The sequence below is a fragment of the Filicampus tigris genome, chromosome 2 (assembly GCF_054856515.1).
Source record: "Filicampus tigris isolate MCC_2025a chromosome 2, RoL_Ftig_1.0, whole genome shotgun sequence".
NCBI classification, from domain to species: domain Eukaryota; kingdom Metazoa; phylum Chordata; class Actinopteri; order Syngnathiformes; family Syngnathidae; genus Filicampus; species Filicampus tigris.
In genome coordinates, this window is record NC_141218.1 from 6,554,230 (window position 1) to 7,110,768 (window position 556,539).

Below are 556,539 nucleotides of genomic sequence, written 5' to 3' on the forward strand. Positions count from 1 at the left end.
AAATACCAAATACAAAATACGCATGTGAGGTGTTACTTTTGGCCACTTCGGGTCGCCATCCTAACATTCTACACTGTAGTATCTGTGAGTTTGAATGTGCGTGACTTTAAAGGGCGGGGGCCCGGTCCGGTGAGTGACATTTGAGTCTGTGAGTGGGGGTGTCGAGTTGGCCGGCTTGTTAGCCGGCTGACCTCGTTAGCCAGATTGTGTGTTGAGTGACACGGCGCCAGTTGTGGTCATGCAGCAAGTGTACGAATGTGCTTGTGCCGTGGATGAATATATACGATTGGAAGCGACCATCTGCTCTTTTACTGCCAGACGTAATCCTTCAGGATAGCGCGGTCAATCATTTAAGATGGATTCACCCATCCAGACAAATAAACTATTCAATCTATTAGCAAGACCGCTGCGGTTTATTTCGCCATGATTCGCTATCTCCTCGAAGCCCCTTTTCCACTTTTCATACCCATTTCCCAAGTTGCAATTCTGCACGAATGACATGATTGCCATTATGAATTCCATTTTCCGATGTTGCCGTATCAATACTGTACCATGACAGATAACGATATTTGTTCCTGACCTCATCTGTGACGCACTTACAGATAGTTGCATAATACATTTCAGTGCTACAACTGAACTTGTATTGGCTCTGAGAGGATATTTTGTCTCAAAAGTCTTAACATTGAGACTATTTGATATCTCTTGCGCGTGTGCTTGCGCATCTTAATGTTCCAACGTCGTTACTGAAAATAGAAATTGAAGCCAGATGAAGTTAGGCTCGATCGAATTTGGCTCATCCTGCTCGGATTAAAAGCGACTTCTTCATAATACCTGGCGACGCGCAATTGGTCGGCGGCTTGTGTAAGCCCGTGTCGCCTTTAAAAGCGCCGTCCCTTCAAGACACGCTTTTAATTCCACAGCGGGAATAGCAGCAATATTTAACGGGAAATGTCACAGAATGTCAAGTCGGAAAATGTCACCGGGGAAGGACTGAAGGGTGACCTGAAAGCTCCCTTTAAGATGAAATAAATATGCCTTGTGGTATTGTAAAGGCAGGGTTTTTTTTTTTTTTCTTCCCGCCATTCATTTTTTGGCAAATGAGAGATAAATGAACACATTCGTTACTGCAATAACCACCAAGACTTTTAATTCGTTGCCATATCAATATGAGTGATCAACATCCGATATCTCGGAATATTGCTAACTTTTCCGCCAATCCCATGCAACCGTCTAATGTTCATATCGATAACGTAAAATGAGCGATCATAATGAATATCGATATTTTGTCCGATTGCTTTTTTGAATTTCTTCTGTTGGTGTATCAATACTGTACTGTGAGAGATGATAACGTAAATTCAATACATGTTTACCCACTGTTATTGCTGAAGTAAATCCCAGGTGATGCGTATCGACAAGCGCTAATGGTGTCCGATATGTTTGACTTTAGTGGTATTTAGAATAGATACCACACAATGAGAGATAACGATTCATCGTGAAATCATTCGTTGCTTAACTACATTTCTGATGCTGGACCATGAGAGGTGATGGTACATCGATATCGACGATATGTATATCGTAAAGACAATTTTCTTATGGAACTGTATACTTTTATCCGAATTTGACCAGTCAGATGTTGACTTCAATGTACATTACCGCCCAATAGTTAGACATTATCTAGGAGCATTACAATTAATTAACTAAGAACACATTGAGTTTGCTTATTTTTGCCACATGAAAGAAAATATGTTCTTTTGTTCGATAATAAAAATGACATTTCTGTAGGCACATGTTAAATATCGCAATAATATCGATACGGCGATAGTCAACATCAATATCGCATTTTTTTATCGTGCAGCCCTAGTACAGTGGACCCGATAGTGGTTGGGCACGACCATGAATAGCAAAGGTCTGCTAATTGATGAATGTTCAAGGTATCGTGTCAAAACTTTCCTGAAGTTGGCGTATGACTATAACGATGCGAGCGATAACAAGACAGTCCGTCACTATTGCTATTTTGACCCCCTTTTGTGGCTTTTGTCATTTTCTCACACCACGCCCTAAATGCTCGACTTTTGGCTTTGTTGTCGTTGCCTCTGCCACTACCACCGTCCCCCAAGCCTGCAGGCCCGCCACTTTCCGAAGAAACGTAAGCAAATGATGAAATTGTCAAAGCACCGCAATCTGGATCTGACTAATAGCGACGTCAACAAGAGCAACTCTCCGCTGGTGTGCTTCAATACACAAAACATGAGCCGTTTCAATGATTATCCATTCTTTTTGGCTTCAAACAATATTTAAATACCCAACAGTGTCATTCTCTAAAAGGCCATTAAAAGTCTTCGCAAACCTGCCAACAAACATTTTGACAAACATTTTTCGGCTAAATATTAGGATAATGTTAATACTACTGCTACTACTACTAACTGCTAGTACTGCTGCTACTACTTGTACTACTAATACTACTACTACTAATACTATTACTAATAATATATTTTTTTTAAATACATAGATATGAGACAAAAATATTGACTCACAAGTACACAAATAGATAAAAAACAGAAATAACAAACTTGAAAATAACAATATATGATATCTTATTTTATCTTTTTTTTGGTTATAATTGATAAATATGCAACTCAAATTACCACAAAAAAAAATACAAGATTAGACAGCAAGGGTGCGATATAAATAGAAAATATATATTTTTAAAATATATATTATATATTTTTGTTTAAAATATTAAAAAAGTAATAGTAAAAGTAAAAAAACTATTAGGTGTAAAAATACAACACACAAAGAAAAATTAATTGATGATAATAAAAAAATATTTGGAGAATACATAGATATGTCACAAAAATATTTAAGAAAAGTACACAAATTCAATGCGCAAATATAAAAATGCCCAAATATAAGAAAAGAAACAAGTAGCAGTTACACTGCGCCTGAGGGATGTCTTCTTGGCTGTGTTATCGTCTCGGTCTGCCACTCACGTAACATAAGCTGCCACATGATGTCTTAAAACCAAAACAAGGCTGCCAAAGCGAAGCGTGCCGTCAACAAGAGGCGCGTGGAATGTGCGGCTGAACGCACTCCAGTACGATTGTACTGATCACGGGCTAGGGGGTGAAAGCAATTTCCTCCTTTGTTCCCAGCACTGCAGGCCCTATATTGGACACAGCATCCTGACACAGAGGAGATTGGTGGCCAGGATGCTGAATTTTTCATGAGGCAGGAAAGGTTAGATAAGATCCTCCCACACGCTGGAGATTGTGCACTAGCAGATGTGTCTTGGGAGCCCGGCGAGCCGTTCGAGGAAAAAAGTGTGAATGTGACTCCCGCCAATGAAAGAATATTTGCAGGTGACATGTCGAGTGCCTCCTTGTAGCGTGTTGGAGCTGGGAATCCTTCGTTTTCGAACCGGTGTCGATAATTATTACAGTTCCATTTAGTGCTATTTGCGTCGAAGCCACGCGGCCTCCTTCGATCCCGTGGCGGCGATTTGGCAGCATTTCCCACTGATGACTCTCGTCAGAGCACTTTGATTACACAAATCAATTCTGCAATCTAGCTGGGAGTGCCATAAAATATTGATGCAATGCAGACTGCACTTAAAAGAACTTTTTTTTTTTTTTTTAATATTTGCTCTGTGTTGACACAGCATCTTTGTATGTGCTTTTTTTTTTTTTTTTTTTTTTTTTTAATCCTGCGGTGTCTTAACATACGAGCAACTCGAGTTAAATCGCCACCTGCCTCGAGCCACTCCCAGTTCAAAACTAATTCACTCTCAGCCCTCCCACTTAAAATGATTAGTTGGCATCTGTAGTTGTATTTGGTATTGAATTAAAGGTTACTGTCAAACTCAACAAAACTTTGCCATTAATCTGCTCTCTTAATGCTAACATTATGTAAGACGCAATAGACAGGCTAACAAAACTAGCATCTGCATGACAAGTATCATCACACTCTAGGTGAGGTGTAACGATTAAGGCCTTTGATGTTTGGGGGGGGGGTCGTCGCACTTTTGTCCTGTCCTGTAAAAACAAGCACTTTGATTGAGCTTCCCCGTCAACATATTGAGGGAAGTGCGGGCGCTCACGTGGACTCTCGGAGGTCAGAGTTGACGAATTGAGAGTGACAAAGAAAAATGTCACTTCCAGGGATGTTTTGAAAATGCTGCCGTTGTCAGTTTGCCGTTTGCCCCGAATGACACAAAAGGTTCAAGTCGCTGTCATTGTGCATACTGTAACATTTCATGTGGGACAAGTGCAACAAAGACTGGGAGCAATTTGCTGCCGCGTGCAGATTTTTACCAAGGGTTGTATCCCAAATGCACAACAAAAAAGCAGCAAAAAAAAAGGTGCGGGGCGGTGGGGCATTTCGCTGTAGTAAGTATTCACTCGACGTGTGTGTGTGTGTGTGAAAGCCGAAAGGAGGAATATCGGAGGGTTGTGAGCGTCCCGTCTGTGAAAGCGCCATTAAATTGTCAGTTATGATGGATGTTCCGCCTTTCCTGCATTAACTGGTACATTAGGAGTCATTAATTCTTCAGGATGTGTACTGGGAATCGGGTGGGTGAGGGGGGGGGGGGGGGGGGCGATGAAGAAGCGAGATGGGAAGATAAAAAGGGTGGGGTGCTCTGACTACAAATCAGCTTTCTTGTCAATCAACACTGTGAGCAGTCTTATTGACAGTCATTCGCAGCCACACACACACACACACACACACTGCTATGGTATTTGCAGACCCCTTTAATAAAGCCCCAAAAATTATTCATCTGTTTGATTAATGGGAGGGCAATGACTCTCGAAGTGTGGTACTAGTGCCTCTTGGGTTCACGTGATCCCTCTAGTGGTGCGCGAAAAAAAAAAATCACTCCATAAGTAAAGTTCAGCTAAATGTAACTTTGCAGTACAGTAGATTTGCATTTAAGATCTACTCTTTCATTCAGATAAGTTTTACATCCCGGCATTTTGACGCGGGGCAGCTCTCGTGCTTGATGTTTAACGCGCAGGTTATGAAAAACAAGTCAATCAAATCCTGTTTTTCTTCCTTTCAAACCAAAATCCTTGTAACTCAGTATGAAGCAGGACTTCAGGTCTACGTGATCGGCCAGCATGCCGGTCGTTAGCTAGCAACGTTATTAGGGTTAACTAAAACGAGGGAAGTAACTAAATCTAAAATTGAAAAAGCATTGTCGCTAACGGACTAAAATGAAAATGTTATGAAAATAAATCGTTTGCAAAACTAACTATAGTAATAGCGGAAACGTCCATAGTTTTTTGACTTGGTCAATTAACATTACCCTTCGGAAGAAGGATGGTCAAACAATCTTTTGAGTATTGAGGTTTAATTTACTTTTATTACACAATACTTAGCGATCATTTGTTTAATCTTGCACACAGCAAGTACTCCATATATTTAAAAAAAACTCAAACTAACACCAAGTCTAATAAAAACTCAAGTAAAGCAAAGCCTTTTTGACAAAATAAAAACCAATAGAAACTAACAAACCTGCTCTAAAAACGAATGAAAACTAACTGAGTTAAAAAAAATAAAATAAAAGTCAAAATGAAATAAAAAAACAACTATCATGTAAAATCCCAAACTATTCGAGCCATTTTAGCAAGCTAGCGTTCCACATCTGAAACAGGAGTGGTCATTTTCACGGCTGACATTGTTTTCTTGGAGCAGGCGTTGTAATCTTGTCAATCGGCCAAACTTGTGTGAATGACACGCTAGCAAAGGCGCTATGTTTATGTCGGTTGTTGGTCTGAATCGGGTCGTGGGGGCGGTCAGCGAGCTGAACCTCGCCTCCATCACTCGGCTTGAACTCGACCCACACGTATGAAGCAGAGTCAGTACAATGTAGAGCCCCCCCATCCACCCACCCAGCCACCGGCACTCTAGACGCCCTTGCGCTCAGCTGCCTTGACCTATGGCAGCATTGTCCCGTCCGAACGCACTCCGGGCCTGACTAATGACGCTAAGTGGAATGTGGGCTCTTTCTAATTGGCAAGTGTCAAGGATGCCGTGAAGGGTCTCTCATCTGGAGAGCACGCATGTCTGCCATTTATGCCCCAGCAAGCTGTGGGATTGATTTCATCCTGTATTTTATTTTTTAAACCCACACGTTTTTTTTTAGTTTAAATGAGTTTGAATTCTGCACGGGATGTTTCATCTCCTCTGTGAGGGTCTGTTTGCCGGGGGGGGGGGGGGGGGGGGGTGAGAGCCAGTTGTTTTAGTGGCTGCGACAAGAGAGGGTATTGACTTTCTCGTCGCCATCTGTGTGCCTGTTCCTGCGCAGTGCAGCAGCCCGAGCCGCTGAAATGTTCCTTGTGTACTTCATGCAATCCTGTTCCTGGCAACATTCATTTGAATACGTTTTTTTTTTTTTTACATGATTTTGTGGGCATTGCGTTAATGTAGTAACACAGACTTCTGCAAACTACAAATTCCAAACCAAGTCGGGCCGGGACGCATCTTTTGATGCCTCATTTGTGTGGATATGTTAAATAATTTGCGCTGAATTCTGTTTGGAAAAAAATGCAGAATATAATAATAATCATAATAATCATCAAACAGTACAGTGTCTTTATGATGTCAGCTGATGCATCAAGTCAAGAGTGACTAACAATGTTTTGTCTAGACACAGCTTTTAGAGATCCTTTTACTTTCTCCAACCCCACCCTTTTTTTGGGGGGGAGGTAAGATTAGCTACTCAAACGGTGAATAATTTAACAGTGTTTTTACCGTGTTCCTGCTTGGTTTTGTTTTCCCCCGGCTGGCAAATAAGTCAGTGGCGACATGGTGCAAAGGTTGTGTTGTGTGAAAACACCTTTTTAAAACAGCTGTGACTCATGCACTAAAATTAGCTCGCCAAAGCTTTGCCTTTCGCATGGAACTCACCAGATAGTAGGCTCATGTGCCCCCCCTAGTGGCTGTGTCCATTCACGAGGCAATCTTCGTCGTTTTTTGATTATTCTCTCGTCGCAGGATTGATCCGTCCGCCTAAGCGTATCCGCATGAAAGCCACTTTGAGTACGTCTGATATGCCGCGAGAAACAGGCGATCTATCAAAGGCAACCGCCGATCCAATTACGCTTCCGACAATCCCAGATCGTGCGACGCTTGAAAGGGAAAGTGAAGTCGTTGACGAGGCCACCGCGTGTGATCTGCGAAACGGGGGATTAGTCATGTCGCTCTCAGGAGAATCGGCATCTTTTGCCAAAAGAAGAGCAGGTATATTTTCCCTGACATGATGATCCCACTTGAAAGTGCCATTTGGAGGCGCTTTGGGTAGGTTAGCTGTTAGTGTCACCGTTTAGTGAAGGTTAAGTCAAGGGATAAATAGGAGATATTATAGTAGTTCTCCGCATTAGCTCTCTCACGGACATAGGCCTGTGAGATTTCTTTGGAAGCCATGTGATGGAGCGGTAAGAGCCAAATAAATCTTCGGAATTTCCAAGGCACACATGCTTCGTAGAATTTGTGTCAAACAGGTGAAAGAACAATCGAGTGGGGGGGGAATCAGTCAAGCTTGTCGCCTTGACCTACTTGACTGTATGTCGCAGAACACTGGAAAGCAGCCGTGGGCTCCAGTTCTCATTTTCTGCAGGAAAAACGTGGCATTTCTGATCAAATTTAAATCAATGGCTACAGTCTGAAATATCTCAGCACAAATCTTTGTAAAGGTCATAAAGGATAGGAAGAAGCGGAAATCTTTGCGCAATATTTGTTCAAGACCATGTGAAGTGAAAAATAAATGTACTGGAAATGAAGCTTCAAAATAGTGAAAAAACATTGCCATTCTTCCACCTCTCGAACGCTGGGGCAGGTCCGCCGAATACGCAGAAACCACGCCCAGCTCAACCTTCAATCAAATACCACTTCCACAACCTGGAAAAATCATTGCTACTATAATATGGGCATTTTTTTTTTTTCTTTGATTTGAACTTAACACAATGCAACAACGAGGTGTTCTAAAGCGGCAGCGTGAAGCCCCTATCTACGCGCCGTCTCTCAAGTCAGACATTTAACAAATAAATACATAAATGCATACATTCCACACTCCTAGCTCTTCCGCTGTTCTCTGTGCGTGCACTCGGGGCCGACAACGAGGCGCTCTAAAGCGGCCACGCTAGCGGACTATCCGAAGGTAAAATGCATTTTCAGGGTGTCGGAATAGCTAGCTGGCTATCAAACTGGATGTCACGATTGCTCCGGATTAACCGCTGATGCTAATGAAGGCGCTCAAATTATGTTGTGGACCAGGGGCGAATCATGCCATCTTGCAATCGTGCGTACCCGAGCTTCGTTTTAGCCACATTGCAAAAAAAAAATAATCAAGAAAACTGAAATGGAGAAAAACGCTATCGCGGCACAATTGTTCATAGTTCTCAATCTTTGCACGTGTTTTCAGCAATTATCTTCAAATATGTTTCCTGTAGTTAGAAAAAAATGTCTTGCGATCTGGGAATCTCTTGATGCAGCTCCAAGACTCTCGTTTTATAATCAGAAGTGAACTCACGAGGTTGTCATGTACAAAAACTCTTCTCAAGCTTCAGGCGAATCTCGACCAGGCCAAAACTCATTGAACTCAATCAATGGAGCTAAGACGGCCCATCGGTTACAGGTCACGAAAGCGATGTCGGCCAATGTTTGTCTCCGTGATTAAAGTGTTCCCCCCGGGTGTACGTTAATTGAGTCCTCCCTGTAATCGCACGCCGGCTCACCGTATGATTGGCCGCTGGGGGGAAAAAGGCTGGTGGGGATTATCCTTGAGGCCTCTTGTTCGATTCCCAGGCGGAAAATTGAAATGGTATTTTGTCTTGTCTTCTCACACGTTGTGGTGGGCAACTGACTGTCAAGCTGTGTGCGCGTTGAAATCAACCCCAGAAAACTTTGGCATGAATTGGACCATTTTTTTTTTTATGTACGAGCAAGCTTTGGATAAGTCGCCCCTCGAATGAAGTGAGTGCAGTTGTTGTTTTTTGGCCATTTCCATTATGAGGAGTCTCAAAATATTCAACAGGGCGTGTTTTACTTTTCAGCAACTTTTTGTGGTTGTAGTAGCATGGTGCACTTCATTGATATCAGATAGCACTAAATATGCTGCTATTATTGTTTTGGGGCCATTTTGTTTTTAAAGGGTTCAACTTTCAGAATGGTATCATTTGCAATTGTAGTAGCATGTTACGGTTTGTTTGTGTTTAAGTGCTGCTCCATGTGTTTTTGTTATTCCAAACGTAACAAATTTTGGGTTGTGATGGCAGTTGTACGATGTTTGAATAGCATTCGTTCTACTGAAAGAGGAAATCAACCACATTTTTTTCAAGAATATGTTCCCAGCAAGCCCGCTAGTTGAAACACTGCATTCTGATGAATATTGCATTTGTGGAATATTAGTCAAGCAGCAAAATCCACTTTATTTATTTATTTTTGTTGTTGTCTCTCTTTCTCTCTATGCTAGAATGTCGTAACTATTTTTCTTCTCGTATGTTGTTTTGTTTGCCCCCTAGCGTTATGTTTGTTTTTTTGTGTGTTTGTGTTCAAATGTAAATTGTGTTCAATTTGTTGTTATATTTGACATTTACTAAATAAAGGTATTATTTTAAAAAAAATTAAAAAAGCAGCAAAATCCACCCCTTTTTAGCCATCTCGGGGGGTGGCATTTTTGTCACTTCTGTCGAATGAAAATGACATCACAACTGCTCACGACGACCAATCATGGCCGACCTGTTTTCTGAATCTGAGCCGTGATTGGTCGTCGTGAGCAGTTTTGATGTCATTTTCAGTCGACAGAAGTGACAAAAATGCCGCCCCCAGTGATGGCTAAAAACGGGTGGATTAACTCTTATTCCACAAACGCAATATTTATCAGAATGCCTTGTTTTAACTAGTGGGCTTGCATAGAACATATTCTTGAAAAAAAATGTGTTTGGGTTAACTTCCACTTTAAAAATATTAAATACTGTACCACTTTTTTCAGACCGATACCAAGACGAGTATTCACTCTGTGACTACTCACCGATACTGAGGACCGATATCTCTAGTACTTTTGAATTTATAAAATTTCATTTAACACAATGACCAAAAAAATTGTGGCCTGTGACTTTATTTCTGACGCAGTTGGTGATTCACCGATGTGTCAATGTGCCACAGTATACCACCAACTACAGCCGAGAAGGACTTACTCGATATCAGATTTTTTTATTTTTTTTTTGCCTTAAGTATCTATAGCTGGTATCGGCAGCTTCCAAGAGTATCCAATATCTTAAAATAAGGCTGGTATCGGCTTGATACTTATACCTGCTATTGCTAATCGCCAATCCCTAAATCTATTAGTGTAAAAAATTGATAAAACTTAATCAAAATTGAAAAAAGTGATTCCATTGTTGGCCAACGTCGAGATCTCGAATACGCTACTTTTACAAACTTGCAAAATTTGAAGATCATTCAAATAAAAGTTTGACCTGTGTTCACCGTACACGAAAAACATTTGACAGATGAATCCAAATGCTGGCAGTTAATTAGATTGTGAATGTCATTTTCTAGGCAAACTGCCGCCACTGAATAGTTAATGATGCTATTACTTGTTTGTTTGACCTGAACATAAAAAAATAAAATAAAATAAACATTTACCTATTGCTCGGTTATAAGTCTTTGCATTGATGTGAGGGAAAACATCTGCTCGGCATGTCCCGCCAACCCCTGATTGGGCTAATGCATAATAAATCACCATATTATGTGACTCTGACATTCAAGGTCAGCAACACCTTGAGATGTGTCAAGAGCCGATAATGCGGCTGCATGTTTTCTTGTCTAAATCGCAAGCACTCACCTTATTTGTAAATGTTAACTTAGTTTGCGTGAATTACCTGAAATGCCCACTTAATACTCTCTAAATTATTTTCTCCCCCAAAAAATGTCATGTCTATTAGTTTGCCTCCCTGTCTGAGAATGGGAAATAGAGGCATAAAATATTATGATATGAGCATTTGATACAGCAAATTTCCTGTTAGTTTAGATTTTGTACATTTTTGATGTACTGATTTTAACTTTTCAATGTATAATACTCATATTAGCAATGTTTTCTCTTGTTTTGTTTGTTTGTTTGTTTGTTTGTTTTAGTAGAGCTGTGCCTTTAAGACCTAGCCCTTTGGGCCCCGCCCACTCCAGGAAGCATTTTCCACACTGGACAGGTGAATGCAAGCGGGGAACACAAAGACCACAATGATGTTGCTTTATGTTATCCAATGTGGGAAGCAGCTGTGCAAGGCTAGGCGAAGTATGCTACAAACAGGAAGAGAAAGTGAGTGAAACATTATATTGGGCTGTATTTTGAACACTTTGCTCCAGTGTTATATAAAATCTCAGTACACAGAGAGGGACAGCGGCGTCCATTTTGACATGTTTTTGCTTTTTTGTTTCTTTAGCGCAGTGAAGGTGGCGCTCGTGAGGAACACGATGGACCAAGGTAAGATTAGTATTACGTATGAGCACTTGGGATGGGTGATTTGACTTTGAATATTTTTTTCACATTGTCCAATTTCCTACTTTTATCTATTTTTTTACAACAATGACATTATTCAAAACAAATTGGATTTTTATATTTCTTCCTCGCTGAATTTTACTGTAATTTTCTGGATATCAAACAAGCTCGAACCCAAGCCCCCCACCTCAACCACCCGCCACATCCATCAACTTCTACAGCCATAAGCTGTTTAGCTTGGCTGGTTATGTGTTGGTTTTCCTCACTGACCTAAAAATATTTGTTACTGCAGCACATACTTAGGGTCAAACATTTCAAGCAAGTGGATAAATTGCTTTTTTGAAAATTAGTCACTTCACTTGACGTGAAGTGGCCTGTTGTTGTTGTTTTTTTTTTTTACTCAAATTAATCAAGTCCTACGTTGTAGAAGTATCAAAGGAACTATTTCCCGACTGAACTTCGTCTGTCAGCTCTATTGTAGAACTTCTTTTTTCTTTTTTTTCCAAATCTGTCTGATCTTTGAAAAATCATCTTTGAAGACACACTTTGCCAAGTCGCCATAGAAAATGTGCAGAAAATGTTCTCCTGTAGATTATTTTAAAGAATTTGGTGTATGCTAACTAAATGCTAATGATCTAATTGATATTTCTGAGCATGACTAACTCCCAGGGTAGTCTGACTTTAACTCTGGCTGTCATTAAGATGGAAACCCTGCAAGTAACCTTTTTGGACCCCCACCACCACCCAGCACCCCCTGTCCCTTTTCCCGCCTCTATTTTTTTAACCTTAAACCATTTAAAGTCAGTCATTTAAAATCATTTGTGTGGCTTTTACAGACCATGTGAATTTTTAATCAATGTATTGCCTTTCTCAAAAATAAATTAGGCTTAATATCATTGAATTTTGGTTGTATTTGTAATATTTGTTTTGATATACTGTTAAGTTTGTCAAACTTCATTTGATTAAAAAAAAAAAAAAGAATCCATAGAAAAAGCAAAGCACATTAACAAGAACTTTGTTGCTCACGGAACCATCTCATAAAATATGCTGATGTCCTTCATAGCCAGCCATTGATCTTTTGGAATCTGTGTCTCACAAATCCAAATAAACATATCGAAGGATAGCCAGTTTCACAACAGTTAAAAAAAATGTCAACTACAAAAAAATAGATTTAAAAAACAAAGCTTAAAAATCTGAAAATCAAACTAGTACAATTAAAATAAAAATCAAGCAAGTTCAACTTTAAAAAATGAAAAAGCTTAAATGAAACACACGTTTACATTAAGTCAATTCAAATTAATTTATAATGAAGCAAGATCATTAAATAATCAAATTAAGAAAATTCCAATAAAAATAAATATCAAACCACATAAATTCAAACTAAACATTAAACAGTGCCACAAGGTGGTATAAAATAAAGATTAAGCAAGTTTACATATATAAATATAAAAATGGAGCAACTTCCAATTCCTTTTGTGGCTCACTGAACTGATGTCTCATCAAACAAGCATGAACATGGTTGTGTGCACTCACAAAAAAAAAGTATTTTATTATGCCTAGATTAACTTCCGGGGACACTTTTTTATGGCTTAAAACATGCCTTCCAACACCCCTGAATGCCAAATTTGTGACGAGTGGTTGATGAGTGACAGCAGCGCCGACCAATGGCGCTCTGTGGCGGCGCGGAGCCAATGGTCAAAAGCGCGTGCGTGCGTGCGTGCGTGCGTGCGTGCGTGCGTGCGTGCGTGCGTGCGTGCGTGCGTGCGTGCGTGCGTGCGTGCGTGCGTGCGTGCGTGCGTGCGTGCGTGCGTCAGGATGGAGGGTATACTTCCGCGTCCAGTGCATGTGTATGTTGAATGGGGGGCATGGTGGGGGGCCAGGAAGGGCGGGAGGGAGAGAGCAAGCGAGAGAGAGCGAGCGGGAGCTGTGATAGGGCTGTATATATTCGCCGGCAGGACTATGTTCCTTTTAAAGACGAGCTCCTCCGTGCATCACTCGGCACTCCGTGATGTCGCCTGTTTGTGTGGCCCACCTATAAAAGCGCGAGACAGGCACGAGCCAGGGGTTACTCCTTTTTTTTTTTTTTTTTTTTTTTTTTACTTATTTGATTCCTTTTCATTTCTTCTGTGCCCCCCGCACCCCATCTCCCTCTTTCCCGTTTCCCTTCCCGACCCCTTCTCTTTTGTTCCAGCAAGGAAGTCATTTGTGTGTTTTGATTTAATAAATATTTTATTTCACATCCTCATTTTATGTCGTTTGTCTTTTATGTTTGAACTTTTACAAATATATATATATCGAACACCGTTGGCTACTTATTTGGACGTCCATAACTTTCATTTATAGAAACGGTAAGATGATGTTGTTCTTTGCACGTTGTCTTGTGGCTGTCTTTGAGCGGCGGACCATCTCTGGTTGCATGTGAACGCCGCGTGATGCGTTCAGGGTCCCTCGATCCGACGGGATGGAACAGAGAGCAAGGATGGGTGCGTGTATTGCTTAAGAGTGCATGAATCGTCTGAAACGTTGCTTTACAGCAGCGAATACGTGGAGTTGTTGGATTTTATCCCCCAAATACGGAACCCAGTCTGTGCAACTCGGTGTTTTATCAGAAATGCTTGGATGCATTTTTATTCACGTGTCAATGCCAAATGCAGTCCGGCTGCATGATTTAAAAGGATTTACAGTAGTCATTCAACTCTCTCATAACAGTGAGTTGTTGATTACCTAATTTGTCGTGGTTATTAAATTGACTCGTTTGATAAATCATTTTCCATTGTTTCGTCGCCATGTTGTCCTTTGGATTTATCGAGTACACCTGCGGCCAATCAAGTCATTATGCCATTTCCGGGGTCGACGCTGCGCCCTCTCTGATTGGCCAATGGCCTGATTAGTTTACTTAGGCCGGCCGCGACCACACCACCGCCCCCCCTATTCGCCCTCAGGAAGACGCAAAGTTCCACGAGAGCAGACTTTTAACACGCCACGTTGCTTCAACACTTAACGGTAAGACGTCATTGCGTGCAAGTGTCGAATTGGTGCCCCCCAAAAAAGTTGAAAAATAATCGGCCTAGCTTCATGCAACCTCAAGTTTGAGCGGCGCCATGTTGCTAGCCTCCTCGTTGTTAGCCTAGAAAGAAGGGAGGACGCTATGCAGGTGTCACCGCATTTGTGACGAAAAGCTTATTATTGTGCTACGTGCACATATTTGGATATGAAATTATAGATAAAAAAAAAAAAATTCGCTTAAGTAGTCCGAACCGCACTCTTCAGTAGAAGTTTCTAGAGAAAACTAATTGCAGTAGGCTGCTGGCTCTGAGTGTGCATGTAAAAAAAAAAAAAAAAAAAACTGGCTGTAAAATGGTCGTTTTAACATAACGTGTATTTGTTTTGCAATTTGCAATTGCAAGCTATTTAAACACAAATGCAAATAAATGCCAGGTGAGTGTAAAAGTTGCCTTTTACTTGTTTGCTTTTTCTTGGCGCATGCTTGTTTGCAGCGCCAAGGTGTTGCGCAGTCGTCAATTAAGCTCGTTGCTTCGAGTCCAGAATTTTAGCAAGAATGTTTCAAACAAACCTGTTTTTTGTAGATAAAGCTGGTGTGTGTTTTAATTGTTGTTGGCGTTTCTCCTGAATTTAAGACATGGGAGGTGTCATTTTTGGGTGTGTCTCTGTAAAATGTGTTTTTTGGTGTCTTTTGGTACTGTAAATGATGCCATGTTACTGGAAGGCAACCACGTGACGTCCTTGAATGCTTGTCAGTGGAGCTGATGTGCAGTAGCGTGTGTGTGTGTGTGTGTGTGTGTGTGTGTGTGTGTGTGGTGGGGGGGTTACAGAGCGTTAGGTTTTGTCTGATGGTGCAGTTCTGATGGAAATGGGACAGTGTGTTAATTCATCAAGGGCAGCAGGATCTGTCATTTGAGTAAAATTGCCTTTTCATTGGTTTGTGTAACAAGCTTTAGAGATTCCAACTATCCCATGGCGTCAATTTGTCAACGCAGCACTATTCACACATTTATGCTGGTATTGATAAAGAACCAACCAAGTCCAAACAAGAAAAGCATTGAGAAAAGGATGAAAGGCAATGTAATTTATCTGGAAATAAAACTGATGGTGAAGACCAGAGCTGGGCATTTTACTAAAAATTGAGCATCCGTTATTCGTCATCCGTCTGCAGTGTGGGTACACTTCTGTCTCTAATTTTAAACTGCCGTCTGTTGGCGAGCATGACTAAACTTTCATGTATGAATGTAATCTGTTCAATTACCGCGTTCGGACAAGCCCTTTATCAGACACCCAACAACGTGCCCGTATTTGGAAGCGCTGACCTAGCGGGTGACCAGGAAGTAAAAAGTGAGTCTTTTCCTACTGATTGACAAAATATATTTTTCATTGTTACAAAACAAACCCCAGTCTTTGCTCGTTTTAAAAAAGGAAAATCAAGAGGAAACAAGATGTATCATTCAATGTTAATACATTAAACGCACTTTATTTATCCCATCTTCCTCCATTGTCCCCATGCCATGACTTGCAAATAAGTCCGCTAAAATAGCATTAAATCGCTTGGCAGCCCCTCTCCTATTAGAGACGCTTTCTCCAAGGCACTGCAAGTTCAGAACGAAAAGAGATTGAAAGTGCCGCATGAAACCGGGCAAAGAAAATATGTTCAATGCGAGACGTGGGTTGGCCTGGCGTGATATAGCGCCTCCATAGTGGTGAACTCTGCAACTGTACCTGAAATACGTTCGTTGCCGCGGTGGGACATCAATCGCGTTGTTTTGTGCAATATCAATCGTTCTTGTTGGAGACGGGCACACAATTAGCGGCCGCCTCTCAATTTTGAATGTAGGAAAAACCCTGCTTTTATCGAAATGTGCATACAGTATAGTATATTACATGGTTCAGGAAGTATTTATAGGAATATTAAATGGTATGAAGATCATGTTTGTGAATGACAAGAATGCAAGCAAGATAGCTGTGGCTGTATCAGGAAAAAAAAGATGGCGTCATAGCCTAACCGTCAAGAAATTCCCGTCTGCATATTTAGCCGATCCGCGTGGTCCCAGTTCGTCCCTCGTCAGCAACAGCCAATCGGCGTCGAGAACTTAATGTACACGTCACACGCAGTTGCCGCACAAGCAGATTAAATAAAGCTAAATAAAGGAAAATATCAAATAAAAACAATATGGGACACATGACTGGGACCGAAAGGTATACAACACTGTTTTATTTTTTATTAGGCTGCGTGTCAGGAGTGTGGCACCTGCGTGTGACGTGGTACCGTTTAAGTTCGTTCTTGACACTGTTTGGCTGACTCGGACCGACTGGGACCATGTGGGTCGGCTAAAGATGCAGCTGGGATTTTAGTGACGCGTAGGCGATGCTAAGCTCTGGATAACGTAATACGACGAACCATTTAAAGAGGAAGTCAACCCAAACATATTTTTCAACAGTAACGACCAATCACCTGTTTTCTGAAGCTGAGCTATGATTGGTCGTTATCTGAGCCCTGAGGGTGTGTGATGTCATTTTCAGGAGACAGAAGTGACAAAATGGCCGCCCCCAGAGATGGCTAAAAACGGGTGGACTTTGTTGCTTAATATTCAACAAACACAAAATCAAGCAGCAAAATGCACTCGTTTTTAGCCATCTCTGGGGGCGTCTATTTTGTCTTCTGCCGACTGAAAATGACATCTCAACTGCTCACAACGACAGTCACGGCTGACTTGTTTTCTGAATCTGAGCCATGATTGGTCCTAATGCATCAGTGTGCATGTACATGCATAAAAGGCTCTGTAACAACCCAGACTTAATTTGTCTCCGACCCTTCATATGAAACTCGTCTGTCGAGATGTAGCAACTTCCTTTATTTACTTTCCTACTTGGACAGAGCTTTGGTACCATCTTGTGGCATCCTAGAGTGTTTCAGCACAAAAACAGACTAGTTACTGTATGTGCACTTCATTTTCAAGAATAAAATCGCAATGTTACGAGTAGAGTTGCAACGGCCTGGAAGATTGCTGGAAAGTTCTTGAATCAATATCCATCTGAAGTTAAGAGGGAGCATTATGGAAACGATAAACACAAAGAAACAGAGAGTAAAGTTGTAATATTAGACGACTAAAGTCATATTGTTGCTGCGGGTGTCGCATGTTCCTCCAGTGTGGGGATATTTTGAGCCATCACTTGTGGGTCTCCCCCCCACCCCCCTCCCTTTTTCAAGGACGGACATGCCGTGCGGCAGCTCGTCACGCACACTCGGTCAATTGCGTCCACGGCGGCGGAGGATTCGTGCCTCGCTTGCTTCAAGTGCTGGGTCGCATCAGCACACGCTGAGCTCACAGTTTGCCTTGAGGTCGCGCTTTAACGAGTTTGCCGCTTAGTCACAAATGCTCCGTTATGGAGCTCAAATGTTTACAAACATGAGCAGGACTATTAGCGGTGGAGTTATGTGGGGGAAAAAATATATAATTTATACACGGGAAATCTTTTTCCTAGCGTAAAATGACACCTTTCCCGTATATTACCCGTTTATTCGTAGCATTTCATCGAGCTAATTGTTTGCACTTGACAGTGTAACGCTCCGTCGTCAAACGTCTGTCTGTCTGGCCACACACTCTCAGTGCCTGGCGGTGTTGCGTCTCGCCAAGATTTCCCACCCAAGTGTTTATCTCATGAAATATTTGTGTCTGCAAGCGGGACCGTGGCCAATGGTTGTGCTTTTGCGCTGAGCGTGAGAGGTGGAATATACAAGAGACGCAGAGTGAAGCGAATCATCTCGGGACAATATGTCCTCTTGTTACCTGCCCTTTGTTAGCAAGTTAGCATCAATGCTAACTTTTGTCCTTTATTTTAAAAAGCTCACCTATAGTGATATAATTTTGTACTCCACAGTATGACAACGGTAATGAGAATAAATCGTAGTACCCGACCGATTCATTAGCCGATATTAGCTCTTTTCAAAATAATCATAATAAACCGGAGTTTTGCAGATTAAACGTCGATATATTCGTACTTTTTGGTGGGAAAGTGTTACTCAGATTGTTGTCCTTGTGACATTTGTCCACTAGATGGTGGTGTGACTCCGTTGAAGCCAGTAACTAAGCATCTTTCCTGACACAATGACCACGTGACCGCACCCAAACACCAACCCCGTTTACAACAACGGTGGATTACAATTTTGCCATTGTGGAACTCCTGAGCATGAAATTGCTTTTACAACAAAATCTGCTTTTGATAAATTCGTCACGTATCGCTTTTCTGCATGTTTTTGTGCTTGAAAATTCCTCTTCTGTCGTGTTAGACAAATATTAAAGATTCTGCCTGTATTTCGTATATATTCGTTGTTGTAGGCCCGAAGGGACCAAAAGTTATTTCATTAGTTTTTATATTAATCATCTTATTATTGTTGGATTTTTTTTTCTGACAAATATTGAGATCAGCCTCAAAAAATCCATATCGATCGGGCACTAATAAATTTGTAAAATATTTTTGACAAATTTAATGGCGTACAACTGAATCCTTTTGGTAGTGCCTGACTTTGTTTCCTCAAAAGCGTAACAGTGCCTCTTAATTAGCAATTAAGCGAGTAATATTATGAGTATAGGTTCCGTTTTTTTTGTTCTAATTGCGCAACCTTTTATTCAAAAAATTCTGTGACTATTTTTTGTGTATCCTTTCGCTCTATTTTTGCAAGTTTTCCCATCAAATGACAGCTTTAGTTTTTCCTTGAAGCGTTCTTCATTCTTAGATTTTTCTAACTACAATTTTATTCTCGCAAAATATCTTCATTCCCACAACAACCGTTCTTATAACTTAACTTGTTGCTGCTAACATTGTTGTCTTTGTTGTCAGGAAAAATACAGCAGTAACATTGCAACCTTTGTGTGAATCTGTTACACGAAACAAAAGATCAAAAATTGTGTACTAACATGAAGCGAAATGCTACGGACGGGCTAATGGAAATTAGCGTGGTAGTTCGAAACCTAACACATGCTAGTTGAGCAAACACAGCAACACATACAAACACAGCGTACAACAAAACTCACAGGCATATTCTTTGTCCTCTGTGGGAGTGACGACTGTTACTGCAGCTCTCGAGGTGACCCTCCCTGCCTCCTCTTCTTGCTGTTGATTGAACTGCTCGATGTTACCCGGCAAGTTGGTACTACACTGAAGGCGTGTTTGAACAAACCCGTAGGGTTATGACACAGCGTCACGTGGTCTGGACGTTGAAGTGCTCATTTAGTGTGCTGTCGGCGTGTAAGCAGACAGCTGTGGTCAAACAGATGGTTTGAGTGGGCAGTTGTGCTGAAGTGTACGGCCCCGTTCGTTATCCTAGCGGGACAAATAGTGGGAGAAGACTGTGGTGGCCGTTACTTGTTTGGCTAACTAATGAAGCAAGTTGTTTGGGCCCCTCTCCGACCATCCACCCACACACACACAAACAAAAAGTTAGCAATTCCCAAGCTAGATTTGATTGTAGCCTCACTTCACTCCTCCTCCAGCTTGAAACGTGGACCAATCACTAACGTGAACTCGCATGAGACGTGCATTGTACGAATGTCAGTCATTTTAAGAGTAATCTACTGTCAGGTCATACAGATATTAACATATGTGACTCTTTTTTTAAAAAAAAAAAGTGCAATCTCACACTTGAATTGAAAACTGAAGTTCCATACTAGTATGGTCACGTTTTGAACACGTAGCTTGTCCTTAAAAACGTTTTGAAGCTCCATTTTTATATCCAGAGTCGTGCATGTCAGTGTTGTATTGTGTTCAATTTTTGTTGGACGTGGTGCTGCGTGTCGAGCACTTGGCCGCCAATGCGCATATGCCGTGGATTGTTTCGGGATTTTTCTTGTCTTCGGGATGGTGGCGGAGCAATGCCGCTGCCCGGTCAAGTCGCTTCGCGCGGTGGCCGCGGAATGTCGCCTGTGCTGTTCTTTGATCTAACATGATTCTGTGTCCACATTTCAGACGGCATCTCCGCACTAACATGGCAGTCAGACTGTGCGATGTGGCCTCTCTGCTTAGAAGTGGCTCGTGGGCATCCGAGCCTTGGACCGGGGTGTGTGCCACTTCCTTGTTCTTTTGGCCTTACCCCATCACGTTAGCGCTTCTCTCATTCCTTCCCACTCATCGGTGACTGTTGCGTCGGTGTGGTCGGAAAGTCACGGGCAGTACGGGGCGGGGGAATTCATGGTTTAGATTCACCTCGTCCACGTCTCCGGTGTGTGAAGAACGACGGTGGAAGTTGCCGTTTTGCCCTGACGCTTTTCCTTGGTCCCATTTAGCAGGTAATTGCCGCCATGGAAACGCAGTTGTCCAACGGGCCCACGTGCAACAACACCAGCAACGGGCCGTCCAGCATCTCCAACAACTGCTCCTCACCGGTGGAGTCGGGCAGCCTGGAGGACAGCAAGACCAACCTGATCGTCAACTACCTGCCTCAGAACATGGCCCAGGACGAGCTCAAGAGCCTGTTCGGCAGCATCGGAGAGATCGAGTCATGCAAGCTCGTCCGAGACAAAATAACAGGTAGCCTTATTTAGTTAGCCGCTATGATCTGGGCGTTTTCTAAATGAGACCTGAGCGCCTCAGTGCTCTTGAACCTTTACATGTCAACTTGATCTTGTGTAAACTTGGAGGTTGAATGGCAAAAGTCACAAGGCATACAATTTAAAAAAAAAAATTAAAAAATTAAAAAAAACGCTTCAAAATTAAAAAAAAAGTTTAGAATAGGTCACCAGTGAAGGCTCTTGTGCATTTTAGGTTCATCCTGAATTTTCACCCCAAAGCTCAAGATCCCGACCTTTCAGTTAGTTTGTGGTTTTACAAACCTGCATTCGACAGACCTACTTGTTTGGAGAATTTATTGGTGGATATATGTTACGTCAGTGCCAGTAAAGGGTTGGATTCCAGGTGACAAATTTGAACGTCGGTGACGAAAGGAATAAATAAAAGCAGGCTTTTATTATTGTGTACAGGCTATTGTGTTAAATCTTGAATTAAGGTTAAGAAAAAACGGGGGCTGGGGAGAAATTAGTCATTTATTTTGCCATCTTCACACAATATGACAATTGAATGGTTTCACTGTGCAAATGTGCAGTAAGCAAGTGTGCTTTGGCGCTTGCAGGGCAGAGCCTCGGCTACGGATTTGTGAACTACGTGGAACCCAAGGATGCAGAGAAGGCCATCAACACCTTGAATGGCCTGAGACTTCAGACCAAGACCATTAAGGTAAGGCGTCGCCAAAACCTTGTTGGCGTTCACAAGTGGCGGCATAACGAGGCTGGATGAAAAAGCCTGGGTCGCTGGGAAAGGGAGCTTATTGTTAATCCAGGCACACGAGTGGAGCAGAACTGTTTCTATGGTTTCATGTGCTGTACAAGCACCAGTATGCATTTACAGGGAGGCGGCGGCCATTAGCATTCATCAGGCGGCAGTGGCGGCGTAGTCGTCGCGCTTTCCATGTGCTGCCTGGGGAGAAAGGAGGGAGAGTGGGTTTGAGCAAAAGCAGCTATGCCAAAGCTGCAGTGCATGAATGTGAAGGTGGGGGCTCTTACTGAAGACCACCTTGACCACCTACATTTCTTCTTGCAAGCCACACCGAAGGAGTTTGAAAGCATTTGATTGGTAGAATGTCAAAGCAAGTAAATGTACATTTTTTTCAAATAGTTATATGCACTTATATCTGATGCATTACAATATATGTGTGTAATTGGCAAGTAATGGCATGTACAAAAAAGCCTTGCACGCCGTTCTGATTAATATTGTTTATAGACTATGAACGCAGCAGAAAAATCAACCAGTTTTTAATCCATCTCAGGGGTGGCCATTTTGCACTGTATTGTCACCTGCTTGTAGTAAAGCCGTGACGTCTGCAGTTTGAAAATGGCAAACATTCCGATTTGTGATATGTCCTCATTTTAACTTCTCATGTTCCACCCTTTTTTCAAGCCTAGTTCAAATATGTGACATGGATTAATGCATGTCTCAAAAGCATTTGAGTGAAACTGGGATTTTTTTATTTTTTATTTTTTTTTTATTTTCCACAGCTGTGCTTATTGGCCTTTGTTGTTTTGGGATGAGCCTTTAGGAGTATAAAAAGAGAAATGCGCCAGCGCTCATGTGAAAGTCCGTCTGCCCGTAGGTGTCCTATGCGCGTCCGAGCTCCGCCTCCATCCGGGATGCAAATTTGTACGTCAGTGGCTTGCCAAAGACCATGACTCAGACGGAACTGGAGCAGCTCTTCTCACAGTATGGCCGCATCATCACCTCGCGCATTCTGGTGGACCAGGTGACCGGTGAGTCGGATGCGCTTCCTTTATTCTACACTATGGTGGCTCCACTTTTTGTTAATTATTTTCCGAAGCCGCTATCCTCGCTGATTTTGGACCAGCCAAAGTTAGCTGAAAGCGAAAGACTTGGCTCATCCCGATCGCTGCTAGTTTTCATAGATTCATATCAGCGGTGACAAGGAAGGGCAGCCGCACAGTGAAACCTGACTGGCAAATTATGTTCTTTGACATAACATGACATCTTTATCCATCATAGAATAACAACCGCCATCACACTGCATTGTGGCGTAATACTGTCAGTTTAATGTGCATTGTCATGATGTAACTGCAAAGTAAATATTTTTACGTATTTTTTTAATTGATTTAATCTTTGAAGCTATAGTATATACATATGTAATAATATATAATTTGTTAAATAGAGAGCCATGATTTTAGTGAGGTTAGTACCAGAGCTGAGCATTTTACAAAAAATTGAGCGTCCGTTATCGTCATCCGCCTGCAGTGTGGGTACCCTCCCGTCATCCGTCATACGCCTTTTCTTCTTGGGGTGGGGGGAAATTTGTAGCAGTCTATAGGCCGGTCCGCCTCTAATTTTATACATCCATCCGTCGGCGAGGCCGATTAAACTTTCACTCGCCGTGGTTGACAGGGGAGCTGGAGGAACTCACTCAATCGCAAACAGAATAACGCATTCATGAAATCGGGGGAAATCGGAACACTCGGTAGCAAACGTTATGTTCTTCCGAACCTTTAAAGGGGAAATCAACCCAAACATATTTTTTTTCAAGAATATGTTCTATGCAGCCCACTAGTTGAAACAAGGCATTCTGATAAATATTGCATTTGTGGAATAAGAGTTAATCCACCCGTTTTTAGCCATCTCTGGGGGCGGCCATTTTGTCACTTCTGTCAACTGAAAAGGGCATCACAACTGCTCAGAATTCAGGTAACGACTAATCACGCCTCAGCTTCAGAAAGCAGGTCAGCCGTGATTGGTGATTTTTTTTTTTTACCCCTCGCTTCAGGTGTATACCACATTTTGATTGTGTAGATCAATTTGCTACTTTTTAAATTATACATTCCAGTGAAGGTAAACATACATTTTGGATAAAGGGTAAATTAAAAACCAATACGAGTATTTATTTTAGTTTTCTTTAGCACAGTGCATTTTCCCAACTTCACTCATCTGATATCACAACCTCCTACAAACCCAAACAGGAGATTTTGTGCAATTGCGAGCCAATGCGAGTTTTGGTCATTGCTTGTGGGTGGAGCATGGCAGCAAAAACTTCTCTTTGGAAACTTGCCTGCCTGTTGGACCGCTACTGGAATTCTTCAATCCTTCTGCTGCTTACTGTCAAGCTGAGCTGACTTTAGAAGGACGGGCATTTGGCCGGCACAAGACAACGCAGATAGGCGGCATTAGTTTTAGTTCTGTTCTTTAGAATAATTAACAATTTGCAAATAAGTTCACTGCATACTCGCATCAAATTTAATTAGGTTTTCTCAAAACCTTTTCCTTTTTCTATCATTTTGTGCCCCAGAGAGTCAGAACAAAATGACAGCAGGGGTCTTGCAAAATGCATCACGGGTGTATCGGTGTGAGATACCAAAATGCAATTTTCCACCCGAGATGTTCATAAATATGCATGGAGTGGGTAGAATATGAAATGGGTATAAAGTAGCGGGACTCGGGTGCGTCTGTGCCGCTGGAGCGAGTCCTGTTCCGCGGAGAGAAATGAAATGCGTTTGAACCGTCTATTTCGCCGCTGTCGTGTGAAGACGCGACACTCTAATAAACTGAATCACTCGAATAATCTGAATCGAAACGTTCGCCAAACCCAGGAGTGCTTTAGCTGCACATTATATTGCAGATGCTTGTTCCTGACAGATTCACTTCAAATTGTACCAACAAGAATAACTGAGCCCATCCAAATGAACATGCATCATTTTCCTAAAAAATGTGTTTGAAAGTTCTAAGAGCCATGAGGGAGTTGCGCGCAAATTTACCTTGATGGCGAACGGGTTTCTTTCTGCACCAGTGCTTTACAGCTGTCAATTTTGGCTTTTTCATCGGAGGAGAAAGCGCAAACCAGTCGTTTGCAAAGTTTGCAGAGTTTCGGTTCGGACGTCAGCGCCGACAGCCAAAGCAAACAGAGATCAGAGCATTGGTAGCCGGAGGCAGCCGCTAGCTCCAAGCTAACGCAACCCACGGTAACGCAGACATTTAACAAGAGCACTCCATATGGAAAAAAACAAGGCAGCAGTGTAAAGAACTGAGGCAGTGGCTTATTACCTTGCTGAAGACATGATTCCCATTAAAACAGTGGAAAACGAGGGCTTTAAAAGACTCGTCAAAGTACTAGACCTGCGTTACGAGCTGTGTTTTTATGTTTACATTTTTACCTTTTATGTTTACATTCACTGCACATCTTGATAGAAATTGTCACTATTCAAATTTAAACTTGTTCAGAAAGCTTAGCTGACTTAAAATGTTTTTTTTTTCTTTTAGTTTCATACACATTTTAAATGTTTTATTTTAACATGAGGAAAATGGTCAGAAATGTGCAAATTAGTATAAAAAAAAAAGAATCGTGATAAAATCGTGATCGTGATTTTATTTTTTTTTTAAAAATCGTGAGCTGGTATTTTTGCCAGATCGCCCACCCCTACTTTGAGGGTCCAAGTGAGTTCACAGTACCAACGTAACAAGGAGCCCTCAACTTGGTGGAGTTTTCATTTAAAAAAAAAAAAAAAAGTAGTCAGCACTTCAAACGCCTCCAAGATCCCACATAACAGGTACATTCGAAGGAGTACATGACCTCTTACGGCCTACACTGTTCTTACCATGAATGCTTTAATTTGTGCTATTTAATTGTATTATTTATGGCGACGCAGTGTGAAACATCAGTCATTTTAAGGAGCCCACTTGCAGCACACCGAGGATTTTTGGCGCATACTGTATGAGCTCATTTGTGGATATTTTTGGCTGAAACCTGTCATCCAATTGAAGAATGGGTTCTCCGAGTAGCAGAGAAAAAGCACCGGATGTAGTGCTAGCTGCAGCTCTCTTATAGGGCTGCCATGATTAGTCGACTAATCACGTCGACGATCAAAATCGTCGACAATTAATTTTAATCGGCGACGTGTCGTTTATTTATATATTTATTTATTTGGCACATTATTTTTCTTTCGAGACTGCCGCCTCTCGCTCTGGCAACGCACGTGCGCAGTGGTGGTAATCCGGGTGATGTAAACAGAAGCACTGTGGGTAAAGTAGTGGAAGCCTTACACACAACAGAGTCCGAAGGTTACGGCACATTTCACCAAAGATACTCAATACAATGCAAACCTGCCTTTCATGGCAGCAGGATGGAGATGCCCAATTATTTAAAAAAAATGAAGCAAGTTATGGCTGATGCCTGATTTCATATCTGACATAGGCACAGTTGTGTCTAGAAGCTAGCTGCAGTTAGCATACACGTTACGGTGTGTTTGATGTAACGCTCCTATTTGGTACGCTAGCACGTCGTAGCATCTTCTATGGATTAAGCAGCCATTATTCAGTAAACTCGCGTTGATTAACAACCAAAAACTCTGTGTGTTTATGGACATCAAAGCGGGAAGCGCACGCTTGCTCTCTCACTCGCGAACGGAGTGATGCATTCATGAACTGGGAAATATCAGCACTCAACACAAAAACGACATATGTGCCACTCATCGGCGTCACATAGCAATAAAATCCATAGTTAAGTTTGTTGTAATATACCATGTTATAGTGCAACAAAAACGGTCTATCCTTTTTTTGTTACAGGTGCATACCACATTTTGATTGTGTAGATCAATTTACTACTTTTAAATGATGCATACTAATGAAAAGAATAACAAAACCTTTTTGATAGTTTAAATTAACACAAAATTAAAAACCAATACAAGTTTCTTTTAGTTTTCTTTAGCACAGAGCATTTGCCCAATTTACTCCTGATTTCACTACCTTCCGTTAAAAAAAAAAAAAGTCTTGGTGCCCAAGAAGAGTGAAATATGTATACAAGTACTTCTTTTTGTATTCATAGATAATTTCACTGCATTAGCGCAACTCTGTATAGTTTTGTACAGCAATTTTAAAACGCGCTGAAGAATTACAGCTAAAGATTTTAAGGCCAGAGTATCGCCATCAATTGAAGTCGCTCCTTTATTTATAAACATGTCAGGAATGATGGCTTAAGTTGCAAAGTTTAATACAAGTTGAATGTACTATCATCTTGTCTTCATGATTAGTGTGTACATAAAGAATTCAAGCTGTAAGCGAATGATGCTTATTAGCTTGCTGCTGCCATTTGCCGCGATTTATATATCATCCGATTAGTCGACTAATCGGATATTAGCAAAATAATCGTTTGTGGCAGCCCTTCTCCCTTATTTGCCCAATTTCATTGACCCGTTTGTACTTGAGGACCAATTTATTGTTGCGCAGGCCTTTCCAGAGGTGTGGGCTTCATCCGCTTTGACCGGCGGGTGGAGGCCGAGGAGGCCATCAAGGGCCTCCACTGTCAGAAGCCGCCCGGCGCCGCAGAGCCCATCACGGTCAAGTTTGCCAACAACCCCAGTCAGAAGACCAACCAGGCGCTGCTGTCCCAGCTATACCACTCGCCCAATCGAAGGTACCCGGGACCGCTCTCACAGCAGGCACAACGCTTCAGGTAAAAGGGGCACAGCCAAGCACATTGAAATGAGAACAATTATTCATATTCATTGTGTCATTTGCTTCTATCAGTCACCGGGTGTCATCTCAAATAGACCCTTTCATTCATGTGCACAAACCCATCCCATTGTGAGTTTTGTTGCTGACCTAAATAGTGTGGAGTCACTTTTTTTTTTTTTAAACTGCTGCTGAATATTTGCATTGTCGGTGGATTTTGTAGTTGGTGTTAACGTGACATTCCCAGTGCCAATATGCAGATAAATGCAACTTAACGTTCGCTGTTTTCCGTTTTACCGTCAGTGCTCAAACGACGAAGCCCATCGAAAATGTGAAGAGGAAACACTAAAAACCATCAAAATGCTTTTAAGCATAGCAATATGAATGTGAAATAATATTTGTCCGTTTCAGCACTAACTGCATAAAACCCAAAGTTAGTCTTAAGTAGCATTTATCTGCACTGTGTAAAACCAATAAAAAAAATTAAAAAATGTCAATCTGTTGCTGTCCCAGACAGCAGCACGTCACATGCTTGAAATTGGTGTGTGGAGTCTTTACTAAAAGTTTGAAATGCTGGTGATGGTTTATGGTTATTTTTGTTTTAAAAGGTACATAAATGCTACTTAATATTCCATTAATTAACACCATTAATTGTGTTTCAAAGTGCAAGGATGTTACTTGATTTTTTCTCTAACAAAAATGTGTTGTACAAATGAAACCTCCCTCTCATCTGCAGTTGAGTAAATAAAGGCATCTGGCCACCATTTGCAGAAATATATGCAAGTGGATACTGCTTATGACTTAGTAAGGAGTTGAGTAATGAAGTCGAAAATCGATGTGACGTTGACGCGCTCATCTCCGCCTTGTGTTTTTAGGCTGGACAACCTGCTGAACATGGCCTACGGTGTGAAAAGGTTTGTGGATTTTTTATTTTATTTTATTCAGAAATTTAGCTTTGGCATCTTTAGTTATCCGACTTTAGTAGCAGTTCCAAAATGTAACCACAGGAACTGATTTTATTTGGCCCTCCAAAATCCATTCGTGTTCTGAACATCTGAGCAACGATGCACAGCATTAACGCTTGTAGGAAAGTCACAAAAAATGAAGTATAGGGAACTAAAAAAAAAAAAAGTCAACAAAAATGTGGTTAAAGTATTTCATAAAAGTGCAGTTAAAAAATGTCAATTTGACCTGCGGCGTTACAGGTTGTATAAAAGTGAAATGTAAAGACCAACCTTAGAAATAACACAAAATGGTCGCATTTGCTTCAAAATAGCAAGTTTTGTAAAGGCTTTACATTTAAAAATAATCTAGATTTTTATCCAATAAAAGGAGTCCATTTGACCCGCAACACAAAAGTTTAAAATGGTTAAAAACACATTTACAAACCAGGACTATCTAACTGCCAACGCAAGAGTTAAGCTGTTTTTTTTTTTGTTTGTTTTTTTTTTGTTTTTTGTTATGTCAAAGTGCAATTTGAGCCCACCACGGAACGTAGTGTCAAGCGGTGTTCGCCGTGTGTGTCGAGCAGTGATAGCGATGAAATGGATTCATGAATATTCCTCCGGGCGCTGTGAGGAGATGAGCAAAATGTCTTGTGGCTTTTGTACACGGCGCGTCACGTCAGGACGGCGCAGCTTTGCACTTTTCTGGCCCGCGATTGCAGAGCGTTGCGCAGGCACCGGCGACGTGTACACTGTACGCGCGCTCGACTAGCTCACCTTGATCTTTTATGGACGGCCACGTCCACTTTTCAAGTCGCTTGCGTCAGACGTCTTTCAGGATGCGCCGGCAGCCGAGTGCACTGACAATAGATGGGTCCCCCCCCCCCCCCCCCCCCCCCTACCCCCACATCTTTGTTCGGACGAGCTCTCGCCTTGATGGTGGGGCGCGCACCTGTCATAGTGGATGTTCCGCACGAGGCTAACTGGAGCAACTCATCTCGGGCGACACCGCCTGCAAATTCCGCCACCTTTCCTGAGCGCTTTTGAGTTTTGTCCTCTTCAAATTGTAAAATCTGCAGCTGAGATTTATTTTGTTTTAATTTCTTTGAATGTAGTTTGTAATTGGGCTGAGAGCCATGCAAAGTAGGTAAAGTGCATGTTAGCCTTACACACCCAAATGTCATTTGAACAAATGAAATTGATAAAAAAAAAAACATTGGTGGTATTGAGTTTTGTGGTAAAACTTCAGGTTAAAGCTAAAATGTCTTATAATCTTTACAGGTCAACTTCATTTGGCCTCTTTGTTGAGTATTTTAGTACATTTTGCACTTCTTCCTAACAAGGAATGAAAATTCCCCCCCCCCAAATAAAAGTACATCCGGCATGGCTCGTTTACCAACCAAGAGGTTGTGGGTTTGATACCGGCCCTTGTGAGCCTGTCGAAGTGTCCTTGAGCAAGATACTGAACCCCCAGTTACTCCTGATGCCATCAGAAGGTGAATGTGAACTCGGTGTAAAGCGCTATAAAAGTGAACGACCGTTTACCATCTACTTGCCTTTCTGTGACGCTTCGAGTCATGTCTGTTGCAACCTGCTGATGACACGCCAACTCTGTGGCCCGTTCCTCTTTGAAGCATCGCACTGTTGCGCAATTGTCTCATGGCGATGAAACAGGTGTTGGCGCCCCCAAAAAACAACATGAAAAAATACAAAATAAATTGAATAGGCGCTGAACCGCGAGTATGCCGGGGGTACACTGTAGTACTTTTTCCTAGTGTGAGTGACTCATTTTTGTTGAGGATAAAGTTGTGCAAAAGCACTGAAATACTTCCAACAGTTGGACACCAAAATGTTAAGGTCAAACTAAGTTTGGAATTATTTACTTATTTCCAACTGTTCACTGTGCTGGATTTTTTTTTTTTTTTTTTTTTTTTTTTTTTAAAGTTTTATAGTTAGTAGTTTGTACGCTCAAGATCCCTTCGTCGTCATTTGTAACCATTATATTGAGGTTCTCATTTGGGAAGACTGAACAATTCCGGGAAATCTAAGCGTTCCCCAGTTGAAGAAATTGCGCTTTTTTTTTTTTTCTCAAAATTTACCGCCGTGTCAAATGAAGTTGGCGTGTCAAGGTAAAGAAAGCGTTTGTGGTTTGTCACAGCAGGTTCTCGGCCATGGCCATCGACGGGGTGACCAGCCTGGCCGGCATCAACATCCCGGGCCACAGCAGCGGCTGGTGCATCTTCGTGTACAACTTGGCCCCCGACGCCGACGAGAGCATCCTGTGGCAAATGTTCGGGCCTTTCGGCGCCGTCACCAACGTCAAGGTCATTCGTGACTTCAACACAAACAAGTGCAAAGGCTTCGGCTTCGTCACCATGACCAACTACGACGAGGCGGCCGTGGCCATCGGCAGCCTGAACGGCTACCGCCTGGGCGACCGCGTGCTGCAGGTGTCGTTCAAGACCAACAAAACCCACAAAGCGTAACCGCCGCATGCACACGCGCGGTCACGTCACCTTACTTTCTGTTTGCGCTTTCGTTTTGTGCTCTCATGTCGTTGCGTCTTGTTGTGATTCAGTTCTCGTTTCGTTTGGTTCACTACGGCTACGTTTTCCAAACTTTTTTTCTTTATTTTTTTTCTTTTGCACTCGTCAAACTTTTCATTGTTCTCTGTTTTGTCTGCGCTTACTGTCTAACGGATGAAAAGACAAAAAAACGAATTCTTAAAGCAAGTACCTTGCCAAAGAGCGCCGAACCTCTTTGATGTGGGTTTAAAAGCGTCTATTTTTATAAAAAGAGAAATTTGGAGAAACTTTTTACAGGACCTGGAAGATAAATGATTAAAATATTTTGTCTTTGAGAAATATCTTCATGTGTCACCTTGTGATGCTTTTGAACTTTACGAGAAAGTTTGCAACGGCAGACATTTGTGGCATAAACGCTCGCCTTTTGCCATCTTTCTAGATCAGCCTTTCCCCATCGATTTGCGACGGCGTCTGATTGCCAAGCGCACTCGGAGCAGGTCTTCCCGGCCGGTGTAGTGGCGGACCTGCCAGGTCCATCCTCACTCCCGATCCAAAAAGGCTTTTTTTTTTTTTTTTTTTTTTTTTTTTTTTTTTTTAAACACATATTAACAAACAAAACGAAAGCATCATCAAAGTGTGTATAAGATTTTTTTTTTTTTTTTTTAACTATTTGGCCAAATTGTGCTTTAAGTTTGATGCATAAAATTTTTGGGGTGACCGAAGTGGGAATCCTTCCTTAGTTTGCCAGATGAGGCGTTTACGGTGCATTTAATTTGTCATCGGTTTGTTCTGTAAAATAGTCTTGTCAAAAAAGTGCGGGAAAAAAAAGGTGTTGCAGATCTTGTAGACATTGCATTTGTTTTCTATATAACCATTCTAGATATGTGGTAAAATTGTCTTAAAAACCACACTTTTGAACTCTGATTAGCTTTTTGTTGATTCATATTCACATATCTATAAATCTATTATCTATTACGTGATGCATATATGAACCTGTCTTCAGTGGCCAAATATGTATATTGGCTTTTTCCACTTGAGTGGTGAGAATGACATAGTTGTCAATAATTGGGTATTAGGAGTTGATGACAAACTATTAGAGAACAGCGTGCTATATATGCATTATGAATATCTTTGCAACTCTTGTTTAGCTTTTCCTCCCATTTGTGTTTGTGCCTGTCGATTTGTTTTGACTGTGAGGATGATTCATTGAAGTTGTGAAGTCTGCCTTGAGTTGAGTTGTTTTGTTTTGGTTGGAACCCAATAACTTTGTCTTTAAAGAGGATGTACTTGTTTTGTTTTGTTTTAATACTTTGGAATTGAGTCCCCCCTAATTGAGTACATCAATAAAATAAGTTTGAAGGGCAAATATTATTTCTGTCATTTTATTTTAAAAATATATCCCTTCAAAAATTCCAAAGGTTTCCTGTTTTAAATTCAAATCGAAATTTCAAAATGCGACATAAGAATTCACTTCACCAAATAATACTAAAATGCGTAAATGATAGTCATATTTTTTTACATGGTGCTAAAATGAGCAAATGCGCCCTCAGAGCTAAATGCACATGACATTGAACAGTAATTTTCTTCCATTTTTACGTGTCTGGCGGGTCTTGCGCTTTATTGAGGAATAAAACGAGCGACCAATATTTACCGACAGCTTGTCATCGCCATTTTCAGAGTCTGAAGGCGACGACGCTGGGTCAGTGACGTCACACACGCGCTGGGTCAAACGGCCAGTGGGACATGCAAATATCGAGTTTTCTGCATCTTTTTCATTAACGTTTTTACCAAAGGAATCATTGGAATCTCTTTATTTGTACTTGTACTACTTAAAGTTTTTAGGGTAATTTTTTTCATGTACCTTACACTTTAAGAACGTGACCCACAACGACAGAACCTGCAACACTTGACCAACATGAACATGAGAAGCAGTTCATTATGAACCATAAAAATAGCAGAGGAGCTCATTCCAGAGAAGTGCAATGCAAGACTTTTTGTTCATGTGATTCATTTTCATTTTTGAGGCATGTAATCGAAGTAACAATTTCTGCGGTAAACCAAAGCAGTCATCATGACGGGTCACCGGGTGGCGCTAGTGTGCGAAGTAGCGTTCAACGAGCAGAAGAAGAAGGTTGGCTTTGCTTGGTGGACGTCAGGCCTGCAGTTCATTTGGAGACGTGTGAAAGTTGAACGGGGGGATTCAACAAGTGCAGTATATAGGTGCGACCGCGTGGCCTTTCCTCAGCCTCGTCGGGGCACAGGAGCAAATATTTGTCGTTTGTTCGCGTTTCTCACAATGGCATTTTTCTTGTTGCAGGATTTTCACACTTGACGGACACAACAGCGTTTGAGGTTTGAGCACATCACGTCATAATTCATTTCCGCTTCCAAACAACAAATGGACCATTTATTGCTTGTGTCCATGTAGTTTACAAGTAATTTGGGCAGTTGCTTTTGGATGCAAACGCAGCTCTGGGTTCAATGGGAAACAGTTAAAAGACACTAAAACACGATATAAAAAGTAAAACCGAGGTTGGCAGCCAAGGATGACATTTCACATTTTGTATTTCTTTCTTTTTTTTTTTTTTTGGGCCAGTCCCCTACACTGCCACCGATTAACTTTTATCTACTGTCTGCAATAACGTCTTTGTCATTTGCTCGATCCATAAGGAACACTCAGATGTTTTATTTTAAAAGCCATATCGGCCAACCCTAGCTCAACATGTCTAAATTGATGATGAATGGCGGTGGAAATGTGAAATTAAAGCACATGAAGAGTACCATGGTGGACATTTTTAAATCACCTTTAAACCTGACTAGCTAGCTAACTAGATAACACGTTAATGTTCCCTAAGTCTACAATCCCGGCACAACCGCAATATAATTTGTTAATAAATTGACCGTCCAAATGACTTGAAATTTGAAGAGGTAATGACATCGACCTTTCATTAAACAATGACTCATTTTCGATGTCGATGTAACGATTTGACACGATCCGCGCAACAGGTTGGCCATATTTGGTAGCTGCCGTGTGTCCTCAATGCACCCACGAGTGGGAAAAAAAATGTCCTGTGACCAAAGTGTAGACAGATATACCGGCTATGGTTGAAAGAAGACACGCTGATGGATTTGCCCTCGTTCTGACTGGCGAATGAAACATTTCAACAATGTGAAGACCCTCATTGTCCACTCAGACGGAACGTAAGAACAAAGACAAATCGGCAAAAGTATTACCTGCACCTCATGCATATTTTCTATTGGTATTATCACCAGGCTGTAAAATATATGAAAATAATCAAATAAATATACAGTACGGTCACTGATTTTTGTCCATTATCGGGGACGACTATACTACGAGCGCTCTCAACTTCAGAGTTTCCAACTCATTAAACTCGCATCGCTGTTTTGCGATAAACTCCTCCCGATTCGAAAAAACACGCATACAAATCAAGTATGAGCCACATACTCAAGGCCTATGTCAAATCCAAATCAGTATTCTGATAACGGCTCACTCGTGTCTCGCTAATGACTGGGCTGCACGTTGCCATAGCAACCCAGTAGAAAGGCCACCGTGGGGGGTTCGCCGCATCGGCTCTCCCTTCCACTTGAACCCGCTCTTCAGATGTATGAGCGCCACTACCCCCTTCGCCGTGATTAGCGGTAAAAGCTCGGCACTGTCCCGACACAAACTGCGTTATGTGTTGGCAATTATGGAAATGGTTGGACGCGGGGTGGGAAGGTCAACAGGACGACGGTGCTCTCGCCTGCGCAAGTGGCCCTCCAGCAAATGACATTGACAAGGATGAATTACGAACACACGTTAAGTGTAATTATACACGTGAAACGGTTTGTTTCTGTTGAGTTTTATATGACTGTCAGTCACTGTACAATCGGTGGGCAGTCAACATCTCAGTGATTGGCTGGGAAATATTTTACTCTATTTTTTTTACACTTTTTGGGGGGAGAAAAGCGACATATTTCTATATCATTAAAAAAGACAATTGTTCGAAACGTCGTATAGCAGAGGTGCAACAATTAATCGACAACTAAATAATTGTCAAATATATTGAAAATTTATCATTTAGAGACTTCTTAACTAAAAATGTCCAAATCCAAAGAATTTCAGCCCCTCAACAGTAAATCTTCTCCAATTGTTGTGGTCCTTGATGATAGCAGACTGATTATCTTCTGATTATCTTACTGAACGTGTTTTTTTAGTCCTAATATGCGTTTCGTTCTTCCAAAAAAAATACATACAATTTTGTCATTTAAATTAAAAAAAAAAAAAAAAAACTAAATATGTCATTTTGAATTAAAAAAATTCTTACTTTACATTTGGTGTCATTTTTTTTCGTCTTAGTGTACATGTGGTTATTTTCTGTTTTTTAAATACTTTACTATACATAATTTCTTTTTTCAAATGCCTGCCTTTATCTGAATTGCGTTATTATGCACGCTGTTGAAGGCCCGACTATCATGTATTTCTTTAAAAAAAAAACTTGCTGTACATATATTTTCCGTTCAAAAAAGCCTTCACTAGACATGCCTTTTTGAAAAATAATAATAGTTAAACATCTGTTGGGGCCGTGACAGACCCATTTTTTTCCATGTATGAAAATTCTTTAAAATATCACATTTTTCGCCAAAGTGTGTGCAAAGTGAATTTTTGTTCATGTTTAGGCCCTAAGTGTGAATAATTTTGGAGAAAAATAATTTCAACAGAAACAATAGGGACCTCACCACCCCAAAAAATGCCTTACTATAATACCTTACAATACATGTCTTTAAAAAAAAAATAAAAAAAAAGTCTGACGATTCTTAATGGTCGGCAGCTTTCTAGATGCGAGTCAGTATGCTTTGACTCACTTTGAGCTGCAAATAAATCGGATCAGCCGTGTCCAAATACCTGAAAACATTTCAAATTGCATTTTCAGCCCATTGCCTGACATTCCATTTTGTGGAGAAGCGCTGGAGTGTGTTATTAACTCATTCAACGTGAGGTCATATCCAGCCTGCTTGCGCGCATTCGTAATCAGGCCGCTCAATCGTGATTGCGGCCTGATTTAAAATGGCCACCTTTTGAGATAATTAGCCACACTGCTTTTGTCCTGTTAATCCTCGCGCCGGCACTGCGGAAGCTGCAATTAATCTTAGCGAGATTTAATGCATTTGCATCCAGTTTAGATTTAATTTATGGCCAAAAGAGAGCAAGAATGTCCTTCAGAATCACCTTTGTGATGAATTAGCCATACTCCAAAAATGACGACAAATAAATTGGAAGTCTTTAAACATTAGAAGCAGTGCCACGTCAAATATTGTAACAAACCGGGCTCCGTGTTTTATGTGCTGCCGTTGAGGGCTTGCGGTAAATATGTCAAGTTCTGTTACTTTGAGTGCTGCTATTTCTGAGTTAATAACGGCAACACTCCGTTTGTGTTTGCGCGTGTGGGAACCGAGAGAGACCGTGAGCAAGCGTGTGTGCTGCTCCTGATTCCTTGTCGGCTCCGTGCATACGGTAGCTGTCTTTCGGTTGTTGATAAACGTGATGTTCACTGACTATTAAACGCACAAACACAGAAAATCCTGCTGTGTGTCGTCACTATTCTGAAACACAACGCCACCTAACGCGACCGGTTACACATTGTCAATCACAATCAAATAAATAGACGCGTCGACTAGTAGATTACTTGTCGATAATTTTGATCGTCGACATTGTCCTGACTAGTCGACTAATCTTGTCAGCCCTTTACTATTACTAACCACTTTCCAGGGGGTACTTCAAAAGCCAACTTGAACCAGAGATTTTGTCCAGTTGTTACTAAATTCGAACAAGATGTGCCAACAGAGTATGTGCCGCTAAATTGGGAATTTTCGAGTGTTCTCTCGTGTGGGTGGAACACACTCAATTTTCAATTTCAAGACATAGCAGGCCATCCAGTCTCAATTCTTAATCTAAAAGTCAGACCCTACAAACTCTAAATATTTATAAAAGTTTGATCCTTGTCCGTCACCTACGTATCCTAAAAATTCTGATTTGATTCAATAACGATTTATGATGTGTGTATCGGCACTGAACTGTAGAAGATAAAACTCGACATAATGGATCAAATCAATCAACTGCGCACATTTTTCGATCTTTCTGATTGTCGGGGAACACAAATGATCAATTTCCACACGCTCTCTCGCGTGCTTCCATGCTGCTAATTTCAACATGCTGGCTCACTGGCAGTTGGCTTTGGCAGTCATCTGTTTCAATGTTGCTAGGCTACCCCACCTTTCCACCGTTTACTGTTCAATAAATGCATTCAAGAGAGACCCTGTGGCTTTGAATTTGGAGCGACGCATGCCTGCAAAAACACATTTTTCTTGTTCCTTGACTACGCCTCTGCGTACTCGACTACATTCAACCGCTGCCTGTCAGTTTGCCAAAATACTGATATCGGAGCATCCATCCTGCCGTAGCATCATTTGACACGTAGCGCGCATTGATTTGTCCTTTCACTTTCCGTATTTGGTAAAGAGAGCGTATGCCGTCATTGCACCCGGCGTGACGGCCCGGGTGCGGGGACATCATGAAGACGGAAGACGCTGTCTCGCAGAATTTTCCTCCACTCATTTATCATTAGAGCGGCTGATGTCATTGTTACCCGGTCTGGAAGCGCTTCAGAATGGTGAGTATGACTTGTATAATATCACTGGTCAACACATTTTTACTCCATTTTGTAATCAGGGACATCATGACATTACAACGCCATTTTTGCATGAAAATCACAAATACCTGCCGATCCGATCCAGCCGATCAGATCTGCGTAAAGTCTAATTTACATTTCGGGATAAGTGGGAGTTGACTACCTGGTGATGACTTCAAGGCGACATATTTCTAACCACAGATTACGGACACTGGACTAAGCTTGCAATAATGTGATAAATGTGATATCAACATTTTGTCCCTCCACTTGGAGCAATGATTCATCGCGATATCGATGTATGATGGTGGTATGTCGAAGCTGTACCATGAAAAATACAATTTATTGCAAGAGAGGTTTGGATATGGTATCATCTAAAATAATAATCCGATTAAGATTACGATACCCTTGTGATATTTTTTTGATGCTGATACCCTAAAAGATAACCCAAATTATTCACTGCTAAAGCAAAGTTTGATGCTGGTGTATCAGTATGGAATGATTAAAAATAATAAGCTTTCACTGTGCTAAAGATTTTTGATGCTGCTAATTGTAATATCAATGTTTGATGAAATGTTTTTTTGTCTCTGTGTGCCCTGCGATTGGCTGGCAACCAATTCGGGGCCGCCCACTGCCCGAAGTCAGCTGGGATAGGCTCGAGCACGCCCGCGACCCTTGTGAGTAGAAGCCGCTTGGATAATGGATGGATGGATGTTTGATGATACTATATTGATACTGTACCATGAAAAGTAACAAAATTATCAGCGTGCAAAAATCTCAAAAACAAACGGATGTACAGTTATGGCCATTCTGGAGTTGGGCTCATTTTGGTTTGCGAAGGGTACCAAAATGTCTATTTTTGCAGCCTCTCTGTCTCGGTACCAAATAAGGCACCTAGAGTGTGGCGCTCGTCACGGGGTGGATCCATCTCCCGGACCGACACTTTGCAGTCAACCGCGATATGAACGTGACGCACTGGAAAGGTCAAACAGGCAGCTTTGGGGCGGAAAGACTGACAGCCGAGGAGATTCTAAGTAACAACCGGGGAACAAAAACGACGACCACGGAGAGGGAACGGCGGCATATAATTGATAGTGGGAGGGAAGGGTTGGCCATGGCGCTGTGAATCACCGCAAATATGACAGACGCGTGACGTGCAGCCAAAGGGACAATAGTGGGGTGGTGGGTGGGGGACCGAGACAGTCGCGACGCCGTGATGTGCGGCGGATCAAAAGCGACAGCCCGCCAAGCCAACAAAATGAAAAAAACCCATTTTTTTTAAATTAAATAAAAACGATTATATTTTTAAAATCACAATATCTCTTCAAACCGATGACCGGTCCATGCCTAGCCGCAACATGACGGGCAGCAGAGTAAAACTCTAAATAAGACACATCAGAAAAGTAAAGAAATATCACATGACAAAATAATCCTAAATCATGTCTCATTTGTTGTTTTTTTTTTCCATGAACAAAATGGCTTTTTCTTGACATTTTGTGGCTTTTCTTTTTGCGCCGCACACGAGGCACCGCCACTTCCACTCGATAAATAATGCAGACGGTTAAGATAGGAAGCTCTGCCAACTTGGGCTTCGGGGGCTTTTCTTCAATATTGGCTGATGCTCCACAACAAGAACGATCAAGCAGCGTGTGATTCCTGCTCCTCTATTATTGGCAAAGACCCATTAGTTGGGAGGACTGGAGGGCAGGGGGAGGGAGCACCAGATAGACGAGCCGCCGGTTTTTGTGTCTGTCAATGTCATATCTTTTCAAGATCATGCTTCAAGGGTGATGAAAGCAAGCGGGGAGGCGGCGGGGTTGGACGAGGGCGGGTACATTGCTGAGAGGGTGCTGGTAGGTCCAATGACCTTCAGATGACTTGATGCTACCAGATAGTCATCTTCTTCTTCGGGGCTGTGAAGCATGAGGAATAACATGGCGGACAGACAAAATCCACATAACTTCCCATAGAAAAGTAACCTTGCTGCTATAAAAACGTGAAGCAGTCCAAAATGATTTGCAATAAATGTTGTTGTGTTAGAAATCAATCGCATTATTATTTACTTAGGAGTGTAGATTTCAACAATGCACATTGAACAAACAACACGCACGCGACAGCGCTACTGGCCATTTTCATGTGAAGACGTTTTCAAGGACCGAAATAAAAATAAACAATTAAGATTGTCACTTACCATTAGCTATACACTTCAATGAGCAGTGGCTTTTTGTACTGCAACAGAAAATGTAAAGTATGACGGTAACGACAGAGTCCAGTGTCACAGCGTTTGTTGTGTGACAAAGTTGTCGTTCACTTTGTGCCGCTGCCCTTGTTCCTCGTCGCTGATAATGAATATATTAAGACTAGCGGCGATGGTGGTTAGCCTCAAGTAGCTTTTGGCTAGCGGCTCTGCTAGCTTCCGCTGGCCACAAGTGAGCAGTGATTCATTACGTTACCGGCAGAAGAACCCGCAATGTGTTGTCAAGCATGGTAGATCACAATAATATTTTTGCTCATTTTCAACCTGTTTAAGTGATGTGATCCTTGATATTTTTATTTTTCATCTGTAACAGTGTTACGGACATAACGAGGTAGCCTTAAGTGATTTCTGTAACACAACATGGATAATCCGTAACAGTTGGCAGCGCTGCAATGTTGTTTCTATCCGATGTTTTTTTCCCCCCCCCCCACTTTCTCCTTGAATAGTCAGTCTCCTTTTTAATAGTGTCACCAAAAAAAAGACACAAAAAGCCAAGAAAATGCCATTTCATAGCGTGAAAAGCAAACATCTGAAAGTGCCCCAATGTCTTGAGTTTTTCAGTTAACGGCCTGTTGCTTCATCGACGTTTTGCATTGTGTTGTGAGCCAAAATGTGTCTGTCCTTTCATGAAATCCACCCTGTAAATGCAAACAAAACAAGGCCGATTGTCACGAGCTGCCTTTTCAGTGATTGCCGGCACAACATTGGACGATACAGATGTCACTCACAAAAGCAGCCGGATGTCACTCACCTGACAATATATTTGCGCTCCCTTTGGTGTATTTTGCTTCTACCTCAAAACACTTCTTGGCTGGCAGCGTTTTTTGGAGTCGAGGTGTTCGCAGACAGCCAGAGGGGCTCCCACCCACTAAATGGCCCGGCGCAGGAACCCAGTAACCCCGCCGGCTGCCTGGCAACCACCTTGGCTTTGTACCTAATTGGCAGCGTGCATGAAAATGATTCCCCCCTTTGAAGTAAAAATATCACAATTTATAATTCATCCCGTAATGGGTTGATTAAGGGGAACAGAAGCGAGTGTCTGCGTGGAGTGAGTTCACTCCATAACAACTGGGCGATGTTGATGAATATGCATGATGATGATGTAACAAACGCCTCAGAGCTGACCTACTTCTGCGTCTCCCCGACTCACGACTTCTTCCGGGGCGACTGTCAACAAGGCGTGCGGCGCTCCGGACTCTTGGTCTAGTGGCAGCTAGGCTAGCCTAGTTCAGGATACATTTTGTTATGACTGGTTGTTCCTTGATGTATCAGTTGCTATGCTGTTGCTATGGTCCTTTTATGCTTTGTCCTTTATGTCATATAGGCCTGATGTCTTAACAGTTGATAAGCTTGAGTTACTCTGTGACACGATGTCAGTATGTCAAACCTTCGAGCGAGGATGCAAACTCTCTTCCGGTTTCAGCTCACTGTCGTTACTTTCTATTTTCGTTTTATTCTACAATTTCGAGGTCATGTCTGCGTATGGGTCCAAATCCCGATCCTCACGTGACACATTTTTCCTCACTGAAATGTAAAAAAAAAAAAAAAGTAGAAATGCAGACGAGACTACTATTTCTAATTCAGTAAACAGCGTAAAAAGAGAATGATAGATTAGTATAAAAAAAATCATGACATGGGGGTAATGTTAAGACGATAATTGCCTACTATTTCAATTAAGCTGCAGGATGGAGTCAAAGAAAATTGAGATGCCAAATGTACAAAAAATGGACCTTTATTGTTGTGATTGTAATTACTGTCGTACATTTGAATAAGTCACGGCTAAATATTTTTTGGAAACAAAATCGAAAACGGCACCTTGAAGCGCCGATGTTAAGACGATGGGGCCGTGCCAGGCCCGGAAAGACTACGCTAATTCGGACATTCTGGAAAAGTCCCGCTGGTCTTAGTTTCTGTCAGTCCGCAGGTCACAACATATAGTATGTCCAGGGCACTTGAATGAAACCATCACCTCGCCATACAAATGTCTCAGCAACATTTCAGGCAGGCTATTATATTATATATAGCACTGACTGTCTACCTTTGTTACCGGGGGTGTCACCAAGTCACAATAATTTATTCCCAAAAGTAGCAATAATTTAATATATGACAAGAAACAACACCACTGAACTATATTACACCCTGTCTGTACAAAATAACACACTAAAGAGGCATAACAGTCACAACGGCAACAAGGCAATACAATACAATTTTATTTATATAGCGCATTTCATAACAGCTAGAGCTGTAACAAAGCACTTTACAAACAATACAATAAATAGAAAAGCAAAAGGCTGTGGTACACGTATTAATAAATATAGATGATAAAAATAGAAATAAATAAAGCCAATAAATTAACATAAAACACCATATACAATTGATGCCGGAAAAGATCAGAAAATGTCAGGTCTGATCAAAAGCCAGAGAAAAGAAATGTGTCTTCAACCGGGTTTTAAAAATGGACAGAGATGGGGCTTGCCTAACAACCAATGGGAGGCCATTCCGGAGCAGCAACAGAAAAGGCTCGATCCCCTCTGAGGCTCGCATTCAATTTTATTTTTGATCAAACAAGATGAATATTACTGGAAGGAATGTTAAGATGTTTTAGATTGATACTCTAATAAGGGTACAATTATATATTTTCATTAAATAAAAATCAAGAGTGAGAACGTACAATTAACCTTATTCTTATTGGACATTTGTGCAAGCGTTGTACCGAATGAGGCAAGTTGAGGCGCTGACAATAAAAATGTAAAACGTAAAAAAATTAAAGCAAAATGTACAATAAAAATGAACCCTTTTGTCATAGTTGTTATTATTGTTGGACACTGGCGTAAATAATGGGCAATAATGAACGACGGGATAGAGTCGGAGCAAAAATGAAAAATCCATTACAAAAAAATAAAAGAGGAGGCAAAACATCCAATTAAGTTCACCTTATTGTTCATAAGCGCTGCTGAAGTGCTCAAAGCTTCACCTTTCTGCTGTGCCGCAAATGTGAACAGAAGTGGGGCCGCACTCTGGAGAATACTCGTCTGCGCATTCTCATAGAATATCGTTATCCACCATCTTGGTCAGCTGCCAACCACAGGTTCGCTCCAGGAAAAAAAAAAAAAAGAAAGAAAAAAAATCTATTTCCGCCAACACAAGAGCGAAAGAAAAGTGGCAAACGCCCCCACATTGGACTTTTCATTTGACATGTGAAAATAGGCTAATTTGTTGTATACCACCAGTGGTTCCGATTCAGTAGATTCCTCCCGTGGCTACTGGATCATGCGAGCAAGGGTCAGAGAGGGATTGCGCCTTTAACTTAAGTGTGTATGTGTGTTGTACAAGTTTACACATTGTTGTCACATGAATCATTATTACCACGATTGCAAATATTCCATTGTGTGTTTTGTGTAGTGCTGCTGTTAAAACAGAAGAATTGCTCTTCTCAAAAGACGTCGCTCCCATCGGAATAAACAAACAGCCAGGCCGCTGTTTTAAGGAATTACGGTAAATGTACCATTCACTACAATGAAATCACTTACTACCACCCCCTTAATAGGCACCTGCCCCATTTGTGCCAATAATCGGTTTGTGTAGGTTCTTAAGCACAGTGGGACTGCTCAAATTAAAGGCCCCAAATAAAGGCCTCCCTGATTAGACGCCTCAGAGTAAATAAACAGCCCAGCCACTATTTGAGGAATTATGAAAAGTGTCGCTTTTAATACAGGGCAATTGCAAAAATGAAATGCTGCAAATAAAGGCCTCACCGCTAGTAGACACCTTCCCCCATCTGTGTGAATAAACACTCCTGGTCACTATTTGCAGAAAATTGAGCACCCTGACTAATGGGCCTCCCTGATGGATATCTACTTTGGTGTTTTTCACATTTTTTTGAGTCAAGGCACATTTATTTCATTGAAAAAATCCCGCTGCACACCAGCAGCTGAAATTGTGACAAAAAAAAGGTTATTTTAACAAGATAAGTGTTATGTTGTTTATATAAGCGTTTTTTTAACATTGAAGAATGACGTTATATTATAACGTCTTGAATAGGAATTAAATAAACACAAAGAGAAAAGTATTTTATAATGTTTCATATTGATACTTACTCAGTGTGAAACATGGACCTGTTTGGATAAACATGCGTCACTAATTCGCTTGTCTCTAAACAAAGACAATTGGCTACCTGCTGCTGCTGCTGCCACCTGCTGGTATGGAAGAGTACTATAATGTAGTAAAGACATGATTACGCTGCCAGGCGCTAGACCGCACAGGCACACAAATTAGATCATTTCCCACGGCACACCTGACAATATCTCTATTTGAATAACACTGATCTACTTCACAAGGTGTAAATAACAGCCCAGTCCCTATTTGAGGAATATAATCATCTTTACAGTGGAAAGTTGCCCCAAATAAAGTCCCATCTGCAGTTGGGTAAATATTTTCAGAAACTGAATGTCAAGTAGGTTTTATACGGGGGAAAAAAAAACAACAACTAATAATTGGGAAGAGAACTGCTCTCCCTCGCTTGCGCCTGAAAAACTACAGACTGCAGTTGGGGGATTTGGGGGGAATTCCCAAAGCCTTCGCCAGCCCCCCAACAATTGCGCGTGGGGAGAACGGGCGCAGGTAGCCCAATTTCTCGGCAGACGCCGCAACCCAGAGAAAAGTTTGGCTCCGTCATCCCGACCATCTGGCGGCCACGGCGATGTGCAACTTTTAATTGGAAGCACGGCGGTGGGAGGGAGACAAACATGGCCGCCAGATGGACAACCGGGCTGTGCCCCGCATTCTCCACTTGCACACTGTGGAGTTCAGAACATTCCCAGAGATTCACCCATCCCACCGATGATACAGCGAGTGTAGTGCATAACAGTACAGTGGAACCGCTAAAATTGAACACCTGAAACGCACAGCTAATCGTCAGCCATTTTGTTTTGTTTTTGTGATCTAAGGCAGTGTTTACAAAGTGTGTGCCGGTGTGCCGCGAGATACTGTCAGGTGTGCCGTGGGAAATTATCTAATTTGCAGAGCTTGGCAGTTGACCCTTTTTTGCCGCGACCCTCCACCCTTGACCTGGGTACCCTCCCGGCCGCGACCCGGCCATATTCATAAACATTGTCGGCCCCCGCCCCGTTCCGCCAAACGAACCCAAAAAAAAGTGTCTGTGATTGATGCCGCCGCGGGATGCTAACGGCAGAAGCTTTAAACAATATAACACTTATCTTGTTAAAATAAGCTTTTTTTTTTTTTTTCACAATTTCAGCTGATGGTGTGCCGCGGGATTTTTTTCAATGAAATAAATGTGCTTAGACACCAAAAAGTTTCAAAAACACTGATCTATGGGCGGAGTAATTCACCATGGGGGGGGGGGGGGGGGGGGAATTGGATCTTGTCGCATTTTGCTGTCAACTCTCAGTCCCAATACTTTTGTCCGCCTCGCAATTTGCGGCAACGTGCCGGCAGATTAACACGTATTACATCCATAATTAAAGGCGGCTCATTGGTTCCGCCCCGCGTCGTTTGTAAAGCGATTCGCCGCGGCGTTAGATCACTTGTGAAGCCGCTCATTGCTCATTCACACACGCCGTGTTTCCAAATACAACATTGGATTGTGGACTACTGGGCTGCAATCAAACGGCTGTTTTCATCCCACGTCACTCGCTGCGACGCGCAAATCTACGATGAGCTCACTTGTTTAGTTGTATGCGAGGGCGCCGACATTAGGCAAATTGATTCCCTCCGCCGCCTTTGAGCGCATGCCGCCGATGACTCCTGTAATCCCGTTTTAATTAGGGAAGATGTAACGCGTTAAGCTCACTCACGCTCTCTTCCCCGCAGCTACGCCACACTGGCAACGAATCAATCACCAAGGCACCGGTTGCCGGGGTGACGGACCGAGGGGGGGCGGTGTGTTTCTGTGCCTAAAGAGGTAAATGAGTGTAAGTCACTGGAGGATGTGAGAAGTTTTTATCCGGCAGCACCTTTTTCCACCGCTGCACATCGGCACGGTTAATTAAAATAGCGGTAGAAATCGAAAACGGCATCCAAGGGTAAAGCGGCGCAAATTGGGCGGCCGCATCGACGGGTATGAAGGTGACCGCATTCGATGAGCGACAGGGCTGAAGTCGTACATCACTGAGGTCCAACTAATTGGGTAAAAATAACCAATTGTGGGACATTACACCAGTTAGGGTGGACTAAAGACACTCTGTTAAGTGTAATGGCCCAAATAAAGGCACCTTTGCAATTGACACCTCCCTCCCCTGAGTAAATAATGTCCTGGCTACTTCGTTAAGGAAAAATGGCTCGCATACTTTTGAATGGAATAGCAACGCAAACATTTAAAGTGGAAATCAACCCAAACACATTTTTTAAAGAATATGTTCCCAGCAGGCCCACTAGTTGAAACAGGGCACTCTGATTCATATTGCGTTTGTGGAATAAGAGTTAATCCACCCGTTTTTAGCCATCTCTGTGGGCGGCCATTTTGTCGCTTCTGATGACTGAACATGACATCACAGCTGCTCAAGGCTCAGGTAACAACCAAGCACGGCTCGGCTTCAGAAAACAGGTCAGCCGTGATTGGTCGTTACCTGAGCCCTGAGCGGTTGTGATGTCATTTTCACTCGACAGAAGTGACAAAATGGCCGACCCCAGAGATGGCAAAAAAACGGGTGGATTAACTCTTATTCCACAAATGCAATATTTATCAGAATGCCTTGTTTCAACTAGCGGGCTTGCATAGAACATGTTCTTCTATGTTTGGGTTGACTTCCGCTTTAAGACCTCAAACTAAAGCTGCTCGATTAATGTTTGATTAATTTTCTGTCAACAACTAGCTCACTAAGCCTATTAGTCACATACGCACTAAACAATGGGTGCGCATTGCCAGGCTTAGCTTGAGAAGAGTTGTAGGTAGCCACGGTGAGATTCTGACAAATAAATGTGCCTCCAAATGATTTTTGAAGCGTTTGTGACTAAAACCCATCTATCTTTAGCGGGTAAATGAATTTCATCCTGGCTTTGCTCTGTCAAATAGCAACAGAACCCTCTCGTTTGTATTCTGTGTGTCAACTGGAGGGCTGAAATCTTTCAGAAAACGCCGCAAGCTATTTTCACTGTTCTCGCAAGCCACACCCTCTTTATGTTATAATTAGCGCTCAAGTTTGTCTACCCGCTTATTTCCCCGATGTTGTGGATGGAGCAGTAAATTCATCGGAAACTAATTTGCTAATCACCAGTGAGATGGGAAGTACGTCAGAGACCTACAAAAAGTAGTCCTTAGACACCTTACCCTTCTGAGGACATAACTTCCATGGATACGGCAATTGTAGTCGCTGGTCCCAAATAAAGACCGCCTACCCTGATAGACAACTCCCTGATTGGAGTAAATAATCCCCCCCCCCCGGCAACTATTTACAGATGTACGGCAATTTTAGTGAAACTGCTAAAACCGAAAGGCCTCCCCCGTAGTACGAAATGAGCTAAGTAAAACGGCAGTAGTAAAACTTGAGAGGCATCAACAGGGTTAACAAATGACATCTTTTTTTTCTACTGCGATTGCAAGTCAATGAAGCCTTTAATGTTAATGAGAGTTGGCTTTGCCGGAAACTTTTCCTCCGATTACTTTCAAGCCATCTGTCGGCATGAAAGCGCCGCTCGGAACAGACTGTGTTCCTCCACTCTCTGAACATTATTTGGACAATATTTCAGCGCATGCCGCGTCGTAACGGCCAGAACGAGGCCATTAACCGATGAAAACAGACGGAGCCCCCCCGCACAAGTTTGCGCTGCAAATTACCGTCCAAGAGGGTGGCGTTCAACGTTGTTCTTATAAGGACAGGCAGCTTTGGAAGTGCTCATCAACAAAAGATTGGCACACAGGTATTCATTAAAAAAAAAAAAAAAAAACTAACTAAAGTGCCTTTTGGGGGGGGGTAGTTTTTAACCCGGATTTAAAAGTATTTCCACTTGTTGCTAGCTTAACTTCTGCTGGCAGCTGATTCCATTTGCGTGCAGCATCACAACAAAATGCTGCTTCGCCATGTTTACTTTGAAGCTTGGGCTCCATTAATTGACCTGAGTCCGCAGACATCAGAGCCCTGCTGGGTTCAAATTCAATTTGCGTTTCGTTCATATATTAAGGACCCAAACCATTCAGTGATTTATGGACCCGTAGCAGAATTTGGACCGGGACCCAATAAACAAACAAGCGAGGAACCATTTCGGGTTGTTGTAAGAAATGACTCACTGGTACGGCGTCTTGATTCCAAACAGAGCCGTTGGTTAGAAGAGACCGGTCAGCTGGGCTATCTTTATCTTCATCAGAACCGAGACAACCACACGCAGAAGCTCACAGGCACTTGAAATTGTTTCGGGCACCTGTCATCCTTTATTATAATTAGCAAGTGGACGCGGAGATAATTGCCATCAGGTTGAGGCTGCTTTGTCGGGGTTAGCCAATGCCAGACGTCTCTTGCTTTTTCCTTGCTGTTTTATTTAAAGGGCCGGCGCGGCTCCGCAAAGCAACGCCCGTGGCGGCTTTGTAAGCCCTGCGACAGAAAAGAAAAAAAATTGAAAAGAAGTGACAAGACGGCCAGGAGTTGCCTTTCGTTTTGTCCACAAACTATCGTAAATACAAAGATTTTTTTTTTTTATTAGCAATGCGACAGCTCATAAATTTAAAGGAGATGGACATAGATGGCTTGAAAAGGAAATCACCCTGAGAAGTATAGTGGATAAAGATATGAATTTAAATTTAAAGAAATATAATGTATATAGATCAATCCATATACTACTCTTATTAATAATTGTAGACATGTTTTATTTTTGATTTTTGATTTGAAAGAACGGCTTTTCATTGTTGGCTTTGGTCAAAGAAACGACTGAAATGGCTTGTTTCCATACGACTGGACTTTGCAGGTACAGTGCTATGATGCTCGTGTGTGTGTGTGTGCGTGCGTGGGGGTGCGTGTGTGCGTGTGTTGTGGCTTGCTGCAGGGCCAGGGTGAGCTTTCCCAGAGTGTATCGCCTGCCACAGCGTGTCGACTTGACTCACTCTTGCCAGTCTCCTCGCTTGCTCTTTCCATCCGCATTAAGCAGACGCTGCCGGAGATGTGTCAGTCACTTCACCCATTTTATCTGTTAAGTAATCCGAAATCAAATTGATAAAACAACTGTTCAAACATTTTTGCAGTGAGTTCAAAGGCAGTGTGTGGGAGGGGCAGTTTACGTTTAAGCTTGTTTTCACGTCATTATTTTATAAATGAGTTCTTGTATTGCAGCTCATATCAATGTATACCTAGGATCAATAATTTGCTGACTTCCGTCTTTTAAATCTTCTATTTGAGTAAGTCTGCAGCTCTCAAATATTTTTAGCATCGAGTGTTCTTCTGATTATCCCATCGATTAATCAAAAAACGGATTTTGAAGCATGTGAGCAGCAGGTGTATTTTGTCCACTTGGGGTCGCCATCCTCACATTCTATCATGTAGTACCTCTGACTTTGAGTGTACGTGGCTTTAAAAGGCGGTGCCTGGCCTGGTGAGTGACGTGGGAGTCGGGGAGTGATGGTGGAACTGGCTGGTTTTTGCGCAGGTTAGCGTTTGGCTGTTAGCATGCTAACCATTAGCCAGGCCCCGTGTTGAGTGATGTTGTGTTTCGCCAGTTCTGACACATGGCACATTCATTTATTTTTATTTATTTATTTATTTTGAATAATTTGGAATAAGACCAAACTTTTTGGCATTTACTGTCTTTTACAGACTATTTCCGAATAACTTCGAGGAAGAGATTTAGCTTTAAACATTTTTTGCATTTCAATTATTTGAGTGATTCGCTCCCCACTGTCAACGTCTACACGTGAGAGCGCGCCGACTATTATTTTGACGACGGCGGCTATCAAAGTGACGCTGTTCTTTTCCTCTCCTCGTTCTTGCTTAAAAGAAATGCATTCTGGCGGAATTTTGGCGTCGGGAGCCAAAACCGTTGGATGGCGGGGGCATGAATATTCCAAATGACTAATGTTGCACATGCTTACTCCTGACATCTCTGGCTTCCGCGGGGAAATAAAACACTTCTAATGCGGGGGGACCATCTGTTATCTGTTGCTGGTGTTCCAGCACAGGCGGGCTCTGTGCGCACAAACACTCACACACGCACACCGACATACACACACACACACACTGCAAAATCCATTGGGGAGAATACAAAACAGACAGGCTGCCTATACAAATTGAGCATTCCTTTTTTGCCGCTGTTGTTGTAAATCTCGCGCTGTTGTGGGGGGTGACAGGGAATGCACACACTTTTTATGCTCGCCATAAATACCTGGACTTGTCTCCTTGCAGCAGCTGGAGCAGGATAATATGCAGCCGCTATAAACAACTCCCCCCTCCCCATAAAAAAAAAAAAAGGGAAAGAAAATACACAAACGTCACATTCACACTAAATGCACTCTCTCGGAGAATTGTTTGGAGCTATGGGCCGAGGAACGGGAGGAGCAGATGCCACAATCGACAAAAAAAGTCATCACTTCATCTACAGTGGAAGTTGCCTTGTTGTTTTTTTTCCCCCCGTTACTGTACTCTTATTTCATTACTTGTATTCGGGGAAACGTGAAGCAATGAAAAATGCACTATAGTAGGCGTTTAGTCCTCTTGGCAATTAAGTAAATACACAATGAATTCAAATGATAGGATTTTTAATACAGAAACACACTTTTGAGTTTCACAAGTGTCTGTCCTTGGGACTTGGCGCGATCGCACATCACCGGGACGCCAACTGGCATGACCTCAACGTGCGACAGCAACAAGCGAGCTGACATATTTCCCGCCGTTGACAGCTTTCCACGATGAATACACGCACGCAAATGAAGTAAATTTTGCTCCCATTCCTGTATGACTGTTGGATGTGTTTTTTTTTTTAGTAATTATTAATATACGGTACATTTCATTATTTTAACTGCACTGTATTTGTACTCCCGCTATTTGCAGAGAGTTATCATCGGGGTTACAGTGTTACAGAAAGGGGAAAAAAAAAAAAAACACTAAAAGGTGAGTTTAGCAAATAGTTGGGGAAAGATTTAACAGACAAAAAGGGAATATGTGTATCTGAATAGCGGACCGTGAAGTGTTGAGGGTTCGCTGTAATAGTGTTTCAATGTTCTTTTTTTTTTTTTTTTTTTAAATGAAAGGATGAGAGACAGTGGTTTCCCGATGAATTCCCATTCTATGATGAAGCAACAGCATGATAAGGCAGACGGATGGCGCTATCTAATCAGAACGCGGTGCTTTTTGTCTATGGAAATGGCTGCTCGCTTATCGCCGCCGCCACGGGTTCATTCGAGCAGGTCCTGAGCGAAGGGACTCAATCGGCTGCGGCGGCCAGCGATAGGCCTTACTTTCGTCTTCGCCCAGTCCCATCTCTTTTAATCGGCCTAGCGGAAATGAAAGGATGCTATCTCACACTCGCCGCCGCCGCGTCCACGTCCCTGAAGACGGGAGGAGAGGCCTCGGACGTTTTTATTTTCAGGCAGTAGGAGGAAAACAAGCTTTCAAAAGATGTGCCGATGAATCAAACCGAGAAAGTATGAATTTCGTTTAAAACCTCCAATACGTGACTGACGTTAGCTAGCTAATGAACAAATGAATGCGTGAGATCAACTAACCCCTCACGCAAGTCGCGCTTCTCGGAGGTAGAAAATGTTGACATGTTTCTAACCGTAACGATTCAATATCAAATCTCAAACTTCGTGTAAAGAGTGCACCTTTAGTGAGAGGAAGCAAGAGTAGTTTTAAATACTGTGCAATGTCCAACAGAACTGGCAGGCTGCTACCAATACCGTATAGCCACCTGGTAAGAAGATGTCTGTTGCCTTTGGAGACTTATCCAATGTATCACCTTGAAAATGTGTGCAAAGCAGACATTTATTACCACAAACCCACACAATAAAAGAAAATAAGTAGACAATACTACCACCCCCACAAACATGCATGAGCACAAACACTGATAAAACTGATCTCGTATAGTCAAGATTTATCATAAAGCCGTGCTTTCACCAAACAGTACAAGCCGGTACATTTTTTTTAGTTTCTTCAGGGTGGCATCAGACACACACTACTTTCCGATGATTAGTCCACGGATATTTGAGCCTCCCGTGCGAGACAATTTTGAAGATTTACTGATTCTCACTTTGGCCCACGTTGGAAACGCGCATTCGATGTTTGAGGATTGGAGTCGAGCTGAGCTTTTGATTGGATTACTAATTGACTCAGAAGAGAGCCTAAAATTCAGGTTCAACATTTAACGCAGGTTTTGTGTCGACGAATTCTCCGATGCCAAATCAGCTCTATAAATTAGCCCAACCGCCAAGTAAATAACCTCAACTACTTATGTTGTATTTTGACCATCACATGTACATTTCCATGATCTAATTACAGAAAAAAAAAAAAAGATTTTAAACCCGACACTGAGAGATTTTCATAGAACATTTGGAACCATCAGCCCAGATAATAACCTTCAAATTCAGCAGAAGGTGCACTTTCCTGAGCCCACTTTTCTTCTTCCCTTCTAGTTAAGTCATCTTGTTGCTGCTTCTTGAGTTAAAAATCTCAATCTTAGCCATTAATGATGTTTAAAAAAAAAAAGTGCTATGTTGCCTCTGTATTTTTGGGGATAATAGCGAGAAGGCAACGCAGATGGATCGATACACACACAGCGCAGCGTTGGGGTATATTTTGCTCCCTTGCCCAGGGAACATTTCACAAAGGCCGAAAGGGGTCGGCTTATCGTGGAGCTAAATGCCAATGTAATTATTAGTGGCTGGGAATAGTGGAAAGGGAAGCACCTCCAGAGGCAGTACACCGTCTTTAATTAATAAAAGTCACTCTGTAAAAGCAGTCGGGGGGAGTCATTGTGTGTGAATAGCAAAGATCCCGGCTAGCACAGCGGAAAGTGGCATAGAAACACAAGCTCGGAACCTTCTCAAGGTAGCACGTCCACATCCCCGCAACTGTTAAGGGGAAGTCAACCCAAACATATTTTAGAACATAACAGTGTCGTGATATCAGCGTCAAATCATGTATCATTTGTCCTTGCATTGTTTTCTATGGGAAATATTTTTGCAAATGTGGATTAAATGGGATACTTAAAGCGGAAGTCAACGCAAACATTTTTTTTGAAAAATATGTTCTATGCAAGGCCACTTGTTGAAACAAGGCATTCTGATAAATATTGCGCTTGTGGAATAAGAATTAATCCACCCGTTTTTAGCCGTCTCTGGGGGCGGCCTTGAGTAGTTGTGCTGTCATTTTCAGTCGACAGAAATGACAAAATGGCCGCCCCCTGAGATAGCTAAAAACGGGTGGATTTTGCTGCTTAGCTCATATTCCACAAATGCAATATTAATCAGAATGCCGGGTTTCAACTAGTGGGCCTGCTGGGAAAATATTCTTGAAAAAAATATGTTTGGGTTAATTTCAGCTTTACGTATTTTATTGCTTTCAAATGCGTCTCAAATTTGGAGAACTTTACCGACCAATAACAAAGCTAAGCTACATTGTTGTTCTGCGTAGTGCATGCCACTGGTAGGCTCTCGCGATGTGAATACAATTGAAACAAAAGCCGAATAGCAGTCTTACTGGGAGCCAACATATTGCTAAGATACGCGGTGCAAAAATAAACATTTGAATCGGTTCGAGTATAGAAAACAACCCTTCGGTGCATGCTGCCTTTCACATGTGATTGGCAGCTCGATTTATTAGCCAGTTGGACTTGAAAGAACAGTGACTTGACGAACCCTGTGTGGGCTTGAGCTGTAACTGAAATATTGCAGGAGCCGGCGAGCTGGTTGCGCTTTCCATCAAAACGAATTCCACAAAAACAAGACATTTGCATGCAATGCACAAATGGCTGGCTGTTGATTTGTTTCACCGCAACCAGGAATCCCCAAACTCCGTCATAGCTGTCCATAGAAAATTGGCAGTCTTTTTGTTTTATTTTTGTTGCGCACGATTTTCTGCAATGACAGCCACCAACAGAAAAAAAGCGGAGTATACAGTATTGGACTTAGGGTGATGGGAGACGGTGATAACCCAAAGATGGAATCGGCTGGTGGAAGAGAAAAATAACATCTCGCGCAATGGTGCCGTCAATTACGCTCTAAAAACATTTGGGTTAAAAATAACACCATTTTGGGTCAAAAATGGATCGATCCACAACTCGTGGCAATTTGACCCAACTTTCTTGGTTGTTTTTGCTGAAAACAACCCCCCAAAAATGGGCTGCTTTGTCCAAAACAATGCAAGAAAGTGGGTCAAATTGACCCAATTTGTGTATCGGTCCATTTTTTTTACCCCAAATTGTGTTAAATGAAATTAAAACTTGGTTAGAAATTGGTCAGCGGTGTAAAAAGATTGCTCTCAAGCGAAACGCCATCCGTGGTCAAGTCATCCGTGGTTGCGATTGGCCATCTTTCGATGCCGCTTGAGTCATGACTACACCTGAGCCCCTCTCGCCTCGATTCAGTCACCGGATGCCCACCGCTAGCCGTATGTTCCCTGCCCACGTGTTAACTCTCAACTGCCTGCAGAAAAGAAATGAAAACGAGGCAGCTTTGAAGAAAAATGCATGAAAAAAACAGATCAAGGTTCTTTAAGGCAGGAAAAAAAAATGGCAGGAGTATAAAAAAAAAAAAAGCCAACGCCAAATGTTTCTTCCGCAACCGTGTCTTTGCTTCTCACACAAGTATTCTTGTTTGGGAACAATAGAGGCGAAAGCAGATGCTTTTCCCTGGCACCAATCAATGTAAAGGCCCTGATAGATCAAAACCGACGTCGGAGGGCGTGAAGCGTGGTGGCGTCTAAATGCGCCGTCTGATTGGTGCAGCGGCCACCGTCGTAGTGTCCTAACCCGTCTCTAAGCGTCTTGGGGGCGTTTACGCATGTTGAATCGATGTCGCCAGTCGTGGCAATTGGCCACTCTGATTTGTTGTTAGCTAGCAAATCAGCGCGCGGAGCACCAACGGGAAGTGACGAATACGGAAAAAACTGTGAGCACGCCTCCGCTGCCTTAATCTTCTTACAAGTACAAATATGAGGGTTGACAATGTAAGTATTTCACAATACCGTGTCAAGAACGTGACGGTTTACTTCGTGTGGGAGTTCATCGTGAGCGAAGAATATCGCCGAATGCATTTTTTACGTTTTTTTATAATCCGTCCCCGGCAAACAGTTTTCCGGTTGGATTTTTCTAACCATGAGAAATGGCGACTACCGCCGCCGATGGTATGGAAGGGTATTACATCTTATGCATGCGCAGAAGGTACTTGAACGGTCAGCGTCGCTGTCTGCCGTTGCGGCGTATTCCTCCAGCGTGACGTACCGACAGCCGGCCGGACGCCACAGGGGGTAAGCGTCTCTCACTGTCAGCGTCTTTTTGGTCTATCTAGCGCTTAACACCTACACCTCCCTTCTGCCTCCTTCACGCTGGCTTCAGCTCGTCACTTTGAAATGGCACCACGGCATTCTTAGTGTTGTTCTTTTTAGCTTACTCACAAGGACAGCCCGAGAAGCCTTTCTATCGCCTGTCGCTCGGCTAAGACCAAAAAAAAAAAAAAAAGTCAGACGCTCATCCCGAGTCAGCCAGTGCCCGACTCCGACCAACTTTCTGCCATTCGGTGGCTTTTCGAGAGATGTCTTCCAGGCGGCATATTGAGAGGTTTCATTATTGTCTTGTCTGCTGTGCAGGAGGGTCACCATGGTAACACTAAACACATCACGCAGCTCCCCACAAAGGAAATGAGCTTCTTCAGCGGGATGCGCTTCCAGGAACCTGTGGTCAGCGTGCGGTCAAAGGATATTAGATGTGAACAAAATTTCAAAGAAAAACACTGCCCAGCTACTTTTATTTATAATACCACTGTAATTATTGTCATTACGGCGAACGTTTCTGGAACATTGGTAAGCCAGTACATTTCAGTTGGTGTTTTGTATCTCGGGGAGAAGGCAAGTTTGTGCGCTTTATTAATTTATTTCAATTAAATCACCTGTAAACTATTTATTTTTAACTTCACATGGATTTGAAACTACATGAACCTGTTTTGGGATCACCGTTTGTGCTGTATTAATGTTTTAACTATGACTACAGGAAATGATAAATACTTGGGTTGGAGGGGCATCGATTATTTGCAGTTTTTCATGGCTGGCTCAGATTACTTTTATACAAAAAAAAAAAAAAAATCTCATCGTTTTCTTTTCATTGTGACATCAATGTTCCTTTGCAGCAATTTGCGTCACAAAGAAGGACCTGCCTATCTTGCCTCCGACCCGGCCCACTTCTTCCACTTACTTGTGACCCCCCCCACCCCCCCGCCCCCCTCAGGGTTTGTTAGGTAACAGAAGACGATAAGATTCATTGGCATTCCGCTCCGTCTCCAAACCTTAAAGTGGAGTGACACGCTACAGCATCTTGTAGCAGGTTCGTGGTTTCGACACACCGCGGATGCATCCGAGTGTTGTCGCGGCCTGCCAAATCGCATTATGTAACTCCCAAGTGCTCCAGTTGGGACACGGGAACATGACACGTGATTGGAGCTGAGGACGGGGCGGGGAGAAGGGTAGGGGGGGGGGGCACGGGTGACAACACCATTTTTTGTCACCCTTGGTGCCATTTGCCATGCTAAATCCTTATTCCATTTTACTGAGACAGTCCTATGATGCTAAAGGGTTAGGGCGGAGAAGGGATTTTGGAACTGCGGGGGACGGGGATCAAGCTTATAAAACGGAATGTAAAATTTGTATGTATAAATCATTATAGTTACAGAGCGACAGCGCTTTTCAAAAGATGGGTGAAGCGTTGCTGTTTCATGGGTTTTAGTACCATATATATGCAACTTAATGTTATATATTTTATTAGTGCTGTCAAGCGATTAACATTTTTTAACTAATTAATCGCAAAATTTTCCATAATTGATCGCGGTTAATCGTATTTTTCAACTACAATTCTTTACAAAGCTTGGAACCGATACTTGAGTGAAATCTTGGAATGAATGAGGGAAAAAATTAAAAGTGTATTTGGATTCAAAGACTGTTCTCATAGCTGTCTCTGATCCTTGAATACGATTCTTTTTCCTGTAAAATACAACAGTTGAACGATACACCAAAGACGTACAACGAATATGGTATTTGAATTTGACAAAAGCGTGCAAATTATTTGGGATTCCTCCAATGAGCCGTCGAGCAACTTTTTAAAGTAAAACTAAGTAAACGTCCGTCTTTACAACTGTGACTCTCCCCTAATATTGGCTGCACAGGGAGCAGAGGTCAGCTGCTACAGGAAGTAAGTCAAACTGAGTTAACTTAGTTAATTTTTTAGTGCGTTATACAATTGTAATTCATCTCCACAGTTAATGCTTTAACTTTGACAGGCCTAATATTTATACATTTTAATATATCATCTATTTAATAGTAATTTTGTGTACATGCGGGTCTCATGCATTTAACCGGTGTCTGTTTTTCAGCTTAATATTTCAAACAAAGAAACCCTTTCTACGCCCACTGATTTTTATTTATTTATTTATTTTGTCTGACATTCTCAACAAAAGAAAAACGGCATGACAATTGCTTAAAAATTCAGAGTTATGCTTTTTTTTTTTGAAGTGTGCTTATGCCCAAGGTCTCAGGAAAAATAAATGAAATGGAAAGGCGGAACCAACACGGGGCTCCGGCTTCGAGATGGCGGCCACTCCGTACGACTCTCCAGTTCTTTCTCCATGTGAAGGCTCTATCTTGTGTTACCAGTGGGCACGCAACATAAAAGGGCATGCCGTTTATATCTATTGTTCATGCGACGGACTTAAGATATGAACGGACTAACAATGCTGCTTGTTCGCCGTCGGGAGGAGCGAAGCCACCGGCGGCCATCGGACGTTGCCAATCGCTAAGCTCGCCTAATTTGAACACATTGATTTCTCCAAAGACATTTTCACGTCATTTTCTGTTTCTGCGGCAAAAATGCTAACCTGTATTGCATACATTTGTACCAAGTGTAGGAGAAGCGCTGACAGGACATTTCATTGATAAGAATGCAATTTTGAATTTTTTCTTCTAAGGCATATGTCTCTGAGTCATTCGTAAATATTCGTCTGCATCATGTCGTCAGAACAATGAAAGCAAAGGCCAGCATTCATCCCATGCTATCTACGCCCATGCTTAAGGACAATCCATGCGAAAACAAGGGAGGGAGGGTTGACTATCTGCCTCTGCAAAAATTCAACATCATAATGATATCAGTCTTTAACTGTACCTCCCTACGGTGTTAAAAAGAAAAAGAAAGAAGAAGAGCAAACAGGAATCTCTTCTGGTGAGAGCAAAGAAGAACAACGCCAGGGGCTGATCCCATGCGGCCAAACAAAGAGATGCAATGACCTGTGAATGTCACACACTACTCCTCCGTTATTGCTGGTCAAATTTAGAGGAGATGCTGCCCCCGTCTGGGGGCTTGGGGAAGCACCGTCCAGCAAAGGGAATCTGCCCCTCTGTAATAAAATATTCATCGTAACTGCAACAATTGTCAGTTTGGAGGCGACCTTCGCTAGTGCTGAAGTACTCGAGTAATAGCACTTTGTCGGTAGGGCAGAGGCTGTCAGTCTTGGAATGGAATGGATTGTATTTTAGCTGAGTTCGGTTTCGGATAGGGCTGGACGATTATGGAAAGCAAAATAAGCACGATTATTTTGATTGCGATTGAAATCGCGATTAATAGACCAATTATTCATTGATATCAAAACTTAGTATTTATCAAACTACTAAAACTCAACTACTCAAAACTATCATCATAACCTTTTGTCCATTCATCCCTACATGTTGAATACTTTATTCTTTGTGTAAAGTACAAATGGATTTTCGTTCTGCTACATCCATACCTTTTGATGCCTTGCATCTTGTTATCCTATTTATTTATTTATTATTTTTCTGTCTTTATTGTTACAAGTCTTGGGACTTAATGGTCCAACCCGGAACATGGGGTATTGTATTTTGTGTAATATCATGTAGAAATGTGTGTTGGTATAAAACAAAGTGCTTGAATCCTTAAACTCAACTTTAAATATGACTTAAAATACAGTGAGAAAATAAGTATGAAAGTGAAATAAGAATATGCTAAAAAAGAAAAAAAATGCAATTAAAAAAACAAAACAAATACCGACTGTTCCTGCTGTGCGCACTTTGGCCTCCTAGGGGCAGTGTGATGCTGTGCATGGATAGAGTACAACAAAATGAGATGAGAAGCAAGACGCAAATGAGCACTATTAATAAAACTCGTTTTTCACAGAATGTGTTCCTTAGAGTATTGTTATGTTACGTATGTTTGTGTCTGAATATTCGTTATTTGAAGGAATATCACTCCCAAGTGGATGCTAATTTCCCTTTAGCATGTCAATGGAATTTTACATTGACTTTAGCATTAGTGCTAGCAAAGTTTAAAAAAAAACACACAAAAAAACAAAGGCGTGTATTTAAATATACAATGCATGTAATTATTTTTGTTGTGTGTTTAGTTTTATAGTAAACTGTAGTGTCATTAAACACCTTGAAGCACGCTCAGGGACAGTTCAATTAAATACGATACATGCTTGCTCCGCAAGCCGCATGGTGCATTCCGGGTACTTTCACAACGTCGGGAGCTTGCAAACGCACCGCGTCATTCTGCACATTCATTGTTTTTCTTCGATTATCACATTTGAAAGATCGAGAGATGCCAAAATCGAAATCACAATAACATTTCAATTAATTGTCCAGACGTACTGTAATTGATGCTTGGTCTTGCTTTGCTCTCAGTTCCTTAAAGTCTTGGTATTGATTTTGTCACTTCAAAGTGTTAAACTTCACTTGGTCTTGAATGTTCAAATCTCAATCTTGATGGTATCCTAATGTGTTGATCTTGACTTGGTCCGAGCTACTTTATATCTATTTGCCCTTGTTCAACGGCACTCAAACCTCGGGGCAAAAACGTTTGTCATGTGAACTGTCCTGTTACCTTGCGTTGGTCTTGACCAGAGGTGGCTAATCCGGGTCCAGAAAGTAAAAGCCCTACCACAGTTCGGCGCTTCTAATCAACTGCGCTCGTTTATCTGCCGGTTGAGTAGAAGCACCTGTGGCTAAAGCCAAACTGTGGCAGGGTTTTTACTTTCTGGACCTGGATTACCCACCTCTGGTCTTGACATGGTCTGGGCTCCTGCCATCTTGACTTGGTCTTGACTCCTCAAAATGTTGGTCTCGACTACATCTGGGCTCCTAATGTATTTGTATTGAATTGGTCTCATCTCCTTAATACCTGTGTCTTGAATAATTCTCGAGTCCTCAAAGTGTTCATCCTGACTCGGTCTCAACCCCCCCAATGCCTTGGTCTTGGCTTCTTGGAGTTTGGTCACAGGTCAAAGGTCATTTTCATAGTCTCAGCCCCGAATTAATCGGTCTCGATTGGAACGGGGGAAAAAAAAAAAAACATTAAATTGGCGTTGTCATTCTCTGGCAAGCGGCAGCCTCGTAACCTCAAGTGAACAACCAAATGAAATAAGTCTGTCAATTCTTTTTTTTTTTCCTCTCTCTGAAACTTCAGTCATAAATAGAAAGGAATGCAGGCAGAAAGAATCCGAACGGAGTGGAAGTGGATAAAAGGCGAAAACCTGTTCAAGGGCCTTTGGGACGCTCCACACGGTTCATTTCCTGAAGCAGTTGGTCGACTATTTATAGGCTGGCATACTGGTACCAGTTAATCCTCCACCGGGCTTCTAACTGCCTGCCAGCTGGCACAGCGCGTACCGTTTGTGCGGGATGCTTTTGAAGGTTCGGGATGCAATAGTGGCGAACCAACCATGACCAATGGCAATAAAGTGAGGTTCTATTCTGGAAGTAAAACTCGCACTCGATTTAAACGGCCTTTAACGAAGCCCCGAGTTCACCCAAACCCACTGAATGACAGGTTGGAACAACAGAATGAAGCCACACTTGCAACTGTTTCAGTTTAGTAACGCGTTTGTGGACAGACAGTCTTGGGGGGGAGGGGGTTGGAGAGGACGGATGGAGACAAGGATGGGGGCTCGGATGGCTCGAATAATGGCACACAAGCAAAGCAAGGAAAGCAAAACTGGGCATGTAGCATTCCCCGGGGAGAAAAATCTAAAAGCTACACAAGCACTTTGTCCTGGTTGCAGCTGCATATTTAAAAGCAGCGTTGGGGAGTCTGTTTCCTGTTCGTGTAAGGGGCTATTGTTATGGCTTAGTGCTTAGGTTTTGGATTCGGGTTAGATAGGTGTAGGGGTCAGGATTTGGGTTTAGGTTAGGGTAGCGTTCGGATGATCTCAAGGTTGCTTTATTGCTAGGGTTAGGTTTCCAGTTGGTGATTCGTCTTGTGGTATAATTAGCGCTAAGGGTTAAGGGCTACGGCTTAGCGATAAGGAGTAGGGTTAATGATTTGGTTAAGATTGACCAATGTTTTTACCTGCCATTTTGGTTCGAAGCAGCCATTTAAAGAGGGAAGTCAGCCCAAACATATTGTTTTTTCAAGAATAATATTGCGTTTGTGGAATAAGAGTTAATCCGGCCGTTTTTAGCCATCTCTTGGGGCGGCCATTTTCTGTCGACTGAAAATGACCTCATAACTGCTCGGGGCTCAGGTAACGACCAATCACGGCTGACCTGTTTTCCGAAGCTGAGCCGTGATTGGTCGGGTGCCTGAGCCCTGAGCAGTTGTGATGTCATTTTCAGTCGACAGAAGTCCCAAGATGGCCGCCCCCTGAGATGCCTAAAAAGGGGTGGATTTTGCTGCTTAACTCATATTCCACAAACGCAATAATAATCAGAATGCCGTGATTCAACTAGTGGGCCTGCTGGGAACATATTATTGAAAAAAAAATATGTTTGGGTTGATTTTCTCCCCCCGTTTAAGGTTCAATTTGGATATTTCCTTCCCCAACCCAGGCCGAGGGCGTCTGTCTGGTTACAACCCAATTTGCGACAAAGTATAACTCTCTTGCCTGTTTCCCCAACCGCACGACTGCCGTGTTCTGCTTCCTCTGTGTGTGAATATGCCCACTTGGCCCGAGCCGTATTGATCTGTGCCCCCCCACCCCCGACATACTGTGTGGCAAGGTTACGGAGCAACATGACAGGCTCATTGGTGACTCTCTGCAAGCCGGAGGCCAGTTCGGATTTCATGCTGCAAAGCAAAAAGACGAGAGCGTCGCTCCCTCCGCTCTGGCTGGCGTAGGTTAAACGGCGCTTACGGCAACAAACTAACCGGCACGGTGGGTTGAGAGGAAGTTCTCGGACGGGCTGAGAAGGATTCAGATGAGTTACTTTTGAAAATCGGGCCAGTAGTGTCAGTGCATAAACAAGCTTTAGCATATTCAATATTGGGGATAGTAAATTTATCCTCATAAAAGTCTTATTGATACGATTAGTTCTTTTATCATGCGAGATGAGAATTATCAGTGGATTAAGAACGAGCTATCATGTTTTTTTTTTTATAAACTATACAGTACTGTTTGTTTTTATGAGTCTGGCCTGAGTCTAGTCTTTTGGCAAGTTGGGTGCTATTGTCACAGAACACGATATATTCTGTGCGTCTTGAAAGATGAGTCAAAACGCTCTAAAACGGGGAAATCTGCAATGAGGACAGCTAGCAGGGACTGCGTTATTATGTAAATATGCGGGACATAATCGATATAACTACGATCCCCAAATAATTGAAGTTGTACGCTTCACTCCATGTCCTATGCAAGCTCTCCTCGTCCTGCAGGAGTGAAACGACTGGACAACTTTTCCCAAGATCCAAGAAGTTTATCCATGTACCAACTCCCTCCGGGAAGATGATGCGGCCCAGGCGTAGCTCGGCAGTCTCCATTTGCCCGGCTTTTCTCATTTTTACGATGATCGCCGGGGCGACGCGGGCGGATGAGTGATGGTGTCCATTAGTAAACACGGCGCCCCTATATATGCGCCAGCGGCCGAAAAGAGCCCGCGACTTTGCCACCTCCCCCTTCCTTCATTCCCTGCCTTCCTCTCCCGCCTCGGCCATCCATCCTCCTTAAGATTGTTTTTTCATGGCTGCAGTGCTGCGGCGGCGGCGCGGATGAGACCGTTTCTCTCCCCCTTATACGTGCGCCGCTCTTTCAAATTTTTCAACGAGGAATCGTACCGGCTAATATGACAGACGCCGTGTATGTTGCAGTGGAATGTGAGCAAATCTTGTCGTGGCGTCAACAGCAATCTGCCACGTCTGCTGCTTTCTCTCAATTGGTGTGGAAGTGATTTATTTACGACAAACAACAAATATCTTTGTTCATCTATCTATGCCAGCGACACATAGTGACAGGCAGAACAACGAAATGCGCTTCCACTACATATCAAACGGTGTTGTCAATCAAATGTGACTCTTAGTATTGAAAATGTGACTAAAATATGAATGAATAATTTGTACATTAACAAGCATAGATTTACAGCCCCACACCTGTAAGTACCTGCGATAGACCGATTATCGGCCGGGCCGATTATCGGCACCGATATTTGGCTTTTTGACGAATATCAGCATCGGCCTTTTTTAAAACTCTGCTAAACTGTGGGGGGGGGGGGGGGGGGGGGAACAAATATATGTGAAAGTTTAACATTTCTGTCATTTTGAAATTTCCGTTTACTGTCGAAAACGACATGGAGCTATTGTTAAGTTTTCCTTTATCCTTTTTAAGGCGTGCTGACAATCCTAGGTGCTCCCTGAACTTTTTGTTAGAATTTTATTACAGAGATGTCAAAAATTTCTTGTAATAATGATTTTTTTTTTTAAATCAACATTATGCAAACCTGAAACATTGTTAAATAAACATGCTTAAAGACGTTTACAACAAAGTTAAGAGTAAATTCTTCTTTAGATTTGGATGCCAATATTTTCCTTTTCACTGAAAATGAATATCGGCTATCGGCCTCCTTGGCTACTAATAATCGGTATCGGCCCTGAAAAAAGCATATTGGTCTATCTCTAGTCGGTACATTACCTGCGCCTGTAGCTTAGCAAAATGTGACTTTTTACTGTACCTCTTTGTCATGGCTTGTTTCCAGAGACCATCTAACCGCCCAAAACCAGAATCCAAATGGTACGCTCCCCAATTTACGGCATTTTGGAGGAATGCTAATTTTTCATTTAGCTTTTCCGTAATTGGCAGCGGTAGCTAATTGCAACGGATGCGCAATTAGCATCATGTAAAGCACTTCAGGTCCAATCAGTATGCCCCTTTACATCCAGCAGACGATGAACACGAGTAACCCCCCCCCCTAAATGAATCGCTCACATGTCCCCCTTTCAACTGCTATATGAATGGTGAAGGGGAAATGGCTGTCAGAGAAGCCATAGCAGCACAAAGCTCCCTGATTGCATTCTGGACTCTGATGTATTTTTTATTTGATTTGATTTTTTTTTTTTTATATAATGTTCTTGGCACAGCATGATTGACTCATTGCCTGATTGCCATCTTTCTCTGCTTTCTTTATGGAGAAAACTGCCTCTTCCTCTCATTTTGTGTCCATATCCATTCCTATTTTGAGCACAAAATAGCTGCTCAACCACTAAACACGTTCGTGAATTAAAAAAATAAAAAAAACGAACTAAAATGCTCACGTTGAAGCAAACTTGCTGTACGATTCACTGCCATTACAATGCAATAAAATACGATTGAGTCCTATTACAGCGCCGTATAATTCCCTTTTATGGTGTTCCAATTTGGTGTTCTACAAAGAATACAACTGGTTATGTAGCACAGTTTCAACAAGACATCGCATTGTTGCCAATTGTGACGATGCATACATGATGTTAGTGGATACAGGTCACTTGTGTGAAAATTTCCTTTGCCCCCTCGGTCTACCTTTGCAAAGTAGCAGAAAAGCAGTTAGCAAGAAATCAGGTCAACGGCGGGATTAGCGACAAACTTGAGCAAATCCTCTCAAACTGCGGGTGAACCCGGAGACGGCGTCGCTTTGCATATTCGAGACCCGCGGAATAAAGCGGCGGGCGTAACGTAAGCGCGATGCCTCCGCATGAGCCAGGATCATAAAAGTAAACATCATTAGGCGGGAGGAGACCTCGACGTGAACCCGCGCCGAGGCGGAACGTGACGGAAAACAAACACGCTCATTTATTTGTGGCGCGCTAAATTCAACAAGGAATTCGGCTAAAGCGGGTCAAAAAAGCGTACCATAATCGTCAACGGTGGCGAAAATGAATGCCGACCAGAATCTCGATCAGAATGTTCCGAACTCCCGCATGGGCACCAGGGTGGGCCGAGCGGAAAATTGGACTTCGATATCGTAATGTATTGACACACCAAATATGTTAGCATATCAATATTGTATGAAGACGGTTGCAGAGAGCCACGTTCTTTCAATATATAGATTATTGCGCAATAATTGTGAATAGTGACCGCGTCGGTATCGCTGATATCCACCGATCCTCATTACGAGCTCAGCTGTTCCGCCTTCTACCATTTGTCATCCTAACCAACCAGCCCCGTACGTGGTGCCAACGCCGTTTACTTTGGTTCAATACGAGTCGGCGTCCTAATGAAATAGAAGTAACCCTCTGGTCGCTATAACCAGAGGTGGGTAGTAACGGGTTACATTTACTCCGTTACATTACTTGAGTAAGTTTGGGAAATGTTATACTTTTAGGAGTAGTTTTAAATCACTATACTTTTGAATTTTACTTGAGTAGATTTGTGAAGAAGAAACTGTACTCTTACTTTGCTACATTAGGCTACATTGAACCATTACTTAAATCCCCTCCGCGTACGTACGCGTCTCTCTCTCTCTCTTTCTCTCTCTCTCTCTCTCTCTCTCTCTCTCTCTCTCTCTCTCTCTCTCTCTCTCTCTCTCTCTCTCTCTCTCTCTCTCTCTCTCTCTCTCTCTCTCAGAGAAAGGTGCATTTATTTGGCAGAGACCTGCGCCGGGGTTCTACCATGTGACTGTGTTTCACCAATCAAATGTAGCCGTATGGCCGTATAGCTCCGCAGTCTCGTCACGTGATCATATTCAACTTCAGCTGCGGGAAAGAGTTGTTTTCGGATGAAACGGATCGAAAATGTCACGCAGCAATGCTGACCATGCAGACACCGAAGAGAAGATTCTTTGGGACAAATGTTTGTTTTTGCATGTTCTGTCACATACAGAGTGAAACACTCAGACGCACGCACACACACACACAGTTTATAAGAGTTCATGGGCTACTTTGTTGTTCTGCCTGCGGAGCCTGTTAAAAAAAAAAAAAAGTACAGGGATGAAATTTTGTGCTACTTGTGCTAACTTTATACTGTTATTATTTTATTATTTATTAAAGTACTTAAATTTACCTTAAGATTATTTTAAGTTCTTCTTTAATTAAATGTAATTCATTTTATTGATTGGATGGACTTTAATTTGCCTGAAGATGATTTTGTATTTTCGTCTGATTGACTGGTTGTTTTAAAAAAATAATAATAATAAATGAGACGATGCTACAGTTACTCAGTACTTGAGTAGTTTTCTCACCAAGTACTTTTTACTTATACTAAAGTAATTATTTGTATGAGTACTTTTTACTTTTACTTGAGTCATATTACTCGGAAGTAACAGTACTTTTACTTGAGTACAATTTTTGGCAACTCTACCCACCTCTGGCTATAACAACGGGCCCCTTGCAAACGGCCACACAATCGCACTGAAACAAAGAAGGGCTTAAAGGTCAGAAGATTTACCGCCCATTTCGGCGGCACAAAATCACCTCAACGATAGCAATGTCACATCCAGGAACAGCATCAAAAACTGATAGCAACTGCAATCATATTTCTATCTTTTACAGTACAGTATTCCTACACCTGCAACCAAAATTACATTGAAATTAAAATTTTCAATGTTCATTCATTTTAAAACCCACTATTCATTTCAACACCATGCAAAAAAAAAAAAAGAAGCTCTTTCACATCAATGTAATTATTTTTATATAATCGTAGGTGAAGAAATCTCTAATTATATAAAATCGGGCGCGCCTCCCCTACCGGAGGCTGCCATTATTTTGCTGCCATCTCTGTGCTATAGATTTAGTGCGGGTATTTTCATGCATTATTATAGTTCAGTACGTAGTACGTAGTTGCTAAGCATCATTACTGCTGCATGTGTAAAAATTAGAACGCACTTACTTCATGACTTGAGGGTGATGACATTTTTTTTTGCACCTCTGCTGACGAAACTGTTGGTAGGCTTGCCACGTGTGGTCTCTCGGGAGGCACCGTAGTGCGCGTGCTTGAAAATGCACACGCTTCCATCTTAGGTTGTTGCATTCTCTTAGTTGATTGTCCTTTTAAGGTCTTTAAAAACATACAAACACACAATATATTGAGGAGAGCAAGAGCAATGGATAACACAAAAAAAATATTGTACAAACAGTATTTTAAAAAAGAACAACTGTAATAACACTAACAAAAATCCGTATAATATTATGTGGCTTTACTGTAGTGATGTATTGGGATGATCTATATTGTTATATGTAATGGTGCTGTATCAATTTTCAAGTATGAATCATGTCATCTGAGACAGTATAGTAGCCGCACCTACTATGAATCACGTGCTTTACCCTTTACAATACTGTATCAGTTTACCAACATCAAATATCAATATTATAATCACCGTACATTTGATGGTGCAGTATCATGATACCAATATCACACAATGTTATCCTAATACAGTACAGTATCGTGTGCCAGTATTAAATGTTGATATCAAAATGAAACTTGTACGGTACAGTAAAGGTATCAACAACAACAAAAAAGGGACCAATATCCATAATCCACCATCACACATTGATATCGTCATGCATCGTATCGTTATCTTTTATATGTCGTACAGTAGCAAGAGAATTGTCTTGAAAAATCCATGAGGCAATGTTAATAATGACGAAATTATCGTTTATGGTCGAAGCAGCACGAGATCAATTGCGCATGCGCTAATGTACCTGCATGTTTCTGGCAATGCTTGAGTTGCAAGGCCTCCCCCAAGGTCCTCATGTGGCCCCTCCACACATGCTCGCTCACTTGCTTGCTCTGCCCCAGATTTCTGCAGCGGGGAAGTAACCAAAAAAGCGGACAGAGGAGACACAGTCATCTTTTTAATCGTGGTGGCAGTCTGCCCCCTGGTGGAGGAGTATGGAAGTATATCTAATCGCTGCTATAGACAACATTTTGAGCACAACATTGGCGTTTGCTGTTTAGATTACAAAGCAGTGGTGACAACGTTTAAAATCCAAACAATCCAAAGTGAAAAGTTTGTTCTAACCAGTGACTCTCACAGCCGCAGACTGTTGCCACTTGCCGCAAAATTGAGGCCACATGACACCACCGTAATTTCCGATTAGTCAAAAGAAGTCACCCCTAAAAAAACGAACTTCCACTCAAAATTAAGAATTGTAAAGAGACGAAAGTTGAGTATTTTTTTCTATTTTGTTCAAGCACTACTACTAAAATGTATACCAAAACAAAAAAAATTGTATAAACTGTCCTCATAAAAATATTTCATGCGTGTTGCTACCCACTGGAACAGCCGTGACTGGCATCAGGCATTTATTTTATTTTTTTAAATAGCCAAACAAACTGCCTAGCATCTGCCTCGTTATGTCTTAATCTTGCATAAAATTACACTGCTCCTTCGCTGCCTTTCTTTCTTTCTTTCTTTGGTTTTATTAAGTATACATTTCATGCCACGAATCAAAGACAGTAACAAAAACAAATTTGCATATGATTTATTTTACAACATTTACATGTAAACATGCGAAGACGATGGAGTCACTTGTCAGTGGCGAGGCGCTTGTACACGCCGGCACTGCACAAAAGTTCTTTTCCGTGCAGGTACGAAAGGTCTCGGATCACGCCGGGGAACGAGTACGCGTCCAAGGGAGGACGCAGCGGGAACACCGGCATCAAGCCCGAGGTGACGTACGGCGTCATCAAGCCGGCCATGCTAGTGGCGTTTGCCGACGAGTAGGCCAAGCATAAGGGGTTGATGCCCAGGCGAGGGTTCAGCCCGTAAACGCCGTCCCCTACGGCGGCCGGCGGCGGAATGTAGAGTGGCGCGAAAGCCGACTTGGTTGGCCCGAAAGAAGGCCTGAGCGGGTGAGGCGAGGTCGGATCGCCGGCGGGTTTCACCCCGTCGCCTTTCCACAATCTGCCGCTTGACTCCGGGGCGTCGCGTTGGGAGTCCTTGGGTTTGTCCGACTCGCTGCCCGACTCGACGTCCGAGGACGACCGCCGCGGGCTCTCGTAGAGGTACTTGCTCAGGCCATCGTCTGGAACAGGAAGGAATGTCTTAAAATCAAGTGGAGCAAAGGCACGGAATTCCCGGCACAATTCAATAAGAGGATTCCAGTCGGCCTTTCGTTTTTACGAGCTGGCGGAGCGATGATTTTTTTCATTGGGGAGATCATGGATATCGCAAGGGGTCCGCGCAACAAAAACATTTTTACAAACCGCATACATTCTTCAGAAAATGCTGATAAATCTTCCTTATATGTTCCCTATGGGGGACGGGGATAAATGTGGAAAAAATTATCTTTTTAAAAAATGGGAAAATACCCAAAAGTCTGTTCTGGCTCTTAGGGCATCCAAGCATATCTCAGGGGGGGGCAGTGCCCCTGTGTCCCCCCCTCCCCTTAGTTCCGCCAGTGCTTTTATGTCAAATTTCTCCAAGGGATGAAACATCATACTTATTAAACACAAACACCCTTCTGGCACTACAACACAGCTGTAAGGAAACAAAATATTGTTGGCCAGCGGTTCTTAATATTTTTCCACCGGGTACCACCTCAAAAAGTGCCAGCATAATGACCAACATGAATATACAGCAGGGGTCTCAAACTCAATTTACGAAGCTTGAGATGAAGTCTGAGCCGTATCAAATGTTCTACGAAACAAAAAAGCCCAACTAATTCAATCTTCTCAATCTTTATTAATAACAATTCAGAACATGAACGGTTCAACAGAATGTGAAAAAATTTTGGTGACCCGGTTTTCTCTCTCATCTCTCTGTTACATTCCATCTGCTGTTATTCTTGAAGTTGTCTGTTCTTGTCGCCAACATTTCTGTTCACGGCAGCTTTTGAAAAACACACGACTGTGACTTTGTGACAGATCGTTTACACTTGGTGTCACTTTAGTGTCACGTTCCCCCCGAAAGCTGTCATGAGCTTGAACTGTGGTAGCTTATAAATGAAAAAACACGCATACAAAAAGACCCAGGGCTGTACTAACATTAAACTTTGATGTCAAGTGGGGGGGGGGGGGGCTGCAAAAAAAACATCCTGTCGGCTGCAAATGGCCCATGGGAGACCCCTGACAGTAAAACATGTACAGTAATAATGAGTTTTCTTCGTAAAAATGTATATTTAGCATCATTGTAAGCCTCTGCAACTTTACGCAGTTTGGACATTAACACTACGCCGTAAAACTAAAAAAAATAAAGTATATGGACTGCACATAACGTACGTAAAATTTCTAAATGGATAAATATGCAAAAGCAGTTCTAAATGATGAAATGCAAACTTTGTGTACTCCAAAGTGAAATACAACTGCACTGTATTCAACTAATACTGCATGAATCCATTTTCTGGACAACTAAAGGTTAACTTCACTCTCACCATCTTTCGAGGTGTCGGTTGGCAAAAGGTCCAAATCCGGCGGGCGACCAGTGGCGGCGCGCGCGTCGGCGGCGAAGGGCGGCCCCCCGCCGGGGTACAGCATCCGGATGTCACGCGCCTCGCTCTCCTCTTGCGCCTGCTGCCTCCTGAGCGCCACCTGGGCGGCCATGACCCGCTGCCGCTCGGCGATGAGGGTGCACTTGGCGCACACGCAGTCCCGCCAGCGGCAAAAGCGCTTGTGGCCCTTCAGCGCCGACACCACGCCGTGGTTGCGGCAGCGAGCGCACTTGGGGGTGCGCGGGTACCCCCGCTCCAGGGAGGCCCGCAGGAAGAGGGGCGGCGGAGGGCGCAGCAGGTCGTGGGCGCTCAGGCCCAGCGGTCTGGCGCTGCCGTCCATCTTGCGAGGAGTGGACGAGTGGCGCAGGCACGCTGCAACGGACCTTTAAGGCTTCTCCACAGGTGGTGGCGGACGTAACCAGACACCTGAAGAGGAAGCCTCGCCCCCCGGGCCCTACGTCCAGTCCTCTTCATTGTTACCCCCCCCCCCCCCCCCAAAAAAAAACAACAGAAAAATAGCACCGTACTGTAATGTATAAAACATTTTTAAAACACGTATCCTAATTACGGTGAAGGGATAGCTGGAGTCCATGCCAGATTTTTTTTTTTTTAATTCATTTGACCTTTTTCTTTATCCAGGTATGGCAAGTTGAGAAGAAATTCTCATCTGCAATGCCAACCTGGTTGCAGACAGCAGAGGACAGTTGACCCCCCCCCCATAAACCCACCCGCAGATTCTCATATTCGCAGATTTTTTTTTTCCAGTGCCAACAAATTTTGACAATTTTTTTTTTTTAATTTGAGATGTAAGTTATTTTTTCAGGATGATTTTTTTTGTCCTGATTCCGAATCTGCCCTCATTTTTTCTGTAGTACATACATCACCTTTTTACAATGCATAATTCAATAATAATAATAATAATAATAATAGATATAGTAATATTTATGAATGAAGGGTTAGCTTCAGCAACCTAACCTTTTCTGAAATCTCATCGCTATGAATTAGGACACATGATAAAATCCGCATTGCGCAAGATTTTATAGGTCAAATCTGATGTGCTTGAAAAAAAGACATTTTTTTAAAATCGGCATCAAAACTACATTTAAGGACACAAAAACCATCTCTGATGTAAATTTGCTGTTGACAAGTGTAATTTTTAACGATATATTTTTTTGTTTGTTTTTTTCACACAGCCCCCCCCCCCTTCCCATTTACCACCTGTGTTTCATGAAAAACATATTTTATTATAGCAAAATAAAAAGCAAAAGCAAATACATAGACAGTGGACCTCACTCATGCTCAGGGTATAGGGACCAAAACAATCTGCAAATAAAAAAAGATCAAATAAAATGTTAACCCAAAGCTACATGTACCGGTAATTGATAACATTCATAATCTACTATTAACCCTTTACCAATCGAAACAATATGTTGGCATATATTTATTACAATTCTTACATACAGCACATACCATTGAAGTACAGTAGGTTGTTATGCTTTTATTGTTCATTATTTATTGTTCTGCAAAGTGCTTTGTTACAGCTCTAGCTGTTACGAAATGCGCTGTATAAATAAAATTGTATTGATTTGTATTAAAAGAGTCAAATAAAATGTAATTCATATTTTCATTTTGAAAAATTCATTGCATTTTTTTTTTTATTCATTTTTGGGGGTTACTAATTACTATAAAGAAAAAAACTATTCTTAAGTAGGCTTGCATGGGGCAAAAGCCTCAGGCAACACTGAGGTGCGCTTGCTCCAAATCCTCCCTTAAGTGGCGCTAGTGAGCAATCAAAGGTCACCAGTAGGATGATTTGAACACAACAATGGTGACAACAAAGCAACCACTCATTAGCTACCTGGTTATTCTGCCCCAACCAATTAGCCTGGGGAGGAGAAGAAGAAGAAGGGGGGAAATAACAACAGCCCCCCGACATCTGTTTACAAGCGAGCCCGTGTGATTAGCGTTGGACTAATCACACCTTGTCACATGTTTCATTCAGTGCGTCGCATTCAAACGGGCTCCCCACTTCCTCCGATTACAAACGACAGATTGCCTTGCGAGCACTGCATTGTGGCTACCTGTTGCTGGGTATATTTCACAGGGCGCCCGCCATCAATTGGGCCAATTTAAAAAATGGGGGCTACGCCAGCCACGCCCACCACGGCTGTTCAAATGGCAGGAATTGGAATGACAAACGACCGTTTTTTTTTCCAAGCAATTGAATCGTTGCACTGCATTAAATTTAAAAGACAGTGTAAAAAGACGCTTACGGTTCGGGAGAAGAGGTTTGGCACACCAAGGTTTATGAGACGATTGAAACGCTGCTCTGTCTTATATATAAAATGGGGGTTAATGACTGGAAACCACAAGAACAGGAAATGCAGATTGGCCGCAGCTTGTACGAGGCCACTGACTGCATGCTAGGAATGGGTGAATACCGATACATGGTGTCGTATCACCGATACCGGCCTTATTTCGAGGTATTGGGTTCTCGTGGAGGCTTCCTCCAGCCACCGATACTTAAGTAAAAAAAAGAATAACAATAAAAATCTGTATATATATATATATATATATATATATAAAAATACGGTGCATCAAAGCACTAAAGGTATTGGTACTCAAAGAGTGAATACTCGTACTGATATCGGTCTGAAAAATATGGTTACCCAGCATCGCTACTGCTTACACAGTAGTTGGGCAATCAAATTTTGCATTAACTATAAAGTGGAACCAAAAGGGTTTCTTTTGTACAAGGGGGTGATAGTGGCAACCGCTCACCTGTTCCTCGCTTGGACGCCCGCTCCATCCCGCCCCGAGTGGCGGATCTTATCAGGAACAGGCCTGCAGCACCTGCACGACAAACAGTACCTGTGCATGCGCTGCTTCCCCCCCCCCCCCCCCCCAAGCAAAATAATCCGCTGGCACAAAAGATGCTTTGAGATGAAGCCACGCGATTGGCCGGCCAGGGAGATCATACGAGACGCATCCCGAGCGGGTGTCACTAACATCATCAGGCAAGCAAATGTGGGGGCCTCGCTGTTATCGCGCCATCCGCCATCCAATGCCGTTGGAGCGTTGAATTTTTTATCTTCTCTTATTTTGCCTGTATATACTCCCTGAAGCAATTACTTTTAGAGCTAGCATAAAATGAAACGTCTTTTTTATTCATTTTAACAATGACATTTTGATATCATTTATTTTATGAAGCTATTCGGATGTTGTCCCCCTCCCCCATGTTCCCGTGTGCACCCCTGACATTTTATTTCTTTTGTTACACGTCATTTTTAATTGAATCAAATGAAATGAAATTCAATTGTATTGTCATATGGCTTTGTATTTACTGTAAGTGGATGTCCTGCGTGGTTGTATGCACTCCCTGTGTTTTCTTTTCTTTTTTTAAATGGTAATTTGAAAAAATATATATTTTACGATTTTTATTTTACTTACTTCAATACAATTCACTTTAGTGGTTTTTTTCGGAGGGGATGGCCTCCGCATTTCTGTATGCACTCCCAAAATTGTATATTTAACATTGTCATTGTTTATTCATACGAGTATATTTATTTATTTTATATTCTTTATTTAGATGGTCTCTGCATGCCTTTAGGCACTCCCTAGATTTTATTTTTTGTCATTTTAATTTTGATTGACAAGTTCCCATTTATCTGATTTATTTGGATGGCTACTGCGTGCCTGTATGCACTCCCTACATTTGAATTCTTTTGTTATACATGTCATTTTTTCATTTAATCTAATTAAATCTAGTTGTATTGTCACACCATTCATTTTGAATTTAAGTGGATGTACTGCACGAATGTATGCACACCCTTTCTGCGCTTAACTTTTAAAGTTGTGATTTTTCATTTAATCCGACAATCATGGTGTCGTTTTTGCTCATTCTGTCATCTTTATTTAAATGTCCTACATTATTAGTTTTCATTTTTTTCGTTGACTGTAACAATGACATTGTCATATTGCTTGATAAGATGAATTTGGATGGCCTCCACGTGGCTGAATGTACTCCCTACAAAGCTAATGACTTAATAGACATTTCCTCCTCACTAAGAGGATTTGCGCTTTATCTCCAAATTGGAGTGATTCCCCCCTCTCCAAACAACATTCTTTGATCCCTTCAAGCAGGCAAGGGGGTACCAGGGTCCCTCAAAAAGGGTGGGCAGACACCCCCCCCCCCCACTGGGAGAATTGGTTTTACTCCAGCTGTGACCATGTAATCCCCGGTAACACGCCATCAATTCAAAGCCCACACTTTTTTTGGTCCCATGAAGGTCCGACGGGTTACCGAAAGACATCGTTAGCAGATAAGCGTTTGGACACTTTTCTAGTTGATACAGAGTTCGGCATGCAAGCTAGATGAGTCAAACGGGTTTGACCTTGCTTTACAGCTGCAGAAGAAACAAACAAAGTATTTGTCCCGGAATCCTTTTTTTTTTTTTTTTTTTTTTTCCCCACCAGCGTATCAGATTTAAACATTTCCAGTTGACAAACACACTTTTGTTCTTCCTGTTGCAACTTGATCGCGACCAATCTCACGTTAATAACGTGTGAAATCTTTCAACCGCAGCAACTTTGACACGATGCTATCGATGCATTTGTTGTTTGTTTTCTTCCACTCAGTTTAATGATAAGTTAAGGCGTGTAAAATGCGCAAACACTAAGCTAACGTAAATAAAGGCATAACAAAATAGGTGACGATTTTTTTGTGATATTGGCAGCATTTTTTTTTTTTTTAACGATTTTCTGTATTGTACAACTACCACACCAGAGATGGGCAACGTAAAGGCCGAAGGGGGCCACCATTTTTTTTTTTAATCAGTGCAACTGGGAGGCCACATAGGACCACTCACGTCATAACCAGATTTATGAAAAAAAAGGCCAATTTAAATAGACAAAATGCGTTGCATGATAGATTTTACAATGCGTGTATAAAAGAGCCACTATCTACAACCCAACAATAAAGCTTTGAAGTCAACAAATAATAAGAAAATAACCACATACTGTATTTTTTTTCCCCAGTGAAAAGGGCTCTTGCCTAAAAAAAAAAAAAAGATCATTCAAGGACGGCACAAAACTGCTGAACAAGAAACCAACATGATGTGCAAGAACTCATTTTGTAGGTTAAAAAAAAAAATAATCAACTCACTCCAAAATTCAATATTGAGGTACTATGACTTGCATATCATTTCAAAAAATTATCAGGCCTATTCACATCGTAGTATAGTGCAGTCAGTAGAAGACCCAGTTTAAGTGCAATTAAGACGAGTCTGCCATCTAGTGGTGATTGGTGATATTACAACTTAAATCTACAGTGGACCCCTGCTTATTTGCAGTTCAGCACACGCGGATTCACATATTTTGGGATTTTTTTTTTTTTTCAATTCTCAGATTTTTTTCCACCTAATTTCTCCCCATGGAAACTATATGTTGAGTGTTCATCAGCGTTTTTTGAAGAATTTGGGGGGTTGTAAAAAAAAAAACAACAAAAAGATTTCAATATATTTCTTTTATTATTATTATTTTATTTTTTTTTTCTATCAAGGGGCCACTCAGAATGTGGTCACGGGCCGCCAGTTGCCAATCCCTATGCTACAATATTAAGAAAAACGAAAAAAAAAAAAAAAAAAACACAATTTACCCAAAACACACAAAGCTTTTTGTAATATGACTTTCTATTTATGTGAAACTTCAAATGGAAGCCTCCTTTCTCACACTCGCAAAATAAAACCTCGCACTGAAAAGTGCAACCTGAATGCGAGCGCCCTGATCAGATAAAGGTCTGTGAACTTGACGTTTCAGTTCAGCCCACAATGACACAACATCAAACCTGATAAAGACGTTCCATTTATCTTGTCCATGGGAAGGAAGTCCTGCTTTGTTGCCACCTGGAGCCCACCGCTTGTATTCTTCTATTGCTCCCCTTTTATCTGGCAGCCAGCATTGTGCACGCCATATATTCGACATTGCAAATAGACTGCAGTGGTGGAGGGCAGTCTTATCTGTTATCTGTTTTTGGGCCTTCACATCTTGGAGGGAGGAGGGGGGGGAGTCATTGCGATTGACATTTTATTCTAATGTACAGTAAATATAACTAAACGTTATGTATGTTTTTTTCCCTCGGATTTGTAAGGCGCTTTGGTGCAAAACAGATTTCTACAGATCTCAAATTCGTAGAAAAACTACTAAAAATAGCACTAAAGTCGAGAATTGTCTCTTTTGTTGACAGTTGCACAAAAAGTATAAAAAGATAAAAAGCCAAGAAATTTTTTTTACAGTCTTATGTTGAGCATCACGGTACCTGTTCAAAGTTAAAATAAAAACAAAAAAAGCAAGATAAGGGTAATTTCATTTTTGTTTATTTTATTTCTGTTTTAAATTGATAGGAACATTAAACAAAAACAACTCGACAGCAGAACTGTTTTGTTTGACAGGATTACGGTGAACAGTGCATGTAAAAAAAATTAAATTATTTCAATTAAACTAAAACAAATTTTAAATTAAAATTACAAAAAAAAAACGGACTTTCTCAATGTTGAAAATTACAAAAGAAAATGAAAACACAAATAATGCTAAATGTTTTAGTTGAAAAAACATCAAGGTGCTGGCAACAATTTTTTGTTTTGCAAAATAGTAAAACATTACAAAAAAAAATGTAATTTAAAGTGCATAAAAAAAGAGACATACATCACATGTTCGAAAAGAAAGTGCGACATTTTCGTCAACCGCATCTACTGCCCCATTTTTGTCTGTTGCAGAAAAATCTTTGGACTGAACAAATGTGCCGCTAAGCGTCTTTTTCTCACTTTTGTTCGGCGCTCAACCTTGGCGAAGGTCCACCACTCGGCTGTGCATTGTTTGCATCGCAAAGCTCTCATTCCAAGCATCAGAAGTGTTTCAAGCAGAACGTTTGGGAGTTTGACGTCGGCATTTAGCGACAAACGCACTTAGCATTAGCACTTCAGCGCATCAAACCGTCACGTATTAGTCGCCCGAGGACATCTTTGGCGTCCCCATTGTTCGCTGGCGCTGAGGCGTCGTGTATTTAAGTGAGGGGCCCCGACGGATACCCGCCAGACTTCGGACCACCGGCCAAGGTGGGAGAGGAAGACAAGGGAAAATGGCGAATAGGGGAGCAGAAGATGACAAACGATTACAACGGGGGAAATGCTATTGTCCCCGAGATTCACGCGTATGGAAAATGTGATGATGACAAATCAGAAGTGAAGTGTCACAAACTCACTCAATTGTATTGTGGATTATAAACCAGCATTAATACAAGGAGTGATTTGCCCACTCTTTAACCTTTAAATTGTATTCATGCTTCTAGGTTGAGGTGAAAACATACTCCGAATAACCACACGCAAATCTGAAAAGAGCGGAAAAAAACAACAAAAAAAAAATCATTAATAGGATTTCATTCATACAAAAAGTCAATTGCATTTTGGTGAAATTGTATTTTTGACAACTTTTGCGTGACCCGTTTCATTCAAAGGCGCAAGTCCTTGAAAGTTTGTGATTTCCCAATGTTATTTTCAAGGAATTTCACCATTGCAACTGCGTACGTTCTCATGCCAGGAGAGAAGGTGGTTTGCATGGCTACATTACAGGCAGCCGGTGTTTTGAAAGCGTTTCAAGCCGAGGGATAAGTGCAGTTGGAGCAGATAAGGCCAGACAGTGTCTTAATTGTACTCTTAACAGATCTCGGCCGCGTCCTGGAACGGGCACGCCTCCTTATCGCGGGCAAGGTGTTGCTAATCTGACCGTCAATCTCGCAAAACTTGACTGCGCAAAGGACTGAGTGCGTAAATTCGGAGAAAAGAGGGGGTAAGAATAAAACATTCACTCTTGTCAAGCGACTCATCGCATGGATAGAATGGAAAAATGCACTTTTAGTTGTTTAGGATGTTATTGACACAGAACGGCGGGCAGCACGTTTGGGGTGTAAGAATCCCCCAAACGTTCCCTAAAATATGCGTAAAGTAAAAATGCAGTTCTGACATTTTGAATGAAATCCTACTAAATTTCACTTTTTTTTTTTTATCTTGGTATTTTAGCTTCTTGCTGGCTATATTTTCCTATAGCTTCACGTGGTATGGATACAATACTTTCATAACAGTCACAACATTCTGCAAAAGATGCGAAATTCCAACCAAATTTTGTTTGCTTTTTTTTGTATGAAACGTATACTAAATTTCAATTTTGCCTGTTGTTGTGCAAGTGAAAGCTCGACACGGAAAAACAAAAAAGCCAATTGGTGTCCCGTTTGTTTGTTTTGTGTACATTTTCACCTCAAGCTACATGTAGCTTTAAAATAGTTTAGCGGCTAATGAGGCGTCAAAGCGCTCGTTATGGGGAGGGAATGCCGAGCTGAGCGGGAACGGGACAAAAAGGAACACAGCGGAGGGGCGTTTTGTTTCAATGGGCCACGGCGGGGTGACATCACAGGTCCTCTAAGCTGCCCTTTGTATGCCCCGCCCCCCTTCTGCTCCTCTCATTAGGCCCTGATCCCAAAATTAGAAGCTCCAATGAATACCACATCGGGCTCGTACGTTGTGGAGGAAAATACCCGTGGAGCTTCTGACCACAGGAATGCAAGCTTTTTGTCCTTAAAGCGGAAGTCAACCCAAACATTTTTGTTTTCAAGAATATGTTCCCAGCAGGCCCACTAGTTGAAACACGGCATTCGGATTAATTTTGCGTTTGTGGAATATAAGTTAAGCAGAAAAAATGCACTCGTTTTTAGCCATCTCTGGGGGCGGCCATTTTGTCTTCTGTCGACTGAAAATGACATCATAACTGCTCACAACGACAAATCACAACTGACCTGTTTTCTGAATCTGAGCCGTGATTGGTCGTTGTGAGCAGTTGTGATGTCATTTTCAGTCGACAGAAGACAAAATGGCCGCCCCCTGAGATGGATAAAAACGGGTGGATTAACGCTTATTCCGCAAATGCAATATTTATCAGAATGCCCTGTTTCAACTAATGGGCTTGCATAGAACCTATTCTTGAAAAAAAAAAATGTTTGCGTTGACTTCCACTTTAAGTATCCCATTAAAGCCACATTTGCAAAAAAAAAATTCCCATAGAAAACAATGCAAGGAGAAATGATACAATATTTGACGCTGGTATCACGGCACTGTTCCGTGAAACATAACGATTGATATTCAGGCCTGGTATCGAGACACTGTACGGGAAAAGCTAACAATTGAATTAATCGCAATATCAAATGTTTGATGCTGGTTTGGCGATACAGTCCAATAAAAGAACAACACTCATTTTGATTTTGATACTTGATTCTGGTATCATGATACGGTACCATAAAAAAAGTGATATATAGTAACATGTATCGCTTGCGGCAGCGAACTGTTAAAAAATGATTTGAGCCAGCGGTGAGAGATGACATTATGCATGACTAACCGCAATATCGACGTTAGATCCCATTCATTCGACACAATATCAAATTTTCATGCTTGTGTTGCTGTACTGTGGCCTGAAAGTGAACGATATGATTCACCGGGACAGCCTAACTCCCAAGTCGAGGTGGTCCTGTACTTTTTCAGGAGTATTTCCACCATTCCCCAGCCCAAATCATCAAGTGGCATTCAATGACATGGTGATACACAAACACGCAACTCAGCTTGTGAACTCAGGCGGGCCCCGCCCCTCGCGATCTAAAAGGTCATGAGAAACATTGCGCTAATCCCCTCTCCGTCCCCGCTCGTCTTCTGAGAGCGGCGGGGTGTGTGGGGGGGGGGGGGCTTTTGTTTGTCCCGAACAAAAGGGGTGTGGGAGTGAGCAAAGAGTCCGCACACCAGCAGCACCACCTGCAATTAACAGCTTACAGGTCGGCCCCTCAGTGGCCACGCGGAGGAGAGGAAACGTCAAGATTACGTGGGAAGGAACGGGAAGGACTTTTGTCACAACGTCTTGCTTCTGGCGGAAGCGGGAGGACAGTCACCTTATACCCTCGGTACTGTAATTGTGGAGGGCGACGGAGGAGGTTTTAATCACGAGGCTCACACAATCGTCAAACGAGGCCTTTTGTTTGCCGGCCCGTATGCTGCATTGGCCTCGGTTAACGCGGACATCTGCCGACGATCAGATGTGCTCCGATTCCAAATTGGCTCTGAGATAATTGGTTGGAAATATAGCTTCCGCTAAAAGAAATAAATAAATAATAAAAAAAAAAATCGAATTACCGTCGTGGTACAGGATACCAATAACGATACGTGTCCGTATTGGTGCAAATAAAGATGGCAAAACTGAAGAATGTTCATCCGCGACCGCTGATGAATGTATCGCGATATTTTGCCCACATTGATGACAGCATCATGATACAGTGATAATGTGGTACAAATTTGTGTGTCCTGTAGATGACAGCGACGCATCATCCAAATAGTGAGGAGGAAGAGAAGCATGGCAGATCATGTATGCATACATGCATTCAATGAGGGCCCACGGGTGGCGGCTCATTTGTCAACCCCACACAGGAGGCATGCGGGTAGCCCCCCCCCCCCAACCAAACGCACCCGCCTCCCTCCCTTCGGTGGGGGAGGCCGGGCGGCAGAGGACGGGAGGATGTAGGCCCCAGCCGAGCGTGACGTCCCATCATTACACAAACGCCCCAAAAAAAATGAAAGCCATTCGAAAAAAAACAATTAGACGCGAGTCACCGCACTTTAAAAGTAAGCAAAATACATTAATAAAAAAATACAAATAAAAAACATTCAAGACAAGGAAGTTGACATCAACCAGAAATGTAGGCAAATAATGTCTCATCCCGTATGAGTACAGTTTGTCGGCCAAAAGAATTCACGCTAGTGTACAATTGCACAACTTGTTTCTGCTGCCCTCAAGTGGCCGACATAAATACCGCACCTTAAATTGTGCTGTAAATCTCATTCCAGTCAATACTGTACGGATGAATTGCTTTTCTAAGTCACTCAAAGTAATCTGTTGCTAGGCAGAACACATGTAACAGTCATGCCCCCCTGCGTGAAAAAAACAAACAGGAATAACAACTCAAATATACAGTCATAGCCATTCATTTTGCAAGTGCTCTGTATTCAATATAAAAACTCTCAACTACTTTGTTTGTAAAGGAGTGTTTGTTAGGTGCATACAAGTGACTTACTGTAGTCAGTAAGTCAAACCAATCAACCCTAACCCGCAATCCAATTGCCAGCTCTACAACTCAACCCTAACCTAAAACCCCCCCACCACCCCTAAACCTCAACCAATTACCCCAAACATCGCCCCTAAACCCGAATCCTAACCGTGAACCCTAAGGCACAACTCAAAATCTAACATCTTACCCTAACCATCGACCGTAAACCTCAAGGGTAAAGCCCAAGACCCTCACCCTAAAACTCAGCCTCCCACCCTCACCCGAACCCTCCTCACACTCCACAATTAGTGTGGGTACTTTTCCTCTGGGCCACTACAAGCTGGAATCACGCCAGTCCGAGACGCCGGCGTGGGATCTGAACTCATTTCCATGCTGGGGCACAAACGCAGTTTGAAAAGGCCTGAGAGGAACAAAAAGAGAGAGCGAAGTGGGGGGCGGGGGGGGGGGCAGTTGAGTGAGTGCCCCACACACACAACGGCCCACCCTTGTCCTCCATCTCTGCTTTGCCGAGAACAGTACCACAGTGTTCCGGGAGTGAGATTTATCGTCGTACCCTCGCGCTTGGGGCCCGGTAAAGATAAAGGAGCGCATCACGCGAGGGCAGGGGGGTGGCGCGGACAACGGGGGGGGTTCAGCGGCGGGTGTATATAAACGGGAGGCCTGCGCACATTCCCGATCCCACGGTGTCGCTTGTGCTACATCGCCCGCCCGCTCGCCCGCCCGGACCGCAGCCATGGCGTTCGACGGAACTTGGAAAGTGGAACGCAGTGAGAACTACGACGCCTTCATGGAACAAATGGGTGAGTGGCAAGAACCAGGCGAGCTACGGAAAAACTTTTGGGGTGCACTGACTTGGCTCGCTCAAGGGTGCTACAGTTACCCGAAGCTCCTCGCGGTTAAGACCTCGTGCCTTTGCCAGTTCGGGCTTCAGGGACAAGAGCCGACTCCTGGCAGATGCCGATTTCGGATACTCTCGGGGATCTCCGTTTGGGCGGATTTAGGGAGTGTCGTTGGAGGTACATCTGGCAGAGTGACAATTTGGTGGCAGGAAGTCAATCTGTGGGTGGGGAGGAGTGCCGCGCTTGCGCCATCTTGACGTTGAAGTCGCCCGTGACCGCACCCACAGGGGCCCAGCCCTCCCTCTCGCAGATCCGCCAGCTATGAGCTCATCTTTATCTCTTCGATTGAGTTCCCCAAAGTGACTTTTTGTGTTTCACGTAGGCATCAACGTGATGAAGCGCAAACTCGCGGAGCACGACAACCTCAAGATCAGCATCCAGCAGAGCGGAAACGATTTCCACATCAAGGAGTCCAGCACCTTCCGCACCAAAGACATCCACTTCACTCTCGGGACGCCTTTCGACTACAGCCTGGCCGACGGCACCGACGTCTCGGTGAGTGGCCCAGTCGACTACGTACATGTAGTAATCTTAACCCTTTCATGCGCCGTGGTTACTACAGTGGATAGCTATTCAAAAGTTGCTTTCGCTTATATTTAGCAATCTAAAAAATATATTTGTATTTTAAATAATCACATCAAATCATAATTAATGCATGAAAGGGTTAAAAAAAAAATTAATTTAGATGAATTAATATAGGCGAAAGCAACTTTTAAATAGCTGCCCACTGTAGTGACCACTGTGCATGAAAGGGTTAATAGTATACCAAAGTTGTCCGACTAGTGAGGATACGAGTACAAGGACCCTCAAAGCGGAAGTCAACGCAAACATATTTTTTTCAAGAATATGTTTTATGCAAGCCCACTAGTAAACAAAGCATTCGGATAAATATTGCGTTTGTGGAATAAGTGTTAATCCACTCGTTTTTAGCCATCTCCGGGGGCGGCCATTTTGTCTTCTGTCAACAGAAAATGACATCACAACTGCTCATAACGGCCAATCACGGCTCAGATTCAGAGAACGGGTCAGCTGTGATTGGTCGTTGTAAGCAGTTGTGATGTCATTTTCAGTCGACAGAAGACAAAATGGCCACCCGCAGAGATGGCTAAAAACAAGTGCGCTTTGCTGCTTAATTTATATTCCACAAATGCAAATTTAATATGAAAGCCGTGTTTCATCTAGTGGGCCTTCTGGGAAAATATTCTTGAACAAAATATGCTTGGGTTGACTTCCGCTTTAATGGGCAATCGACCCAAACATATTTTTTTCAAGAATATGTTCCCGGCAGGCCCAATATTTGAAACATTCTGATTAATATTGCGTTAGCGGGATTTGAGTTCAGCAGCTAAATCCACCCCTTTTTAACCATCTCAGGGGGCGGCCATTTTGTCACTCCTGTCAACTGAAAATGACATCACAACTGCTCAGGTAACAATCGATCACGGCTCAGCTTCAGAAAACGTGAGCCGTGATTGGTTGTTACCTGAGCCCTGAGCATAGGAAAAAAATATGTTTGGGTTGACTTCCGCTTAAAGAAGCCCCAGTACGGCAATTCTGCACTGTAGTCCTTACTAGTATTTTTTTTTTTTTCACCACTAGTGCCTACGAGTACGCAATTAAACCTCACTAGCAAAATAATGTGCTGCTATAGTAACACGACTAGACCCAGTGAGTATGCACTATTAGACTTCTTGTGTCTACTTGAGGCACCACTAGTTGCTCTACTATTGCTCCGAGTCGTCTCAGTAGTGAGGACAAAGAGTGTACTAGCACATGGACATGAAGATTATGGACGAAACGCATACTCGGCTGACTGCAAAGTTTGCTTCCCGTGCGTCCATCAGGGGACGTGGGAGATGGAGGGCGACATGCTGAAAGGCAAATTCACGCGCAAGGACAACAACAAGGTGCTGACCACCACCAGGATCCTGCTGGGAGGAGAACTAGTGCAGGTCAGTAGTGCTCACCCACACTTGAGAAAGCATAAAAGGACAAATACTTCCCTGCTGTACTTACTGGTTGCAGATTTTTCAGGTATCTAAACGTTTCCTTATTCTCCCCCCGCAGAGTTACAACTATGAGGGCGTGGATGCCAAGAGGATCTTCAAGAAGCAGTAGTTTTCCTTTTTTTTTTTTTTTAAACCAGTTTCTTTTTCTATATCTTTTCACATAGGAAGCATAATTACATTATTTGACAAGGCGATATTATAACATTTTCTATCTAAAAAAAAAAATCCATCTCACTTGTTACATTTGTGCAAAGAATTTAAATAAAGTAAATTTAAAAAAAAAAAAAAGGTATTGTAGTTTGTCGAGGATGAGCGGTATGGATAATGGATAGTTTGTCATCGTAAGTTTAGACACCTGTAATTACAGCAACTGTCCACATGAGGGCAGCAAAGGTCTAATATTTTAATTTAAAAAAATGAAACTTTAAATAGGATTAATCAGCGACGCAATAAGTTCTGTCATGTATATCTATCAAGGTTCTTATTATTATTTAAATCTGTCTTAGATCTACTTTATGGATTTTAATGGCCATAAATGTATTCTTTTATTTGTCATATTATTATCATTAGAGGTGTAGTAGTAGGCTACTAGTTTAAACAGTGATCCATCGCATGGAGAATTATTGAAAGTACTGTACTGACCTGCAGTACTTTGATGATCTGTGGGCTCAAGTCGTCGTTCTGACCACAAGATGGCGCTGTGCAGTTCCTGATAGTGTGACACGCACACACATTCACGGAAGCGGGCTCACGCACATGCAAACACTCACACTTGAGCACACAATTTTACAAAAGCAACTCGGAGTCAGATTATATTTTTTGTAATTATGACCACTATTTAGCATCGAAAAATTTTGCACCCATGAACCTCCTCCCAGGATAGAGAACCGATATTAGTCACGCACCCCTATTAAGGCATCCCTAAAAAGGACAAAAACCATAACGTCAAATCGGGATCATGTCGATCTTTAATGGCAAACGGCCTGAAATATTTTCATTGAACATTTTCATAAAAACCTTTTTTTGTTGTTGTTTTGAAACAAACAAGGCTAGCTTAATATGCAGCTAGCAACAGCGTATACACAAACAAGCATGTACTGTACCATATTAGAAAAACACCCCGATGGCATTTGTTTTCTTTTCGTTAGTTTTTTTTTTTTGTCAGGATTTCACAGTGAATTATGTAGTATTTATACAGTATATGACACATACAGTACAGTACGTTCCAACCCGTCAGATACAACACACACGCACACATACAAATGAATATACAATAATACTTACATTGAATTATATAATTGGGAAAACAACACCCATAAAACACGCACGCACACACTTTATAAATACTTGGAAAGAAAAAAACGGTGCGAAAAAAATGCCTTAAAAATAAAAAATAATTCTCGGATCGGATACGATTGTGCATATTAATAATTGTTAAACATCAACTACGGAAGTCTGATATGAAGGTGTATTCGGGCCACACAAAAATGAGAATAAAATCAACAAATTTGCAAAATGAGCTCGAGTTACAATTTAAGAAAAAAGTCATAACGAGAAAAAAAATCATCGTCAATTTACAAGAATAAAGTCATATTTCAAGGGTGGTGGAGCTAAAGTTGTAATACCGGGAGAAAAAATTCTTATCAAGTAAGACTAATCAGTCAGAGAAAAGTCGTAATGGAGAATTCTGACAAAAATAAAGCTGTAACATAACGAGAGGAAAAGAAAATAGTACGACAGAGCCGACTTTTTCTCACAACACAACAACTTTTCACAACATTGCGACTTTTTCACACCAAATTATGACTTCATTCTTGTAACATTCCAGGTTTTTTTTTTTCGGCCATAAGTACGACTTATTTCTCGTCATAGTATTGTTTACTCTCGTCACAGATTTTTTTTTTTTTTGGTAAGTAACAATAACATTTTTTTGGTGGTATCTTAGAAATGTAACTATGGAATAATGCGACTTCTTTCTCGTAATACAACTTTATTCGTTTTTCTTGTAACATTGCAACTTATTTTGGGTACCATTCCGACTTTTTTCTCATGGCTTTTTCGAGTCATTTTCTTTCCAGTGCGGTCCGAATACGCCTTCCTAGATATGATTGTACGTAACAGGGAAGTTTGTTTACGAAAACAACGTGGGAAATTTGGACGTCAAACTGTCGCGAGTACAAGATTTTTTAGAAATGAAGGACGTTACTACAGCAGACTCGGCTCCCTTCTTAAATATGTACATTTCAATAAAGAAAAGTATTTTGGCTGCCTAAAAATAGACAAAAGGAGACTTCAAGTCAGCGGCCTTAACGAAAGAGGAAAAAAAAAAAAAAATCCGACTTGAGGACTTGAAAGGCGTCAAAAACAGAAAAGTTGCACGATCCGAGCTCGCTCAGCTCCAGTGTACAAAATGAAATGCCTTTGGTCTGTTGCTAATTATAGCCGTGTATTGCGGACTCGAAAAAGAAACACTCATGTCAACAAGAGCGCGCCAACAGGACGGCTTTGGTATCACACTCTCTTCTCATTGGCTGGCAAAGAAAAACAAAGCGACGGCATTAACTCCAGAGGTCAAACAAATGAGTTTCATGTTGAACTAGGCGGAGGTCATCTGTTAACATTTGATGTGGACTGCCCTGCAAAATACAGCCCTGAATAAAAACATCTAAAAAAAAAAAATCATAGTAATTTGTTCGATTGTCATATGAAGTCGTAATGTTGGGGGGGGGGGGGGGGGGGAACGTATAGATTTACAAACATGACAAGAAAAGTCAAAATACGAAATACGCTCCGAACGAGATGCTTCACTCAGACCATTCTGAAACTCGGAAAAGATGCTTAAATGAGCCGTTCAGTTCTCATTAGTTGAGTTCCCCAAAAAACGGAGCCCAGTGTCGGCAGTAAAAGGAAAGTGAACAGGTGCATTCAGAAATTAATGTGAGCTGAGCGCGCTCTGCACCGCGGCGGCACATGAGGCCGCCGGAACATCCGCTTTACAAACTATGTTAACGTTTTTCTTTTCATCTTAAAAAAAAACAAAACAGAATCCCGCATCACATTTTAGCCAAAAGTACAATCCTGGTGGATTAATGAACCTTGTAAATTGGTGTTGTGCAAACTAAAACGTAGTTGCCATGACTACCATCGTTCTACTTCCACACTTCCGGCGGGAGTTGCTTCTTCTTTGTCTTTTTTAAAAAGAGAAGATGAAGAGGCAGCAATGGAAATTTACAAGGCGCATTAATCCACCGGGATTGTACCTTTGTCTACAATGCGATGTGGCATTTTAGTTAAAGGTAAGCCGTTTTAAGATAAAAAGAAAAACTTAAAGCTAGTTATTAAGCTGCCGTTTCCTCGCCCTCGCGTGCTGCCAGAGTGCACGGCGTTCTCCGCTCACATGAATTTATCAATGCAGCTTATTAGAAGGGTTTCAATTGTGTGGGGACGGTGGTCGCAATGCCTATTGCGTATTTTTTCACGAAATGTTATAACCATTCTCACTAACTGTTTCTTGCAATAATATCACCGTATTACATCTTTTTCCCCTCACAACAGAACAACTTTTAAATGGTAACAACTATTAATAATTTGTTCGTTCCTTGCTTCATATTTCCGCTCTAGGCCAACATGAACCCTCCTAAATTGATTATAAAAATACCTCTCTTAAAAAACAAGTACAACAATTTTTTTTTTTTTTTTTGATCGATTTTTTTTTTTTAGGGGTCAAATGTCATGCTCTTAATAATCCTACTAACACGAATAAGAATGATATATGGACTACTAGTCGTATAATAACGTCTTCATCTTCACCATCCGGCAGCGCTTTAGCCACACTCCCGTGCATATGAACGCACATCTTCTTGCATACTTGTAAACAAAGCGGGGTGGGGGCCGGAGGGTACCTTTGGTGGAGGTGTAGCCAGAGCGCCGCCAGGATATCTTGAGTCTGTAACGGTATTTAAAAAAAAAAAAAAAAAAAGAAGAAGAAAAAAAAAAAAAAAAAACGTGGGCAAGGGGCGGGTTCTCGATGTGTGATGGAGGCGGGTGTCTGGTGTGTCCTGAGGCCTGCGGGAAACAGCCGGGGGGGGGGGGGCAACAAAAAAGAAGCGGGTGAGGTTGCTATAGCAACTGCACGCTCATAAAAGCACACGTGGGGGGGTGACGCAAACACCCTGAAAAGCGACGAGGTACAACACGACTCGAGTCCACCTCACGACCTACAACCGACTAGAAATAAACCTGTCGCCACCAAAAAACCTTCCACATTGGCTAATATTTATTTCTTTATTTTAAATCAGTGAACATATGTTTTTTAATTTCCAACTTTTTCCTCGTAATATTACGAGTTTTTAGGAAGACTCTTGTTGGGAATTATTACAACTGGAATTCATTACATGATCATTTTTACATTATTTTTTTTCACGTAACGTTTTTTTTTTTAAATTGCTCATTTACACATATTATTACAATTTCTTTGTTATGAATAAATTATGACTCTATCAGGGATGGGTACCCAGCCCCGGTTGAATTATTAAAAACTGGAGTATCGATAAGATCCACCCTTAACGGCTGTGGTAATGGTCATGGAGAAATTAATTTTGGATTTATTTAGGCTATATGAACGTTATTTTGCACCTTCAACCTCTCTGCTCATCATTCATAGAGCAATATTTTTGTTTTGGTGTTTTTCTAAATAAAAAAAATTAAAAAAAAAACACAGACAAGAACAGCATTAAAGTAGTAGTATTGATACAACCTTCACAATAGCTACCCCTAGACTCGATTGTTGTAGTATAATCTTTTTTTTTTTTCTTCTTTCTCGCAGTGGTACAACTTCTTTCTTGGGATGTTACCAATCTTTCTATTCTCTATTTCTACTATAATGACAACTTTTTCTTGTGATGTGACTGAATAAGTAGGGGAGAAAGGGTGCAATTAAAGCAGAAGTCAACACAAGAACATTGCATAGAACATTTTCAAGAATATGTTCTATGCAAGCCCACAAGTTGACGCAGGGCATTCTGATAAATATCGCGTTTTTGGAATAAATGTTAATCCACTCGTTTTTAGCCATCTCTCGGGGCGGCCATTTTGTCTTCTGTCGACTGAAAATGACATCACAACAGCTCACAACGACCAATCAGATTCAGATTGGTCGTTGTGAACGGTTGTGATGTCATTTTCAGTCGACAGAAGTGACAAAATGACCGGCCCCGGAGATGGCTAAAAACGAGTGCATTTTGCTGCTTAATTTATATTCCACAAACGCAAAACGAACCGTGTTTCAACTAGTGGGCCCGCTGGGAACATATTCTTGAAAAAAATATGTTTGGGTTGACTTCGGCTTTAAAGTACTGTATCGCCCTTGGATGTGCTCAAGGAGAGCTACCTATTTTGCAAGGATGCCTATTCATGCCAAAACAAAATGTTAGATTTAGGTTTAAATATGAGACCTTTCAATTAAATTCCAATCAAGTTTCCATTCAGGAATATGTCCAAAATTCCAGAGTTTTTACTTCCCATGTAAAATTAAGCCAACTTTCTAGAAATATTCCACTTCCAAAAAAGATGTCACTTAATGAGGCTGTCAGACATATTTTTGCTTTACTTTTCTACTGGAAGGCTTTTAAATTAGGCAACTTTTGAGACACATTTTTGGACTTTCTGGCACTGCAACCACAGTACAAGTCAAAATGTGCCTCAGCAGACCCCGCTGCCTTAAAGTGAAGGAAGCCCGAGGGCAGAGAAGAAGTGGGGGGGAAAGGTGTGAGCTTTACACCTTTTGTCGTTGTCCGTTAGCATCAGCCGACGTTAGCTATACGCTTACCGACGGTTCGCTGCTACCACAGCCGGAGTCACTCCTCCGGGCGGGGGCGGGGAGGGGGAGGGGGGAGGCTTCAAAGTGGAGCGGAGAGGCAGTCAGCGACGCCCATCACAGCCGGCCGAGGCCACCATCACACATCAGGAACCTGCGGACGCCCGGACAGATGTTTACAGGCGAGCTGGCGGAACAGACACTTGCGTGTTGAGAGCAAAACACAAAGACGGGTTCTGGTGTGCGCCCGTCATTTTCACTGAGTCACACTGCATATGCAAGTCTCAAGTCTCGTCCTTTAGAGAGGGAGTTTGCTGTTTAAAAAAACAACAACAAGCAAAATTTGAATGTATCCTCACTTCACTAATCCATATTTATGTATTTTAATAAAAATGCTTTATGTTGTGGTGAGATTATAAGATAAATATTGATTGCTAACAGCTTCAGATGATGTACGTGGCACAGTTGCATGCTGTTACATTGCATTTTTGTGCACTTTTGATGGCGTCTTTTTATAATTGCGAGTGGATAGAGTGTGGTAAGACCCAGGTATCAAAACTAGGAGGGGGTGGGGGGGGGAAGAGCTTTTTGGCCCATCAGAGGAACCCTGCGAGGCAGGAAAGAAGAAGATTTAAGGGACACGGCTGGCCTAGCTAATGCCCGACGGCACGCGTTCAATCAAGGGTGAGCGAATCGACGAGAATCGACGCGCTCTGCAGACGCTCGGCTTCGCTGATTCGCCGCCCGTACTTTCCCGAGACCGCCCTTATTTGTTCCGGCTGAGGCGGCCAAGGTTAAAGACTGGGTTGATCATTGAACACGTCGGTGCGCATTTGGGAACGCTTTAGCGGTTTTGCCGGCTTAATGTGTTACTGGCAAGAATTCGCAGCCAGGCGCATGACGTGGGATCCGTAAACAGGACGTGTTTGAGAACACGGTAGGCGACTTGCCATCTCGTCAATGAGTGCTACGGGATTTTCCCTCCGCTAAAACGAATGCTGCCCGCGGTTGTTTGTGTGGCTAGCTAGCATCCGTCAGGCGAAGACAGACTTCAAGAAGGTATGCATGAAGGTAAACAATTTGGAACGCACCTAAATATTGAATGAGCACTTCGAATGCCTCTAAAATCCTCCATAAGAAATAAAGTCATGAAAAAGCAATTGCCTGCTGAAGTACATGACCCTTTCTACTGCCTACAGTGCTCTTTTCACTAACAAGCGCCCGTTTGCGCTAGCTAAGCCACGTTTTTACAGCAAATGTCAGCGTTTGAAACAACACATAATTCTGTCACAGAATTTTGGCCTGGATGAGCAACTGGTGGACATGTTTAACTGAAACTTGTCAGCCAATTGGAGAAGAGGGTTCCCCCGAGCACAAGATGAAACGAAAAGGAGGATCAAGGAGACCGTTGAGAACTAACAAAGTCAAACTGTTTTACGCTCATTTTTTGGGCCAGATTTTCTATGGGTGATGCATACAAAAACGTTCCTCCGAGAAGGCCATTTGTTCCAACACAAAACACTCAATTTCTATGGAATCCATCGTCCGATTTTCAAAATTCTTGCCGAGTTGTACTCAGGTTGAAGTGTTCATTCCAACCAGACCGCATTATGCCGGACTGTCATTTTTGGGAAATCTTTCCATGTTGCTAGTCTGAGGTCAGACCGAGGAAGTGAGAAGGATTCTCAAAATAGCGTTGCCACCGTGACATCTACTGGCACGGACAAAAGCGAGGATGTATGGGTAAGGCAAAGGGTGGGGGTGGGAGTACGGGTGATGATTAGGGTAAGGGTTAGGCTCAAATTGAGGGGAAGCTCCGTTTTTTTCTCTCATTCGCAACTAGAAAATGTGTTTTTGTAACGCTTCCAGTCGATTAATGCCAACTGGTGGTCTCCACCTGGACAACACATATCGAAGGGGTGGGGGAGGGGTGCGGTCGCGGTGTTTCCGGCCCACCCGAAGCCCCTGTAATCTGGAGAAAAGCCCTTAGGCCCTGGCCGTGTTTCTCACGTAGCAGCAATAGCTGGCCGGCGATGAATGCGGGCCAGCTGACAAGTATCTGGCTGCCGAAAGCCGACGCAGGGACAGCGCGCTTGGACTTGAGCATTATATGTCAGTGCGGGGGCGCCAGGGATCAAAACCCGACTTCCTTAATACCCCAGCTGGAACCTGTGATGGGAGTTGGTCTAACATCGTGCAGGAACCGCTGCTTCTGCAAAAAAAAAAAAAAAAAAAAAAAAAAAAGCTCCTCGCGGCCAGCGGCCGGACGACATCCAGAATACGAGTATCGCTCGACTCCACACGATCCTCCGCCCCGCCGCCCGCCCCCACCGTCATGTTTTGTCAAACGGAAAATGCGGATTACCTTTCCCTTCAGTTGACTAGGCATTAATGTCCGCTATGAGGTCGTCTTTGAAGGCACCCGCGTGCCGCTGAGGCACGCATGTCAAATACAATTCAGCTTGGCAAACGGCGCGCACCGCGGGGGCCGGTCCTGTTCCTGTCACACGGCTCAAGGGTGGCCACTTCACTCGAGTCATTTTATCGACTTTGATTGGGGAGGATTAACAAGGAATCTATTGATCACTTCTATTTGTTTTTTGAATGTACAATTATGCAAATATTTTTTTTCAAAAAGATTACTCATATACCGAGTCAGTAAAGTTGATAAAAAAAAATTGGCAACAAAAGTAAAAACAACTGTTAAATATGTCTATAGCTTGTGTGTGTGTTATGTTTTTTTGACTTTTTAAATCAAAAGGTGATCATTTCTTATTTTAAGACAAATTTTCAACAAACAAAAAGGTAAAAACGGTTATTGAGGTCTAAGAACATTTTAAACCATCAAATATTTAATCAAAAGGGAAAAACGATCACTAATGTGGAGATGCTAACGTGGTAAATAGTTGGCTTTTTCTCTTATTTGTTTTTTTAACAGCAAGCCACGTCATACATGGCTATTGTTATTTGAAGAGACAATGACATGATTTGCAGAGATGCTAACTTTGCTAACCCGGGTGAATCGACGGCGAATGTTCCAAATTCACGTTTTCAGCTGGGCTCAGCAAACATTAGCCTCTGCGCTAACCGCCACCCACACATTCACTCACTCGCCTGCTCGTTCCCCCTACGGGGTCTTGTGAACATGTTTCTTCCTGTCTTTCAAGGCAGGACGGTTCTGGTGACAGTGCGACTGGCGCCTTGCTCAAAAAAAACAAACACACATGCACACGACTGTCAACTGAGATGGATGCACCACCCAGCAGGGGATTTGTGGTTTTATTATCGCACACGAACAACTTAATTGTACACCGCATGTCTAAGTACTGAGGAAAATCAGCCAAAGGAAATTTCAGGTAATACTAGCACCCCATTGCTAGCTAAAAAAGCAGCACGCAAACACTCGCGAGTATTCGACGGAATCATCGATAGGATAATCGATTCTAAAACGATTTGCTAGTGTCAGCCCGACGCCGCTGCCTTTTGTCCGCGCGTGCACAAGTGCGTGGTACTCACACATACTTCAGCAGAACTGCCTCGACTTCCATCCCTGAGGAGTTCCGTCTGCAGGTGGGAGCCAGCGGATCTAAAAAAAAAAAAAAAAACAAGACAATCGGAAACGTTTGTGCGCCTGAGACGTAAGCACGTTCAAATGCATTTCTACAGCTGTCATCATCTAGTGACGCCGCTGCCACTGCCGAATCACATGTATGGAAATGCGAGGAAGGATAAAAGGGCTCGCAGAATAAATAGCGAGGGCCTTTTGGTGCTAAAAATACGCTTGATGCGGCTTAAGCTGAGAAAGACCAGGCAGAAGGAGCGCCGACCCAACGGCTTCATGGGAAGAAATTGCCCGGGATCAATCATGAACTCTATTGGGAAGCCGCGCTGGAGCGTCGTAGATTAGAGGCGCTTGATAAACGGGATAAAAGGCTGCTGGGGTGGGAGGGGTTTGGCGGTCTAACAAAGTAGCTAAAGTGATGATGAAAACTGTAGATGCCGTGCCCCAATTAGTTGCCAGTAGACTCCTCCATTTCCTTTCCCCCCCATAAGGAAGTAACTAATTATAACTACTCGTGTTCAAACACGGAGCCCATTTCAACTGTGTTGCTAACCAAAACAGCAGCACCGACCAAGACGCCTCCCTCAAACAGATGGCTCCTTTTTCCGGTGTTCTTAAAGTGGAAGTCAACCCAAACATATTTTTTTCAAGAATGTGTTCTATGCAAGCCCACTAGTTGGAACAAAGCATTCTGATAAATATTGCGTTTGTGGAATAAGAGTTAATCCACCCGTCGTTAGCCATCTCAGTGGGCCGGCCATTTTGTCACTTCTGTCGATTGAAAATGACATCACAACTACCCAGGGCTCAGGTAACGACCAATCACGGCTCAGCTTCAGAAAACCGTGATTGGTCGTTACCTGAGCCCTGGGTGGTTGTGATGTCATTTTCAGTCGACAGGAATGACAAAATGGCCGTGCCCTGAGATGGCTAAAAACGGGTGAATTAACTCTTATTCCACAAACGCAATATGAATCAGAATTCCATGTTTCAACTAGTGGGCCTGCTGGGAACATATTCTTGAAAAAAAATATGTTTGGGTTGATTTCTCCTTTAAGTACTGTAGGTCAGGGTGTGATCGATATATTGAGTCTAAGATGAAGAAAAATAAACGCCTCTGTCAAATAGAGGCCTCCATTTTCTGGGCTCAGCAAAAACTATTCATCGTCCATGTGTGTGAATAATAGCATTTAATACAGTTCTTCCTCTGGGGGGGGGGAAACGGAGCCATCATTCTGAGGGAAGTGTTTATTTGTCCCCGTTTATTTGTTTCACATCGGTTATGTCCATTTGTACAAAGTTTTCCCGTCGCTAGTTCCACCTTCCGCTGGTCCCTTTTGGAGAGTTTTTATGCTGAATAACGAGGAGCGATGTGGGAGGATTGAGGGTGAGGGAAGGGGGCAGATGTGGTGGGTGAGGGGGGTGCGCCGCGGGGGAGGGAGTGCGCCCTGGTTACCTGAGCGTGGAGCGAGGAGGGGTAGGTGAAAGCGGGTGGGAGGGCCGGCGACAGCTCCGCCGGGTACAGCGGGTACGACGCCCACACGTCTGGGCTGCCGGGATAGAGAGCGGGCACTGTGAGCTCATCTGTGGAAAGAAGAAGACCAGGCGTGGAGTGAGGCCGCTGACGAGGGGAGGCGTCAAGGGTCCCCAAGGTGATCTGCGGTGAAGCGAGGGGGAGTGGAGCGCCCCAAATGGACTCCTCGGCTGTCATTGAGTCCGACCGTACGACAAGTTTGGACCGTTTTATATTTTTTGACAGTTACGGCAAAAAAAAAAAAAAAAAAAAAAAAAAAATGGCCGTCATCAAAGGCAAAGAAAGTTGCAAGTTCTCGTTTTAAACTTTGTATGATTTTCACGTTAGACAAGTAACAGCGCTTGATAATTAAGAAAAAAAATGTGTGGCGTCATTTGTCATTAAAGCGGAAGTCAACCCAAACATATTTTTTTCAAGAATATGTTCCCAGCAGGCCCACTAGTTGAAACACGGCATTCTGATTAATTTTACGGAATATAAGTTAAGCAGCAAAATGCACTCGTTTTTAGCCATTTTGTCTTCCGTCGACTGAAAATGACATCACAACTGCTCACAACGACCAATCACGGCTGACCTGTTTTCTGAATCTGAGCCGTGATTGGTCGTTGTGAACACTTGTGATGTCATTTTCAGTCGACAGAGGACAAAATGGCCGCCCCCGGAGATGGCTAAAAACGAGTGGATTAATACTTGTTATTATTTATCAGAATGCCCTGTTTCAACTAGCTTGCATAGAACATATACTAAAAATGTTTGCATTGACACACCCTTTATAGTCAAAAGAAATTTGCAACAATTTTATTGTTTTCATGTTTGATTTGATTTTTCACTTTTGACTGTTATGGAAAAAAACTCTGCAATCTGTCTTAAAAGATAAAAAAAAAACACACAAAAAAAACACGCACGATTTCTTGTTTTCATATTTTACTGTGAATGGTTGTTCATGTATTTCCCCCTTTTTTTTTTTTTTTTTTACAAATTCTATTATTTCTAAAAAGTCATCAACTTTTTTTGACAATTTTGATCATTCCAAAAGAAATGTGTGATGCCACAACAACCCTCCCTTTATATTTTTTCTTCCACTTTTCTTACAGATATGTTTATTCTTACAGTTAAACTAAGAATGCCAAAGTTTACGTTTTACGTAACACTAAAAAAAAAATGAAACGGATTTACTTTCTTTGAACCTTGGTCGCATCGCAGCTGTTTTCAAGTTATTGTTGAATATAAAAAAAAAAAAGTTGTTGAATCGTCATGGTGCTAGAATTTTTTTGTAATTATGAAAAGGGTAAAAAGAACTGCCTTTCAGCATTTGCATTCTTAGCAGTCACACATGTATAAAAAATAAGTGTCACAGATATTTTTCCCATAGCTTTCAAATGTGTAAAGGCAAGTTAACCACTTTTACTCGCCAAACGTAAACATCATACAGGTGTAAAAAGACATTTTGCATCCCATTACAGGAATAAGTCACAGAGAGTACCGTAAACTGGCTTAAACGTGACATAAGTAGTCAAAAAAAAAAAAAAAAAAAAAATCAGAATCTAAAATTAGCTCCACTATCACTGCTTGTTTGTTTGATTGACAACCAGCCTCTTGACTTCCAAGTGATTATACTGCGAGGCGGTCCGATTACTGCGAGGAGTCCATAAAAAAGAGCTGGTGAGTGAAAAAGAGAGGTGACGGTGCACAGTGGAAATCAAGGAAAAGAGTACTTTTTTTGCAAAGCCAGCATAATCAAACAAACAACATCTGATCACAAAATGGTCGCCGTTTCTCCGAGAGTGATGACATCATCGTGTCAGTGATGGCTTCCTTATTCCACCCCCCACGCACACACCCTTTCTCTGGCACCACATTTTTCAGATAAGAGCATTTGTTTGCTCATTGGGGAAGAATGCAGCAAAGAGTGATTGCAGCACGGCTGCGGAATCCGGAAGCTTCTGGGGAAATGTTGAACTTTCGGGGCTATCGCACTACAAACACACCTGGCTCACCCGCAACTCAAATACAGCAGAGAATTCTAATGTAAGGGGAAAATATTCGAAATAATAACTGGTGAAACACTTCTTAACTTGTTTGACTGTTATTTATATTTTGCTATGTCAAACAGTTGTTATATGGTGCTACACGATTGGTCTGGAATGTTAAGACAGCATGATTTATTGTTGTTGTTGTTTTTACATTGTGATGGCCTGTTTGCTTCGTGACTCAATAATTACGTCATTTTTTCTTGAATGTCAAGCCCGTAAAATTATCATTTTTTTCTTGGGAGGGTTGTGGGGGGGGTGGGGGTGGGGGGATTAGGGGTTAACATTGTTTTAGTGTAGTGGCCAACAGCAAGTTTTAATCAGTCTTTCCCTAAAAATATTTTTGACACTGATATCAAAAATGTCTTTCGTTTTTTCTAGCACATCAAGTTTTTGTTATTAAGTTTGAGCTATAAAAGTTTAAACAATGCAGATTTTACCATACATCAGGTGTTTAAGGTGTTCTTAAAGCGGAAGTCAACTCAAACATATTTTCTTTCAAGAATATATTCCATGCAGGCCCACTAGTTGAAACAGGGCATTCTGAGAAATATTGCGTTTGTGGAATAAGAGTTAATCCACCTGTTTTTAGCCATCTCTGAGCCATTTTGTAACTTCTTCCGTCGACTGAAATTGACATCACAACTACTCAGGGCTCAGGTAACACCCAATCACGGCTGACCTGTTTTCTGAAGATGAGCCTTGATTGGTCGTTACCCGAGTATTTGTGATGTCATTTTCAGTCGACAGAAATGACAAAATGGCCGCCCAATGAGATGGTTAAAAATGGGTGGATTTTGCTGCTTAACTCGTATTGCACAAACACACTATTAATCAGAATGCCGTGTTTCAACTTGTGGGACCGCTGGGAACATATTCTTGAAAAAAATATGTTTGGGATGACTTCCGCTTTAATTACTGTACATTCGGGCACAACACTTTCCTGGCCTGAGCATCTGGCTCATCCATGTATAGTCAAACATACGTCAAGCCAACAACCTCCTCTTCCTCCAACTCATCAAACACCTGGATCGCCTCAGATAAATTTGAAATATTGCTTTCCGAGACGAGCGACTGGTTTTGTACAATTTTCATGTTGCGTACTGCCGTCTTCTTCCTGACGTGACGTTTCACTTCCTGGTTGTCGTCGCCAGGATCTTACTTCGGAAAAATAATTACTTTGTCCAATATACGAAATAGAAATGATTTTTTTTCATGCTTTATTTTTTGTATGATGTTTAGTTACTTTACTTAGACTTCATTTGGCATTTTCTGAAATTGCTTGACACTTGAGCTTTAAAGGTAAGAAATGTCACACTCAGCTCACACTATGACGATGCCTTTTTTACAGATTTTTTTTTTTAATCACTTTTATATGATACTATTTACAATTATTTTCGCACTCTGTGACTGTAAAAGCCTGAACAGTTAATAAAGTTTTTACGACGGCGACAGTGTGGCCCTGGGACTGACTCATTCCCTTATTTCCTATGGGAAAAATAAAAGGCGAACAAATTGTTGTCAACTTGAGCGGTTCCACTGCAGTACTCACACGGGTCTCTGCTAATGAACTGTGGGCCGGGGCTCTGCTGGGATGAAGGGGGGTTGGGGGTGCCAACCAGCTTGTTCTTGGCCATCTTGGTGTTGGCCTTGGCGAACTCCAGCCGCAGGGTCTGCGGGATCTCGGGATCAAACCGGACCCCCTGAGACAAAATAGGGAGATTTGTTTTTTGGGGTAAATAAATAAATAAATAAATAAATATAAATAAATATAATATAATATAATATAATATATATATATCAAATATATATATATAAATAAAAAGAGAAAAAATATATATATATATATATATATTATATATATATATATATATATATATATATATATATATAAAATCATATTTCCAATAATGGAAATGACAATCAGTTCCAACCTCTCCCCCCCCCCAAAAAAAAAAAAACATTTTGTAATATTTCTTTCTTTCTTTATTTTTTTTTAAGATGAAAGATACCTCTTATATTACGTTTTATAAAAACATAATACTACCATAATTAAATATAATTTAAAACAATGAAATGGTTTGTGAATAATGGTGGCATGTTACACATTCCAAGCATGCAGAGATTAGGCACACTTTGTTCCACCAGCTACTTTTCTTAGGTTATAAATAAATGTGAGCGCCTTCAAGTAGCGATGAAGCGCCAACGAATTTAGACAACTGAGGCAAGAGTTTTCGTGGAGGTCTTTGACATTTCTATTTTTCGCACGCCTTGTTTGTTGATCAGGTGTCCGACAAAAGCTTTCATGTATCTTTTATCATTCTGTGTTACTCACAAGGTAGAATTTTATAGGGGAGAAAGAAATCTTGGGCGGGGTGCGCCAGTTATAAATGGCCCAGTTGTGGATTTGCCTGATATTCCGTTTCGGCGGACGTGATGATGGCTGACAAATGAAAATTGGAACGTGATGTGACCAGCATACCGCATGATGTCATTCAAATGGTCTTCGTTGTTTTTTCAGCTCATTTAGAAAAGTGTGATAGTTCACTGTATTTTTTACTTTTTACAATGCTAAAAAGTAGGCTGGATGGATGTAATGTTACACCTGAGTTCTTTTGCATTTTACAAGTAATAGTTCCTTTTTTTTTTTTTTTCTTTTACACTTGTCACAGTTTAGAATGCCCCCAAAAAATAAAATCAACATGAGATCTTACCATCAAACCTTTGTAATTCAGATTTAATGTTAAAAGAAAGTGTTTAATCTTCTTTTTTCTTTTACCTGAAATAGTTTTTTGCTTTTTTTAACACTGTGTGACAGCTAAAAATCCTCCTCATGCGGGAGCCTGGCAGCTTTCTGATGCCTGATACGCATCAAAAAGCAAGGAAAATATGTAAATCTTTTTTTCTGAGGAAACAATAGTCGAGACTGTTTGTGTGCGTCCCGGGGGTCGGCATCTGCATACTGAAATACGGACGAGTTTTTTTTTGCCGTTATTATTCTGAAGAAGCAAACATGCCAGAAACAACAGGAGGTGCAGTTAAAAGGAAATACAGCGGGACCCTCCCAAAGTCGAACAAATTGGTCTTTTTAAAAAAAAGACATCGCTGTAATCGCGAGAGTTCAACATCAGCGCTCATATCGTACTCAAGCCTGCCATTAAAAGTTTGCTTTGCTTTTTCATTGCCGTTTTTTCATGTCACACGACAACCGTACGGACAAATTACAAAGGCGCAAGGGGAAAGGGCACTTTGCTCATCCCACTTCACTTTATCATTTCAAGTGTTCAATAAGTAACTTTTGCTAGCAGAGCGTCCACATGTTTCGCACAAAAAAAATGTACTCTTATACTCTTTATACTCTTTTCATCATGCACAAAAGGTGGGAGGACATTAATTCCAGCACTGCCCATGCATGTGTGTGGCTCGCGAGTGAACGAGGACCGTGTCTGCTGCACTTCCTGATACACTCGTTCTCCAAAGTGTATTTGTGCCATCAAAAGACCGGCGCAAGCTACACACTAAATGGTTTCTAACGTTATTACAGTTAATGTACATGAAAAATAATGTCATCAAATTAATCATAGAACAATATTATGTAACGTTTTTACTTCAGCAATTGGCGCACATATGTGAACTATTCCTTTAAATTGGAATCGCAAAGTTGAGTTGTAAGATGCATCCTCCTCATCTCATTTGGCATACTTAGCGAGTGTCACCTGCATGTTGACAACATTTCTTTTTTAGCATGAGAAAAGATGGGAACGAAATCACTTTTCATAATGACTGACTGTTTCAAGAAATAGCTTTCCAATATAGTCAGAGCATGATTATCTTATGAAGGCAGATTTGGAAAACAGTCCTGTGAGAAATTTGGGGCGGGGTATCAAATGTGTGTGAGAAGATGACGTTGTTTTTTTTGTTTTTTTTTTAAGATCTCCTGGAAAGCCTTTCATCAAGGCTGTTAGGTCAATTGTGAAATAACGAGCTCCGAAGTAAGCCCGAGATCAATATTTTGTATTTGCGTGCGGAACGAGAGCTTACTTTGGTGGCTGACCTTGCCCCGCTTTTGCTGGCAGTAAACGCGCGTGCGCGATCTGCAGATGCTTTTTGTCTTGGCTGCACTTTGCATGTGATGGGATGCTGGTGGAGAGGGCGTGACACTTACGTTCAAGGCATTCTTAGCAGCCTCCGCCTCTGATCGACTGTCAAAGCTGACAAAGCCCACCGGCTGGGGAGGAAAGAAACACGGTTTAGGGCAAAAAAAAAATAAAAAATAAAAAAAAAAACTGACTCGGCAGTCCTGTCTGAGTGGCAAAGACATGTTCCTTGTAAGGAAAAAAACAACAACAACAAAAAATTCAACCCCCACCTTGTTTGATTGTATTCTCTTCAGTGCTCTAGTCTGTTTACGAAACTGAGGGAAAGAGTGGACAAAAGCCCTTCGGCTCCGGAGGGAAGGCTTTTATTGAAAACCGCCATGAACGTTGTGATTGCAGTTTGGATGTTGTTGTTTTTTTATGTACGTTTTCCCCTCTTATGTACTTAGCTCTGTAAAAACAAAAATCATAATGAACCCCCCCATCCCATTTAGTCATATTCTTCACTTTGGCTCTCAAGCCTGTTTATGAATCTGAGGGAAAGGCAGAGCTCATCCCTCCGCTCCCCTTTTGCCCAAATATGGAAGCGGTGTGAGAGACAGGACCGAGATGAAAATTAGTGGCAGGAAAAAAAATAAAAAAATAAGGGTTGAAATTCGATTTTTGCATCTTGTCTGAGCAGCCAAGAAGAGCACGGGGAGAGAGAGACAACAATTGGGGCTGTTATTATTCGACGGGTATGAAGGGAAATGAAAACATCCCGTGGGGTTGATCTGTTGTAAGCGATCTGAAAAAACAGGGGTTATGGGAATTCTGAACAAGGGGGAGGACTTGAAAAACAGAGAGAGAGAGAGAGAGAGAGAGAGAGAGGGAGAGAGAGAGAGAGAAAAAGCAAAACAGGAACATATAAATAGAAAGGGCCTGAGATGGGCCTCTTGCTTTATAAGGAAATGACTCTCCACTGGCGGCATGGATACGGAGCGCCTTTCATCCGAGTTGTCTTTCCTTCAAGTACGCTGCAAATATTCAAATCTAACCCAGATGAAATATCTCAAATCAAGGCAAAGTATGCTTGCTCTGTCTGCCAAAGCATTTCTTCATAACAGGCACTTTTAGTGGAAGAGCGTTTCACTTGCTTCAGGCACTTTCCCTTATAAACCTTGACAAGGTGTTACAATCTAAGTTGAGCTTAAAATAGGAAATATCAGCGAGCTTTTTTACGACTATCATTTTTTTTCTTAAACTCCAACCTCGGTAGAACAGGTTTAAGAAATGTCTTGATCATCTTCCGCGTATGACAAATAATACATTAAAAATATTCACTGGCCATGGCCCACCGATGTGGAACATTCTGGGTAGGATGGTTTTGTATTGTCTGATTGGCTAGTGGAAATAAAAGTGGTCTTTTCATCCCTTGTAAATGTTCTGCACTCCTGTTTCCACATGTTCAGTAGAATAACGCGTTTTAGGGCTATTTTGTCCAAATGTCCTTCAAAGATGTACTTGTTTTAGAGATTTTCACCAAGGGCTACTGAATTTGAGCCACTAGCCAGAAGGGTGACTCTAAACTGCGAAACGTTTTCGTTTTCATCGTGTGGGGGCGGAGCATGGCAGCGAAGTTGGATGACTCGCCATAAAACACAAATTGGGTCAATTTGACCCACTTTCTTGCATTGTTTTGTACAAAACAGCCCATTTTGGGGGTTGTTTTGTAGAAAACTACCAAGTTGGGCTAAATTCACCCAAGTTGTGGATCAGTCCATTTTTTACTCAAAATTGTGTTATTTTTAACCCAACTGTTTTTAGAGTGTATCATGAGTTAGACCCACAAAAAAAGTCTCAAGAAGCCATGCCTGAAAAGACAGGCAGTCTGCCATTTTGGAATGAATCAGACAATTTAGGATCAACTTGTTCATTTCCAGTCATTTTGTTTATTTAATTATTTATTTATTTACTTACTTATTTATGAAAATTCACTTTGCAACATTAAATTTGGCAGGTATGTCTATCATGCGTAGACCCACAAAAAAGTCTCAAGAAGCCATGCCTGAAAAGATCCAGGAAGTCTGACATTTTGGAATGAAGAAGTCATTTTATGTTCATTTTAGCCATTTTCAGCAGTCCTTCAAAGATCAACCCCCCCAGAGATTGTTTCCGATTGCTCCTAAATTTTAACCATGTCCACTAGACGGATGGATGGCACCACATTGCGTAACATTAGAATTCTCATCATTGCATTATGTTTCCAAGCCTACCTGTTTGGAGGTAAGCTTTATCAAGGAACCTTCATAGCCCTGAAACAAAGAAGACGACAATATCAGGATTGCAATTGTTGCAAATTGTCAGTCGCGATTGAACCTCGGCTCTAGAAAGCCAGACACTTGAACCTTGGGCGACTTTCCGTTGCCGTTTATTTCATCACTATTAATGGCTGCTACGATTGACGGCTGGAAAGAACAGCCGCTAAGAATAGCCCTCACTCATTCACGCACTGGAAACATCCAAACATACCTTAAATGGTCTGAAGAGGAGATAGAGCTCCCGCGGCTTGATATCCAGTGGCAGCCCGCTGACAAAGAGCGTTCGGACCTGCGGAGAACACCAAACACATCACATACACTTCATTAACTTGTAGACTCTCTTTGGGTTTGTTTTCCTCATTTGAACTTTTCAACTTGGGCTGCTGCTGACTGCCAGGGAATTTCAATGTATAGCGTCTGGCTGAACAGAAAGGGAAGCGTTCCCGTGAAGGCAGAGAAAAAGGAAAGGAAATCCAAGTGGTGAATCGAGAAAACGAGAACATCGCGTAGGGCTGTTTTGTCGTAGACGTCTTGGCCGATCGATTAATCGAGTGGACGACTAATAATGCACACTGCCCACACAAGCAGTTGTGGCATCTGTAAAGCTGAAGCATTCCTTTGGGTTTGAAGAGAAAAGAATTTGGTGGCAAACATGTACCATAAAGGTCACCAACCACCACCAGATAGCCCCCGCGGACCGTATGAGTTCTAAAAATAGCTCAGCAGTGATGGGGCATTGTGATTTTCTAGGGACCTTGTCCAAGTGATCATTTGAAAATGTAAACACTGACAGAGATTTATAGAAATAGTGTTGCACATTGATATTTAGCCGATTCCTAAATATTGTGAGGAATCATTAACATTATCAGAGTCTCCACATAAATGAATATCATTAATTATTCATAAAAACATATGACAACATTATTGAAGATAATTTGAGCAAATTTGTTATTTCACAACTGTGTATCCAAATGGTCGCCCTTCGCATTCATCTGTGGCCATGAAGTAGCTCTCAATTTCAAAAACATTGGAGACCCCTGACACAGGCACGCACACGCACACACACATTCTGTACATAGTGTAAATACCATTTCCTTATCCTTTACTTCCTGTACAGTACACGAGTGTGGTAAACTATAAATGAGAACTTGGGATGACTTTTTCCCCCCAAGTGTAAATGTGACATTTTTCCACAAAAGACTTTTTCTTTGAAAGATTGAACTTCTTTCTTTAAAAAAAAAAAAAAAAAAAACTTTCAGGATTACATTCATTTGCATTCTTATTTTTCCAATTCTTAAGAGAACGTTTTATCGGGGGGGACAACCTTGTGACAATAAATTTTTATAATATTTATATTATATCATATATTTGTAATATTTTCTCCCAACAACATATATGACTCTTTTCCGCTGAAAAGATTGTTGCAATTTTACAAGCACAAAGCTATTTTCTAAAGATAATCTTAAGAGAATTAAATCCATTTTTCCAGGAAGAAATGGAGTTTCTTAAAGCGGAAGTAAACCGAAACGTTCTATGCAAGCCCACCAATTGAAACAAGGCATTCTGATAAATATTGCGTTTGTGGAATAAGTGTTAATCTACTAGTTTTTAGCCATCGCTAGGGGCGGCCATTTTGTCTTCTGTCAAATGAAAATGACATCACGACAGCTCACAACGACCAATCACGGCTCAGATTGAGAAAACAGGTCAGCCGTGATTGGTCGTTGTGAGCAGTGATGTCATTTTCAGTCGACAGAAGAAAAAATGGCCGCCCCTAGAGATGGCTAAAAACGAGTGCATTTTGCTGCTTAACTTATATTCTGTAAAATTAATCAGAATGCCGTGTTTCAACTAGTGGGCCTGCTGGGAACATATTCTTGAAAAAAAATACGTTTGGGTTGACTTCCGCTTCAACGTTTTTTTGATCAATTAATAACTAATTATTATATGTGTCCATGTCGGTGGCAAGCTCCATAGTTGCTCAAGTGGGCCATGATTGGATTTTGCGTAAAAGCGGCGAGATTCCAAGCTGAGGGGACAAAGGAAGCGCTGAACTAACACTCCACCTCATTCCCACATGTAACCCGATCCACACTACTGATGCCAAAGTAGAGAGAGCAGCACACAAACAAAGGAGCTTAGCAACCAGGGGTGGGGGGCGAGGGGGCGCATAGTGGTGGGAGGGTTGCGCCGGACCGAGGCACCGTGCCAAACATCACCTTGGTCACCTTTGCTCTTATCTTAGCGGAGCGAGACTCCGCGGGGCCGCAAGTGGGTTTCCCGTCTCTGCCGGGTCTGCTTTAATAACGTCAACGCACGGGCTCACAGCACTCAATCTCAAGACAAAAAAAAAACTAAAAAATACAAATCAATCATACGGGCAAAAGCCTAAATCTTACTAAAAGTCATTTTAGATAAATGGGACAATCCCCCCCCAAAAAAATACTGTACTCTTTTATTTTGTAATCTTACAAGAATAGTTGATTTTTTTCAAGAACAAAATCATAATCCCAAAATAAAGTCGCTTTTTTCTATGGAAAAAATCTTAGGAAAATGTTTGGGTTTTTTTTTTCACGAACAATGACGTAAGATTACATTACCAAAAAAGTTGTAAAAGTAGCGTTTTTTTTTTTTTTTTAATCATTAGCGTACATTTGGGGGGAATTAAGTTGCAATTGTTGAAAAAAAAAGATTAAAAAGATGTAGAGTTGAACGTCCCTTTTTATGAATTGTGGTTGCGCACAAAATTTCCGTAGAAAAATTACCTCTATTATTAAGATACAAACGGTCTTGCCATGGATGAGCGGATGGATCTACGCTGTGTTTCTTCTTTCTACATTGGCAACGTGCATAACGCATTGCTGAAAACTTTATTTTAAAAAAAAAAAAAAAAAAAAAGGAAAAAAAAGCAATGCTGTAAACTGAAAATTAGTTGAATCCCTCCGTGGCGTAAGGCAAAATGCCGTTGCATATGTATTTATTTACAGTGTGTATGTTATTTACTGAAATGTAGCATCTCTTTAATTAAGACAAATATCTGTCCAAGCAAGTCACGAGGGCCGCTGTTCCACCTACGTCCAATCCATTCACCCAATCAGATTCCAAAAGCAGCCACGTTTTATGAATCAAAGTGGAGGCAGGTCCCATGTTGAAACGTTGAACTTTTACACAAGTAAATCAAAATGCTTAACAGTCACAATGGCTCTTAAGAAAATAGAAAATGGTCAAAATCATTAAAAAAAAATTGTAGTGAATAATCTTTGAAAAGACAATGTGACATCACACTTCATGATTTTTTTTTTTAACAGAAGGACAAGTTTCCCTGGATTGGTATGCCAAAATCAACCAATGATTTCAAAAAGAAACGGCCATAATAAATTTAAAAAACACTTGAATCAGAATTTCCCCGAGCTATTATGGGAGAAGAATATTTTTAATGGAGGACCAACAATAGTCATGTTTTTCTAAATATTGTTTTTCTTTATATTAGTGCGTTTTCACTTATTTCCATATTTCTATATATATTTATTTTTAACGAAACACTGATTTAAAAAAAAAAAAAAAGAAGTATAACTTAGTTTAAGGGCTGGAACGGATTAATTGCATTTCCGTTCATTTAAATGGCAAACATGACCTCGATTTATGATGCTTCAGGTTATAATCAGTCAAGTTTGTAATTTGAGGTTCCGCTGTATTCCGAACAATCGCATCAAATTGTATTTTTGATGCGGGAAAGTTATCATCCCCAGGGAATAAAGTCACATATTTTTTTAAGAAACAAGTTTGGAAGTAAGTCGACTAGAAAAAAAGGTGCCATTATTAAGAGCAATATTTTTGAGAGAAAAAGGGTCAAAGTCGGCTGTCCATTGTAGTACTTTTTTTTTTTTAGGATAAAAATAACTTTACTTGGGGTGGAGTAAGACGTTGTTAAGCCTACAGGGAAAACCAACACACATGAAAGGTATCTCGCTCATCTAACGGATCTTTGGTCTGCGTGACCCTTAAGGCCCGCTCGCAACAAGGAGCCATTCCCGGCGCCGTCCCACTTGATCCACGAGACTTCCTGACGTCAGCTGTTGCACTAGGCAACGGTTCCGCCGTGTGTCCGGTGAGTTTGCGCATTCCCCATGATTCACCGGCAAAATCTCCACGCCGCCGAACATCTGTTGCGGATTACGCCAATCGGCTCTTTGTTGACTCTTTGTTTCGCTTCCTCGTGAGTCAAGACATCGCCATCGTGGGATATTTGAGTCGGTGACCGTGTATAGGCAGGCGGGCAGATTTGCATCAAAAAGTCAGCTGAGGACTCCACAAGCGGCGCAGCAGAGTGTCAGCTCCCCGGCAACGCTACGCCGGGGCCAAAAAACATCCCATCCCACCAAGGGCGCCGGTGACAATGACCGACCCCCCACGTCACTTCAGGAAGCCCAAACTTATTCATTACTTAAGGGTTTTGTCCTAAAATGAATAAAATACTGTATTCTCATGATTCCTTTTTTTTTTTCTTTTTTAAGGACATATTTGTCATGTTTAGCTTTTTTTTTCCTCAAAAGACAGACCCTGAAGGTAACAACTATTTTTCTTAAGAAAATGTGCTTTCTTGTGATTTGTTTTTCTTTTTACAAGTGTCATTCTTTAGAGAATCGTTGCATTGAAAAAGAAGTCATACCTACTTTTGGGAAAAGACTTTTTTTCCCAGAAAAAAATGACTTTACTCTCTTCAAGTTGTGACTTTTTTCCATACGCAAAAATACGATAGGTATAACCTTATACCAGCCATAAAGTTGATTCCCCCCACCCCCCAGGAAAAAAAATTAAGCTTTATTTATTTTAGAAAAACTATTAATTTTGAAAGAAATAGTTTTGGGTTTTTTTTTTGTAAAATGAAGCCACAATTTCACAAAAAAAAAAAAAGCAAATATTCCTGGAAAAATAATGCTCTCATGAAAAGCGTATTTAAAAAAAAAATGTTTTAATGTCACAACTCTCTGTGAGTAAACAATTTTTTTTGAGAAAAATATCAGTAAAATATCGTACTTAAGAATATAAACTTGTATTTTTTTTCTTGAAAATTTACAACTTTTTCCTGGTAGAAAAAGTACCACTTTAACTTTGTAAAAAAAAAAATTGTATTATTAGTAACCAGGAGTACAGTATATTTTTCAGAAAAACAAGTTGCAATCTTGGGAGAATGTCGCATTTTTACAAAAAAAAAATCAAATAAAAATAAAATATTCCTGGAAAAATAAAAAAGCCTAACCCTTGTGGAAAAAAAAGTCCTCATCTGATTTCTTCCTTTCTTCTTTTTTTTGTCCAAGCAACAGTGAGCCTCCCAGTTCCAAATGCCATCAGATCTCATGAAGGACAACATATCACGTTAAAAAAAGAAAAAGTCCCGGCCTTATTAGGACCTGAAATTGTTTTGCTGGGGAAGCTCCAAGGAGGGTGACAACCCATTCCTTCTATTTCCATCACCTCCCATGCGAACAATCGCTTGGAAATCCGAGTGGCGTCCTGGAAAGAGATTTTGTTTGGCCTTGGAATGTCTCATTATAAACTCCGTGTGACTTCCGCACATATTTGCTGACTTTAATTGACTACTTTTGTTTTTTTTTTGGGAGCGGCTCAAATGAGGGACATGACCTTGGTGCGATGGGAGATGATTAGCGTTTCTTTCACCCCCCCCCCCCCCCCCCCCCACATCCTTCCGCCATCCAAACTCCCGTGAATGTGCATGTGTGTGTTCCGTAGCCAAGTTAATGGATAAGAGGACCTTCCAGCCAAATGCGGTTCTAACCTTGACGCAGCCACTACTCTATTGTTGTCATTTTCGCCCCACTGCAAATTTACACTCTGCAAAAAACATTAGCCTATAATAGTCGCTGTTCACGTGCATCATGATGAACACATGATGAATCTAGATAACTACAGTTGCTGATGTTTTGTTGACATTGTCAATCGTCTACATCTACAGGTTGGGTTTTTATTTTTGATCTCATGAAACACTGCCGACTAGTCTTGCTGCTGTTCAGGGTTTAATTGCTATTATTATTCCCCCAATGCATTTCAATGGGTATAAATTGCACACAAATGATGGCTATTTGTGGGCCGGGCTGGTCCCAATCCCCCATGAAAAGCGGGGTTCGATTGTACAGTAAATAAACCAGTTGTTTAAATAGACTGGATAAATTGGTCCATCTTCTGATCTGATTGGTTATCTTTTCTTTTTCTTTTAACTATCTGATCGGCTCCAAAATCCTGATCAGGTAAAGGCTGTTCTCGACTATCTCAACACGTCAACTCTTTGTTGCATGCATTGCTGCCAATTTATCTTGATACACATACATATGTGTGTACATATATATATATATATATATATATATATATATATATATATATATTTTTTTTTTTTTATTATTTTATTTCAAGATAGCATCCCTGCTGTTCATTATATACAAAATGTTTATACATGGACTACTTTTGGATACATGTAGTTTTTGTTACACGCCTGTACTATTTTTGTTATACAGTGGTCCCTCGCTATATCGTGGCTCTAATAAAATAATAATAATAATAATAATATCCATCCTTTATCTATACCGCTTATCCTCACAAGGGTCGCGGGCGTGCTGGAGCCTATCCCAGCTGTCTTCCGGCAGCAGGCGGGGGACACCCTGAATTGGTTGCCAGCCAATCGCAGGTCACACAGAGACAAACAAACATCCGCACTCACAATCACACCTAGGGGCAATTTACAGTGTCCAATCAACTTACCATGCATGTTTTGGGAATGTGGCAGGAAACCGGAGTTCCGGGAGAAAACCCACGCAGGCACGGGGAGAACATGCAAACTCCACACAGGGAGGCCGGGGCCGGGATCGAACCTACGACCTCTGAACTGTGAGGTGGACGTGCTAACCAGTCGACCATTATTATAATAATAATAATAAAAAATATGTATTTTTCTTACTAAAGGTTTGAATTTTGAACCAAAGAAATGTGAGAAAATGTTAATGGTGATGTTTACAGCCTTAAAACATACAATATAGTAATTGTAAAAAAATAAGTTTCCTACTTCACAGATTTGACCTATCGCGGGTTATTTTTGGAATGTAACCCCTGCGATAAACGAGGGACTACTGTTTACACATAGTTCTGCCAGCTAGTCCTGCTGCTGTTTAACATTTCTAGTATATATAGCGTCTATTTTTCATATACATGCATGGTGATGGTGTTTATTTCATTCTCAAATGTTTATATATAAACTATTTATTGACATAGCTTTCTGCCAACTATTCTTGCAGCTGTTCACAATCACATCTGACTTGTGTAGTATCCTGTTGATCTACTATGTACTCATGTAGAGGAGGAATAAAGGACAAACGGTTGTGAACTTTAGCTGTTCAGCATCCCATTGGCATCACTTGAGATTGTGCAGAATGGAACTGCCGCAGAGGTACGGGACCACCATAAACGGATGACTCCGATTATCGTGTAATGGGTCAAGGGTTTGAGTTTCACTTGGGATTTGTAGGGGGCGTGCAGGTCAGAGGTTGGGTAAAGTTGATTGCGGGAGGGCGAGGTCGAGTGCACTCGAGTAGTCACGTTACCCTCGATGTGCTTTCAAGCAACAATTAAAGCGCTGCCGAGCTGTAAATGTTCCAACAGGTTAACCTTTAAAAGTGTCCACTCCCACCGGCCACTCTCGGGTGGACAAACTCTTGCGTTTTTACCCAACAACAGTGGCCCTCGCCATGACCTATAAAAGTGTGACGAAGAGAAAGATCAAAATAAAATAAAAATACATTTCCCGGACATTTCAAATTTCTTTTGAAAGTAAACTGCTTTGCACATTAAAAAAAAAAAAATACTACTTTATCATAATAACATTGCGTTTTTGTTTTGTACAGTTTTGACTTCTTAATAACAAGATTTTAAAATGGTTTAAAATGGCGAAAGGAAGAACTTTTCTTTAAAAAAAAAGAAAAAAAAAAAGCAATAATTTCCTACGTAATTTTTTTAAGCAAAAAAAAACTTTCGGAAAAGTCTCAATCTTGTAACTTGCAAGCTATTTTTTCCCCCAAGAAAAAAAATCGAAACCTTAAAATACCTACAGATAGAGACCGAAAGTGACCGTGAATTGCAAAAATCTGCAAATAATTGACGCTCCCTTCTAACTGCCATGAAAAAAAAGAATTAAAAAAAAAATTAAAATAGATACCAACGGGATGAGGTAAAACAACAACAACAGAATAGGCAGGGATTTCCGTGAATTATGCGGTATAGTTTGAACCCGTGAATAAGTGAATTTGTGAACGCTGAACTACAAATATGCAGGCGTCCACTGTGTAGCTACGTAAATAAAAGTATTGCTCTGGTGCCATCTTGTGGCATCTTGGTGGCCAGGAACTACGTTAATGTAGTTGAGGAGCTTCATTCAAACAAAAATGGTGATTTACGCCATCGTGTGGCATGTATAGTCAATTCTAAACCTTCTGAGAGGGAGTATCAATAACTCATTGATTTTGCAAAGCCAAAACGATGACCCCTTAGTCCAAGATAAGAGCAAACGTAGTCCTTTGGAATTTGTTTGGATTATACAGAGAAAAACAATTTCATGGTTTCTCTAAACCAACCCCAAAAACCTCGGACTTTTGCTTTTTCTTTGTTTTTATTTCGTTTTCCTACACACTCAACATTTATTCCGAGTGCTCGCCAGGTGTGTCGCCGGGAAAATTATTCAATATCACTTAATTGACCTGAAAATTACTGCTAATTGACTACAATAATGTGTGCCAAGAACAAAAGCGACAGGCAGAACAATTAAATTCAGATCTACTTAATCTGTGTATTCACCTGTTGTCATTCATACGACAGAATAAAAACTGTGCTCAACTAAAACGGGCCACATTTGGCACTGAGGAAATATGTCAAATATGCGCTTTTTTTTTTTTAAAGAATTAAGTGAGTTTGGGCGGTTTCCATGTGGACCCCTAAAATTCATTTTCAGCCATGTTGAGGCCCCCCCAAAAATTGATTCAAGCGTCAGAAGAAGATGAAAGAAGAAACAAGGGGATTAAATGGAGGTAGTAGAGCGCCTTATTACTGGAGGAAAGAAAGCATCAGGGGAGGAAATGGCAACGAGAACAAGATAACGCAAGCTGAGGGAAGAAAGCTGGGTGTGGCCGATGGAAGGAAACCAGGGGAAGAGAGATAAGTCACCAACAAAAAAAAAGTCTCAAAAAAAGCCCTTCCCGAAAAAGCACAGGAAGTCTGCCATTTTGCTTTGAAGCGGCCATTTTAAGCTCCTTTGACCATTTGCAGGGGTCTTTCAAAACCAAATTGACTTTTAATTACATTCAAAAAAGGAAACTTCGATGCGATATTACGCAAGTTTTATAACACTCTATTTCAAATAAGTCATGCTAGCAATTTAGCGGCCATAACTAGCTAACTTTGTCTTTTATTGCAGTGCTAATGCTATCTTAATATTGCGAGTGCTACTACTGTATTTTATTGAAGCTGGACAGTGTCCTTCATGACTTAGTCATCATAACCATGCACTTTTATAATGGCATGCCGCCGTTATGAATGGCCATGTTTGGGAACGATGCTCGTGCACGTCTAAAGACTCGAGGTGGAGGATTGGGGAAATGAGGCTAAAATAGCGCCCACATCAAGAGCTAGCCTCATTTTCTAAATTCCTGGTTTATTCACGTAAGTTCCCATTGAAAGTTTCCAACTTTGAAACTTCACAGAATTTTGTAAATTTGTGTGGTAGTTATGTTTAATAGTCATTAGCATTTTCAATTTTTAATTAGTTTGATCCGTCAAACACAAAAATCTAACATTTGTTGATCATGTTGGCCATATCCGGCTGCGCCAACATCTGTGGCTCGTCTTTACTTTTCGATTACGACTTGGTCTGTAAGGCAGGAGACGCTGTCCTCTGCTGGTCAGGGTTAAGGTATTGCACCCTATTACACCATGATATGTTTTTTCACCACTTTACGTGATTTGATATATTTCTACATTTGTTGTCATGCTGAGTAAAATCCGTTTTAAAATGTTACTATGTTCATCTTTTTCGTTTAGTGTACTTCATATGTTAAGAAAATGTAGCATTCTCTAGTTTGTTTGTTTGTATTTCAGTACAGCCGCTTTAAAACAGGCAGTTTAAAAACAATATTTTAAAAATGATCAAGATCAGACGACGTGAAAATACATATCGTGATCATTTTTTTTTTTTTTTTTTTTGCCATATCGCCCACCGTACCATGAGGTATTGTACTTGTCAGGCCCAAGTCGGCGTTTACAGCGTTCTTCTCAGACTCACTGGCCAGCCGCTGGTGACGCTAAGCCTCGTTGTTGTCTTTTCAAATAGCTCTTGTCGCACAGCTGACAAATGGCTCAGATAAGATGACAATTCCCCCGCCGCTTGTATAAATAAACTCCAACCTATCAGACGGCAAAGCAGGAGGGGGAGGCTTGAGGGGGGCGCAAAAGCAGTGAGCTTTTTTGATTGTCTTCATTAGCTGGGCATCGAATGTTTTTTTTTTTTTTCGACCCTCCTTTAACGTTTCATGTCACACAGAGTTAATGTATCAGTTTGCCCTTTTCATGGATAGCAGGACGGCGTGCTACGGACCGCTGGTGGCCTCCCCCGCGCTCCCCCACGTACCAAAAAGGTCACGCCGCCCGATGAGAGCACCCCCAAAGAGACGCGCCACATTCGCTCGAGTCATATCTCTTCGGGGTCTCGCTTGTAAAGATCCGCTTACACGCAGAGTCAACGCGACGTCTCGGCCGGGTGAAACAGTCAAGAATCAATCAGGGAGCGCTTTAATGGTGGACCTCACACATGATGCAGTGGTATGCAAACTTCACATGTTCTGGTTTGCCGTATCAATCGAAATTGCAATACATTTAACATGTACGGTACTCCAAGATACACATGGAAAACTTGTTGACCCCAGCCTAGCTTTGAGGTCCATACAAGGTCTTGTCACCTGGCTAAAAGGAGCACCGTCCTTAGCGGCTGGCGACGTGAAAGCGTCCAGAGCACCTGATAGCTCCTGATTGTGCTAGCTTATCAAACGTCGCTCTCCAGATTAGACGCATACCTCGGCTGCGACAACGCCATGTTTGGCTAGCGCGCCGTTCCGCCACATCGGCGCTTTACTGGTGTGAATCAGTGAGCCATTGCGCTCAGAGCACGTGAGAGTCATACCTCGCAGCTTGTTAAACTTTGCCTCTCAACAGTTATTGACCAGGTTTTACTGCTACGGAAGCAGACGAGGTTGGACAGTGGGTGGTACCATCCTGGGAAGGGTGCTTGGGTGGGGAAAGTCCAGATTTACCAACAATTCATACGATCCTAACCATAAAACATAAACCCTAACCTACTAATACCAACGCTAAACCTAGCATAACCTCTTGGGATGCACTCAGCCTGACATTTAGCATAGCTCATAGGAGCCATGTTAGGCCCGGCAAGCGCATAAGAATTCTTCAAGTCTTAAAAGATTGTTTATGTATTACATACGTTTTTTTGTTGTTGTTTTGTTTTTTTAATTCAGGCATTGAACGGTTTTGGTGGTACTGTGTGTGATGTGCTCCAATAATCTCAAAACAGAGCACCAAAACAAGTCCTCTGAGGGAGAAATGTCACATGATTTCTCAAAAACACGCTCGTGGATATGTGCCGATGTTAGCCGAGTATTTCCGAAAAAGACTTGAGGCAGGAGTGTTGTGATGTCAAGACTTGCTATGGAAATCGGGTCGGACGTATTTGGATTTATTTATCACCGCTTCGTTGTTTGTCAGTCGGGGCGCTTCTTTATATTGGCTCCATTCCGTTCTATGATACAGATCACAGAATCATTGACTCGGGGCGACGTCGGTTTTCCCCCACAAGAAGACTTTTGGTCAGAAATACTGAACACTAGGGATTTCCGATACCACTTTTTCCGATATCAGATCTGTACCAGTGTGAATTTTCACTTGAGTACTCACCAATACCAATACCACGAGTATTTCTGATACACAATATTTCGATTAACACAATGACAGATGTGTCTTTGTGACAAACAAGATGATTCACGGATGTGGAAAACATCCACAGTATAGCACCAACTACTGGCAAGGAAGGACTTGTTCAATGTCAAATTGTATCAGCATCCTTCACGAGTACCCGTAACCTTGAAATAAGGCTGGTATCGGCCTAATACTGATACCTGGTATCAGTACTAGCCCATCCATACTGAATGCGTTTAATATTTAAGATTGTTAGCCCGACCCGTTGTGGACAGTATTATTGGGATAAATCCACTCTTTACACACTTCAGACAGCAGGACAATCACAATAATGTAATTGATATCGGGTATCATGAGAGGGTATCACACGATATTATGATAGTGATAACTGACTATTGGTGGTGGGATGTATCCCTGACACATCTGTGAAAAAACGCTGTAAAAACTAGAGCTGTATCATATAACAATAAAACTAAAAAATAAAATAATAATAATTGTCATGCTTTCGTGGAACTCATGAGATCTATATTACATCCCACATTGGTTATGCTGAAGTGGTATCATGATATTGCAAGATTGCGACAGTATTGTATCTGGCACTTGGCCCGGGTGTCATGTAGGCAAGACTAGAATTACTAAAAAGATATACGCTGTGAGATTTTTATTTTGATGATTTTTAAAATGCTTTAAAAGAGTTGAATCGTAAGCATGAGGAAAAAAAGAATAGTTTTTAACCTTGACTAACAAACATTCACATTTAGGTCGGACTTCATTAGTTATTGTACTGCATTACAATTCTGCTTTTAAATACCAAAGTCAACATCATGGCTAAGGTATGATTAACTCTTCAACAATACATGATGACAATGGTGAACTCAAGAAGAAAAAACTTTGTATATTGACACTTGGGCCAAGCAGTACTATGAATTGGAAATAATATTGTCTTTATTATATAATTTTATCCAATATTATATAATATTGTCTCATTGATCAATGAATAGTGAGGGAGGTATCACGATACATGGCGATATCTGTGTAAGTCAAAGACAAAAAAAACATGGGCTGTATCATATCAACTTAACTTGGGCCATGCATCATCAGAAATTGGACAGAATTATAATCGGGCATTTTTAATTGAATGTATGGAAGTTCACAAGTGAAAAGTGTGTGGAGGGGGGGGCAACATGATACATGGTGATATCTTTGGAAGAGGGTTGTACCATTACATCAATATAAATTGATAACATAGGCCGTGTGTTATTGGAAATTGTATGAAATTACAATTTGACTTTGAAAAAACTATATATCACAATCTTGTGATAGTTTACCAGTGAAGAGGCTATCGTAATACATGATTATATTTGTATCTATTTGTAAGTCAAATAGAACAATAATCGGTCAGTATCAAGATAACAATTGACATTGTTTTCATTGTAATCACGTGTGACACGTTAACTCGTAAGACTTACTGTATATAAATGACATCACATACTGATTATGTCGCGGCCATATCGTTTTATTGTTACAAACACTTAGGCGCCAGTATCGTCATCTTCCTCCTAATACTCGCAGTAATCGCCAACTTCAGTGCCTACTCGTCATTTCAAGTGCGCAAGAGGACTTAAAAGACGTCCCAAGTTACTTGTGAAACCTTTTCGCATGAGGTCGCGTTGCTGCTCATCGTCAGCGCGAACTCGACTCGACCAAATGTGTCGTTGTTGTTATAGTGAAGTTTGGCTTTTGGGAAAGCTAGAGATCGACCAGGTGCGCACGCCCACCTACCTCTTCTTCGTGGCTGCTGAATTCACTCGGCTCGTTTTCCTTCTCGGCTTTGTTCATCCTGAACGTGCACAAAAGCGGCCCCGAAAGTTACCAGGCTCGGATGTTATTCCTTAGATGAAAAAATGCCTTCTCCTGTTCCGAGGTCTCCCCTCAGTTGGTCCGAAACGGAAGACAGCGACAGCGACTGCGGAGCGGAGTGTGAGTGCCGCGGGCGAACTTGTCTCATCTCAGAGCCGGCGAGGAGGGGAGGGGGCCCGGGAGGAGGGAGGGAACCCATCCGGGAGGGAGGGCGCCTGGGCGGGTGTGGAGGACGACCAGGAGGAGCTTCGGCTTCGGATGGGACCTGATACAAAAGATAGACATTATTACAGGGGATGGGGCACAAAAAGGATAGAAAAGATATCAAATTAAAAATATACACATTTGTGATTTATTATGAAAAACATTCCTTAACAGATGCATTACATGTATGAACTTAAAATTAACTGAATACAAATAGCACATATAATAATCATTCAAATGCATACAAGTATATAGAAAATTTAAATTACACATACGTGTGGATTATGAAATAGAAACATTTTATAAAATTGAATTAATGTTTTTCATAGTATATGCTGATATATTTTAATCAGACTTTAATTTTGTTAAAGTATAAAATGATTGATAGAAAATCTCAGAAGATATTGTTCAAATTATCAAAATGGCATCAGAATTATGAAAATGCCATCACAACCCATGTCTTTTACTAAATCATGTATAATTTTTGGAGGGGTATAAAAACTAATTAGTCAGAAAGATACATATAGTATATTTTAAAAGTCATTATGTTCTAATAAATAAAACAATGCATTATATATTAAGACAAATGGAAAACGGATTCATACCTCTCAGTGATGCCTGGTACGCTCTGCAGTTGAGTAAAGAAAAGCAACGTCATTGCAAAAAAAGTGTTCCTCGAGGCACGTTTGATGACATCACGTTAAAATGCACGAGTCATCAGTAGCAGAAACTGAAACAAAAAGAACAGGCAAGTTCGACATGATAACATTGGGAGATGACACGCTGCTCAAAACCACTTGGGATTGTTTGATTTTCAGGCGCCTGCAGCTGAAACAAATGAAACATCGAGAGGTTTTATAGTCACACCTATTTACTGGCTGGGCTGTGTGTGGGATGGGGTGGGGAACCGCTTGCCGCCTTGGAACGCTCTATCGGTCGCTTGGAAGGATTGCGAACAGCTTCACCTGAACATGAAAGCAGACTGTAGCTTGGTGAAGATGTTGACTGCAATACAGTACATGATTTCATTCAAATGTACTGCACACAAAAGTTCAATTGAAAATGTCAAGTATGTATTAATCTTAAAAATCAAATACGACCGAACAGTACCGAATGCATATCCCTTACTGGATTAAAATACACAATTTAGCCAGTGTAACAGTAGGCACCGTTTGAATATTAAATTCAGTGATTCTTTCACGTAGGCTACCTCTAGGGGGAGTCTGTGTTCACTGTCTAATTGCAATTCATTTCCCTCTCCCAAATTACTGTAATTTATTTGTATTTTTTTTCATCACAAAAGGGGAACTCTACAAAAAGGACAACTCTTAAACCATTTCAGCCAAGACCAGATAAACGGGGCACCCCCGCCTGCCCCCCTCAAAAAAACAGTGTAGGCCTATGGGGTATCATTGAGTGTACATTCTGATGTTCAGGCTGGACCATGTCAAAGCTTGCCGTCACCTCCCTTTGCCACCCCCTCTCTGTCTGCGTGTGTGTGTGGGGGGGGGGGGGGGGGGGGGGCGAATTCCCCCACCCCCCTCTTCTGCATCAGACCACACAACTCAGCCCTGAGAGCTGTCAAACACAGCTGGGATGTCTCCTGCTTCCCACTCTCCTCCCTCCCTTCCTCCCTCCCCAGACTCCAGCAGGAGGCTTTGATACAGTGGAGGGGGGAGGTGACGTGGAGGGGGGCATTTCCATTTTTACCCGAGACACTCCTCCCAAACTGCTTCTCATCAGCATAAAAGCATCGCTCGTCTCTCCTTCATTGTGCATGCTTCACATGCCCGAAAATTGATACAGACGTGATTGGGGAGGGGAGAGGCTCATCTGGAATGAATGGGCTTTTTTGTCTTTTTCAAATACAAGCCCAGCAAAAAAACAAACAAATCATTTTCTCAGAATCACAACCACACAATTTGTTATTTTGCCAAGTTATTAATTAAATCGTAATGACTTACTCCTGAATCAAATATCGATATTGAGGCAGCCCAATATTAATAGTGTACTCGATTCTTTTCTCGTAACCACTGCCGAACATTTTTTTTTTTGTTGATAGCCATGTACCGTGTTATGAGTACTTACTGGTATATCGATACTCTGTTGTATCAAATTTAGTTATTGTGGCAGTCTGATATCACATTTTGTACTGATAATTCAGTCTGATTTAATCTGAATTCATTGTAGTTGATATCATGATTGTTCGTCATCACTTACGATACCTTAGCGAAACACAGGCATTAAAAAAATTAAAAATCTATATTGTGGCTTACCGATATCTATTGAAGACTGACCATTTTTGTCAAAGCTAAACACATGAAGTCCTAACAGCAATGTTTTTTTCGATGATGTGCTACCTTTAACATCGCACCATGACGATATCGTGGCAATTTTAATATCACGATATCGCCGTCCTCATTACATTCCAAATATATACACATATGTACATACATATACTGTATACATAGATATATATATTATGCAAATAGTCAAACTATGAGAAGCAAGTGGTATTTAATAACCATAAAGTAAAAAAAAAGACAAAGTTGTAGTTTTTACATAATAGTGTGAGACTAATTAGTATTTTTTCACAAAATGATAAAATATGTATACTTTACCAGATGAAAGCTGGCACCTTTCACGATAGGGGGAGGGCTATAAATAGCCTTTTCCAAATATAGCCAAACATCATTTGAACTTCCTCTCCATTTACTCGCTATCATCAGCAGCCATTTTGTCAGTGTTAACGCCCCTTCCCCACAACCGTTACCCCCCCCCCCCGCGCAAGATTAAAAGGACCAACACTTAGTCGCTCACTTCACTCACTCAATGCGTCCAATGGAAAAACCACTTATCAACGAGTCCAAAAATTACCACGATGACAGGCCAGTCTGCATCAAAAGATCAAAAGCCAAAAAAAGGACGACAGGAAATTGGCAATCACAAAATGTATTTTAAAAACCTAAAAACACATTGTTTTATTATCATTTTGAAGCAGGGAGTCACGACTTTATAGTCATAACCATAAAGTCATAAAACCAGGTTTTGGTATGTTCTATGCCCAATAACTTAGTTAATAATTAACATCCACCTATCCATTTTCTTAACCGCAAAAAAGCAATTATAAAAAAAAAAAAAAAAAAAAACAAGAAATACCTTAATGCAGCTTTTATTGAAGCAGCAAATTAACAGAAAATCATGTTTGTAGTCCTTTAATTAAATGGAAACATTTTAGAAGAAAAAAAATGTGACAATATAATTGAAAAAAATCTTTTAAAAACTCGGTGTAGGGTTTATTTAAAAAAAAAAAAAATCCTTTCTTCTTTTATTGTCTGTTGGGGCGCACATGGCCGCTCCCGTTTGAATTTTGCCTGGAAACACACAATCAACATTGTTACATGGATCAACTTTAGTGATGCTGCGAAAGTTACTGTCAAGCTCAAAACAGCTTTGGAAAATGTGGCAAGAACATTTTTTTTTTTTTTTAAATACTAAAAAGGTATTGCATAATATTGATTCATTGCAAAATTATGCGATTATACCTGAATTATGGTGAGATTATACCTGAGTTATGGTGTTAATTTAATTATTTTGACAAATGACTCTAAAACCATGTAGTCCAACTATTACCAGGAACATTTGTAACTTTGAGGAATGCAAGTTTTGACAAAGCCATTAATTGTATGAGGAGACGGCATACTAAAGTTATCTTTTTTTTTTAATACCAGCCTTTGTATATTCCGCTATATTTGCAGATTTTTTTGTTAGCATTGTTGGTACGCTTTTTTAATATAATATTACGCTTATTGTATTATATTTTCTAATATTGTTAATAGAATATTTTTCAGAGCTGGGCATCCCGTGCGGTGAGGCTGCATTCAGCCATTTTGGGCCACGGCTATGGAATAGCCTTCCAGAGGACATCAGGTGAAGGAATCCCATTTAAAATCAGAGGCGGACCGGCCTATAGGCTGGTGATATAGCCCCCCAGCCCCCCCACAAAAAAAAAGGCGAATGACGGACGACGGAAGGGTACCGATGACGAATAGCGAATGCCCAATTTTTCGTAAAATGCCCGTCTGTCATTTTTGTGCATTCAGATGCTTCTGCTTGTTATCAATATTTGATGTTTAAATGTTTATTGTTGCAAAAGTGTGATGTGATTTTCACTTATTGTGTGGAACGAACCCGCCGATGTGCATTTTAAAATTTCATGCCCACTTGCATGTTCAAAAATAAAGTACGCCCCCACCGCTTTTGAAGTGGTTAAAAACACTTACTGGGAACTGTCACTGCGGTGGCCGTGCGCTTTGAGAGCCGCCTTGGAGAAGCCCCCGTACGCGGGGATTCTGTCGGGGTAACGAACAACGATCCAGTTGCCCATCAGCTCGAAGTTCTGACCAAACACCGTCGAGGTGAGTCGCGAGGACATAGGCGGGGCGGAGGGCGCCGGCGTGACTTCCCACTTACGTGGAATAATCGGATGGCTTCGTTGCAGCACTCCTGTCGCGTAAAGTTGACAAAGGCGCAGCGTCGTTTGAGCAGGAGCTTGACGCTGTGAAGCGAACCCGCCCTGCCGAGGAAGACGTCATTCCTGTCAACTTACGAATGCGCTCGCCGCTACTTTACGCGGCAAAAGTGCCGTGCCCACTGACTTGCTGAACATGTTGAGGAGCAGCTGTTCCGTCACTGTTGAGGCCAGGTTGCCCACCCACACCGGAAACAGTTCCCTGCGAGGGAGAACGGAAGCGTGCTCAAATTTCCTAACACTGCAGCAATCAAGTCGGAAAAACAAATGAAATGCTGGAAATAAAAGTCCAAAATGGTAGGAAAAGTCAAAACTGTAATAGAACTAAATTGTAGTTTTTTTAAATGTATATTTCTTTTTAAAATAAAGGCATGAAACAAGCTGGAATATGTTTAAAAAAAAAAAAAAGAAAGCATTTAAAAAATGTATTTGTAAACAAAAATACTGACAATATCCTGTAAATGTTAAATATTAGGAGAATAAAATCATTCTTAAGTGGATAAATCTGAATTATTGCAGAGAATAAAAACAATTCTGACAATAAAATTATAAAATTAAAGTAAAAATATTACCACAACAAATATTTGAATTTAGTGTAAATAGTAAAAATAAGTACTAAGTCATTTTTATGAAAATTGGGTTAAAATATTTCAGGAATTTGGTAAAAAAAAAAAATCTATTTTACAGAAGTTATAAAATGTGAGGAAAAAAAATGAAATGTGAATTAAGTTAAAACAGTTTGTAAATAACATCTTCTGAAGTTACGAGAACAAATTTGAATCATCACCCAATCCAGTCAAAATAATAGAAGAATAAAGTAGTATCATGTGAGTCAGAATGAGAATACATTGAACTCTAACAAGTCTATAAATATCTAAGAATGACGTGATGTGTTCAACGCTGAAAGAATACATTTGAAAAAGTTTAAAAGTTGCAATATCATGTGATTAAAGTTGCAAACTAAATCCGAAATATGAATAAAACAAATATGACAACGCAAAGTTATGATGCCCTTTCCCATATGTCAATAGCTGAAATAATATTCATGTGGTTGACTCACAGACGACGATCCTCTTGATTTTGGACGTAGGGGGTGCCGTGGACTTTCCCGGGGGGTCCGGTCCTCACCATGGTATCTGGAGCCGCTGGGACTTGGGGAGGAAAACAAGGACGGCTCAGCGCAGAAGAGGCGGCTGCCAGTGCTCTTCGTTGCCGTTCAACTCACCCATTTGCGGGTTTAATCTGGACAGCACCTCGCGTGCTTTCGGCACCGTCCCGTGTATAATTAAGGCATTTGAACTCTGCTCCCGCGTGAAGCCGTACCCCTGAAACATAAGTGTGTGTGTGTGGGGGGGGGGGGGGGGGGGGGCTCATTAGTGGAAAAACCTTCAAAGTCAAGATGACAGCGTACTTCGTGCGAGTCCGCTGCTCTTACCATGAGCTGCAGTACTTGCATTCGCATCATTTCCTGAGCCGCCTCAGCACAAGAGGCATCCAGCTTTAGAACCCCCAGGAAGGCTTGCACCGCCTCCTCGTATCTCTGGTGGGGAAAGTAAGGCGCTTTATGGGGGGGGGGGAGTGGGGGGGCTCTTCAGTGACACTCCGGTTTATTGAAATTAGGGATAGTGCGTACTAAACAGGAGGCCCTGTCATCTTTCTAGTAGAAGCCACTCCCTCATACTGCCTTGTCATTACTTTGACAAAAAAATAAATAAAAGGCACCCCCTAAAATTGATACCTGACAAAAAAAAATAAATAAAAGGCACCCCCTAAAATTGATACCTCCCTCTTTCGCCAGGTAGTCTCATAGAGGAATCAACTGTCACTGGACTACCTACTGTATGCCTCACCTGAAATATACTCTTCACTATTTAGCCAAAATAAACTCATTAAACACCATTCCCCGATAAATTGCATCCGTCAAAAATTGCATTTGACACCTTTCCCCAGTTTTGTGCTGTGTGTCGTTCACTTGACAAAACGAACGCCATAGTGTAACGTGCAACGTTCAAAAGCGGACAGTGACCTTTAAACCGGCTAACGCCCGCCCCTTGCGAAAGAGGCCTTTAATCCAGCCCGGGGACATGTTGAGGCACAACTCTGCGTCAGCCAGGGCCTTCTCATATTCCTGCAACTTCTCCAAACAGAACGCCCGATTTCCAAACAACCTAAAAGGCAAAGTCAAGTGTCGTTAATGGCGTTTTTTTTCCAGCCTTCAAAAACAGGAACAAAAAGAAAATGAAGATGTAGCGCACATAATGGTACTGACTTCATTTCCGTAGGATTGTACTGGATGGCTTGGGTAAAACAGACCACCGCCAAGTCATAACGTCCGTCACGAGCCCATTTATTCCCCCGGGCTTTGGGGAATTAAAAAGAAATCTTACAACTCGACAAAAGTGATGCGTAAACATGCAGGAAAATGCGGGAACTCACTTGCGAGATCGTTGCTTATTGCAACATTATCGGTAAGCACCGAGCTGCCAGCAGAGACCTGCGCGAAACATTGTCAAAAAGGAAATTCAGCTGTTTTTTTCTTTTTTTAATCCATGTAAATTTAGAAACCATTTTGTGAAAACAGAACTAATTCAACTGACATAATTTCATGAATATAATCTCAAAATGTGACATAAATCACAATGCCGTTTTAAGTGAATAACCTTTTTTTTTTAGTCATTTTAAGAATAAGGGAATAAGTCATATTTATGAGAATGCAGTTGAAATATTACATAGTCATCACTTAAAAGAGAGTATAAATCTTAATTTTTCTATGACAGTTCAGAGTATATATTCATAAATGCGAGATAAAAAAATGATTATTTTTTTAGAGTAAGAAAAGGGTTTGGAGTAACCGACCTGCTTGCCGACATAATCATGGGATTCCTTGGGGAGTTGCTCTTTCCTGGGTGACTTTTTCTCCTTTTCAGGCTTTGGCTTCGCCTCCAATTTATGCTGAACTCGATGGGCCGTTTGACTCACAAAACAACTTGTCATATCCAATTCCTTTGGAAGAATTTAAAAAATACTAATGAAAATTTAACATTAAACAAAGCTATATTCTCAGATTGTGAAATCACTAGGGATGTCACGATATCCAAATGTCACGATACGGTATCACGATATGAACTTCACGATGTGATAATTATCACGATATTGGGGGGGGGATATTGGGGAAATTTTTTTTTTTTTTTTACATAACAGCATTCACAAAGAAATAAATGACCTACAATGACTGAACACGTAATATTGAGGCACTTACTTGCTAATGCACGCGCACATTGTGAATCGGGTAAATTTGTGGAGGAACTCGAATGTGTTATGTTCCACTTTATCTGGCGATTAGTGTGGGTCTTAAACATCTCTCCATCCATTATAGGTGGCAAAAAAATGTGTCTAATTAAACTGCACAAATAAACTAACCACCAGAGGGTGCTGGAACTGCACAAATGGAAAACAACTTGGGCTTTTCAACAGATTTGCTGTTTATTAATATCGTGACAAGACGACTATACCGTATATTGTGGCAATATCACGATATTGCCGATATTGTGACATCCCTAGAAATCACAAAATAAAACGTGTTGTATCCAGTTCCTTCCTAAAAAAATAAAAATATGTATTTTTAAATACAAACAAATTCAAAATGTAACTTTCAAACAAAATGAGAAAGTTTGTGACACCCAGTTGTTTTGGAGAAAGATAGATTTTTTTAATGCAAACAATAAAATTATTCCTAATTAAAGAGATTACAAAAAGTATTGAGGCAAAACAACCTATGAAATGCAGTTCTTTTGTTAACTACAAAATATTTACGTATTCTTTAAAATAAAATAAAAATATTTACATATTTTAAAAAATAAAATCAAAACCAAACAACTCTTCAAAATCAGCTTCATTGTAAAAGAAATAGAATAAAAAAGAATGTATTCCTTTGATTGCAAGGAAAATTAGAATTCAATATCTTAATTTAAAAAATCTAGACAAAATCACAAAACTCATGAAATACTGCTACTTCAGTAAAAAATAAAAATTGTAACATTGTTTTTTGAGATGGATATTCTTTAAAAATACAATGGATACAAATACTCATCATTTCAAAATGGCAAAACAACGGTTCCATCACGTACCTCAACATTGCAAGACTCCTTGTCGCTATCATTGCTAGAATCGCTTTGGCCACTGAAGTCGGCTTCCGCTCCGCCTTCCGCTCCGGCTTGAGCGCTGGCTTCCGTTCCGGCCTCCGTTCCACCTCCCGCGCCGTCTCGCAATTTGTCACCCACCGCCAAATTTGCCTCCATGTTGGACTGCTGCGAACCGGCCGTTAACTTCCACACAGAGATCATAAGCGCATTTAGTGTGGTCATTCAGTTTTAAAAAATGTTCATAATTTGTTAAAATTACTGCTACTCACAGTGTTCTCTTTTTCCTTCTCCAATTTCTCCTGCCGCTTTCTTTCCTTCTGTTTCTTTGGTCAGCGACACAATAATATAATTGTACTTTACACTGTATAACATCGATATGTTGCAACTGCAACAAATTTCACAATTGACAAGCCTTTTCCTCGCACAATTGCAACGTTATTGGCCTTTGCTATGACATGCTGGGATACATCCTTTTTGGTTTTGAGAACTGCTCTTTCCAAGCAAGCATACCTGTTTCCTCAGCCGCTTCTTTTCCGCCTTTTCTTTCATTTTGGCCTGCTCTCGTAACCAACTGGCTTTCCTTTCAGCGTCCTGCGGGAAAAGAGAGGTGTCAAAAATCCAAGTGCCGACTCAGCAAAAAATAACAACTACGTACAACGCTCTCTTTGATCTCGTCCATCTATTGTCTTCTGCGGATGAAAAAATTGCAATAATCGTACGTTGCCCCTGAAGTAAGAAATATCAAATCACTGGCATCACCATCTTGATAATCATATGTGGCGCATGAGTCTGTGAGGGAGAACAAAATTAAAACTGGTGAAATCATGACAATGTCACATTCTTATTATCTGTCAAACTTTGGCAATGAAAAAATGTTTTCAAAATAAACAGGTCATTTTGTCAATAACGTTGCCATTTTGCGAGAATAAAATCCAACTCTGACAAAGAAAAAAGTTGCATTTTCTCAAGAAAAAAGTGGCACATTTTATGAGTATAAAGTTGCATCCATAATCCAAATACATTAATAAATATAAATACAAATATATTATTACTAGGGACGTTCGATCACGTGATCAAACAAAATCATTATTTCTACAATAATAAAGACGGGTTATTTCAGTCATCCTATGACTCCAATTTAGTTCTCAATTTAGAAGACTTAAATCATACCATGAGACTAATTACTCCAACAAATTTGTCTTTCACAAGACTAGTCAGAATATGCCAAGAATAAAATTGTATTATTCCAAAAGTCGTAATATGACTAATGAAGTCAACTTTAAAAGCATTTTAAGAAATCTACAATACTTTTCCAACAGTTTTCCTTTTTACAGTAGAATTAACTTGTAATATTTCTCCTATGAAATAGGCGTTTTTCACGGCAATAAAGACTCGAGGAACTAAACTCGAGGAGATTTAAGATGTGATATTATTAAAAAGAGAAGATTTTTTTTCAAAACTAAATCAAGCCAGCATTCCGCCTTCTTATCTCCGCTTCTATAGATTCGCTGTGTGGGAAGGAGAGCCAAAGGACACCAGTTACAACAGCGTATAAACGGTAGAAACAAAGTTTGCTCATAGCATGTATCTTAAGTTTAAAAAAAAAAAAAGAATTATCTTAAGTTTCACTTTCATTTACTGTACACAGGCAGAGGGGAAAACAAACTGACTAACACACACTTTGAGGACAATTGAATTGTCACAGGTACAATATCCACAGCTTTACAAGCGTATAAACAATACAGGAATAATAAAAAATAAGGAAGGTTTGAAGTTGTTGTTTTTTTGTTTGTTTGGTTTTTTGGGGGGGCAGGGGGGGCAACTTGATTGAAGTTGACATTCAGAATCAAACGTGTGCTGTACTGTACTTACCCACGGCTGCATTCTAGAATCAAAAGAGAAGAGAAAGGAAGGGGGAAAGACGACCAAGAGTTATGTCGTTGAAGTCAATACATTTCAAGCTAACTACTAGCATGAGGCACTGAGTTTCCCAGCTAAACTTGGCACAAGCACAATGGAAACAGCCGCCAAAAGCACTTCCTTACCCATTCCTCCACTCTTTAGTATTTCATAATTACTTTGTTAGAAGCCCATTCAACGTATAATATAATTAGGCTATGAACGCTAGAGCATATGCCAACTCTCATGCCTACGCTCATGAGTGAGTCTAATAGGCGGGTCTTCCGCGTGCTGAGCGGAAGCTACGCAAGTGTTTTTGTACGTTTACGACCCCGCCCCCTTCCCTATCTTCATTTCATTAATCATTTAGGCAAAAAGAATTGTATTTTGTTTGTATCTTAAAAACGTGATTTTATCACGCGCTATGTGTGCACAGGAGTGACGTGACTTGTTTTACGCATGCGAAGCGTGAGGGGGCGGGACTTTCCGTGTCCTATACATTTATTGTACATACCTATTTGATTTAATGTAGTGTTCGGGCAATTAAGCAATAATGTATTGTCGATTTCTTGAGAATATAACCTACCTCGCAACAAAAACACAAAAAACTATGATCTTGCATTTTGCATGTTTATCAAAATGAAATATAAATCTCTTTATTATTCAGGTCCACATACATTTTTAAAAATATTTATAGCTTATGACAATAATGTATTTTTAAAAAGGCTTCAATGTGGGAAGCATGACAGTCCCTTTAAAATGCATCATTCTTGGTTAAAAAAAAAAGTTTTATAGCATATATTTTCACATCATTAAGTCACATTTTTTTGAAACAGTGAATGTGCCTATGACATTCAAACATGCATTATCATTCAATTCACACACCTTAGTTCATTAAAAATGGAATTGATTAAAAACATATAGTAGTGTCTCAGTAACAAATATGTAGTAACTCGATTTAAAACGGGGGGGCCAATCTAGATTCCTAGTTCACGCACGCTCCCTTTCAAACTCATTTTTTGGTCCTTCGATTGGTCCAGTGTGGAAAGCGTCTGCTCATTCTATTGTCCTTCCATGATGCACGGAAAAAGCAATGAGTCTGTGGTAGACGCAGCTGAGGAGGACGATGGCTGCTGCCACCATGCCGCAGATGATAGTGAAGGCCCACCGAGGGCCAAGGAGGGTGTAAACGTGGGAGACGAACACAGGGCCCAGAGTCCGCGCGCCGCTCCCGGACGCTGTCAGCCAGCCCATGTACACACCCTGGAAATAGAACCAAGTCAAGATGGACTCCAAGATAACATTACATTACACTAAAAAGGAGAAACAAAAAGCAGAGACTGAGGTTCTAAGCTAACCAACTTCACATGGGGTAGCTCCTTTACCTGAGGTTTGGGTCCAAGGATTTTGGAATAGAGGGTGTAGGACATGACGTTGCAAGCCGGATAGCCCACTCCGATGAGGAAATCTGAGGAGATGTACTGAGCTAGGTGGATGGCGGGGGTGTACTGACACCAGGTCTGGTCATATGGGCAGCCCGTAGGCTCAAAAGAGCTGTTGGATGATAACTGACTGACCAATGAGTTGTTTTTAAGGTCTAAGGAAGGGGGGAAAACAAGGTCACATTCCAACTTGAATCCATGTCATAGTCCCCATTCACTTTTGTTTTTATTTTATTTTTTTAAATACCTGCCCACTGGATTTTGGGGTAATGGTTTCCCCATGGTAGCAGAATGAAGAAGCCGCAGAATATGATGGCGAGACCCGCGAGCAGCACTGGTCGATCCCCGACCCTAAGAAGAAAAGTTGGAAGTAAGATGTATTTCATTTTCGATGAACGAGGGATTACTCTATCTGGGTTACCTTTGAGCGGCCATTTTCACCGCCAGAAACACCAGGATGGATTCAAAGCCGATGCAGCAGATGATGATGCCGTTGTAGAAAACCGCTTCTCTCCTCGTCCACGCAAACATGTCCATGGACAAAGGCGTGGCGATCCTGTTTCAGAAGGGAGTCACGATTACAAGGCTCAGCATCACGTCACAGCAATTTGCCCACATACGTCTCAAAGACGGCGAAAATGAACATGACAATGAAGAAGAGAACGTTGGAGGTGAAGACCGCTAAGTGGTCGATGGTTTCCTCCGGCTCGTCGATGAGGTCCACCTCATCTGTTAGAGAGACCGGACGATAACATACCAGATTAGAGTTCCAATGGGAGACACCCGTGCCGTCACCATCTTACCTTCCGAGAGGTAGTTGATAGCTTGAATGCGTCTCCCATCGTCATCAACGCGGTGCTCCCTGTGAAATGGAGAACCATTAGCCGCAAAAGCCATGTCGCCCCTTCATTGTTAAACGATCATTTCTTTCAAAAAGACTCCACCTGAGCACCAAGACCACCAACAGGATGTTGATGACACCAAAGATTGCGGCCAGTAAAGCCGGAGCAGTGTACATGTTGAGCTTCAGATCGATGAATTCCACCGTGTAACCCAGTTCCCCGAGGAACGACAAACAAGCCTGCAGAGCTGACGGACATATGCAAGTATTACCCAAAAAACTCAGCAAAAAAAATCCTCAGCACCAGATTTTTTTTCCCTAAGGGATTTGGTACCAAAGTAGTAGTCACTGGTTGATATCCAGGTCCCATGAAGCAATACCAGGAGAACCAAAACGCTTAAGACCTTTTTCCTGAGATGTTAACTTGAACGACCAAACTCTCAGAATACGAAGTCTCTGACAATGAAATCGAGTCCTGCTAATCCTGTTTTGTTTTACGGATGCGCGACTTGGACATCAACCAGTGATCAGGCTCCTTGGTGGTATTAATCCAAAATAACCTGGTCCAAGGATGAACCCTAAGGCTTGACACGCGCTCATGTTGGCCATGGCGTTGGTCCTCTCCTTCAGTGACGTGGCTCCAGCAACGTATGATCTCACCACAGCAACATTACCTGCCGCGACAGAATTGGTGTTAAAATGTCTACTGACGAGAGTACAGTGCTCCCCCGCTAGAATGTGTCTCACCTACCATGATCCCTCTTAACATAACTACCGGCCATGGAACTCCCTACCTTAGGCTGGTCTGCCATCTAGGGGCACACAGCACTCATCAGTACAGTAGTGGACTGTGTATTGTTTGCTTTCCATTTCTGGGGGTGTTCAAATATGTTTACACCGTACTTAAAAAAATGAGGTCTAATAACTTTCTAATGTGTTTATTGCATGTGTGAAGGGTAAAACTATTTCAAAAGTTTTTTTGTGTGATCTCTCGCATTTCTTATTTTCACCTATTTACGGCTGGGTCTGGAAGGTACCCCCGCCCCCACACAATGAACGGGGGTTCACTGTACATATAACAATCATTTAGTCACGAGTACAACCTGCTCCAAAGCCCACAAAGGCTCGCGAAATGAGTATGTGGTACTTGTCCCCAGTCGATGGCAGGGAAGCGTAGGCATAGTAGATATTGGCCGACAGGTTGATGACGATGGAGCACACCAGCGGCTCCCTGCGCCGCCGGTAATTGGACCACAGGCCAAACAGGGGCGATGCCACCATCTGGCCGAGACTGTAGGCCGCCACCACCCAGCCCAGGAAGGTGGCGTCTGCGCTGTCGTCAGACTTTTGCAAGTACGGCCACAGCGATGTTATTACTATGGTGAAACCTATAAAGATTTTCAAAGAGCAATGATTGAGACAATGAAAAAAAAAAAAAAAAAATATATATATTTATATATACATATATAATGAAATTTGAATTATACAAAATAAAAAAAAATAATTAGCCCAACTAACCGCATGGGTGAAGCAACACCTCAGTTTGATTCAGTGGTCTTGCCTTTACAAAATGTAAAAAAAAAAAAAAATTCTCACCTACGCTGCTGAGAAACATAGTGAAGTACATGACTCTGATCGACCTCCATCGGCTCTGGTAATCGTCACCATGAACGTCATCACTGCGTACAACAAGTTTCAATTATGTTTAATTTAAAACCAAATTACTACTAGTGGCCATCTTAAAATCACACTCACCTCCCTGGTTCGTCCCGGAGTAAAGGTGTGTTTTCGTCCGAATCAAACTTAGACATCCTGGCTTTAAATTATACAGTATTTAAAAAACAAAACAAAACCCCTAGCTAGCTAAAAGCTACGGGAAGCGAACCAACTAGCACGCAAGCTGCTTAGTTAGCCACTGCAGCGAACATTCAGCCAGTTAGTAAGTTTGTTCCATTGACAAATCCCACGCATAGTGTTAAATCGAGTCAAGTAGCCACGTCTTTGCAGTCAACGCGTGACAAAATGCCAGAAAAGCTGGACTCTGGCACCCGAAGCAACGCTTTGACAACCACTGCAAGCTAATGCTGCAAAAACGGACATGTCCTGTGAGACTTCAAAATAAGAAGCGCAATTATTAGACGCAAGTGATTCTTGAGGGTTTTGGCGTTTTTGCATGGAACGTACAGGATAAGCGAAATTTTTGCTTGGACAATCATGAACCAATACAATTATAGCGACGTTTTTTGACGTTCGAGGGCCTTTATAAAATTATTTTGAAAGTTCATCTGGTGGTGTTTATCAATCCACCTTGAAACGGGCAACTGTAATCCATATTGTAATGGTCTGTTATGCTTGGCATATATCAGAAGTAGGACTGCTACATTTGAAAGATTATTTAAGGAAGGAGGAAAACAAGGAAATAACAATGGATTAAAGGCCATGAGGAACCATGTAAGGGGAGGATGCAAGAAAGAAGAATGGAAAGAAGCATGCTTGATACTAAGACATTAGAGGCGTCCATCTGGGAAGATTTTGTGAGTGGTGAGGAATGTTGCAGTGTTGGGCTACATTTTGAGCACCAATACCAATACCACCCAACTTGAAGTATTGCTTTTTAAATTCTATGAACATATTTGATCCATTTAAGCATTGACAAACGAATAAAAATAGTAACAGACTGAGAAAAACACAACAAAGGCGATTCCTTTAATCACGGTGAATATTACGCACAACAAATCAGACCTTCCTCCCTGAAATAGTGAAACTGTACCCCAAAAAATCACGTCAAAATCCAGTTAAAAAAAAACACAGTCAATGACTTTAATACAGATAATATGTACAGTAAAGTATGTACATAGAAGACAAAACAAAATGTAAGATCACGACTGTAGAATAATTACAATATTTGTCGGATGAATATCAGTAGCCGCTGTAGGGGTATGCCGCCGCCACCATGGCACACATGTCATAGTTAGACTTTTTTTTATAATAATACTAACAATAATAATAATACATAAACACACACTATACATAAAATGATATCCATTGAGAAGATACGCAGTCCATGTGTGGGACTTGAAAGCAGCGATTCCCAAGCACTGTGCTGCAGAGAAATGTTCCAATTTTAATTGATAATCTGAAGTGATCTTCAGTATGATCATAGCCAAAGCCTAAGGTAAACAAAGGAATAATGTCATATTTTAACAAACAAATTTCAAAATTACAACTTTTAAGACACCTTTAATAAAAAAAGAAAAAAAATCTTTGGGAAAAAAATGGGCCTTTTGTTTTAACTGGTCAACACATAGATTATGTACCCTTTTTTTTTTTTTTTTTTTTTTGCTTACATGATATGACAATTTCATGACAGTTTTTTTTTGGCCCCTCAAGCTATGCCTGTCGGACCAGCGGGTGTCCCGGGGGAGACCCCAGTTAGAGAACCACTGCTTTCAATGGCCAGAATGACCAGCTTTACACATTCATGTTTGGTCATCCAAATGGCTCCCTGTGATGCTACTACATGTGCAGTTTGTCCACGCCGCACAATTGCTGGGCAGCCCCACCACACTCGAAAGTCAAACGCCATTTTTTTTTTCTTTGGCTTTTTTTGTGTGTGTGCCGAAAGGGTGCCGCTGATGATAAAAGAGGAAAAGTGTGACGATAAACTTAATCCACCGCCCACCCCCATATCAAGTCCTTTCATACTCCATGTATGATGATTATGCCTGTGGGCATTTATTTTACACAAAAGAGGGTTTTTGCTGGTGGATCCTACCTTACCCCGCCACCTTTGTCCCAGCTCAACAGACCGCGGCGGCGGCGGCTGCAGCGGCGGCGGCGGCAGCGGCAGCAATGGCGGCGCTTTCCCGCCGGCCCTGCTTCTTCAGCAGCTGGATGCGGTTGTGCACGTAGAACTTGATAGCGCGCCAGTCGCGCTGATTGCTGACAAGCAGCGGGCAGAGCTCCAGACAGCGCTCGCAGTCGGCCTTGGCGGGTACGCGCAGGTCAGCCAGGTTGCGCTTGAGGTGCGTCTCCACGGCTACGCGCTCCGCCTCCGACCAGGGACGCTTCAGCACGCCGCGCTTTCCTGCGGGAGGTAAACGCATTGCGTGGATGTCGGGATGAATACAAAAAGTAATCTTGATTTCTAAGTTACAAAAAAAAAAAAAGAAATGGATAAAGACTTTGAATATGATCATGGAAAATTAAACTGACACATTTTTAGGCTGTTTTTAAAATGAATGCCCCTTTTTTTTTTAAATGACAAAAAAATAGCGCATATTTACTTTTTATGTCAGACTGTAAGGCTGAACGATTTTAGGAAAGAATTGTATTGCGATTTTTTTGACTAATATTGCGATTTTCTTGAAATCAAGCTTCAGTGCAATAGTCACAATGTACAGTAACATTTCACAACAAACATGACACAAAATGCCATTATAACATCAAAAGATTAAAAGCTATTACTCTAACAATGCAACGACACTAAAGAGCTTTTGTGAGGAAGGCAGTCCTTTTTCAAGTTTTAAAAAATGGTTCAAGTATTACTGTACTACTTAAGTATAAATGTGCATTTATGTGCAATCGTGTATATAAAAGTCTAATTTTAATCCCCAAATGTTTTACATTTTGTACTAATGTACATGTTATTTTTACATAAGTCAATATTTTTCCCATATTTTTGCTAGAGACTTAACTGCTTCAAACAGAGACTGAGGGCTTAGCTGTATGGCTTGAAATACATATCATGGTATTATTTGAATCTTTTGATCCTAACACTAATGGTGAGTGTAAAAATCACAATGAGAATATTTGCGATTGGGTTATTTAAACCGTTGGCGAGTTCCGGCCGATGTTAGAGCGTGTGCTAAATTGCTAATGTAGCCCTTGCCTTTTTTTTTGTCTAGATACGTGCTGATTGTAATAGAACATTTCTGTTCTGTTCTGCTGGATCTCCACCCTTACGCGGTTCTAGTCAGGCTTCAGTAAAAAGTCTACTGTACACCTAAGCACTTATTTTGCTATTCTCGACTCTGCATTTCACTTTAGAGATTAGCATACTTAGCGACCCCTCGTTCGCCTCTGCGGTGAAAACGCTACTTGTTAGTGGGGGCGTCGCTAACTGAGGAGATGATGCGCAGCACGGACCGTGCTGCTACAGGACAAGCTAGCTTAGCGCCTAGCATTCAAGCAGCCGCGACAGCGTGTAGAAGGACAGCACTTTTTTTTTTTTTAAAACCAGTTTGGCGCTGGACCTGCCCACAGTAGCATGCCACAAATGGTTAGTGTGGGGGGATAAGTGCCCTTTAAAGAAACCGCATCTTTGGCGATCTCGAAATCGCGATTTCGGTCCCAAAACGATGAATCGTTCAGCCCTATCTGACTGTATAGAAAGGTAAAACAGTTCAGAAAAGTAAATTAAATTGACAAATATATACCCTTTTACATGCATATAAAATACACTGCTTTTCTAGAGTTGGGCATCGATAACCGGGAATCAAGTGGAACCGGGACCATCATTACGGTTCTCCCGACACCGTTCAGGTCACTGTCACTGCTAGGTTTTGATTCCTAGTTAGCCGCAGGGAAGAAGCACAAACAAGGACCGATTTGGGCTGCTGTGCTCCTCTCGGTCAACCCCTCCGTTCGCCTCCTTCACAAAACCTCTTTAGTGTCCTTGCATTATTACGAGTAATAGCTTTTAATGTTTTTGATGTCATAATGGCATTTTGTGTCATGTTTGTAAATGTTATTGTACATTGTGACTATTGTACCGAAGCTTGATTTCAAGAAAATCGCAAATTAAATCGAAATCGTAAAATCAGTCAGAAAAATCGCAATACAATTTTTTCCTAAAACCGTTCAGCCCTATATTCAACTGAACAAGACACCCTCTCATCACCCCACCCGCTGCACGGCTTTAAACACTTCGCAAAACTATCATAAGCCCGCCCGCTCTCTTACGATCCAATGACAGCCTTATTTGATTAATATATTTTTTTTTTTATTTGAATACAAAATAAGTGCAAAAAAATGTGGTGTCACTGAGTAATGTGCTAACAATTTTTTCTCTGAAAATTCACTAGAATGCACAATATGAAGCGTAAAATAACAACAAAAAATTGCCCCACCCCAGCCGGCGTCCACCTACCCAGGTATATTTCAAATCTGTGTGAAACACTGGAAAATTACATACTGTACATGTACACATACAGCATGTGGTTACATCGACTGCTTAGAATAGATTGACTTCCCTTGCTTGGCCTTAAAATGCAGCATTGTGTTTGTCTTATGTATTTTCTTTCTAAAGAAAGAGATTAGGTTAGCCCATCAATTGGTGTTCAGTAGCATGTGTTCAGTAACAGCTGCATTACTGTATTGTCTTGAACTTCTAAAAAGTAAAGCTCTTGTGAAATATAATAAATACAAAAAATATAAAAATAAATATACTGGTTAAACACAGTCCTTTGAGTAATTGATAGTAAAGTTCACAAAGAGTAAAAAGTTCATGAAATTAAAGAAGAGAGAAGTTCATGTGATTTGTCCAAAAATAACTTTTTTTTGTTGCCATTTAGAATCTGAATCGAGAATGGAATCAAAGAACCGTAATCATCCAAATTGAAACGATGCTCAACCCTAGTCTTTTCAGAGGAACGTATTACTTTTTTCAATTTTTTTCAAACGTTACGGTAAAAGAGGGTCTGAAAATGTCCGGCAGCGAATAAGTAAAAAAAAACAAAAAAAAACAAAAAACAAAGGTGATTTAAGTTTAACTGAAAACAGACATTTTTATGCACAAACTGAAAGTTAAACATGACCATGAACAAAAACTGGCATTCATAGAGTAATTTTATGAAGAAAATCAAAACCAAGAAAACCTAGGCCAAGCTACCAAGCTACAAGATATATTTGATATATATGATGTGATATAACCACTGAAGCAGAACAGGAGCTCATGTGACACACTGGCAACTCGAGTTACCTGACTTGGGCGGGAGTGACCTCCTCTTGGGGGCGCTGGCGAGTGACGGGCTAACTGCCGAAGGAGTGGACGCCCTCTTCTTTTTCGGGGGTCTGCCCGGTCCTTTCTTCTTCACGATCACCTCCACCTTTTCCGGCACCTCCTCCTTCACGTCCTCCGCCTCAGAGCCTTCCGAGAAGGAGTCCACAGAGTTGCCAGACATCACTGCCGGACACAAAAGATGTCTCGTAATCAAGATGTCTGCATTGATTGTCAATCATCCAGGTTGTGGGAATCCTTTATCCTTCAACCCAAAAGGCTTCTTCAATTCTACAGGGTTAGAGGTGTAGAAGTGTTGTTGGTGCTTCTAAATACATTCGACTCATAGGAGATGCTGATTATTAAATGTCGAACTAATGTCTGCGGATGTTTGCAGTGGACGCAGCCCAGAGCAGATTAGGCGAACGCTACCAGTACATCAGAAGACTTTTGAGAAGATCAAACACGTTTGATATTGTCGAAAGACCAGGACTAGGAAAACACGGAACTTCGGACAGCTGAGATGACCACCTTAAACTAAATGATCAAGATGGCGGGAGCGCTCTGTGACTCCAGTAAAACTCTAAAACTTCCTTCTGGCATTCACTTTTTAAGTATGAGAGTGTGAAACTTGACATAAGATGGCAACTACTAAAAGCTTAAATCTGACTGGATAAAAAAAAAAAAAAAATCTGAATTCATCATTTGGAAGAAGTGCAGCCAAAGGAAATTTGACCAAATGTTGGGAATATATGAAGAGTTTCATGGAACAATCAAATTGAGGCTCTAAATGTAGGCCAACAACTCGCATGTGACACAGACTCAACATCTAAAACGTAGAACCTAAGGAGCTTTTGGGATTAAAGGTGAAACGTCTTCAACAAGTGGCCTCCTCGCAACTTGAATCTTACCGTCCAACTCCAGGCAAATGTGCTGCAGGCTCATCCCGCGGAAGAGCACGCCCTCCTTCTCGCCGTACAGAACCACGCGGCCCACCCGCCCCATCAGGGCGGCGTCCCGCGAGATGGAGGAGCAGTTCTGCGTCACGTGGTACTCGGTCTCCAGGAAGTTCTCCAGGCGCTTGGTGGCGCTGCCTTGAGTCTGGCCCTCCTCCAGGAGCAGGAGCTGCGTGAGAATGGCCACCTGCCGGCGCACCCGCGTCCCCGTGATGGCTCCGGGGTTCTTGACGCCGCTCGCTCGCGCCAGGTTCCTCAGGAGGTCCGTGCCGCGGAGCGGGGTGGCGGGGGAATGATAGGGGCGGGAGAAGACGTAGGGGCTCTCGGGGTCCACGCCCACGTCGGCGCTGGTTTGCAGGAGCAGGTCGAGGCAGGACTCGCAGTTGGGTGGCAGAATGAGGGGCTGGACGCGGCCGCGCTTTCCCATGACGCCGGCCCTGGGGAGGTGACAGAGGACCCTGCGCTCAAAGGGCGACAGGTGGGCCTCGGCGCCGCCGCCGGAGCTCTCCGGCGGGGCGGCGCGCTTGCGGTAGTCCTGGATGGTGAGCTTGGCCACCTCGCACTCGCGGTGGCGGTTGTAGAGGATGAGCAGCGAGAGGCTGGCGTGGCACAGCTGGCGCCAGGCCTCGGCCGAGCGCGAGCGGCCCAGCGACAGGAAGGCGGCGTGCTGCTGCTGCCGGAGATACGCCACTAGCGAGGACAGCGAGGACAGTAGCGGAGACATGTGGTGCCGCCGTGACCTGGAAGGAGGGCAACAATTGTTGGAATGACTCCTGAATGCCGTGTTCCTCGAGATCACATAATGGCAGATTCTTAAGCATTTCTTCTTGTGGGTTTAGACTAGCTTGCGTGTTAAAATGCCAGTTGTTTGAAGGGTGAAGATTATCAAGCTAATTCCATTTAGCCTATCATTGGCATTTTCCATTTCAGGTTAGCATTAAGCTAAAAGCTTTCATGAAATGATATGGTTTCATCAGCCGGGCCAATTATTGCCTCGGGTATTCAGCATTTTGACGATCAGGATCGTTATCAGGCTTCTGCAGAGCTTGCTGATCATTTGATTGAATCGGAATGGAAACATCTAAACCATGCAGGATAAGGGGCCCTCGAGGACCGGAGTTGGTGACCGCTGCTTTAAACATATTGAAATGTATTAAAACACACTTTTTGAACTAACTGTAAACATGTAAAAATATACCAAAAATTAGAAGGGCAAAATGTATAGGAGATGCTATTGTTCTAAGGCTAAGTTTTTAAGACGTGTTTGATATTATACTAAAGGGTTTTGGGGGCCATAATTCGATGTATATTTACGTATTCGCGACAACGTAAGCAATTTTTGGCCATTCCCCGGACCGCCACGAACCCGAAAAGTAAACACGAGGGCCAATTTGGGGACGAGAAGCAGGAGAAGGAATAATATATATTTTTTCAAGGGGGGGGGTTGGCTAGTATGTAAAGTGGTTCAAACTGTTTTTAAATGAATAAAATTGTGTGCCGTTACCCTCGTAAACAGCTTTTACTGACGATGAAATTGGGGTGACAAAATGTAATTTAGCGATGAAGGAAGCTCGTTAAAAATTCCAGTTAAAGTTAAAAAACAATTAAGAGCTGACTGACTTGGCCAGCCTGAAATAATGACAGGCTGATGACTGACTTTCGCGTCTGCTGCTGGCGAATGACGGATGTTCACTGGCGCCCACAACTGCCACTGTTGGTGGGGGTTTACTGCACCAAAACACACTTGAGTAAGTCTCAAATGATTTAGGATCCAACCTGGTGGTCTCTCCATTCTTCTCCTCCGGCGCGTCACCGTCTCCATCTGCACTCAGATCGAGATCTTCTTCTGGATCGATGTCTGGCTCCGGTGTTGGAGGCGGAGCCAGATCCTCTTGGAGCCGCTCTACCTCCACTTTTTGCTGCTCTTCAAGCTTCTCCCTCTTCATCCTGCGACCTCTCCTGGGAGGAGACGGCGGAGGAGGCGTGGGGCTCTTAACCCGGGGCAACGTAGGAGGGGCGGCGGCGCGCCTGGTGGTCGGCGGCGACGAGCCGGGCGCCGCCTTTTTCTGAGCGGGCGGCGACAGGGAGAGTGAGAAAGAAACGGCGCCCGAGCGGGTGCCCGGCGATTCCCGCTCCCTGGCGAAGAGCGAGGGGGCCGGACCGAGACCGGAGGGCTGCGGGACCGCGAAGGAATGACTGTGAGTTGCGGGGGCGGGCGAGGGGTTGCCGTTGGCGTGCGCGCGGAGATGCGACAGCTCCATGGCCGAGCGCACCTCGGGCTGATTGGCGTGATGCTTCTCCAGGTGGCGCGCCAAAGACCGATAGTGACGGCCGCAGTACAGACAGTGCTGGCGCCGGCTCACCGGGGCACCGCTGGAGCTGCCAATGTTTATGTTGATGTTATTGTTGATGTTGGTGGTTGGGGGGGCCATGGCACCGACCGGCTGCGGGTTTGACCTGGAAGGGGGCGCCGAGAATGACGAGCAGGGGCGGCCCGGCCCCCGAGAAGAGGTGGGCGCCCCCTTTTTCTTGGCGCTGACCACGGCGGGGATCTTGCGCTTTTTGCGGCGGCCCCGCATCTCCTCCATTTCCTCCTCCTCCTCTTCCTCCTCCTCGTCTTCATCGTCATCCTCTTCCTCCTCCTCGTCATCCTCACGGTCCGAGTCGCTGGGCTCGGAGTGGGTGAGCGGCGAGGATGAGGGCGACAAAGACCAGGAGGGGGTGAGGTAATCCGAAACGGAGAGGGATAGCGGGTGGGGGCCGGCCTCTTCGTCCTGGTGGGTGCACACACAACAAGCGCCAAACATTAGTATGATTAAAGTTAATATACAGCCAATCAAAAATCTGTTCTATTATATATGTTATATAAGATCTATTGGGCGCCGCCCCCCAACTTAGGTTTGCGTCGCAAAAGGACCTATTTCTCACCATGGCATTCTCGCCCCAGTCGGTCAGGCTGTAGTCCACCGTGATCTCTTCCCCTTTGGCGATGTCTCGGATCGCTATGACTACCAGCCGCACCTGAGTCCCGCAGTGCACCTCGCGAATGCGGCAATTGGGCGGCGGGTGGAAGAGCACGGGTCCCCGGACGCCGCCCGCCCCTTCCTCGCCCAGCTCCGGCACGCTGGCCAAACAAAACAAAAAAGACCCGTGTGTATTCGGTAGACCTCGGCAATGAGGGAGGCGGAGTCTTCGTAGTTACCATGGTAACGGGTCCTCCTTACCAGAGCTGAGCGGGGTCCGTTAGGTAGTAGGGACTCCCCGGAGGAGGGAGGCCATCCTCGGTGCCCTCTGGATATTGGCCGTCACCTGAATGGACAACATCTTGCCTTTAGCACTATTCACACAAAGTAATAGACACACTTGGCAGGAATTTTTGAGATTGTTGCGGCTTCAAATTTCAACAAAATTTGTTGGGCCAATGGTGTCGATTGAGCATGGCATCCCGGAGGGACCGAATCGACGAAGAGTCTGCATGTGTGTACTGACCAGGGCTGTAGCTGTGCTCAGACAGGCTCTCCTCCTCCTCATCTTCCGTCACGTACGCTCGGTCGCACACCTTCACCGGCGTCCCCTTGCGTTTCCTCCCGCAAACACGGCTGGAAAAAGAAAAACAGCCATGATTTCTCCACCAATATACAACTTTTTTTCTCGCAAATAAATTACTTTGAATGCCGCCGTGAAATGTCTGGGGATGATTAATCCTGTTTATCGCACTCCTTTGAGGTGCAGTATTAACTGTAAAATGTCCACCCACCAATGTGAATTCTACAACTGGTTGATTGTGCTACAAAAAGGCTGGAAACTACCTGATTTAATTTCTTACTTCCACTTTTACACTTTCAAATTCAACCAGTTTTGAGTTTTTGAGATAAATCCCACAATATGCATTTGTTTTTCAGAATGTGTTTGTAAAATTCTGTGTTTAATGCAGCCTCTCGGCCAGGACTCCCTTGAAAAAGAGGTTTTCTATCTGAGTGGAGTATTCCCTGGTTAAATAAAGGATAAATAGGAAGAAAAAAAACATGGTAACGTTTTTGTTATGTGACCATTTGTTTCCGTGGACAGAATCTGACTTTTTTTCTCCCCGAATTTTTTTTAAAACTTTCCGCGTCTTGTTTTGAAAAACATACAATTTCACGCTTGTAATGACTTTTGAACTTTTTTTTTTTTTTAGTGTCTTACATATTCAAGGTGGGGCTCCAGACTAAACTGTTTTTGAAGGAGCACAGTGGCCTCTAACCTTAGTTTTTAGGGGCGCAAGTAGAAAATTTATGGGCACACACAAATCGACGTGCTAAGTAAATATTCACATTTTCACAAAATGAGGAGAGGTATGGAGCATAGGTTTGTCAGCAACCAAAAATATTAAACAATCAAAATGAAAAAAAAAACAACGCAAATTAATTGGTCACACGTGCGCGACTAGCACTGTCTCAAATTTAAGGGGCAGAATGCCACCATTTAGGGGCAGTCCAGAGCCCTGCTAGGTCATCCTGGAAAAAAACCGTCTTTATTAGTTTTATATAAAAAAACAAAATATCACTTATTATTATATTTAAACTTTGCAGCTATTAAACATACAGTACTTCTATGCTTCTAATATGACATCTTAAATACTTTTCATCGCTGAGCGTGTTTCAGGGTTCGATCTGACCCCCAAAGGAGGGTTAAAATGGGATTTACCCCTTTAACCCGACTTAATCATTCATATGAGGCTATAGTCTCAAAAATCTCCAAGATATACACATGCTGTCTATATGACTCCTACATGTTTATGATGTTTGTTTTGACGATTAACCCTTTAACCCGACTTAATCATACGTATGAGGTTAAAGTCTCCAAGATGTACACATGCTGACTATATGACTCTTGCATGTTTATGATGTTTGTTTTGACGATGCAAAGATGAATGATGATGATGATGATGATGATGGTTGTGAAGGGGTTCAGCCTGGGCCACAAGTCCAGCTGATCTGAGATCAGCTCGAATTTAGCCAAAGTCCAGCTGATGTTCCCCACTGGGCTCTCGATGTTAACGCCGCGGCTAACCAGTTAGCTTCTCCGCCGCGTCAAAACATCACGACAACCTGGGCCGGTGGGGGCAGTCTGACCGAAAAGAGGCAGCGAGGGACGGTTGCGAGCGGGACGGCGCCACTGCGACTCACATAAAAACCAAAAGCACCCCAAAAAATGCTCGCTTTTCTCACAAAAATCCCACATGAAAAGGAGAAGGGGGGTGGGGGGGGGTGTCTGAGAACGCGCGCCTGCCTCGAGTCGAGATAGAGCCAAGCTAACAAAGCCCCGTAAATAGGAGGGTGAATGGAGCAGAAAGCAAGCCCGACAACGGTCACTTACCCCCGCGGAGGTGGTGGTTTACTGCCGTCCCCGTCGCTATCGAGCGTTGGTGGCTCCCGGTAGTCGAAAGGCGAGCGCACATTCTCCGCCATTAGGACTGCCAGCCAGTGCTTCCCTCCAGTCAGCGGCCGCGCTTCCTCCTCCCTGCTGCTTGGGAGGGGCGGGGGGGGTGGGAGTGTCTCACTGCGCATGCGCACAACATCCTCTCGCGAAGAGGGGCGCGCTCGCGCTGTTCAGATGGGACACTTTCGCAACGCAGAAAGAACTCGTTTCAAACTAACTACTCGTACAAATCTGAAAATAATTGTATTTATATTACATGAAATACTGTACATTTGAAGTAAAAAAAAGAATGGTTACTATTTTCATTCTCGTAAAATGACTGACGGAAATGCAGTTTTTCATGGTGTCCTTTGTCTATTTTTTGTTTAGACTATTTTTTTAAATATTTAATTAAAAAATAGTTTTAAACAAGTTGTACAAATCTAAAATGCCTGTATTTTACTACTTATAATAAAACATGACTAATCTTTCACGAAAAAAATGAATTCTCATTACCCCCTGCCCCAAATTATCAAGCTTTACACTTATATTATGACCATTTTCCATCCATCCATCCATTATCTATACCGCTTATCCTCACAAGGGTCGCGGGGTGTGCTGGAGCCTATCCCAGCTGTCTTCGGGCAGTAGGCGGGGGACACCCTGAATTGGTTGGACCATTTTCCTAAATGGAAAAAAAAAAAATCCAATTCCATTTCGTAACAAGCTTTTTTTTCCCTTTTTTTCAGAATTTATTTTCTTAACATGGCGGCTCATTCTCATTAAATGATGACTTTTTTCAAAGAAAAAAGTCTAAATGTATTCACTAACATGACTTTACCCCCCCCCAAAGTTCAAATTGTTGTCAATTCTTTTTCTTTTTGATTTTACAACAATGAGTTTTCTTTCATGAAAAAAAGCATATTTTTTTTCTCCTGGTAATCTGATGATTTCTTTGCCTTGATATTATCAGAATTCATTCTTGTGACATGGCAACTTAAAAAAAAAGTAATACAAATACAACGTTAATTTCTAAACCTTCCAACATTTTCCCAAAAAGAAAAATAAGACATTTTTTTCTGTTCAGAATTCCTGTAACATGAAAAATAAACGTTTTCTCATTAAAAATAGGATTTGATTATCATCCTATAATCGCCCCACCATGAACACAACTTTATTTTGATAAACACAATTTTTGGGGGAAAATAACTTTTTCTCCTCAAAAAGATGCAAGTTAATATATGTAAATATGTAAAATATGACTACTTGTAATAATGTTTTTTCTTGAAAAATAATGACTTAAGTTTCATGATTTGTTTTCCTCTGAAAAAGAATGTGAAAGTATTTTTGCAACGAGATCACTTTTGTGCCAAAACGTCAACAATAACACTAGCTTAAGATTTTTAAATGTAATTTATTTCTCGCGACCCAATAACAATTGATTCGCGCCAATTTTGGGTCACCAACCCCTGAGGTCGGGAAGCCTCTTGTGGTTCCAACAGTGTAGCAGCACATTCAAGTAGAACATCAAGAGCAAACCATACAAACAATAAAGTCCATCCTTTTTGTAATCATTGAGAGGGGGAAAAAAAAAAAACAGTCACAGTTTGTCAGTCAGTCAGGTATTTTTGGCTACTTCTAGCAGTTAGTTTATTACAATGTTAAATATGTTCTAATAAATAGAATAAATTACACACAGGATGCTTGGAAAGTGGGTCACTGCACACAAGCCTCACAGCTAATGTTGGCCAACTGGAGGTCATTTTAGCACTCGCAGAGGAAATACCGCCTGGGCAAAGTCGGGCCTTATTAAAGAGCTTAGTTGTTAGTGAAGCAGCGTGTTGTTCCACAGGATTTGGACAGTGACTGTTGACTTTTCCTTTTATACACCAGCTCCAATGGGACAGAACAATGTATTAAATACTGTATGATTGAAAATAAAACAGATTGGTGCATTATTATCAATGGCAGGTGGGGTCCGATTACAACGTTGTGGGATGGACACGTGTATGTAAGATTATTACATTAATGCCAGCGTAAAAAAGGGCCAATCATAGTTGAGCATTATTATGCTGGATTGGAAGTAAAACAAGTTGTGGTGTTGTATAAAGAGACCGCCACTGTCCAATTCCTCACATATTAATGAGCGGATGCCGGTGGTTAGCGTGGAGTGAGTTCATTTGCCGCTTTAGACGTCCTGCGTTCCTTGCCGATGCGTGTGGAGAACGTGTAGAGCCTGAGTGGCATGGTCGGCCCAGTGGACCAGCTCGAGCAGCACGCGATGCGTCCACATTTTGAGCTGGAATGTCCCCCCGCCCCCACCATCAGTTTCCTAGCCACAAGACAGCCAAGAGAGTCACTGTAACATTTTTGATCTAGTTGCTTTGCAATAATATTACGGATATACAATGTGTTATATTCTAACAATTCTGCCAGTCAAAAGGTGCATTGTGACCATGATCATAACGTTGTGGGCGGTCGGTCGACAATGCTGTGGGATGAACAACTATTGTATTGGATCTCATTAAACTGTGCATAATGTGCAATAGTAGACTCAAATAAAAATAAACATAATGCTGAATTCATACCACACTGAGATAGCCAAAAGTGAGCATTATTATCAGTGTTATATTGTGGGGGACGGACAACTGCATTAAATATGATTCTAAAATGTACACAGATGTGAAATTTATATTGCTCTGTCATTATTACAGTTGTAACAATTAGGGATGTTAGACACCACTTTTTGTTGTCAGACCAATACAGTACAAGTATTCACTTTTTGAGTACTCACCGATACCTCTAGTACTTTTGATGTATAAAATTTAATTTTACCCAATGACAAAAAAAATGTGAAAAATGTGTTTCTGACACAGATGAAGACTTGCCAAAGTGTCAAACTGCCACAGTATAGCGCCAACTACTGCTTAGGAGGACTTACTCAATATCAGATTTGTATTTTTTTTGCCTTAAGTATCCTTGAATACCCGATACCATAAAATAAGGCCTGATTCCAATACCTGGTATCGGTACTCGCCCATCCCTAGTCCCAATATTCTGAGTGGTTACAATGCAACACTGTGGAACAGAAGAGTGTATAAAATGCGAGTGTAAAGGCTGTACCTCATCACATCGGATGTCTGGGGTGACTTCCAGCGTGGTGTCATCCGTCTGTAGCAGGTTTTTGGTGGTATGAAGTAAATGCTCCAGCCGGATTCGGACGGTGTGGCGCTGGGTCTCGTAGTCGCCCTCCGGCTCGCCCCACACTTCTTTGGCCCGGGCGATGGCGCAGTGCAGAAGGCCCAGACACTGGCGGAGGGCGGCGTGCAGCCGCCGCACCGCCTCCTCCGGGTCGGGCTCCTCGTGGTTCGTGCTCAGGGACACCATGCGGCCGCCCTCGGGTGGCTGCTCTGACAAGAAGGTCTCCTGCTCCGTCTGGAAGCGGTTGTGATTTCACAGTCGTATCGATTATTAGATGGATCGTGTCAAAGAAGGCCGGGCACAAAAATACACAATCCATTAGGGAGGCTGGAGACTAGAGGGGGGAAATGGGTGGCGGCCTGCTTTTAGTTTGATTACTGTCCGCATCCTGGTATGCACAGGACAGGCAAGAGCGTTATCACGGCCGTGCTTGGCCAACGCGGAACAACAACAACTCAAACAATTAGCAATTTAGCATCACCCGTCCATCTAGTATACGAAGCCTTCTCGGATGAGAAGCAAAATGTCTTCTAAGAGAACCAGAGCAGTCCAGTTGCGATCAATTCAATGCCCTGAGAAAGAAATGACCTGGATGAATGAATATATTCAGTTCAGATGCAATCGAACAAAATGTCCAGGATGACGGCTCCAGATGACAACTGCCAAAGACAAGATGATCGGAGATTTAAAAATTATTTCGTTGTTGTTGAACATTAAATCATAATTGAAATAAATCAATAATTACATTAATATATGTTATTTAACGGATAAAATGTTTTGTCCTTAGACAAAATGTAACAGTATATGAGGCATTTGTATTTAAAGAGAAAGTCAACTCAAAAATTGCCTTTGCAATATGTTCTATGCGGCCCCACTAGTTTAAACACGGCATTATGTTTGATATAGCATTTGTGGAATACAATTAAGCAGTAAAATCCACCAGTTTTTATCCATCTCAGGAGGCGGCCATTTTGCCACTTGTTGTCGACTGAAAACAACATCACAGTTGCTCAGGGCTGAGGTAACAACCAATCACGGCTCAGTTTGCAAATATCACATGACCAAACTCTGAAAACAGGTGGATTATATTCATTTTAAATCAGAATGCCATGGTTTGACTAGCGGAACATATCTGTAAAGAAAAAATTTTGGAGTTGACTTCCCCTTGACGATTTTAACCGTAAAGTATAAAGTATAAAAATATACAATGTGAAATAAAAATAAAACTTTATAATTAAAAACAAAATTATGAACGCATAAATATATTGATGTAAATATAATTATTTAATGCTCCCCATTAATGTTTTCCTCAAAATAAAATATGTATAGAGATAAATAATGCAAAAATATAAAATCACGTGAAATAAAAACTAAATGATCTTTTTTTTTTTAAACATATCTACTTAACACAACCTATTCAAGTCTTCTCCCATAATACAAATGCAAAAACATAAAATTAAATATCAACTAAAAACATCAGTTTTAATATAAACTAAATATTTAACAAACCCCCAAGTCAATTCTCGGTGCCAAGGCAACAAAAACTGAGGTCCATAAATAAAACATTTATCTAGGTGAGCAGCATCAACATTATTTACGTTGCGACTTGTGATGCATTGCAGTCGCACGCTGCAACCCGCTGTAGTAATTCGTGGAAGAAACGAACCGTACCAAAACAGCGCATTCCAATGACGGTACGGTACGATCTACATTATGCGCTGGATATCAAAATTAGCGAGACTCACATATAACTGGAGCAAGCGGGAGCATTCGTATTGCAGCAGCCGGGCGAGGGACAGCGCTTTCCCCGTCGGCGAGCCACCAGGCACCGGCGAGTCGGGCGACCTCATCCCTTCCTCACCCTGCTGCTCTTGCTGCTGCTGCTCGGCCATTCCGCACTCACTCGCACCACTCCGAATACGTCCGACGCTTCAGTCGCAGCCCACCCACCGAGCGAGGGGCGATGCCGAAAGGTGCTCGTTTGCCTGCTTCGGCCCGGGGGGGGGGGAAGAAAGCGTGTCTTGGTCGGTGTCGCCGGAGGGGGACGCTAATTGGTTCCGGCGAGCACCGGCAGCCAGGGGGCGTTTTTAGGGGGACGCACAGGGGAGACAGGGGAGACTTTTTCTGGAGCAGCAACCCACCCACCCGGGCAATTATGGCAAACACGCGTTGCATTCTTGCATTCTTGCAGTCTTGCAGTCTTGCATTCTTGCATTCTTTCTTTCTTTCTTTCTTTCTTTCTTTCTTTTTTTCGTTTTATAAAGGGACAGTGTAGAATATTTTGATTGATCAATGTTCATTCATTTAAAAACCCCACTATTAATTTGAATAATACACAAACAAATATGTTCTATCACATCAACGTCCATTTTTAAAAATATAATCGTAGGTCTAGTTATCGCTAATTATATTACGCCTCCCCTATAGGAGGCTGCCATGTTTCGCCGCCATCTTTCTCCTATGGGTACCCGAAGGAGACAAACTTAGCAAACGTAGTTCCTCCACATCGTGACTACAGTACATGTAACAAATGCCACTTACTTCGTGACTTGAGGGAATGCAAGTCGCTTGTGATGACATTTTCTTGATCCTCTGCTGAGGAAATTGGTGGTAGGCTTACGACGTGTGGTCTCTCTGAGGCCCCGTAGTGTGCCTGCTTCAAAATGCATGCACTTCAAACTTAGGTCGTTGCAAATATTTCATTTTTAATTGTTTGTAATCCAAAGACTTTTGGGAAGATTTTCACAATTGGATGGCTGAGAAGGATCGATCAGGAGTTCACTCAACTGGAGTACAAAGACATTAAATATGGGACAGTAAACAGGAAACAGGCCATGTACAACATTTTGATAATAATGGCGAAACAGTTCATCCATAGGTGCAGATTTATGAAGTGTCGCCCTTTGTTTTTGATTTATGTAAAGGAAATGGAACATTTTGCAAAGATTTTGAAGAGACTTAGAACAAAACAGGCTTTTGTAATATATAATAGTATGATAGGTTTATTTTCTGAGCAGACTTTTAATATAATCTGTATATTTTTTGTTGTTCTTTTTTACCTCTTTTCTTTTTGTAATACTGCACAGTTCAGCGTATGTTGCTTGTGTGTTGTTTGCTCATTTTGTGGTGCTGTTTTGTGAGTGAATGGAGGCTGGCATTGTTTAGTAAAGAATACAGATCCCCCCGCCCAAAAAAAAAAAAAACGTAGGTCGTTGCATTCTATTAGTTCACCACTAGATAACACAACAATTTACACAATGTCCCTTTAAAAAGCTTTCTCTATTTAAGGATTATTTATATTTGTATACTTCCCATTTTATATTAGATGTCATTTATTAAAAATTGGGGGAAATTACTTTTTGTTTGATTTTATTAAAGTGTCGAGAATAAAAATTATTCAGTTTTTATCCTAACCTTGTGTTATGTTAGGTATTGTTTCCCCCTGTAGTTTCTGGTATTAGCTGCCATTTAAATAAGATATAAACTTAAAAAAAACAGTTCGGCGATTACAATGACTGAATATTTATTATTAGTATTATTAGTATTAATAAAAGTAGAAGCAGTTCTATTAATTTATTATTCAACTAAACTCGAGTTTAAACAGTTCCCACACTTGCCACCAGGAAGAGTCAAAGGACAAGTTCCATTTCAAGTCGTGGGCTGCTTTGGTTGCTTGCCACTGCCACGCCTAACATTGATAAAAGCAAAAAAGATTATTATTGTGAGAAATCATTAACATGATCAGTGCCTTCACATAAATGAATATAAATCAATGTAGGCCTATGTTCTTCTAGAAATTTTGGTAAGCTACTTTTGTTTTCTCAGTTTTGCTTCTGAATGTCGTTAACTGTTCTGTTTACAAATGCTTTTAAGTGTTGTGTCTTAATTTGTGCGAAGCACACTGAGTTGCCTTGTGTATATGAAACGTGCTATACAAATAAGGCTGCCTTTCCTTGGATTACATTCGAGCCGAGAAGGTCATGGAATATGATTATCAGGAAAGGCAACATCACAGACATGTTTAAATGGCTCATACAAGATGAGGTCATTCAATCCATCAAGGAGAATCACATCAAGTGTCTGGGAAAGTGGTGTGATGAGTCACTGAAGGACAGAAACAACGTCCACAGAACTGAGAAACAACTAAAGGGATGGCTGGAGAACGTTGAGAAATTTAAATCTGGACTCCTTGGAAAGTTGAAGGCTGCATGGCTATACCAACATGGTCGAATTCCATATACCTCAAGTTTGGGCATCTGCAACTACCTCAGTCATCCATTGTTGAAGAATTTAGGGTGGCAATGTGAACGCTCGCCATGAACTTCAGGAACTCAAGAGACAGCAAGGTAAAGCAAAGCTGGGGCCGCCTAACCGGCCGAATGGATCCTGGGACGTCTACTTGCTTGCGGCCTCCCTGGCAGTGGACTTTTTTGTTAAGTTTGGGAAGACCTTTTATAAAATGGCTTATTATGGTCACATAGCGAGAAAAAATAATAAGGCAAGACAGATTTACATCCATTGGCAAGCAACATTTGAAACACAGTTACACGAAGTCCATGTCACACTCAATGGGAATTGAAAAGTTGACTTAATGAAGATATTGTTTCCAGAGGTGGGCAATCCGTCTCAGGGACGGCCCGGCAAAAAAAAGGCTAAAGTGCCCAGCTCTGATTGTTTCATCACCGGATTCTGAAACTAAGGACCCTTTTGGCTCAAATATATATCCCCGTTGGCACAGTTCGTCTTTCATAGGTGTGCCTAGGCCATTTTTGCGGGTGCTGAAGCACCCCTGAAGCAAACGATTGCACCCCGAACATCCTTTAGGTCTTTTTTTATTTTTATTTATTTTTTTACTTTGTGTTCTTTTTAACAAACTAGAAAATTGTATAAAAAAAACATACTTCAATACGTACATACATACATACATACATACTTGGTTGAACCGTAATACTTTTAACAAGAAAATTACAGCACACCCCTCATTTGCTTAAAAATGGTTTGATCCACTCCACAGGCGGTGTCCGATGTCTCTCTGATTATAAACGGCGAGCCCAGTTGATCTGTGCAATGTGCGCGGAGGTCTCTGTTTCTTCCTCGGGTGAACATGTGACAGTGTGCCTTGCTTTAAAAAGGATGTGGCAAACTTATCATTTACCACTCAATACCAACGCATTATTATCAATACCAGGCTATTTTTTGCTGCATTTACTGTTCAGTCATGTTGCTAGGTAGAAATTAGCTGAGTTTTTTTTTTTTTTCAAACTAGGAAACGTCACAGCTGGTCAAACAGTAGAGCTGTCTCTTCCCTTTTTGATTGGAATGACAGAATCAAGCATATGCAAAGTGTATGTGTTAATATTAAAGCCTGCAGTGCTGCTATTGTCTAGCTACTGACGTGTCTGTGCGTGTGTACTGACAGATTAGTAGCGTCATGGAAATAAGATTGTTTTTCAGCAAACAAGAGCCCATGTTCAGGGAAGAGTGTTCGATCAAGTGGTCAATCCTTCTAGAATGATGTAAGTTGGAGCTATGTAACCATTTATTACAAAATTAAAAACCATTTATTACATTTATTTAAAAAAAACCCATAAAAATGTATTGCTTGGTTATCTGCCTTTTTTGGTTGATGGTAGCGAGACAGGGCTTTACATACTGTATTAGTATTCAGTTTAATGTTATGTTTAAATCATTTTGTGTCAGTATATTTACATTTTAGTTATTTGTTTCCTCATCCCATCATTCAAAATCACACACACACATAAAGTCGCTGTCCTGTGAAAAACACTTATGTCCATTTTTTTCCCGGGTCTCCGTGTTACAAACATCACATTAATGTGAAAATGTTTTTTTTTTAAATGACAAAATTGGACATATGTGTTTTTCACAGGACAGCGACGATATATCAGTGGACTTCATTCGAGACAGGACATGACATGGTTTAGTAGTTGCTAAATTTCAGTCTATGAGTAGGAGATGAATTGAGGAGGAGGAGACTGCATTTCAACAAAAAAAATGGTAGAAAATTTTGTACTTACTGTAGTGGGCTGTTTTACTCCAGAAGCGTGCGGGGCTGCTGTATCAAAAGAAGTTGTCCTCCCGAAATAAGAAATAAGGCAAGGCAACTTTATTTATATAAAGCACATTTCATACACAAGGCAACTCAATGTGCTTCTCATATGTTACCATATGTCTATATTTTACAATTACAATTGTTTTCTCCTGTTCTGTTCCTCATTGAAAGAACTTTTATGATGATGAAGAAGTGAGAATGATCCTTTTTTGTTATGTACAATTGCATACACGAAACTTGACCATCACTGTGAACACACATTGTTAATGGCATCCACTGGATCATGGGGCTGCTGATATGATATGGTTTACTCGCACACTCCCTGCGCACGTTTTGGGAGTAGCAAGCGCCCCTCAACCCCCCCTCCAACCCCCACATACAGCCCCCTCCTTCCCAGTCCTTGTAGCACCCATTGACCTCTCTGTAGCAACCCCTAAACCTCAGACCCTAGAATCCCCCCTGCTCAATTTTATCAATGACAATATGACAACAACAACCATACGGCGTCATCACTCAATTCCAACTGGTGGGTGCAATTAAGCCACGGTCCAGTCAGCGACCTGACGTCCCATCCGATCTTAAAATGGCATCTTGCATTAAAATTAACTAGGCGTGCTGTTTTGGCAAATACAGGACAGGACACAAACACCGGATATTTATTCAACTTTGCAATATAGCTCCATTTCCCCAACAGTACCTCGAAGGAAAAGAAAGTGGCCCTCGAGGACTGGAGTTTGACACCCCTGCTTTAAGCACTGTCTTAATTTAGAATAACAGAACATTTAAAAATAAAAAATAATCCTGATCTTGTGTCTAGTTAAGCAATGGAAGCATTACAACACGAGACTACACCCAAATAACAATGGAATGATGACGTCTGTGATTTTGCCGATAGCTGACGACATTTCTCGCTAGACTTGAGCTGAAAAGACTAAGGATTTATTTTAGCACTGTGCTATGCCCTATTGCAAAAACTTCAGTTGGCCAAAAGAGAAACAGATCAAAAATGTAGATTTGAAAAACATAATCTTGTAAAAACATTGCAGTTTTTACACGGGAAATTAAAGTACATTTCCGATTAGCAGCTAACAGCTCATGTTATCAGCTACTGTTAGCTGTCTACCACACATTCTTTTGGAGTTTGAGTTCCAGATTCTTGTTTAATGTTTGAACTGTGTTTTAGTGCATATAGAAGCTAGTCTGCTAACCTACAGCTAGCGTGAGGAGTAGGTTAGTCAGCTTGTATATCGGCTGTCTGGCTAGGTTAGTGCTATCATTAGCAGTCAACTCCAGTGCCTTTGGGAATTTGGGTTCCAGATTTGTGTTCAACGTTCGGACCATCTTAGAGTCAGAATAGCAGCTAGCGGGCTAACCCACAGCTAGTGGCAACAGCTAACGTTAGTGGTCAAATTCACATGCTTTACAAGCTTGGGTTCCAGATTCTTGTTTGACATTTAAACCGTGTTCGTGACCAACCTACTGTTTACTAGAGTGGGGCACATATCTTTCAGGCCAAGTTCAAGTCCAAGTCTTGAGGTTGCAAGTCAAGTCTCAAGTGCTTGGCCACGAGTCCAAGTCAAAAGCTAGAACAAACGGCAGTGCTGAAGCAGCTTGTTGCTCCAAGTTTACCATGCTGGCGATTGTTTGTGTGTTGTCGCATTTGTTGACTCTACGCCATAAATGTTGGACGTTGCCCGGGCGCATGAAAAGGTAGGGAGACAGAGAGGTACAACTTACGAGCCGGCACACACACGCACACATTTGGAGCAAGGAGAGAAAATGAGAGCAAGCCACACCACAGAGACTGTTCACGAGTCCCAAAATAAGAGTCCGAGTCAAGTCTTTGAGTCTTTCGTGGACAAGTCTAAGTCGAGTTGCAGGTCTAAAAAAATAGCGATTTAAGTCCCTCCCACGAGTCCAAGTCAGAGTTGCGAGTCCCCATCTTTGCGGCTTACTCTAGCACAGCTGGGGTCAACCGTTTTAAAAGTGAGAGCTACTTCTTGGCTACTGATTAGTGCGAATGGCAACCAGTTTGATACACGCTTTTAAAATAATAAGTGTGCTGAAATTATATGTATGTATTATATATTCACATGTTATTATTATGGGTTAGGGTTAGTCATGGTATGATCTGATTAATAACCACATAAACAGAAAACTTTAAAACATTTAATAGTACATTAACAAAAAAAGGTTCGAAAATTACTAAAAGAAAGGAAATAATAGAAAAATCTATGCACCACATCACTTATCACCACTTGTCGGTCGCTAGACTCCATTGTTGGACCTGGGATACCTTCTTTCACGGCTACTATTAGTGTAGGTCCTCATTCACTGTCGCCAAAAGTGGGACTGTGGTTGCCATTTTTGGAAGGGATTTTGGGCCTCTCCCCGGGGGGAAGAGGCTGAATGCCGAGAATCAGCAGCACAGAGCAAAGACCTCAGACAGGTCTTGAGCATGCTGCGCCAAGCCCGTGCCGGACCACGCATCAAGACCGCCCTCGTGAAGGACGCCAGTGGAAATCACCACAAAAAGCGACTGCCTTGAACGCTGGAAAGAGCACTGGAAAGCCACCTCCTTCATCATCCTCCAGTTCCAACCGCCCCCTATTTGGGTACTGCTGCCAACTCCGCCACCCCAAACCCCAACTGCAAAATTGACCCAGTCACAACTGATGAGGTCAAAGAAGCAATTCAGACACTCAAGAATCGCAAGGCCCTTGGAATCTGTGCCAACACTGCGGAGCTGCTCAAGGAAGGTGGTGACTCCATGGTCCAGTGGCTCACCCACATCATTAACCACGTGGGTGGCAGAGCGGCCCCCCCACAGACTGGACCCACCCTGCCCTTTTGTAAGCGCAAAGGCGACAAGCTACTCTGTAGCAACTCCAGACACATTATTTTGCTTTCCATACCTGCAAAACTGTTCAGCCGTATCCTTCTCACCCGTGCTCTTCTTGCCCTTAGAAGTGCTGCCCTCAACAAGCCGGCTTCATGCCCCACCGGACCCACCATAGATCATATCTCTGCTTTTAGGCTCATTGTTGAGAAGGTCAGAGAGTTGAGCGAAAGAACCAACATCTCTTAATCGCTTTTATAGATCTCAAAGCTGCCTTTGACACGGTAGACCACACCTCCCTGTGGAACATCTTGAAGTACCTTAGAGTGCCACCCAAAATCACTACCTTGTTCCAGGGACTCTAAAACAACTCTTAGATCTGTGTTCGTGTGAACAGGAGGGACTCAGACTAGTCCTCCATCAACAGCGTAGTCTGACAGGGCTCTGACCTTTTCAACTGTGTCATTGACGACCTCATGACCGTGGGAGCATGTCTCAGGTGTGTCATTTGGCAACCTCAATCCAGCTGACCTTGAATATGCCGATGACACCACTCTGTTCAGTAACTTGCTCCAACACCTCAACAGTGCTCTCACCATATACCAAACAGAAGCAGCAAAGCTCGGCCTCCAAGTACGCTGGCAGAAAACAAAACTTATGCACATCGGTGACGGACCGTCCTCTTTCCCCTTGTCTTTCGGCTCGGACGAAGTGGAATTTGTCGATTCCTTCATCTACCCGGGCTCCACCATTACTAACAATGGCGATCTCAAGCCAGAGATCGGCCCCTCTGGTGTCACCACTCAGTGTCCCACAAGACCAAGCTGCGCGGCTACATCAGTCCTCCCCATTCTCCTGTATGGTGCGGAATCCTGGCCTTTAAACAAGACCCTGGCGAAGATGACAGAAGGCTTCGACAGCAGGGCACTCAGGACCATCATGAACATCAGATGGCACCTCCATGTTACTAACTCAGACCTCAGAAAATATACCCTTCAGCCCCCAGCATCTCGACTGGCATTCCAGATTACCCCTGGCTTACCCCACTCGTGCCATCTTTTCATTCAATCCGGTTACAGCTGGCAGGAAACACCGCACACCAGATGGCTTGATGTCATTAGGGAGGATCTTCAACACCAGGGGCTCACCCTGGAGGATGCAGCGGACCTGGCCCAAGACCGTGGTCATTAGCGGGCCCTGGTGAAGCTGATCGTCTCTACGCACTGTGACGACCCCGCCGAATGAGACCAGGCCCTCGCATCGCAAGAGCAATATTATTACTATTATTATTATTATTTTTGGCCTACTGTATCCTCCCCTGTAGAATGTATTTATTTTGTAGGTGTCAAGGGAGGATCGCTCCTCCTTCGAGGCGACAAGTAGGAAACCCAGAGACAATAGACACCAACACCTGGTATGAGGTCGGCCGGGAGAGATGAGACTACCAGTGAATAGGTTCAGAGCTCTCCCGTTCCTTCTAGAACTTGAGCTTTTATTGAGAATCGAACGAAAAATCGAAATATGACAACATCGTAATCAATACTAGATAACATAGAATACATAAAAAGATGTTTACTCTGACCACATCCACAGCTTCCCCTTGTCCTGGTTGTACTCCCTATCTTCGTATTAACAGACTGAACGGTCAGTTAATTCTGACCGTGACCTCGTCCAATGTCATGAAGTCTGGTCAGTGCACACTATGTGTAAACTATAGTTACCTAAATTGAGTATGATAAAGAAGAACATTACAATTGATAATGTAGAATACATATCGATTCTCAGTGGGAGTGTTGGTTTGCGTGTCTATTGACAAAAATTGCTCCAGAGGACACCACGTCATGTAAATGTACTTTTAAAAGGAAAAAAATAGGCGACTGTACGGAGGGTAGGCCTGATGACAGTCAGCCAGTGCAAGCCCGGTTGCAAGACAACAATCTTCAGCACAAATCGGATGTTAATCAGCAGACAGACACTCAGCGACATGAGGGAAGTAAGTATGCCAGACACGTAGACAATGCGCTTGTGTATAAGGCGTCGAAATAAGACACAAAGGCTGAAAAAACTTGAACGTTGGTCTGTCGCTGTCATCTATGGATAAGCATCATTTGAGGACATGAATCACCCAACAGGTTTTTTTTTTTTTTTTTACCTAAGACCAAAAATAGACCACGGCTACTACATTTTGGTCCTCGAAATGTCCAGAGCAAAGCCATATCATTGAGAATAGTGGTCTGAATTAAAGTTCAGCTTTCATTTGTCCTTGTCCATTTCAGAATGAAGCTCCTTATTGCGCTAAGCACTTTTCCAGATTCATCAGCGCACTCCCATTCCCAAGATGACTGCGCCCACGAAACCAGGGTTCGCCTCTCACAAAAATAGCCCCAAAAGGGAGATTCAGGGATTGATAGAAGACTCCGAAAGAAATACGTGAATGTTATCTATCTATTGGCTTACATTTCATGACATATTGATTGGTTTGACAGACGACTGGACTTGGACCAACACTGCGCTCAACTTTCTTTCGAATTCAATGTTGCTTCTTCTCTTTCAGGCAATCTACTGTAGATGATACAATTTCAAAGATGATGAGGAAATATGACAGTTAAGGAACAAGGAAATTAATTGTTGTTGGGAGTGAGCGCATGCCTGCATGGATCACGCGACGTCCCCGTATGATAACAAAGGCGCTCTTTTGTCAACTCCTTCCTTCCTAGGGCAAAAAGGGCACAAAGAAAAAAAAATTGTTCCTCCGATAAGACACACCTTGACAATTGTGCGGGTGTGCACCATTTCTCAAAGACTCAATTAAATCGTGTCTCCCTGTTCCATACATGTACATGTATGTGTGTTGATTTTCTGCCTGGATCCCACTTCTGTCACCAACTGGCATGTCAGCATATTTCTCAAATGCAAATTGGACACTCAAAGAATACATGTGACATTTATGTTTCATCTTGTAATTACTCATTATGTGTGTGTGTTGTTTGGCCACTTACATTCCCAATAAATCTTTCATGCATGAATCATGATTTGATGATATGATTTATAATATAAAGATTTTTTTCTAGATTTATTAATATCGGCGAAAGCAACTTTTAAATAGATGTCCACTGTAGGAGTGTGACAAAATCTCGATATGGTGATACATTACAATGTTTTGTCTTCCGATCGATTATCGATACGCCTCCGCCAAGTATGGATATTTTTGATTAATATACGTCCGTTGTAAATACTCCTTTATTGTTCATTGCTTATTGGGCAATTACGCAGAGGAGCGGCGGGGAAGCGGGTGGAAGTCGTCAGGCGAAGAAGACAAACAAACAATAGGAGAGAACATGGCTCTAGCGAGCGAAAGACTTAAGTTAAACGATGCGCAGGCATCATACAAAAGGTGTGGCTGCATTTCGGACTTTACAGTAGTACGGATGGAACTAAGCTGGCGAAGGAATTTTCTATATGCAAGAACTGTCCCAGAAAATAATAAGGTGCACTTGAAACACGCCGAATATGCACAGACGCTTACAGCGGCATCGCGCTGCACCAGTCGCAAGCCAAAAAGTCACCCAGAGACTGTTAGATTTGCATCCTGGCCAGACCAGTGTGCTTTCTCTACTGCAAACAAAAATACTTAATCTTCAAATTTCCTTTAGATAGTCATGATGTACGTGTGTTGTTTTGCTGCATGGGTTCCCATTTCTGTAGCCAAAAATACAAAATCATGCCATGCCAGTTTAATTTCCCAGTTCAAATTCAACATTAAACAAGGAATATATTTTTTCATGTATTTTATGCTTTACTAATGACTCACTTGAGCCTACAGAAATGTCTTTGTTTCTTCCCATGCCAATTCGGGCAACAAATTGGCTTTTTTGCAACCACGGTGCATCTTGTGTTTTCTTTCTACCTCTTCTTGACAGGCGTGCTTATTTTGCGCCCCAAAATACCTTCACCATGCGAAACTGGACTTGTTGCAACACACACCCAAAAAAATATTGTTGCATGTTTTCAATAAAAATGTCGCCAAGTTGGTTGACACAAGTGGAATGCTTGACATATTATCTTGGGAAGTGACCGGGGAAAGGCACAAAGAAATGACAGTGGTTGGGGCAGTTCTGTTTCTTTTGTTCTCTCTGTCAGCATCACTTGATGCCACGAAACCGGCACAATTTGTGACCAGCGTCACTTCCCTTCACCTTCCTCCTATAAATACACAAGCACGTACAGTATACATGCAAACACAGGCGACCACTTTAAGACTTAGCAACCCGGCAGAGTGGACAAAACTACACACATCGGTTTTATAACTGCAGATATACACATTTTTAAAATAACAAAACAAACAGGGGGAGGTAAGTGCTTTATAACTTTCAATTTATCATAACACGTTTGTAATTTTTTTGTAAACAACAGGTAACATTTGAAAAAAAATTAAAATGTCATGAAATATTTAATAAATATATAATTATGTATAAGCCACAATTATTTGGTAATATTTTCAAATGTTTTTTTTCCAGGTCAGAGGTAAGTGCATTTTTCCTTTACTTTTACATTGAACATTTATTTAAAATCGATTTTTTTTTTTTTATACCACAATTATTATTTTTTGTTTTACTTTGAGTTTTCTTAACGTACATATATTAAAATGGTTTCTCAATAAAGAAATATATTTTTGAATCTGTGACTACTAGAAAGAACGTAAAACATAAAATCCTTTATTGGGAAATCAATAACTTAAGTCTTAATTAAAACTAATTAATAAAAAAATATTACAAACAATTTTTTATGCAAATGTTTTAACTTCTCAGCCAAAATAGTTGGAATCAAAAACGTAAACAGCAGCAAGATTTTACAGACATTTTGAATAAAAACATTCTTGAAACACTTAAAATTTTTTAATGTCTTCATAGGAAATATAAATGAAACTATTTGAATTTAAGTACCAGGGAACATTGAAAGCAAACGTTAAGATTTATTTATTTATTTCAATATATTTTATTTGATAATATACTGTATTTTATACACATTTAGAAGAAAAACATTTTATATATTCATCAGGAAAATAACATTCTTTAAAGGAAAGTCAACCCAAACACATTTTTTTCAAGAATATGTTGTATGCAGACCCACTAGTTGAAACAAGGCAATATGATTAATGTGAAATATGAGTTAAGCAGCAAAATCCACCCATTTTTATCTCAGGGGGAGGCAATTTTGTCACTTCTGTCGACAGAAAATAACGTCCCAACTACTTAGGGCTCTGATAATGGCTCAGCCAGAGATGTCTGATTATGGTGGATTTTGTTGCTTAACTCATATTCCACAAACGCAATATAAATCTGAATGCTGTGTTTCAATTAGTGGGCCTGCATAGACATATTCTTAAAAAATTATGTTTGGGTTGACTTCCGCTTAGAAAATAAATCATTGGCAAAATTGAAAACATTAATATAATCGCAATACCGTGGGATAAAATTATGTAATAACACCTAAATTATACAGCATACTTACATAAATTCACATTTTGGCCCAAAACATCATAATATCCCGTACTAAGATAACTATAACATTTTGATTCATTTATGCCAAACAGTACCAGAATTTTGCATAAAATTGAAACTCAACTGCAACTGCAGAAAGTATCTGAATGAAAGTGACTGTTCAATTTTTGGGGATTAAGTGTCTGTTCACATTTTGCAGGTTCAAGGACAGAAACAATGAGTGCTGCACCATGGTTATCAGTTTTGATGGTGTTTTTCGGTAAATTATTTCTGTGCTGTGAAGAAAATGACTGGTCACATAAAGGGTAGGCGACTAATCTTTCTTATCTTCCCATCTTCACCCAAATTACGGCAACAGCTGTAGTAGGGACAGCAACTGGTGCTGCAACAACAACTGGTGATCCAACAACAACTGGAGTTTTAACTACAACTGAAGATGTGACAACAACTTTAGTAGAGACAACAACTGGAGTAGGGACAACAACTGATGGTGCAACAACCACTGGAGATTTAACTACAGCTGGAGAATCTACAACTGAAGTTGTCACAACAACTGGAATAGAGACAACAACTGGAGTTTTAACTACAACTGGAGAAGCAACAACTGAAGTTGTCACAACAACTGGAATAGAGACAACAACTGAAGTTGTCACAACAACTGGAATAGAGACAACAACCGGAGTAGGGACAACAACTGGAATAGAGACAACAATTGGAGTAGGAACAACAACTGAAGTTGTCACAACACCTGGAATAGAGACAACAACCGGAGTAGGGACAACAACTGAAGTTGTCACAACAACTGGAATAGAGTCAACAACAGAAGTTGTCACAACAACTGGAATAGAGACAACAACTGAAGTTGTCACAACAACTGGAATAGAGACAACAACCGGAGTAGGAACAACAACTGAAGTTGTCACAACAACTGGAATAGAGACAACAACCGGAGTAGGCACAACAACTGGAATAGAGACAACAACTGGAATAGAGACAACAACTGAAGTTGTCACAACAACTGGAATAGAGACAACAACTGGAGTAGGGACAACAACTGGAATAGAGACAACAACTGGAATAGAGACAACAACTGAAGTTGTCACAACAACTGGAATAGAGACAACAACCGGAGTAGGAACAACAACTGGAATAGAGACAACAACCGGAGTAGGAACAACAACTGAAGTTGTCACAACAACTGGAATAGAGACAACAACTGAAGTTGTCACAACAACTGGAATAGAGACAACAACCGGAGTAGGCACAACAACTGGAATAGAGACAACAACTGGAATAGAGACAACAACTGAAGTTGTCACAACAACTGGAATAGAGACAACAACCGGAGTAGGCACAACAACTGGAATAGAGACAACAACTGGAATAGAGACAACAACTGAAGTTGTCACAACAACTGGAATAGAGACAACAACCGGAGTAGGAACAACAACTGAAGTTATCACAACAACTGGAATAGAGACAACAACCGGAGTAGGCACAACAACTGGAATAGAGACAACAACTGCAATAGAGACAACAACTGAAGTTGTCACAACAACTGGAATAGAGATAACAACCGGAGTAGGAACAACGACTGAAGTTGTCACAACAACTGGAATAGAGACAACAACCGGAGTAGGGACAACAACTGGAATAGAGACAACAACTGGAGTAGGGACAACAACTGAAGTTGTCACAACAACTGGAATAGAGACAACAACCGGAGTAGGGACAACAACTGGAATAGAGACAACAACTGGAGTAGGGACAACAACTGAAGTTGTCACAACAACTGGAATAGAGACAACAACCGGAGTAGGGACAACAACTGAAGATGTCACAACAACTGGAATAGAGACAACAACCGGAGTAGGGACAACAACTGGAATAGAGACAACAACTGGAGTAGGGACAACAACTGAAGTTGTCACAACAACTGGAATAGAGACAACAACCGGAGTAGGGACAACAACTGAAGTTGTCACAACAACTGGAATAGAGACAACAACTGAAGTTGTCACAACAACTGGAATAGAGACAACAACCGGAGTAGGCACAACAACTGGAATAGAGACAACAACTGGAATAGAGACAACAACTGAAGTTGTCACAACAACTGGAATAGAGACAACAACTGAAGTTGTCACAACAACTGGAATAGAGACAACAACCGGAGTAGGAACAACAACTGAAGTTATCACAACAACTGGAATAGAGACAACAACCGGAGTAGGCACAACAACTGGAATAGAGACAACAACTGGAATAGAGACAACAACTGAAGTTGTCACAACAACTGGAATAGAGACAACAACCGGAGTAGGAACAACGACTGAAGTTGTCACAACAACTGGAATAGAGACAACAACCGGAGTAGGGACAACAACTGGAATAGAGACAACAACTGGAGTAGGGACAACAACTGAAGTTGTCACAACAACTGGAATAGAGACAACAACCGGAGTAGGGACAACAACTGAAGATGTCACAACAACTGGAATAGAGACAACAACCGGAGTAGGGACAACAACTGGAATAGAGACAACAACTGGAGTAGTCACAACAACTGGAATAGAGACAACAACCGGAGTAGGGACAACAACTGAAGATGTCACAACAACTGGAATAGAGACAACAACCGGAGTAGGGACAACAACTGGAATAGAGACAACAACTGGAGTAGGGACAACAACTGAAGTTGTCACAACAACTGGAATAGAGACAACAACCGGAGTAGGGACAACAACTGAAGTTGTCACAACAACTGGAATAGAGACAACAACTGGAGTAGGGACAACAACTGGTAGTGCAACAATCACTGGAGTTTTAACTACAACTGGAGATGCTACAACTGAAGTCGTGACATCAACTGAAGTAGAGACAACAACTGGTGATGCAACAACAACTGGAGGTTTAACTACAACTAGAGAAGCAACAACGGGAGGTGAGACAACAACTGGAGTAGAGACAACAACAGGAGTAGTGGCAACAACCGAAGGTGGGACAACTACTGGTAGTGCAACAACCACTGGAGCAGCGGCAACAACTGGTGCAACCACGACTGCAGGTTCAAACACAACAGGGACCTCAACGACAACCACCGTAGCTCCGACAACCAACAGTACAACAACGACCGCAGGTTCAAACACAACAGGGACCTCAACAATAACCACCGTAGCTCCGACAACCAACGGTACAACAACGACCGCAGGTTCAAACACAACAGGGACCTCAACAATAACCACCGTAGCTCCGACAACCAACGGTACAACAACGACCGCAGGTTCAAACACAACAGGGACCTCAACAATAACCACCGTAGCTCCGACAACCAACGGTACAACAACGACCGCAGATTCAAACACAACAGGGACCTCAACGACAACCACCGTCGCTCCGACAACCAACAGTACAACAACGACCGCAGGTTCAAACACAACAGGGACCTCAACAACAACCACGGTAGCTCCGACAACCAACAGTACAACAACGACCGCAGGTTCAAACACAACAGGGACCTCAACAACAACCACGGTAGCTCCGACAACCAACAGTACAACAACGACCGCAGGTTCAAACACAACAGGGACCTCAACAACAACCACGGTAGCTCCGACAACCAACAGTACAACAACGACCGCAGGTTCAAACACAACAGGGACCTCAACAACCACGGTAGCTCCGACAACCAACAGTACAACAACGACCGCAGGTTCAAACACAACAGGGACCTCAACAACAACCACGGTAGCTCCGACAATCAACAGTACAACAACGACTGCAGGTTCAAATACAACAAGAGGCTCAACAACAACCATTGGTGCAACCACTCTCTCTACGACAACCACAACCCTTGCACCACCCCCGGTTGTTGTTGTGACTGTAGTTGTTGTTGCGGTAGTGTTTGAACCATATGTACCAGAACTGGCTAACCCCAACAGTGTACAATTTCTTGCTCTCGCTCGAAGAATCTTCTTGGTGGTGAGTACAATGCTCGTTTGGTGTTTCATTGTTTGGCGTCACTGGAGCTAACGTTTACATTATCGCCACAGTATGACAACTTATACAGAGCAACGTACCCCACTTACTCTCGCTGTGTCGTTAGAGGCTTCAGGTAAAATCGCCTCACAACCGATGCGGATGTCGTCATATAAGAATGTCAATAACACATCGGTATCGCAGGCCCGCTGTGACCCGGGTCCGAATGGAAAACACAGAGGCAGAGGTGGACATCCTGTTCAACGACAACACCACAACAGGCGAAGCGATTCCCAGCTCGGACGACGTAGTCGAAACGTTACAAGTGGCCGTGGCCGACCCCACCAACAACTTCAACCTCACTTTTGACGTGCAGTCCATTCAAGTTGCTGGTAAGCTATCGCTCATCCGGTCGGGATCCACTTCTGAATTCATCCGCTTACTGTTTTGCGATATTTACAGAGACAAATACAACCAACACAACAACAGTCGCGCCGGCAACTACCGCCGAGGCGCTCAGGATACGACGGTTGACTTTCCGATCGGCGGGAGAGAAGTTCATCATCGACTTGTTGGATTCATCTTCGCCAGCATTTATCGGTCGAGCCTTCACTATCGCGGCGACGGTAAGCACCAGATCTAGCACCTACTGATATGAAACATTTTTTTAAATGCTGACAAATGTCAGTATTTCTCTCGTACAATGCTAACATTTGTTTCATATTTCACCACCGTTGGGAACATTTCGGCTTTAACTGTGCGAAAATATGAATTTTCTCATTTAAAATCGGACCTTTCTCTTGCCCAATGATACCATCCATCTTTGTAGTATTTCACCGGAGTCGTGGTAACATTGCGTCTTCAATCGTGTAAAATTACGACTTAACACTCATACAATTCCGACAATTTAATGCTGACATTTTTCTAGTAAAATGACAATTTCTGCTTGACATGATCAGCGTAGAAAAATTACACATTTAAATGTGCCAAATTACAGAATATACTTTTGTTTTCTTGTAAATGACAAAATATTTCTTGTAAGATCGTTTTATTCTTGTGAAATGCCAACATTTGCCTCACATTACGTCATCAATATTTGACTTTTTGAGAATGCTGACATTTTTTTTCATATTCTTTCAATGCTGTTTTTGGCAGTCTTACGACTTTATCCTTTGCTTGTGTTTCCACAGCTTGGACCTCTGTACCAAAAAAAAATCCCCTCAATCCGAACCCTGGTCGTGGTGTCATTCAGGTCAGTTGTCGCTGATGAAGTCACGGATGACATTAACTATGAAAATAAAAATAATTAGGGATGAGCGAGTATCAGGTTCAATTCCAGGTATGGGTATCAGGTCGATGTTGGCCCTATTTTAAGGTATTGGTTATCGTTGAGGCTGCCTATACCAGCCACCGGTACTGCAGGCCAAAAAAATTGGACATCGAGTAAGCCCTCCTCTGCAGTAGTTGGCGCTAAACTGCGGCAGTTTGACACATCGGCGCATCAGCATCAGCGTCAGAAAGAAGGGTCTTTGCTCACTATTTGTTGTCCTCGTGTTAAATGAAATTCAATCGGTACTCAGGAGTGGTGAGTACTCAAAGAGTCAATACTGGTATCGGTCTGAAAAAAAAGTCATATCGAACATCCTTAATAAAAATGATGATAATACAGATACAAGGTGTATGTATTTTCCGTCCGGCAGTAATGGCTCCATCATCAACGACTTGGAGTTGGGGTTTGTGTCCACCTCAGTGCCCAGCAGCGGGGTCATCGCCAGCGTTTTGGTGGACGCTGCGGCCAACATCACGGCCTTTGATGTGGACACTTCCTTCATTTTTGTGGATGGCTCACGTAAGACATTCAGAAATTGCCCATTTCCTGTTCAGATGAGTTGAATCAATAAATGACATTTGTTTCTCGTTTTGCAGAAGTTTCAAGTGGAACGAGTCACAAAACGAACCTGATTAGCGCCTCCACCCTGGTGCTGCTGTCATGGTTACTGGCAAAGCAGCAATAATTCAGCTTTTTTTTTTTCCAGGTCTGCACCAGAGGGAACATATGTCTGTGCTGTTTTTTTTTTTTTTAATATCATGATTAACAAAATCATGTGTGGTCACACTACAACTTTGAAGGGGTTGTCCACCCAAAAATATTTTTTTCAAGAATACGTTCTTTGCAGGCCCACTAGTTGAAGCGAGACATCCTGATAAATATTGCATTTGTGGAATAAGAGATAATCCAGCCACTTTGAGCACGCGGCTCACCTGTTTTCTGAAGGTTAGCCATGATTGGGCGTTACCTGAGCCTTTGAGCATCTGTGATGTCATTTTCAGTCAACAGAAGTGACAAAATGGCCGCGCCCTGAGATAGCTAAAAACGGGTGGATTTTGCTGCTTAACTCATATTCCACAAAGGCAATATTAATCACTTGTTTCGACTAGTGGGCACGCATAGAACATATTAAGCATGCAGGATATCGGCCCTCGAGGACCAGAATTGCCCACCCCTGTTCTAAGACAACAAGAGCAGTCCAGTTGCGATCAATTCAATGCCCCGAGAAACATAAAATGGGCCAATTTTCCTTGAAAAAGGTCAAGATTTTTTTCTTAAATTAGTGATGCGGTTCTTGCAAATTGACAACAGTGTACATCGATGGCTAAAACCTTTGGCGCCTTTCCACCCTGAGAACACAAGTATTGGGACACCCTCAGAAACCTTTAAATTATAACATTGTACTTTGATTTTTTTTTTTCCATGTCAATAAAACAACACTACATTTAAGCATGTGAGTTTTTTCTGTCTCAGTTTAATTCAGAGGCGAAAATGACTCTGCACACTTGGATGCTGACAGCCTGACCAGTTGCAATTCCTAATGATCTTTTTTTTAACAAACCACGCTTACTCAAAATGTGCTGTTTTAGCAAGTAAAATTGCTACTTTGTCCCATAGCCAAGTTTTCTGCTATGCACAATGTAAATTAAAGTCAAAAATGTTGATTATCTGTAAATGAAAACCTGTTGGTCAGTCGATCATTAAAAAGTGAAATGTGTGATTTTGTAAATTAAAGTAAAAAATGTTGATTATCTGTAAATGAAAACCTGTTGGTCAGTCGATCATTATAAAGTGAAATGTGTGATTTTGTCCTTTGTCTTCAAAACTATTCTTTAAACCAAGGAAATACACGCTATATATTTGTTTATTTTGATGTAAATAACTGATTATTCAACAGGTTTTTCGGGAAGATATCCGAATGCCAAAATATTCGTTGGCTGCAGCACTCGTGCAGATTGTTTTGAAAACATCTAACCGGTAGAACTTGTGGTAAACAAAAGAACGCAGGGTCAAACGAGAGGCATGGCCTTTTTCAGCGTTATTCCCGATGGAGCGCGTCGAGGCCAAGTTCCGTCAAACACACGTCATTCCACATTTGGACATTTTAGGTATTGCTCAAAGTATCCCGACTTTCTCTTCGAAAAATGACGATTATTTGAAAAAATTAATACAAAAAAAAAAATTCTTATTTATTTTAAGTTTTGTGAGATGACAAGTGTTTAGTGTAAAAAACAACAACTCTGAATGTTTTTCCTTGAATGAACAAAACTGAATTTAGTACTATAAATTCTTCCAAATGTAATCAATCGATCAATTAATTCATCAAATTTTATTTTCTGTAGCACTTCTCATACAAAAATGTGACTGAAAGTTGTTCACATGAGTTCAGATATGTATCTTTGCTTCTGATGGAACTACATTTAATGACACATTTGGTGTCAATTTGTACATTTTTGGGAGTCAGTGATTCTAACAAAATGGGGCTCAAATAGTTTTTTCTTTTTTTTTGTTTTAAGTACTCTCCTATCCAAGACAACTGGAGTAAAACATTTGTTTATTTTCAAAAATCGCATGGCAAACACCAAAGACCATTTCCTATGCATCCATCAATCCATTCATCTACTTTTACTTATTTGGGTCGGTTAGCACAAAAGCCCTGACTTCCCTCTCCTTCAGCTATTTCTTCGCGCTCTTCCGGGGGACCCCGAGACGTTCCCGTGCTAACCGGCCTGTCCTGGGTGGTCCCTGTGTCCTCCTCCTACTGGGAGGTGTTCAGGAGGTATCCTCATGGCAGCCAGCTTGAAAATGAGCAGCGACACTCGACTGCAAACTTCTCTTGCAGACTTGAAACGTGCATGTGAAGAAACTTGCTCATCGGGAGGCCCCATAAACAACAGCGGCCGTTTGGCATTCGTTGATTTGCTTTGATGAATTTCACACCCCGGCACACCCGCACACACACAGAGGTTGAATTGACACTACACTAGTCCCATCGCAACAACCCATTCTCGTTTAAGTTTTTGATTGGTAGGCTTTTGTCAGAGTAAAAGCAAGAGATCGCCATCACAACGTCCTGTTTTTTTTTTTTTATTTAATTTTTGGCGCCATCTTGTGGTTCAGAGGGACAGTACACTCCACACCAATTGTCCTTGTATTTCAAAGGGTTATTCATCGATTGTTTCAGTTTTCATTAGAAAAGCGTGGTATCATATATACAATTATACCAGTGGGTCAACAGCAAATTTGAATCAGAGATGGCTTTATGTATCCCTAAATGTGTTTGTGATACTGATTACAAAAAATGTCTACTTTTTTTTGGAGCACGTCATGTTTTTGAGATGTTTTCATTTTTTGTTTATAAATTTGACCTATAAAAGCTTGCACAATGACCTTTACCGTGCCTTGTAATTTAGAGTTATGACATTTCAGACAACATTCCACCTGTTGCTAAATCTAACCCTTCATTCATACATATGACTGAAATCTATCACTATATTACAGATATTATTATTACTATTATGAAAATCTGATGCGCTAGAGGAAATTGAGGGCAGAATTGGAATCAGCGCAATAAAAAAAAGAAAAGAATAGAAAAGGTTACTTTTATCTCTGATTAGAAAAAAAATTGTAAAAATGCGTTGGCCAGTGTAATACTTATTACCATTACTTGATATGAAACCGTTTTCACACCTGCCACCAGGTAGGGACACAAAACAAGTTACACTTCAAGTCTGGGCTGCTTTTTGTTGCCCGCCACACCGAATGCTGATAAAAGCAACAAAGATGAGTTTGCTGATGCTTTAATTTATTGTCAAAAACCCAACAACGGAAGAATGACGTCACTCCCAAAGAAAGTAAGTAAAGTCAAAGGGCTGTTTTGCAAATCCACATTTTTGGGGGGGGCAATCTGTCCTGCCTATCGAGTCTGCAGTCAGATTAAAATTTAAAGAATGATCACAGGAAGTGCAGTATCTTCACAACATTATCACAAGGGCCATTTAATATATAAGGTGACGTTTCTAATAGAGATAGGAGGGGTTTTTTTTTCTCAACATAAGCACTGCTACACATTTCTGCCATCGTTGTACGAGTTACTGCGTGTCTTCTATAGAGAATTCTTTGAATTGACACTTAAGCCACTCGCTCACAGTGTGTTTTATCTCTCTCTCTCTCTATATATATACATACATATATATATATATATATATATATACATATATATATATCAGGTGGGTTGCACCAAGGTGACATATAAAACATGCAGGATACTGGCCCTCGAGGACCAGAATTGCCCACCCCTGTTCTAAGACAACAAGAGCAGTCCAGTTGCGATCAATTCAATGCCCCGAGAAACATGAAATGGGCCAATTTTCCTTGAAAAAGGTCAAGATTTTTTTTCTTAAATTAGTGATGCGGTTCTTGTAAAATGACAACAGTGTACATCGATGACTAAAACCTCTGGCGCCTTTCCACCCTGAGAACACAAGTATTGGGACACCCTCAGAAACCGTTAAACTATAACATTGTGCTTGTATTGTTTGCATGACAATAAAACAACACTACATTTAAGCATGTGAGTTTTTTTCTGTTCGCATTCCTCCCACACTCAATTGATATATCCCAGGGGAGAAACGAGTCCTCGAGTGATTCGAGTACCTCGATTAAAAAATGCGTAAGGGTTTTTGTTCTTCCTCAGGTACGGCTTTATTTGGTGTTTCTGTCGCCAGCTGGTGTGCCAGTCAATATACATGAAGAAATACAAATGCATACCCTGTCAGTATAATTTCCCAGCGCAACTTCAACATTAAAACAAGGAATATTTTCATGATTGTTGTACTTTACTCATATAGGCCTGTCACGATACATTTTTCAGCATGATATAGTTTCCCAACTAAACGATAGTATAGTTTTTTTTTGAATGTTGTTTTAATTCCACTCATATAGTGCTGTTCAAATAATTAAAGTGCATCTTTTTTAAGTGTAATTAGCTTTCAATTCTCAAGGATATTGAACATTGGCATTGAAAGGTAGGACAATAAAATATCTTAGAGAAAAAATACAAATAAAAATGGCTATGGCTCTGTTAAAACAAAAGTTGCACTTGAACAAATATTACTTCACCCCATACAACCGCATACTGTCGGTAGCGACAGAATCAAATGAGATGATGTCGTTATGATCATCCTATTATCGCCTTATCTCCCTCATAAGGGCTGTTTTGCAAATCCACATTTTTTTTCGGCAATCTGTGATGCCTATCTAGTCTGCAGCTGAATTAAAAGTGAAAGAATGTTCACAGGAACCGCAGTATGTTCACAACATTATTACGAAGGCCATTTAATATATAAGGTGACGTTCAGAGATAGAAGTGTTTTTCAAAAAAATGCTCAAAGCAACCGCTTAGCACTGTCACACATTTCTGCCATTTCTGTCGAAATCTCTTTGGAGTGATGCTGAAGCCAATTGCTCACACTGTTTTTTTAATCTCTTCTTTACTGAGTTCCACAGGTGAACTCTTTGAGCGGATCAAAGAGGTGGAAATCGGAAGGTGGCAAGGTCTGGGCTACAAGGGCGATGGGGAAGCAGGTCCCCAACCAACTGGTTGACAACCAATGCTGTTTTTGCATCCTAAAGTTGCATCCATGCAAAACTGGATCTCGAACCAAAAAAATTAAATAGATAAAAAATTCTTGCATGTTTGGGTTGACGCAAGTGGAATGCATTCCTTATTGTCTTAAGAAGTGACCGGAGAAACACACAAAGGGGGTGGTTGGGGCAGTTTTTGTTCTTTTTGTTCTCTCACTTGATGCGAAGAAAACTTCAGCACAATTTGCGACCCACGTGACTTCCCTTGACCGCCCCCTCTCTCTAAAATAGGCAACCACATTAAAAACGAGGACAAAACCACACTCATCCGTTTAGTGATTTTGCAGGTATAAAAAACACAGCACCGAAAATAACCGGTAAGTGATTTTTACATTTCAAGCTATTATCATACATTTTTTCGGTGCATATGGAAACAATTATTATTTGAAGTAACTTTGGAAAAACACTTTGACATCAATCATTTCATTAATATCCACGTATAAACCATATTTTAAAAAAAAAAGATATTTTTCTAATTGTCCTTTTTTTTCAGGTATTTTTCAATCTGTGACTGGGTAGAAGTAAATGCATCTGATTACTTTTACATTGAATATTTAAGTAAAATCTAATTATTTTTAAAACCACAATTAATTTGTTTTTTGGGTGTAGTACACAAAATGTGGAACACAAAATACTTTATTGGGAAATGAATAACTTAAGTCTTGATTTGCACAAATCCAAATTTTTATAAAATGTCACATATTTTGTTAATTAAACCATTAAACCAAACTGAAAAATAGTGGACATTAAAAACCAAAACTGTACCAATATTTGAGTAAAAACAAATTTGGAATATTTTGATTTTTTTTTCTCTTAATGGATGGATGAAAATAATGGGTAGCAGTGAAATAAAATGTTGATATTTATTGATTTTGTATCAAAATATTTTATTTTACAATATATTGCATTTCACCAACATTTTATGTCTTCAAAAGAAAAATGACATTTTTTAAAAATAAATAATTGGTAAAATTGAAATTAAATGTTAATATAACTACAATATTGTGGAAAAGAATGATGAAATGACAGCAGGTTTATAATGGTTTTGTACTTTTTATGAGCTTTTTTTAATTCAGTTGGTTTAAATAATTTTTAAAAGCAAGTTTGTTAGTTTGATTTGGTTTATTTTTACTTTTTTTTAATGTTTTGTTTTGGTTTAGTTTTTATTAGTTTTAATATATTTTTTTTAATATATGGAAATATTTATTCCTCAAGGACAAGTTAAAAAGGTCACTTAGAATTGTGTGATAAAGTAAACAACAATTCCCCAACGACTTTTTGACCTTCCTTCTTCTGTACAGACGTCAGGGGCGGAGCCATGGGTGGGTCTGGGTGGTCCTGTGCTCGACAGACTGCCCGCCCAGTGAGATTCATGAAAAAAAAAAATGAAAAAATGAAAAAAAATTCATTATTATTAAATAATTTTTTAAATTTGTGTTTTATTTTATTGAAAAATAAGAATGGCATAATTGTGGTTAACGTCTATGGAAGATCTGAACTTCACATTATACCTTATGTCATTTTATTTGAATACATGATGTGCTCATTGAGAGAAATATTCAGGCCCCACCCTTGTTTGTCCAGGCCCACCCGTTAGCCACGTTCTGGTTCCGCCCAGACAGACGTACAGCAATACCGAAATAAATACATTTAGAATGAAACTCGAAAGCTCATGTACCCTATGACATTAATTGACAAAAACAAAGGGTATTTCCAATACAATTATACTTTGTTTAAGATAGATTTGTAAATGTAAGCTTTTTTTATATAGCACATTTCAAGGCAACTTATGGCCGAATTCACAAAGAATGAACTGTGGCCGCTGATTGCATCTTCAATTGCACTTCATTAGCACAGAAAGTAGCTGCGTCTTAAGACGTTTTTCCACTGAGTGGCGAACAATTGTGAGTGTTTTCAAAGGCAGCGAATGTTGTGTTCACCTCAGAGTTCGTCAGGGTTCGTTGAATGTCGCAAATGTTCGCAAAACGTTCACCAAACTGTTTTGCCAACAGTTTTTGTGATTTTTCTTGTCGCAAGGGAATTTTGAACATGTAAAAAAAAAATTTTAAAAAAGGACAAGGGAACATCTTCCGAACATCTGGTGACCGTTTGGCGAACATTTGCGACCTTGAACGCACGAACCCTGACGTGTGCTTTGTGAATTAGATGCTATCTGTTTGCTCCATTTTTAACATTTAGCGAGACGCAAAAGCCACATAATCCTTTAGGGCACCGGTGTCAAACTGAAGGCCCGGGAGCCAGATCTGGCCCGTGACGTCATTTGATGTGGCCCGCGAAGGCAAATCATGTGTGTTGACTTTATATTTCTTTCAAATTGTATTCACATTTTACACTACATATGAGATAATGCAGGCATTCGTTACCAATCACTCCTTTAATATACATTTAAAAATAGTTGAACAAACTATTTATTTTAAACCGTTTGAAGACGCATTTCTGTTGTTTGGTTTTTGATCCAATGTGAGACTGAGGTTTCCCGGTGTCTACTGTATATAGTAATTTGTGTTTTAATTCATTGCTTTCACTTGTTATATTATTGCTATTTTGTTATTGTAATGTAAAGTAGCTTTGTTACAGCTGCGGCTGTTATGAAATGGGCTGCATAAATAAATAAATGTATTGTAAAAATAGTTATTCATCAATTTGTTATCCATCCATCCATTATCTATACTCCTTATCCTCACAAGGGTCGCGGGGCGTGCTGGAGCCTATCCCAGCTGTCTTTGGGCAGTATGCGGGGGACACCCTAAATTGGTTGCCAGTCAATCGCAGGGCACACAAAGACAAACATCCGCACTCACAATCACACCTAGGGGCAATTTAGAGAGTCCAATCAACTTACCATGCATGTTTTTGGAATGTGGGAGGAAACCGGAGTACCCGGAGAAAACCCACGCAGGCACGGAGAGAACATGCAAACTCCACACAGGGATGTGGCCCGCAACAAAAATTAGTTCCACACCCCTGCTTTAGTGGATTTGGCCCTCAATGTGCTTCACGCAAGAAAGGACACAGAAGCTGTAATTTAAGTTAGACTTCAAATTTAAAAATATTTTTGTTTTCACTTTATTTTGTTAACGAAAGTGTATTTTCAATTGTAGTTATTTCGTTTTATTTAACTATAATAACCTTGACACCTAAATTAAACAGCATATTGACCCAAATTTCACATTTTGGGCAAGAAAAAAATGACAACTAAAACAATCTCATTCATTTATACCAAATAGCACCAGAACCTTGTATAAAATTGAAAGAAAGAAAAAGAAAGCCCTAACTGCAAAAAGTCTTAAAGTAAAATCGAATGTTTCGGTTCTTGGATTTACTGTGTTTTCACTTTTTGCAGAATCAAGGACAGAAACAATGACTGCTGCACCTTGGTTATCAGCTTTGCTACTGCTTTTCGGTAAATTTGCCATTTCTGTAAAATGAAGCAAATGACTGGTCACTTAAAAGGTTGGCGACTAAATCTTTACGATCCTCACATCTCAGCAGTCGCGACAACAACCGCTAGCCCATGTGTAAATCCAGGCTCAACAACAACCACCAATCCATGTGCAGCACCAGAGTCAACAACAACCACCAGTCCACGTGCAGCACCAGAGTCAACAACAACCACGAGTCCATGTGCACCACCAGAGTCAACAACAACCACGAGTCCATGTGCACCACCAGACTCAACAACAACCACGAGTCCATGTGCACCACCAGAGTCAACAACAACCACCAGTCCATGCGCACCACCAGAGTCAACAACAACCACCAGTCCATGCGCACCACCAGAGTCAACAACAACCACGAGTCCATGTGCACCACCAGAGTCAACAACAACCACGAGTCCATGTGGACCACCAGAGTCAACAACAACCACCAGTCCATGTGCACCACCAGAGTCAACAACAACCACGAGTCCATGTGCACCACCAGAGTCAACAACAACCACGAGTCCATGTGCACCACCAGAGTCAACAACAACCACGAGTCCATGTGCACAACCAGAGTCAACAACAACCACGAGTCCATGTGCACCACCAGAGTCAACAACAACCACGAGTCCATGTGCACCACCAGAGTCAACAACAACCATGAGTCCATGTGCACCACCAGAGTCAACAACAACCACGAGTCCATGTGCACCACCAGAGTCAACAACATCCACAGCAGCTACGTCAACAACCACGAGTCCATGTGCACCACCAGAGTCAACAACAACCACCAGTCCATGTGCACCACCAGAGTCAACAACAACCACCAGTCCATGTGCACCACCGGAGTCAACAACAACCACAGCAGCCACGTCAACAACCACCAGCCCATGTGCACCACCAGAGTCAACAACAACCACCAGCCCATGTGCACCACCAGGGTCAACAACATCCACAGCAGCTACGACAACAACCACCTGTTCAAGTACAACACCAGACTCAACAACAACCACAGCAGCCACGACAACAACCACCCGTCCAAGTACAAGTCCAGACTCAACAACAACCACAGCAGCCACGACAACAAACACCAGTCCAAGTACAACTCCAGACTCAACAACAACCACAGCAGCCACAACAACAACCACCAGTCCAAGTACAACTCCAGACTCAACAGCAACCACAGCAGCCACGACAACAACCACCGATCCAAGTACAAGTCCAGACTCAACAACAACCACAGCAGACACAACAACAACCACCAGTCCAAGTACAACTCCAGACTCAACAACAACCACAGCAGCCACGACAACAACAACCCGTCCAAGTACAAGTCCAGACTCAACAACAACCACAGCAGACACGACAACAACCACCAGTCCAAGTACAAGTCCAGACTCAACAACAACCACAGCAGCCACGACAACAACCACCAGTCCAAGTACAACTCCAGACTCAACAACAACCACAGCAGCCACAACAACAACCACCAGTCCAAGTACAACTCCAGACTCAACAGCAACCACAGCAGCCACGACAACAACCACCGATCCAAGTACAAGTCCAGACTCAACAACAACCACAGCAGACACAACAACAACCACCAGTCCAAGTACAACTCCAGACTCAACAACAACCACAGCAGCCACGACAACAACAACCCGTCCAAGTACAAGTCCAGACTCAACAACAACCACAGCAGCCACGACAACAACCACCAGTCCAAGTACAACTCCAGACTCAACAACAACTACAGCAGCCACGACAACCACCAGTCCAAGAACAAGTCCAGACTCAACAGCAACCACAGCAGCCACGACAACAACCACCAGTCCAAGTACAACTCCAGACTCAACAACAACCACAGCAGCCACGACAACAACCACCAGTCCAAATACAAGTCCAGACTCAACAACAACCACAGCAGCCACGACAACAACCACCAGTCCAAGTACAACTCCAGACTCAACAACAACCACAGCAGACACGACAACAACCACCAGTCCAAGTACAAGTCCAGACTCAACAACAACCACAGCAGCCACGACAACAACCACCAGTCCAAGTACAACTACAGACTCAACAACAACCACAGCAGCCACGACAACAACCACCAGTCCAAGTACAACTCCAGACTCAACAACAACCACAGCAGCCACGACAACAACCACCAGTCCAAGTACAACTCCAGACTCAACAGCAACCACAGCAGCCACGACAACAACCACCGATCCAAGTACAAGTCCAGACTCAACAACAACCACAGCAGCCACGACAACAACCACCAGTCCAAGTACAACTCCAGACTCAACAACAACCACAGCAGCCACGACAACAACCACCAGTCCAAGTACAACTCCAGACTCAACAACAACCACAGCAGCCACGACAACAACCACCAGTCCAAGTACAACTCCAGACTCAACAACAACCACAGCAGCCACGACAACAACCACCAGTCCAAGTACAACTCCAGACTCAACAACAACCACAGCAGCCACGACAACAACCACCAGTCCAAGTACAACTCCAGACTCAACAACAACCACAGCAGCCACGACAACAACCACCAGTCCAAGTACAACTCCAGACTCAACAACAACCACAGCAGCCACGACAACAACCACCAGTCCAAGTACAACACCAGACTCGACAACAACTGAGGTAACTACAACTACAATCACTCTTCAAAGACCAACAGCAGGCCCAACAACAATCACAGCAGCCACGACAACAACCACCAGTCCAAGTACAACTCCAGACTCAACAACAACCACAGCAGACACGACAACAACCACCAGTCCAAGTACAACACCAGACTCAACAACAACTGAGGTAACTACAACTACAATCACTCTTCAAAGACCAACAGCAGGCTCAACAACAACCACAGCAGCCACGACAACAACCACCAGTCCAAGTACAACTCCAGACTCAACAACAACCACATCAGCCACGACAACAACCACCAGTTCAAGTACAACTCCAGACTCAACAACAACCACAGCAGCTACGACAACAACCACCAGTCTACGTGCAGCACCAGAGTCAACAACAACCACGAGTCCATGTGCACCACCAGAGTCAACAACAACCACCAGTCCATGTGCACAACCAGAGTCAACAACAACCACGAGTCCATGTGCACCACCAGACTCAACAACAACCACGAGTCCATGTGCACCACCAGACTCAACAACAACCACGAGTCCATGTGCACCACCAGAGTCAACAACAACCACGAGTCCATGTGCACCACCAGAGTCAACAACAACCACGAGTCCATGTGCACAACCAGAGTCAACAACAACCACGAGTCCATGTACACCACCAGAGTCAACAACAACCACCAGTCCATGTGCACCACCAGAGTCAACAACAACCACGAGTCCATGTGCACCACCAGAGTCAAAAACAACCATGAGTCCATGTGCACCACCAGAGTCAACAACAACCACGAGCCCATGTGCACAACCAGAGTCAACAACCACCACCAGTCCATGTGCACCACCAGAGTCAACAACCACCACCAGTCCATGTGCACCACCAGAGTCAACAACAACCACCAGTCCATGTGCACCACCAGAGTCAACAACAACCACGAGTCCATGTGCATCACCAGAGTCAACAACCACCACGAGTCCATGTGCACCTCCAGAGTCAACAACAACCACGAGTCCATGTGCACCTCCAGAGTCAACAACAACCACGAGTCCATGTGCACCACCAGAGTCAACAACAACCACCAGCCCATGTGCACCACCAGAGTCAACAGCATCCACAGCAGCTACGACAACAACCACCTGTTCAAGTACAACTCCAGACTCAACAACAACCGCAGCAGCCACGACAACAACCACCAGTCCAAGTACAACTCCAGACTCAACAACAACCACCAGTCCAAGTACAACTCCAGACTCAACAACAACCACAGCAGCCACGACAACAACCACCGATCCAAGTACAAGTCCAGACTCAACAACAACCACAGCAGACACGACAACAACCACCAGTCCAAGTACAACACCAGACTCAACAACAACCACAGCAGACACGACAACAACCACCAGTCCAAGTACAACTCCAGACTCAACAACAACCACAGCAGCCACGACAACAACCACCAGTCCAAGTACAACTCCAGACTCAACAGCAACCACAGCAGCCACGACAACAACCACCGATCCAAGTACAAGTCCAGACTCAACAACAACCACAGCAGACACGACAACAACCACCAGTCCAAGTACAACTCAACAACAACTGAGGTAACTACAACTACAATCGCTCTTCAAAGACCAACAGCAGTAGCTTAGCAAGTAATACATGGACCTCAATGCCTTGGTCGGCTATTACCAATGTTAGCTGCTAATGGCTAGCAGCTAGCCACTAAGTGGGTACCTGATACAGACTGAACAGAGCCTTTGGGCTTATTTTCAAAGGCAGTTTAAAACAGAGGTGAAAATGACTCTCCATACTTTGATGCTCAATGCTCAATTTTTAACACACCAGGCTTACTCAAATGTGCTGTTTTAGCTAGCAAAATTGCTACTTCGTCCAATAGCCCAAAATCTCACTTACTAATGTTTCTAGAGAATGAAATAGTTTTCTGCTATGCACAGTTAAAATTTAAGTATAAAATGTTGATTTTCTAACACTTAAAATCAGTTGATCAGTTATTCTAAAATGAAATGTGTTAGTTTCTCTTTTGTCTTCATAACTGTTCCTTAAAACAAGCAGAAGCATATATTTGTTTATTTTTATCTGAATACTTCGACAGCTTTTTCAGTAAGCAAACCGAATACCAAATTATTCGATGGTCGCAGCCCTAATATATCCGCGCATGTTATTTTGAAATGTCAAACACGTCAAACACGTCATTCCACATTTGGACACTTAGAGGTTTTCCTCACAATATTCCACCTTGACTCTTCTAAAATGATGACATTTCTCTTGTAAAATTATTTTAGAAGAAACCCTCATAAATTACAAATCAATTCTTCTAAAATTACAACTTTTTGTCTCCTGAAGTCTTTAGTGTTGAAAAAAAAAGCAGAATGTTTTTCCTTGTACGGTCAGAACTTTATTCTCGTACCATAAACACCTGTAAAATTTGGATGTCTTTAACTGAAATTTTATAACTTAAAAAACTGCAACATTTCTTCTTATAACTCCAATAATTTGTTTTTCTAAATGTTATTAATAATCAATCGAACTTGAATTCTACCGCACTTTTCACACAAAAATGCAATTGAAAGTGCTTAACATGAGTTCATATATGTATATTTGATTCTGATGTAAATAAATACAATGACAAATTTGGTGTCAAATTGTACATTTTTGGGGTCAGTGAATCAAATAAAATGGGGCTCAAGTGAAAACAAATGTACTACCCATGACAACTGGAGTAAAGAATTTAATTGTTTACTTGAAAAACGCATGGAAAAGACGGTCCTTGTAAAAGTATGTATCTTTTGCGGAATTGAAATATGCATGTGAATAAACCTGTTCATCGGGAGGCCCCATAAACAACAGTGGCCGTTTGGCATTTGTTGATATGCTTTGATGAATTTCACACCCTGGCACACCCGCACACACACAAAAGTTGAATTTACCACATTCACACCACGCTTCTACATCAGTCCCAACTCAACCACTCATTCTCATTTAAGTTTTTAATTGGCAGGCTTTTGTCAGAGAAAAAGCAACAAATCGCCATCACAACGTACTGATTTTTTATTTAATTATTGGCGCCATCTTGTGGTTCAGAGGGGCAGTGCACTCCAAACCAATTTTTCCTAGTACTGTATTTCAAAGGGTTATTTATCGATTCTTTCGGTTTCCATTAGAAAAGCGTGATATCAGAATAAATATTTAATATTATACCGGTGGGTAAACGGCAATTTTGAATCACAGGTCTTCATGTATCCCTAAATGTGTTTTTGAACTGATTTTAAAGATGTCTTTACTTTTTTCGACCACATCATGTTTTTGAGATATTTTAATTTTTTGTTTTGTGAATTTCCCCTCCATGAGCCGTCACCTTACCGTGGTGGAGGGGTTTGCCAATCCCAATGATCAGTTTCCCTTGCCCGGACGTGGGTCACCGGGGCCCCCTTCTAGAGCCAGGCCTGGAGGTGGGGCTCGATGGCGAGCGCCTGGTGGCCGGGCCTTCACCCATGGGGCCCGGCCGGTCTCAGCCCCAAAAGGACACGTGGGTCCCCCTTCCCATGGGCTCACCACCGGTGGGAGGGGCCAAAGGGGTCAGGTGCTGTGCGAGCTGGGCGGCGGTTATAGGCAGGGACCTTGGAGGTCCGATCCCCGGCACTAGAAATTAGCTCTTGGGACATGGAATGTCACTTCTCTGGCAGGGAAGGAGCCCGAGCTGGTGTTTGAGGTTGAGAAGTTCCGAATAGATATAGTCGGGCTCACCTCCACACATAGCTTGGGCTCTGGTACCAGTCCTCTCGAGGGGGGTTGGACACTCTTCCACTCTGGTGAGAGGCGCCGTGCAGGTGTGGGCATACTTATTGCTCGACGCCTGTACATTGAGGTTTACCCCGCTTGACGAGAGGGTAGCCTCCCTCCGTCCCGGCCGTGGAACAGTGGACCAGCTCTACACCCTCAGCAGGGTCCTCGAGGGTGCATGGGAGTTCACCCAACCGGTCTACATGTGTTTTGTGGACTTGGAGAAGGCGTCCGATCGTGTCCCTCGGTGAGTTCTGTGGGGGGGTGCTTCGGGAGTACGGGGTACCGAGCCCCCTGATAAGGGCTGTTCGGTCCCTGTACCACCGATGTCAGAGTTTGGTCCGCATTGCCGGCAGTAAGTCGGATTCGTTTCCAGTGAGGGTTGACTCCGCCAAGGCTGCCCTTTGTCACCGATTCTGTTCATAACTTTTATAGAAAAAATTTCTAGGCGCAGCCGAGGTGTCGAGGGGGTCCGGTTTGGGGGCCTCAGTATTGCATCCCTGCTTTTTGCAGATGATGTTGTACTGTTGGCTTCTTCAAGCCGCGGTCTCCAACTCTCGCTGGAGCGGTTCGCAGCCGAGTGTGAAGCGGTTGGAATGAAAATTAGCACCTCCAAATCTGAGACCATGGTCCTCAGTCGCAAAAGGGTGGCGTGCGCTCTCCGGGTCGGGGATGGGATTCTGCCCCAAGTGGAGGAGTTCACGTATGTTGGGGTCTTGTTCGCAAGTGAGGGTAGGATGGAACGGGAGATCCATGTGCTTGAGAAAATCGAGGGCAGATTTATAATCAGTGCAATTAAAAAAAAATCTTCTAGAAAAGTTTACTTTCATCTCTGATTAGAAAAAAAAAATGTAAAAAATTGTTGACCTGTAATGCTTACATCATTATCCAAACTCGATATGAAAGTTTTCACTCCTGCCACCAGGTAGAGACACAAAACTAGTTACTAGCTACTAGTAACAAAGATGAGCTTGCTGATGCTTTTATTTATTGTCAAAAACCCAACAATGGAAGAATGACGTCATTCTCATAGAAAGTGGAACCCATTGATGGTCCAAATGTCAAACAAAATGCAACCCAAGCTCCTAAAGGATACGGATTTGTTTGCATTTTTGGTCTCGATCTGCTTTGGCAACATTAAGTTGTTGCAGTTGCCCATCGCTAAAAATAGTCCTTATTGTACGTCGCAGCTCATGTCCAGCAAGAAAAGTCACAGATGTCATATTTGTTGTTTGGGTGTTAAGGTTCAGCAAGCTTTGCAGAAGTCTGATAACGATCTTGATCGTTTGAATCAGGTGTGGTGGAGGAGGGAGACTTCTACACTGGGCTGGACAGGGGCTCTAGTCTACAGGACTGAACTAAATAAATGTCATTAAAGTAATGTATTAGTTGAAAAACACATTTAGCATAAATTACATTCATAAATAATCATGTAAGAAAATTACATGGAAAAAGAAGTTTGCTTGAAAAATATTTAAGAATAATATTTTTTTAAACTAACTGTTATGAATGTGACTGGGTTTGGTCTTTGATGTTAGTTGATTTGGTCCATTATCTGGTCACAAAGGGTTGGGCTGGATTTTCTGTATGTACGCTTGAGTTACTCACTTACATGTTGTCGGAACGTTTCGCCTTCCATGGCCTGACGCGTCCACAGTCCCTGCTCTGTTTTTGACTTGGAATTTTTGAATAAAAAGACTTTGCCTCTTTCGTCTCCTGTCTGCTTCTGGGTCCAAATCCTACTCCTCGTGTGACACTAGCGAAAGAAACCAAAATTGTTAAAAACATTTAAATATATCACAAATAGTTTATAAAGATTTTGAAAATAGCCTATAAAGATTTGTGACTCCAAATATTTTAATTTATATGAAAAAAAACACGTAGCCAAGAGGAAACATGCGCTCTAGAGTGGTTTAGATTCTATTTGGCTGGCAGGACTTTTTCTGTTAGCTTAGGTTCCTCTGAGTCCCGCTCTGCCCCTCTACCGTATGGTGTTCCACAGGGTTTTATTTTGGGGCCACTGCTGTTCTCTTTGTATTTGCTGCCCCTGGGTTCTATCCTTCGAAAACATGGTATTTCCTTCCACTTCTATGCGAACAACTGTCAAATCTATATCCCGCTGTGCAAAAAAGACGCATTCTCCATAAGCCCACTTTTGTCCCGCCTCGAGGACATCAAAGACCGGATGTCACTGAATTTCTTCAATTTCAATGAAAAGAAAACAGAAGTTATGGTGTTCGGTCCCAGTGGCTCGTCTACATCCCACCTCGTTGACCTGGGCCGCCTGGCTTCATATCATCTAAAGCCAACAGTCTTAAACTTGGGTTTTAAAATGGACTGTGATCTTAAATTGGACCCGCAAATCAGCGCTGCTGTAAAGTCCAGCTACTATCACCTTACACAGCTGGCTAAGGTAAAGCCCCCCCTTTCACATCAGCACTTCTCGGCTAGATTACTGCAATGCACTTTATTTTGGAGTCAGCTAGTCCTCTCTCAAATGTCTCCAGTTGCTCCAAAATGCTGCTGCCCGCCTACTAACTGGAGCTCAGAACATGGAGCACATTACACCGATTCTGGCCTCCCTTCACTGGCTCCCAGTGCCTCAGAGGGGGGTCGCCCCTTTTCGGCTGCTGGTCCTTCCCTCTGGAATGACCTCCCATTGGTTGTTAGGCAAGCCCCCTCTCTGTCCACTTTTAAAACCCAGTTGAAGAGACATTTCTATTCTCTGGCTTTTGTTTTGATGAAATTTTCTGCTCTTTTCCGGTGTCTATTGTATATAGTGTTTTATGTTAATTTATTGATTCCACTTGTTGTATTATGGCTATTTTGTTCTTTGTATGTAAAGTGCTTTGTTACAGCTCTAGCTGTTGTGAAATGTGCTATGCAAATAAAATTGTATTGTATTGAAGAGAAAAATTATTTGACAACCAAAGAAAGAAACAAAATTGAAATAATTTATTGATAAAAATGTACAGTAGTTTTTCCCCTCCGGCAAAAAAATGAAATCTCTGTTGAAAAATAAATGAATTATGAATTAAAATGTTTAAAAAGTGAAAAGTGGGTGAAAAAAAGCTTTTTAGTCAAAATCTAAGAAATGAGAAATTTTATGGAAGACCACAAGAGCAACAAAGAAATTCTTGAAATACTGAATACATTTGTAACATCACTGGAAAGCAACTTTCTGCCTGTCTAATTTCAAACTTTTTAATGTAACAAGAAAAATGGAAACAGAAACTAAATTCCAGATTGGCCTGAAGGACATCTGGAGCGATAGCGTGCCTGCACGCATCGCGTCGTGTTGACGATAACAACGGCGCTCTTTGTCCACTTCTTCCTTTTGCAAAAAAAGGGTGCAAAGAAATCAAATATCCTCCGATAAGACACACCTTGACAAAATATGTGCGTGTGCGCACCAATTCTCAAATGTGTCTTGCCTTTGCATACTTAGATTTGAGCAGTATTCACGTACATGTAATCGTACATGTATACGTGTTGATTTTACTTTATTTTTTTTTTATTATTTTTTTGCCTGGGTCCCTTTTCTGTCGCCAACTGGTGTGCCAGTCAATATACATGAAGAAATACAAATGCATACCATGTCAGTATAACTTCCCGGCGCAACTTCAACATTAAAACAAGCAATATTTTCATGATTGTTATACTTTACTCATATAGGCCTGTCACGACACATTTTTCAACATGATATAGTTTCCCAACTAAACGATAGCATAGTTTTTTTTTGAATGTTGTTTTAATTCCACTCATATAGTGCTGTTCAAATAATTAAAGTGCATCTTTTTTAAGTGTAATTAGCTTTCAATTCTCAAGGATATTGAACATTGGCATTGAAAGGTAGAACAATAAAATATATTAGAGAAAAAATACAAATAAAAATGACTATGGCTCTGTTAAAACAAAAGTTGCACTTGAACAAATATTACTTCACCCCATACAACCGCATACTGTCGGTAGCGACAGAATCAAATGAGATGATGTCGTTATTATCATCCTATTATCGCCTTATCTCCCTCATAAGGGCTGTTTTGCAAATCCACATTTTTTTTCGGCAATCTGTGATGCCTATCTAGTCTGCAGCTGAATTAAAAGTGAAAGAATGTTCACAGGAACCGCAGTATGTTCACAACATTATTACGAAGGCCATTTAATATATAAGGTGACGTTCAGAGATAGAAGTGTTTTTCAAAAAAATGCTCAAAGCAACCGCTTAGCACTGTCACACATTTCTGCCATTTCTGTCGAAATCTCTTTGGATTGATGCTGAAGCCAATTGCTCACACTGTTTTTTTAATCTCCTCTTTACTGAGTTCCACTGGTGATCAAAGAGGTGGAAATCGGAAGGTGGCAAGGTCTGGGCTACAAGGGCGATGGTGAAGCAGGTCCCCAACCAACTGGTTGACAACCAATGTTGTTTTTGCATAAAGTTGCATCCATGCAAAACTGGATCTCGACCAAAAAAATAAATAAATACATTCTTGCACGTTTTGGTGGAATGCATCCCTTATTGTCTTAAGACGCGACCGGAAAAAACACACAAGGAGGTGGTTGGGGCAGTTTTTGTTCTTTTTGTTCTCTCACTTGATGCGAAGAAAGCTTCAGCACAATTTGTGGCCCACGTGACTTCCCTTGACCGTCCCCTCCCTCTAAATATAATACTGTACACACATGCACGTAGATAGGCAAACGCAGACGACAGAAGTTAATAAACAACATCAACATACACAAAAAGGTGGAGGTAAGTGCTTTTCACATTTGAAGCTATTATAATACATTGTTCTTTTTTTCTGTGTGCACGTGGCAATAATTTTATTTTAAGTAACTTTTGAAAATCACTTTTACGTCAGTAATTTCGTTAACGTCGTCGCTTCATTAACAGACGTACTGCTTGGCATCACAGTTATAGAATGAGATCTGTTCACTCTATTTTTACCGATTAGCGACACGCAAAAGCAACACAATCCTTTAGGGAATTTGGCCATCAATGTGCTTCACGCAAGAAAGGACACAGAAGCTGTAATTTAAGTTCGACTTCAAATTTAAAAACATTTTTGTTTTCACTTTATTTTGTTAACGAAAGTGTATTTTCAATTGTAGTTATTTCGTTTTATTGAACCATAATAACCTTGACGCCTAAATTAAACAGCATATTTACACCAATTTCACATGTTGGGCAAGAAAAAAGTGGAAAGTAGAACAATCTGATTCATTCACCAGAACATTATATAAAATTGAAAGAAAGAAAGAAAGAAAGAAAGAAAGAAAGAAAGAAAGAAAGAAAGAAAAAGACAGCCCTAAATGCAAAAAGTCTTTCAGTAAAATCGAATGTTTCGGTTCTTGGATTTACTGTGTTTTCACTTTTTGCAGAATCAAGGACAGAAACAATGACTGCTGCACCTTGGTTATCAGCTTTGCTACTGCTTTTCGGTAAATCTGCCATTTCTGTAAAATGAAGCAAATGACTGGTCACTTAAAAGGTTGGCGACTAAATCTTTACGATCTTCACATCTCAGCAGTCGCGACAACAACCGCTAGCCCATGTGTAAATCCAGGCTCAACAACAACCACCAATCCATGTGCAGCACCAGAGTCAACAACAACCACCAATCCATGTGCAGCACCACGCTCAACAACAACCACCAGTCCATGTGCACCACCAGAGTCAACAACAACCACCAGTCCATGTGCACCACCAGAGTCAACAACAACCACCAGTCCATGTGCACCACCAGAGTCAACAACAACCACCAATCCATGTGCAGCACCACACTCAACATCAACCATAGCAGCTACGACAACAACCGCCAGTGCAAATTTAATGGCTGGATGACATGTACAGTTTTGTTTTATGTCATGACTAACAAAATGTGTGGTCACAGTACAACTGAAAATATGACAAAGTATGATTTCTTTTTTTTTTTGTTTGTTTGTAAAAATGCCAACATCTGTCTCGAATCTCATCACTCTCGTTGCTGTTCGACTTTTAAAGTGCAGCTGCTCCTGCAATATGACATTTTCTTGTTTAATGACAACATTTTGATCATGAAATACGGTAGCATTATGACTTAAAGTGTGTGATAATAGGAGATTTTTCTTGTAAAATACTAACATTTGTCTCATACTTCGCCAGTGTGCTAACATTACAACTTTAAACATGCCAAATTACAGAAATATTCTCATACAATTTAACATATGACAAAATGACGTTAACTTTTTTCCTGTAAAATGCCAACATTCACCTTCCACCGCATCAATCTGGCAGCATTACGACTTTAAATATGACAATGTACAACATTTTTCTCTTAAGACGATTCAATGTCCCAAGAAACATAAAATGAGCCCATTTGTTGTGAAAAATGTCAAGAATTTTCTTGTTAAATAGCAGTACGGTTCTTGTAAAATGACAACAGTGTACATCGATGGCTAAAACCTCTGGCGCCTATCCACCCTGAGAACACAAGTACAGTATTGGGACACCCTCAGAAACCGTTAAATTATAACATTGTACTTGTATTGTTTGCATGACAATAAAACAACACTACATTTAAGCATGTGAGTTTTTCCTGTTCACATTCCTCCCACACTCAGTTGATATATCCCAGGGGAGAAACGAGTCCTCGCGTGATTCGAGTACCTCGATTAAAAAACGTGTAGGGGTTTTTGTTCTTCCTCAAGTACGGGTTTATTTGGTGTGGAACTTAAGGGAGATCAAGTCAGCTGCAGCAACAATTGTTCACGCTTATGCGTGACGGTAACACTCTCGCCAACACGGTGTGAAGGCCAACTTCAAAATAAACCTTATCTTACCAAGTAATACATGGACCTAATTGGTCAGCTATTCCCAATGTTAGCTGCTAATGGTTAGCAGCTAGCCGCTTAGCGAGTGCCTGATACAGACTGGCAAGAGCTGTTGGACTTCTTTGCAAAGGCAGTTTAATACAGAGGTGAAAATGACTCTTCACACTTTCATGCTGACTTTGATGCCTGGCCAGTTGCTGTTCCTACTTCCAACTGATCAATTTAAAAAAAAACAGGTTTTACTCAAACGTACTGTTTTAGCCAGCAAAATTGCTACTTCATCCCATAGCCCAAAATCTCACTTACTAATGTTTGTAGTCTGTATGAAAGGGGCAGCGGTGCAGTGTTTTTGGAAGTTCGATTATGTTCTAAGTTCTTTTTGGTGTTGTTTTAATTTTAATTTTCAACCAGTGTTTTGAAAAAAAAAGTACAGCGACGAAAAACAAGTACAGCGACGTCATGTACTTGTCTTTGAGGAACACAGCTTTTAAAAGTATTTTTCTATGTACATTTTTATTTTAAAAACAAAAGTTTTCTCCACTGTTTTGGCGGTAAAGTGATTCATTTTTTTCAGCAATTTTTCTAGCTTTGGAAAACACTCTCTCACAAGGTACTGATGTGGCTGGTGTGCCTAAAAACAGTAGACATAGCCGAAAGCTAGCTAGCTAGCTAGCTATATAGACTGACCCGTTGAGCTAGATGTCCGACACCCTCGTTTATGCGACTTGTAGAAGGCACAGAAATTGAAACTAACCTTGAAACAAAGAATACAAATGTGTTATTTGCCTAGGTAAGATCAAAATTGTTCCACAAGGGGGAATTCCTCCTTCTTTTGTGATCCCTATCAAACTGACTTAAAAGGAAGAATCATGCTTCAAAAGATGTGATTCATTAAGCAGAGATGCAACACGCTGTCAGATGCGCTTCCTGATAAAGTTCAGCGTCTCAGTAATAGGTAGCGACTGAGTCATACATCGGCTGTATCGGTCACATGACTTGTTCTCCAAGCAATGTGCGCACCAACACAGAGGCTTTGATGTTAATAACTTGACGCACGCAAGGATGTGCCAATGCGCAGGACCCATCACTACTTTTGTCTCTATTCTCTACAGCTGCCCAGCTCCGTGTGTGACTAGCATGCTGGATGGAGCTTTTCTTGTTATAGTTTATTGTGTTAGCTTGAGTTGGTGATCTCCTGTAGCCCCCATTCATTCTTTGTTAATCCAGATTTTTGCTTTTTCTTATATTAGAGGGGCAACACTGGATACGACAACCTTTGATTTGCGTTGGGCCAATGTTGTCCCCACTTATTTTGATTTTGGTCGAGTTCTCCTTTTCGTTCGTATAAACTCAATCTCTGTTGGGCAAAATAAAGCTTGTGACATTTGACCTCACTCCATTTTTGTTCTCCTGGCATCTTTGTATACGTTGTTGTTTTAGTGAGCCAAAGAGGCCATAACAACAGCCATGTTGTCAACTTTCCAGGGAGTCCAGATATTTCAATGTTCTCCAGCCATCCCCCTCGTTGGTTCTCAGTGCTATGGACATCGTTTCTGTCCTTCTGCGACTCATCACACCACTTTCCCAGACACTTGATGGGATTGACCTTGATAAATTGAATAACCTCATTTTGTACGAGCAGATTAAACCTGTCAGTTATGTTGCCTTTCGCGATAATCATGCTCCTTGACTTTCTTAGCTCCAATGTCATCCAGGCCCAGGATGAACGGGAGGACGTGAAAATGTCTAAAATATAGTTACGTAGATGGATGGAGGGTACCTCGCACATCAGTGTGTCCTTATTAACATTCAAAAAATATATATTTATATTTTCCATATGGTTTGTTCACTGAATTTCGTATCTCGTGCCTATGTTGGTGAGCTCATCCATAAAGCAGACCCAAGAGTCCAGTCGCTGCTCCTCCACGTTGAGAGGAGCCAGATCAGGTGGCTCGGACATCTGATTAGAATGCCTCCTGGACGCCGCCCTGGTGAGGTGTTCCGGGCATGTCCCACCGACCGGCAGGAGGCCCCAGGGACGACCCAGGACACACTGGAGAGACTATGTCTTCCGGCTGGCCTGGGAACACCTGGCGATCCTTTTCCGGAAGAATTGGAAGGCATGGCTGGGGAGAAGTCTGGGCTTCCCTGCCGAAGCTGCTTCCTCCAGGACCCGGCCCCGGATAAGCAGTAGATAATGAATGGATAGATGAACTTCAACATTAAAACAAGGAATATTTTCATTTATGTTATATGCATTTTTCAGAACGATATATTTTGGCAGAAACTATCACGATAAACGATATTATAGTTGTTGTTTTTTTTTAAATTCTACTCATATAGTGATGTTCGAGCAAAAAAATTCATCCTTTTTAAATTATCTTTCAATTCTCAAGGATATCAAACATTAGCATTTAACTGTAGAACAATGAAATATCTTAGCTAAAAAATGCAAAAAAAAAATGACAAAGAAAAATTTGCACTTGAATAAATTTTACCTCACCACATACAACCGCATATTGTCTTTATCGACAGAATCAAATGAGATGCCTTATCTCCCTCACAATGGCCGTTTTGCAAATCCACATTTTTTGGGGGGCAATCTGTGCTGCCTATCTAGTCTGCAGCTAAATTGAAAATGAAAGAATGTTCACAGGAACCGCAGTATGTTCACAACATTATTACAAGGGACCTTTAATATATACGGTGATGTTTCTAATAGAGATAGGAAGGTTTTTTTTCTCAACATAAGCACTGCTACACATTTCTGCCATCAGTGTACGAGTTTTTGCACGTCTTCTATGAAGAATTCTTTGAATTGACGATTAAGCCAATCGCTCACAGTGTGTTTTATCTCTTCGTTACTGGGTTCCACAGGTGAACTCTTTGAGGGGACCAAAGAGGTGGAAATCGGAAGGGGGCGAGGTCTGGGGAGGGAACACTTTCTGGGCTACAAGGGCGATGGCGACGCAGGTCTCCACCCAACTGGTTAACAACCAATGCTGTTTTTGCATCCTAAAGTTTTGCATCCATGCAAAACTGGATCTCGACCAAAAAAATAAATAAATAAATTCTTGCACGTTTTGGTTGACGCAAGTGGAATGAATCCCTTGTTGTCTTAAAGCGTGACCGGAGAAACACACAAGGAAAGCAAAAGCTTAGCTAAAAAAAATACAAATGAAAATGACTGATAGAGTTGTTACTCTATAAAAGTTGAAAAACTTTGATTCTCCCTTAAGGGCTCCTTGGCGGCTTTTGAGGAGACGTGGACACCTCTTTTGAAGCTCTGACATCTCTGCCTGATTGTGACGACTGAGCCCCCCAATTACCCCTGTTTATTTTTTGGGGGGGGGTTTCTTCAATTGAGTATATTTGTTAACATCCTTCCATGAATGTGCTTGGTTTGTGAGATGGTAGGCATAGGGAAGGGGAAGGGAAACGGGGAGGGGGGGGGGGGGGAAGAAATCTTTGGAGGTATGACCTTAACCCACTGTTGTTGTTATATTTTGTGAATTTTACTCCGATAAAGAAAGTTATCAAATAAAAATGACTGAGGCGGATACTGTCGGTAGTGGCGGAATCAAATGAGATGCCTTATCTCCCTCACAATGGCTGTTTTGCAAATCCACATTTTTTTCGGCAATCTGTACTGCCTATCTAGTCTGCAGCTAAATTAAAAATGAAAGAATGTTCACAGGAACCGCAGTATGTTCACAACATTATCACGAGGATCATTTAATATATGAGGTGACGTTTGATGATAGAAGTGTTTTTAAAAAAAAAAAAAAAAAAATTCTCAACGTAATCCCTTAGCACCGTCACACATTTCTGCCGTCGGTGTACGGGTTTTTGTATGACCTCTGTAGAGATTTCTTTGGATTGACGCTGAAACCAATCGCTCACACTGTTTTGTTTTTGTTTTTTTATCTTTCACTGGTGAACCAAAGAGGTGGAAATCGGAAGGGGGCAAGGTCTGGGCTACAAGGGCGATGGGGAAGCAGTAATTCGTCATGCAAAACTGGACCTGGACCCAAAAAATAAATAAATAAATCAAAAATTCATGCATGCGTTGGTTGACGCAAGTTGACGCAAATGGAATGCATCCCTTATTGTCTTAAGAAGTGACCGGAGAAACACACAAGGAGGTGGTTGGGTCAGTTTTAGTTATTTTTGTTCTCTCATTTGATGCGAAGAAAATGTTATCACAGTTTGTGAACCACATGACTTCCCTTGACCATCCTCTCTAAGTGTAATACACGTCCGTGTTCAGGCAAACGCAGGCGACGGCATTAAATACGAGGACAAAACCACACTCATTTGTTTTGTAATTACGCAGCTATAAAAGTTAAAACAACAACAGGTCAAGGTAAGTGCTTTTTATATTTCAAGCTATTATGATACTTTTTTTTTCTTGTGCACATGGCAACAATTAGCATTTGAAGTTACTTTAGAATAATCATTTATATCAATAATATAATTAATATCCATGTATAAACCACATTTTGAAAATATATTTTTGTAATTGTCCTTTTTTCAGGTATTTTTCAATCTGTGACTGGGTAGAATTGAATTACTTTTACACATTGAAATAAAATCAAATTATTTTGAAAACCACAATTAATTTGTTTTGTTTCTGTTTTTATGCCATTCATATTTTTCTTATTTTTAGTCCATGACGACAACAATTGTGGGTGGAAAACACCAAATGCTTTGTTGGGAAATGGATAACTTAAGTCTTAAGTAAATATCAAGGGAAACACAAACGTTTCAAAAGTTTCAGTGAATTTTAATAGAATTTTCGTTTTTACTTTATTTTGTTAATGATAATGTATTTTCAATTTTAGTTAGTTAGTTTTATTTAACAATAATAACCTTGACACATAAACTATACAGCATATTGACATAAATTCACATTTTGAGCAAGAAAAAAAAAGTGAAAACTAGAACTATCTGATTCATTTATACCAAATAGCACCAGAACCTTATATAAAATTGAAAGAAAGAAAAAAGACCGCCCTAACTGCAAAAAGTATTTGAGTAAAAGCAACTGTTCACGTTCTTGGGTTTACTGTGTTTTCACATTTTGCAGAATCAAAGACAGAAACAATGACTGCTGCACTTTGGTTATCAGCTTTGCTCCTGCTTTTCGGTAAATCTGCCATTTCTGTAAAATGAAGCAAATGACTGGTCACTTAAAGGGTTGGTGACTAATCTTTACGATCTTCACATCTCTGCAGCCCCGACAAGAACCACTAATCCATGTGTAAATCCAGCCTCAATTTTAACCGCAGCACCGACAACAACTACTGCCAGTCCTTGTGCACCACCAGTGACACCAACAACCACCAATCCATGTGCACCCCCAGAGTCGACAACAACCACTCGTCCATGTGCACCGCCAGGCTCAACAACAACCACAGCAGCTACGACAACAACCACCAGTCCATGTGCGCCAACAGAGTCAACAACAACCACTAGTCCATGTGCGCCACCAGAGTCAACAACAACCAACAATTCAAGTACAACACCGGGCTCAACATCAACCACAGAGGCTACGACGACAACAAACAGTTCGAGTACAACACCAAGCTCAACATCAACCACCGCGGCTACGAAAACACCCGACAGTTCGAGTACAACACCTGACTCAACAGCAACCACGGAGGCTACGACAACAACCGACGGTTCGAGTACACCAGACTCAAAGGCAACCGCCGCGGCTTCGACACAGGCGCTCACAACGCGACGGGTGACATTCCGATCGGCAGGAGAGCAATTCAGCTCGGACTTGTTAAATTCTTCTTCGGAAGCATTTATCAGTCGAGCCGTCACGATCAAGAAAACGGTAAGCACCACAGGTAGCACCTACTGACATGAAACATGGTTTGAAACGCCATCGAATGTCGACATTTCCTCTCGTAAAATGCCAACATGTGTCTCATATTTCACCAGTGTTGGTAACATTTCGATGAATGAATTTTGTCTTGTAAAATCCAATATCTTCTAGTTGCAGCCTCAAAAAGGCATTCCTGTCCAAAACAAAATCGCGGGCTTGAAAACACTGACTTTGTAAAATCGGACCTTTTTCTTATTACTTATTATTACGAATATACTATTTGTATATTGACACCGTCCACCTGGTAGTATTTCGCCGGAGTTGTGCTAACATAAGACTCAAATCGTGCTACAACACAACTTTACGCTCATACAATCCCAATTATAAAATGCAGACTTTTTTTCTCATCAAATGACAATTTCTTTTTTAATATTTACGACTTTAAATGTGCCAAATTACATTTGTCTTGTGTAATGAAAATATTTGAGAAATGCTCACATATTTCTCGTAAAACGATAGCTGTCCAACCAGTGTTTTTGTAATACTTTAGATGACAAAACATTTCTTGCCAAAATGCCAACATTTGGCTTGTACTTTAACCAATGGCATGTTAACAACTTTCATTATAACCAATTTACAATAGTGCTCTTGCAAAATGATAACATTCAGCTCATATTATACTCGAATTTTGGGAACTCATTGTGCAAAAATTATGACGTTATGCTAATAAAATTACACTATTGTTCCTGCAAAATGCCGACATTTTTCGAGTAAAACAACATTTACCTTGTTTTACTAGACCAGCGTTTACTTGATACAATTTTTTACTTTTCTCGGAAATAACAACATTTCTTGGCAGATTCCTTTTTTCTAACAGTCACATCACATTGTTTTATCAGCATTCGATTTTTGAAATGGGCAAAATTTTTGAAAATGCCGACATATTTCTCGCAACAGTTCATCAGTGTTTTGGTTGTATTACGACTTTATTCTTTTCTTGTGTTTCCACAGCTTGAGCCTTTGTACCAAATCCACTTGTCTTCATTCACCCTGGAAGTGGTTTCATTCAGGTCAGTTGTCGCTTAAGGCGCTGATGAAAATAATGATGACTACAACCATAATAATAAATAATAATTAAGAGTGGGCGTGTACCGATACCAGGTATACTGTCGGTGTTGGGCCAACGCCGGCCTTATTTGAAGGTATTGGATGGGCCGGCGATACCAGCTACTCATAATTAAAGAAAAAAAAAAAAAAAAAAAAAAAAGTCTGAGATCGCATTTTAAGTCCTCTTCGGCAATAGTTGGTGCTACACTGCGGCAGTTTGACTCAACAGTGAATTATTGTCTGCGTCAGAAAGAAAGGCCTTTATTCACTATTTTTTTTCCCCTAATCCCTAATAATAATAATAATAATAATAACAACACTGACAGAACAAGTATAAGGGTGTCTTTTTCATCCGACAGTTACGGCTCCGTCATCAACAACCTACACTTGACTAGTCCATCCAGCTCGATGCTCAACCACAGCGACATCGCTAACGTTTTGGTGGGAGCCGCGGCCCTCATCACGAACTTTAACGTGGACACCTCGTACATTTTTGTGGATGGCACGAGTAAGATATTCAAATAGCGTGCATCGCCCGTTCGGGTTGGTCAGATCAATAAATGATTTTTCTTTCTTGTTTTGACTTGCAGAACTTCCAAGTGGAGCGAGCCGCAACGTGAGCCTGATCGGCGCCCCCTGCCTGGTGCTGTTCTCATGGTTACTAATAAAGCAATAATTGTTCAAATAAATGTTCTGGATCCGAGGGAACACGTGCCAATTAGAAATGTACGTTTTTGTTTTTTCTTATACTGTATATCATGATGTGCAAAATGCGTTTACACTGCAAGATCTCCCCTTGCAGATGATGTAGTCAGCCACCACCTTGCAATCAGTATGCATTTAAACAGTAATTATTATCAAGTTTTGTCTGTATAATTTCCATGATAATTTGCTAAGAACCATGCCCAAGGGCATGTTCTGGTATGTAACACGTTCCCAGAGATAACGCAGCGGTTTTAAAGTTCTCACTGTTTGTTAACAGTTTGGTCGAACAAGTTCTCCAAAAATGGTGTCCTTCGCATGCATTATTTATGAATGATTCTGTGTAATGTTAATGTGTGTTAATAAAAACATTGAAACCCACCGTGTCATTGTTGTTAAGGATGCTTTCCACTCAATGAATCACTAAAAAAAAAAAAGAAAAAAAAGGGACATATCAACTCAATTAAATATTTTGCATGTTTTTATGTTAATTTGCAGAACTGAAATACATTGACAACATTCCTGTTTTTAATGGGGGAGAGGTTGTTTTGTTTTGTTTTGTTTGAAATTGGACTATTTTTCACTGAAATACGCAACAACTGTGTCTAACTCATTTGCAAGGAGATCTTGTTACCTATTTTCCTGTTTTTAAATCCAAAAGTTCACTGAACATTTACTTTCAATATGTCATGTGTGAAATCGACCCTGGCCTGTACTGGTGAATATGATATATATGTATATTTTGCATATTTCCCTGTCATAGAATTAAAATGTTAAAATCACATTTAATTGCCAGTTGTTATTGATGTTTGAAATGTAATTTGCACTGGTGAGTACTTTTACTTATTTCCCTGTTTTAATTCTAAAACTTCAGTGAACATTTATTTGCCAGTGATATGTTTCAACTGGACCAAAAGACATGTTTAAGAATCTTGAAATTTAAATAAAGTCAAAAACAAAAAGCAGACTGGGTTGCTAGAATGTGCTTGGATTTATTGGGGTTCCATGTAAAAAAAAATGTCAGGCTAAATGGTCGGCCCCCCGCATTTTCACCTCATCAAATCTGGCCCTCTTTGCAATGAAAAAGTTCTTTTTTCATAAAGGTTAGGGCATTGAAAAGTTACCAGTAGCCAAGAATGACCCATCTACCAAATTCACAAACACGCTAAACTCGACTTGACCTGGCATGAAAACGGGGAACATTTTCACATATTTCAAACAAAGAAACGAAAAAGTGGAGCCTCAAACTTTTTTTTTTTTTTTTTAGACAGAAATGAATAAAGTTGTGGTTGATTTTCTCAATTTTTTCTACACACTTGAATCTCCTAAAATGACATTTCTCATATAAATAAGCAAATATCAACAAGAATGGAGCCGCATAGAACATATATTGTACATAAAAATTTGGAGTGCACTTCCGCTTTGATTCTGACCTTACAGGAAATACAACTGATACAAATAATATCATCATCAAATAACCATTAAGCTCTGTGATTCCCATCCCCAAAATAATGACATTGTGACATATCGTAATTTCCCGCGGCACAACTTGGAATCACCGGTTTACTGTATAAACGATACGGCATCAATTGTACATGATTTCCTTGCAATATTTCTCAAGTCGTGGGAAATGTTTTTCGATCAATCATAGTTGTGTGTTTTGATGTCTGTAAGCGTGGGCAGGAAATGACTTCCCAGATGACCCCGGTGAAGGAACGAGCACTCGGTGCCTCTTGTGCGCTTCCTGTGACATTTACTTTTGTTTGACATTGCGCAGACACGTTTGTCTGGATTTTGTCAAACATTTTTGCTGTATCAAGGGAAGCCGTCAGAGCGGGGATTTAATCCGGGCTGCCGTGCCATTCCGAAGCTAAATTCGTTGAAATTGAGAGCAAGGAAAACCTGTGATTTTAGGAGAGTAACAACCCCACGTAACAGCAAAGTTGTTATATTACTTGACTTTTGTCAGACAATATTGAGAGAAAAAATAATGAAGCGGCAAGATTACAAGAAAAACAAAAGTCTAGTTTCGCAGGGATAGTCAGAATATTAGAAAAAAAGAAAAAAAAATCACATGAATGAGGGCGTATCATACGGAGAATTAAGTGGCAAGTCATTTTGCGAGGGAAAAAATGCAACCATGTCATAAGGATATACAGGAAGATAATTATTTGACAAATAAAATTTTGCGAGAATAAAGACATTTGATTGTTTGAAAAATTACAAAATTGGGCAAGAGGCATTAACATGAAAAGTCATAATAAAAAATTTACATTTGCCTTAACAGATGATTAGAGTTGCTAAAAATGCAAAGAATCTCTCAAAAAGTCTTTCGCTAACAACCCAGGCTAAACATAGCTCTTCCCCATATCACTTCAACATACGCAAACGAGCTAAAGGTCAGCCATTTAACAAGTGGCCGCTACCTGAGCCAAGGCCAGCCAACCCGACACTCTCATTCGCTGACTCCCACGTCACTCACCAGGCCAGGCCCCACCTTTTAAAATCACACGCATTCAGTCACAGACCCGACAGTGTAGAGAGTGAGGATGGCGACCCCAAGTGGACAAAAAAAAAAACATGCACTTAACATGCGTATTTTGATTTGGTATCATGCATGAATCTAATAAATATATATGCAATAAATAATAAAACAAATATATGACCTGACACCTTGCAGATGTTTGTCTATCCAACCCAAAGGTTTTGTGCCTCACCAGCATGAAATAGACTCCTCGATTGGGGGTCCCTGCAGATGTAATGTCCAACCACCCCCATCAATCCACCGATTCCCTCTTGCCTCCCTCCAGGGACAACGAGCCACCATCTGCCAGTAAGGGAACACCGCCAGCGGGGGAAGGGGGACACGTGTCCATCTGGAGGGACCAAAGTCAAACCATCTCAGACACATAAAAGGCTAGAAGCCATGAAATAATCAAAGTCAAGCACCGGCAGGTTGCCCTATGCCATCTATAAAAATAATCTTACCCTTCGACTACTGTAAAATGTCTCTTTTCATTTGTGCATACAAGCCTTCGGTGTGTTTTTAGCTGTTTGAATAAATAAATGACACGATGAGAAAAGTTGCAAGATAGCTACGATTAAGATACATTATGGTTAAAAAAACAACAACTTGTGACTATGAGAATTTATTCCGATTTTTGTTGGGAAAAAAATGGTGAGGAAAGAGTTATAATATAACAAGATCAAAGCTGCACTACAGTATTAGAAGATATTTTTTTCGGAGAACTCCATCAAAATTGCGCAAAGAAAGCTCAAATTGTGAGAAAGAAGTCTTACGATATTCAAGTCATGAGAACAATGTTGGCATGTTATGGGAATGAAGTTGAATCTACATTCTGTTCGGAATATGTCATAATATAAGAAAAAGAAAAATTTGCAAGAAGACATTTTTTCCAACAATTACAATTAAGTTGAAATTTTACAAGGAATACTCAAAATTCAGTGAAGAGGTCAAAATATAATAAGATTAAAATTTTAATCATCGAAAAACGTTTTTAACATTTTATTGGAATAAAGTTCTGCGATTCTTAAAAAAAAAATCAGAATGTAACAAGAAATAGAGCAAAATAATTTCCAACAAATTATGTTGCATCATTTAATAAAAGTGCATATTTACTTTGGGCCAATTAAAAGCTCTGATATAATCCTGACATGTCATCTGATAATATTTTTTATATATTTTTTTTTCTTCAAGACCAAAAGCCATGTTTTTTGGAGAATATAGTCCAATACTTTAAAAAATACAGGCACCTTTTGCAAATTAAATAAAGTTGTACTTTTGAAATTCACTTGGGTTGGATATCGCAATATTACGACTAACTTTCTCCTAAAATAACAACTTTTTCCCCCTGAGAATATACGCCGTTGCTCTTGTAAAGGTTACAACTTTTTTCATCATAACATTCTCTTAACTTCACCGCATACTTTTTCTCAAGAGTTTTTTTTAATCGTAACATTCTGGCTTTTTTCCTCGACAATGGGCAACTTTTGAATTCCTATGGCACCTAAGTGATGAGGCGGTCGTTGGAAAAGTGTCTCCCGCTGGACCCAAAAACTTTGAGAACCCCTAAAGTTCAAAACCTAGAGGCGTTCCAATGGCCTGGTGTTTGGGGGTGGAAGGTGGGCGTGCTGTGACTCTGCCCCCCACGCTTGTAACCCCACGCTCCGCCACTGCGCGTCCGTCGGAGCCGGTTGGTGTCTGTGTTATCTCTGCATGTTTGACAAGAGAGGAAGTGTTTGCCTGATCTCTTTCTCCCTCCCTCCCTCTTTTCTCTGTATCTAACCCCACATACAAAAAAAGAAATAAAAAGTGGCGTCCTGCCTGTGATTCGCGCGCGTTACGCGTTGTTTACTTTTTCGTGCTCGCTTCCGCGTCTTTTTTTTTTTTTTTTTTTTTTTTGCCATATGGGGGACCGTCGCGCTATTGTGGATATATAGAGGCAGAGACACACCATGGAGGACGACATGATGGAAGCGTGGTTGGACGACCACCTCGATTTCACGCACTCCTACTTTGTCAGGAAAGCATCCAGGTAAAAGCGAGCGAGGAGCGCGCGCGTGCCTGTTTTCTTGTTTTGTTTTTGTTTTTAACGCGCCTTTATCGTGTTCAAATGTGCTCGTACTTGCAGTATGATTGTTACATGAAAATTGCACCGGGGTCATTCAATGATTAACTTTTACTGCACGTTGTTTAAATTGTGCTCTTCAATGCGTCCTCATGAGAATTAGACAATAAGGTAAATATGTGTGCACTTCCAATTATTGGCCGCTTTTTATAAACACTTAGCACATTATTAAGTGTATGTAGAAGAACAAAATCATCAGAGTGGAAAGCATGTAATTACCGATTTTGTGGGTCCAAGAAAAATGTTATTTTTATCAAATATGACAACCACCTTATTAGTTTTTATTAATATGTTATCATAAATATTACTTATGTGCACAAATGAATTCGATTGAAAGGGTTGTAGAAAACAATCTTTTCTCAGTGTTTTGCTAGCCACCCCCCCAAATAAGAGATTTACTTTTAACTGAGTAGCAACAAAATATTTTTACTATTACTTAATTTCACAAAGGATATGCTAACCGTAATTTCATGTGGCTGAAAGAATAATTGCTAACTGCTAATGTCAGCCATTTTATCTGAAAAATAAAGCAAAAAAGTAAAAACAGGGATTAAATACTTTTTTTTTTTTTACAAAGCAATTGGATACAAAAAGTCTACACACCCCGGTTCAAATGCCATGTTTTTGTAATATAAAAAATTGATAGAAAGATTAACCATTTCAAAACCTTTACCACCATTAATGTGACCTATACAACTCAATTGACTTTTTCCGACAGGCTTTTCAAGAGAGTAAGTAAAAATAAACAACGGAGGTAATGTGTACAACTTACAACTGATGATGTGACTGTGCTCAGAATTAACCAGTCACAATCAAACTCACGTTAAATAGGAGTCAGTACAAACATGACAACATTTAAAGTGCCTCTGAGTAACTCCAAACAAATTTGAGATGTTCTAGTAGGCTTTTCCAGACATTTTTTGTAGTCGCAACTTGCAGCATAAGACAAGGTCCGCAGAGTGTTTCCACAGCATCTGACGGATCGCATTACTCAAAGGTATCAGTCAGGAGAAGGGTACAAAATAATTTCCAAGGCATTCAAAATCTAAAGTATCAAGGTGTGTCTTTTTTTTTACCATGAACTGGATGTCCCTCCAAAATTGATGAAAAGACAACAAGAAAACTTACCAGGGAGGCTGTCAGGAAGCAGTACACATTTCCTGTCTTCTTTATGTCTGGCCTATAGGGTAGGGTGGCAAATTGGAAACTTTACATTAAAAAGAAAAGAAAATACTCTCTCAAACACGGGGGGAAAAAGTGTTTTGCTCCGATGAAGCCAAGTTTGAACTTATTGGCCATAATTCCAAAAGAGGGGAAAAAGACAGGAAAAGCCTACTCGAAAATCTGAACTTTATTAGAGGTTAATCAGCGGTTCTTTAAAATGGTGGTACAGTAGGTATGCGCTGCTTCCTATTTAACACAAAGTGATTAGTCAATTCCAAACACAACCACATCCCCAGTGACGGAGGTGTGCACACTTCTACAACCACATTATCGCAGTTTATTTTTAATTGAGCTTGGCATTGCTAAGCATTGAAACAGGGGTGTGTAGACTTTGAAAATGACAAAAAACAATACAATCTACGAGAACATGCCAAGAAGACTCTCTGTAACAACTCAGGCCACTGTAGCTCCTCCCCGATATGCAAAGGCTATCTCTCATTGAGAGGCCTTATTTTAAACATACTTCCTCTGAGCAACTGTACTATTTTGCTATTTAGACAGGCTTTTGGCGTCGTTTTTGAGCGATTCAGAAAGAGCCCCGAAAAAAACAAGCGTTTTTAGAAAATAAAAGATTCCCGAAAAATGAATGCAAATAGGTTAATTTGCAAATTGTAGTATTACTGTAAATGCACATCTCATTCCCGTATACCACTTGTGATGTTTTCATTTGTTGGTGTGCCGTGAGAATTTCCCAACTCAAATATGTGCCTTGGCTCAATGAGGTTTGAGCACATTGTTTTAGCTGACACTGAAGCAAGACCGCAGCCTATGCTGGCTGCATCGGTTGCTTCAAAACGAGTTGTTGATGATCATTGAATGGACATTTATGCCCTGACAGGGACATGGTGAATGCTTGGTTCGCTGAACGTGTCTACGCCATCAAACCGCCCGCCCCCAAAGACAACCAGCCATCCACGGATCCTGCCACCCTTGGCCTTTCAGCCAACCAGCCCCCCGCGGCCAACGCGGTCCCCAACCAAGCACCCGGAGCCCCGACTCGCAAAATCTCCGCGTCCGAATTCGACCGCCCGCTCCGGCCCATCGTGGTGACGGACGAGGAGGGCTCGCTGACGTTTCTGAGCGACGCGGAACGCAAGAGCGCCCCCCCGCGGGGCTCCGCGATGCCGGACGGGGACACCGGAAGCCCCAAGGCGGCGAGTGGCGGCAGTAACCGAGGCGATCGTTGCGCCCGACTGCTGGAGCTGGTGAAGGACGTTTCGAGCCATCTGGACGTGACAGCACTCTGCCACAAGATCTTCCTCCACATCAACGAGCTCATTGCTGCCGACCGCTACTCACTTTTTCTGGTGGGGGGGGGACACTGCACTCTTTAAAACAGGATGTTTCTTCTCATAATAACACCTCATGCGTTGCCATTTGTCAATTGATTACAAAAGACCAAATGTGTGGTTTGGGTCGGACAAGTTTGGGGTATAGGCCCCAGCGTACCTGCGACCATAGTTTGGATTACCGGTATTAAAGAATTTTTTTCTTTGTCCAAACAGATTTCAGGCTCCTTTTGGTGCCATGTCGCAACCAGCAAAAATCTGTGAGTAATTGATGCTCCCCTAAAAAGGTTTATAATTGCTTGTAGATTCCACAAGATGGTGGCAAAGCACCATTTTCATCTAAATGAAGCTCCGCAACTCACTTCAACATAGTTCACTGGCACCAAGATGCCACAAGATGATGCTAAAGTGCTACTTTGGTCAAAATGAAGCTTCTCGATTTAATCCAACATAGTTCCTTGACACCAAGTTACCCACGAAATGGCAGCAAAGTACTACTTTGATGGAAATTAGGCTTCTCGATTCACTTCAACATAGTTCCTTGACACCAAGTTACCACAAAAGGGCAGAAAAGTACTCCTTTTGTCTAAACAGAACTCATCGACAACATTGCTCCTTGGTACTATGATGCCACTGGATTGGCCTTGGGACAAAATGAACAGATAAGTGAGTTTTTCAGCGTATAACGGAGGATAAATTCCCCCAGAACAATCTGTAAATAGGTAAATTTGTGAATGCCGAATCACAGATATGCAAGGTTTTGCTGTATTAGCAACGGGACGGTTCTTTAACCAATCAGATTTCAAATTCGACTTGCAGGTCTGCGAAGGAAGAAAATTACCGTGAGTGAGACATCATAGCTGATTCCGCCCATGACAGAAAGGCATTCTTAAAATGTAAAAAAAAAAAAAAATCCAAAGGGGAAGAGCTTACTTTAGCCTGGGTTGTTAGGGAGAGTTAAAGTGAAACTTTTTTTTCTTTTTTTAAATCAGCTCTCTATAGGGGGGGGGCAACTTACATGTTTCTGCTATTTGTGGCAACGCTCGGTCCTTACCACTAAACTGACTTTAATTTGCACTTCACTGCGTCTAATTGCACAGCATGGTGCCATAGCCGGACATTTTGTTTGGGGTTCCAGGTGGGCGAGGACAGCTCCAACACCAAGTTCCTGGTCAGCCGCCTGTTTGACGTGGCCGAGGGGTCCACGCTGGAGGAATCGTCCAGCAGCAGCATCCGACTGCAGTGGAACAAGGGCATTGTGGGGCACGTGGCCGCCACGGGACAGCCGCTCAACATCAACAATGCTTATGAGGTAACGTTGACGTTTTACACGTGACTCAAAACTTTTCCTGAATGGTAGTAGCGGTTTTATGATGAGATGAATTGCCATAATGCTACGGTATAATATACAGTCCATTCGGAAAGCATTGACGCCATGTCTAATTGTATTTTTTTTCCTCCTCCAAACTGTAAACATTTAATGAAAGCACTGCCGTGTTTTCCCGGAATCCTGTCAGTGCTTTCATCAACCCTCCTTCAGTTGATTAAGCCTGTTCCCTCTGATTGCTCTGTCCAATTAGTGCGCCTCTTTATGCGAGTGCTCTCGAGTGTTTCAGCGTGTTTATCATGATTTGTCCAGTTCACGCAGGCCAATGCACCGGTCGACATCAACTTTAGCTTGTCAAACCGATGGACATGTTTCATTTCAATCAAAGTTATCCCCACAGCCTTTGATGCTGGCTAAAACGAGATCTCATGACGTGTGCATTGTGTCGGTTCCATCTTCGCGATTTTTTGGGGGTCAAAAACATCAAAAATCAGGTGGCTGGATTTGCAATTTGCCTGAATTATGCTAATTTCTCCAGTCGATCTTTACCGTCATCGGACGGCTTTTCGGCTCAATCGTTTAAGACGCACTTTTCCTTTCGCATTGGGCATTTTTTGAAAAATTCGTATTCTGGTTTGCCTACCCGCAGGACCCTCGATTCAACGCGGAGGTCGATATGATCACGGGTTACAAGACGCAGAGTATTCTGTGCCTTCCCATCAAGAACCACCGAGACGAGGTAACGATAGTTTTGTGCTATTATAAAAGCAAAACCTCAGAACGGCAGTAAAAAAGCCGCCCAAAACCCATATATGCTCAACGGAATTGTAATTGGCAGGTTGTTGGAGTGGCTCAAGCTATCAACAAGAAAAACGGCAAGGATGGAGCCTTCACCCAACAGGATGAAAAGGTATGCAAAACTCACATGTGATCGTTTCTTGGCCGTTTTGCCGCTCACCACGAGTTGAACATTTGCTAACCACACACAGAATATTCATCACATCATATATAACATACATAACGTCGTTACAATCGAGGAATGAAACGCAAAGCTCGTCTACAGTTTTGGGTTGGCTTTTGGCTCTTTCGTCCTTCATTTTTTTGTTGTTCTCATATCATGAGAAACAAAACAAAAAAGATGGTTTTCTCCCGAAACAGGACTTCTCAGCTTACTTGGCCTTTTCTGGGATCGTTCTGCACAACGCCCAGCTGTATGAGGCCTCACAGCTAGAAACCCGACGTAATCAGGTACGCCAAGTTCCGAATCTTCTCATTATGTACATTATCATGCCATATGTTGGACACATGCATATCGACAGCTCTTTAAGTCGATGATTTTCTCAGGTGCTGTTGGAACTGGCCAGTCTCATCTTTGAGGAGCAGCAGTGCCTAGAGGTTTTACTGAGGAAGTTTGCGGGAACCATCCTGTCCTTCATGCAGGCACAGGCTTGCACCGTCTTCATTGCTGAGGACGACTCCACTGAGGTCAGCACCAAAGTGACCCTAGAACACCTTTGACGGGCCGCAAACGGGCCACACGCCGTAGTTTACCCACACTTAGTTTTCCGGAATTTTACATGCCTGAAAAAAAAAAACATATTCTCGAAACTACTTAGCCCTTGCAGTGACCCCAAATGAAGTCCAAACATTGAAGGATCTTTTTCTATTTAAAGCCCTTTTTATGACCAAAGGGAGTGACGGTCGGCAAGGGTAGGGGAGCAAAGTTTTCCTAAACAAAAAGAAAAAAAAAAAGTGATTCGTTTATCTTTAACATCCTGTTAAAATGGGAAAAGAATCTTTTTGGGAGTGCTTGTTGAGCGAAAACAAGTCCCTATAAGGAGGGCAGGAGCGGAAGAAAGACATGGAATGTTGAAATAAACTCCTAATCTGGCAAGGCTGGATGTGTAATGGAGCATTGCTTGTAACTTGGACGAGTTGCATCGTCTTAATGGTTTAACTGGACGAAATAAAAAGCCGATTTGTCTTGTAAAAAGAAAATATAAGGAAGGAAACTTCACTTTTGGCCTTTTTTTTTTTTTTTTTCCCAGAACCCCTTTTCCAGTGTCTTTCATATGGAATACGAAAAAGGTGAAGTTCTTAATTGCCCTGAAAGGTAAGCAGAACGCCAAGGGTTAATCCATTAAATTCAATATTATTGGACGATAAAGTCGGCCTATCGTAATGATACGAGAAAGTCAAAACAATACGGGAATGACAATGAGAATGTCCTGAAAAAAGAGCGATGCGATGAGAAACAAGTTGCAATGTTACCAAAAAAAAAAAAAAAGAAGCAGAAATGTTGTGAGAGGAAAACGAAACTTTATGTGAATAGTGTAATTTTCTGAGAAAAGGTTGTAATGTTAGAAGAAATGCTACAACAAAATGTTACTAAAAGCAAGTGGTGATATTGCAGGAATAAAGTTAGAGTGTTCGAGAAACCAGTTGTCATGTTACGAGAATGATATCGTAAATTAGAAAATTAAAAGCCATATTACAAGACATAACTTGTAAGACAGAAACAAATCCGTCTTTACTTCTGTAGCTCTATGATTCTATTCTCTTGTTTTTTTTTTGGGGGACCTTAACTCATTCACTGCCATTGACGTATTTATTTGTCGTTTCGCAACCCAGCAATTCAGTCCCAGGAACTTTTCTTTTTTTTTAAACATTAGGGTAAAACAGGGTCTGAAAATGTCCGGCGGCGAATGAATTAATAAATCTTTGTAGCATCTTTAGACTCTATGGTTCCCCATGTGGCTAAGAGCGATGCTGATATACGTCATACTAAATTAATGGGGAAAAAAAACTGCATGATGTGATCCATTAATTTTTATTTTAACGATGATCATTTTGACGCAAATCTCCTCAGAGAGTCTCCTTGTGTCAACCACATCAACTACATGTACGCTCAGTACGTTAAAAACACCATGCAGCCCCTCAACATTGCCGATGTCGCCAAAGATCAACGCTTCCCTTTGACGGTCTGTATTTTTACACATTTTTTGAGGTACCGTCTTTGTCCTATTAAAGTAATGTCTTTTGTTTTATCTAGCAGTGTGAAAAGCAATACCAGGCCAGCAAACGGATAATGAGTTTGCTTTGCACTCCTATCAAGAATGGCAAGAAGGACAAAGTCATAGGTAGGAGCTCCGGTGGATGTATTGACGCTGCCACCGTCATAATAAAGTGTCCATGTTACAATAAAAGAGTTTCTGTTGTGAGGAAAGCGTTTTGAAGTGCCGGTATTTTAAGAAGTGAAAGAAACATTCGCGTCTGTAGGTTGCTGCCAATTAGTGAACAAGATGGACGAGGTGTCAGGCGCGACAAAGACATTCAACAGGAATGACGAGCAGTTCTTGGAGGCCTTTGCCATTTTTTGCGGGCTCGCCATCCGGAACACGCAGATGTACGAGACGGTGGAGAGAGCCATGGCCAAGCAGCAGGTCACTCTAGAGGTCCGGTACCCGCCATATGTTATCGGGAATCAGTTCGGCGATCATCGAATGGATCAGGGCTGATCCTAAGTAGAATCTCTGACGTACGACTGCTGCTGTCTGCATTTTACTAAATAAACTGCTGCCGCTGTGTTCTGCAGGTCCTTTCATATCATGCTTCGGCTGCTGTAGAAGAGTCCCGGGGGCTCCAGGTAACTACGTTTAATTGGAATGACCAAACACTACAAATATACAGCACCTTGAAAACACAATTTGTTAAACAAAACAACCAAACCAATGTTTTATCTAAAAAAACTGACAAAGTAAATATGAAAAGTAAATTCTAAGTTAGGATTTTATCAAATTGGGGGAGGTCCAAGCCTATCTGGCTCCCATGCCAAGAAGTTAATTGCCCCCTGCACCTAATAAGTGGTTGCATCACCCTTGGCAGCAATAACTGAAATCAGGTGTTTGCAATTACTGCTGCTGAGTCTTTGCACCGCGGTGGAGGAATTATGGCCCAGTCTTCTTTGTAGGATTGTTTTCACACACAAAGCGGAAGTCAACCCAAACATACTTTTTTCAAGAATATGTTCTATGCAATCCCACTAGTTGAAACAGGGCATTGTGATAAATATTGCGTTTGTGGATTAAGTGTTAATCCACTCGTTTTTAGCCATCTCCGGGGGCGGCCATTTTGTCTTCTGTCGACTGAAAACGACATCACAACTGCTCACACCGACCAATCACGGCTGACCTGTTTTTCTGAACCTGAGCCGTGATTGGTCGTTGTGAGCAGTTGTGATGTCATTTTCAGTCGACAGAAGACAAAATGGCCGCCCCGGGAGATGGCTAAAAACGAGTGCATTTTGCTGCTTAATTCATATTCCACAAACGCAAAATTAATTAATCAGAATGCCGTGTTTCAACTTGTGGGCCTGTTGGGAACATATTCTTGACAAAAATATGTTAGGGTTGACTTCCGCCGGGTTTTTGTATGAAATCATACCACAGCATCACAAGTGTCTTTTTTTTTCCCCGCCATTCAGAGGTGAACTTATGTTTTAGGGTTCTCGTCTTACTGGAGCTTGAGCGCATGGACTGAAAGCAGGATTTTTGCCTGCAGGATTTTCTGGTAGACCAAATTAATCGTTGCATTAATCACTGCAAGTAGTCCAGGTCGTAAGGCGTCAAGCAGCACCAGACCATCAAACCGTCACCACCGTGTTTGACTGTAAACAAGATGTTCTTTTTATCAAATGTTGTCATTTTTACCTCAGATGCCGAACACCTTTCAAAAAGTTTCAAACGTCTCGTCAAACCATAAATGATTTCTCATAGTCTTGGGGATCATCATTGTTTTTATGGTTGAGTCATTAATTGATCTGAACTGAGATCAGTTTGGCCTGGAGTTCGTTGAATGTTGTCTGTTCTGGTTTTGATTGTGACTTTCTGGGTGAGTCTTCCAAGCACTCTTGGGAGTAATTCTGGTTTTGACTGTGGTTCACTGGAGTCCCAAAGCCTTGGAAAAAAGCCTGTGTCACGTTTTCCAGACCGATCACGTTGTTTCTGCTTTGCTCTTGAATTTCTTTGGTCGCGGCAAGATGCATTTATTTTTTTGTAGCCTACCTCACTTTGTCTGTCAGGTACTTGGGTGGGTACTTTTAAGTGATTTCTTGATTCAACAAATCTGGTGGTAATCGGGCCTTGGTGTGGCCAGAAAAATAGTAAATTCGTGATTTAAGAAGGGGGGATTACCTCTTTACATAAAGACTGAGATTTGACCCGCCCACCCCCACCCGTAGCATTCCTTTTCTCATCCTTTCATTGGCTGTTAAAAATGTTCAGTAATGGTTAACCACCTCCCGATCTATGTGTCCACTGGACAGGCAGCCACAATTCCGTCGGCCCAGTCGCTGCGACTCCTGGACTTCGGCTTCAGCGACTTCGACCTGTCGGACACCGAAACCACGTTGGGAACTGTGCGCATGTTTGTCGACCTCGACCTGGTGCACAACTTCCACATGAAACACTCGGTAGGCGTCAAAGTCAAAACCATCCGGCGCGGATCAACAATAACAATGACTTCTACACTGTTTAGAATTTATGCCAGTGGGTTCTGAGCGTAAAGAAGAACTACAGGAACAACGTGGCCTATCACAACTGGAGACATGCTTTCAACACTTCCCAATGCATGTTCGCCCTCCTTAAATCGGGCCGCTTGCAGGTTAGTGAGGAAGTATTAGTAGCATGTCGTGCATTGTCAAGGCTATTTCTGAATATAATATGAGCCGGTAAAAAGCACATTTCAAGATTTTGTTTCCTGACAGAATCGACTTCGCGATTTAGAGGTTCTGGCTCTGATGATTGCGACGCTCTGCCATGACCTGGACCACAGAGGAGTCAACAACTCCTACATACAGAGGTACAAAAGTATACCGTGTACTGTAAATCAGCCATTGTGTATTTAACCTGTTTGAAATGATCAGGAGTGAGCACCCACTGGCACAGCTTTACTGCCACTCCACCATGGAGCACCACCATTTTGACCAGTGCCTCATGATCCTCAATAGTCCAGTAAGCGTGCATGCACGCAACGGCGGCCTTTTTATTCCCGTTAGGACACAAACAGGGTTCTCATTCTCCGTTTCAGGGCAACCAGATCCTGAGTGGCCTCTCCCTGGATGAGTACAAATGCACTCTAAAGATGATTGAGAGGGCTATTTTGTCCACCGACCTGGCCCTGTACATTAAGTAGGTACAAAACACTGCAAATACAAAGCAAGTAGGATAAGACAATAATGTCCAAAATGACATTCACCCTATTCTTTTGCAACTTTAGTGTTTTGCATAATACAATTTTTTTTCCCCCCATGTAAGAGAATTATTTTATCACCATTTTCCGACTCATTTCTCATATCATAAATTTGTTTGTCATAGAATCGCAACATTTTCCCCATAACCTTGTCTGTCAACAGGAGACGCGAAGAGTTCTTTGAGCTCACTCACAACAGACAATTTGTTTGGGAGACGGATCACCACAGAGATTTACTTAGGTGAGATGAACTCATCCGGCTATGTGGGTTCATTTTTATGCTGTCTATAGATTCACAACAGTTCCGCATGTCTCCATTAGGTCAATGCTGATGACTGCATGTGATATATCAGCAATCACCAAGCCCTGGCCAGTGCAAAAGAGGGTAATGAAAAACATACATTATGCCAAAACATTTTGGGTTTTTTTTTTTTACATTGTTTGTGGAACTTCTGAAAAATCGGATCCAATGTGAGCATAGGTTCACATTTGTATTCCAACTTTTACCCTGGAAAATGATAATTCAATTCTCACAAAAATGATACACAGTATTAACAATTCCCGATTTGCTCTGATTTTTTTTTTTTTGGTCATAGTACTAAAACTTTTTGTCTCTGTAAACCAACTTTATTATTGTATGTCAACCCCGCCCCCCTCCCCCATGATGGAATAGCACAAATTTATTCTCGTACCATCTCTTCCCCGTGAGGACCACAAGTTAAAAAAAAAAATAGCCTTGCACATGGCATGTTGCAGCTGCGTCACAACTATTTTATCTCCCTGGTGATCTTTTGTTAGTCTGCACCTTGTTAGGAAGTGCAAGCCTGGTGGAAAAAAAAGCACTGAGCCAGTCACTCTGAGATTATGTTAACATGATGTGAGTGCTTGTTCAAAAATAACGACTGCAAACAGATAACCTCCCTCAAAGTTGTAAATGAATTAACAGTGCCCCAAAAACACTCATGAAATAAGATTTTTTTGTAATGATTTTTTTTTATTAACTCTGTTCTCATGAAATGAACATTTTCCTTTCTCTATAAAAAATGTATTAATTATTGTTGAATTTAAGGATTTTTAGTTTAAAATTCATTCTTGCTGAAGTAGGATTTTCTTATCTGTTAGATTACGATCTTTCTTGCACAAAATTCTTTTTTATTCTGCTGTTGAAATACTCGGTTTTTGTTGTGCAATAGAACAACTTTATTCTTGTTAAATTACAATTGTCTTTCCACCTAAAAAGTTGTATCCCTCATGAATTATTTTCTAAAATCACGATCCTGTGTTTTTTCTTGTAAAACTATTTTGTGTAGTTGTCGGATTATTTTTTTCTCGTGAAATTATGTTCCATTTACAGTTCCTTTTTCGCAAAATGTTTTGCTCATGATAGACAACTTTATTCCTGTAATAATTTTTTGTACCGATGGTATATTACTTAAAGCGGAACTCAATCCAAACATTTTTTTCAAAAAGATGTTCTATGTGAGACCACTTGTTGAAACAAGACATACTGATAAATATTGCGTTTGTGGAATAAGAGTTAATCCACCCGTTTTTAGCCATCTCAGGGGGCGGCCATTTTGTCACTTCTTGTCGACTGAAGATGACATCGAAGTTGCTCAGCGCTCAGGTAACCCCCATTCACAGCTGACCTGTTTTCTGAAGCTGAGCCGTGATTGGTTGTTACCTGAGCCATGAGCAATTGTGATGTCATTTTCAGTCGACAGAATTGACAAAATGGCCGCCCCCTGAGATTGCTAAAAAGGGTTGGATTTTGCTGCTTAACTCATATTCCACAAACACAATATTAATCAGAATGCTGTGTTTCAACTAGTGGACATGCTGGGAACATATTCTTAAAAAAAAAAAAAAATGTTTCGGATGATTTTCCACTTTAAACGTTCCCCCGATATTTTTGTGGAACCGCTTCCATTTAAGCTATTATCTGCACTTTGTTTGTCCCTGGCGCAGATCGCAGAGCTGGTGGCGACTGAGTTCTTTGAACAAGGGGACAAAGAGAGACTAGAACTGAACATTGAGCCCAGTGTAAGACAATAATATGAGAGCAAATTGCATCCTGTAGTTATTTTTATTACACACGTAGCTACAATCTCATTTTATTTCAGGACTTGATGAATCGGGAGAAGCGAGATAAGATTCCCAGCATGCAGGTCTCCTTCATTGATGCCATCTGCACGCAGTTATATGAGGTAACTTGGCGGCAAATGGTTTGACATAAACAGTTTGAAAATATGATAATGTCACCATATGGTCCTTCTGTAATAATATATATATATAGATATATATAATGGAAAAAGATCTATTTAAAAAGACAACAAAAACTCTTGCCATGGTGACAAAAGAGCAAAATTTGCTTACAAATTTTCTGTTCAATCAGTAACGTAATTTTGTTAACAAGATCCCGATAGAGAAACAGATTATTGATCTAACACACGGCACATTTTGGAGTACTTGTTTAGTCACTGTCCCTTGTCTTTTTTTTTTCATCTCAGACCTTGGCAGGCATGTCTGACCATTGTTCCCCTTTGCTGGAGGGATGCCGGACAAACCGCCAGCATTGGAAATGCTTGGCCGAGGAGCACGAGAAAGGCCTGGTCAACAGTCTGGTGTGATTGTCAACATGGGCGCCCATGTGGCATGTTCACATTCTTCCTGTCTCACTCACTTTTTTTTTTTTTTTTTACACACCCATTTTTTCTAATGTGATGAAAAAAGTCATTTCACAACATATACTTACTTAGAGCTATCACGAACAGCAGCCTACTAAACTAATTACGAGCTAAAAGTAACGATACTGCAATAGTTTGGTTGATAGAGCAGTTGTGCAATATACTGGAAGAAAACCATCAACAGTATATCACAATATCGAAAATTCGTGGAATCGCAGAGCAAAAGGATATTGTAAAGGGTACTTTACAAAAACAGTATGACGACACGATAAAGAAACTGCAAAAAGTGATGAGTATCAATTGATACATGTGTAGCTAGGGCTTTTTGTTGGCTCAGAATTTTTTTTTTTATGCCAAATTTCCTTGTTCATTGCATGTATTTTCAACCATGGGAATAGGTAACGAACGGCCTGTGGTTACCATGGCGATGGTCTGGTGTATCAGCGGACCAGCTAGGACAGCTTTCATCATGCACAACAGTTGGTGTGCAGTGCTTCTCACAAACATGTCATTGGTCACTCTTTTCTTTTTATTTAGTAATTAAAGTACAGAAGCTATTTATTATTTTTGCACCGAGTGGCTTTGAACTCATAGCTTACAGATATGAAGGGGGGAAAAAAAATAATGACATTGGGATGCAGATTATATCTACACACTACTGCAGTGTCACTCACAAAGTACAGTCAGTCTTGCATATTTATTTGTTTAATGTATTTATTAGCTTAATGTATATTGTCTTTTTTTAAAGCACTTTTTCAGAAGAAATTTTTGAATTTGTTATTTTTCATACTAATTTAAAAAAAAAAAAAAACATTCTCCACTGCCTTGTCATAAAATTACAAATGCATTTTTGGAAATGTACACACTGATTGAATTCAACAACGATTGATAGCCTAAGTTTTGTAATCGGTTACAATATGATTATTTGGACCTACCTCTCCAACGATGTTGCCCCACGAAATAAATTGTTAAACATTTTTGGGGGTCTTTTTAATGCCACACATCTGATAAGAAATGGTTATTTCCAGAAGTTAAATAGGAACACAGAAACACATGTTGAACTTTGCCTTGTGCTTACCTTCTCATGCTTGCTTTATGGATGCTTCAAAAAGTCCAAGGTGTTTGCGTTAAAGCAGAGGCGGGTGTACGAGTTGTGATTTAATAAAAAGCCATACTAAATGTATGAAAAAAAAAAATGGTTTTTATTATTGTATGGGTGGGTTAAATGTTTGAGGTTTTCTTGAGTTTTGGTTGTTGTTGCCAAAGCTGGGTTTTTAAAAGTCTTTTATAGTGGGCACGTCTTCTTGTAAGTGACCATGCTGCACACCTTATGGATGGACGTGGTGAAAGAGCGCAGGCGCACCTCCTCCGGTTGGCTGATGCGGTGAGGGCCGGACTCCTCCCACTTTTCGGGAATGGCGAGGTCTTTGTCAGTGTAGATCAGGAGGTTGAAGCCGCCTGGGGAAGAGGGAAATAAGACTTCAGGAGAGTCGGACGCTAGGGGGAAATCTTTCCAGCGGTGGGTCTTACATGGCGTTTCCAGTAAGGGCAGGAAGGTCACGGAGGCGGTGATCTGTCGGAGAACTGAGCGGATCTCACCCTGGATCGTTTGAATGGGCTTTTCCCGAGGGACACTTAACAAACAGATCGCAATCAATACTTGTGAACCCCACATCCACGTTTCAGGATTTTTTTTTTTTTGGGTTTAACCTATGCTGTTGTTGAACAGCTCAACTTTTTGCAATTTTTATGCCCAGGCCAAAGATAGATGAATATGTACATTTTTTCATCCATGAGGGAAATTCACTGCTCCAGTGAATAAAAAGCAAAGCCAGAAAAGCATTAATTTGGCGCCATCTGGTGCCATCCCAGATCTGAACAACTATGTTGAAGTGAACCAGGGGTGTCCAGCTCCGGTCCTCAAGGGCCGCTTTCCAATTCCCCTTGCGACAACACACCTGATTTAAATGATCAGCTCATCAGCAAGCTCTGAAGAAGCTTGATAACAATCATGACGTCTTGAAACAGGTGCGTTGCAGCTGGGATGGATGGAAAACAGGCAGGACACCGGCCCTTGAGGACCGAGTTTGGACACCCCTGATAGACCAAGTTTACTTTTCCATTTTGTGGCATCTGGATCCCAAATAACTCAACTTACAAAAGTAATGCTATGCTGCCATCATGTGGCACCTATGGTGTAATAGAACATTTCACATTTGATATTGTAAAACTGGTTTTAGTGTTTGGACCTGTAAATTGCGACAATTGGTGCAATTAAAATACACAACAAATGACTCCAGTCTGGTGAAGGCGTGAAGCCAACCGCATGCATTTCCACGAGAGGAAGAAACTCGGGGTATAACAAAAAATTAATTGAATCGGAAAATCGGTTTTGATTTACAAGATGACAGGGCATCGAATCGCGCTGAATCATTCCACTTGAAAATATATCAATACATAGGTTATTGAATAATTTTTTTATTCGGGTGGTATAACCAGGGTTCGTACACCTTTTCCATGGTCAAAATTCAAGCACTTTTTAAGGTCTTTCAAGATCAAGCTTCCAGTTTTTCCAGTATACTTCAGAAGGCGAAAACCAGTGTGAATCAATCCATAACCTTTTTGTTTGAGGTCACCAAATGCTGTCCGTGGGAAAAATTAGTTTTTTATGGTTTTAATTCCACCTACAAGTTACCAATGAAAATAAAATCAGACTATTAAACATGAAAATATAAATGCCAACCGACACGGCAAGATAATCGGCCTAATTTTAGCCCCGAATCTCCCCTCCTGACAATCGTAGGTTGGCCCCAAAAATGGTCTTATCAGATAATCTTGCCGTGTCTGGTGGGCTCAGACTGATCTCGACCGCTCGGGAGGACGTCCGACCTCCAATCGGGGATCTTCAACGTGTCGAATTGTTTTGGCCCGACTTTGCATCATGTCAGGACAAACGAGCACGCAGCCGGTTGACAATCGGCGGGTTTACATGGAGACTTTTTTTGTCATTCGGAATTAAATCACTCTGAATGAAGCTCTCTGGTCAACTGGTGAAATCCAAGCATTTTCATGGTTTTTAAACACCTGCACAAACCCTGTATATCTTTGAGGGACACATTTACAACACTCACAAGTTCATTCGTGTGCACTGTTACTGTATGTAAAATGACAACAACAAAACAACAAACTCATTGCATCATATCCTATCGAACTGAGCCGTACAATATCAAATCAAACCGTCATCCCACTGAATTGTACTGAATGGAATTGTTCCACTTTAAAATCAAACAATCCTTAAATCACATCGCAGCCCATTTATCTAGATTCGTATCGAAATGACTTTTATTGGAGATGTGCACCCTTCGAAGAAACCCTGTCGCTTTGTAAGTACTTTTGTAGGTATGTATCAACAGCCAAACTAAAATGGCGGCACCCACCTGCACTCCATGGCCGTCTTGTCGCACTCGATGTCGAACTGCCAGCGCTCCAACACCTCGTTAGTCTCAAGACATGTGATCACCAACACCAGCTTCTGTACCGTGCAGTTGAGCAGCCACTCTGTACCATGATACATGTGAATTGTTATGATGTGTAAACCTGAGTTTGGTCTGTCTTTAGTTTGACTTGAACTGCGTTTTATTTCACACTTTCCATGAGAGAGCACACATTTACAGGTAGGCCTTGCGGCCATATATTCAAGAAGACACCTCCTTGTGGAAATGTTACTTTTTACATTTGAATGTAAATAGTTTAGTCTATAGAGAATCTAGAATGAGTTTTGGGGCAGTGAGCAGCCAAAAACGTGCCACACACACGCACATCAGGATAACCACTGGAAACTAAAAATAGGGGGGTTGGGGAGGCGTTTTTGGAGAGGGTACATTTTTGTCCATTATGTAAGCATAAGATTAATTTTCACGTTGTTAACAATCCACACTTTAGGCCAGGGAGCAGTTTGAAACCTTCCATACGCACACACAGACAGACACATAGGTATTCCCTGTGCAGCCCAAAAATAAAAAGATAATTTCATTTTTATTGTGCAGGAATTACACAAAACTCAAATTTTTCAAGTTTCGTGTCATGAGTGCCAGCAGAAAAAACATACTCTAACAGTATTCATGTTAGCAAACACCACACTCTGTCGACTAACCTTTGAGCTGCGACACCACACAGTCGAGATAGTTTTTCAGTTCAGGATCTGAGGTGAGTTGGAGGCTCATGTCATACTGGCTGACTCTGGTGAATTTCTCCGGAGGGTAGATGCCGCGCTGGTACAAGATGCTGTTGATGCCAAAAGCTGTGGCATGAACAAAAAACAAATAAATGTCAGCATAAAAGTCACTGCAGTCCGCTGTGACGATCTCCAATGGATCCTGAAAGTTCGTACTATAAGAACTGTTTTGCAATTTCAGCACTCAAAAACACAATGCATTGATCATTTAATTCATTATTGATTGAATTTGCCATTATTTTGGCATTTTTATGTTTAAGTTAAGTCACGTTTGACACATAACATTTAAAAATGACTATTAAGGTTAAGGTGTGATATATGTCACCAGGATATTTTTTTTAATAGTTTTGAATTGGTTTTCATCATGAAATGACCGGTAATTAACTTTTCTTAAAAGGAAGGGAGAATTTTGAAATAACATGCATCTGTGCCAACCATGCTGTCGTCTAAAATTGACATCTTTTTGTTTGTTTCTTCTTTACCACTTCGGAAAACTTGTCATGAATACACACACCCTTAAAGTCAAATTTTCCCGGACATTTGAAGGCTGTCGCCGTGGGTTCTTTCTTACGGGTTAAGTTGCGCGATTACTTTTGCAGTTACTGGGAATGTACTCAACAGTACCGTGGTCTTAAGAGGATCATTTAACGTCCTATGCCAAAAGATGCATTTATGCTATTTTTGGTAGTGGAACGCCAAGCTTTGTTAGGATTAATACTTACAAAAGAAGTCAGCCACAAGCTCCGCACTTCCTTTGAGCGATATGCCTTTCAGTGTGCTGGTCATTGTGTGGTTTGATATTTGCCGCTTTTTTCCTTTTTAAACGCTTTAACAAACGCTAACCGTGTTTTCTTTCTTGCTAAAGTTGAAAAATGGTGCCCGCGGTTTTGTTTGAAAATGGCCTTCCCCTCAGAGTATCGCGCATGCGCGAGATTTTTTTTTTTCTTCTCCTCGATTGCGTCTGCACTACACTGTAAGAACGCATTAGCGCCATCTTACTTCGATTTTGGAATGTCTGTCTGTCTCTATGTATCTGTGTATCTACGTATGCATGTATGTATGTATGTATGTATCTATCTATCTATCTATCTATCTATCTATCTATCTATCTATCTATCTATCTATCTATCTATCTATCTATTTATTGAAATAAGACTACTGCAATAAATCCCCCCAAAATTGTGATTGTTGGTTTTGACAATTATACTACAGTAAATCCCCAAGTTACAAGTTACACTGGTTAAAATAAGACTACCGTAAAATCCCAAAAGTTGTATTGGTTATAAAAGGACTACCGTAAATCCCCCGAAATTGCACTGGTCCAAATAATACAACGATAAATGTCACCAAAATTGCACTGTATTATTTTAAAACAACTTCAATCCCCTAAAAAATGTGTAAATAAAATTGTATTGTATTATCTCATATTCCTGACTTCCTGATCCCACGGGAGATGGCGGAAAGACCCAGCGCTGCTGTTTCTCCTCGACCATAATTTTTGTATTTTGTAATTAAATACTCAAAGGCAAATTTAATGTATCATGATTTCATTTGGACACAATATCACCTGTAAACATTACAAGAACCGGGGTGTAGAAATTCCACTGTGGATACTTTTTTGCCTGACGAGGCCGAAAGCCCTCTCCCCTGGTGGCCTCGAGTGTGTGTCCTAGTGTGCATTGAAAGCTGCAGCATAATACAATATATCTATACATTTTGTATACAGTGGATTAAGAATTATCCCAAACCACTCCTCCAGTGTAGGAGGCAACGGATTCAACTACTTTCTGGTAATAGTCTTTTACTAGCCGCCAGAAGAATTTGTGTTTGCAGATTATCTGGCATGTAAAAGTTATGACTGTGTGTTTTTCTATATAAATGCAGTCCATTTACCATTTACCATTTAATGTAATACAGTGGACCTCCGCATACTCGCGGTTCGGCACCCGCAGTTTCACATTTTCAAAAAAAATTTTTCAATATTATTTTTCAATGTTTTTTTTTTTGTTTGTTGTTGTAATAGCCACCAAATTTAGCAGATTTTCACTAACCTCGGGCGTCCTGGTACCTATGGTTTAGAAAATATTAAAATATATAATTAAAAACAAAATGTTAAAAAACGAAACAAAAACAAACGTCGCTCCAAAGATCATCTATGTTGAGCTGATGTCTAGATTGAAGCGCAAAAAGAGCCGTCGACTTTGGCTGACCTAATAGCAATAGACGATCTTTGGCGGACCATCATCCTCCTCTTCCTCCTCCTCTCCTCTGGTCTTTTCTGCGGACTGCAAAGCGAACGCAAGGCAGCTGCCTCGCTGCGTGCAATATCCTCACGAGTGGACGCCGAGTGGATGAAAGTCTCGTCCGTGACCACCTTTTCAGCGCATTCGAGTCCATTTTAGAGCCGCGGGAATGTCCGTCGCGGGGTTGAAGAAGCAGTTCCACAAAGCCACGCAGGTACGGCGTCGTGCGCGCGCGCGCGCGCATCTTCAGCATCCTCGCCAACATCCAGACGTAAACACGACGCGCCCGCCGGGCTGCCTTCCAAGGACCTTTCCACCACGTTTTGATACATTTCATGACACACGTCTGGCTCTCTTGCAGTTAGTCAACCATTTTTTAAAGATATTGTGCGTGTGCCCGTGTGTGGAAGCGTGTCTTCTGGGTGACTGGCACGCGCACGGTGGGATGTAATGTTACGTAACAGCGAGGCCTTTGAGGCGGCGCTTTTGATTGGCTGTTGCTGCACACAACAGGGAATTCCCTCCATCCTCCATCACAGCATCTTTCCCTTCCACACGTCCCCTCCATCACCTTCCCTCAGTCCAACTCCCCGGCACCTCCCCGCGCAAGTTGTTCACCCCAAGAACGTCCATATCGAACCTTTGACCCTGCGCACCTTATTGTGTGTCCTTAAACACATCACTCCCATGATCCCATTTGTCAACCGCAAACAGTTAACATGGATATTCCCACCCAGGAGCTCAGAAAGTGGGACAAATCTCTGCATGTGTTTGTGGGTGTGTGTGGGTTTGCGTTAGAGCTGAAGCGCCGCAGCATGGCCGCCGCCATCATCAGACGCGGGAAACGTGACACTTCAGTCACCTGACTGAATAAAACATGAGTAAAAGGGCGAGGGAAGCTATAAGACCTCTACCTTGACTGGTTTGATAAAGTGTAACTACTTTAACAGTCTGTTGAATGTGTGTGTTGGATGTGTGCCTTTAAAGGAATGTGGCCTTGTGTGTGATTTCACAAGCTGTGGTAGCGCTCTCGTGTGGTTTAGATCCTATTTGGCAGGCAGAACATTTTGTGGTAGCCTTAGATGGGTGCTCCAAGCCCCACTCTGCCCCTCCGCCCCACTGTCATATGGTGTTCCACAGGGTTCAATTTGGAGGTCCCTGCTGTTTTCATGATATTTACTACCCCTTGGTTTCATCTTAAGGAAGCATGGTATTTTCTTACACTACCATGCGGATTACAGTCAGATCTATGTCCCGCTAAGCAAAAAGGACGCTTCCTCCTTAATTTGGGATATCAACCCAAACCAATTTTTTCAAGAATATGTTCCCAGCAGGTCCACTAGTTGAAACACGGCATTCTGATTAATATTGCTTTTGTGGAATCTGAGTTAAGCAGCAAAATTCTGCCCTTTTTAGCCATCTCAGGGGGCTGCCATTTTGTCACTTCTGTCGACTAAAAATGACATCACAACTGCTGAGGGCTCAGGTAATGACCAATCACGGCTCAGCTTCAGAAAACAGGCCGGCCGTGATTGGTCGTGATTGGCCGTAGCACTTCAATGTGGAAGTCAACCCAAAACAATTTTTTTCAAGAATATGTTCTATGCAGGTCCACTAGTTGAAACACGGCATTCTGATTAATATTGTGTTTGTGGAATATGAGTTAAGCAGCAAAAAACACCCGTTTTTAGCCATCTCCGGGGGCGGCCACTTCTTTTGTCACTTCTGTCAACTGAAAATGACATCACAGTTGCTCAGGGCTCAGATAATGACCAATCATGGCTCAGCTTCAGAAAACAGGTGAGCTGTGACTGGTCGTTACCTGAGCCCCAAGCAACTGTGATGCCATTTTTCAGTCGACAAAAGTTAAAAAAATGTCTGCCCCCCCCCCAGAGATGGCTAAAAACGGGTGGATTAACTCTTATTCCACAAACGCAATATTTATCAGAATGCCTTGTTTCAACTAGTGGGATTGCAAAGAACATATTCTTGAAAAAAAATAAACCTCAGAGGGGATCAAACCTATTAACTTGCCAGACACTCCCTTTGGACTGACCTTCCGTGAAATGTTAGGCAAGCCCCCTCTCCGTCCATTAAAAACTCTTAAAAACTCATCTCAAAATACATTTTTATTCTTTGCCTTTTGACTCTGAGATTCAGCATTATTTTAATCTTTTATTGTGTTTACTATTTTTATGTTATTAAATTATTGTTTTAACAGTCTTTGTTTTCATATGTGTGATTTTTACTTTATATACGGCACTTTGTATGCTGTGTCTGTTTTTAAAGTGCTCTATAAATAAAGTTGAGCCATGAGCTGAGCTCAAGCCAGCCAACTCTACACGCATTAGCTGGCACCCACGTCACTCACCAGGCAAGGCGCTGCCTTTAAAAGGCATACACTCAAAAGTCACAGATACTACAGTAGTACATGAGGACAAAAATAATGCCTTCACCTCACATGTACAGTACATTTTACTGTGTTTAACCATCCATTACTGGATTAAAAAAAAAAAAAAAAAAATAGCTGGACCCCTACTCATAAATTTGGGCACTTGTAAGTCAAGGCACCACTGTATTTCCATTACATCTATTATGCCGTATTATTCCCAAATGAGTTTGTTGCCAGGTCACCATGGTTACCATCCTCATGACGGCACAGCGGTCTTTAATTTTACAGCGAGCCGAAACGGCTTTTGTTTTGGCGGCCTCTTGAATGCAACAATTCCCTTCCCCGCCCCATGCTGTTCAGAGAATGGTGTCGCCATGGCAACCGCACACGTGTGAGAGGCGGGCAAGTGTGACACGCACGCGCTGCGGTTGGCCGGGTCAATAATTGATGGACCTCGAGGGAATCACACGTGACGTTAGTGATGTACGTGTTGAGGTTTGCGTTGACTTGTGATTAAAACTGACGGGGTGCTCATCAGTCGCCATAGAAGATCTCTGCAGTTGTGTGTTTCCACTTCCTGTCTGATGCAGACACACATCTGGAGTGAACGCACGCGCGCACACACACGCACACACACGAGGCCTCGTCTGATGAGGGCATCGTGGAATAACTTCCGGAGATGCTTATGTAACACGAGGAGTGCCCAAGGGCTGCGTCTCCATGGTAACTGCATCCTCACGCTGCATGTTTGCGTCTTGATGCTCTCTTATTTAGTTTTGTTTTTTGCCCTTGAGTGGGAGGAGAGGTGTGTTTTGTTTGACCCGCCTGGTCACATGACAGACAGCAGCTCATCTGCGCCCTTCTTCATTCTCTTCGTGTACTTCTTCGCACCCTTCGTCCTAACGCCGTTCTTCTTCACGCGCTCCACAGAAAGTCAGCGAGAAGGTGGGCGGCGCCGAAGGAACCAAGCTTGACGATGACTTTAAAGAAATGGAGAAGGTAAATGCGTTGACGTGATGAGGAAGAGGACGAGACGCGAGTGTCTTTCCGTGCTTAAGTTGCGCGTGTCCCCGCAAGAAAGTGGACGTGACCAGCCGAGCGGTTCTGGACATCATGACCAAAACCACCGAGTACCTGCAGCCCAACCCGGCCTCCAGGGCCAAGCTCAGCATGATCAACACCATGTCGAAAATCCGCGGCCAGGAGAAGGGACCCGGATACCCGCAGGCCGAGTCGGTCCTGGGAGACGCCATGTTGAAGTTTGGACGGGAACTCGGGGAGGACTCCTGCTTTGGTAAGGACTCTCGTCCAACACAAATCCTCACGCTCATTTTTCGTATCATTCGTGTTGTATGCTTTTCACCCTCGTCCTTGTTGTGGTCCTTCTTCCCCCCTTCGTTTTTCTTGACCTCATCCTGGTCTTCCCCCCACTGAGGCCTGGCACTCATTGATGCTGGCGAGTCGATGAAGGAGCTAGGCGAGGTGAAGGATGCCCTGGACATGGAGGTGAAACAGAACTTCATCGACCCACTGCAGAACCTCCACGACAAAGACCTGAAAGAGATTCAGGTGAACGGTACAAGGTTGCCAAAAGCGATCACGACCAACACACACATACTCACGTGCCCTTCCTCACACTGCTCCTTCTCAGCACCACCTGAAGAAGATGGAAGGCCGCCGTCTGGACTTCGACTACAAGAAGAAGCGTCAGGGGAAGGTGCAGGACGACGAGATCAAACAAGCTCTGGAGAAGTTTGACGAGAGCAAGGAGATCGCAGAGCAGAGCATGTTCAACCTTCTGGAGAGCGACGTAAGACCTCCACCTCCTCTGCGGACGCGACATCAAACGGAGCAGAATTAGATTCCAGTATACTTGCGTTACAGATTGAGCAGGTGAGCCAGTTGGCGGCACTGGTCCAGGCCCAGTTGGAGTACCACAGTCGCACCGCTCAGATCCTCCAGCAGCTCTCCAGCAAGATGGACGACAGGTAGGCAACAGTCAACCTTGTCGTCGTGTTTCGACGTTATTCTTCTGAAAGCCTCCAACTTTCAGGATAAAGGAAGTGTCCAGTAAGCCCAGGAAGGAGTTTGTTCCGAAACCGCGCATGACTTTGGAGCTACTGCCGCCCAGTGAGAGCCACAATGGTGGCCTCCACTCCGCTAAATCCCCCGGAAGATCACCAGGTACAAAAATGTACATACCTAGTTACACAAAGGGGAAGTCAACCCAAACATATTTTTTTCCAAGAATATGGAAAGGCATTCTGATAAATATTGCGTTTATGGAATAAGATTTAATCCACCCGTTTTTAGCCATACCTGGTACTTACCTACTGTACTTAAATGACAATGTACCTACTTAGGTACCTACTCTGGGATCAAAGTATCTTCCTAGGTACCACCTGCCAAGCAACCAAATTTGACGGGTCACCACTGGTTGCCAGATGCCGATCACATGTTTTGTCGGCTACCATACTGCTAACATATAATGCAAAGCGACAATGAGTGGCTAATGGAAATTGAGATAAATGTTAGGGTAATTGTAAACTTTCAAACAACTGCTACTTTAACACAAATGGAGCCCCGAGCTAAGGAGCTGCATTGACTCATTATCCGTTTGATTAAATAACTTATACTTACAACTAATAGGTTATCAAGTTTAAAGCGGAAGTCAACCCTAACATATTTTTTGTTATTATGTTCCCAACAGGCCCACTAGTTGAAACACGGCATTCTGATTAATTTCGCGTTTGTGGGATATAAATCAAGCAGCAAAATGCACTCGTATTTAGCCATCTCTGAGGGCGGCCATTTTGTCTTCTGTCGACTGAAAATGACATCACAACTGCTCCCAACGACCAATCACGGCTGACCTGTTTTCTGAATCTGAGCCGTGATTGGTCGTTACCTGAGCAGTTGTGATGTCATTTTCAGTCGACAGAAGACAAAATGGCCGCCCCCGGAGATGGCTAAAAACGAGTGGATTAACACCTATTCCACAAACGCAATATTTATCAGAAAGCCCTGCTTCAACTATTCTTGAAAAAAAAAATGCTTGCGTTGACTTCGCCTTTAAAGTGTTCAAAACTGCTTGATGAACTCCCATGTGTGTATGCGTGTGTCGCAGCCCCGCTGGACCAGCCGTGCTGCCGGGCGCTCTACGACTTTGAGCCGGAGAATGAAGGCGAGCTGGGCTTCAAGGAGGGAGATGTCATCACGCTGACCAATCAGATCGATGACAACTGGTATGAGGGAATGATCCACGGCCACTCCGGCTTCTTCCCCATCAACTACGTCGACATCCTGGTGCCGCTCCCGCATTAAGGCCCCGCCACCCACACGGCCATCGCCACGGTCCTATTTTAGCATCCTCCTCTTCTCCCTCCTCGTCCTGTCTTCTTCTTCTTCTTTTGCTGTGCTTTGTGCGACTGCGTTGATGTCGGAGAAGGCGAGGCTGCGGGACGAGAAGGGAGCGAGCAAATGACCACATGATGTTTGCTGGCTTGGCGCTTCACGCCGCCGAGCAGCGCCGCTACCGAGTGGGGGTCGTCCCACCGCGTGTGTGTGTGTTGAGTGTGTGTGTCGTCTTGTTTGAGTCGTTCCTGTCAGGGTGCCGTCGCATGGCTCTCGCCTCGTCTTCTTTTCTTTCTTCTTACACCACTTCGGGCTGTTTGCATGAGCTAGTCCCTCTAAGTGAAGCAGCAATGCATCATGGGATCACAGCTGCTCAGCAATAAGTTAAAAAAAAATAAAGTGGGGGTGTTGGGCAGGTTTAGGCGGACACTTCCAAGTTGAGTGTTTTGTGTTGAGAGGCTGCTTGTTGACTTTTTAATGTGGCTTTTGCATGCGGGACGGATTACTTGATTGATTGATTGGTGTTACATACGTCACAAGGTCACAGTGGTGAATTGTGAGTGATTTAGTGGCAAAAGCAGCAGTAGTCGTGGCTTTGTTAAACATCACCAATCAGTATCTATCCGCTGTATTCAACCTGAACAGCAATGCAAACCACACGAGTGTACTGTACTGTATATTCCCATGGTGAGGCCACTCAATGGCGTCCATTGTGCTCGCATGTGGTCGTCTTGTGTGCATGCCGGCGTCCTCCACATCCACGAAAGGAATCGAAACAGTGTTCAGCCCTGCTAACGGTACTGTATTCAATGACAGCGGCAGTCGGTAATGGCTAATGGATTCACATACTAAGTGAGTATTTAACACAGTTGTGTGATGGACCAAAGTACAAATACTCCCTTACTGTAGTTGGGTTGCTTTTTGCTTGAAGGAGGAGTTTTGCAGTTTTTTCTGTGTGTGTGTGTGTGTGTGTGTTTTTTTAAAGAAACACAGCACACACTGCTGCAACCTGTCACTAACCTGTTAGCTTGGGCTTCAGGATAGTTTTGATTTTGAATTGATTTTACGTTCCAAAACATTTTGTGTTTTTCTAACACTCAATTACAAATAAGCTATCATGCTACCGATATAGCAGCTGTGGTTAACGTCAGCTTGTTTACAGTGCTAATGCTAGCTTACTATTGCTAGCGCTGTTTAGTTGAAGCTTGACAGCCTTCTCTGTGACTAGTCACTTTCATAATCATGCACGTCACTGGGGAGTGAGGCTACATTCAAATTTTGCTAGCGGTTCTAACTGCAAACTCCGTGTTTAAAGTATTGTTTATCAGGTAACTTTAATTCTACTCTCTGCATTGAAAACAGATATGACAACAGACTTTCTACTCCTAAGTTTGTCAAAATTGGCTTGCTGCCCATTTAAAATGATAGTCAGACCAACCTATAGGCAATTACTATTTGGTCCAGCTTGACGAAAAGGCGGATAGACAGACGGCAGAAGGGTACCCAGTACCCGCGCTGCAGGCGGAAGGTGATAAACGGGGTCTTATGAGGCAGAAAAACAGGGACAGCAGTGACACTGTGGAACACTGGGGAGCATAAAACGACGACGGCAACAGATTCGGAGAGGGAATTGGTTCATGTTGTCAACTACGGTACAAGTATGAGCAGTGGCGAATGCATTTTGTCTTGTGCCAGCCTAAAAACCACCAGCTTCTGGTGTTGGAAAATTCTGTCTATAAATAAAAACACAAGATAGGTGTGGTTTTTCATTTGTTGTCGTCAGCTAATTTAGCATGTTTTGTAACTTGATGATTCACATTGTTAGCAATGCTATGGGAACACGTCATTTTGCTAGCATAAAAGTCAAACTAACTGGCTTTTTCCGATGGCATAAATGTTGAGCCAATGCTATCTAGCTTTTTCCTTTTGTAGTGAAGGAGACTTCAGTCCGTTTTTTTTTTTTTTTACTTAACTGCAGCAGTTTAATCACTACTTCTACTTTTACCAGGCTTTTTTTACATGATGCTTCCACGTACGTACAGATTGTGAGTACTTCGCCACCTCTGATTTAGAAAAGCACAAGTTGACATTCTCGAGAACAACTGACCCAGCATAAAATACTACACAAACACCATCAATATGATCAGCTATTCACTGTGAGGGCAATAAAAATAGAATAATCCAATAAACTAATCTACGTTTGTGGGCTGCATGCTGGCCTGATGCTCTGTTGTGTACCTCCTTGTACCTTTTCTGAAAGCTTTTTAAAAATCATTTTGTCTCTGTCGATGGCAGCGTGTATTTTGACCTCAGTGAGGGACCCGTGCGGCCTTCGTCGTCACGTCACGTCGTCGCTTGGAGTAAACATACTTGAAGATGTATGCAGCGGCATTTTGCCAGTTGGACCAGAATTGGTGTGATCGTGTGACCTTGCTTTGCCTTGTGGCTGTAAAAAATAGCCTCATGCCTGCCTGGTGTCTTCTGCTGAGCTACATGTGTACCTTATTTATTGTATTTATTATTTATTTATTCCCGTGTCTTATTTTTTTCACGTTAAAGAGCATACACCTGTGTCGTACTTTGGAGGCGCGGGGTGGAGGTGTGGTCGAAGCTAGCCTGTAATACTAACTGTTGCTCTCCTCGTATTGGATGATGATGATGATATATACAACTAGTATATGTATATCTGCTTGTTGTGAGAAGACCTGCAATGTACTGACAATAAAGGATTAACACGATAGATGCTCACTATTTTTACTGAAGAAACCAACTCCCATTAAAGGCCCTGTAAAGTGAAGATTTGTTTCTAGATACATTTTACATGTTTCAAGGTAATTGCTCTAAATGTCAGACTGAGAACTATGTCGTACTCAGTTGTGGAGATCTGAGGTTCCTGTGTGGAATTTGTATGTTTTCTCCAGCTACTTCAGGTTCAGGCTCCAGCTCAAGAAATATAGTATAGAAAATGGATGAAAAGATAAATGCGTGTCGAGTACAGTAGGAGAAGGATCATAAATCCATGTATTGCTTATCGACATTGGACTGAAAAACAATAGATTGTCATGTAGTTTGCCCAAGTGTCCACCGGGGGCGCTGAGGACACTTGTCATCGTCCTGATTCCGTTTCCCTCCTTTCCTGTGATGCATTTAGGTGCTCCCCAAACTGTCGGACATTCGTACTGTTTTACAAGCTACGCAAAGTCGTCGTTTTCGACGAATGAGCACTTGGGAGAGGTTACGTGTGTGCGCCTAAGTACGCTCAATAGAAATGTACTTGTATACTGAAGGAATAAGTCAACAAAATCAATCCCTACAACTCATTTTAAAGCGAATTAACATTTGAGTTATATGACTTGATAGTTTAAGACATCAAATGTATTGTTTCTTAGTTAGGATAAGAGAACAGACGTTCAACACGGAAATGCGTTCAAATAATTGACAAAAAACAAGATATTTGGAGCAGTAAACGTCTGACCCACTTTTTTCTTTTTTCGTACGGAGCATTTAGCCGAAAGCTAGATAGGAGTAACACGATTACATACCGGATGTACAACATCAATCATAAATTAAATGAACGTGACCTGAAAGAAAACACACACAAAGAACGTGTGATGATTTTCAAAATACGTCTTAAAGCATTTTTCTGAACATATATCAATTGATTAAGTTGTGCTATTCTGTAACTTCATTTTAAATTACACTCCGAGCTCCGGGTTCGTCTCATTGTGAAAGTCTCCACCGGAAGTAACAAGTTTCTCACAAAAAGACTTCACACTCATCCGGCGTGTTTTGGACCAGCGAGGATCGCGGAGAAACAAGTTTGTCGAGCCAGAAACCCGAACTGAAGCCAAAACCGGAGGAAATGGACTTAAAGAAAATGCTTTCGTTTAAATTGCACCAACGTTCACCGAAAGACGTAAGTATCCGATTTTACAGTTGAGTTTGCGGGAGAGACGTTGCGGCCCAAAAACAACAGCACGAAGTGAAGCTGACGAGCACATGGCGCACTTATTCGGGATTCCGAAACGGTTCAAACAAAATGGAAATGTGTGAACGATACGCCAGGCAGAGGCAGGCAGTCCGGAGCGCAGATGGATGTAATGGCTGTATTTTGCTTGCTTTTGAAGCCGACGTCTTTCATCTATGACCCGGCCGTGCAGACACATGGCGCCATGTTCTTTATTGTAGTCGGCGTGTGTGTTACGCGCGTACGTTATCGTCAACTTTTGTCCCAAATAGTCAACTTCTGCATCGACGTGTCGTGTACTTGGCTTATGTTCAATTTTATATCTTAAACAAATAAATTCTGTGACATATATGAAGCCAATCAGCGCATAAGCACACGTGCTCGAAACATCAATAGCAGCGAAGTTGGAAAATAAGTTGTGGTGCCATATTAAACGTAAACTAAAAGAACCCTCGCGTTTTCTTATTTTAATGTGGCCTTTTCTTTCGCCACCATAAAACGTTTCAATGACTGCGTGCGTTGTTGCTAGGACGGCTCCAGGTATTAGTCGTAGCCCGGCTCCGTGGCGCGTTTAGGGCGCGCAGCTAACGGCGAGCTAACGCTAGCTGCTACCTAGCCGAAAGGTCCTTCGTTACGAACTTCGACGTGACATTCTCTCAAAGTATGAGCTCAACGTCAACCTTCCTATCGCCGCCTCACTATTTGTGTACACGACGGTAGTACCGCTAAATGTTAGCTAGCACGGGCTTAGGTTAGCAACGATTGTTTGTGACTTTCGGCTTGTCCCAGCACAGCGATTCCTTGAGTCTAGAGTTCAATTGGTAACATTTTAATAAAGTAGAATAGGACTGTATATCGTAAAGTCATAACAGAAGATAACGTAAAGAATGAAATTGGTTATATATAGTGTAGTAGTTAACACTGCACAACTGTATTATTTGTGTTGCGTGTTTGCCTTTAAGGGGGGTGGCCAAGTGACAGCCCCTAAAACTTTCATACCCGTATTTATGCGTAGTTAAGAAAAAAAAAACAATGGCGAAGTGTTTCTAAATTCCACATTACACTTTCACCCACATTCAGGTCCAGGAGCTGGTTCTGGACAACTGTCGTGCCGTCGATGGGAGAATTGAAGGCATCACAGAGGAGTTTTGCAATCTGGAGACGCTGAGCCTCATCAATGTCCGCCTGACCACTTTAGAAGATATCCCCAAACTGGACAAACTGAAGAAGGTGGATTCATATATTTACATGTATTTGTTCTCAGATAGGCGCTGTATTGTTGAAAGTGGAGAAACTGAGTGTGTTTTGCTTCTTGCAGTTGGAGCTCAGCGACAACAGGATATCAGGGGGTCTAGAGGTTCTGGCAGAGCGGCTGAAGAGCTTGAAACATCTTCACCTCAGTGGCAACAAGTTTAAAGACATCAGCACCCTAGAGCCACTGGTAGGTCTAGTTAGTAAGCTAAATCAGAGGTGAAATAACGCCATTACTAAAACTCTGCACATTCACCCTCCGCACCAGAAAAATCTGCCTCAGTTGAAGAGTCTGGATCTCTTCAACTGCGAGGTGACAAACCTGGCAGACTACAGAGAGTCCATCTTCAAGCTGCTCCCCAACCTCACCTACCTAGACGGCTTTGATATCGACGACTGTGAGGGGTCCGACTCAGAGGGCGAGGTGGATGGAGCAGAGGATGATGATGAAGGTGAGACTTCCGGGCGTTGTCGCCGGCAAGAAAACCGACTCAGCCCACTCAGCCCGCCTTTTTTTTTTCTTGGTTAATTCCAGGCTGTGAATCGGAAGACTTTGAGGATGAAGAGGAGGAGGATGAAGAGGACATTGTGGCTGTAGAAGACGATGACGAAGATGACGATAGTGGTGATGATGAGGTGAATACAACACAACACACACAAGGCTCATTTCTGACTAGTGTTGCAAAGCGGTGGTAAATTTCTAGTAGATTCCCATACAAAGTTAAGATGGGCACTTTTGGAAATAGGCTAGTGACTAGTGTTGCAAAGGGTTGGAAATCTTCTTGTAAGTTCCCATAGAAACTTAAATTGAGCAATTTTGGAAATGAGCATTCCTCTGTGCACTTTCTTTTGTCATAAGGAGACATCCATGCAAAATTCATCCATCAATCATCCAATCAGCTTATCCTCTATAGTCCAAAAAGCATGGCATTTCAACACATTTACCCCAGTAGAATTTTATTGAATCAATGTGGATTGAAGAACAAAAAGGTGACTGAGTTGAATATCAAGCATCCCCTGTTGCAACCCATTCAAAAATTGATAAAAAATGCACCACACCCAATTCGATATTACCAACAAAGTCCCCTTCAAAATTTTAAACTGAGAGCTGCTGTTCTTTAATAGTCCTATTCAACATGTAAATAAAGTATGTCCCTCAAGTCAGATTCGGCTCGACTTGAGTATTAGGTTAAAATATATTGCACTAACTGTTGTTAGGTTCCAAAGTAAGAGCCAACCTCCAATTTTAGGGCAGGTGAATGAGTGAGTGCCACTAGCCCGTTAGCCAGTCTGCACGTTGAGTTCCTTGGTGTGTCGTGGCTCTCAGCAGCGCGTATATGAATGTGCTTATTACGTGGTTGTAATCTTAGCTTGCGTTCAAGGAAGCTATTAAAAGTGCACCGGGACATCCTTGGAACTTTGGAGCCCTGTCTCTGATGTCTTCTCTCTGCAGGATGGACACGTGAACGGAGATGTTGACAGTGACGAAGATGTGGACGACGAAGAGGACGATGAGGACGATGATGGTGCGCGCATCACCCCACCCCTCCAATCACACACCCGCCCACATACCGTTAATAAATGTATTGCAGTATTTTGACAGCCATTTTCTGTCTCAGTAGATGACGGCTCGTCTCCGGCCAAAGGAGAAAAGAGGAAGCGGGACCCTGAAGATGAAGATGAAGACGACAAAGACGACGATTAATTCCCATCTGAACTCTCTTCTCGCCACCTCCCGGGCTGCATTCCATTTCTCCAACTGGTACCCTCCCACTGATGCCATGTCACTCTTTTTTTTTTTTTTTTTTGTGCGTTTTTTGTTTTTGTTTTTTGCTCTGTTTTCTTTTTTTTTTTTTTCTTTTTTTTAATAACTGGCACCGAAAGTTAAGTTGACTTTAAAAGTTTGACGACATTAATCAGTATTGTGTCGATGATGTCGCTGATGTCATCTCAAAGTTTCTCAGGACTTTACGCTCCTGCTTTGCCGGCACAAGTTCGCTAAGCGTTTTCATTAAACGCATCTCTACAAGGTCTGTAGGTGTTTTTGTCATCGATTGCTGGAACAGTCACTTTTACATTTAGATGAGGTAAATCTGCAATGCCAGAGGAGGCAATTGCACCCAAATGTCCCCCAATGAACCAACTGATGATGTCAGGACCCCCTCCCAAGTGCTCAGGGCAAAATGTTACCTGTCTTTTTTTTTTTTTCTTGCCAAATCCAACCCCCCTCCCCGCCCGAGAAATGCTATTGATTGTCCGGGGGAGAGCTTTTTACCCACATCCACACCCTACCCTCTTTGCCTTTGTTTACACTGACTTTTGTTTTTGTTTACTTTCTGTAAGTTAAAGGAAAAACTACCAAAAAAATACAAAAATGGAGTTTGTAAATAAAATCTTAACGTTTTGCTTTTTCCTGTCTCATATCTGGATTGATTTCCTGGACCTCCGTCAGCCCTCAAAGGAATTTAATACAAGAAGTGCACAAATAAACTGGTTTGTTCCTTTTACTGTTGTGGTTCTGTGCTGAAAAAGTATCAGCTGTCACCGCATCACACTCGGGTGATTGTTGGTGTGTCTGACTTCCTGTTCCAGCTCGGCGATCCTCACCTGTCAGTCGGCAACGAGAAAAACTCACGTTAGCAGGGAGCAAAGCCGTGCGATCGTTATGCTGCTAGATGAGATGTATGCCGATGACCGTTTGTACTGACGTCTTTCTGGTCAAGTATTTCTCTGAGACCTCTGATCTCCTCTTGCTGTTTGTAGAATGCCTCACGGAGCTGAGAAAAAACATGGTCAAAGTCAGATTATAAATTGATGACCCACGAGGGGGCAATTAGGTCTGAGCTAATTTTACAATAAATCCCTGAAAAGTATCCAAAAAAAAAACTAAACAAGGGTTGAGGATTTTATTTTCCTAAGAAACCCAATTTTCTTGGTTACAAATAAAGCAATATTTTTGAAAATCGCTGAAAGTAAAACATTTGCATCAGTCCAGGCTGTAGTACCTCTTGGCTGAATTTAGCTGGTAGAGGCTTAAGCACACCGGCAACACTGCAAGTAGTTCAGAAAATGCTCATTCTTTGATGGTTTTAAAGGGCAAATGTAATTTTTTTCCTCATACAGCGCCACCCTGTCAGTGTGGCGTAAAACGGCAGTGCAGTTGAAAATACCAACTAGTCATAACCGTTTTCATAATGTGGGATCTTTTAGAGCTGAAGGCCTTCAAATTTTAGATGCTGAAAAAACCCCCCGATAGGGTTTTACCTCATCCTCAGTGGTGGGAGGCGGCCTCTCTGCAGGTTCACAACAGTGGGGCGTGGCATCGTACATCCACAGCTGCGACTCGTCTGGCTGCCACCCCGAAAGCTTGTGCGTCTCTCTGTGGTATTTGGCGTCCTGGTAGGCCAGCTGCTCCTGCAGAAAGTTCTAGTTCGCCCATAACAAAGTTGGATGTCTTCAGTTTTGTTTGCCGTGAATTATTCAGAAACTTTGTGTATTTGTCCACGACGTCAACATGATAACGTGGGATGCACGGTACCGCTTATTATGCTAGAAACTCCCCATAACGAGTTAGTACCTTTTCGGTGATGCCGGGGGTCAAGCGGGGTAACGCTTCCGTGGCCAGGCCCTTGGGGTACCAGTTCTTCTCAGCAAGGCTGTCGGTGTAAGGGTTGACTACTCGAGTACCAGGATGTAGAGACATCAGAACTGGGCCTGCTGGGGCCAGAGGATCAGTTTCTGCAGAGCCGATGTGAAAAAACATGATCCGCTGTCATTGTTCAGATGATTCACTGACCCCTGTTGGTTCCCGCTAGCCACTCTTGAGCCGTCATTGCCGCCTGGTTGCCCGCCGTCATTGGGTAGAGATCCTCGTGGAATGTCGCCGACTGATGGAGCAGACAAAGCATTTGAAGCTTTCCACATTGTCAACTGAGCTCGCAAATGAGACCAACCTTCTTGCGCGGCACGATCATGGACAGCGGCTCCACTAGGCCTTTGACGGCAATCAGGCGATAGAATCGGAAAATCTCGCAGACGTTGACATCCAGGCCACGTTTTGGCATCACCGCTGCGCTGCCATGGACGTCATGTTAGCGTAGCTCAAGTCGAATTGTTTGGCCTTAACAAAATAGGCGTGAACTCTGAAAGTTCCTGACTAAGGCCTTTGTAGCGTTGACCTAAGGTTTCTAATATTTGAGGTCTGTCACTGACTATTTGGTTCGACTTTGTTTTAAAGAGTAGCCAACTGATTTGAACTTATGTCTTGATTTGAGTGGGATTCTAATTAGTCTTGGCTGGTGTTGGTCCGCATCTCACCGAGTCCTTTGTGAGGCAGCGGAGACCTAAACTCAGTCAGGAAGCTGATGTAAGGTTTCTCTGAACTCAGCTCATAGTACTTGATGTTGCCGTCACCCTGCAACACAAACACTTCAGTTGACATTGAAGCGTTGGTCTGCGATGTTGATGTCAAGCCACGGCAGCTTTGCGAGTCCTGCACTGATTGAAACGGACGCACTGACCTTCCCGGCTAGGTAAAGCATGTCAGTGTCTGGATCAAAGAACGGGAAGAGGACTCCTGCAGAACCGTCCAGATCTTCTTCGTACAGAGGCTCAGACAAGTCGTCCTGTTCACAATAAAAGACGAGATGCTTCTGCTGCTTCCTGCCTTTTTGCATGAGCATAAAGTATCACAAAAATTCAGCCATATTTGCCTTTCGGGGTGAAACTGGATGAACCTAATCTACGCTTTTACAAGAGAATTTCATTTGAGGTTCTTTCAACTTTAGAATGTACTTGTCAAACTCCTCAACGTTTCCATACTTTTTGGATAAGTTGCTATTCTCTAAAAATGAACTGGTTTTACCGGGTCCCAGAGAACGATCTGTCTGTGGTTCCAGGGCGAGCAACCGGTGCTCAGCAGCATCTTCAAGCTCCCGATGTACACGACCTTGTTTGCCCTGTGATACTTGTTGCAGGACACCTGCAGCACCAGCACACAAGGTCACATGTTGTCACAAGTCCCTCAACACAGACAAAAAACACACCTGGAGAGTCCTTCCTGTGCGAGGGTCCAGCACTCGAACGCGTCTGTCTTTGGACGCGACTGCCAGCCGGTTTCCTTCCTGGTTGAAACTGACGGACAGCAGCAACATCTCTGACGGGAAGCGGTGGTGGACGGGCGCCATGACTACACGCACCGGACACCTCAGCACCGCTCCATCCTGGGACACGTCCCAAAGGAGGACCTAGAGCCCAGATAAAAAAGTTCTTCTGGAATGATTTCTATGACCACTGCCTTAATGCAGTCCTAAGGTCCTAACCCTGTAGTCGTAGGCCGAGCTTAGAAGAAGGTTCTCAGCGGTCGGATGCCACTCGATGAGCCCCACCCTCCTGGAATGACCAATCAAGGTCTTCCTGGCCTGGGTGAGGTTCCGTTGGACGCCACAGAGCGGAATGTCCCAGATCTTTACCTGCGCGGTGACACGTTTTGCCGTGAGTGCCAGTAGAACAAGAGCGGAGGACAGAAATCGATCCGTAAGCACCGTGCAGTCCTCCGAACACGAGGCGATGCAGTTGTCATCAAACGGGCTCCACTTGACGTCAAGGACCTGAGCCCTGTGACCGCACACCCTCGGGTGCTGAGGGTCCACCCTGCCTGTCTGGAAGGTGAAAAGTCAAACATCTCTCCCTTTTGTCAGGTTACTGATGATGGTCATGGTGTGCCTACGTGATGGATGGGCAGCACCAGGAAGGAGCCGCCCCCGGCGCACTCGGTCACCATGGCAATGAAACAAGGATTGACGGAGCAGTACTGGTTGTCGTGGACGCCGCGTGTGATGGGAACACCGTCGTAGCTGTGCTCCCTGCCGGACGGTTTGCCAAAGACGTGACGGAACTTGGAGCAGTGGAAGGATGAGCGCCACGACATCTGCAGGAGAGCAACGTACGTGTGTGTGTGTGTGTGTGTGGATGCTGTGTGTGCGCACGGGCTGAGGTCAATGTGCTGCATGATCAGGTCACATCAATAATGCAGATGTCATTATTGGGTTTAATGTCATTAATAAGAAATCAATAGACATGCACACAAAGTGACAAATTGGTCATCTGTAACAGCTCACCTCTCTCGTTAAATATTCAAAAGTGACATTTAAATTTCCTGTTCAGCAGGTGGGGGAGGAAAGCAAGACAGACGCACTAAGAACATATCCGAAGGTATCGCATGCTATGTGATGATGAAAGTCAATTGGGAATAACATTTTGTATGTGTAAATGAAGTCAGAGTACGCAACAACACAACACTGACGTATCGTGTTGTTTTGTAGTTGGGCTAAGGGTTGTTTAACTTGTTTCACGTTAATGCTAATGTTGCTAAAGCTAAGCAACAGCGAATTTGCTTATTCACTAGAACTCAAACGCTCAAACTGACTCGTGAGAATAATTTTTTTTTTTTTACAATCCTTAAACTGGCAAGAGAGTCGTGTTTTAACAAGTAGTGGTAGAAGTACCCCAGCTACAATTTAGAGACCATGCGGGTAAAGATTTGCTGCCCATCTCTACAGAGAGGAAGGTTGACACGAAAAAGCAAATGTTTCAACACTTACTGAAGAGTCCTCGCTGTCAATCAAATTCCTCTATTCACACACTTAGGCGTTACCAAAATAAAATACATCGATGTACGTGACAGCTGCGGTCGTGTCCAGAGGTGCTTGGACGTCACGGGAAAAAGATTCCGCAGTGGTGGCACCTGGAACAACGCCTCGGATGAAAGCTGGGCTTCTCAGCATGCGCAAGTAGAAGTCCTGCATCCCGCTGACGTGTGACAGCCACTCACGACGACGTCGCCTCGCCTCCTGATCTCTGATGTTCTCCCTCCGCAGGCACATGAGCTGAGGTGGCTTTACGCACGGCTGCCCACGCACAAACGCGCCGTAACATGTGACACCATTGCAAGACACGCTGAGGTGGCCTGCTGATGACAACTTGACTGCTGCAAAAAAAGGTGATAGCTGAGTTTCACACGCCCGTCTTTCATCAACAAACAAAGCATCTCTCTTTTAAAATCATTGACTGTAGCATAAACAAAAGAGCAGTGTTTCCAAACCTTTATTGAGCCAAATGTGTGAGCCGAACCGTAACCCAAAACACAGAACAAAAATGTTGCAATAATCGCACGTTCTGATGTATTTATGATATTGCCTCCATTTACTCAGAAATTGATTTCCTCAGTCTGAAAACCGGGCCTATTCCATTGAACACAAAACTATTGTTTGAAAGGCGAAAGGGTAGGTTAATTGTACATTGTGCCATCTAGTGGAAAAACATTTGTTCTGCCTGTCACTATACGTCGCTGTTATAGAATGAAAAGCCTCCGAACGATCTCGTCAATCCAAATTGGAAGAAGAGGACGAGGGCGAGGAAGCGATGAGCAGGTTGATCTTCAGCAGCTCATTCAGGTCCTTTTGATCTAACAAACCATTGGAATCAGCTAAAGGGAGCACAAGATAGAACCACAAAATGTTATATCCGCAAAAGTCACTCCGGCATTCAAACTTGTGCCGTCTCACCTGGGGTGATGTCATCTTGGTGAGGCTTTTTCTGAGCGGCGTCCGATGGATCCGACTTCTTGGGTGGATGGGCCAGGATTGCGACGTCTCCGATGTCGGAAGCCTCGGAGTCATCTACGTGCGTCTCTTCTTGCGGCGCTTCAAAGGCAAGGTACAGTCAAAATTCCGTCACACCTTAGCTAAAAAAAAAAGAGAAACTGTATCGTGCTCCTCTGATTGTGGAGGCATGCCGTTGGCCACCGGAGACATGGAATGGTCACAGGGAGTCTCTCGGCCTTTTGGGGTCACAAAATTTGTCAGCATATGTGATCACACTGAGCTGACAGAATTAGCATTTTTTTTTTTGCTGGTAACTCTTTTCTGTCCAGAGGGAAGAATATTATTACTTCAGTAAGGTAATACAATTACTGTACCTTCTTCTGTCCAATGGAAGTTTATGGGCCAGCATTACTGATTCTGAAGGCCCCAGTTTGGCTGTTGCCACTAACGCCTTGCACCAGTACTAATCAGCCCTGGCACCAGCTCAGCGTGAAAAGGATTATTTAAAGCGAAGTCACCCTAAACATATTTATTTCAAGAATATGTTCTATGCAGGCTATCTAGTTGAAACAAGACATTCTGATTAATATTGCGTTTGTGGAATATGAGTTAAGCAGCAAAATCCACCTGTTTTTAGCCATCTCCGGGGGCGGCCATTTTGTCAATTGAATACAACATCACAAATGCTCAGAGCTCAGATAACAGCCAATCATGGCTCAGATTCATAGAACAGGTGAGCCGTGATTGCTCGTTACCTGAGCCATGACCAACTTCGATGTCATTTTCAGACGACAGAAGTGACAAAATGGCCGCCCCCGGAAGATGGCTAAAAACGGGTGGATTTTGCTGCTTAACTCATATTCCACAAACGCAATATTAATCAGAATGCCGTGTTTCAACTTGTGGGCCTGCTGGGAACATATTCTTGACAAAAATATTTTGGGGTTGACTTCCGTCTTTAAGAGCTCACCTTGATCATCCAAGTACAGGGCTTCAAAATTGCCCACAGGCTCCTTTGCATGATTGCCAGGAGCGCCACGCTGTAGGTCAAACGAATATGTCTACAAGGAACATCAAAGGATGAGAAGATATCTTATCTGCTTCTCTGCTCATGAGGCGTGCCAATGCGCCACCCTTACCCGGGACGCCCTCCTCAGCACGTAGAGAAGGATGATAAGGGTGACGATCACCAGTAGCAGCAGCACCAGCAGGACGTAACCTAAAGAGGCGGCCGGGGCGGCAACTTGTCAAGGGTCTGAACAGAACATGTTCAACATTACACCACTCTTACCCCAGAAAGAATGGGAGCCCACGGGTGATGCTGAAAGAGACAACCAGTGTCAGGAATGTCATCCACTTGTTCTTGGTGCTGGTGAATGTCATTGTGACTTTACCCGCCTCTGTTGTGACACTCGGCGCCATTTTGGAAACCGCAGCGGTGCCCTCGGCTGGTGTTGTGAGGTTCTGCTCGTCGGGATCACCGACTTTGTCGCTCGGCGTCTTGGTGTCTCCTTGTGTCGCAGGTGTTTGTCCCTGTTTAAAGAGGTTAAGTGATCGTTTCTATGACAACGAGCTTTAAACAACACATCTTTAAGCAGAGGTGCGTTTACTTATTTACATTTCACTACATTTGCCTTTTATCTTTTGGGATTACTATATTTCAATGAATGCCATAATGGTGGCCCCAAGAAGAGACGAGAATTTTTTGGGGGGGATGTTACAAAAAACTTTAAGAACCACCGGCTTAGGAATTGAATGAAGGCGGAGAACAGCGGCACCGTTACTGTTGGCAGCATCACATCGGGTTGATTTGCCCAAGTCTGATTCTGATGGGACGGCATTGGTGTTGTCGAATCTTCCATGGTGGGGCCCGCTAACGTGGGAGCATCAAGAGAAAGCATGAAGGACAAGACACGAGATGTGAACTGGCAGGAAGAAAAAGATGTCAACTCCATTTTGACTGTACCTGAGGTGTGGTTACTCTGTGTTGCTGTTTGGTTTTGTCCCCGGCAAACACATGCGGCTGCTAAAACTGAAAAGACCAAAAATGTTCATCTGAATCGAGAGACTTCATTTGACTTTCCATGTGAAGGATCCGCACGAATGTTGCTCCAACGTCTGCAGCTGCACCCACCGACGAAGAAGAGTCGAGGTCTCATCTTCATTGCAGTTGAACAAAGATGTGGACGCAGCTTCGCACCTCAGTCCGATGCAAGCCCGCCAGAAAACTCCTCCGCTTGTTTAATAGCTTGTAGTTTTTATCGACGCTCGCAGCGCTCAGCCTCACTTTCAGGAAGTTAGACATCGACCGCAGGGCGAACGAAAGGCCACAAAGACACAGGATGTCGTCGCTCACTCGCCTCACTTGTTAGACAAGCGTGAGCTCATTTCCTTCAGTCTAGGTTGAGGGCTTGAAATCAAATCAGGTCAGTTTTATTTATATAGCACAAAGGGTGAATTTAACCGGTCGATCTACTGTACGTTCCCACCCTCACCTATCCTCACAAGCTGTGACTCATAACGGAAAGAACAAGATCGAGAATGCCAGTGGCTGAAACAATTTTCCTCCACGGGGTCTCTGGGCTCAATCCTAGAGTGAATATCTCGGTCGCCTAAAGGAAGAGGCTCAGTGTAGATCTGCTGCTACTCCGCATCGAGAAGAACCAGATGAAGTGGCTAAGGCATCTGTTTAGGATGCCTCCCTAGTGAGGTGTTCTGGACATGTACCACGGGGAGGAGGCCCAGAGGACAACCCTGAAGATGCTGGATAGAAGTCTGGCCTGGGAATGCTTCTGAATTCCCCCATGGAAGAGCTGGATGAAGCGGCTGGGGAGTGCAAAGTCTGGGCTTTCCTGCTTCAAGAAGAACTCATCCCAAACATATTTTCTTTCAAGAATATGTTTTATGTTGGCCCACTAGTTGAACCAAGGCATTCTGATAAATATTGTGTTTGTGAAATAAGAGTTAATCCACCCATTTTTAGCCATCCCTAAAGGCGGCCATTTTGTCACTTCTGTCGACTGAAAAATGGCATCACAGTTGCTCGGGCTCTCAGGTAACGACCAGTCACAGCTCACCTGTTTTCTGAAGCTGAGCCATGATTGGTCATTATCTGAGCCCTGAGCAACTGTGATGTCATTTTCAGTTAGTTGACAGAAGTGACAAAATGGCCGCCCCCGGAGATGGTTAAAAACGGGTGTTTTTTGCTGCTTAACTCATATTCCACAAACACAATATTAATCAGAATGCCGTGTTTCAACTAGTGGGCCTGCATAGAACATATTCTTGAAATAATTTGTTTTGGGTTGACTTCCACATTGAAGTGCTACGGCCCATCACAGCAGAAGCAAATGGGTTGATGACACGCTTTTAGTGTCACAGTGAAAAAGGTTGAAACCTTTGGTAGTTTTGATTAAAAACTTACTTCCTTACGCCTTCCTCTCTTCTCTTCTCCACTGGACTTACTGTGCTTCATTTTTGTCACGTCAACACGTTTGTTTTGCTACCCTCTCCCTAAATTAAGCCTACACATGTACAGCAAGAAGATGGAATGATCCATTGCATGAGAAGGGAGAGTGTAGCACTTGAAACGATCATGATAGACAGAGAGAAATTCAAATCTTAATCCTCTCGTAATTCTCTTAAATCTCAATTAACATGCTTTCGTTTTTTATATTTGTGGGCTTGTGGAAAACTCAGGCCCCGCGCCTCATGGCAGTCCACCCCTGTATGGCGTCAACTCACACCAGTAGTTACCTTCTCAGCTTTAGCACTACAGCTAAACTAAAATATCGGGCCTGGCCAGTACATGAATGGGACGTAAAAGCAGAAGGGGTTCCCACAAAACTCATCCAAGGACGACCAGAAACAGAGCTTCCCCAGACTCTCCCCACAAAGCTCACGGTCCAAGCATGTCCTTCTCTTTTCAATTTCCAACATCACTGTTTTAATTGTACAGTACGATCGATAGAAAAGACAACATTCAATACACAAATATACAATGAAAAGAAGGGTCAGCGTTTGTATTCAACATAAATAGAATCATTTTCGCATTGTGCTACACAGTCCAAAAATTCAAGGGCTTCCAGGACATATAAATAAATGAAATGACGCTTTAAAGTGTCTTTTTCAGATGGGGTCTGCCTCCTCTACTCCTCTGTGGTCCAGTCCGGAGTGATGCTATGCTCCAGGGCGATAGCGGCCAGCTCCTTTAGGAATTCTGCGTATAGGACAATGGCGAACACTCGGCTCTTGTCTTGGGGTGGGATGGTGGGACAGGGAGGCAGGAGGCTGTGGTGGGGGGCTGCCAGAGAGTTCCTCACAGAACCGTTGGGAAGGAGGCGGTCCGGATCTTCATTCGCCTCTGGAACACATGCAGATGTGCTGGGCTTCAATGCATGTCATCATTTAACCTAGGTTTTGGAGCGATAATATGCCCACGTACCTCTGATTTTGCTGTCATGGTCTTTAGCCAACAAGAACCCCCATGCCTGTCTGACCAAGGCGGGGTACTCTGGTCGGGCTTGGATGTAGCGCTCAATTTGGCCGTGAAGTGACACCAGCACCTATGCAAACACACAGACATCATTTGCAGCCTTAAGGCACTGGTTCACAAGCGAGCTGTAAGTCGGGGGTCCGCTTTTCCCTTCAGAAAAGCCAGCCACGATGGGTATATGTTGAATTTAACGATGTTGAATTTAGGTCCATTTCTATTACACAGATCTTGAATACAGTGTTGCCTTGAGATACGAGTTTAATTTGTTCCATGGCCATCCTTGTAACTCAAAACACGCATCTCAAATCATCTTTCCCCATTGTGATGAATGGAAATGGCATTAATCCATTCCAGCCGCCCCAAAAATGAGCCAACAAAAATGTTTATAATATTTTTTTAATTAATTGCAACTCCTTCTGGTGTGCACAGTTTGGCCATCATGAAGCAATACAATACACTCTTAGGTTGGGTTAAAAATAACACAATTTTGGGTCAAAAATAGACTGATCCACTATTTGGGTCAATTTGACCCGCTTTCTTGCGTTTTGTCCAAAACAGCCCACTTTTGTTTTGTACAAACGGGGTTGTTTTTGCAGAAAGTTGGGTCAAATTGACCCATGGATTGGATGGGTCCATTTTTGACCCAAAATTGTGTTATTTTTTACTCAACTGTTTTTAGAGCGTACAGTCATGACGACACTAGACATGTGACTCAGTAAATTAGTAATTTTAGTGGGTTTTTTTTGCCAGGGATGAAAAAATATGCCTGTGAGTATTGTTATATTGTCTTTCTACATATTGGCGCAAAGCCAAAGTGAATGATCAGCCAAACAACTCTTATTTTTAAAACACTCGTAAGTCGGGTCACGGGCAGGTGTGCGTGTTACCTGGTGCAGTGTACACACACCAGCCTGCTGGTGTGTTTGAGTGCCGAGCAGGAATGCTCTCAGCAGAGGTTGCGGGTACGACGCCAGCTGAGCCAGGATGCCCGTCACCAGCAGGTTGACGGCTATAGAGTTCTCCAGTAGGTTCTCCAGCCGGGACAGAAGGACACTGATAAAGGGCCCTGCGGCATCATGGGACGAGGTTAGTGTGAGTGAGATTTGTTGAAGAAATTTGAAGCAATAATCCAACAATGAGTCTGCTATAAGTTTAATGAAGCAAGCTGGCAAGATGCTGAACCGACCAGCCTGGACTGAATCCACTTGGGGAAGTTGACCCAGAAAAACGAAATTGGTCCGTCTCTTTTACAATTAGATGGCTCTGCCGAAAGAGGTTTCCAGCTGGACATTTGTGTTATGTCATGGTCGGTTAACCCACCTGTAAATGGAACACTGTGCCTCGCCCCATCTTCGTCTTCCTCCTCCTCCTCCATCATCTCCTCGTCCGTTTCCTCTCCAGCTTCGCAATCTTCCTCTACCAGTCTTTTCTTCAGTTTTTGAATCCGCCCCCTGAAGGTGGCGATGTCATCCAGGATGTCGTCGCACTCCGGCTCCGCCCCTAAAGAGCGCATCAGCTCATGGTACTGGGACAGGAAGTCGGCGTTGTCACCCTGGACTTTGTTGTCGGGCAGATTTGGCGGCTGACACGTGGAGACCGCGTTTGTCAACGTCGGACGGCCGTTGAGTGAAGTGTAATTTTGTGTGTCCGGTGCGCAGTCTGCATTACAAACGTCGGTAACGCGGTCGTTGATGTGCTCACACCTCCTCGATTGACTTCCGTGATCCTCACTCCGTCTTTCTTCCTTTCCTCCTTCCTCACTCATCCTCCGCGATGACATGATGCAGTTCACAGTTTCGTGTACTGTCCTTCCTTTCGTCGCGGACGGGACGCCGCCTCCGCGTGCTCGTTGATTCGCTGCCGTCATTCTTTCCAAAATAGCGGCCTTGGCATCTTTTTGGGCGACAAGATCGTAGACCAGAACATCCTCCTCAAATTCACTCTCCTCCACGTAGGCGCCGTGCACCAGCTTGGTGGCGCTGCGTCGCATTTCTTGGATGTGGCGAGGAGGTAAGGGCGGTAGAGGTGCAAAAGAAGCACCAATCGAAGACGACGGATCTTCATCCGCAAAAAGGTCATCCCACTCCAGGTCTAGAGCAGAGCCGGCTCTTCCCGCCCGGTTGCTCTTGGAGACGACGTCCACGGAGCAAGAGGTCGGGGAGGCGCCGACAGAGTCGCTCCTTAGTTGCTGTTCCGTGTCATCTTCATTTGCGTCGTCCCCTGTGCCGGATCGGTCTTGGTCTGGCGGCGGATTGCGTCCGTCATAAGGTGCCGACCAGCGCCGGCACGCCCTGAGGGACACCACAACGTATCAGTGTGATGCCACCAGATGTTTCCAAAGCAATATTTTTTTAGATTGTCGCTATTGCGAGGAACCACTGACCTTTCCGAGGCGCCAATGGCTTGTCGGGCGTCTGAGAGGTAATGGGGGTAGTTGACTTCCATCAGTAAGTCGGAGCCTCGCCAGTAACCGACGCTGTCAACCTGCACCGACACATCTGACCGCCGCAGAGTACAAGTTCAAATGTGTGACGGACTCACGCCATCACCAGCGCCAAATGACCATCACCTGCTCCTTTGGGCCAGTGGATGTGCTCCGAGGCTCCGTTTGTGTTCGGCAGGTGGACGGGGCACCAGGAGGGCAGGAGGAGCAGGAAGGAGGCGGCGCTGGACGAGCACCAGGCCTTGTGCTTTAAGGAGGAGCGCTGCTTCCTGCTCAGGTGGCTGCAAGCAATTAAGAACCTGAGGACACACGACACTCAGCTAAAAAAAAAAAGTGATCTGTACTGTACTCCCATAAAGCAGCCATTCCTTAAAAATCCGGGCTCCGGGGACCCCACACAGAACTGATTTTTTTCCAAGGAACCCCCTCGTAATCCTAATGCCATTCAATAAAAACAGCCGTGTTTATTCAGAAATGCCATCATTCTTTTTATTTCACCGGGCTGACCTGAAAACGAGCTGCAGCATGACGTCCTCGCAGAAGAGACCGATGAGCGTCCTGAACAGAGCCAGCGACACCGTGCCCAGCTGAGGAGCACCAAGACGAGGTCGTCTCTTCGATTCGGGTCTGCTTTCAGCCGCATGGTCGGGCGCGTTACCTGGAAGGGTGTGTTGACTCTGCTGACCAGCGTGTCCAGGATGTGCACGTTGTCGTGGGTGTGCAGCAGTATGAAGGACAGGAAGGTCTGCAGCAGGGCAGGCTCAGAGATGGAGCGCAGGAACAGGTCCAAGTAGGCCGTGGTCGTCATGACCTCCTCCACAGTCAGCTGTACACAGACGCGCGCGCACACTCTCAAAACGTCTACATCTTTGAATGATGGAAAGAGTATGAAAATGCACTTGAAAGCTACAAATAGAAGGGAAAAAACCGGAGGATGTTAAAAAAATGGAAATAGGTGAATTCGTAAATATGGAACTACAAATAAACTGGGGGTTACTGTTCATGCAGAAGCTAATGCTAAACTTCAAAATAACATAATGAAGTGGACGTGTTTGTGGACCTTGTGCAGGGCAGGAGCCAGCACGGGCACCAAGAACCCGTTGTGGATGTAACTCAGCAGCTGGGAGCGGATGGAAGGATGAGCCACCTGGGAGAAGGTTCGGATGAAGAACGACGTTGTTGTCTTTTTAAGACTACGATAGTTTGCGTGAGGCCGGGTGCATTACGCTGGTGACGGCGCTGCAGAAGCCCAGCGAGTGCAGGAAGTGGACAAGAGCCGGAACCTGACGGAACGCCAGAACATTAGCGTCATGCGCTTGTACGCAACAATTCCCCTCGAGGTGTCGCTCTCTCGGTCTGCGGTTGTCACGGTTACCTGTTGCCAGTCGGGCCGGTCCAGACAGTGCCAGTCTTCGCTGTAAACTTGCAACCTGGCTGGCAGAGAGGAGTAGAGGCCAGAAAGACCTGTGGCCAGAACCTGCACCAGAACACATCTCGACATTTCTTACGTTCGCTGATAAATCGCTAACAAATCAACATTATTAAAAACGAAGACAATCTGTCATTTTGATACAGATTTTCGGGTTTGTTTAACTTTTGGGTCAGATCGTTCCCCCGGGCCTTGAGTTTGACACCCAAGGTAAATGCGGGTCACAACACAAAACCAAACACGCGGATCAAAATTCCAGAGTGGATTATGCGGGAAAGAAACGGGAGGGAGATTTTATTTTTGATTCCTTCGCCTGGGTAAAGGGGAGGAGCCACAGATTCAAGCGCAAATCCAAACAAGAGCAGCGTCAGTGGCGGCAATGCTGCTCCATTCACATGCATCAGATTTGCTAATCTCGCTCTGGACTGCCGGCCAATCTCGTGCTGATTTACTAATCTCCTCTCTACAAGAAGATTGAGGTCAGCGTGGTCTCATGGCGTTAAATCTGAAGGCGACACGTAACGTTGGTTGAAACACACACTAGTACTTGTCAATTACTGTGTAGGGTTTTTAATATAGTGGACTATATATAGTTCATGAAAAAGCCCACTCAAAAGCCCGCAATAGTGATCTGGGAGTAGCGAATTAATGAATTATTTCAAACGCTGCAAATGAAAGGATAAACTAAATAAATGAATAAATAAAATACATGTAATCATTAGGGAGTAATGAATGAGTGAATTATTTGTTACTGATAGAGCCAACGTGACCTAGAGTTTGCCGTAAACAAACCCTGAACCGGTATTTCTTTTAGCATCTGCTGGTGAATGATGAACAGCGCCCTCAGGTGGCGTGGAGTCCTCATGGCACCTCCTAAAATTTTACCGGGAGTAACTTTCCCCTAATCAAGGACTCAGGGGCGGCGCCATAACGTGGCTAATGGGTGGGCCTGGAAAAATCAGGGTCGGCCTGAATATTTCTCTCACTGAGCACAATCATCCTGTCCCGACACATCGTATATTCAAATAAAATGACAAACTGAATCATATGAATCTTTCTTATGCCAATTATGCCATTCTTAATATTCAATAAAATAAAAAAAAACACAACAAAACACAAATTCAAAAATAATCGAATAATAATTGACTAAAAATGTAAAATTATCATGGAGAATGTATGTTGCGTGCGTGTGGGGACTTACTGGGCAGAAGTACGTGTTCTGGGCAATGTGCTGGGCCACGCGAGGCTCGGAGGCCGAAAGCGACATGATGAGCAGAAGAGCTTCTCGGGCCCGCTGACCTACCGGACCTTGTCTGAGGGAGTTGAAGGTGAACTTCAGTGTGTGCTGCTTGAAATGATTTTCACAATGTGTCTTCATTGTACCTGTGCGTGTACGGGATAAGGAGAGAGAAGAGCAGGAAGTTGGCGGCGCCCTGGTCCTGACTAGTGTGGAAGAACAGTTCCAACACCGAGGGGTCCTTCACCAGAGCCGCGCACAGTTGGTTCAACAGGAGGACCAGCTCGGCCTCCACGCAGCCGCCTGCGTCTAAAAAAAAAGTCAAAGTTGCTCGATTCTACCGTGGCGACGTAGCATAGCATAGCGTACCTGCGCCGGCGCCACCGCAGGAGGCCAGCAGCGTCATGAGCGGCCGTAGCAGCGGCTTGTGGTGCAGGAGCGGCTGGTGGGCCTGGGTCAGGAGCATCTGGTACATCCTGAGCTGCTCCAGTTTCATGTCCTCGGTGAACTGTCGCCTCAAGCTCCACAGGAACAGGCGCTCCATCACGCCCTCCAGAACCACAAACTCCAAAATGGGACCCATCGCTCCTCCTGAGGATTGGGATCACCGGCATGTGTGTTTACATTAGTGATGGGGGGGATTCGAGTCATACGAGTTGACTCGAGTCAAACTCGAGTTGCCATTTTTAGGACTAGCGGTTTGGCTTGCCAAAAACATGGGAAAGTTCTTGACTTGACTTCCACTTGGTATCCAAGAGACTCCACTTGACTTTGAATTGAACAACATGACTTGACAAGTCAACAAGAATGAAAGGATAAAAAACATTTTTTTCTTTAATTGAACTGGCAACCCACTCAGCGTCAGTTGTTGGTTTGAAGTGGCTACCTAAAACGGCAACAGCGATGGGAGCACCTCCGAAGATCATGGCATTTGAATTCATGGATTACCTTGTTGATGACGTTGGCAAAAATAGGACGGCAAAAATCACGGGTTGCAACTCACAGAATGAAGACGCAACAACAAAAACGTTTCAATTCATTCGGCACTTTAAGCCCACAAAGATAGGTAAGCTATCGCCCGAGTTTAGCTAGCAATACAATGACTCGTTTGGGACCAGTAAAAAAAAAAACGTGACTGTGAGATGTGAGATGTACAGTATGCAAGTACAGCTATGTCACGTAACAACGGGTGCGAACTGTCCCTGCCATCATTCAGTTCAACTGTTGGGGTTCGACTTTAAAATGAACACCTATGCACCTCAAACATAGACGCCAACCGCTAATGTCACTTCTGCCATTCATGTGTTTGGGGTTCGTCTTTACAGATATCTTCTAATCAGCCGCCAATATCCACTAGTGAATTACGGGTAGCTGCAACTGAATTGTAGGTGTCTACATATCTCAAACAGGAGTTCAGGTATCAGTTCGGATGCAGATAGCCTTAATTCACTAGTGTCCTTAATTCACTAGTGATTTTATTTATCTGAAACCGAATGGTAGACAAAACTCATACGATGAATGGCAAAAGTGACATCACTTGTCCGAGGCGGAATCCTGTGGTGGATATCTTAATTTCAATTTTGAGTGGGCACAAATAAATGATAGATATCACTATCTGTCATTTTGACTCGTCACAATGACGTTACAGATATTTAGAATGAAAATTCCAGCTATTCGAAACGTAATTTCATCTAGTCTCAAAGACATTGTTGATATCCAGCCTATTATGTGAATTCCATCCAGATGGTCAGACTTCAATTTTGACTTTTTAAATGTTAAATCCGCTTGCCAGAAAAACGAGCATATTCGCTTCATTGACAATTCGTCTTCCTAAATTATTTTGTATCCCACCTTGACCGGCCTCCTCCTCCATGAGCAGGAACAACATGTGTTCCACGTAGTTCTGGACGGCGCTGGCCTCATCAGCCGGGATGGACCCGAGGCGGGCGCCGCTGCTGCCAGCGTGACCGGAGAGGAAACTCAACGCGCTAGTGCCGCTGCGACCCGGCTCGTGTTTCTCCAGGATCTTCACTACCTGGAGGCCGAGGAGACCCGGTGAATTGGAGACGCCATCACATGATGCTGAGGCTATTTGGCACTCCACGCTCACCTGCGCCCAGTGATTCTTAAACACGATCATGCACGTCTCCGGGTCCACTCCTCGCAGCGTCAGCGACTTCCTGCGCTCGCCGGCGGCCACGGCAGAGGCCATCATCCTGACTTGTGGCCGGACGTCTACGGCATATTGCGGGGGCGATGCGGGGATCCGGCCGGGGCTCCCAGCCCGGGATCGACTGCTGAATAGTGGGGATGTTTATGAGCGTGCATGTGTAGAGTACATGATACCCATCAACCGATCTCTACTGGGCCGATTCAACTACAGCAGTGCATTGAATTCAATGCACATTGTGCTGGTCCTTCTGGTGTGTGTGTGCTTTGGCCACAGTACAATATAGACACATATGAAGAACATTTTCACAACTGACTGTAAATTGCAGTAATGATCGTCGTTTTTCGCTAAGGATAAAGAATAGAAGCATTTTAGTATTGTTAAATTGTCCGTGGGGGTTTTCCGATCAGGGTCGATCATCTATGAGTGAGATCAGGTATCGATTCCGATACCAATCCTGATCACGTGGATTAGCTGCACATTTTTCAATTTTAGAGCTGCTCACTAACGATTATTTTAATAATTGATTATTCTGTCAGTTATTGTTTTGATTAATAGATGAATTTGTTTATTTTTTGTAAATAGCCAAATTTCCATCCCTTTATTATACATGGATTATGGAAAATGCACAAACATATATTTGATTCAGATAATGGTATGGGCAGCATCTGGCAATTGTATGTAGATTCTTATCTCAAAGAAAAAAGAAAGAGAACTCATATATCGAAAAGTCTGGAAATCGGGTCACTTGCATCTCATGGCATGTGCTTTACTTCATCATTACAGACAGGATTACAACAACAAAAAAAAAAAAACTCACGCCACCTCTCTACTAAATTGTCCTAAACAGCAACAAGAGATTGTCAGCGGTCACATGTAAACAGGAAAACGGGAACCAGACCCACCCAGAGTGGTCCGGGACATTCCGTGAATTCCCAACTCCAAGAAATCCTTATAAGCAACTCCAGCACTGCAACAGTAGCCGCCTGTTTGCTGCCTGTGAGAGAAACACCATCAAGTGTTTACAAATGATCACTTCCACAACATGTCAAGGAAATCACAATGTCCCGTCACTACTGAGCTACTTCAAGAACAGGCCACTCATTCGGTCAGTGGAAGCCATCGCCATGTTGTGTTGCCCTTACAAGAACAGAAGCCCAAATTTGTTCGTTGTGGGGGGAGATTAATCCCGAATGAGACGGTGATGTTTAATCCCAAATGGCCACCGTGTGTGTGTGTGTGTGTGTGTGCGCCTATGTGCCTGTGTGTGTTGTCCCCATTACATTCAGACTGTCGCATGCCATCACACAACCAGAGATTAAACGCACAACACAAAAGGAGGGTTTCCTCTGTTTGAACATGCTGTTCATTTAAAAGTCTTTTACTCATAATGACACTTCCGTGCCACCTTGTACAACACACACAACGTGTGCAGAAAGTGTCCGTTTTGTATGTTTAAGAGTTAGGATTGGCAAAAATTTCTACGGAATGTGTCTCCAAAAGATGAACATAAAAATGTTAATAAATGACATCTTCAACATTTTATTCGTTTGGGATATTAACAAATAACCTAATTTGCAATGATGCAAAGGTTTATGCTATATTGCTGTCTCTTGCCTATGGGTCCAGAATTTAGGGACCCCATGTATATAAATGTATATTTCAACAAGTCAAACGGCATTCAATTGTTTTTATTTACCTTGGCAGTTGTGATTTAGGGGGCTGGCAGTCACTCCTGAGGGACGTCCCAAGTACTTTGTGAGCTCAGCCCCGCTCCTGGGGCTTTAAGCGTTCCAGCTGTCAATCAATGCCAGGTCATTCCTCACCACGCCCACTGGTTTGAGCACACCACGCCCCCGGGGAGGTGGAAACGCTCTGGTTGCTTTTCATTTTCATTCGTTTCGAATTTTAAATCCCCAAAATGCTTGTCTTCAGATTAACGCCGTCAGTGAAAAAGACAAATATGTACTAATAATTTTTAATACCGGTAATTTTATTTATTTTCTTTCTTTCTTTCTTTCTTTCTTTCTTTCTTTCTTTCTTTCTTTCTTTCTTTCTTTCTTTCTCTCTTTCTTTCTTTCTTTCTTTCTTTCTTTCTTTCTTTCTTTCTTTCTTTCTTTCTTTCTTTGTTTTACTACGGTGTAGGTGAAACTACTGCTATTAAACTACATTAAAAATGTATTAACTTAAACATTATGTCATACGCTGTACCTAACATGATCACAGAGCCATTATACTGCACATATATGACTACTTACATTGGACACTGGAGCAACAAAAACAACAATGTTCGTTTTAATGTCTTGATCTGAGCTGAGTGTACGTGGACCGCTGCTGGGGATCATCATTAAGTGCTTGACATACAGCATTGTTCTCACCAACATGGCCACTTACACAATCAGTCCCACTGTAGTCCTATACTGTGCTTGGAGAGCTAAGAATTTTGGAGGTTGTGACAATCACTGTCATAGAAAACCACACTTTTAAACTTTTTAAATTTTACACTGATTCTACAAACTGTTTGCTTTGAAGAGAACCTCACCTTGTGTATTCAAAACAATGACAAAACTTTGTGTTAAACGCTGCCATCTTAATGCCAACACATAATGGGAAAAGTTGTATATTGCAACCCTTTGAGCAATGGATATTTGAACACAAACAGTTTGGAGAAACACATGTAGACAGACAATATAACAGTACTGACAGGCATATATTCTTTATCCACTGCAACGAAAAAATATTACTGGAGCCTACTCGGCAATTATGCAAAGTTTGATTGTCGTGCAAATTACACGGTTCAATTTTTTTTTTAATTCACTCCTTTTCCCCCTCGTGATCGCCTTGAATATTTGATTTCACAGGTGGTTTCTAGACCAAAATCAGAATAAAAGGCAGTAACAAAGTATTTGTACTTTAATCTCCATCTTTTTCTTACATCAACAGCACAAAATTCCAGCAAACAACACCTGAATACATCTCCTATTGGCTTACGCGACGTCACGTGACCAAACCCAAACTTTACGACAGCTGTTTGACTTTACGACGCGTCACCTGTCAACCAGCCAATAACGGGGCTCGGACTTCTCAAACTAGTTAGTGCTTGGTGTATTTTTGGCCTCAAAACATTATTTGGCGCGCTTGTAACTTGATATCAAAGCTGCGGAGGTTGGAATAAAGTCGCGCTAACGAGGGGGATTTTTTATTGAGGGGGGGGGGATTTTTTTTTTCTCGCCACATCACTGGAACAGAAAGTGTGGAAAATGCGCATCATGCTCCTCGTTACGCTGCAAATTCTCAGCGGCGTGCTGGTGGCGGCTTTACCTCCACGATGTGACTCGGAGATTCGAGGTAAGGTTTATGTTGTGTTTTTGTTTGCCATTTTGAAATCACTCATTCCATGACGCGTGCATGCTGCGTCAAAACGCAGCGTGGTTGCATTTCCTGGCTTCCTCCAAGAACCTTCAAGTAGACTTTTACAGCTTTTGGAAAAAGTTACCCCAAATTAAATAATTAGTCAACATTGGACCGAAATACTGTTTCCTAAGATGGACTTTGGACCTAATGTTATGCCTTAATTTGTCTTATCTTTTTTGTTGGCTTTATCCTAATTTCGAGTCCACAAAGTCGCAATAAACCAGCTTGTGGAAGGATAAATTTTCATTTTACACTATAGCTTGTGATGTTAGGAGAGGCAAAGTATTCTGCACAAGAATCAAGTCGTATTTCAATGTGAAAGTAGAAAAATTTGCAGTTGAAGTCTGTAAAAACACTTTTTTTTTTTTATCGGAAAAAAAGCTGTATTTTTTTTAAAGACGCTGTCTTACAGATATAGCATTTAATAAAGAGGCCGAATATTACAAGTAAACGGTCAGAAATTTGCACTAGACGTAACTTTCTGATCCATTTTTACATAAACAAAGTCGTAATTGAACTTCAGCAAGAAAAAATATCATTGACATTGGAATTTATTTTGTAACAAAAACAAGTCATTATGTCAGATGGCGTTAAAGTTGAAATATAACTTGGAATGTTTTTACAAAAAGCAAACTTTACAAGGACAAATGTAATTAACATGAAAACACAACATATTGCTCAGGAAAAGTTACCATGGTGTTAATTTGACCAAAAAAAAAAAAAAACGTGTTCTGACTGCCTGCATGTCTTCCAGGTCACTGCAAGCCAATGCTGCAAGAAAAACGTGAGTGTTAAACTCTTCCAAGGAGGAGCTAACAAGACATACAGTATTTCCAAAATATAAGTCACACTGATGGAATGTCGAGACAAAAACCATCCAGCCTGTGTCGCATGTGTTGCATTTTGATCCACAGCTGCATGGAATGTTCACATTCTCATTTCCAGCAGCGCCAGGCTCATCATCAAAATGCTGCTTAGAGATAAATGCAGAACAATCTCACGGCGTACTGTTTGCCGAGAAAGTATTTGGACTGGAAAAATCTAATCTCAATTTCCTCCTATTATGTATCTACTCACTCAGTGAAAAATGTGGGTCTTTTTTTTAGCTGTTCTTCTGTTGGAAATGTATATGTAATCTTTCAATTGCTTTATTGAACAAACAGTACCGAAATAAATGTAAGAGTTGCTCAACACAGCTACCTCTACACTCTCATTTGCTCATGCCTACGTCACTCACCAGGTCAGGCAGGCCCTGCGTTTTAAAGCCACACACATTCATAGTCATACCACGCGAGGATTGTGACAACAAGTGGACAGAAATAACACCTGCACGTCACATGCATATTTTGTAAGAGTATTATGCATAAAGATTGAGGTATATGTGTATTCAGTACATATATGGCTGTCATTGGGCGCAATCCTCATACCTCCAAAGTCATCACTTTTCTGGAGACCCCCCAAAATTCAATTTTTCTTTAGCAATTAGCGTTGCATCGCCAAAGAGATCAAGCAGTTTTCCACATTTTGTATTGGTCCATAAAATATAAGAATAACAATGAAATGAAACAATCAAAATGTGCTTGAAGTGGAGACTCTGAGCCTTAGTTTGAGGGTATTTACATCCAAATTAGGGGAACTAGGAACCAGTTTTTACCAAGTAGTTTCACTTTTTTTTTATTTATTGTTTTTTTTAAGTTTATGGAGCATTTGTCAAGTGTGGAATTAAAAAAAAGTCACAAAGTATTGTGTAATAAAGTAAAGTATAATTCACAAACAACTGGTCATGGTTCTGTAGCTACGGATGTACAACAATACCAAAATAATTACATTTAAAATGAACCCTGAACGCTTTAATTAGTTTTATGAACTTTCATAAACGGAAATGTTTTTTCAATTTTACTTAAAGCGGAAGTCAATCAAAAATTTATTTTTCTAGAATATGTTCTATGCAGGCCCACTAGTTGAAACAAGGTGTTCTGATAATATTGCATTTGTGGCATAAGAGTTAATTCACCCGTTTTTAGCCATCTCTGGGGGCGGCCATTTTGTCACTTCTGCCGACTGAAAATGACATCACAGTTGCTCGGGTAACGACCAATCACAGCTCACCTGTTTTCTGAAGCTGAGCCATGATTGGCTAGCTGAGCCCTGAGCAACTGTGATGTCATTTTCAGTCAACAGAAGTGACAAAATGGCCGCCCCATGAGATTGGCCAAAAAACGGGTGGCGTTTGCTACTTAACTCATATTTCACAAACGCAACATTAATCACAATGCCGTGTTTCAACTAGTGGGCCTGCATAGAACATATTCTTGAAAAAAGTATGTTTGGGTTGACATCCGCTTTAACGTTTTCTCTATAATAACCTTGCGTCCAACATGTCGGCATTTCTCTCCCTTGCCATCGACGTGAAAGACCGAGCTTCTAAAATCCAAAGCGTTGCAAACGCCATCATCTACAAGGGTTTGTTAGTCATTGCAGCGGTTTACAAAGCTGAATTTCCCTAACAATGTTGCCAAACGGCCTTTCGCTGCCGTTTGATTTTGTACTCCAGCCAAATGCGAGGAGATGCAGCTGTCGTACTGTGACAACATGGCGTACACGCACACGCTCTTCCCCAACATCCTGGGACACAGCAGCCGCCTGGAGGCCGAGAGCGGCGTGGAGTACCTCCTCCTGAGCGTGCTGGACTCGCTGCTGGGCGGCGAGTGCCACATGGAGGCGCGGATGCTGGGCTGCGCCGTGCTGGCGCCGCGCTGCGAGGGCGACAAGGTGATGAAGCCGTGCCGGCGGGTTTGTGAGGCGGTGCGCAAGCGTTGCGTCCACGCCTTTGAGGCGATTCAGATGGCCTGGCCCTACTTCCTGGACTGCGACCGCTTCTTTGTGGCCGACGAGGAAGGATGCTACGACCCGCTCCACGACCTCAACGGTGAGCGCTACCCTCATTGCATGGCTACTTTTTTTTTTTTTTACATTGAAAGTACCTGCACTTGCCTGCAGGAACAGGGACTAGATTTCAGACTCAAGAAGTTAACGCCAAAAACAGCGTAAGGATTATGTCACTGACTAGGGGAAAATGGGAGTCGTCATGCAGGAATAGGGAAGGCCTATTCCTGCATGTCTAAAGTCCGTCTAAAGAAATTACTGCAAAAACTGTGCTGGCATTGAACAGGAACTGAAAGCCAGCACAAGGTCAAGGTCAGACTCAAGAAATTAGCACCAAAAACTCCAGTGTAAGGATTATGGCATTGAGCAGTGAAAAAGGTCAGTTCTCCTGCAGGAACAGGAACAGAAAACCGGCAGAAACAAGAATGCAGGATAAACACTTTAAGGGTTAGAATTTTGATACTGTATGGCCTTTTTTAATTGAAAAATGGCAACTTTCCTGCAGGAACGAGAACAGAGAGCCCGCAGGAACAGGAAACTAAGGAAATTACAAAAAAAAAAAAATAGATTATGTCAATTTGTTACTTGTTACTTTGTTACTTGAAAAATGACAACCTTTCTGCAGGAACAGGAACAGAGAGTTGTAAGTAACAGGAACGTAGGCAGGCAAACGGGAGGCAAATCGCATTTGAAGACAAGTGTATTTATTTGTGGTACATTTGCAATTGAATCACCACTCTGTATTAAATATTAAATACTAAAAACATCATCATCCGTCCTGCATGATAATTTGTTGTTTTCTATTTTATATCGTCACTCAATTGACAAAGAAAGGAGTTTTCATTGAAGTTTTGTTTTCGAAATGGTTTCCCCCGGCATGCCTGGGTTCCTGTTCCTGTTTCAATTTTGAATGTGACTCAGCTAATTGGAAATCAATTGAAGAAAAAAAAGGTCTGTTGAGCTCAGGGAAAAGGGATGATTCCAGTTCATTTTTGTTGTTGCGGAATGTTCCCATCTGGCGTGCACGCATGCTCGTCTGGCTCCAAGAAAAGTCCGAGCGGAATGCCAGATTTCCCCTGCCTCCCTTTCTTGTCTTCCATCTGTTTTCATTGGACTCTCGTTTGCATTTCATTTCCCGTCTTGTTTTGCTGTCACGTGACCCGAGCTCAGCGTCCAGAAACATTCCAGCTCCATGGCCAAGTTTTAAATTTTTTTAAATTAATTTGTTTTCCCTCCTTACATTGTGTTTAAAATTGGTGGGGCTGCATAGACCATATTATTGTAAAGTAAATTTTTGGGTTGACTTCCCCTTTAAGGAAAAAAGTTGCAGAAAAAAATAGTAATTTTTGAGAATAAAGTTGCTTGAGCAACTGTCAATTAGATTCCCATACAATTGAGCAATCACTCCAAAACAGCACTTATGAGTCTCATCCGTGTGTAAAGAAGAATTTCACTGCTCTGTATTAAATCTAAACTGGTAAAAAAAACCAACATTTTGTAGCCTGGCTGCCGGATGGCCGTTTTAAAAGGTCAAACTACTCCTTTTGTGGCAGCGCAATCAGATGCCGACGACGACTACATGTTCTTGGACGTGCCCCCGGTGGAACCCGCGCTGAAAATCAAATTCACGTATCATTCCAACGCTCAGCTGAACAGCATCTTGAAACGGACGGAGCAGGAATGCGCCGACATCGCCAGAACCTACAGCATCGGCCGCAGCGCCGAAGGCAGGGAGCTGCTGGTCATCGAGTTCTCTGACAGCCCCGGACACCACGAGTTGCGTAAGTCCTCTCCCGTCCAAACCATCCATTCAGAATCCATCTGTGGTGACTAGAAATTTCCATATTCCAGATGTACTTCTTTAATATTGTGCTAGCCATCCGCTAACTAAAATCAAAGCTATAAGCTGATCTTGGTAAACATTCTTGGAATAACTGGCCTCTCGGCAAACTTCTGCCAGACAATACGGCACCAGGATTGTTTCGATTTTTGCTCATAAAAGTCACGCAATAACATTTGTAATTTATAGGCGGGGCTGCACATGAACATTTTGGAGTGAGCACCAGAGGCTCATTTTTTTTCCTCGACCCTGCACTCCGACCTCATGGATGAACTTAAAGATTTGCGGCACATCTGGGCAAGGTTTATCGTTACTATGTGTCGATAATGTATCTCACACCGGCACTTATCTTCAAGAAGGCAAGCAGAAAAAGTTGAAGCGCAAGCGCCAGTTTGGATTGTTCGGACTCAATCTTATTCAAATAAAAGCGGGCCAATCAAAGAAAGCTGTGCCCGGACGTTTGTTGATTATTATCCATCTTTGTCCTGGCAACGTGCGGTGATTCCGCCGCAAAGAAATCCACTTAGAAATCAACCTGGTCCTGACCAAGTCTTTTTGGCGCAGTGGAGCCGGAGATGAAGTTCATCGGCAACATGCATGGGGACGAAGTGGTGGGTCGCCAGCTGCTGGTCTACCTGGCGCAGTCCCTGTGCTCCGAGTACCGCCTGGGCAACGAGCGCGTGCGCACCCTGATTAACACCACACGCATCCACATCCTCCCCTCCATGAACCCCGACGGCTTCGAGGCGGCGCTTTCCAGCCACCACGACAGAAACAGCGGCGCCGACGACGACGACGAAGAAATGGTCAGTGCTGTTTATCAAGTAGGTTTTTTTTCTCCCAAAGAAGACAGCGAAAAGGAAAAAAAAAAAAAAGCCTTTGGTAGAACGAAAATAGAAAAAAGTCACACTGTTTAAAAAAATAGTTGCTTTGTTTTACAATGGGAAAAAGTTACAAAATGTTTAACGTTATAAGAATAGTGATATTTTTCCAAAAAAAAAAAATGTGAAAGGGAAAAAGCCATACTGTTATGTGAATAAACTTGTAACTTGTAATATTTAAGTGCAAAAAGTCATCACATAGTCATTTTTACCAGAAAAAGTGACTGTCCACTATATTAAAGATTTTTTTTGAATAGAAAAGTGGTACAGGGGCTCCCTCTAGTGGGATGTTAAATAATTCCTACCTAAATACAGTTCAGTTGCATTTAATCTGAAAGAACTGTTTGTTTCTAAGCATTTATTTTCGGTTCAATTTTGACATAAGTTTTTATGTACACCGCATTTGAATGTAATAATTTTCTGAGTATTTTTTTTCTATTCTAAAATGAAGTCGTTTTAATGTTCAAACTGCACATCATGTTACATTGGCTTACAAAAATGTTAAGTATTAGATACTTTTTCAGAATAAAATTTCTGCTTGTACTCTTATTCGATGAACACCTGGACCTACTCCACAGCTGTATTTTAATGTTGATAATTATATTGGTCTTCTGGAGTCAAAGGTTTGAGAACCACTGCACTACGGTTTGTGTTTTGTGTGGATTTTCCAGGGTCGCGGCTATAGTTCAACCCACGTGGGCAGGAACAACGCCCAGAACATTGACCTGAACAAAAACTTCCCCGATTTGACTTCCATTGTTTACAACCGCCGCCGTCAAAAAGGCTACCGCACCGACCACATCCCAATCCCTGACCATTATTGGTTTGGCAAGGTACGGTCTGACCTTTGACCCATACAGCACGCGCATCGGGCTCACATGGATTCAACCTGTTCTGTTTCCCGCCTGGGAATGCAACGCGGGTAAGGTGGCACCCGAGACGTACGCCGTGATGAAATGGATCCGCTCCATCCCGTTTGTGCTCTCCGCTAACTTCCACGGCGGCGATCTGGTGGTGTCCTACCCGTACGATCGCTCCAAGCACCCGCTGGATTTTAATCTGTTTTCCCCCACACCGGATGACAAGGTCAGCCTTAGAGGTCATTTTTGCCGCCTTCTTTTTTTTTTTTTTTTTGTTGCCATTTGGCTACTATGCGGTGTGTATGTGTGCGTGTTATATGTATGTATGTATGTATGTATGTATGTATGTATGTATGTGAATATGTACACATGCATCAAGGCTTTATCGTGAAGGAAAAAAAAACGACAACTTTATACTAACTAAACCGAAAAAACATTTTAGTTACGAAAATAAATTAAAAACGCTTTAAAAAAAACTAACTGAGCTACATCTTACGTTTTATAAAACTAACAAACTTTAATTATAATTAAACTATTCTTTGTTTTTCTCACGTGGGCTTTTGTTTCGTGCTGTACGTCCTGACAGAAGACGGAAAGCCACACAGTGGTTTGAGAAATATATTTTACTTTATTTCACAATTCACAATTAGTAACCTTTTTCTTGTATTACGCTGGACAAATAGTCATATGTTTAAAAAAAACAACAAAACTAAAACTAATTAAAAGTAAATAAAACAAATCATTTTCGAAGCCATCAAAACCAACAAACCTGCTCTAAAAACGAATTTAAACTGAATTAAAAAACAAAACAAAAGTCGAAACAAAATAAAAAATAACTATAATGAAAAATCCCAAACTATTATAACCCTGATATACAGTATACAGTATAGACTGTACATTTACTGTAGTTGTGGGGGAGAAGGCACTGTGGTGCTCGGGGCGTCTCTTGGCCCCTCCCCTTGCATGCCTCTGGAACAAATATCACTCTGCAGCACTTGAAGTCCAAATGAAAAGGAATGACAGAACAATAGGCACAACAACAGCTACATCAACAACAGTAATTGTCCCATTTCTATCAATCCCTGCAATGGTTTACATATTCTGTCATTCCAAGCAAATTATGTCCCATCACTGATGATCCATTCTTAGAACAGGCTACCAGGTGCCTATGCTTATATGTATTTCTTTCTCTTTTGGAAATAAGGCAAATGAATGTTTTTCAGGTATTTAAGTTTCTGTCCAGAAGCTACGCCAGCGCACATGAAAGTATGTACACTGGGAACACCCGCTGTGGCTCGGCTTACTCTCAGAGTCATAGAGGAACGGTGAACGGAGCGCAGTGGGCCAGCAACGCTGGAGGTGAGACAATGCCCACCACGGCCACCTGAGGGAGCCAAACGACCAAAGTTCCCCTGTGGAGCCTCTCTGGGTTTAACATGCATTTTTTTTTTTGTTTTGTTTACTTTTTGTCTGGTGGCCAGGCATGCAAGACTTCAACTACCTCCACACCAACTGCTTCGAGGTGACCATGGAGTTGGGGTGCGAGAAATTCCCTCCCGAGGAGGATTTGTTTATCAGCTGGCATGAAAACCAGGAGGCGATGATGACGTTTATAGAAGCAGTAAGCAATCTTCACCTTTCTGCTTTTCCTCTTTGGCTGCTTAAAGGTGAAGTCAACGCAAACATTTTTTTCAACACTAGTTGACACAGGGCATTCTGATAAATATTGCATTTATGGAATAAGTGTAATCCACTCGTTTTTAGCCATCTCTGATTTTGTCTTCTGTCGACTGAAAATGACATCACAACTGCTCACAACGACCAATCATGGCTCCGATTCAGAAAACTTGTCATCCGTGATTGGTCGTTGTAAGCAGTTGTGATGTCATTTTCAGTCGACAGAAGTGACAAAATGGCCGCCCCCAGAGATGGCTAAAAACGAGTGCATTTGGCTGCTTGACCGCTTATATTCCACAAACGCAAAATTAATCCGAATGCCTTGTTTCAACTAGTGGGCCTGCTGGGAACATATTCTTAAAAAAAATTTGTTTGGGTTGACTTCGGCTTTAAAAAAAAAAAAAAAAAAAAAATTCTCCTCAGGTCCATCGTGGTATCAAAGGCATCGTAAGAGACGCAGAGGGAAATGGAATCAAAGGTGCGAGGGTGTCGGTGAAAGGGATACGCCATGACATCATCACAGGTATTACGTGTTCGCCTGCTGGTGTTCTTAGAATCAATGTAGGCAATGATTAAGTGCTGAACTGTGAACCCGTCATATGTCCCAGAATAAGAATCATGGTTTTCTTGTAAATGCTTCACTGCTTTTTGTCCTTGCCAAATTTACAGTAGGGTTTTTTTTGTTAAATGGTAAACTGAGAAGGTTTTTAAAAAAGATGTAATACAGGATTAATCGTTAATTGTTGTTCTTGGATAAGTGGCCCTCTCGTCACTCGCACAGACAAATTCACTGGTCCATTTTTAGTTGTAAAACACTCTTTGTCGAGAGCCCACCCTATCTTGGCTCTCTGCTCACCATGCATACCACCACCAGCATTTTCAGTTCCAGGACGTTTAGGAACGTCTTGGTTCTACTTTTGGTTGATCTTTTCAAATTTTTGCTGCAAGCAACTGGAACACTCTGCAACAAATAATTAAAGTCTGAAGCCACGTCAGCATTGCAAACAAGAATCTGATCTCAATTGCCTTACCTGGATAAATAAAGTTTAAATACCGGTAAAGAAATAGATCAAATTTGCTGACTTCACGTATATAAAAAAAAAAAACACATCTTGGTTTACTTTATTAAATGGGCAGCAGCAGGTCGAACTTTAGCTGTTCAACTGCATCGGTCTTATGCTGCTGCACGTAAAGTCAGAGTTCAAAATCTTTTTGTTGATTGTTTTTCTCAGCAAGTCTAAAAATCTACGTCCCTTTCCCTCCTGAAATAGCTGAAAACGGAGAATACTGGCGCCTCCTGAGCCCGGGCATTCACATCGTGTCGGCCACCGCGCCCGGGTACACTCGAGCTGGCAAGAAAATCCACCTGCCTGCCATGATGCACTCCGCTGGACGGGTGGACTTTGTCCTGGAGAAGGAGGCGCTGGAGCCTGGCCAGCTGGAGGAGGAGGCGGCGGCGGTTGCCGCCTACCAACGCTTCGATCCCAACAACCAGTACGAACGCTACACCCAAATGGCGGATGTGAGCCAAGGCCGCACTGAGAGAGTGGAGAAGCCCTGGTGGTGGAACTACTTCGTCTTGCCCGGGTTCCCCTCTCCTACCTGGCTGCTCATGAGCCACTAGCTCACATTTTTATGCTTAACGCTTTGCTCTCCTGTATTGCCTAATTATATTTGTGCACCCTATTTCACCATTCAGCCACTTGTACAGTCAAGCCCCATTTATTGCAGGTTCCAGAGTGTACACCACTGGTCAAGGTCTTAGATATGCAGACAGACCATAACTTTTTTTGTGTGTGTGTTTTTTTTATAGTTTTACCCCACCCACATGCTTTAAATGCATGAAAACCTTTTACAACTCACCAAAACTTATTAAAACATTTTTTTTAAAGTATTCCCAAGGGCCTGTTCTCACTTGCAGTAAAACGGAAAGAAAGCTCCGTAGCTCACACAGTTCTCCAAAACAAGAGGAAATAACAAAAGAGAATTGAACATTATTTCAACACTGTGAAATGCTGCAGACGGCCTAACAGAAATAAGCATTGAACAGGGGTGTACAGTACATACATATTTATATTTTTAAACTAAGTCATGGGAAAAAATTGCAAGCAAATGTTTACTGTGTACAGTGCCACGTTTGTGTATTTGAATTGATAATTCATGGAAAACATTTCAGTGCCATTATTTTCCAAAGAGAGGATTCCTTCCTTTGACTGCAACATAATGACATAATTTCTGTTCAGTGTTCAGTGTTGAGTGTGAGTTGAAGCAACACTTCGTTTTTTTTCCCATGATTTATGGCTTGTGGTTACACTGTCCACTGGCAATTGCAAGTCATGACTAACGCACGAGAAGGCGCCAAAATCAGAGTCCGACGTGAATAATGCTGATAAATGACGATTTTTCAAGCCTTCCGATCCTTAACGTTGTATCGCTTCCGACAACAGCGTGCATAAGCGCCCCACATCACAGTTAAGAGTGGTGTTGTGTTTCTAATGGTTATGGCGTTTGCTGTTAATGCCCTTTCCTTTTCCATTTGCCAGAAAAGTCAGTTGGATATTATTTTCCTGATTTTACTTGAGCCTTTCTTCCTTTGACAATTCAAACAAATATACAGCCACGTCTGAGAGTTTATTGCCTCCTCAAATCATATATAAAGGACAATAAAACAAAAAGTGCATTTAATTTTCAATATCATTTAAGTGATATAAACAGTTATTGTCACATTGTGTGACTTCAGGATTTTAACATAAGGAGTAAACATAAAGGGAAGTACAGTCCATCCGATGACCCATTCAACATGGCGGACGCACCTACATATCCGTGTAAGGGCCGACCCGCTCAAGGTGAACGTATTCAATTTGTATTACTAGGGCATACCAAAAGGATTTTTTGGAAAAGGCAATTTTGTCAGGTAATTTCCTTCGTTAGTGTGTTTTTTTTTCTCCGGGATCGAAATAAAGAGTGAAAAAAACATGTTATTCTATACAAACCTTTGGAAAATTATGCAACATAACTCTATTGTGTTAGGTAATTATTAATTGAAAGAAGTGATGTTTTCTGGTTTGCACCACCCCTTTGCAGCCGTGGCAATGGTTCATACTAATGTCTTTCTGTGGCTAATTCGGTGAGTAGCTAATTAGGTAATTTGAACCAGGGTGCTTAATGTCAACAAATTAAAGCCCCATATTCAATTCGTGAGTTAATTTCCTCTAAAACCTTACAAGAATCATGCGCCAAAAAAATATAAACTAGATGAGGCAATTTGTAGTGCACATGAGCAAGCGCAGCAGCATATAAACGTTAGCTTGTGCTAAGGAGCGCTAATGTTTGTGACGAGAAATACATTTGTCTTTAGAACGAAAAAGAAGAGCACTGCATTATATCTTAAACCTTTCTAATTGTTTGCCCGTCGTCAGATTACCAATTTGATTAATTTAACAGGACGAATTTTAACTCGTCATTGTCACCATATTACGGTCGTTGTCACCATATTACCCATTTAGTGGCTATATTCGGCAATTTTAACTCAGCCCTCTTGCAAGAGCTACAATAACCCCAACCCAACCCGCAGAAAAAAATCTGCGAGTTTAAATACTCTTAATAATTTGATAATGTTTTTTTAAATTTTGTTGAAGACAAAGAAAGGAGACAGTTGTGCTGAACATTGCCGGTGAACTTTATTTTATGAAGTCATTCATGGCCATGGACGTTTATATTCGTCAATTGGAATCCAAATACCATTGATGAATATATTTGTCAACCACGTTTTTAAACGGGTAGATGTGGAAGAGTTTCTCACCCAGCCTGCCAGTCAGCACATCTTTAGAGTAGAAGATAAAGATTTGGCAGTGAAGCTTGTCAAGTGGATTATGATGAAGAGAAATGCCAACACGTTGGAAGCCAGATAAATGTAGACAACTTACACTTGCACAGATTATGATTTTGTATGATAAAGACGGAATAGAAGTGTACAGTTGTATGTCTATAAATCAAATTATTATTTTGCCATCAATTGCTCTTTTGCAGTCTTGTTTTATTTGAGGTGCTACAAAAGCAAAAGATTTAGCGTCAAAGTCACTGTTCTGCTTGAAAATTTTCTTCTCGCGATAAGCTTGGTTTCTCTTTTTTTGGGTTCCAAATCATTAGTTTGGAGCTCAAAGTGGGTCAAATAATGACTTTGTTGTATTTTCACGTGTGGTTTAATAAGTGTACCTGTTGTGTTATTTCTCATTTGTGTAAGTGTTAAAACAATTGAGATGAAAACAATGGGATGATTTCACAGTGGTTTTTATTGACTGAAGACCAAAGTGAAAGCAGTTACTTGGAAGGAAGCCCGAGAGCTCTCAGATGTCCGCCATTCAGCCATTTAGCCGCGGCTAACGTTTAAGTGGAAGAGACACAACTTGTGACCCCGGCCTGATCTTCGAATAACACCCGCAGCCACCGGGAGCCTTGTCTGCGCCCATCTCATCCAGCGTCGGTTTTGCGGCCAACCACAGTGAAAACGACACTGCAAACAGGGCGAAATGGTAGCGTGCTTCTTCCCTAATATTTTTTTGCATTTTTTCCAGAAGCGAGCGACAATGCAGGGCGTCACCTGACAGCTATCTTTGGGGCTCAAGAGAAGATTTTGATGGTAAATGTCAACATTTACAACACAGTCACAAGGCACAATATTGAATGATGCCAGGTGGGACACTAGCCATCTATGAATATTATTCAAATGTATTGTTTTTTTAAACCTATGTTGGTATTGTGACGTCACGACGAAAAACCATTCAAGCGTTCAAAGCGAACAAAACAAATACTGCTATGGAAAATAACTGAATGTTATGAGAACATGTTTTTCCAAAGAGAAAACCTTTTCATATTTACAGTATGAAAATAAATTGCAAGGGTGTGTTTTTAGCAGAAAAACTGTAGCAGTCTTACGAGAAAAAAAAACCTTGATCGTATAAAAGAACATGGCAGCTAGCCGCTTGGAGCGACTGTGAGTCAGCAGCAGCCGGCCAAAATGTGGCAGCAAGTGTCGGGCCAAATCAGCGCACGCTTCTCAGGGTTCCTCCGGCCGAGACCGGCGGCCTCTCGTTTTTCCTGCCCCCTTTTCTCAAAATCAGACGCACTTATGGGCGTGACAACTTTGAGCACGAGCTAATCGCCTCCCAAATAAAATTGCGGAAAAAAACACCCAACATATCCTAGCCCGGAGGGAGAAGGTTGTGCTCCAATGATCTGAACAGATGACACCGAACACTCACACCAGTATTTGCATACTTGGCTCATTCTTCGCAGTAATTTTTAGCATCTGCGTCATATTTAGCTGATCATTCTGGTATGTCGTTTGTCCGATTTCACAAGCCTTACTTAGGCTAATCGGCCATGAAAATGAGACAAAATGGATTCCACTGCAGTTGTCATTGATTTGCGTAAATTCAGCATGTTAGAAAACTCGAATGAGGCAAAGCATGTTTATTTTTATAGCATCATCCATACACAAGGCAAATCAAAATGGCTTTAAATAGGCAAAGAAATAAGGATTTAAAATACTGATTAAATAAAAAACCTGAAAATAATGATAAAATCCTAGCATTCAAGCAGGATAAATGAAAAGATAAAACAAGTTCATAACAATAACTGAGGTTACAATAAAAACCTTTTAACGTTACGATAAAAACTTTTTAGGAGTAAAATCTTTTCTCACAACAAAAGCTCAAAACATTCTGGGAAGCAGCATGGAAGGTTTTGTTCTCAGATTACTATAGTCCTCTATGAAAGCAGACTGATTACCTTTGTGGTGACTCAAAATAAAACAATTGCAAACTTTTACTTTTGCTTTTACTCTGGAAGACAATGATCAACATTTTTGCCCTTTTTCTGACTGGTGTTTCGGATCAAACCACGAACGGAATCATCATCAATTTGTTTGTGGATTGTTTTCCTTACACTGTTAATTTGAAATAATATTTTAAAATGATGGGGTTGAAATTAAAACATGTTTTTTTTAAAAATCCGATTCATCAATAAAATCATCTTCAACTTAATCTAATAAAATAATCGTTGCAGCCCTATTAAGAAGGTAACTTTACGTTACGTTACAAGACAATACATCCGAGCGCATCGTAGCTGACGGTGGTTTCTGCAGCGTGTGGGCTCTGACAAGAACGAGGCAGAAACAAACACCTTTGCGCTTGCTAATAAAGGCTATTAGGTAATGGTTTCCTCTTCTTGTCATCATCCATCATAATTACACTGCCGTTTCTTCACCTTGCATCCATTTGTGGTGTTGAGATCAAACAGCCAAGCTAACAGAGCGGAGCTAATCTGTAGCATGTGTTGTGTTAGCGGTAGCAGCTTCTGCCTGCGGCTAAATGCAAAAATGGGCTTTGCCAAACTTTTGCAGCTCAGGACTCAAACTTGGTACAATCTGAATAATATTTAATTTCTGTTGCTGTGATATCACATGTACTCTACATTTATTTTAGAGTTTATAATATAACAATTCTTGTACTGCTATGACATAACTAGGGTAGTATTAGTTCTGTTCTTACCCAAAAAAAAAAAAAAAGAAAAAAAAGTGACGTTACAGTTACTTTGAGTTGGGCAAAGTCAGACTCTGTGCCTCCTGGTCACATGTTTGTCAGTCGATAAGCGTCCATTAACAGCGGCTAGGCTGTCAAAGCAACCTGTGACCCCCCTCTCCTCTCGCCCCCTTGGAGCCCAACTGGCCTGTGATGTCCGTATCAATATGAATTCCAGCCTCCTTTACAATTCCCACTGTCCATTAGTGTCAAGTATCAGTTTCCTCCCATGTGCTATCGATTCCCGTATGTATGCTCGTCTTAAAAAACACCTCACAAGCGCTTCTGAAGTCTCTTTAAAGAGCGAGCGGCAGTCAATTGTGTCCTAGTAAAAGTAGTATTAAGCCCCTTTACGACAATATTTGGTCACGTATTGGTTGCACAGTAAGGATACACCAGCATCAGATATCAATATTCAGGCTGTGCAAGTACAGACAGCATACTGTTACCCTAATTTGGGAGTGGAAATTGGTCTTTTATGGGGCTAATTTTACGTTTTGAGGTAAGAGACAAGCTTCAGATACGCTGCCGCTCGAGCAAAGTGAAAAAAATAATGAGAGCCAGAGTCAGTGATACCCTCTCAGCTGATTACACTGATATTAAAAACTAATCAGAAATGCAATTCAACTTTTCCACACGAGGTTTTCATAATAATAATAATAATAATAATAACAATAATAGAATATAATAATATGTTCAGTAAGATTTATGAATTCAGAGTTAGGTTCAGCAGCAGGTAGAATTTTTTTTCTAAAATGTCGTAGCTATAAATTACAACAACTAGTTAAAAAAATAGTAGTCTATTGCGCAAGCTTTTATTGGTCAAAATAAAAAACAAAAATCAATCAAAATATCTCAAAAACCTGAGGTTCTAGAAAAAGAGGGAAGACATTTTTTAAATCGGCGTCAAAAATACATTTAGGGACACGGAAAGCCCATTCAAATTTGCTGTTGACCAGTGTCCTTGAACAGGACAAACAAACGAAATGAGAACACCCGCAAGGCGCTGCTTTAGGCCACAGCTCACACCCAGGAACTCACACGCAGACTGACCGGCCCACTTGACTCTAGCTCCAGATGGCGCTCACTAGACCACACCTCTTAAAGACTCACATCCAGCACACGTCTCCTGTAGAACATACCAGTTTATTTTTTTAATTTCTCTTTTGCTAGTTTTTGCTATTTTCCTTGAAAAAAGGGCCTTTTTTTTCTTCGTATGAACACATTTATTAATTTCAACGGGGCAAATCGATTTGATGTTATAAATGTACGACAAATTTAAAGTGATTAAGTTTGAATATTATCAAATAAATGTAATGTTGCAAGAGTAAAGTTACTCGAATTAAAGTGTTATATTATGGGGCGGGGGGTGCAATCTTATGGCAACTGTCACCTATTTAGCTACTTGGGGGGTCCCTTTGGGATGAGCATGGTTAACCTTTGGCCTCAGTCATGTCACCGCCACACGCCCCTTTCATTTGATACACCCGGGTTGTAATCCCTCGGCCTCCATTCAATTTACAGAGAGCCTCTGTCACTGCAGACCGCAAGCGGCCACCACAGCCACCGATCAATAAGTCCCCCTGAAAGCTTGTGAAGAGGTCCAGCGTCCCCTCAGGTCGCGATCCAGTTTCATCTCCTAATGAATGGGCTCTTGTTTAGGATGTAAAGTGCCATGTCACTCACTCCCTTTGAATGAACTGCCCTCGGAGCACATGCAAATGAGCTCCTTCTCTTGCCCCCTCAAAATAAGAGGACCGAGGACACTGAGAAGAAAAACAAAAAGAATTGACAAGAAAAATGTCGCACAAGTGCCAGCATCGAAATATTCATACTTCCAAAAACAGTTAGAATATGACAAGAAAAAAGTTATAACAATGCTTTGAAATAAAGTTGTTGTGAAAAAATGAAGCCGTAAAATTACAAGAATGAAGAAAGAAAGTCAAAATGTTTTGAAATGACCTGAATTGAAACATAAATTATAGGGAAAATGTTATAATATGACGAAAAGTCGTAAAATTGCAAGAATACATTCGGAACATTATGAAATTACCTGAATTGATACGTAAATTACAGGATAAATGTCATCATTTTCGAAAAATTAAACTGTAAAATTACAAGAATGAAGTCATAATGTTTTGAAATGACCTGAATTGAAACATAAATTACAGGGTAAATGTCGTAATTTTAGAAAAATACCACTGTAAAATTACAAGAATGAAGTCATGATATTTTGAAATGACCAGAATTGAAACATAAATTATAGGGAAAATGTCATGATATGACGAGAAGTCGTAAAGTTGCAAGAATAAATTCGGAACGTTATGAAATTACCTGAATTGATACGTAAATTAAAGGATAAATGTCATCCTTTTAGAAAAATTAAACCGTAAAATTACAAGAATTAAGTCATAATGTTTTGAAATGACCCGAATTGAAACATAAATTATAGGGAACATGTCATAATATAACAAAGTCAAGAAGTTGAAGAATAAATTCGGAATGTTGTGAAATTCCCTGAATTGAAACGTAAATTACAGGGTAAAATTGCTATATAAAACTGATGCATTGTTACTGTCATGATATGTCATAATTTTAGAATAATTAGGCCATAAAATTGTAAGAATGAAGTCATAACGTTTCTAAATAACCTAAATTGAAACATAAATTACAGGTAAAATCCCATAAAGTTCCGACAATTAAGTCGTAAAGTTCCAAGAATAAGCTTGTAATGTCATGACAGTAAAAAAAACAACAACATGAAATTATTAGAAACATAAAGTCATAACACAACGAAAAGAAAGTAACGTGACTAAAGTTATGCGGGTACTATCCAACATCCAATGACAGAAAGTCTTGTCAGCCATTAGCATTGAGGGCTGCATTATCACTTCCATGTAATGCCGAATTGAAAACATGTGACGCTCCAACGGAACTTAACACCCACCCTGAATGAGAACTTTGTTGCCTGCGGTGGCTAGGGCTCAAATCAACATACGAAACATAGATGTGCATATGGCGCCCTGAATTTGGAGTGCCTCTTTGATCATTTTTAATGGATTTGTCTTCACCCCTGGCAGATGAATCTGGGTGGGGGTCAGGGGGGGCCGTCAGACGCAAAACGTGTCAAAGTGTCCATCAGGACAAGCGTCAGGAAGTCTGGCGAGCAGCTAAAACCCCCTCCTAGCCAAGCGCAATCACCTTTAGCGATGGAACGCACTAACAATATGACACAATCACTCCCATCACGTCGGCCGATTTGTTCAGATCTCTAAGATTGGACGAGTCGAAACTTCTAGGGTGAAACCTTTATTTTAAACTCTAACAGGCAATTTTAAAATAACATTGAAAGTGTAAAAAATGCAATCGCAGTGGTGCCTTGAAAGACGATTTCAATTCGTTCCGTGATCACGCTCGTGACTTAAAAAAAAAAAAAAGTTTCTCAAATCAGCTCTCAACCTAATAAAATGAATAAAAATGCCCAGAGCCAGAGCTGGGAAAATTTGCGGTTCATTTATCACCTTCCGCCTACAGCCGGTTTACCCTTCCGCTGTCCGTCTAGCCGCCATTTTGTCCTGCCAAACCAAATAGTAATCACCTATCATTTTAAACGGGTTTCCATTAGCGTTTCCGACTACCAACATGTCTGTGAGCATTGTTATATTATCCATCTACATGCGTTGTTCCACCACTTGTGTTCAAATATTCATTGCTTAGAGTGGTGTAAAACTGATTATTGATGCTAACCATTAGCATGTCAATGGGATTTTCCATTAAATGTTATCATTCAGCTAGCGGAGGTTGTTCTTTAATAAGCATTGTTGCTTGGTTGATTTAAAAACACGGCATGTAATTCTCTTCGTTTTGGTTAGATTTACGATTAAACTTGAGCTGGGAGTGGCTTTTCCATCTTTAAGGATCTTTTTTGGTGAATTGTTCACTTTTTGCCTAAGAGCTGTTTATTGTGAAGTCGGATGAATTGAGCTCACTGCCACCATCATCTCAAGTTTGCGCTCGCCACTCAAAGCAAAAAAAATTTGAGAAAGGGTCGCTCATATCTTAAAAACACAAAAACCCGTTGCGTGACTCGTATCGCAAGGCGCCACTGTAAGATGCGACTGCAGCATTACAATGAAATACAAACATGTTCCTTCTTTCAAATGTAAAAAATCAAATAAAATAAAGCATCACCCCAAAAATGCATGCAATGCATTCAAATGTAGAAAAAAAAAAATGCATGTGGTGGGAAACATACCTCTGGCCCACAATGCGGCCTGCTATGCAATTCTAGATGAAAACATTCTTTCAAATGAATCATGTTGTTTTTTAATTCAAATCCATTTTATTGCGCGGTTGATTATCAAGCGACAAAGTTTCACAAACTGGTCAGGCTCAATGCAAACTGATGCGGCGATTCACAACCAGCTTCACCTAATTAGGTTAGGAAATTATTCATTTACTCCAAATGTATTGTTGTTCATCTATGCCAGGGACGTACAGTGCCAGGCAGAACAATTCAATGCTCTTCTACTAGATCGCAGAATATACAGTTACCCTTTGAAGCCTTCAGTTGCCATTTATGTGTCAGCCAACTAAATGTTTCACACCAAGTTTGCGACTACAATGAAATGAGATCATTATTATCTCGGTATATGTCCGGCACTTTAGAACGTCAAAATGGCAGCCATCTTGAGCCTTTTGTTTTGTGTGATTCTACACTACATGCCCACAAAATTTCATGTCCCAAAGTCAGTCTGACTCTTGACCTTGTGGCACTGCAAATTTAAGACTTTTGTGCTCCATTAAAAGTCCTCTGCCTGCATGCATTGACAAAAACTCATCTTTTTTGTAATTTCACGTCGTCCAAATGGAAATTGACTCCATGCGCCTTTCGTGGCTTTGCTCATCTGTCTGCATCGAAAAGTCCAAAACATTTGGCCGTGTTGGAGAAGTAAATGGTGTTGGGATAGAAGACGGGGAAGGCCGTTGGAAGCAGACATCCGCCCAGTAGACGGTCGCTCTCTTTGAAAATGCCGCGCACGGGCGCGCTCCCGGGCCCGTCGTCATCCGCCGACAGCTGCCTCTTGAGCTTGTTGCGTCGGTTCTGGAACCAGATCTTCACCTGGGTCTCACTCAGCTGCAGCGCGCTGGCCAGGCCCGCTCGCTCGGAGCTACTCAGGTAGCGCTTCATGTCGAACGTGGCCTCCAGCTGGAAGATCTGCCTCTTGGAGAAGATGGTGCGCGTCTTCTTCTTGCAGGCGTTTGGGCCGCTGCTGCTGGCGCCGGCGCCGGCGCCGGCGCTGGCTGTGGCGGCTGGCGTTTCTGACGTGTTGCCGAGGGCTGCGGATGAATGGGTCAACGTCGACAATTATTAGAATCCCTGTGATGTTCCGTCTTTCCTTTTTCGATTGGCAATCAAAGTCCAAAAATGGAAAAGAGACTTATTTTGTTTTGTTTTTGTTTTTAATCAAACACAAAAAATTACTTTCCAAGTTCTTGTTACCAAATGACAGATTAAATAATCAAATCCAACTCAGTCCTGTTGGCCATTTTTGTTTTCCAGTTTTTGATCTGAGCCTAAAATTAAATGATGGAAAAGGGTCATTTTAGGGAATTTTGCCAGACTAAAAAATACCATACTCAATCACATTCATTTTTGATTTTCTAATTGAAAATAGAAAGGACTAATTAAACAAGGCTTTCAATTAATGTGTTCTGTATTGAATTCTAGTGAAATCCAACACACAAAAGAAAGAAAAAAACCCACTGGATTTTACATTCTTTTATTTTATTTAAAATATATTTTTGGTATGCATAGAGGTCCAAATAGGTATATTCTGTAATTATAATAGAATTCTATTTTTGTAATAAACACTTTTTTCAAATGTCCAGTAAAACGTGCTTATTGAAATCCTCTTCTGCATAATGTAGTCTAATACAATAAATATGAATACGATTTATTGAATTTTGTCATACGTTTTAAAAATATCACCCAGTTTGACTGGATGAATAAATGCCCCCCCCCATAAATGTTTTTTTTTTTTTTTAAAGTTGGACCATATTGATTTATGTAATATTATAATATAAAATATTAATTTCATGTTTCAGTGATTTTTTTTTTTCCCCCCGCATAATGCATTTTTAAAAATAGGTTGTTGTAGTGGCCATCCAAAACATCTTTACTTTGTTTGCATATAATTTGACATTTTTGTAATCATCCAGCATGTATTTTGAATATCTACTGTTGTGTGTGTTTTTTTTTTTCCATAACTAGAACTTGAAATCAATGTGAACTGGGACACAGTCGAAAGTCATGCAAGAAACCAAAAGGATTGGAGGCTCTTGACTGATCTTCAGAAAAGTGCCAGAGGAATTACATCGAAGTAAGTTTATTTTGTTTGTTTGTTTTTTTAACTGCAGCGCCTCATTTTGAAAAGTCAATCAACAAATACATAAAGTACAATAATTGTGGTCAAATCAATTAAAACGTAAACAATGTTCTAATTAACAGTAGTAGCAGTATTGTTGGGGCCTGAGAACGGAGGATGACCCTCCCAAAATTGCTTTGTTGCTTTTTATTAAATTTCTTTTATGGGCGCTATCATATTAACTCTAATAATATTATTAATAATAATAACAGTAGTCATGGTACTAATAGCTTTGTTAGTCTTATTCATTTTAGTTGTCTTACGCTTTTAAAATGGCTTTGTTCATTGTACAAAAAAGGCCTTTCTGGTGCCTTTTAATTATTATTATTAGTAGTGGTGGTGATAGCAGTCGTAATAGTAGTCATAGTAGGGCCTGGGAAAATAGGATAAACCTATTGAAATCATTTTTAGTAGTAGTAATACTATTAGTGGCATTATTAGTATCATTGGTATTATTGGTTTTAATATTCATAGTGGTTGAACGGAGAATAAATGTATTAAAATGGCTTTGTTCATTTTGCAAAGCATTATTATTATTATTATCATAATTATTGTTTGTGGTGCTGGCAGTAGTCAGGCTGGAAAAGGATGGCAACCCTATTTTTTGCTTAAGGGCTGTCTTCAATTATTCAGATTTTAGTTGTTGCTTCTGTCAATCCAAAGTGAGCGTCCAATAAGTTTGTCATCCAGCTCGCTCACCTGTTTCCCGGGATCCACCCTCGCACCGCCTCGGGGCCTCCCACACCTCGTCAAAGGCGTCCTTTTCATGCCCGTTTTGCCGGGAATCATCCCTCCCAGGCCTCAAGTTGAGGATGTTGTCAATGGTGAAGTTAAGAGAAGCGCTCCGACCGGCGCCGTTCCCCTTGCTCATATTCCTCACCGTGTCCCGACGTAACTCCGGTTCGGACGGGGGGCGCGCGTTGTTGCCAGCCGCATGGCTACAGAGCGCACTTGGAAGTGGCCTGCTGTGTCTTGCGCGACCCCAAAAGGCTGCTGCTTTTTCATAGGTCAGCTTGTGGGCAGGGCTTCAGGACGGCTGCCATGTTGAAGCATTTTACAGTACAGTGGATCCGAGGGAGTTGGGGGTGCACCACAATTTGAGAATCCCCGTGGTCCCCACACAGTTTGTGACACACAAGCACATGCTGATAAAAAACAAACTTCAGTTTACTAGCCATGTTTAGTAATCCTGTTTTCCAACCTTTGTAGAGCCAAGGCACAGATTTTACACTGGAAAAAATGTCACCATTGTTTATAAAAGTATATCACATAATCCAGATGAGCTTGTCTGAATTTACTCACAAATTTACTAACCTCGCGAAATCTAGGCTTGTTTTTTCGTTTGTATTCTTCTCTTTCATGAGTGTACTCCCCAATTTAGAGTTGAGTGCCACGATGTGCCGCAACATGCAGGGCAACACTGAGCTTTACAGGAGGCGTAAACCACTGTTGTTGTTTTTTGCGGCGTTAGCACACAGTCACACGATAACAGTCACGTTATGCTTATGTCTGTACATACGGAAACCCAAGGGCAGCATTTTGAGATCCAGCCACTCTGTGACCCAGCTTCAAAAATGATCATTTTCGGGATCTCAAAACGCCAGCTGCGGTTCAATGAAATGTCAAAATTATAAAATTGCTCTGTGGATACATGGAAACACGTTTCCTTGTTGACGGGGCCTGGTGGGAGCGACAAACAGCTTGAAACAAACACGCTATGCCTCTTTCTGTATTTGGTGCGAGTGAGTGAGAACAGGCACTAAAGAGAATACTTTAAAAAGTGTGTTTTGATAACTTTTTGAGATTTTTACCTATTGTAGACGGATCTGGAACGTATCCCTGCAATAAGCGGGGATTCACTTTTCCTCCTATTTCATTAGGAAATATAGTTGAACAGTTTGCTATTATTCTGTTGTATGAAAGATGTATCAATATCTTGAAATGAGTTGGAGCACTGCCCCTCTCCTAAATGCACCCTTGGAAAAATGTTGTGATAGCCGTGTTGATGTCATCTTAAATGGTGGGGGGCTTCCCAAGCTGTGGTACATGAGCGCCCTCTAGAGGACGTTTGTCTGATGTAGTAATGATAGTAATAGTAATTAAGGATAGACCGATTATCGGTGCCGATATTTGGCATTTTGAACTGAACTTTGTTAGAATTTTACAACAAAGGTGTGTACTGTACTGCCAAAAATGTATAATAATAAAAAACATCAACATTTTGCAAGTCTGAAAAATTGTTCAGTAAACATGCATAAAGACGTTTCAACAAAGTTAAGAGTTTTAATTTGTTTTATTTTTTGACGCCAATATTTTCCTTTTTTAATGAAAATTAATATCGGCTCCAAATATCGGTTATCGGCCTCCTTGACGACTAATAATCGGTATTGATAATAATCGGTATTTATTCCATTGTACAGGTGTACCTAATGAAGAGACCAGATGTGTGCACTTTTCACCAGGACCACTTGAGGTCAGTGTGCATGCATTTTATGCATATCCACACAGCTGTCCCACAAATAAAAGACAGACAGGGAACAGACAAGGTTTCTCCTCCTCCTCATTATGCTCTCATTTTGCAAATGAATGTTCCTGCATTATAACAGCATGTTTTAAAAGGTGTTGTGCACATTAACAGTCATTAGAGCAGAGCAAAAATTAGGGTGAGAAAAGAAATGAAACTGGCTTATCCGTCATGTTCTGGTAGATTAATCTAACTAATATTAAATTCCTACTTAATTTTTTCTACTAGGTGTTTGAAATTATGTAATATTGGGAACAAGTGTAAAGCACAGAATGGATCACATTTTAGTATTAAATTTCCACGTGGCTCCCACATCACAACAGACCATAATTTACCGAACCTCAAAATTAGGAACCACTAAAAATGTCATGCTACTAGATTGACCATTTTCCATTGCTCGACGTCCTGCTTGATGAAATTCACAACCGATGAAATGATATTTTGTGCAATGGTGACAATTTCTTCAGACCAACACAAGGTCAGCGTGATTTCATTAATTGTGCGGGACTCAGAACAGATGTCACATTCAGGGACATTCTGCCTTTCCCACTGTAATGAATCACAGTGTGTCCGTGGAAATCCTGCAGCTTGAATAAAACCGAGCTCAGCATCAGTACGTGTGTTCCATTGATGATGGGCGTAACAAAAGCTTGACAGAGGCACATAATGGTAAAGGAACGACAGGGGACGTCTGCATTGTTGAGTGACTGACAGCTTATTCCCAAATGGTTCCATTTTTTTCACGTTTCAAAATATCCTCATCATCTCGCCTTACGCTGACAAGTGGGAAAAATGAGACAGGGTTCCTGTGACAATTGTAACACACGTGGCCCATACCACAATTCTTTGGAACATCGGATTTGATTTTACTCTCAAAAATATACTCTGATTCTAGTATACTCAAGACTTGCTTGCCATTATGCTTCTGAAACAAAAAAGCTGACTACATTTTGGTCAAATTCAGAATTGTAACACTACAACCTGACTTTTAAGGGGGGAAGTCACCCCAAACATATTTTTTTCAAGAATATGTTCCACGCAGCCCACTAGTTTGAAACAAGGCATTCTGATAAATATTGCATTTGTGGAATAAGAGTTAATCCACCCGTTTTTAGCCATCTCTGAGGGCGTCCATTTTGTAACTTCTTCTGTCGACTGAAAATGACATCACAACTGCTCAGGGCTCAGGTAACGACCAATCACGGCTGAGCTGTTTTCTGAAGCTGATTGGTCGTTACCTATGCCCTGAGAAGTTGTGATCTCACTTTCAGTCGACAGAAGTGACAAAATGGCCGCCCCCCTGGTGCTAAAAACGGGTGGATTTTGCTTCTTAACTCATATTGCACAAACACAATATTAATCAGAATGCAGTGTTTCAACTTGTGGGCCAGCTGGGAACATATTCTTGAAAGAAATATGATTGGGTTGATTTCCCCCTTTAAGTTTGACTCAACATTATTTTTGTAATGCAGTTTTGTAAATGACTTTATTCTTTACGACCTCCATTTTTCAATATATCTTTAGGCCCTCTTGGTGCTGTGACCAATAGAGGCGTGTTGACATCAAGGCAAGCTAATTGGTGTTGCAATGTCATCATCATTTGTAACTGCGGAGTTTTTGGGCAAGTTGAAATAATTAGCATTTTCAATGGCACACATGCATCCTACAGTAATGCCTGTACACCAACACAAGAATTGTGCTCTGCAAACAACTGCAGCAGCGGCCTCGGGGCATCCAGTCCACATATCCTTCCCAGCAAGAGCCAATAACTAGCAGGAAATCAAAGCCGCTTGGGTGCGGAGCCAAGCTTTGATAGAAAATGTACCCGCTTCCTATATGGCATGAGGAATTTAGTCCGCTTAGGAGTGAGGTTAGTTTTGGATTGAAATTTGTATACGCTCAGTTCTCGTTGGAGCTCACACACTTTGATTACCCTTGGTTCAAAGTGAATCTGAACATCATAGAATGCAATTAAAATAAATTGGATGTTTGGAGAAAATTATTTTAATGCAATTAATTTTAATCAGAGTGGGGAATTGACATGATGCCCAAAATGTATCAATCAATTGATTAATCACATCTGAAGCAACTGAGGCATTATGGGACACAATACTTGGCTGCGACCAGCAGATGCGCTCTTGATTCGACAAGTTTGATGTCTACAAAAAGGACAACATGGCGTCACCTCTATGGAAACGAAAGCTGCGTTCACGTGGAACTCTGCTGTGGCAGCTTTATTTCGCTCGGGGCAACACGTTCATGGAAAGGAGTTCAGAAGATTCAGAGAGAGTTTCTTTGTCCTTTTCCATTTCGTCAGTCAAGGGACTTTCCCAGTGGGATGCCAAGGAAGGTAATCCCTACAGTCTTCTTTAGAAGTACCTGAAGGAAATCACAAGGGAACCAGAACTTGAAAAAAGCAAGCAAGATATTATGATAGATCTCCGAAAGGGCTGCCCGAAGTTGTGCTGAGGCAGGTTTTGATTGACGGGTTGCGGAGCAGAATTTGACTAGGTTGGCTGCGATCACACAAGAACACGCCGCATAGTCTGTTACTGAAGAAGATCAGGAACCGTGACTTGAAGCTGCAACCTTCTGAGAGGTCGCCGCCCTAAAAAGGACTTTTTCCACAATCTGCATGTTATAATGTGGAAGGCCCTCTTGAAGTTGTGGTTGAAGATGGTGTAGATGGCTGGGCTGAGGAGAAGAACTTGAGGAGAAGGTCTGGGAATAAACTAGGACTTGAAACTGAAACCTTCTGAGATTTTATGAAGACTTCCTAAAATGACTTTTTCCACAACCTCTATGTTATAATGTGGAAGGCCTGCCTGAAGTTGCAATTGAAGATGGTGTAGATGGCTGACTTGAGGAGTAGAATTTGATGAGGGGGGTCTGGAAGTAATGGAAACTAGAACTTGAAAGGGAAACCTGAGATTTCAGGTTGCCACTTTAAAAGGACTTTTTCCACGACTTGCACAGGATCCTTTGGAAGGCACGTCTGAAGTCGCGGTTGAAGATGGTGTATATAGCCGGGTTGAGTGAGCTGTTGCAGTACCCGATCCAGAAGAAGAACTTAAAGAGGGGGTCTGGAATCTTGCAAGAGTCCCTGCACACGCCGTAGAGACTGTAGCTGAAGAAGAATGGGAACCAGCAGACGACGAACACTCCCATGACCACGGCGAGGACGAAAGTGAACCTCTTCTCCCGGGCTTGGGAGAGCTTCTTCAGGGCAACGGAGCTCCGCCGTTTCCTCCTGGAGGCAAAAAGATCTGCGGATTTGTTGCTGACTCTGGAGTTGCATGCGGCCTGTTTGGCCAAGGAGCTCTTCTTCGGAATCCCCCGAGGGGAGTCTGGCTGCCTCCTGGCGCTTTTCCCCTCTGATGAAGAGCTCTCCAGGTCAGCTTCCTCTGTGTGTTGTCCCTGGGTGGCCGTCCGGTGACTCGGGGTGGGCGGACACTGGCAGTGCCCGTTCTCCGTTTGAACGGCACCGTCGTCCACCCGCCTTTTCTCCGACATGCTCCTGGTTCTGGTTTTGGCCACCTGGTAAATCCTGACATAGACCAGGATCATGATAAGGCAGGGGGCGAAGAAGGAAGCTACGCTGGAGGAAATGATGTACCAACTGTCGTCATTGAGCTCGCACTGGGGCTGAGCGCTTCTGTCCTTGTTTCTTTCCATAGACAACAACGGCGGCGAGGAAATGAAGGCAGATATGAGCCACACAATTATGATGATGCACTTAACCCGCTTGGGAGTCCGCTTTAGATTGTACTCCACTGCTTGCGTGACGGACCAATAGCGATCCAGGCTTATTGCGCACAGATGCACGATGGAGGACGTGCAGAAAAGAACATCCAGCGCCAAATAGATGCCACACCAAACTTTGCCAAAATACCAGTAGCCCATGAGTTCATTGGCGAGACTGAATGGCATCACCAAAGTGGCCACCAGGATGTCGGCCGTGGCCAGGGAGACCAGGAAGAGGTTCTGGGGGGCTTTCAGCGCCCGGCTTGTCAGCACGGCGATCACCACCAGCACGTTGCCGACCACAGTGAACAAGATGAGGAAACTTACAAGGGCGGCGATGCTGGCGACGGCCGCTGATGAGTAGCCGTACGACGAGTTTAGGTGGATGACCGTGTCCAGTCCGGTGCCGTTGAGCCAATCCATCCTGGCGTCATAATAATAATAACAGTATCAATAACTCCCGGTACAATCCGTGCGCACCGAAAGGCAACCCATGCAGTGTGTTGTGTGCGCGGCGCGGCGCGGGTGCTCCCTCCCCCGCGTTTTCTCGCACCCCAGTGATGCTTGATGTGTGCCGCCCCCTCCCCTCCTCTCCTTGACTCTCCTCTTGTCTACTGGCAATCTTGGACACAATTGATTATTGATTTTTACTCATCTAAATGGCTTATGCTGAAAGCTCATCATGTGCTGAAGACAAACACAATCAAGGTAAACTAACTACATAGATCGCCTATTTCCTTGAGCAGAGGTTCCCAGAATGTGGGTTGAGGTCTTTTTTTTTTTTTTTTTTTTTTTTTTTTTTTTTTTTTTTTTTTTCTGTGGTTGCTTTTTTTCCTATGGTCACAGTTTTATTCCCATATTATCTTTTGCTTGTTTACAATGTATAACAATTATATTCTTGTAGTATTTTTTGTTAATTTTCACATGAAAATATAATGTAATTCTCATAAAAAAGCAGTGTCATATTACAAAAAAAAAATCTCATAACAATAATTTTTTTTTAATTAGATGAGTTTAAAAAAATTCAACCTCAACAACAAACGTGAATGGCATCGCTTTGAAGAACTGCGACTAGGTGGTGCAAATGACTCCCTGATGCTCGTTGCCGCCTTCATCGTTTCCCGTAGTCCATTCTGCCGTCTGGTGATGGTTTCCTGGACCCCAGTGGGACCAGCGCATTGATTCTGTCGCGCTCTTCGATCCATTATCACGACGGTGAGGAAGCTTGCGGTCATCCCATTCCGCATTTGATAAGCTTGGAAAACAACCATTAAACTTTGCAATTATTCCTTTCTGTGTGATCGAGCGAACCGTCATCGATGCATTTTTTAAATTTTCCTTCTGAGCAAGCAAGAAAAGCAGTACGGATGGAACTTTGTGTCACTCAGTGAGCCTTTTCTCGTCGTCCTTTAGCTATCTTTTCAGTGTTGCCCGAAATGTTCAACGCCTGTTAACTGGCAACGGATCGAGAATGGCCGCCTGTTTAGTGCAATTATGTAACCGCCGCCCAGACAACCACAACAACACATTTCACCTGCTGGCCAGAAAGGAGCCGCCAATAGAGGAGAATGCGCTTGTAGCTTAGATATTGTGTGAATGCTGAGAGACAAATATTTATTTTTTTGTGCATTGCCGCAATGTCAAAATATGCAAAGTGTGAATGCCGAGAAAAGAGCAGTAGCAGCACTGCCGTTCTTGCGACAAGATGTTTATTCTCATATATTGTTTTTCTCGTGATATTACGGATTTCATTCTCACTTTATGATTGACACGAGCCCAGTAACCGGTGGGCGGATGGACTTTATTGGGTTTGGAAAATGCGACAGAAAGCCTGCAGGCTTTGAGAATTTACGACCGATCACTTCTGTCATACAAACCAACCGCTGATGCGTTTGTAGTACATGTAAACTAAATTGTCTGGCGAAATACATCATCGGTGCAAATATTCATACAAGCAAAGCAGTTGTCTGTTTTCCTCCAATTATTTTAATGTTTTACTAGCAGAATTTTGTATCCAGGTAATGTACGCGAAGGAAAAAGAAGGAAGCAGTGGTGTCATTAAAAATGATCGTTTTACAATACAGTAGTCGAAATTGCAGCCATGTACTCGCATTTATCTCATACATATACTGTACATGCATTGGGGGTGTTTATATTTAGCAATCCACGTCAATCTCAGAATACAATTTATTTACAGATACAAAAAAAAACAATTTAAGAGTTATCTTTAGTAAAAATGATTAGGTGGGCACACAGTATTAGGAAGAACAGTACAAATACTCACAACTACAAATTCAGAAAACAACAGTACTTGTAAATGGAGGCGTTTTGCTGTTAGAGGCTGGTCCTTGAGGTCAATGCGGTGTCCCCTTCCTTCTCCTCTCCAGGGCGTGCAGGCCCTCCTGGCGACCCAGAGCATGCTGGGTACCCACCTTGTGGGCTGTCTCTGTGGCAGTGATGTCAATCTGGGCATATTTGGTTGAGCCCTTCCCTGTCCACACACAGCAAAGAGCCTCTCTGAGTATATGAGTGCATCATGGTAACTTTAGGGCTACAGCTTAATATTTATGGCGACAGAAGTTTCTAAGTAGCCCTACTTCTAACACACAAGCCATAGATGGTTAGAGTACAATTGTCATGGCGTGTGTTTTTGTTGTTTTGATTGTACGTATTTGGTTTTGTCTCATCTTGTTTTCTCGTGGTTTATTGTTTCCACCTGTGCTTGTCAACTCGGTCCCTTGTGTCAGCTTCATGCTTTCATTCCCATTTCTCGGTAGCTCCAAGCCAGCTTCTTCACCTCGTTCCATTCCAACTTTTTTCAGAGTTAGCCTCCCTTAGTTCTGGTACACTTAGTCCCTCATGCTTCTTGTGTTACCGGCCGCTACGGTGGCAGGCTGATGAGGCCAGAGCTCCCGTTTCAGGAGCGTGTCATGGTCTGTGTTTTTGTTGTGTTTCATTTGGTATTGTCTTACATTTTCTTATTTTCTTGTAGTTCGTGTTATTATCCAGCTTGATTTTTTTTGTTTTTGTTTCCATGTGTGCTTGTCAACATGGCCTCTTGTGGCTTCCAGTCAGCTCTCTTAGCTACTCATCTTTTGTGCAGGTGCTCCTTGTTGTCTCGTTAGTTTACATGTACTTAGTTGCCTGGTCTTTGTCGGTTCACTGTGTTTGCTACTTCTGTTTCTCTCATTGTCAGTCAGGTTTTCCCCAAGTAATGTCTTGTTTGCTTTTCTAGTTATTTAATGCCCAGTTTTGGTTTGTTACTTGGAAACTCATTTTTGGACATTGTTAATTTAGTTTTTGATACCTCCCAGTACCTGTTACCAGTGCGTGGTCTCAAAGGGGGTTCGGGGTCGTTTATTCTGGACGCACCCTTACTCTGTGCAGTTGGAGGTACCACAGTCCCCCGGGTGACAGGTTCCTGCAGTTCCAACTCCATGTAGTTGAGCTGCTTCTTGGATGTTGGACTCACTGGAATATTGACGTATATCACACCGTCGCCGCGAGACCTTTCGGCAAGGGAAGCCTCCGGGGGGTACGGCAACGATGTGCCTGCAAGAGAAACAGCAAGATGGTTCTTTTTATGAATTTAGAAGTCATTCAAGTGATATCAACAAGTCAAAATGTTCGCAGCGGCGAATTATTGTATGCCAGGCGTCTAAAAACTTTGGCCCAGTGTCCCATTTTTGTTTTTTGTTATTTTAGATTCCTCCTATAACTGCTTCATCCCCACATTCCTGCCACGACTCCACCCTTGTTTTAGTGTATTATTTGTTTTAATTGATTTATTTTGTTTTGTGTCTTAATTTTATTATGTTCAATTGTGTTACAGTATGTTCATTTTGTATTTATGAAACAGACCTTTGTTTTTTTTTTTTTTTTTTGTTTTTTATGTACTCTATAACGAAATTGACTTTTCTGGATTAGTGGTGGGTTGGTGGAAAAAACGCCACAAAACGTTTTACTGCATTCGTAAAATAGTATAACATTTCTAATCATAATGCCCAAATTAATGCAAATAATTCAGGTAGCAGTTGCAAAAAGTGTGAATCGTAGTTGTTTGCTCTACTTTGTGCTGTCACGTCATCTTAGACTCATTTTTGCTTCATCCCCTTTTTTATTTTATTTTACATTATATATATATATATAAAGAGAGGGAGAGAGAGGTATGTACTGTAAAACCAATGCGTCATTAAGGAGCATGTCTTTACGCACACTTATGGATTGGTTTTACTGTAAAAATTGTGACACTCCTGTTCCATGATATTCCTCAATCCTTTCCAGCTTGTGAATTTCTGGCGACAAAATCTGTTGTTGCCTCTACCCTACTTCTGACTCACAAACCCAAAAGATGTATTGTTTTGTCGGGGTGTTCTAACCATGTTACATATGAATTCAAAGGTAGCCATTATCAGCAGCTCTGTAGCAAAAAAGCCCAGGGGGACACTCTACGAGAAGCCATTAGATGCCGGCGGAGCCTTTTGGCGATGTCTAAAAGAAGCATTGAAACCTAATTGATCCTTGCTCAAGCGCGGTGTTCTGTAATGACTGCCATTACAGCGAGTGCCTTGTACCCACATTGAGCATACATCGGCGGAGCGTGGGGAAATGTCAACTGCGTTTGAGGCGAAAGCCGATCTAATGAGAGGAGAGCGCTGAATAATAATTCTATTTTAGTGTATTTAAGATATTACAATGGAACCACTATTCTGGAACAAATTTACAAATAGGAAATACTACAAATACAAATGATCCGTCTCAAAATATTGTAAAAAGTTGTATTTTAGGACCACATTGAGATCTCAAACCCAACACTCCGGTACACAAGTAACAATGGGTAGACAGGAGGATCAACATCTGCGATGCGGTCATCCTTACCGTCCATCTCCTGAAGCAGCTTTTGTGGGCCGCAGCTGTGCATCAGTGCGTACTTGCTTTTTTCTTCCGTCTGCAAGACAAATACAATGAAAAATGCTTCTAAATTTATGAAAAACTTCAAATTTTTACAAGTGTCGACGGACAGCATGGGCAAATGTGTGCCAGTTTGAGTGGTTTGCACACATTAAAAAAAAATTAAAATACACTAATCTGCTACAACACAATTGCAGCTACTCACGTAGCACCTATTCACAGCAAGTTATCAAGGAAGTTTACAGTGTGAAGGGCAATATACATAATACAGCATGACTCACATTAGCTGTTTATTGCTGTCACAATAATATTAATAAAATAATTGCTTGAAACTCAGTTAGTTCCACATTTGGGGTATGTCAGCAGTCAATAGCAGAAAAGCGGATTAGGGAGTTTTGTATCAGCCCACCTCTGAGTTTCCCTCTGCTCTGCTCTCCATGATCTCATAAGCAGGATCAGCTCTGTGCTTCTCCCCTCTGCCACTGGGCCTTTTGTCTGGCGAGGGGTGGGGAAAAAAATGACGGTAACCTTAATTTTTCTGCAGCAATGTGTGATATATGATCCCTGAAATGAATAGATATCATACAAAACAGCAGCACATTCTTAGCCTCGCACACGCTTCGGTTTTCATCTTGAGCATGAAGGAACGTACTCAATCTGCATGCAAGATGCATATTTCTTTTAATATGGTAGTGTTTTAAATAGCAAAGGTAATGAAGCAGCTGTTGTTTTTTTTTTATCATTGCATTACTAAAAGCAAAGGTAAAATGTGATATTTAAAAATATGCATGTATCCGGGGAGTCTGCTTTGTTAGTAGTGAGTACTAAATACAGAGTAGTGAACACGTTAACACATTTTTCACTTATAAGCTTAGTGCATTTACATCATTATTCAAGGATGTGGGCACTTGGTTTATGAAAGCAAAATACCTGCACCCGTGTACCGGCTGTAGCCCTCAAAGACCTCTACAAAGAAGAGGGAAGTGAACGTGAAAAATATGTGATGTTGCTCTTTCGATACTGCACCTTGAGAGATAATGTTATGTATCGCAATATTGAATTTTCTTTCACACCTCCAAGACATGGGTGTAGCCTTCAACAACAACAACAACAAATAAAAAGGATACGATCTGATGATAATGTATCGGTACTGTACCATGGCAGACTGTAATGTGATAAATCGTGATCAGTGTTATGTAACCACATCAGACTCAAAGTAATGGCTCATTTCAGAGTTGGAATGTAAACAAATGGATCTGAAGATACTCCAAAATGGAACTCTTAAGCGGATCCAGAGCAAAAGGAAAGTGATAGAAAAGGCAGGATTGGTGGGGAAAAGTCCAAGACAAAAATTCATGGTTCAGTTGATGAAAGAAGAGTGGGGGGAAAAGGCTGCAAGGACGCAGAGGAAAAGAGGCCTCTTACCTTCAATGGTCAATGTCTGACCGTTCATCTCTTCATTTGGACCGTCGGCCTGAAGTGCCCCGTGAGCAGAACTTTTTTCCTCTGTGCTTTTCTTTAGGTGCAGCCCAGTTAGAAAGGTCTGCACACTGAAGATACTGCTGCGGCGCCGCACTTCGGCAGCGGTGCCCCGCGGTGGCGGGCAGCAGCGCGTGCCACAGCACTTGGAACAGTTTTCGTAAATGACATCAGTCACTAGTGCACGGGTGCCGACTGGTGGTGGGCGTTTGAGGTGTAACGCAGGACTCATTGCTTCGTACAAGTTATGGCGGCTGAGGTTCGATTCCTTGGGTACTCTGGGATAATGCAGGATCTCAGCTAAAAGGCTTGCAAGTTTCCCCTGTCCTCTTTTAGGAAGTGGTGAACCCCCATTTGTCCTGCCTAAACTTCGAACTGGGACAGCAATGCTGGCATTGCTTCTGCATGGTGATTTGTCAATACTTTGATCTGCTGGATGGGAAATATCACTTGGGGCAAGCAGAAACACGTTCTGATCATGGAAGCTTCATGTAATCATGCAGGTGTTCATGCATGCAAGAGAAAACACATGAGGCGGTGTGCAAAAGGCGCGGTACAGTGAACCCCTGCATATTCGTGGTTGGCTATTCACAAATTCACTTATTTGCTATTTTTGTACTCATTTCGTGGCATATTGGTGTCAAGGTATTGAGTTGGGGAGGTCCATTTAGACATAAGTAATGCTTTGCCACCATCTTGTGGCATCTGTAGGCAATTAGTAAGCTTTGGGATGGGACCTCAATTACTTGCGGATTTTCGCTGCGCGCCACAGTGAGTTCCTATCCCAGCGAATAATTGGGGTTCACTATTTATCAGGTGATTGCACCTACTTGGTAATGCAGGTATCGCCGCGCCACTTGCAGGGTTGAAGGGCATCCCCTATTACATGAAGTGAAACATTAAGATTCACAACAATCACTTTGTCAATGAACTGTTGTCGACTGGGAAAACAAATCACCAGAGCTGGGCATTCCGTCTGTGTGACAGAATGGTCAAGCAACAACGACTCACTATTGTTCCTCGTCGCCCGTACATGCCTTTTGTGTGCACCGAGTACCGCAATCTGGAAATGTTGTAGTGTGTCTTTAATGAGCGCCTGTGTGACTGGAATCGAGAAATGTGTGCCTTTGAGCAGCTTGTCTGATTGGGAACGCTCATGCCGACACGTCGCTTGTATAGAGCGCTGGCCTGCACTGCTTGTTTCTGATTGGTGGTCCTCGTCATAGAATCAATCATCCAATTTGTGCTCATGGGAGGGCCCCCGCACAGAGCGTGCACTGAATGGATGGTCGATTTTTAAATCTTTTTAAATGTTTGTTTTTTTTAGTTTAGAAACGCTGACAGAAGCCAACTTAAAATCAGAGGCAGACCGGCCTATAGGCGGGTACTATTTTTTCCGTCCGGAAAAAAAGGCGAATGACAAACGACTGAAGGTTACGCATGCTGCAGACGGATGAAGAATAACGGATGCTCAGTTTTTAGTAAAATGCCCAGCTCTGCAAATCACAACTGCATTTCCACCTTCTGTGGACTCAAGAATGAAGTCCTTACACTAACTATGGCATGACCTACATAAACTCCATAAGAAAAAACAATGACAGCCTCACCTGAAGACCACCGCATACCGAGCAGATGGTCACGATGGTTTTGATTGTGCAAGACTCCACGCTGTCACTCGAGGGGGGCCCCTTTGTTTTCCTGCTGTGTGAGCTCACTGTTTTGAGGTGACCCTCAGAGCCCCCCTTTAAAGACTCTGTTACAGGATTGGGAGAGTCCTTAGCTAAACTGGGGTACTCCTGTGCCAGACTCCTGGGAGTGTCGTACAGATACCTGAGTGAGGTTGGTACTTTGTACTCGTGTCCCGAAGCACTGGGGCAAGAACAAGGACTGAGGTCTTGAGCCAAGTGGGGAGGCAGACAAAAAAATGACCCAAAGTCCTCACTACTGCTAATGTCCAGGCTTCCTGTGTATGAGGAGAAACTTCCAGAGTAAGAGGAATGACTACCGGTGGCAATACCGCTGTCTAAGGAGCTCTGGCGACCGATTTCCTGTAGCTGCCTGGGGTCTTTGACTCCTGAAGCATTTCCGCTGCCCTGGTTGGCCAATTGCTTTTCCACACTCGCCACTTTTTTGCCTTCAACATTGTTGTCTGCGAGGTTACTGCCGGATTCGCTCCAAATGGCCAAACAGCTGGAAGTGCTGCCATCCGATTGGCTGGTGTCTGAGGTGTCCGAGGAACCGGATATGCTGCGGTCGTCGCCTCCAGGAGATGCACAGTACATGGACGCCACTGCAAACAAGACATATTTAAGAGTCTTTGATCAGCAGCTCATACATAATGCAGCATCAGTTCCAAGCCGCGTAATAACAACAATAAATCACAAGAGTGAGTGAAGTGGAACCGACAGGCTTAATTTGTATCGTGATGGACTGTTCAACAGGAAAATCACTGTGGGTAGTGCAAGCAATGGAAGTGCGAGGAATGGTCAGGAATTTGTAATATGTACCTGTGCTGTTCCGATTGGAGAGCATACTCAGTCTCTTCTCCAGTTCCCGTGTCTCATGATTCAGCCTCTCCTCAGAGTTGGTCTGACTGGTGTTTGGATCTGTCAAGGAGAATGATGACAAGATGTTGGCAGGCAGGCTTATTCATGGAGAATGATGTTCGGATTCAACGGACCGGTTTATATCATTTGCATTGTGAAGTTGGAGTCATGCTATGCTATTACATGAAAGTGTGCAACTGACTCCAATTAACTATCCATTCATCCATCCATTTTATCCCGCGTATCCAAGGTATGGTCGCAAGGGCAGCATCTTTAGCAAAGAAGTCTAGACTTCCCTCTCCCCAGCCACTTCGTCCAGCTGTTCCAAGGAGATCCTTAGGCATTCCCAGGCCAACGGGGAGACATAGTCTCTCCAGCGTCTGCCCTCTGTAGCAGGGGATGGGACTGCCACGGCCTTCGGCTGCTGTCCAGTTCACAGTGCAGCCGACCGATTTAGCCCCTCTCACAGAGGGTGAGCCCATGCCAAGGGGGGGCCACGTTGCCTTTCAGGGCTGTGCCAGGCCGGATCTGCAATATCATGCGCTCACCACCGCCTTCTTTGAACAACTCTAAACCTTTGCCCAAAACAGTTATTTTCCTCAACAGTGAATGATCTTAATACAACGGCCGCATAAGTCCAGCCTTACCAAAGCATATGCAGAAATTTTATCTTCACTTGAATGCTCAGGATCCTCCTCTGGTGCTTAGACCTCACGACCAACCGTCTTTGAGGTCACTGTGTGACTTTGAGTTGCCTTGTGTATGAAATGTGCTATATAAATAAAACTTCCTTGCCTTGCCTTAAGTCAAAACCAAAAGTGCGAGAGAATGAGTGATGTTCCCAGTGGCCAATCAGAGCTGAAGAGAAGGAAAACCAGCGAGACTGCTTCAATATGTAATATTTTTTCGAACCAGCCCCACACACCAACCCCTGACTGATGACCTCCACTGTAATCAATATGCACAACGTTGATTGAATTAGCACAAAATCACACCTAGTCTCCGAGGCTTAAGGCTTTGAGGGCACGTGTGCAAGTAGCATGTCCTTGGAGAGGGTCACACGGGGCGTTTGTGCAACACGACATGGTTTATTAATAGTGCTGTAAGCGTTTAGTGCCATTGCGTGACCATGTGAACGACTTTTTTTTTTTAAATTCTTTTTAGTCTGCATGTCTTGTCATTGTAGTTTTTTTTAATTTTTATTTTACTTTTGCACTACATTCAGATATACACTACCCACAAGAGTGCTGTTTTTATCCCTCCCCCTAGTTTATATTTAGTACGGAGAGGTTTAGCGGTTACACTAATTTAATTACATTAATTCTTTTCCAACTTACTATTGAAAATTATAATTGCAAATAAAATGAAGGACCAACTTGGACTGTAGACACAAATACAAGGCTGCAAATGGAAACATAATAATATAAGTTAATGAATAAAATAGTCTGTTTGTATATACTTTTATTTTGATAAGAGGGCATGCTCTACCCACCCAGTAAACAATATCACAGACTGCTGTGTCTGATGGTACATGAATGCCTCAGGTGATTAGGAGGCTTTGTCTGCTCCACTCGTGTGAAACCCTCGCTTCTATTTATTGTCCGATGGGAATAGGCTTCATTTAAGTGTACAGATATGTAAAAATGAAGAATATCCACAAGCCCCCGCAGGTGAGCGAAACACATTTACTGTGATGTCGGCAAGAACATTGGCTGTTAGGAATTGGAGAGGTGTTAAAAGTAGACAGAATGAGAGCAGCGTTAAATGTGGTGTTAAAACAAAAAACAAGTTGGAAGATTTTAAACTTGCACATTGTGCTGGAAATTCACCAGAGCAGACCGCAACCCCCGATCATGATCACATGATAATGGCTTTGTCTTTAGACTTGGTGAAGCAGCATGTGGCTAAGGTTTAGGGTTAGTGTACTAGTAACCAAAAAATTGGTTTTCTTGTTCGGTCTAAGTCTAATAGCAGCAACCTTCGGGACATTTCTCCCAGATGGAGAAAGATCCCAGATCTCCCAATAGAAGGCTATTTATACTGTAAATGACAGAAAGTAAGCGTCCTCGGGTCTGTTTGATGGCTAATGTTTATCCCGTCAAACTGCTCATTATTCGTGTCATCAGAATGTTCGGTAAAGCATCGTTTGGTCATTTGCCTTCACTTCCTATTACATGAATCGCAAGTCAACTAGCATCCTGGAGCGGAATGTGTTGGACCTTGTAGAGTCCACTCTAGTTTTATCATGTTCTGTAAACATCCAACTACCACCTGAATTTGCTGCTATGACAAGTTCGCCAACCTTGAGGTTTAGGCAGCAGCGCCGACTTCAGGCGGCGCTGAGGGCAACCACTCAAGATGCCACTGAAGATTATCCAATTACGTGGAAAAAAAAAAAAAAGAAAAAGCAGCTGCCAGTCATAATTTAATTGTATCAGAGCAGTTCCATGCACTGTGGAATCCTTCGGAATCATTCTGCCATCGCACTCGAGGAAGGGAGCATACTGAGTTGCAGCTCCAGTGTGTGGGATGTGCCTAATGTCTGGTGGCGCATCAAACAGCTCCAAGACTGACCTGGCAGGATGGGCTGCAGGCCGAAAGGACCCTTGGTAGGGGAGACACCTCGGACGATGCAGTCAAACAAAAAGCTTATCTGCTCGCTCTCGGAAGACGTGAGCAGGAAAACGCCAGCCCCTGTGGAGTGCAGGTGGAAAACTGTTACAGGGGAAGTCAACCCAAACCTATTTTTTTTCAAGAGTATGTTCCATACAAAACCACAAGTTGAAACAAGGCATTCTGATAAATATTGTGTTTGTGGAATAAGAGTTAATCCACACGTTTTTAGGCCTCTCAAGGGGCGGCCATTTTGTTACTTCTGTCGACTGAAAATGACATCACAGTTGCTCAGGGCTCAGGTAACGACTCACCAGTTTTCTGAAGCTGAGCCGTAATGGGTCGTTACCTGAGCCATGAACAGTTGCGATGTCATTTTCAGTCGACAGAACTGACAAAATGGCCGCCCCATGAGATGGCTAAAAAGGGGTGGATTTTGCTGCTTAACTCATATTCCAACAACGCAATATTAATCAGAATGCTGTGTTTCAACTAGTGGGCCTGCTGGGAACATATTCTTGAAAAAAAAATGTTTTGGGTTGATTTCCCCTTTTGTGACAGGAATAAATTAGAACAGCTTTCACAGCCATTTAACCATACACCTACAAATATAACATGAAATGGCAAAAAATGTGGAATTCATTGCACATTTGCAGCAATGAGAGCCTCACTTCTTTTTGGAATGCTTTCGACAACATTGTGACGTCCTTGTGACAACAAACCTGCTGTCACCCATAAAAGGTCCTTGTGTCAACACTGTCCCAGAGACCACCCACCACCTACGGCATTATTGTCTGTTCGACTCCATTCAAGAAAGTGACTTTCTTGTATTCGTTATTAATAATATAATCATTATTATAAAGCAGAAGTGGTTGGCTCATTCAAATTTTGCCTTTGCTTATCACCAGAAACACGCATTGCTAAGACAATAAAAACAAAGCTAATGAATGACTCATGCCTGTGGGGGTTGTTTTTTTTCAGGACTGAATCATTCCTTGTAAAACATTAATGCCAACAGATGTTCTCCATTGTCCTTAAACCAGAGCGACTAAAGCAACTTCTACAAAGTTGTTTAAGCGCCTACATGTCCGGTACGTAGACTTACAGTAGCCACAGCGCGTTCCTCCCTCAAACACAAATCCGTTTGGTACGGGCCCATATCGCCGCAGGTCTGGAAGGTTCCAGTGGCCCACAACGACGGGGGATGCGTCTCTGACGAGAGCTAACAAGTTGTTGCACAAGTGAAGGGTTGCCGGTCCACTCTCTAACTTTGTTCCCGCCAAGACTCCGACACTGAACCTGTGAACTGGGCCCGACAGCGACAAAAAGAAAATAAAAAATAACTGTGAAAAAATGACATGAAAAGCCCAGTCCAACTCATATAACATACAGTACATGCAGTATTGCCGTACACAGTGCTCACTACATCTGGGCAGTTCTGGGGAGTTCTGGTATTAGTGTGTGTGTGATTTCTGTGTTGGACTGTTGTTGGACAGACCCCAGGCACTTTTTATGACTTAGATTGTACGATTACTTCAGTATGGCATAAACATCCCTCTCCATTAGTCTGCTTGTTCTTGTTACTGTGAATATGATGAAATGTCAACCTCTTAAATAAAAGCCTTGGCACACCCACAGACAGGTGACATTTCTACCGGCCACGACATACTCCTCTCAATGGCATTAAGCGGTCAACTGCACGCACAAAAGACTGGAAGGTCCCCGAATGTAACCATTAGTACCCGCCTTAACATTCAGCTGGACCGCCGCCACCAGCTGAGCCGGCCATTGCTATTAGTGGCGCCTATGAGTTTGTCACTTACGTAACATATAGTGTTCCTATATAGCACACGGGGCAAATGTAGCCTTTACAATCCATACACACCACGTTCTCTATCGTTCACTCCTGAACTGATCTAGAATTGATTTAACCTGTTTCAATTGACCAGGTGCGCTGTTGTTAATGCTTAAAACCTGATTAACCAGGGTTACAACCTGCGACTAATCAACAATTACATTCTTGGCGTCTTGCGAACCTTAACCAGAAAAGTCTGATACTACAACTTATCAGGTGTGTTCTTGTCAACATCTGAACTTGATCTCGAAAGGTTCAAACTTAAGACTGATGAGCAAGTGAGGTCTTGTTCACGCTTAAAACCTGATCTACCAGGGTTCGACGAATCAACATTTACATCCTTGTCATCTTGTAAACCTTATCCAGAAAAGTCTGATCTTAGTCCGGTGCTAGTTCTCCAGCAGTTGCACGCTTGTTATCACTTATACATGTTCCATAAAGTTCCGAATGAGTGAAAAACCAGCAAATGCATTCAAGACGACTCCTAAAGATGACCTAGAAAGGGCTGATCCTACGACCAATAAGCAGGTGAGCTCATGTGGACTCCTCAACTTGATCTAGAAAGGTTTGAGTCTGAAGAAGTCCTCACCACAGCGCATCCTCTCACCTTCTCCAAGGCTGTAGCGCAGGCGGACTTCCCACGCCTGCAGAGTCTCCTTGCTGTCGAAACCCAGCAGAGCCGCTTGGGTCAGGCAGAGAATGGCCAGTGTGAACGACGCGCCCTCGCACCACAGTCCGCTTTCCAGGCCGCAGATCTCCTCCAGAGTGACGCTGGCCTGCTCCTTATTGCCGTCGACTCTGTCTGACTTGTCTTTAAAAACCAGCAACACGAGGCAATCTGGAGGCGTCAAAGAGTGAGTATGTGGAGCATGCAGTTACAATCAATGTCAATTTACAACTAACGCTGACAGCTGCAATAACACGGGCATGAAAGAGCGGAGCAGAGCCAAGGGGCATTTTTATGGACAACAAAGTTGCCCACCATGAGGAACCATTCCGTACATAATCCAACTAATTGGCTAACAATAACGGACACCCCAATTTAGCACGTTTTAAATATTAAGAAGGGAAAAAAATGTTAGAATGTAATATTGCGACAAAAAAACTAACATTGTGAATAACTGCATTATTATGAGAATAGTAATTTCCAAGATAAGTCATGACAAAAAATGTAATACGGACTTGATGAGAATGAATTAATAAGGGGAAGCAATTAGCTATTTTACGACAATAAAATATGAGAAAATTGACAGTATGACCCTAAATAGATTTTGATTAGATTAGATTTAGAATACCTAACAGTTACATTCTGATTTTTTTCCTACCTGCCACAGGCGACGGCTTACGAAGAACGATCCACCTAGTTTTCCACTGCCAAAGACAAACCAAAAAAAAAAAAATTGTTTCATTAAAACTTAACACCAGTATTCACCATCCCCGAAATCAAATCAGGCTTCACCTTTTTTCCCTCTTTGAGTTTGGCGTATCCCTCCACGACAACCGAATCGGTCATCTTCAGTCATGGTTCCTGACAGCTGCACAGTTGGCTGCCCCAATGAGGTGGGTCACTTTCAAAATAGCTTGCAGCGCCCTCGCTCCCTCACTATGCCACCCCCACCCTCACCCCAAAGTCCCCGCCTTTGACAACAACAACAACAAGACCAGCATGGAAAATGGCGTGACCACCCAAAAGAAATGCATACTTTGCATGCCAGTGCGTCGTAAAAGCTTTTACGCCACTAGCCAAACACTCAGCTCGCTTTGCGTAATTTAAACTGTTTGGAGTTGTCATTTGTCAAATTTTAAATGTGAAAATATTATGAGATGGAAATTGACATCAAAAGGGAATAATGTAGTATGACAATTACAAAGTCTTAAGTTTCAAAAGAGTACATTTGTATTTTTATGATAATGTTGTGATATAAGAAAAGAAAGTCATTTTCAGAGGGATATGGTAAAGGTTTACCCCTGAAAGTATTTATTCAGTCTTTTATTGTTTTACAGTGGGAGAAAGGTTATCAACAACAAAGCAATATAAACAAAATACTATTATTAAACTATTTACAAATCTCATTTCACGTCTTCTTGGCTTTCCGTCTGATCACAGAATTGATCCAGTCCATGTAGTTGGCCACTTTAGTGTAAACGCCCGGCTTTCCCAAGCGGCCACAGCCCTCCCCCCAACTGATGATCCCATACAGGAAGTTGACGCCGTCCTTTGCACAGGCCAGTGGGCCCCCAGAATCTCCCTGTGAAAAACGTACACATGCATAGCTGCATTAGAGACGGCAATAGCATACCCAAAGTGAACAGTCCTTTTTGGCACATTGCTTTATAATACAAGAAACTAATTACTAATCTAATGCTAATTGCTAAACTAACACTTAAACAAAAACAAAAAGTTAAAAAATTATTGCAAAATACATTTATAAAGGTACCCTATTTATGTTATGATTCTGTAACACTCTTAAGATGTCACAAGACGACAGCAAATTTTAAAACTTCATCTGTTGTAGGGTAACGTAAAATGAGTTTGAGATGATATTAACTCATTCACTGCCGGACATTTTTGACCTTCTTTTACCCTAACGTTTGAAAAAATTCGAAAGAAATATGAATAAATTCCTGGTATTGAATGGCTGAACTGTGAAAGTACAAGTAAATTCGTCAATGGCAGTGAATGAGTTTAAGTGTGATCATAGTTTGGGGTAGATATACATTTAAAAAATTGGGAGGGAGGGCGTTAGGGCGTCAATTCCATCTTTGCGTCAGCAGAGTTTATTGTATGGTGTTCAAGTTTGGGAATTTTGGTCGGACTTGAGATCTCAACATCTCTTGATTTTTGCCAACATTGCAAATGTCACCTTCTTACCCCGCAGGCGTCCACACAGCCGTTGAGGCCAGCGCAAATCATGTCTGAGGTGACGTGGTTGCCGTACACCTCCGGCCTCCTGCAGGTGTCATGGCGGATCAGCCGCACTCCCGCCTCCTGCAGGCTTGAATAACCATCTGCTTCTGTTAAAAAATAAAAAAAAACTAGATTTCACTAATCCTCAGCTTTTGCCACATAGTGGTTCACTTACTGCATCTTTAACATGTCATACGTGCGTTCAAGGCTCAGCGCGCGTACAACGTGTTCACAAAGTGTGTTTTAACAAATGTGCGTTTTAACAAATGTGCGGGAGGTTCTTTTAAGGAATAAATGATTTAAAAATATGTATGATCTCACTCACTCTCATGCATTTTTCCCCAGCCACTGATGGAGCAGCAATAGTTGTCTGGGAAGGTCACGCCTTTTTCGGGAAGACAGATGGGCCTGATGAACGGTGTCCGCTTCACACAGCGACCGTCCTGCTTCTTCAGTTTGACCAGAACTGGCCCATATGGGAGATCAAGCAAAAAACAAACGGTAAACTTTTTTTTTGTTTTGATTCTTTTGTGAGGGGAGGAGGTGCGCAGGGGCGCAGCTGCTCAGTGACGCACAGCTGCGCACGCACGCACGCATGAGGTCATTTAGTTTGGGTGATTCATCAGTGTGCGTGTGTGCGTGTGTGTGTGTGTGATCACCAATGTCATGGAGCGTCGGGTTGAACACGGAGAACTGTTTGGGAAAGATGTACTTGTCCACTCCAAAGGTACGCGTGTCGGGAACGCTGACGTTGAAGTGGTGCTGGCCGAACACCACGCGAACCTGCGACATCAGGGGGCTGATGTAGTCACCAAAAAACACACACAACCAACATGGTGAGAAGGGTTCTCTGTACGTTGGAGTTAAAGTTGCAAAGGGGTGGGAAATTTCTGGAACGTTTGCTGTAAATTTCCGTGGGAAGTTATGATGGGGAATGTTGGAAATATTGCAAATAAGAAAATAATTTGAATCACTGTAATGGCAAATTTGGGGAAGTTTAATGGAAATGTAGATTTATTGACATAGTTAATTTTGTCATAAGCAGACAAAATTGAAATTACAGGTTATTACAGTACCTTAATTGCATTTTCCATTTTATTTTCTTAACTTCACTCAAGCAGCAACATGTTCGAAGCTTGCACATAACACAGAACACAAACGACCGCTCCTGACCTGAAGGATTTGTAAGTTGGGTCACTGGTCAGTCAAAGTACCACAGTACTTTTATGACATCTGGTTGTTTTAGACAGGATTGTGCTAAAATGTTTCCCCCAACTAGATTTAAATTTGGAGGCGGCACGGTGGATGACTGGTTAGCACGTCCGCCTCACAGTACAGAGAACGTGGGTATGAATCCAGCCCCGGCATAACTGTGTGAATTAGCATTGTTCTCTCCGTGGGTTTTCTCTGGGGGCTCCAGTTTCCTACCACATTCCAAAAACATGCATGCTAGGTTAATTGAACACTCTAAATTGTCCCTACGTATGATTGTGAGTGCCAATGTTTGTCTGTGTGTGCCCTGCGATTGGCTGGAAACCAATTCAGGGTGCACCCCGCCTGCTGCCCGAAGAACAGCTGGGATGGGCTCCAGCACGTCATTTAAATCTGTGTTCAGACTTGATTTGCTCGTCAAAGTTCGCTGCGCCAACCAATCAGAGGACAGAAAAACGTTGACATGTTGGACCTTTGAAGCAAATGTGAAATCTTATTGGTTAAAGAAGCACTCCCATTGGGGGTTAGTAATGCTGTAGTTAGTTACATGGGACAGCACTACTAGTTTTGACTGCTCTGGTTGAATTAGTTTGACATGGTACTAATACACAGGCTGAAATCTGATAGGATAAAAAAAAAAAAATCTAAAAGGCATGTCCCTGACTTCCCACCACTCTGAAGACCTCTTTCCCACCAACATGCCTTCCAATGAGGAAACAGAATCATTTTGTCACGGCCAATTTGTTTTGCGAAGAAGTGGTGACATACTTGCGGAAGAAGCAGTGCGCCGCCGAGATGACCCAGCAAGAGGCGATCAAAGTCCCGGCGCAGAAGTCTGACTGTCCGATGTAAATGGCCGCCATCCAAGGGTGGCTTCCCGGCAGGGCTGAGTTTCCTCCCATGAGCCTTGCCCTGGCCATGGACACCCGCTTCTTGTGCTTTGTCCCGCACACCGGCTTCTTGGCTGGCATGGGGTGGTCTGAGTCACCCAATTCGGGGAGCGTGTTCGTGTTCATCCTATGAGAAGACGCTATGGAAAGAAATGTGTTAGTTATTGCTGTAGCTTCTTCATTTTCATGCCAAAAATGACACTTTAGTGTTGTTGTTTTTTTTCCTTGACCATACTCACACACTGGCATCTTGCAGGAGGGCACTGCGCAGTACTCCCAGGAGATGGCGCCCTTATTCAGAGTGTAGCACCATGGCATCTTGTCGCCATCAGGATTCCTGCACACACAGGCATGTTCTCATTCTATTTAAGCATTTTGGATTAAAACTATTAATATGTTTATGTTCATGCCACTTGGATTATTTGTTAGAATGTATTTTCAAGAAAATATTTGGGAGGATTTTTTTTTCTTCTCTCACATGGATGAAAAAAGATATTGTAAAAGTATTACAACATTTTACAATCATATGTTATTACCGTCTGGAAATATTAAATTCATACAGTACAATATTAGAATTTTTTGGAATAGCAAAAAAAAACGTGAGTAATTGCTGCCCTCCTAAAAATGTTTAGAATTGCCTACATTAGCAGTTTGAATGACATATCCATCATCAAATGATTTGATTTTTTTTTTTTTTATAAAAAGTCTTCAAGTATGTGCACATTTGGCAAAACCTCTACCACTTCCACCACCAACCCAGGCTAAACTTAGCTCCTCCCTGACATACAAATCTTATCTCTCAGTCAAGATGTATCACTTAAGCATACTTCCTTAACACCAATTCCTATTCAGACAGACAGGGCTTTGGTGGCGTCTCGTGGCTTGGGGGGCACCAAAAAACACCAAGAGATGAATTTGTGAATAGTAAACCATGAGTATGCGCAGAAAATTGCATATCAACTCATTCAACTTGATCTCTAAAGCGGCTATGTCAAGGTGCTGTCAGTGATAAAGATCAAACATTAAACACAATAGATCAGTAATAACAAGTAAAATATTCACGTCTAATTATAATTTACTTATTTAAAAACAAGCTCTTGCAGCACCTCCTCTGTGTGTTGGACCTAACTGTCACAGATCTCTGTTGGCCAACTGCTGTGTGTGATTATGCGTAATTCCTCTCAAGGTTCTATTTTGAGGAGCGGCAGAACTTAAGCTTATATGAGTTGCCTATCATCACGTTGTCTGCGCTGCCCATATTTGATGTATTTATACATGATGTCATTAAATATGATTACACTTCTCACTAATTGTACAAATATTAGGCAAGGCAGCTTTATTTATATTGCATGTTTCATGCACAAGGTAACTCAATGTGCTTCACACAAGCAAAGACACAACAGCTAATATTACTGTAGCATAATTCAACTATTTATTACTTTTGACATACAGTACATCTTAATCTTCTGGTTTTTCTTGCTAAAATTAGATTTAAAGTTTTTTTAATCCCTTCTCGATGCTGCTCAGTTTTACTTTTGTTTGTATTGATTGTACTACGTTAATAATACGAGCGTATGCTGTATGTGTTGATATTGCTGCCGTGACAATAGAATTCCCCTCCCACGATATATAAATTAAGTTCATTTAAACTTAACAACAATTCATTGAATGTAAAATTGTCTCACTCTGTCACAAGCTTGCTTTTTTTTTTTCTATAATGGATGCTATAAACAGGCAGCCAATTCGCGGGGTGCCGCCGCAATCGCGCACAACACACACACCTGCAGTAGGCATGCTCCCCGAGGCCCCTGAGGGGCGCGGCAACCACCGTGCCCACATGCAGCTCGTTGTATAGCAGGTCTGAGTTCCACGGCAGGCAGCGGGCGCCAGACGCCGTCGTGGACACCACTCCTCGGTAGCTCGTGCCCCGGCTGTTGTAGCACTCGCTTTCTGGCTCTGTTTGAGGAAAAAAACGTTTTTGCAATATTTTCCTTCCAATTTGAAAAAAAAAGCTAAACTATAAAAACGAGTGTGTGAATTGGTCCCATTCTAGCCTTGCTCCCAAAAATCAGGAAAACTGAAATGGTGAAAAACTGTTTAATGATTGCCCCTCCTCTCCTCTATCAGATATTAAGCGCCTTAGTATGCATCAGCAGTTATCGGGTACAACAGTAAGCTAGCTAGCCATGCCTACGCCCTGAAAATGCATCTTCCCTACAGAGAGTCCACTGGCATGGCTGCTTTAGAACGCCTCATTGTTGGTTGTGAATGCATGCACGTCACAGATAAAAGGCGGAATAGCAAGGAAGGTAAAAAGTTGAACATGACAGCCAGCATGGGGACATGAGCTTAATGTTGGCTTGGCTGTTTTAGAGCGCCTCGTTGTCGCAGTTGGGATATACTCACTGCGGTAGGAGGATGTTGGAAGTGGCGCCAAAAGAAAGAACCAAGAAGAATGTCAGATTTGGTTGTACTTACTGAAGCTACAGTGCGGTCCGCCATAGCCTTGTCTGCAGTTACACACCTCCTTGCCGGTGGCTGTGATCATTCGGCACGTTCCGTCATTCTGACATGGGTTTGAGCGGCACGCTAGATAGATAAAAGTGCATAATGTCAGCGCCGGTGAGAATCTTTATATTACCCTGCTTAACAGCAAATTTTAATTCGAGACAGCTTTGTGTCATTCACCATCTTTCTGACGCAGATTTTAAAAAATTTCTCTACTTTTTTCCTGGCACTTTAGGTTTCTGAGATGATTTTCTTTTAAGTTTGAGCTTCAAAAGCTTGCGCAATACAGATTTTAACTGACTGACTTTTAACTTAACTGACCTGTCAGAAAAAAAAAATGTACCTGTTGCTGAACCTAACCCTTAATTCATAAATTACTAAATATATTACTATACAGTATTCCATCATACACTTTAGAAACAGTTGGGTTAAAAATAACACAAAATAACAACCCCAAAAATGGGTAATTTTGTACCAAACAACCCCAAAAATTGGGCTGTTTTGGTACAAAACAACTCAAGAAGGTGGGTCAAATTGACCCAAATAGTGGATACATTTTTGGCTCAAAATTGTGTTATTTTTCATCCAACTGTTTTTGGAGTGTATATTATTTCTATTACATTATTATTATTAGGAAAATATAATGTGGTAGAGAAAAAAAAATAGGGCGGACTCGATTTGGAATCAGCGCAAAAAAATAATCCCAAAAAGTTTACTTACATATCTGATTTTAAAAATGTGTAAAAATTTGTTGACCGGTGTTATCAGAGTACATGTGTTGCTCCGCCATTCCGTTTAGTGTTAGCAACATAGTTTATTTGTTTTAAATACGCAAAATGAAATACTTTGTTTTATGTTTATGTTTGATCATTCGGATGATTGGCCATGAAATATGGCCGGGAGGGCCCGTTCACTGATGCTTGGAGCTTTAATCAGGGTCTCTTTTCTCCCATGATAAGATCAGCTTGGCTCGAGGGAGCGTGAAAGCACCGCTGCGGTTTTGCTCTTTTTCTACTGTAAATACCCATGATCCCCCCCACCTCCAATGGACCTGTAGGTGTGTCCCAAAATACCATTCCTTAGTCACCGTGAGTCATATAATCTGTCTTTTCTTCCATCGTGATCAAAGGAAGGGTGTGGCACGTTTAATATCTTGGCCAGGAGCTGTGTATATTTAATTTATGTGCTACCGTATGTGCCGGTTACTAAAGCAAACAACACAGCCGTGTCACGTGAGTCTTACGCTTGTAGCGGGCTCGTTGGCACTCGATTTTGCCGCCGAGGCACTTGCACTGTTCCACGTTGCGGAGGTAGATGCGCCCCCAAGACTCTCCGGCGTCATAATGGCGCAGGTGTATGGTTTCGTAGCACTGTTCTAAAAACAAAACAAAAAACACGGCGGAGGTAACAAAGGTGAAAGAAACAAAAGAAACCTGACTGTGCAGTTTTGGACTTCTTTCCATTCCACAGTGTACATTTTCTATTTCTTACCCAGCAGTAATTTACTGTGTAGTGGATGCTGTTTTTTTTACATTTGGAAATTCTATTTTATATTTAATGCAGAGCTGTGTTTATAAACATTCAAAACATTCCAGCACAGCACCTTCAGCCCTACATTTACCATTTGAACACCAGCAATCAGCACTTTGATTGATCTACTGTTTAGCGAGTATGACGTAAATGAAAGTACGCAACCCCAAACGCGGCGTACTCACTGAGCTCGCACAGTCTTCCGGAAAAGCCGTCAGGGCAGGAGCACTCGAACGTGGGCCCCTGTGGGATGAGCGTGCATATGCCGCCGTTTTGGCACGGGTTCAACCGACATGGATTGGTGGTCCTTCGTGACGTGTGGACAGAGACTGGAGAAAAACAAGCAGAGTGACTAAGAAAAAGTGCATATATGTACATAATTTACAGAAAGTTATGAATATTTGACTCTGTGGCCAAGTTTCAGAATTAATTTTAAAAAAAGGTCTATAACCCTTATAGGTAAACATCATTTGACTGCAACTTAAACTGATAAGTACTGCCCAATAATTATTGGCCACCCAATTTCACAAATAAATTGGGGGGGGGGGGGCTATTGAAGTTTGCAGTCGGAATCGCTGACGGAAGCCCGTTTAAAATCAGCCCGTTTAAAATCAGAGGCCGTACCCATGAGGTACCCACGCTGCAGACGCATTACGAATAACAGATGCTCAATTTTTAGTGGAATGCCCAGCTCTGCTAATACCACACCACATTCACGAACCAGTAAGCGAGAGCCAGGAGAAAAAGGACATAAAAGACAGAGAATGTCCAATGTTTGGTATCATTTCACACAAAAAAAAAAACACTCCAAAACAGAACTGGCTTAGACAACTGCATGTCCATGCAAGTAAATATTGTTAGTTATAATAGCCTACCATTTCGTGTTATAACCAATAGTTTATAAGGTTAATAAAAATGTGGGGAGGGTCATAAAGATGTATTAATATTCAGCATATAAATGAGAACATTTATGGTTACTACTTTGTGGATTTTCATTTGTTGCGGGGCGGTTCTGCAACGTAACTCCCTAGGGACCGGTGTATTTTAGCATTTACTTGTTCTGCCTGTCACTACACGTCGCAGGCATAGATAGATGAACACAGATAAAGATCATTTTGTGACGGCATACCACGCTGTGTCACAGCATAGTGGATGGGACATACAATGGTGTGTTTTCATGGAAAATGTGACATTGTCTGGGTGAACCCAAACTTTTGAAACATAGCGCATATGCTAATGCTAACCATTGGGATGTCTTCGCTCGGACGCACAGAAGCCCCATTTTCGGTCCCGGTCGAAATTAGACGTAAGAGAGCACCTGTGGGAAGACAAAAGAAAGCACACAGTGAGTGCTCTTTTGAAGTACTTTCCATCAGAAGTTTTCCATTTGTTTTTAATACAAAGACGAAATTGACTGTGGATGCGTAAAAATGACAGCGCACTTGACTATTTTCCTGTTCCTCCGCCTTGAGCACTCACCACGGTCTCGAGGCGAGGACGGTGATGCAGTGGTGATGAATTCTTCCGCCCTGCCGAAATGGAAGGGCACATTCTTTGCCGGTTGTGGTGACAACTGTTAACGGGAGGAAACAAAAGTTTCAACGTTTGACTCTCAGCATTCTCACAGTATATGTCGTCGCTGTCATGTGAAAAATACATCTCTATTTTTTTTCATTTTCTTATTTTTACATGAATCATGTGTCCACGTTACAGACATCGCATTAAAGTGAAAATTACAAAAGTTTCCAAAATTGGAGAGACGTGTTTTTCACAGGACAGTGACGATATGTATATTTGTGGATGCTTATCTCTCAACACTCCTGGTGTATACTTATAGAAGTAACATAGTATTCATGCTCGACTGTGTTCCCACAATATAATTTGGCAGTAGTATGTGTGAATGCTTGTCTCTCAGAATTCCAGTACTATAACAATAATTGGAGAAAGCGAGACTTAAAGGACAGTGGCAATGGAAAAAATTGAAGGGCTTGAAACTCTTTTCCAATTTCCACAGAATAGTTTTTTGACAGTAGTGCGGATGTTCTCTCAGCATTTCCACAAAATGATGTCAACGGTGCAAAGGCTTAACTCTCTGCATTTTCATAATTTTCTAGAACAGCGAGAATGCTTGTCTCTCAACTTTGACGGCAAGAATGTGTTGCGTTACCTTTTTGACTCTTTGCATACGGCTCTTTGGAGATAACGGTCCCGTGCGCAGGCTGAAAACAAATAGAAAGTGATCACAGAAACATTCATGTTTAGCCTTTTTTTTTTTTTTTTTTTTTTTTAATGTGCGTTCTACTTACCCCCTGTGTGCTGAGGATAACTGGAAGAAAAAGTAAGAGCCCGTATGTCATGGTGGAAGTTTGCATCGATGAGCCGCGCGACGAGAGAAAAAAACAAAAGCTGCCGTCACGTCATGTGTGGAACTTTGAAGCGTCTCACTGCGCTTTTACGCGCGGGGATCCCTGCAAGTATTATCCTGTCCCGTCATTGGGCTTGTCTACATTCTGGCGTATTCATTCTGGCCGCCGCCTCCCGACCGTTGTTTCCGCCGCGGACGTCCCGCGCGCTCTGCTTTGACTCAACTTTGACAAGCTCCCTCACAGACCTGCATGGGGGGGGGATGAAGGGAGGAGTTGGGGTTCGGGGGTTGGGCGGCATGGGTGCTCTTGGAGCGGAAGTGCAGCCTTCCTCGGCTTGTTGCTGATGCATCACTTGACAGTTCCAAGGGAAAGCCATAGCTTGAAAGCCTGAAGCATTTATGTCACGAAAGAAGAATGTCGCCTTATTGAAATGAAGTGAATGCATATGTGTGAGAATTTGCGTGAAGTGAAATGAGAGAACGTTATCAGTAAATCTCCCAAAAGTTTCCAGTAAATTTCCACGGGAATTTAAGATGGTGAGTTGTACAAATAAGAGATTGAAGTTCCTTGAGATTGAATTCATGTCATGAGCACGCTTGTATCTCAAATCACTTTTCCCCACTGTAATGAATGGAAATTCCATTAATCTGTTCCAGCCCTTGTCCCCAAAACACCCAGCATTCTTTTTTTGTCTTCATATGCACACAACAGAATTGCACTGTGTAAAAACACATTAATCACTCACTCAACGTAACCTGCAAACACGGAAAATGCAAGCACAGAACACGGCTGTACCTGATTTACTGATCTTCTTTCTTCTTCTTTCAGGTTAATTGTGCATACAGTTGTAATTTCGAAACTAGCTATTATAGAAAGACCTATTTTTTTCCCTAGAACATAGAGATTTTTTTTTTCAGGGGCATAGTTTTTACTGTTTAAAGGAGTGTTTTCCAGAATAAAAGACAATATGTGAAAATAATTATATTATTGATAAAGTTGCATTTTAGAAGCTAACCTGTTTCATTGTTAAACTTTGATTTTAATGTGATATTACACTCCACAAAAATAAAACGGGGCAGTCTAAGGCACACCTGTGCACTAATCATGGTGTCTAATCAGCATCTTGATATGGCACACCTGTGAGGTGGGATGGATTATTTTGGCAAAGGAGAAGTGCTCACTATCACAGATTTAGACTGGTTTGTGAACAATATTTGAGAGAAATGGTGATATTGTGCATGTGGAAAAAGTTTTAGACCTTTGAGTTCATCTCATAAAAACTGGGAGCAAAAACAAAAGTGTTGCCTTTATATTTTTGAGTGTGACTTCATCTTGCAAAAATGTGACTTAATCTCCCAAGATTGCAACTGTTCATCGCGACAGAAATGATTGTTATTCTTCTTTTGAGGATTATGGCTTTTCCCCCACGAAAATAAAACTATCTTCAGAACTTTTTTTACGAGGCCACTATTAGGCATTTAGGGGTTCATGTGGTTATAATGTTTGATTAGCAATAAAATGGCTCCACTATACCACATAATGGTTTAGAACCCCTGCTTTGGGCCAGCATTTTGAGGGGGCCGCACATGCTGTGTGGACATGCTGTGTCAAAATAATAAAAACTAACAAAAAAAAACATCCCATTATCCAACCTCTAATTTGCACCAGCTGTCATCATGGCTCGGTCAAACAAGCTCAGCATATGGCTGCGCTACTAAAGCAACATGTTGATCATTTTCAATTGAGTAGGAGGTCAACAACTCAAAAAGGACTGACAGCCATCAAAGATTTTTTTAATTGACTTCAACCAACCACAGAAGCAGAAAGTACAGGAAATATTCAGCCATCAGTAATCAACACAGGAAGCACAAAGGAGGAATTCATTTGTTGATTCTTAAGCAATTGAGTGTTTGGTTTTTTTTCAAATAAAATCAAAAATTGAAAAAACTATTTGGGCGAAAAATGGAAGATAAAAAAATAGCAGTAAATATGGTTGAAAAATGTTTTATAATTTAAGAACTTTGGACCAAAATTGATCCTGTTGAATGGAATTTAAAATAAATCAAATAATCATTTATTTGGATGGTTGAGAAAATATCAAATAAAAAAAACAAAAATAATTTTCAAAATCCAAATTAGAAAAATAGTAGAGTTTTTATCAAGTCATACTCAATAATATTAACTCATACAAGCACACCAAAAAAAACCAATATGACATATTCGAAGTTTTTCATTGCTTGTCATAGAAATGTCAAGCTATACTAAAAACACAAAATTGTACCGACCGAACATACCAAAACACCAGAACTCCAATTTACAATAACTATCATTTCATAGAGGGGAGGCCTTGATGTCTTTTTACATGCAGAGTTGTTTGATCCTTCCCTCCGGGCTTTCAAAGTGCAGTAGTGGATTCTTAGGGGTAGGGGGTTGGGTGGGTGTTTGGGGCCCATTAGACCACGGTGGCCTTAAAGAGGTCCGCCTTGCAGTCCGGCTCGTCCGGGCGAACGGTGCCGTGAGGCATCTGCTGGGCGTTTCTCATCCGACTCTGGCACTGGCGCAGCTCGGCCACGTAGCCCTGGAAGCTCAGGCTGAGCTCCGACTCATCCCCGCGGGAGGTCTCGGGCGGCGCTCCCTCCTCCAGGTGCACCCCCTCCACGTCCATCACTTCCTGCGCCAAAGCCTCTTTCTCGCCTGGAGCTTTGGTGCTGCCTAAAAATGGAAAAGGAGGAACGCTTAAGATGGCTTCTACACGCGACGAATACAAAAGAAAGCAAACAAATTGACGTCATTTTTAAAAAGCTTTACGATATATTTTTAAAAAGCCTTGCAAACGGACTACAAAGCCTTACATCATGGTTCCAAAACCGCCAAGATTGTACGAATCAGAAATTCTGACCAAACAAAATTAATTGGAAAAAAACACAAAACTTTGGAATTCAGACCATTGCCACATCACATTCACGTTTCTTAAATTTGTATTTTTTTTATTCATGTAATGTTTTCTGAAGCTGAGCCATGATTGGTCGTTATCTGAGCCCTAAGAAAATCTGATATCATTTTCAGTCGGCAGCAAGTGACAAAATGGCCGCCCCCGAGAGATGGCTAAAAATAGGTGGATTTTGCTGCTTAACTCATATTCCACAAACGCAATATTAATCAGAATATCTTATTTAGACTAGTGAAGGCGCATATTATTGCAAAGAATTTTTTGGGGGGTTGACTTCCCTGTAAAGCTTACTGGTAGTTGCTCTCTTATAATACAGATGTCGACCAAAACTATCAGGGAAAAAGCATTTGAAAAGAAGGGCTCGCCTCCAGCTTTCGTCATCTGTTAACAATGGATTGTTATAAAACCTTTGCTATTTTTACTTTTGTTTGGAATTCGGAATTTGGCTAAAATTATCGGGGGGAAAAAACTAAGCCATAGGAAGCTCCGATATGTCCTTTTTTTAGTAAGCCTTATTCCAAAAGAAGGGCCAGCCTCGTGGTTTTGGAGTTTCGTCATCAGGTAGCAATTCATTGTTTTTAAAGGTTACTATTTTGACTCTCATCCAATTAGAAATTGGACAAAAAGTGTCCTGCTTGACATGACTTTTGTATCATCCGACAGCATTGCGCAATTGTGGCCAGCTGCTGTATAAGAAATAGTTTCCGCTGGGAATCACTTAACAAACAGTCAGTGATTCAGTACCGCGTCAGTGCGTAATGTAAACACCGCCTCTGAGCTCTAACAGCTGACCTCCTTCAAGGAAGAAAAAAAAAAAAAAGGATGACACAATGCAATGGGATTGGGTAGCAACCACACCAGGAAATGATGTGTTGAGGCTGGTATGTAGTGCCGCAATTCTGTCACTTCAAAAACATTTATCATAGTTTCCCAATATTCTCCATGACATAACTGGTTTCTTAAATGTGTATTTTTTTTAATAATATAATTTAATATTTTTGTTATTTTCTGTTGTCTTTTGTTTTTGTTCCATGGCAGTTTTGGGGAAAATGTTCCAAATTGTTTATAGAGATAGTTGGATATTAAATGAACCACTGCATTTTTAGTAATATATATATATATTTTTTTTATTAATTGCATTAATTCATCATTTCTTCTGTACTTTCCCGCACTTGGCTAATAGTGGAACTGGGGTCACGGTGAAAATGTTAGTCTGTGCGATGTTGTTAGTCTGTGCGATGTCTCCCTCTTGTGGATTAAAAAAAAAAATCATGTTGCCTGTCTTATCACAGGATAATAAAACCCCAAATGTATTTTGAATTTTGTGTGTGTGTATATATATATATATATATATATATATATATATATATATATATATATATACTGTGTGTGTGTGTATATATATATATATATATATATATATACTGTGTGTGTGTGTATATATATATATATATATACTGTGTATATATATGTAGGACATTACGATAAAAGTTCTTGTGGATTTGGATGTTGTTGTTCTTATTATTATTGTTATTACTGTGATTATCATTATTGCTATTTTATGTTTCAAAACAAGGAGGCGAATGGCTAGAAAACAGAGGTGACACTTTGGAAGCGGCGGGATGAGGTTACCATGGCGCCCAGCGGCAGCAGAAAAATCAGGCGGAGGCGCACAGCAGCCATTTTGTGCACACGGCAGTGAGGTCAGAGCAAGTGTTGGAGTTGGTGTCTTTTATGTTTGAATTGGTGTCTTTTGTGATTTTGAGGCGCTTGTCCAAGGACCATTCTTTGAATGCTGCAGTCAACGGAAAGATCAGAGCGCTTAGCCAACGTCCAATCAGATTGCTTACAGCAGTCATTCTCAAAGCGTAGGGGAATGGGAACAATCACTAAATTAAATGTTCAAAATGCGTACTTACAGTGGAATAATTTTTTATCCACTGCATTTGTAAAATACAGTTCTGTTGTATTTAATATTTAACTTTACGGCATAATAATCATTGTATTATTGCATAGTTGTATTTAATATTTAACTTTACAGCATACAAAAGTCGTCATGGAGTCATTGTGATCTTTTTTTTTTTTAAAGGGGAAGTCAACCCCGAAATGCAGAGCTTGGCATTCCATCTATGTGACGGACCGGTCCGTCTATCCTATTTATTTAATGTTTAGTCGGACTTGTTGATGGACGGCTGTTTAAAATTAGAGGCGGACCGGCTTATAGACGGGTACTATTTTTTCCCCCCCGGAAACAAAGGCGAATGACGGACGACAGAAGGGTAAAGTAGGCTGCAGACGGATGACGAATAACGGATATTCAATTTTTAGTAAAATGCCAAGCTCTGCACAAATGTTCTTTACAAGAATATATTCTGTGCAGGCCCACTTGTCTAAACATGGCATTCTGATTACCGGTAATACAGTACTGCGTTTGTAGAATATGAGTTAAGCAGTAAAAGACCCCCGTTTTTGTCCATCTCGGGGGGTGGCCATTTTGCCACTTGCTGTCTCGACTGAAAATGTCATCAGAGTTGCTCAGGGCTCAGATAACAACCATGGCTCAGCTTGAGAAAACATCGGGTTTCATAATAATAATAATATGATAGAAATAATATATCGTTGGTGTCGGGCCAAAACCTCATAAATCACATTTTGGTGAATTTCATATTTTTTCTAAAATCTATATTATTAGTCAGTCTTCACGCGTGGTGTGGGTGTTACTGTATTTTTACACATTACTGATCAATCTAAAGTTTGAAAATGGCTTGCTCTCGTTCACAATGCAATGCAAATGGTTGAACAAACTTGCCATTTTTGTGGTCTCCTGAAAAGTGACTAATTTGGAGGTACAAGGTTTTGGTCCGAAACCAGCGATATGTAATATTCTAATATGTTTAGTAATATTGATGAGTTAAGGGTTAGGTTCAGCAACAGGTGTTTTTTTTTTTTTTTCTGAAACGTCATAGCTGTAAATTACAACACATGGTAAAACCCGTATTGCGCAAGCTTTTTATTGGCCAAGCTTAAAACCAAATAATGAAAATATTTTAAGAATATAGAAAAAAATACATTTATAAAATCGGTGTCAAAAATACATTTTGAACACATTTGATTGAAGCCATTTGATTAAAATTTGCTGTTGACCAGTGTTAAGTAATTTCCTATATCGGACCACAATGTTCATGTTCAAACTATGCACAGTGTTAGAGTGACTTAAAATAATATTAAATATACTTTTGAGCAATAAAACCAACGTATTATTTTTGTTGAACACATAAACCTACTACGCTACTGCATTTAAAAGTTGGTGATGAAGGATTTTTTTTTAGGTGTAAACCACTGGCTTGCACTAATGACGTACTAGGACATCCTTTGGCATCCTCTGTTCATTTGGAATAGAGAACCAGAGGTCAGCCGAAAATTTTGGGGGGAAATGTGGAAAAAAAAAAAAGCCCCCTCAAAAAAATGATTGACTCACCCCTCATTGGGTGAGTCCACAATGCAGTGTTCTGCTTTTCAAAACGGGAAACTTATTTATTTACTTGAATTTGCTTTTTCTTTGGCAAAAGCTCAACCGGGACTCCACGCCACCATTCTGCCACACTTGCTGCACCTGGGTTCATCTTGTTAAGTGTTCTACTTCTTCTTTGGCTTTACTCCGTAGTTGTTGCTTTAAGTGGTTAACAACCTCTTTTAACATGTGTGCCAGTTAAAAGTGTTAAAATGTTATTTTTTGATTTTTAGAATTAATTTCCGTTATTTCATGTGGGCAAAAATGTTGAATTGCAAATCAGCTTGTGGAAAGCGACAGACAGGAAAGGAAAGATGTGCGGGCCTGGGCAGAAAGAAAAATTCCAAATCCAATAGCACGGCATCCCTGTTCACCTGCTGCTACGATATGCAGCAACCAGAGAAGAAGATGGCATCCTATCAAGCCTTTGCAAACAATCCACAATGCGACACCCTAAAAGTAACCGCCACCTACACCACAGAGCTGGAAACAGGCTAACGATAGAAGCCGAGCGAGCACACATCATTATTCACACCCCCGCTCCATCAAAAAGCGCACGCAGCAACACCAAAAGGAGCTGATAAGGACGACGCTAGCAGGCAAAGAACAGAGAAGGCATGCGGAGGCGGATCAAAGAAAAAACAGCATCACATCCGATTGGAGCTTTTATTCCATGGACTAAATGACAGGTACACAGTTGATTGGCAGATCCAAAGAGAGATACACAATCACAACCATCAGTGTCGCTATTTCTCCGACATGCTCGTCTCGGCGCTCCAGACTGCGCTTCCTGACAACATAGTTTGGAAAATAGTGTCCACTGTGCTTTTTTTGGAACGTTATCCTGCAGCATTGTGGAAATTTTCCCGGCACGTCCTCTACATGCTGCTCACACACTGCTTTGGGATGGCTCTCCGCTCGAGTCGGCACACAGTCACGAACAGAAGTGGGAGGACGTCAAACCTCGTCAATATTCACAATCTTAGTTTCAAGCAAATCACATTTTACCGTGAGAAAAAAATCCGGCGAGTCAAATGGAGTGCCAATCAGTTTCAAGAAAGTTAAGTCGTAACTTGAGTTAAGTAAGTCATAAATGAAATCGTACAATCTTGCTCACTCACAATCTACTTTATGTTTGCACGTTAGCCGCTTTGCACTCAGTATTTGTTAGGCTTTAAGCGATCAGGATTTTGGAGCTAAATATCGAGCACATATCGTACCGGCCAACAACAAACACAAAAAATTCGCCCCAAAACATTGATTAACATGACCGCGTCAAATTATGACATCACAACCGATCACTGGTTTTGCATAAAATGCTAAATATCAGCCGATCAGATATGTGTCTCGTATTTGCATTAGTTAGCTGTACTAACACATTCACAATCACATATATTATTTTAATGGTCCATGTTGCCTCTCACTTACATTAAACGCATAACCGACATGAAGTTCATCTTGCTAAACTGAGACTAAAATCTCAGTTCGACGTCATCCTTACTGTGTCTCCTATGTTCGAGTTGCAAACCTTGGATTTTGCCGTTTTCTTTTTCCCAATTTAACCAAAACGTCTCTAAAACTCCCTTTGTGATGGCCTCGGCACGGCTTGGCAGGTTTGCACGCACTACACCAGAAATAACTTTCAAAAACAAAACAAATGGCATCTTATCTTGAAAGTGCAATTTTTAAATGTAGACAAGACGTGGCGAGTCATGTCGTTGAGGTCAAAGTCGATATGAGTGTTTTCTGGCTCGTGGCAAGTCATGTGATTCAAGTCCCGCACCTCTACAAATGAAGGGTTTCATTTCAAAGGCCCTCCCACAGCAGCGTGTGCCCATTTGTACATTGCACTTTTTTTTTTTTTTTAGTAACTTTCCCGATACAGCAATTCTTCCACATCCTGACAGAGCCGCAACCTGCTGTGGGATGACGTTCCATAAGTGACACAAAATTCCCAACTTATTTTCAAAATTGTACTGCCAACAATTCAAATTCCTGACCAAAATATTTACAAGATAGTGTCGGTCTTAATCAACGGACGAACAAACAGAGAATCCAAATCCATAAAGTGCACAAAGGGGTGAAATAATGGAATGGAAACGGGAGCACTAGTGTACTACGCGGTACCTGGAGTGGACTTTGCGTCCGCGTCTTGAGGGTGAGGGCAGGGCGGCGGCGGCGGGGTGAAGTTGGCCTCGGGCAGGCTGCCCTCCAGGGACGGCATGGGTGACGGGGACGCGGGCAGCAGCGTGCTGTTGGGGCTGTTGATGTCGCCCTCCCCCACCAGGGTCAAGTCGGCGTGAGCGTCCTCCTCCACGGTGTGGAGGCTCGACCGGGCGTCCGGGGGCCGCGGGATGGGGGACAAGTGGGAGCCGAAGGGCGAGTGGCGAGACGGGGGCATCAGGCACCGCCTGGCCCCGGAGTGTCCAAGGGAGGAGTCCAGACTCTCGGAGCGAAGGTCTGAGGTCAGCGGCCCTCGAGGGTGGCCGCCGTTCTCGCGGCTTTGCTTCAGGGAGTCCGGCGTGGAGCACGCCGGGTCCGAGGAGGGGCAAGCGGGAAGGGGGACCAGACGCAAGAAATCGGGAAGCACCAAGTCCTCTTTGGTCAGTAGTCCGCGCTGGTCGTTGGCTCGGGTGCTCTGCGCCCGGCTCAGCAGCTCAAAGAATTCTACCGGGAAAAGGATCATTTACTGCATGTTAGTTTGACAAACTGGCGAGCGGCATCAAGATGGAGACATTTGGCATGCAGATAGGCCAGGAAGCGCCCCCGCAGACCAAAGTCAGGCTTTGAAAAGTCACCGGATGTGTGCCATTTTCGTTTCAAGCAGCTGTTTCAGTCGTTCAAAAGCAAACTCCTCTTTGCCACCAAACGTGGAGCGCGTGTACTAGCCCTGTGATCCCCCCGCTGTGTCGTGACACATCCGTGCAAAAAAATTCACTTTCACTGGATTCGTATGAAAATGCTGATTTATTTACTACAAATGTTGTATCTGATCTCTCTATGCCAGTGACTTATAGTCGCAAGCAGAACAATGACATGCTCTTCCACTAGATGGCAGAAGGTGCCATTATCGTGTCTCCACCTGAAGACAGTCATACAAGAGACTGCTGTGAACCCTAAAGGCTGATTTTGATTTTCACTAATCTGTTTTTTTTGCTGAAAGCGATGTCGAATACAAGAAATATTAGTGCAGGACCTTCATTTGGTCAAGCCATTCGCTTATGGAACCACCTTGTGTCGTCTACATGCCAGCTTGACAACTCGCCATAAAAAAAGAGACTCGTAAATCCTCTGTGCCACACGGTCCGACCCCGTTTGACTTAAACATGAAATTCGGCCATGAATTCACCCACAAAACAGACAGCAGTCTGCCAGTTCGGTTCCAGGCGGCTATTTCCGAGATTTCATCCGATTGGGAGCAAATCCCTTCAAAGTTTGCGATCCCTGCTTCGGGGTTACATCACAACTCAGGAGTGAGAGATGAAACAAGGGAGGTTTACCTTCAGCTTCGTCTATATTAATCTTTTTCTGTTTTCTCTTTTCGCCAGGGAGCGCCAAGTCCGGTCCACCCGCTCGCCCGCAAAACTCCTTTGGCGCTGCTGACCTCTCATCTCCCTGCAGACGCAACAATGATAGCGCTGTTAGGGCACGGCCAGATCGGGCCGCGCCGTCCTTTGTCGCCGCCTGCCGCGTCGCAAGGATGCGAGTCGGTTAGTCAGCCGCGTTAGGGTGAAGAGGAAACTCCCGCTCGTCGCATGGGCCCAAATGTTAATGCGGGTGAATGGAGACGGCTTCCGTTCGACGCAGAAGGAGACGCCATGGACTTACTGTTGCCGAAAGACTCCTGGTTGGCGGTTGGCTTTTGAGGGAGGAGCTCTTGGATGCGTCTGTGGACCACAAACCACACGTGAGAACTTGGCATTCGCGTCCATTCAAGCCAAAAGTCAAATGAATGTTTTTTTTTTTTTCTTCAAGAAACTACTGGCAACATAAATCCCAGATTCCAAAAACAAGTATTGTCATTTTGAGCATTTATTTGCGAAATATAAACTGGCATTTATTACATTTGTACACATTCTATACTGGCTGTAATAATTCAAATCATTGTTTTACATACTGATAAGGGACGTCAAACTCATTTAGTCATCGTTCTGGTTTAACTCGGAGGGCCGTTACGACTGAACCCAAATAAATGTATGATCACCTTATATTATCACGTCACAACAAATTGATGGATAGCTAGTTTTGAAATCAGAAGCCAGTAAATTGTTCAAATATATTTCAATTTCTTTAAAAGGATGTAGTGGGAACAAAAAAAATTCTTTCAATATCTCATATCTCAGTGTTGTTAAAAGCGATGACAATTTGCAGTGAGAAGCAGTCTGGAGCCCCGTAAGATATTATTTCTTTATTTACCTGGGGTTTATTCGAAGGCAGGCGCTTACAATACAACAGGTTTTTTTTTCCTGGTAATGTAGATTTTTTTTTATGCTTAAAATAATGTTTGACAGTACGTATGTACTGTATAGTCAACTGTAGAGAGTGTGTGAGAGGGAAGGTGTTTATTACAGAGAAGTTAGTTTTATACCAGTACTGGTATACTGTTCCTATATTCTTTTTGCCTCAAAAAAAAAATCATAAAGTCTCACAAGGGGTGTAATTATACAAATGAAGTTTTAAACTGGTGGAAATCTGAAAGGATTTCTGTTCTTTTGATCTATTTGAACAAATAATGATACTAATGTATGTTTTTCTTTTAAACAGAATGACAGCGGTTCCCACTATTTGACAAAATGTAAGCGCCGTACCTTTGGCTGAGGCCGGGTCGATGCGCTCCAGCACGACGCGCAGGCCATCCAGACTGGATATGGGGCCTCCCAAGTCCAAAGGTTCCGCCTGGCCACTCTACAACAAAGCAGACGACGCGTTTGAACTGCCGGCGCAACACGGAATAAAAGTAAAAAGCCACAGGACTCAAATAAACCCCACGAGTGACGACGAGTAATTGTAGCCCTGGTACTCCACCCTGTGGCACTCCGAGCCCACACAACTTACTATTTTCACCACCAGTTCAGTGAGCAGGAGGCCATACTTGGCCACCACGGGGCGTAAGACTTCGGCGACCGGCTTGGTGGGTTTGGCTTTCAGCCCCACCGAGCGGTTAATGGGCACCAGGTCCAGTCTGAAAGGAAAGAGGAGAACGCGATCGTCACAAGAGTGGACATACGCGCCACGCAAGGCGTTGTCATGGTGATGGTTCGCACCGAAACAAGGTCCTCTTCTCCAGTCGCAGATCTCGTGAGCTGAGGGTCATGCAGTCTTGGTCCAATACTAAAGGCTTTAATTTAAAAAAATAATAATAATAATACATTCCTTTCATTAGCAGTCCCCCCCCCCAAAAAAAAAATCTCATATTTCATGGTAGACTTGTTCAGTAGTAGAGTGTAGTGTCACGTAATATTTTACATTTAAACTTGACCAATTATTTGTTCCCCAAATGTGTGTATATGTTTCATACGTCCTGGACTTGATTTGATCACCTTTTCACCTCCCACCAGGAAGAGATCCACGGCCGCCACGTTGACATTGATGCTGTGACACAGAACTTGGAGGACCTCCCGAATGGAGGCGCCGGGCCGAAGCATGATGGAGGAGCAGGAGCCGTCGGGCAGCGTCACACTGCAGTGTTTCGGGGAGCGCTCCCACGCACCCACCGAGTGCCGATTGTCTGACTGCAAGTGAGTAGAAAACCATTTCAGGGGTTTAATGTTTTTCAATGTTTCGGGAATTAAAAACATGCTGCGCCCTTGGTTCCTGCTATACTGCACCAGGATACTTTTATTTTTACCCTTTCACTTTAAAAGAACACATGTATAAATAGTATTAATTAAACAGTCCCTCAATTGTCATGTCAATTATGTCTGAATTTCCACCACGTTTATTTTTTTACTCAATTTACCTTCTGGAATGTAAATTGTGGACAGCGTAAGCAATTCCCCTCATGTAACATCATATCGACACACATTCTAATTGCAGTGGTAGAAGCAAAGGCTAAATCTTCAAGCTGTTTCCTTTGTTTTCGCAAAGACTTTGCTTTGGTCCAATGACATAGGCGTTTTCGTTTTCCTAATGGTGTCATCGGTGAAAGCTTGAGTTTTCACCACCTGGAAGTCCGTGTGTGGTCATGTTGCAACGTTCTATAGTATGTGAGTTTGCTGCTGCTTAAATGTGCGCCAAAAAAAAAAATGAGTGGGCTAGAAAATAAGAAGAATGAAAGAAGGAAAGTTGGCTCTGTGTGTTGCCATGGTGATCTGCCCAGTGGAATGTTACCTCCATCTTGCCAGCAGAGCAGGAAGTGGGCATCTCCAGGCTGGTACTGGAAGACAAGGAGCCCTGAGACTCCCTTCGGCCGTTACTACCCCAATAGTCTGCATAAAGAATCGGGAGAATCCCCCTTTAGAGGAAAAAAAAGTCCTTTCTTGAAGTTGTGTGTAGCACTCACCGAGATTAATGTCGCCAATGTCCTTCTTTTTGGGACCCTTGCCGAAGCTCCGATTGCGCGACCACGAAAAGAAAATCCCCCGTTTTTTGTCGGCGCTCTCGTCTCTGCTATCCTCATTGAGCGACCTCCCGGATCGCTGCTTCCTGGTGTCCTGCAATGTAAGACGGCAAAAGGATGTAATGACTCAACTGATGTGGAGGTTTTTTTTTTTGTTCCTTCAAAAGGCAGCAAAAAAAAAAAAAAGCACCTTCTTGGGAGTGGAAAGGGTGGAGCGGTCCGAGCTGGCGCTGTGTTTGGATGGAGCAGGACTGCAGGGGATCTGGTATGGATCCGGCAAGGGGAGGCCATCCACCTCGGCACGCATGCACTCCTTGTAAAGGGAAGACTTGAGGAAGCGGGAGTAGCTGTCAAACTTCATCAGGTTGAAGATCTGCAAATGGGAAGGCGGAGGGCACATTAGGCCTTTTCACACTGGCAAAAGAAGTGCACGCTGCATTTTTGAACAGCCTCATGAGGAGAAAATCAGTTCTACTTTGCTGGAACGAGGCTGGTCGTGGCAGGCAAATTCACTTTAGCATTTTGTTCATTTTGAAGCCAAAATGGGCTTGCATTTGACTTGACGGATTTTGTTGACGTTGAGCCAGAAATGCGGCGGCCCGAGTGGCGTACCTGCAGCTGCTGCGTCTTGAACATGTCGGGCCTCGGCGACGTGAGCACGTCGTCAGCCAGCTGAGCTTGGCTGTCGATGTTGACCGGCATGGTCGCCTTGCTGGACAGGAAGCTGTTGTAGATCTCGCCGGCCCTCTGGGACAGCTACGGGAAATGAACCTCGGGTCATCTTTGAGAACCCCGCCGGGTGATGACATACGGCGGACTTACCTGTTTTTTGTCTGTCGCAGCAACATGACTGAAGTATTCGCAGGCTTGCCAGAACAAGATATTCTCCTCACTAAATTCTTTCTTGAGAAATTCCTGTGGAGACATAAATGACGACTTCCTTTTTGAGTTCCAAATGCCTGTTGAAGTTTAACTTTCTTTTGCATTCCTGCTTTATTGATTACGCTGGGAAAAGAGGGCTCAACTCTGTTCCGCAGTACAGTTGAGCCAGATGAGCATTTGGCAGAATTTGGTTGTTTTGCGACCCAAAGTCAGGGCAGAGTCTGATTAAAAAAAATGGGAACAGTACGAGGCATGAAATAAGCGGTTTCGCATCGCAAAGTTAGCATTTTGTGCCTCATGAAAACATGCTGAATGGCAAAACTGAGAATGAACCGCGATTCCAAAGAGTTTCGCTTGCCTGGATGCACGTGCGTCCCTCACGACACCGACTGCGGGTAGTCGGAGGTCGAGGCTCGAATACCTAGTTAAGCCGCGCTAGCCAGCCAGGGAAGCGCAGAGCCAAAAAGGAGCAGATGTGAAGAAGGAGGAGCGTGAATGTATTGACTTGTTAACAGCTATTGAACTGTCAACCAAGATAGCATTTAGCAGCCAAAGTAATAACACTGGTCGCCAAATTGACTAGTGATGCTCAAACTTTTATTCAAAAGGGAGAGCTTTTTCTCGGATCAAAGGTCTGAAACGACGAATAAGCCACAAGCCATGCTAATTTCTAAGCTAACCTAAAATTCACGCGGCTAGCTCGTTGAACACTAGAATTAAGTGCTTGGGTGATTGAGTAGCCTTTTCACCGACGTCTGGTTGGGACCGCATTAAAGCGGAGAAAATGGAGCTTTGCACAGCAAAAGAGCACGCAAATTATTAAATGTCTGCACTGTGGAGAGAAAATTGCTCCTCAAATGAAGTCACTGATTCGAAAAGCTGTTCTGCAAAGAAAAAAATTGACTGTGTATAAAAAGAGCAGAGGCATGTCGTGTATTGTCATTGTTGTCCTTGCTTTGGGAGATGTGGTTTTAAAAGGTCAATTCTGCTCTACAGCTGGCGTGGATGCATTTTGTCGGATTTTGGGTCAACAATTCTGAAATGATGTGCTGGCGAAAGCAGCAGAGGCTCATTATCATTTCTGTGCCTTGTTGATATTTGACTTGCTAGTTTGCTGGCGAATGGAAATCCTGATTTTCACCCAAAATGTGCTAAATCTGCATTTGAATCGCGTCGCGGTGCTGGCAAAAGAAGCGGGAGCACTTTGTGGCCTCGTATCGTGGTGCTGGCAAAAGAAGCAGGAGGAGAGGGAGCACTTTGTGGGCTCGTACCGAAAAGTAGCGGACGCCCACCGGGTCCTGGAGAAGCCGCTCAAAGCAGGCGGCCCAGCTGGCCACGCGTTGTTCCGGAAGCCCCCGGTGGCTGCCCGGAAGGCTGCCGTTACTGTTCAGGCTGCTGTGGCTGCAGCATCCCTGCAACTGAACGCCGCTTGAATCTGCAAGGTTCAAAACACACGCATTAGACTGACAATTAACAGTGACGAGCATCTTTTGGACCTTGTTCAAGTGAATATTGTTTTGTTTTTTTCCTGCTGTCGGATGAACCGCGGAGCCCCAGAGATGACATGGTGCAGCAAAATACTCATTAATTGCCTATATAATATTATCATTTGTATTTTGTGCACACGTTGTGCCTAATTGGTTGGCCACAAATATTTTTCTTGTATTTTAATATTTTTCAATATCTTAATTTATTATCTAATAAGAAGCAAACTTTGATGCAAGCCATTTCGTGGTACGCCTTTATTCTTTAAGTTACATCATTGCATTGTTTTTAAGTCATGTTTTAGACTTTCTTTTAAATCTTTAAAATCAAGAACATTTTTACATTTGATGGTCATTAACGGCACTCTAGTGAGGATACTGTAAGTAGCTTTGAGAACCAGATTAATGTTATCAATGGCTGACTCCAATGCAAATGACTTTGCATCGTTGCCTTGGTCATTAAAGTTAGGCCGTTGGATCGCACAGCAGGATTTGTTGGTAACATTCCGGCATGTCGAATCAGAAACTCTAGAGGAATAGGAACGGGAGCGCGACTGTTTGCAGATATCAAGTGGTCATTCGAATGACAAGAAGAATTACAAAGGTTGGGTGGTGACTTGAAGATTTCCATCAAAGTCTTGCACAGTTGTTTTTGCTTGGAATTTTGAACACAAAGTGGTCATTTGACAAATCTGACACCAAATCAAGAAGGCGGATGTAACAGGATCCAAATAAAAGTGCATTACTCACCGCCGTCCGAGGAAGCCGCCGACTGAAAGAGAACAAAGGGAGACATGAGTGAGAGGCTGCCGTCATGACCTCCTGATGGGTGTGCAGACAGCAGCGAGTCTCCAGGCATCTCAACACTCTCACCCGTGGTGTTAATTTGTACGAGGGGGTAGAGGGATGGCCTCTTTAACACTTGCTCACACCTCCACAGGGAGGAGGGCGGCGGGCGGAGAATCCACCCACCCACCCCCCTTGTTTAATTTGATCCTTACAGCCCTGAAAGTAAGAATTCTCGCAATAGGGGCCATCAACGGCCGTAATGGTCCTCCATTCACTTGCTAATTGCCCCATTGAGTGCTTTTATGTGCACATGGACATGTCCTCAATGAAAAGGGCAAGTGGGAACAGACCCCCGTGTAGCCAAACAAAATACGTATAGGTGTTTACTTCAAATAATATATCACTGTGCATCTATCTCGGACGGTGACAAACAATGGCAACCACTACAATGCAGAAGGTGCACATTGAATCCGTGTCGCCAACTTTTGCTTGTTGGTGTGCCTTGAGATTTCTACAAATATCCAGAGAGACTAGAGGACTCACAGGACGCCATGGAAGGGGACATCCTCGGAAATTAAAAAAATGAATTTTGCTATTCTGCTCCTTGTTAGAGAACAGCAATTTCTGCAAAAAGGACTGAAACGCTGGAAAGGTGTCCTTGTGCGGTCAAAGGTTAAATTGTTCAAATAAGTTCCTCCTGTAAACCTTGCTTCCTATTTTTTGTTTCATCTCGAAATTTCAACCAAACAGTTCCTAAATTTTGGGAGTACATGCCTTGGCTAAAGTCAATACATTTTGGGAAACACTGTATTTAGGCACACACACATTCACCATTTCTCTGAATGTAGTTGTTGAACATGTATACGTTTCAGTTAAACGAGCTGGTCCCGTCTTGGTTAATGCCGGACAATGTCGTGCAAACTGTGTTGCGTACATTCTGTCCAGGCTACTTGAGAATTTTGTTTTGGTCACCGTCAGTTCGGGAAAATAAGTTGGCTGTTGGATATCAAGGAAAGCAAGGAATTTAGTGTTTTATTTGGCAATCCTTGGATATTTTGCCTTAATTTGAATGCAGGCATGTCTTTAAATGGCGGGTTGGCTGGGGGATGGCTGCCTTGAGTCACGCCAACGTGCAGCCACCTTACAACATGATGCAAGCGTAAGGGTGGTGGCAAGACTACAAAACAAGATTTGAGACTCAGTACGTTGTTTTCAAGGTTTAAACATGTCGCGTCCATCGCGCTGTCTGAGCCGGGCCAGATCGTGACGTTTTGTTCCGTTTTGGGTTTGTGACCACATGTGAAAGCTCCATCAGACGCAACCCACTAAACCGCTAATTGTCTGTCGTAGCCTCTTTACAACCCTCCAGCTGCCGTGCTCAACCCCGTGTAGTCGACACCCAGGAACCGCCCCCCCTCGCCCCACCTTCCGCGGTAGCCACCATGTGTGTGGAGTGGCTGAGGAGAACACAGACTGACCATCTGCGTGTCCCTTTGGAGCTAAAAACAACCAAAACCTCAAACCGTAACTACATAGGCACTGTGATGGGTTTTAAGGAAGAAAGACATCACACTTGTAGCGTTACGTTTGCTTTTGAGCGAAGCAAAGGCGAATGTTGAGAACTTGCGAGACCTACCGAGATGACAAATGTGAAAGACATCCCCTTGTAGGAGTGGAGCATCCAGTGGTTAGCAGAAGGCTGTTGATGTAATCACTTCAAGTTTTCTCATTTCAGATGATGTTATTCACAAATCCAATGACAGGACATCTTAAAGTTGCCCGTTGATCCATCCAAATATGGCAAGCGCGGTAAATACCTACAGAGGCTACGAGGTCTACGTATTCATGAGGGACCACACACACAACCACCCCTGTCCCCTAAGTGATGACCCAGGCACACTATCACCCTTTGCCCACACACTCCCTTCCTCTCTTGACGCTTTGGATGACTGCCTAACCCTAACGGCAAAAAGGGGAACTGGTCCGTGGATTCCCCCCACCACACACACAGGAGGTCCACCAAAAGGGTTAAATCTCAAGCAGCCTTTATGGATCGGATACCGTGCTGGCTCGGGTTGGTAAACGCACTTCCAACATTTCTGTGGCTGCCAAATCTGGCGTACCCAAACGTCACATGCCAACGAAACGTGCAAAACCCTGACAAAAACAAACGTAATCCCAATGCAAAGAAGTGAACTTCTATGAAATCGTCACTGGTTAGCACCTCTGGAGGAGTCGCTTGGTGTTTCCTTTGGACTTGTTGAGGCAGGATTTTGGTAATTAAAAACTAGATAAACATGTATCCAGAGTCAACGAAAAAAGTGACACAAATAACCACAAGCCCCCGCCACTTCAAACAGCTGTTGCCGAGCAAGGGATGAGCCCCAAAGAGATGGGAAAAACAGCTGACTCAAACAAAAAAAAAAGGAGTCGGCAACTGCAGGGGGAAAAAAAAAGCGTACTTACAGTGTTGAAGTTCCACGTCCTCTTGAAGGAAAGTCTCTTTTTGAGACTCATTGTTCCCTTGACTGCTCGGTGAGCGGCACGCAAGGCAAAGAAGACGTGCGCATACCTGAACATTCCCCACCCAAAGCCAGGCCAACCATGTCTGTACAAGTCGGGGAAAGAGAGGGAGGGGGAAAACCCTGAAATTTGACATGGCACCGGACTAAGAAGAAGAAGAAGAAGAAGAAGAAGAAGTGGGTGGAGGGGGAGGTTTCCTCACTCGGCAGCTGTTGCCATGGAAACCCTCCCGACGATACATACAGTCTCTCCAACATTGACGAGAAGGAATCATAAGCCCCCCTTCTTTCCCTTGACAAAACCACAATAACCCCCCTTTCTTTTAGTGCTCCGGTCTCGCTTGAAAAAGAAGAAAAACACAGTCAGGATAAATTGAAACCATATGGATTCTGTTGAATCAAATGTCAAAGTTTGCGAAGGGGATCACGGCAACTGATGTCTTTTTTGTGTTATTTCACTGACTTCATCTTAAAAAGTTGCACATTTCATATTCAAAATGTGACGAGTTGCTGTTTACCTGCAAGTGTCACGTTGAGCCGAACAATGCTAATTTGGAGCTCAACTTCCATTGAAACCACCCAAACATAAGGGTGGGAGTACGTGACTCAACCAGGAACTTGCCAGAAACCTTGCTTGTACCTTCAAAACATAGTAACGCTAAGACGTAGCCATGTGCCATAAGGATAGAAACACAGGACATGACCAGGAACTTGCCAGAAGCCTTGTTATCCCTTCAAACCTTCAAACATAGTAACGCTAACATGTAGCCACCTAGCATCGCAACACGAGCGTAAGGATCGGAACACGTGAGGCCACCAACTAATTGCCGGGAACCTTGTCATACGTTAAAACCTTTAAAAATAGTAACATTAACCTGTAGCTATCTGTCAATGTAACCAGGAACTTGCGAGAGACCTTGTCTACCATCAAACCTTCAAAAATAGTCATGCTAACATGACTACATGACGTAACCTGGAACTAGCCAGAAACCTTTTCATACCTTAAAACCTTCATAGATAGCAAGGTTACATCACGCCATAAATTTGAGAACATGTGATGTTTCAAGAGTCTAAAAAAATAAATAATATAATGTAATATAAAGTTGAATAATAAGGTCTTAAAATGGTTTTAAAATGTGCAGAAGGTTTTCATTTAAAAAAAAAAAAAAAAAAAAAATCAAATGAAACTATCCTTGTCCAAACACGTTACTTCCTTGATAACTCTCCGAGAAATAAACAATACTTCTCAGGCTCTGTTGAACCCTTGCGGTGCCCTAAGCATGTTTGCTTATGTCTTATTCCGTAGTACTTATATGATCAGGACTCAAAGAATTAAGCTATTAGGGGAATATACATTGGAATTTACGGGAGTCTGGTGCCAATTTTATGAGTTTTAAAGTCATATGTTTATGAGGGGGAAAAAAAAGTTCCAACAATACTTAGGAGAGAAATACATTTTATGGGAACAAAATGGCAAGTGGGGGTTTTGTTGGTGTGGCACAGAAACAAATGGGTTTCATGTGATGCTTTGCCTGTCACAAGATGTCTAATTATGTATTAAGATAATCGCAGTTATCTGTTACGGAAAACAAATGAAAATAACATCAAGGCGACTTCCTTTTGGAGGAGAGGGAGCGACAGGGTGCGGCAAGCGACTGATAAGACGGAGGAGAGATTTCCTTCCAATGCAAGGAGAGAATGTCGCTAATGAAGGTGAATGACATGATTTGGGTGTGGAAAATGCCTATTTTACAATTGTCATTTTTATGAAAATAGAGTCTGAGTGGTCCGAGAAAAAAATATTTGGAAAAAAAAATCAGAACATTACACAGATAGAGTAGCACTTACAAACGATACCAAACATAGTTTACCAAACATAGTGTCATAGTACTAGTAAAAGCGGAAAAATAATCTGGGTTTTATGAGAATGCAGTATGTGAATAAAATCAGAATTTACAAGGAAAAACGCAGAAAGTTTTGCGAAAACAAAAGGCAGTTTAACCAGGAAAAAAATACTACAAAGAAAGAAAAAAAACCCATAATGTGCAAGTATCACTCAAGGTGGCACGGTGGTCGACTGGTTAGCACGTCCGCCTCACAGTTCAGAGGTCGTGGGTTCGATCCCGGCGCCGGCCTCCCTGTGTGGAGTTTGCATGTTCTCCCCGTGCCCGCGTGGGTTTTCTCCGGGTACTCCGGTTTCCTCCCACATTCCAAAAACATGCTTGGTAGGTGAATTGGACACTCTAAATTGCCCCTGGTTGTGTTTGTGAGTGCGGATGTTTGTTTGTCTCTGTGTGCCCTGCGATTGGCTGGCAACCAATTCGGGGTGTCCCCCGCATACTGCCCGAAGACTGCTGGGATAGGCTCCAGCACTCCCCGCGACCCTTGTGAGGATAAGCGGTATCGATAATGGATGGAATCACTTCATCATTGCACGTCACAAGTACAGAGCAATGAAATTTACTTAAGAGTGAGTCCAAGAGACATTAAAAATAAAAAAAAATTTAAAAAGACCAACAGAGGGAGACAGCACCGGAAGCCTGACAGGTTATCAGACGGCACCCAGATTTTCTTGGATGAAAAATAAAAATATGAAGGAGAAAGAAAACAAAACAAGCCACAAACTATGCTCTTTTAAGGGTGGGGCACAGTATGGATGTATATACAGTAGGAAAAAATATATATATTATAGGATGAGGGGACAAAATTAGGCAAATATTGTTTCAATATTACAACAACAAAAAAATTCAATTATGAGATGATATCATACATTTACAAGAAAAACATTTAGAGGCAAGAAAAACGTTTTTTTCCGAGAATACAGTGTGGGAACGATCAAAATCGACGTGGAAAAACACGAAAGGTTTTTAGGGAATGAAGTTACAGTTTAACCAGGAAAAAAAATCACGAGAAAAAAAAAGTCAGAATAGTATGAGGGAAACCGTTTTTTTTTTTTGTAAATAAAGATTTAATTTTTTAGGACAGAAAATACATTTTATAAGAATAAAATAATTTGGCAGCCAAAGGTACAGAAAAAGCTACAAGAAGTAAATCGTGCATTTCAGGTTTTTGTCGTTGGAATGTAAGGTTGCCCTCCTGTAGAGGTACGATAGGGCTCGTAATGCAATATGTGAAATGAACGCCTGACTCCATAAAAGCAAGCAAAAGCCCCTCCCCTGAGCATTATCAAAAAGAACGGCCTGCGCTCGCTTGAGCCTGGAGGGCAACCACATAAGACGCGACCACACCCTCGTGCTGCTATTCCGCTCCCATAAAAAAACACCCCAAATGGACTTTCTAAGCTTGAAACCCGACACGTATAATTAGCCTGGTGACTCTTGCCCCTGTTTTCCCATCTCACAACAAAGCTCAGTGTGGGTACGCTCGGCGTGATGCAAGGGCGAGGGTGATCGTTCACTTCCTGAGTTTACGTTCTGCCGTCTAATCGCTTTGGTCATGCAAGGAAGCTGAGCTGCTTGAAAAAGGAAAAAAAAAAGAAAAAAGAAAGCCCTCATAAAAATAGCTTCTGCTTTGTTCCTTTGGAAGAACAAATTCATTCTAATATCCACACTGGTAAAAAAGAATTTAAAAAAAACAACGCAGCACCCCAACCGGACAGCCGGCTGGCACTATTTCCTCTAATAGTAGGCTATGTTCTAATAAAACACTTGCCCTAATTAATTAATTGCTGCGTTCACATGAATAACAAATGTCACACCCCACGCAAACGGTTTAAGTATTTCCTCTAACTGTGGGCTCCGTTCTAATAGAAGCCATGTCCCATTTAATCGCCGGGTCCATTGAATACAAAAACACCAAACCCTAAACGGACAGCGTTTCTACTTATAGTGGGTGCTATTCTTATAGAGGCCATGACCCAATAAATATATTTGCCAGGTCCACTGGAATTAAAAAAAAAAAAAAAAATCACTCCAAACTGACAGCTGATGGTATTTCCTCCAATAGTGACCTGCATAATATTGCAGCAATTCCTTGATTAATCAATCGGCTGTTTGCCTAGACTCATTTCTAATGGAAGCCATAACACAATTAATCACCACTTGAATGAATAAAAGCTTGACCAAAAACAGATGCCCTGTTTAATTAATCCATTTGAATTAAAAAATACACTGCACCCCCAATTGACACCTCAATCTTCAGACACCCCCGTAAAAGCTAAGTGGAGGTGGCACCTACAACAGTTGACAGTGGAGTTTCAAGAAATCGCAAAATTGCTTGTTTTAGTGCTTCCACGTTTTCGAAATCTCGCATGGTCGTCTGTACCGACGGCGTCACGGCAACGCGAGATTTCCAGCGGCGGTCGGAGAATGAACTCGGCAACCGCACTCACATCTGCTCCTCGCGTATTCAGACGCGGAGCACGTGGGCAGCAGAAGACACAAAATGAAAGCGGTAAGAAAACATCTTCTCATCTGGCGACATTCGCCCGGAGGCACTTTTTGCTGACAATCAAGAGTGTGTCGTGTTCGGCCCACGTCGCCGAACTGAACGCCAACTTCGTTTTCCGTCCAAACGCCCACGCAACACCAAAGGACAGAAGAGGTGTCTTTCGCTTCTCGAGATACCGTATTCCCTCAAAAAGCGGGCCCCGCTCTAAATGCCCCAATTTTTCGCCAGATCCACTTGAAGACAAAAACACCACAGACTACCAGCATTGTCCCTTCTAATAGTTGGCTCCATTCTTGTAGAAGCCATACCCTGATTAATTGCGAGTTCCCCTTTAATAACAAATGACTTACCTCCAAAAATCGGTTGATGGTATTTCCTCTAATAGTAGCCATTACCTAATGAATTAATTCATCACCAGGTCTCCTGGAATACAAAAAACACTGCACCACAAAACAAATGAGCAGCCGTATTTCCTCTAATTGTGGGCATGAATTAATCACCAAAGATGTCTCACTCCAAGACAGATCACTGGCAGTATTTCCTCGAACAGTCTAAAAGAAACCACGCTCCGAGTAATTATTTGCCAGGTCCACTTGAAGAACAAACACCTCACTCAAATCAGCCGACGTGCGGCATTTCCTCAAATAATGATCACCGTTCTTAGAGAAGCCAGACCAGAATAATTTCCACAACCCACTTGAATACAAAAGTGCCTTACTCCAAAAGAGATAACACAGAAGCCAAACACCAAATAATCAAAAGAGACTCACCTGCAGTACTGATCACAAATCACTGGCTTTGTTCAATTAGAGGCCATACTCCAATTAATGGCCACTTTAATTATCAAACGCCGCGCCACAAATAGACACCCACTCAAAAAATAAGATTCTCTCTCTTTGATGGAAGCAGTGACATTTTGATCATAAGGCGCCAGGGAACGAAAAGTCACCTCTTGGCCGTACATGTAGAAATAAGAAACCATCAACTTGATCACTTTGCATTTTTGCAAGAATAGGTGGCCCGACGCAACGCGCCACACGTGAAACATTCCGCAGCAGCCCACAAAGGCAGGGAGACGAGAGGACTTACGGAGTTGAGTGTAATGGTGGGCTCCATGTATGGCACGCAAGCGGGTCCATTCGCGGGTGCTGGACGCGCCGAGTGTGGGAGAGCCCAAAATCCCAACAGCGACTGCGAGTCTCGTACCGTGACTCGCGCTCTCCCTCCCTCCCTCTCTCTCTGGCTCTCTCTCTCTCTCTCTCTCTCTCTCTCTCTCTCTCTCTGTCTTTCTTTGGTCGCAGCAGATTCCTCCTCTCTATTTACCTCCCACCTCCCGCCTCCGTGTCTTCTTCATGCCTTCCTTTCGACGCCCACAGGCGCCACGGGAAAAAAAAAAAAGTCAGTCGTGTCTAATGAGCAACAAGGGTGCAAAGCAAGTAGGACAGGAATGCCGGAAATCATTTCGTTCGTTAACCTGTTCCAGCCCCTCGTAAAAAACAAAAACAAAAACAAATCGGTGTTTTTAATATAGATAAATAGCGCTGCATTGTATAAAAACACAAGAGTATTCAAAGACAATAACTGGTTGAATGAAATTTACATATGCATATGTGTACTGTAGCATTGATTAGTTGGATATGTGCATTGGCGACTGTGGCTTTCCGCCACATGTGAGGGCATTACATTACATTTTCTATTTGTCAACTGGAATCCAACCGTTTACTGCCACCAATGTATATATTCGTCAAGTACAGTATATATAAACATACATATATATATATATATATATATATATATATAGAGAGAGAGAGAGAGAGAGAGAGAGAGAGGAGAGAGGGAGAGTATGTGTTGCGGTAGGTGGTAGAGAGTGTTATTCAACACGATGAGTGTCACTCAGAGCACGTTTCTTACTTATATGGCCATGAATAAATGGTTTTACTATCAAAAGCAATTTGTTTTGATGTGGTGGTCTGTCACCATGCACAATAAATAATACATTTAAAGTTTACCTCAAGGTCATCCAGAGATCGGGCCAGGCTAAGACGCTTTGAAGAGCGGCGTTTGGAGGCGCGGAGCACACCCAAGCCCCAAAACTTGGAGCCCTGTCAGAAGACAAATTAGGTTTAGTAATATTTGAGTCATATTTTTTCTTCAATTGTATTATTTTATGGTCATCAAGAGCAGTGTTTTTCAAACTTTTTTGAGTCAAGGCACATTAATTTCATTGAAAAAAATCCCGCAGCACACCACCATCTGAAATTGTGGGGAAAAAAAAGCTTATTTTAACAATACAATAATATAATATCATTTTTTGACATTGAAGAATGACGTTGTATTATAACGTCTTGAATAGGAATGAAATAAACACAAAGAAAAAGGTATTTTATAATGTTTCATATTGATACTTACTCAGTGTGAAACATGAGCCTGTTTTTGGATAAACATGAGTCACTAATTCGCTTGTCTCTAAACAAAGACAATTAGCTACCCGCTGCTGCTACCTGCTGGTATGAAATAGTACTACAATGTAGGAAAGACATGATTACGCTGCCAGGCGCTAGACCGCACAGGCACACAAATTAGATCATTTCCCACGGCACACCTGACAATATCTCGCGGCACACACAGTTTGAAAAACACTGATCTAGAGAGATAAGTTACGTTCCAGACCCACCAACGAAAAGAGAGATATGAAATTTTTTTTTAGATTTAGTTTTCACGTTGTAATCACATTGAAACATATTTAAAGTCACATTATAAATGTTTTTTTGTTTTTGTTTTATATATATATTTATATGTTCAAGTATAACGTTGAACAGAAAAATCTGTGATGCAGTGAAGTCAGATTGCTGGAATGAGAAAGTCATTGTTGAGGTGTGTTTTGCTAAATAGATCCACAGCTACATCTTGTGGGCATGATAAGTATTGCAGCACTTTGTAAACCTGCTTTCTGTTATGACAAGGAAAGGTTTCCATAAAAAGTCATTCCACCCAAATAAAGTTCTCTTAAGTCACAACATTACGAGAAAAAGGCTGAAATATTACAAGAAAATGTTTCAATTTTAATAGAATAATGTAATGACATAAGGAGAAGTCATTTTATCCCCCCCAAAAATCTGGAAAATTCTGTCACAAACCTTACTGTTATAATGGTCTAGGTATGTTTTTAACATTTTTAACTGCTATACAAAGGTACCTGCTTTGTATGTTGAAAATAGTGAAATAAAAATTAAATTATCACTTTCTCTCATAACATTATGACTTTATTCTCAGACGTCGACTTTTTCTTCTGATAATATGAGTTTTTACTTTATACTGGATGTGGATAATCTATCCGTTACTTATGGTACCCATATCTTTTTTTTGGGGGGGGGCAGCTTTGTTTGCCTCTACTGTCGGCAGAATCAGTTCTCAATGACCTTATTTTGATGAATAAAGGTTAAATCAATAAGTTTAAATCTATATATTTATTTTTAAACTCAGACCTCCTTTATAGTGTTATGAAATGTAAAAAATGGTCCTGTAATTTGAAGGGTTCATATGCCAGTTTATCTTGAGAACTCACATTTTTCCCACGCTCATTCTTCCGATGGACAAAAGCTTGGGTCCATTCCTCTTTGGGGGGCATCATCAGGAGGAACTCGGCAGACCGATACCGTTCTGAGGGGATCTGGTTCATGGCGGGCGGCAGGTTCCGCATGCTAGCGCCCAGGCCGCGGCCAGCTAACCAGTTTTTGTCGTTGTTCCATGTCACCTGAGGCTCTGGTTCACCACTGAGGGATTTGGGCCACCTTGGCTTGGAGAACCAGCGCTGGCTACCCCGGAGAGGCTCTTCTGAGAGGCTTTTTTTTTCACCCAAAGGGGGAAGAGGAGGCGGGGGCTTGAACTGGAATTTGAGCCGAGGCGGAGGGCCTCCGTAAAATTCGGTGAGAGAATCGGGCCCGGGTAGCGACTCTGAAAGGGAGTGTGTGCTACCACTGTTCTTTGGATGGTATAGTTGGCCATGATTGTAGAGGTTTCTCGGGATGTGGTCTGGGGATGCGGGATTATCCCATGGACAGGTGGGGAGGAGGACCCCGGAGTGGTTTTGGATTACGGAAGGGAAATCCCTGGCGGCTCTCTCCTCAGGGGGCGAGGCATTGTCAATGCCGCTGTCTCCGTTACTGCTGGCGCTACCTTGTTGGGTGTTCTCCTTGGCCTCCGCGTCCAGTTTGACTCGTAGCCTCTCCACCGCGTCCCCCATGTCGCTGTACAGGACCGTGACAAAATGAAGGACATCCGGCGGAGCCTGGGGGAATTCCAGGCAACCCGAGGTGTCCGGATCGGGGGTGCAGTCAAAACCAAAGCGCCCGGCGATGCCTGCGTGCTCCTCGTGGTTTCCCAGCTCCGGGTCAATGAAGAAAACGTGGCAGGAGGCCCTCAGAGGAGCGTCTTGTGGAGCACAGCCATTGATGATGTGCGCGGTTGTGACCAGGCAAAAAAAACGAGGGTCCTCGGCGCAAACAGCCCCCAGGACCAGGTTCTCGGTGGGAAAGGCGGCCAGAATGGCTCCCATGTCATCGCAAAGTCGAATGCAGTCAAACGTGATCTTCATCACGACCAGCGTGTGGGTATCCTGCTCCGTGGCCAGCTGGCGTATTCGCTCTCGGATGGCCTTCAAGCCGTCGTCCTCCGATTGCGACGTATTTAAGATCAGCTCTGTGGAGCTTAGGTAGCCCACTACCAAGTTCATGTTTAATATGTTCCAGTCTGGATTAGCTTCCTCGCCGTCCGAAAAGAGAGAATGGCGTTCCCGCGTTTCGACGCTCGGCTGTTCGGACCACTGCGACATGTCCGGTTCTGACAACGGCCTCTGCTTGCCAGCCAGCACTTGGCGCCAGTTGTTGGAATTGGGTGAACCGTGCGAGATGGCGCGGAGGACGCCGGCCTTTTTAGGGCTTATTAGAAACTTTTCATCGTGTAGGATGGGGTTCCCGATGACGCGGCCTTCGGTGTGCACGACCAAGCGCAGCGGTCCGATGCAACGGCCGATCATCTGCACCACAGTCTCGTGCAGAGCGGTAGACACGTCGGCTCCGTTGATCGCCATGATGCCGTCGCCTTGTTTGAGTCCCACCATATCGGCCGGACTTCCCTCCAGGATACCGCTCAACAAACACGGCCACTGTCCCGAGATGGTGAAGCCGTAGCCTGTCCGACCGCGGTGAACCTCCACACGCCGCAGCTCGCCAGATGCGCTTAAATCCAGGCGCCTCCTTGCACCCTCCGGTTGTCCCTGGATCCTCATTTTGGTCGCCAACACTATTGTGTTGTTGTCATACTATGACAACACAAAAAGACAAGAACAGTTAAAACTGCGGAGAAAAGATTGTGAGCATAAACTGTTAACTCAGCTGACCCCAAGTGTTCTTGATCCTCACAATTACGCAAATCTTAAACACTATAGGAATACCAAACCTAACACCTACCTCAAATCTAAACAAAACCCGAACCCCAAAGTCCTAATCCTAACCCGAACACCAACCTTAAACCAAGACTTTACACAGATATGATTAGCTGGAGAGAATCGACATTTAGTTTGCATTTTATGTCAAATTGGCGATCGGTTGTAATGCCATAATTTGCAGATTGATCAATGATTTCATTGATCAGATCAGCAAAATCATCAGCAAAAACAATCTCATTCACTCCAGGGACATTCTTTGCTGCAATTGTTAATAATCCAAGGTTTCTCAGCATTTATTCTCAGGGTTTAATTATTATTTTTCCCAATGCATTTCAATGTGCATCAGTTATAAGCAAATTGTGCCTATTTGTGGGCTGCGCCGATCCCAATCCCCCCTGTACAGCAAATACTTTGTTTAATAAATTGCATACAATGTTCCATCTTCTGATCGGATCGGTGATCGGTTATCGTTTTTTAAAAATTTGCTGAACCGTGACTGGCTCCAAAATCCTGATCGTGTAAAACCCACTTAAACCCAAACCGCTAGCCCAAAACCCATACGACGAGTACACAACAGTGGTTAACCCGTTTTTACACTTTTACACAATTAAGACTATGTTACTTCAAAGAGTTACTGAAGGATTTATGATCTGATGTATTATTTACGTTTGAAACTATTTACTACAGAAAAGTTGTTCAAGTCACATTCATACTTAAAACTACTAATAAATAAGAGTCAAATATCACGTTGGAATGCGTAAATCGTAAGTAAATGATCCAAGCGTGTCTGGTTTTGGTGAGTTATTATCTGTCAAGGATAAACGCACAGAGGGCTTTTATATCCTCCCCCGGAGTAGAGTGCCAGCTGGCTCTCCCCCTCAAGAAAAAAAAACACTTTAATGACAACCAGGCGTTTGGTATTCGGTGACTTTTTTAAAAATGTCACAGATTTGAAACACGTTGGAAGTAAACCACAGGAAGCGGTGTTTTTTTTATCTTTCTTTGTTACTGTATCGCGTTTTACAAACCGTGACCGCAGACATGAGCGACCACCACATCTACTATTACTTGAATACTATCTTGTTACTAACACTACTGAACTTTTTATATTTACCTTGTACGGTGTCGGAAGCTCCCCCTACCCAACAAAAACTTCCACGCAGCTTTTAAACGCTCAAAACAGACATTTTCACGTCACGCAGCCCCTTTTTTTAGGGTCAGTTATTCCAAACAATACATTTAAGGGTCGTGATTTAAGTCTCCTCCATATGCGGCGGTGCCGTGAACGCGCCACCTCTTGACGCGCACGCGCACAAGGCAGCTTGAACAAAGCGACATTGACGGTAACCATAACAACGTAACGTATCCGTGTCACCTAGTCCGCCCCCTTCTCTCCGTTTGGCCAATCGCCGCCACGGTCAATATTCAAAACAAATGGTGCGGTCTAATTGGCTGCTGATCTTGGTGGGCGGAGTCAGTCCAATACTGACGTAAACGGTTTAAAATACGTTTTAATTGAAAATATATAGTAAAATGTTTAAAAATATGTACATATATTAAGCATGTGGTTTAGCTATAATTAATAAAAAAATGTATTTGGCTCAATATTCAAAAATATATAATTTTAACAGCAAAAAAATAGATTTTTTTTTTTTATTTAAAAATATTTTAAGTTAAAAAGAATATGAGAAAAACACTTAATTTGCGCAGTGTTCTCCAAATTGTTTTTCAAATATCAATTTAATTCTAATGTATTATTTAATTATCATTATTTAATTTTGGTTAAGTAAAGAAGATTTATTTACAAAATTAAATGACATACATTTGGTGCAGTATTGTATTCCCAAATGGTTCATTCATTTACAGACATTCAACATGAATTTTTCTTAAAAATATATATTTAAAAAAAAACATTTTTTTATACAGTATACGCAAAATAATGTCTCTATTGTAAATATTATTCTTTGATTTTTATTTTTGTACATCATTTTTGTGACATCTACATATGTTTTTTGAAATGTATTTATTTTTTGTCGAATAATAACGTTAAATTGAGAATTTGCTGGCACAGCCGTGCTGTAAACAATACAACTCAGGTCAAAGTACTCCAACGACCCATTTTTGGTCCCACCCCCATAGGTTGGGGAACTACGGAAGCTCAGCAGGCCAGAGGAATGACTGAAACACACACACGCACACAAACACACACACACACACAACTCTATAATGTCAAACTATTTGGTTTAATTCTACAGCAATTCAAACAAGCACATGCATTTTTACATGCATTTAACTCAAAGTCAAAACAAACAAAAAACTATAAGGATGCTACACTGGAATTTCTTATTTGGTTCTTCCCGCTGGCGGAGGATGGCAGAATCATCTTCTCCAGAAGGTTCATCATGCGCTCCTGCATCTGCATACATTGGACCTGTAGCAGGTTCTGCTGGTGCAGGGCCCGCCGGACCTCCCGGCATGTTTCCTCGATGGCTTGGTTGGAGCGCTTTTGTTGCCGCAGCATGGCCTGCATCAACTGCAGCTTCTTCCGCTTCAGGGAATGCTGTCTTTTTGTGCTCTTTTGCTTGTTCGAAACCGGATGGGAGCTAAGGAGAAGATAAAGGGACAATCAGGGACAGCACGTTGATGTCATGATCAGAGCCAGGACTCAAATTGTATTAGCTGCGAAGACTTATCATTGAATGGTGAAAGACACAATGTGCTTGTGCTCCAACTTCTGTTCTTTTTTTTTTAATATTTTTTTCGTATGGCTAAAAACTTCACAAATTTGATGATGACGTTTTTAAATTTGAAGAACAAATCTCTGGAGATTCCTGATTTTCCTTGAAAAGCCACAATTGCTAGCTCCACTTCAGGGATTTTTTGTTGGTTATTTATCTGAAAAAGAACAAAAATGGAGATACCTACTTTCAATTTTAAACATTTTTAGATTTTGCTCAGCTTTCATTTATGCGGGGATTGTTTCCTTATAAAATGATGCACATACTGTACTAGGAGATTGCACGACTGCTTGGTGGCATTGTAGTAGCAACTTGTAAAGTGACAAACTTGGAGCCCCACTGCCATCTCTGGGTTGATGGAAGCCACTTTCAAACTCATAGAGATTTTTTTTTTTTTTTTGCTTGTCTTTCGTTAAGTAATTTATCAAAACATAATGGCTAGCCTGTTAGCGCGCTATCCATGTCACGGTCAGTCTGTGTCATCAACTCAAGCAACAGAAATTTGATTAGTCAGACCCTCATTGATCATGTTAACTAAATGTCCGCCAACTTTTTTTCTAAAATCATGTACTTGTCCCTATTGATGTAAATTATGTGTATAAATTAGGGATGTTCGACACCACTTCATGTACTTGTCCCTATTGATGTAAATTATGTGTATAAATTAGGGATGTTCGACACCACTTTTTTTTTTTTATATATAGCGATACCAGTGCAGGTACTCACCGATACCTCTAATACTTTTGATATATAAAATTTAATTTAACACAATGACAAAAGACGGTCTTTGTTTCCTACATCTTTAGGTCAGATGACCCGGAAGTCTTTGTTTTACTATGCTGCGGCATTCGCCAGCCAGAAGTACGCGTCATGTCACGATGCCTTGGTGGTTACCTGGAGCCTTGCGTGTTCTCACTGTCAGAGCTCCAAGAGTCCAGCTCCTGCTTGACCTCCATTTCATCCGAGGAGCCCGTGTACTCGGGGAGGAAGCCCATCACCGTCTCCTCCGGCTGGGCCAAGTAGGTGTTGGTGGTCTGGGATGAAGTCCCGGCGCTGGCCGAGGCCTGGGACTCGGCCTGGTTCTCGGCCCAGTTGCTTTGTCCGGCCTCCAAAGTCTTGGATAGGATCTTCTCGATGGCCTTGTAATACGGCCAGTCGGGGGTCTCGCCGCTTTCCGTGGCGTTGGATTTAAGTCGCCTGTTTAAGAAAGAAAAAAAGAACAATGAGCGACACTTTTGGGGGGCGGGTTGGAGACGTTGGAGGTCGACTGGCCTGTACTGGAAGGACATGTTTGTGATCTTCATCTTGATCTCCTCTTTGAATCGTTGCTCGCCCGTTAGCTGGAAGAAGCGCTGCGACATCTTCTCGTAAACCTTGGCGTTCCTCTTGCTGGTTTTCAGCTCGTTGTGGTTCTCCTCCCAAACGTAGAGCAGGGCCTTCATTTCGCCGTCGGTCCAGTTAGGGGCCCGACGGTGCTTCTCGCCATGTGGGGGAGCAATGAGATAGCCAAAGTCATCTCCCGATGCCATTTTCCCCCCCCCCCAAAAAATGCCTTGGCTTTGAAAGCCTTTTACGGTTCAGAGTGGTGCAGTGATCTTGCGAGGTGAGCGGGGAAGCACACGCTAAGGCCTGCCTTTGCACCTCCCCCTCCCGGACAGACTGAAAGAGCACTCAAAATGGGGCCTAAAGCGGGAGAGGAATCCGGTTAAAAGCTTTTAGTGCTTGATGATGTCACAGTTGCCCCGGCGACGGCCGAGGGAGGCCCTTCTTTTTCACCCTAACCACTCCCACTCTCCCCACCCCCGCCGCTCAGCCTTTTTTTTTTTCGCTGCTGCTGCATTGGGCTGCGACATAAAAAGCTTTTAGCTGAAAGGCGGCAGGGTGAGCGGGCGCCATGTTGCTGAAATGCGAGCGGGGGAGGGGGGGTAAGGCGCGCAGACTGCCTTTTGTTTCCGTGACGACCAGGCGGCCTAGACTGTGCTGCCTTTAAAAGCTTTTGTCGAATCAGTTCATTCCCTGCGGTGTTTGCGTCTAAAACTGGGGTCCACAAAATAAATTAGCAGCTCGTGTCAAGTGCACACATTCGAAGACAGGCACGCCAATAAAACTAACATACTTAAACAATTACTCCTCCCTCTTTATTTTTAGGCCAGTTAAAAGCTACTACTGTATATGACTGTGACATATCACTTCAATATGAAATTGCTGCGCAGATGAACTAGCATTTTTTTTTTTTTTGACAAAAGGCATATTATCGCATGAATGAAACCCCGTCTTTTGCAAAAAGGTGTATTGTTTGGAGAACATAGTCGAATGTTTTTTTTTTTTCGAGAATTAAGGCATCTTTTCCAGAATAAAGAGACTAATATTATGAAAGTACATTTTCATTGTTGAAATTCACTTGTTAAAATATGACTTTCTAATTGCTGTAAACATTAACGTCAACGTTAACATATAATAATATATAATATACTATAATATACTAGCTTTAACTTGAAAAAAATTTAATCTTTTATGACTACTTGGCAGGCGGCACGGTGGCCGACTGATTAGCACGTCCGCCTCACAGTTCAGAGGTCGTGGGTTCGATCCCGGCTCCGGCCTCCCTGTGTGGAGTTTGCATGTTCTCCCCGTGCCTGCGTGGGTTTTCTCCGGGCACTCCGGTTTCCTCCCACATTCCAAAAACATGCATGGTAAGTTGATTGGATACTCTAAATTGCCCCTAGGTGTGATTGTGAGTGCGGATGTTTGTCTCTGTGTGCCCTGCGATTGGCTGGCAACCAGTTCAGGGTGTCCCCCGCCTACTGCCCAAAGACAGCTGGGATAGGCTCCAGCACGCCCCGCGACCCTTGTGAGGAGAAGCGGTACAGATAATGGATGGACTACTTGGCATTTTGTCTTGATAAAATACAACTTTTTTCTTATAACATGACATAACATACAACTTGTGTAAACGGCAATTTTGTGACAAAAAAATTCATGGCCATGCCCATGCAGCGATTCATATGCCAAATCAATTTACTGTTAAGACTGGCAAAACATAAAAATAAGGCCAACAATATGATTATTGCAACAACAATTCACCCAAACGATCCCCGCCCCAAAAAAGGGTGAGCCAACTGGCTAACTTCTCTTTCTTTTCTTTTTCAGGGTTTAAAGTGGAAGTAATCCAGACTGTTAATCCAAGGGACAGACTAATCTACAGATAAACCAATCCGGCGCAGCTCAGGTCGTGCAAGTAAATCACTGTTAATTTTATTTAAAAATGTGTGTCGGTATATATCTATATCTATATATAAAAAGGAAAAATGAATTGAGGATTTAATTTTTTTAATGCTATTAATACATAATACAGAGCAAATTCAGTTGATTGCATTAAATAAGAATCCTATGCAGTAAGGAGTCAAAACGCTTTGATTTTAGCCCTGATTTATGGCTTTTGATCAAAGGCCTGGGTCATAAATTTAATTTTAATAGTTTCCGTACACCTGAAAATCATAAAATGTAACTACCGTACATCACAGGGGTCATTTTTTTTTAAAGTCAAAAGGTCACCCTAGTGTATGTCAGGGTTTGTTTGAACGTTATTTGATATGTGTATTATCTGAGCAATGGGTGGTTTATTAGATAAGTGTTTCATCTTACCATGTAAGAGAGTGAGACGGAGGGGGAGGCGGGAGCGGTCGCATCCATGTGAGAGAAGGGCTGAGAGTGCGTTCAGAAGCATGGGGGCTTGTTGTATGCGGGGGGGGCTTCGTAACCTTTGACCGTGGGAAATGGTTTGTTTGATATGAAATGTATTTGATATGTGTCTGAATCTTACCTGTACAGTGATCCCTCATTTATTGCCTTTAATGGGGAAGTAAAAACGGCCGCTTCTACTTCTTTCCTTTTTCTTTGGCTGCTTTTTCTTCTTCGTTCCCTTTATTGCCTCCTACTTCATTTAAAAACGAAGAAGAAGCACGGCAGCCCAAGGGAAATCATGTATTAACTTTATCTTTGCACTATAACATCAACAAAGTCCTTTGGATAAAATGCAACGCGGGGTTGTAGTTAAGGTACGCTGTTTTAAGACAAAACTAACAAACACTTTCACACTTTATTTGGCGATGTCTTAAGTCTTCGTCCGGGAGCGCACTGCGCCCACGATTATAAACACAGCTGTTGTACTGTACTATCCGATTTTTAAAACACTTTATTAGAGCAAACACATCATTACAAACACAGAGGAGAAAGTATCCGGCTTGACGCTGACTAAATCAACGGCACATTTGAATAGTGGACGTGACTAGTGAGAGGCTGTGATGATGCGCACCCAGTCAGCTCACATATAGTACACAAGTTGAAAAAGAAAATCCACGTGTGCCCTCGTTGGTCGAGTTCGCGCTTGGAACCAGTCACCGCCTTTTATGAGAAGGGTCCGGCTGCTGCCGGGGCGTTCCTGTAAGGATACGAGAAGGCCCACTGGGCGTTCCTGTTCCTGGGCGTTCCAATGAGAAGGATCCAGTTAGAGCCGGGGTGTTCCCCACACGACACAGGGTGAGGGACGCGTAGTGGGTCCTCGCGACTTCACAACGTCCTGGCTATTCATTATTTAAATCAAACATTTAAAAAAAAAAAGACATCCTCTTGCCCAGGAATGCAATGCTATCCAATTCACACGTAGTTGACTGTAAACCACGTTCCAAATTAAATGTTTGGAGTCTGTTGATTAGAAATTATTTAGTGAGTACAGTTACTCCACCAGGGGGCTGTCTATGCTAAAGAAACCTACTATCTGTAGTAGAAGCAGCGGCAGGATGGGAAGGAGAAAAACATTGTATGGAACCAAGAGGTATGTTGCGGCCATGTTCAATAAAAGCTACAGCAACCCACGAATATTTTATATTATTAAAAACATAACATGTAGGACATGCGTGTGCATTATTAAGCCTGGGTCCAAATGACAACATGCCTCCTATGCATACACACTAAACGTTTTTTAAAGTTGCTTTTCTGAAACGCTTTGGGCATCATGTGGTGGAGCTAAAACGCTATGTAAGTTCACTCTATTACTAACTCTCAACACATGAACTGTATCTAAAAAAACGTAGGTGTTTTGGAAACTTAATACTGGAGAACAGGCGTCTTACTGCCAGAGTGACGTAGCCCTTGAGGTGAGGAGGCGTTCCTGTTCTCAGAACGGGGCGTTTCCGTAAAAATCGGGAACGCCCATTTATGGCTGCAGCTGCAGCTGGACCATATTGCCTTTTATGAGTGAAAGCGGGTATGTACAAAGCCTCCGGGTCAACTCATATCTTTGAAACAATGCGTCTTCTGCAATATAGCTGCCAATATGGCTGTGTTGTTTCATTTTTAATCTATGAATGCTTCTGAAAAATCCGCAATGCACTGAGGGCGCGAAAGTTGAAGCGCAAGGTCTTAAATATATATACATATACATATTTTTGAAATTAAAATTTAACCAATACATTTCATGAAAGTGTTCTTTTTAAAACAATCTTCAAATGTTAATGTAATATTACAAAAGTAAAAATACATTTAAAAAAAATAAAAGAAGTTCCGGTTTAAAATAACACAAACAAGGGAAAAAAACAAACTTTAATGCAAAGTTGTGCACATACATAACACATACAAGGTGCATACATCCATACATAAAATATAAATGCTTTTAATAGTTACATCATTTCATAGCAAAAATGACAACAAAATAACAAAAATGATGCACACATAACTATTATCTTTCTGTACCTAAAATAACACCAATAAATATCAAATCAAGTCAATGCAAAATCCATATACAAACACGTCGGCTGATGATTTTATAATGTCATAAGTGACAACATGAACAAAATGGAATGTAGTTGCCAAAAAGTAACTCTAGAGGTCAGCAAACATCCATGTTCAAAAGAAGTCACCAGGGTGGCACTTACATTCTTGACATGAAGTCTCACAGTATGAAGTAATTGAACACTGACTGATTTGTACTGGATGTGCACAGTGGTGTCAAAACGCAATATCGCGGGTCATGCAGCCGATCACGGTTGACGTGGGTTTTTTCTTTGTCACTCTTCCTTTCAGACAGGGGTGGGGAAGTCCTCAGAGCACCATCGTGAATTCATTGAAAAATATTGTCAAAAAATGTTACATAGGTAACATTAGAAACGAGAACCATTTTACGATTTGAGATGGTCTCAAAAAGTTTGTTCAAAGCAAACATTTTTAAAAAGCTGTTGTTTTGTTGGTGACATGACATCGACGTTTTGTACCTGAAACAGTTGAAAACAGAAAATGACAGCAATCCGGTTTTCCATTCAATGCTAAAGCATTTTGAAAAACGCTAAGACAACATTGTTAAAAATGTACAAGAAATGCTAACAGCGGGGGGAAAAAAAAACAGAACACGACGAAAATATCTAAAAGTTACGCAAACCTTGGATTACCGCTTCCTAAACTGCATTTCTTTTTTTAGGGTTCGTTTACGTGTGATGGATGGGTTAAAGATGTTGTCGTTTTGTTGGCTACTTTACATGACATCATCTTTTTGGAGCCTGACAACAACTGCGTTACCAGTTTCCGTGTAAACGTGTAACGCGGCCTGTCGACGGATGCACTTGACTATGGTCACAGTGAAGCAAACATTCAAAAGTACCGCTTTTGAGGCAACGTTAACACATGACGGACGGGTTAAAAAGGTTGTCTTGTCTGTTATTTCACACGACATCAGCATTATTTTAACTTAAAAAGACAAACAATTACAACGGAAACAACTGCGTCGCTCTTCTCTGTTAATGCTAAAAAATGTCTGCGAAAACGCCAAGACGGACGCTAACTTTAAGCATGCGCTAGTTCCTCACAGCCAAAACGACTGTATATTAACGCATGAAAAGACGGTTTAAAAAGTTTGCTAGTTTGGTAATTGTACATGAAATTGGTGTTTGGGAGCTTAAAAACACAAGTATTTGATCAGTTTTCAACGCTACCATGAACGACGACTATGTGCGAGTATGCCAAAGCAGGAGCGATTTGAGGCATTCATAAATAGCTCCTCTGAGGTCCGGCGGGCGGGCCAGATCAAAAGCTAGGTTCCCACACCCCTGCTTGAAGGTAAAAATCCGGACCTCCCCCAAAGATGCTTTTCCACATAATCCGTTTGAACGGTTGGCTCATTCTCTGGGAAGACATTCGTCCTCAGTGATGCCCTGAGCCTTGAGCTCCTCCAGAACGTTGTCCAGGTGGCCCGGGTCGGGGTAGCCGTGGCCCGTCAGGTTGGAGCCGAACTCGGTCTTGTGGTGAACCTCATTCCAGATGACCGTGTCCGACTCTCCGGTGGTGCTGGACGTGCCCACGGAGAATATGAGGCGGCGGTCCCAAGCCACCAGGAGCAGCCTCAGAACCTGAAAAAGTAAGACCGTCTTTCACATCCTGGATTTTTATGCCGTCATCAACACACATCACTTATCAATACTGGACAGAATTTTCTAGTGTAGTGATTATCAAAGCGTGCTACATGGGCTCCCTCTAGTGGCACCCGAAAAACGGACTTCAACTTTTGTCGAGTAGAGTTCAGTTGTTTCAAGATGAGTACAATACAAATGTATTTGATCTTTAAGAACAGTTTTGGTCAAACATGGTCAACCCATGCTTCGGCACCCGTTCGCATAATTATTACTTTTTTTTGTTGTTGTTTTTTTCTTTTCCGGGATTTTTTTAACCCGATTTCCACCGCATGTTTTTGTAGAAAACATTCATTTGTCAGCGTTTTTTTGAAGAACTAATTTTTTCCCCAATGCGTTTTAATGGGTTTCAATTCTACACAGATTTTCTCTATTCACAGACCTACCCGGTCTTGCAATTAGCTGAGGTCGACTGTACTTAAGTACAGTTTTTATTTAACTTTTACCATACATTTGAATGGATGGAATCATTATTTAGCTACAGTCTTATAGGAACTTGAGAGCTAAATATTTTTTTTTTTAGGTGTTACTTGGGGTAAAAAGTATGAAAACAGGTGTTCTATACATTTTATGCACACTAATTTGTTTTGTTTTCAAACGCCTTTGCATTGTGTTTAACAATCTGTGCAAAGAAGAGCAATGTTTTCTGCTCCTAAATACTATAAGATGCTGTTATATTCTTATGCTGTAGCTTTCAAGAGAGATGGAGGTACGACGATGATTTTTCACTTCCTACTTGTATTAAATACCCAAAAGACAAGCTCAGTGTATTGCAATTTGTTTGGGATACCACATCACCTACAAAGTTTACAAGAACCGGGGCAGCAGGAATTCCATTGTGAATATTTTTTTCCCTGACAAGGCGTCGTCTAGGAATTATCAACAATACCTTTCGTCCCTTGTCGCTGTCTGGGAGGTAGCAGTGTCTCGGGAAGCCGCGGGCTGTGAAGGGTTTGCCGGGGTTTGGGTGCTCCAGGCCCTAAGGAGCAACAGTTTCATGACCTCAAGCAAGACAACTAAAAAAAAACACCGCACGTTGGAATAACGCACACAACAATTGCATTGAGAGGTACGAGAGGATTTTCATATTATGACGGCAGCTCTACCTGAATGCCAGGAGGAATGTTGTATATGATGCGGATGGTTTTGCAGTCCGGGTGTCCGGGTAGCGAGTGGGGGATGACGTGATACTCCATCTTGCCGGGAGGCTGGTTCCCGGTTTTGACGCCGTATATGGTCTTGCACGTGGGGCACTGAAGGCTGCCGTCCTTGTTACCGTTGTTGTACATGGCCACCAGGCACTGCAGGTGGTACTGGTGGCCGCACTGCGCCAGGCGGCCCACCGACTCGGCGCGGGAGATGCCGCCCACGCCGGGGCCTTTGTAGCCCGACGGGCCCGACAGGACTTCCATACAGATGGTGCAGTCCTGCGCAGTTGCAAACATTAGAAAGCCGTCTCATGCTTTCCTTTTTTGGTGTTTTCAAACCATCAACATATTTGGGGATGCTGCCAATATTTTTGGGGACTAACAAATAAATTACCTCTTCAGGGGGATTGCGGACTTTCTGAAGGTATCTCTTCACCACCTCCTCGGGGGTTCTACCTATGACAAGAAAGCAGAACGTGAGTTGTTTCGATGCACTCACTGAGCATGGGGGGCTCTTTGTCGTCTCTTTCCAGACCTTTGCGGGCCTGCTTCTTGGTGGTTTTGCGACAGCAGTGGCCCAGGCCCGGCACGGGTTTGATGTCGCTCTTGCTGACCGGTGGTGGATGGAGCACCAGTTTGGGAGGACGGGTCAAGCAGACAGGAAGGCCCGCCGCGCTCATGAGGATGCCGGTAATCCCTATAAAGACAACGTGCAAAACTTTTCAGGATTTTTCATCATCATAATGCCAATTAAACAGAACTGCACAACTACTAAGTATCTCTAAATGCTAGGATTTAGAAAAGTTGCCTATTTCTGAGAAAAAAGTCCAAATGTTACAATAACAAATTCATCTTTTTTAAAGAGGAAAAAAAAAAAGTTGTAATGTGAGAGTAAACTCTTGTTTTTTCAAGAAAAAAAATTGTCGTTGACACAAGAAAAAAAATTGTATTTTGTCAGGGTAAAAAGTCGTAATCTTAGCAGAATAAAGTAGTTTTTTTCCAAGACGAAGTTGTAATAAAACCGGGGAACCCAAAACTCACGCCCCTAAAAATAAATAAATGAATAACATTTTTTTTTTTTTAATTACAAATATTTTTATATTAAATATATATACATATTTAAATCTGACTGTATATGATGAGAAATTTTGGATTATGAATGATGGCAGTCAACGTTCCTGGACTAATAATTTATTTAAAGGCGCCTTTCTTGGCACTCAAGGACACTGTATAATATGTTACATTACACTAAATAAAATGTCACTATTTTGCATAAAATTACAAAATATCCGCCAATCCGATCCAGCCGCTCAGATCTGTGTGAAGTCTAATAATAGCACGCCTTTTATTTTGGAAAAGGCATTAGTTATTTGTTTAAAAAAATAAAAAATAAAAACATATTCTTGTTCTGGAAAAATTAGGACTTTATTCCTGTAGTAATTCAAATTTGTTTGAAAAAAAAAAAGCAATTTTTAACATTTTATTTATGTGGGGATTTGAAGTTTTGTGACATGTCACAATAATAATTATCCAAAATTTATCAGCATATGAGAGCTTTTAATTGGTCCAAAACTAACGTGCTTTATTATCTTTGTTTCATTGGCACACCCTGAATGTACTGTAGGTATGCAATTCTTTTTTTTTTTTTTTAATAAAATCGTAGGATGTTTAATGATACAATGTTCATCAATATGCTCACCTGCCAGGGCAGGGTGCACAGGGCTGGAGCCATTCAAGTTCTTGACAGGAACTGTTGGCACCCTGCAAAGAAGACATCCATTGATACGTGACAGGTCAGCGTTAAGGTTCTAAGATCCGATCAGTCTGCTGTGAACAGGTGGTGTGTACGCAACAGCTGGCTGCAGCATATGTCAAGTTCAAACACACGTCTGCAGGTTAAGCAGCTTTTGCGCAGTCATGGCTTCAGATATAAACCCATTTTGCGGCTTCAACAAGAAAATATACCTTGGCGGCATTGCATCATCACATAAGGGTTTATCAACATAATATCGAGAGAACAGGAAAGCATTGATCGAGAGCGTTCTGATGAGATATGACTCCATGTGGTCGGTCACCTATTGATTTTATTCATGAACTAGCATAGCGTTGCTATCTCAAAGATCAAAATACACCATTTGTGGCAGGATGTTGAAGCCATAGTGCGTCAACAGCAAATTTTAGAGATGGCTTTATGTTTTACTTAATGTATTTTTGATGCCAATTTTAAAAATGTCGACTTTTTTTCCAGCGTACTAGGTTTTGGAGACATTATAATTTTTTGTTTTTAAGGCAAAGCATCTTTATTTCATATAGCACTTTTCATGCACAAGGGAGCTCAATATGCTAATGTGTTCACGGCATTCAGAAGCAAAACCGAGAAAACAAAAGTAGCTTACAAATAATACCAGAACGTTCATTGACAACATTTAAACACGTTAACAATTATTATTCATGTGTTTAAATTTAAAAACATTTAAAAGTAAAGAAATAAGAATGTTTCTCAAATAACTCAAAGGAGGAAAAAAAAGATTTAAAAAGTTTACGTTTGGCCTATAAAATTCGGATTTTACGTTGCGTATGACGTTTCAGAAAAAAATTCCACCTGTTGTTGAACCGAAACCTTGATTCATAAATATTGATAAATATATTAGTATATCACATATATTATTGCTATTATTTTATTATTATTTTTATGAAAACCTGATGTGCTAGAGAAATAATGAGGACAGATTCGGAATCAGTGCAAAAAAAATCATCCATAAATTAACTTGCATCTTAGATTGAAAAATAGAGTAAAAATTTCTTGCACACTTATTTTCCGCCCTTAAATTTTTTAGATAAAGGAAACAAATCTACTTGATACTTACGGCCGGCCACTTTTAATTACAGTCATCTCCAAGAATATTTCGGTAATCCAGACGGGGAAAAAGGCGCTCCTGCACCGACGGTTGGGTTGAATGGTGACGTGACTGGTCGCGCCTCGCCTCATCTTGCTCTTTTATAGCGCTAATCCGCCTTTTCCCATCTGGTGACTTAACTCAAGTTGTAGGCCATTCAGTCGTCACATTGCGGATTAACCATGAGACCATAAGGAAGCTTATTTGGCCAGCACAGGATCCCCATCTTTCCTTCCGCAAACTTTCACACAATTTGGCTAATCCTAAATTGGATTGTAGACATTTTTGATTCTGGGGGAAAAACAAAATCATTTTTCACCAAGAATACAGTTGTCCTATTTTATTGTAAGAATGCAATTTAATTTATTTACAACGTTGCGCTCCCTTTTTTTAATGCAAATTGTGGCACATTTTGGTAAAAAGTAAAAATATACCGTATACATCCAGATTTGGATAATAACGTGTTTGCTTCTGGGAAAGGGCAAACAAAATGATTCATTTTCTAGCAGCATATCATTCGCTGTCATGGCTTTTCCAGCTCAGTAATGCAAACTGCCCGCATTTTTCTCCAAATCTCTCCCTTGGGCCACAAACTGAAACTCTTGTCAAGGTACAGATAAATATAATCAAACATAAGGTTAGTCTACTTCCTGTTTTGGCCAATGTCATTACACTCCCCCTGTGGCTATAATGGTTTGTTTACCAACAAGCAAGGAGAAGCCTGTCAGCAAGTCACGTTTTTTGGATTGCGGCTAATCTCCCGGCATTAGGCCAGCCTCCATCTGGGAATGGGAAACCTTTGTACAATTTGAGCAACTCTTAAGTGTGGTCAGCCAAAAAATATATATGTTTTTTAATTTCACCTGAAGTCATGGCTATTCCACTTTAATACGTAAAAACGAAGAATCTCATCTGCCCAGATTAATATAGATTATTAGTATAAAGATCCCAATATAGATTAACCCTTGTACCCAGCCCGTGTAATCCTGCTAACTCACAAACCAAGTGACCAAGATAATCAAAATAACACCTCTTGCCCTTTTCGCTCTTGGCCGAGATAATCAGTGAGGAAACAGGTGGAGCTCTCTGTGGATTTTGATCAGAGGGGCTCTTGATTTTCTGACGTGGGTGCCAGCAGGCTCACCCATCTGCTGGATGGACTCTCACCCGACAACGTGACCGACTGCGCGTCCAACGTCCTGACAAACGTGCAAACGTGTCAACGGCGTCTACTCACCCCGAGGCGATGAGGGCGCGGGACTGAGCCATGGCCAGACGCTGAAGCGCCGGTCGGCTCAGCCCGGCCAGGCCGGAGCGCGGCGGCAGAGACGTAGTCAGCGGCCCCAGGACGCGGGCGGACGGTGAGGGCGCGCAGGCCGAGGCGAGAGGCGGGCCCGAAGCGGGCGCCGCCGGAGCCGAACAGGGGGGCGAGGTGGAAGGGTGAGGCGGTGTGGCCATTGTGGGCGGCGGGGGCGGGGGAAGAGATGGGGGCGGCGGGCGGCCAGAGTTGAGGGACAGGGTGGTGGTGGCTGAGCTGAGAAGGGAGAGCGAGTGCGCAAAGCCTGCACCTGTACCCGCACTTCCCATACCCAGACCGCCGCCCGTGACACCCGGGCCACCCGTCGCCCCGACTACGGGCGTCCTGTGAGGGGAGAGCGACCGTGAGATGGAGGGCAACCGTGGGAGGGTGAGTGACAAGGCCCCTCCAGGGATCAGGTGGCTGTTGAGTTTAGGACTGGGTGGTTTCGTCTGCGGCGGTCTCCGACCCAGCGTTTGAGCGCTGGACAAGGTGCCCACCTTGACACTGAGCAGCAACATGCACTGCTGGCAGGCGCAGGGCGCTCCCAAAGAGGTGATAGCCGAAGCGGGGAGCGCCCCGCTGGGGTACGCGCTCCCATTGCCTCCCCCCGCGCCGCCCATCCTGATTCCCGCGCTGACCGCGGGAACGTCCGCGGGACCTCCGGGGTGAGGCACGGACGCGGGAGCCCACGCGTGGTGGGACTTGGGCAGGGGCCCCGACACCAAGGGGTACGCCAAGTCGGCGCGTCGTTGGATACGGCGACAGCGCTGCGTCTGCCCGTTGATTTGGGTCATGCTTCCGAAGTCGATGAGGTAGCAGAAACCCAGCGGCGCCAGGTCCAGCCAGGGCTGCTGGCGGTCGCGCGCCGCCTGGATGGCGATGCCCACCTCCGTGTCGTACGCCGTCCAGCTGCCCACGTCGTTCTCCCACTCCCACAGCCAGCCCTGGCCGGGCGCCGAGGTGGGCTCATAAAAGCTGCGGCGGACCGCTCGAAGGGTGCCTGGGGAAGGGCATAAGTGGTGCCGCATCACTAACCAAACTCGGGATGTTACACTTTTTGTCAGACCAAAGTATTCACTCTTTCAGTGCCAATACCTCTAGCACTTTTGTCAGACCAAAGTATTCACTCTTTCAGTACCAATACCTCTAGCACTTTTGAAAATTTTGTTTAACACAATGATAAAACATTGTAATCATAACCTTCCTGAGGCAGATGATGATTCGCCGATGTATCAAACTGCCACAGTATAGCGCCGACTACTACGAGGACTAACTCTGATTTTCTTTGCTTAAGTATGGGCGGCTGGTATCAGCAGCCTCCACGAGTGTACAATACCTTAAAATAAGGCCAGCATCAGCCTGATACTGATACCTGGTATCGGTACTTGCTCATCACTAAACCAAACCCATAGAATTTGCATCCTCATTACGCCCAGATGCCGGTTATATGGACTAAGATCCTATCCCACTAAGCGGCGAACAATTGTGTTTGTTTTCGAAGGCAGCGAATGTTGCGTTCACGTCAGAGTTCGTTCAATGTCGTAAATGTTCGCCAACAGTTTTATTGACTTTTTTCTAGACGCAAGAACATTTTGAAAATGCTCAAAATTTCCTTGTGACAAGAAAAGTTCAGGCGCTCGTCTGCCGAACGTCTGACGACCGTTTGAGAACATTTGTGACCTTGAACGAACCTTGACGGGATCTTGCATTCTTTCACTTTTGCCAACAGTCGGAAATGTTCTCCACCTCAGTGAAATAGGGGCTCTTGGAATACGTAGGCCAGCAAAAGGGTCGGGAATTTTGAGCACATTTTGATGGAAAGTCAAGTTGGGGAATTTTGGAATCGTATCACATCCAAGCATGACTTTAAGCATTTTGTTTGTCTTAAGCAGACATTAAGGCAACATTTTACAATTTAAAAAGCATGGCATTTCAATAGATCTATTTGTAAAAGAGATAAATTGACCTCAATGAAATAAGAAGAAACATATGCCGCAGATTACCAGGTTAATTTCACACCCCATGCCACGGCGCTTTTGTTTACCCGATTTTTTTTTTTAATGACAACTGCAGCTTCTACAGGAAGGTGCCGTCACTGCAGTTTACACAAAATGTGGTCAGGAAAAATGCTATTCGAGGCAATATATCACTGGTTATTCTGTCGGTATTATTACTGGGAAAGAATACACAGCACGTCATTGGTATTGCAAGGCACCACTGTACTACATCTTGAGGTGGAAATGTGAGGCTTGTCATGACTTCTTGGATCCACCATTCGGCGTCGCTGCCGATTACACAAACACGGAAAAGCGCCGGCTTTCCCTGAAAGAATCTCGTATTATGCCCAAATATTCCCCTCGAATCAACTTGTTCCTCTGCATACTGATGCTCTATTATTCCTTGGGCGTGTTGACTTTACACGCCCAACGCGTCCCATTACTTTCGGACTAGTTGCACAAGCACAAAAAAAAAGACGTCATTTTGCGCCAGAACGAAGGTAAGAAAGATGCCTCCAGAGCGGCCCGCTCACCCACCCGTGTCCTGGCGGAACTGGTGCATGGACTGCAGGTCGATGATGTAGGGCGAGAGGCGAGAGTCCACCTGGCCGAGGACCACGCTAGCGCAGCGCGGCTCGCTCCGGATGACCGCCTCGATGTGGTGACACACCGCCGGGCTGTAGGGCCGCCAGCGGCCGTGCTCGTTCAGCCATTCCCACACGACCACAGCGGACGCGAGTAACATCCTACTCGGAGTCGTCCCGGCACATAAACGCGGCGACGGCAACAGCAACGTCGCGACTACACGCCGACCTCCATCTTGTTGTGTTGACGTTGTGCGTGTGCGTTATTAGCAACATATTCGACACAGATGCAAATCGTACCTGCCGTGTTTGTAGTTCCGGGTGTGCAGCAGCAACTGGTCGACCCCCCACGACAACCACCAACCCTTAAAATAATAGATGAAAATAATAATAATAATAATGACGTCGTTTAATTCAAACAAATATGCAGATGAGTGGCGTCAAATTAAATCAAAACAGTTTCGTTTATTACGGTTAATCCTCCGACAGCCAATCAAAATGGAGACAAGTCTCCGTTCAGCCAATCATAAAACGACGTTGATGCGATACGTAGTTGTTTCTGTCATGTTTCGTACCTATTTTCATGACCTTAAAAACAGTCAAACAAGCTTTCCAAAAATTTTAAGTGGAGATGCCGGGGATTGAACCCGGGACCTCATACATGCGAAGCATGCGCTCTACCACTGAGCTACATCCCCACACGCACAATCAAGCTCGCAAAGACGCTTTAAAATATATTAGTATAGTTTGATTTGTCCATAACATGGCGTTTTCAATTTATGTGGTAAATACAAGGCCTCTTTTTGAGGAAATACAGGATTTCTGAAGTCACTGACGACTTTTGGACCAAGACCTTGATTCAAGTACAACTTAAGCATACGACAATATGATTTTGTGAATCACTGCTAAATGGTGTGCCGTGATTTTTTTTCCTTTGAGAAAGATGTGCCTTGGCTCAATAAAGGTTGAGAAACACTGAATTAGAGCAGAGGCTACTATTTGCGGAAATGCAATAGTTCTGAGTTCAATGAGGACCTTTGGAGAAAAGACCTCTTTCTAAAACCTGTGTTTTTTTTAAGGTAGGGTGTTTATTTATTCAATTGCAATGACTCAATTTGAGGAAATACAGTATATCTGAGGTCAGTGTGTTCTCTTGGAGAAACCCTAAATTTCTGAAGCTCACGTAGACAAGCGAAGGAGGCGTATATTTGAGGTGAGCCGTTTATTTGACGATTGAACGGAAACTAGGATCTCTGAGGCTCTCATGTTGTTTAGTTTGCGTCCTCCTCAGACCACATCACAGAAGAGAATTGATTTAAATTGACAAACACATCAGCCTCCCTTGATTCCTCTTCTGTCTCTCCCTCTCCCGTTGCCTTGACGCTCCACCTCTGTGGATGGCCATCTTCACCTTCACTGGGCTGGCTCCCGCCGCTACAGCTACTACTGCAACGCTGCTCCTTTTGTCTGGGCTCCTCCTGAAAATCCTGCATCTCTTCCCCATCCTTGCCTGAATTGCCGCGGGGCCACAATCGGACTCCTAGGCGGGTCTCCAGGATAGCTGACGCCCTTCTGAAGCGGTCCCGAAGCCCTCCTTCCTTATAGACGATTCGCCACAAGGTGTATTCCCCGTTGGTCTCCTTGTTCAACTTCTTGTACAGAATGATTAGCAATAGGACCAGGCCGACGAGGATGAGAAAGAGCAAGACGATAGTCGTGGTGGAGTGAGCCATACCTGAAAGCAAAGACGCAGGGACAACAGTCGCAGCGGCAAGATTTCTCAAAATTAGTCGAGCTACAAACCGTACCAACTTCGTCAAGACAAATCAGACAAAAAACGAAGTAGGACCTTTTAAGTGAGGTTACTTTTCTCAAAACACCCGGAGTGCGTTTGTGTGATTGACTTCATGGGGTGTATACTAACCTACAAATGTCAACAACAACAGTGGCAAATCTCTCCAAAATTGTGCTTTTCAAGATATACATAATCGTCTTCTTGAATTATTTTCCTCCTGAACTGCTGTACGCAGAAAAGGGCAATTTCAGCATCCTCACTGGGTGCCCTTTGTGATCGCATTTCAAAGCAAGGCGTCAAATGATGAAACTGATAACCTCATTAGTTGGCTTGATTTGGATGAGTGTGATTAACTAGAAATTGAACACACACTTTCTCTTTAAATCAGCCTTTAGACATTAGTGTACGTTGAAAAATTCAAAAGAATTTTCCACTTTTAAAAATTGAACATTCAACCTCTTATTAGGTTTCAGGGCTGGATTGAAACATTACATCTCATTTTTCGGGGGCCACATTTAAAATAGAGTAAGGCCAAGCACAAGCCATGTTATTGTTTCAGTGTCAAACAGTATGTACGTACAGAGAAAATAGGTCCGCGTGCACAGGAAGTGGGGAGATTGCTTGCAGTTTTGCTGGTTTCCTGAAGCGATGGCAAATGAGCAGCATCAGACAGCTTGCATTGCATGGAAGCTATTTTAATAGTCCAATAAATATCTTTGAAAAAACTTTTAACAGTGGAAATAAAATCGCTAACAACCACGTGGTAGCGATGGTGACAATAGTGTAATTACTGACACAGTTTAAAGACAATTTGAAAATTATGAATGAAAAAAAAAATCATAAATGCGGTAAAAAAAACAACAACACTTACCCACGTTGAGAACAAGTGGTTCGTTGGGGGCGAAAAATGTAAAGAGGCGCAGCAGACTTGCTTTGTGTACGAGATAGTGAGGGCGGGCGGAAAATGCAAGCTGTTTTGAAGGAGGGATGAGGCGGAGAAATAGCAAATACTGTACACACGATATTTATAGAAAGAGGAAGACATTTCAGAAATCGGAATAGATATTAAAATGTGATACTGCAGTTTGGATGATCAAATATTGTGATTTTGCATTAGACTCAAATACATGCTACAATTTAAAAAAGAAAAACCGTCAGAAAATATTGATAGTTATGTCATAAGAATAAGAACATTTCCTTAGCATGACAAGTCATAATGTTACGAGAATGAAGTCCGACTATTAAAATATGTGTAATTTGATGACATTTGAAAATATATATTTAATATTTCTTTTTTTAAGTTGCAGGGAAAACAGAATGAGAATTAAGATGTATTTTTTTTAACAATTAGCTCATATAAATTTGTCATTTTTGTCAGAATTTTATGACAAAGAATGAAGATGTTGATTTTTATGTCAAATAAGTTGTAATGTTACAAGAAAAGATGCCTCAAATTCCTTTTTTTGCTGTTGCTTCTTTTTTCGTATGATTTTATCATTGTATTGATCCCCCAAACTCTTGTTTTCTTCAAAATATTTCAAGATGACCTGACCCTTATTCCAAACCCAAAACGTAGAGCAGAAAGCCGTTGAGTGATTACAAACGACACTTTATTCCATTTGCTACAACCACATCCAAATTGTTGCGATCAGTGCATATAAAGGTGGGAATGTACAACAGACTGAGTAACAAATCATCCAAAATCTAAATAAAAGCAAAAAAAAAAAAAAAAGCCTTCAACAGCGATATAAGAAAACCCACGTTCAACTGACACCAAGTTCTAAATTCACAAAACTCATCAGCTAATCTTCACAGTTGGATTTTTCTTCTTCCACGAGCCAAATCAAAAGAGTATCAGATGAGGTTACGCGCTACATGGTAAAATTGAGGTCTTGGATCTGGTCACAGTTTAGCAGCGTTCAACTACCTGATTAAATAGCCCTAGAGGTTCTTCTTCTATGGGAGAGTGAAAGGCGCTCGTTCATACGTCGCCGTCCTCGATGCGAGCCAGCTGCCTCTCCAGCAACTCGATGCGCTGGCTCTGAGCGAGCACCACGGCGCGCAGCGCCTTCATCTCCGACAGCAACTCGTTCAGAACGTCGTCCTGGAGACAAACGCAACGTCGATTGGTTGTTTCTGATATAAAACAATAACCTGCCGTTAGTTGTGGTTGTGACTAGGGATGCGGAATTCACAGACCTACTTGACACGACATAATCTTTTTATTATGTAATACTTTGTACAAGCCCCTTTTTTGTTTTACACACCAGGGATATAATAGTTTTTGGATTTTTCATTAAAGTGAGTTTTTGTTTCATTTTGACTTTCAGTTAGTTTTAATTACCGGTCGTTTTTGGAGCAGGTTTGTTTTTGTTTTTTTTTAATCAGTTTTGATTTGTTTCAAAAATGCTTTTTTGTTGAGTTTTTATTTGTTTTAGTATTAGTTTTCGTTTTTTTTAATGTAGAGTATTTGTCAAGTGTTCCTTAATAAAGTGAAGTAAACTACAATTCTCAAACGGCTATTTGGCCTTCCTTCTTCTGTACGGGTCGGACGTACAGCAAAATGAACCCTTTTCGCTATAATTATTATTAGTTTTAGTTCGTTTTATCATAAGATGTCGTTTCATTTCGTTTTTATCTTTAAAGCATTTTTGTTCTCCGTTTTATTTCATTAAAGCGGAAGTCAACCCATTCATATTTTTTTCAAGAATATCCCAGCATAATTTGCAGAATTTCCCAGCAGGCCCGCTAGTTGAAACACGGCATTCTGATTGATATTGCATTTGTGGAATATGAGTTAAGCAGCAAAATCCACCCGTTTTAGCCATCTCAGGGGGCGGCCATTTTGTCACGTCTGTGACTCTGACCTATTTTCTGAAGCTGAGCCGTGATTGGTCGTTACCTGAGCCCTGATCAACCGTGATGTCATTTTCAGTAGAGAGAAGTGACAAAATGGCCGCCCCCTGAGATGGCTAAAAACGGGTGGATTAACTCTTATTCCACAAATGCAATATTAAAATGCCGTGTTTCAACTATTGGGCCTGCTGGGAACATATTCTTGAAAAAAATTTTTTGGGTTGATTTCCGCTTTAAAGAGAAAGTTTATTCAATTTTAGTTGTAGTTCTTTTGTTTGTTTTCCTTAACTATAAAAACCTTGATGCACACATTGCGAAAAAGGCAAATTGTCGGACTAAAATGGCGGCCCAGCATTTTGTTCTAAATCTTTCTTTTTTAAACCTTTAATCCAACAAGAAAAGTAGCATGTTGCGACGCACCTCTCTCTTCGGCCTCTCCGTGTTGCCGCTCGTCTCCTTGGCGGCGGCGCGTGGCTCCTCGTCCTCCGGCTCCCTGGCGGCGGGGGCCGCCGTTGGTGCAGAGTCCTGCGAGGCCAGCTTGGGCTTGCTCCTGAGCGTGTCGCGGTGCTTGGACGGCGGCGCCGCGTAGCCTCCGCTCAGGGACACCAGCAGGGGCGGCGCGTCCCGGCCGGCGATCCATTCGTCGGCCAGTAGCGCCGGCTCCAAGCCGGCCGTGTCCGGGTAAAGGTCCCCTTGGAAGAGATCGGACTGCACGAGCCAGAACAAAAAAAGCACAAGTGACTCGGTGTCCACCAACGGATACGGTAAAACAAATTTCATGCACACATTGTCTGACTCAACCACTGAGCACTATTAAGAGGCCTGCAATCTTGGCCATAGTATTTTTTTTTTTGCCTTTTTTCCCTAAACTGGTTCAAGTGTTTTTTCTTCATTTATCTCATTTAATAAGTGGACACAAACAATCTGGCCAGGGATTGCCAACTCTGGTCAACTTGACATCATCAGCAAGTGGAGATCTGCTAGGCGTGTTTCTCCTGCACTGAATTTAAAGGGAATGAGTGGAACTGCTTTCATTACCCAGGAAATAAGTTGGCTGTGTTCCCTCCCACAATGGCGCAAAGGCCTTTTTCTATCGGCACCTATTCTTTCGATCGTCTTCTATTCGTTCTAAAGAAACAAGTGTCTTTACTTATCTAACTATGACAGCGGCATTTAGTGACCTGCAGAATAATTACATTTTACCTTTCTTGGTACGGTCATCGAAATGGGTTCAACTTTCCTTTCATGCAGTTTGTAGAACCTATGACCAAAGAGAAATCTTTATTTATTTATTTTTTTGTGGCTTTTTTGGACGGTCATCATCTCGCTGACTAAATTCAGGCTTGCAGAATTCCTACCTGGCAATTTCACACTTGTTGACGTCCACGCCTCGTTTACTGAGGAAGCCCGCCCCTCTCTGGGGCTCCTTGCTGCTGTATAGACTGAGGAAGTGAACGTAGGGGGATTCGTCCGTCACCTCAAAGTAGCGAATGGTGCAGTCTCCCTGGAAGCCAGATGACGTGCATGTTAATGGCGGGGCTGGCCAAACGCCAACGCGCGTCCGTACGCCCTCACCTTGCCCAACAGGTACACCATGTTGGTGTCGGGGTCGTAAAAGGGGAGAAGAACGCCATTGCTGGTATCCATCTCCTGCACCGCCATCGGCTCTGAGAGATCTTTCTGCAACACGACAAATTGGCGGCTTGAGATTTCATTGGCGTGCTTTCGGGAATACGACTACTGTTGGATTAAGATGGATGTCAAGGGTTTTATGATATATAATATACGCTAGAGCTGGGCGATTATGGGAAAAAATAATCTATGCCTTGAAGTATTGCCTTTCTGTATGTGTTCCTGCGGCCTTTGTGTGTGAATATTGGTTATTTGAAGGAATATCATTTCCTAAATCGATGCTAATTTCCTGTTAGCACGTCAATGGGATTTTACATTGATTTTAGCATTAGCATGGGGATCTTTCTAAAATGAGGCATGTGTTGTATTTAAATGTAATTTTTTTTTTTTTTTTGCGTTTTGTTTTCACACTCAATGATGATCTTCGGAGGGCAATGACAGACATCAAGCGTTTGGTCTTAATCTGACTGTTGCAAGAAAATTGAAATTTCAAATATACACTGGCAGGCTTGTTCTCGTACCGTATCCCATAGCGCCACTTGTCTGTCACTCATCCGGCTGAAGCCTGTGGTCAAGATCTTGCCGTCGGAGAGGAACACAGCTCGCATGGGTCTGGTGCCGTCATGGACCTTTTCTCTCACCTGGAAGCATACGAGGCCGTCATTCAATTTCAGAATCGAATGCTCTCCGGTGAGCATTGCGGGCTACCTTGAGGACGGCGCCCCTCCGCGGGTCGATGACGCGCAGCGCCTTGTCCTTGCACACGGTGCAGACGGCACTTCCGTTCTTGTTCCAGCTGACGCTGTAGATGAGATCTGGGTGGGAGTCGGCCAGTTGGTACAGCAGCTCCCCCGTGCCCACGTTCCAAACCACAATCACGTTGTCGCAGCCTCGGGGGAGAAGCACATGTGGCTTTGTGAACTTGGGGCCCGGTTTCGGTCATGGTAGCAAATGTCCCCAACAGCGCTTCGAGGCGAGGAATTGAGTCACTTATTTTTGCATGGTTTCACTGTATCTGCTGTGATACCATGTTTTCTCTTATCACAGATTTGTAGGAGGATAGCTGGTCCTCTTGGGCCATCATGAGTGCTCAACTGGTCCTCGGGTAGGATTTAAAGAACCTTCTAATTGACATCAGTCAGGGTTACTATTTTAATATGAAATGTAGTGATTTATGTTCTTACTTTCAAGTTATTAGTATGATTAAGGTACGGCCATTTAGATGTATACAGACTGCCCTCCATTATTATTATTATTATTGCCCGCCATGGTTAAGATGTGTTCTTTAGCTTCGAATAAATTCTGGTTTTGTCTAAAATAATATAGGACTAACATTTTTAAAAAAGAAGAAGAATATAAAGAAGAATATAAATCCAATGTATATTTCAAGTGGATTTATTCAATGGGGGGGGGAAAATCCCACATTAGTAAATAATTCTTTGCCATCAAATCATGTGTGCCACAATTATTGGCATCCATGAGGTTAATACTTTGTACAAGCCCCTTTTGTCGACAAATCAGCACTTCATCTTCTCCTGAATGTGTGTGTGAATGAGTGAATGTGAGGCTTTGTAAAGCACTTTTGGCACCTGACTCTGGTGCTTGATTCAGTACCTCTACTGTATTTGGTTTGTGGACGGTGGTTTTTTAAAATGTTTTACACATATTTTATGGTGCGTTTTTACTACAAAACACTTACTGTGATTTCTGTTTTAATCTCGGAACGAAATACACAAAAAATACAACACTGATTCTGAAACTAAAAAAAAATATATAAACTAAAACAATAAATAATAATAATAAAAACTAACAAACCCGCTCTCAAAACGAATGAAAACTAACTCAATTTAAAACGCCCAAAAGTAACTATAATGAAAAATCCCAAACTTCTTTAAGGTGTCTATCAGGGCGACTAATCTATGTATGAACTCAGAAGCCCGTATGGGGCCTTTTTGCACGGTCTCACGGCATCGGCAACGAGAATGCTCACAGGGTGCTTCCGTTACCTGCAGTTAAGAGGATGTTGAAAGCGGTCGGGTGCCAGGCCAGGATGCCCACCCTCTTACTGTGCCCCTCCAAGGTGACCACGGCTTCGGTCATGGGTGCCGTCAACCCCCCGTCGGGGATCTGCCACACCTGCACAAACCGAAGGCGACACGCCACGTGGCAGCGCAGCTGCTCGATACAAATAACGAGGAGAAACGTAGATGAGGAAGACGGACCTTTACGGTGCAGTCCTCCGAGGCGCTGGCTATGATATTGTCGTCATGAGGGGACCACTGGATGTCCAACACGGGCGCCGCGTGGCCGCACACCGTTGGGCACGACTGGTCGACCCTGCCGCTCTGTTTTCAGGGACAGTGGTGTCAAAGCGCGCCGCGAAACCCGCAAAAGTGGTGCGGAGGCGTGCGGAAACCTTGCCGATGGGGACCACCAAGAAGGCCCCGCCGCCTCCCGCCTCGATGATGACGGCCATGAACTTGGGGTTGACGGCGCTCAGCGGGCCGTCCCACGTCACCCGCGACACTCGCACGTCGTCCAGGCAGTGCTCGGCTTTCCACGCCTGCGCGAACACGTGGCGGAACTTGCTCTGCCGCACCACACCTCGCCGGAAAGACATTTTGCCTGAAAAGAATAGAAGCTTCATGGTCTCACCGTTTGCTTGTATAGTGACGGATAATTTTTATTTAGTTGGCTGATTTATCAGCGCACAGCCTGTTGGACAGGTGTGTCAAAGTCATTTTTGTCACGGGCAACATTGTTGTTAAGGTTTCCCTCAAAGGGCTCTTATGACTGTGACACCATATAAATGTTTAATTGCCGTTACACGTAACAAATTGATTGATAGCTTGTTTTAAAATCTGAGGTCAAGGATACTAGTTGTTCAAATTACGGTAAACAGGGGTAAGAAAAAAAAATGCAAATATGTGAAATTTTGGTAGATTTGAGCAAGAATCATGTAAATTGCTGCAAAAGATTTTCTTTCGTGGCCACATAAAATGATGTGGTGGGCCAGATCTAGCTCCCGGGCCTGAGTTTGACACCTGTGCTCGATGGGGAATTTTTGCTGGGTCTCGCAGTATCTTACTGTGACATCATATTTCCTCATATAGTGACCACTACTATGCTATACTAGCCGTGTTTACTTACTCAGCTGCGAAGATGACCAGATGTGTCTTAGTGGTGAAGAATCTAGAAATAAACAACCTCCAAGGGGCGATTTTGGATGGTCTCGCTGTATGTGATGTATACTGCTTTGGATGTCATTGCAAATCCTGTTAATCTTTATTGCATTTATATTTACGTTTATTTTCCATTGTTTGAAAATGTCCACTTGTGTAATGTGCGATGGAAAGGGGAGGGGGGGGGGGTGCTGGTAACTCTACACCCCCGTTGAAATAATAACAGTAATGCTCACTGGAAGGAAGCACAATAGGTCCATATAGGGACTGCTACCCTCCTATTTAAACAGGGCCCACAGTGTGTACTGGGCCTGTGCAACATCGCTTTTGTTTCTCCTGTCCTGGTGCAGGAATAACGGGATTCCCCATTCCAATTGTCTGCTGGCCGAAAACAAGTGCGCATGCGTGTGATGAAACGTAGTAATAAAAACCGAATAATGTTGTATTTCAGTCCCTACCTGGCTTCTTTTCGGCGACTTAGAGAGAAACAGCGTGACAGGAAAGAGCAGGCCAATAATCCAACTGTAACTTAATCCACCCCCGAGTCCCGAAGTGGCGTTCACGACCTATAAAACACGAAATACTGGCATTCATTTTCAAAAAAATCTTGATGCCAGTTCTTGGGAGCGGCAATTACGCATGTTCGCTGACATGATCGAGAATGTCGCCGTTGTGCTGTCACTGGAAAACGGCGTGGCTGGAGCCGGAGGAGGATGACGACGACGACTGATGATGATGATGATGATAATGATGATGGTGATGATGACGATGATGATGATGATGATCAGGAATGCGCATCGAACAACGGGAGGCAGGCAACTAGCACCAGAGCTGAGAGGCTAAACTAGCTATAGTCACGTGATTCACTCAAGCCATTCATATTGGTCCCTCAGACGGAAAGTTCTTCAATTCGACAATAGTTGCACGTTTATTGTGCGATATTAAATCTAATTAAAATGACAATAATAAATATTTATATAGGAAGAGCTATTGTAATATTCGGCACTTAAGTAAAGGTGTTTTGCAGCGTCTACGGCACATACTGAGCCATTGTTCGTGTTTGAAAAGCGCTCTCTACTGTTTTCATGTAAACTACATGTCCCACAATGCACCTCAAAGTGTGTTTTGCGCTATGAAGACCCTCAGCCACCAGAGGACGGGAATTGTCAATTGTTACATAAATGAATAATTAGAAATACAAAAAATAATACTCATATGTAAATGTATCTATAAACTGGTGTCCATACTGTAGTACTAATAATCTTTTTTTTTCTTTTTAATTTAACGACACACACGTTGTCAGCACTGAATGGGGTCGTCATAAATGACGTAAGACGCCTCAATTATATAAACTCGGGCACAAACGTGAGCGTTTCTATAGTCTCTCTAGTTATACACAATACATTTAAATAACATCTTTTAATCATCGCGACGCTGTAGATTCTTCACAACAATATATACGTTAAACTCAGACTATCCAACAGGTGGCTCCGTGGCGCAATGGACAGCGCATTGGACTTCTAGACTGTCAATGAAGTAATTCAAAGGTTGTGGGTTCGAGTCCCACCGGAGTCGCATTTTTACCATTATCGGTTATACACAAGCATTGATTCCACTGACAATTTAATGGGAACCATCGATTTTCTTATGTGCACAAAGTAGAAAACTTTGGTGGTGGAGGAAAAACTCCACGTCGATACTTTACAGGCAACTGTACGGCGTACGCATGCGCCCGGGATTGTTTCTACACGGAGAGCAATTAATGTGGCACCGGGTGGACCCACCTAGCACTATAGGCTAGTTAGAAGTAGCTAGCTAGAGTTGTGCGCAGCTGTACAACTGACACTCTTGACGCTCTTAGTGAGAAATGTTTCATCCACTCAACGGCGGCATTTTAATCTATAGCCACGCCAGCTGCTCTTTTTGGACGCTTTTCGCCGCGTTCTGTCCCCCATTGTCGACGTTAGCTTGCTGGTCAGTTAGCCTCCGTGAGCTAAGTAGCCATCTTTACTTACTACTGGTCTAGGTGTCAATATTAGCAGTGACTTCGCTTGCCTGAGCTGTCAACTTAGGGACACGTCAAGGTAAACATGTTGTTTTTGTGTTTGTTGCACAGCATAGCATGGACGGGACAATAAATGATATGTTATTTGCACTTCAACTAGTTGAACTTTGACCTGTCATGCCACACAACAGTAAGAGTAGAAACTGTGCCCCAACTCATCACTCCGGAGTGTCTAAAAACGTCTCTTTCTTTCTCCTTCCCTGCCCTCCTTTGTCTGTCGGTGTCTTTTAGGTTCTGTGCATTGGTGTCTGGGTTCTGGGGATTGTGATGTCCGAGCCCAAGACAGCCACTCCGATCCCAGCTGGAGACACGTACAAGGGATGGGTGTTCAAGTGGACTAATTACATCAAGGGCTATCAGAGGCGCTGGTTCGTCTTGAGTAATGGCTTGTTGTCCTACTACAGGTATGATATTGGTGAAAAACAAAGCGAAAGGCAGCAGTTTCATTTGTCTTTGAATAAGAGCTGTAAAAATGAATAACTTGATGGGGAACTAATCGATTATCAAATTAATCGACAAATACTTTGATAATCTATTAATTGTTCCAAGACTTTAACTTCACATTGTTGAATTCCTCGGAATTCCAGCCTCCCACCAGTAAATATTCTCCAATTTCTGTAATTGTCCATAAAGAAGAACAAATATCTTTGTGTTTCTTCAAAGACAGACATTTGCAAGCTTCTGCTTTTTCTTTGGAAAACAACGATCGAGACATTTGCCAATTTTGTCATGCATTTTCAGGGCAAACCAGCACCTGAATAGTAATTTGTGTGTGTTTTAAATAATGTCCTGTTTTTGATCGAGTTGCAGCCTTAGGCTTTGTTGATTTGTTATAAAATGTTCTCATGTGCTCAATTTATTTTATTTTTGTTGTGATTTTTACATTTTTTTAATTAATGTCTTTATTATTTTCCGGACCCACATGAAAATGCGCTACACAATAAAAAAAAAAAAGTGTCTTCTTATATTTCTCTTATAAATATTTATATGACTTTAAAATCTTGAACTTGATCTATTTTAAATTGGTAATATTATATTTATCTTAAACCTTAAGTTAACCAACATTTTTATAGATATTTATTCCACAATAATCTGTTATTATTTCTCATCCAATTATTTTTGTGCTGTATTATGATGATTATTATTTTGTACTTTTTTCCCCTGTTGACTTTCGTAACGGGTGGAAATGAAATATATAAATGTGTGTGTGTGTGTGTGTGTGTGTGTGTGTGTGTGTGTATATATATATATATATATATATATATATATATATATATATATATATATATTTTTTTTTTTTTTGGTAAGAATATTATTTGCAATCAGTATTTTATTCAATGTATAAATGTTTTAATGACTTTCAAGGCCACCTAATTTTTTACATTTCGAATATTATTTTCATTGTCTTTTTTTTTAACATATTATCGTCATTTCTATCATGATAGTTTTATTTTTCTCTGTTGACTTTTCAGGACCCAGGCGGAAATGGGCCACACTTGCCGCGGCACCATCAACCTGGCCACAGCGACCATCACTGTGGACGACGCGTGCAACTTTGTCATTTCCAACGGCGGCGCGCAGACGTACCACCTGAAGGCCAGCTGCGAGGTGGAGCGACAGCGCTGGATCACCGCGCTCGAGCTGGCCAAGGCCAAAGCGGCGCGCCTTCAGACCGAGTCCGGTAAAGCAAACAAAGTAGCAAAAACACTTGAGATAATACAAAAGCTTGTTAACTGTCAACATGACATTACCATGTTATGACTATCTTGTAGAACTCCGACTTAAGTCTTGCACTACAACATTTACCTGCGGAAGTACAACTTTATTCGCGCTACATTACAAGGTTTTTCTTGTATTTGGGACTATTTCTATAATATGGGAACTTTTATCTTATAAAATTACAACTTTTATTTGTTCATACTTTTTTCATAATATAACTCTTGTTAAAGTACAACTTCAGTATTTTATTACGTTCTTTGCATTTTAAAATATGTCAACAGTCAGAGACAAGGAAACGGAATAGATTTTTTTTTTCTTGCCCTGATTGTGAACAGATGACTCAGGTGACGACTTCTCTCATTTGGCCCCGACCCCGCCTTCCGGACAAAGCAGCGTTGGCGGCTCGCAGAATTCCGAAGTCCAGACGGCACTGCGGACCCTGGGCAGCAAGGTGGAGGATCTGAGCACGTGCAACGATCTCATCTCCAAGCATGGCTCCGCCCTCCAGAGGTCGGGTTATCTTAATCAATACAATCCATGTATCCTTTGTTTCTACATCTTCAGTTGGCAATCGAAAATGAAAACATTAAAAAGTGACTGAAGTGATTATTTTGTTAGGTTTTTTTTTTTTTTAATCTAACACAAAAACGCCAACATTTTTTCATCATTTGATGCAAGTTTGCCACTCCCAGTTCAAATTTAACATAAAACAAAAAGAAAGATGTAGTTTGTATTTAACTAAAACGTATAATTTAAGAAAGTCAGATAGATTAATGCTAATATACTATACAAGATGCCATTGACATTCTAACAAAACTAGCATTAATGTTGAGATTTAAAAAAAAAAAGAAAAAAAAAGTCATTTCTTTTTTCTTGGATTAAAAAACAAATAATCGTTCACTTAAGGTTTTAAAAGAAAATGTTGCTTGCCAATGAAAACGGTGACAATATATGACTGACATCTCATCAACTGTGGTGCAGGTCTTTGTCGGAGCTGGACAGTTCGCGTCTGACGGGAGAGGCGGGGGATAAAATTCGTCAGGTGACGGAGAGAGCCACGCTGTTCCGCATCACCTCCAATGCCATGATCAATGTCAGTTCACACTTGTGCTGCTACATTGCAGAAAAACGTAACACTTTATTCTCGATTGTATTCTTGTGACGCCAAGACTTGATGATTACTTTGGAAATATTTAAATATTTTTGTCTTGGAGTTACAGCGCAATTGTCATAGCAATAGTCTATCTATAACTCTAAAAATTTCAACACTATTCCCATAGTATGACTTTTTATTGTGTGAAATTAAAAGCGACACGTTCCTTTTGGCATAATTGTGGTTTTTTTTTTTTTTTTTTTTTTTTTTTTTTGGTTTTTTTTTTTGCTGCGATGGAACTTTGAAGGCGTGCCGAGACTTCCTGGCGCTGGCGCAGGCACACAGCAAGCGTTGGCAGAAGGCGCTGCAGGCGGAGCGGGAGCAGCGGGTGCGACTGGAGGAGACGCTGGAGCAGCTGGCCAAGCAGCACAACCACCTGGAGCGAGCCTTCCGCGGGGCGGCCGCGCAGGCCAACGCTACCGCCGACAATAAGAGTAAACGGGCGCAGTGGCCGCTGGCTTCAAAAATCAACACTTTAGTGTCTTTATGACTTTATTCCGCATGATTTGATATATTTTTCAGGAAATTATGACTTTACTCACATAGTATTGTGAGTTATTTTGTATTTGTAAGATTAGCTTATTTTGTTTTAGTAAACCACAGATTATGACTTCATTTTTCAAGGTACTATTTATCCCTGAAATTAGAATTGTTATCTTTGACTTTAGTCTTGCAACATCACAGCAAATTCCGATTATATTTTTCTGATCCGATTTCCTCATGGGCTTCGACAGGCGCCGTGGCAGCGACGAAAGGCGAGGGCAGCGACGAGGACGACGACAACGAGTTCTTTGACGCCGTGGAAGAAGCCCCCGAGTTCATCACCGTTCCGGCGGATCCTCACTTCCACAAGTTAGTACGGGCCCGCGGGAGCACAAACACAGTAGTTCCTGTAGTTTTGTGTTGTTGTTAATATGAACGTGAAAATGTTCCATCGTTTGTTCCAGGAGGTCGAGCAGTAATGCCAGCGGATTCAATAGTGAAATGTGTTCGGATGATCAATCGGTAAGTGACTTTTTTTCAATTGCAGTGCTTTAAGTAGTGGCGGGTGAAACATTTTTACTCGGACTTTTAGCTTGTAGTGTAGATATTTTCTCATTGAAAATTGCAACTTTATTAATTTTACTCGGTTCTTTTTGTCATTACTCCTTTTTTTTTTTTTTTTAATTCTCCTCATGTAAAATGATGACTACACTCATTACTTTCATCTCATGAAATGATGACTTTATTAGTTTTTCTTGTGAGTCTGACTTTATCTTTTGAAATAATACAAGGTTTATCCTCGAAACGGACTTTCTTTACGCCATTATTTTGTAATAGAACAACCCCTTTTATCTTGTAAAGTTACAACTTTATTCTTACGACATTATAAGGTTCCCCTTTTGCTTTATTTTTCCAAATATTACAATGTTTCATTGTAAAATTATTTGAGTCTGCTTAATATGTCTCGATTTTAACGTGTGCGGCCTTTATTCTCTGAAAGCAGTTAATGACGACCTTTAGTCCTGGCCTGTTAAGAGTGTTATTTTGCTGAAAATGCTCATTTGATTCCTGTCAAAATATTTGCTGCGTTTTCAGCTCAACGAGGAGCCTCTGGCCATGAACCAGGAGTCGTCCTCGCAGGAGTTGTTGCCACTGAAGAGGCGGCGCACGCGCATCCCGGACAAGCCCAACTACTCACTCAACCTGTGGAGCATCATGAGAAACTGCATCGGCAAAGAGCTCTCCAAGATTCCCATGCCCGTGAGCGACTCACGTTGAGCGACAACGCGATTAGGGACGGCTAATCGTCCTTCTAAAAATGCCTTTTCACGCTAACGCTTTTGATCCTGTAGGTGAACTTCAACGAGCCCATTTCCATGCTGCAGCGTCTCTCCGAGGACCTGGAGTACCACGAGCTGCTGGACAAGGCGACCAAGTGCCACAGCTCGCTGGAGCAGATGTGCTACGTGGCCGCTTTCTCCGTCTCGTCTTACTCCACCACCGTCCACCGCACGGGCAAGCCCTTCAACCCGCTGCTGGGCGAGACGTACGAGCTGGACCGCCGGCGGGAGAGCGGCTACCGCTCGCTGTGCGAGCAGGTAAGGGCGCCGAGTCTTGACGAAGACCGCTATGTTAGCTTCTTGCGCTTGTCATTTGTGAACCCAACAAATCGTATACGCCACACTCTATACTGGCGAGGCAGGTGTAACCGGTTCTGTTTCTTCGGTCAAGTAGACTGGGTCTCACGCGGCGTTTTATTAGTCCACCTGGGGTACATGTAATGACGCATGAGACTGACGTGCATTTACATCCCCCCTGGAGATCACAAACAATACAAGTAAGGCGTGCGCTAATCGGCGTTAGCGGTATTAGCTTAGCCCGCGATGGACAACGGCCCCAAATGTCTCCCTACAGCAAACGCCCAAAATCACCCAGAGTATCTCCAATAGCAGCACTAACGACCACAGCGCGACCCATTTGTCGGAACAGCGAGCTCTACCACGTCAATTAGCGCGGCTATCGGGAGAGAGCGACGCGTGTATCTTACCTCGGCCACGTGGAGTACGTGAGTGACCGGGGCTCGCACACGCAGCGTGACGCCACTGTGCGATCGCTCCCAGCAGCACGCAGATCATCTCTCGTCATTAATGTACAGGTGTGAACATAAAAAAAAGTAACAAAATCAAGGAAATAACCATTCAATCTCAACAGCAATACAAGTGTTTTGGTGAAATTGATAATGTTACATAGGCAATATCAAACGTTAGCGTTTTCACCGATTCACCGGCGCTAATATTTCTCCCTCCAGGTCAGTCATCACCCGCCGGCCGCGGCCCATCACGCCATCTCCGATCGCGGCTGGACTCTTCGTCAGGAAATCACCGTCGCCAGCAAATTCCGGGGCAAATATCTCTCCATCATGCCGTTAGGTAAGAGCGCTTCGCAACCCGAGCCAAAGCGCCGCCTACTTCCTAGCGTGTTGAAAACCGTCCTCGGGACGCTGCGCATCCCCCGCAGGCACCATTCACGCCATCTTTGACAAGGGCAACAATCACTACACGTGGAAGAAAGTGACCACCACAGTGCACAACATCATAGTTGGGAAACTCTGGATCGACCAGGTGAGATTCCAAAGCAGCCTCTGTCAGAAATGTAGAAGTTGCCAAAGTCATTATTGAGATACTGAATAATTATTATTCAGATTTTTTTTTTTTTTTTTTTTTTGTTCATTTTCAATCACTGCTCGAGAGACAGAGAGAAGAAAACATAACATCGTATACTCGACCGGTGATTCTCATACTGTTTACATCACTAATACTCAGTTAGTTCAGTTGGTTGGTTACTTTGATTATGCAGAGAATCCATAACCCATTTCCCCTGGGTACTGGGTTAGGGTTAGATAGTTACAAAATGTCCTCTCTGATTGTAGTCGGGAGAGATCGATGTGGTGAACCACACAACAGGAGACCGCTGCCATTTGAAATTTGCGCCTTACAGTTACTTTTCCAGAGACGTGGCCAGAAAGGTGAGAATTGCACTTTTTTTTTTTTTTTTTGTCGTCGTCGTCGTCGTCGTCGTCTTCATTGGCTCCTCCGGTGGAATCTGCACACGAGGACTGACGTCTTTGTCCCGCCTTCGCCCTCCTCAGGTGACCGGTGTGGTGATGGACAAGGACGGCAAAGCCCACTACGTGCTGTCGGGCACGTGGGACGAAAAGATGGAGTTCTCCCGCGTGATGCAAAGCAGCCGCGGCGGGGAGAACGGCTCCGAGGGCAAACAGAAGACCGTCTACCAAACCCTGAAAGCCCGAGAGGTGTGGCGGAGGAACCCTCTGCCGTAAGTGTGTGGGAAGATCAGCGGAATCGCGGCAACTGTTAGCGCAATGGCAACTATTTGAGGAAATACTTGAATGAGTCAGTAAGGACTAGCCAAACAAAGTCCATGTAGGTGCGTGTATTCCAGGTGCGGCGTTTATGTGTTCAAGAGCGCCCACTGATAACGTTTGAGTGGAAGCCGCTATTTGGCTCCTTCCCTTAAAGTAACCTCGGCAATTTGTCATCTCGGCTGGGCCGCAGTGAAGGCGCGGAGACCATGTACTACTTCACCACCCTGGCGCTCACTCTGAATGAGCCCGAGGAGCCCGTGGCGCCCACGGACAGCCGGCGCCGCCCCGACCAGCGGCTGATGGAGGACGGGCGCTGGGACGAGGCCAACGGCGAGAAGCAGCGGCTGGAGGAGAAGCAGCGCCTCGCCCGGCGCGAGCGCGAGAGGGAGGCGCTCAGCCAGCGCACCTCCAGCCATCCCGATGAAGGTTTGACCCCATTCCATCAAATACGCTTTACTTTCTCTCCAGTTGGGATAGGGCGCACCTTCCAGGATTTCTCCTTATTTTTGGGTCAATTCCAGGCAGAGGAAGTCAACCCAAAACTTGTCTTTACCATATGTTCTAGTCTCACTAGTCTAAACTTGATATTCTGATTAATATTGTGCTTGTGGAATGCGAATTAAGCAGGAAAATCCTCCTGTTTTAATCCTTCTCGGGGGCAGGCGTTTGAAACTTGCTGTCGACTGAAAATGACATCACAGCTGCTCAGAGCTCAGGAAACGACCAGTCACGGATCCGCCTCAGAAAACAGATGAGCCGGGATCGGTCGTTACCTGAGCCCTGAGCAACTGTGATGTCATTTTCAGCCGACAGCAAGTGAGAAAATGGCCGCCCCCTGAGATGGATAAAAATGGGTGGATTTTGCTTCCATAAACACAATTGTAATCAGGATGCCATGTTTACACTATTGTAAAGAAAATTTGGGGGTTGACTTCACACAAACACACCTTTCGTACATTTTTTAGTGGGTGAACTTGCAATTTTTTAAGTTGCCCATTACTTGTTGGCCACACTGTATATCAGGACAGTCGACACTTATCTCACTGGTGCCCTGTACCTTTTTTTTTTTTTTTTTTGGCCAAGTCGTGACCCATTTTCCTTGTGAAACAGTCGACAACATGGCGCACTGCAGCAAAATCCTGGAGGGACTCAAAGGGGGATTAGTAAAGTAAGGGGTTAAAAAAAAAAAAATCCATGTTCCAATTCTCTTTTTCAAAAGCTGTCGATGAGGATTCTCTTACTGACGCATCACTGAAAAGCAAGTATTCCTTCCTTCTCTTGTCACCTTCCCGCGCTCGCCTTCGTCCCATCGGGGATTTCCGCGCCTTCGCTAACGCCGACTTTCTGCCCTCCCCAGGCGCGCCTCACGACCTCTACAAGGCACTTTGGTTCGAGCGCTGCCAGGACCGAATCACCGGTGAGCAGGTCCACATCTATAAGGGCGGCTACTGGGAAGCCAAGGAGCGCGGCTACTGGGAGGGCTGCCCGGACATATTTTGACCACCGACTCAACCGCTTAAACAAACAGAAGAAGAAAAAGAAAACAAAAAAAAACAAAAAGTTACCGTACTTGTAGGTTCTCTGTTCTAAGAGACCTCCAGGACGGTGGTGGGCCCACAAGTTTGACGTAAGTAGTGCTTCCTTCCGCATCCATCTCTCAAATATGTGCGATCAATCGGTGGCCTTCATGAAGACAATTTCTGGTTTATCTGATTATTTGTGTCTTAATGTAACGTCGCTTAACTGTGCGACTGTGTTGTGTGGTTGGGTGTGTGTGTGTGTGCGTGTGTGTGTGTGTGTGTGGAGTGTGCGGGAGAGGGGGCGTCATCTTGTTCAACTGTGATAGAATAGTGTGCTACATCTCTCCTCCTCGCCTTAGACAACCTGCGCTCACGTGTCAGAAAAAAAAAAAATGTGTGAGTGAACTGGACGCTCAGGTTTTAATACGGTCGCAAGTCAGAGAAGGCCGAAGTGATTATTATTATTTTTTTTTCTGTTTTAAAGAGAAATACTTGTTTTATGGTGTGAAGAATAGACACATTTAAAGTAAATGCAGTGCTGATTAAAAAAAGATAAATAAATAAAAGAAAGAAGAAAAAAAAAAACATATGCAAGCACATTTTGACACCAAAAAAAGTGTTTCGTCTTTTTTGTTCTCGTTGTTTGTAAGTGTACTTAATCAAGACAAAGAATCTAAAAAAACATCTGATTTTATAAATGTATAATAATGTCTGGAAAAAACGGTGAGGCATTTTTCTGTTGTTTCATGTCACCAAAAAGGGAGATTTCGTGCTCGACCGAGAGAAGAGACATAAGAACATTTGTTTGCGATTTTGTATCCAGGAAGAGGAAATCTTTAATAAACGCTGTAATGTCAAACAAGTTGCTTTTGATTACTTTTATTTTGATATGAATATGTGGAAAATTGTTTCGCCGTTCAAAGTATATGCAGCAAAATGTCACATCTGTTTACAGTTTTCCGCCTTGCTATTGAAATGTCTTTTTATGTTTAACTCCACCTTAAGTCTGTACTCTGTGTCAAAGTTGAGTTAAAAAAAAAAAAATATCCCCTGGAACAGTATTCATGACCAGGTGGATGACATTTGAAATACTACCCATTGATGTAAATGAAAATGGGATTTTCTGATCTGCTCTAGTGCCTTCTGCAGTCAGTTTGCCATTTTGCTTTATTTTAGCATACCAGTCTGTCGTTTGAAAATAGAAGCACCGGCGCACCTCCTGCGCCCAGGTTGTTATCCTGACTTAAAACGGGCATGTCCAATCCTTAGTGAGACAATTTACAATCCCGATCCATATCTATCGCGGTCTCTGTACTCCACTTGCGCTTTTTGTTATCGTCCCAGCTATTTAGTGTTTGCAAGTCACATTGCCCCGAGCACTTTCTGTGCTCAGCTTGCCTTCTGTTAGCCTGTTAAATCAATAGTACGCCCGCGTGCAAACAGTAAATGGGGGCGAAAAAAAATCTTTATAGCGCAGTCTAGGTGCCTTGTTATGTATTTATTTTTAAAAAAAATTTTTATGAACTTATCTTGCTATCATTCGGAGATAAATGCAGGGTGTGTGGTGCTTTTTATACTTTGTACTGCCTCCCCACCCGCCCCATCGGCAGTTGATTAAATAAATGCCCCTTCTTTCCGTCCACTATTTACCAAACGGATGATGTCATGCCCTTCCGAGCTCGTGACCTCATCTCAAGGGTGAGTTATTAAGTCTCCCCGCACTCTCGTCCGATACCGACCCGGGACACACCCTGCCTGCGATGCAGTGCAGTGCGTGCAAAAGTGAGAGTGCTGACTCAGGGAAAGTGGTGTGAAAGCCCGGGTAGAGGGCGCAAAAAGGGGGAGCGAACGTGCAAGAGGGGAGAGAAATGCAACGATGGCAGGTGGAGCAGGCGAGAGGAGACTCCCACGTCTTCATTTGGGATCTTTGGATGCCGAATAGTGATTTGTTTCATCAAGTAGGGTAAGGTGTTCCGCTTCCCTGCACGTTTCCACCAACGGGAGACCAAAGCTCATTTGCGCGCCCCGCAATCAGATGGAGGTCCGCCTGCCGGGATTGTCTCGGGTCGCTGTCTGCGGCGGTACCCACGGCAACGAGCTCTCCGGGGTCTACTTGGTCAGCGAGCTGATGAGGACGGCGACAGACTCAGAGGCTGGCAGGGACGTGTCCGTGCGGGCGGTGCTGGCCAACCCCCGCGCCACCCGGCTCTGCCGCCGATACCTCGACACCGACCTGAACCGATGCTTCACCCACGCCGCCCTCGCGTAAGCCCGACGCACTTCTTGACCGTTCCAAAGTGTCCCATCCTGCTTATTCCGTACTCAAGCTGTCAAACAACTCTTATTTGAAATAGTAGCCGTCTACAGGCGATAATATCAAATCTGAAAACAATTGATGAGATCTTGGCGTCATTTTCCGTCCCCGGTCACCCTCAGCGGGCCCGTGGTCGACGCGGCCCCCTACGAGATGACCCGAGCCCGGGAACTGAACGCCTTGCTGGGGCCCAAAGGGAGCGCGCGAGCCGTGGATCTCGTCTGCGACCTCCACAACAGCACGTCCAACATGGGACTGTGCGTCATCGCCTTTTCCGACTCCGACTGGATCTGCTTGCATGTATTCCGTCACCTGCAGGTATGCCCCGAAAACTCAATTTGACACGTAAACACGTTTATTTTACCCATGATAACGTATCGCCGCTGTCATGTGAAAAACACTTATCTCCCTTTTTTTTTTTTTTTTTCATTTTCTTATTTTTACATAAATCATGTTTCCACGTTACAGACATTGCATTGAAGTGAAAATTTAAAAAGTTTCCAAAATTGGAGAGAAGCGTTTTTCACAGCACAGCGATGATATGTTGATGTTCCGCTTTACATGTTTCTTTTTTTTCAGAGGCAGATGCCAGATATACCAGTGAGGTACATACATTTTGACGTCCCCGACGCGGAGTCATTTTCTCTCGATTCAGTGGGAAAACATGGTTTTGGTACGTGTGATTTCTGCACGAATGCATTCAGGGTACAGTGAATCCTATTTACAAATTGACCTGCAACGGATATAAAAACGGTGGAGCAACACATTTAGACAGTGACTGGAATATGACAATACTCATAGGCATATATTCTTTATGCTCTGCAAAAAAAAAAAAGACTCTTACAGCATCTTAACTCTTTCAATGCCAGCCATAAAAAAAAGATCCTTCTGAGTGCCGGCCATTTTGATTGATCTTTCAAGGAACACAGGATATTGTGTCTAAACACAGAAACTACCAAATGAAAGATTAGACCCTCTTCTTTCACCCCCACTTGCAAAAGTTTGTTTCTACCTTACACCATTTTTTTTTTTTTTTTTGTAATCAGTGGTAAAATATGGGTTTGTTTCACCTAGATCACCTATTTTCCACCAAAAACGCAGAAAACAAGCTTTTAGTGAAAAAAATAAAATAAAAAAATCCTATGCACAAACAATGACTTTCATGCTAATTATTTTTGCCTTAGTGATTTCCAATCATTTCACGGCACCACCGTATTGGCGGCAGTTCACTGTACATTTGCAAGCCGCTCGTAATTGCAAGGTGCTAATTTGTACTTTCAGCTCTCGAGATCGGTCCTCAGCCTCACGGCGTGGTGAGGTCCAACGTCTACACGGCCATGAAAGACAGCCTGCAGCACACGCTCGACTGGGTGCGCCTCTTCAACTCGGGTGCGCGAAAACACTGCAAAGCGCGCGTGCGAAACGGGTCCTGCCTCACTTGCCCGTCTTCTGTGGTTCAGGCGCAGTTTTCGAGGGCGGCCCGGTGGACGTGTTCACCGTGGTCGGACACGTCGACTACCCGAGAGAAGGCGACACACAAAACATCACGGCGGCGGTTCATCCTCAACTTCAGGTACAGAACTCGTGTGGAGGTGGAAAATTCGACTTCTCAAGAGTTTCTCCTCGTGACAAACAAATCTGACGATGATTTGGAGCGGGTTACAAACTTGTTCTCGTAAGATTGCCTTTATTAAAAAAAAACAAAAAAAAAACACTTAATTCTTTGAAAAATCTATCTTTATTCTCTTAAAGTAGAAATCAACCCAAACATATTTTTTTCAAAAATATGTTGCCAGCAGGCCCACTAGTTGAAACACGGCATTCTGATTAATTGTGCGTTTGTGGAATATAAATTATGCAGCAAAATTCACTCGTTTTTAGCCATCTCCGGGGGCGGCCATTTTGTCTTCTGTCGACTGAAAATGACGTCACAACTGCTCACAACGACCAATCACGGCTGACCTTTTTTCTGAATCCGAGCCGTGATTGGTCGCTGTGAGCAGCATGTCATCTTCAGTCGACAGAAGGCAAAATGGCCGCCCCCGGGATGGCTAAAAACGAGTGGATTAACACTTATTCCACAAACGCAATATTTATCAGAATGCCCTGTTTCAACCAGTGGGCTTGCATAGAACATATTCTTGAAAAAAATGTTTGAGTTGACTCCCGCTTTAAGGTTACAAGACAAGACTTGATTCTCATAAGATGATCTTGTTTTGGAGGGGGGGTAAACGTGACCTCATTCTTGGTAAAAATACGATTTCACTCAACAGTTTTTCTAAAAACAAAATGAATGTTTGACGTCTTAACTCCATAAAACATTAGTTTTCCCTTAGTTTTTTCACCAAAATATGACTTATTGAAAAAAAAAATGTCACTTTTCTGGTCATTAAAACCTTTCTCTGTTGAGGGAAATCACATTTGGTCTCTGACGGTCTTTTCTTGGGAAAATCAGTTGGTATAAAGAGAAGGTCTCTCCTGGCAGGACCGAGACTTCTGCCTGCTGCGCCCCGAGGAGCCCATGTTCCAGACGTTTTTGGGACAAACTCTGCGCTACAAGGGCAGCGAACCTCTTTATCCCTTCTTCATCAATGAGTGCGCTTATTACGAGAAGGGCGTGGCGCTCTACCTCGCCAGGAAGAGGAGCGTCACCCTGCCGACGCTGCGGGTGCACAAAGAGGGCCATCCGACTAACTTTGTGTCGGAAGAAGAGGAGGAATGAGATAAAAAAAAAAAAAAGAATGCCGTGGACAATCAACACAAACGTATGAAAAAAAAGGTTTTATTTAAAAAAAACAACAACACAGGTACGCTTACATATCACACATCAAGAGCACGTCGCATACGTATTGAAGCAACATTTGTTATTAAACAGCATGTCATAGAAATCTACTGATTTGAAAATGTCTAAAAAGCAGAAGTTCACGAAAGCCTGCAACGTTTAAAAAGAATCCAGCAGTAGCTGTATCGCAATACGGCATACATTCATAATGCTTGACGGGCAGGGATATCCTTTTTTTTTTTTTTTTTTAATCTCCGCTTGCAGCAGCGTATGTGAATGTTGTTTGTGCACTGTAGTGTGTGAAAATTGTGGAAAAAGAAAAACAGGGACAAACACAAGGAAAGAAGTGCTTACAAGTTGAATCAATGACTAACCCTAACAAAATGTAAACAAAACAAAAAAAGAAACACACACATTGGAAATAATAAATAAATACCAACTTAGATTACAAAGTAATGTACAGTTGTAATTTTTCACCAAGGAGCTACAGTCACTCTGAAAATAAAACCGGAGGGAAAAAAGGTTGTAATTTCTAAAAGGAATAAAAGGAATGGCAGTATTCCCTCATGAACCTAAATGCAGTTTTTTTTTCCACTCAACGTGGTGCTTTTTGCCCCCTCCTAAGACTGTGATGTTTTCTCCCCCCAAAATACGTTTTTATTCCAGGAAGATTGTTTCTAAATATTTTTTTCTTTCAAAAGTACAGCTTCATTTTCATAGGATTCAAGCTTTTACCTTTATTCCTTTCGTCACACTAAAAATACAACTTGATTCTTCTTACCTAGTCTTTTTTTCCTTCAAAATATTCTGACAATCTCGTGACATTTCGCCTTTTTCTCAAAAGATATAACTTTATTTGGCATAAGATTACAACATTTTTTTCTTAAGAAAAATAAAACCTAAGCCTTGTCACAGTTTGCCCTTTTTTCCCCTCATTAAAAAAAATATGATAGTTTTATTCTTCATTGTCTTCAGGAAATATTTTGACTTTTTTTCTCAAAAGAGATACAACGTAACATCTTTTTTCCCCCAAAATATTACTATTCTCGTAACATTACGTCTTTCTCAGAAAATTACAACTTCTCAAAAAAAAAAAAAAACACGACTATTCTCATAGATTTACAACTTTTTTTCACGCCGAGTTTAAGCCTTGTGATGTGATGCCCGTTTTTCCTCACAAAATTTGAACTTCATTCTTGCCCTTCCAGAAATGACTTTTTTTACTTGAAAGAAATACCACTTGTTTTCTCCTAGAATATTACCATACTTGTAACATAATATTACATCTTTCTTGAAATGTTTTATCACAAAAAAGTCAGACTTTATTCTTGTAACATTATCTGTTCCCGAAATAGTCCCATTTTTTTTTTTCCTCAAGGAAAATAGGAATATTCATAACAAATTTACAGCTTTTTTCTAGTAATTCCTCAAGTTTAATCACTTGATTTTTTTTTCTTGTAACATGATTATTTTAGTAATTTACTTTTTTTTCCACCCAATGTGGCTTTCGTACTCCAAAGTATATTCACCACATAAATACGATTTACCCGTTCAATTGTGATGGCACACTTGTGATGTCATCAAAGTGCATCGCAACATAGCGGCCGGTATTGCAGCCGTTAACACCAAGTGCTGTTCCAAACGAACAACAAGGAGTCCCTCCCTTTGGACTGTCGGGGACAAAGGCGTCGTCTAGGCCACACGGTAGGCGGCCATGCGGTAGTAGTTGCGGCCGTGGCTGCGCGCCGCCCACACCAGCAAGGCGGCCGCCATCATGTGGAGGGGCGAGGACATGAGCGCCAAGTAGAGGGACCAGCCCAGGGAGCCGTCCACCTTGTCAGGAAGCACGGAGACCCTGTGGAGCAGGTCCGTCCCCGCCAGGTAGCAACACACCGTGGCCAATGAGCACAGACCTACAATGGGAGGTGTGGGAAAAAAAAAACACTTTATTATCCTGATATAGGCCCAAAAAATCACTGAAATCACACTTTAGATCTTTATTCTCTTAAAATGAAAACTAAAAATATGACGTCTTGAGCCGTCAGTGGCAGTGAATGATTGAAATATGTATTTTTTTAAATTGGACTATTATTTCAAGACTGCAAACACCATATATGACCGTAATGAGGTTGTCCCGCATTGAAACATTGGAAACGCGCCGCCAGAAATGCTCATCTTGCGTTTGGTCTGACTGCAGCATTATCTTAGTGGGATTACATTACCCATGATTCTTAGACACGGAAACAGGAAGTAGTTGTTGTTCCAGTATGACGAAAACATGGGCGCCTGCTAGCGATTAGATGCGTGAAAGTAAATAGGAAGGAATTTGTTTGAAAGATGACGAACTGAAAAGGCACACTGTCAATTTTTGCGAAAATGAAAGGATTTTTAGTGCGCCTTATCTGAAAAATAAGGTGTAGGTATTTTCCCCGGAAAAAATAGAAAATATTTTGTAGCTCTATCTCTTTAGATGACATTTTTTAAAAATGCTTGTTTTTTTTCTTAGCGAAAATGACCGAATATTTTCTCTCCTCCCCCCCAAAATTCAACTTCATTCACAAAGTACAATTTTGCGTGGGAAAATAAATGACTTTATTCTCTTAAAATGACGCATTTGAAGCATGAAGTGTATTATGGATTAGCAATCTCTTAAGATTGCGATGAATTCCTCATGAAGCAAATAAAAGGACTTACCTGTTAACAGGTGAAGTACACCAATGGCGAGCGTGGGCGTGAGGCTTTGGCAGAGGCAGGCACAGAACCCAATCAAACCCGCTAAGACCTCCAGGCCCAAAGAGACGAGTGGCAGGAGGAACTGGAATCGCCACAGGTCTACAAAACACCAGGGCAGGTTGGGCTGTTTGGCAACCGCTTCATTGTGATGGATTTGTGGTTAATTCGAAATATCAACGCCATCTCATTTTGTCTGGACACTTTTTGCTAGGCAGAATTGTTACTGCCCCAGTGGCCAATGAGGTGAAAGGTCGTTTCTCAAAGTCATTCTTACATACGTGGCTGTTGGACTTACATGTGCGCAGCATGTCCTCTCCACTGTTGTGGTTTCCGGGTTCCTTGTATTTGGGCGTGAGTTGCTGCTGCACGCTGAAGCTTCGGCACTTCAACACCATCTTGGCACCTGAGATCACCAAAATAGGAGTATGTGCAAGAATGTCAAGTTAGATTAAGATAGTGGGGATGTGATGTGTCTCACTTAAAATGGTCAGCAGAGGAAATGGTGAGAATTGGTATCTAATGACCACATAAAATGTCATCTTTGCAGACGCCACGTCAGCTGTCCATATTGTGGTCGCCAAGAAGGCATCTGTCTGAAGTATGGCATTTATTTCTGTATTTACTGATCCAGGTGCATCAAGTACTGTCGTTATGAATGACTTTTACAGTTGACTTTTCTTACATTTTATTTATTACTGTATATAGTGTCATTCCTATTTAATCATTTTTTTAATGGAATTTGAGTGTGATACATTTCATTTTGTAGGAGTGTATTGTAGCAAATCACCCCTTACGTGTTGGCTTTTTTTATCAAACAAATACAGGGTATAAGGTAAGTAAGTAATTACACTATACATGAGAGAACTGTGTTAGACGAACCGCTCTTGTAAACACGGGAGGGATCGGTTAGGTTAGTTCGCCAATTGTCCACCAGAGGGTGGAAAGTAGCCCGAATAACCAGTAACTGATTCTCATTGTTCCCGTCACATTCTATTTTCCAATTATTCCATGCGAGCGTGTTTTGTTTTGGGATTTTTTTGGGGGGGGTCAGTATTAAATATTGCATTTTCCGAGACACGTATTTACAAAATATTTGATTATGACAATATTTGAGTTAGGTACTAAATATTTTAGGCGAACCACGCCTTCAAAACAGCCGTGGGACCAGGTTCGTTCGCCATTGGTCCACAAGAGGTCGCCAAAGTGACGTGACGTCAAACGATGACTGTCATTCAGGACCTTTCAGCGCATCGCTCCGACAGCCGAACCCCCGTTTGGAAGGCGCGTCGCGTGCACGTACCTGGCTCCTTGTACCAGTGCGGGGTGGCGGGCACGAGCACGCAGCGCCACCACAGGCCTACGCTGCCGTTGAGTCGGAACAAAGTGTCACTGTACGTCTTCTCGTCGAACTCTCCGTCCATGAACTCGTCGTAGAGGCCGCGGAGCTCGGACACGTTGGCCTCGCCGCGCACCGGCGGGCTGCTGTACTGGTACCAGTGCTGCGTGCCAACTCCCACGCACAGATACACGGTGGCCATGAGGCTGAGCACGCAGGCGATCACCAGCGCCGTGGCGTAGCGGTTGTCCACCATTGTTGCACGTCACGAGTGGAGGAGGGTATTGGGGGCGAGCATCACCCGCCTGAGTCCTGAGTCCTGAGTCCGAGCGCTCCGGCCGGGATGAGGCGCCGCCGCCGCCGTCGTTGCGTGTCCCCGCCCCCGTGGCCCACTTGCACAGATGGCGCTCGGCTTTGCGCTCGATACCATCAGGCGGCCGCGCTAATCCGTCGCCTTTCCTCTTCCGGCCGGCTCCAAAATAACGCCTGACAAATCGATTGTTTGCACATTTGGTGGATTCCAATATCTTGTTTGTCAAAAAGTCAAACAGGTTTTATTTTCTCGACTAGGAAATCAACAAAAGACTCGAGACAAGAATGCACAACGAATAAAAGACTTCTCGTCAATAAGCGTATAGTTGGTGTGATTGTGAGACAAGATCAATTCCAGCCTCTTTAGCTTTTTTACCCATTTTCTGATATTCTTAATTTTTTTCCTATCGGATACAATGCTGTAAGATATTTATTGGACTTCATTATACTGTATGGCTACATACGAAAATGAACCTGTCCCTCTCACGTTCTTAAGCAGTGGTTCGCCAAAAATTGACCAGTCAAAAAATCTCTCTCTCTCTCTCTCTCTCTCTCTCTCTCTCTCTCTCTCTCGCTGAGAGAGAAATATTTTTGTTTCAGTTTCAGATTTTCCTTAAAGACAGAGTCAACCCAAACATATTTTTCTCAAGAATATGTTCTATGCAGGCCCACTAGTTGAAACAAGGCAATATGATTAATATGACATATGAGTTAAGCAGCAAAATCCACCTGTTTTTAACCATCTCAGGGGGCCGGCTGTCACTTCTGTCCACTGAAAATGATGTCACAGACCCTCACGGCTCAGATAACGACCAATCACGGCTCACCTGTTTTCTGAAGCTGAGCTATGATTGGCTCGCCTGTTTTCTGAAGCTTAGCTATGATTGGTCATTATCTGAGGGTGTGTGATGTCATTTTCAGTCGACAAAAGTGACAAAATGGCCGCCCCTGAGCTAGCTAAAAACAGGTGGATTTTGTTTCTTAACTAATACTCCACAAACACAATATTAATCAGAATGCTGTGTGTCAATGAGTGGGCCTGCATAGAACATATTCTTAAAAAAACAGGTTTGGGTTGACTTCTGCTTTAATAAAAGGTTCTCCCATCAGAAACTTTTCATACAAATAATAAGTGATAAATCTTGAAGTAAATCTACAGTTTTTTTTATTAACTTGTATATGAGCAGTTAATATTCACGTATTTAAAGCTTTTCATCAAATTATTAATGGTGTTAAAGTGTGATACTGAACAATACAACTAATACAATTATTTTAATTATTTTGCTAAATTGTCAGCAAGTATTCATCTGAGCTATATATGTTATAATAATAGCTGCTTGTTTGCTCTGAACGATGAATTCATATTTTCTCTGTATGGCTCGACACGGCGTGCTTTCGTCGACGTCAAGCGTCACCTTGTATGTTGAGGAGTGCCTCGCATTGTAAGCTCATCTAATGCGGCTGTTATGAAGAAAAGTGGCTTTTGTATCGCTTTTGTTTTTGTATCCGTGGGTCTGAACCAAAAAACAAACAAAGTGCCACTTCAAGTCTCTGACAAAGGGGCCCTGCCTCATGTTATTATTCCACCAAACCTGATCCACTGGCGTTAAGAACAACAAGTGTACCCATCTATTGTATAGTGTTATTGCAGGAAATGTCATCGGGCGTGCTTTTCATACCCCACACATAACCGGTCAGAACCTTCAAATAAATGACCATCACCCAAAACTTGAAAACAATTTTTTGAAATAGTTTTTTTTATTGGGCCTCACTACATTAGATACATACATAATAGACATTGCATTGTCCTGAATTGATAAATAATAATAACCACAGTTGAAGTGTTTTAAATAAGATATATTAAAATGAGAATTTCATAACCACAAAAATACCTCTGAAAGTGCATGTCTGGCTAGAAACTCTGCGGCAGAATTAAATAATTAAAGCGACAAGTTCGAGAGGAAGACGCGACTTTGCATTGATGACCGCCAAGTTCGGGTGGGACCTCTGTCACTTATGTTGAAGAAGACATTTGGTAGGACTCTGATTTTGCGATGCTCGGTTAACATCCGTCGGAAATCATCAAAATGAGCCTAAAATGGCCGCTTCCAACCAAAATGGCAGATTTCTCATGTTGACGTGCCTAACGACTTGCATGTTAAGACACCGGCGTTGGGGGCTGATTGCCCACCCCAGGAAAAAACGTTATTCAGTCATAGATGGAATTTTTGCATTTAAAAAGAAATGAAATAAAATAGATAGCAGTCCTGATGTGAATCAATATGTGGTGACGCTTATTGCTGATTGGACAGGATCCACGAAAGTGCCGCCAGACAGGTTGCGCTGAACAGGCTGATCTTGTGGTTCGTTCCGCTCGAAACTGGAAAAACACAATCAGGTTTGAGTTGTAATTGGAACCAGTTCTAATTCTGTTCGAGATTGATTAAAATATAAACAGAGAAATGTACCGATTCCTTCGATGGTGATGGAGCTTTGCTCGATGTCGAAGCCACTGACGACCGAGGCGGCGTCTCTCAGGACCGTGGCGATTGCCGTGTTATTTGGCGCCGTGTTGGTGAACTGGAGGTCCATGTCGTTGATGACTGAGCCAGGTCTGCCAGTGAAGAAAAAATACATGCAATATTAATTGAAGAAGGAAAACGGCCTGTTTTTTCTTCTCTAGAAGTTAAGCAGAAGTGTTGACACTGAACTGAAATTCTGTAAAATTACTGCATGGAGGGGATTTTTAAAAATACTGACTTATAGTACAACTGCTCAAATTATGATCAATGAGAAGTATTTCGAATGAGTATTGCTAACGTGCTCAAATGTAAACATGGAGCAAATTAGTAACTCGAGAACCAAAGTCAAATTTTCTGTATGAGCTTCCATTCGGTTATGAAGTGTGGAAGAAAGATGTAAAGTATGTCCCTTAATATTTGGAATTTTTTAGTTGTGTGGAATTTTGAAAATGTGGGAATTTGGGAGCTGGGAAAATAGTTCCACGATTGTGAAATTGAGAAATATGGCAGGGTTCAGTAAAAGGTATTGACATTTCTGCATTAATTTGGAAATGTCATCTTGGAAATGTGGAAATACTGAAAAAGTTCTGCGTATGTTCTGAATGAACTGAAGATTTTGAAGTTGCCCATTTCAGTGGGATTTATGTCATGACAAATGTGGAAATGGGGAATAGAAATGTCCTGAACATTTTGACTTTGGAATCCAAGTTTTAGAAAGACAAATGAGTTAGTAGGAAATAAAAATATGAGCTTTCTTTGGTGCAGAATAACAGCTCCTCAACATCCATGCAATAATCCAAAAAACGGGCACCAGCACGTCACCTGTATCCAATGATAATCAGGATCCTGAAGATGGTAGGAAATTCCCTTTGGAATAAAGGTTGAAGCTGAAAAAAAAAACCATTCAAAATAAATGAGTGCTTCCATGCTTATTATTGCAATTTATTGGTGAAGTAACCAATTCGAACGACTAGTATCGTTCCTAATTTTGTCATTGTTTCTTACCTGACTTTTTATCATGGTCGATCGAAACACAAACTCAGGAGACGACTGATTCAGCAGGTCGTTCGTAAACGTGCTTTGAAGAGATCGGAAAGAAACTCGTCTGATTATTATGGTAACGGCAGTCGCCGTCGTCGTGGTTGCCACTTGTGTTGCTCCCGGCATGGTTGTTGCAACACTTCCTGTCACTGCGTTTGTCGCGGCATTTCCTGTCGTGGCATTTATCACGGCATTTCCTGTTGTGGCATTTTCCGTCGCGGCATTTTCCGTCGCGGCATTTGTCGTCACGGCATTTCCTGTCGTGGATTTTGCTTCAGTAAGGTTCGCTGTGGTTGACACTTGTGCCGGGGATCCCGTCAGTGCGGCAGCGGGTGTCGTTGTTATCGTCGGTGTTCCTGTTGCCGACTTGGTCACTGTTGTTGCGCGTTCCGCAGTTGTCGGCAATGCGTTTCCTGTTGTTAGGACCGATTGCGTTGTTGTTCTCGAAGGTGTTTCCGCCACAGTGATTGCCTTTGTTGTTGTCGGATCATTTGTCATCTTCGTTGTAGTAGATGTTGCGACGGATGCAAACCCTGCTGTTGTTGCAGTTAATGGTTGGGCTATTGTTGTTGTTGCTGCCTCCGTTGGGAGAGCAGGCGTTGCTGTGTTACTTGTTGCTCCAGATTCAAGATCTGCTGTTGTCGCTGTGGTTGATGTTTGTACAATTGCCTGTGCGGTTGTTGTCTGAGATGGTGTCGCAGTTGTTGCCTCTGTTGTGGCCAGTGACGCTTGCACAGTTGTTGCAGATTCTGTTGCAACGGCTCCAGCAGTTGTTGTCCGAGCAGGTGATGCTGTCTCAGATGCTCCTGGTAGTGCTGTGGTTGTTCCGGCAGTCAATTTTGTTGTGGTCACAGTTGTTTCGTCAGAGGTGGTCGCTGCCTCAGTCATTGTCGTAACAGGCTTTGCTGTTGCTCCACTTGTCGGCACAGTTTCAACAGTTGTCCCAATGGTTGTTTCAGGTTGTGCAGTTGTGGCTACTGCAGTTGTTTCAGAGATTGTTGCCCCTGTGGCCGCTGCAGATGCTGTTGCCGTTTCACTAGATGCTGTGGATGTCAACCCCGCCGTTGATATGGGAGCTGATGTTTCTGCGGTTGTCTCAGTGGTTGTTCCAGATTCTGCAGTGGTGGCTACAACTGATGTTTCAGCAGTTGCTGCCCCTGTTGCCACCGCAGCAGTCGTCAAGATTTCACTCGTTGCTGTAGATGTCGTCAATGCTGCTATTGTTGTGGGAGCTGATTTTTCTACGGTTGTCCCAATGGTTGTTTCAGGTTCTACAGTTATGGCTACAGTTGTTGTTTCAGCAGGTGTCGCCACTGCTGTTGTTGTGGCAGCTGTTGTTGTTTCTTCCGTTGGTGTGGCAGCTGTTGTTGTGTCGGCAAGTGTCGCCACTGCTGTTGTTGTGGCAACTGTTGTTTCTGCCGCTGTTGTGTCTGAGGTTGTTGTTTCTGCAGGTGTCATAAATGCCATTGTGGTAGAGTCTGTTGTTGTGACAACTGTTGTTTTTTCAGCCAGCGTCGTCAATTCTGTTGTGGCAACTGTTGTTGTTTCTGCCCCTGTTGTGGGAGCAGTTGTTTCTGCAGATGTCGTTACTGTCTTTGTGGCAGAGTCTGTTGTTGTAGCAACTGTCATATCTGCCGTTGTTGTGGAAACTGTTGTTATTTCAACAGGTGACGTCACTTCTGTTGTTGTGGCAGCTGTTGTTGTGTCGGCAAGTGTCGTCACTGCTGTTGTTGTTTCAGCAGGTGTCGTCACTGCTGTTCTTGTGGCAGCGGTTGTTTCTTCTACCGGTGTCATAAATGCTGTTGTTGTGGCAACTGTTGTTGTTTCAGCAGGTGTCGTCACTGCTGTTGTTGTGGCAACTGTTGTTGTTTCCTCCGTTGTTGTAGCAGCGGTTATTGTTTCTTCCGTTGTTGTGGCAGCTGTTGTTGTGTCGGCAAGTGTTGTCACTGCTGTAGTTGTGGCAACTGTTGTTGTTTCTTCCATTGTTGTGGCAGCAGTTGTTGTTTCTTCCATTGTTGTGGCAGCTGTTGTTGTGTCGGCAAGTGTTGTCACTGCTGTAGTTGTGTCAGCTGTTGTTGTTTCTTCCATTGTTGTGGCAACTGTTGTTGCTTCTTCCGTTGTTGTGGCAGCAGTTGTTGTGGCAGCGGTTGTTACTTCAGCAGAAGTCGTCACTGCTGTTGTTGTGGCAACTGTTGTTGCTTCTTCCGTTGTTGTGGCAGCAGTTGTTGTTTCTTCCGTTGTTGTGGCAACTGTTGTTGTTTCTTCCGTTGTTGTGGCAGCTGTTCTTGTGTCAGCAAGTGTCGTCACTGCTGTTGTTGTGGCAGCAGGTGTCGTCACTGCTGTTGTTGTGGCAACTGTTGTTGTTTCAGCAGGTCTCGTCACTGCTGTTGTTGTGGCAACTGTTGTTGTTTCAGCAGGTGTCGTCACTGCTGTTGTTGTGGCAGCGGTTGTTGTTTCTTCCGTTGTTGTGGCAGCAAGTGTCGTCACTGCTGTTGTTGTTGCTTCAACAGGTGTTGTCACTGCTGTTGTTGTGGCAACTGTTGTTGTTTCAGCAAGTGTCGTCACTGCTGTTGTTGTGGCAGCGGTTGTTGTTTCAGCAGGTGTCGTAACTGCTGTTGTTGTGGTAGCGGTTGTTACTTCGGCAGGTGTCGTAACTGCTGTTGTTGTGGCAGCGGTTGTTGTTTCTTCTGTTGTTGTGGCAGCGGTTGTTGTTTCAGCAGGTGTCGTAATTGCTGTTGTTGTGGCAGCGGTTGTTGTTTCAGCAGGTGTCGTAACTGCTGTTGTTGTGGCAGCGGTTGTTACTTCGGCAGGTGTCGTAACTGCTGTTGTTGTGGCAGCAGTTGTTGTTTCTTCCGTTGTTGTGGCAGCAAGTGTCGTCACAGCTGTTGTTGTTGCTTCAGCAGGTGTTGTCACCGCTGTTGTTGTGGCAACTGTTGTTGTTTCAGCAGGTGTCGTAACTGCTGTTGTTGTGGCAGCGGTTGTTGTTTCTTCCGTTGTTGTGGCAGCAGGTGTCGTCACTGCTGTTGTTGTGGCAACTGTTGTTGTTTCAGCAGGTCTCGTCACTGCTGTTGTTGTGGCAACTGTTGTTGTTTCAGCAGGTGTCGTCACTGCTGTTGTTGTTTCTTCCGATGTTGTTTCAGCAGGTGTCGTCACTGCTGTTGTTGATGCTTCAGCAGGTGTCGTAACTGTTGTTGTTGTGGCAGCGGTTGTTGTTTCTTCCGTTGTTGTGGCAGCAAGTGTCGTCACAGCTGTTGTTGTTGCTTCAGCAGGTGTCGTCACTGCTGTTGTTGTGGCAGCGGTTGTTGCTTCAGCAGGTGTTGTCACTGCTGTTGTTGTGGCAGCGGTTGTTGCTTCAGCAGGTGTTGTCACTGCTGTTGTTGTGGCAACTGTTGTTGCTTCTTCCGTTGTTGTGGCAGCAGTTGTTGTTTCTTCCGTTGTTGTGGCAACTGTTGTTGTTTCTTCCGTTGTTGTGGCAGCTGTTCTTGTGTCAGCAAGTGTCGTCACTGCTGTTGTTGTGGCAGCAGGTGTCGTCACTGCTGTTGTTGTGGCAACTGTTGTTGTTTCAGCAGGTCTCGTCACTGCTGTTGTTGTGGCAACTGTTGTTGTTTCAGCAGGTGTCGTCACTGCTGTTGTTGTGGCAGCGGTTGTTGTTTCTTCCGTTGTTGTGGCAGCAAGTGTCGTCACTGCTGTTGTTGTTGCTTCAACAGGTGTTGTCACTGCTGTTGTTGTGGCAACTGTTGTTGTTTCAGCAAGTGTCGTCACTGCTGTTGTTGTGGCAGCGGTTGTTGTTTCTTCCATTGTTGTTTCAGCAGGTGTCATCACTGCTGTTGTTGTTGCTTCAGCAGGTGTTGTCACTGCTGTTGTTGTGGCAGCGGTTGTTGCTTCAGCAGGTGTTGTCACTGCTGTTGTTGTGGCAACTGTTGTTGTTTCAGCAGGTGTCGGAACTGCTGTTGTTGTGGCAGCGGTTGTTGTTTCTTCCGTTGTTGTGGCAGCAAGTGTCGTCACTGCTGTTGTTGTTGCTTCAGCAGGTGTTGTCACTGCTGTTGTTGTGGCAATTGTTGTTGTTTCAGCAGGTGTCGTAACTGCTGTTGTTGTGGCAGCGGTTGTTGTTTCTTCCGTTGTTGTGGCAGCAGGTGTCGTCACTGCTGTTGTTGTGGCAACTGTTGTTGTTACAGCAGGTCTCGTCACTGCTGTTGTTGTGGCAACTATTGTTGTTTCAGCAAGTGTCGTCATTGCTGTTGTTGTGGCAGCGGTTGTTGTTTCTTCCGTTGTTGTGGCAGCAAGTGTCGTCACTGCTGTTGTTGTTGCTTCAGCAGGTGTCGTCACTGCTGTTGTTGTGAGAGCGGTTGTTGTTTCAGCAGGTATCGGAACTGCTGTTGTTGTGGCAGCGGTTGTTGTTTCTTCCGTTGTTGTGGCAGCAAGTGTCGTCACTGCTGTTGTTGTTGCTTCAGCAGGTGTTGTCACCGCTGTTGTTGTGGCAACTGTTGTTGTTTCAGCAGGTGTCGTAACTGCTGTTGTTGTGGCAGCGGTTGTTGTTTCTTCCGTTGTTGTGGCAGCAGGTGTCGTCACTGCTGTTGTTGTGGCAACTGTTGTTGTTTCAGCAGGTCTCGTCACTGCTGTTGTTGTGGCAACTGTTGTTGTTTCAGCAGGTGTCGTCACTGCTGTTGTTGTTTCTTCCGATGTTGTTTCAGCAGGTGTCGTCACTGCTGTTGTTGATGCTTCAGCAGGTGTCGTAACTGTTGTTGTTGTGGCAGCGGTTGTTGTTTCTTCCGTTGTTGTGGCAGCAAGTGTCGTCACAGCTGTTGTTGTTGCTTCAGCAGGTGTCGTCACTGCTGTTGTTGTGGCAGCGGTTGTTGCTTCAGCAGGTGTTGTCACTGCTGTTGTTGTGGCAGCGGTTGTTGTTTCTTCCGTTGTTGTGGCAGCAAGTGTCGTCACTGCTGTTGTTGTTGCTTCAGCAGGTGTTGTCACTGCTGTTGTTGTGGCAACTGTTGTTGTTTCAGCAGGTGTCGTCACTGCTGTTGTTGTGGCAGCGGTTGTTGTTATTTCCGTTGTTGTGGCAGCAAGTATCGTCACTGCTGTTGTTGTTGCTTCAGCAGGTGTTGTCACTGCTGTTGTTGCGGCAACTGTTGTTGTTTCAGCAAGTGTCGTAACTGCTGTTGTTGTGGCAGCGGTTGTTACTTCGGCAGGTGTCGTAACTGCTGTTGTTGTGGCAGCGGTTGTTGTTTCTTCCGATGTTGTGGCAGCAAGTGTCGTCACTGCTGTTGTTGTTGCTTCAGCAGGTGTCGTCACTGCTGTTGTTGTGGCAGCGGTTGTTGTTTCTTCCGTTGTTGTTTCAGCAGGTGTCATCACTGCTGTTGTTGTTGCTTCAGCAGGTGTTGTCACTGCTGTTGTTGTGGCAACTGTTGTTGTTTCAGCAGGTCTTGTCACTGCTGTTGTTGTGGCAACTGTTGTTGTTTCAGCAAGTGTCGTCACTGCTGTTGTTGTGGCAGCGGTTGTTGTTTCAGCAGGTGTCGTAACTGCTGTTGTTGTGGTAGCGGTTGTTACTTCGGCAGGTGTCGTAACTGCTGTTGTTGTGGCAGCGGTTGTTGTTTCTTCTGTTGTTGTGGCAGCGGTTGTTGTTTCAGCAGGTGTCGTAATTGCTGTTGTTGTGGCAGCGGTTGTTGTTTCAGCAGGTGTCGTAACTGCTGTTGTTGTGGCAGCGGTTGTTACTTCGGCAGGTGTCGTAACTGCTGTTGTTGTGGCAGCAGTTGTTGTTTCTTCCGTTGTTGTGGCAGCAAGTGTCGTCACAGCTGTTGTTGTTGCTTCAGCAGGTCTCGTCACTGCTGTTGTTGTGGCAACTGTTGTTGTTTCAGCAGGTGTCGTCACTGCTGTTGTTGTGGCAGCGGTTGTTGTTTCTTCCGTTGTTGTGGCAGCAAGTGTCGTCACTGCTGTTGTTGTTGCTTCAACAGGTGTTGTCACTGCTGTTGTTGTGGCAACTGTTGTTGTTTCAGCAAGTGTCGTCACTGCTGTTGTTGTGGCAGCGGTTGTTGTTTCTTCCATTGTTGTTTCAGCAGGTGTCATCACTGCTGTTGTTGTTGCTTCAGCAGGTGTTGTCACTGCTGTTGTTGTGGCAGCGGTTGTTGCTTCAGCAGGTGTTGTCACTGCTGTTGTTGTGGCAACTGTTGTTGTTTCAGCAGGTGTCGGAACTGCTGTTGTTGTGGCAGCGGTTGTTGTTTCTTCCGTTGTTGTGGCAGCAAGTGTCGTCACTGCTGTTGTTGTTGCTTCAGCAGGTGTTGTCACTGCTGTTGTTGTGGCAATTGTTGTTGTTTCAGCAGGTGTCGTAACTGCTGTTGTTGTGGCAGCGGTTGTTGTTTCTTCCGTTGTTGTGGCAGCAGGTGTCGTCACTGCTGTTGTTGTGGCAACTGTTGTTGTTACAGCAGGTCTCGTCACTGCTGTTGTTGTGGCAACTATTGTTGTTTCAGCAAGTGTCGTCATTGCTGTTGTTGTGGCAGCGGTTGTTGTTTCTTCCGTTGTTGTGGCAGCAAGTGTCGTCACTGCTGTTGTTGTTGCTTCAGCAGGTGTCGTCACTGCTGTTGTTGTGAGAGCGGTTGTTGTTTCAGCAGGTATCGGAACTGCTGTTGTTGTGGCAGCGGTTGTTGTTTCTTCCGTTGTTGTGGCAGCAAGTGTCGTCACTGCTGTTGTTGTTGCTTCAGCAGGTGTTGTCACCGCTGTTGTTGTGGCAACTGTTGTTGTTTCAGCAGGTGTCGTAACTGCTGTTGTTGTGGCAGCGGTTGTTGTTTCTTCCGTTGTTGTGGCAGCAGGTGTCGTCACTGCTGTTGTTGTGGCAACTGTTGTTGTTTCAGCAGGTCTCGTCACTGCTGTTGTTGTGGCAACTGTTGTTGTTTCAGCAGGTGTCGTCACTGCTGTTGTTGTTTCTTCCGATGTTGTTTCAGCAGGTGTCGTCACTGCTGTTGTTGATGCTTCAGCAGGTGTCGTAACTGTTGTTGTTGTGGCAGCGGTTGTTGTTTCTTCCGTTGTTGTGGCAGCAAGTGTCGTCACAGCTGTTGTTGTTGCTTCAGCAGGTGTCGTCACTGCTGTTGTTGTGGCAGCGGTTGTTGCTTCAGCAGGTGTTGTCACTGCTGTTGTTGTGGCAGCGGTTGTTGTTTCTTCCGTTGTTGTGGCAGCAAGTGTCGTCACTGCTGTTGTTGTTGCTTCAGCAGGTGTTGTCACTGCTGTTGTTGTGGCAACTGTTGTTGTTTCAGCAGGTGTCGTCACTGCTGTTGTTGTGGCAGCGGTTGTTGTTATTTCCGTTGTTGTGGCAGCAAGTATCGTCACTGCTGTTGTTGTTGCTTCAGCAGGTGTTGTCACTGCTGTTGTTGCGGCAACTGTTGTTGTTTCAGCAAGTGTCGTAACTGCTGTTGTTGTGGCAGCGGTTGTTACTTCGGCAGGTGTCGTAACTGCTGTTGTTGTGGCAGCGGTTGTTGTTTCTTCCGATGTTGTGGCAGCAAGTGTCGTCACTGCTGTTGTTGTTGCTTCAGCAGGTGTCGTCACTGCTGTTGTTGTGGCAGCGGTTGTTGTTTCTTCCGTTGTTGTTTCAGCAGGTGTCATCACTGCTGTTGTTGTTGCTTCAGCAGGTGTTGTCACTGCTGTTGTTGTGGCAACTGTTGTTGTTTCAGCAGGTCTTGTCACTGCTGTTGTTGTGGCAACTGTTGTTGTTTCAGCAAGTGTCGTCACTGCTGTTGTTGTGGCAACTGTTGTTGTTTCAGCAAGTGTCGTCACTGCTGTTGTTGTGGCAGCGGTTGTTGTTTCAGCAGGTGTCGTAACTGCTGTTGTTGTGGTAGCGGTTGTTACTTCGGCAGGTGTCGTAACTGCTGTTGTTGTGGCAGCGGTTGTTGTTTCTTCTGTTGTTGTGGCAGCGGTTGTTGTTTCAGCAGGTGTCGTAATTGCTGTTGTTGTGGCAGCGGTTGTTGTTTCAGCAGGTGTCGTAACTGCTGTTGTTGTGGCAGCGGTTGTTACTTCGGCAGGTGTCGTAACTGCTGTTGTTGTGGCAGCAGTTGTTGTTTCTTCCGTTGTTGTGGCAGCAAGTGTCGTCACAGCTGTTGTTGTTGCTTCAGCAGGTGTCGTCACTGCTGTTGTTGTGGCAGCAGTTGTTGTTTCAGCAGGTGTCGTAACTGCTGTTGTTGTGGCAGCGGTTGTTTTTTCAGCAGGTGTCGTAACTGCTGTTGTTGTGGCAGCGGTTGTTGTTTCCTCCGTTGTTGTGGCAGCGGTTGTTGTGTCGGCAATCGTCGTCCCTGCTGTTGTTGTGGCAGCTGTTGTTGTTTCAACAGGTGTCGTCACTGCTGTTGTTGTGGCAACTGTTGATACTTCGGCAGGTGTCGTAACTGCTGTTGTTGTGGCAGCGGTTGTTGTTTCTTCCGTTGTTGTGGCAGCAAGTGTCGTCACTGCTGTTGTTGTTGCTTCAGCAGGTGTTGTCACTGCTGTTGTCGTGGCAACTGTTGTTGTTTCAGCAGGTGTTGTAACTGCTGTTGTTGTGGCAGCGGTTGTTGTTTCAGCAGGTGTCGTAATTGCTGTTGTTGTGGCAGCGGTTGTTGTTTCAGCAGGTGTCGTAACTGCTGTTGTTGTGGCAGCGGTTGTTACTTCGGCAGGTGTCGTAACTGCTGTTGTTGTGGCAGCGGTTGTTGTTTCTTCCATTGTTGTGGCAGCAAGTGTCGTCACTGCTGTTGTTGTTGCTTCAGCAGGTGTCGTCACTGCTGTTGTGGTGGAAACTGTTGTTGTTTCAACAGGTGTCGTCACTGCTGTTGTTGTGGCAACTGTTGTTGTTTCAGCAGGTGTCGTAACTGCTGTTGTTGTGGCAGCGGTTGTTACTTCGGCAGGTGTCGTAACTGCTGTTGTTGTGGCAGCGGTTGTTGTTTCTTCCGTTGTTGTGGCAGCAAGTGTCGTCACTGCTGTTGTTGTTGCTTCAGCAGGTGTCGTCACTGCTGTTGTTGTGGCAACTGTTGTTGTTTCAACAGGTGTCGTCGCTGCTGTTGTTATGGCAACTGTTGTTGTTTCAGCAGGTGTCGTAACTGCTGTTGTTGTGGCAGCGGTTGTTGTTTCAGCAGGTGTCGTCACTGCTGTTGTTGTTGCTTCAGCAGGTGTTGTCACTGCTGTTGTTGTGGCAGCGGTTGTTGTTTCTTCTGTTGTTGTGGCAGCAAGTGTCGTCACTGCTGTTGTTGTTGTTTCAGCAGGTGTTGTCACTGCTGTTGTTGTGGCAGCGGTTGTTGTTTCTTCTGTTGTTGTGGCAGCAAGTGTCGTCACTGCTGTTGTTGTTGCTTCAGCAGGTGTAGTCACTGCTGTTGTTGTGGCAACTGTTGTTACTTCGGCAGGTGTCGTAACTGCTGTTGTTGTGGCAGCGGTTGTTTTTTCTTCCGTTGTTGTGGCAGCAAGTGTCGTCACTGCTGTTGTTGCTGCTTCAGCAGGTGTCGTCACTGCTGTTGTTGTGGCAGCGGTTGTTGTTTCTTCTGTTGTTAAGGCAGCAAGTGTCGTCACTGCTGTTGTTGTTGCTTCAGCAGGTGTAGTCACTGCTGTTGTTGTGGCAACTGTTGTTACTTCGGCAGGTGTCGTAACTGCTGTTGTTGTGGCAGCGGTTGTTGTTTCTTCCGTTGTTGTGGCAGCAAGTGTCGTCACTGCTGTTGTCGTTGCTTCAGCAGGTGTCGTCACTGCTGTTGTTGTGGCAACTGTTGTTGTTTCAACAGGTGTCATCACTGCTGTTGTTGTGGCAACTGTTGTTGTTTCAGCAGGTGTCGTAACTGCTGTTGTTGTGGCAGCGGTTGTTGTTTCAGCAGGTGTCGTAACTGCTGTTGTGGCAGCGGTTGTTGTTTCAGCAGGTGTCGTAACTGCTGTTGTTGTGGCAGCGGTTGTTGTTTCTTCCGTTGTTGTGGCAGCAAGTGTCGTCACTGCTGTTGTTGTTGCTTCAGCAGGTGTTGTCACTGCTGTTGTTGTGGCAGCGGTTGTTGTTTCTTCCGTTATTGTGGCAGCAAGTGTCGTCACTGCTGTTGTTGTTGCTTCAGCAGGTGTCGTCACTGCTGTTGTTGTGGCAACTGTTGTTGTTTCAACAGGTGTCATCACTGCTGTTGTTGTGGCAACTGTTGTTGTTTCAGCAGGTGTCGTAACTGCTGTTGTTGTGGCAGCGGTTGTTGTTTCAGCAGGTGTCGTAACTGCTGTTGTGGCAGCGGTTGTTGTTTCAGCAGGTGTCGTAACTGCTGTTGTTGTGGCAGCGGTTGTTGTTTCTTCCGTTGTTGTGGCAGCAAGTGTCGTCACTGCTGTTGTTGTTGCTTCAGCAGGTGTTGTCACTGCTGTTGTTGTGGCAGCGGTTGTTGTTTCTTCCGTTATTGTGGCAGCAAGTGTCGTCACTGCTGTTGTTGTTGCTTCAGCAGGTGTCGTCACTGCTGTTGTTGTGGCAGCGGTTGTTGTTTCTTCTGTTGTTGTGGCAGCAAGTGTCGTCACTGCTGTTGTTGTTGCTTCAGCAGGTGTAGTCACTGCTGTTGTTGTGGCAACTGTTGTTACTTCGGCAGGTGTCGTAACTGCTGTTGTTGTGGCAGCGGTTGTTGTTTCTTCCGTTGTTGTGGCAGCAAGTGTCGTCACTGCTGTTGTTGTTGCTTCAGCAGGTGTCGTCACTGCTGTTGTTGTGGCAACTGTTGTTGTTTCAACAGGTGTCGTCGCTGCTGTTGTTATGGCAACTGTTGTTGTTTCAGCAGGTGTCGTAACTGCTGTTGTTGTGGCAGCGGTTGTTGTTTCAGCAGGTGTCGTAACTGCTGTTGTTGTGGCAGCGGTTGTTGTTTCAGCAGGTGTCGTAACTGCTGTTGTTGTGGCAGCGGTTGTTGTTTCTTCCGTTGTTGTGGCAGCAAGTGTCGTCACTGCTGTTGTTGTTGCTTCAGCAGGTGTTGTCACTGCTGTTGTTGTGGCAGCGGTTGTTGTTTCTTCCGTTATTGTGGCAGCAAGTGTCGCCTCTGCTGTTGTTGTTGCTTCAGCAGGTGTTGTCACTGCTGTTGTTGTGGCAACTGTTGTTGCTTCAGTAGGTGTCGTCACTGCTGTTGTTGTGGCAGCGGTTGTTGTTTCTTCCGTTGTTGTGGAAGCAAGTGTCGTCACTGCTGTTGTTGTTGCTTCAGCAGGTGTTGTCACTGCTGTTGTTGTGGCAACTGTTGATACTTCGGCAGGTGTCGTAACTGCTGTTGTTGTGGCAGCGGTTGTTGTTTCTTCCGTTGTTGTGGCAGCAAGTGTCGTCACTGCTGTTGTTGTTGCTTCAGCAGGTGTTGTCACTGCTGTTGTTGTGGCAACTGTTGTTGTTTCAGCAGGTGTCGTAACTGCTGTTGTTGTGGCAGCGGTTGTTGTTTCAGCAGGTGTCGTAATTGCTGTTGTTGTGGCAGCGGTTGTTGTTTCAGCAGGTGTCGTAACTGCTGTTGTTGTGGCAGCGGTTGTTACTTCGGCAGGTGTCGTAACTGCTGTTGTTGTGGCAGCGGTTGTTGTTTCTTCTGTTGTTGTGGCAGCGGTTGTTGTTTCAGCAGGTGTCGTAATTGCTGTTGTTGTGGCAGCGGTTGTTGTTTCAGCAGGTGTCGTAACTGCTGTTGTTGTGGCAGCGGTTGTTGTTTCAGCAGGTGTCGTAACTGCTGTTGTTGTGGCAGCGGTTGTTACTTCGGCAGGTGTCGTAACTGCTGTTGTTGTGGCAGCGGTTGTTGTTTCTTCCGTTGTTGTGGCAGCAAGTGTCGTCACAGCTGTTGTTGTTGCTTCAGCAGGTGTCGTCACTGCTGTTGTTGTGGCAGCGGTTGTTGTTTCAGCAGGTGTCGTAACTGCTGTTGTTGTGGCAGCGGTTGTTTTTTCAGCAGGTGTCGTAACTGCTGTTGTTGTGGCAGCGGTTGTTGTTTCCTCCGTTGTTGTGGCAGCGGTTGTTGTGTCGGCAATCGTCGTCCCTGCTGTTGTTGTGGCAGCTGTTGTTGTTTCAACAGGTGTCGTCACTGCTGTTGTTGTGGCAATTGTTGTTGTTTCAGCAGGTGTCGTAACTGCTGTTGTTGTGGCAGCGGTTGTTGTTTCTTCCGTTGTTGTGGCAGCAAGTGTCGTCACTGCTGTTGTTGTTGCTTCAGCAGGTGTTGTCACTGCTGTTGTTGTGGCAACTGTTGTTGCTTCAGTAGGTGTCGTCACTGCTGTTGTTGTGGCAGCGGTTGTTGTTTCTTCCGTTGTTGCTTCAGCAGGTGTCGTCACTGCTGTTGTTGTGGCAACGGTTGTTGTTTCTTCCGTTGTTGTGGCAGCAAGTGTTGTCTCTGCTGTTGTTGTTGCTTCAGCAGGTGTTGTCACTGCTGTTGCTGTGGCAACTGTTGTTGTTTCAGCAGGTGTCGTCACTGCTGTTGTTGTTGTTTCAGCAGGTGTTGTCACTGCTGTTGCTGTGGCAACTGTTGTTGTTTCAGCAGGTGTCGTCACTGCTGTTGTTGTTGTTTCAGCAGGTGTCGTCACTGTTGTTGTTGTGGCAGCGGTTGTTGCTTCAGCAGGTGTCGTCACTGCTGTTGTTGTGGCAGCGGTTGTTGTTTCTTCCGTTGTTGTTTCAGCAGGTGTCATCACTGCTGTTGTTGTTGCTTCAGCAGGTGTTGTCACTGCTGTTGTTGTGGCAACTGATGTTGTTTCAGCAGGTGTCGTAACTGCTGTTGTTGTGGCAGCGGTTGTTGTTTCTTCTGTTGTTGTGGCAGCGGTTGTTGTTTCAGCAGGTGTCGTAATTGCTGTTGTTGTGGCAGCGGTTGTTGTTTCAGCAGGTGTTGTCACTGCTGTTGTTGTGGCAACTGTTGTTGTTTCAGCAGGTGTCGTCACTGCTGTTGTTGTGGCAGCGGTTGTTGTTTCTTCCGTTGTTGTTTCAGCAGGTGTCATCACTGCTGTTGTTGTTGCTTCAGCAGGTGTTGTCACTGCTGTTGTTGTGGCAACTGATGTTGTTTCAGCAGGTGTCGTCACTGCTGTTGTTGTGGCAGCGGTTGTTTCTTTAGCAGGTGTCGTCACTGATGTTGTTGTCGCAACTGTTGTTGTTTCAGCAGGTGTCGTCACTGCTGTTGTTGTGGCAGCAGTTGTTGTTTCTTCCGTTGTTGTGACAGCAAATGTCGTCACTGGTGTTGTTGTTGCTTCAGCAGGTGTCGTCACTGCTGTTGTGGTGGAAACTGTTGTTGCTACACCTTGTGTTGTTACTGCTGTTGTGGCAATTGTTGCTTCAGCAGGCGTCGTCACTTCTGTTGTGCCAACTATTGTTCCTGCAATTGTTGTGTCAGTGGTTGTTGTTTCCATCTGTGTTTCTGTTGACTCAACAGTGATGGAGCTGGTTTCAATGTCAAAGCCACTGACAGTTGAAGCTGCATCAGACAAGACATCCGCAATTTGGGTGTTACTTGGTGTAGATGTGGCTGTGAACTCAACATCCATGACATTAACCACTGAGCCCCTCCTGCAGAAGAAATCACAAAAACATTTTTCAAACTGTAGTTATTTTAAGATCTAGTTCACCTGTTAGACAAATTAACAGCAGCAGTAAGGTACCTAAACTCGATGATGATGAGGATCAAGAAGGAGAAAGGAAATCTTTCCATAAATTTGAGTGAAAGCTATGGAGGGGGAAAAAGAATGAGTTAAGCAGAGTTGATTTTCAGTGAAATTGCAATGCATTGTGGAACATGAATTTTTTTGACTTACTTGTGTCTTGATCATGGCTGCTCTGCTTTGGTAAGCTGCAGAGTTCGAATTCTCCAAATCACTAGTAAATGTGCTTTGAAGAGATCTAAAAGTAACTCGTTTGGTGGTTCTGGCAATAGAGTCTGTTGTAGCAACTGTTGTTGCTTCAGCAGGTGTCATCACTGCTGCTGTTGTGGCAACTGTTGTTGCTTTAGAAGGTGTTGTCACTCCTGTTGTTGTGGCAGCGGTTGTTGTGTCGGCAACTGTCGTCACTGCTGCTGTTGTGACATCTGTTGTTGTTTCATCCGTTGTTGTGGCAGCTGTTGTTGTTTCTTCAATTGTTGTGGCAGCTGTTGTGTCAGCATGTGTCGTCACCGCTGCTGTTGTGGCAACTGTTGTTGCTTTAGAAGGTGTTGTCACTCCTGTTGTTGTGGCAGCGGTTGCTGTGTCGGCAACTGTCGTCACTGCTGCTGTTGTGACATCTGTTGTTGTTTCATCCGTTGTTGTGGCAACTGTTCTTGTTTCTTCCGTTGTTGTGGCAGCTGTTGTTGTTACTTCCGTTGTTGTGGCAGCTGTTGTTGTTTCTTCCGTTGTTGTGGCAGCTGTTGTTGTGTCGGCAGGTGTCGTCACTGCTGCTGTTGTGACAGCTTTTGTTGTTTCTTCCATTGTTGTGGCAACTGTTGTCATTTCTTCCGTTGTTGTGACAGCGGTTGTTGTTTCTCCAATTGTTGTGGCAACTGTTGTTGCTTCTTCCGTTGTTGTGGCAATTGTTGTTGTTTCTTCCGTTGTTGTGGCAGCTGTTGTTGTTTCTCCAATTGTTGTGGCAACTGTTGTTGCTTCTTCCGTTGTTGTGGCAATTGTTGTTGTTTCTTCCGTTGTTGTGGCAGCTGTTGTTGTTTCTTCCGTTGTTTTGGCAGATGTTGTTGTTCCTCCCGTTGTTGTGGCAGCTGTTGTTTGTTCGGCATGTGTCGTCACAGCTGTTATTGTGGCAGCTGTTGTTGTTTCTTCCGTTGCTGTGGCAACTGTTGTTGTTTCTTCCGTTGCTGTGGCAACTGTTGTTGTTTCTTCCGTTGTTGTGGCAACTGTTGTTGTGTCGGCCAGTGTCGTCACTGCTGCTGTTGTGGCAGCTGTTGTTGTTTCTTCCATCGTTGTGGCAACTGTTGTTGTTTCTTCCGTTGTTGTGGCAGCTGTTGTTGTTTCTTCTGTTATTGTGGCAGCTGTTGTTGTTTCTTTCGTTGTTTTGGCAGCTGTTGTTGTTTCTTCCGTTGTTGTCGCAACTGTTGTTGTTTCTTCCTTTGTTGTGGCAGCTGATGTTGTTCCTTCCGTTGTTGTGGCAGCTGTTGTTGTGTCAGCAGGTGTCGACACGGCTGTTATTGTGGCAACTGTTATTGTTCCTTCCGTTGTTGTGGCAGCTGTTGTCGGTTCGGCATGTGTCGTCACATCTGTTGTTGTGGCAGCTGTTGTTGTTTCTTCCGTTGTTGTGGCAACTGTTGATGTTTCTTCCATTGTTGTGGCAGCTGTTACTGTGTCGGCAAGTGTCGTCACTGCTGCTGTTGTGGCAGCTGTTGTTGTTTCTTCTGTTGTTGTGGCAGCTGTTGTTGTTTCTTCCGTTGTTGTGGCAGCTGTTGTTGTGTCGGCAATTGTCGTCACTGCTGTTGTTGTGGCAGCTGTTGTTGTTTCTTCCGTTGTTGTGTCAGCGGTTGTTGTTTCTTCCGTTGTTGTGTCAGCGGTTGTTGTTTCTTCCGTTGTTGTGTCAGCGGTTGTTGTTTCTTCCGTTGTTGTGGCAGCGGTTGTTGTTTCTTCCGTTGTTGTGGCAGCTGTTGTCGGTTCGGCATGTGTCGTCACATCTGTTGTTGTGGCAGCTGTTGTTGTTTCTTCCGTTGTTGTGGCAACTGTTGATGTTTCTTCCATTGTTGTGGCAGCTGTTACTGTGTCGGCAAGTGTCGTCACTGTTGCTGTTGTGGCAGCTGTTGTTGTTTCTTCTGTTGTTGTGGCAGCTGTTGTTGTTTCTTCCGTTGTTGTGTCAGCGGTTGTTGTTTCTTCCGTTGTTGTGGCAGCGGTTGTTGTTTCTTCCGTTGTTGTGGCAGCTGTTGTTGTTTCTTCCGTTGTTGTGGCAGCTGTTGTTGTGTCGGCAATTGTCGTCACTGCTGTTGTTGTGGCAGCTGTTGTTGTTTCTTCCGTTGTTGTGTCAGCGGTTGTTGTGTCTGCAATCGTCGTCACTGATGTTGTTGTGGCAGCTGTTGTTGTTTCTTCCGTTGTTGTGGCAGCTGTTGTTGTTTCTTCCGTTGTTGTGGCAGCTGTTGTTGTTTCTTCCGTTGTTGTGGCAGCTGTTGTTGTTTCTTCCGTTGTTGTGTCAGCGGTTGTTGTGTCTGCAATCGTCGTCACTGATGTTGTTGTGGCAGCTGTTGTTGTTTCTTCCGTTGTTGTGGCAGCTGTTGTTGTTTCTTCCGTTGTTGTGGCAGCTGTTGTTGTTTCTTCCGTTGTTGTGGCAGCTGTTGTTGTTTCTTCCGTTGTTGTGGCAGCTGTTGTTGTTTCTTCCGTTGTTGTGGCAGCTGTTGTTGTGTCGGCAATTGTCGTCACTGCTGTTGTTGTGGCAGCTGTTGTTGTTTCTTCCGTTGTTGTGGCAGCTGTTGTTGTTTCTTCTGTTGTTGTGGCAGCTGTTGTTGTTTCTTCCGTTGTTGTGTCAGCGGTTGTTGTTTCTTCCGTTGTTGTAGCAGCGGTTGTTGTTTCTTCCGTTGTTGTGGCAGCTGTTGTTGTTTCTTCCGTTGTTTTGGCAGCTGTTGTTGTGCCGGCAATCGTCGTCACTGCTGTTGTTGTGGCAGCTGTTGTTGTTTCTTCCGTTGTTGTGGCAGCTGTTGTTGTTTCTTCTGTTGTTTTGGCAGCTGTTGTTGTGTCGGCAATCGTTGTCACTGCTGTTGTTGTGGCAGCTGTTGTTGTTTCTTCCGTTGTTGTGGCAGCGGTTGTTGTTTCTTCCATTGTTGTGGCAGCGGTTGTTGTTTCTTCCGTTGTTGTGTCAGCGGTTGTTTTTTCTTCCGTTGTTGTGGCAGCTGTTGTTGTTTCTTCCGTTGTTGTGGCAGCTGTTGTTGTTTCTTCCGTTGTTGTGGCAGCTGTTGTTGTGTCGGCAATTGTCGTCACTGCTGTTGTTGTGGCAGCTGTTGTTGTTTCTTCCGTTGTTGTGTCAGCGGTTGTTGTGTCTGCAATCGTCGTCACTGATGTTGTTGTGGCAGCTGTTGTTGTTTCTTCCGTTGTTGTGGCAGCTGTTGTTGTTTCTTCCGTTGTTGTGGCAGCTGTTGTTGTTTCTTCCGTTGTTGTGGCAGCTGTTGTTGTTTCTTCCGTTGTTGTGTCAGCGGTTGTTGTGTCTGCAATCGTCGTCACTGATGTTGTTGTGGCAGCTGTTGTTGTTTCTTCCGTTGTTGTGGCAGCTGTTGTTGTTTCTTCCGTTGTTGTGGCAGCTGTTGTTGTTTCTTCCGTTGTTGTGGCAGCTGTTGTTGTTTCTTCCGTTGTTGTGGCAGCTGTTGTTGTTTCTTCCGTTGTTGTGGCAGCTGTTGTTGTGTCGGCAATTGTCGTCACTGCTGTTGTTGTGGCAGCTGTTGTTGTTTCTTCCGTTGTTGTGGCAGCTGTTGTTGTTTCTTCTGTTGTTGTGGCAGCTGTTGTTGTTTCTTCCGTTGTTGTGTCAGCGGTTGTTGTTTCTTCCGTTGTTGTAGCAGCGGTTGTTGTTTCTTCCGTTGTTGTGGCAGCTGTTGTTGTTTCTTCCGTTGTTTTGGCAGCTGTTGTTGTGCCGGCAATCGTCGTCACTGCTGTTGTTGTGGCAGCTGTTGTTGTTTCTTCCGTTGTTGTGGCAGCTGTTGTTGTTTCTTCTGTTGTTTTGGCAGCTGTTGTTGTGTCGGCAATCGTTGTCACTGCTGTTGTTGTGGCAGCTGTTGTTGTTTCTTCCGTTGTTGTGGCAGCGGTTGTTGTTTCTTCCATTGTTGTGGCAGCGGTTGTTGTTTCTTCCGTTGTTGTGTCAGCGGTTGTTTTTTCTTCCGTTGTTGTGGCAGCTGTTGTTGTTTCTTCCGTTGTTGTGGCAGCGGTTGTTGTTTCTTCAGTTGTTGTGGCAGCTGATGTTGTGTCGGCAAGTGTCATCACTGCTGCTGTTGTGGCAGCTGTTGTTGTTTCTTCTGTTGTTGTGGTAGCGGTTGTTGTTTCTTCAGTTGTTGTGGCAGCTGTTGTTGTGTCGGCAATCGTCGTCACTGCTGTTGTTGTAGCAGCTGTTGTTTCTTCAGTTGTTGTGGCAGCGGTTGTTGTTTCTTCCGTTGTTGTGTCAGCGGTTGTTGTTTCTTCCGTTGTTGTGGCAGCTGTTGTTGTTTCTTCCGTTGTTGTGGCAGCTGTTGTTGTTTCTTCCGTTGTTGTGGCATCTGTTGTTGTTTCTTCCGTTGTTGTGGCAGCTGTTGTTGTTTCTTCCGTTGTTGTGGCAGCTGTTGTTGTGTCGGCAATCGTCGTCACTGCTGTTGTTGTGGCAGCTGTTGTTGTTTCTTCCGTTGTTGTGTCAGCGGTTGTTGTTTCTTCCGTTGTTGTGTCGGCAATCGTCGTCACTGCTGTTGTTGTGGCAGCTGTTGTTGTTTCTTCCGTTGTTGTGGCAGCTGTTGTTGTTTCTTCCGTTGTTGTGGCAGCGGTTGTTGTTTCTTCTGTTGTTGTGGCAGCTGTTGTTGTTTCTTCCGTTGTTTTGGCAGCTGTTGTTGTGTCGGCAATCGTCGTCACTGCTGTTGTTGTGGCAGCTGTTGTTTCTTCCGTTGTTGTGGCAGCGGTTGTTGTTTCTTCCGTTGTTGTGGCAGCTGTTGTTGTTTCTTCCGTTGTTGTGGCAGCTGTTGTTGTGTCTGCAATCGTCGTCACTGATGTTGTTGTGGCAGCTGTTGTTGTTTCTTCCGTTGTTGTGGCAGCGGTTGTTGTTTCTTCCATTGTTGTGGCAGCGGTTGTTGTTTCTTCCGTTGTTGTGGCAGCTGTTGTTGTTTCTTCCGTTGTTGTGGCATCTGTTGTTGTTTCTTCCGTTGTTGTGGCAGCGGTTGTTGTTTCTTCCGTTGTTGTGGCAGCTGTTGTTGTTTCTCCCGTTGTTGTGGCAGCTGTTGTTGTGTCGGCAATCGTCGTCACTGCTGTTGTTGTGGCAGCTGTTGTTGTTTCTTCCGTTGTTGTGGCAGCTGTTGTTGTTTCTTCCGTTGTTGTGGCAGCGGTTGTTGTTTCTTCTGTTGTTGTGGCAGCTGTTGTTGTGTCGGCAATCGTCGTCACTGCTGTTGTTGTGGCAGCTGCTGTTGTTTCTTCCATTGTTGTGGCAGCTGTTGTTGTTTCTTCCGTTGTTGTGGCAGCTGTTGTTGTTTCTTCCGTTGTTTTGGCAGCTGTTGTTGTGTCGGCAATCGTCGTCACTGCTGTTGTTGTGGCAGCTGTTGTTGTTTCTTCCGTTGTTGTGGCAGCGGTTGTTGTTTCTTCCATTGTTGTGGCAGCGGTTGTTGTTTCTTCCGTTGTTGTGTCAGCGGTTGTTGTTTCTTCCGTTGTTGTGGCAGCGGTTGTTGTTTCTTCCGTTGTTGTGGCAGCTGTTGTTGTTTCTTCCGTTGTTGTGGCAGCTGTTGTTGTGTCGGCAATTGTCGTCACTGCTGTTGTTGTGGCAGCTGTTGTTGTTTCTTCCATTGTTGTGGCAGCTGTTGTTCTGGCAGCAGTTGTTGTTTCTTCCGTTGTTGTGGCAGCTGTTGTTGTTTCTTCCGTTGTTGTGGCACCTGTTGTTGTTTCTTCCGTTGTTGTGGCACCTGTTGTTGTTTCTTCCGTTGTTGTGGCAGCTGTTGTTGTTTCTTCTGTTGTTGTGGCAGCTGTTGTTGTTTCTTCCGTTGTTTTGGCAGCTGTTATTGTGTCTGCAATCGTCGTAACTGCTGTTGTTGTGGCAGCAGTTGTTGTTTCTTCCGTTGTTGTGGCAGCAAGTGTCGTCACAGCTGTTGTTGTTGCTTCAGCAGGTGTCGTCACTGCTGTTGTTGTGGCAGCAGTTGTTGTTTCAGCAGGTGTCGTAACTGCTGTTGTTGTGGCAGCGGTTGTTTTTTCAGCAGGTGTCGTAACTGCTGTTGTTGTGGCAGCGGTTGTTGTTTCCTCCGTTGTTGTGGCAGCGGTTGTTGTGTCGGCAATCGTCGTCCCTGCTGTTGTTGTGGCAGCTGTTGTTGTTTCAACAGGTGTCGTCACTGCTGTTGTTGTGGCAACTGTTGATACTTCGGCAGGTGTCGTAACTGCTGTTGTTGTGGCAGCGGTTGTTGTTTCTTCCGTTGTTGTGGCAGCAAGTGTCGTCACTGCTGTTGTTGTTGCTTCAGCAGGTGTTGTCACTGCTGTTGTCGTGGCAACTGTTGTTGTTTCAGCAGGTGTTGTAACTGCTGTTGTTGTGGCAGCGGTTGTTGTTTCAGCAGGTGTCGTAATTGCTGTTGTTGTGGCAGCGGTTGTTGTTTCAGCAGGTGTCGTAACTGCTGTTGTTGTGGCAGCGGTTGTTACTTCGGCAGGTGTCGTAACTGCTGTTGTTGTGGCAGCGGTTGTTGTTTCTTCCATTGTTGTGGCAGCAAGTGTCGTCACTGCTGTTGTTGTTGCTTCAGCAGGTGTCGTCACTGCTGTTGTGGTGGAAACTGTTGTTGTTTCAACAGGTGTCGTCACTGCTGTTGTTGTGGCAACTGTTGTTGTTTCAGCAGGTGTCGTAACTGCTGTTGTTGTGGCAGCGGTTGTTACTTCGGCAGGTGTCGTAACTGCTGTTGTTGTGGCAGCGGTTGTTGTTTCTTCCGTTGTTGTGGCAGCAAGTGTCGTCACTGCTGTTGTTGTTGCTTCAGCAGGTGTCGTCACTGCTGTTGTTGTGGCAACTGTTGTTGTTTCAACAGGTGTCGTCGCTGCTGTTGTTATGGCAACTGTTGTTGTTTCAGCAGGTGTCGTAACTGCTGTTGTTGTGGCAGCGGTTGTTGTTTCAGCAGGTGTCGTCACTGCTGTTGTTGTTGCTTCAGCAGGTGTTGTCACTGCTGTTGTTGTGGCAGCGGTTGTTGTTTCTTCTGTTGTTGTGGCAGCAAGTGTCGTCACTGCTGTTGTTGTTGTTTCAGCAGGTGTTGTCACTGCTGTTGTTGTGGCAGCGGTTGTTGTTTCTTCTGTTGTTGTGGCAGCAAGTGTCGTCACTGCTGTTGTTGTTGCTTCAGCAGGTGTAGTCACTGCTGTTGTTGTGGCAACTGTTGTTACTTCGGCAGGTGTCGTAACTGCTGTTGTTGTGGCAGCGGTTGTTTTTTCTTCCGTTGTTGTGGCAGCAAGTGTCGTCACTGCTGTTGTTGCTGCTTCAGCAGGTGTCGTCACTGCTGTTGTTGTGGCAGCGGTTGTTGTTTCTTCTGTTGTTAAGGCAGCAAGTGTCGTCACTGCTGTTGTTGTTGCTTCAGCAGGTGTAGTCACTGCTGTTGTTGTGGCAACTGTTGTTACTTCGGCAGGTGTCGTAACTGCTGTTGTTGTGGCAGCGGTTGTTGTTTCTTCCGTTGTTGTGGCAGCAAGTGTCGTCACTGCTGTTGTCGTTGCTTCAGCAGGTGTCGTCACTGCTGTTGTTGTGGCAACTGTTGTTGTTTCAACAGGTGTCATCACTGCTGTTGTTGTGGCAACTGTTGTTGTTTCAGCAGGTGTCGTAACTGCTGTTGTTGTGGCAGCGGTTGTTGTTTCAGCAGGTGTCGTAACTGCTGTTGTGGCAGCGGTTGTTGTTTCAGCAGGTGTCGTAACTGCTGTTGTTGTGGCAGCGGTTGTTGTTTCTTCCGTTGTTGTGGCAGCAAGTGTCGTCACTGCTGTTGTTGTTGCTTCAGCAGGTGTTGTCACTGCTGTTGTTGTGGCAGCGGTTGTTGTTTCTTCCGTTATTGTGGCAGCAAGTGTCGTCACTGCTGTTGTTGTTGCTTCAGCAGGTGTCGTCACTGCTGTTGTTGTGGCAACTGTTGTTGTTTCAACAGGTGTCATCACTGCTGTTGTTGTGGCAACTGTTGTTGTTTCAGCAGGTGTCGTAACTGCTGTTGTTGTGGCAGCGGTTGTTGTTTCAGCAGGTGTCGTAACTGCTGTTGTGGCAGCGGTTGTTGTTTCAGCAGGTGTCGTAACTGCTGTTGTTGTGGCAGCGGTTGTTGTTTCTTCCGTTGTTGTGGCAGCAAGTGTCGTCACTGCTGTTGTTGTTGCTTCAGCAGGTGTTGTCACTGCTGTTGTTGTGGCAGCGGTTGTTGTTTCTTCCGTTATTGTGGCAGCAAGTGTCGTCACTGCTGTTGTTGTTGCTTCAGCAGGTGTCGTCACTGCTGTTGTTGTGGCAGCGGTTGTTGTTTCTTCTGTTGTTGTGGCAGCAAGTGTCGTCACTGCTGTTGTTGTTGCTTCAGCAGGTGTAGTCACTGCTGTTGTTGTGGCAACTGTTGTTACTTCGGCAGGTGTCGTAACTGCTGTTGTTGTGGCAGCGGTTGTTGTTTCTTCCGTTGTTGTGGCAGCAAGTGTCGTCACTGCTGTTGTTGTTGCTTCAGCAGGTGTCGTCACTGCTGTTGTTGTGGCAACTGTTGTTGTTTCAACAGGTGTCGTCGCTGCTGTTGTTATGGCAACTGTTGTTGTTTCAGCAGGTGTCGTAACTGCTGTTGTTGTGGCAGCGGTTGTTGTTTCAGCAGGTGTCGTAACTGCTGTTGTTGTGGCAGCGGTTGTTGTTTCAGCAGGTGTCGTAACTGCTGTTGTTGTGGCAGCGGTTGTTGTTTCTTCCGTTGTTGTGGCAGCAAGTGTCGTCACTGCTGTTGTTGTTGCTTCAGCAGGTGTTGTCACTGCTGTTGTTGTGGCAGCGGTTGTTGTTTCTTCCGTTATTGTGGCAGCAAGTGTCGCCTCTGCTGTTGTTGTTGCTTCAGCAGGTGTTGTCACTGCTGTTGTTGTGGCAACTGTTGTTGCTTCAGTAGGTGTCGTCACTGCTGTTGTTGTGGCAGCGGTTGTTGTTTCTTCCGTTGTTGTGGAAGCAAGTGTCGTCACTGCTGTTGTTGTTGCTTCAGCAGGTGTTGTCACTGCTGTTGTTGTGGCAACTGTTGATACTTCGGCAGGTGTCGTAACTGCTGTTGTTGTGGCAGCGGTTGTTGTTTCTTCCGTTGTTGTGGCAGCAAGTGTCGTCACTGCTGTTGTTGTTGCTTCAGCAGGTGTTGTCACTGCTGTTGTTGTGGCAACTGTTGTTGTTTCAGCAGGTGTCGTAACTGCTGTTGTTGTGGCAGCGGTTGTTGTTTCAGCAGGTGTCGTAATTGCTGTTGTTGTGGCAGCGGTTGTTGTTTCAGCAGGTGTCGTAACTGCTGTTGTTGTGGCAGCGGTTGTTACTTCGGCAGGTGTCGTAACTGCTGTTGTTGTGGCAGCGGTTGTTGTTTCTTCTGTTGTTGTGGCAGCGGTTGTTGTTTCAGCAGGTGTCGTAATTGCTGTTGTTGTGGCAGCGGTTGTTGTTTCAGCAGGTGTCGTAACTGCTGTTGTTGTGGCAGCGGTTGTTGTTTCAGCAGGTGTCGTAACTGCTGTTGTTGTGGCAGCGGTTGTTACTTCGGCAGGTGTCGTAACTGCTGTTGTTGTGGCAGCGGTTGTTGTTTCTTCCGTTGTTGTGGCAGCAAGTGTCGTCACAGCTGTTGTTGTTGCTTCAGCAGGTGTCGTCACTGCTGTTGTTGTGGCAGCGGTTGTTGTTTCAGCAGGTGTCGTAACTGCTGTTGTTGTGGCAGCGGTTGTTTTTTCAGCAGGTGTCGTAACTGCTGTTGTTGTGGCAGCGGTTGTTGTTTCCTCCGTTGTTGTGGCAGCGGTTGTTGTGTCGGCAATCGTCGTCCCTGCTGTTGTTGTGGCAGCTGTTGTTGTTTCAACAGGTGTCGTCACTGCTGTTGTTGTGGCAATTGTTGTTGTTTCAGCAGGTGTCGTAACTGCTGTTGTTGTGGCAGCGGTTGTTGTTTCTTCCGTTGTTGTGGCAGCAAGTGTCGTCACTGCTGTTGTTGTTGCTTCAGCAGGTGTTGTCACTGCTGTTGTTGTGGCAACTGTTGTTGCTTCAGTAGGTGTCGTCACTGCTGTTGTTGTGGCAGCGGTTGTTGTTTCTTCCGTTGTTGCTTCAGCAGGTGTCGTCACTGCTGTTGTTGTGGCAACGGTTGTTGTTTCTTCCGTTGTTGTGGCAGCAAGTGTTGTCTCTGCTGTTGTTGTTGCTTCAGCAGGTGTTGTCACTGCTGTTGCTGTGGCAACTGTTGTTGTTTCAGCAGGTGTCGTCACTGCTGTTGTTGTTGTTTCAGCAGGTGTTGTCACTGCTGTTGCTGTGGCAACTGTTGTTGTTTCAGCAGGTGTCGTCACTGCTGTTGTTGTTGTTTCAGCAGGTGTCGTCACTGTTGTTGTTGTGGCAGCGGTTGTTGCTTCAGCAGGTGTCGTCACTGCTGTTGTTGTGGCAGCGGTTGTTGTTTCTTCCGTTGTTGTTTCAGCAGGTGTCATCACTGCTGTTGTTGTTGCTTCAGCAGGTGTTGTCACTGCTGTTGTTGTGGCAACTGATGTTGTTTCAGCAGGTGTCGTAACTGCTGTTGTTGTGGCAGCGGTTGTTGTTTCTTCTGTTGTTGTGGCAGCGGTTGTTGTTTCAGCAGGTGTCGTAATTGCTGTTGTTGTGGCAGCGGTTGTTGTTTCAGCAGGTGTTGTCACTGCTGTTGTTGTGGCAACTGTTGTTGTTTCAGCAGGTGTCGTCACTGCTGTTGTTGTGGCAGCGGTTGTTGTTTCTTCCGTTGTTGTTTCAGCAGGTGTCATCACTGCTGTTGTTGTTGCTTCAGCAGGTGTTGTCACTGCTGTTGTTGTGGCAACTGATGTTGTTTCAGCAGGTGTCGTCACTGCTGTTGTTGTGGCAGCGGTTGTTTCTTTAGCAGGTGTCGTCACTGATGTTGTTGTCGCAACTGTTGTTGTTTCAGCAGGTGTCGTCACTGCTGTTGTTGTGGCAGCAGTTGTTGTTTCTTCCGTTGTTGTGACAGCAAATGTCGTCACTGGTGTTGTTGTTGCTTCAGCAGGTGTCGTCACTGCTGTTGTGGTGGAAACTGTTGTTGCTACACCTTGTGTTGTTACTGCTGTTGTGGCAATTGTTGCTTCAGCAGGCGTCGTCACTTCTGTTGTGCCAACTATTGTTCCTGCAATTGTTGTGTCAGTGGTTGTTGTTTCCATCTGTGTTTCTGTTGACTCAACAGTGATGGAGCTGGTTTCAATGTCAAAGCCACTGACAGTTGAAGCTGCATCAGACAAGACATCCGCAATTTGGGTGTTACTTGGTGTAGATGTGGCTGTGAACTCAACATCCATGACATTAACCACTGAGCCCCTCCTGCAGAAGAAATCACAAAAACATTTTTCAAACTGTAGTTATTTTAAGATCTAGTTCACCTGTTAGACAAATTAACAGCAGCAGTAAGGTACCTAAACTCGATGATGATGAGGATCAAGAAGGAGAAAGGAAATCTTTCCATAAATTTGAGTGAAAGCTATGGAGGGGGAAAAAGAATGAGTTAAGCAGAGTTGATTTTCAGTGAAATTGCAATGCATTGTGGAACATGAATTTTTTTGACTTACTTGTGTCTTGATCATGGCTGCTCTGCTTTGGTAAGCTGCAGAGTTCGAATTCTCCAAATCACTAGTAAATGTGCTTTGAAGAGATCTAAAAGTAACTCGTTTGGTGGTTCTGGCAATAGAGTCTGTTGTAGCAACTGTTGTTGCTTCAGCAGGTGTCATCACTGCTGCTGTTGTGGCAACTGTTGTTGCTTTAGAAGGTGTTGTCACTCCTGTTGTTGTGGCAGCGGTTGTTGTGTCGGCAACTGTCGTCACTGCTGCTGTTGTGACATCTGTTGTTGTTTCATCCGTTGTTGTGGCAGCTGTTGTTGTTTCTTCAATTGTTGTGGCAGCTGTTGTGTCAGCATGTGTCGTCACCGCTGCTGTTGTGGCAACTGTTGTTGCTTTAGAAGGTGTTGTCACTCCTGTTGTTGTGGCAGCGGTTGCTGTGTCGGCAACTGTCGTCACTGCTGCTGTTGTGACATCTGTTGTTGTTTCATCCGTTGTTGTGGCAACTGTTCTTGTTTCTTCCGTTGTTGTGGCAGCTGTTGTTGTTACTTCCGTTGTTGTGGCAGCTGTTGTTGTTTCTTCCGTTGTTGTGGCAGCTGTTGTTGTGTCGGCAGGTGTCGTCACTGCTGCTGTTGTGACAGCTTTTGTTGTTTCTTCCATTGTTGTGGCAACTGTTGTCATTTCTTCCGTTGTTGTGACAGCGGTTGTTGTTTCTCCAATTGTTGTGGCAACTGTTGTTGCTTCTTCCGTTGTTGTGGCAATTGTTGTTGTTTCTTCCGTTGTTGTGGCAGCTGTTGTTGTTTCTCCAATTGTTGTGGCAACTGTTGTTGCTTCTTCCGTTGTTGTGGCAATTGTTGTTGTTTCTTCCGTTGTTGTGGCAGCTGTTGTTGTTTCTTCCGTTGTTTTGGCAGATGTTGTTGTTCCTCCCGTTGTTGTGGCAGCTGTTGTTTGTTCGGCATGTGTCGTCACAGCTGTTATTGTGGCAGCTGTTGTTGTTTCTTCCGTTGCTGTGGCAACTGTTGTTGTTTCTTCCGTTGCTGTGGCAACTGTTGTTGTTTCTTCCGTTGTTGTGGCAACTGTTGTTGTGTCGGCCAGTGTCGTCACTGCTGCTGTTGTGGCAGCTGTTGTTGTTTCTTCCATCGTTGTGGCAACTGTTGTTGTTTCTTCCGTTGTTGTGGCAGCTGTTGTTGTTTCTTCTGTTATTGTGGCAGCTGTTGTTGTTTCTTTCGTTGTTTTGGCAGCTGTTGTTGTTTCTTCCGTTGTTGTCGCAACTGTTGTTGTTTCTTCCTTTGTTGTGGCAGCTGATGTTGTTCCTTCCGTTGTTGTGGCAGCTGTTGTTGTGTCAGCAGGTGTCGACACGGCTGTTATTGTGGCAACTGTTATTGTTCCTTCCGTTGTTGTGGCAGCTGTTGTCGGTTCGGCATGTGTCGTCACATCTGTTGTTGTGGCAGCTGTTGTTGTTTCTTCCGTTGTTGTGGCAACTGTTGATGTTTCTTCCATTGTTGTGGCAGCTGTTACTGTGTCGGCAAGTGTCGTCACTGCTGCTGTTGTGGCAGCTGTTGTTGTTTCTTCTGTTGTTGTGGCAGCTGTTGTTGTTTCTTCCGTTGTTGTGGCAGCTGTTGTTGTGTCGGCAATTGTCGTCACTGCTGTTGTTGTGGCAGCTGTTGTTGTTTCTTCCGTTGTTGTGTCAGCGGTTGTTGTTTCTTCCGTTGTTGTGTCAGCGGTTGTTGTTTCTTCCGTTGTTGTGTCAGCGGTTGTTGTTTCTTCCGTTGTTGTGGCAGCGGTTGTTGTTTCTTCCGTTGTTGTGGCAGCTGTTGTCGGTTCGGCATGTGTCGTCACATCTGTTGTTGTGGCAGCTGTTGTTGTTTCTTCCGTTGTTGTGGCAACTGTTGATGTTTCTTCCATTGTTGTGGCAGCTGTTACTGTGTCGGCAAGTGTCGTCACTGTTGCTGTTGTGGCAGCTGTTGTTGTTTCTTCTGTTGTTGTGGCAGCTGTTGTTGTTTCTTCCGTTGTTGTGTCAGCGGTTGTTGTTTCTTCCGTTGTTGTGGCAGCGGTTGTTGTTTCTTCCGTTGTTGTGGCAGCTGTTGTTGTTTCTTCCGTTGTTGTGGCAGCTGTTGTTGTGTCGGCAATTGTCGTCACTGCTGTTGTTGTGGCAGCTGTTGTTGTTTCTTCCGTTGTTGTGTCAGCGGTTGTTGTGTCTGCAATCGTCGTCACTGATGTTGTTGTGGCAGCTGTTGTTGTTTCTTCCGTTGTTGTGGCAGCTGTTGTTGTTTCTTCCGTTGTTGTGGCAGCTGTTGTTGTTTCTTCCGTTGTTGTGGCAGCTGTTGTTGTTTCTTCCGTTGTTGTGTCAGCGGTTGTTGTGTCTGCAATCGTCGTCACTGATGTTGTTGTGGCAGCTGTTGTTGTTTCTTCCGTTGTTGTGGCAGCTGTTGTTGTTTCTTCCGTTGTTGTGGCAGCTGTTGTTGTTTCTTCCGTTGTTGTGGCAGCTGTTGTTGTTTCTTCCGTTGTTGTGGCAGCTGTTGTTGTTTCTTCCGTTGTTGTGGCAGCTGTTGTTGTGTCGGCAATTGTCGTCACTGCTGTTGTTGTGGCAGCTGTTGTTGTTTCTTCCGTTGTTGTGGCAGCTGTTGTTGTTTCTTCTGTTGTTGTGGCAGCTGTTGTTGTTTCTTCCGTTGTTGTGTCAGCGGTTGTTGTTTCTTCCGTTGTTGTAGCAGCGGTTGTTGTTTCTTCCGTTGTTGTGGCAGCTGTTGTTGTTTCTTCCGTTGTTTTGGCAGCTGTTGTTGTGCCGGCAATCGTCGTCACTGCTGTTGTTGTGGCAGCTGTTGTTGTTTCTTCCGTTGTTGTGGCAGCTGTTGTTGTTTCTTCTGTTGTTTTGGCAGCTGTTGTTGTGTCGGCAATCGTTGTCACTGCTGTTGTTGTGGCAGCTGTTGTTGTTTCTTCCGTTGTTGTGGCAGCGGTTGTTGTTTCTTCCATTGTTGTGGCAGCGGTTGTTGTTTCTTCCGTTGTTGTGTCAGCGGTTGTTTTTTCTTCCGTTGTTGTGGCAGCTGTTGTTGTTTCTTCCGTTGTTGTGGCAGCTGTTGTTGTTTCTTCCGTTGTTGTGGCAGCTGTTGTTGTGTCGGCAATTGTCGTCACTGCTGTTGTTGTGGCAGCTGTTGTTGTTTCTTCCGTTGTTGTGTCAGCGGTTGTTGTGTCTGCAATCGTCGTCACTGATGTTGTTGTGGCAGCTGTTGTTGTTTCTTCCGTTGTTGTGGCAGCTGTTGTTGTTTCTTCCGTTGTTGTGGCAGCTGTTGTTGTTTCTTCCGTTGTTGTGGCAGCTGTTGTTGTTTCTTCCGTTGTTGTGTCAGCGGTTGTTGTGTCTGCAATCGTCGTCACTGATGTTGTTGTGGCAGCTGTTGTTGTTTCTTCCGTTGTTGTGGCAGCTGTTGTTGTTTCTTCCGTTGTTGTGGCAGCTGTTGTTGTTTCTTCCGTTGTTGTGGCAGCTGTTGTTGTTTCTTCCGTTGTTGTGGCAGCTGTTGTTGTTTCTTCCGTTGTTGTGGCAGCTGTTGTTGTGTCGGCAATTGTCGTCACTGCTGTTGTTGTGGCAGCTGTTGTTGTTTCTTCCGTTGTTGTGGCAGCTGTTGTTGTTTCTTCTGTTGTTGTGGCAGCTGTTGTTGTTTCTTCCGTTGTTGTGTCAGCGGTTGTTGTTTCTTCCGTTGTTGTAGCAGCGGTTGTTGTTTCTTCCGTTGTTGTGGCAGCTGTTGTTGTTTCTTCCGTTGTTTTGGCAGCTGTTGTTGTGCCGGCAATCGTCGTCACTGCTGTTGTTGTGGCAGCTGTTGTTGTTTCTTCCGTTGTTGTGGCAGCTGTTGTTGTTTCTTCTGTTGTTTTGGCAGCTGTTGTTGTGTCGGCAATCGTTGTCACTGCTGTTGTTGTGGCAGCTGTTGTTGTTTCTTCCGTTGTTGTGGCAGCGGTTGTTGTTTCTTCCATTGTTGTGGCAGCGGTTGTTGTTTCTTCCGTTGTTGTGTCAGCGGTTGTTTTTTCTTCCGTTGTTGTGGCAGCTGTTGTTGTTTCTTCCGTTGTTGTGGCAGCGGTTGTTGTTTCTTCAGTTGTTGTGGCAGCTGATGTTGTGTCGGCAAGTGTCATCACTGCTGCTGTTGTGGCAGCTGTTGTTGTTTCTTCTGTTGTTGTGGTAGCGGTTGTTGTTTCTTCAGTTGTTGTGGCAGCTGTTGTTGTGTCGGCAATCGTCGTCACTGCTGTTGTTGTAGCAGCTGTTGTTTCTTCAGTTGTTGTGGCAGCGGTTGTTGTTTCTTCCGTTGTTGTGTCAGCGGTTGTTGTTTCTTCCGTTGTTGTGGCAGCTGTTGTTGTTTCTTCCGTTGTTGTGGCAGCTGTTGTTGTTTCTTCCGTTGTTGTGGCATCTGTTGTTGTTTCTTCCGTTGTTGTGGCAGCTGTTGTTGTTTCTTCCGTTGTTGTGGCAGCTGTTGTTGTGTCGGCAATCGTCGTCACTGCTGTTGTTGTGGCAGCTGTTGTTGTTTCTTCCGTTGTTGTGTCAGCGGTTGTTGTTTCTTCCGTTGTTGTGTCGGCAATCGTCGTCACTGCTGTTGTTGTGGCAGCTGTTGTTGTTTCTTCCGTTGTTGTGGCAGCTGTTGTTGTTTCTTCCGTTGTTGTGGCAGCGGTTGTTGTTTCTTCTGTTGTTGTGGCAGCTGTTGTTGTTTCTTCCGTTGTTTTGGCAGCTGTTGTTGTGTCGGCAATCGTCGTCACTGCTGTTGTTGTGGCAGCTGTTGTTTCTTCCGTTGTTGTGGCAGCGGTTGTTGTTTCTTCCGTTGTTGTGGCAGCTGTTGTTGTTTCTTCCGTTGTTGTGGCAGCTGTTGTTGTGTCTGCAATCGTCGTCACTGATGTTGTTGTGGCAGCTGTTGTTGTTTCTTCCGTTGTTGTGGCAGCGGTTGTTGTTTCTTCCATTGTTGTGGCAGCGGTTGTTGTTTCTTCCGTTGTTGTGGCAGCTGTTGTTGTTTCTTCCGTTGTTGTGGCATCTGTTGTTGTTTCTTCCGTTGTTGTGGCAGCGGTTGTTGTTTCTTCCGTTGTTGTGGCAGCTGTTGTTGTTTCTCCCGTTGTTGTGGCAGCTGTTGTTGTGTCGGCAATCGTCGTCACTGCTGTTGTTGTGGCAGCTGTTGTTGTTTCTTCCGTTGTTGTGGCAGCTGTTGTTGTTTCTTCCGTTGTTGTGGCAGCGGTTGTTGTTTCTTCTGTTGTTGTGGCAGCTGTTGTTGTGTCGGCAATCGTCGTCACTGCTGTTGTTGTGGCAGCTGCTGTTGTTTCTTCCATTGTTGTGGCAGCTGTTGTTGTTTCTTCCGTTGTTGTGGCAGCTGTTGTTGTTTCTTCCGTTGTTTTGGCAGCTGTTGTTGTGTCGGCAATCGTCGTCACTGCTGTTGTTGTGGCAGCTGTTGTTGTTTCTTCCGTTGTTGTGGCAGCGGTTGTTGTTTCTTCCATTGTTGTGGCAGCGGTTGTTGTTTCTTCCGTTGTTGTGTCAGCGGTTGTTGTTTCTTCCGTTGTTGTGGCAGCGGTTGTTGTTTCTTCCGTTGTTGTGGCAGCTGTTGTTGTTTCTTCCGTTGTTGTGGCAGCTGTTGTTGTGTCGGCAATTGTCGTCACTGCTGTTGTTGTGGCAGCTGTTGTTGTTTCTTCCATTGTTGTGGCAGCTGTTGTTCTGGCAGCAGTTGTTGTTTCTTCCGTTGTTGTGGCAGCTGTTGTTGTTTCTTCCGTTGTTGTGGCACCTGTTGTTGTTTCTTCCGTTGTTGTGGCACCTGTTGTTGTTTCTTCCGTTGTTGTGGCAGCTGTTGTTGTTTCTTCTGTTGTTGTGGCAGCTGTTGTTGTTTCTTCCGTTGTTTTGGCAGCTGTTATTGTGTCTGCAATCGTCGTCACTGCTGTTGTTGTGGCAGCTGTTGTTGTTTCTTCCGTTGTTGTGTCAGCGGTTGTTGTTTCTTCCCTTGTTGTGGCACCTGTTGTTGTTTCTTCCGTTGTTGTGGCAGCTGTTGTTGTTTCTTCCGTTGTTTTGGCAGCTGTTGTTGTGTCGGCAATCGTCGTCACTGCTGTTGTTGTGGCAGCTGTTGTTTCTTCCGTTGTTGTGGCAGCGGTTGTTGTTTCTTCTATTGTTGTGGCAGCGGTTGTTGTTTCTTCCGTTGTTGTGGCAGCTGTTGTTGTTTCTTCCGTTGTTGTGGCAGCTGTTGTTGTGTCTGCAATCGTCGTCACTGATGTTGTTGTGGCAGCTGTTGTTGTTTCTTCCGTTGTTGTGGCAGCTGTTGTTGTTTCTTCCGTTGTTGTGGCAGCTGTTGTTGTTTCTTCCGTTGTTGTGGCAGCTGTTGTTGTTTCTTCCGTTGTTGTGGCATCTGTTGTTGTTTCTTCCGTTGTTGTGGCAGCGGTTGTTGTTTCTTCCGTTGTTGTGGCAGCTGTTGTTGTTTCTTCAGTTGTTGTGGCAGCTGTTGTTGTGTCGGCAATCGTCGTCACTGCTGTTGTTGTGGCAGCTGTTGTTGTTTCTTCCGTTGTTGTGGCAGCGGTTGTTGTTTCTTCCATTGTTGTGGCAGCGGTTGTTGTTTCTTCCGTTGTTGTGTCAGCGGTTGTTGTTTCTTCCGTTGTTGTGGCAGCGGTTGTTGTTTCTTCCGTTGTTGTGGCAGCTGTTGTTGTTTCTTCCGTTGTTGTGGCAGCTGTTGTTGTGTCGGCAATTGTCGTCACTGCTGTTGTTGTGGCAGCTGTTGTTGTTTCTTCCATTGTTGTGGCAGCTGTTGTTCTGGCAGCAGTTGTTGTTTCTTCCGTTGTTGTGGCAGCTGTTGTTGTTTCTTCCGTTGTTGTGGCACCTGTTGTTGTTTCTTCCGTTGTTGTGGCACCTGTTGTTGTTTCTTCCGTTGTTGTGGCACCTGTTGTTGTTTCTTCCGTTGTTGTGGCAGCTGTTGTTGTTTCTTCTGTTGTTGTGGCAGCTGTTGTTGTTTCTTCCGTTGTTTTGGCAGCTGTTATTGTGTCTGCAATCGTCGTCACTGCTGTTGTTGTGGCAGCTGTTGTTGTTTCTTCCGTTGTTGTGTCAGCGGTTGTTGTTTCTTCCCTTGTTGTGGCACCTGTTGTTGTTTCTTCCGTTGTTGTGGCAGCTGTTGTTGTTTCTTCCGTTGTTTTGGCAGCTGTTGTTGTGTCGGCAATCGTCGTCACTGCTGTTGTTGTGGCAGCTGTTGTTTCTTCCGTTGTTGTGGCAGCGGTTGTTGTTTCTTCTATTGTTGTGGCAGCGGTTGTTGTTTCTTCCGTTGTTGTGGCAGCTGTTGTTGTTTCTTCCGTTGTTGTGGCAGCTGTTGTTGTGTCTGCAATCGTCGTCACTGATGTTGTTGTGGCAGCTGTTGTTGTTTCTTCCGTTGTTGTGGCAGCTGTTGTTGTTTCTTCCGTTGTTGTGGCAGCTGTTGTTGTTTCTTCCGTTGTTGTGGCAGCTGTTGTTGTTTCTTCCGTTGTTGTGGCAGCTGTTGTTGTTTCTTCCGTTGTTGTGGCATCTGTTGTTGTTTCTTCCGTTGTTGTGGCAGCGGTTGTTGTTTCTTCCGTTGTTGTGGCAGCTGTTGTTGTTTCTTCAGTTGTTGTGGCAGCTGTTGTTGTGTCGGCAATCGTCGTCACTGCTGTTGTTGTGGCAGCTGTTGTTGTTTCTTCCATTGTTGTGGCAGCTGTTGTTGTTTCTTGCGTTGTTGTGGCAGCTGTTGTTGTTTCTTCCGTTGTTGTGGCAGCTGTTGTTGTTTCTTTTGTTGTTGTGGCAGCTGTTGTTGTTTCTTCCGTTGTTGTGGCATCTGTTGTTGTTTCTTCCGTTGTTGTGGCAGCGGTTGTTGTTTCTTCCGTTGTTGTGGCAGCTGTATTTGTTTCTTCCGTTGTTGTGGCAGCTGTTGTTGTGTCGGCAATCGTCGTCACTGCTGTTGTTGTGGCAGCTGTTGTTGTTTCTTCCGTTGTTGTGTCAGCGGTTGTTGTTTCTTCCGTTGTTGTGGCAGCTGTTGTTTCTTCCGTTGTTGTGGCAGCTGTTGTTGTGTCGGCAATCGTCGTCACTGCTGTTGTTGTGGCAGCTGCTGTTGTTTCTTCCATTGTTGTGGCAGCTGTTGTTGTTTCTTCCGTTGTTGTGGCAGCTGTTGTTGTTTCTTCCGTTGTTTTGGCAGCTGTTGTTGTGTCGGCAATCGTCGTCACTGCTGTTGTTGTGGCAGCTGTTGTTGTTTCTTCCGTTGTTGTGGCAGCGGTTGTTGTTTCTTCCATTGTTGTGGCAGCGGTTGTTGTTTCTTCCGTTGTTGTGGCAGCGGTTGTTTTTTCTTCCGTTGTTGTGGCAGCTATTGTTGTGTCGGCAATTGTCGTCACTGCTTCTGTCGTAGCGGTTGTTGTTTCTTCCGTTTTTGTGGCAGCTGTTGTGTCGGCAAGTGTCGTCACTGCTGTTGTTGTGGCAACTGTTGTTGTTTCTTCTGTTGTTGTGGCAGCTCTTGTTGTGTCGCCAAGTGTCATTATTGCCATTGTTGTGGCAACTGTTGTTGATTCCTTCGTTGTTTTCACTGCATCTGTCCCTGCAGTTTCTGTTGGATCAGGTGTTGTCATCGTGCTCGATGTTGGATCCAGTGCTCTGGTTGTCCTCAAACCTTTGTTGGCGGAAAAAAATGACTTTTTTTAACCCTTTTGTCTTCAGTACAGGACTTGACAAAATATGTGACCCACTATGTTTGAACAGATCACATTACCTGTTAGAATCATGAACGTTGCCATCATCCGTCGAATAAGCATCTTGTTTGGTTTGCTCTGTACAATGGAAAATATTAATCAAACAAACATGCGAATGGGTGGAAGCTATGTGCGTCCTTACAATCAAGTCTTAGTTCTGCCTCATTCAAACATTTTAATAAACTAGCATATTTCCTATAATTATTCACATAAAAAAAATACAAAAACAAAAATGGCTTGTCACGATTTCCCACCACACACACACGTTTGTTCATTTCGATGATAATTATTAGTATTGTAAATTAATCCTTAGTATCAATGGAAGCTATTATTAAAAAGTAAAATGAGATATCATTTGACTTTGGGAAAAAAATGAATAAATGACACCTGAACTTTCTGTTTGTCATCTTCACTTTTGCTAATTTAGCAAAAATGATAATGAAAAAAAAAATTTAAAATACATTGAAAATATTTCTAACGCTTCAGCTTTATTATATATATTTATAAAAGAATATCTAAACACAATTAAACCGCTGAAATTAAATTATCCATTAAAACGATAAATCCTGCATATCACATTCCTTAATACTTTTTAATATTGCTAATATGATTAAATATACAGTAGACTAGAAAATATTAAATAGATTGACCAAAACAATTAATTTACTAATTAGTGCTGTTAGTTAAATAAAACTTCATGAACAGTTTTAGTCTTGGAAGAACGCAAACAGAAATCCAAAGTTAAATTCACCAAATGAATTTTAACTTAGAGTTAATGGGGGGAAAAAAATACACATACCTTAAATTGTGATAAATAAAATCAACGCTGAAACTTATCTTGTGTTCTCCAGAATTTACTTTGTTGTATTTTTGTATTTCCAGTTTGAGACTTCACCTTGCTGAGTGTCACCTTGCATCTTTCCCAGAGTCCTTTATAACACAACGGTACAAAAGGTGTTTGGCGTGACCCCAAGGTGATGCATTTGGCTGCAATGTTGTAAAACATTATTGAACAATTCCTGGATCAGGGCTGTCAGCTGTCACTCACACCCTTCATTCTTTTGTCGCCGCGCATTCCGCCTGATTTCCAATGTGACATAAAGCAAATAAAGAATGAGCAATGTGGGCGGAACCCCACGTGTCGCTCACTGCCTAAAAAAAAAAAGAAAAAAAAGCTAAATGTTCATAGTGCATATGAAGCGATGAGATAACTGTACAAAAGTTGATGTTATCTGTACTTAAGTATTTTTTTTTGGGTGACTGTACTTTTACTCTACATTTAAAGATTCATGTCTTTACTTGCTATTCTCTCCCTTGTCAGATTATGCTGGTTATATTTTTTGCTCGGATGACGACACAATGTCAAAGAAAATGTAAATTGAGAGTTGAGCTCTTGGTGCCTTGTACTGTGGGAACAAAAAGAGACGGTACCAACATTGGGAAACGTGAAGCAGTGAGAAATTAGATATTTCCCATTCATGGCTTCATTTAAGAAAATAATGCAGTTTGATGTCGTATGTTGTAAAAATCATTGGTTTGTTGTCATGTCAACGGATTTCTTTTCTTCCGTCTCTGTACACAGATCGTGCAAGTTAATAAAAAGAAATCTATTTTCTGTGCATAGATTTTTTTTCCCTCCCCTTGTCCCGCCAAGTTATCAAAAAGAATATTGAATATAAGTGATTGGCTATTGCAAACTATAGTGTGTCTAATTTTCGTGGCAACGATACACTCCCAGAGTTCTATTGTACTGCAGCAATGAAGCGATGAGAAAAATATGATCCCCGTGACGTCTGTCTTCATTCATGTCACGCTGTTGTTGGTTTAACATTTCTAATGTCGCGCTTTTGGAAACAAAACGGCTTCAACGTGCCTCGGTTTTATGCACAATGCGCATGTAATGCTGAGAACGACACCGATTCCATGATTCATCCATTATTACGTCATATGAAGGCAAAACATGCACGCAAGATATTGAACGAGCAATTGTAATTACGTTTTATTGCGAGCGTCTATTTCGTACAGCGATTCCCACCCACCGTTGAGAAAAAGAATCCCATTTACCTTAATTGGCCCAAAAAATGATCATTTTTTGACGTAATGCAGATTTGTTCATCTATCTATGCCAGTGATGTATAATGACAGGGAGTACAGTCAAATGCTCTTCCACTAGATGGTACAAGGCACACCTGTTGCTATACGTTGTGTATTAACTATAATGTCTATATTAGAAAGGAAGAACATCAGGGCCATCTAGTGATGGAACGCAAAACCACTGGACACTGAATTTGATATTTATACTGCCAACAATGGCTTTAATTCTTATACAGCGTGCAAAGGTTTTAATTTGTATCAAGACAGCGGCCGCGCAACAAATAATAGACAGCAGTGTTGGTAAATCCCAGAAAAACAAGTTTATTATTTCTATTTATTTATTTTTACTCCCGGTCACAAATCGCTTATGAGTTGTTGTTTTTCTCACATTCTCTGGAGTGTCTAAACTTAGGCTTTATTCGTGTACAAAAGCTTTAATTTCTAGACAGTGCTCAAACGCTCTCTTTACAATCTACAAAAGAGTTTGAGTAGTATACAATGTACAAGAATTTTAATTCTTGTTGTCTATAGGTTTCAAGTCTTATACCGTGACCAAAAAAAAAATAATCTGGGGCAGTGTCTTAAGACTTTAATTTGCATACAGTGTAAAAAGGCTTTAATTAGTATACAATGGAAAAAGGTTTGAATTAGTATACAATGTAAAAAGGTTTGAATTAGGATACAATGTAAAATGACTTTAATTAGTATACAGTGTGCAAAGGCTTTCATTTGTATACAGTGTATCAAAAGTTTAATTCGTGAAGAGCGTCTAAAAAATGTTGTTGGAGCCACTTTCTCTGAAAGCAGTTGTATTTTTGTGTAAATCACGTATTTTTGTCCGTGGAATGAAAGTAAATCATTTTGTTATAGCTGAGGTACATTATTGTAGAAGTTGTACCTTTGTTGTAGAAGTCTTGATCTTTATATTGTCTTTTTTTTTTTTTTTTTAGTAAACCGCCTCAATGGCCAGGTATGGCTACTGCATTTAGAGGTGTGCTCTCCTTGGTGAGGTCAATGGTTAAAAAGCAAGATGGCCGCCTTAAGTCATTTGTGTGCGTGGACAAAGAGCGAGGCGTGCAAGCAAGCCTTGGTCAAATAAGGTTTTGCAAGTTCAGCATTATCCGAAAGCATCATTTGGACATTAGGAAACATTATTTGGACATTTGGAAGCAACCACTACGTGACTCCGGACCTCCTCGCCTGAACAAACAAACCGTGAGTTAATGCATTGAAGCCCTGCTGAGACCTGTACATGCCCCTGAAAATGATTGAAAAATGGCTCAAACTAATTAAATTCTTACAGTGTGCAAAGCCTTTATTTGAATAGTGTCTACAGGCTTTAAGTTTTATAGAGTGTCTAAAGGCTTTAATTCTTATGCAGTGTGCAAAGGCACGTCGCGCTGGGACGGCACCGCCAGGTTTCTGTAGCATACAGCGGGTGCGTTGAGAAACGTTGCTGGTCACCATGATCTGTAATAAAAAAATCCCAAAAAATCTTATAGAGTAGAGGAGGCGTTACATCTGCTTCAAAATATTGAGGATGAATTGTTTGGCTGACACACAGCGAGTCAGAGTAAAAAAAAGTCCCCCTGCCCCGGCGAGGAGGAGGATCGAGCCGTGCCGGGTGTGGTGAAATAGGCTGTCACATCATGTCATGTCATGACGTTGTGAGTAGTGCATGCCAGACAGTTGAAATAAATCAAATAATGATCTTATGTGGTGCTTGTTGACATGATTTCCTCATGGAAAAAAAGAGTTCCGGGCTGCGATCGGGACAGAGTTGTTTTGTGTGCTGTACTTCCCATTTACTTCCTCTTATTCTAAGTGAAGCACAGTAAAGCCGTTTGCGACATGCGTCTGCTTTCGTTCGGCTCCAAACCAGCTGTATTTTTTTATTTATTTATTTATTTTAAAATATAAAAGCTGACCCACACGCCGCGCGAGAGCCGCACAGGACAATAGGCGCTCCAACAACTGTTTCTCATTTATTTATATGACATAATTTACATTAATTGATACACACAACAGAATTGTAGGAAACAAAATACCTTTATTAGACACTCGAGCAGCGAGTAATAATAATTTTAGTCGATGACGTCATTGTCAGAGTGCACCAGAGCGCAATGCGTGAAATTGACGGGTCTCGTAGTTCTTGTAGTGTCACTCCTGGTACTCGTAGCCTTAATAATTTGGATAAGGGAGCATTCCTAGCCCCTCGCCGTCATCTTGAAGATGGCCGCTCAGCTGCTAAACGCAGAAGACGACTGATTGAGCAAGTCAGATTCTGGCAAGACAATCGGAAGACACTTGGTTAACCCTTTGTTTACTAAAAGAAAAATCACTAGAACCAAAATTCCTGCTATTACCTGTTAAACAGCCAAACCTATGGCACAAAAAAAAAAATTAAAGGGTTTGAACATCACGGCGGCAGACATTTGTCAAGGCGTTCACGGCGGTAGACTCACGAATGACTTGAATGCTTTCGGCGACGAGGCTGACGTTGAACGTGTTGTTGTGTCCTCTAAGGTGGCGACGACAACCTCAACCGCGGGGAGTCGAAGATGTGCTCCTGATCTTCGGTCCTACATCCGCTCGCGTGTTTACCATTCGCGTCAACAACCCAGCGCATGAGTCGTGGTTTGCCCTTGAGCTGCAGGGACGTGGATGGTGGTCGGCCCTTGAGTTGAGTTGTACAGGACTAGGAAATATGTCACCCACTATATTTGAACAGATCAAGTTACTTGTTAGAATTAGGGACATTGCCATCGTCCGTCGAATGAGCAGCTAGTTTGGTTTGTTCTATACAATGGAAAATATTAATTAAACAAACATGCAGATGGGTGGCAGCAATGTGTGTCCTTACAATCAAGTCGTAGTTCCACCTCAATGAAACATTTTAATAAACTAACATATTGTCCATAATTAATAAAAAATGGCTTGTCACGATTCCCGTCACACACACTTTTGTTCATTTCTATGACAATTATTATCTTAAATGAATCCATATTATCAAAATCATTAGTAAAAAGTAAAATGGGATATAATTTGATTAAGGAAAAAAATAATAAATTTAAACCTGCACTTTTCATTTGTCTTCCGCACTTTTGACCATTTAGCTGAAGTGATTATTGTAAAAAAAAAAAAAAAAAATGTTTAAAATAATTTCTAAATACAATTAAACCAGTGAAATTGAAATGTCTTAAACAGTCATAAAATAAAATTATAAATCATGCATATCACATCCCTTCTAATTTTCAATCTTGCTAATATGATTAAATATACACGAGAAAATATTAATTATATTGACAAAAACTATCAAAATACTAATTTGTACTGTTAGTTAATTTAAAACTTACAAAAAGTTTTAGTCTTGGAGGAGCACGACCAGAAATCTAAAGTTACATTCACCCAAAATATTTCAACGTTCAAGAATTAAAGGGGAGAAAAAATACACATACCTTAAATTATGATGAATAAAATCAACGCGGAAACTTATCTTGTTCTCTAAAGATTTTCCTTTTTTGTATTTTGGTATATCCAGTTTGAGACTTCACCTTGTTGAGTGTCACTTTTGCATCTTTCCCAGTGGCTTTTATAACGCAACGTTACAAAAGGCATTTGGCGTGAGCCCAAGGTGATGCATTTGGCTGCAATGTTGTAAAATATTATTGAACAATTCCTGCATCAGGGCTGTCAGCAGTCACTCACACCCTCCATTCTTTTGTCGCCGAGCATTCCGCCTGATTTCCAATGTGACATATTCAGCAAATAAAGAATGAGCAACGCAGCCAAACCCATGCATCGCTCACTGCAAAAAAAAAAAAAAAAAAAAAGCTAAACCTGACAATGATACACTCCCAGGGTTCTATTTGTACTGCAGCAACGAAGCGACGAAAAAAAATATGATCCTCGTGACGTCTTCATTCATGTCACACTGTTGTTGGTTTAACATTTCGTTTTACGTCACACCAGTCAAATTTTCAATAATCCACATACAAAATACTAAAGCATGCAGTTTGAGTGAATTCACTTGTCCTGAGACCAAATCTAAAAAAATCTAATGAAAAGAATGCTTTAAAATAGTTTTAAAAATACCAAATAAATCTAGAGTTCCCCTAAAATGCCATTTTTCTCTTGTCCCACACCAAATGACCAAATTGAATCTTAAATAAAACGTTTATATTTCTTATTGGGGGTATTATTTGTTTCATTGCTGGCTCTTGTCTCTTGGAACATTTATTGTAATAAACATGATATTTTAGATTATTATTATTCATGGAATGTGTCCCAGGAAATCCCACCAAAATAATAATAACAATAATAATAATAATACTTAATATTATAATGATAACAATAATAATAATAATAATAATAATTATTATTAATATAATATAATTATAATAATGACTATTATTTATTAATATTAATTATTCATAATAATTATTATTTTTATTATCATTGATGAATATGTAGCAGAAAATAAAGTGAAGGTTTATTTTTCAAGCCAGAATGTCTTCCAATTCCGGAATGACCCTTCTAAAGTTGCACTTTTGGAAACAAAACTACTTCAACATGACGCCTCAGTTTTTTGTACAATGCGCATGTAACTCTGAGAAAGCCCCGTAATTACGTTTTATTGCGAGCGTCTATCTCGTACAGCGATTCCCACTCACCGCTGAGGAATAGAATCCCATTTACCTTAATTGGTCTGAAAAGAATTATTTATTGACAACTAAAAATGCAGATTTGTCCATCTATCTATGCCAGTGACGTATCGTGACAGGGAATACAATTAAATGCTCTTCCACTAGATGGCACAAGGCACATTGAGCCACCTGTTGTGACCGGGTGACATTGCAAAAGAGTCCTTCAAAAAGAGTACAATGAATCCCTGCTCTGTATTAACTACAATGTCTATATTAGAAAGAAAGAATATCAGGGCCATATAGTGATAGAACGCAAAACCACTGGATACTGAATTTCATATTTACACTGCCTACAATGGCTTTAATTCTTATATAGTGAGCAAAGGTTTTAATTTGTATAAAGATATTTCCACCCAAGAGGGCACAGCCACAGGTCTGCGGCCACCTGGTGGTGAAATGTACAGCTTTTTATTTTTTTTTTGTATTTTTTATGTGTATTTTGTACCGTGATCACTACTGCCTGGACACTCATTATTAATTCTATGCCAGAGGCTGTGGGCCGGTAGATATTTGAACATGGGCCGCGTTTAGCCCCCAGGCCGGACTTTTATTATATACTGTACAAATGCTTTAATTTCTACACAGCGCTCAAAGTCTTTTGGTGTTATAGTCTACAAAGGATTTGATTAGTATTTTAATTCTTGTAGTCTAAAGGTTTCAATTCTAAAATAGTGACCAAAAGCTTTAATTCATGGTAGTGTCTAAAGACTTTAATTTTCATACAGTGTACCAAGATTTTATTTCTTGTAGTCTAAAGGTTTCAAATCTTAAACAAGGAGCAAAAACGTTCATGTTTATACAGCGTACAAAGTTTTAATTAGTATACAGTGCAAAAAGACTTTAATTAGCATGTAGTGTAAAATGGCTTTAATTAGTATGCAGTGTACAAAGGCTTTAATCCAATAGAATGTTTAAAGGCTTCAATTCTTATACAGTGTACAAAGCTTTTATTTGAATAGCGTCTACAGGCTTTAATTTTGAAAGATTGTCTAAAGGCTTTAATTCTCTACACAACGTGCAAAGGCTGTAATTTGTATACAGTGTACACAAACTTTAATTCCTTTTCAGTGTGCAAAGGCTTTAATATTCATACAGTTTACAAAGTGGTTAATTCATATACAATTGTGCGTTAAATTATAAACTCCCAGAAATTATATCATACAACATTACCATATACGTGTAACTTAATGATACGGCAATCGGCGATCTCCAGGCATCAGTTTTGGGCCCTCCTGACCCTTATTTGGCGAACCGGCCCAAAGATGCTACTGCTGGTTTGCCAGTAACCATGACAACAGCACCATGCAAGATGCGGTGATGAGGCTCGTCTTATGGCTCGCTCCGCTTGAAACCACTATTAAAAAAAATACATAAATAAATCAATAAGCTTCTAAAAATTGTGCAAAAATATATATATATTTTTTAACTTATAGCTTACGTATGCCGTCCACAAAAATCGATGAGGTGTTCACGTTGAAGGCCGTGATATTGGGCGCGGCGTTGATTAAAACGTCAGCAATGGCATTATTGCCGGGTACCAAGCCAGATGCGAATCTCAAGTCCATGTGGTTGATAATGGAGCCGTTACTGCAAATAAAATAAATAAATAAAAAATCTTGAGTCATGAATACCCAGCAAGACAAAGAGTTCTACTCATATGGGGTGTTTTTTTTGTTGTTTGGTACGTTACCTGAATGACGTTACTGTCAGGTTGTGAAATGAAGAAAATGTGATGTTGTAGAGTGGTTCAAGCTGTGGACAAAGCATCATAATGTATCATCTCTGTTTTGCTTATAGTTTGAATGCTGAGACTCAGGCATTGGAATAAGTTGGCTGGATTCACGTTTTGGGGCGCTTCACAGTAGAATGAGTGTGAATGCTCACTTCTCAGCATCGCTGTGAATATCAAAGTGTGAATGCTGAAAATCAAGCATTTGTTGTGGGCCTCCACAACGTTCTAATGTATTGTATTAGCGTGAACACTTAATTCTCAGCATTCCACCAGACAAGCTGTGAGGCTCACAATGTTATGTTTGTCAAATGCTGATAATCAAGGATGCTGGCGAGTCTCATCATTCAAAAAAGGAGTCAAAATTTTGAGCTCACAACTAAATTACGGTGAATGCTTATTTCTCAGAATTCAACCAAATTAGCACTTTTGTAACCTTCCTAATGTCTTTTTTGTCATTATTGTGCAAGTGCTATGAAACAAACGTTCTTGTCATAATACAGGTTTTGGAAGCCAAGACAATTAGTGAAGATGCTTTGTTCTGATTCTGGTCCCAAAACCTATTTTTTCCACTAGTGCTTAAATTCTGAGAATCAAGCGTGGTTGTAGGTTTTTTATTACTTTAATAATTTGGATAAGGTAACATTCCTAGCACCTCACCGTTGTCTTGATGATCGCTGCTCGGCTGATAAACGCATTTGACGACTGATTGAGCAAGTCGCTTGTGAAAATCTCGCCGACGGACGTAAACCTCAAAGTCCGCGTGGTGAGTGATGTAGCGCTAGTCACGGAATTCTCGGTGGCCGCCGTTGCTGCAGTCGTGGTGGTGTTGGGGTTTGCTGTCATCGAATTTGTTGTGTGTGGAGATTCTGGCAAGACAATCGGAAGGCACTTGGTTACCCTTTGTCCCCACAACAACTTTACTAAAAGAAAAATTACTAGAAGAAAAAAATCCTGCTACTACCTGTTAACCAGCCAAAATTATGGAACAAAAAATATAAGAGTTTGGACATAACGACGGCAGACGTTTGTTAAGGCGTTCACGGTGGTAGACTCACGAATGACTTGAATGCTTTCGGCGACGAGGCTGACGTTGAACGTGTTGTTAGGCTGACCAAGTGTTTCCTCCAAGGTGGCGACAACAACCTCATCTGCAGGAGTCGAAGATGTGTTCGTGAACTCCAGTCCTACGTCCACTCGCGTGTTTTCCATTCGCGTCAACACCACAGCGCGGCTGTATTGCAAAAATTGACAATGTTTTCTCAGTTTGACATACACTTATGCGAAACAATCGCATGGACTTACAAAATTCGAATAACGAAGGTGCGGATGAAGATAAAGCCGAATCTCTGCCTGTAGATGGCGTCACACTGTAACATGGACGGAAAAAAAGGACAAATTATAAGATAGAAGCTAATCTAAAAGAAAAGAAAAAAGATGTCAAGTGGACCCACTGATGTGACAACTCTGTTTTCAAGAGCTTGGTACTGTGCACTGTTGACATCGTTGAACTCTTCCACAAACGGCTCCTCCAAAGTTGCTGACAACACAACAACCGGTGGTGAAGACGTGGGGACTGCTGCTGGACTTGTTAGATTTGCAGCAGTTGTCCTTTGAGTTGCAGGGACAAGGTTGGTGGTTGGCCCTTGAGTTGCAGAGAGAGGGGTGGGGGTTGGTCCATGAGTGGTGGTTGGCCTTTGATTTGTAGGGACATTGGTCGTGGTTGGCCCATGAGTCGTGGCTGGCCCTTGAGTTGCAGGGACATGGGTGGTGGTTGGCCCATCAGTTGTAGTTGGCCCATGAGTCGTGGCTGGCCCTTGAGTTGCAGGGACATGGGTGGTGGTTGGCCCATCAGTTGTAGTTGGCCCATGAGTCGTGGCTGGCCCTTGAGTTGCAGGGACATGGGTGGAGGTTGGTCCATGAGTGGTAGTTGGCCCTTGGGTTGTAGGGATATCAGTGGTAGTTGGCCGATGAGTGGGGGTTGGCCCTTGAGTTGCTGGGGCATGGGTGGTGGTTGGCCCATCAGTGGTGGTTGGCCCTTGAGTTGCAGGGACATGGGTGGTGGTTGGCCCATCAGTGAGGGTTGGCCCTTGGGTTGTAGGGATATGAGGGGTAATTGGCCCATGAGTGGGGCTTGGGCCTTGAGTTGTATGGACATTGGTAGTGGTTGGCCCATGAGTCGTGGCTGGCCCTTGAGTTGCAGGGACATGGGTTGTGGTTGGCCCATCAGTTGTAGTTGGCCCATGAGTCGTGGTTGGCCCTTGAGTTGCAGGGACATGGGTGGTGGTTGGCCCATCAGTGGTGGTTGGCCCTTGAGTTATAGGGACATGGGTGGTGGTTGGCCCATCAGTGAGGGTTGGCCCTTGGGTTGTAGGGATATGAGGGGTAGTTGGCCCATGAGTGGGGCTTGGCCCTTGAGTTGTATGGACATTGGTAGTGGTTGGCCCATGAGTCGTGGCTGGCCCTTGAGTTGCAGGGACATGGGTGGTGGTTGGCCCATCAGTTGTAGTTGGCCCATGAGTCGTGGCTGGCCCTTGAGTTGCAGGGACATGGTTGGTGGTTGGCCTATCAGTTGTAGTTGGCCCATGAGTCGTGGCTGGCCCTTGAGTTGCAGGGACTTGGGTGGTGGTTGGCCCATCAGTGGGGGTTGGCCCTTGAGTTGCAGGGACATGGGTGGTGGTTGTTGGCCTTTGAGTTGCAGGGACATGGGTGGTGGTTGGCCCATCAGTGGTGGTTGACCCTTGAGTTATAGGGACATGGGTGGTGGTTGGCCCATCAGTGGGGGTTGGCCCTTGGGTTGTAGGGATATGAGGGGTAGTTGGCCCATGAGTGGGGGTTGGCCCTTGAGTTGCTGGGGCATGGGTGGTGGTTGGCCCATCAGTGGGGGTTGGCCCTTGAGTTATAGGGACATTGGTAGTGGTTGGCTCATGAGTGGTGGTTTTCCCTTGAGTTTTGAGGATGTGGGTGGTGGTTGGATCAACAGCTGTAGGGACATTGGTGATTGTTGGCCCATGGGTGATGGTTGGCTGTTGAGTGGTAGGGACATGGGTGGCAGTTGGGGCATGTGTAGGTGATGGTCCATCAGTTGTTGTAGTTTCCAATGCTTTGGCTGTTTAAATAAAAATAATTGACAACAACAACAAAAATGAATTGATGCTAACTGAAGAGAATTTTGTGGTGGTGAGTGGTGACAGAAGTCTTCAACTTACAAATGACTGCAATTGAGTCTGGAACAAAAGTGAGCGGGAAATTGTTGTTGGTACTATTCACAGCTTGTACCAATGTCTCAACAACCACATCAGCTTCTGGGATCTGATCAGTCGGAACCGAATTGTTGAACTTCAACTCCATTTCAACTTTTGTGTTTCCCTGTTGTGGACTAAAAAGAAAATAGAAGATGATGCATTTAGATTGGAGAGCAAGTTGAAATTGCCACATGCTTCCTGTATTTCAAATATTACCTAAATCCATTAACAATGGTGCGGATGAAAATGGTTCCAAATTCTTGGAAGAAGATCGAGTCACACTGTAAAAAGAATCAGTTGACTTTAGTAAAAGTAAGTGATGAATGAAAATAGTTGCATTAACTCAATATCTCATGATATAGTCTATCCATCCATCCATTTTCATATGTGCATATTTTCATATGTGCATTGGGTGACGTGGGCTGCGGTCTAAGCATGGAGCTATAGACTTCCCAGTCTCCAGCTCAACTGAGAGAACCCCAGCCCCGAGACTTTCTCCCCGTTGGACATGCCGGGAGCACAACTCCAGGAATGCCTACGTGTTGCCCCGACCCATCTCAGCCTCCTCTAGATCTAAGAAAGAATGGGCAAACTTCGCATCCTGTACACCAGGGCTGTGTATGGACATTCTATCCATAAACGGACAGAACCCATGACGGAGGTCAGCCTCCACAGAGTCCATCAAAAACTTTTAAACAAGTTCTTGCCTGAAATTGTAATAACTTAAATCTTTACGCACCATTGATACCACTTGTGTTTCAAGTTCTTTGTATTGTTCACTGCTGTGATTTTTCAGTTCTTTCACAAAAGGTTCTTCTAGAGTGGCTTCAATAGATACTACTCGTGAAGGACCTGAGACCACTGCAGTTATCTGAGTTGTTGTTGTTGATTCATCAGTAGTTGTTAATTCATCCATTGTTGATCCGTCAATAGTAGTAGTTTGTTTGTCAATAGTAGTTGTTGATTTTTCAATAGTAGTTGTTGATTTGTCAATAGAAGGTGTTGAGTTTTTAGTAGTAGCTGTTGATACGACAATAGTTGTCATTGGTTCTTCGGTAGTTGCTATTTCAACAGTGGTTGTTGATTTGTCAAAAGTAGTTGTTGATTCATCAATAGTCACTTTGTGAGTAGTTGTTGTGGATTTAACAACAGTTGTTGATGATCCCTCAACAGTTGTTGATCCGTCAACAGCAGTCGATTCGTCAATAGTTGTGGTTGATTTGTCCCTAGTAGTTGTTGATCCTTCTTTAGTTGTTGTTGGTTCATCAATAGTTTCTGTTGATATGTCAATCGTAGCTGTGGATTTGCCAATAGATTCTGTTGAACCGTCGATAGTTGTTGATATGTAAGTAGTTGCTGTTGATACAGCAATAGTTGTCGTTGATTCGTCAGTAGTTGTCGGTTTGTCGATAGTTGTTGATTCGTCAGTAGTTGTTGATTTGTCAGTGGTTGTCGGTTTGTCAGTAGTTCTTACGTCGGCAGCAGGTGTTGATTTGTTAGTAATATCTGTTGATACAACAATAGTTGTTGTCGATTCAGCAGTAGTTGTTGCCGATCTGTCAGTAGTTGTTGTCGATCTGTGAGCAGTTGTTGATCCTTCAACAGCAGTTGTTTTGTCAATAGTTGCTGTTGATTCATCAATTGTGTTTGTTGATTTGTCCATAGTAGCTTTTGACTTGTCAACAGTCACTGTTGTTTCATCAACGGGTCCTGTCGATCCGTCAACAGCAGTAGTTGATTTGTCAACAGCAGTTGTTGCTCTGTCAAATACAGTTATTGATGTATCAACGTAAGTTGTTGATTCATCAAGAGTTGTTGATTTGTCAATGGCGGGTGTTGATTTGTCAATAGTAGTTATTGATTTGGTTGGTTCATCAACAGGTGTTGATTTGTCAGTAGTAATTATTGATTTGGTTGGTTTATCAACAGTTGTCATTGATTTGTCGATAGGAATGGTTGATTTTCCAATAGGAGTTCTTGAGTTGTCAGTAGTAGCTGTTGATTCGTCAACAGTTGTTGTTGGTTCATCAACAGTAGTTGCTGATTCATCAATAGTCATTTCGTCAGTAGTTGTTGTGGATTCGTCAACAGTTGTTGTTGATTTGTCAACAGTTGTCGATCGGTCAACATTATTTGACGATCCCTCAACAATTGTTGATCCGTCAACAGCAGTCGATATGTCAATAGTTGCTGTTGATTCATCAGTTGTATTTGTTGATTTGTCCATAGTAGCTGTTGACTTGTCAATAGTCACTGTTGGTTCATCAACAGATCCTGTCGAAACGTCAACAGCAGTTGTTGCTCTGTCAAATAGAGTTGTTGATGTATCAAGATAACTTGTTGATTCATCAAGAGTTGTTGTTGATTCATCAAGAGTTGTTGTTGATTCGTCAACGGCAGGCGTTGATTCGTCAGTAGTAGTTATTGATTTGGTTGATTCATCAACAGTTGTTGTTGGTTCATCAGCAGTTGTTGTTGGTTCATCAACAGTTGTTGTTGGTTCATCAACAGTTGTTGTTGATACGTCATTGTTAGTTGTTAATCCATCAGCAACAGCTGTTGATTTGCTAATAGTAGTGGTTAAGTCATCAATAGTAGTTCCTAAATTGTCAATAGTTGCTGATGATTTGTCAGGAGTTGCTGTCGATTCGTCATTGGTAGTTGATTGGCCAATAGTTGCCATTGATTTGTCGATAGGAATGGTTGATTTGCCAATAGGAGTTCTTGAGTTGTCAGTAGTAGCTGTTGATTCGTCAATAGATGTCATTGGTTGCTTAGTAGTTGTTAATTCATGAGTGGTTGTTGATTTGCCAAAAGTAGTTGTTGATTCATCAATAGTCAATTCAGTAGATGTTGTGGATTCGTCAACAGTTGTTGTCGATTTGTGAACAGTTGTCAGTTGGTCAACATTTGTTGACAATCCCTCAACAATTGTTGATGCGTCAACAGCAGCCGATATGTCGATAGTTGCTGTAGATTCATCAGTTGTAGTTGTTGATTTGTCCATAGTAGATGTTGTCTTGTCAACAGTCACTGTTTGTTTGTCAACAATTTCCGTCGATCCATCAACATCAGTGGTTGATTTGTCTATAGTAGCTTTTGATTCATTAGTAGTAGTTGATTCATAAACAACAGTTGTTGATGCGTCAACTATAATTGTTGAACTGTCAGCAACAGTGGTTGATTCATCAGTCATAGTTGTCCCGTCAAAAGGATTTGTTGATGCATCAAAAACAGGTGTTGATTTGTCAAAAGTAGTTGTTGATCCGTCAGTAGTTGTTGTTGGTTCATCAATAGTTACTGTTGATTTGTCAATCGTAGCTGTGGATTCGCCAATAGATTCAGTTGATTTGTCAATAGTTGTTGATATGTAAGTAGTAGCTTTTGCTACAGCAATAGTGGTTGTTGATTCGTCAGTAGTTGTTGTCGGTTCGTGGCTGGTTGTTGATTTGGCAGCAGTTGTCGATTCAGCTGCAGTTATTGATTTGTAAGTAGTAGCTGTTGATACAGAAATAGTTTTTGTCGATTCATCAGTTGTTGTCGATCCGTCAGCAGTTGTTGATCCTTCAACAGCAGTTGTTTTGTCAATAGTTGCTGTTGATTCATCAGTTGTATTTGTTGATTTGTCCACAGTAGCTGTTGACATGTCAACAGTCACTGTTGGTTCATCAACAGATCCTGTCGATCGGTCAACAGCAGTAGTTGATTTGTCAACAGCAGTTGTTTTGTCAGTCGGAGTTCTTGAGTTATCAGTAGTAGCTGTTGATTCGTCAATAGATGTCATTGTTTCCTCAGTAGTTGTTAATTTATCAGTGGTTGTTGATTTGTCGAAAGTAGTTGTTAATACATCAACAATCAATTTGTCAGTAGTTGTTGATTTGTCAACAGTTGTCGATTGGTCAACATTTGTTGACGATCCCTCAACAGTTGTAGATCCATCAACAGCAGTCGATTTGTCAATACTTGCTGTTGATTCATCAACAACTGTTGTTGATGCATCAACTATAATTGTTGAACCGTCAGCAACAGTGGTTGATTCATCAATAATAGTTGTTCCGTCAAAAGCATTTGTTGATGCATCAAAAACAGGTGTTGAATTATCAATAGTAGTTGTTGGTTCATCAGTAGTATCTGTTGATTTGTCGATTGTAGCTGTGGATTTGCCAATTGATTCTGTTGATTTGTAAGTAGTAGCTGTTGATACAGCAATAGTCTCTGTCGATTCGTCAACAGGTGTTATGTCACTACTTGCTGTTGATTCATCAGTTGTAGTTGTTGATTTTTCCCTAGTAGCTGTTGACTTGTCAACAGTCACTGTTGGTTCATCAACAGATCCTGTGGATCCGTCAACAGCAGTAGTTGATTTGTTAATAGTACTTTTGGATTTGTCAATATCAGTTGATTCATCAACAACAGTTGATGATGTGTCAACTGTAATTGTTGAACTGTAACCAACAGTTGTTGATTCGTCAATAGTGGTTGTTCCGTCAAAAGCAATTGTTGCTGCATCGAAAACAGATGTTGATTTGTCAACAGCAGTTGTTGATCTGTGAAATACAATTGTTGATGCATCAACATAAGTAGTTAATTCATTAAGAATTGTTGATTCATCAACAGAAGGGGTTGATTTGTCAATAGTAGTTATTGATTTGTCAGTGGTTGTTGGCTCATCAACATTGGTTGTGGATCGGTCAACAGTAGTTGTTGATACTTCATTGTTAGTTGTTAATCCATCAGCAACAGTTGTTGATTTGCTAATAGTAGTGGTTAAGCCATCAATAGTAGTTGCTGATTCATCAATAGTTGCTGTTGATTTGTGAAGAGTTTCAATGGTAGTTGATTCGCCAATAGTTGTCATTGATCTGTCAATAGTTGTTGATGCATCAACAGGTTTCAGTCTATCAGCAATAGTTGTTGATTCAGCAATAGTTTTTGTTGATTTGTCAGTAGTCGCTGTTGATACATCAGAAATTGATTGGTCAATTGTTGTTGATCCGTCAACATCAATTGTTGATCCGACAACAGCTGTCGATTCATCAATACTTGGTGTTGATTTGTCAGTAGTAGTTGATTTGTCAGTAGTTGTCGTTTCATCAATAGTAGTTGATTTGTCAGCAGTTATTGATCCGTCACCTACAATTGTTGAGCTAGCAACAGCTGTTGATTGATCAAAAGAACTTGTTGATTGATCAATAGAAGTCGATCCATCAATACCAGTTGTTGATCCATTAACAGAAAGTGTTGGTGCATCAACAAGAGGTGTTGATTCTTCAACATTAAGTGTTGATTTGTCAATAATGGTTGTAAATTTGTCAATACTTGTCGATTTGTCAATAGTACTTGATCCATCAACTAAAATTGTTGATTCAAAGACAGCTGTCGATTTGTCAATAGTTGCTGTTGATTTTTTAGTAGTAGTTGTTGATTCATCAATAGTCAATTCATCAAGAACAGTTGTTGATCTGTGTACAGCAATTGTTGATTCATCAACAGTAACTTTGGATTCATCAATAGTCACTGTTGATTCATCAAGAGTAATTGTAGATTTTACAACAACTGTTGATGTGTCAATAGTTGTTGATCCATCAATTGTTGTGGATCTGTCGACAGCAATTGTTGATGCATCAACAAGAGGTGTTGATCCATCAACAGTAACTGTGGATTTATCAATAGTTGTTGTTAAATTGTCAGTAGTTGCTGTTGATTCATCAATAGTTGTTGATTTGTCAATAGCAGTTGTTGATTCATCAATAGTTGCTGATGATTTCTCAACAATAGTTGATTCATCAAGAGTAGTTAATCCATCAAGAGCAGTTGTTGATCTGTCGACAGCAATTGTTGATGCATCAACAAGAGGTGTTGATTTGCCAATAGTAGCAGTTGATTCATCAACGGTAATTGTTGATTCCTCAGCCATTGCTGTTGATTCGTGAGTAGTTGTTGATTTGTCAGTAGTTGTTGGGCTGTCAAGTTCAATTGTTGATCCAACATCAGCTGTTGATACATTAATAGTAGTTGATTTGTCAATAGTAGTTGAGCCATCAATTATAATTGTTGAGTCAACAACTGTTGATTCGTCAATAGTTGTTGTTGATTTGTTGAAAGTAGTTATGGCAATAGTTGTTGATCCATTAACAGCTGTTGCTCCATCAACAACAGTTCTTGATTCCTCAATAGTAGTTGTGGATTTATCAATAGTAGTTATTTTGTCAGTAGTCGCTGTCAATTCATCAATTGTTGATTTGTCAATAGTAGGTGTTGAATCATCTGTAGTTGCTGTTGATTTAACAATAGTAGTTGATTTTTCAATAGGTGTTGTTGATTCATTAACTTCAATTGTTGACCCAACAACAGTTGTTGGTCTGTCAATAGTAGTTCTTGATCCATCAACATCAGTTGGAGATCTGTCAACAGCAATTGTTGATGCATCAAAAAGAGGTGTTATGTCAATACTTGCTGTTGATTTATCATCAGTATTTGTTGATTTGTCAATAGGTGCTGTTGAGTCGTCAATAGTTGTTGATTTGTCAGAAGTTGAACTGTCAACAGTTGTCTTAGTGCTTGTTAGTTCATTAGTTGGAAATCCATGAGTTGTTGATATAGCCCTGTTTGTTGTTGAAGATTCCTGAGTTTTTGTTGTTGTTGTTTCTGCAGCTAAATTGAAAACAAAAGGAAAGATTAGTTTATAACCCTTGGAACAATCTTAACAGAAGAGAAAGTGGAAATTTTGACTTACAAATGACTACAATTGAGTCTGGGTCAAAAGTGAGGGGGAAATTGTTGTTTGGACTATTCACAGCTTGTGCCAATGTGTCTACAACCACATCAGATTCTGGGATTTGATCAGCTGATATTGTATTGTTGAACTCGAGGTCCACTTCGACTTCAGTGTTTTTTGTTTGTTGACTTAAATAGAAAAAGTAAAAAGTTAATATCAAGTCTGGATCATGAAACTGAGTAAAACAGTTCATATATTTCCAATATTACCTAAATCCAATAACAATGGTGCGGATGAAAATAGTCCCAAATGCTTGGAAGAAGATTAAGTCACACTGAAAGAAGAATCAAAGTTCACAACAAAAGAGCAACAGTTAGTGTTTCATGTTTCCATACAAGAATTGTTGCATTCAATCATTACGACACCTCCAAGAATAACCACCTTCATGTGGTCCATGGGTTTGATTGCCACAATGGTCCTAGGAGCTATGGATGATGTCAAGGGCTAAAATCTCCTAGTTATTTCCCCCAAGGTAAACTGGTCAATGGTGACAGGCAGACAAAGAATGTTTCAAAGGACTCTTACGGACTCAAACAGACAGACAGATTGTAACCCGCCCAGACATGGGACTACCAGAGCCCTACCATGCAGAAAGGCCTGGGATCAGATCACCACACAGGATGCCCAGCCTGCTCCCACTGTGAGGAACCCACGGAGTAGACCTACAACACTCAGCAAGGACAATGTCTTACAGCTGGCCAGGGAGAACCTCAGTATCCCCCTTTTAAGGATCACCACACAGGGTGCCCAGCCTGCTCCAACTGTGAGGAACCCACGGAGTAGACCTACAACACTCAGCAAGGACAATGTCTTACAGCTGGCCAGGGAGAACTCCTATCCCCCTGTTAGACCTAGAAGTTGGGGCTGGAGACAGGGAAGTATGGGCTTCCCTACTTATTCCAGTTTGCGCATGATGCAGACTCAAATGTTGAGGAAAACTGTTTGATAAATGGATGGATGGATGGATGGATGGATGAGCTCATTATATTATAATAATGTAATCACTTAAATCTGTACCCACCATCGATACCACTTGTGTTTCAAGTTCTTTGTATTGTTCACTGCTGCGATTGTTCAATACTTCCACAAAAGGTTCCAACAGAGTGGCTTTAACAGACACAACTGGTGTGGGAACTGAGATGACAGTAGTTGTTGTCGTTGCTGATGATGAGGTTGTTGTTAAGCCAAGGGATGATGTTGGTCCTTCTGTGGTTGTTGATACTTTTGCTGTTTGGTGAAAGTAATTTATATGAAGGTATGAATATATGTTTGGACAAAGGCATTATTTTTGTATTGTCTGCTAGAGAAAAATTAATACAGGAATTTCAGTAAAAATTTCTGAAAAAGTTCATTTGTCCCTCAAGGCAAGCAAAAGTAAGTCGATGAAGAAATGAGGCATAGTCATGGAAGTGGATCTTTTTGCGTTCAGTATGGAATTATTGAAATCAGTTTACATCTAAAGGAGAGAATGTTACTTACAACTGGCTGTAATAGAGGCTGGATCAAGAGTCAGGGTAAAATTGTTGTTGGGACTAGACACAGCTTGTACCAATACTTCTATGACCACATCAGTTTCTGGGATAGCATCAGCCGGTGCCGAAACATTGAACTGCAGTTCCACATCTACTTGCGTGTTTCCCATTTGTGGCCTTGAATGTCAAGAGTGCATTGTTGATTTCAAATGAACGTCATATAATTTGTGGTGTATGGTTCATATCTTACCGAAATCCAGTGACAATAGTGCCAAAGAAAATGGAACCAAATGTTTGGAAGAAGATGAAATCACACTGTAAGAGGAATCAAAATTTAGAACACGAGAAAACTTAAGTGAGAATCGCCAAATTCCGATTGTTTAAACGTCGCTTGTACGCACCATTGATACCACTTGTGCTTCAAGTTCTTTGTATTGTTCGCTGCTGCGATTGTTCAGTGCTTCCACAAAAGGTTCCAACAATGTGGCTTCAACAAACACAACTGATGGGGAAACTGAAATGGCAGTAGTTGTTGTATCTTGGGTTGTTGCTGATGGTGAGCCGTTAGCGGTTGTTGTGAAGCCAAGGGTCGACGTTGGTCCTTGGGTGGTTGTCGATACCTTTGCTGTTTTGGTAAGAGTATTTTATAGAACGGATCAATATTTGTTAGGACAAATATTGTTATTGTTTTTTCTGCCCAAAAAATGAATACAGAAAATATATATAGGAAATTATCAGAGCATCAGTTGTCTCTCAAGGCGAGCAGAAGTAATTTGATGAATAAATGAGGCCCCTGGACTGAGCCCTGAGGAACACCTTTTGTCATGGAATTGGATCTTTTTGCGTTCAGTCTGGTACTATTGAAATCAGTTAACATCCAAAGGGCAGAATGTTCTGTTACTTACAAGAGGCTTTAATAGAAGCTGGATCAAGAGTGAGGTTGAAATTGTTGTTGGGACTAGTCACAGCTTCTACCAATATTTCTGTGACCGCATCGGCTTCTGGGATAGCTTCAACCGGTGCCGAAACGTTGAATTGCAGTTCCACGTCTACTTGCGTGTTTCCCATTTGTGGCCTTGAATATCAAGAGTGCATTGTTTATTTCAAATGTGCTTCATATAATTTGTGGTGTATGGTTCATATCTTACCGAAATCCAGTGACAATAGTGCCAAAGAAAATGGAACCAAATGTTTGGAAGAAGATGAAATCACACTGTAAGAGGAATCAAACTTTAGAACACTAGAAAACTTAATTGAGAATCGCCAAATTCCGATTGTTTAAACGTCGCTTGTACGCACCATTGATACCACTTGTGCTTCAAGTTCTTTGTATTGTTCGCTGCTGCGATTGTTCAGTGCGTCCACAAAAGGTTCCAACAATGTGGCTTCAACAAACACAACTGGTGGGGAAACTGAAATGGCAGTAGTTGTTGTATCTTGGGTTGTTGCTGATGGTGAGCCGTTAGCGGTTGTTGTGAAGCCAAGGGTCGACGTTGGTCCTTGGGTGGTTGTCGATACCTTTGCTGTTTTGGTAAGAGTATTTTATAGAACGGATCAATATGTGTTAGGACAAATATTGTTGTTGTTTTTTCTGCCCAAAAAATGAATACAGAAAATGTAGATAAGAAATTATCAGAGCATCAATTGTCTCTCAAGGCGAGCAGAAGTAATTTGATGAATAAATGAGGCCCCTGGACTGAGCCCTGAGGAACACCTTTAGTCATGGAATTGGATCTTTTTGCGTTCAGTCTGGTACTATTGAAATCAGTTAACATCCAATGGGCGGAATCTTCTGTTACTTACAAGAGGCTTTAATAGAAGCTGGATCAAGAGTGAGGTTGAAATTGTTGTTGGGACTAGTCACAGCTTCTACCAATATTTCTGTGACCGCATCGGCTTCTGGGATAGCTTCAACTGGTGCTGAAACGTTGAACTGCAGTTCCACGTCTACTTGGGTGTTTCCCATTTGTGGCCTTGAATGTCAAGAGTGCATTGTTTATTTCAAATGTGCTTCATATAATTTGTGGTATATGGTTCATATCTTACCGAAATCCAGTGACAATAGTGCCAAAGAAAATGGAACCAAATGTTTGGAAGAAGATGAAATCACACTGTAAGAGGGATCAAACTTTAGAACACTAGAAAACTTAAGTGAGAATCGCCAAATTCCGATTGTTTAAACGTCGCTTGTACGCACCATTGATACCACTTGTGCTTCAAGTTCTTTGTATTGTTCGCTGCTGCGATTGTTCAGTGCGTCCACAAAAGGTTCCAACAATGTGGCTTCAACCAACACAGCTGGTGGAGGAACTGGGATGGCAGTAGTTGTTGTATCTTGGGTTGTTGCTGATGGTGAGCCGTTAGCGGTTGTTGTGAAGCCAAGGGTCGACGTTGGTCCTTGGGTGGTTGTCGATACCTTTGCTGTTTTGGTAAGAGTATTTTATAGAACGGATCAATATTTGTTAGGACAAACATTGTTATTGTTTTATTTTCTGCCCAAAAAATGAATACAGAAAATGTAGATAAGAAATTATGAGAGCATCAATTGTCCCTCAAGGCGAGCAGAAGTAATTTGATGAATAAATGAGGCCCCTGGACTGAGCCCTGAGGAACACCTTTAGTCATGGAATTGAATCTTTTTGCGTTCAGTCTGGTACTATTGAAATCAGTTAACATCCAAAGGGCAGAATGTTCTGTTACTTACAAGAGGCTTTAATAGAAGCTGGATCAAGAGTGAGGTTGAAATTGTTGTTGGGACTAGTCGCAGCTTCTACCAATATTTCTGTGACCGCATCGGCTTCTGGGATAGCTTCAACTGGTGCCGAAACGTTGAATTGCAGTTCCACGTCTACTTGCGTGTTTCCCATTTGTGGCCTTGAATGTCAAGAGTGCATTGTTTATTTCAAATGTGCTTCATATAATTTGTGGTATATGGTTCATATCTTACCGAAATCCAGTGACAATAGTGCCAAAGAAAATGGAACCAAATGTTTGGAAGAAGATGAAATCACACTGTAAGAGGAATCAAACTTTAGAACACTAGAAAACTTAAATGAGAATCGCCAAATTCCGATTGTTTAAACGTCGCTTGTACGCACCATTGACACCACTTGTGCTTCAAGTTCTTTGTATTGTTCGCTGCTGCGATTGTTCAGTGCTTCCACAAAAGGTTCCAACAATGTGGCTTCAACAAACACAACTGGTGGGGAAACTGAAATGGCAGTAGTTGTTGTATCTTGGGTTGTTGCTGATGGTGAGCCGTTAGCGGTTGTTGTGAAGCCAAGGGTCGACGTTGGTCCTTGGGTGGTTGTCGATACCTTTGCTGTTTTGGTAAGAGTATTTTATAGAACGGATCAATATTTGTTAGGACAAACATTGTTATTGTTTTATTTTCTGCCCAAAAAATGAATACAGAAAATGTAGATAAGAAATTATGAGAGCATCAATTGTCCCTCAAGGCGAGCAGAAGTAATTTGATGAATAAATGAGGCCCCTGGACTGAGCCCTGAGGAACACCTTTAGTCATGGAATTGAATCTTTTTGCGTTCAGTCTGGTACTATTGAAATCAGTTAACATCCAAAGGGCAGAATGTTCTGTTACTTACAAGAGGCTTTAATAGAAGCTGGATCAAGAGTGAGGTTGAAATTGTTGTTGGGACTAGTCACAGCTTCTACCAATATTTCTGTGACCGCATCGGCTTCTGGGATAGCTTCAACTGGTGCCGAAACGTTGAATTGCAGTTCCACGTCTACTTGCGTGTTTCCCATTTGTGGCCTTGAATGTCAAGAGTGCATTGTTTATTTCAAATGTGCTTCATATAATTTGTGGTATATGGTTCATATCTTACCGAAATCCAGTGACAATAGTGCCAAAGAAAATGGAACCAAATGTTTGGAAGAAGATGAAATCACACTGTAAGAGGAATCAAAATTTAGAACACGAGAAAACTTAATTGAGAATCGCCAAATTCCGATTGTTTAAAAGTCGCTTGTACGCACCATTGATACCACTTGTGTTTCAAGTTCTTTGTATTGTTCGCTGCTGCGATTGTTCAGTGCTTCCACAAAAGGTTCCAACAATGTGGCTTCAACAAACACAACTGGTGGGGAAACTGAAATGGCAGTAGTTGTTGTATCTTGGGTTGTTGCTGATGGTGAGCCGTTAGCGGTTGTTGTGAAGCCAAGGGTCGACGTTGGTCCCTGGGTGGTTGTCGATACCTTTGCTGTTTTGGTAAGAGTATTTTATAGAACGGATCAATATGTGTTAGGACAAATATTGTTAATGTTTTTTCTGCCCAAAAAATGAATACAGAAAATGTAGATAAGAAATTATCAGAGCATCAATTGTCTCTCAAGGCGAGCAGAAGTAATTTGATGAATAAATGAGGCCCCTGGACTGAGCCCTGAGGAACACCTTTAGTCATGGAATTGGATCTTTTTGCGTTCAGTCTGGTACTATTGAAATCAGTTAACATCCAATGGGCGGAATCTTCTGTTACTTACAAGAGGCTTTTATAGAAGCTGGATCAAGAGTGAGGTTGAAATTGTTGTTGGGACTAGTCACAGCTTCTACCAATATTTCTGTGACCGCATCGGCTTCTGGGATAGCTTCAACTGGTGCTGAAACGTTGAACTGCAGTTCCACGTCTACTTGGGTGTTTCCCATTTGTGGCCTTGAATGTCAAAAGTTTATTATTTATTTCAAATGAACGTCATATAATTTGTGGTGTATGGTTCATATCTTACCGAAATCCAGTGACAATAGTGCCAAAGAAAATGGAACCAAATGTTTGGAAGAAGATGAAATCACACTGTAAGAGGAATTAAACTTTAGAACACTAGAAAACTTAAGTGAGAATCGCCAAATTCCGATTGTTTAAACGTCGCTTGTACGCACCATTGATACCACTTGTGCTTCAAGTTCTTTGTATTGTTCGCTGCTGCGATTGTTCAGTGCGTCCACAAAAGGTTCCAACAATGTGGCTTCAACCAACACAGCTGGTGGAGGAACTGGGATGGCAGTAGTTGTTGTATCTTGGGTTGTTGCTGATGGTGAGCCGTTAGCGGTTGTTGTGAAGCCAAGGGTCGACGTTGGTCCTTGGGTGGTTGTCGATACCTTTGCTGTTTTGGTAAGAGTATTTTATAGAACGGATCAATATTTGTTAGGACAAACATTGTTATTGTTTTATTTTCTGCCCAAAAAATGAATACAGAAAATGTAGATAAGAAATTATGAGTGCATCAATTGTCCCTCAAGGCGAGCAGAAGTAATTTGATGAATAAATGAGGCCCCTGGACTGAGCCCTGAGGAACACCTTTAGTCATGGAATTGAATCTTTTTGCGTTCAGTCTGGTACTATTGAAATCAGTTAACATCCAAAGGGCAGAATGTTCTGTTACTTACAAGATGCTTTAATAGAAGCTGGATCAAGAGTGAGGTTGAAATTGTTGTTGGGACTAGTCGCAGCTTCTACCAATATTTCTGTGACCGCATCGGCTTCTGGGATAGCTTCAACTGGTGCCGAAACGTTGAATTGCAGTTCCACGTCTACTTGCGTGTTTCCCATTTGTGGCCTTGAATGTCAAGAGTGCATTGTTTATTTCAAATGTGCTTCATATAATTTGTGGTATATGGTTCATATCTTACCGAAATCCAGTGACAATAGTGCCAAAGAAAATGGAACCAAATGTTTGGAAGAAGATGAAATCACACTGTAAGAGGAATCAAACTTTAGAACACTAGAAAACTTAAATGAGAATCGCCAAATTCCGATTGTTTAAACGTCGCTTGTACGCACCATTGACACCACTTGTGCTTCAAGTTCTTTGTATTGTTCGCTGCTGCGATTGTTCAGTGCTTCCACAAAAGGTTCCAACAATGTGGCTTCAACAAACACAACTGGTGGGGAAACTGAAATGGCAGTAGTTGTTGTATCTTGGGTTGTTGCTGATGGTGAGCCGTTAGCGGTTGTTGTGAAGCCAAGGGTCGACGTTGGTCCTTGGGTGGTTGTCGATACCTTTGCTGTTTTGGTAAGAGTATTTTATAGAACGGATCAATATGTGTTAGGACAAATATTGTTATTGTTTTATTTTCTGCCCAAAAAATGAATACAGAAAATGTAGATAAGAAATTATGAGAGCATCAATTGTCCCTCAAGGCGAGCAGAAGTAATTTGATGAATAAATGAGGCCCCTGGACTGAGCCCTGAGGAACACCTTTAGTCATGGAATTGAATCTTTTTGCGTTCAGTCTGGTACTATTGAAATCAGTTAACATCCAAAGGGCAGAATGTTCTGTTACTTACAAGAGGCTTTAATAGAAGCTGGATCAAGAGTGAGGTTGAAATTGTTGTTGGGACTAGTCACAGCTTCTACCAATATTTCTGTGACCGCATCGGCTTCTGGGATAGCTTCAACTGGTGCCGAAACGTTGAATTGCAGTTCCACGTCGACTTGCGTGTTTCCCATTTGTGGCCTTGAATGTCAAGAGTGCATTGTTTATTTCAAATGTGCTTCATTTAATTTGTGGTATATGGTTCATATCTTACCGAAATCCAGTGACAATAGTGCCAAAGAAAATGGAACCAAATGTTTGGAAGAAGATGAAATCACACTGTAAGAGGAATCAAAATTTAGAACACGAGAAAACTTAATTGAGAATCGCCAAATTCCGATTGTTTAAAAGTCGCTTGTACGCACCATTGATACCACTTGTGTTTCAAGTTCTTTGTATTGTTCGCTGCTGCGATTGTTCAGTGCTTCCACAAAAGGTTCCAACAATGTGGCTTCAACAAACACAACTGGTGGGGAAACTGAAATGGCAGTAGTTGTTGTATCTTGGGTTGTTGCTGATGGTGAGCCGTTAGCGGTTGTTGTGAAGCCAAGGGTCGACGTTGGTCCTTGGGTGGTTGTCGATACCTTTGCTGTTTTGGTAAGAGTATTTTATAGAACGGATCAATATTTGTTAGGACAAACATTGTTATTGTTTTATTTTCTGCCCAAAAAATGAATACAGAAAATGTAGATAAGAAATTATGAGAGCATCAATTGTCCCTCAAGGCGAGCAGAAGTAATTTGATGAATAAATGAGGCCCCTGGACTGAGCCCTGAGGAACACCTTTAGTCATGGAATTGAATCTTTTTGCGTTCAGTCTGGTACTATTGAAATCAGTTAACATCCAAAGGGCAGAATGTTCTGTTACTTACAAGAGGCTTTAATAGAAGCTGGATCAAGAGTGAGGTTGAAATTGTTGTTGGGACTAGTCGCAGCTTCTACCAATATTTCTGTGACCGCATCGGCTTCTGGGATAGCTTCAACTGGTGCCGAAACGTTGAATTGCAGTTCCACGTCTACTTGCGTGTTTCCCATTTGTGGCCTTGAATGTCAAGAGTGCATTGTTTATTTCAAATGTGCTTCATATAATTTGTGGTATATGGTTCATATCTTACCGAAATCCAGTGACAATAGTGCCAAAGAAAATGGAACCAAATGTTTGGAAGAAGATGAAATCACACTGTAAGAGGAATCAAACTTTAGAACACTAGAAAACTTAAGTGAGAATCGCCAAATTCCGATTGTTTAAACGTCGCTTGTACGCACCATTGATACCACTTGTGCTTCAAGTTCTTTGTATTGTTCGCTGCTGCGATTGTTCAGTGCTTCCACAAAAGGTTCCAACAATGTGGCTTCAACAAACACAACTGGTGGGGAAACTGAAATGGCAGTAGTTGTTGTATCTTGGGTTGTTGCTGATGGTGAGCCGTTAGCGGTTGTTGTGAAGCCAAGGGTCGACATAGGTCCTTGGGTGGTTGTCGATACCTTTGCTGTTTTGGTAAGAGTATTTTATAGAACGGATCAATATTTGTTAGGACAAACATTGTTATTGTTTTATTTTCTGCCCAAAAAATGAATACAGAAAATGTAGATAAGAAATTATCAGAGCATCAATTGCCTCTCAAGGCGAGCAGAAGTAATTTGATGAATAAATGAGGCCCCTGGACTGAGCCCTGAGGAACACCTTTAGTCATGGAATTAGATCTTTTTGCGTTCAGTCTGGTACTATTGAAATAAGTTAACATCCAAAGGGCAGAATGTTCTGTTACTTACAAGAGGCTTTAATAGAAGCTGGATCAAGAGTGAGGTTGAAATTGTTGTTGGGACTAGTCACAGCTTCTACCAATATTTCTGTGACCGCATCGGCTTCTGGGATGGCTTCAACCGGTGCCGAAACGTTGAATTGCAGTTCCACGTCTACTTGCGTGTTTCCCATTTGTGGCCTTGAATGTCAAAAGTGCATTATTTATTTCAAATGAACGTCATATATTTTGTGGTGTATGGTTCATATCTTACCGAAATCCAGTGACAATAGTGCCAAAGAAAATGGAACCAAATGTTTGGAAGAAGATGAAATCACACTGTAAGAGGAATCAAACTTTAGAACACTAGAAAACTTAAGTGAGAATCGCCAAATTCCGATTGTTTAAACGTCGCTTGTACGCACCATTGATACCACTTGTGCTTCAAGTTCTTTGTATTGTTCGCTGCTGCGATTGTTCAGTGCTTCCACAAAAGGTTCCAACAATGTGGCTTCAACCAACACAACTGGTGGGGAAACTGAAATGGCAGTAGTTGTTGTATCTTGGGTTGTTGCTGATGGTGAGCCGTTAGCGGTTGTTGTGAAGCCAAGGGTCGACGTTGGTCCTTGGGTGGTTGTCGATACCTTTGCTGTTTTGGTAAGAGTATTTTATAGAACGGATCAATATTTGTTAGGACAAACATTGCGATTGTTTTATTTTCTGCCCGAAAAATGAATACAGAAAATGTAGATAAGAAATTATGAGAGCATCAATTGTCCCTCAAGGCGAGCAGAAGTAATTTGATGAATAAATGAGGCCCCTGGACTGAGCCCTGAGGAACACCTTTAGTCATGGAATTGAATCTTTTTGCGTTCAGTCTGGTACTATTGAAATCAGTTAACATCCAAAGGGCAGAATGTTCCGTTACTTACAAGAGGCCTTAATAGAAGCTGGATCAAGAGTGAGGTTGAAATTGTTGTTGGGACTAGTCACAGCTTCTACCAATATTTCTGTGACCGCATCGGCTTCTGGGATAGCTTCAACTGGTGCTGAAACGTTGAATTGCAGTTCCACGTCGACTTGCGTGTTTCCCATTTGTGGCCTTGAATGTCAAAAGTGCATTATTTATTTCAAATGAACGTCATATAATTTGTGGTGGATGGTTCATATCTTACCGAAATCCAGTGACAATAGTGCCAAAGAAAATGGAACCAAATGTTTGGAAGAAGATGAAATCACACTGTAAGAGGAATCAAACTTTAGAACACTAGAAAACTTAAGTGAGAATCGCCAAATTCCGATTGTTTAAACGTCGCTTGTACGCACCATTGATACCACTTGTGCTTCAAGTTCTTTGTATTGTTCGCTGCTGCGATTGTTCAGTGCTTCCACAAAAGGTTCCAACAATGTGGCTTCAACCAACACAACTGGTGGGGAAACTGAAATGGCAGTAGTTGTTGTATCTTGGGTTGTTGCTGATGGTGAGCCGTTAGCGGTTGTTGTGAAGCCAAGGGTCGACGTTGGTCCTTGGGTGGTTGTCGATACCTTTGCTGTTTTGGTAAGAGTATTTTATAGAACGGATCAATATTTGTTAGGACAAACATTGCGATTGTTTTATTTTCTGCCCGAAAAATGAATACAGAAAATGTAGATAAGAAATTATGAGAGCATCAATTGTCCCTCAAGGCGAGCAGAAGTAATTTGATGAATAAATGAGGCCCCTGGACTGAGCCCTGAGGAACACCTTTAGTCATGGAATTGAATCTTTTTGCGTTCAGTCTGGTACTATTGAAATCAGTTAACATCCAAAGGGCAGAATGTTCTGTTACTTACAAGAGGCCTTAATAGAAGCTGGATCAAGAGTGAGGTTGAAATTGTTGTTGGGACTAGTCACAGCTTCTACCAATATTTCTGTGACCGCATCGGCTTCTGGGATAGCTTCAACTGGTGCTGAAACGTTGAATTGCAGTTCCACGTCGACTTGCGTGTTTCCCATTTGTGGCCTTGAATGTCAAAAGTGCATTATTTATTTCAAATGAACGTCATATAATTTGTGGTGTATGGTTCATATCTTACCGAAATCCAGTGACAATAGTGCCAAAGAAAATGGAACCAAATGTTTGGAAGAAGATGAAATCACACTGTAAGAGGAATCAAACTTTAGAACACTAGAAAACTTAAGTGAGAATCGCCAAATTCCGATTGTTTAAACGTCGCTTGTACGCACCATTGATACCACTTGTGCTTCAAGTTCTTTGTATTGTTCGCTGCTGCGATTGTTCAGTGTTTCCACAAAAGGTTCCAACAATGTGGCTTCAACAAACACAACTGGTGGGGAAACTGAAATGGCAGTAGTTGTTGTATCTTGGGTTGTTGCTGATGGTGAGCCGTTAGCGGTTGTTGTGAAGCCAAGGGTTGACGTTGGTCCTTGGGTGGTTGTCGATATCTTTGCTGTTTTGGTAAGAGTATTTTATAGAACGGATCAATATGTGTTAGGACAAATATTGTTATTGTTTTATTTTCTGCCCAAAAAATGAATACAGAAAATGTAGATAAGAAATTATGAGAGCATCAATTGTCCCTCAAGGCGAGCAGAAGTAATTTGATGAATAAATGAGGCCCCTGGACTGAGCCCTGAGGAACACCTTTAGTCATGGAATTGAATCTTTTTGCGTTCAGTCTGGTACTATTGAAATCAGTTAACATCCAAAGGGCAGAATGTTCTGTTACTTACAAGAGGCTTTAATAGAAGCTGGATCAAGAGTGAGGTTGAAATTGTTGTTGGGACTAGTCACAGCTTCTACCAATATTTCTGTGACCGCATCGGCTTCTGGGATAGCTTCAACTGGTGCTGAAACGTTGAATTGCAGTTCCACGTCGACTTGCGTGTTTCCCATTTGTGGCCTTGAATGTCAAAAGTGCATTATTTATTTCAAATGAACGTCATATAATTTGTGGTGTATGGTTCATATCTTACCGAAATCCAGTGACAATGGTGCCAAAGAAAATGGAACCAAATGTTTGGAAGAAGATGAAATCACACTGTAAGAGGAATCAAACTTTAGAACACTAGAAAACTTAAGTGAGAATCGCCAAATTCCGATTGTTTAAACGTCGCTTGTACGCACCATTGATACCACTTGTGCTTCAAGTTCTTTGTATTGTTCGCTGCTGCGATTGTTCAGTGCTTCCACAAAAGGTTCCAACAAGGTGGCTTCAACAAACACAACTGGTGGGGAAACTGAAATGGCAGTAGTTGTTGTATCTTGGGTTGTTGCTGATGGTGAGCCGTTAGCGGTTGTTGTGAAGCCAAGGGTCGACGTTGGTCCTTGGGTGGTTGTCGATACCTTTGCTGTTTTGGTAAGAGTATTTTATAGAACGGATCAATATGTGTTAGGAGAAATATTGTTATTGTTTTATTTTCTGCCCAAAAAATGAATACAGAAAATGTAGATAAGAAATTATGAGAGCATCAATTGTCCCTCAAGGCGAGCAGAAGTAATTTGATGAATAAATGAGGCCCCTGGACTGAGCCTTGAGGAACACCTTTAGTCATGGAATTGAATCTTTTTGCGTTCAGTCTGGTACTATTGAAATCAGTTAACATCCAAAGGGCAGAATGTTCTGTTACTTACAAGAGGCTTTAATAGAAGCTGGATCAAGAGTGAGGTTGAAATTGTTGTTGGGACTAGTCGCAGCTTCTACCAATATTTCTGTGACCGCATCGGCTTCTGGGATAGCTTCAACTGGTGCCGAAACGTTGAATTGCAGTTCCACGTCTACTTGCGTGTTTCCCATTTGTGGCCTTGAATGTCAAAAGTGCATTATTTATTTCAAATGAACGTCATATATTTTGTGGTGTATGGTTCATATCTTACCGAAATCCAGTGACAATAGTGCCAAAGAAAATGGAACCAAATGTTTGGAAGAAGATGAAATCACACTGTAAGAGGAATCAAACTTTAGAACACTAGAAAACTTAAGTGAGAATCGCCAAATTCCGATTGTTTAAACGTCGCTTGTACGCACCATTGATACCACTTGTGCTTCAAGTTCTTTGTATTGTTCGCTGCTGCGATTGTTCAGTGCTTCCACAAAAGGTTCCAACAATGTGGCTTCAACCAACACAACTGGTGGGGAAACTGAAATGGCAGTAGTTGTTGTATCTTGGGTTGTTGCTGATGGTGAGCCGTTAGCGGTTGTTGTGAAGCCAAGGGTCGACGTTGGTCCTTGGGTGGTTGTCGATACCTTTGCTGTTTTGGTAAGAGTATTTTATAGAACGGATCAATATGTGTTAGGAGAAATATTGTTATTGTTTTATTTTCTGCCCAAAAAATGAATACAGAAAATGTAGATAAGAAATTATGAGAGCATCAATTGTCCCTCAAGGCGAGCAGAAGTAATTTGATGAATAAATGAGGCCCCTGGACTGAGCCCTGAGGAACACCTTTAGTCATGGAATTAGATCTTTTTGCGTTCAGTCTGGTACTATTGAAATCAGTTAACATCCAAAGGGCAGAATGTTCTGTTACTTACAAGAGGCTTTAATAGAAGCTGGATCAAGAGTGAGGTTGAAATTGTTGTTGGGACTAGTCACAGCTTCTACCAATATTTCTGTGACCGCATCGGCTTCTGGGATGGCTTCAACCGGTGCCGAAACGTTGAATTGCAGTTCCACGTCTACTTGCGTGTTTCCCATTTGTGGCCTTGAATGTCAAAAGTGCATTATTTATTTCAAATGAACGTCATATATTTTGTGGTGTATGGTTCATATCTTACCGAAATCCAGTGACAATAGTGCCAAAGAAAATGGAACCAAATGTTTGGAAGAAGATGAAATCACACTGTAAGAGGAATCAAACTTTAGAACACTAGAAAACTTAAGTGAGAATCGCCAAATTCCGATTGTTTAAACGTCGCTTGTACGCACCATTGATACCACTTGTGCTTCAAGTTCTTTGTATTGTTCGTTGCTGCGATTGTTCAGTGCTTCCACAAAAGGTTCCAACAATGTGGCTTCAACCAACACAACTGGTGGGGAAACTGAAATGGCAGTAGTTGTTGTATCTTGGGTTGTTGCTGATGGTGAGCCGTTAGCGGTTGTTGTGAAGCCAAGGGTCGACGTTGGTCCTTGGGTGGTTGTCGATACCTTTGCTGTTTTGGTAAGAGTATTTTATAGAACGGATCAATATTTGTTAGGACAAACATTGTTATTGTTTTATTTTCTGCCCGAAAAATGAATACAGAAAATGTAGATAAGAAATTATGAGAGCATCAATTGTCCCTCAAGGCGAGCAGAAGTAATTTGATGAATAAATGAGGCCCCTGGACTGAGCCCTGAGGAACACCTTTAGTCATGGAATTGAATCTTTTTGCGTTCAGTCTGGTACTATTGAAATCAGTTAACATCCAAAGGGCAGAATGTTCTGTTACTTACAAGAGGCCTTAATAGAAGCTGGATCAAGAGTGAGGTTGAAATTGTTGTTGGGACTAGTCACAGCTTCTACCAATATTTCTGTGACCGCATCGGCTTCTGGGATAGCTTCAACTGGTGCTGAAACGTTGAATTGCAGTTCCACGTCGACTTGCGTGTTTCCCATTTGTGGCCTTGAATGTCAAAAGTGCATTATTTATTTCAAATGAACGTCATATAATTTGTGGTGTATGGTTCATATCTTACCGAAATCCAGTGACAATAGTGCCAAAGAAAATGGAACCAAATGTTTGGAAGAAGATGAAATCACACTGTAAGAGGAATCAAACTTTAGAACACTAGAAAACTTAAGTGAGAATCGCCAAATTCCGATTGTTTAAACGTCGCTTGTACGCACCATTGATACCACTTGTGCTTCAAGTTCTTTGTATTGTTCGCTGCTGCGATTGTTCAGTGCTTCCACAAAAGGTTCCAACAATGTGGCTTCAACAAACACAACTGGTGGGGAAACTGAAATGGCAGTAGTTGTTGTATCTTGGGTTGTTGCTGATGGTGAGCCGTTAGCGGTTGTTGTGAAGCCAAGGGTCGACGTTGGTCCTTGGGTGGTTGTCGATATCTTTGCTGTTTTGGTAAGAGTATTTTATAGAACGGATCAATATGTGTTAGGACAAATATTGTTATTGTTTTATTTTCTGCCCAAAAAATGAATACAGAAAATGTAGATAAGAAATTATGAGAGCATCAATTGTCCCTCAAGGCGAGCAGAAGTAATTTGATGAATAAATGAGGCCCCTGGACTGAGCCCTGAGGAACACCTTTAGTCATGGAATTGAATCTTTTTGCGTTCAGTCTGGTACTATTGAAATCAGTTAACATCCAAAGGGCAGAATGTTCTGTTACTTACAAGAGGCTTTAATAGAAGCTGGATCAAGAGTGAGGTTGAAATTGTTGTTGGGACTAGTCGCAGCTTCTACCAATATTTCTGTGACCGCATCGGCTTCTGGGATAGCTTCAACTGGTGCCGAAACGTTGAATTGCAGTTCCACGTCTACTTGCGTGTTTCCCATTTGTGGCCTTGAATGTCAAGAGTGCATTGTTTATTTCAAATGTGCTTCATATAATTTGTGGTATACGGTTCATATCTTACCGAAATCCAGTGACAATAGTGCCAAAGAAAATGGAACCAAATGTTTGGAAGAAGATGAAATCACACTGTAAGAGGAATCAAACTTTAGAACACTAGAAAACTTAAATGAGAATCGCCAAATTCCGATTGTTTAAACGTCGCTTGTACGCACCATTGATACCACTTGTGCTTCAAGTTCTTTGTATTGTTCGCTGCTGCGATTGTTCAGTGCTTCCACAAAAGGTTCCAACAATGTGGCTTCAACAAACACAACTGGTGGGGAAACTGAAATGGCAGTAGTTGTTGTATCTTGGGTTGTTGCTGATGGTGAGCCGTTAGCGGTTGTTGTGAAGCCAAGGGTCGACGTTGGTCCTTGGGTGGTTGTCGATACCTTTGCTGTTTTGGTAAGAGTATTTTATAGAACGGATCAATATGTGTTAGGACAAATATTGTTATTGTTTTATTTTCTGCCCAAAAAATGAATACAGAAAATGTAGATAAGAAATTATGAGAGCATCAATTGTCCCTAAAGGCGAGCAGAAGTAATTTGATGAATAAATGAGGCCCCTGGACTGAGCCCTGAGGAACACCTTTAGTCATGGAATTGAATCTTTTTGCGTTCAGTCTGGTACTATTGAAATCAGTTAACATCCAAAGGGCAGAATGTTCTGTTACTTACAAGAGGCTTTAATAGAAGCTGGATCAAGAGTGAGGTTGAAATTGTTGTTGGGACTAGTCGCAGCTTCTACCAATATTTCTGTGACCGCATCGGCTTCTGGGATAGCTTCAACTGGTGCCGAAACGTTGAATTGCAGTTCCACGTCTACTTGCGTGTTTCCCATTTGTGGCCTTGAATGTCAAGAGTGCATTGTTTATTTCAAATGTGCTTCATATAATTTGTGGTATACGGTTCATATCTTACCGAAATCCAGTGACAATAGTGCCAAAGAAAATGGAACCAAATGTTTGGAAGAAGATGAAATCACACTGTAAGAGGAATCAAACTTTAGAACACTAGAAAACTTAAATGAGAATCGCCAAATTCCGATTGTTTAAACGTCGCTTGTACGCACCATTGATACCACTTGTGCTTCAAGTTCTTTGTATTGTTCGCTGCTGCGATTGTTCAGTGCTTCCACAAAAGGTTCCAACAATGTGGCTTCAACAAACACAACTGGTGGGGAAACTGAAATGGCAGTAGTTGTTGTATCTTGGGTTGTTGCTGATGGTGAGCCGTTAGCGGTTGTTGTGAAGCCAAGGGTCGACGTTGGTCCTTGGGTGGTTGTCGATACCTTTGCTGTTTTGGTAAGAGTATTTTATAGAACGGATCAATATTTGTTAGGACAAACATTGTTATTGTTTTATTTTCTGCCCAAAAAATGAATACAGAAAATGTAGATAAGAAATTATGAGAGCATCAATTGTCCCTCAAGGCGAGCAGAAGTAATTTGATGAATAAATGAGGCCCCTGGACTGAGCCCTGAGGAACACCTTTAGTCATGGAATTGAATCTTTTTGCGTTCAGTCTGGTACTATTGAAATCAGTTAACATCCAAAGGGCAGAATGTTCTGTTACTTACAAGAGGCTTTAATAGAAGCTGGATCAAGAGTGAGGTTGAAATTGTTGTTGGGACTAGTCACAGCTTCTACAAATATTTCTGTGACCGCATCGGCTTCTGGGATAGCTTCAACTGGTGCCGAAACGTTGAATTGCAGTTCCACGTCTACTTGCGTGTTTCCCATTTGTGGCCTTGAATGTCAAGAGTGCATTGTTTATTTCAAATGTGCTTCATATAATTTGTGGTATATGGTTCATATCTTACCGAAATCCAGTGACAATAGTGCCAAAGAAAATGGAACCAAATGTTTGGAAGAAGATGAAATCACACTGTAAGAGGAATCAAACTTTAGAACACTAGAAAACTTAAGTGAGAATCGCCAAATTCCGATTGTTTAAACGTCGCTTGTACGCACCATTGATATCACTTGTGCTTCAAGTTCTTTGTATTGTTCGCTGCTGCGATTGTTCAGTGCTTCCACAAAAGGTTCCAACAATGTGGCTTCAACCAACACAACTGGTGGGGAAACTGAAATGGCAGTAATTGTTGTATCTTGGGTTGTTGCTGATGGTGAGCCGTTAGCGGTTGTTGTGAAGCCAAGGGTCGACGTTGGTCCTTGGGTGGTTGTCGATACCTTTGCTGTTTTGGTAAGAGTATTTTATAGAACGGATCAATATTTGTTAGGACAAACATTGTTATTGTTTTATTTTCTGCCCGAAAAATGAATACAGAAAATGTAGATAAGAAATTATGAGAGCATCAATTGTCCCTCAAGGCGAGCAGAAGTAATTTGATGAATAAATGAGGCCCCTGGACTGAGCCCTGAGGAACACCTTTAGTCATGGAATTGAATCTTTTTGCGTTCAGTCTGGTACTATTGAAATCAGTTAACATCCAAAGGGCAGAATGTTCTGTTACTTACAAGAGGCTTTAATAGAAGCTGGATCAAGAGTGAGGTTGAAATTGTTGTTGGGACTAGTCACAGCTTCTACCAATATTTCTGTGACCGCATCGGCTTCTGGGATAGCTTCAACTGGTGCTGAAACGTTGAATTGCAGTTCCACGTCGACTTGCGTGTTTCCCATTTGTGGCCTTGAATGTCAAAAGTGCATTATTTATTTCAAATGAACGTCATATAATTTGTGGTGTATGGTTCATATCTTACCGAAATCCAGTGACAATGGTGCCAAAGAAAATGGAACCAAATGTTTGGAAGAAGATGAAATCACACTGTAAGAGGAATCAAACTTTAGAACACTAGAAAACTTAAGTGAGAATCGCCAAATTCCGATTGTTTAAACGTCGCTTGTACGCACCATTGATACCACTTGTGCTTCAAGTTCTTTGTATTGTTCGCTGCTGCGATTGTTCAGTGCTTCCACAAAAGGTTCCAACAAGGTGGCTTCAACAAACACAACTGGTGGGGAAACTGAAATGGCAGTAGTTGTTGTATCTTGGGTTGTTGCTGATGGTGAGCCGTTAGCGGTTGTTGTGAAGCCAAGGGTCGACGTTGGTCCTTGGGTGGTTGTCGATACCTTTGCTGTTTTGGTAAGATTATTTTATAGAACGGATCAATATGTGTTAGGAGAAATATTGTTATTGTTTTATTTTCTGCCCAAAAAATGAATACAGAAAATGTAGATAAGAAATTATGAGAGCATCAATTGTCCCTCAAGGCGAGCAGAAGTAATTTGATGAATAAATGAGGCCCCTGGACTGAGCCCTGAGGAACACCTTTAGTCATGGAATTGAATCTTTTTGCGTTCAGTCTGGTACTATTGAAATCAGTTAACATCCAAAGGGCAGAATGTTCTGTTACTTACAAGAGGCCTTAATAGAAGCTGGATCAAGAGTGAGGTTGAAATTGTTGTTGGGACTAGTCACAGCTTCTACCAATATTTCTGTGACCGCATCGGCTTCTGGGATAGCTTCAACTGGTGCTGAAACGTTGAATTGCAGTTCCACGTCGACTTGCGTGTTTCCCATTTGTGGCCTTGAATGTCAAAAGTGCATTATTTATTTCAAATGAACGTCATATAATTTGTGGTGTATGGTTCATATCTTACCGAAATCCAATGACAATAGTGCCAAAGAAAATGGAACCAAATGTTTGGAAGAAGATGAAATCACACTGTAAGAGGAATCAAACTTTAGAACACTAGAAAACTTAAGTGAGAATCGCCAAATTCCGATTGTTTAAACGTCGCTTGTACGCACCATTGATACCACTTGTGCTTCAAGTTCTTTGTATTGTTCGCTGCTGCGATTGTTCAGTGCTTCCACAAAAGGTTCCAACAATGTGGCTTCAACAAACACAACTGGTGGGGAAACTGAAATGGCAGTAGTTGTTGTATCTTGGGTTGTTGCTGATGGTGAGCCGTTAGCGGTTGTTGTGAAGCCAAGGGTCGACGTTGGTCCTTGGGTGGTTGTCGATATCTTTGCTGTTTTGGTAAGAGTATTTTATAGAACGGATCAATATGTGTTAGGACAAATATTGTTATTGTTTTATTTTCTGCCCAAAAAATGAATACAGAAAATGTAGATAAGAAATTATGAGAGCATCAATTGTCCCTCAAGGCGAGCAGAAGTAATTTGATGAATAAATGAGGCCCCTGGACTGAGCCCTGAGGAACACCTTTAGTCATGGAATTGAATCTTTTTGCGTTCAGTCTGGTACTATTGAAATCAGTTAACATCCAAAGGGCAGAATGTTCTGTTACTTACAAGAGGCTTTAATAGAAGCTGGATCAAGAGTGAGGTTGAAATTGTTGTTGGGACTAGTCGCAGCTTCTACCAATATTTCTGTGACCGCATCGGCTTCTGGGATAGCTTCAACTGGTGCCGAAACGTTGAATTGCAGTTCCACGTCTACTTGCGTGTTTCCCATTTGTGGCCTTGAATGTCAAGAGTGCATTGTTTATTTCAAATGTGCTTCATATAATTTGTGGTATACGGTTCATATCTTACCGAAATCCAGTGACAATAGTGCCAAAGAAAATGGAACCAAATGTTTGGAAGAAGATGAAATCACACTGTAAGAGGAATCAAACTTTAGAACACTAGAAAACTTAAATGAGAATCGCCAAATTCCGATTGTTTAAACGTCGCTTGTACGCACCATTGATACCACTTGTGCTTCAAGTTCTTTGTATTGTTCGCTGCTGCGATTGTTCAGTGCTTCCACAAAAGGTTCCAACAATGTGGCTTCAACAAACACAACTGGTGGGGAAACTGAAATGGCAGTAGTTGTTGTATCTTGGGTTGTTGCTGATGGTGAGCCGTTAGCGGTTGTTGTGAAGCCAAGGGTCGACGTTGGTCCTTGGGTGGTTGTCGATACCTTTGCTGTTTTGGTAAGAGTATTTTATAGAACGGATCAATATGTGTTAGGACAAATATTGTTATTGTTTTATTTTCTGCCCAAAAAATGAATACAGAAAATGTAGATAAGAAATTATGAGAGCATCAATTGTCCCTCAAGGCGAGCAGAAGTAATTTGATGAATAAATGAGGCCCCTGGACTGAGCCCTGAGGAACACCTTTAGTCATGGAATTGAATCTTTTTGCGTTCAGTCTGGTACTATTGAAATCAGTTAACATCCAAAGGGCAGAATGTTCTGTTACTTACAAGAGGCTTTAATAGAAGCTGGATCAAGAGTGAGGTTGAAATTGTTGTTGGGACTAGTCGCAGCTTCTACCAATATTTCTGTGACCGCATCGGCTTCTGGGATAGCTTCAACTGGTGCCGAAACGTTGAATTGCAGTTCCACGTCTACTTGCGTGTTTCCCATTTGTGGCCTTGAATGTCAAGAGTGCATTGTTTATTTCAAATGTGCTTCATATAATTTGTGGTATATGGTTCATATCTTACCGAAATCCAGTGACAATAGTGCCAAAGAAAATGGAACCAAATGTTTGGAAGAAGATGAAATCACACTGTAAGAGGAATCAAAATTTAGAACACGAGAAAACTTAATTGAGAATCGCCAAATTCCGATTGTTTAAAAGTCGCTTGTACGCACCATTGATACCACTTGTGTTTCAAGTTCTTTGTATTGTTCGCTGCTGCGATTGTTCAGTGCTTCCACAAAAGGTTCCAACAATGTGGCTTCAACAAACACAACTGGTGGGGAAACTGAAATGGCAGTAGTTGTTGTATCTTGGGTTGTTGCTGATGGTGAGCCGTTAGCGGTTGTTGTGAAGCCAAGGGTCGACGTTGGTCCCTGGGTGGTTGTCGATACCTTTGCTGTTTTGGTAAGAGTATTTTATAGAACGGATCAATATGTGGTAGGACAAATATTGTTATTGTTTTTTCTGCCCAAAAAATGAATACAGAAAATGTAGATAAGAAATTATGAGAGCATCAATTGTCCCTCAAGGCGAGCAGAAGTAATTTGATGAATAAATGAGGCCCCTGGACTGAGCCCTGAGGAACACCTTTAGTCATGGAATTGAATCTTTTTGCGTTCAGTCTGGTACTATTGAAATCAGTTAACATCCAAAGGGCAGAATGTTCTGTTACTTACAAGAGGCTTTAATAGAAGCTGGATCAAGAGTGAGGTTGAAATTGTTGTTGGGACTAGTCACAGCTTCTACCAATATTTCTGTGACAGCATCGGCTTCTGGGATAGCTTCAACTGGTGTTGAAACGTTGAATTGCAGTTCCACGTCGACTTGCGTGTTTCCCATTTGTGGCCTTGAATGTCAAAAGTGCATTATTTATTTCAAATGAACGTCATATAATTTGTGGTGTATGGTTCATATCTTACCGAAATCCAGTGACAATAGTGCCAAAGAAAATGGAACCAAATGTTTGGAAGAAGATGAAATCACACTGTAAGAGGAATCAAACTTTAGAACACTAGAAAACTTAAGTGAGAATCGCCAAATTCCGATTGTTTAAACGTCGCTTGTACGCACCATTGATACCACTTGTGCTTCAAGTTCTTTGTATTGTTCGCTGCTGCGATTGTTCAGTGCTTCCACAAAAGGTTCCAACAATGTGGCTTCAACCAACACAACTGGTGGGGAAACTGAAATGGCAGTAGTTGTTGTATCTTGGGTTGTTGCTGATGGTGAGCCGTTAGCGGTTGTTGTGAAGCCAAGGGTCGACGTTGGTCCTTGGGTGGTTGTCGATACCTTTGCTGTTTTGGTAAGAGTATTTTATAGAACGGATCAATATGTGTTAGGACAAATATTGTTATTGTTTTATTTTCTGCCCAAAAAATGAATACAGAAAATGTAGATAAGAAATTATGAGAGCATCAATTGTCCCTCAAGGCGAGCAGAAGTAATTTGATGAATAAATGAGGCCCCTGGACTGAGCCCTGAGGAACACCTTTAGTCATGGAATTGAATCTTTTTGCGTTCAGTCTGGTACTATTGAAATCAGTTAACATCCAAAGGGCAGAATGTTCTGTTACTTACAAGAGGCTTTAATAGAAGCTGGATCAAGAGTGAGGTTGAAATTGTTGTTGGGACTAGTCGCAGCTTCTACCAATATTTCTGTGACCGCATCGGCTTCTGGGATAGCTTCAACTGGTGCCGAAACGTTGAATTGCAGTTCCACGTCTACTTGCGTGTTTCCCATTTGTGGCCTTGAATGTCAAGAGTGCATTGTTTATTTCAAATGTGCTTCATATAATTTGTGGTATACGGTTCATATCTTACCGAAATCCAGTGACAATAGTGCCAAAGAAAATGGAACCAAATGTTTGGAAGAAGATGAAATCACACTGTAAGAGGAATCAAACTTTAGAACACTAGAAAACTTAAATGAGAATCGCCAAATTCCGATTGTTTAAACGTCGCTTGTACGCACCATTGATACCACTTGTGCTTCAAGTTCTTTGTATTGTTCGCTGCTGCGATTGTTCAGTGCTTCCACAAAAGGTTCCAACAATGTGGCTTCAACAAACACAACTGGTGGGGAAACTGAAATGGCAGTAGTTGTTGTATCTTGGGTTGTTGCTGATGGTGAGCCGTTAGCGGTTGTTGTGAAGCCAAGGGTCGACGTTGGTCCTTGGGTGGTTGTCGATACCTTTGCTGTTTTGGTAAGAGTATTTTATAGAACGGATCAATATTTGTTAGGACAAACATTGTTATTGTTTTATTTTCTGCCCAAAAAATGAATACAGAAAATGTAGATAAGAAATTATGAGAGCATCAATTGTCCCTCAAGGCGAGCAGAAGTAATTTGATGAATAAATGAGGCCCCTGGACTGAGCCCTGAGGAACACCTTTAGTCATGGAATTGAATCTTTTTGCGTTCAGTCTGGTACTATTGAAATCAGTTAACATCCAAAGGGCAGAATGTTCTGTTACTTACAAGAGGCTTTAATAGAAGCTGGATCAAGAGTGAGGTTGAAATTGTTGTTGGGACTAGTCACAGCTTCTACAAATATTTCTGTGACCGCATCGGCTTCTGGGATAGCTTCAACTGGTGCCGAAACGTTGAATTGCAGTTCCACGTCTACTTGCGTGTTTCCCATTTGTGGCCTTGAATGTCAAGAGTGCATTGTTTATTTCAAATGTGCTTCATATAATTTGTGGTATATGGTTCATATCTTACCGAAATCCAGTGACAATAGTGCCAAAGAAAATGGAACCAAATGTTTGGAAGAAGATGAAATCACACTGTAAGAGGAATCAAACTTTAGAACACTAGAAAACTTAAGTGAGAATCGCCAAATTCCGATTGTTTAAACGTCGCTTGTACGCACCATTGATATCACTTGTGCTTCAAGTTCTTTGTATTGTTCGCTGCTGCGATTGTTCAGTGCTTCCACAAAAGGTTCCAACAATGTGGCTTCAACCAACACAACTGGTGGGGAAACTGAAATGGCAGTAATTGTTGTATCTTGGGTTGTTGCTGATGGTGAGCCGTTAGCGGTTGTTGTGAAGCCAAGGGTCGACGTTGGTCCTTGGGTGGTTGTCGATACCTTTGCTGTTTTGGTAAGAGTATTTTATAGAACGGATCAATATTTGTTAGGACAAACATTGTTATTGTTTTATTTTCTGCCCGAAAAATGAATACAGAAAATGTAGATAAGAAATTATGAGAGCATCAATTGTCCCTCAAGGCGAGCAGAAGTAATTTGATGAATAAATGAGGCCCCTGGACTGAGCCCTGAGGAACACCTTTAGTCATGGAATTGAATCTTTTTGCGTTCAGTCTGGTACTATTGAAATCAGTTAACATCCAAAGGGCAGAATGTTCTGTTACTTACAAGAGGCTTTAATAGAAGCTGGATCAAGAGTGAGGTTGAAATTGTTGTTGGGACTAGTCACAGCTTCTACCAATATTTCTGTGACCGCATCGGCTTCTGGGATAGCTTCAACTGGTGCTGAAACGTTGAATTGCAGTTCCACGTCGACTTGCGTGTTTCCCATTTGTGGCCTTGAATGTCAAAAGTGCATTATTTATTTCAAATGAACGTCATATAATTTGTGGTGTATGGTTCATATCTTACCGAAATCCAGTGACAATGGTGCCAAAGAAAATGGAACCAAATGTTTGGAAGAAGATGAAATCACACTGTAAGAGGAATCAAACTTTAGAACACTAGAAAACTTAAGTGAGAATCGCCAAATTCCGATTGTTTAAACGTCGCTTGTACGCACCATTGATACCACTTGTGCTTCAAGTTCTTTGTATTGTTCGCTGCTGCGATTGTTCAGTGCTTCCACAAAAGGTTCCAACAAGGTGGCTTCAACCAACACAACTGGTGGGGAAACTGAAATGGCAGTAATTGTTGTATCTTGGGTTGTTGCTGATGGTGAGCCGTTAGCGGTTGTTGTGAAGCCAAGGGTCGACGTTGGTCCTTGGGTGGTTGTCGATACCTTTGCTGTTTTGGTAAGAGTATTTTATAGAACGGATCAATATTTGTTAGGACAAACATTGTTATTGTTTTATTTTCTGCCCGAAAAATGAATACAGAAAATGTAGATAAGAAATTATGAGAGCATCAATTGTCCCTCAAGGCGAGCAGAAGTAATTTGATGAATAAATGAGGCCCCTGGACTGAGCCCTGAGGAACACCTTTAGTCATGGAATTGAATCTTTTTGCGTTCAGTCTGGTACTATTGAAATCAGTTAACATCCAAAGGGCAGAATGTTCTGTTACTTACAAGAGGCTTTAATAGAAGCTGGATCAAGAGTGAGGTTGAAATTGTTGTTGGGACTAGTCACAGCTTCTACAAATATTTCTGTGACCGCATCGGCTTCTGGGATAGCTTCAACTGGTGCCGAAACGTTGAATTGCAGTTCCACGTCTACTTGCGTGTTTCCCATTTGTGGCCTTGAATGTCAAGAGTGCATTGTTTATTTCAAATGTGCTTCATATAATTTGTGGTATATGGTTCATATCTTACCGAAATCCAGTGACAATAGTGCCAAAGAAAATGGAACCAAATGTTTGGAAGAAGATGAAATCACACTGTAAGAGGAATCAAACTTTAGAACACTAGAAAACTTAAGTGAGAATCGCCAAATTCCGATTGTTTAAACGTCGCTTGTACGCACCATTGATATCACTTGTGCTTCAAGTTCTTTGTATTGTTCGCTGCTGCGATTGTTCAGTGCTTCCACAAAAGGTTCCAACAATGTGGCTTCAACCAACACAACTGGTGGGGAAACTGAAATGGCAGTAATTGTTGTATCTTGGGTTGTTGCTGATGGTGAGCCGTTAGCGGTTGTTGTGAAGCCAAGGGTCGACGTTGGTCCTTGGGTGGTTGTCGATACCTTTGCTGTTTTGGTAAGAGTATTTTATAGAACGGATCAATATTTGTTAGGACAAACATTGTTATTGTTTTATTTTCTGCCCGAAAAATGAATACAGAAAATGTAGATAAGAAATTATGAGAGCATCAATTGTCCCTCAAGGCGAGCAGAAGTAATTTGATGAATAAATGAGGCCCCTGGACTGAGCCCTGAGGAACACCTTTAGTCATGGAATTGAATCTTTTTGCGTTCAGTCTGGTACTATTGAAATCAGTTAACATCCAAAGGGCAGAATGTTCTGTTACTTACAAGAGGCTTTAATAGAAGCTGGATCAAGAGTGAGGTTGAAATTGTTGTTGGGACTAGTCACAGCTTCTACCAATATTTCTGTGACCGCATCGGCTTCTGGGATAGCTTCAACTGGTGCTGAAACGTTGAATTGCAGTTCCACGTCGACTTGCGTGTTTCCCATTTGTGGCCTTGAATGTCAAAAGTGCATTATTTATTTCAAATGAACGTCATATAATTTGTGGTGTATGGTTCATATCTTACCGAAATCCAGTGACAATGGTGCCAAAGAAAATGGAACCAAATGTTTGGAAGAAGATGAAATCACACTGTAAGAGGAATCAAACTTTAGAACACTAGAAAACTTAAGTGAGAATCGCCAAATTCCGATTGTTTAAACGTCGCTTGTACGCACCATTGATACCACTTGTGCTTCAAGTTCTTTGTATTGTTCGCTGCTGCGATTGTTCAGTGCTTCCACAAAAGGTTCCAACAAGGTGGCTTCAACAAACACAACTGGTGGGGAAACTGAAATGGCAGTAGTTGTTGTATCTTGGGTTGTTGCTGATGGTGAGCCGTTAGCGGTTGTTGTGAAGCCAAGGGTCGACGTTGGTCCTTGGGTGGTTGTCGATACCTTTGCTGTTTTGGTAAGAGTATTTTATAGAACGGATCAATATGTGTTAGGAGAAATATTGTTATTGTTTTATTTTCTGCCCAAAAAATGAATACAGAAAATGTAGATAAGAAATTATGAGAGCATCAATTGTCCCTCAAGGCGAGCAGAAGTAATTTGATGAATAAATGAGGCCCCTGGACTGAGCCTTGAGGAACACCTTTAGTCATGGAATTGAATCTTTTTGCGTTCAGTCTGGTACTATTGAAATCAGTTAACATCCAAAGGGCAGAATGTTCTGTTACTTACAAGAGGCTTTAATAGAAGCTGGATCAAGAGTGAGGTTGAAATTGTTGTTGGGACTAGTCGCAGCTTCTACCAATATTTCTGTGACCGCATCGGCTTCTGGGATAGCTTCAACTGGTGCCGAAACGTTGAATTGCAGTTCCACGTCTACTTGCGTGTTTCCCATTTGTGGCCTTGAATGTCAAAAGTGCATTATTTATTTCAAATGAACGTCATATATTTTGTGGTGGATGGTTCATATCTTACCGAAATCCAGTGACAATAGTGCCAAAGAAAATGGAACCAAATGTTTGGAAGAAGATGAAATCACACTGTAAGAGGAATCAAACTTTAGAACACTAGAAAACTTAAGTGAGAATCGCCAAATTCCGATTGTTTAAACGTCGCTTGTACGCACCATTGATACCACTTGTGCTTCAAGTTCTTTGTATTGTTCGCTGCTGCGATTGTTCAGTGCTTCCACAAAAGGTTCCAACAATGTGGCTTCAACCAACACAACTGGTGGGGAAACTGAAATGGCAGTAGTTGTTGTATCTTGGGTTGTTGTTGATGGTGAGCCGTTAGCGGTTGTTGTGAAGCCAAGGGTCGACGTTGGTCCTTGGGTGGTTGTCGATACCTTTGCTGTTTTGGTAAGATTATTTTATAGAACGGATCAATACGTGTTAGGAGAAATATTGTTATTGTTTTATTTTCTGCCCAAAAAATGAATACAGAAAATGTAGATAAGAAATTATGAGAGCATCAATTGTCCCTCAAGGCGAGCAGAAGTAATTTGATGAATAAATGAGGCCCCTGGACTGAGCCTTGAGGAACACCTTTAGTCATGGAATTGAATCTTTTTGCGTTCAGTCTGATACTATTGAAATCAGTTAACATCCAAAGGGCAGAATGTTCTGTTACTTACAAGAGGCTTTAATAGAAGCTGGATCAAGAGTGAGGTTGAAATTGTTGTTGGGACTAGTCGCAGCTTCTACCAATATTTCTGTGACCGCATCGGCTTCTGGGATAGCTTCAACTGGTGCCGAAACGTTGAATTGCAGTTCCACGTCTACTTGCGTGTTTCCCATTTGTGGCCTTGAATGTCAAAAGTGCATTATTTATTTCAAATGAACGTCATATATTTTGTGGTGTATGGTTCATATCTTACCGAAATCCAGTGACAATAGTGCCAAAGAAAATGGAACCAAATGTTTGGAAGAAGATGAAATCACACTGTAAGAGGAATCAAACTTTAGAACACTAGAAAACTTAAGTGAGAATCGCCAAATTCCGATTGTTTAAACGTCGCTTGTACGCACCATTGATACCACTTGTGCTTCAAGTTCTTTGTATTGTTCGCTGCTGCGATTGTTCAGTGCTTCCACAAAAGGTTCCAACAATGTGGCTTCAACCAACACAACTGGTGGGGAAACTGAAATGGCAGTAGTTGTTGTATCTTGGGTTGTTGTTGATGGTGAGCCGTTAGCGGTTGTTGTGAAGCCAAGGGTCGACGTTGGTCCTTGGGTGGTTGTCGATACCTTTGCTGTTTTGGTAAGATTATTTTATAGAACGGATCAATATGTGTTAGGAGAAATATTGTTATTGTTTTATTTTCTGCCCAAAAAATGAATACAGAAAATGTAGATAAGAAATTATGAGAGCATCAATTGTCCCTCAAGGCGAGCAGAAGTAATTTGATGAATAAATGAGGCCCCTGGACTGAGCCTTGAGGAACACCTTTAGTCATGGAATTGAATCTTTTTGCGTTCAGTCTGATACTATTGAAATCAGTTAACATCCAAAGGGCAGAATGTTCTGTTACTTACAAGAGGCTTTAATAGAAGCTGGATCAAGAGTGAGGTTGAAATTGTTGTTGGGACTAGTCGCAGCTTCTACCAATATTTCTGTGACCGCATCGGCTTCTGGGATAGCTTCAACTGGTGCCGAAACGTTGAATTGCAGTTCCACGTCTACTTGCGTGTTTCCCATTTGTGGCCTTGAATGTCAAAAGTGCATTATTTATTTCAAATGAACGTCATATATTTTGTGGTGTATGGTTCATATCTTACCGAAATCCAGTGACAATAGTGCCAAAGAAAATGGAACCAAATGTTTGGAAGAAGATGAAATCACACTGTAAGAGGAATCAAACTTTAGAACACTAGAAAACTTAAGTGAGAATCGCCAAATTCCGATTGTTTAAACGTCGCTTGTACGCACCATTGATACCACTTGTGCTTCAAGTTCTTTGTATTGTTCGCTGCTGCGATTGTTCAGTGCTTCCACAAAAGGTTCCAACAATGTGGCTTCAACCAACACAACTGGTGGGGAAACTGAAATGGCAGTAGTTGTTGTATCTTGGGTTGTTGCTGATGGTGAGCCGTTAGCGGTTGTTGTGAAGCCAAGGGTCGACGTTGGTCCTTGGGTGGTTGTCGATACCTTTGCTGTTTTGGTAAGAGTATTTTATAGAAAGGATCAATATTTGTTAGGACAAACATTATTGTTTTATTTTCTGCCCGAAAAATGAATACAGAAAATGTAGATAAGAAATTATGAGAGCATCAATTGTCCCTCAAGGCGAGCAGAAGTAATTTGATGAATAAATGAGGCCCCTGGACTGAGCCCTGAGGAACACCTTTAGTCATGGAATTGAATCTTTTTGCGTTCAGTCTGGTACTATTGAAATCAGTTAACATCCAAAGGGCAGAATGTTCCGTTACTTACAAGAGGCCTTAATAGAAGCTGGATCAAGAGTGAGGTTGAAATTGTTGTTGGGACTAGTCACAGCTTCTACCAATATTTCTGTGACCGCATCGGCTTCTGGGATAGCTTCAACTGGTGCTGAAACGTTGAATTGCAGTTCCACGTCGACTTGCGTGTTTCCCATTTGTGGCCTTGAATGTCAAAAGTGCATTATTTATTTCAAATGAACGTCATATAATTTGTGGTGGATGGTTCATATCTTACCGAAATCCAGTGACAATAGTGCCAAAGAAAATGGAACCAAATGTTTGGAAGAAGATGAAATCACACTGTAAGAGGAATCAAACTTTAGAACACTAGAAAACTTAAGTGAGAATCGCCAAATTCCGATTGTTTAAACGTCGCTTGTACGCACCATTGATACCACTTGTGCTTCAAGTTCTTTGTATTGTTCGCTGCTGCGATTGTTCAGTGCTTCCACAAAAGGTTCCAACAAGGTGGCTTCAACAAACACAACTGGTGGGGAAACTGAAATGGCAGTAGTTGTTGTATCTTGGGTTGTTGCTGATGGTGAGCCGTTAGCGGTTGTTGTGAAGCCAAGGGTCGACGTTGGTCCTTGGGTGGTTGTCGATACCTTTGCTGTTTTGGTAAGAGTATTTTATAGATCGGATCAATATGTGTTAGGAGAAATATTGTTATCGTTTTATTTTCTGCCCAAAAAATGAATACAGAAAATGTAGATAAGAAATTATGAGAGCATCAATTGTCCCTCAAGGCGAGCAGAAGTAATTTGATGAATAAATGAGGCCCCTGGACTGAGCCCTGAGGAACACCTTTAGTCATGGAATTGAATCTTTTTGCGTTCAGTCTGGTACTATTGAAATCAGTTAACATCCAAAGGGCAGAATGTTCTGTTACTTACAAGAGGCTTTAATAGAAGCTGGATCAAGAGTGAGGTTGAAATTGTTGTTGGGACTAGTCACAGCTTCTACCAATATTTCTGTGACCGCATCGGCTTCTGGGATAGCTTCAACTGGTGCCGAAACGTTGAATTGCAGTTCCACGTCTACTTGCGTGTTTCCCATTTGTGGCCTTGAATGTCAAGAGTGCATTGTTTATTTCAAATGTGCTTCATATAATTTGTGGTATATGGTTCATATCTTACCGAAATCCAGTGACAATAGTGCCAAAGAAAATGGAACCAAATGTTTGGAAGAAGATGAAATCACACTGTAAGAGGAATCAAACTTTAGAACACTCGAGCAACTTAAGTGAGAATCGCCAAATTCCGATTGTTTAAACGTCGCTTGTACGCACCATTGATACCACTTGTGCTTCAAGTTCTTTGTATTGTTCGCTGCTGCGATTGTTCAATGCTTCCACAAAAGGTTCCAACAAAGTGGCTTCAACAAATACAGCTGGTGGAGAAATTGAGATTGTTGTTTTTGGTCCTTGAGTTGTTGATGCTTCAGGTGCTGGAAATCGCAAATGGACGGCAAAATAAGTCGTTAGTTGTGAAACTGTTGAGGTCTAAGGCTAGATGAAAGAATTTTAAAATATTTTCTTACAAATGACTGCAATAGATTCTGGAACGACAGCGAATTTGAAAGGGTTGCTGGTGCTGTTCACAACATCTACCAATATGTTTACAACTTCATCGTCTTGTGGGATTGGATCATGCGATGTTTTGCTGAACTTGAGCTCTACTTCCACTTGCGTGTTTCCCATTTGAGAACTTAAAAGTGGAACAAAAATGCTGATTATTGGAAATGTTCACCGAATGGAATCAGCCATCAAACATTACCTAAATCCAATGAAGGTGGTATTTATGAAATTAGCCCTAAATGCGCTGATGTAAATGAAGTCGCACTGTAAGAAGAAATACAGTTTAGTTATAAAAGTCAGATCATGAGTTTCTTTCATTTTTAACCTCTACATACCATTGACACCACTTGTGCTTCAAGACGTTTGTATTGTTCACTGCTGCGATTGTTCAACTCTTCCACAAAAGCTCCCTCAAGGGTCATCATAAGAAGCACGTCGACGGTTGTTCCGTTTTTAACTCCCACACATCCGCCAAAACAAATGCCTAATGCCATGGTCCCTATGGTTTTAAAGTCTCGGTTACACTTCTGAAGTCATTAGTTTGTCAGATAAGAGTTGAATGGTTTTTTTTTAACTCACCCAGAAGGACTGCAACAGTCCCAGCACCCATAATGTCCCCCCTTGCACCTGCCAAATCATTCATGAACAGATTCACTTCCAACAGTAGCAGGCAGCAAGAATCATTCAGGAAATTGTATTTATTTATTTATTTATTTATCGACTAATTTTTGTTAAAGATTATTGAAATTGACAAATAATCTAAATTCTTAAAATCTGATGAATCTTCTCAGAAAATCTCAACATTTCCTCACAAAATGGAGTAGAAAATACAAAAAAAATGACAATGTGATCAAAAACTCTACTTAAAAAGCAAAATTAATTTGAAAATGTATCACTGAATTTTTGTTTTTTTTACCATAAGCAAACGGTAAAATAAAAACATCTCAAGATTCTTAAAAGTTGCTTTAAAAAAAATCTCTATGTAGAAAATTCTCATGAATTTTCCTCTATATTTCAGTCAGCTAAGAATGATCACAATCGTCACAAAAAATATTTACGTTTATTCTACAGCTTTAAAATGTTTCTCTCAACTTACCTATAATGTACATAAAGTATATATCATTTGTATTAATTTTTCATTTGGTTAATACAGTAGTACATTGAACCAAATACACGTTTCCAATTAAACCAACCCATGTCCCTTTTTTTCCATATAACACACACTATTTCCTGAATAACCTATAATTCCATTTGTACATTTGTGATGTTACATACAGTAAATGGTTCTTTCACACTGAACCATTAAAGGCTCAACTTACCCCAAGTGGAAGAAAGTCAAATGAGTCCTTTTCAAGATGAATGCTGTGCAGGTGGACAACGCCGCAAACCCGTCGTCCTTTTGTGGCTCGCCTTTTGGACATGGAAGCCTTTTTATCAAGTTATGCGGCGGCCATGAGAAATCTTTCAGAAATGTCAATCTTAATCCGCCAACAATATGTGGCCCTCTACATGACAGCATCTTGGCCCGCTGCACACTGGAGTCCTCCCTGCCTTTTGTTTGACAATAAAATTTAAAACAACTTGTTGAGATCGGCTGTCAATCAAAATGCCACTTTGATGATGGGGTTATTTGCTGACGCGAATTCATGCCTGAAAGAGGTTTGAACATGACACGTGACAACAAAAAAAATAAAAGGAACAGAAAGATTGTTTTTGAAAAATAACAAAAACTATTGTCATGGCAAGCTCTCTGGTTTGCACTTGCTGCACGGCATTCAGACCATGCCGATTGGAAACGTTATGACAATATTTGTGTCCATTGTAATTCCTGTTAAGTCTGAATTATGTTGAGAGAATTATTGTCATTACTAATATTACATTTTTGAAGAATCAATTCTTGGTATTATGAGAAAAATGTTGCACCTTTATAAGTTATGATACTGCAATAACACAAAGTCCATATTTTGACAGGTTTTAATAGTACGAGTATTAAGTTCTAATGGCATAACTTATAAGGAAAAACATTCAACATTTTTTAAAGATTTTAGAAGACAAAATTTGCGTCTAAATTTGACCACCACGTGCTCCACCTTGCATAACGCTGAAAAAGGTGACACTTTATTTCTGTCGTTTGGCCGCCAGTTCCTGACGCTGTTTATTTTGTTTTCCACAAGTTCCACCGGTTAGCTCACAATCTGCCGGCTTAAGTGTTTTAAAAACAATCTGCGTGGACATATCAACTGTGTGTGGGAGGAATGTGAAGTGAAATTATGATACATCACAATAGTGTATCAATATTTTGGGCCACCCCTTGTTCTGACTCGGGCTGGGAGCAATCTGCCGCAGTACGACATCATTGCCATATTTTGTTGACGATATTGTGATCCAGCAATTGCACGATAATTGCTATACTGAAGGGAAAAACCTGTTGTAAAATCGGATTAGTGTTTGGAATCTTAGAATAATTATTAGTAATTATTATAGTTCTTAGGATACAGCTATGTTGTTTTTGTGCACAAAGCACAGGGTCTCATTAGGCAAAATTGGCAGATGCCAAGGGCAAAATCAGTTGAAAATTCACTTTCAATCTTCCATCCATCTTCTGTATTATCAGAGCCGCTTAAACTAATTTTTACCATTCACTCTTAATATCACTTGGTTTTTATTAAACAGATAACATTTAATAGGTAACATTTCACGCTGCTGTATCAATATGGTATATTTAGAGGAGGAAAAAAAACTGTACATAACTGATATTTTGTTGGAACTAACTTTTTTTTATTTAATGTAAACAGAGTTTATTGAAAAATCAATTTGGAATATTTAAAATTGTAAAAATATACACTGCTGAGCATAAGATGACCTAAAGTATATATCTTCCTTCCGTTTTTCCTTATACGGCCCTAAGAGTAAAAAGTTTGGCCATCCCTGATAGCCTATATATTGACAAAGAAAAAAATGTCCAAAGATTTTTGGGAAGCAAATTGTGTGCTCAGTTGTTTGCCATTTTCAATTCCATCTTACAGATGTAAGTAAAGCAAGGCCTCCTCTTGGTCAGAACATTAAAGCGGAACATCCGGGATGGCCCTTTTTTCCACTCAAAAACTTGTGTATTTTTTTAAATCAGGAAAACAATCTTAGCATGCATTTTCAATTTTATCTATTTATTTTGCAGAAATAAGTAAATAACTAGCTACTCTCAAAATGACCCTATCTAGTTGGCTTATATAGCCCACCCCCCACCCCCCCTTCACATGTCTTGGTGGGAGTCAGCAGAGGAACTGGATACAATTTGTCCCTTCAAAATCATTGTACATAATGTCCAAAAACGGCGATTTATCAGTACCAAAATTCACTTGGACATCTCTATTTATGTCCACTTCAACCTCTAAAAATATCACAAGGATTAGCCTCTCCATGGCTCACTTACGAGAGAATGAGGAAATTTATTTTACATATACAGACCTATGATATCAGTGCCAATGTTCAGCCCGATCAAGTGTCCTTTCAAACTGGAAATGCAACTTGACAAAATAGCAAAGTGAGAAGGGGCGACATTTTTTCATGTCTTTTTATTCCTTACAAAATGCTTTCTTTTCTTTCTTTCTCTTTTCCTCTGCTTGGTCTTTACGACGCATCCTCTCTTGGATGTGGACCCAGGACTGCGGAATACAAATGAAAAGCCAAGTATCAGTTACATTAAAAGCTGTCCTAAATGATATGATTAAAATGTATTGCAGATAAAAGTTAAGTACAAATGAACTCTACTTAACAAATTGAGTGTTCTGGATTAAAAAACAAATTTGAAGCTACTGTAACATTATGCAGAGTTTGAGCATTTCATTTGGACTCGCCTGCTCATGCGTTTTTGAGGACAAGCTTTGTGTTTATGCCCTGGGCTGGCACAGTTGTAGCAACCTTCCTCGCCTCGGCTTTGGTCACACGGGTGGTCCGGGAGGGCGCAGCGGCCACATGACTGACAGTGTCGCCATGCTTCGGGAAAGGTGGAGAGAAACAAAAGTTCATCATTAAACATAGACACATGGCTATTTGGTCACATTTTAAACCGTTCCCACAGAGAACTGTGCCTCTCATTTTGGTTTAAAAAACATTTTGGAAGCCCCAATATATGATGTAAAACGTGCACTTACATGGTTTCACGCATCGCTCACAAACAGAACAGTGTTTCCATTGGCGCCCATCCTGTAAAATGGAAAAAAATAAAAAATAAAAAAAAATAAACAGAATTTTTAGTCACCTGCGATAATTTCCGACAGCATACATCGCTGGCCAATTAAAAGCATATATTGCGATGTTTAAAAATGATGTTTTTTTTCCTTTCTTTTTTTCCTAATTTTAGTCACGACTTACAACTTTTTCTCATAGCCTTGTCTTCTTTCTTGTAATACTGAAATTTTTTTCATTGCAATATTTTTGTGAAGTTGAAACTTTATTCTCCTGAATTCTAAATGTATTCACGTAACAATACAACATTATCTCATAACATTCTTTTTCCTTAGAATATTCTTGTAAAATTGAATTTTAATCTCATAAAAATGTCTTGTAATGTTCTTTTTCTTGTAACACTTTATTTTTTATCCTTGATTATTTTTGTGAAAATTAAGACTTCAATCTCTAAAATTCCAGACTATAATCACACGGTTACAACTTTATCTCATAACTGTCTGTATCCGCGTAGTTATGCGATTCTTTTCCCGTACTATTGAAATCTTTTTATCTCACTCTTTTCTAACTATTCAATTAAAATTACAACTTTAATCTCATAACTTTTTCTTTTGCTTCATAACTGTGAGTTTTTTTCCCTCGTTTTCTCTAAATTAAGACTTTATTCTACCATTAAACCTTTATCTCATAACATCGTCGTTCTTACTCTATATCATTGTGATTTTAACATTCTGCAAAATTAAGACTACTCACATAAAATGACAACTTTTGTTTTTTTCCCTCATATTGCTATTGGCATCAGGCCTCGCTTAGCGTGCTCAAAAAAACACACACACAAGATAAGAGACCATTTTTTGTGATCCATGTTTTTCATTGGCGATGACAAAAGTGATAAAGCTGCATGTTACCTTGGATGGGCAGACGTTGCATTTGGTACAGTGCTTGTTGAGGGAACACACGTATCTCTCGCAAACGGCGCAAAATCTAGCAGAATGAGGAGCAAAATTGTTGTCATGGGTCGCAAAAACTTTCTGGAAGTTGTCTTTTTCAACTTTTTGGAAAATATGAGACAACCTGTAACCCTCCTCCTCAGGGAGGACAATTTCTGAGGGAGAGATGTTGGTGAACAATCGGACTGGGGATTGCTTCCTTCCTGTCTTCCCGTGCTTGTACAGGGAATGGTTGTCATAGTCCACCTGGGAAACAAGGACAACCAAGTCCACTAAAGTGAAATATGACGACAGTGAAACACATTGTACACGTATGAACACGCTGAAAAAAAAAAACTGCTAGCACAACATGGATAGAAAATAATGTACAATATTGATGAGTGCCGCTAATGAGAGGAAATCCGAAATAAAGCATTTAATACAAAATGAAGCTCCTTAACTTACTTCCAGTTTCTTTGGCACCAAGATAATCATAATTCTACTCTAAAATTGAAAAAGCATTTTCAGTAATGGAATAAAAATGAAAATACTTTTGCCAAAAAATGAAAACTAAGTGAAACGACATCTTATGTTTAAAACTATAATAGTAGTGAAAATGTCCTTCGTTGTCATCTTTGTCAATTACTCAATCATATGTGAGCTTTTGGGGTTCATTTTAATTGTATTTATTTCTATATTGTTGTGCAACATAAAGAAGGAAGAAGGTCAAACAGTTGTTTGCGGATTGCAGTTTACTTTATTACACAATACTTAATGACTCCCTTTTTGACAAATACTCCATATACTAAAAAAAACTAAATTAAAACAAAGCATTTAAAAAAAAGAAAAGAAAACTAACAAAGTTTCTCAAAAAACTAACTAAAGCTAACTTAAAATTAAAAAAAGTCCAATGGAAATAAAAATGAACTGTTATGAAAACTCCCAAACTATTATAACCCTGCTTGTCACCAAGATGCCACAAGATGGTGGCCAAGCACATTCTCACCATGGCCGCCCTTACCTGGTAGTCCAGCATAGTTAGAGAAGGGAAGCAGTCGAGCATGCGAGGTTCCAAGAAATACGGAAAGATCCATATCAGGGGCATGTCGGCATTACTGCTGTCTACATGAACATAAATGAAAACCAATAAAATACTTTCCCCGCATCAGAATGTTCTGGATGCTGAAAAAAAGGGCGCTGACCCGAGCTTTGCTGTTTCGTCCATGCCTGTGAGATACGAGAGAAGCTGTTGGCCAGCGGTTTCACCAGACCCCCGAACGGAGGGTCGGCTACCATCACCACCTTCTCCCCATTCGATTCTCTGAGAAAGGCCTGAACCACTGCGCTCGAGACCTTATAATGAGCACATTTGTTACACACTCGTTGCTAGGATCGATATCAATGTTTAGCCCAAAATATCCGCAATTATGCAGTCATCAGGAATATAGTGGAAGAAACACAACCACCGTGCATTACAATGTCTGGTAGTGATGAGAATTCAAGTATAAGATGTACGTAATATGAAAGTGATACTTGGCCACTGGTATCACGATACAATGTGATATTGCGTTTTTTGGCCATCAATATCATAACACCACATTGTGTGGATTAAAATTAGATTTTAATCAATATTCTTGTAATAAAACTATGATACACCATGAGCAGCGGGAATCGCAGAATAACTTACAATAAGATGCTGCCATATTTTGCAAATGATAACTCAATATAGTGACACTGTATATTGTCGCTGGCCTGTGAAAAACATGTATCTCCAATTTTGGAAACTTTTTTAATTTTCACATTAATGCGATGTCTGTGACACGGAAACACCATTCATGTAACAATAAGAAAAATGACAAAAAAGGAGAAAATTGTTTTTCACGGGACAGCGACGACATTGGGGATATTGATGTATATTACCGGTCAGTCCTGCAGATACTTATACTGTGTTGGGCATTGTTAATTACCTCACTATCAAAGAGGTGATGATTGAACATGTTGTAGTGGCAGAACTCATCTTGACTGTAGAACTGGGCATATCTGAGACGTGAAGAACACGGGAGATTTTTGTCATGTGTAGGACACTAGCACAGCGCTTTCTCAAAGCTGACAACATGTGACCGAAGGTTTCCCATGATCATATGTGCAAGCCGACCTGAAGTCTATGTCCAGCAAAAGGCTCTTCATTGGCCTTAGCTTTCCGCCCGGGTATTCCAACTTAATCATCTCGTGGAGTCTGGGGGGGAAAAAGTCCTGTACTTTTACTGCACACATTGACCGACTCCCACATCACTCACCATAGCAGGCCCCGCCTTTTAAAGCCACACACATTCAAAGTCACAGATAATACAAGTGTAGAATGTGAGGATGGCGACGCTTAGTGGACAAAAATAAAACCTGCACCTCACATGCATATCTTGTGTTGGTAATAAGCGTAGAGTTTTGGGAAGACTGTGTTGGGTTCACTGGCAACATACGAGTGGCTCACCTGGGCGTGCCCACGCACAGCACCTTGTTGAAGCGCAGAGCAACCAGGGTGTCCAGCAAGAAGCGAGTGGTACGCTCGGTGAACAGATACTGCGCGTTGCTCTTCTTGTTGTCCAGCGGACGCAGAAGCCTGCTGGGCCGCCGCAACTGGGCGGCGGCCACAGGGACACACGCATGGGTGGCATGCGCGACCGTCTCCTCAGCAAGGAGGAGGAGCTGGCAATCCTGACAGAACTTCTTTTCGTCAGGCGGGAGGGAGATAAACTGTTGGAACCTGCACGGGTGATCCATAGTCACATTTCACAGCCGTCTGGCACAAAATAATAACATTTGAGTTGTATTTAAGCCTTACAATAGCCCTTACTCTTACCTTGCGCTGTACTGCTGCTGGCTGAATGGGGGCCTCCTCCTTTTGTTCTCAACCTCCCTGGCCAACTCTCGGGCCGCCGACACCTTCAAATCAAGCAGATCTGAAACTCTGTAGCCATAACCTCCTTAAACATGCTTGTGTTTTGCAATTGTATACATTATTGAGCCAAGGCACACATCACATCAGATTTACTTACACAGGAATTGTACCTTCAGTCATCTAGTCAAAGAGCATTTCATTTGTCTGTCTGTCACTATACATCGCTGGCATAGATTGACGAGTCAATAATAATAATAATAATAATAATAATAATAATGACATTCTGCCAAATGCCTACTTTTTCGTGCTCCCACTGGAAAAAGTTGCAGTCTTTCCGGTCTCTGCAAGCTGAGCACGCGTAAAACCTCCTTCCGCTTTCGCCTCGTTTCCCAACTTTCTCAAATAACAAAGTCGGTCCTGCAAACGAGATGGAAATGTTATCGAAAAGATCTCGAGCTCGTGATCGATTAGCTGGGTCTGGATTCATGTTTACCATGTGGGCACCGCGGCGTTGATGTGGCATCATCCGTGAGAATAACCTTGTATCCGAAACAACTGTCTTCCAGTTCGGTTGTATCCATGTGGTAAGCGCGTAAAGTTATATTTGTATAACATATAAGACGATTAAACGTGTGGACTGTTGTCTACACGCGATTGAACTTAACTTTGTTCCGGTTTGAAAGGCGTGGCCTTGTGCGTAATTGGACAGTCACGAATCACGTGAGCATAAAAACACCAGGTGCCTACCCCGCTTTATTAATCGTACAGTTTTAAAAATGATGATAAAAAGGTGAACCCAAATAATATACAAAACAATTTGACGAATATAGGTTATTAAAAACAAATGTATAACAGTGTATCGCCGGTCGTGAGTAGGTCACATGATCAAGTGTCTTCCGCTTCCTGTTGCTTAGCGTGCCTTTAGCCACTGCTGTTAGCATCTGTTCTCGTCGCTCTTTTCGAACCAGGAATTGTAGTTAACTTTATCTTAGTAAAAGCGAGGAGCAACTGTTGTGGCTTATACAAACATATACGACTAGCTATCTCCACTCGTTTTTCTTTCAGGACAGTTAAAGTGTCCTGCCCCTAGGCTTGTAGTCCAAACATGCCGCGCTCTCAGCAAAACGAGTGGGGGTGCGTTCGTTTGGCGACTACAATTCCCCTGCAGTGCTGCAACGCCCTCGTCAGTGTGAGCTGTCAGGTTAACACAGTTCCATCAAGGAAGTCGGGGCAGTATCCTTTCAACGTAAAGACTTTGCGGCATGGAGGCAACGTTATAAATTCCTATATAATTCGTCAACAATCAAGGTTTACTATATAATAATATCAGTTTGATTAGTGAAATTTAATGTTTTTGTTGGTGGATGTATTTGATCATAAATACCAGGCAACAGTGTGCTGTTATTTTGGTAGTGCACCAAGGAAACCAGTTAGCTTCTATTTGTGTTTTTACATGCCTTATTTTGCAAAGTGCGTCCACGCCCAAGCTGTCTGCGTTTAGAGAGGCGTTGCCGCAGTGTCTGCGGGCCCCAATACATCAGTATCATCAAACCAGGAGCCACCAGGCCTCTCGGTGGGGCCCTCCCAACGAAGAACCCCCCCACGCACCCGCGTAAGGTGGTTAGTGGGCGGTGCGCCGCAGCTGCTGGCATCATTCATGCTGGGCCGGTGAAGAGAAGCTCTTTTTTTTACAGCGCACCATCTGACTGACACCATGAGCAGCACTGGTAAGACATTTTGATTGGAGCTAGCCTATTATATTGAAATATTGATGTAATGCAACCATGATAAGTGTAGGAAATTAATTTACGACCTTCAGTACTACAATCTAGCTCCTGTCAAGGTGTTTGGTTCCCCCACAATCCAACTTATTTATCCTTGGGGTCTTGATGGGGTATGATGTTGCCACTGCGGATGGTGACCCCAGCTGGAACGTCCACACAGCAACCATCCCGAGACAAAGTACAACAAACTAGTCCCCGTCAAGTTGCACAATGCAAGTTTTTTTCTCCCTGGTACCCATCATTGGGTTCTGGGGTTTCTGTTGCAGGGAGCGGATGACATCCCCAACAGAAACACCCACCCAGCAACAACACCCAGACACAGTAAGACGATATCTAGCCCCTGGTGTCCATCATTAGGTTCTGGGGTGACCACTGCGGGTGGCGGATGGTGTCCCCGACAGGAACACCCACCCAGTAACCATCCCTGATAGAGTACGACAATGTAGTCATTGTCAAGGTGTTTGATTTCCCCATAATCCAACCTCTTCACCCTGGTGCCAACCACTGGGTCCTGCAGCTGCCGCAATGGGTGGCGGATTGTGCCCCCGAACTACTAATATCTCTTTGAATTAGCCCCCGTCAAGGTGTTTGGTTGTGGTTTTTGGTTCTGAGCTTGTGGCTAATGTTAGCATGTCTGGCGTTAAACGTTATGGTGTTTGTTTGCGTTTTTAAGGTATATATTTTCATATCATATTCCAACTTTATCTTGTAAATATACAATTTTGTTCTTATGTCATTACAACTTATTGCATTTGTCATAATAATGTTACTTTTTTTCTGGATAAGAGGAAACTTTATAATTGCTATAGCATTTAGGAGTATACATTGTTGTTTGGCATTAGGATTACGAGGGGATTCTTGGAAACATGTCTCCCCTTGTAGGAAGTCCCTGAGTTTGAGAACCCCTTATTTAGGTGACCATAATGCATCCCACCCCAATAGGAAAAATGATTCCCCCACCCATCTAGTGTCATTCTCTTTGCGCGCCATATGCTTCTATTTATACCACATGTCTGGAATAACACAGAGCGAGAGTGAGCGAGAAAGTCACATGACCTGCAGCTCATTCCAGAGCTGGGGATAGAAGGCACGCTCTCATTTATTATTACACCACTGCTGCATAGGCGACGATCCAGGAGCTCTGAAAAGCTTGCTTGGATATTGTCGACAAAAAGAAGGGCTTGATCAGTTGCAATGCCAGAGGAGACAGGTAGGAACGAGCATGCTGTGCCATGAGAGAAGACCCAAAAAACATACTGGGCTGTTTTGGTGAAACACCTGCAGCGGGATGAGTCTCAGCTTATGTAAGTGTGGAGCACTTTCTGTGTGGAGAACAACTCCAGCCTTGAGGCAGCTTGCTTTACCAATGGAGCGTTTGATATTTGATGATTATCTTTTGAAAAATTCTTCACATCATTTGTAAAAGCATGGGAATATCTCTGAGCGTTCCAGACTTCCTGTCTTTGAAAACAATTGAAATAAAAAAAAAACTTTAAAATAAGTATAAAATTGATTCTGCATAGGATATAATTTTTAAAATATTAGTGAATTTAAAGAAACATAATGGGATGAGAAAAATCGGAATGCTTTGGTTGCTGATATAAATTTGTTTTTATGTATTTACGTTTATGAGAAGAAAAAGCATCTTGTTTTTGTATTTCATATAATCATTATTTTTTCATCTATTTATATTGTTTTCATTATAGTTTTTTTTTTTTCAAATTTAGGATGATTATACAATTTTTAGAATTGTATACAATATTAGAATTATTGTCCTGTGGAACTGTAAATTTTCTGCATTCCTGTTTCTCACTGCTAATTGCATCACCCCCACACCCGAAAAAAGCATGAAAATTTCATAATGTTCTGAAATGACCAATTTTAATAGGAGCATTTTGACATATATTTTACTAATAAAAAACTATTGTACTGTATTCCTTGATTAATTAATTAATTAATTTAGACTTTAGAATGTCGAGCTTTCCTGTTTCTCGCAAAAAATGTAGTTTTCACAAAATAATTGTAAATGTATTTAAAAAAATAATTGGTTTGGGATGGGAAAATCTTCCCTTGCATACTGTATGTTTTTTATGTTAAGAAGAAATATTTTGTCGTTTCCAGATATCATACAACAACAACAATAATAATATTGTACTCCCAGACTATTTTGAAATATTTATATTTAAGTAATTATTCAATTATTTACATTAGTTTAAAATGTTTTCAAGGAATATATGAATTATTATTTTATTTCCTTGGCCCTTTTCCTTGCTAAACCTGCTCGACTTGTGTTTTGGCCGTTAGTAGCTCTGCTTCTAGAGTTGACAACAATGCGCACGGCTTTTTTCATGACTCATACCCACCCACAGTGAGATTTAAGCATCCTTTGTATTTACGATTACTTGTCAAAATCTTTTCAAACAATGTTCAAGCCATGGGAGGGTTTCTGAATATTCTGAGCTCCTCTTTCCATACAAGTGTTGTATTGCCATTTAGTGAAGGGATAGGCATAAACGCTGTGAGAAAATAACACAAACACGCCATTAATCAATACATTTCTTTAACTATTATTTAAATGTGGTGGCATGGTGGAGGTGTGGGTAGCACATGTGAATGTGACCCGATTATTTGCTGCAGAATCGACCACGGTAGGAGCAGGAGATGAGGGTGGGGGGTGGAGGGAAGCAGAAGTAAAACAGCCCAAAATCCAGATGTTTGAGGGTGAGGGACTAATTGCGTACTAGGTGTGATTTAACCAAATGCGAAAATATAGAAATAAGCCTTAAGTGGAGATGAAAGCATTTCTACATATATACATATCTCATATTCACAAAGTGCTCGTAGTCAGCTGCAGTGGCACCTGAACTGGTACATCAACATGACGCGAGCACCGAAAGAAATGGCACAGATCCGACACTTGTCGCACAAGCACGGGATCCTTTTAAAAGGTAAATCACGAGCCACATAAGCAACAGAGTTTGCCCGACATGTCAATCACGAGCAGACCCACAACAAAAGTCAAAACACTCAAAGCAACCATTTTAGGGTCACTTTGGCCAGTTCCCGGAACTCCTGTTTCTATAAATATTTTTACATACATAAGAAAAATGTTGGAAAAATATATGAATGGACATAGTGGTGTTGCGCTTCCTTAGGCAGTAAAGTCAAGTCAAAGTTGCCCGCTGTGGTAATGTGAGCATTAGACCACGCCTCTGAATGCGATAGTTCAGAAACAGGAATGCTGTCAAGTATTATGGGGTATCCTATTTTTGGACGGGGCATACACTATAGCCTGGCACCTTTAAAAGGGAATTTATGGTATAGCCCAAGAGCGGGCGAACTCATGGCTCATGTTTGAATTTTTAAAACTCTCATCCAACTAAAGAATAAAATAAATCTGCCCGGCCATTTGTAGGCAATCTGGGATTAAAGGGTTTTATTTTAACTAATGAACTGTTTGAATATGTATATTTTCCATAAAAAAAACACTGGGGATGACTCGGTGTCATCCTTCAAGTTTTTTTTTCTTGCTAGTTAAGGGCGTACACACGTGTCCTTGGGCAATGAACCGCATGCTGCTTCATCAAGTCTCTAGTCAAAGACTTTTATTTTCCGTCGAAGGTCATAGCTGGTCTCAATTCACAAGTGAACTTGAACCTCCGGGCTATGTACACGAGGGAGGTGGGGATGAAACCGGTTTGCTGACATAACAGCATCCTGTGAAAATAAAGGCAATTAAGCCAAACCCTTTAGGCAGCTTCCTTACAAAGCTCATTCACCAAAGGAGAGAAACAGAAGCTCTAATAGTGTGAAATATGGATCCCCACACACAAATTCTTGACATCCCTCTGTGTGTGTGTTGCCCTTCAGTGATTCAGCAGCAGCCTGTGCAAAGCCCGGCGGCGCAGCAGAAACCGGGACGAGGCCCTGTCCCCTGTCAGAACTGTGGGAAGCCTTGCAAAGGGGAGGCCCTGCGAGTCCAAAATAAACACTTCCACATCAAGTGCTTCGTTTGTAAAGGTGTGTAGCACTCACTCGTTTGGCCTCAACTATAATGTTGCTTGGATGCTATTGATTTTTGGACTCTGAATCGCTGACGGAATCCCGTTTAAAATCAGAGGCAGACTGGCCTATAGGTGGGGACTATCCCTCCCCCCCAAAAAAAGAGGCAAATGACGGAGACGGAAGGGTACGCACGCTGCAGACAGATTACGGATAACAGACGCTCAATTTTTAGTCAAATGCCCAGCTCTGGTGCTAACAATGGCAGTCTTGGGAACCTAACTTTATCTCCTTGTCAGTCTGGACTGTCTGTCCAGAATGGTGGAAAGACCAGCTCTTCAATTACTCTAATTGAAAGGATGGCTACATTTTGACTCACTAACTTTGCTTGCTTAAGAAACCATACTCAATTATTATCAATACAGTACATGAAAGCAGTGTCAGACCAGCAGAGGAAAACACCAGCTTTTCATTTCCTGGAATTACAAATATGCCTGATGCAGACATGTTGACTTACTAACTTCACCAGCCTGGGGGAACCCAATGTCATTATTCTCAACGCATAAAAGTAGCAAAGTTAGAGCAGTCAAATAAAAAAAAAAAAAAAAAAAAAAAAAAAAAAGGAACAGCTCTTGAACTACTGAAATGAAAGGATACCCCCATGTTGACTTGCTCGCTAGTTTTGCCTGCTGAGGCAACCTTATTCCATGACTTCATCAAGATACTGGAGAAGCATAGTAAGTGTCAGTCCTGTAAAGAAAAACACCAGCTAAATTAAGTTGCTGTAATTCCAAACATGTAGACATGTTGACTCGCTAACTCTGCCAGCCTGGGGAACCTTACTCCAATACTCAATCAACATACATGTAGCACCATAGTAAGTGTCGGTCCAGTAAAAGAAAACATCCATCCATCTATCCATTATCCAATCTGCTTATACAGTTCTGAAATGACTGAAATTGCAAGGATGTAGAAATATTGATGGACTAAATTTCACCTAATTTAACCCTCCTATTACTTTTGTTTGTCAGGAAATGCAATTGAGTTGCTGGTTCAATTTGACCCATTATTCAAAGTGTCAAACACAAAATAATAATTAAATAAAAGATGTAATTATTAACTCCATTATTCACCATTGCTAAATATTTTTAGTAGACTTTACACAGATCTGATCGGCTGGAGCAGATCGGCAGATATTTGTCGATCAATAAATTGTATTGTATTATATTCTGTATGTATGTATGTTTGTTTTTTTATTTATTTATTTTCCCCTACCCTCCCTTAACATTGTTTTTTCAGGAACATTAATGGTGATTCTGGGTCATTTTGACCTGTTATCCAAAAAGTATCAGAAACAGGAAAATAAATGACCCGAAACTTGTATTTACGCCAATACACTTACTATTTAAAAAGGCCAGACATTTTACAATGGGTCAATTTGAAACGCAGCATAGCAGGAGGGTTAATTCTTCTCAACATACGAAAGCAGCAAATCAGCCATCCACGGATAGATACTACATCCTGACGACTATTCGGGACAGGAATGGCGGAATAACTTGACTGTGAGATTTACAGTGCATACCTCTCACATTCTTGCAAAAAGCCCAAACAAACCTTCACACATTACTGCAAGTTGGCATGCATGTTTGTGCAAAATGCTTCGGCTTGGAAGTCAACATGACTACCGGTACTTAAGTCAAAGGAAAGTACAGATGCAGGGAAAATGTACTCCCACCTACTGGCAGCCATACGGAACTATTGTACTGGAAGGCTTCCTGACTGCGCAAATAAATGATGGAGCTGCCTGTTGTTCGGCCCTGGCCAGTGTGCGGATGCGAACTGGCCAATGGAGGCTTCTTCCTGCGACAGGGCGAGTACATGTGCACGCTGGACTATCAGCGACTCTACGGCACTCGCTGCTTCAGTTGCCAGGACTTCATCGAAGGAGAGGTGGTGTCAGCCCTGGGCAAGACCTACCACCCGCACTGCTTCGTCTGTGCTTCCTGCAAGTAAGAAACCACAAAACCAAAACACACTGTATATGTGATTTTAAAAAAAAAAAAAAAAAAAAAAATGTAAGTACCACTCAGCTCAGCCGATTTTGTTATTTGCCTCAAGCTGTTTCTTCCTTAAGAACTAAAAAGAAATTTGAGCTCTAATGTTGGTGAATGTAGCTAAGCAGATTTCTTTCTTTTCTCAAGTTGTCTCCTGTCTTATCATTGGAACTCAAAATATATCTACTCTAGATTGGAATGAATTTACCTGAGCAAATTTCTTAAGTTTGCTCAAGTAAATTGATGAATTTGAACTTTCGCATACTTGGAATTTGTTTTGTCGATGTCTTTATTTTGCCCAAGCTGTCTCCTTTCTTCCAGTAGTAACCAAAAATTTATTTTAGCTCCATCGTTGGTGAATTTAGCCTCTTTTTTTTTTTTTTTTCTTTTTGGGTTTTTGTTTCTTCTCTCAGCACACAAGGCTCGAAATAACAATTTTTGTTTGAGGAGCAATTTTGCTCATTTATTGCTTTCACTGTCTTAGTTGTTATATTATTGCTATTTTGTTCATGTATAGTGCTTTGTTACAGCTGTAGCTCTTATGAAATGCACTATTAAATAAGGTTGTATCGTATAAACAATACAAATATGCCAACATAACGGTGAGGTTAAATGCGGGGCTGCAGCGGTCAAATACTTGCGTTGCGTATTTGAATATCCTATTGAAAATTTTACTGAATAATCATCTATTCGGATAAAGTACTGTAATTGACTTATTGCATTTCATTTTTTTTTTCTTAACTTGGGCTCTAACGGCCTCGCTATGGCCCTGCCCTGAGCCTGTGACATTCATTACAAGCCAGTTGACATACCCAAAGTGTGATGAGCAGCTAGGAGCCGTGAGGACTAATGTCAATTGCACAACACCATCAACCATCGTAGTAATACGCTTCAGTTTTCAATTTGCCAGCTCTGCGTTTTCCTACATAACTGCCCATTCGTAGTTTTGCGTTTCAATGTGTTTGCTTGAGTCTCAAAAAGTGAATTTTGACCTGCAAACCGTGATGCAAAACTGCTCATTTCGAGCCTTGACGTAGAACAAAAAATATTCCTTTACGTAGGCGAATTTAGCTTAGCAGTCGTCTTTGTTTTGCTCAAGCTGTCTCCTTCTCGGTTGCCTTTCAACGTGAATCTGATGCGTTATCAATCGATTTATGTTGCAGGCAGCCATTTCCGGCCGGTGACCGAGTGACTTTTAACGGGAAGGAGTGTGTCTGCCAAAACTGTACCCAGCCTCTTCCTGCGAACAGCCCTGCACCCATCCAGGCTGTCCACAGTCAGTAATGCCTTCATGACACCGTCAGGGAAGTTTGCACATGTAATCTGTACATATAGAAAGTCAATTGGACCGTTGGTTACCGTCTAGACTGCTGCGGCTGCGGGAAAGAGTTTCAGAACGAACAGTCTCTCGTAGCCCTGGACAAGCACTGGCACCTCGGCTGCTTCAAGTGCAAAGTGTGCAACAAGGTCCTCAATGCTGAGTATATTAGCAAGTGAGTCTTCCGACAACGGCCGCCACGTGGATAATGTATCGATTTTTTTTTTTAAACCGGCTCCTTCCTGTTTTCACAAGGGACGGGATCCCCTTTTGCGAGATGGACTACCATGCCATGTTCGGCATTCAGTGTGAGAGCTGCAAGAAATACATCACCGGAAAAGTCCTGGAGGTAAGACGGTGTTATCGCCATTCAGCTACCGCAAAGTGCCGATGACATTCTAAGCTCAAGTTGCCTCACGTTTACAGAAGGCAACTGCGTGGCTCCACCTAGTGGTCCAGGTGGCAGTTGCGAGTCTCTAAACCCCAATGGGGTTCGTTTGTTTGTTGTTCAACAGGCCGGGGAGAAGCACTATCACCCATCATGTGCCCGCTGTGCCCGTTGTGAGCAGATGTTTGCGGAAGGAGAAGAGATGTACCTCCAAGGTAGAGCCAAAACGACTATTGAAGAGTTTCCCCAAATATAGGCGGGCAGCTGTCGCCGAGGACTAAAAAACGTGTTCCTATCCTGTAGGCTCTTCAATCTGGCATCCCCCATGCAGACAGACAGCCAAGCAGGAGGAGAAGAATAAGGTAAGGACCTAAACTTGCGCTCGAAAAATACTTGATATATTAAAAAAATAATAATAATTACTAAAGCTAATCCTAAAACTAGTAAAAAACTAAAATCAAGCATTTTCAAAAAATAAAAATGAATAAAAACTAATAAACTTGCTCAAAAAAAAAAGTCAAAATAAAATAAAAAACAACTATAATGAAAAATCCCAAACTATTCTACCCCTGGTTCCAGGTGACTCGGACTTCGTCTGAGAGCATCACATCCGTCCCGGCATCCAGTGCCTCGGGCTCTCCCAACAGAGTCATTTTTGTAAGACAGTGCCGGTGACTCGACTTCACTCGACTCTCCAGGTGTTAGCAATTCATTCATTGCCATTTTTTTGGGTGGGTGTCATGTCGGCTAACAGGCTAAGCTTGGAGAAGAGATGCTGGACTATAAGGACCTGGCAGCCCTTCCGAAGACCAAAGCCATCTACAATATAGACCGCCCGGACATGCTCTCATACTCGCCCTACGTCAGCTACGCGTCTGAAGAGAGGCACTACGGCGAGGTAGGCTGGGGGCGGGGGCTCGGCTATCTGGGCTCCGCCATGTCGAAAAAAAGTTGATTCTCAATTCATCTTGGCTTTGCGCATCCAGGGCGACGGGGAGAAATCACCGTGTCGGCATAGGCCCTCCAGCCCCAGTTCCAACAGCTCCATGGGCGGCTACGGACGCTACACTCCGTCCCGTTCCCCTCAGAACAACAGCCGACCAGGTACTGCTGTTGACTTATCTTTTGATATTGTATCGCTTTAAGTATGATTCATTGAGTATGCCGTGTTCCAGTGCTTGGTGCTGTTCCATCCCCCGTGATAAACGGGGTTCACCTTCTACCTTCATCATTCGTTTGCATTTTCCTCATTCTGTGACGCAATATTTGACATTCAGGACCCGAGGAAGTAGAGTGCCCGGCTACAGTCGGGCCCCTCGCGGTTGGCGTCAGGTTCACATCCAACTTGGCCAGGGCTTCCCCTTCCCTCCCCGCGCACCATTCCAAGGGGACTGAAGGGTGTAGCGGTGCCGCTAGCACCACGCTATGGGGTGGAGGTAATGGTGTGTCATTACACCTGAACCCAACCACCTTGTCCATGCTGCAACAGCACAACTTCATCCCTTACTTCAGAGGTATCCCTCCACCGAGGCCTCGTTCAATGCAGACACTGGACTATTTGCTGGAGAGGTGGAGAAAAAGCTCCCACAAAAGTCTGTCAATCCATTAAGGAGCGTACTTTACTCATATTGTGGCTGGGGCCTTTTTTTAGCACACTGTAGGAAGTGCCGGGCATCTATTACTGCTGAGACATTTATTGGAGAAGGCCTTTATTGCTACAAATGCATTATAGATAGATAGATAGATGGATAGCATTTTTACCATTAGATGACGTGTTCTTTTCCTGATAATAATGATAATGAATCCAAACAATATATAAATAGTACATGTTATAGTGAATCTTTTGAAACAAACCCCAAAATATTGTATATGGCTTACGTGGCTCACTGAGTAATAGATTTGTGTTCTTTTGGTCTTACCATTCATATCCATCGTCACCTTCAGCTTTCCAGATGCCGTACGTAATAATAACGAGTTGTCTCAGTACCTTTGACCATATTGTTGGGTTCCATCAATGACACCAGCAAATCCCCCGTTGTCTGTATTTCATTCGGGCCCCGATGGGCTTGAAGTATGGCGTGCTGTGATGCATCCTGACTTTTTCACCAAACACATCCGAATGTTCACGTCAGTTTTGTTTGAAGCATGACATCCTAATCATCTCCTAATTATCTCTCAGGCTTCAAACAAGACCCCCTACCTAGGACTTCCTTGCATCTCGCTTTCCCTTCCCCTAATGGTAAAACACCGGTTCTCTTCTGTCCCTCCGCCTCAGTGGAACGGTTAGCCGCTTTTTGTGATGTCGTCTGCTATTGTGTTGTCCTCGGTTCCATTTGGTTTTCACATTCTGCTTGCTCCATGCTCATCTATGTGTGTACTTGTCAAGCTTGTTGCCGCTTCTGGGGTGTTCGTAGAGGTCTACAGTCTCCATGTATTGCATTAGTCATTCACTCCCCTTTATTAACATGACAAGCTGCGATTCCGAATCTGTATCTTCCACTCAAAAGCTGTGCTGATCTTAAATCCGAAGCAATGCAACATCGCCATCGACGGGGATCTTTTCGTCAGTTGGCTGAATTTCACAGACAAGTTGGGCGAGACCTTGTTGGTCTCTGTCAGAGACCAGTCCGAGTTCTTTTAACAGCACTGTTGTGTGGTTTTGTGGTCCGAGCGGCGGTCTTCCACAACCAGTGACTCCCATCACTCAGTCTTGCCTGTGACAGTGAAGGGGTTCTCAAACCGGGGGTCTGCGAGCAGTTGGCTGGTGGTCCGCAAAATAATTGACAATGAATTCTGTTATGTTAGCTACATATGGGCATCAACAACTAATAAAACAAACTTACTGAACTAATTCCTCCTCCATACATTAGCTCCGTAAAAGCTCTCATAAGATTATGACAGATCATTGCATAAATCTGACATCTCTCCATCAATAAAGTATTTTTTAATATGATTTTCATGTTTGAGTATGACTTCCTTCCATTGTTAAAGTTTGACTTTAGTGTCATAACATTACAAATTTATTCTTGTATAATTACGATATTTCATCCCAACAAAATACGGGAAATAAGTCAGAACTCTGGATTTTTTTGTCATAACGTTACAACTTTTCTGGCTCTAAAAAATATGAATTGGTTATTATAACATAGTCAACTTGTTCATCCCTATGCAATTTAGTGTTAAACATGATGATGTTTAAAGGGGCCCTGTGAAAAAAAATTTGCCCTGGACCCTAAAGGTTTGAGAACCCCGAACATAGTGTGTTGCATCCTTTGAACACATTGCTCGTGAGAAACGTCCACCACCGCGGCCGCTCACTAACCCGACTATTCGTTGATCTTTGTATCCAATGCCCGCCCGACACCCGTTCCCGACCGGAGGTAGCGAAAGTGGTCGGAGTACCCCCAGCCTTTCCACCTACTCTGACGGCAAATCCCCATCGTCCACCTCGACGTACGTGGCTGCTCCTCGCCATTTCCACATACCAGGTAGGCATGTAACCCACAAGGGTGTTATGATTAATTTGATGGATTTAATCAGAAAATATGCTCATAAATAACCTCTCATTACCCTGCGACACAGGTGACTGTGTTACATTTACAAAGTGAATGCATGGATGATGATGATTTTTTTTTTTTTTTACCTGGGGAATAAAACATTTGTGTTGACTGGAGCTCTGCAGTGCGATTTTTTTTTTTTTTTTTGGCTTCTCATCCCCAAATAACTGCTAACTCATGCTTCTCTCTCCCTCTGTCTCTCTCTCTCTCTCTCCCTCTCTCTCTCTCTCTCTCTCTGTCTCTCTCCTCTTCCTCTCTTTGTCTCCCCAATGTTTCATTTGATTTCCCTCTCTTTGCCTATTCCCATTTCCAGAGACTGAGGTCAAAGATAATATCTATAGAAAACCCCCCATCTACAAACAGCATGGTACAGTCCACTTCCGATTTAACATTTCCCTCTCTTGGTTCAATGTGTTGCATGCACCTTTTCTGCTCCTCATTCCTCGCAGACTCATCACAATTACATGCATTGGGTAAATGTAATGTGTTTTCCATAACGTAGCTACTTGCTAAATATGAAAACATCTCTTTACATAATAGGGGAAGTCAACCAAAATGTTGGGTTTTTTTCAAGAATATGCTCTATGTAGGCCCACTAGTTGAAACATAGCATTCTGATAAATATTGCGCTTGTAGAAATATGAGTTAAGCCAGGTCAGGTCAAGTCAAGTCAAATTTATTTCTATAGCCCTTAATCACAGGAAAGTCTCAAAGGGCTTCACATATGCACCTGATCATATACACGACATCCCCGGATCTTAACCCCCAGGAGGGCAAGGAAAAACTAAAAAAAACAACAAAAAAACATCTGGGGAGGAGTGAGAAACCTTGAGAAGGGACCACAGATGGGGGAATCCCCCTTCCAGGACGATCAGGCTGCAATGGATGCCGAGTGGGCAGCATTGAACACACATTATAGTACGAGACAGTGTTTGTTAAAGTGATGTAAAAGTTAATCAAATGAAGTGCTGCAGGAAGATGACATCGGTGACGTAAGCAGCAAAATACACCCCTTTTTAGTCATCTCAGGGGGCGGCCATTTTGTCACTTCTGTCGACTGAAAATGACATCACAGATGCTCAGGGCTCAGGTAACGACCAATCACGGCTCAGCTTCAGAAAACAGGTGAGCTTTGATTGGTTGTTGCCCAAAATGGCCGCCCCCTGAGATGGCTAAAAACGGGTGGATTAACTCTTATTCCACAAATGCAATATTTATCAGAATGCCTTGTTTCAACTAGTGGGCCTGCATAGAGCGTATTGATGAAAAAAATATGTTTGCGTTGACTTCCGCTTTAAGCTCATATAGGACGAACTATGATACCTTCTCGACTTTATCATGGAAAAATGCAACTTACTGTATCTGTTTTTTATTCTGACTTTTTGTCCTGCTCTGCGTGTGACTTTGTCCAAATGTTCAACACTTTTACAGCTTCTAGAACATCCTGGCAAGATGGCGACGATGGCAAGGTGAGCAAGTCATTTCCAATTTGCCGTTGCCATTCTTCAAGAACAAATGTGTATTTTTTTGAGGAGATAAGAATATATAAATTCTAGTAAAATTTCGAAGCCTATTAGAGCAGTTGAATTTTATTTTTCGTTAATCAGAGGCACTTTAGCGGTGTGTGCTGGTGCTGATTTGTATGTAATAGGTTAAGTTATAGTATAAACCTATTTTTCTAAAACAAAAGGTGTATTTTTTTCAAGAATGTGGTTTCTAGTTCTTCCAAAACAAAGGGTGTATTTAAAAAAAAAAATGTTGGTTTTTTTTTGAGAAAGAATTTAGTTCCATTTTTTTCCAAGAACAAAAGGAATTTTCTCAAGAAATAAAAGGCATATTTTTTTTAAGAATATCATTCAAATTTTTTTTCTGAGAACGAAAGCCAAAAACCCGTTATGCCACCAAAATATGTACTGTGTTCTTGTGAAGATTCCAACTGAGTTTTTTCTTTCTTCCATTTTAGAGAGGCAATTGGATGATCATGAAGAGCGACATTGACGGACACATGGGTCCCGAAGACCACGACCCGTCCAAGTCAACCTGCAGTTTGCCAATGAATACCTCGCGGCCAAGTGAGTCACGTTTGTTTGGGAGGGTGGTGCCAATGAAAACGACCTCTGAATAAAATAAATGTGTCTTTTGTAATATTTTGTCAGATTTTCCTCATAATAAATCTGCATCCTTACCTGGTTACGGAAGGAACGGCATCTACAAGGTGAGCAACAAAAAAATAGAATACAGCAGAGTGTTGCAGGTGTTTATTTAAAGGAGGCCTTTATTTATATGATTTTGCTATAACTGTGGATATAAAAAGTCTACACACCTCAGTCAAGGTGGAGGGAATTATGAACAGTTCTAAATATCAGTCGTTGTACAGGAAGCGCAAAACCTGAAAAATTATGTCAGTAAAAGCCCACTAGAACATCCGACCTATAATTGGGGTGAATCAGAGGCACTTTAATTAGTGTCAGGTGTCGGATGTGTGTTCCATTTAGCATGAGTTTGAATGTGATTGGTCCATAGTTTCAGTTGTTTGTAGTTACTTCAGCTCTCTAAAATATTATTGAAACACTTTGGTCTTATTTTTTTATCTCCTTATTATTTCATATATATCTTTTGACAGGCTGCTGAGATGGATGAGGATGAAGCCGATCCAGACTCGCAAAGCTGGGGAGGCATGAGAGGTAAGATTTTTTTTTTTTTTTTTTTTTTTAGGGGGACGCTTTAATGGCTCCTTTGTGTGTTTCATCATGTTAATTTTTCTTATTTTTTTTCCCTTTTATTTTTTGTTGTTCAGAGTACAAGGTAAGATTAGATTTTTGTCAGCGTGTGTGAATATTTTACGGTTAGACAATATGATCATTGAATACATTTGGTTCAAAATGACACTTGCAGGTATACCCTTATGAAATGCTGGCAGTGACACATCGAGTAAAAGTGAAGCTTCCTCGAGACATCGATCGCACTCGACTGGAGGTGAGCGCCACTCAACGTTTGCTCAGCTCATTCCATAATCACTACATAGGGATTTTTAAGTAGATTTTATAGGAACTATCTAGGTCCTCTACATAAAAATCCCTAAATAGTGAATAAGCGAACAATTCCGAGCCCAGCCGCTGACTTTGACTCTCCCGGTTGGTCAGAGACATCTGTCGCCTGAAGACTTCCAAAAGGTGTTCGGAATGACTCTGGATCACTTTGAGCGTCTGGCCCTGTGGAAAAGAAACGACATGAAGAAGAGGGCTCGTCTTTTTTAGAAAGGAGCCCACCAGTGGTCAGAGTTTGCCGCCCCCGCATCCCTCGCTCCAAAGCTTTATGTGTGCAATACGATGGCAATGTGGGATTGGCGACCTTACGGATGAGCTGCAGTAATGTTTGCATGCCCCGTGCTTGTAGCGCCACCCACACTCAAACATCTGCTTTAAGATTCTTTTCACGAGTTTTCTCACAGTCATTTAGCCCGAAAAACCTAAATTCGCGTTAATCGCCTTGGAAAGTTCCCCATTTTTTTTTCATCCAATTTGCTTTTTTTTTCCAATTAATTCCCGTGGAATTACAATCTTTTTTTCACATATTACCATTTTATTCTTGTCACATTGCGCTTTGTTCTTCATCATATTACGACTTTTTTTTCTCATAACGATACAACTTTTTTATTGTAATATTACAACCCTGGGCGGCACGGCGATCGACTGGTTAACACGTCCGCCTCACAGTTCAGAGGTCGTGGGTTCGATCCCGGCTCCGGCCTCCCTGTGTGGAGTTTGCATGTTCTCCCCGTGCCTGCGTGGGTTTTCTCCGGGTACTCCGGTTTCCTCCCACATTCCAAAAACATGCATGGTAAGTTGATTGGACTCTCTAAATTGCCCCTAGGTGTGATTGTGATTGCGGATGTTTGTCTCTGTGTGCCCTGCGATTGGCTGGCAACCAATTCAGGGTGTCCCCCGCCTACTGCCCGGAGACAGCTGGAATAGGCTCCAGCACGCCCCGCGACCCTTGTGAGGATAAGCGGCATCGATAATGGATGGATGGATATTACAACCCTATTCTTCTAAGTGTATGTTTTTTTTTCTGCATTGGCAATTCTTGAGAATGATTTTCTCACAATGTGAAGGGAAAAGGTTATAATGTTACGAGAAAAAGTCGTAAATGTTATGTGTTTATTGACATACATTTACAACTTTTTCTGTTAAAATTGGGATTGAGAATTACAATACAATACAATACAAATAAGACTTTTTGGGGAATATTACAACTTTTTTTTGTATTATTATGACCTTATTAACATGACTTGACTCACATACCATTACAACTTTTTCGTGTAAAATTACGATTTTATTCTCATAACATTCTGACTTTTTTCATGTACTGTTAAAACTTTATTCTTGTAAAGTTGCAACTTTTTCAGGTGATATTACAATTTTCTTCTCATAACATCATGACTTTTCTTGTTACATTACGACTTCATTCTCGTAAGTTTCCGAATTGTTCATATCATAGTCAGGTTTTGTTCTCATAACATTACAAAATGTTCTCATATTATTACGACTTTACTCTCATAACCTTTCAGACCTTTTTTTCTCATAATATTACCACTTTATCCTAAGTTTGCAGCTTTTTCAGGTAATATTTCTATTTTATTTTCATAACGTCGTGACTTTTCTCGCAGTTTGGCTCTTTTATCATTTCTTCCTATTCATTTTTGTGGTTTGCTGCTAGATTCTCGTAAGAATACCAGATGTTGTGTTTTTTTTTTTTTTTGTGTGTGTGTTTTGCACTCGCCTCTCAATTGTTTGGATTCACACACACTGTACCATCTTTACTTTCTATTTTCGATCTCGCACTGAGTGACTGCTGAAGCCATGAATCCAAAAGTATATTATAGTATATAATATCGTTTCAGTTTTATTTATTCATCCCACTTTGATTGTTGCTTGAAGGCATCATGGCATACTGCAAAACTAAAACTCACAACAATAATGCAAGATGTACTGTATGTAAGCATCTACTACTGACTACATATACATATACAGTATATTGTATAGGATATATTTCTGTATACAAGCCATTGCATGATAATGATACTTTTCTGTTGAAAATGATATTAAGTGGAAAGAAGGATCAGCTGCTCGCCAAAACTTATTTAAATGTAATATGAAGGAACTTCAAGGAAGGGATTTTTTTTTTTTTTTTGGAGTTACATACATACATATCGAGTTTATTTTGCGCCTTGTAAGTAAAACACTAACTAACTGTTTCCTGTTTCTAATATTCCTCTGCCATTAAAGTGCTTTATCCAACCGCAGCCTGGCCAACTGTCGACTGAAATTGTTACACCAATACAGCACTTATTATTAGTTCAGATTTAAATTGGGTTTTGAAAGTATGTATATTTTATTTGACTTATATTACTTTAAAATAAATATAAATACCTATTTTAATGTTTAAACATTTCTTTATCTACATATTAAAAATAATATTTCTAGTATTGAACAAGAATGAATACCAATGGCAATCATACTTTTAAAAAAATATATTTGTAATAGATATAAAATACTTGTTGATTTTAGCAATATATTTTAATATTAATTTATATTTCCCTTTATTTTTCTTGAATTCCTTTTTTTTTTTTATCCTAACGTGCTGTCAACAAATAAGGCTCGCCCCGTTAGCGCTGATTGGCTGTAGACTGAGGCGTCACTTCCGGCCCAGCCTCTGATTGTCACAGCTCTGCGAACAATAAGCAACCTGAAAAAGGAGCAAGGTGAGCGACGTTTTCATTAATTTCACGCTTACATTCACTCTTTTACGCTTCTTCTTAATGTTTTTGTATCCTTTGTCGTATTTGTTTGGATGAATTGTTACTTTGGGGAGCATGTGGCTGGAGAGGGAAGGAGGGCTGGCTGGATGGGTGGGGGGCGTAGTATTGTATTGTCCTGTCATTGAGAGATGGAAGCTAGTTTTATTTATAGTCAAACAGACACACCATGTCTTGGCAAAAATGGGCTCATGCATGTTCCTTTTAAATAAAATTAAATCACATATGTGCTGCTCTTTGTTTTTCATGTATATTTGTTTACGTGTGTGTGTGTGTATATGTATTAAATAAAGATGTGATGTGATATATGCGTGTGTGTGTGTGTGTGTGTGTGTGTGTGTGTGTGTGTGTGTGTGTGTGTGTGTGTGTGTGTGTGTGTGTGTGTGTGTGTGTGTGTGTGTGTGTGTGTGTGTGTGTGTGTGCATGAACAAGTAATATTTCAGTATGTTCGAATTCCCTGGGAGTGTTTTTTCTCTTAATATTACTTGATTTTGATTTTTGGGGGGTAAAAATACCACATATTAACTATTTTTTCACATCACAATTATTATGACTATTCCCGTGATATTTACACATTTGTTCTCGTAATGTTAGCAGTATATTAGTTTTGAGACATTTCCGTCTTTATTCTCATGATCTTACGACTTTTTCAAGTAAGATAATGAATTTATTCTCATATTAGTAGGGCTTTATTTTTGCTCGATGTTAAGACTTTTTTCCCCAGCCTTTTCTTTTTCTCTTAGTATTCAAACTTCATTCTTGTGACATTCCGACTTTTTCTCACGAGTTTATGACATTTTCCCACCAAGACTGCAACTTTTTTGCATAATAATTTTACTATTTTTTGTAATATTAGAATTTTTTTCTCATAACATTATGACTTTTCAGTTTATTGCTATCACTTTATTCTTACGGGTTTACGACACTTTCTAATTGGATCACGATATTTTTGTTATAATACTACAAATTAATCCTGTGACATTACAACTTTTCTCTCGTGTAATTACAAATGTATTCTCATGGCAGCACAACTTTATTCTCACAGGTTTCGGACTTTTTCGAGATTACAACTTTTTTCTTTTGTTATGACGATTTTATTCTTGCAAATTACGATTTTTTCTCATCACTGCGACTATTTCTAGTATGATCACTTTTTTTCTTTCTTTTTTCTTTATTTCTTGTCTATGATGACTTTCTTTCTCATAATATTTTTTTTGTACGACTAATTAATAGTTAATATTGCGACTTTATAAGTTTGTGACTTTTCCCACAGTCACATGAAATCAGTCATTCCAAGCATAGCGAGCTGCGCTGTGAGGACAAGGCTTGCTTGTCTACATAATGAAATTTGCCCAGCCGAAATCGCTCAACAAAGAGTTTTCTTTCTTTATTTTTTTGGGATAAATTTATGTCTTTTTTTTTTTAATATTATGTTCATTCTTGTAAAATGTTGTTTTCTCACTCGATAGTACAACGTTATGCTCCTGGCATTAAACTTTTCTCTCGTACCTTTACGATGTTTTTTCATTTTAACTTATTTTATGTAAAAAATAAAAATAAAAAAATAGACAACTTTTTTTTCCTGTAAAAAATATGTATTTTTTCTTGGGACTTTTCTAGTAAGATTGTGACTTATTTCCTCATACCGTAATTAGTTTTTTGGTGAACATTTTGACTTTAGTCTCACATTGTTCTTACATTATTCTCGTAACATACAGTAACTGTTTTATTACGACTTTCTAGTAAGATTCTGAGTTTTTTCATGTATTGTGATGACTTTTTTCTCACTGTATTACGATTTCTTTTCATGTAATATGAGATTTTTCGAAGATTACAAGTTTTTTTGTCTTTTATTATGATCATCCTTGCATAAAACTTGATTCTTATACTCTTACTCTTTATTTTCGTAAGATTTTGACTTTTTTAGATCGACAAAAGTCTTTTGTAAATATTACGACTTTCAGTTTCAGAGTTTGTCTCATAACATTACAACTTTTTGGGCTAAGAATAGGATTTTGTTTTTTCCTCTTACATGTTTTTTATCGTTACATTCGTGTTTATATTTTTATTATATTGTATTTATCGTATATTTTATTCGTTTTTTAAACAAGGTTTTAAAATTTTGAAAAAAAAGATAAATAAGTTCCTGCATTGAATGGCTGGACTGTGAAAAGACAGGAACTTTTTAAATTCCTATAGCATTTATGGTTACACGTGGTAGTTTTTTTTTTTTTTTAAACCGCAAAACAAAGCTGTTAAGTACGAGTGTCCGTGAAGGCGTCGCGTCGAGGGCGGCGAGGAAAGAAAACGGTGGGGGAAAGTGAAAAGGAAAAGGGAGAAGGAGGAGGAAAAATCGAGGGGAGAAAACGCCTGCAACCACGGTGAAAAGTAACAGCGTGGACGTCTAACCGTGTATGGACCGTCGTTTGGCGGGTTACATGATGAGGAGCGAGCCTGTGCTTTTTACATCCAGCGGGGGTGAGTTTCTGACTGAGTTCGTGAGTGGGCTCAACTTGGATGCTTTTTTTCTTCTTTTTTTTTTTTTCGGACGTGACGGCGACATTTTCCCCTCTTTTATGTCCAAAACGACTTCCATCTGCATTAGCACTCACCAGTTTTTCTTCGTGTTTCGAGTTATCTGTCGCCTAAATGGGTTTGTTCTTGCTAGATGGATCTACTACTAATTAAGAACAGTCTTTGTGTTCAGAAGAGTATGACCTATATGGGTCATAAGAACCCCCATGCCCATAATGAACCCACCCACCTCCATTCACATACCTTTTTTTACGTCTGCTTTCACACCTCCAGGCTACTTCCAATGTAATTGCGGGGGGCGGTGGGGGTCAGCAGAGTGCCTGTAAATATGTCACTATTCACACTGCTCACAATTTGTGGGCCTCTTTCACAAATAGGTAATAATGCAAACTCGACTCTACCGTCAAACGGTCCCACAAATTTTACGAACAGTTTCAAACAATCAAAACTTCTAAAGAAACAAGGTCAGTCTAGGAATAAATGTATTTTTTTTCTAATGAACACAACTTTTTTTAGCCATTTCACCAGTAGGAAACACTAAGCTCAATTCCATAGTCAAACTGTCACACAGCAGTAACAAAGAAGACAAATCAAAAAACTTCTTCTCTATGAGAATGAAGTCATTCTTTATACAAATATGAATTTTCTCCTTAAATACATTTTTAAAGCCATTTCACAGGTAGGAACCAATGCAAACTCGATTGTTTAAAAAAAATCGAAGTGTGTTTTTTTATGAAAGTAAAATACATATTAATAAAAATCCTTCTAAATCTTGTAAATATATATATATTTTTACTTAACCTTACAAATGTATTCCCACAGTATTATGGCCTTATTCGTCTAAGTTTACAAAGTTTCCCCTTTGATTTCTGCTTTTTATTCCTGTAAAATTATTTATTCTCTTAAATACAACTTTTGTACCCCAAGACTTCAATCAGTTAACTGCAGTTGACGTTCCCTCTCTCTAGTTACATCGTTATTACATCATTGTCATCAGCATAGGTCAAAAATAGTAAGTAAAGACTAGAAAGTAGGGATGTTCAATACAACTTTTTTTCAGACCGATATTAGTACAAGTATTCACTCTTTGAGTACCCACTGAAACCGAGTATCGATACTGCTAGTACTTTTGATATATCAAATTCCATTTAACACAATGATGAAAAATGTGAACAAAGACCTTTCTTTCTGAAGCAAATGATACTTTGCCGATGTGTCAAACTGCCGTAGTATAGCGCCAACTACTGCTGAAGAGGATTTACTTAATATCAGATTTTATTCGCTTTAAAGCGGAAGTCAACCCAAACATATTTTTTTTCAAGAATATGTTCCCAGCAGGCCCACTAGTTGAAACACGGCATTCTGATTAATTTTGCGTTTGTGGGATATAAGTTAAGCAGCAAAATGCACTCCTTTTTAGCCATCTCTGTGGGCGGCCATTTTGTCTTCTGTCGACTGAAAATGACATCACAACTGCTCACCACGACCAATCACGACTCATATTCAGAAAACAGGTCAGCCGGTAAAATCCGGTACAGATACCTGAAAAATCTAGTCAACTACAGTCAGAATTTGTACTTGGTTACTTCCCACCACTGGTTATATGAATGTTGCTCGCTATGTAACACTCACATCATTCATCCCAGGCTGTTCGCAGTTTGGAGGCTTGTGGTTAGCGTCCAAGCACCCTCTAATTATCGTTGGGAAAGAAATACCAGAGGGTGCATCTTCACTCTCTCCAAACTGACTTAGCCCTGATCCCTTCAGCTCCACACAGAGGTTTGGCAGATGTATACTTTCGGGTTGGAAAACATCTGCTTGTAGGTTCCACCACCTGTTTGATAGCAATCACGCCGGCCCTGTGATGTTTCAACCGGGCTTTCGACGGAATGACGTGAGCGCCGCAGCGTTGTAATTATAGATCAGAGATTGCTCGTCTTTCGCCAGAAACTAATACCACCGAGACTGTCCTGTGATTTGTCCCTAACGTTCTCCCCCGTTCGGCGTTGTGCCGAGTAAGACTCGAGGAGAAAAATGCTTTCATGGCTATGAGAAAAAAGTTGTACTGTTACAAGAATGGCATTGTAATACTTTGAGTAGAAAAAAACTTTAAGGGAAAAAAGTCAGATAAGAGGCCATAGTTTTGACGATGAAGAAGTATTCCTTACAAAGATGAAATGTCTTGTGTTACACGGTCTCTAAATGAAATTTAACGTAATGTTGTGAAGTTATGAGAATATTGCTAACAAAAACAAACGTTTTTTTGTGATTTCCGATACCTCTTTTTTCAGACGAATACGAGTACTATATTCACACTTTGAGTACTCACCAATACAGAGTACTGACACCGCTAGTACTTTTGATATATAAAAATTCATTTAATGCAATGACAAAAAAATGTGAACAAAGACCTTTCATTCTGATGAAGATGATGATTCACTGATGTGTCAAACTGCCGTAGTATAGCGCCAACTACTGCAGAGGATTTTTTTTTTTTTTGCCTTGAGTATCCGTGGTTGGTATTAACATTCTCCAAGATACCTTAAATTAAGGCCACACTTAGTGTCGGTACTCATCCATCCCTTTTTTTTTTTTAATTTTCGTAAGTTGTCTAGGTGTCCGAAAAAATTGTCATAGTTAAGGGTCATCGATGAAAAAGTATTTTTTATAATAACAAGAGCAAAAGTCGAAAAAATTGTTAGAATAAGGTAAAATGGCGAGAGAGAAAAAATTGGGATGCTCCAAAAATAAAGTTGGAATATTATGACGAAAAAGTCGTAATTTGACTATGAAAGTGTATTAGGGCCACACTAAAAAGAACAAAAAAAGTAATTCTGTGTCATAAATAGTCTATGTACAGGTGCTATTAGGTCTGCACTTAAAAGAAAATGTGTAAAATTACTTGGAGAAAAATTGCTAGATTATAAGATTACGAGAAAAAAGTCATGATATTAGGAGAGAAACGTGAAAAATGTTCTTTGCAAAAATCCACTTAAAAATGTTCTTTGCAAAAATCCACTTATTATTACTTTAGTAAATGTGCGACTGATCACATTGTATGGCTGGATGTGCAGCAATGGAGGAGCTGGTGTACGAGCTCCGGCTGTTCCTAGACCTGCTGGACCGGGAATATCTAAGTGCCGGAATCCGTGAGAAGAAAACACACCTCTCCAACATCCTCAACAGAGTCCTGTCGGAAAAAGGTAACATTCAATTTTTCGGCATACGCTCGATACAGTATGACCCCAAAAATTTGATGTTTGGTGATTTTCCGACTGTTTGTGTGCCTCTGTGAGTGCTGCTGTTTTGATTAGCAACCAAGTTCACATGGGTTAACTCTTTAGTGTCAGTGTGTGAACCATATCTTGAGATAATTCCAGTTACTACCTGTTTTGTTTTGTTTCTTTTTTTTGTGCAAGTGGAGGTGCCTATTTGTTGAAGTGGATGACAGGAATAGCTATTTCCGTATTATTTGAAAAAAGTTTGTGGTACATTTCGTCACTTTTCCACAGAGCCATTATGTAAAGCAGAGATCCACAGTGGACTACCCGCGCCGCCTCAGATGCCGCTGCCTGAAATCCCTCACCCCTGGCTGGTAAGACTGGACCCCAGATTTTTGTCTTTTGGTGTTTTTATACAAAATAAAATTGTAATTACAAGGAAAAAGAGATATAACACTGCAGTGGTAAAAACATCGCAAGAAAAGATGTGTCGCGGGCCACTGAAAAAATGGATGGCGGGCCGCAAATTCCCCCCAGGCCGTAGTTTGGACACCACTGCAATAGCTGATAATAGCTGTAAAGTTACCAGATTGTTTGGGATTTTACAAGAGTGAAGTTCACAACATTGGCAGTACCGGTAAATAGCTTTGATTAACTTGAAATATTTGCACATATTACAGAAGAAATTCTTTTCATTCCAAGAAAAAAGTTGAAAAACATTACAAGAATGAAATCACTGTGTTACGTAATAAGACGTAATGTTACTGCTTAGCCGGAATTTAAAAGAGTACGGTTGTAATTTTAAGAGGGAATTGTTTTAATTTTACAAGAATAAATACGTGATTACTACAAGAAAAAAAAAGTAAATATGTCATGTAACATAATATGAAAAAGGTCCCAGAGTAAAGCCACTGAGACAGAAGTAAAGTTGTCTTTTATACGAGAAAAATAGATGTAATTTTGTAAAAAGTAAAGTGCAAACTATTACCCCAATTGCTGTTTCATGAGAAAGAAGTTAGCAGACAGTTGTATGTTATGAAGATTAGAGAAAGAAATTGCACTGCTGCAAAGAAAAATGTCATCAGTGTTGCCGATCGATCCGTGGGAAAATAAATCTGAGCTCAAGTTCGAATAAAGTTGTCGCTTAAACAGACTACGACTGGGTGCGTGGCTAACATGTCGTTATCTGTGAGCGCAAGAAGTGAACTGTGTGAGAGCGGGTCAGCACGGGGGAGGAAGAGACAGCCTTGACCACAGTCTGTCTGTGACCCGCGCCAGCCCGGCCAAACCGGCGCGCTTCGGCGAGACTTCCAGCCTGCGGCTTTTCCGAGCTCCCGACAATGCGCTTTCCATGCTGCAGTCCGCGCTGGCCATTTGGATGAATCGCAGCCACTCCAGGGACAGTCAGCTCCTGTCGAGTGGCGGCCTGCGTTTACCAGGCAATTATTGCCATGGCCAGTTTGCAATTACAGTTCAGACGGTCAAAGGCAGGATCACTTGTGGGCCTACCAAGGATCACAGGTGAGTCGCCAGCCAATCACAAGGCCTCCTCATATTTTTCAACTCTTCGGGAATGGCCAACTGTCCAGGAAAATGTTTGGCAGTCCTTCACACCTACTTCCACTTACGTCACGCTCCACATTTTGTGCACCGCTCCTTTCGAGGGCGCACAAATGATTTCCATATGTGTTGATGTTGGAGAGCGATGCCGCCCCCCCCCCCCCCCCCTCCTCGTCCCCCTCTTGCTAACCCCCTTGGGGTGGACCCTCCCTCGGCTTGGCAAGTCAACACACAGGGCGTTGCGTCACGCGAGCGCAAAAATTCCAAAGCATACATCATTTTTGTTGGCTTTTGTTTTGCTCGGTGTATGTAGGTCACCGACATGTCGACACGGTTCTACTTCCGTGGCTCCGGCGCCGTTGGGAGAGGTGGGCTTGAGCACAGTATGCCTTATTTGTAAACATGGTATGCTATTTAATAGTAACTTAGTATTTATTCAACTACAAAAACTCAACTACCCATAACTATTTTCATAGCCTCATGCCTATTCATTCCTGCACAGTGAACACTCTATTCTTTTACAAAATGACCTTGTAAATATGTGAAATTCAAGCCGCTTGCATTTTCATTCTGCTGCATGCCCTGCATTGAGGCCTTGAGTAAGCATGACCCTTATCTCTTGATCATTTTATCTTATGTTATTTTCACAAGTCTTGGCATTTTCTGGGCTCGCCTGGGATCTCGAGGATTGTATTTCGTGCCATGTCATGTGGAAATGTGTGTTGGTTGGTACAGCAATAAAACGATTTTTGGGTCTGTGTATCCTTGAATTTTGAGGAAAGGAAAATTCCTTGAATCCTTGAAAATGCATCTTTAAATATAACTTGAAAGGAAAATTCGAAAACAAATGAGGAAGAAGGTCAATAAGAGCATACAACAATAATAGCAATTAGAAAAAACAAATACCGGCTGAAGTTGCGATTGAACCCTGTTGATATAATTTGTTTTTCACAGATTGGGAAGAATTTGTGCTTTTGAATAGTGTTATCATACTTGTGTGTATGTGTTTCCACAGCGTTTGTGTGTGAATAGTCATTATTTGACAGAATATCGCTCCCGAAGTCGGTGCTAATTTACCGTTAGCATTTGAACGGGATCCTCCTTTGACTTTAGCGTTAACGCTAGCAATGTTTTAAAAATGAAGTATGTTTTGTATTTAAATATACAATGTGTGTAATTCTTTTGTTGTATGTTTAGTTTTACACTAAATTAAATTCCAACTGGGGTATCATTAAAGGACGCAGAATCACGCTAGCCACATGGTGCATTCAGGTTATTTTCACCTCTGGAACTTGTAAATTCACTGTGCTATTCTGCACATTCATCTTTTTTCTTAGATTATTACGTTTTAAAGATTGAGAGAAGCTAAAATTGAAATCACAATTTAAATTTCGTTTAATTGTCCAGCCCTCCTATTTAATGCTATTCAAATCATATGTTCTCCTGTCTAATGAACATCTTACCACTAAAATACATGAATGTCATCATCCAAACTAGCTGGTATTTTCTGTTCAATTTTCAACTTTGACTCTATGTTTTACAACTCTAACTCAATTCCATTCATTGTTGCGAGGCGTAATTATATATCTCTCAAACCCAAAGTTGTCCTTGGCCTTTTCTTTGTTTTCATCTGCCGTGCAGTACCGTGTAATTATTGTCTTTTCCCCCTTGCAAACATTCCTTCAACAGATCCTATACTGCATCTCATTTCTCTCTTTTTTTTATTTTTTTTATTTTTTTTTATTTGTTGAGTTGTATCAAATCATTCATCGCAGATTCCTGATCAGGTTCTCAACAAATGCCATTCCGATGTTCTTTGTCCAATTCATGCTTATTTGGGAATGTTGCTGCTAATTTTTCCAATGTTCTGTTCTCCTCACAGGCTCCAAATAACGGGCCTCCTCCTCTACCCAGCTCCTCTCTGCCAGAAGGTTACTACGAGGAAGCAGTGCCTTTAAGCCCCGGCAAAGCTCCGGAATACATCACATCGAGTGAGTGATGTGCACTTTCACAACAGACGCTTCGTTGATCCATCGTTTTTTTTTTTTTTTTTTTTATTTCTGTCTGACTGCTTCCGCTCGCAGACTATGATTCGGACGCTATGAGCAGCTCCTACGAGTCATACGACGAGGAAGAAGAGGACGACAAGGGTCAGAAGACGCGCCACCAGTGGCCCTCCGAAGAGGCTTCCATGGATTTGGTCAAGGACGCCCGCATCTGCGCTTTCCTGCTGCGCAAGAAACGCTTCGGCCAATGGTCCAAGCTTCTCTGTGTCATTAAAGATAACAAACTTCTGGTGAGGACTGCTTCTTCTTCGTTCTTCCAAAATCTCTGCTTTATCATAAAACTAAAGTAAAACCTCTACAGCAAGGGAACAAATTTGAAAACAAATGGATTATGTTTTGTAGAAAGAGGGGCATATTTAATGTCCTTTAAATGTCATTTTCCGAAAGTGGAACATCAATGCTGTGTTGCGTTTTTGCTCCATAGTGTTACAAATCATCCAAAGATCACACCCCCCAAATGGAGCTGAGCCTGTCAGGTTGCAGCATCACCCACATCCCCAAAGACGGCAAGAAGAAACGGCACGAACTGAAGATCGTCCATCAGGGGGCGGATGCCCTGGTGCTCGCCGTGCAGAGCAAGGAACAGGCCGAGGAGTGGCTCAAGGTAACAATATGCAGTGTACAAAAGAGAAGGAACAATTACTCTATATTATCATCTTTTTGGGGATTAAAAAAAAAAAAAAAAGTTGTAATCTTATGAAAATAACGTCACATTTTTTCAACAAAAATACATTTGCTATATTTAGTCAAAGTTTTAGGGCCATGAAGCAATATTTTAAAAAGTGAATTAAATAATTCTCATAATATTACGCCAATAGCACTCTTTATTCATTCTGGGGTATCAGAGTCCGGAATTCAAGGATTTTTTTTTTGCCATACCAACAAAAATTTCCACCTGATATGACACGAAATACGATACCCGAGCTGCCAGGAAAGCCCAGTAAGTCGAAAGACTTGTGAAAACTAAAATAGAACAACAAAATAAGTAAAAATAAATACGAAAAAAAAAAAGTTAAGGGAAATACTTGAACACGGTTTGAACGAGTGCAATGTCAGGTGTGGATGCAGCAGGTTTTTTTGCATTGCGCATGATATTTACAAGGTTTTTGCTCTTGGGGGTGGGAGGGGGAAAGAGTAAAGTGTTCAATGTGTAGTGATGGCTAGACAATGGGTGGCTGATGTCAGTGCTACAGAGCACTGTTCCAGGTTACCAGTTGAGCAGTTTCTGGAAAGTCATCTTACCAGACTAAAATAATATTTTTCCATCATAAAGTCAAATATTTTGGCTATTAAAGTAAGATTAACACTGGTCAACAGAAAATTTCAAATTTCAATCAGTGATGGCTTTATGTGTCCCTAAATGTATTTTTGACGCTAATTTCAAAATGGTCTTTGCTTTTTTTTCTAGCACGTCAGGTTTTTAAAATATTTTCATTTTTTGCTTTTAAAGCGGAGGTCAACCCAAACATATTTTTTTCAAGAATATGTTCCCAGCAGGCCCACTAGTTGAAACACGGCATTTTGATGAAATTTTGCGTTTGTGGAATATAAATTAAGCAGCAAAATGTACTCGTTTTTAGCCATCTCTGGGGGCGGCCATTTTGTCTTCTGTCGACTGAAAATGATATCACAACTGCTCGCAACGACCAATCACATCTGACTTGTTTTCTGAGTCTGAGCCGTAATTGGTCGTTGTGAGCAGTTGTGATGTCATTTTCAGTCGACAGAAGACAAAATGGCCGCCCCTAGAGATGGCTAAAAACGAGTGGATTAACACTTATTCCACAAATGCAATATTTATCAGAATGCCTTGTTTCAACTAGTGGGCTTGCATAGAACATATTCTTGAAAAAAATATGTTTGAGTTGACTTCGGCTTTAAGTTTTATCTATAAAAGCTTACGGAAAATGGATTTAACCATGCATTGTAATTTATAGCTATGACATTTCGGGAAAAAAATTCTTTCTGTGAACTAATCCCTTAATTCACAAATATTACAAAATATATGTACTATATTAGTCCATATTATACTGTATTATTGTTATTATTTGAGTTGGGCATTCCGCCTATGTGACGGACCGGTCCACTTATCCGCCTATGACGGACACCCGTTTCTTAGGCGATAAACAATAGATGGGAAACTTGGGTAAAAACAAATAGTCTAAGTCCAAGCAGAGTCGGAAGCCAATTTTTTTCCCATCTATGTAATCGTTTATTTTCTGTACCAGTTCACATGTAGGTGTGCGCTTTTAAAAAAAATATCACAACATAGTTATTGATTGCAAAATATTTTTGTGAAGCCCAAATGCGACCAGTTTTACGCGTCTCGACTTCAGAGGTTCCAGTGTACATGTGTCTGTCGTACTCACTGGCCTCCCTCTGCCAAAGCCATGGAGCCACAGCCTGTCATTTCCCCCTGCAAACATAATTGCCGTATGCTCTCCCTAAGCCAAGAGCAGTGAGTTGAGTGCGCTCTGGCTAACACCACAGGAAGATGAGGGTGGACGTGCTGCGTGCATCACCCAGCCTCAGTGGCAGATCCAGGTCTGCTGTGCACGAGGGTCACTGTAATGAACACTGGCGCCCCATGCAGCCCTGCAAATCTCATTAACCCTTACTTGGCACGATTGCACCAAGATTCCTGAGCCATTGTGAAAGTCTGGGCCACTTAATGTGTGTAGCAGCGGTTTCACATAGCAACTTGAAATTTGGTAGGCATGCCTAACATGAGGACATCCACAAAAGAATGCCTGAAAAGATGCTTTAAGTCAGACATTTTGTTTCGTAGCGGCCATTTTAGGATTGTTTTGGTCATTTGCAGGGTGCTGTGTTCAAAATGAATTAGTTTGCCTATTTTGAAAAAGTAAGCAATAGAAAATACATATCTGTTTTCAAATGTTGGCAGTTAAAGTAAAAAGTCAAAAAATAGATACGCAAATAAAGTACAGATATCTGCAAAATGAACTCAATTGACTCGTGGTCAGAAATGTGTAAAATCTCTTTTGGACTCTTCATTTTCCTTGAATAGTTGTACGTTTGCGAGCAGATCTTCGTGGACCCTGCCCTGTATACTTATGTAATCTTAATGAATGAGCATCTTAAGTCTGTGGAAATATTTCAGGATTCCTAATCCAGCCATGTTTTATGGCCTAACTTTCCGCTAGCCAAGCGCGGCTCAGCACCATATAAACCCGTCCGTCCTCAATCCGCAGAATGTGTGTAGATTTTCCACTTCTTTTAATGACGATGACAGTCCCTTGTGGCTAATGCTGTGTTACTGAATTACATGTTTCTAGGTCATGAGAGAGGTGTGCGGTAATGGGACTTTTGAATTGGATCGCTCCGGGTCCCCAGTCCACAAACCTGAACTGGAAAAGGTAAAACCTTTTTTTTTTTTAAATCAAAAAACAACAACACCAATTGTATGATCAGCAGATGTTTATTAATATGTTGACATTTTAGAGTTAAATACTAAACTGTACTCAGGCAGTGATTCTTTCCACATTTTATAGGTTTTTACTTTTTTAAAGTGGAAGTCAACCCAAACATTTTTTTCAAGAATATTTTCTATGCAAACCCACTAGTTGAAAGGAGGCATTCTGAGAAATATTGCATTTGTGCAATAAGAGTTAATTCACCCGTTTTTAGCCATCTCTGTAGGTGGCCATTTTGTCACTTCTGTCAACTGAAAATGACATCACAACTGCTCACAACGACCAGTTCAGATTCAAGAAACAAGTCAGCCGTGATTGGTCGTTGTGAGCAGTTGTGATGTCATTTTCAGATGACAGAAGTGACAAAATGGCCGCCCTATGAGATGGATAAAAACGGGGGGAATTTTGCTGCTTAACTTACCAAATACAGCTGACCTGTTTTCTGAAGCTGAGCCGTGATTGGTCGTTACCTGATCCCTGAGCAGTTGTGATGTCATTTTCAGTTGACAGAAGTGACAAAATGGCCGCCCCCTGAGATGGATAAAAACGGGTGGATTTTGCTGCTTAACTTATATTCCACAAACACAATATTAATCAGAATGCCATGTTTGAACTAATGGGCCTGCTGGGAAAATATTCTTGAAAAAAAAATGTGTTTGGGTTGATTCCCCCTTTTAACATTTTTTTTGTCCACTATTTGTAGAAATCCTCATGTGACAGACCAAGCTCAGATGGCGAAGCAACACACGAGAATGGCCACGTCGACAAGGACCACGGTACGTATCAATATGGAGAGGGTTTTTTTTTCTATGCAAGGGTTTCGTGCGAATCCATCAATGGGATCCTTTTGTGGTGGCATTCCAGGAAAAGGAAAGAAAAATTCCAAGTCAGAGCAGGGCAAGACCGCGACTGTTGGGAAAGGCGCTGGGAAGAAGATCACCAAGATCATCGGGCTGGGCAAGAAGAAACCGTCCATGGATGAGCAGACTTCATCAGCAGAGGAAGATGTACCCACGTGTGGTAAGCTACGCACTGATAGCGGTGGTGGAAAGCAACCACGTACACATACTTTGTTGCGGTACTTAAGTAGATGTTCCACACTTGAGTATTTATTTATCGGATAACCTTTTACTTTTACTCCCTAAATTCGAAAGCATTAAGGACAATAACGACACATTGTTCAACTTATTTAAGACACGTATGGAATTATTCCATCACATTCCTAGAAATCCCACATTTCCACGGAAAAAAAACAGTGGTGCCTTCATACAAGTTTAATTTTAGTGGGGGAGGGATCTGTAAAGTGTATAGCATAGTATAACATATTTAATGGAATATAAAGAATTAAGCATCATCATTGTGGGTCCTTCTGCTGTACATGACTTGGCCACCAGTTAGCAGTATAATATATTTGACATACTGTATTTACCGCCTCCTTACACATTTTCTGACCGATTCAAACCATTCCAATTTCAGGTTTCACATACATTTCAACAAATTTTATATATTCTGCAGCATTTCAGTTTTGTGTGGGCTTATCAGCCTTCAGCATTCAAATTCCTAAAACGTTATTCATAGAGAAGTAATGGTTTTATATAATGCAAAACAGTCCGTTGCAATAAATTCCTAACCTCTTGTTTGCCATTGAAAGGCTACCTGAACGTGCTGTCCAACAACCGCTGGCGGGAGCGCTGGTGCCGTCTCAAAGACAACCAGCTGCTGCTGCACAAGGATCAGGATGACCTGAAGAGCCACATCGCTTCTCTGCCGCTCAGAGGTTGCGAAGTCAGTCCCGGCCTGGACCACAAGCACCCTTTTGCCTTCCGCTTGCTACGCAATGGTCAGGAGGTGGCTGTACTGGAGGTACGTGAAGCTGTCATCAATATCTGGGGCTTTTTTTTTTTTTTTTTTTTCAATAAAATGCAGTATGCACATTAATGTTAATGAGGAAGTCAATCCAAACATATTTTTTTCAAGATTATGCTCTATGCAGGCCCATCAATCATGGCTCAGCTTCAGAAAACACGTGAGCTGTAATTGGTCGTTACCTGAGCCTTGAGTAGTTTTGATGTCATCTTCAGTCCACTGAAGTGACAAAATGGCCGCCCCCAGAGATGGCTAAAAACGGGTGGATTAACACTTATTCCACAAACGTAATATTTATCAGAATGCCTTTTTTCAACTAGTGGACCTGCATAGAACATATTCTTGAAAAAAAAAACATTTGGGTTGACTTCTCTCTTGATAAAAAGAAAGGACTTTGTTTTATTATTCTTATTTCTGTTCAGGCATCCTCCTCTGAAGCCATGGGTCGCTGGCTGGGGGTCTTACTGGCCGAGACGGGCTCCACCGCAGACCCGGCCACCTTGCATTATGACTACATTGACGTGGAAACCACCGCCAACGTGATCCAGCTGGCCAAACAATCCCTCTGGTGAGAGACGTGCAACGTGTGGCCCCAGCAGACATCAAGCTAGCCAATCAACATCGGTCATAATTGTTTAAACGACTAATTAATGTTTCTTCCAGTTTTACTAGTAAACGTGCAGTCTCCCCTAACCCGTACTTGGACAATCCAGTCGGCAGCTATGCCTGCCCCAGCGGGATGGCTCTGCACTACCATGACGTACCCATCAATGGAATGGTAAGGCTCACGTTTCACCTTTTCCCATAGGAAATCATGGAAATAAGTAATTCCATTTGGGGGTGAAGAGAGACAAGAGAAGCGGTCATTTTAACGCATGAAAATATGTCTCCAAAATCCTGTCATCACTTCACAACATGAAATTTGGTAGGCATGTCATTCATGAGTAGACCCACAAAAAAAGTCTTAAGACGCCATGCCCGAAAAGCAAGTTGGCCATTTTAGTGTCATTCTGACCATTCACTTACATTAGAAAATTCAGCCCCAAATCCGGTTTCTCTTAGCAACATGAAATTTGGTAGGCATGTCAGACATGACATCACCCATGAAAAAAAAAAAATGTCTCAATCAGCCATTTTGGTTTGGCGGCTGTGCTCCCCACCAGATTTCTATTAAAAAAAAAATCATCCCCCAAAGCCAGTTTCACTTAGCAACATGAAATTTGGTAGGCATGTCTATCTTGAGCAGAGCCACAACAAAGCCGTAATAAGTCATGCCCGAAAAGACACAGGAAGTCCGTCATTTCTGTTTGAAGCTGACAAACTTGTTGTCAGGATTTTGTCCAATGGCTATTGTGGCTACCAAATTTGAAGTATACTAGACACGAGAAACCTAATCCCTAAAAATGTGCCTTTTTGTCTCTGTGTGGTCTGTGCATGGCGACTAAATTTAGCGACCCGCATTGATGGGCATTCGATGCGAGGGCCCCTATCCGAAGATGCTCATAATCTTCTAACATTTCTCCTTCTAACACTCTTCTGTCCCCTTGCATCCTATTTTCTTCCTCTCTTGGCGTTAATGTGCAGCACTCCAGTCCCGGCACAGGTGGGAAGGATGCGCATGACGAGAGCTCCTACGAAAACGTACCCTCAGCCAAGCCGACCGTCCCTAAAAATCATTATAAGACACCTGTTTCTAAAGTCTCTTCTAAATTCCTCACTGCTGATAGTAAAACCAAAGATGCTGCTCAGGTGACTAACATTGCATGACACTTTTTGCTATTAACATTCCAATAAAAAAAAAAAAATGCTGCTGCCTTATTAACAAGCTTGCCCTTTCACTTGAGGCGCTTAAATCAGAAAGCCTACAAAATGTAGAAGAATCAAAAATGTTCATCGATTAATTTGATAAACGATTAGTTGTCGGTTAATCGTTGCAAGATCTACTGTGTTCTGTTAGTTTAAGGGAAAGAAGGGAACCACAAGCAATGGGTTGGCATCCAAACAGAAGGCAGATCCAAGAAGTCAGCAAAAGAAGAATGTAGTCGCTGGTATCAATGGGACAATGTCACTGAAACGCAATAACTCCAGTAAGTGCCACTCAATGATACTTCTCAATCCTAGGTGCATGTAAAATAATAATGATAATAATAAATAAATATATGTCTATAAAGATGAAAGACATCAAATCCTTTTTCTGTCAACTATTATTTGATTTGAAGGGAGGAGGAGAAGCGTCAGTAAAAGAGGCCAAAATCCAGATGTCAGCTAACCTTTTGATTTGACGTTGCTGTGTGTAATGTTAAATTTAAGATGGATGTTATCCAGATTGGCCATAATTGAAATGTACCATGGAGAATTACAAAAAAGATTAGACAATTGATTAATTTGCATACTCAAAGAACTGAATTTGCCATGTAAATGTAGGGTTAAAATCTACAATGTCAAGTTTGGATCAAATCCAAACGGCGTCTCTGGCACTAATTTCAATCCGATCCGCTCGTTTTGTGTTCCAGATGCGGAGCAATGTAAATATGGGAAAAACCGCGTGGAGGCGGACGCCAAGCGGCTGCAGACTAAAGACGATGAGCTGACCAAGAAGAAACTTGACATCAGGAACCATCTGACCGCTCTAAAGAAGGAACGCAAGGACCTGCGCAGCGCTATTGAGGCGGCCTCAGGTGAGGCGGAGGCTAGAGGCAGGCATTCGTGCCAAAAACAGTCAGTCGTACGACGTCAGTGTTGCCCCACTATGTGGCGGCTCACCTACTGCCGTCCCCGCTCTATCGGCAGGTTTCTAGCCATCAGAAATATGAACTCCGTTTGTGTTCAAATTATCATTGCTTCAAGCGTTGTATCACCGCCACATAGATGCTTTTTGTTTGCCCATTATGCGTTAGCATTAAAGCGGAAGTCAACCTAAACATATTTTTTTCAAGAATATGTTCTCAGCAGGCCCACTAGTTGAAACACGGCATTCTGATTAATTTTGCGTTTGTGGAATATAATACGGCTCAGATTCAGAGAACAGGTCAGCCGTGAGTGGTCGTTTTGAGCAGTTGTGATGTCATTTTCAGTCGACAGAAGACAAAATGGCCGCCCCCAGAGATGACTAAAAACAGGTGAATTTTGCTATATTCCACAAACGCAAAATTAATCAGAATGCTGTGTTTCAACTAGTGGGCCTGCTGGGAACATATTCTTGAAAAAAATATGTTTGGGGTGACTTCCGCTTTAAGATAGCGGATTTAAAGGTAAAATTATATGGCTGTTTTAAATACGCAGTGTGTAATTTTCTTTGTTTTATGATTAGTTGGACAGTAAAGTTCAACCGGTTTGTCCCAACAGGCAAGCGATCACAGGCCTCCCTGTCGGAACGGCTGAAGAAGGTGGAGGACGAGTGCAGGCAGAAGGAGGAGGAGCGAGTCAACCTGGAGCTGGAGCTGACCGAGGTCAAAGACAGCCTGAAGAAGGCCCTGAACGGAGGGGTCACCCTGGGCCTCACCATTGAACCCAAAGCTGCTCCGCCGGCGGTTCAGGTCATTACACCACTGCTTCCACAACAGCTTCATATCGATATGTTTGAGTTTTTTTTTTTTTTTTTTTAGGGTTAGGGTTTTTTATTCATCTCGTAACTGGTGTTTCTCCCTGTCCATATTGCACCGTAGTCGCCGGCGTCGTTACGACGGGTCCAGGAGTCTTCGCCCTTCTCCAGCTGCGACACCAGCGACACGGAGACCTGCTCCCTGCCCGTGAACAGCGCCTCCCTGCTCCGCCGCCAGCAGGGCCTGCCCAAGGCTTCGCCAGTCCGAGGACACGTCCTAAGGAAGGCCAAGGTCAGTGGTAACAGAGACAAAAGAAATTGCCACGATTACAAAATACTGTATGTTCAATTGTTACAATGCCTATTTTTTAAACTAAAACAGTCCATAAATAAATGTTTGTGTGCTTGTTTTCCAGGAATGGGAACAGAAGAGTGGAACATAAAGCCCCTCAGCCTTAGGTTCTCTTCTTTAGGAGACATTGTGTATGTATTTATTTGAAACAGTCCTTAGACACACTTTTTTGTTTAACCAAAAAAAAAAGAAATGCTGGTTTTCTGACACTTTTCTACTGCATGCTTGGTGTACATACTATTTCTGTGCGTCGCCTGACTTTCTTTTTGTGCTTTCGCTCCAAAGTCTCTCTCCGCAGATTCAATCCAAATCCGATATTTATTTGTAAATGTTTCAAGAAAAGTGGTAGTAGCTTCCTTCTATTTATGTTGATATATTTAAAATATATGTGTAGAGAAGGAATTTCTTTACACCGCAGGTTTCCCACATTTGGGGTCAAACTCTTGCGACCTTCCTTAACATGTTAATACTGTTGCTCTATTTGGAACGCTGATGGCTCTTAATCGCTCCCTACCAACGATTACAACCTGTCTGAAAAGAAAAAAGTCACTTAAAGCGGAAGTCAACCCAAACATATTTTTGTATGTTCCCAGCAGGCCCACTAGTTGAAACACGGCATTAAGATTAATTTCGTGTTTGTGGAATATAAATTAAGCAGCAAAATGCACTAGTTTTTAGCCATCTCTGGGAGCGGCCATTTTGTTTTTGAACAACTGATCACAACGACCAATCACGGCTGACTTGTTTTCTAAATCTGAGCCGTGATTGGTCGTTGTGAGCAGTTGTGATGTCATTTCCAGTCGATAGAAGACAAAATGGCCGCCCCCAGAGATGAAACGAGTGGATTAACACTTATTCCACAAACGCAATATTTATCAGAATGCCCTGTTTCAACTAGCGGGCTTGCATAGAACATATTCTTGAAAAAAAAAATGTTTGCGTTGACTTCCTCTTTAAATACTCGACCAATCCCAGAGCCTTGTACATTCCGTTTTAATTTTATTATCGATGCAATGACACGTTTGTGTATTTTTGATTTTATGTCACCATAGTCATTTTATGGGAAAAAGTCTTGGTTTTACATAAACACAAGGGGAAAAAATTACTCATTTACAGAGAAAAAGACAAAATTAGGGGATCAAGATGTAATTTGGGGAAAATAGTACATGAGGAAAATTACTAGATGAAACTTGCAATTTGAGAATCAAGTGTTAATTTTACAATTTCGCAAAGGAAACAAAACATCTCAATTCACAACGAAAAAAGACAAAGTTCAGAGATTGCTGCAATTTTACATGAATGAGGTTGTTGCGTTGCAAGAAATGAGTCTTAATTTTAGAAGGGAAAACAGTCTTAATTTACAAAGTAAAAGACAAAATTTGGAGATGAATATGTAATTTAAAGTTATTTGTGGAGAATATTTCAGCATAAATTGTGTTGTCACGAGGGAAAACACTGAGTTACAAGAAAAAGTTGCAATTTTACTGGAAACAAGTCTTCATTTAACAATAATCCGTGGTCGAATTATTTGGGGAGAATATTACCTGAAATAATGATCTCATTTATCTCTTCAACGTGGCCCTAATGGTCCTTGGATGTCTTGTAAAATAATCGGTAATATTTAGTAAGTATGGTAAGTTTTATGCTGTTAGCATGATGTGGCTTTACTCTGCCAATAAATGTGAACCTGCCATATGTAGCATAGCTTAGTTTAGCAGATTGGTTTGGGGAGGAGTAAGTTTGTCTGTCTGTTTGTTTGTCTGTCGTTTTGTTTTTTGCACCTTATAAATGTACTTTATTTCATATTGGACAGTCGTCATCTTGATGACGGTAACATGCTTTGTACATAGTTTGAGAGACCTTCTGTGTTTACTGAATTATATCAATAAATATCTTCCAAAGTTGCCTTGTTGCTATTGTATATTCATGTACGAAAACACAACAAGCACGTCCACCTCACAGTTCAGAGGTGGTAGGTTCAATCCCGCCTCCGGCCTACCTCTGTGGAGTTTGCATGTTCTCCCCGTGCCTGCGTGGGTTTTCTCCGGCTCCTCCGGTTTCCTCCCACATTCCAAAAACATGCATGGTAGGTTGATTGGACACTCTAAATTGCCCCTAGGTATGATTGTGAGTGCGGATGTTTGTCTCTGTGTGCCCCGCGATTGGCTGGCAACCAATTCAGGTTGTCCCCCGCCTACTGCCCGAAGACAGCTGGGATAGGCTCCAGCATGCCCGCGACCCTTGTGGGGATAAGAGGTATAGATAATGGATGGATGGATGGTGTATAACAACAGTAGGCCTTCCCTGTATATATTTATGTATATTCCATAGCCGCATCCTCCCTAACACAGAAAGTGTACTCACTTTTACGGAGTTACATTAGATTAGGGTCAAAGATTTTGAAATGGAAAAATAAAAATTGAAATAGAAAATTAATGTGTTGATCTTGAATTTTGAAAATATGACGATCCTACTCTTTTGGCTCACCCTTTATAGGTCTATAATATACTTGGAACGCTCAGCATCGGGTGAAATCCTCGCACCTTAAAAATATTACTTTCAGTGAGACCTCCAATAGACCCCAAAAATCGTTTGTTCAACCGTTAATATTGCCTCACCAAAGAGCACAAGCCATTTTCAACACTTAAGATTTGTTCAATAATTCGTAAAAATCACACCCACACATTAGTGGGAAAAGAAAATTACCTAATTGTGACATGAGGTTTTGGCCCGACCCCTGCAGCGACTTCTTGCTGTCCTGTGTATGTCACATTTATACAGTAGTACACGTTATTAAAAAGGCTGAGCAAATTGATATAAAATCAGCTCGTTTTATTTAAAAATAATATAGCATTTTTTGAAAAAGCTAAATTATTCGTCTTGATATTTTGGGGAATGTAGATTTTGTGTTGGCAAGTCCTCTCGGAACTGGCCGCGTGACGCTTTTGCTATGCGACGGCTTTGGAGACATGATGACGAGAGCCGCTCTCATCTGTTAGCTCTCGGACCCAAATGAGACATTGCACCTTCCCGTTTGGGGTTATGCGGACACTAAAGTCGCCTCCCTCGTATGTTTGCTGAATTTAAATAGTCGCGTTGAGTTTTTTTCGGCCGAAGAGGCAACAGCTGGCTCTCGCCATTCTCCCGACAGCTCCCCACACCTGACTTCATTCAATGAAGTGTTAGCATCACACTTAGCATCTGGGCTTTTTGTCACAAAAAAGACGCACTTTCGACACGCTTCAGCATCCTTCGGACACACTTTTACACAACATCGGTGACTAAACGGTAAGCGTGCGCTTGTGCCGCGTAGCTATGCCTCACGGAGGTTACGTGATGTGACGTTACGACTTAAAAAAAAATATGCTAACCAGCTAACGTAGCTCGTGAGCTAACGACAACATGGCTAACCCGCCGGCAAAAAAATTTTTAAAAGAACGTAGGCGTCGGTAATAAGACGGGGTTTCCCCCAGTGGTCTTTTCGTAATATGCCACCGCTGTTGCTTTATTGGGTCCTTATGGATTGGTTTTCCATCGAAACTTCTCTTGGCTAACATTAGCCTGCTAACGAATTCTTAAGTGTTCCTTTATTGTATCCCAATTAGAGCACAGACGTTGGTTTAATTTTTCGGACTAAATGTGTGAACATTAGGGCTTCTCAAAGCTTTCTGGTACCAGGGGGAAAATAGATTTTAATCCTAACTCCACATAAACATCAATGCCCTGTGTACACCTAAATACTGTATAATTAACTATTTGATGTTTTTTGTCAACTTGAATAGTCATGACCTGTTTATTGTCATAACAAGCAACTTGATTAAATTCTATAGGATTAAATCAATAATTATCCACCGTCACCGCTTCCTTCATCCTTTCCTTCAACTTCCTTCCTTTCTATCATTCCTTACACCCTCAATTTGTCCCTCCATCATTTTTTTCCATGAATCTTTTTCCTTCATCCAACTTCCCTCCCTTCACCTGTCCTTACTTGCTTCCTTCCATTCTTCTTTCATCTATCCATCATCCCTTCCTTATTATTCATCTTTCCATCCTTTCTCCAGGCATCCATTCTTCCTTCAACCTCCCTTCCTTCCTCCCTTTTTTCCTTCCAGTCTCTCACCTGCCATCATTTCTTCCTTTCATGCTTTCTTCCTCTCCTCTTACCTTTTATTCATGCTCCTTTTTTTGCACCCTATCTTTCTCCTTCCTTCCTTCAGTATTCTATCCTCCCTTCTCTCTTTCCTTTCCTCCTACCTTTCTAAATCCTTCTTGCACAGTCTCCATTCTCCTATCATTCCCCCCCTTTTTTATTATATTATTTTTTTTCCATCCTTTCTTCCAATTCCCCTCTGTGCATCCTTCATTGATACCTTTACTTCCTTCCACCATCCCTCCCATCACCCCCCAATCTATCATTCTATTCTTCCTGCATCCTTCTTTTTTTAATGCATTCCATCTGTACTTCCTTCCACCTTCTCTACTTTCTACTTTTGTTCTATTCTTCCTTCCTCAAATAAGGTAATCTAAAAAGTGTAGTCACACTTTCGGCACCACGCATTATACACTGAATATATTATGCATGCAATGTACTTGATTACAAAGGCAGTATATTTTAAAAAATCAACTCATTCTGCAACCAATAAAAAAGGACTGTAAATGCTGTTTTGAATTTTCTACCTTGCCTTTCTGTTTTTACCGATTTGTTTTTGTGTGTAGGTGGCGCGCTGGCGCAGGTCGCGGGGTGTCCGTGGATAATGCGAGACAGTGGGGGTAGCCTGACCCAGAACCGCTGGCAGGGAGATCTGGGTCTAACTGCTGTGGGCCAGGAAGACACTGGAGGGGGTAATTTTTTACATGCTCATTTTGAATGGTCTGGTGCCGGAACGATCTGGTCTGGCCCATCAATGGCCACTTTGTAGCAGATATACAAGTGTCTCGTTTTTTAATCTGTTGCAAAGGGATGTCATTACCCTGGAAAAATCAATGTATCATGCATTCAGGCAATGTTGCTGTTTTGATGCAAACTTAGATAGTGATGGTGTTTGGGATTGTATTTTACGCATTTGAGTTCTGTGTTTTCTTTTAAAAGTTCAAAAAAAAAGTTGTGAGGAAACAACCGTTAGTGTTAAGGTATTTTGATAAGAATTTTACATCATGCCTCTAATGAAAATGCTAATTAATCAAACATGCTAACATACAGCATGCTGTTTTCTTTTTTTAATTTGGTTGTGTCTTATGTTTGCCGATAGGTGGGATTCCTGGCGACCACCTCATTGTCCCGGTCTCCGACCATAGCATCCCCAGCCCAATGCACCTTCGCCTGGGTCAAAAAGAAAGAGTGTGGAGCGGCGAGGACGAGGCGGCAGAGGATGGGATGGGCCACATCGACGCAGAGGACGCTGACGACGAGTTTGAGGGCGGCTGCTGGGAGGACAATGAGGAGGACGAGGAGGAGGAGGAAGAAGAAGAAGTAGAAGAAGACGAGGATGAAGAGCAGGCGGCTGTGGTGGAGTGGGACATGGCAGACTTTCCCCCCCAGTCCACCCAGCATTACCAACACGCAAACTTCGGAGTGTTACAGAAGGATGACGACGTGAGGACGGAGGAGGACGAGGCGGCGGCAGCGCTCCCCCAGGCTGGAACGGGACGGCAGACATCGGAGCCCCACCTCCACAGATTCTGGACTCAGCGGCGCGCGCACTCCCGGCGCCAGCAGCGGTTCCACGGCGCCCTGGGCTCTCGGCTGAGCCAGCACTGGAAGAGCTGGCGGCAGCGGGCCCAGCGGGTGTATTCCCTCAGCCTCCGTTGGAGCTTGAAAGGACAGAAATACAATTGTTACAGCAAGCAGAGGAGGATAAAATGCTATCGCCCATCGCTTTACGCCGACGACGATATCAGCGACGGCGAGAGATTCACAGAGGCCGGTACGGGCACTGAAATCCGCTGAATTGACCTGACCTGCTGCAAATTTGCACAGCTGTTGCACCTTTTAACATTGCGACAATTAAAATCAGACTAGCATAAGTCATTGCGGTGGTTAATAGAAGACTACTTTAAAGCCTCCGACAGTTTTACCGGTTGAAACAAGACTCGCGCAAATTCGCCCAGAAGTTGCACAAAGAACAACTGGAAATGTTTGTCATCTCCTTTTGTGCAGACAAACAGAGGAGCGGCTGCTCTCCAGACAGGCACGGGGACCGAGGCAGACGGGAAGTGGAGGACAAACGAGCAGAGCCGGCGCTTTCCGAGGAGCACGTCAGCTGTGTAACAGGTCGGCGTCCCTTGGCCCTTTTGCGCAGTCGGGCCGCCTCAACAGCGACTTTGCTCCCGCAGTCTGATTAATCTGGCGTCTTTTATTGTCGCGGCCCAGATATTCTGGAAGAATCCCTGCAGAAATACGGCAGTTTGATCCCAATCCACGTCGAAGACATCGTGGAGAGGCTTCAGGACATCTTCAGCGAGAACTTTGCACAGCTGCACAGGTTCGACGCACCCCGCGCTTGTTGTTTGTTGTCTCATGTATTCTTAGGTTGTTGATGTTTTTCTCTCTCTCTCTCTCTCGCTACCTGGGTGCTGTTTAGGAAAACCATGGTCCAACATTTGATACAATCCTTCCAGCGTTCCTCGGGATCAGCTCTGGCCAAAACCTTCAGAGTCAACTACAAACGTCACGTTCTTACCATGGATGACCTTGGCACTCTCTATGGACAGAACTGGCTCAATGACCAGGTATGACCACAAGCGGTAAACCCTCGGCCTGATAAAGTCACAAAATTCATACAAGGTGACAATTCACAACGTTAACATGACTAATCAGTTTAATCAGACAGTTTATAAAAAGACTAAATATGACAATCTCCAATATTAATATGATTTACCTTGACAAGATTATGGTGAACATTAAAAGTATTGCGCTATATTAATACAATTACACCTAACGTGGCAAGTCACAATATTAAAGGGGGGGCATACAACCCAAACCAAACATATTTTTTCAAGAATATGTTCTATGCAAGCCCACTAGTTGAAACAAGTCTGATAAATATTGCGTTTGTGGAATAAGAGTTAATCCACTCGTTTTTAGCCATCTCTGGGGGCGGCCATTTCAGCCGTGATTGGTCGTTGTGATGTCATTTTCAATCGACAGAAGACAGAATGGCCGCACCCAGACATGGCCGCACCCAGACATGGCTTAAAACGAGTGCATTTTGCTGCTTAATTTATATTCCACAAACGCAAAATTAATCAGAATACCGTGTTTCAACTAGTGGGCCTGCTGGGAACATATTCTTGAAAAAAATATGTTTGGGTTGACTTCTTCTTTAATACAACTAAACCTGAATATTTAAATGTTAATGCAGCTAAACCTAACCCTAAAATTTACCAATATTGATCAAATTAACCCTAACCTGAAAATTTTACAGGATGAATCCAACCGACTTTAAACATGACAAAGAAGTCCCAATTTAGCGCTGCCTTGACTTGAAGCATTTAATTCTATTTGCATCTCGGATCATATTTCCCTATTGAAATGAATGGAAATCTGTTCAAGTGCCCCAAAATCACCAACCGTCTTTCTCATGTTATTTAATGAGCGAAATAGCACTCTACAGTTTAGTAGATTTATTTTTAAAATAAAAATAATTTATATTATTATTATCATTTATATTATGTTATTATATAATAATTTAATAGAATGTAAATTGCAAAGTGCATCATTTGCTAATGTAGCCCTCGCCTTATTTTTTGTCTAGAATCTAGGTACTTTTAAATAATTTATCTTTTCTTTTGATTGAAGATAATTCTATGTTTTGCTTTGAATGTTTTAAAGCACTTTGAGTTGCATTTTTATGTATGAAAAGTGCTATATAAATAAAATGTGATTGATTGATTGATTGATACTTCAATGGGCATTGTTCTGCTCATTCTGATGTACATGCCTTGGCCACCGGGGGGCAGTATGACACACAGAGACATCCTACACAGAGGATGTCTCCAAATTCACAGGCATTGGTCCTACAAAGGCTGCATTTTCAGCTGCATGATGTCACTCCCTGTGTGACTCGACCGCACGTGGTGTCAAATTTAAGCCTTTCCAAATTCGCTTCGGCTTATGCGGTCCATGGAGGCTACATGAGGAGGAGCCTTTGAAGGCGCGGAAGGACCCAGCTTGCGAATTGTCTTTCTAAAATTTGCAAACCACGTACAGTCGATTTGCGGCGGAGGTGACGTCCTGCGGCCGAAAATGTGGCCTTCGGAGGTCGCATCCTGTGAAAAAGGCCGACAGAAGAAGTCACTTTTAGCAGGGGATAAAAGATAGTTATTGAACAAAATCTGCTCATTTATAGTTGATTTGTCTTGACACGTGTTTGTAATTGTTGTTCTGTGCTTGTTTTGTTCAGATAATGAACATGTATGGCGACCTCGTCATGGACTCAGTTCCAGAGAAGGTGCGCACCGAGCAATTCAAACTTTTGAGGTTTCCCGCAAGATTCCGTCACGATGTGTCAGAAGGTGATCTCCGTTTTCTGTCCGCTCTTCAGGTTCACTTTTTCAACAGCTTTTTCTACGACAAGCTGAGGACAAAAGGCTACGAAGGAGTCAAACGGTGGACGAAAAATGTAAGCGAACGCTGTTAGAATTGCGAAACCATGAGTCATGTAACATTTATGGCTCCCTTTCTGCCAGGTGGATATCTTCCAGAAGGATCTGCTGTTGATCCCCATCCACCTGGAGGTTCACTGGTCGCTGGTCAGTGTGGACATCCCTCGGAAAGCCATCACCTACTTTGACTCCCAGCGGACCCTCAACAGACGCTGCCCCAAGGTGGCGCACAAAAGCCCATAACTTCGTTTTGCTCACTGAACATTAGTCGCCGCAGTCTCTACTCTATACTGTGAACCGTAATATTGTACACGTTTTGCACATGAAACGGTCACGCTGCCTGACCCCTAATCTGTGTGCTTTTTTTTTTTTTCCCTCCCCCCAGCACATTTATAAGTATCTGCAAGCTGAGGCCATCAAAAAAGACCAGCAAGACTTTTTGACCGGCTGGAAAGGCTTTTTCAAAATGGTGAGACACTCAATCGTTTTTCATATTGGAACCGACTCGCTCTTGCGGCGCTTCAGTCGCTCTGCTGTACGTTACTGAGACTGCGGTGGGGGGGTGCATGTGTTTCAGAAGGTGGGCCGGCAGAACAATGACAGCGACTGTGGGGCGTTTGTGTTACAGGTAAGTCTGTAATGAATTGTGTGTTTTTTTTTCTGATTGGACAAAGTGAGGCGTCTATTCGAGGGGTGCATCGATGACGGCTGTACCCCCAAATATTCAGCAGGTGACTTGTCAGGACTTTGATGTAAGCAGACAATAGGTGATTGCATAATCCTCCTCCTTTTTAGGAAGTTTCGAGTTCAACGTAAATGACGTCTTTCAAACATTTAATTGTTGCTCTCAAAAGGAACGTCTCTTCCTTTTGAGATGCAAATCAACTCCTGAATCTGGACCCAAAGAAGCTGCCGATTGCTCACAGCAATGTCCTGATGCCTCATTCCAAGAGAATAGCGGCCACTTACCGCCGGGAAGATGAACGGCCGGTCGGAATGCAAAACGGTTGTTCGTATGGAGAAATCACGCCAAACGTTTTGAACTGAAGAAGCCTTTTGGGTTCAAGTTGAAACTGCTTCAACAAACGAGTCAGTTGCCTTGATTCAAACTGACATAAAAAAAAAATAATACAGTGGTATCTTGACCGTATGAGCTTAATTTTTGCGTCTTTTCTTTTTTTTTTCTTTTTTCTTTCACTTCCCGGCATATCTGAAACTCGTAAGTCAAGGTACTGCTGTAAATGTCGTAATTGTCAGGCTGAAGGAACATCGGCGCCACCTAGCGTTCAGAGTCAGGCAGGTTGGCCAAGTTGGACTAACAATTTGTCCATTTTCTCTTTCCACCGCCTCAACTGTACAGTACTGCAAGTGTCTGGCCCTGGGGCAGCCATTCAGCTTCGGTCAGCAGGACATGCCTCGCCTGCGGAGACAAATGTACAAAGAACTGTGTCACTGTAAGCTTACCCTGTGACCCCCAACCCCACCGAAACCACACTAGCCACAGAGAGATGGATGGAGGTGAGGGGCGCCCAAGACGGAACACTCTCAGCCAACACCTCATCATAGATCGTCGCAACCATCTTGTGGATTCTGCAGTGGAAGCTACTCATGTAGATAACCCCCCAAAAGTTCTCACTTTCTTTGCTAAAATGATGTCTGAGTGTACAAAATGGCCAATGGTTCCTCCTCATACCAGTTATATTGATAGAGCAGGGGTGGGGAACCATTTTGTGGTCAGACCTGCAAACGTTTGGTGGCCCTAGCATATAACAAACTTCTGTCTTACGTTTTCTTAGGTATGAATTTATTCAAAAGGTTCCCCAGCCCTGTGCTGACAGCTCGGCAACTGTCTCCAACACATTTTGTGTTTTTAGTTTTTTTTTTTTTCGCCACGTGACGTGTCCTTTTATTGAGGTAATTTACTTTGCATTTATCTGTTGTTGGGTTGTTTTTTTTTATACATTCGTTCATGTCGAAAAATATATTGCTATGCTTTGACAGCTTATGTTAATACAGGAGGAGTACTTTATTTTTGTTCGGGGGGGGCAAATAAATTGGCTAGATTTTTTTTTTTCCATTGAGCAAGTTATCCTCCGTAACCTTTTTTTTTGTAACAAAATACTTTTAGCCCCTGCTGCCCCCCCTAAAAGTTGTGATTCAACTGAGTTGACTGTTTTATATATCTTCTACAATGCATAATGGTTGCTAGAAATAAAAAAAAAAAAGTAAAAAAAAAAAAAAAAGTGTCCTATGGATATTTGTGTGTTTCTGTAGTGGAAGGAAATCAATACAAATCACTTCCCGTCCAAGGACAAGGCATTGGAATGCGTGCTTTAGCTGGGATACATAAAGAATTATAAAAATAGACAAAGCACTTCAGTTCAATGTATCCTGTTTTTTATTTTTTTCAACACTGAGATGCACCATTTGAGGTGGAACGTAACCCTAATGAGGACAAGCACGAGAGAATGGACGCATGTGTGGCCCAAGCAAAGCTGAATCATAAGTTACACCATGAGACTAGAGTGGTCATAGAGGTTGTTTTTCAACACTGGTCAATGTAGAACTGTTGTTGTTAGCTGTACAGGTGCTTCTGGAAGCACAGGTACCTCCTATTGGTGAATGGGACATAGAAACAATGAATGTAGTAGCAGTGTTGTTGTCTGCTGCCCGGGAAGAGAGAGCTTATTGACACAGAAACAGAAAAACTTCCAGACAGAAATAGGAACCGACAAACAACAAAATGTTGCAAAGACAAATGTCGGGTAGTCCAATTGGAAAGTACATTTAGGCGTGGAATAACTGGTAAATAGCAAGACTATAGATGAATAAAAGTACCATAATGTATGTTTTGGTTAACTAAAAAAAAAATGTGGTTCTGATCAGACCCGTTGAAATGTTAACAATCTGACAACCTGTGCTCTAATACACCTTACAAACCTGCACCTGAATAAAAACATAACCTTAAAACATGATTAATTACGTAATTCCGAGAATAAAACTACATATCGATCCTTTGCTCGGAGGAGAAAGTTTAAATATTCTTTTAATTCCTCACTTAACGGAAGTGACGTCGTTCCTGGTGCTTCTGGCCCACCCATTTATCGTTGACGTGCATTTAGACCAATCACAACTCGATGTAGGCGGGACTACCTGTAAATGACGGCGACTCGTTGCAATGAGAAAGCTTGGTTGTGTCGTCGACGTATATAAGAAAATTTCGCCATACTTTCTTTCTTTGTAATAATGTCGGCAAACAACGATGATAGGTAAGGCCTGTTTGTGTGACCAAGCGAGTAACAAATTTACTGGATTGGATTTTGTCGTAACTGTCTCTCGTTATTTATATGTATTTTTCGTACAGTATTGTACATAGAGCGAAAATTCTTTTTTAAACTCAGCACGATTCTAAGTTTGTGGGGGACAATTAAAATCAAAAAGCTGGATCTTTCTCACGAAATGTGCCGGTTTTTACCATCTCGTCGTTCGCTTGTCTCATTTTGTAATTTTCTGGTTTTATGACTGGCTAGCAGTTCTCGAGTGGATTTAGCACTTAATTTGTGTTGCGCTAACGCTTAGCCGTTAGCTGGAGCTAATGTCGCCGGGCGGTGTAGCATGTGACTGCTTGCGGACGTCGAGGTAGTTTAGGCCTCTCGTGGAAGAACCTCTTTATAATCCGCAATCAGTGTCGCGCTGTGACCAGTTTAATCAGAATATCGGTGTGAAATTGCCACTTGTACCTCATCGCCCGTTGACTCGGAAGCCTGATGTGATACAAGGAAGTCTGTCGGTTTTATCGCTGGGTGAGGGTGGCACATGTTGGTGGCGGACACGCCTGTGGTAACAATGCCGGAAGAGTAGGCCGCATTCCGCCGATCGTGGGGTTAAATTACACGTTGTTCATTTTATGTGGGTGGGAGTATAGTTTATTTTTTTTGTTTTTCTGTTTTGTTTTTTTGCAACACCGGTGGTGATGCCGAAGCCGTACGAAAAAGCGAGGATGAGCGGGCTGCTCAAAAGAAAAGTTAGCGCCGTGATGCTAAAGACAATTAGCTTTTCTTATTCTTTTGACGCACACTTCGAGATCCACCATGACTTACTGGGGTCGAGTTGTGCGAATTGAGCGAAATGTATCTTAACTAAACTAATTTAGCGAGGACGCGGTTGAGTCTGGTAGAATGTCTCTCCTATCGACAGCGGAGCCACCATCTTGAACGCGAAAAGCTAAAATGGCGGACTTGTTTAAATGGACGTGTGCGATGTCCTTCCTCGATTTGCTCCTTTTAATGAATAGTGAAAAGCAACAAACTCTGAAAAATAAAGAAATGGAGCGTGGTGGAATAAAAGTTGTTGTTCATCCACAGAGACAATGGCCCAGAAGGCATGGAGCCAGATGGCGTCATTGAGGTAAGTTTCCATTCGAACGTCAGGTCATTCAGACATCACTTTGGACCGGTAACAGAGACATTTTTAATCACCGTTCTTACAGAGCAACTGGAACGATATCGTGGACAGTTTTGATGACATGAACTTGCGTGAGGAGTTACTCCGGGGAATTTACGCCTATGGTTTTGAGAAGCCTTCTGCCATCCAACAGAGAGCTATTCTTCCTTGTATCAAGGGTGAGTTTTTAGACAGTGTCCCATAATGTTTTATAGGAACATTTGGGTTGGACAATAAATGACAATCTTCTGTCTCCTACTGTGTTCCAGGTTATGATGTGATTGCCCAAGCCCAGTCTGGCACCGGAAAGACTGCTACCTTTGCAATTTCCATCCTCCAGCAGATTGATGTGACATTGAAAGGCACTCAAGCTTTGGTCTTGGCCCCCACCAGGGAGCTGGCTCAACAGGTAAGGTCTTTTGTTTGGTCACACATTCAGGGTCCCCAAGTTGGCCACCGTTGTGAAAATGTCATCCCCCATTTTGTGCTTTGAATCAGATCCAGAAAGTGGTGCTTTCTCTAGGCGACTACATGGGCGCCGGATGCCACGCTTGCATCGGTGGGACCAACGTCCGCAATGAGTCCCAGAAGCTGCAGGCCGAGGCCCCCCACATTGTGGTGGGCACCCCCGGTCGTGTCTTTGACATGTTGAGCCGCAAGAACATCTGTGAGTAGGCCTTGCAGTCCAAAGGCTGCACAATTGTACAAAAAGGTTCCACTCGTATCATAAAGCACCTCGTTAATTGTATCTCATTTTGTATTTTTAAATTTCCTCAAATGTCTTTTTACAAATTGTCAAATGCGTCTACAAAGAGCAAATTTGTGATTCTCCCCAACAGACAAGTACTGCATTTCAAATTATTTTGTAAATATTGGCCTACCATCCTGTCTCGCGTCTCTCTTATTGGAGTGTCATCCACTTGAAACAAAATTGACTGCTATGAGTTGTCGATAAACGTCATAATTGTCACCCGAACATTGTCTCTTAAGAAAACCATGGTACTTTGTCAGCTGTTGAAGTACATGAGCAACTTGCTGTATGGTGATGAAACCCATGCGTGTCAACTGACTCTGGAAGCCTCCTGGTGCGTTGTGACTCTGGCTGACGTTTTGCCGGCCGGAATTCGCAGTTTGCCAGGGATCCCGAGACGTGATCACACTCACACTTCTGAATACAGCTTACATCAAACTGCAGTTCTTTGTCAACCCACTTAGTTAACCCATTAAGGCCTAAAGCGCCTTTCTCAACAGCTTCCCAAAACCTAAGGTCGCCTAAGGAATTACCCTTGAAAACCTGAAGTTCTCCCAGAAATTCAACACTTACAAATGGATTAATATCTCAGCCCCTGTAGCAGACAGAAACATAGTTCCAAAAGAATTAAAGAGCTTAGACATGTGGCTTTCACACAGGCAGAATTTATTATTTACTGTTTCAATCGAAGATGTAAAAATAATGTGTCAGTGCAAGAGAAGCACTATTTTAATTAAAAAAAATCGAGTGGTAATTACATCCTCTATTCTTTTACAAAGACGTCAATATCGTACTTGTCTACAAACCATATATCACGTTCGACTGGTTCCGCTGGTTGCACACGTCGTCTATATATCACTGCCATTACTTTAATCAGAGCTCCCGGTGATCGACGGGGTCCGCCATTAGCCCACCTACGGCTCTAAAAAATTCCTCGACATACTCCACGGTCTCGCGACACTATCACGTGTATATTCTGATGCATTAAGTTGGCTAAGAAACAGAGAATTGGATTAAAAAAGGGCGGTGACGTATCCGCTCCCCCGGTTTGAAAGGTAGAAAGACGCAACAGCGCTCCCGGCTCTAGTGGTACAAACGTGGTTATGCTCTCCTGGGCTTAATGGGTTAATGGCCGCTATGAGGCCTTGATGTCAACGGCGAGACATTGGACTAAATGTATTTGCTTTTCTTTTTTTCCTTTTTTTTTTTTTTTTAAGCACCTAAATATATCAAAATGTTTGTGCTGGATGAGGCTGATGAGATGCTGAGCCGAGGCTTCAAGGACCAGATCTACGAGATCTTCCGTAAACTGCCCGGCACCACACAGGTCAAGAGTTCCCCAGGGCTCGATTTCTGAACCACGCTACTTCTGTTGCTTTTCTGACAATTAAAGGCTTCTGCTGTTTTGTTTTTTTATTCTTTAGGTTGTCCTACTGTCAGCCACCATGCCGGCTGATGTGTTGGAGGTGACCAAAAAGTTTATGCGTGACCCTATTCGCATCCTGGTCAAAAGAGAGGAGCTAACCCTTGAGGGTATCCGCCAGTTCTACGTCAATGTGGAGAAAGAGGTTTGTGTGTGGGCTGCTTGAGGGAGTGGGAATCAGGCTCCTGGCTGACCCCAGGCCTCCATTCCAGGAGTGGAAGCTGGACACGCTGTGCGATCTTTACGAGACCCTGACCATCACCCAGGCCGTCATCTTCATCAACACGCGGAGGAAAGTGGACTGGCTCACCGAGAAGATGCAGTCCAGGGACTTCACCGTTTCAGCCATGGTGATGCATCCTCCGCCTCCAAACACTTTGCCCTCTATGGCCACTCGCTCGTGCCACCTCTCGGCGTTGTAACGGCATTCTGGTTGTCGTTTGTGTTGCAGCACGGTGACATGGACCAGAAAGAGCGCGACTTGATCATGAGGGAGTTCCGTTCTGGCTCCAGTCGAGTCCTCATCACTACTGACCTGCTGGTATGTGTCTTCGTTAGGATGTAACGATTTATTTTAGAAAAGTGATTTTTATCGATTATTAAAATATGCGTTGATGTAAAAAAAAAAAATCGATTCACAGCGCCATGTCAACCACAGCCACTCTCTCATGTCTCTGCTGTAAACAAACTGCATACGCACATTGGGTAAATTACTTGACACTAGAACTGCCTAGATTAGATTACAAATTCAATGATCAAAATCATCGACAGTTAATTTTAATCGTCCCTTTCTCCCTTTCATAACTATGCCGTGATAAATGAGCATCTAAAAAGGAAGCACATTGTGGCCGATGTCCGATTTTCCTTTTTTCACACTGGGACAGTTGTTTGGCATATCCTGTTGTGGTATGCGAACATTGTTGCGTCTACGCACCCGTGTTGCGTTCAAGAATCGGAAATTGCATCGCTCAAAGTTAAACACAACATGACCTATTTTCCACAAACCCTTAATGGCAACACTTACCAATGAAAGACATAACATACCGACATGTTAGGATGTACTGATTTAGAATTTGCTATAAAAAAAAGAAAATTCCGTTCCAGGTGCATACCCCCATTTTGAATGTGTAGATTAAATCATGCATATTAGAGAAGCAAAAGAAAATATTTTGGATCAAGCTTAAATAAAAACTAATACAAGTCTTTAGTTTTATTTAGCACAGTGCTTCTCCAATTTGATTTCACTCTCCTCTACATTAAAAAAAAAAAAGGATTGGTGCCCAAAAAATTGAAATGAAAGTTGTTGTTTTTTGTAAGTAATATCTTAGCATTAGTGCAACTCTGCACTACTGGTGATTAGTTGACTAGCAAAATAATGGTTTATGGCAGCCCTACTTGACATGCTGGCGCCAAACATCATTGCGTATTTGGCTGCACCACACTAGTGCACAGCGATGAGCATCGTAGTGATTTAAAAAAAAAAAATGAATCAAAAATCTGGAACTGAAAATCAAAATCGAATCATGCTTGAGTGAATCGTTATTTCCCTAGTCTTCATTTTGCCGACACAACCGTAAGTAAAAGTGGGCGTTGTCAACCATTTGCAGCGCCTCTCCCCAAATAGTTGCCTCACGTGTATTGTATTCCCTGTGCCTCAATTAATTGGTCGGTGTTCAATTGAAACACGTTCTGAACTGTGACTATGCAGTGAGTTTACCCGAAGTGTCTTTCATAATCGAAGGCAGAAAGTTGTATTTAAATTTTTTCCTCATTAAATGTTTACTTATGATTTTAGTTTGTGATGACTTTCATGAGATTCCATCTTTTTATCCTGATAAAACAAGTCTTTTCTTTAAAAAAAAAAATTAAAAAAAAGTTTTCTCTCAGGCAACTTTGCTCTGGCATTTAGGGGGGACCCATATTAGTTAAATTGGTGTGAAATTTATTGGGAAATTTGAGAATCTCAAGCGGCTGAGTAATGGCATGAGGGGAAAAAACATGCCCAGGGTTCCCTCTCCTCCCAACTGTGGTGTTGGTGAAGGACTGAAAGTTCCTTGGTAGAGAAATTGCTGTCTGCCCTCCACTGTGGCTGGGCTCTTGTCCCGGATCAACAACTAATTGGCAGACCACATTCCCCGCGTGGCGTTCACGTGACGAATAATGAACGATATTTCGGCGGGACAACTAACCCCGTGCGTGCGTCTCTTGCAGGCTCGCGGCATCGACGTGCAGCAGGTCTCTCTCGTCATCAACTACGACCTGCCGACCAACAGGGAAAACTACATCCACAGGTAAGTCGCGCTGTCCTCACCCTTAAAAAAGATTCACCGCGGCCTTTCTTCACCACCTTCCTTTGCCCCTCGGTCAGGATTGGCCGCGGTGGTCGTTTTGGCAGAAAGGGAGTCGCCATCAACATGGTGACCCACGACGACAAGCGTATCCTGCGGGACATCGAGACCTTCTACAACACCACCATTGAGGAGATGCCAATGAATGTGGCTGATCTTTTCTAAAAGCAAAACAAACAAAAAAGAAAAAAAACATGAGAGCGAGCAAAATCCATCCGACCTCGTTCCTCCTCCCCACCTCTCCAGTTTTAAAAAGAAACGAGGAAAACAGTCCCAACTTTTTGTTTGTGACAAATTCAAATTGATGAACTTGACCGTTTCCAACTGGCGAAGGAAGACTTTGCAGCCTTGATTCCTTCCCCCGCCTCCCAAATCGGTTTTTGACTTGACCCGCTTAACACTGTTTGCCACATAATCTCACTGAAATTGAATTTAATGCGGACATTCCAGCATTTTTTTTTTCTTTTGCTAATTTCCATCAACATGACTTTTTAACCAGGAAAACCCCCACACCTCCCTCCACGAAAAAGCACAGCTGTTGTGACAGCATCCCCGAACAAGGACTCAATGCTAACATTTAGCAGCAGCATCCATGAGGCCACCTCTTGAAACATTTGACGTGAATGCTGAAAAGAAAAATGTAAACAGTGTTAAGGCGACCTCCAGTGTACTTAACTTGAATCCAGCTCTTTGGGGGCTTAAACTTAAACGGGGCATGTTCAATAAAAAGACCTGTACAGTAAAATCAACTTTAACTGTTTGGAGCCTCTTAACTGCTGTTTCATAATCTAGAGCAACCCCCCCAAAAAGTGGAAAGCTTTTTATTGTTTTAGAGTTGCTCTAGCAGCAAACTTAATTTGTGCCCTTTTTGGCCATTGAGTGGAGGACGGCTGCCATATGGATGTTTACGGTGAGTTCAGTTCATGGTTAGGTCTTTTTTTTTTTTTTTCTCCCCCCGGTCCTTTATGTATTATAGTTCAGAATGCCCCCTCCTCTCAACTGCCTGCTCCACTTTGTAGTTGGTGTATTTTTTTTCAAATGTTGCATTCATTTTCTGTTTAGATGGTGGCCACTTTGTGTGATCTACCTCAACAAAAATGTGTATCCGGTGGGTGGGTGGGGTGTTTGCTGTTCTTTTAGGACCAAACTTGCAGTTCAGAGATTCCACGGCCTCCTTAAACTCTTAAAACCTGCCTGGCGGTATCTTGTTTGGAGGTGTATGGTGTTTTTTTATTTTGTTTTTTGAAATGAAAAATAAATTGTTAACCATTTTCAGACAGAAACAGTGTATCAAAATTTTCTACATTGGATTCTGTATAGTATTTATTTTTAATGGTCTTTAAAAAAAATAATAAAGGTGTCTCCTTTATAACAGTCTAATCTGCCTTGTTGAGTTTAAGTGTAAAAATAAATCAAATGGCCAAGCTGGAGCTTAGCTGGCAGATCCAAAACCGAAAACTTCACAACTCCTTCGCCTTGGCCAATCAGGTCTCGAGGGCACTTGATGCTTCCGTCTTCGTCACCGCTGCGCCACAAATTCATTCGCTCAAAAGTTGCCGTCGTGGAGGACTCCGTAAAGCTGATTGGCGCTCAATCCGGAAACTGTTGCGATCATTGCCTAATCATTTACACACAACAATGAAATGTTAACATTTGTGGTAATTCGCAGTAAAGGATGACGACGACGTCAATGCATTCTGTAAACTGAAAGTGACGACCTAACTGCATCAACTGAATCCTGCGCTTATAGGTGCCATTTTAAACGAGCGTCTGCATTTTGTAACCCGAGGACGCCCCTGTCTGTCATTCAAATGAGTCACAGGTGAGAAAAAAAAGTTCTACGCTACGACGCTCTAACTCTGTCGAAGGTCACTAAAATGTTTAAATTATGCCAAGCATTATTCCTGTTAAGTAACTATAGGAGTTTATTGTAAGCAAGATTAATGCAGTCCAACGAGACGGTCGGTTTATTTCTAGCGTTTATACTGTACACGTAAATCGCTAAATACTTCTGCAGAAGGAAATAGACGCCACAAGGGGGCGGAAGTTCCCCATCGCCAACGACTCCCTCAATACTAGAATGGTGAGTGCTTTTGCCTCAATGTACTGGTACTCATTCATACATACTGTACTCTTGTTTGACAAAATATGAAAAAAAGATGATGGCAAATTAAACTATTTCACTTTTTTGTAATAACTGGGAGTACAAGATGGACTAAGGTTAAGGCAAACTTATAAGGACGTATGTGTCACACTACATCAAATGGCTAGTAGTTTTACTTAATTTGTTTTTTTTTCCTACTAAATATTTTGTTTACATTATTGCATTATTGTCTGCACGTTTGTTTTCTTTTCACAGCACCACCATGGGTGCTAGCTACGACACACTGTATCAAATGGTGAGTAGTTTGACCGTTTTAAATCTCCTTATACAGCAGTAGTTTTATTTGTTTAACTTTATTTTAGTTTTATCATGCTGTGGTAGTTTTATTTAAATGTATTCTTATTATGCTACAGTAATTTTATTTACAAAGTACATTTGTCTTATACTGTACGGGAGTCGTTTTAGTTAAATGTATTTTATTTTATTTTTTTTTTTATTTCGCCTCTTAGGAATAGTGAATACTTCTACGACCTGCCATGTGGATTGCTGAGTAATTTTACTTTATTTCAGTTTTATTATGAGTGCTGCAATTTCCCAAGTGAGTCGGTCATAGCCGTGCGAAGTAAACGCGCTGTCGTTCTAGGTGGCCCCTTCTTCTTCCAGAGGCATTTTGGGAGCTACGCCCCACGCACACCCATCCCCCCTACTGGCCCATCACACACACCCCTGTCACCCCCTGTTGGGCGCTGGGTGGGGGGATTATGCGGAGTGGGAGGCTCGTAAAGGGTCTGCCAGGCTCTTTCTGTTGTGTGACGGATGGCTGGGAGGCTGAACGGGAGCCTGCTTTGCATGAGAAGAGGAGCCAGCAGAGGGGAGAATAGAGGCCTATTCAGGGAGGCCTGTCACCCTCAAATCACCCCCCCCCCCCCCACACACACACACAACACTGCCCCCCCAACCTTTCCTCATCCATCCCTTCATCCTTTTCATCCCTCCTCCATTTCGGCCTCCATCATTGCGCCCATCCTTACTTATTGATTTCATCCCCACTTCATTTCTGTTCCCTCACATTTCCCATCCTTTCCATCAACACCCCACCCCCAGCCCCGTGCCCCCCGAAACCATCCGGTGAGTTCCGTAACGTGGGAGTCAGGAGTCACCCCATTAACGCAAAAGCAAGTCATGTGACGTCGCATCCATACTCGAGGAAGCGGGAGAATTTAGAACTTCTTTTATTGGTTTTATGTATTTGTTGTTTGTTGTATTTGTTTGTAAAGTTGAGCCACTAGCGGGCAGAAAAAACACTCAACACTCCCTGGAAAGTCTTAATAGTACAAACACAACATGAGTGCTGTCCTGGCTGGTCCACCGATGTTGGTGAATGGAAAGGGTTAATGTTGCTCACCCATCAAATGTGTATTTAATGTTTTAATTATTTTCATGCATTTTTAAATATTAATTTTCGTGTATTAGTTGAGGCTGCCCGCGACCTTTTTGGTGATATGCGGTTAGGATAATGGATGGATCCGTAGTTGAGGTTGTATTTATATGAATTTCTTATGTGAGTCATTTTATATATAATTAAATTTGGTTTAGTTAACATATTTGCATTACCAATTTATGTAGTAATTTGCAGAGCTGGGCATCGCCTACCCGCCACCACGTTCCGTCCTGCATACTTAATCAACCACGTGGTCCCGGTCCATCCCTCGTCGGCGACAGCCAATCGGCGTTGAGAACGTCAGATTGACTGGGACCACGTGGGTCGATTAAAACGGTAATTTCTACATTTATACTTTTATTTGAATTTTTGATCTTGGTTATTTATTTTCTTTTGAATGTAATTATGTGATATTTTATGTAGATATTGGTGTAATTGGAAATATTTGTTTTTATTTGAATTAATTAAATTTGATTTCACATGTATTTTTTATTTACTGTTTTTTTTAAATGTATTTTCCATAGTTATCTTTAACATATTTAAATTTAGTCTTACTCGAATGTATTATCTTAGTTACTGTGACTCAGTAAGGTATTGTAGTAGTCATTTTTGGCAGAGGATAAAGAATATATGCCTGTCAGTATGGTTATATTGTCTGTCTACATGTGTTGCCCCACCTTTTGTAAAATATCCGTTGCTATCCTATCCGTTAGCCTGTCAGTGGCGTTTCCAATGATGTGTGAGCATGAAGCTAGCGGGGGCATTCTTAAGACATGTAATTCTCTTTTATTTGCCATTTAGTTTTAGAGTAAACTTCTAAGTATGCTTGCTAATAAAGAGCTCAAATTTTGGATGAATTGTTGACAATTTGCCAAACTGCTCCTTCTTGTCATGTGAGTCGAGATGAGTTGAATGCCACCGTACAGCACTCGTATCTTAAGTGTGAGCTCCCAAGTCAAAGCAGAAAATCGGCCGCATGATCGCTCGAATCTCAAGGCGCCACTGGATATACTGTACATAGAATTTTCTTTGACTTTTCTGTATGTGGCCCTTGAAAGAAAAAGTTTGGACGCCCCTGCCTGCCCTGCTTTTTAAAATTTTGAAATTCGCCACCCCCTTTCTGCCCCCCTTGCCACTAGGTCTGTCGACCTTGTTTTCCAGTTCAAAGAAAAGCTTGTTGACGGTAGTTATGAAGGATTGACTGACTTATTTAATTGGAATTTGTGCAAATCTCTCCTCGTTTCCCCCTTATTAAGATATTGGCTGGCTCGGCCTTCGCCCTAAAAAGTCTTTGAGATGCTAATAGTCGCGCTCACTCCTGATTGGTCGGCTGGAGGCCGGCTGGAGAAAGGGACTGAGCGGGCCGGCGCGGGGGGGGGAGTGGAAGTTGGGCTTGATCGGGAGAGCGCGCTCGGACAACAAGTGGTTCAGAATAACAAGTTGCGGCGAAGAGAGCCAACTATTTTTTTTTTGTCTTCGAAGAGTCTGCTTTAAAAAAAAAAAAAAACAGGACGAAACAAAGTTGTGCGTGTTTTTTTGTTGTTGTTGCCGGACTTGAAGAAAACGGTTATCCGGTACGCGTCGAGACTAATCAGTTAACTCGGTTCACCCGGTGCTCCCGCGCAAGCTGCGGGAACACCAGGTGGACTTTGCCGGCCAGGTGCACGGCGACCCCCACAAGAAGCGAAAGTCAGCTCGGCGTCGCCCTCAACTCTTCAGCTTGAGCGTCGAGCATGTACAGCATGATGGAACACGAGTTGAAGCCCGGCGGGCAGCCGGTGCACCACGCGGCGCAGGGCATGTCACCGGCCCCACCGGGCAGCATGACCCCGGGAAACGGCGTGCCTCACCCGGGCTCCAAAAGTATCTTGCAGGCTCCCGGCGGGGGCGACCCCATGGATAAGGTCAAGCGGCCCATGAACGCCTTCATGGTGTGGTCCCGCGGCCAGAGGCGCAAGATGGCCCAGGAGAACCCCAAAATGCACAACTCCGAGATCAGCAAGCGGCTGGGCGCCGAGTGGAAGTTGCTGAGCGATGCCGAGAAGCGGCCGTTCATCGACGAGGCCAAGCGGCTGCGGGCCGTGCACATGAAGGAGTACCCGGACTACAAGTACAAGCCCCGGCGCAAGAGCAAGCCCGCGCTCAAGAAGGATGCGGTGCAAGTGCCCAAGTACCCGTTGGCTCCCGGCAACCTGCTGGTGACGGCGCAGGGCCAAGGCGCCAGCCCGAGGATGGAGAGCTACGCCTGGGGCCCCGCGGGTGGCTACGCCGGAATGCAGGGCGAGGCGCTCGGCTACACGCAGCAGCTGCACCGCTACGACCTGTCGGCCCTCCAGTACCCCCCGGCCATGACCGCCGCCCAGACTTACATGAACGGAAACAACTCGTACAGGTGAGCTCACCGACAACTTCGTTATATGCACAAGACTTTTTTGAAAGAGCGTCAGTGGGGGGAAAAAAACTCTTCCTTTTTAATTTCGCTATGGAGAAATGTCTCGAAAGTGCCCTCATGCCTTTATTTTTTAAATAAATCTTAAAACGGACACTTTCTTGCTTTAAAATCATAAAAAGCTAAGACTGAAAAAGCAATCTCACCTGAAGTCCACCATTTTTTTTTTTTTTACAATTAAAAAAAAAAAAGGCAAATAAGTTAATTTTAAAATGACTTCAGTCTTGTACAAATATTTCTCCATTTTAAAATGTATTTTAAGTAACACTTTATTTTCAATCCGTTTTTTAACACTTGAAAACGTCTCAGGTGACATTTTGTCCTTTCAGTCTTTTTTTTTTTCTAATGTTCAAAAAACAAAACATCACCTAAAATGCGCCAAATAAAAGTGACACGTTTCTCTTTTTGGTGCCCAAAACTTAATTGACAGTTAATACACAGTATGTGAAATAAAATGTTATAAATGGGCCTTTTTTTTTTCTTTCTCACAGAATAATTGAAAAAAAATGGTAAGTGTTTATAAATTCAAAATAGCACCTTTTGGAGCCTTTGGAGAAACTGTTGCACACATTTTGTCAAACATTTTGAAACTTTTTCTTTTAAAATATAAATATCGAAAAAAAATATTTTTTTATTATTTTTGTTTTAAGCGTCAATGTGCATTAGAGGCCCAAGTGTGTCCTACTTGTTCTGAGTGCGCCACATTCGTCCGGGCTCGTGTCTGGAATGTTGATCAGGAACACTTGATTCTGCGTGTGTGGTCTGTTTACCCACAATGCCTCAGTGCTACCTTAACACCTTAGCCCTAATAGACACCTGCTACTCTCTGCGGTTGAGTAAACACATATTGTAATATTCATATAATGTATACAAACATTAAAAATGCATCTCTACAAATAAAGACCTTTGCTGATAAATGCCTCACCCCTAATAAGGGCAACAGGTAATGGCAATGGAGTAAATAAATACTGAGTATTGATTAGATAAAATGATAGATGCATCGTTATCAAAGGCCTCATTCACAAAATAAAAATGTCGTACCCTGAATGGACACCTGGTACTCGCTACAGTTGAGCAAATTCATTTATAAAGGCCGTGCCCTTAATAAACACTCTTAAAACTGCTGGGTCAAAATTAACTTGACAAAATTAACCAATTTTGGTCAAAAACTGGACCAACCCAACATTCGGTCAATTTGACCCTATTAACTTTTTGGGTTGTTTTGAGCAAAACAACTTTTTTTTTTTTTTTTTTTTTAAACAACACAAAGGTCGGTCAAATTAATCCAAGTACTGGGTAGTTTTTTTGTTTTGTTTGCCTTTTAGCCAGCCCTTTTAAGGGTGAACAATTACCGGTACTACTCTCTGCAGCTAAGTAAATGTACAAAGACCTCTTATTGGAAGAAAAAAAACAATATATATATATATATATATATATATATATGGTAAATGTTTTGGCCCAGAAAGCCTCCTCCCAAATAAAGGCCCATCCAAATATACATGTAGCAGTTTCTGCTGATATATATAAATAAAATAAATTATTTATATATTTTTAAAATACACATTTGCATGCTTTCATAAATGTTAATGCTACAAAATATTTGTGCGCAAATAAAGACCTCACCCTAAAACCCTTGCCCCTAATAGATGCTTGCTACTCTCCGCAGTGAAATGTTTATTTGTAAACCAACTAAAATGTATTTAAAAAAAAAAAATAAAAAAAATACTAAAACGCCATAGACGGGCTAACGGAAATTAGCATGCTGCTGCTTATGACACATCTAACAGCAAACAGCATGCATATATTGATCCTTTTGCATGTATCCGCTAATAACTATTGTAACCAAAATCCCCCCCGCAGCCCCATGTCGTACAGCAGCAGCCCCCAGCAGCCCAGCCCGGTCCCCATGTCCATGGTGAAAGCGGAAGCCGTGTCTCACTCTCCCCCGACGCCAACCCACCACCGGGGCCCCCTGCAGGGCGACCTGCGGGACATGATCAGCATGTACATCCCAGGGGGCGGCGACGGCGGTGACCCGGCAGGAGGAGCCGCTCCCAGGGGCTACGGCGGCGTCCAGCAGCACTACCTCACCGGCACCGTACCCCTAACACACATCTAGTCGAACCGCACGGGACAATCTGCACTCGCGGTCAATGGCGCTCTTTCGGAGCGTCTTCATGAAGCATTGTTGCTTTTAATACACTTTTAGTTGTTTTGGTTTTTTTTTTTGGGGGGGGGGGGGCTTTTTAAGAAAACAAATTAGATGAGTTTGGAAATGCTGCATTTGAGTAGCTTTACGTCAAGGGCGGCGAAGCACTTTTCTCGCCTGTCCGTCCCACACCTGTCAATTAGATTTCATGTGTAAAGTCGATGTATCCTGCTAACTTTGCTGTTTAACTTCACCTGTGGCCCACTAAGTCGCTTTCCAAACCAGTCGCACCCAACCTGGCTGGACTTTTATATTAGGAAAAATCTCAGCACACCATTAAATGTCACAAAGGTACACATGCTGAAAATACTAATCAGTTTACTCACAAACGTGCTTTCCTGTTGTGCGAATGCGAACTGGTGGCAGGTTAATTGTACCTTCTGCCATCTAGTGGAAGAGTATAGCATTCTTAATGACGTGCCTTTTTTTTTTTTTCTCCTCAATTTCCAAGTGAAATTGGATCATTTGGTTGTGAATCCCTGCTGTCAACCCAACAAGCACATTTTTTAAAAACTTTAGTTCCCCTCAAACCATTGGCTATCATATACAGTATGCGTGTTTGTATATACTGTACAGTATGTAGATGCTGCTATGGACCTACATTTGGTTTGTCTCCATCCATTACTAACGATATACTGTACATTTTTTTTTTTAAATACCATGTGTGAATGTTTACAATTTTAACTTTTTTTTTTTTTTTATCCTTTCTGTAGAAACCATTGTGCGATCTAGTTATTGTATGTAGCGTTCTTGTAAATAATGTACACATTTTAGGCTCTTATACTAAGAGTCTTGATGCTTTTTTGATTAAAAAAATCTTTATGGCTTTCATGACTATTAATAAAAAGTAAAAGTCAGGGTGTCTTCATTTGTATACATATGCGTGTGTATGTAAATAATACTTGCACTTTTTTTTTTTTTAATCCTCTACGAAGAATGACAGCTTACTATGTTTACTTGGACATGTAGCCTGGAGCAAAACATTTGTTGAAAAAAGACTTGTACAGTAGAAAAACATGTAAATCAAGGGTGTTTTACAAATAGTTATGAATAGTAAGGCTTTTGAAAACTGCATAAGGATTAAAAAGTGCATGTGTGGTAATGAGCTTTTGAAAAGAGTTGTGGAGTAAGACAAATAACGGTGTTTAAAAATGCAAATGAGGGGTTTAGTTATGAATTACAAAGGACGAAGATGAAGTTTTACGGAAAGGCCATAGTTAACATGGTCTTATGCGTGCTACTTAAAAAGGCCTGACAATTCGTTGCCTTATATATATATATACATATATATGTATATATATATAAGTCGTACTGTATATTTAAGAGATACGTTATAAAAGCCTGAAGTCATGTCTTTTTTCTTGAGCTTCATTTTGTTGTCCATGCCACTGTCCACAGGGCGTCGCCAACTCCCCCCGGAAGCTGAAGGGCGGTGCCGAGGTCAAATGACTTCCTATTTGCATGTTGGTGACGCCCATACCCGGAAGTAGCGCCGTTTTTGAACGATTAGCAGGTGTATGTGAAGTTATGACTACATCTGCTGGTTTCGCTTCGGCTTGCTTTCGTTTGTGGTGTCAAACGTCAAGATGATTGGGAGCAATTAAGTGTAGTGCACAGAATGGCAACAAGATGGCGAGCGACTGGACTGCCTTTTCTCAGGCAAGCAACCACTAGTTGGATTTGTAAATGTTAGTGCAAATAATTGAACATGGTTTTCAAAGCTGCACTGTTTGTTGCAGGGGTTTCACACTCGAGGAATAGAACAGTGTTTTTATATACATACATATATAGCTTGAATTTAACTGAGTGGTTGTGTGAAGTGATTTTAATATTGTTCACTCTTCTGTGGTGGTATGTTGAATTTTGTTTATTTCTGGCTCGTTTTTTCTTATACGGCGTTATGAAGTTTGTAAGGTGCGATTTTTTTTCATGCACCAGTCAAATACTAAAAAAATATGTGGTATTGGAATAATTTGTACTTTTTTTCTGTGTCCAATCTACTATTCATGTGGAGGCAAGGTTCTGTCATGTTGTAGGGCCTGCATCTGGCTATCTGCAGGGTACACAAATTCTCATTGGTTGTGCAACAAAATAGCAAGTTATGGTTATCATCATTTCTGTTTAAGCCTGGCTCATGATTTTTTTCTAAATAATTATGCAAAAGCGGTGACTGATTTTCATTGATCAACTTTCAATTCATACCTTTTTTTCAGTTTCAACATATTTCCGTGATCACGGTGTGTTTTTCTGTCCTTTATAATGGGGTAACAACAATTTTGTCCACGTGTGTATGTAGTGGCACTTTAAACATGACGTCATGCCCATACATCGAGGATGACGTATCAGTCATTGCCTTGGCTGCATGGGAACATGTCGGTCAACTGGGGGGGGGGGGTGATTTCAAGCTTTACTTTCTTATCTTTGTCCTCTTTAAAATTCACTTTCTCCCCCAACCAACAGACACGCACACGCACAGGCTGTGTACACGCGCGCGCTCGCGCACACATACGTGGTGGATGGCCCGCGCGTAATTGGCCGTTTCGGAGGCGCATTGTCCGCCGCCTTTCAGCACGCAGGTGCATATAGTAAAGCCGGAGTCTCCGCTCCTCCCTCGGGCGTCTTTGTTCCGATCTCCCGCCCCCCACCCCCGCTGTGCAGAAAATGAGGGCTGCTTTCTGCTTTGCTTGGTCCTCACAGGCTTAACCCTTTCACCGACCGCCGCCTTTCTCATGGAAATTGGCCAGAACCCTTGCACCGGCTAATCGGTCGGCGAGGGGAGGGGATGGAGGTCGGGAAAGAGTGCGAGGGGGGCCAGGGGTTTCCATAATCAACTAAGAGAGTTACCAGCCAAAAGTGTTCCAAACTTGCCCAATGCACTTTGTATTTATGAAACATGAGCAAAACTTTTACAAATGTTTTCATGTTGTCGTTATTGGGCGTTTTGTGTCGAATTTTGAAGTGGAAAATGTTTTTCTTCCCTCCATTTTGTAAATAGCTGTGGAAAAGGTAAAGAAAGCACATACTTTGTGGATACATGCCCCCTACTGGTGTGTTGACGAAAACTGTGAAGTTCGACAATTCTGACAAGGAAAAAGTGCACAGAAACCCTACTCCTAAATTTGTCTGACAAAATATCATTGCAGATGCCGCTTTGAAAATGTTACGCAACTTCCTGGTGTGATTTTGAAAACTGAGAAGTCTCAAAATTTCCACCTGACATGAAAACGCCAATCACAGTCATGTTTAATTCTCACACTGCCCACCCTTCAAATGGTTGAGTAGTTTATTTCCATATTAGTTATTTACTCCTTCTGGCATGTAGAAATGTTCTCATGTAGATTTGAGGCTGGAATTAATTAAAAATCATGTCAAATTAAAGATAAATGGCAGTGTTGTTTTGGCTGGAGCCCATGGGGGGTGCTTGGGGGTTTGGAGGGGGTGTGTGTGTGTGTGTTTGGGGGGTGTCAATGGAGGGATTTTCTGGTCCAGTAGCTGCAATCACCTAGCAACAGGCAGCGAGGCTTCAACAAGTGGTTGCCATGGAAGCGCTGAGGCTGACTTAAAAGTTTCGTACAAAGAGCTGTGTGTGCGCGCGCGTGTGCGTGCGCGGGTGGGTGTGTGCGTGCGTGTTGAGTTTTAATTGTACGCATGTTAGTAACTAATCATCAGGATTGCCAAATGGTTTGTCTTGTCTTTCTTTCGGAGCCACTTATATTGTGTATGAAAGTATGCGATGGAAATGATGGCCTGCTTCGTTTTGTGCAGGAAACTACTGGAGCGGCAACACGTTGACGGTCGCGAGCGTTGAGTGTGACGTTTGTTGCTTGCTTGACTGCTCTGGTACACGCACACACACACACACACACGCACGCGCACAATGTCTTTTGTGTTCGATTAGGTCTTTTGGGTTGTTTCCTTTTGCCTTCCGGAGTGACGACGCTGCGGTGCCCTGGTGGTTGCTGAATGTTGTGGAGGTTTGATCGCTACCTTCAGGTTAGCGCTGATTGGTCCCTGGCAAGGTAATTGTAGTTTAACGAAAAGTAATGAGATGGAATCAAAGTGAGTGTTAAAAAAAAATCTGCTGTGTACCAATATAGGGTTAACTATTGTAACGAAATGGCCATTTGTTTTTGTCATTTAATATCGTACATCAGCTTTTAGCTGTATTTATTTCGGTATGACGTGTGGCTGTACAGAAAAAGGAAGGTTGAACAGTTTGTTTGGAAGTACTTTATTGCTCAATACTTAATGACACTTTTTTTTAATCTTGCGCTTGACAAATACACCATATATAAGAAAAAAGATGTAAAAAAAAAAAAAAGTAATAGTAAAATTAAACTAAAATGAAGACTTTTTTGAAAAAATGAACAATGAAGAAACCTGCTCTAAGAAAAGTAACTGTATTCAAAGACATAATTCAATGTGAGATAAAAAAGCAACGATAATGAAGAATCCAAAATGATTATTAAAGCAGGTGCTACAAACCTCCGTTGTCCTGTAATCTTGCCCTTTGCCACGCTGCCTCTTTATTGGCTCAACACCGGGAGGCGGGGCTGGAGTCACCCGGCTGCCTGGATGCTGATTGGCCAAACCTGCACCTTGTTTCTTTAACCCTTAATTTGAGACCCTAGCCCTAATTTAAAACACAAAATTGAAACCCTAACCCTAGTTTAAAGGCTTTATTTGAAACCCCAATCCTACCTTTAACCCCTAATTTGTAAACCCAACCCTAGTTTAAAACCCTCATTTGAAACCCGAACCTTTGTTTGAAATTCTAATTTGATACTCTATCTTGAAACCCTAATTTGTAAGATGAACTAATTTGAAACCTTACTTTAAAACACAAATTTGAAAACCTGACCTAAGTTTGAAACCCTAATCATAGCTTTAGACCCTAATATGAAACCCTAACCCTAGTTTAAAACCCTAATTTGAAACCCCAATTTTAGTTTAAAATCCTCATTTGAAACTATAATCCTAGTTTGAAGATTTAATTTTAAACTCTTAACTTTATCTTGAAACCCTACTTTGAAACCCTAACCCTTGTACAAAACCCAAAATTGAAACCCTTCCCCTAATTTAAAACCCCAATTTGAAACCCTAACCCTATCTTGAAACCCTAATCCGAAAACCTAACCCTAGTTTAAAAACAAATCCTATCTTTAAACCCCAATTTGAAACCCTAACCCTTGTCTAAAATCCTAATTTGAAACCCTAACCCTAGTTTAAATCCCTAATTTGATACCCGACCCTAGTTTGAAACTCTAATTTGAAGCCCTAAACCTAATTTGAAGACCTAATTCGAAACTCTAACCCTAGTATGAAACCCGAATTTGAAACCCTAACCCTATATTGAAACCCAATTTGAAACCCTACCTAGTTTGAAACCTGAATTTGAAACCCTAACCCTAGTTTGAAACCTGAATTTGAAACCCTAACCCTAGTTTGAAACCTGAATTTGAAACCCTAACCCTAGTTTGAAACCTGAATTTGAAACCCTAATCCTATCTTCAACCACAGATTTCAAACCCTTACCCTAATTTAAAACCCCAATTTGAAACCCTAACCCTTATGTGAAAACCTAACCCTAGTTAGAAACCCTAATCCTATCTTGAAACCCCAATTTGAAACCCTAACCCTAGTTTAAAAATCGAATTTGAAACACCAACCCTAGTTTAAAATCCTAATTTCAAACCCCAACCCCAGTTTTAAACCATAATTTGAAACCCTAACCCATGTTTAAAACACTAATTTGAAATCCCAAACCTAGTTTCAAACTCTAATTTGAAGCCCTCAATCTAGTTTGAAAACCAAATTTGAAGCCCTAACACTATCTTGAAACCACAACCCTAGTTTAGAACCCCAATTTGAAACCCTAACCCTAGTTTGAAACCTGAATTTGAAACCCTAACCCTACCTTTAAACCCTAATTTGAAACCCTAACCTTAGTTTGAAACCTGAATTTGAAACCCTAATCCTATCTTCAACCACAGATTTCAAACCCTTACCGTAATTTAAAACCCCAATTTGAAACCCTAACCCTAATGTGAAAACCTAACACTGGTATGAAACCCTAATCCTATCTTGAAACCCTAATTTGAAACCCTAACCCTTGTTTAAAACTCACTTGAAACACCAACCCTAGTTTAAAATCCTAATTTCAAACCCTAACCCAAGTTTTAAACCATAATTTGAAACCCTAACCCCTGTTTAAAACCCTAATCTGAAATCCCAAACGTACTTTGAAACTCTAATTTGAAGCCTTCAATCTAGTTTGAAAACCAAATTTGAAACCCTAACCCTATCTTGAAACCCCAACCCTAGTTTAGAACCCTGATTTGAAACCATAACTGTAGTTTGAAACTCAAATTTGAAACCCTAACCCTAATTTAAAACCCCAATTTGAAACTTTAACCTATTTTGAAAACCTAAATTGAAACCCTAATCCAAGTTTAAAACTCTAACCCTAGATTGAAACCCTTATTTGAAATCGTAATCTTAGTTTAAACCCGTAAATTGAAACCCAAACCATAGGTTGCAACTCTAAAACCGTTGAAACCGTAACCTTATTTTAAACCCCTAATTTCAAACCGTAAAACTAATTTGAAACCCTAGTTTGAAACCCTAAAAAACGTAATTTGAAAATGTAACCCTAGTTTGGAATGCTAATTTGAAACACTTACCCTGGTTTAAACCTCTAATTTGAAACTTTCACCCTAGTTTCAAATCCTAAATCTTGAAACCCTACTTTGAAATCCTAACTCTAGTTTAAAACCCCAATTTTAAACCCTAACCCTTTTTAAAACCACAAATTGAAACCCTAACTCAAGTTTAGAACCCTAATTTTAAACTCTAACCCTGATTTGATTCTTGAATTTGAAACCCTAACACTATCTTGAAACTCTAATTTGGAACCCTAACCTTGTCATGAAACCCTAACCCTATCTTGAAACACAAATTTGAAACTTAACCCTAGTTTGAAACTTTAACCCTATCTTGAAACCCTAACCCTAGTTTTAACACCCCAATTTGAAACCCTAACCCTATGCTGAAACACTTATTTGAACCCTAACCCTAGTTTAGTGAGCATGCCTTTGCTGCCTTAATCTTCTTCCAAGTACAAGTGCGAGGGTTGACAATGTAAGAGTTTCACCATATTGTGTCAAGAGCGTGAGGGCTTGCATTCGCGTGGGAGTTCATCGTGACCGAAGAATATAGCCGAATGCATTGTTTACGTTTTTGTTGTCTTTTTCTAACCATGAGCAATAGTGACTACCGCCGCCGATGGTATGGAAGGGTATTACATCTCACGCGTGCGCAGAAGGTACTTTAACGGTCAGCGTCGCTGTCTGTCGTTGGGGCGTATTTTTTTCCAGCGTGACGTGCCGGGTCGGCAAATTTCATTTGTAAACGTCGGTCACGGTTGGCCAACGTCGGATTGGCCTTTACATGTAGGAAATACAACTGTTAACTAGCTACTAACTCACGTAACCTTTTTTCTTCTAAAACAGCATTTTGTTGCAGTGCAGTTCTATGGCCAATGTACGTCTTGAATTGAACAACAAAAGGATTCTTTGAAACAGGAGCTCCTCCCTGATGGCGTTAAGCTCCGCCACTCCGTCGTTGAGCACATTGGCCGCCTCTTTCATACGGGCCAGCACTTCCTCCTTGAAGGCTCTCTTCACGTTCCGGGAGACCTTCAAGTACTTGTCCATGCCACCGGGAAGGATCCAAGACACCAGATGAGATGCGTCCACGTGGCCTTCGTGTGGATATCAAATTGTTTCGGGCACATGTCGATCACTTCCCGGGTGCGTAGGCTCCCGCTGGTCTTGTAGGAACTTTCTGGTGGACTTCCAGTAGTAGAGCACCTGCGCCACAACAAGGCCGTTGCAGGCCACCGACACCACATAGGTGACCACCAGCAGGATGTCGCCCGTTTCCTGAGGACGCAAGGCGCACGCATCAAAAATAAACAAATCCTTAGCGGGCATAAATGATCAGTTACAGCTTAAGACCGGCACCATAAACCCAAACCATGGAGAAGTCAATAAAAACAACTGGAATTGTGTGCGAATTGTGATTGTGATTAACTGATTGTACTCATTTACTTTAAAAAAAAAAAATTGAATTTCATCAAAAGTATTGCATTTAAAAATATATTTGACTTCTTCTGCAGTTATCATCCAGCCATCTATCTATCCATTATCCAAGCCTTAGCTTCACTTGCATATTATATGGTAAATGTAATAGTGGAACACACCTGCCTGGAACAAAATACAGCCAAACTGAAAACTTGTCATTCCTGCAAACATTAATTTGAAATTAGATCAAATGTAGAACTGGGATGGGAAATTGGCAGCCCACAACCAAACTGTGAGCGGCCCTTTGAGTAATTTGGAGGGAAAGAAAAAAGAAAAAAAAAAAGATTTTAGAGGGGGGGGGCTGGGGGGTTATATATATATATATATGTATATATATATATATATATATATATATATACAAAATTCTTTTTATTGAACTTTCTGAGTGGGGGGGTTATACACATGTTTCTTCAAGTGCACAACCTGAAAACTAACAGCTCAGAATCACATGGATTTGTTTATTTTGGAGGGGAGAAAACGCTCATTTTTTGTTTTTTGGATTTACTGTTAAAAGATTTTGGGCGTCAATTATATGTAAATGTTCTCGATTTGCAGGCCATCCCAGTGGGGTTCAATTATATAGTTTTAAATTGTAATAAACCCATTCACCACTTGACGGCAGGCCTGGTTTGGTTGTGCTGGCACTGGGCCTTCAACTGACTTTTCCTACAAAGTGAATAGGCCAATTAATATTTTTGTGGATTTGGAATGGCATGCGGACAAACTTTGTATCTGAATAGTATGAACATTTTGAGTGAGTTAATTTTCGTGAAAAAAAAAAAAATTACAAAATGAGTTAGGAATTCATGTTGGTTTGCTGTTCTGCAGTTTTGTGTCGTCCTTGGATGGTCGTTTTTATGCAAGAGCCTTTTTTGCACTGTAAAAAAAATCACAGTATGTGGTTATTTTGTTGTTTGCTGCAAACCCTTTGTTTTTGGGTTTGCATAGTGGAGCTTTCATACACGCATTGAGAAACGTATCATGAAAAATGAAATATATTAAGAGCACGCATTTTGACCATATTCAAAATGTCATTTTTGTCATACATCCGGTTAGGAATTGCGTCCTATGTGGGCCCTCCCAGTAGCACTGATGAAAAATTGTGGCCCCCTCCCTCATTTAAATTGCTCATCCTGATATAGAATCAAATTGGAATTTGGAAGTATGTAAAGTGAGTGTCTGAGAATGAAAATGCACATAACATCATTTTTGTTGCACGTACCTGCACTGAGGTGAAGATGCGTGCGAGTGAGCCGGCAAACAATATGGTGACAGTAAGAGCGGACAACTGGCCCGTGTGTCCGTTGCGAAGGTTGGTGGCCGCCTGAATAACCTGCAAACACGATTGGCCGCCAAATTGAAAATAAATAAAGCAAGAAAAGTACAACAGGTGGTCATTATTTTGGGAAAGTTTTGGCCGAGCGACCCTGCTGACGATGATGGCGGGCATGTTGGAGGCCTGCATGGCGGTGAGCACTGACGCGGGTGCCAGTGGAGACAGCAGGAAGGACAGCACGCCAAAGTAGAGCAACACGAGCAGCACGCCTGTACACAAGATGCGCAAATGGTATATGGTATAGATATAACGGCAGCGACCAGCAGAGGGCGGCAGATCACCAATTTCAATATGGACAAACGGCCCCTGCCAAAGTGGTAAACTCAACTGGCTTCCAAATTGTCTTCCTTTAACACGAGATTTCCCGACTATAAACCGCTACTTTTTCCACACTCTTTCAACCATGCGGCTTTTAAGGAATGCATTTCTATGAATTTTTACTGACGAGCTTCAAGCCGTCAACAGATTTACCCATAGTCTCGTCACATCTGACCAATGAAATGACCAAACACGTCACAGTGGTCCAATGAAACTGTCGGAGTCTGCCCTCATAAGGAATATCCATCAGTAATTTGCGGTTAGAGTGCGCACGCGTGACGGCGGAGCGGACTGCCTGAAGAGAGAAATGCGGAAATCTTATGTTTAGCGGTGCGTGGCTGTTTAAGGAGCAATTGAGAGCGAAAAGAAGCATCTTGAGTTGATGAGTTCTGGGAACGAGTGCCATAAATCCAGCCTTCTCTGCAGTGCGACACATCTCTCTCTGTTGTTTAATTGGCGATCGACTCACATCATCGCTGGCAAGAGACAACGGGACAGCAAGTACGGCCATGAAGCGCCATAAATGAGTGCAAATATCACGTGAAGACCCGCTGCTGTTTTCCCTTTGCAATTCCACCTGGCATTTTTACTCGAAAGCCTAAAAAGGTGCATTTGAAGCTGCACTTCAACTATTTGGAATATCAGCATAGCTTTGGTCTCTTTTTAAAGATACTGTACCGCTTTGAATTTTTCTCCTCAATGGTCAGACTCTTTTTATGTGCTACTGGCACCGAATTATGGAAGTTGGAATACATAAAAGAAGGCGGATGCCTGGAAAATTATATAGCAGGGTGGTGGACTGAATAACACAACAGGAAAACCCATCCGTGGGCCGATGAAATCGCAAAGTGCCAACGTATGTACAAATTAGTTTTCATGGCTAAATTGAGCTATTTTGGCTTTTAATCAAGTGCGTTTTGTTGTCCGGAAATTACGGTCCCTATTCCTGCAATATTTTAATTTTGACTTTTGCAAAACCTTTTTTTCCTCTCCCTATCTTTCAATATTGCAACTTTGTTCTTTGTAAAATTCCAACCTAATAAGCTGCCCTGTGCATCCGCATATAATACACGTCCGAAACCGCCACCCAGCAAAAGTAAGTTGCCGTAAAACCACTCACATAAGCAACTCATCTAAGAAGTTACTTGAAACGGAAGTCCACACAAACATTTTTTCAAGAATATGTTCCCTAGTTGAAACAAGGCATTCTGATTAATTTTGCGTTGGTGGAATATAATTTAAGCAGAAAAATGCACTCGTTTTTAGCCATCTCCGTGGGCGGCCATTTTGTCTTCTGTCGACTCCAAATGACATCACAACTGCTCACAACGACCAATCGCGGCTGACCTGTTTTCTCTACCCGAGCCGTGATTGGTCGTTGTGAGCAGTTGTGATGACATTTTCAGTCGACCCAAGACAAAATGGCCGCCCCCAGACATGGCTAAAAACGAGTGGATTAACACAAACGCAATATCTATCCGAATGCCCTGTTTCAACTAGTGGGATTCCATACAACATATTCTTGAAAAAAAAAAAAAAATTTGCGTTGACTTTCGCTTGAATAAAACGCCACACTACTGACGACGACTGCGACCACTGCATTACGAACAAAAGCTCAAAGTAATCTTACAAGTAGTTCATTTAGTCTCACCTCTGCCAGTTCTCCCTCCATAGTGTTGAATGAGGAAGCCAATGGTGATCGTCTGCAGCATGACGAAGAACGCCTCGCCCCAAGCGCTGCCGCGACACACGCGTCAGCGACAGGTGAGTCGATTCCCAGCGGCCGCTCGGTCGCTACGTCGTCACGGGCCTCACCTGAAGGGGAAGCTGTGGGCCACGCTGTAGGCCAGCGACCCCGTGATGGCGAGCAGCTCACCGAGCAGCGAAAGGAAGCTCACGCCCTCGGCGCTCTTGGCGCCCACAAGCTTCACGATCTGAGGCAGCTTCACTGGAGGACACACAATCAATTTATCATTCAAATCAACTAATTTATGGTTTGACATGGATTACAAAAAAAAAAAATATTCCCAAAATTATGTATTCAGTTTACTGAATTAAAAAATAGTAAATATGACATACATCATTTTGCTTATAAAATATTAAATTTAAAAATAAATCAGAACGCATTTATTTAAAATAAATTACTGAACATATTTACCCCCTCTGTGTTAAAACTCAAATGTGGCGGCACAAAAGTTTGACCGCCCTGCTTTAAAGAAACAAATGAAGTTAAGCAGCATACCCAACATTGATCCCAGGATGATGACGGTCCCCAGGCATTTGCTGAGCAGAATCTTCAGACATGACCCTGAAAGAGAAAGACCCACGGATTTTTGCACTTGATACTTAAGGGCTGTGGGTGGGGTTTGGGTCAGACCTTGCTCTTGCACAGGGTTTCCGCAGGTCATTAAAAAGCGTTAATTACAATGTCCAGAGGCATTCATTCAATCAAAACACTATTTGTATGCTGCTGGTTAGCAGTTAGCACTGAGCTAGTTTGCTACAGCTCTAAAAGGGGTCTGCGTGGGAACTCCCAGACCCCTTTGAGAGCTAAGAGCTGAGTGCATTCCGGTCTTGTCACTTGGAGTGACTCCAAGTTGCTTTTCAGACTCGCGGTGTGTTTATATTTTTATGTTTATGTATTTATGTTTATATATATATATATACATACACACGTTCCTTTATGTTCCAATTAATTTTCTCTTAATTTGAAAAGAAAACTATTCTGTTCCTGTCACCAACATTCAATATGAAACACTAATGCCATCCAGTGGTAGAAAAATGAACTCAACACAAACTTACTCATTTCACACTTCTATTAACTGTGTAGCATATCGTTTTAATTTCAAATAATTATAAATTACTGAGAAATTACTGTGTCAATTAACAAAAAAAATATTTGTATTAGGTAAACATAGTAGTCCAATTTTGTTAATTAACAAGAGTATGAAAAACTTTGGAAAAAATGTATTTTACATCTCGAACAGGTGATTAATCAAGAGTTACTCATGCGATTAATTATAATTTAAAAATGTAATCGACTGACGGCAGTATATATGCACGTATGTATCCTTGTATGGGTGTGCGCACGTCTGTGTATATATGCAGTAAGACATGGGCACTAAATTTAAGTTGCGTTAAAAAACATTCAAGTAGATTTGCTGACACCTACAGAAATCCTGATGCAGTCGTTGGGTGGTGGTGACACGTCAATCATTACACCAAGCACACGAGCATTGCTGATGTATTGTTTACCATCTTGTGAACGTACCCCAGTGACGTTGGTTGAGTAGGAGCACGTACTTACCGTCCATAAAGTTGAAGCGCCGGAAAAAGGCATCGAAACATGACTCCGGCAGCAAATACTCCAACAAAGGCCCCTCAAAAGGATCCAGCAAAGACGTCCCTTTATGCAAAAGGTTTACCTCCGCCATTTCTCTTCTGTTTCAATCATTAAACATTTCAAAGTTCAGTCGACTTTATCACTCGCATGCTCATTGGACCTTAAGTCATATTGTAAACAGTCAATATACAATTAGTACTGATACTGATAGTACTATTAAAAACAAGAAAATGTGTATGGAAATGTTCATTAAAAAACACAGACTACTTGGTTTAGGCATAACAGGGCTTTGTATTTAAAAATAAAAACTGTTGATTAAAAAACATTTTATTGGATAATCTTGGCTTTCACAATATCTAATCGAAAAATCTAATACTAAACATTCTTTCTTCCTAAATCGATCGGCATTATAATAAAGTATATTTTACATTGAAATTTAAATTTAATATGTTTAACATATTATACACAAAGTTGTAATAAAAATAGTAATCCCTTACAACAATTAGTTATTTGCGGGCGAATATTGTTGACAATATATTTACGATTAACAAAACTTAAAGTTGAAATCAACCAAAACACACATTTTTTTCAAGACTATGTTCCCAGCAGGAGCACTAGTTCAAACATTCGTCATTCTGATTAATATTGCGTTTGTGGAATTTGAGTTAAGCAGCAAAATCCACTTGTTTTTAGCCATCACAGGGGGCGGCCATTTTGTCACTTCTGTCAACTGAAAATGACATCACAACTGCTCACGGCTCAGGTTCAGAAAACAGGTCACCCGTGATTGGTCGTTATCTGAGCCCTGAGCAGTTGTGATGTCATTTTCAGTCGACAGAAATGACAAAATGGCCGCCCCCGGAGATGGCTAAAAACAAGTGGATTAACTCTTATTCCACAAACGCAATATTTATCAGAAGGCCTTGTTTCAACTAGTGTGCTTGCATAGAACATATTCTTGAAAAAATATGTTTGGGTTGACTTCCACTTTTAAGACTGACACAAACACTCAAATGCACATTATGAAATCATTTTACATTATTGACTGCACATTTTTGCTCTTATGAATACTATTCCAGTGCAATTAAAATAAAAGTGTCCTCAATAACATGACATCAAATTTTAATGAGATGTGTT

General features: G+C 42.2%; 44 protein-coding genes, 5 long non-coding RNA genes and 3 other non-coding genes across 96 annotated transcripts; 23 read left to right on the forward strand and 29 right to left on the reverse strand.

Annotated features, from left to right (window-relative positions):
- Window positions 1-11,136: 11,136 nt before the first annotated feature.
- On the forward strand, window positions 11,137-32,325 carry elavl2 (ELAV like RNA binding protein 2). Of its 16 annotated transcripts, XM_086017327.1 has the most exons (10): window positions 11,146-11,311; window positions 11,436-11,476; window positions 20,468-20,558; window positions 20,785-21,028; window positions 21,627-21,730; window positions 22,644-22,797; window positions 27,266-27,491; window positions 28,366-28,404; window positions 30,593-30,884; window positions 31,399-32,325. In XM_086017327.1, the coding sequence occupies exons 1-10, from the start codon at window positions 11,246-11,248 to the stop codon at window positions 31,432-31,434; spliced, it is 1,293 nt and encodes a 430-aa protein (XP_085873453.1). In that variant the 5' UTR covers window positions 11,146-11,245; the 3' UTR covers window positions 31,435-32,325. The 16 variants fall into 16 exon arrangements, with proteins under 16 accessions (XP_085873487.1, XP_085873471.1, XP_085873453.1 ...); XM_086017361.1 differs by having other exon boundaries at window positions 11,137-11,311; window positions 27,266-27,452; window positions 30,596-32,325; XM_086017345.1 differs by having other exon boundaries at window positions 11,142-11,311; window positions 30,596-32,325.
- A 775-nt stretch (window positions 32,326-33,100) lies between these two features.
- LOC147151063 (uncharacterized) lies at window positions 33,101-33,953 on the forward strand. Its single transcript, XR_015085692.1, has 2 exons — window positions 33,101-33,179; window positions 33,277-33,953. It is a non-coding gene; the product is annotated as an uncharacterized LOC147151063 (long non-coding RNA).
- Window positions 33,954-47,330: 13,377 nt separating this feature from the next.
- LOC147151064 (uncharacterized) lies at window positions 47,331-68,167 on the reverse strand. 2 transcript variants are annotated; one of them, XR_015085720.1, is made up of 5 exons: window positions 67,923-68,167; window positions 67,111-67,278; window positions 66,587-66,632; window positions 48,955-49,037; window positions 47,331-48,448 (listed from the first exon to the last, which is right to left on the reverse strand). It is a non-coding gene; the product is annotated as an uncharacterized LOC147151064 (long non-coding RNA). The 2 variants fall into 2 exon arrangements; XR_015085719.1 differs by having other exon boundaries at window positions 47,331-49,037.
- A 523-nt stretch (window positions 68,168-68,690) lies between these two features.
- Window positions 68,691-71,048, reverse strand: LOC147151065 (doublesex- and mab-3-related transcription factor A1-like). Its single transcript, XM_086023739.1, has 2 exons — window positions 70,596-71,048; window positions 68,691-69,248 (listed from the first exon to the last, which is right to left on the reverse strand). The coding sequence occupies exons 1-2, from the start codon at window positions 70,990-70,992 to the stop codon at window positions 68,749-68,751; spliced, it is 897 nt and encodes a 298-aa protein (XP_085879865.1). The 5' UTR covers window positions 70,993-71,048; the 3' UTR covers window positions 68,691-68,748.
- Window positions 71,049-82,433: 11,385 nt separating this feature from the next.
- On the forward strand, window positions 82,434-84,997 carry LOC147151066 (fatty acid-binding protein, intestinal-like). The gene is made up of 4 exons (XM_086013436.1): window positions 82,434-82,601; window positions 83,023-83,195; window positions 84,545-84,652; window positions 84,768-84,997. The coding sequence occupies exons 1-4, from the start codon at window positions 82,535-82,537 to the stop codon at window positions 84,816-84,818; spliced, it is 399 nt and encodes a 132-aa protein (XP_085869562.1). The 5' UTR covers window positions 82,434-82,534; the 3' UTR covers window positions 84,819-84,997.
- A 662-nt stretch (window positions 84,998-85,659) lies between these two features.
- On the reverse strand, window positions 85,660-119,112 carry rbpms (RNA binding protein, mRNA processing factor). 2 transcript variants are annotated; one of them, XM_086013423.1, is made up of 11 exons: window positions 119,015-119,112; window positions 118,753-118,877; window positions 117,866-118,208; window positions 104,259-104,336; window positions 104,003-104,041; window positions 101,816-101,878; window positions 99,203-99,353; window positions 95,543-95,670; window positions 94,047-94,110; window positions 90,537-90,678; window positions 85,660-88,774 (listed from the first exon to the last, which is right to left on the reverse strand). In XM_086013423.1, the coding sequence occupies exons 3-9, from the start codon at window positions 117,920-117,922 to the stop codon at window positions 94,048-94,050; spliced, it is 579 nt and encodes a 192-aa protein (XP_085869549.1). In that variant the 5' UTR covers window positions 117,923-118,208; window positions 118,753-118,877; window positions 119,015-119,112; the 3' UTR covers window positions 85,660-88,774; window positions 90,537-90,678; window position 94,047. The 2 variants fall into 2 exon arrangements, with proteins under 2 accessions (XP_085869549.1, XP_085869539.1); XM_086013413.1 differs by having other exon boundaries at window positions 94,041-94,110.
- A 2,191-nt stretch (window positions 119,113-121,303) lies between these two features.
- Window positions 121,304-128,297, reverse strand: LOC147151068 (uncharacterized). 4 transcript variants are annotated; one of them, XM_086013386.1, is made up of 15 exons: window positions 127,476-128,297; window positions 127,331-127,411; window positions 127,090-127,143; window positions 126,806-127,003; window positions 125,535-125,681; window positions 125,115-125,172; window positions 124,948-125,038; window positions 124,705-124,846; window positions 124,114-124,218; window positions 123,904-124,003; window positions 123,739-123,829; window positions 122,757-122,880; window positions 122,621-122,653; window positions 122,431-122,546; window positions 121,304-121,521 (listed from the first exon to the last, which is right to left on the reverse strand). In XM_086013386.1, the coding sequence occupies exons 1-15, from the start codon at window positions 127,497-127,499 to the stop codon at window positions 121,476-121,478; spliced, it is 1,410 nt and encodes a 469-aa protein (XP_085869512.1). In that variant the 5' UTR covers window positions 127,500-128,297; the 3' UTR covers window positions 121,304-121,475. The 4 variants fall into 4 exon arrangements, 3 of the variants coding, with proteins under 3 accessions (XP_085869512.1, XP_085869527.1, XP_085869502.1); XM_086013401.1 differs by having other exon boundaries at window positions 122,431-122,499; window positions 122,621-122,723; window positions 122,806-122,880; window positions 127,476-128,295; XM_086013376.1 differs by having other exon boundaries at window positions 122,621-122,723; window positions 122,806-122,880; window positions 127,476-128,295.
- Window positions 128,298-129,335: 1,038 nt separating this feature from the next.
- On the reverse strand, window positions 129,336-133,533 carry mfsd8 (major facilitator superfamily domain containing 8). Its single transcript, XM_086017903.1, has 11 exons — window positions 132,758-133,533; window positions 132,599-132,681; window positions 132,106-132,390; window positions 131,563-131,676; window positions 131,106-131,250; window positions 130,965-131,023; window positions 130,782-130,890; window positions 130,583-130,717; window positions 130,409-130,512; window positions 130,105-130,316; window positions 129,336-129,982 (listed from the first exon to the last, which is right to left on the reverse strand). The coding sequence occupies exons 1-11, from the start codon at window positions 132,811-132,813 to the stop codon at window positions 129,776-129,778; spliced, it is 1,509 nt and encodes a 502-aa protein (XP_085874029.1). The 5' UTR covers window positions 132,814-133,533; the 3' UTR covers window positions 129,336-129,775.
- Window positions 133,534-133,680: 147 nt separating this feature from the next.
- LOC147151070 (uncharacterized) lies at window positions 133,681-145,600 on the reverse strand. Of its 2 annotated transcripts, none has more exons than XM_086017902.1 (8): window positions 144,317-145,600; window positions 142,448-142,557; window positions 142,183-142,267; window positions 141,887-142,082; window positions 140,735-141,732; window positions 138,914-139,698; window positions 137,985-138,152; window positions 133,681-135,089 (listed from the first exon to the last, which is right to left on the reverse strand). In XM_086017902.1, exons 1-8 carry the CDS (start codon window positions 144,505-144,507, stop codon window positions 134,803-134,805), a joined length of 2,820 nt encoding a protein of 939 aa, XP_085874028.1. In that variant the 5' UTR covers window positions 144,508-145,600; the 3' UTR covers window positions 133,681-134,802. The 2 variants fall into 2 exon arrangements, with proteins under 2 accessions (XP_085874028.1, XP_085874026.1); XM_086017900.1 differs by having other exon boundaries at window positions 137,985-138,188.
- A 152-nt stretch (window positions 145,601-145,752) lies between these two features.
- LOC147151071 (uncharacterized) lies at window positions 145,753-149,633 on the reverse strand. The gene is made up of 3 exons (XM_086017904.1): window positions 149,305-149,633; window positions 147,482-147,793; window positions 145,753-146,690 (listed from the first exon to the last, which is right to left on the reverse strand). Exons 1-3 carry the CDS (start codon window positions 149,449-149,451, stop codon window positions 146,547-146,549), a joined length of 603 nt encoding a protein of 200 aa, XP_085874030.1. The 5' UTR covers window positions 149,452-149,633; the 3' UTR covers window positions 145,753-146,546.
- Window positions 149,634-152,657: 3,024 nt separating this feature from the next.
- On the forward strand, window positions 152,658-159,494 carry LOC147151072 (uncharacterized). Its single transcript, XR_015085733.1, has 3 exons — window positions 152,658-153,075; window positions 155,141-155,339; window positions 158,745-159,494. It is a non-coding gene; the product is annotated as an uncharacterized LOC147151072 (long non-coding RNA).
- Window positions 159,495-164,862: 5,368 nt separating this feature from the next.
- Window positions 164,863-166,238, forward strand: LOC147151073 (uncharacterized). Its single transcript, XM_086024582.1, has 4 exons — window positions 164,863-164,880; window positions 164,987-165,950; window positions 166,022-166,083; window positions 166,152-166,238. The coding sequence occupies exons 1-2, from the start codon at window positions 164,863-164,865 to the stop codon at window positions 165,875-165,877; spliced, it is 909 nt and encodes a 302-aa protein (XP_085880708.1). The 3' UTR covers window positions 165,878-165,950; window positions 166,022-166,083; window positions 166,152-166,238.
- Window positions 166,239-173,091: 6,853 nt separating this feature from the next.
- On the forward strand, window positions 173,092-179,187 carry LOC147151074 (uncharacterized). Of its 2 annotated transcripts, none has more exons than XM_086023875.1 (3): window positions 173,092-173,240; window positions 176,288-176,347; window positions 176,437-179,187. In XM_086023875.1, exon 3 carries the CDS (start codon window positions 176,459-176,461, stop codon window positions 179,027-179,029), a length of 2,571 nt encoding a protein of 856 aa, XP_085880001.1. In that variant the 5' UTR covers window positions 173,092-173,240; window positions 176,288-176,347; window positions 176,437-176,458; the 3' UTR covers window positions 179,030-179,187. The 2 variants fall into 2 exon arrangements, with proteins under 2 accessions (XP_085880001.1, XP_085880000.1); XM_086023874.1 differs by having other exon boundaries at window positions 173,102-173,240; window positions 176,434-179,187.
- Window positions 179,188-179,287: 100 nt separating this feature from the next.
- LOC147151075 (uncharacterized) lies at window positions 179,288-184,544 on the forward strand. Its single transcript, XM_086023876.1, has one exon. It carries the CDS (start codon window positions 179,435-179,437, stop codon window positions 180,680-180,682), a length of 1,248 nt encoding a protein of 415 aa, XP_085880002.1. The 5' UTR covers window positions 179,288-179,434; the 3' UTR covers window positions 180,683-184,544.
- Window positions 184,545-187,486: 2,942 nt separating this feature from the next.
- LOC147151076 (uncharacterized) lies at window positions 187,487-189,397 on the forward strand. The gene is made up of 3 exons (XR_015085848.1): window positions 187,487-187,587; window positions 188,217-188,276; window positions 188,363-189,397. It is a non-coding gene; the product is annotated as an uncharacterized LOC147151076 (long non-coding RNA).
- A 4,428-nt stretch (window positions 189,398-193,825) lies between these two features.
- On the forward strand, window positions 193,826-198,074 carry LOC147151077 (uncharacterized). The gene is made up of 6 exons (XM_086023878.1): window positions 193,826-194,013; window positions 194,737-194,796; window positions 194,885-195,492; window positions 196,495-196,553; window positions 196,950-197,098; window positions 197,181-198,074. Exons 2-6 carry the CDS (start codon window positions 194,754-194,756, stop codon window positions 197,264-197,266), a joined length of 945 nt encoding a protein of 314 aa, XP_085880004.1. The 5' UTR covers window positions 193,826-194,013; window positions 194,737-194,753; the 3' UTR covers window positions 197,267-198,074.
- Window positions 198,075-201,522: 3,448 nt separating this feature from the next.
- On the forward strand, window positions 201,523-215,905 carry pde5ab (phosphodiesterase 5A, cGMP-specific, b). 2 transcript variants are annotated; one of them, XM_086023748.1, is made up of 22 exons: window positions 201,523-201,848; window positions 204,004-204,472; window positions 205,593-205,766; window positions 206,431-206,520; window positions 206,620-206,691; window positions 206,940-207,029; window positions 207,126-207,266; window positions 207,830-207,894; window positions 208,651-208,762; window positions 208,834-208,921; window positions 209,061-209,236; window positions 209,377-209,427; window positions 211,105-211,251; window positions 211,317-211,442; window positions 211,546-211,640; window positions 211,705-211,792; window positions 211,869-211,969; window positions 212,194-212,271; window positions 212,352-212,415; window positions 213,999-214,073; window positions 214,154-214,237; window positions 214,541-215,905. In XM_086023748.1, the coding sequence occupies exons 1-22, from the start codon at window positions 201,769-201,771 to the stop codon at window positions 214,658-214,660; spliced, it is 2,586 nt and encodes an 861-aa protein (XP_085879874.1). In that variant the 5' UTR covers window positions 201,523-201,768; the 3' UTR covers window positions 214,661-215,905. The 2 variants fall into 2 exon arrangements, with proteins under 2 accessions (XP_085879874.1, XP_085879875.1); XM_086023749.1 differs by having other exon boundaries at window positions 208,837-208,921.
- mad2l1 (MAD2 mitotic arrest deficient-like 1 (yeast)) lies at window positions 215,901-219,923 on the reverse strand. Its single transcript, XM_086023750.1, has 5 exons — window positions 219,674-219,923; window positions 218,871-219,017; window positions 218,155-218,275; window positions 216,248-216,351; window positions 215,901-216,175 (listed from the first exon to the last, which is right to left on the reverse strand). The coding sequence occupies exons 1-5, from the start codon at window positions 219,735-219,737 to the stop codon at window positions 216,003-216,005; spliced, it is 609 nt and encodes a 202-aa protein (XP_085879876.1). The 5' UTR covers window positions 219,738-219,923; the 3' UTR covers window positions 215,901-216,002.
- Window positions 219,924-221,189: 1,266 nt separating this feature from the next.
- Window positions 221,190-229,678, forward strand: LOC147151080 (endophilin-A1-like). Its single transcript, XM_086023569.1, has 8 exons — window positions 221,190-221,408; window positions 224,517-224,585; window positions 224,664-224,880; window positions 225,022-225,155; window positions 225,238-225,396; window positions 225,471-225,574; window positions 225,640-225,770; window positions 226,714-229,678. Exons 1-8 carry the CDS (start codon window positions 221,364-221,366, stop codon window positions 226,908-226,910), a joined length of 1,056 nt encoding a protein of 351 aa, XP_085879695.1. The 5' UTR covers window positions 221,190-221,363; the 3' UTR covers window positions 226,911-229,678.
- Window positions 229,679-230,688: 1,010 nt separating this feature from the next.
- Window positions 230,689-234,569, forward strand: LOC147151081 (acidic leucine-rich nuclear phosphoprotein 32 family member D-like). 2 transcript variants are annotated; one of them, XM_086018065.1, is made up of 7 exons: window positions 230,689-230,856; window positions 231,988-232,137; window positions 232,226-232,348; window positions 232,427-232,610; window positions 232,694-232,794; window positions 233,612-233,684; window positions 233,778-234,569. In XM_086018065.1, the coding sequence occupies exons 1-7, from the start codon at window positions 230,803-230,805 to the stop codon at window positions 233,861-233,863; spliced, it is 771 nt and encodes a 256-aa protein (XP_085874191.1). In that variant the 5' UTR covers window positions 230,689-230,802; the 3' UTR covers window positions 233,864-234,569. The 2 variants fall into 2 exon arrangements, with proteins under 2 accessions (XP_085874191.1, XP_085874199.1); XM_086018073.1 differs by having other exon boundaries at window positions 233,781-234,569.
- LOC147151082 (coronin-2B-like) lies at window positions 233,099-239,104 on the reverse strand. Of its 5 annotated transcripts, none has more exons than XM_086018038.1 (14): window positions 238,761-239,104; window positions 237,887-238,087; window positions 237,480-237,818; window positions 237,204-237,404; window positions 237,023-237,139; window positions 236,679-236,783; window positions 236,476-236,572; window positions 236,112-236,227; window positions 235,955-236,045; window positions 235,736-235,875; window positions 235,423-235,584; window positions 234,867-234,935; window positions 233,731-234,765; window positions 233,099-233,605 (listed from the first exon to the last, which is right to left on the reverse strand). In XM_086018038.1, the coding sequence occupies exons 2-13, from the start codon at window positions 238,085-238,087 to the stop codon at window positions 234,700-234,702; spliced, it is 1,704 nt and encodes a 567-aa protein (XP_085874164.1). In that variant the 5' UTR covers window positions 238,761-239,104; the 3' UTR covers window positions 233,099-233,605; window positions 233,731-234,699. The 5 variants fall into 5 exon arrangements, with proteins under 5 accessions (XP_085874164.1, XP_085874156.1, XP_085874147.1 ...); XM_086018030.1 differs by having other exon boundaries at window positions 235,736-235,872; window positions 237,480-237,629; window positions 237,702-237,818; window positions 237,887-239,104; XM_086018021.1 differs by having other exon boundaries at window positions 237,480-237,629; window positions 237,702-237,818; window positions 237,887-239,104.
- A 142-nt stretch (window positions 239,105-239,246) lies between these two features.
- Window positions 239,247-242,065, reverse strand: LOC147151083 (uncharacterized). Its single transcript, XM_086018054.1, has 9 exons — window positions 241,897-242,065; window positions 241,729-241,794; window positions 241,541-241,635; window positions 241,157-241,295; window positions 241,054-241,083; window positions 240,902-240,981; window positions 240,733-240,823; window positions 239,724-239,861; window positions 239,247-239,644 (listed from the first exon to the last, which is right to left on the reverse strand). The coding sequence occupies exons 1-9, from the start codon at window positions 241,925-241,927 to the stop codon at window positions 239,541-239,543; spliced, it is 774 nt and encodes a 257-aa protein (XP_085874180.1). The 5' UTR covers window positions 241,928-242,065; the 3' UTR covers window positions 239,247-239,540.
- A 1,614-nt stretch (window positions 242,066-243,679) lies between these two features.
- Window positions 243,680-253,310, reverse strand: LOC147151084 (FHF complex subunit HOOK-interacting protein 1A-like). Of its 3 annotated transcripts, none has more exons than XM_086024059.1 (18): window positions 253,236-253,310; window positions 252,442-252,533; window positions 251,477-251,660; window positions 251,218-251,401; window positions 249,736-249,957; window positions 249,513-249,675; window positions 249,331-249,442; window positions 248,076-248,177; window positions 247,927-247,983; window positions 247,761-247,847; window positions 247,359-247,526; window positions 247,208-247,287; window positions 246,827-246,999; window positions 246,641-246,755; window positions 245,578-246,548; window positions 245,145-245,323; window positions 244,207-244,327; window positions 243,680-244,125 (listed from the first exon to the last, which is right to left on the reverse strand). In XM_086024059.1, exons 3-18 carry the CDS (start codon window positions 251,579-251,581, stop codon window positions 243,911-243,913), a joined length of 3,054 nt encoding a protein of 1,017 aa, XP_085880185.1. In that variant the 5' UTR covers window positions 251,582-251,660; window positions 252,442-252,533; window positions 253,236-253,310; the 3' UTR covers window positions 243,680-243,910. The 3 variants fall into 3 exon arrangements, with proteins under 3 accessions (XP_085880185.1, XP_085880186.1, XP_085880184.1); XM_086024060.1 differs by having other exon boundaries at window positions 249,513-249,669; window positions 251,477-251,663; XM_086024058.1 differs by having other exon boundaries at window positions 251,477-251,663.
- Window positions 253,311-254,553: 1,243 nt separating this feature from the next.
- On the forward strand, window positions 254,554-264,988 carry LOC147151085 (carboxypeptidase Z-like). The gene is made up of 11 exons (XM_086053954.1): window positions 254,554-254,884; window positions 255,705-255,734; window positions 257,505-257,879; window positions 259,390-259,617; window positions 260,241-260,482; window positions 261,229-261,390; window positions 261,485-261,643; window positions 262,641-262,776; window positions 262,899-263,038; window positions 263,518-263,617; window positions 264,366-264,988. The coding sequence occupies exons 1-11, from the start codon at window positions 254,797-254,799 to the stop codon at window positions 264,716-264,718; spliced, it is 2,013 nt and encodes a 670-aa protein (XP_085910080.1). The 5' UTR covers window positions 254,554-254,796; the 3' UTR covers window positions 264,719-264,988.
- Window positions 264,989-273,668: 8,680 nt separating this feature from the next.
- On the reverse strand, window positions 273,669-277,073 carry LOC147151086 (homeobox protein HMX3-like). The gene is made up of 2 exons (XM_086054003.1): window positions 276,803-277,073; window positions 273,669-275,015 (listed from the first exon to the last, which is right to left on the reverse strand). Exons 1-2 carry the CDS (start codon window positions 276,972-276,974, stop codon window positions 274,579-274,581), a joined length of 609 nt encoding a protein of 202 aa, XP_085910129.1. The 5' UTR covers window positions 276,975-277,073; the 3' UTR covers window positions 273,669-274,578.
- Window positions 277,074-280,630: 3,557 nt separating this feature from the next.
- On the reverse strand, window positions 280,631-282,975 carry LOC147151087 (alpha-2 adrenergic receptor-like). The gene has a single exon (XM_086020655.1). It carries the CDS (start codon window positions 282,792-282,794, stop codon window positions 281,574-281,576), a length of 1,221 nt encoding a protein of 406 aa, XP_085876781.1. The 5' UTR covers window positions 282,795-282,975; the 3' UTR covers window positions 280,631-281,573.
- A 1,448-nt stretch (window positions 282,976-284,423) lies between these two features.
- On the reverse strand, window positions 284,424-297,311 carry LOC147151088 (protein Dok-7-like). 2 transcript variants are annotated; one of them, XM_086054026.1, is made up of 13 exons: window positions 297,235-297,311; window positions 297,101-297,146; window positions 296,383-296,613; window positions 295,026-295,226; window positions 293,882-294,001; window positions 291,269-291,367; window positions 290,369-291,051; window positions 289,592-289,640; window positions 288,708-289,136; window positions 287,692-287,777; window positions 287,250-287,319; window positions 285,750-285,923; window positions 284,424-284,862 (listed from the first exon to the last, which is right to left on the reverse strand). In XM_086054026.1, exons 1-13 carry the CDS (start codon window positions 297,286-297,288, stop codon window positions 284,726-284,728), a joined length of 2,379 nt encoding a protein of 792 aa, XP_085910152.1. In that variant the 5' UTR covers window positions 297,289-297,311; the 3' UTR covers window positions 284,424-284,725. The 2 variants fall into 2 exon arrangements, with proteins under 2 accessions (XP_085910152.1, XP_085910143.1); XM_086054017.1 differs by having other exon boundaries at window positions 285,744-285,923; window positions 288,708-289,193.
- Window positions 297,312-297,730: 419 nt separating this feature from the next.
- hgfac (HGF activator) lies at window positions 297,731-307,396 on the reverse strand. Of its 3 annotated transcripts, XM_086053976.1 has the most exons (14): window positions 307,130-307,396; window positions 306,991-307,042; window positions 306,303-306,396; window positions 306,068-306,141; window positions 305,009-305,152; window positions 304,537-304,668; window positions 303,264-303,374; window positions 302,567-302,741; window positions 301,025-301,122; window positions 300,664-300,925; window positions 299,343-299,482; window positions 299,009-299,149; window positions 298,648-298,790; window positions 297,731-298,024 (listed from the first exon to the last, which is right to left on the reverse strand). In XM_086053976.1, exons 1-14 carry the CDS (start codon window positions 307,193-307,195, stop codon window positions 297,851-297,853), a joined length of 1,806 nt encoding a protein of 601 aa, XP_085910102.1. In that variant the 5' UTR covers window positions 307,196-307,396; the 3' UTR covers window positions 297,731-297,850. The 3 variants fall into 3 exon arrangements, with proteins under 3 accessions (XP_085910102.1, XP_085910088.1, XP_085910093.1); XM_086053962.1 differs by having other exon boundaries at window positions 300,664-301,122; XM_086053967.1 differs by having other exon boundaries at window positions 300,664-301,122; window positions 306,266-306,396.
- A 1,565-nt stretch (window positions 307,397-308,961) lies between these two features.
- Window positions 308,962-337,023, reverse strand: LOC147151090 (regulator of G protein signaling 12-like). Its single transcript, XM_086053941.1, has 18 exons — window positions 336,857-337,023; window positions 333,862-335,616; window positions 332,306-332,398; window positions 323,326-323,347; window positions 322,363-322,526; window positions 321,032-321,124; window positions 320,822-320,965; window positions 320,400-320,582; window positions 320,153-320,303; window positions 319,981-320,078; window positions 319,191-319,382; window positions 318,915-318,988; window positions 318,706-318,832; window positions 318,459-318,555; window positions 317,479-317,537; window positions 317,151-317,265; window positions 315,778-316,317; window positions 308,962-309,901 (listed from the first exon to the last, which is right to left on the reverse strand). The coding sequence occupies exons 2-18, from the start codon at window positions 335,581-335,583 to the stop codon at window positions 309,642-309,644; spliced, it is 4,134 nt and encodes a 1,377-aa protein (XP_085910067.1). The 5' UTR covers window positions 335,584-335,616; window positions 336,857-337,023; the 3' UTR covers window positions 308,962-309,641.
- Window positions 337,024-337,966: 943 nt separating this feature from the next.
- On the reverse strand, window positions 337,967-340,294 carry msantd1 (Myb/SANT-like DNA-binding domain containing 1). Its single transcript, XM_086053991.1, has 3 exons — window positions 339,753-340,294; window positions 339,375-339,677; window positions 337,967-338,345 (listed from the first exon to the last, which is right to left on the reverse strand). Exons 1-3 carry the CDS (start codon window positions 340,007-340,009, stop codon window positions 338,060-338,062), a joined length of 846 nt encoding a protein of 281 aa, XP_085910117.1. The 5' UTR covers window positions 340,010-340,294; the 3' UTR covers window positions 337,967-338,059.
- A 3,772-nt stretch (window positions 340,295-344,066) lies between these two features.
- Window positions 344,067-354,488, reverse strand: dtx4a (deltex 4, E3 ubiquitin ligase a). Its single transcript, XM_086023879.1, has 8 exons — window positions 353,817-354,488; window positions 351,220-352,282; window positions 348,785-348,846; window positions 347,621-347,782; window positions 347,480-347,541; window positions 347,044-347,364; window positions 346,827-346,916; window positions 344,067-345,877 (listed from the first exon to the last, which is right to left on the reverse strand). The coding sequence occupies exons 1-8, from the start codon at window positions 354,022-354,024 to the stop codon at window positions 345,647-345,649; spliced, it is 2,199 nt and encodes a 732-aa protein (XP_085880005.1). The 5' UTR covers window positions 354,025-354,488; the 3' UTR covers window positions 344,067-345,646.
- Window position 354,489: 1 nt separating this feature from the next.
- On the reverse strand, window positions 354,490-354,561 carry trnaa-cgc (transfer RNA alanine (anticodon CGC)). The gene has a single exon. It is a non-coding gene; the product is annotated as a tRNA-Ala (tRNA).
- Window positions 354,562-355,070: 509 nt separating this feature from the next.
- Window positions 355,071-356,639, reverse strand: LOC147151094 (uncharacterized). The gene is given in 3 exon segments (XM_086054897.1): window positions 355,071-355,598; window positions 356,239-356,298; window positions 356,530-356,639. A coding segment is annotated over 1 exon segment (489 nt). The 5' UTR covers window positions 355,597-355,598; window positions 356,239-356,298; window positions 356,530-356,639; the 3' UTR covers window positions 355,071-355,107.
- A 607-nt stretch (window positions 356,640-357,246) lies between these two features.
- coro1b (coronin, actin binding protein, 1B) lies at window positions 357,247-364,189 on the reverse strand. Of its 2 annotated transcripts, none has more exons than XM_086054847.1 (12): window positions 363,980-364,189; window positions 363,787-363,894; window positions 362,563-362,771; window positions 362,369-362,491; window positions 362,153-362,282; window positions 360,855-361,036; window positions 360,668-360,787; window positions 360,090-360,194; window positions 359,873-360,018; window positions 359,718-359,775; window positions 358,935-359,222; window positions 357,247-357,762 (listed from the first exon to the last, which is right to left on the reverse strand). In XM_086054847.1, exons 3-12 carry the CDS (start codon window positions 362,764-362,766, stop codon window positions 357,640-357,642), a joined length of 1,479 nt encoding a protein of 492 aa, XP_085910973.1. In that variant the 5' UTR covers window positions 362,767-362,771; window positions 363,787-363,894; window positions 363,980-364,189; the 3' UTR covers window positions 357,247-357,639. The 2 variants fall into 2 exon arrangements, with proteins under 2 accessions (XP_085910973.1, XP_085910980.1); XM_086054854.1 differs by having other exon boundaries at window positions 363,966-364,189.
- A 625-nt stretch (window positions 364,190-364,814) lies between these two features.
- trnar-ucu (transfer RNA arginine (anticodon UCU)) lies at window positions 364,815-364,903 on the forward strand. The gene is given in 2 exon segments: window positions 364,815-364,851; window positions 364,868-364,903. It is a non-coding gene; the product is annotated as a tRNA-Arg (tRNA).
- A 159-nt stretch (window positions 364,904-365,062) lies between these two features.
- On the forward strand, window positions 365,063-374,358 carry osbp (oxysterol binding protein). Of its 2 annotated transcripts, XM_086054835.1 has the most exons (17): window positions 365,063-365,412; window positions 365,625-365,797; window positions 366,866-367,074; window positions 367,448-367,622; window positions 368,094-368,205; window positions 368,513-368,699; window positions 369,000-369,117; window positions 369,213-369,270; window positions 369,844-370,008; window positions 370,101-370,346; window positions 371,057-371,177; window positions 371,266-371,369; window positions 371,678-371,773; window positions 371,897-372,084; window positions 372,324-372,559; window positions 373,353-373,391; window positions 373,491-374,358. In XM_086054835.1, the coding sequence occupies exons 2-17, from the start codon at window positions 365,661-365,663 to the stop codon at window positions 373,631-373,633; spliced, it is 2,334 nt and encodes a 777-aa protein (XP_085910961.1). In that variant the 5' UTR covers window positions 365,063-365,412; window positions 365,625-365,660; the 3' UTR covers window positions 373,634-374,358. The 2 variants fall into 2 exon arrangements, with proteins under 2 accessions (XP_085910961.1, XP_085910962.1); XM_086054836.1 differs by lacking the exon at window positions 373,353-373,391 and having other exon boundaries at window positions 365,064-365,412.
- Window positions 374,359-374,513: 155 nt separating this feature from the next.
- Window positions 374,514-379,473, forward strand: LOC147151098 (N-acyl-aromatic-L-amino acid amidohydrolase (carboxylate-forming) B-like). 2 transcript variants are annotated; one of them, XM_086054869.1, is made up of 7 exons: window positions 374,514-375,616; window positions 375,689-375,918; window positions 376,090-376,285; window positions 376,547-376,640; window positions 377,249-377,356; window positions 377,428-377,540; window positions 378,453-379,473. In XM_086054869.1, the coding sequence occupies exons 2-7, from the start codon at window positions 375,689-375,691 to the stop codon at window positions 378,687-378,689; spliced, it is 978 nt and encodes a 325-aa protein (XP_085910995.1). In that variant the 5' UTR covers window positions 374,514-375,616; the 3' UTR covers window positions 378,690-379,473. The 2 variants fall into 2 exon arrangements, with proteins under 2 accessions (XP_085910995.1, XP_085910990.1); XM_086054864.1 differs by having other exon boundaries at window positions 377,249-377,540.
- On the reverse strand, window positions 378,739-383,617 carry LOC147151099 (claudin domain-containing protein 1-like). Its single transcript, XM_086054882.1, has 4 exons — window positions 382,783-383,617; window positions 381,778-381,885; window positions 381,444-381,581; window positions 378,739-380,662 (listed from the first exon to the last, which is right to left on the reverse strand). The coding sequence occupies exons 1-4, from the start codon at window positions 383,072-383,074 to the stop codon at window positions 380,442-380,444; spliced, it is 759 nt and encodes a 252-aa protein (XP_085911008.1). The 5' UTR covers window positions 383,075-383,617; the 3' UTR covers window positions 378,739-380,441.
- Window positions 383,618-384,865: 1,248 nt separating this feature from the next.
- Window positions 384,866-389,069, reverse strand: LOC147151100 (uncharacterized). Its single transcript, XM_086024608.1, has 4 exons — window positions 386,658-389,069; window positions 386,475-386,539; window positions 385,599-385,744; window positions 384,866-385,510 (listed from the first exon to the last, which is right to left on the reverse strand). Exons 1-4 carry the CDS (start codon window positions 388,779-388,781, stop codon window positions 385,425-385,427), a joined length of 2,421 nt encoding a protein of 806 aa, XP_085880734.1. The 5' UTR covers window positions 388,782-389,069; the 3' UTR covers window positions 384,866-385,424.
- On the reverse strand, window positions 388,997-412,541 carry LOC147151101 (uncharacterized). Its single transcript, XM_086024589.1, has 19 exons — window positions 412,462-412,541; window positions 410,685-411,186; window positions 408,680-409,019; window positions 407,901-408,067; window positions 407,009-407,705; window positions 406,677-406,867; window positions 406,011-406,020; window positions 405,194-405,937; window positions 404,126-404,800; window positions 402,247-403,888; window positions 400,368-400,599; window positions 400,215-400,279; window positions 399,920-400,122; window positions 395,148-395,557; window positions 393,904-394,919; window positions 392,619-393,048; window positions 391,524-392,156; window positions 389,331-390,323; window positions 388,997-389,002 (listed from the first exon to the last, which is right to left on the reverse strand). Exons 1-19 carry the CDS (start codon window positions 412,539-412,541, stop codon window positions 388,997-388,999), a joined length of 9,036 nt encoding a protein of 3,011 aa, XP_085880715.1.
- A 719-nt stretch (window positions 412,542-413,260) lies between these two features.
- LOC147151102 (uncharacterized) lies at window positions 413,261-420,596 on the reverse strand. The gene is made up of 5 exons (XM_086024591.1): window positions 420,572-420,596; window positions 417,842-418,543; window positions 416,001-417,466; window positions 413,721-415,136; window positions 413,261-413,287 (listed from the first exon to the last, which is right to left on the reverse strand). Exons 1-5 carry the CDS (start codon window positions 420,594-420,596, stop codon window positions 413,261-413,263), a joined length of 3,636 nt encoding a protein of 1,211 aa, XP_085880717.1.
- Window positions 420,597-428,138: 7,542 nt separating this feature from the next.
- LOC147151103 (uncharacterized) lies at window positions 428,139-439,729 on the reverse strand. Its single transcript, XM_086023720.1, has 13 exons — window positions 439,485-439,729; window positions 439,313-439,377; window positions 439,062-439,231; window positions 433,065-438,979; window positions 432,542-432,606; window positions 432,290-432,459; window positions 430,535-432,189; window positions 430,386-430,450; window positions 430,139-430,314; window positions 429,741-429,949; window positions 429,042-429,103; window positions 428,790-428,938; window positions 428,139-428,705 (listed from the first exon to the last, which is right to left on the reverse strand). The coding sequence occupies exons 1-13, from the start codon at window positions 439,497-439,499 to the stop codon at window positions 428,617-428,619; spliced, it is 8,805 nt and encodes a 2,934-aa protein (XP_085879846.1). The 5' UTR covers window positions 439,500-439,729; the 3' UTR covers window positions 428,139-428,616.
- A 13,450-nt stretch (window positions 439,730-453,179) lies between these two features.
- Window positions 453,180-472,376, reverse strand: LOC147151104 (uncharacterized). Its single transcript, XM_086024594.1, is given in 64 exon segments — window positions 453,180-453,357; window positions 453,431-453,495; window positions 453,582-453,805; window positions 454,089-454,258; window positions 454,332-454,396; window positions 454,483-454,706; window positions 454,990-455,159; window positions 455,233-455,297; window positions 455,384-455,607; window positions 455,891-456,060; window positions 456,134-456,198; window positions 456,285-456,508; window positions 456,792-456,961; window positions 457,035-457,099; window positions 457,186-457,409; window positions 457,693-457,862; window positions 457,936-458,000; window positions 458,087-458,310; window positions 458,594-458,763; window positions 458,837-458,901; window positions 458,988-459,211; window positions 459,495-459,664; window positions 459,738-459,802; window positions 459,889-460,112; window positions 460,396-460,565; window positions 460,639-460,703; window positions 460,790-461,013; window positions 461,294-461,463; window positions 461,537-461,601; window positions 461,688-461,911; window positions 462,195-462,364; window positions 462,438-462,502; window positions 462,589-462,812; window positions 463,096-463,265; window positions 463,339-463,403; window positions 463,490-463,713; window positions 463,997-464,166; window positions 464,240-464,304; window positions 464,391-464,614; window positions 464,898-465,067; window positions 465,141-465,205; window positions 465,292-465,515; window positions 465,799-465,968; window positions 466,042-466,106; window positions 466,193-466,416; window positions 466,700-466,869; window positions 466,943-467,007; window positions 467,094-467,317; window positions 467,601-467,770; window positions 467,844-467,908; window positions 467,995-468,218; window positions 468,502-468,671; window positions 468,745-468,809; window positions 468,896-469,119; window positions 469,400-469,569; window positions 469,643-469,707; window positions 469,794-470,017; window positions 470,301-470,470; window positions 470,544-470,608; window positions 470,696-471,113; window positions 471,183-471,247; window positions 471,319-471,482; window positions 471,563-471,610; window positions 472,303-472,376. Coding segments are annotated over 63 exon segments (9,642 nt in total). The 5' UTR covers window positions 471,594-471,610; window positions 472,303-472,376.
- A 2,149-nt stretch (window positions 472,377-474,525) lies between these two features.
- zcchc4 (zinc finger, CCHC domain containing 4) lies at window positions 474,526-480,163 on the reverse strand. The gene is made up of 13 exons (XM_086056555.1): window positions 479,487-480,163; window positions 479,292-479,410; window positions 478,955-479,037; window positions 478,586-478,858; window positions 478,253-478,333; window positions 478,065-478,137; window positions 477,300-477,450; window positions 477,119-477,219; window positions 476,243-476,364; window positions 476,077-476,152; window positions 475,135-475,186; window positions 474,838-474,976; window positions 474,526-474,645 (listed from the first exon to the last, which is right to left on the reverse strand). The coding sequence occupies exons 1-13, from the start codon at window positions 479,572-479,574 to the stop codon at window positions 474,546-474,548; spliced, it is 1,458 nt and encodes a 485-aa protein (XP_085912681.1). The 5' UTR covers window positions 479,575-480,163; the 3' UTR covers window positions 474,526-474,545.
- Window positions 480,164-481,845: 1,682 nt separating this feature from the next.
- On the forward strand, window positions 481,846-497,401 carry ablim2 (actin binding LIM protein family, member 2). Of its 5 annotated transcripts, none has more exons than XM_086056539.1 (21): window positions 481,846-481,987; window positions 484,648-484,797; window positions 486,605-486,788; window positions 487,997-488,109; window positions 488,200-488,326; window positions 488,407-488,500; window positions 488,667-488,754; window positions 488,843-488,901; window positions 489,119-489,196; window positions 489,294-489,437; window positions 489,526-489,643; window positions 489,817-490,053; window positions 491,920-492,027; window positions 492,410-492,463; window positions 493,528-493,565; window positions 494,060-494,168; window positions 494,253-494,311; window positions 494,720-494,780; window positions 494,894-494,901; window positions 494,992-495,072; window positions 495,240-497,401. In XM_086056539.1, the coding sequence occupies exons 1-21, from the start codon at window positions 481,972-481,974 to the stop codon at window positions 495,351-495,353; spliced, it is 2,040 nt and encodes a 679-aa protein (XP_085912665.1). In that variant the 5' UTR covers window positions 481,846-481,971; the 3' UTR covers window positions 495,354-497,401. The 5 variants fall into 5 exon arrangements, with proteins under 5 accessions (XP_085912665.1, XP_085912640.1, XP_085912648.1 ...); XM_086056514.1 differs by lacking the exon at window positions 489,817-490,053 and adding an exon at window positions 490,719-490,778 and having other exon boundaries at window positions 481,866-482,081; XM_086056522.1 differs by lacking the exons at window positions 489,817-490,053; window positions 492,410-492,463 and adding an exon at window positions 490,719-490,778 and having other exon boundaries at window positions 481,867-482,081.
- A 150-nt stretch (window positions 497,402-497,551) lies between these two features.
- afap1 (actin filament associated protein 1) lies at window positions 497,552-518,394 on the forward strand. Of its 3 annotated transcripts, none has more exons than XM_086056491.1 (18): window positions 497,552-497,860; window positions 503,524-503,652; window positions 503,962-504,044; window positions 507,113-507,221; window positions 507,315-507,526; window positions 507,721-507,900; window positions 510,593-510,673; window positions 511,434-511,506; window positions 511,595-511,750; window positions 512,382-512,593; window positions 513,019-513,164; window positions 513,260-513,374; window positions 514,181-514,345; window positions 514,554-514,683; window positions 515,110-515,274; window positions 515,942-516,132; window positions 516,262-516,429; window positions 516,554-518,394. In XM_086056491.1, the coding sequence occupies exons 2-18, from the start codon at window positions 503,526-503,528 to the stop codon at window positions 516,578-516,580; spliced, it is 2,340 nt and encodes a 779-aa protein (XP_085912617.1). In that variant the 5' UTR covers window positions 497,552-497,860; window positions 503,524-503,525; the 3' UTR covers window positions 516,581-518,394. The 3 variants fall into 3 exon arrangements, with proteins under 3 accessions (XP_085912617.1, XP_085912610.1, XP_085912627.1); XM_086056484.1 differs by lacking the exon at window positions 497,552-497,860 and adding an exon at window positions 500,180-500,392; XM_086056501.1 differs by lacking the exons at window positions 497,552-497,860; window positions 514,181-514,345 and adding an exon at window positions 500,187-500,392.
- A 1,013-nt stretch (window positions 518,395-519,407) lies between these two features.
- Window positions 519,408-527,325, forward strand: senp3b (SUMO specific peptidase 3b). The gene is made up of 12 exons (XM_086012681.1): window positions 519,408-519,777; window positions 521,206-521,331; window positions 521,739-522,413; window positions 522,647-522,760; window positions 522,860-522,971; window positions 523,071-523,218; window positions 524,892-524,939; window positions 525,033-525,110; window positions 525,178-525,315; window positions 525,479-525,562; window positions 525,671-525,721; window positions 526,454-527,325. Exons 2-12 carry the CDS (start codon window positions 521,244-521,246, stop codon window positions 526,562-526,564), a joined length of 1,647 nt encoding a protein of 548 aa, XP_085868807.1. The 5' UTR covers window positions 519,408-519,777; window positions 521,206-521,243; the 3' UTR covers window positions 526,565-527,325.
- A 911-nt stretch (window positions 527,326-528,236) lies between these two features.
- On the forward strand, window positions 528,237-535,341 carry eif4a1a (eukaryotic translation initiation factor 4A1A). The gene is made up of 11 exons (XM_086012692.1): window positions 528,237-528,362; window positions 529,458-529,500; window positions 529,583-529,715; window positions 529,806-529,945; window positions 530,035-530,203; window positions 531,505-531,614; window positions 531,712-531,855; window positions 531,923-532,060; window positions 532,162-532,251; window positions 533,922-534,001; window positions 534,079-535,341. The coding sequence occupies exons 1-11, from the start codon at window positions 528,340-528,342 to the stop codon at window positions 534,221-534,223; spliced, it is 1,215 nt and encodes a 404-aa protein (XP_085868818.1). The 5' UTR covers window positions 528,237-528,339; the 3' UTR covers window positions 534,224-535,341.
- Window positions 530,573-530,713, forward strand: LOC147151110 (small nucleolar RNA SNORD10). The gene has a single exon (XR_015085972.1). It is a non-coding gene; the product is annotated as a small nucleolar RNA SNORD10 (small nucleolar RNA).
- Window positions 535,342-538,984: 3,643 nt separating the features above from the next.
- Window positions 538,985-543,118, forward strand: sox19b (SRY-box transcription factor 19b). Its single transcript, XM_086023969.1, has 2 exons — window positions 538,985-539,995; window positions 541,913-543,118. Exons 1-2 carry the CDS (start codon window positions 539,337-539,339, stop codon window positions 542,169-542,171), a joined length of 918 nt encoding a protein of 305 aa, XP_085880095.1. The 5' UTR covers window positions 538,985-539,336; the 3' UTR covers window positions 542,172-543,118.
- A 643-nt stretch (window positions 543,119-543,761) lies between these two features.
- LOC147151112 (uncharacterized) lies at window positions 543,762-550,332 on the forward strand. Of its 2 annotated transcripts, none has more exons than XR_015085828.1 (3): window positions 543,762-543,920; window positions 546,027-546,280; window positions 549,773-550,332. It is a non-coding gene; the product is annotated as an uncharacterized LOC147151112 (long non-coding RNA). The 2 variants fall into 2 exon arrangements; XR_015085829.1 differs by lacking the exon at window positions 543,762-543,920 and adding an exon at window positions 545,846-545,942.
- LOC147151113 (mannose-P-dolichol utilization defect 1 protein-like) lies at window positions 546,477-555,493 on the reverse strand. 2 transcript variants are annotated; one of them, XM_086024432.1, is made up of 7 exons: window positions 555,367-555,493; window positions 554,302-554,367; window positions 553,875-554,007; window positions 553,711-553,796; window positions 551,832-551,950; window positions 551,628-551,738; window positions 546,477-550,204 (listed from the first exon to the last, which is right to left on the reverse strand). In XM_086024432.1, the coding sequence occupies exons 1-7, from the start codon at window positions 555,491-555,493 to the stop codon at window positions 550,037-550,039; spliced, it is 810 nt and encodes a 269-aa protein (XP_085880558.1). In that variant the 3' UTR covers window positions 546,477-550,036. The 2 variants fall into 2 exon arrangements, with proteins under 2 accessions (XP_085880558.1, XP_085880559.1); XM_086024433.1 differs by lacking the exon at window positions 555,367-555,493 and adding an exon at window positions 554,437-554,565.
- Window positions 555,494-556,539: the final 1,046 nt, after the last annotated feature.

Coding starts and splice junctions, on each gene's coding strand:
- elavl2 (XM_086017327.1), top strand. CDS start 11,246: ATGTTATCCAATGTGGGAAGCAGCTGTGCAAGGCTAGGCGAAGTATGC. Junction 11,477..20,467: donor GAGGAACACGATGGACCAAG/GTAAGATTAGTA, acceptor TCCACATTTCAG/ACGGCATCTCCGCACTAACA. Junction 30,885..31,398: donor TGGGCGACCGCGTGCTGCAG/GTGTCGTTCAAG, acceptor CCATCTTTCTAG/ATCAGCCTTTCCCCATCGAT.
- LOC147151065 (XM_086023739.1), bottom strand. CDS start 70,992: ATGGACGGCAGCGCCAGACCGCTGGGCCTGAGCGCCCACGACCTGCTG. Junction 69,249..70,595: donor AACCGACACCTCGAAAGATG/GTGAGAGTGAAG, acceptor TTCCTGTTCCAG/ACGATGGCCTGAGCAAGTAC.
- LOC147151066 (XM_086013436.1), top strand. CDS start 82,535: ATGGCGTTCGACGGAACTTGGAAAGTGGAACGCAGTGAGAACTACGAC. Junction 83,196..84,544: donor CCGACGGCACCGACGTCTCG/GTGAGTGGCCCA, acceptor TGCGTCCATCAG/GGGACGTGGGAGATGGAGGG. Junction 84,653..84,767: donor TGGGAGGAGAACTAGTGCAG/GTCAGTAGTGCT, acceptor CTCCCCCCGCAG/AGTTACAACTATGAGGGCGT.
- rbpms (XM_086013423.1), bottom strand. CDS start 117,922: ATGAACAAAGCCGAGAAGGAAAACGAGCCGAGTGAATTCAGCAGCCAC. Junction 104,337..117,865: donor TCAGCAGCCACGAAGAAGAG/GTAGGTGGGCGT, acceptor TGTTCTCCGCAG/GTCCGAACGCTCTTTGTCAG. Junction 99,354..101,815: donor CTGCTAAGAATGCCTTGAAC/GTAAGTGTCACG, acceptor ATTTTGTCTCAG/GGGGTCCGGTTTGATCCCGA.
- LOC147151068 (XM_086013376.1), bottom strand. CDS start 127,499: ATGGACGAGATCAAAGAGAGCGTT. Junction 122,724..122,805: donor CTCCTCAACATGTTCAGCAA/GTCAGTGGGCAC, acceptor CTTCCTCGGCAG/GGCGGGTTCGCTTCACAGCG. Junction 121,522..122,430: donor CACCGCAGTGACAGTTCCCA/GTAAGTGTTTTT, acceptor GTGTGTTTCCAG/GCAAAATTCAAACGGGAGCG.
- mfsd8 (XM_086017903.1), bottom strand. CDS start 132,813: ATGTCTAAGTTTGATTCGGACGAAAACACACCTTTACTCCGGGACGAA. Junction 130,718..130,781: donor ATTTTCGCCGTCTTTGAGAC/GTATGTGGGCAA, acceptor CTTCTGAAACAG/GATCGCCACGCCTTTGTCCA. Junction 130,513..130,582: donor GTGAAAATGGCCGCTCAAAG/GTAACCCAGATA, acceptor TTTTCTTCTTAG/GGTCGGGGATCGACCAGTGC.
- LOC147151070 (XM_086017900.1), bottom strand. CDS start 144,507: ATGCGCAGTGAGACACTCCCACCCCCCCCGCCCCTCCCAAGCAGCAGG. Junction 142,558..144,316: donor AAACCACCACCTCCGCGGGG/GTAAGTGACCGT, acceptor TTCTTTTTCCAG/CCGTGTTTGCGGGAGGAAAC. Junction 141,733..141,886: donor ACTGGGGCGAGAATGCCATG/GTGAGAAATAGG, acceptor TGCACCCACCAG/GACGAAGAGGCCGGCCCCCA.
- LOC147151071 (XM_086017904.1), bottom strand. CDS start 149,451: ATGGCCGAGCAGCAGCAGCAAGAGCAGCAGGGTGAGGAAGGGATGAGG. Junction 147,794..149,304: donor CCCGCTTGCTCCAGTTATAT/GTGAGTCTCGCT, acceptor AACCGCTTCCAG/ACGGAGCAGGAGACCTTCTT. Junction 146,691..147,481: donor CAGACATCCGATGTGATGAG/GTACAGCCTTTA, acceptor TCTTGTGGCTAG/GAAACTGATGGTGGGGGCGG.
- LOC147151074 (XM_086023875.1), top strand. CDS start 176,459: ATGTGTAAATCCAGGCTCAACAACAACCACCAATCCATGTGCAGCACC.
- LOC147151075 (XM_086023876.1), top strand. CDS start 179,435: ATGTGCACCACCAGAGTCAACAACAACCACCAGTCCATGTGCACAACC.
- LOC147151077 (XM_086023878.1), top strand. CDS start 194,754: ATGACTGCTGCACTTTGGTTATCAGCTTTGCTCCTGCTTTTCG. Junction 195,493..196,494: donor CCGTCACGATCAAGAAAACG/GTAAGCACCACA, acceptor GTGTTTCCACAG/CTTGAGCCTTTGTACCAAAT. Junction 196,554..196,949: donor CTGGAAGTGGTTTCATTCAG/GTCAGTTGTCGC, acceptor TTCATCCGACAG/TTACGGCTCCGTCATCAACA.
- pde5ab (XM_086023748.1), top strand. CDS start 201,769: ATGGAGGACGACATGATGGAAGCGTGGTTGGACGACCACCTCGATTTC. Junction 207,030..207,125: donor TAGAAACCCGACGTAATCAG/GTACGCCAAGTT, acceptor TGATTTTCTCAG/GTGCTGTTGGAACTGGCCAG. Junction 211,443..211,545: donor TTAAATCGGGCCGCTTGCAG/GTTAGTGAGGAA, acceptor GTTTCCTGACAG/AATCGACTTCGCGATTTAGA.
- mad2l1 (XM_086023750.1), bottom strand. CDS start 219,737: ATGACCAGCACACTGAAAGGCATATCGCTCAAAGGAAGTGCGGAGCTT. Junction 216,352..218,154: donor AAGACGGCCATGGAGTGCAG/GTGGGTGCCGCC, acceptor CTGTTTGTTAAG/TGTCCCTCGGGAAAAGCCCA. Junction 216,176..216,247: donor GCCCTTACTGGAAACGCCAT/GTAAGACCCACC, acceptor CCTCTTCCCCAG/GCGGCTTCAACCTCCTGATC.
- LOC147151080 (XM_086023569.1), top strand. CDS start 221,364: ATGTCCGTCGCGGGGTTGAAGAAGCAGTTCCACAAAGCCACGCAG. Junction 221,409..224,516: donor AGTTCCACAAAGCCACGCAG/GTACGGCGTCGT, acceptor CGCGCTCCACAG/AAAGTCAGCGAGAAGGTGGG. Junction 224,881..225,021: donor CGGGGAGGACTCCTGCTTTG/GTAAGGACTCTC, acceptor CCCCCCACTGAG/GCCTGGCACTCATTGATGCT.
- LOC147151081 (XM_086018065.1), top strand. CDS start 230,803: ATGGACTTAAAGAAAATGCTTTCGTTTAAATTGCACCAACGTTCACCG. Junction 232,349..232,426: donor TCAGCACCCTAGAGCCACTG/GTAGGTCTAGTT, acceptor CCTCCGCACCAG/AAAAATCTGCCTCAGTTGAA. Junction 233,685..233,777: donor GGACGATGAGGACGATGATG/GTGCGCGCATCA, acceptor TTTCTGTCTCAG/TAGATGACGGCTCGTCTCCG.
- LOC147151082 (XM_086018008.1), bottom strand. CDS start 238,168: ATGCAGCACATTGACCTCAGCCCGTGCGCACACACAGCATCCACACAC. Junction 235,876..235,954: donor GCTAGCGGGAACCAACAGGG/GTCAGTGAATCA, acceptor CTCTGGCCCCAG/CAGGCCCAGTTCTGATGTCT. Junction 235,585..235,735: donor CCCCCGGCATCACCGAAAAG/GTACTAACTCGT, acceptor TGGGCGAACTAG/AACTTTCTGCAGGAGCAGCT.
- LOC147151083 (XM_086018054.1), bottom strand. CDS start 241,927: ATGAAGATGAGACCTCGACTCTTCTTCGTCG. Junction 241,296..241,540: donor TGATGCTGCCAACAGTAACG/GTGCCGCTGTTC, acceptor CTCTTTAAACAG/GGACAAACACCTGCGACACA. Junction 240,982..241,053: donor GGGCTCCCATTCTTTCTGGG/GTAAGAGTGGTG, acceptor CCGCCTCTTTAG/GTTACGTCCTGCTGGTGCTG.
- LOC147151084 (XM_086024059.1), bottom strand. CDS start 251,581: ATGATGGCCTCTGCCGTGGCCGCCGGCGAGCGCAGGAAGTCGCTGACG. Junction 245,324..245,577: donor GCACAGTGTTCCATTTACAG/GTGGGTTAACCG, acceptor ATGATGCCGCAG/GGCCCTTTATCAGTGTCCTT. Junction 244,328..245,144: donor GTGTGTGTACACTGCACCAG/GTAACACGCACA, acceptor GTGTTTGCATAG/GTGCTGGTGTCACTTCACGG.
- LOC147151085 (XM_086053954.1), top strand. CDS start 254,797: ATGCGCATCATGCTCCTCGTTACGCTGCAAATTCTCAGCGGCGTGCTG. Junction 259,618..260,240: donor CCCCGGACACCACGAGTTGC/GTAAGTCCTCTC, acceptor TTTTTGGCGCAG/TGGAGCCGGAGATGAAGTTC. Junction 260,483..261,228: donor ACGACGACGACGAAGAAATG/GTCAGTGCTGTT, acceptor TGGATTTTCCAG/GGTCGCGGCTATAGTTCAAC.
- LOC147151086 (XM_086054003.1), bottom strand. CDS start 276,974: ATGAGCAAGGGGAACGGCGCCGGTCGGAGCGCTTCTCTTAACTTCACC. Junction 275,016..276,802: donor GGGTGGATCCCGGGAAACAG/GTGAGCGAGCTG, acceptor ATTCATCCGCAG/CCCTCGGCAACACGTCAGAA.
- LOC147151087 (XM_086020655.1), bottom strand. CDS start 282,794: ATGGATTGGCTCAACGGCACCGGACTGGACACGGTCATCCACCTAAAC.
- LOC147151088 (XM_086054017.1), bottom strand. CDS start 297,288: ATGACCGATTCGGTTGTCGTGGAGGGATACGCCAAACTCAAAGAGGGA. Junction 294,002..295,025: donor AGGAACGCGCTGTGGCTACT/GTAAGTCTACGT, acceptor TGCACTCCACAG/GGGCTGGCGTTTTCCTGCTC. Junction 291,052..291,268: donor CTCCAATCGGAACAGCACAG/GTACATATTACA, acceptor TCTTGTTTGCAG/TGGCGTCCATGTACTGTGCA.
- hgfac (XM_086053962.1), bottom strand. CDS start 307,195: ATGCAAACTTCCACCATGACATACGGGCTCTTACTTTTTCTTCCAGTT. Junction 306,142..306,302: donor GTCCTCGCCTCGAGACCGTG/GTGAGTGCTCAA, acceptor GTCTTCCCACAG/GTGCTCTCTTACGTCTAATT. Junction 303,375..304,536: donor CCAACGAGCCCGCTACAAGC/GTAAGACTCACG, acceptor TTATCTATCTAG/CGTGCCGCTCAAACCCATGT.
- LOC147151090 (XM_086053941.1), bottom strand. CDS start 335,583: ATGAGGATCCAGGGACAACCGGAGGGTGCAAGGAGGCGCCTGGATTTA. Junction 318,989..319,190: donor TCCTGGTGGGAGGTGAAAAG/GTGATCAAATCA, acceptor TTTAAATTAAAG/CCTTTAGTATTGGACCAAGA. Junction 318,556..318,705: donor CTGAACTGGTGGTGAAAATA/GTAAGTTGTGTG, acceptor GCTTTGTTGTAG/AGTGGCCAGGCGGAACCTTT.
- msantd1 (XM_086053991.1), bottom strand. CDS start 340,009: ATGGCATCGGGAGATGACTTTGGCTATCTCATTGCTCCCCCACATGGC. Junction 339,678..339,752: donor AACATGTCCTTCCAGTACAG/GCCAGTCGACCT, acceptor TTTCTTAAACAG/GCGACTTAAATCCAACGCCA. Junction 338,346..339,374: donor GAGAACACGCAAGGCTCCAG/GTAACCACCAAG, acceptor TCTTCTCCTTAG/CTCCCATCCGGTTTCGAACA.
- dtx4a (XM_086023879.1), bottom strand. CDS start 354,024: ATGTTACTCGCGTCCGCTGTGGTCGTGTGGGAATGGCTGAACGAGCAC. Junction 346,917..347,043: donor ACATTCCTCCTGGCATTCAG/GTAGAGCTGCCG, acceptor GTTGCTCCTTAG/GGCCTGGAGCACCCAAACCC. Junction 345,878..346,826: donor ACAGCGACAAGGGACGAAAG/GTATTGTTGATA, acceptor TTACTTTTTCAG/GTTCTGAGGCTGCTCCTGGT.
- coro1b (XM_086054847.1), bottom strand. CDS start 362,766: ATGTCTTTCCGGCGAGGTGTGGTGCGGCAGAGCAAGTTCCGCCACGTG. Junction 360,195..360,667: donor AAGTGGCGCTATGGGATACG/GTACGAGAACAA, acceptor GTCGTGTTGCAG/AAAGATCTCTCAGAGCCGAT. Junction 359,776..359,872: donor AACAAGTGTGAAATTGCCAG/GTAGGAATTCTG, acceptor CTTTGGTCATAG/GTTCTACAAACTGCATGAAA.
- osbp (XM_086054835.1), top strand. CDS start 365,661: ATGTCCGAGCCCAAGACAGCCACTCCGATCCCAGCTGGAGACACGTAC. Junction 369,271..369,843: donor TGTGTTCGGATGATCAATCG/GTAAGTGACTTT, acceptor CTGCGTTTTCAG/CTCAACGAGGAGCCTCTGGC. Junction 371,774..371,896: donor CCAGAGACGTGGCCAGAAAG/GTGAGAATTGCA, acceptor CGCCCTCCTCAG/GTGACCGGTGTGGTGATGGA.
- LOC147151098 (XM_086054864.1), top strand. CDS start 375,689: ATGGAGGTCCGCCTGCCGGGATTGTCTCGGGTCGCTGTCTGCGGCGGT. Junction 376,286..376,546: donor ATGTATTCCGTCACCTGCAG/GTATGCCCCGAA, acceptor CTTTTTTTTCAG/AGGCAGATGCCAGATATACC. Junction 376,641..377,248: donor AGTGGGAAAACATGGTTTTG/GTACGTGTGATT, acceptor TTGTACTTTCAG/CTCTCGAGATCGGTCCTCAG.
- LOC147151099 (XM_086054882.1), bottom strand. CDS start 383,074: ATGGTGGACAACCGCTACGCCACGGCGCTGGTGATCGCCTGCGTGCTC. Junction 381,886..382,782: donor GCACTGGTACAAGGAGCCAG/GTACGTGCACGC, acceptor TGGTGATCTCAG/GTGCCAAGATGGTGTTGAAG. Junction 381,582..381,777: donor AGAGGACATGCTGCGCACAT/GTAAGTCCAACA, acceptor GGTGTTTTGTAG/ACCTGTGGCGATTCCAGTTC.
- LOC147151100 (XM_086024608.1), bottom strand. CDS start 388,781: ATGGAAGAAACAACAACAGCTGACACAACTACAGCAGTGACAACACTT. Junction 385,745..386,474: donor CTGATTATCATTGGATACAG/GTGACGTGCTGG, acceptor CTTCACTGGCAG/ACCTGGCTCAGTCATCAACG. Junction 385,511..385,598: donor CATCACCATCGAAGGAATCG/GTACATTTCTCT, acceptor GTGTTTTTCCAG/TTTCGAGCGGAACGAACCAC.
- LOC147151101 (XM_086024589.1), bottom strand. CDS start 412,541: ATGGAAGAAACAACAAAAGCTGTCACAACAGCAGCAGTGACGACACCT. Junction 400,280..400,367: donor CAGCCATGATCAAGACACAA/GTAAGTCAAAAA, acceptor CCCCCTCCATAG/CTTTCACTCAAATTTATGGA. Junction 392,157..392,618: donor TTGAAGCAACAACAACAGCA/GTGACGACACTT, acceptor GCAGTGACGACA/CTTGCTGAAACAACAACAGT.
- LOC147151102 (XM_086024591.1), bottom strand. CDS start 420,596: ATGGCAACGTTCATGATTCTAACAG. Junction 418,544..420,571: donor AACGTTCATGATTCTAACAG/GTAATGTGATCT, acceptor ACACAACAACAG/CTGCCACAACAACGGAAGAA. Junction 417,467..417,841: donor AACGGAAGAAACAACAACAG/GTGCCACAACAA, acceptor ACACAACAACAG/CTGCCACAACAACGGAAGAA.
- LOC147151103 (XM_086023720.1), bottom strand. Junction 429,950..430,138: donor CGAAAGCATTCAAGTCATTC/GTGAGTCTACCA, acceptor TTGTCTTGCCAG/AATCTCCACACACAACAAAT. Junction 428,706..428,789: donor GATTTTTGTGGACGGCATAC/GTAAGCTATAAG, acceptor TTTTTTTAATAG/TGGTTTCAAGCGGAGCGAGC.
- zcchc4 (XM_086056555.1), bottom strand. CDS start 479,574: ATGGATACAACCGAACTGGAAGACAGTTGTTTCGGATACAAGGTTATT. Junction 478,859..478,954: donor CAGCAGCAGTACAGCGCAAG/GTAAGAGTAAGG, acceptor TCACCCGTGCAG/GTTCCAACAGTTTATCTCCC. Junction 478,334..478,585: donor CTGTGCGTGGGCACGCCCAG/GTGAGCCACTCG, acceptor TTTCCCCCCCAG/ACTCCACGAGATGATTAAGT.
- ablim2 (XM_086056539.1), top strand. Junction 488,501..488,666: donor TCACCGGAAAAGTCCTGGAG/GTAAGACGGTGT, acceptor GTTGTTCAACAG/GCCGGGGAGAAGCACTATCA. Junction 490,054..491,919: donor CTTCATCCCTTACTTCAGAG/GTATCCCTCCAC, acceptor TCCCGACCGGAG/GTAGCGAAAGTGGTCGGAGT.
- afap1 (XM_086056484.1), top strand. CDS start 500,329: ATGGACCGTCGTTTGGCGGGTTACATGATGAGGAGCGAGCCTGTGCTT. Junction 507,527..507,720: donor TTAAAGATAACAAACTTCTG/GTGAGGACTGCT, acceptor TTTGCTCCATAG/TGTTACAAATCATCCAAAGA. Junction 514,346..514,553: donor AAACCAAAGATGCTGCTCAG/GTGACTAACATT, acceptor GTGTTCTGTTAG/TTTAAGGGAAAGAAGGGAAC.
- senp3b (XM_086012681.1), top strand. CDS start 521,244: ATGCGAGACAGTGGGGGTAGCCTGACCCAGAACCGCTGGCAGGGAGAT. Junction 522,972..523,070: donor AACTTTGCACAGCTGCACAG/GTTCGACGCACC, acceptor GGTGCTGTTTAG/GAAAACCATGGTCCAACATT. Junction 524,940..525,032: donor TGGACTCAGTTCCAGAGAAG/GTGCGCACCGAG, acceptor TCCGCTCTTCAG/GTTCACTTTTTCAACAGCTT.
- eif4a1a (XM_086012692.1), top strand. CDS start 528,340: ATGTCGGCAAACAACGATGATAG. Junction 530,204..531,504: donor GTTGAGCCGCAAGAACATCT/GTGAGTAGGCCT, acceptor TTTTTTTTTAAG/CACCTAAATATATCAAAATG. Junction 531,615..531,711: donor AACTGCCCGGCACCACACAG/GTCAAGAGTTCC, acceptor TTTATTCTTTAG/GTTGTCCTACTGTCAGCCAC.
- sox19b (XM_086023969.1), top strand. CDS start 539,337: ATGTACAGCATGATGGAACACGAGTTGAAGCCCGGCGGGCAGCCGGTG. Junction 539,996..541,912: donor AACGGAAACAACTCGTACAG/GTGAGCTCACCG, acceptor TCCCCCCCGCAG/CCCCATGTCGTACAGCAGCA.
- LOC147151113 (XM_086024432.1), bottom strand. CDS start 555,493: ATGGCGGAGGTAAACCTTTTGCATAAAGGGACGTCTTTGCTGGATCCT. Junction 554,008..554,301: donor CATCCTGGGATCAATGTTGG/GTATGCTGCTTA, acceptor TGTGTCCTCCAG/TGAAGCTGCCTCAGATCGTG. Junction 551,951..553,710: donor TGGAGGGAGAACTGGCAGAG/GTGAGACTAAAT, acceptor TCTTGTGTACAG/GCGTGCTGCTCGTGTTGCTC.